At 35.2% G+C, this 482,690-nt stretch overlaps 72 protein-coding genes, 2 long non-coding RNA genes and 4 pseudogenes across 190 annotated transcripts; 33 read left to right on the forward strand and 45 right to left on the reverse strand.

Moving 5' to 3' along the window:
- Nucleotides 1–337: 337 nt before the first annotated feature.
- LOC142556207 (ankyrin repeat-containing protein At5g02620-like) lies at nucleotides 338–3,638 on the reverse strand. Of its 2 annotated transcripts, none has more exons than XM_075667539.1 (4): nucleotides 3,249–3,638; nucleotides 2,594–3,046; nucleotides 1,300–1,709; nucleotides 338–1,218 (listed from the first exon to the last, which is right to left on the reverse strand). In XM_075667539.1, the coding sequence occupies exons 2-4, from the start codon at nucleotides 3,030–3,032 to the stop codon at nucleotides 355–357; spliced, it is 1,713 nt and encodes a 570-aa protein (XP_075523654.1). In that variant the 5' UTR covers nucleotides 3,033–3,046; nucleotides 3,249–3,638; the 3' UTR covers nucleotides 338–354. The 2 variants fall into 2 exon arrangements, with proteins under 2 accessions (XP_075523654.1, XP_075523653.1); XM_075667538.1 differs by having other exon boundaries at nucleotides 2,594–3,071; nucleotides 3,249–3,637.
- Nucleotides 3,639–4,189: 551 nt separating this feature from the next.
- On the reverse strand, nucleotides 4,190–6,290 carry LOC142556765 (polygalacturonase-like). The gene is made up of 4 exons (XM_075668253.1): nucleotides 5,794–6,290; nucleotides 5,047–5,336; nucleotides 4,693–4,921; nucleotides 4,190–4,554 (listed from the first exon to the last, which is right to left on the reverse strand). Exons 1-4 carry the CDS (start codon nucleotides 6,238–6,240, stop codon nucleotides 4,333–4,335), a joined length of 1,188 nt encoding a protein of 395 aa, XP_075524368.1. The 5' UTR covers nucleotides 6,241–6,290; the 3' UTR covers nucleotides 4,190–4,332.
- Nucleotides 6,291–9,684: 3,394 nt separating this feature from the next.
- On the reverse strand, nucleotides 9,685–11,665 carry LOC142556766 (polygalacturonase-like). The gene is made up of 4 exons (XM_075668254.1): nucleotides 11,213–11,665; nucleotides 10,555–10,844; nucleotides 10,255–10,483; nucleotides 9,685–10,030 (listed from the first exon to the last, which is right to left on the reverse strand). Exons 1-4 carry the CDS (start codon nucleotides 11,639–11,641, stop codon nucleotides 9,812–9,814), a joined length of 1,167 nt encoding a protein of 388 aa, XP_075524369.1. The 5' UTR covers nucleotides 11,642–11,665; the 3' UTR covers nucleotides 9,685–9,811.
- Nucleotides 11,666–15,617: 3,952 nt separating this feature from the next.
- On the forward strand, nucleotides 15,618–17,705 carry LOC142504514 (dynamin-related protein 4C). Its single transcript, XM_075617363.1, has one exon. It carries the CDS (start codon nucleotides 15,618–15,620, stop codon nucleotides 17,703–17,705), a length of 2,088 nt encoding a protein of 695 aa, XP_075473478.1.
- Nucleotides 17,706–18,729: 1,024 nt separating this feature from the next.
- On the forward strand, nucleotides 18,730–21,107 carry LOC142556211 (2-alkenal reductase (NADP(+)-dependent)-like). The gene is made up of 5 exons (XM_075667547.1): nucleotides 18,730–19,063; nucleotides 19,260–19,437; nucleotides 19,686–19,852; nucleotides 20,133–20,215; nucleotides 20,544–21,107. The coding sequence occupies exons 1-5, from the start codon at nucleotides 18,836–18,838 to the stop codon at nucleotides 20,920–20,922; spliced, it is 1,035 nt and encodes a 344-aa protein (XP_075523662.1). The 5' UTR covers nucleotides 18,730–18,835; the 3' UTR covers nucleotides 20,923–21,107.
- Nucleotides 21,108–21,645: 538 nt separating this feature from the next.
- LOC142556212 (3-hydroxyacyl-[acyl-carrier-protein] dehydratase FERN, mitochondrial-like) lies at nucleotides 21,646–23,410 on the forward strand. The gene is made up of 3 exons (XM_075667548.1): nucleotides 21,646–22,809; nucleotides 22,915–23,030; nucleotides 23,137–23,410. The coding sequence occupies exons 1-3, from the start codon at nucleotides 22,540–22,542 to the stop codon at nucleotides 23,234–23,236; spliced, it is 486 nt and encodes a 161-aa protein (XP_075523663.1). The 5' UTR covers nucleotides 21,646–22,539; the 3' UTR covers nucleotides 23,237–23,410.
- Nucleotides 23,206–32,129, forward strand: LOC142556209 (uncharacterized). Its single transcript, XM_075667543.1, has 15 exons — nucleotides 23,206–23,463; nucleotides 25,290–25,894; nucleotides 25,968–26,280; nucleotides 27,137–27,283; nucleotides 27,366–27,454; nucleotides 27,572–27,664; nucleotides 27,911–28,037; nucleotides 28,549–28,613; nucleotides 28,712–28,886; nucleotides 29,036–29,230; nucleotides 29,337–29,384; nucleotides 30,316–30,456; nucleotides 30,684–30,766; nucleotides 31,352–31,467; nucleotides 31,807–32,129. Exons 1-15 carry the CDS (start codon nucleotides 23,431–23,433, stop codon nucleotides 31,887–31,889), a joined length of 2,313 nt encoding a protein of 770 aa, XP_075523658.1. The 5' UTR covers nucleotides 23,206–23,430; the 3' UTR covers nucleotides 31,890–32,129.
- Nucleotides 32,130–32,166: 37 nt separating this feature from the next.
- Nucleotides 32,167–39,315, reverse strand: LOC142556208 (ion channel CASTOR-like). 2 transcript variants are annotated; one of them, XM_075667542.1, is made up of 12 exons: nucleotides 38,799–39,315; nucleotides 38,460–38,531; nucleotides 37,486–38,103; nucleotides 37,137–37,319; nucleotides 36,878–36,937; nucleotides 36,588–36,791; nucleotides 36,150–36,398; nucleotides 35,423–35,521; nucleotides 34,832–35,026; nucleotides 34,490–34,582; nucleotides 33,329–33,595; nucleotides 32,167–32,881 (listed from the first exon to the last, which is right to left on the reverse strand). In XM_075667542.1, exons 1-12 carry the CDS (start codon nucleotides 39,240–39,242, stop codon nucleotides 32,663–32,665), a joined length of 2,703 nt encoding a protein of 900 aa, XP_075523657.1. In that variant the 5' UTR covers nucleotides 39,243–39,315; the 3' UTR covers nucleotides 32,167–32,662. The 2 variants fall into 2 exon arrangements, with proteins under 2 accessions (XP_075523657.1, XP_075523656.1); XM_075667541.1 differs by lacking the exon at nucleotides 35,423–35,521 and adding an exon at nucleotides 35,268–35,366 and having other exon boundaries at nucleotides 38,799–39,310.
- On the reverse strand, nucleotides 38,053–47,948 carry LOC142556210 (putative sugar phosphate/phosphate translocator At3g17430). 4 transcript variants are annotated; one of them, XR_012822540.1, is made up of 12 exons: nucleotides 47,592–47,948; nucleotides 46,288–46,570; nucleotides 44,779–44,886; nucleotides 43,370–43,401; nucleotides 43,244–43,294; nucleotides 42,637–42,698; nucleotides 42,283–42,544; nucleotides 41,635–41,900; nucleotides 41,454–41,548; nucleotides 40,827–41,003; nucleotides 38,460–38,531; nucleotides 38,053–38,103 (listed from the first exon to the last, which is right to left on the reverse strand). XR_012822540.1 is itself a non-coding variant. In XM_075667546.1 (10 exons), exons 2-10 carry the CDS (start codon nucleotides 46,369–46,371, stop codon nucleotides 40,830–40,832), a joined length of 1,134 nt encoding a protein of 377 aa, XP_075523661.1. In that variant the 5' UTR covers nucleotides 46,372–46,570; nucleotides 47,747–47,948; the 3' UTR covers nucleotides 40,439–40,829. The 4 variants fall into 4 exon arrangements, 3 of the variants coding, with proteins under 3 accessions (XP_075523661.1, XP_075523660.1, XP_075523659.1); XM_075667546.1 differs by lacking the exons at nucleotides 38,053–38,103; nucleotides 38,460–38,531 and having other exon boundaries at nucleotides 40,439–41,003; nucleotides 47,747–47,948; XM_075667545.1 differs by lacking the exons at nucleotides 38,053–38,103; nucleotides 38,460–38,531 and having other exon boundaries at nucleotides 40,439–41,003; nucleotides 47,687–47,948.
- A 309-nt stretch (nucleotides 47,949–48,257) lies between these two features.
- Nucleotides 48,258–53,781, forward strand: LOC142556214 (uncharacterized). 2 transcript variants are annotated; one of them, XM_075667549.1, is made up of 9 exons: nucleotides 48,258–48,416; nucleotides 49,133–49,501; nucleotides 49,600–49,687; nucleotides 50,163–50,248; nucleotides 51,280–51,358; nucleotides 51,518–51,577; nucleotides 52,281–52,402; nucleotides 52,718–52,789; nucleotides 53,497–53,781. In XM_075667549.1, exons 1-9 carry the CDS (start codon nucleotides 48,283–48,285, stop codon nucleotides 53,597–53,599), a joined length of 1,113 nt encoding a protein of 370 aa, XP_075523664.1. In that variant the 5' UTR covers nucleotides 48,258–48,282; the 3' UTR covers nucleotides 53,600–53,781. The 2 variants fall into 2 exon arrangements, with proteins under 2 accessions (XP_075523664.1, XP_075523665.1); XM_075667550.1 differs by having other exon boundaries at nucleotides 48,277–48,416; nucleotides 49,126–49,501.
- A 4,657-nt stretch (nucleotides 53,782–58,438) lies between these two features.
- Nucleotides 58,439–59,797, forward strand: LOC142504515 (uncharacterized). The gene has a single exon (XM_075617364.1). The coding sequence runs from the start codon at nucleotides 58,439–58,441 to the stop codon at nucleotides 59,795–59,797; it is 1,359 nt and encodes a 452-aa protein (XP_075473479.1).
- A 963-nt stretch (nucleotides 59,798–60,760) lies between these two features.
- Nucleotides 60,761–66,596, reverse strand: LOC142556767 (protein SHORT-ROOT-like). Its single transcript, XM_075668255.1, has 2 exons — nucleotides 65,194–66,596; nucleotides 60,761–60,804 (listed from the first exon to the last, which is right to left on the reverse strand). Exon 1 carries the CDS (start codon nucleotides 66,539–66,541, stop codon nucleotides 65,210–65,212), a length of 1,332 nt encoding a protein of 443 aa, XP_075524370.1. The 5' UTR covers nucleotides 66,542–66,596; the 3' UTR covers nucleotides 60,761–60,804; nucleotides 65,194–65,209.
- A 3,501-nt stretch (nucleotides 66,597–70,097) lies between these two features.
- On the reverse strand, nucleotides 70,098–80,411 carry LOC142556215 (uncharacterized). Of its 44 annotated transcripts, none has more exons than XR_012822560.1 (13): nucleotides 80,174–80,411; nucleotides 78,622–78,812; nucleotides 78,467–78,527; nucleotides 78,302–78,350; nucleotides 76,560–76,614; nucleotides 76,400–76,487; nucleotides 75,593–75,711; nucleotides 74,225–74,350; nucleotides 73,961–74,054; nucleotides 72,350–72,513; nucleotides 72,083–72,164; nucleotides 71,730–71,816; nucleotides 70,098–70,383 (listed from the first exon to the last, which is right to left on the reverse strand). XR_012822560.1 is itself a non-coding variant. In XM_075667555.1 (12 exons), exons 1-11 carry the CDS (start codon nucleotides 80,358–80,360, stop codon nucleotides 72,105–72,107), a joined length of 1,185 nt encoding a protein of 394 aa, XP_075523670.1. In that variant the 5' UTR covers nucleotides 80,361–80,411; the 3' UTR covers nucleotides 70,098–71,816; nucleotides 72,083–72,104. The 44 variants fall into 44 exon arrangements, 8 of the variants coding, with proteins under 8 accessions (XP_075523670.1, XP_075523668.1, XP_075523669.1 ...); XR_012822553.1 differs by having other exon boundaries at nucleotides 70,098–70,853; XR_012822548.1 differs by having other exon boundaries at nucleotides 70,098–70,977.
- An 8,001-nt stretch (nucleotides 80,412–88,412) lies between these two features.
- On the reverse strand, nucleotides 88,413–94,702 carry LOC142556217 (uncharacterized). The gene is made up of 8 exons (XM_075667562.1): nucleotides 94,334–94,702; nucleotides 94,064–94,249; nucleotides 92,602–92,701; nucleotides 92,029–92,091; nucleotides 91,295–91,406; nucleotides 89,725–89,807; nucleotides 89,464–89,525; nucleotides 88,413–88,870 (listed from the first exon to the last, which is right to left on the reverse strand). Exons 2-8 carry the CDS (start codon nucleotides 94,240–94,242, stop codon nucleotides 88,720–88,722), a joined length of 750 nt encoding a protein of 249 aa, XP_075523677.1. The 5' UTR covers nucleotides 94,243–94,249; nucleotides 94,334–94,702; the 3' UTR covers nucleotides 88,413–88,719.
- A 2,351-nt stretch (nucleotides 94,703–97,053) lies between these two features.
- Nucleotides 97,054–100,654, forward strand: LOC142556218 (uncharacterized). Of its 7 annotated transcripts, none has more exons than XM_075667565.1 (8): nucleotides 97,054–97,614; nucleotides 98,150–98,227; nucleotides 98,318–98,460; nucleotides 98,866–98,936; nucleotides 99,061–99,156; nucleotides 99,893–99,985; nucleotides 100,099–100,198; nucleotides 100,272–100,654. In XM_075667565.1, the coding sequence occupies exons 1-7, from the start codon at nucleotides 97,168–97,170 to the stop codon at nucleotides 100,179–100,181; spliced, it is 1,011 nt and encodes a 336-aa protein (XP_075523680.1). In that variant the 5' UTR covers nucleotides 97,054–97,167; the 3' UTR covers nucleotides 100,182–100,198; nucleotides 100,272–100,654. The 7 variants fall into 7 exon arrangements, with proteins under 7 accessions (XP_075523680.1, XP_075523678.1, XP_075523681.1 ...); XM_075667563.1 differs by having other exon boundaries at nucleotides 100,295–100,654; XM_075667566.1 differs by having other exon boundaries at nucleotides 100,323–100,654.
- A 2,962-nt stretch (nucleotides 100,655–103,616) lies between these two features.
- Nucleotides 103,617–106,972, reverse strand: LOC142556219 (uncharacterized). The gene is made up of 3 exons (XM_075667570.1): nucleotides 105,934–106,972; nucleotides 104,104–105,266; nucleotides 103,617–104,016 (listed from the first exon to the last, which is right to left on the reverse strand). Exons 1-2 carry the CDS (start codon nucleotides 106,850–106,852, stop codon nucleotides 104,140–104,142), a joined length of 2,046 nt encoding a protein of 681 aa, XP_075523685.1. The 5' UTR covers nucleotides 106,853–106,972; the 3' UTR covers nucleotides 103,617–104,016; nucleotides 104,104–104,139.
- Nucleotides 106,973–111,501: 4,529 nt separating this feature from the next.
- LOC142556220 (uncharacterized) lies at nucleotides 111,502–118,594 on the reverse strand. Its single transcript, XM_075667572.1, has 11 exons — nucleotides 118,172–118,594; nucleotides 117,623–117,717; nucleotides 117,113–117,170; nucleotides 115,604–115,798; nucleotides 115,224–115,300; nucleotides 114,594–114,676; nucleotides 114,441–114,492; nucleotides 113,504–113,572; nucleotides 112,725–112,811; nucleotides 112,561–112,622; nucleotides 111,502–111,917 (listed from the first exon to the last, which is right to left on the reverse strand). Exons 1-11 carry the CDS (start codon nucleotides 118,287–118,289, stop codon nucleotides 111,743–111,745), a joined length of 1,071 nt encoding a protein of 356 aa, XP_075523687.1. The 5' UTR covers nucleotides 118,290–118,594; the 3' UTR covers nucleotides 111,502–111,742.
- An 11,074-nt stretch (nucleotides 118,595–129,668) lies between these two features.
- Nucleotides 129,669–134,227, forward strand: LOC142556221 (2-isopropylmalate synthase A-like). Its single transcript, XM_075667573.1, is given in 13 exon segments — nucleotides 129,669–130,352; nucleotides 130,437–130,650; nucleotides 130,733–130,813; nucleotides 131,169–131,261; nucleotides 131,332–131,418; nucleotides 131,771–131,871; nucleotides 132,784–132,817; nucleotides 132,914–132,988; nucleotides 133,210–133,293; nucleotides 133,384–133,500; nucleotides 133,502–133,519; nucleotides 133,779–133,924; nucleotides 134,021–134,227. Coding segments are annotated over 13 exon segments (1,833 nt in total). The 5' UTR covers nucleotides 129,669–129,711; the 3' UTR covers nucleotides 134,163–134,227.
- Nucleotides 134,228–137,488: 3,261 nt separating this feature from the next.
- On the forward strand, nucleotides 137,489–141,307 carry LOC142556224 (PTI1-like tyrosine-protein kinase 3). 3 transcript variants are annotated; one of them, XR_012822578.1, is made up of 9 exons: nucleotides 137,489–137,722; nucleotides 138,621–138,798; nucleotides 139,066–139,319; nucleotides 139,418–139,544; nucleotides 139,629–139,902; nucleotides 140,509–140,641; nucleotides 140,730–140,816; nucleotides 140,916–141,088; nucleotides 141,168–141,307. XR_012822578.1 is itself a non-coding variant. In XM_075667576.1 (8 exons), the coding sequence occupies exons 2-8, from the start codon at nucleotides 138,705–138,707 to the stop codon at nucleotides 141,033–141,035; spliced, it is 1,089 nt and encodes a 362-aa protein (XP_075523691.1). In that variant the 5' UTR covers nucleotides 137,490–137,722; nucleotides 138,621–138,704; the 3' UTR covers nucleotides 141,036–141,307. The 3 variants fall into 3 exon arrangements, 2 of the variants coding, with proteins under 2 accessions (XP_075523691.1, XP_075523692.1); XM_075667576.1 differs by having other exon boundaries at nucleotides 137,490–137,722; nucleotides 140,916–141,307; XM_075667577.1 differs by lacking the exon at nucleotides 137,489–137,722 and adding an exon at nucleotides 137,750–137,966 and having other exon boundaries at nucleotides 140,916–141,307.
- A 1,156-nt stretch (nucleotides 141,308–142,463) lies between these two features.
- On the forward strand, nucleotides 142,464–146,288 carry LOC142556222 (uncharacterized). 2 transcript variants are annotated; one of them, XM_075667575.1, is made up of 5 exons: nucleotides 142,464–143,130; nucleotides 143,645–143,885; nucleotides 144,454–144,631; nucleotides 145,480–145,728; nucleotides 145,836–146,288. In XM_075667575.1, exons 1-5 carry the CDS (start codon nucleotides 142,662–142,664, stop codon nucleotides 145,872–145,874), a joined length of 1,176 nt encoding a protein of 391 aa, XP_075523690.1. In that variant the 5' UTR covers nucleotides 142,464–142,661; the 3' UTR covers nucleotides 145,875–146,288. The 2 variants fall into 2 exon arrangements, with proteins under 2 accessions (XP_075523690.1, XP_075523689.1); XM_075667574.1 differs by having other exon boundaries at nucleotides 142,465–143,130; nucleotides 145,480–146,288.
- On the reverse strand, nucleotides 142,958–143,638 carry LOC142556223 (uncharacterized). Its single transcript, XR_012822577.1, has 2 exons — nucleotides 143,219–143,638; nucleotides 142,958–143,181 (listed from the first exon to the last, which is right to left on the reverse strand). It is a non-coding gene; the product is annotated as an uncharacterized LOC142556223 (long non-coding RNA).
- Nucleotides 146,289–146,697: 409 nt separating the features above from the next.
- On the reverse strand, nucleotides 146,698–149,256 carry LOC142556225 (chitinase-like protein 1). The gene is made up of 3 exons (XM_075667579.1): nucleotides 148,735–149,256; nucleotides 147,697–147,856; nucleotides 146,698–147,313 (listed from the first exon to the last, which is right to left on the reverse strand). Exons 1-3 carry the CDS (start codon nucleotides 149,120–149,122, stop codon nucleotides 146,905–146,907), a joined length of 957 nt encoding a protein of 318 aa, XP_075523694.1. The 5' UTR covers nucleotides 149,123–149,256; the 3' UTR covers nucleotides 146,698–146,904.
- A 683-nt stretch (nucleotides 149,257–149,939) lies between these two features.
- Nucleotides 149,940–153,553, reverse strand: LOC142556226 (chitinase-like protein 1). Its single transcript, XM_075667580.1, has 3 exons — nucleotides 153,080–153,553; nucleotides 151,540–151,699; nucleotides 149,940–150,546 (listed from the first exon to the last, which is right to left on the reverse strand). Exons 1-3 carry the CDS (start codon nucleotides 153,456–153,458, stop codon nucleotides 150,138–150,140), a joined length of 948 nt encoding a protein of 315 aa, XP_075523695.1. The 5' UTR covers nucleotides 153,459–153,553; the 3' UTR covers nucleotides 149,940–150,137.
- A 9,636-nt stretch (nucleotides 153,554–163,189) lies between these two features.
- LOC142556227 (CMP-sialic acid transporter 3-like) lies at nucleotides 163,190–171,535 on the forward strand. 3 transcript variants are annotated; one of them, XM_075667582.1, is made up of 17 exons: nucleotides 163,190–163,385; nucleotides 163,474–163,625; nucleotides 164,011–164,204; nucleotides 164,416–164,532; nucleotides 165,339–165,395; nucleotides 166,345–166,422; nucleotides 167,313–167,357; nucleotides 167,985–168,044; nucleotides 168,260–168,382; nucleotides 168,531–168,608; nucleotides 169,149–169,218; nucleotides 169,411–169,518; nucleotides 169,659–169,792; nucleotides 169,872–169,951; nucleotides 170,481–170,529; nucleotides 170,612–170,672; nucleotides 171,217–171,535. In XM_075667582.1, the coding sequence occupies exons 3-16, from the start codon at nucleotides 164,037–164,039 to the stop codon at nucleotides 170,657–170,659; spliced, it is 1,215 nt and encodes a 404-aa protein (XP_075523697.1). In that variant the 5' UTR covers nucleotides 163,190–163,385; nucleotides 163,474–163,625; nucleotides 164,011–164,036; the 3' UTR covers nucleotides 170,660–170,672; nucleotides 171,217–171,535. The 3 variants fall into 3 exon arrangements, with proteins under 3 accessions (XP_075523697.1, XP_075523698.1, XP_075523696.1); XM_075667583.1 differs by having other exon boundaries at nucleotides 163,474–163,610; XM_075667581.1 differs by having other exon boundaries at nucleotides 163,474–163,609; nucleotides 163,995–164,204.
- Nucleotides 171,536–174,528: 2,993 nt separating this feature from the next.
- LOC142556228 (putative E3 ubiquitin-protein ligase ARI8) lies at nucleotides 174,529–184,624 on the forward strand. 2 transcript variants are annotated; one of them, XM_075667585.1, is made up of 15 exons: nucleotides 174,529–174,920; nucleotides 175,562–175,683; nucleotides 175,919–176,024; nucleotides 176,117–176,207; nucleotides 177,305–177,477; nucleotides 178,790–178,894; nucleotides 178,979–179,067; nucleotides 179,956–180,063; nucleotides 180,262–180,352; nucleotides 180,477–180,566; nucleotides 181,952–181,999; nucleotides 182,759–182,830; nucleotides 183,302–183,401; nucleotides 183,497–183,623; nucleotides 184,075–184,624. In XM_075667585.1, exons 1-15 carry the CDS (start codon nucleotides 174,702–174,704, stop codon nucleotides 184,340–184,342), a joined length of 1,809 nt encoding a protein of 602 aa, XP_075523700.1. In that variant the 5' UTR covers nucleotides 174,529–174,701; the 3' UTR covers nucleotides 184,343–184,624. The 2 variants fall into 2 exon arrangements, with proteins under 2 accessions (XP_075523700.1, XP_075523699.1); XM_075667584.1 differs by having other exon boundaries at nucleotides 174,530–174,920; nucleotides 175,559–175,683.
- A 1,278-nt stretch (nucleotides 184,625–185,902) lies between these two features.
- LOC142556229 (calcium-dependent protein kinase 24-like) lies at nucleotides 185,903–188,437 on the forward strand. Of its 2 annotated transcripts, none has more exons than XM_075667588.1 (6): nucleotides 185,903–186,093; nucleotides 186,516–186,673; nucleotides 186,867–186,981; nucleotides 187,314–187,482; nucleotides 187,585–187,818; nucleotides 188,121–188,437. In XM_075667588.1, the coding sequence occupies exons 2-6, from the start codon at nucleotides 186,625–186,627 to the stop codon at nucleotides 188,265–188,267; spliced, it is 714 nt and encodes a 237-aa protein (XP_075523703.1). In that variant the 5' UTR covers nucleotides 185,903–186,093; nucleotides 186,516–186,624; the 3' UTR covers nucleotides 188,268–188,437. The 2 variants fall into 2 exon arrangements, with proteins under 2 accessions (XP_075523703.1, XP_075523701.1); XM_075667586.1 differs by having other exon boundaries at nucleotides 185,904–186,093; nucleotides 186,521–186,673; nucleotides 188,121–188,436.
- A 568-nt stretch (nucleotides 188,438–189,005) lies between these two features.
- Nucleotides 189,006–189,996, forward strand: LOC142556230 (tetrapyrrole-binding protein, chloroplastic). Its single transcript, XM_075667589.1, has one exon. The coding sequence runs from the start codon at nucleotides 189,098–189,100 to the stop codon at nucleotides 189,848–189,850; it is 753 nt and encodes a 250-aa protein (XP_075523704.1). The 5' UTR covers nucleotides 189,006–189,097; the 3' UTR covers nucleotides 189,851–189,996.
- A 341-nt stretch (nucleotides 189,997–190,337) lies between these two features.
- LOC142556231 (uncharacterized) lies at nucleotides 190,338–194,955 on the reverse strand. The gene is made up of 12 exons (XM_075667590.1): nucleotides 194,757–194,955; nucleotides 194,495–194,571; nucleotides 194,304–194,379; nucleotides 193,578–193,650; nucleotides 193,438–193,489; nucleotides 193,024–193,085; nucleotides 192,589–192,652; nucleotides 191,544–191,601; nucleotides 191,376–191,462; nucleotides 191,129–191,222; nucleotides 190,739–190,844; nucleotides 190,338–190,588 (listed from the first exon to the last, which is right to left on the reverse strand). The coding sequence occupies exons 1-11, from the start codon at nucleotides 194,843–194,845 to the stop codon at nucleotides 190,752–190,754; spliced, it is 825 nt and encodes a 274-aa protein (XP_075523705.1). The 5' UTR covers nucleotides 194,846–194,955; the 3' UTR covers nucleotides 190,338–190,588; nucleotides 190,739–190,751.
- A 656-nt stretch (nucleotides 194,956–195,611) lies between these two features.
- Nucleotides 195,612–196,739, forward strand: LOC142556232 (calmodulin-like protein 3). The gene has a single exon (XM_075667591.1). It carries the CDS (start codon nucleotides 195,861–195,863, stop codon nucleotides 196,494–196,496), a length of 636 nt encoding a protein of 211 aa, XP_075523706.1. The 5' UTR covers nucleotides 195,612–195,860; the 3' UTR covers nucleotides 196,497–196,739.
- A 461-nt stretch (nucleotides 196,740–197,200) lies between these two features.
- On the reverse strand, nucleotides 197,201–199,610 carry LOC142556233 (uncharacterized). 7 transcript variants are annotated; one of them, XM_075667594.1, is made up of 4 exons: nucleotides 199,388–199,608; nucleotides 198,442–198,869; nucleotides 197,863–198,077; nucleotides 197,203–197,716 (listed from the first exon to the last, which is right to left on the reverse strand). In XM_075667594.1, exons 1-3 carry the CDS (start codon nucleotides 199,482–199,484, stop codon nucleotides 197,877–197,879), a joined length of 726 nt encoding a protein of 241 aa, XP_075523709.1. In that variant the 5' UTR covers nucleotides 199,485–199,608; the 3' UTR covers nucleotides 197,203–197,716; nucleotides 197,863–197,876. The 7 variants fall into 7 exon arrangements, with proteins under 7 accessions (XP_075523714.1, XP_075523709.1, XP_075523707.1 ...); XM_075667598.1 differs by having other exon boundaries at nucleotides 197,204–197,611; nucleotides 197,899–198,077; XM_075667597.1 differs by having other exon boundaries at nucleotides 197,204–197,648.
- A 507-nt stretch (nucleotides 199,611–200,117) lies between these two features.
- On the reverse strand, nucleotides 200,118–206,255 carry LOC142556234 (protein NLP9). 10 transcript variants are annotated; one of them, XM_075667607.1, is made up of 8 exons: nucleotides 206,185–206,255; nucleotides 206,033–206,110; nucleotides 205,403–205,434; nucleotides 204,152–205,286; nucleotides 203,566–203,610; nucleotides 202,709–203,467; nucleotides 201,924–202,047; nucleotides 200,118–201,728 (listed from the first exon to the last, which is right to left on the reverse strand). In XM_075667607.1, exons 4-8 carry the CDS (start codon nucleotides 205,046–205,048, stop codon nucleotides 200,575–200,577), a joined length of 2,979 nt encoding a protein of 992 aa, XP_075523722.1. In that variant the 5' UTR covers nucleotides 205,049–205,286; nucleotides 205,403–205,434; nucleotides 206,033–206,110; nucleotides 206,185–206,255; the 3' UTR covers nucleotides 200,118–200,574. The 10 variants fall into 10 exon arrangements, with proteins under 10 accessions (XP_075523722.1, XP_075523720.1, XP_075523724.1 ...); XM_075667605.1 differs by having other exon boundaries at nucleotides 204,152–205,434; XM_075667609.1 differs by lacking the exon at nucleotides 205,403–205,434 and having other exon boundaries at nucleotides 206,185–206,252.
- Nucleotides 206,256–208,120: 1,865 nt separating this feature from the next.
- On the forward strand, nucleotides 208,121–210,578 carry LOC142556237 (uncharacterized). Its single transcript, XM_075667618.1, has 5 exons — nucleotides 208,121–208,129; nucleotides 208,243–208,299; nucleotides 208,733–208,774; nucleotides 208,947–209,495; nucleotides 210,346–210,578. The coding sequence occupies exons 4-5, from the start codon at nucleotides 208,959–208,961 to the stop codon at nucleotides 210,544–210,546; spliced, it is 738 nt and encodes a 245-aa protein (XP_075523733.1). The 5' UTR covers nucleotides 208,121–208,129; nucleotides 208,243–208,299; nucleotides 208,733–208,774; nucleotides 208,947–208,958; the 3' UTR covers nucleotides 210,547–210,578.
- A 36-nt stretch (nucleotides 210,579–210,614) lies between these two features.
- LOC142556236 (uncharacterized) lies at nucleotides 210,615–213,654 on the forward strand. 6 transcript variants are annotated; one of them, XM_075667614.1, is made up of 5 exons: nucleotides 210,615–210,717; nucleotides 211,571–211,747; nucleotides 211,911–212,271; nucleotides 212,351–212,752; nucleotides 213,130–213,654. In XM_075667614.1, exons 2-5 carry the CDS (start codon nucleotides 211,674–211,676, stop codon nucleotides 213,529–213,531), a joined length of 1,239 nt encoding a protein of 412 aa, XP_075523729.1. In that variant the 5' UTR covers nucleotides 210,615–210,717; nucleotides 211,571–211,673; the 3' UTR covers nucleotides 213,532–213,654. The 6 variants fall into 6 exon arrangements, with proteins under 6 accessions (XP_075523729.1, XP_075523728.1, XP_075523726.1 ...); XM_075667613.1 differs by lacking the exon at nucleotides 210,615–210,717 and adding an exon at nucleotides 210,792–210,902; XM_075667611.1 differs by lacking the exon at nucleotides 210,615–210,717 and adding an exon at nucleotides 210,911–211,038.
- A 2,320-nt stretch (nucleotides 213,655–215,974) lies between these two features.
- LOC142556238 (putative fructokinase-4) lies at nucleotides 215,975–218,965 on the forward strand. Its single transcript, XM_075667619.1, has 4 exons — nucleotides 215,975–216,504; nucleotides 217,739–218,071; nucleotides 218,408–218,524; nucleotides 218,626–218,965. Exons 1-4 carry the CDS (start codon nucleotides 216,094–216,096, stop codon nucleotides 218,758–218,760), a joined length of 996 nt encoding a protein of 331 aa, XP_075523734.1. The 5' UTR covers nucleotides 215,975–216,093; the 3' UTR covers nucleotides 218,761–218,965.
- Nucleotides 218,794–220,996, reverse strand: LOC142556241 (B-box zinc finger protein 25-like). The gene is made up of 3 exons (XM_075667623.1): nucleotides 220,589–220,996; nucleotides 220,025–220,339; nucleotides 218,794–219,658 (listed from the first exon to the last, which is right to left on the reverse strand). The coding sequence occupies exons 1-3, from the start codon at nucleotides 220,769–220,771 to the stop codon at nucleotides 219,428–219,430; spliced, it is 729 nt and encodes a 242-aa protein (XP_075523738.1). The 5' UTR covers nucleotides 220,772–220,996; the 3' UTR covers nucleotides 218,794–219,427.
- LOC142556239 (F-box protein PP2-B11-like) lies at nucleotides 220,679–222,688 on the reverse strand. 2 transcript variants are annotated; one of them, XM_075667620.1, is made up of 4 exons: nucleotides 222,441–222,688; nucleotides 222,236–222,354; nucleotides 221,658–222,122; nucleotides 220,679–221,429 (listed from the first exon to the last, which is right to left on the reverse strand). In XM_075667620.1, exons 1-4 carry the CDS (start codon nucleotides 222,663–222,665, stop codon nucleotides 221,312–221,314), a joined length of 927 nt encoding a protein of 308 aa, XP_075523735.1. In that variant the 5' UTR covers nucleotides 222,666–222,688; the 3' UTR covers nucleotides 220,679–221,311. The 2 variants fall into 2 exon arrangements, with proteins under 2 accessions (XP_075523735.1, XP_075523736.1); XM_075667621.1 differs by having other exon boundaries at nucleotides 221,641–222,122.
- Nucleotides 222,686–223,154, reverse strand: LOC142504516 (F-box protein PP2-B11-like). Its single transcript, XM_075617365.1, has 2 exons — nucleotides 223,112–223,154; nucleotides 222,686–223,017 (listed from the first exon to the last, which is right to left on the reverse strand). Exons 1-2 carry the CDS (start codon nucleotides 223,152–223,154, stop codon nucleotides 222,686–222,688), a joined length of 375 nt encoding a protein of 124 aa, XP_075473480.1.
- A 1,110-nt stretch (nucleotides 223,155–224,264) lies between these two features.
- On the forward strand, nucleotides 224,265–226,130 carry LOC142556240 (RHOMBOID-like protein 13). Of its 2 annotated transcripts, XR_012822579.1 has the most exons (2): nucleotides 224,265–225,647; nucleotides 225,794–226,130. XR_012822579.1 is itself a non-coding variant. In XM_075667622.1 (1 exon), the coding sequence occupies exon 1, from the start codon at nucleotides 224,713–224,715 to the stop codon at nucleotides 225,526–225,528; it is 816 nt and encodes a 271-aa protein (XP_075523737.1). In that variant the 5' UTR covers nucleotides 224,265–224,712; the 3' UTR covers nucleotides 225,529–225,672. The 2 variants fall into 2 exon arrangements, 1 of the variants encoding a protein (XP_075523737.1); XM_075667622.1 differs by lacking the exon at nucleotides 225,794–226,130 and having other exon boundaries at nucleotides 224,265–225,672.
- Nucleotides 226,131–226,682: 552 nt separating this feature from the next.
- LOC142556242 (protein ENHANCED DISEASE RESISTANCE 2) lies at nucleotides 226,683–229,498 on the reverse strand. 3 transcript variants are annotated; one of them, XM_075667625.1, is made up of 3 exons: nucleotides 229,257–229,498; nucleotides 227,675–228,626; nucleotides 226,685–226,955 (listed from the first exon to the last, which is right to left on the reverse strand). In XM_075667625.1, the coding sequence occupies exon 2, from the start codon at nucleotides 228,623–228,625 to the stop codon at nucleotides 227,675–227,677; it is 951 nt and encodes a 316-aa protein (XP_075523740.1). In that variant the 5' UTR covers nucleotide 228,626; nucleotides 229,257–229,498; the 3' UTR covers nucleotides 226,685–226,955. The 3 variants fall into 3 exon arrangements, with proteins under 3 accessions (XP_075523741.1, XP_075523740.1, XP_075523739.1); XM_075667624.1 differs by having other exon boundaries at nucleotides 226,686–226,955; nucleotides 229,243–229,498; XM_075667626.1 differs by lacking the exon at nucleotides 229,257–229,498 and having other exon boundaries at nucleotides 226,683–226,949; nucleotides 227,675–228,625.
- A 3,591-nt stretch (nucleotides 229,499–233,089) lies between these two features.
- Nucleotides 233,090–234,867, forward strand: LOC142556771 (protein STRICTOSIDINE SYNTHASE-LIKE 13-like). The gene is made up of 4 exons (XM_075668260.1): nucleotides 233,090–233,487; nucleotides 233,577–233,864; nucleotides 234,012–234,179; nucleotides 234,280–234,867. Exons 1-4 carry the CDS (start codon nucleotides 233,117–233,119, stop codon nucleotides 234,686–234,688), a joined length of 1,236 nt encoding a protein of 411 aa, XP_075524375.1. The 5' UTR covers nucleotides 233,090–233,116; the 3' UTR covers nucleotides 234,689–234,867.
- Nucleotides 234,868–236,906: 2,039 nt separating this feature from the next.
- On the reverse strand, nucleotides 236,907–244,189 carry LOC142556244 (putative transcription factor PosF21; the record flags this gene model as incomplete). The annotated part of the gene is made up of 3 exons (XM_075667627.1): nucleotides 236,907–237,116; nucleotides 237,687–237,818; nucleotides 243,482–244,189. Coding segments are annotated over 3 exons (1,005 nt in total), but the record flags the coding sequence as incomplete, so codon positions are not given.
- A 4,596-nt stretch (nucleotides 244,190–248,785) lies between these two features.
- On the forward strand, nucleotides 248,786–251,428 carry LOC142556245 (uncharacterized). Its single transcript, XM_075667628.1, has 2 exons — nucleotides 248,786–248,985; nucleotides 250,900–251,428. Exons 1-2 carry the CDS (start codon nucleotides 248,917–248,919, stop codon nucleotides 251,215–251,217), a joined length of 387 nt encoding a protein of 128 aa, XP_075523743.1. The 5' UTR covers nucleotides 248,786–248,916; the 3' UTR covers nucleotides 251,218–251,428.
- Nucleotides 251,429–253,900: 2,472 nt separating this feature from the next.
- Nucleotides 253,901–260,293, reverse strand: LOC142556246 (small ribosomal subunit protein bS1c). Its single transcript, XM_075667629.1, has 10 exons — nucleotides 259,913–260,293; nucleotides 258,877–259,036; nucleotides 258,085–258,146; nucleotides 256,285–256,444; nucleotides 256,067–256,187; nucleotides 255,477–255,558; nucleotides 255,286–255,389; nucleotides 254,448–254,526; nucleotides 254,284–254,334; nucleotides 253,901–254,210 (listed from the first exon to the last, which is right to left on the reverse strand). Exons 1-10 carry the CDS (start codon nucleotides 260,153–260,155, stop codon nucleotides 254,127–254,129), a joined length of 1,146 nt encoding a protein of 381 aa, XP_075523744.1. The 5' UTR covers nucleotides 260,156–260,293; the 3' UTR covers nucleotides 253,901–254,126.
- Nucleotides 260,294–261,581: 1,288 nt separating this feature from the next.
- On the reverse strand, nucleotides 261,582–270,807 carry LOC142556247 (putative UDP-N-acetylglucosamine--peptide N-acetylglucosaminyltransferase SEC). Of its 2 annotated transcripts, none has more exons than XM_075667630.1 (28): nucleotides 270,461–270,807; nucleotides 268,703–268,848; nucleotides 268,486–268,584; nucleotides 268,340–268,390; nucleotides 268,090–268,206; nucleotides 267,948–268,004; nucleotides 267,437–267,556; nucleotides 267,224–267,286; nucleotides 267,050–267,128; nucleotides 266,217–266,326; nucleotides 266,060–266,113; nucleotides 265,902–265,969; nucleotides 265,673–265,775; nucleotides 265,026–265,228; nucleotides 264,706–264,802; nucleotides 264,327–264,398; nucleotides 264,089–264,165; nucleotides 263,889–264,005; nucleotides 263,709–263,793; nucleotides 263,467–263,634; nucleotides 263,244–263,354; nucleotides 263,070–263,156; nucleotides 262,848–262,975; nucleotides 262,687–262,769; nucleotides 262,502–262,607; nucleotides 262,260–262,406; nucleotides 261,881–262,001; nucleotides 261,582–261,796 (listed from the first exon to the last, which is right to left on the reverse strand). In XM_075667630.1, exons 1-28 carry the CDS (start codon nucleotides 270,642–270,644, stop codon nucleotides 261,683–261,685), a joined length of 2,967 nt encoding a protein of 988 aa, XP_075523745.1. In that variant the 5' UTR covers nucleotides 270,645–270,807; the 3' UTR covers nucleotides 261,582–261,682. The 2 variants fall into 2 exon arrangements, with proteins under 2 accessions (XP_075523745.1, XP_075523746.1); XM_075667631.1 differs by having other exon boundaries at nucleotides 267,224–267,282; nucleotides 267,433–267,556.
- Nucleotides 270,808–272,672: 1,865 nt separating this feature from the next.
- Nucleotides 272,673–273,528, reverse strand: LOC142556772 (uncharacterized). Its single transcript, XR_012822679.1, has 3 exons — nucleotides 273,363–273,528; nucleotides 273,031–273,198; nucleotides 272,673–272,994 (listed from the first exon to the last, which is right to left on the reverse strand). It is a non-coding gene; the product is annotated as an uncharacterized LOC142556772 (long non-coding RNA).
- Nucleotides 273,529–280,004: 6,476 nt separating this feature from the next.
- On the reverse strand, nucleotides 280,005–283,351 carry LOC142556249 (uncharacterized). The gene is made up of 5 exons (XM_075667632.1): nucleotides 283,167–283,351; nucleotides 282,509–282,691; nucleotides 282,147–282,389; nucleotides 281,031–281,768; nucleotides 280,005–280,823 (listed from the first exon to the last, which is right to left on the reverse strand). The coding sequence occupies exons 1-5, from the start codon at nucleotides 283,204–283,206 to the stop codon at nucleotides 280,225–280,227; spliced, it is 1,803 nt and encodes a 600-aa protein (XP_075523747.1). The 5' UTR covers nucleotides 283,207–283,351; the 3' UTR covers nucleotides 280,005–280,224.
- A 4,731-nt stretch (nucleotides 283,352–288,082) lies between these two features.
- LOC142556773 (xyloglucan endotransglucosylase protein 1-like) lies at nucleotides 288,083–289,772 on the forward strand (annotated as a pseudogene).
- A 697-nt stretch (nucleotides 289,773–290,469) lies between these two features.
- On the reverse strand, nucleotides 290,470–294,330 carry LOC142556250 (uncharacterized). 2 transcript variants are annotated; one of them, XM_075667634.1, is made up of 7 exons: nucleotides 293,639–294,330; nucleotides 293,281–293,383; nucleotides 292,553–293,043; nucleotides 292,314–292,416; nucleotides 291,388–292,190; nucleotides 291,082–291,180; nucleotides 290,470–290,926 (listed from the first exon to the last, which is right to left on the reverse strand). In XM_075667634.1, exons 1-7 carry the CDS (start codon nucleotides 294,089–294,091, stop codon nucleotides 290,831–290,833), a joined length of 2,148 nt encoding a protein of 715 aa, XP_075523749.1. In that variant the 5' UTR covers nucleotides 294,092–294,330; the 3' UTR covers nucleotides 290,470–290,830. The 2 variants fall into 2 exon arrangements, with proteins under 2 accessions (XP_075523749.1, XP_075523748.1); XM_075667633.1 differs by having other exon boundaries at nucleotides 290,471–290,926; nucleotides 292,553–293,052.
- Nucleotides 294,331–294,447: 117 nt separating this feature from the next.
- LOC142556251 (crocetin glucosyltransferase, chloroplastic-like) lies at nucleotides 294,448–296,032 on the reverse strand. The gene has a single exon (XM_075667635.1). The coding sequence runs from the start codon at nucleotides 295,976–295,978 to the stop codon at nucleotides 294,572–294,574; it is 1,407 nt and encodes a 468-aa protein (XP_075523750.1). The 5' UTR covers nucleotides 295,979–296,032; the 3' UTR covers nucleotides 294,448–294,571.
- A 5,898-nt stretch (nucleotides 296,033–301,930) lies between these two features.
- LOC142504517 (UDP-glycosyltransferase 75C1-like) lies at nucleotides 301,931–303,253 on the reverse strand. Its single transcript, XM_075617366.1, has one exon. It carries the CDS (start codon nucleotides 303,251–303,253, stop codon nucleotides 301,931–301,933), a length of 1,323 nt encoding a protein of 440 aa, XP_075473481.1.
- A 1,745-nt stretch (nucleotides 303,254–304,998) lies between these two features.
- On the forward strand, nucleotides 304,999–308,457 carry LOC142556252 (receptor-like kinase TMK4). Its single transcript, XM_075667637.1, has 2 exons — nucleotides 304,999–307,360; nucleotides 307,574–308,457. Exons 1-2 carry the CDS (start codon nucleotides 305,005–305,007, stop codon nucleotides 308,101–308,103), a joined length of 2,886 nt encoding a protein of 961 aa, XP_075523752.1. The 5' UTR covers nucleotides 304,999–305,004; the 3' UTR covers nucleotides 308,104–308,457.
- A 1,915-nt stretch (nucleotides 308,458–310,372) lies between these two features.
- Nucleotides 310,373–313,765, reverse strand: LOC142556259 (selenium-binding protein 1-like). 2 transcript variants are annotated; one of them, XM_075667651.1, is made up of 8 exons: nucleotides 313,680–313,761; nucleotides 313,461–313,626; nucleotides 312,595–312,790; nucleotides 312,121–312,348; nucleotides 311,651–311,882; nucleotides 311,450–311,557; nucleotides 311,096–311,368; nucleotides 310,373–310,784 (listed from the first exon to the last, which is right to left on the reverse strand). In XM_075667651.1, the coding sequence occupies exons 2-8, from the start codon at nucleotides 313,597–313,599 to the stop codon at nucleotides 310,503–310,505; spliced, it is 1,458 nt and encodes a 485-aa protein (XP_075523766.1). In that variant the 5' UTR covers nucleotides 313,600–313,626; nucleotides 313,680–313,761; the 3' UTR covers nucleotides 310,373–310,502. The 2 variants fall into 2 exon arrangements, with proteins under 2 accessions (XP_075523766.1, XP_075523765.1); XM_075667650.1 differs by having other exon boundaries at nucleotides 313,461–313,765.
- Nucleotides 313,766–315,174: 1,409 nt separating this feature from the next.
- Nucleotides 315,175–317,933, reverse strand: LOC142556253 (heat stress transcription factor A-5-like). Its single transcript, XM_075667638.1, is given in 3 exon segments — nucleotides 315,175–315,945; nucleotides 315,947–316,681; nucleotides 317,615–317,933. Coding segments are annotated over 3 exon segments (1,440 nt in total). The 5' UTR covers nucleotides 317,837–317,933; the 3' UTR covers nucleotides 315,175–315,462.
- A 335-nt stretch (nucleotides 317,934–318,268) lies between these two features.
- On the reverse strand, nucleotides 318,269–319,179 carry LOC142556254 (protein RALF-like 24). Its single transcript, XM_075667639.1, has one exon. The coding sequence runs from the start codon at nucleotides 319,025–319,027 to the stop codon at nucleotides 318,635–318,637; it is 393 nt and encodes a 130-aa protein (XP_075523754.1). The 5' UTR covers nucleotides 319,028–319,179; the 3' UTR covers nucleotides 318,269–318,634.
- Nucleotides 319,180–320,710: 1,531 nt separating this feature from the next.
- Nucleotides 320,711–323,044, reverse strand: LOC142556255 (adenosylhomocysteinase-like). The gene is made up of 2 exons (XM_075667640.1): nucleotides 322,255–323,044; nucleotides 320,711–321,634 (listed from the first exon to the last, which is right to left on the reverse strand). Exons 1-2 carry the CDS (start codon nucleotides 322,963–322,965, stop codon nucleotides 320,888–320,890), a joined length of 1,458 nt encoding a protein of 485 aa, XP_075523755.1. The 5' UTR covers nucleotides 322,966–323,044; the 3' UTR covers nucleotides 320,711–320,887.
- A 4,403-nt stretch (nucleotides 323,045–327,447) lies between these two features.
- On the forward strand, nucleotides 327,448–330,272 carry LOC142556256 (serine hydroxymethyltransferase 4). Its single transcript, XM_075667641.1, has 4 exons — nucleotides 327,448–328,189; nucleotides 329,104–329,494; nucleotides 329,590–329,691; nucleotides 329,789–330,272. The coding sequence occupies exons 1-4, from the start codon at nucleotides 327,512–327,514 to the stop codon at nucleotides 330,031–330,033; spliced, it is 1,416 nt and encodes a 471-aa protein (XP_075523756.1). The 5' UTR covers nucleotides 327,448–327,511; the 3' UTR covers nucleotides 330,034–330,272.
- Nucleotides 330,273–330,949: 677 nt separating this feature from the next.
- LOC142556257 (DNA repair protein RAD50) lies at nucleotides 330,950–351,812 on the reverse strand. Of its 7 annotated transcripts, none has more exons than XM_075667646.1 (28): nucleotides 351,474–351,812; nucleotides 351,078–351,372; nucleotides 350,755–350,841; nucleotides 350,514–350,674; nucleotides 350,256–350,431; nucleotides 349,737–349,851; nucleotides 348,472–348,700; nucleotides 348,208–348,386; nucleotides 347,945–348,115; nucleotides 347,040–347,144; nucleotides 346,857–346,964; nucleotides 346,559–346,770; nucleotides 346,374–346,466; nucleotides 345,730–345,857; nucleotides 339,304–339,418; nucleotides 339,074–339,203; nucleotides 338,769–338,978; nucleotides 337,959–338,167; nucleotides 337,581–337,782; nucleotides 336,308–336,477; nucleotides 335,907–336,231; nucleotides 335,410–335,535; nucleotides 335,276–335,328; nucleotides 332,717–332,867; nucleotides 331,886–331,948; nucleotides 331,590–331,723; nucleotides 331,366–331,494; nucleotides 330,950–331,255 (listed from the first exon to the last, which is right to left on the reverse strand). In XM_075667646.1, the coding sequence occupies exons 4-28, from the start codon at nucleotides 350,568–350,570 to the stop codon at nucleotides 331,216–331,218; spliced, it is 3,630 nt and encodes a 1,209-aa protein (XP_075523761.1). In that variant the 5' UTR covers nucleotides 350,571–350,674; nucleotides 350,755–350,841; nucleotides 351,078–351,372; nucleotides 351,474–351,812; the 3' UTR covers nucleotides 330,950–331,215. The 7 variants fall into 7 exon arrangements, with proteins under 7 accessions (XP_075523761.1, XP_075523760.1, XP_075523758.1 ...); XM_075667645.1 differs by having other exon boundaries at nucleotides 350,514–350,681; XM_075667643.1 differs by having other exon boundaries at nucleotides 350,514–350,681; nucleotides 351,049–351,372.
- Nucleotides 351,813–355,597: 3,785 nt separating this feature from the next.
- LOC142556260 (protein ECERIFERUM 26-like) lies at nucleotides 355,598–357,510 on the forward strand. Its single transcript, XM_075667652.1, has 2 exons — nucleotides 355,598–356,148; nucleotides 356,374–357,510. The coding sequence occupies exons 1-2, from the start codon at nucleotides 355,717–355,719 to the stop codon at nucleotides 357,235–357,237; spliced, it is 1,296 nt and encodes a 431-aa protein (XP_075523767.1). The 5' UTR covers nucleotides 355,598–355,716; the 3' UTR covers nucleotides 357,238–357,510.
- Nucleotides 357,511–357,948: 438 nt separating this feature from the next.
- On the reverse strand, nucleotides 357,949–360,336 carry LOC142556261 (uncharacterized). 3 transcript variants are annotated; one of them, XM_075667655.1, is made up of 3 exons: nucleotides 360,153–360,336; nucleotides 359,837–359,939; nucleotides 357,949–359,712 (listed from the first exon to the last, which is right to left on the reverse strand). In XM_075667655.1, exon 3 carries the CDS (start codon nucleotides 359,451–359,453, stop codon nucleotides 358,122–358,124), a length of 1,332 nt encoding a protein of 443 aa, XP_075523770.1. In that variant the 5' UTR covers nucleotides 359,454–359,712; nucleotides 359,837–359,939; nucleotides 360,153–360,336; the 3' UTR covers nucleotides 357,949–358,121. The 3 variants fall into 3 exon arrangements, with proteins under 3 accessions (XP_075523770.1, XP_075523769.1, XP_075523768.1); XM_075667654.1 differs by lacking the exon at nucleotides 359,837–359,939; XM_075667653.1 differs by having other exon boundaries at nucleotides 359,837–360,336.
- Nucleotides 360,337–362,597: 2,261 nt separating this feature from the next.
- On the reverse strand, nucleotides 362,598–370,058 carry LOC142556263 (actin-related protein 2/3 complex subunit 4). 8 transcript variants are annotated; one of them, XM_075667663.1, is made up of 11 exons: nucleotides 369,877–370,015; nucleotides 369,195–369,247; nucleotides 368,011–368,072; nucleotides 367,841–367,906; nucleotides 367,509–367,561; nucleotides 367,006–367,033; nucleotides 366,097–366,171; nucleotides 365,234–365,338; nucleotides 364,569–364,658; nucleotides 363,971–364,085; nucleotides 362,598–362,890 (listed from the first exon to the last, which is right to left on the reverse strand). In XM_075667663.1, exons 3-10 carry the CDS (start codon nucleotides 368,011–368,013, stop codon nucleotides 363,996–363,998), a joined length of 510 nt encoding a protein of 169 aa, XP_075523778.1. In that variant the 5' UTR covers nucleotides 368,014–368,072; nucleotides 369,195–369,247; nucleotides 369,877–370,015; the 3' UTR covers nucleotides 362,598–362,890; nucleotides 363,971–363,995. The 8 variants fall into 8 exon arrangements, with proteins under 8 accessions (XP_075523778.1, XP_075523773.1, XP_075523779.1 ...); XM_075667658.1 differs by having other exon boundaries at nucleotides 368,011–368,075; XM_075667664.1 differs by having other exon boundaries at nucleotides 369,195–369,305; nucleotides 369,877–370,014.
- Nucleotides 370,059–371,616: 1,558 nt separating this feature from the next.
- Nucleotides 371,617–378,674, reverse strand: LOC142556262 (uncharacterized). Its single transcript, XM_075667656.1, has 9 exons — nucleotides 378,094–378,674; nucleotides 376,667–376,759; nucleotides 375,161–375,265; nucleotides 374,662–374,808; nucleotides 374,357–374,455; nucleotides 374,141–374,269; nucleotides 372,976–373,155; nucleotides 372,414–372,530; nucleotides 371,617–372,020 (listed from the first exon to the last, which is right to left on the reverse strand). The coding sequence occupies exons 1-9, from the start codon at nucleotides 378,445–378,447 to the stop codon at nucleotides 371,856–371,858; spliced, it is 1,389 nt and encodes a 462-aa protein (XP_075523771.1). The 5' UTR covers nucleotides 378,448–378,674; the 3' UTR covers nucleotides 371,617–371,855.
- A 3,783-nt stretch (nucleotides 378,675–382,457) lies between these two features.
- Nucleotides 382,458–389,028, forward strand: LOC142556264 (uncharacterized). Of its 6 annotated transcripts, XM_075667670.1 has the most exons (16): nucleotides 382,458–382,597; nucleotides 383,848–383,932; nucleotides 384,015–384,125; nucleotides 384,298–384,437; nucleotides 384,507–384,573; nucleotides 384,914–385,122; nucleotides 385,220–385,271; nucleotides 385,348–385,448; nucleotides 385,503–385,664; nucleotides 385,766–386,183; nucleotides 386,259–386,359; nucleotides 386,582–386,625; nucleotides 387,223–387,376; nucleotides 387,862–388,006; nucleotides 388,150–388,293; nucleotides 388,657–389,028. In XM_075667670.1, the coding sequence occupies exons 2-15, from the start codon at nucleotides 383,875–383,877 to the stop codon at nucleotides 388,251–388,253; spliced, it is 1,866 nt and encodes a 621-aa protein (XP_075523785.1). In that variant the 5' UTR covers nucleotides 382,458–382,597; nucleotides 383,848–383,874; the 3' UTR covers nucleotides 388,254–388,293; nucleotides 388,657–389,028. The 6 variants fall into 6 exon arrangements, with proteins under 6 accessions (XP_075523785.1, XP_075523781.1, XP_075523786.1 ...); XM_075667666.1 differs by having other exon boundaries at nucleotides 385,348–385,664; XM_075667668.1 differs by having other exon boundaries at nucleotides 382,464–382,597; nucleotides 383,864–383,932; nucleotides 385,348–385,664.
- Nucleotides 389,029–389,384: 356 nt separating this feature from the next.
- On the forward strand, nucleotides 389,385–392,380 carry LOC142556268 (elongation factor 1-alpha-like). The gene is made up of 3 exons (XM_075667675.1): nucleotides 389,385–389,538; nucleotides 390,337–390,818; nucleotides 391,265–392,380. Exons 2-3 carry the CDS (start codon nucleotides 390,357–390,359, stop codon nucleotides 392,150–392,152), a joined length of 1,350 nt encoding a protein of 449 aa, XP_075523790.1. The 5' UTR covers nucleotides 389,385–389,538; nucleotides 390,337–390,356; the 3' UTR covers nucleotides 392,153–392,380.
- A 1,522-nt stretch (nucleotides 392,381–393,902) lies between these two features.
- LOC142556266 (glycine-rich RNA-binding protein 2, mitochondrial-like) lies at nucleotides 393,903–396,153 on the forward strand. The gene is made up of 5 exons (XM_075667673.1): nucleotides 393,903–394,030; nucleotides 394,504–394,639; nucleotides 394,730–394,798; nucleotides 395,465–395,571; nucleotides 395,803–396,153. The coding sequence occupies exons 2-5, from the start codon at nucleotides 394,516–394,518 to the stop codon at nucleotides 395,926–395,928; spliced, it is 426 nt and encodes a 141-aa protein (XP_075523788.1). The 5' UTR covers nucleotides 393,903–394,030; nucleotides 394,504–394,515; the 3' UTR covers nucleotides 395,929–396,153.
- Nucleotides 396,154–399,832: 3,679 nt separating this feature from the next.
- Nucleotides 399,833–402,744, forward strand: LOC142556267 (elongation factor 1-alpha-like). Its single transcript, XM_075667674.1, has 3 exons — nucleotides 399,833–399,910; nucleotides 400,634–401,115; nucleotides 401,545–402,744. Exons 2-3 carry the CDS (start codon nucleotides 400,654–400,656, stop codon nucleotides 402,430–402,432), a joined length of 1,350 nt encoding a protein of 449 aa, XP_075523789.1. The 5' UTR covers nucleotides 399,833–399,910; nucleotides 400,634–400,653; the 3' UTR covers nucleotides 402,433–402,744.
- A 591-nt stretch (nucleotides 402,745–403,335) lies between these two features.
- Nucleotides 403,336–404,424, forward strand: LOC142556271 (small ubiquitin-related modifier 2-like). The gene is made up of 3 exons (XM_075667679.1): nucleotides 403,336–403,684; nucleotides 403,949–404,099; nucleotides 404,165–404,424. Exons 1-3 carry the CDS (start codon nucleotides 403,607–403,609, stop codon nucleotides 404,167–404,169), a joined length of 234 nt encoding a protein of 77 aa, XP_075523794.1. The 5' UTR covers nucleotides 403,336–403,606; the 3' UTR covers nucleotides 404,170–404,424.
- Nucleotides 404,425–404,603: 179 nt separating this feature from the next.
- Nucleotides 404,604–407,573, reverse strand: LOC142556270 (ER lumen protein-retaining receptor-like). 2 transcript variants are annotated; one of them, XM_075667678.1, is made up of 5 exons: nucleotides 407,305–407,573; nucleotides 405,733–406,947; nucleotides 405,291–405,364; nucleotides 405,069–405,131; nucleotides 404,604–404,958 (listed from the first exon to the last, which is right to left on the reverse strand). In XM_075667678.1, the coding sequence occupies exons 2-5, from the start codon at nucleotides 405,873–405,875 to the stop codon at nucleotides 404,942–404,944; spliced, it is 297 nt and encodes a 98-aa protein (XP_075523793.1). In that variant the 5' UTR covers nucleotides 405,876–406,947; nucleotides 407,305–407,573; the 3' UTR covers nucleotides 404,604–404,941. The 2 variants fall into 2 exon arrangements, with proteins under 2 accessions (XP_075523793.1, XP_075523792.1); XM_075667677.1 differs by having other exon boundaries at nucleotides 405,733–406,202; nucleotides 407,305–407,564.
- A 762-nt stretch (nucleotides 407,574–408,335) lies between these two features.
- LOC142556269 (PLASMODESMATA CALLOSE-BINDING PROTEIN 1) lies at nucleotides 408,336–414,839 on the reverse strand. The gene is made up of 3 exons (XM_075667676.1): nucleotides 414,463–414,839; nucleotides 414,222–414,255; nucleotides 408,336–408,638 (listed from the first exon to the last, which is right to left on the reverse strand). The coding sequence occupies exons 1-3, from the start codon at nucleotides 414,770–414,772 to the stop codon at nucleotides 408,386–408,388; spliced, it is 597 nt and encodes a 198-aa protein (XP_075523791.1). The 5' UTR covers nucleotides 414,773–414,839; the 3' UTR covers nucleotides 408,336–408,385.
- Nucleotides 414,840–415,222: 383 nt separating this feature from the next.
- Nucleotides 415,223–420,471, reverse strand: LOC142556272 (uncharacterized; annotated as a pseudogene).
- A 9,143-nt stretch (nucleotides 420,472–429,614) lies between these two features.
- Nucleotides 429,615–430,906, reverse strand: LOC142556273 (uncharacterized). Of its 4 annotated transcripts, none has more exons than XM_075667684.1 (2): nucleotides 430,243–430,906; nucleotides 429,615–430,164 (listed from the first exon to the last, which is right to left on the reverse strand). In XM_075667684.1, the coding sequence occupies exons 1-2, from the start codon at nucleotides 430,673–430,675 to the stop codon at nucleotides 429,683–429,685; spliced, it is 915 nt and encodes a 304-aa protein (XP_075523799.1). In that variant the 5' UTR covers nucleotides 430,676–430,906; the 3' UTR covers nucleotides 429,615–429,682. The 4 variants fall into 4 exon arrangements, with proteins under 4 accessions (XP_075523799.1, XP_075523797.1, XP_075523798.1 ...); XM_075667682.1 differs by having other exon boundaries at nucleotides 430,225–430,906; XM_075667683.1 differs by having other exon boundaries at nucleotides 429,616–430,107; nucleotides 430,186–430,905.
- A 1,918-nt stretch (nucleotides 430,907–432,824) lies between these two features.
- LOC142504518 (uncharacterized) lies at nucleotides 432,825–437,187 on the forward strand. Its single transcript, XM_075617367.1, has 4 exons — nucleotides 432,825–434,354; nucleotides 434,478–434,966; nucleotides 435,127–435,363; nucleotides 435,475–437,187. Exons 1-4 carry the CDS (start codon nucleotides 432,825–432,827, stop codon nucleotides 437,185–437,187), a joined length of 3,969 nt encoding a protein of 1,322 aa, XP_075473482.1.
- Nucleotides 437,188–437,218: 31 nt separating this feature from the next.
- On the forward strand, nucleotides 437,219–438,052 carry LOC142504519 (uncharacterized). The gene is made up of 2 exons (XM_075617368.1): nucleotides 437,219–437,564; nucleotides 437,679–438,052. Exons 1-2 carry the CDS (start codon nucleotides 437,219–437,221, stop codon nucleotides 438,050–438,052), a joined length of 720 nt encoding a protein of 239 aa, XP_075473483.1.
- A 5,333-nt stretch (nucleotides 438,053–443,385) lies between these two features.
- On the reverse strand, nucleotides 443,386–444,608 carry LOC142556775 (cytochrome B5-like). Its single transcript, XM_075668262.1, has 3 exons — nucleotides 444,404–444,608; nucleotides 443,874–443,940; nucleotides 443,386–443,747 (listed from the first exon to the last, which is right to left on the reverse strand). Exons 1-3 carry the CDS (start codon nucleotides 444,488–444,490, stop codon nucleotides 443,485–443,487), a joined length of 417 nt encoding a protein of 138 aa, XP_075524377.1. The 5' UTR covers nucleotides 444,491–444,608; the 3' UTR covers nucleotides 443,386–443,484.
- Nucleotides 444,609–446,337: 1,729 nt separating this feature from the next.
- Nucleotides 446,338–448,658, forward strand: LOC142556776 (transcription factor FAMA-like). Its single transcript, XM_075668263.1, has 5 exons — nucleotides 446,338–446,473; nucleotides 446,631–446,754; nucleotides 446,988–447,662; nucleotides 447,781–448,212; nucleotides 448,432–448,658. Exons 2-5 carry the CDS (start codon nucleotides 446,731–446,733, stop codon nucleotides 448,519–448,521), a joined length of 1,221 nt encoding a protein of 406 aa, XP_075524378.1. The 5' UTR covers nucleotides 446,338–446,473; nucleotides 446,631–446,730; the 3' UTR covers nucleotides 448,522–448,658.
- A 3,976-nt stretch (nucleotides 448,659–452,634) lies between these two features.
- On the reverse strand, nucleotides 452,635–461,226 carry LOC142556274 (uncharacterized; annotated as a pseudogene).
- A 1,530-nt stretch (nucleotides 461,227–462,756) lies between these two features.
- On the reverse strand, nucleotides 462,757–463,998 carry LOC142504520 (pentatricopeptide repeat-containing protein At3g26630, chloroplastic-like; annotated as a pseudogene).
- Nucleotides 463,999–464,329: 331 nt separating this feature from the next.
- Nucleotides 464,330–478,069, reverse strand: LOC142556275 (RAF-like serine/threonine-protein kinase 20). 4 transcript variants are annotated; one of them, XM_075667688.1, is made up of 14 exons: nucleotides 477,307–478,069; nucleotides 476,451–476,594; nucleotides 475,955–476,119; nucleotides 475,544–475,653; nucleotides 468,630–468,817; nucleotides 466,852–468,431; nucleotides 466,385–466,776; nucleotides 466,218–466,304; nucleotides 465,937–466,089; nucleotides 465,666–465,829; nucleotides 465,444–465,591; nucleotides 465,232–465,354; nucleotides 464,977–465,064; nucleotides 464,330–464,806 (listed from the first exon to the last, which is right to left on the reverse strand). In XM_075667688.1, exons 6-14 carry the CDS (start codon nucleotides 468,167–468,169, stop codon nucleotides 464,619–464,621), a joined length of 2,661 nt encoding a protein of 886 aa, XP_075523803.1. In that variant the 5' UTR covers nucleotides 468,170–468,431; nucleotides 468,630–468,817; nucleotides 475,544–475,653; nucleotides 475,955–476,119; nucleotides 476,451–476,594; nucleotides 477,307–478,069; the 3' UTR covers nucleotides 464,330–464,618. The 4 variants fall into 4 exon arrangements, with proteins under 4 accessions (XP_075523803.1, XP_075523800.1, XP_075523802.1 ...); XM_075667685.1 differs by having other exon boundaries at nucleotides 464,331–464,806; nucleotides 466,385–468,431; XM_075667687.1 differs by lacking the exon at nucleotides 477,307–478,069 and adding an exon at nucleotides 476,724–477,300 and having other exon boundaries at nucleotides 464,331–464,806; nucleotides 466,385–468,431.
- LOC142504521 (putative voltage-gated potassium channel subunit beta) lies at nucleotides 475,540–477,891 on the reverse strand. The gene is made up of 4 exons (XM_075617369.1): nucleotides 477,358–477,891; nucleotides 476,451–476,594; nucleotides 475,955–476,119; nucleotides 475,540–475,653 (listed from the first exon to the last, which is right to left on the reverse strand). Exons 1-4 carry the CDS (start codon nucleotides 477,889–477,891, stop codon nucleotides 475,540–475,542), a joined length of 957 nt encoding a protein of 318 aa, XP_075473484.1.
- Nucleotides 478,070–482,690: the final 4,621 nt, after the last annotated feature.

Consider the following 482,690-nt stretch of genomic DNA (forward strand, 5'->3'; position numbering starts at 1 on the left):
TATTGATTTTGCATATTGTTTATTAAATATATAAAAAAATCTATTAAATTTATTTATTAAAATAAATTTACAAATTTTAATAAGAATAATATATTTTTTTTAAATATATAATTTACTTTTTAATTAATTTAATGAAAATTTAAATGTATAATTTATATTTATTAAGCTTGTTTAGGCCGATAACGGCTTGAATAAACTCGTGAGCCATAAACATATATATTCGTTAAATAAAGCTCGATCTCGGCTCGATTATAAACAAACCAAGCTCAAACATTCAATAGTTCGGCTCGGCTCGACTCGACTACATCCCTACCCAAAACTAACAAAATCATCACTATGCACGTGTAACTGGTTCTAAACAGCATACATTCTCTTGTATCTCTCGCTGTATGTCTCTGGATCCGACACCATATTAGACATTGAAAAAGAACGTGACAGCGTCTCACCTCTCCTTATGGTTCTCATTCTCGAGTCTTCCAACCGGTGCTGAACCACACAATAGCACATTGAGCCAATTGTAGTCATCATTATAATGGAACCGAGCACGGTAGCATATATAGCAAGCCATTTCTCATGAGCTCCAACCACAATATACGTAAGCGAAATAAAAGCAATTGAAATAAAGAGACAAGCCAACCACATAAGCTTGTTTATAACGAACACGAGCTGCTTCTTGGCCTGGTGCTCGATCACAACCACAGATGTTTGAACCAGGACCACAGCCAGGGAGATGAACAAGGCAAAACTGTCGAAAAGAAAGAAGACTACAAAAGCTGCATTATTTGCTATGTTGGCCTCCCCTAAAGCGAATCCATTGGTTTTCTTCTCGACATATTGGCCAGGTACTGTGAAGATGGCGGCAAAAGCAACTGTAGCAATAAGGACAGCCACGACTGTTGCGGAATTTATGGCATTATTAAGACCCTCAAGGTGAAGCTTCTTAACTTTCTTGGCAATTTTTCGTACCCTGAAGCCTGTCTGGCGACTCTGCTGGAGTTGGGACTGGACATCATGTTTTATGTCACTCACAGTCTGCTTGAGTTGCTTTGCCGCACTTTGTGGTTTTCCATGATCTTTAGAATGCAGAGCTCCTGCTTCCTTTAAGATGGTAACTAGTTCGGGAGTTTCAAACTTGCTGGCAATATCCAGAGGCGTCTCTCCAGAACTATTAGTTGCATTTAAGTCAATACCCTCATTGACTATTAAACATCGTACTATCTGCAAGGCAAGGAAACAATATCTCTGCCTTAGCCACTGTGAGAATGTAAACAATGACACGGCAAGATTTTATGAACAAACCTGAATACGGCCTTTTCTTGTTCCAATATGGAGGGCAGTGTTGCCCTTGTTATCTTCCAACTTCAATACAGTCGGGTCTGGTTTTATAAGCTCCATAACAATATCTACGTTCTGCCCCTTAACAGCCATATGCAATGCTGTTTGGCCTTTTCTATCGGTTCTAAAACCAGTACTCCTATCTTTTTTCAAAAGGGATTTTACTACTTCCAAATGGCCCATCCTCGCTGCCGTGTGAAGCACAGTCTTCCCATTATTGCGAGCGATTTTCGCTAGGTTGGAATCAATATCCAGAAGGAGGTTTACCACGTGAACATGTCCCTGAGCAGCTGCTGTGTGTAATGCAGTAGAATTGGTAACATCTGTGGTCATGATTAGGCTGGGGAAAAAACGAAGCAGTTCCTTCAGCACATCTGCAATTTACCAAATACTGAGGAATATGAGCACTTGAAATCTCTTGGACAATTTTTTCCCCTTTTTGGGTTGTTTAGTTGCTTCTTTTTATTTCAAATTTTATTCCAATATACTAGCGCGAATTCATTGTACACAGAGTCAACTACTAGATAATCTGACATATGGGAAAGGGCAAGGATTTGAACACTTCTAACACTCCACCAAGATTGGAAAAACAAAATTCAGATGTAATTTATCTTTTAATTTGCGACTCTTATTTCCATTTTCTAAGCCCATCTTTGCTTAATATTACTCATAAGCATCAAGCATGCAGAGTCAACTCCACAAATCTAGAATATCTTTCACGTTTATCCACCTTGAATAACACTCTTCACATAGAAGGGTAAAAATCAGACTTGAACACTAAGAGTTCCCGTTATCTAGGAAAGGGTGTGAGGGAAGTCCCTACGAGTATAAGCATGCCTATGATGCTAGTTGCCAGCTTCCAACATGGATCATGTAATGGGGCTGGTAATTAAAACTCATCAATATTTCAAGAACCTTTCAAGACTGCAAGTATAGCATCACAAGTAGTAGAAAATCGTGTAGATGTCATCTATAACTTTTACACGGCATCTATAACTTTTACATGGTGCCTTATTATCAATCTAGAAGAAAAACTAGTGCAAACTCATTTACCAAATTGAACCCAAACCAAAAACATTTAGGAAATCATATGTACATGATACACCAAGAAAAACCCATTAGCAAAGAAAAGCCAAAAACCGCCAAAAACATTAAGAAAGCACAATCATCAACAATACTGCTTCCATAGCTAAAAGCCCTCCAGAAAGAATGGATAATTGATAAAACCGAGTAACGAATAAATCGATTAAAGACTTACCAAGATGACCCTGCTTGGCAGCCACATGGAAGGGATCATAGCCATTATTAGCCGCAATGGAGGCAACCTCTACATCCGAATAATTCAATAACTCCCCAACAACCGATACATGCCCGTTTTCTGCAGAAACATATAAAGAAGTCTCGCCTTCTAGGTTCTGAATTGACAGCAAATCTCTTACACCGTTATTAATATTATCAAATTTCTGAATTATTTCTTTCACTCTCCCTAAATTCCCCGACCGAGCGGCAAGATGAAGAGGGGAATCCCCTCGCTTCCCCGGGGAATCCTTGTTCTTTTTCCTCTCACCACCAAAACTCAGCTGCCTCTCCATTGCTAGCCTGAAGCTTTTCTGCTTCTCCATTAACCCTTTAAAGCTCTTCTGTTTCTCCACCACTATACCACGAAAACTCCTTTGTTTCTCCACGATAGGCTCCATATCTGTCGAAACTTCTGAGAAAACAGGCAAGAAAGTTTCCTGTAATGAATGTTCAAACTGTTTCACTCACTGTAACTTCATAAAATCAACCACATTTCTCCACGATCAAAAATAAATTTCACATAATTTAAATGATTAAGCACACCGTCTCAAGAATTTAAAGATGTCGCTTATAAAAAAAACCTGATAGAAAAATCAGACAAAAGAACAAAGTACCTGGGAATCTTGACAGTGATATAAAGCTAAAACTTCAACCTCAAAACTCTTGAAAAACCTCACAAGAACCCATCTAAAAACTTAAATCTATAAAAACCCAACCTAAAGTGGATGTAATAACTCAAACCGCTTCCAAAAATAACCAAGTTGCACAGAATATAGATCCCGAATTCTATCGATTTCGACGTAAAATCTGAAATTAAAAGAACTGATTCCAAGAGCCACCGTCATGATTAAAGATTGGAACTTTTTTCAAGCTATGGAGAACTACATAAAATCAGACAGAAATTATCCTCTCAAGATGTACACAATCAACATGAGTTGCTGCAGTTGTCCTGACTTTAAAGCACAACTTTTCTGGATATTAGTGGAGTTAGATCACATGTCCGAATTTTATTCTTATTTCTTATTTAAAAAAAAGTTTAAACAAGTAAATATCACTTAATTACTTCTTTTTTTCTTTTTTCACTTTTTGGTTGATGTTTCGATCTTCGCAAGACAACACTTGCATATTATATTATTTTCCTACTTTATATAATTAACTTATTATTATTACAACTAATCACCCAATTATCATAAAATGGTCATCCGATATTTTTATTACATGTATAAAAAAAATAATTCATTACATGGGGCGGAGTTTTTTGTCTTGTTGATTGTTTGAAATGAGCAAAATGTAATAATTAGTTAATAATATTTGATAAAGAGGATTGATCATATGCTAATATTTTTAATAAAATACACAATTCTCCTTTTTTTTTTGTGCTCTAACTGTTCGGCCATCAACATCACAGTGATTAATACAGATACAACATTACATTCAGATTTTATGGCAATGATGGGAACGACTCTAATTTTTGCGTCAATCTTGTCAACGGTCAATATTGGAAGGTTTACTAAAAAGAATGTAGTACGTCCTCTTTTCATGTTTCAAGTCAAAATCGAAATATATCGACTAGCAATTGTATATATTAAAATAAAATCAGAAGAAAATTCACATATAATTTCATTCAAGGGCGGCGATTGCTAATATATATAGCTGACACGCCACATGATCAAAGAAAATCGAGCTCGTGGGTTCTCCTTAGACCAAACAACTTGTGGGCTCGACTCGACCGGTAGTCGTCCCTGCCACATTAGAACACAGAGACTTTGGCGCATGACTCCGGTAACTCAGGCTAACGTTTTCCAATTTGATTTGGTCGCAGGGTCTGATCTTGCTGCAATCAAATTTCACAGCCACTTCAGTGGCTGATGTCCCGTGAATTTCCCGATAAGTAACATCTCTAATCTTCACACCTGACACCTATATGAAATAACATCATATGAATATATATCAAATGTGCTAATTAGTCATCTAATGGAAAAATAAAATAAAATTTTATGAATATTATTTTTACTGAAAATATAAGTTTTATAAATAAATAATAATAATAAAAAGAACCTGTCCAGGGCAATTTTTGCTGCCGGGGCAATAATTTTGGTCTATCACTATAGGGTTTTGCACATTGGTCATTATCGCATGCTGAAACACAACATTATAAACAAACCCTTTGCTTGGTCTTCCCCATGTCTTAATCCTCAGCCCATTTTGTGCATCTTTAAATGTAACTGTTTTAACTGACACATTTTGTACTCCAGCTTCATCAAAATCCTTGCCTAAGCTTCCAATGCTGAGTTCAAGTTTCGAGATGGGCAAAAAAAATCCAAAGACGTTGAAACCAGTTATGATATGTGAAATTCATCAGTACCCAAACGCAAATGCTGTATATTATATTAAGAGAAATTGTGCACATACCTGATGCCATGTCCGGGGCCACAGTCGACCTTTTCGATCAACAAATTTGTGGCTCCAGGACCGATCGAGACGCAATCATCTCCTGTACTGATTTTAGAGTTCAAAATGGTGACATCGTTGGATAATTGAACGTGAATCCCATCGGTGTTGGGGCTGTTTCGTGGAGCCAAAATGTTGACTCCTTGCAACTTCACGTTTTCGCATCCGTTTATCACGATATGAAACATTTGGCTATTAAGGGATTTCAGTCCAATAATTTCTACGTTTCTTGAATTCGATACTCCCAAAGACTGCGAGATAAAATGAAAATTTCAAGATTTTGTCCAAATTTAAACTTATAATTAGCGGGCAATAATTAATACTTACGTTACGTAATTTATTAAAATTTAAAATAAATTTAATGAGTAATTATTGTCTTTCAAATAACCGTGACCATACACTTTCTCACTAACCTGAAAGTAGTTAATCTCCTACAAATATGGCCACTTAACATCCCACGTGACCAAGAAATCATAACGTTCCATTTTGAATCCTCCAAGCTTTAATTCTAGCCTAGCTTGTTTGCACCACAATACTAAAAACAAATAATTTTTTTTTTTTGACAAAAAAACAAATACTTTTAAATATAAAAAATCCATGTTTTGAAACCATAATCAAGGGAAATCAGTATCTTGAGAAAATAAAACAAGAAAAAAATTTGTTACTACCCGTGTTTTGCAAAAATACTAGAATACAAAAACCACTTACAGTCGCACCACTTGGGCAATTGCTGCCATGCATCTTACAAGCCCACAAGCCGGCACCTTGGCCATCGAGTGTGCCGCCTCGAATAGAAACACCATCGACCCCCTCGAAAAGTAGCCAATTTCCGACATTCCCTATGACGTTGTAGTTGAGGGGGGCAACGAGGGTGCCGTCGACTCGAACGGTTATGGCCTTATTCTTGCAAGGACCACTAAAGTGTAAGTTCTTGAGCAAGAACCTTCCTGCTGGCACATAAATGGTGGAGGGATTTGTGGAGCCACAGGCCGAGGACCATGCCGTTGAGAATGCGGCAGTGGAGTCGGTCTTTGCATCTGGCTTCGCACCTAAATCCACGACATTTAATATGGTTGGGGTAGCAAATGATTTGTGGTATAAGATGAAGAAAAGTGCAAGAAGAAGAGTGTTGGCAATAGAGTTCATAAGATACATTTTGTACGGGAGTTTTTTCAGTGGGCTTTGAGAGAGGGGGGAGGTTTTGATTTTATTTTGGGAGTTGGGAGTTTTTGGGTAGTGGGGAGTTGCATATTTATAGCTTGATTTGGAGGTAAAAAGCTTGTGTTTTCAACGATAGTGGTTTCTTTTCCTTTCTTTTCTTCTTTTGAACAGAGAAAATAGAAAGGGAAAGTGTATTTTAATTAAAATATAAGTCAATCAAATAAGGAGGGAGCGATATGTATGTATATATATATATATATATATATATATATCAGGCGGAAATTAAGAAATTGGTTAACCTTTCTGGGTATTGCTCACATTCAACTGAAAACGTCTTCGCTTGGGACAGAAAATTTAGCAAACAGTAATTGGATGCTTCTTGGAGTGCGTGAACTGACAAAAATGATTCGATATATTATTTATTATCTTGATTAGATACTTTTATGTGTAAAAGATATTAGACGGATTAATATGTTATATACTGATTGGATATATGTTAGCAAAAAGTTTGGAATATTGTAAAATCAATTTTACAAGATTTTGTCCTTACGGTTGAATTCTAGCTAACATTATATAATGACAACATTCTCACGTTAGATTCAATGATCCAAAATGATTTTGGATATGTGAGATCCAAACTGTATGAGCAATAAGGTCTCTTCTATTGTAAATATAAGTAATTAGTTCGGTTTATGGACAGTTTTTGAAAAATATAGCCTAAATTTGTGTTGATTCACTGAATCATTATTTACTATATATACACTTTCTTATAGTAAGAGGAAAACTTAAAAATCGTGAGGGTTCAAGATCTTTCTATCCCCAAAAAATCCTATAATTGACTCTCAAATATTTATCCTATCCGCTGATCAGATAATCTGATACTAACCATATATATTATCATCATTTTTAAAATAAAAAATAAAAATCAGTCCTCATAAATCAGCATTAATCATTAAATGAAAACTATACATATATAAAGTATAACGAATCAAGTAGGGTACTTTTCAAAGTAAAGTCAAGTCAAAAATTTATCGCATATAAGGGAAATAAATAAAAACTTAAAAACTCCAAAAAGTCAAATATAATAAGACATCATTTTTAAAATGTGTTATTTTTCATTTTCTTGTTTTTTGCTGGGTTTTATTTAGCCAGTATTTGCAAAAGTTTATTTTAAATATTTTTAGAATTTTTCGTATAAATTTCAAATATTTCATTGGATCGAAACATGTATTTGTACATATTTTAGGTTTTACCGTTCCTTTTCTCTCACCATAATTCCTGCCGACAATTAGTGATAATGATTATGATGAATTATTATTACGTAGTGTAGAAAAATTAATACATAGTATAAATTAACTGTTTAATAAATGTAATTATATACAGAAATGAGGCCCTAAGATTCCTTAATAATCCATATACAAAAATGAGAATTAATTTTATGTACCACTTTCGTGCAACAATATGTGTACCATAAATAGAAATTTATCACCTATATTGGTTATGAAAAATTAAAAAAAAAGTTACAATTCATCGATTAAGAATGTTACAATACTATATGTTGCAGATGTCGTACACTGATAGATGAATGGCCACATAATTGATGCATGTTGTCATGACTAAAAAAATACACACAATTTGTGTCACGACGACGTCACGAAAATCCAAATTAAAGGAGTGGTGTTTGTAGCTATAGATAGCTGGCCAAAAGACCAGGTATTCGATCTTATATATTATAATTGTAGTGTTGTGCAGCCGCAAAATACATGTAAAAAGCACGTTAAAATGATACATACTGCACACATGTGCTTGCTAGTAAAGAAATATACTCACAAAAACGGGGAAGTTGCATGTGAATCACCACTTTAATAATTTTTATTTTCAATCATATGGAATCACGGTTAAATCCTTTTGGTGCATGCGCGATTGTCTGCTTTATTATTCCACAATTCATGCAACACGTTAGTTAGTGTACTTGTTTGCCATTAGCAAAATATGTTGGATCAAATTTATTTACCTGAGCTTATATGTGAATAATTATGAGTTGGTTAATAAGTTAATCCCCAAAATTAAAGTGGCTAGTTAAAATTTTGGCTATTGGGCATTAATGTATATGATAGGTTGTGAGTCTTTTATGTGTAAAAGTATAAGTGTAATTTATGTTTTTATGATGGTCTAAAACATAAATATCAGAAGATAATGCTAGACATGGTCATGCTCCCCAGATCGCATCACGTTCCTATTCTCTTTCTCATTAAGAACAAGGCCTTCCCCAACCAGAGTAAGGTAAGGGTGGGGTGCTACCGAAACTACTTATTGAGGCTCTCTAACTAAGGACGTAGCTAGAAGATCTACTACTAGTGCTTTAGCCAAAAGTCTTCCTTTGTCTCTGCAGGATCTATTGATAGATCACTGAGCATAAGAATAAGACTCGGAAGAGAAAATCAAATGATTCTCTCAAGGAAAGAGAGCGCGTAGATCTGAAAAATCAAGACAAGTTCTAAAGAATTCAGAATTATGTCTTCAGGTACACTTACGCTTAAGTTGTCAGTCAAATTCTTGATGATTTAGCATGATGTATTCTGCGATTTATGAATTTTTCCTCACTAAATATTCAAATACAATGATTTTGCTGAAGATCGATGATTAATCCGTTAAAGATTTCATATGAAACTAGTTCGAATATTAGATTCATTTTGGCTTCAATTTTTTTACAATACTATTTTATCCTTAGGGGTTGTTTTTTATGATTTATGAATTACCTTTTCTCACTACCTTTCTTTAGAATACAAAAAGAATTAAGTTTATCCAAATATTTAATAATTAACTCAAAAATCGAATTCGGAATTGGATATATGAGATTATGTACATCCAAATTACATCATCTTTTGTGAAAACAACGACTTTTCCTCTTCCATGTTTTAGGGGGATATTTTTACCTTTTGTCGTACGTATGGCATTTCGTTTCCATGCATGGTGGACAAAACATGCCGCACAAACGTCGATTCACTTCAAATATTCAAAGTTGAATCAGTGAAAAATTAGTTTTTGATGTAGTTTATTAGTAGATAATTGGCTAGGAAATTATTTTGGTGCTCACCAGCATGGGTGCTTCTGTTAACAAATTTTTTTCAAATAAATTTGATCCAAAAAAATTAATATTATTTAAAGACCAGCACGGCGCCGAGCCGGCCGGCGGCACGCGCGCATGTTTACACAGCCTATCGGCCTGGTACTCGATCCTTTTTTTCATTTACCACTCTTCATTCTTCATTTATCCAATAACTCGTTAATAAATTTCTCACGATTTGCACGTTATGCTCAAATTTTTCAAATTTTAATTTCGATTACTATCTTTATATAACTTCTGGTAGAGTACCTGAACAGTTTATATAAATGATGAAAGACACGGAGATGACATATAAAATACACACACACACATGTTAGTGTAAATGATGCCGATATGACATAGAACACGAGCACACGTATACATGCACATGTTATATATGTATGCATATATATAATGTAAGTTACATATGTATGTTAATCTAGACATAAAACTTCTCCCCTACAAGCAACTGGTTGGGTGTACAGCTCCCGTGGCCGTGCCCCGGGCATTGTTACAGGACGCAATGGCTGTTTTATCTCCGTGAGTAAGGTTGATTTCATCCAAAGTGATTCCTTTGCAGGGATATGTTTTACTGCAGTCAAATTTTATTGCCACTACCGTTGCCGATGTTCCATGAATATCTCGATACGTTACATCGCTTATCTTCACACCCGAGCTCTGAGGAAATTAGTCCCCGAGACAGACTATAAAAATTACACTCGACTTTTCGATATATGTGTGTGTGTGTGTGTGTTTGTGTGAGGCAGCATGCTAGACTTTTCGCTATAAATTGGGTGTGTGACATGTACCGTGAATTAACTCAAAGCTGATCGATTCAATTTTCGCGAAGAAGAATGATAAAATTTAGTTTTAGTTAAGATTTTGGATGATATATAATTTACCTGGTGGGGACAATTATGGTCGTTGGGGCAGTAATTTTGGTCAATAATAATGGGATTTTGGACATTAACCATCACAATATGCTGGAATAAGACATTACGAACGAAGCCATTGCTAGGCCTTGCCCATGTCTTCACCCTCACGCCATTTTCAGTTCCAGTCAATGTAACTGTTTTAACGGTCAGATTCTGTACTCCTGCCTCTTCCATATCCCACCCAAGACTTCCAATACTGCCCCCAAAAAAACTTAATAAATAATTTATTATTAATATCACAATATCGTGAAATTAAGTCGATGGTACCTTATCCCGTGTCCTGGGCCACATGCGATGTTCTCGACCCATATGTTCGAGTTTCCGGGGCCGATAGAGATGCAATCGTCTCCGGTGCTGATGTAAGAGTTGGCGATGGTGACTCCCCACGACTGTTTCACGTGAATACCATCGGTGTTGGGACTGTTTCCGGGGGCTAAAATTTTCATATTGACGAATTCGACATCGTGACATCCATCCAACAAGATGTGAAACATTTGGCTGTTCGTTGAGGATAATCCGTTCACAATTATTTTCTTCGACTTGTAGAACAACAATGACTGAGAATTTATTAGAATCAAATTACAATTAAGTATCAATCAAACTCTATTTGTAAACTCGTAATAATGATATTCGGGTATAAGAAATAATTTTTTTTATTGGAAATGTAATTAAAATGTACCCGAAACTGTCGATTTCACTCTTTTTTTTTTTTTATTTTGCGCAAACATCCTCTTCAGATTTCTATCATAATTTAGCGCATGTAATTAATTTAGCGCATGTAATTTCATACCAAACGTAATTTATTTTACAAATAAATTTTTATTTATGCATGACTAATACAATAACATATTCTAGCCAGAGGTGTTTAACACATGCAAATTAAACCTACTAAATTAAATTCCCACGTTAATTAATATCAACATACCGTAGCTCCTTGAGGACAACTCTTGCCAGAATTCTTGCAAGCCCACAACCTATTGCCTCGCCCATCTAGGGTTCCGCCGTATATCGAAACTCCGATAACGCTTTCAAACTTCACCCAGCTGTCGGTATCCCCGATAACATTATAATTTAAGGGAGCTACTAGAGTTCCATCTATGCGAATAGTTGTTGCATTGTTTTTACACGATGCCCCATCAAAACGAATATTTCCCGAAAGATATCGTCCCGGTGGCACGTAAATCATCACCGGTTGCCTGGTAGAACAGGCTGCACCCCATGCAGAAAGAAAAGCATTTGCGCAGTCGGTTTTGGCATCGGGTTTTGCACCGAAATTCACCACGTTGTAGATTTTGTTGGCTGCAGATGATGATGGTGAGAAGTGGAAGAAGGTTAAAATGAGAATTTGGATCATTTTTTTTTTTTTTTGCCTAAGCAAATATTTAGTAATGTGATTTTTGTGTTGTGTGTCATTGATGTCTTTATGAGGTATTTATAAGCCTTCATTTTCATGTAAATCGTGTATATATATATATATATATATATATATAACCATTTGAAATGATTTTTCCCATATAGCTAGGTCCGATTTTGGTCATTTATAATTACTTTGTCCTAATAATGTAGCTCTAGAAATTGAGAATTTAAACCAAAGAAAAGTAATTCGATTGACGTTTAGCATTTGTTCACTTACAATTAACATAGGAATAGGAAACCTGAGAATTGCTAGCGTACTGTACCTACCTCCTAGCTAGTTTCAAGATAATTTATTAAGTATATAATTGAAATATGGTTTTCACAACAAACAAAAACTGTTTTGGGGCTGCCGAGGTTGACGATTTTTCAGGGCCAATAATATGTTAGTTATTATTTGGTAATAACAGGGAAAGATAGATACATGAACAAATTAAATGCTTAATCTCGTACTATGATGGTGTTTGTAAGAACTTATTATATGCTAACAATTTAGAATCACTTAAAACAAACTCTTGCAAACACAACACGTAAATCAGATTAAACTTTTAAAAGTTTGAAACTTGATTTCGACTCTTGGTCACTTTTCAGAACCTTTATACATGTGTGTAGATACACTAATGTGCTGTAGACCAAATGGCGAAATAATCGAACAGTAAAAATATGGTGAGGTATGTAGATTTAATTCGTTTTACATTTTATCCAAAGTGAAAATCAATATCCGATTAATCAGGTAACGTGCTAATAGAATCATGCGCATAAGAAGTTAAAATAAAGATAGGCACAATATTAAGGCGAGAAAAGAATGCCCATAACGCACCTTGTTTGGCATCTTTTTAAAAAAAGGAAAATTTGTTTTCTCTAGTTTTTTATGTTATTTTTTTTCCATTTTAGATCTGCTAACTTATCAGAATTGTGTTTTAATAATGTATTTTCATTTATTTGGGTAATTTTGGTATGGTGTTTTGTAATTTCAGTAACTTTTTCTATAAAAATACTTACGTGACAACGACCACTTCAACACTACATCAGCCTCACGTATAAAAAAAAGAATATAATTGAAATTTGATAAATCGAGGATAAATATTGTGTTTTTACGTATTAATTTATATTTTAGAAAATTAAAAGTATGAGCCACAATCAAAGATAAATAGTTGTTACCACTAGGGGATCGGTAATTAGTTGAATGTCATGTTTACTGTGGATATATTTTTGGTTTGGACGAACCCACTTTTACCCTGTGTACACTGAACATAGTCCAATTTGTAATTAATCTAATCATTTCCCATACATTGCGTTTAATTTGACCCACATGTATATTGGTTTTTCGAATGTGTGCAATCAATTTAATCAACTTTATAACAAAATAAAGTTTGGCTCTGATTTGTTTTTTTAAATAGCCAAATCATACCTTTTTTTTCCAACTGGTGCAAAAAATTTTGAATTATTTGGTTGAGTAAATTAAATTATTTTATTTTATCTTTCTCAGAAAATAAATTCATTAATATGGTTTTTTTATTAACAAATGGTATGAAATAAATAGTTGAGAGTAAATTCCAAACTTCTTATTTAAATAGAAGAAATGTAGGCTAGCAAGCAGCAAAGGATGTAAACAACGTACGAGTAAAACCGGATTGATTCAGTTTCGGACAAAAACTCGAACCAACCCAATTTTATTGGTTTTTGTGAAGTTACAAACCAAACCATATCATTGATAAATTTTTAAAAAACAAATATTGTGTCTTTATTCGGTTTGGTTTGGTTTGGTTCTTGATTCGGATGATTAATTTAAATTTTTTTCAAAAAAGTATTTTAATTCTTTTAAAATATAATTTAAATTTTCTAAACGAGCTAATACAATCAGATAAATATCAATATGTCATTTAACATTTTATGGTATGATTATGTCACTACAAATATAGGATTAAAAATAGAAAAAAATAAGTAAATTCAATATACATACATGATTGATAATACTAAACTAGCCCATGATATGATATAAACAAAAAGTAAAATAATATATACATATAAGATTAAAAAATTTATATATTTCTGAAATCGGTTGGGGTTGGAATTTTTTAATCAAACTTTGAACCAACCATTTTTTTTTCTCGTTTTGATTAATTTTAAAATCAATTCAGATCAGCCATCCAAGCCAGGCTTGGACTACACCAGTTATGGGCCATATTTCAAGTTTCAGCCCACTTAATAAAGTGTGGTAAGAAAAATAATTCAAACCCAGTTTCTAATAAGATTGGGTTATTTATATTACAGTGCCTAGTTCTCGAATCTCGATCCAAGCTAGGCTCGGTAATATATTTTTGTATGTAATCAAAGTAATAATTTATATTAAAGATAAGAGCACAAATATTTATTATTTACTAAAGATAAATTTATTCGAGAAATTTAAATATACAACTATACACTACACTCAATAATTATGAACTATACAAGTATTTATAATTTTTTTATTCATTAAATTAAATAAATAAAAATAAAAAATTATTTGAAAGGAAATAAATTATCTTAAAATTCGCTACAATATATTTTTTTTTAAAAAATATCAACAACATTTTAATAATAATGTCTTACAATATTTAAAAAATGTCAGAAATAAATAGTTTAACGAAAATGTTTGTCAACATATTTACAAAAAATTATTCAAGATATAAAAAAATAAATTTATCTAATTAGTTTGAGTAAATATCATGTGATATGATATCACATATTTATATGCATAAGACGAGTCGACTTGATCTATAATTTGAATAAAAATAATAATTTGGGCATAGAAATTTTTTTTTTACTACTCGGGTCAGGTTCAAGATCTATACTATAAATTGACTCATGAACAGTCTCATAAAATTTGTTGAGAATTAAATTTAATATTTTCTTATATTTAATAAAGTAAAATATATACAAAATATTGTCTGTTTATATCAATATTTTAAAAAATTATTTGAGGAAATATTAAACATTTTATAGTAAAGAAAAAAATATGAAGTATATTTTTTTTAAAAAAGTGGAGTATAAATAATACAATCTTAAATGTTTGCATTGATAGTATCATTTTATTAAATTTCGGTTATGATTTTAAATTTTGTGTTACTTTTATATATTTAGTTCTCTATACTCTATAAAATAATAAATAAACCATAAAAAATTTGTATAATATTACATTTTCAAACTTTTTGTGAAGAATATCATCCCGATTTTTTTTAAATATCGACTGTTCATGCATTTAGTGTTATTTAACTTAATTAATTAAAACTTTACTGTAAATATTTTTTAAAATGTTCAAAAATAATTAAACTTTTTAAATCAAACTTTTTATCTAATAAATGTTTTTTCTATTATTTGAAAAGTATTTATTTATTATTTAAAATTTTGATATATAAATAATATATTATTTTTAAATATTTTTCTATTTTTTTATTAATAATAATTGTTCTACTCAACTAGTATATCGAGTGCAATGATAAATAATTTAATTTGATTTTAAATATAATTTCAAATTGTATAATATTTAAATATATTTATTATGTATAAAAAAATTATATAATATTTATTATATCAATAATTTGAAATAATGATTTAAAAGTTCATGGTTAGTAATTTTAATTCTTAGTTGAGATACTAATAACACTCGATAAAAATGGCGTGAATCTGAATGTGATTGAATTCCCTTGAAACTAGAATAATAATTACTCGTGAACTGAAATTTTGGAATATGTATCGATTGAACGGTGATGATGCGTTCCCGTTTCGAAGCTGAGGCTCTGCCAATTCATTAAAAAAAGAAAAGTTCATTAAATACATATGTCCTTCGGATTTCCAGATGCACTTCTCTTTATATATAAAGTCCTTCTGAAATCTGAATGGGTTTAACCAACATATATACAAACATACTCACAAACATGGCAGGTGGGATTAGACGTAATGTTTTCAAGAACAAGACGACCTCATTCAACCCTGTAGGGGAGGAAATCTCCTCACCAGAAAATCATAAAACTACTGTTCAGGATCTTTCTTTGATCTCAGTTTCCACTGATGAACGCAATGCGGTCCCTGTCGGATCCGCTCCTATTGTTTCTTCCTACAATGATCGAATTCGGCCTCTCCTCGATGCTATTGACAGGCTGCGGCACCTCAATATCATGCAAGAAGGCATCCAGCTACCCACTATTGTGGTTGTTGGGGACCAGTCTTCTGGCAAGTCCAGTGTTCTGGAGTCCCTTGCCGGCATCAGCCTCCCGAGAGGCCAAGGGATTTGCACAAGGGTTCCTCTTATAATGAGGCTGGAGAATCAACTCAATCCTCAACCCGAGATTTACTTGGAGTTTGATGGAAGAGTGGTTCCTACGGATGAAGAAAACATATCTCATGCTATTACGGCTGCTACCGATGAGATTGCGGGACATGGCAAGGGGATTTCCAATACTCCCTTGACTTTGATCGTTAAGAAGAACGGGGTCCCAGATCTGACAATGGTTGATTTGCCTGGCATAACTCGTGTGCCGGTTCATGGCCAGCCCGAAGACATCTATGAACAGATTTCCAAGATAATCATGGAGTTCATTGCACCAGAAGAGAGCGTGATTTTGAATGTTCTCTCAGCGAGTGTGGATTTCACAACCTGTGAGTCCATAAGGATGTCTCAAAAAGTGGACAAGAACGGAGAGAGGACTCTGGCTGTAGTCACCAAAGCTGACAAAGCTCCTGAAGGATTGCTGGAGAAAGTGACCGCTGACGATGTTAACATTGGACTCGGTTATGTGTGCGTAAGGAATCGTATTGGAGACGAGGCTTACGATGAGGCTCGAGCCAAAGAAGCCGAGCTTTTCGAGACTCACCCCCTTCTCTCCAACATTAGCAAGGGTATGGTCGGAATTCCTGTTTTAGCCCAAAAACTTGTTCAAATTCAGGCATCCATCATTGTGAAATGTTTGCCGGATATCATCCGGAAGATCAATGACAAGCTGTCCACTAACATGGACGAGATTAACAAGTTGCCAAAAAGTTTGGCATCCCTCGCAGAAGCTATGACAGCCTTCATGCATGTTCTTGGCTGTGCTAAAGAATCTCTGAGGAAGATTATAATAAGAGGGGAATTTGATGAATATCCCGATGTGCAGGAGATGCATTGTACAGCAAGACTGGCCGAAATGTTAAATCAGTACTCGGAGCTGCTTAAATCCAACTCTAAAGAAAATGATCTTAAATTCAGTTTTTTGCTTGATGAGATTAGGGTACTGCAGGAAGCCAAAGCCATTGGGCTTCCAAATTTCCTCCCTAGATCCGCATTCCTCACTCAGCTCCAGAAAAAGGTGAAGATGATTTCTTACACACCCTTCGAATTTGTTGACAAGGTATGGAACTATATCGAAAATATAGTGGTCAGAAATTTGATGCACCATTCTGACAATTACCCACAACTTTTGTCCTCCATAAGAAGATCTGCACAGAATCTGGTTGCGAAGAAGAAGAAACTGTCCATCGACTGGGTGAATGATGTTGTAGAGATGGAAAAGCTGACTGATTATACAAGCAATCCGGAATATGTCGCTACTTGGAGTAAACTAATGTCCCATCAAGAGAAGCTGATGGAAATCGTGAGAGATCACTCGAAGCCCTCGGAAATGCATATCGATGGTTTGGGGGAGGTTGATGTTGCTCACCTGCGGAGCAACGTGGATATTGTTCAAGAAGCATTCGATTTGAAAATGAGGATGACCGCATATTGGAAAATCGTCCTGATGAGAATGGTGGATTGTATGGCACTGCATTTGCTGTTCAGCTTACAAAATCTTGTGAACAAGGATATGGAAACAGAGGTCATCAACGAACTTATAGGACCCCAAGGTAACGCATTGCAGCGGATGCTCTACGAGTCGCCTGCCGTGGCCGAGAAACGTTCGAGGTTGAAGAACAGCATTAAACTGCTCAATGACTCTAAGGATGTCGTGGGAAATCTCATGGACAGAATCTCTGGTGATTACGACTAGGCTTGGGTGAAATTCGTGTTCTTGAGTTTGTTTCTGTTGGTGTTTCTTTGGTTGTTATGCACTTTTTGAACTTCAGTCCCTTCTACTTTCTTTTCTAATGAATTGTCGGATGTCCCTACTAATGAATCACTAGTGTTTTTAAATATTACGATTTAATCAATTATCTTATTTTAATTTTAAGAAGTAAAAATATACCAATTCATTAATTAAAACGTTGAAATAGAAACGAGTTGCAGTTTTCTATATCATTGTTTTTAAATAAAACTCCAAATACTTCAAAATTATGAATAATTCCCAACAAGCAATTCAGAATTCCAAATACTGTATAACGAGATATATACAACTATTTTGACAACACAAAATATTCATGAAAAACTCAATACAAAATCTCGTTAAATATATAATAACAAAAATTCATAATATAATATGTTATATTTATTATACATTCAACATTAAATCCATTGAGTACTCCTTGCATGAGAAAAATCTCTCTCTTCCCACAGCCTTCACCGAGCTCCACCCTAACCCATTAACGATGTTGTCGAGAATTTCGTCGACCTTCAAGACTAGTGGTATTTCTTGAAAATGAAAAAAAATGTATGACTGGTGCTTGAGAAATAAACATATTCTTTATCCCTATTAAAGTCTCGAGTTTGAGATCAAGTTTCGATTCAAGAACAAGTTATTTATATGATTGGTCTCGTATATTTTTTTTCGGTCTCGGTCTTCTATATCATCGAATTTTTGTTTTAGTTCTATACATTTCGATTTTTGAGAATAATAGTAATTTTTAATGGGAGGACTAATTTAACACTATATACAACATCGTCACATTAATATCACAATAAGAAAAAAAAAGGACTAAAATTCCCAATAAAATAAAATAACATACTAGAAAACTGAAATTTGTCAGTAGAATTTACAAAGAGATAAATCATATTAAAAAATAAGCTTTCTAATATATAAATGTGTATTACGTGTGGGACAGTTGTGTGTATACATCCAAAACCGATGCTTTTTACGTAATCAATCAAATACGTCGTATCCTCACGATCACACACACTTGACACAATCATTTCCAAAGTATCCACAACCTCATTCACAGATTACAGTGAGATCGATCTACGTAAATGGCAGATGAAGTGGGGAACAAGCAGATTATATTAAAGCACTACATCAAAGGCTCCCCGAAAGAATCCGATATGTCACTGGAAAACTCAGTTATCAAGCTGAAGCTTCCCCCAGATTCTTCCGGCGCCGTTTTGGTGAAGAATCTTTATTTGTCTTGCGACCCTTACATGCGTAATCGAATGCAGGAATCCCAAGGAGGCTACGCTAGCTCCTTCACTCTAGGCTCTGTAATTTAGATCTCAATCTCGTTATGTACTTTTATTTGGCAAAGTGGGTGAATTAATTGGCAAAAAGTAGAAAGAAAATAGTTGTAGCATGACCATGCTAAGAAAATTGAAATGGAAGGTTCATGGATAATATAACTGATTATGGTCAATCATTTTAATTTTAATTTGTTTTTCATTTTCTTAAAATTGATAACAGCCTATTGCGGGATATGGAGTGTCCAAAGTAGTGGATTCTTCACATCCCAAGTACAAGAAGGATGACTTGGTCTGGGGAATCACTGGATGGGAGGAGTACTCCCTCATCGCTGATCCAAATTCACTGTTTAAAATTCAAGACACAGATGTGCCACTTTCCTACTATACGGGACTTCTTGGTATGTCAAACATATCATTAAGTTATTTATTCTTCAACTATCTTGGAAGGGTAATTACCGACATTTCTTGAAATGATATTGTACCCACGATATTTCGACGTCATAGCATCAACTTAAGCTTTTGAAACTGTGAAGCCATAATCTTTTAAGTTTGATGGACTGTGACTTGTGAGAAATTTATTTGTATGTTTGCCTTTTTTTTTGTTTCCTTTCTTAGTTGCTTTAATGGGCATCATCTTGCTCGATAGGTATGACTGGCATGACTGCTTACGCTGGTTTTTTCGAGGTTTGCTCTCCCAAGAAGGGAGAAACCGTGTTCATTTCAGCTGCATCTGGAGCTGTAGGGCAGCTTGTTGGCCAATTTGCAAAGTCAATGGGGTGCTACGTTGTTGGAAGTGCAGGAAGCAAAGACAAGGTCAGTCTTGTGATTTTGCATCAGCTCCAGAAAAAAAATATAAAAGTGACTCTTAGATTTGAGAAGCCCACTCACCTAATAAATTAGTATTGGGAGTGAAGTTCCGTGCTAGGCTTATGTCTTGACAGCTTGTATTTTTTTTTCTACTAATCCAAAATGGTTCAATGTCTAAAAATTTTGCTGAGGTAGGTAATGATATATAGCATTATTTACAAACAGAATTAGTCTGTGTAAACAATATTCACTTTCTGAATTAACTTCTCGTTTTCCTTTGTTGAAGGTTGATCTTTTGAAGAACAAATTTGGTTTTGATGATGCATTTAACTACAAAGAAGAACAAGACTTGAATGCTGCTTTGAAAAAGTGAGTGCTTTTTTTAACTTCTCTGTAACAGATCTTGCCATGATGGCATGCTCCGAGACAAGATGAATTTTGTGTATGTATTTGTTTTATAAATTCATCTCCATTTGAGAGCTTCTAATCGATAAATTCAGAAAGTTGATTTTTTTTAAAAAATATTGCATGACCCATGATTCAAAACAACTTATTCAGAAAGGTGGACGTGCATGATTTTTATGTGCTACGTACGGATTAAAAACATGCTTTTACCCCCTATATTTCAAACAACTTAATAGTTTTTTGTTTCGTCTTTCTTTGGCTTCGCGGCTGATTCCGTTCTTGTTTTAATTAGGTACTTCCCTGAAGGAATAGATATATACTTTGAAAATGTGGGAGGGAAGATGCTTGATGCAGTATTACTCAACATGCGAGTCCATGGCCGCATAGGCGCATGTGGGATGATCTCACAATACAATCTCGAGAAGCCTGAAGCCGTTTATAATTTGACGAGTTTGATAGGAAAACAACTCCATATGCAAGGATTTCTCGTTGGCAGTTACTACCACCTGTACCCGAAATTTCTTGATTTGGTTCTGCCTCATATAAAGGAGGGAAAGATCACGTATGTAGAAGACATAGCCGAAGGGCTTGATAGCGCACCAGGAGCTCTAATTGGACTCTTCTCAGGTCGTAATATCGGGAAGCAGCTCGTTGCTGTGTCTCATGAGTAGGGCGTTGCGTACATGTTATATATGTATTTGTGTATGCATGGGTTTGTGTGCTTGTTGGCCTGTGTGCGCGCAACTGCCTAGTTGTCCAATGTATTGATTGAAAGACGAAAATTTCTTGTTCTGTGTACGGATTTTGAGGTTTGACATATAAAATTCCGATCAAGTAATAAGTTTGGGTTTTTGTATGCTTACATCTAACAACCAAGTTACAAGGATAACATGTCTTTCCTCTTAAAGATCATTTTGTAACAAAAAGAAATGTTCCGAGTAAAATATAAACAAAACCTTTTCAGGCTTAAAAAGAAAATCCCTCGTATGATTCCATCCTCCAAAATTCCCTTCTCTTAGGCCTGGCAGTTTTGTAATCCACCTTTAGTAGGCTTTCCCCAGGGTGGTGAAACCGACACACGACCATGGCTCCTGCTCCTCCTCTTACTCCTTCCTTCACCACTAAAGATTTAAATTTTAGTTAATTTTAAATAAATAATATTAATTTTATTGCATTGGAAATGTAAAGGAGAGAATTTAAATTTTATAAACTCCAAGAGATTTAATTTTTTTGCAATTACGTTGGAAAGGTAGTGTTTTAAATTTTGTTTTCTTTAAACATAAATTTTAATTTAAATAAAATATAATATGGGGGATGTGGCAACGCTATACTCGTCCACACCGATAAAACCTCTCTTGTACCCTTCCCCAAGTATTCTTACTGACGAAACATCCGCTTATTATACGTATAAATATATCTGAGGCACGCTCCTCTTCCATTTCACGGATCAATTACTGCTTCTTTTGCATCTGTAAGTAATCTCGATTTATTTCCGTGCCGAAATCTCACAAACACAACAAGAACGGCGTTCTTTTCGTTTCTAGTCGATCTGTCTTCGCATTTTTGAATTTTTTTTTCCAGTTTTTCCGTGTAAGATCCGTCCAGAATGTTTTGATATTGTTTTTTCTTGCGCGAAAAATTTGTTTATCTGTGGTTGAAATTAATTGATTTTCTGTTTTTTCTTGCTTAACAAGTTGGTTTGTTTTGTGCTCGATTCTTTACCTTCAGCGAGTGACGTGAATGAAATGGAAATTTGTTTGACAAATCAGTGAAAGATTTGGGGCTTGTTTGGTTTTGTTTTTTAGAAAATGATCGGGGGAAGTTTTTTTGAGAAAATAACATAAAATATGTTTGATTTTTTTTTTTTTTTGGAAATGTTATAATCATTTTTTTGATAAAATTGTGGAAAATGTTGACGATATTTTGATCTATATTCTTAGATAACAATTGAGTATATTGGGAGGAGATTTAGAAGTCATTATTATATTGGAGATGTAAAAAGACTTTGGGTTTAGAGAATAAAAATAATTTGTTAATGTTTGTTGTTATCTGGAGGAAGAGAAAGTTGGGAACGGAAATAAAACCAAGCTAGTCCTTGGAATTTTGGTTTCTTTGTCCAACAATTTGCAGATGTATAGGTTTAAACAGTCGGCCAGTGATACGAAACTCAAAAAAGATCCACGAGTCATTATTCAGAATACAGTTGTTCTATGAATAACTTCTCAGAAATTTAGCTGCAATTTTTGTAGAGATCATTTTTTTTGTAAACAGAGAAAGCCTCCGCTGCAATGCCGATGAAGCGACCCTTGTTAAAATCCAAATTCTCTTTAAGGCACTATTCATTATCCTCGGAAAATGTGCTGAAAACTGGGGGCATTTTGAAGCAGACCAGAACCTTTTTAGATTTTGACATTGCTGAATATTCGAAACTGACCCATGACTCCAACCCATTACACTCTGATTTGAAATGTGCCAAACAAGCTGGTTTCACAGAGATCCCCCTGTCCCCGGAAATGCTCGTGGCTTCTTTGTTTCCTAGAATCATTGCTTGCCACTTCGTAAGCATCATTTATTTTGTTTTCATTTTCGTGAATCATGCTCTTTCCATAGCGTAGAATAATTGGTGAATCCATTTTTATTGATGGATTGAGTAAAATGTGTAGCCGTGGGCTGTGTATGTGAAGCAAGAACTGAACTTCAGGTCACCAGTTTTCATTGGAGATAAAGTTGTTGGAGAAGTAGAGGCGAAAAACATTAGACAGATTAAAGAATTTTGTTTGTAAGTTTCCTCAAGCTTGTCATGTTAGGCTAAAATTTGTTTCTACATATTCAAAGTTTGCTCCACGTTTTGATGCTATGGAATGATGTGTAATAATACTTTGTAGGGTGAAGTTTGTGACCACATGCTTCAAAGATGGTGAAATAGTTGTGATTGGCAGTGAGGCTATGGCTATGTTACCTACGCTATCTATAAAAAAAACATGATTCTCAAAGCACATGTCGGTTATGGGTGCTCATCCGGAAGCAGCAGAATGCCACATTCAGTACTTTTTTCTACTCTTCTGGGCCAGCAGTACAAAAGTGCTTGGCTAGAGAAAGAGTTTTATTAGACATGACATTTTCAAGAGCCTTTTCTTTTTAAATAAACTAAAAATAAAAGCAAGTGCCTTAAAGAGAACATGGATCTTAACAAGGGTCGCGTCATCAGGTTTGTTGCTGACACTTTCTCTTTTACGAAAACTTTATGTTTACAGAAGCTTGCCAAAATTAGGAGAAACAATTCATCGAACACTTTGTACTTTGAATAATGAAAAAGTAAAATTCCGTGTATTATGTGACACTTGTGGAAGTGTCGAATGAAACTGCAGAAATCAATAATATAGAGGTTTCATTATGTAGTATTGAGCTCCAAACTAATAAATCTTAAAGAAACTCAGGTATTGGGCTTGATTTAACAATGGCCCAGCTTGAAGTTTTCCGTCAGAGCCAGCATACGTTGGGATCTATCGAAGGTCCAAGTACATATCAAATGTATTTTAGATTGTTTTGGTTGGAATGATTTGCTTCAGGTCGATCCATATTTGTCTGTGTTTTTTTATAATAACGGAATATTTAGGAAATTGTGATAATGTTATAAATCTATTGAAAAAGTGAAATCTCTATAAACACTGGAATATTGATGGATCTTTCTCGAGTTTGGAATATGAATCGGTTCTATTCGGGACAATTTGAATGATATGATTTTGCGTTCAAACTCTTAAAATTTTGAATTATATTATTCTGATTAATTCTATATAACTTGTCAGACCATAGGGTCATGTGCAGGGATATGATAATTAGTAGGGCTCAAAGCTTATGGTCTGTTATATATGTATCCATTAAGCATCACAGCCCCATCATATACCTTCTTTACATGATGAATTTCGAATAAATCTTCAGTATCGAATTTAAGTGACAAGCTGCTTCGTACATTGGAATTTCTCAATAAAAAATAATTGAGTATAGTTATACTATATATTTCCCCGTTAAACTATTGCAATTTTAATATTCGTAAAGACTTGAACCACGTTTGTGTGCCCAATACGTTGTGAATATTTATTTAGCAATTTAAGTATTTTCTCATCTATGTGAGAATAGTCAACCAGTCTACAAATTCTTTCTCATCTATGTGAAAATAGGTCAACTAGTCTATGATTCTTCGAACACAATATTGTTTTCTATCTGTCTATTCATCAGACATCAGAGTGTTTTGGCTTCCTTCTTTGAAAATTAGGTCCAGGACTAGAACTTTCTCCAGATGAAAATTAGGTTGGTCATTTCCTCTTGTTAGGACATCTTCAACTTCTCAGTGCTCTTGTTTTCAGCAAATTCATCAAAGTGAGGCATGCCACCCATTTGCTGCTTCTCTTCTTTCTTCATTTCCATAAAAGCTATATTTTTTTATTAGAAATGTGCTGATATTTCGAACAAACTTTTACATTTATATGACGTCCAACATGTTTCTGTCAGAAAATGACTGCATTAGTTATTTTACCCTAGAAGTCACATATCTAGTCATTAAAATTTTTAAGGTCCATCACTATCGCCTCACTCCAAGTTGGATCCTTTCAAAGAATTAAAGTTTCAAAATCCGATATTTTTACGGGCAAAAAGATACACTAGAGACCGGTTTTGAATGATTTGGAATTGTTATTTTAGTGTTTTCAGCAGTGGAGACGAATGTCAAGACTATTTATTTTGTACTGTAATCTGTTGACAACTACTGTATCAGATTGTGATATAAATTTGATGATAATTAGATATGTATTTTGTACAAGAATTTGTGCTCCTAATTGCTTAATGCATCACCATTTTGGAGAATCTGTCTACGCCAAAAAAAAACTTAGTATTTGAAAGACTCCTATACGTTATACACGTACGATAGCGAAGTTTGAGTTTAAATTATGTTGATTGCTAGAAATTAGAATTTGAAAGATTCCTACTCTCCATAACTGGTATTAAGTCTATGAAGTTTGACTCGAGTTTTTTACATGAAGAGGAACTCTTGATGATGGCTGCTCTGGCAATTTTGAGGCGGAGGAAGGTGTTTTCAGATTGCTTTGTGGTTCCTGTTCGTTCTATTCAAAGTACCTTGAGTCAGGGGCAATCCTGTCAGCACTTGGACTCTCGCGATCTTTGCTCTGTCACAGACAACTTCTCTCATACTTCAGATCATAGAAGGAATGATGATCAAACTTTAATTTTAAACAAGGAACTTTTAAATTTCTCATTATGTGATATAATTAGGCATAAAGCTTATGGGAGTTCCACATCTCTTTATGGCACTGGAAGGTCGAATTTCAATTCTCTGGTGGGTACCAAGTTGATGTCTCAATCTACTCGATATGCTTCCACAGCAACTGCAAATAAACCAGATTTGGGAAGTGACAATGAAGATACTGAGGAAATGGCCGCTGAAAAGAGAAAGGAAGCATCTCCTGAAGAATGTGATCAAGCTGTTGTAGGCCTAAGCACCGCCAAAGCCAAGGCAAAAGCTAAAAAGCTGCAAGAATCTCATAATGTTGTTAAGTCCTTTTTAAAAAGACTTTGGGCCAAATTTTTAGGTATTGGTCCGGCTCTGAGAGCTGTGGCTTCCATGAGCAGGTAGAATTTCTTTTTATCTGTGCATCACTTTCCAATTTGCCTTCTCTATATGGTTTATTCTTTGTACTTTCAGGGAAGACTGGGCCAAGAAACTTGTTCACTGGAAAAATGAGTTTGTATCAACACTGAAGCATTACTGGTTGGGCTGTAAGCTTCTGTGGGCTGATGTGAGGATCAGTTCGAGATTATTGCTGAAACTTGGTGGAGGAAAAAGTCTCTCCAGAAGGGAGAGGCAACAGCTCACAAGAACTACTGCTGATGTGTTTAGGCTAGTTCCATTTGCCGTTTTTATCATTGTTCCATTCATGGAATTTTTGTTGCCTGTGTTCCTGAAGCTGTTCCCAAACATGCTACCGTCAACATTCCAGGACAAGATGAAAGAAGAGGTATTCACCACACTCCTGGTCGTAACAAATTAGAAGGAAATAAACCCATTAAACACAGTATTATCAACAGACTTGATCATTTAGGTACGACAACAATATCAAAGTTAGATTAGCATTTCATATTAATTTGCATTTATGAGGCTTTGACTGATTCCTCCTTGAAATGACTTTTCTTTGATACACGAAGTTGTGTTGTATTAAATTATACTATCTCGGATACTCTCATGTATCCATTTGCTAATCAATGAATTTACTGAAACTTACTCTTTCAGCTTCTTATTAGCATTTGAAGTTTTTGTAGTTGCTTGGCATTATACATTTGTAGAAGTTGTGTATGGTTCTAAGTTCCGACTTAGAAGTATATCATTTTGTAAACTTTTGGAAAAAGAGAGGAGTCATTGACATATCTCCTATTAAAAGTGCTATAATGACTAAGCACACCTTCATGCCATTCATAAAAAGAGAAGTGGACTACTCCATAACTTCAGATGCAAGACTCTTTCATTCTTACTTGAAAATTTGACATCGTCAATTGCTGCATTTGGCGTGTATCATTTCGGATGCCTTTGCCAAGAGCATTATAGTTCTTTTTCTTTCTGTTTCAGCACTCTACTGCTGGGTTATTAGTTTCTGTGCCTGAAAATAAGGACTCATGACCTTTTAATTCAGAAATTTACTTCCTTGCATATGCCTTAGCTTTTAGAGTCGACTAAACCAGACTAAGTACCAGTGCTGAAGCACAAAACGACTTGCACATGCAGTTGTGTGCTCCATATGTAATATTTCTTGATCTTCATTATCTTGCTTGAGCCTTCTTTTATAGGATGTTAAATTTGCCGGACATGAACATATGTAGGAAGCACTAAAAAGAAGGTTAATGGCCAAAATAGAATATGCGAAGTTTCTTCAAGACACAGTCAAAGAAATGGCGAAAGAAGTCCAAAATTCACGGAGTGGAGATATCAAGAAAACAGCAGAGGACCTTGATGAATTTCTGAACCGGGTCAGTGCAAAACTATCAATTTGTTAATACAAGTGCATTACTCCATAATTTTATATTTATATTTATATTTGCTTTGGTGCAGGCTAGAACCGGTGCTGGTGTTTCAAATGAGGAAATCTTAGGATTTGCTAAGTTGTTCAATGATGAACTCACATTAGATAATATCAGCAGGTAGGTAAAGGTTTGGCTTGTTATATTCGTAGTCTCTTTCATTGATCAATCATTAAATATTGAGATCATTATTTCTTAGTTATTGTAATTGTTGGTAAAGTTTATTTTGGTTGACAGGCCTCGTTTAGTGAACATGTGCAAGTACATGGGAATCAGCTCCATTGGAACTGATTCTTATTTGCGGTATATGCTGCGAAACAGATTGCGAAGGTCTCCACATCTCACTTCCTATCTAAATCATTATATATAAATTCTGATAGTCTATCAGAGCCTATGCGTATGGTAGTTTACTTTCTAATGAATTGATGACTTGGGGTATAAAACATGCCTACGTATCATTCTTCTCCACTATGTATATTTAACTTTGGATCCTGTACAAGAGTATTTGAATTAGAAAAAGTACAGCCATTTGATTGGCTATTCATCACTAATTTTCTTTTTGATAATTTTATCCAGGATCAAGAATGATGACAAATTGATTAAAGCAGAGGGTGTGGAGTCTCTATCAGAGGCTGAGCTTCGTGAAGATTGTAGAGAGCGAGGCATGCTTGGAATACTTTCTGTGGAAGAAATGCGCCAACAGGTTTGTACGACCAAAAAATTACAACATTGTAGTGAATATACAGTAACTTAGAAGCAAAAATTTAAATTTCAACAGGTGTGTAATCTGATACATGAAAATGCAATCCAAGTCGAGTCTCTAGAAACTCAAGGGTTATGATTTGTGTGCATTTATAACTTGTGAAGAGTAAATCAAGAACCACCAGATTAAAACCTGAAGCCTTTGATTGTGCTACATGAAAATGTAATCAAAGTCCTGAGCAAGTATGAAAGAGTTTATTTTATGGCAGTGGTACTCTGTAGAAACTTTAAATTTCGGAACACTATAATTTGTATTCTTTACTCGCTGTAAATTTGTGTAAGCGTAAGAAAAATTAGTTCTGCATGTCTATTTAAAATAGTCAGAATTTTCTGTTCGTTCTCAACCAAATCTTTTCTGGGCCATGCTTTAATTTGGTAGTGGAATTTTTTTGAGCTTGGTTGTAAGAACAGAAATTGTCACAATTAAATTAACTTGTCTACTTGCATTGCAGCTGCGTGATTGGCTGGATTTATCTTTGAATCACTCTGTTCCATCTTCACTTATGATTCTTTCCAGGTTCATCTGAGTGCTTCCTTATTTTTTCCGTCTAATTTTTATTTTGGTTCTTCTTAGCAGTTGTTGAACAGCATATAATTAGTTTATCTATTTGGCAGAGCCTTTGCGGTATCTGGAAATATAAGTCCAGAAGAAGCCGTTCGAGCTACATTATCTTCGCTACCAGATGAAGTCGTAGATACTGTGGGCATCACATCATTGCCATCTGAAGATTCTATAGCAGAAAGGAGGAGGAAGTTGGACTTCCTTGAAATGCAGGAAGAACTTATCAAGGTTTTATGAATTTTTTTTGTTCCCAAGAAACTCGATCAATTTTGGTTTATAAGAGTCAGGTGCTTCTTGATATGTCCATTAGTTTGGGCATGTGTGGTTCACTGTTTTACTCTTTTTAAATTAATTTTTTTTAATGGAATTGACTGTAGGAGGAAGAAGCAAGAGAGGAAGAAGAGCTGACCAAGAAGAAAAAATCCGCTGGTGTTGAAGAAGACGTGGCTTTGAAGGAGATGGCATTATCAACTGCTAGACCAGCGCAAGAACAAGCCAGAGAAAGAGCTGTCGATAAGCAAGAAAAGCTTTGTCAGCTTAGTCGTGCATTAGCCGTTCTTGCTTCTGCTTCTGTAATTACCAGTAGTTGGGATTTTAAGTTCCTTATAACTTTGTACTCTTCAAATTTATGGTGTTGATTCTTAAAATTTTCTTTCTTCCTTTTGATGTCTTATGCAGTCGGTAAGCAGGGAGCGGGAAGAGTTCCTCAGTCTAGTCAATAAAGAGGTATGTAACGACTTTTTGGTGTACCTTTAATTGAATATGTATAGGTTGGTGGAGCTGTTATCCAATGAGTATTCAACTGGGTATGTTTATACTAAACTCTGAACTCTAATTATTATGACATGTTTCGTATATTTTTTTCTAAAACATAATTGTTTGGTAAATTTTTTGAGCATAGCTGATAAGACGTCAAAATGAGTTGTTTGTATTATGTTCGTTTTGTAATTATTATCATGATAAAAATATATTATGATACCAAACACATAACCATCTTTAAGTTCTTTTGATTTATTTGATCCAAACATCTTAATTGATTTTTAAGCTCCTAAACTCTCTGAATCATCATCTTCAGATAAGCCTTAGAGAATGTTTGGCCGAGCTTACAAGCTTTTTAAAACATATTATAAGTTGTTTGAGAGCTTATAAGCACTGAAAACCAATTTGGTAAATTTTTTTGAAAGAGCTCATGTCAAAAATAAGTTATTAAACAACTTATAAATTGCTCAAAAATGGCTGGTCACCCTAATTTATTTTTCTTGTTTTGATAGTTTAAAAGAACAAAATATCCCCAATTTTTTTTATATTCCATATATACCTTTCCAAAATTGAATGACATAGATTCCAAAATATATTAAAAATATTTATTCACATTATTTTTATAGTAATATGATAAATTTCTATAATTATAACCAAGGTAAATAAATTTAGCCAAACCTTCTTAGTTCCAAATTAGTTGGGGTGGGGACACGATATTTTTGTTTGAATTTAAACATGGATCCTTGAAGTTTGCTTCGTTATTTAAAAATATCAGAATTTTGAAAATCCATGTCGCTAAAGCTTTTGAACATTTTGTTGTAATGTTTGTGAATGCACTTGAATATATTTAAAAATAGCGGTGTCTGTAGCTTGGAATGATTTCTAAAAACATCTCTAGATTGAGCTGTACAATAGCATAGTGGATAAAGATGGCACAGATGGCGAAATAGAGACAATGAAGGCATACAAAGCTGCTAGTGATGAAAGTGAGGATGCTAAACCTGAGAGTGACAATGTTTCATCTGCGCTCATTGATAAGGTATTGGTTTTTCATCGTATGGTTTTTTTCCTTTTCATGATCCTCGATAATTAAATTCCTTGCACTTAGTACTATCTAATACAAAAAAGGCGTAGAAAATAGAGATAAGCTACCCACGAAAAGAACAGAAAATGCAAGGTCCGAGTGAAAACAAGCTGGGACATTTTTAGAGTTCCCAATGTAGCTAAACTGGATTTATTTACTCTATTTGGGATGATTTGGTCCAGGTCGGTGCCATGCTTCAAGATCTTGAGAAAGAGATTGACGATGTAGATGCAAAAATTGGTGACCATTGGCGAATACTTGACAGGTAGAACAATGATGTCCTAATTATTTTGCATTTTGCCTCTCATTGCTGGTTGGATTCTTATCCTACTAGTGACAAGCGTACAAGGTCCTTGCATTTCAAATTAATTGTGCAAATTTTATGTGTTGCCATTCTCCCAGAATTCCAACCCCATCTGGGAATGTTTTAATGTCGAGATTGTCAAAATTAAAATGGATACCCAAATTTGTGGTTCAGTGCAGTTGAGGTTATCATCAAATCTTTCCACGTTACAGATATATAACAGAATTTAGTTGGAATCCACAAATCCAAATGCAATACATTCAGCAGCTTTCTAGCTCGTGAATCATTCTCGTTTTTTAGGGGTTTTCGTTTTCACAGACTGAGCGAATTACCATACCTGTATAGAGAGTGGGACTAGCGAAATTATATGGAATATCTTGCTCAAGTTTCTCCGAGTGATTCCTGAATATTTTGAACTTTTCGTCCCAAGTTCTCTATTGACACTAATTGATATTTGACATAGTATTTGGCTAGTGTCGGTAAGGCGATCTATGAAGGTATGCTTTTGTATTGTCTAGTAAATAATAATTGAACACATGTGTACAGAGATTATGATGGTAAAGTGACCCCTGAGGAGGTGGCTTCTGCGGCTTTGTACTTGAAAGACACTTTAGATAAAGAGGGAGTGCAAGAACTTGTCAGCAGTCTTGCCAAAGATGCAGGTCGGAAAATTCCTTTTTTTTTGGGTTATTAAAGAAAACTAGAAATATATTGTTGATTCTGTTTTGATTTTATTATATCAGTCTTTTTAACAGCTACAGAATTAAGACTGATTGTTTTTCGAGAAATAGAAAGGTAACCGAGATTGTTTTTTATTAGTTTTACCCAACAAAATCCTGAATTTCAAACTTAAATTGAGCTAGTATTAACACTGATCTGGTTGTACCTGAGGCCCTGAACACCTCAATGACTTGCAAACTTTTGGGCTTTTTTTTCCCGTCTGAGATTTGTGCCATCAAAATATAATCTAACGTGTTTTTTGGTATTTATTTTTGCTTTAGATGGAAAAATACTGGTCGAAGACATCGTTAGACTGGGCAGTCGTTTGGTAGATGGCAGCAAACCTGAATCCGAGGAAATGTAGATAATGTTACTTTGTTGAACTCATATTGTAGCTTAGTCAGGTAACAAAATTTTCGTGGCACGTTAAAGTTTTTAAGCATTGATGTCAGACTCGGGTGGAATTTTGACGAATAGATTCACCACTCAAATTAACGGATGCCAGGCAAGCATGTCTTTTTCAAGTAAAACTTTGTCATTACATAGTCATCCACATAATGAGAATATTCTTCTATTTGTTTAAATTTACATAATATTTATTTTATTCTGGAAAATATTTTTATGACATCATAAGTCATTTCGTTGTAATTATTTTAAAATTTAAAAGTATCTCATGTACCATTAAAATAATCACATGTCACTTACGAGACACGATTAAGTTAATCCTACATCTTCTAACCTGAAATTAAATAACATTAAAATCCCCTTTTCAGAATAAAAAACATGCGTGTATCACATATTTTTAGAGGTGAACTTAAGAAGCTCAAGTAACAAGGATCTAATAAAGAAGGGTTCGAAGGTGCTTCGGGCCAAAGAGTGGGTGCGCGAGTCTTTGCTTCAAATATATTGCTGACAGGGTATTAGAGAGATTGGTGGCATTGATGGGGTTAAACATACTGACGATCTTGATAAATGGGTAATTACTCTTTTGCACGGTCGATCTAACACAAAAATGTAGCAGACTTCAAAGCAGATGTCTGAGACACCGGACATTGTGGCTGAGCTCCTCGATATACTCCCGTCAAGCATGCAAAATTCTCAATCCAGCAGAACTCCGACTTACATAGACAAGTGAGTTTATTCCTTCTCAGCAATAACAACAAAGACATCTTTTAGGGACCACTTCCTTTTCTCGTTTTTGGCCGAGGGGTTGATCACTGCCTTTTCTGCATTGGATGGACGATATCCGATCACAATCTCTCTCCTTTGACGTGCACGTAAGATTATTTCATAGAAACTCAAGTCTTCACCTTCATACAGGTAAAGATTCGCTCCTCTTATGTGCAACTCGTTACCCTGTAAAATGTACAAGGTTGTAGAAGATTACTAGGGGGAGACGTGAATAATCAATGAGCCATGATGCACCTTTATTTGTAAAAAGACTCACATGCAGAATCAGACACACATAGCTTGGATATGGGTCGGACAAGTATTCAGCACATATACCCCTAGAAAACATGGGGATACTTCAAAAGTTGTGACAAGGGCTAGTTTCTTTCTATTGGAATTAAACAAAACTCAAAACATTTCGGACCCAAAAAAATGCTTGGTATGAAATGAGATTACCAGGTTATTCTTGCCAGAATTTTCAAAAGGTAAGAAATAGAACAAACATCAGAAGTCAGCTATCTGCCATTCAACAAATTTATTCTAGAAAACCCATGGTACAAAAAAAAAAAATAGCTTTGTTTTGCAAGAAAATGGTGTAACTGAATTGTACGAAATTTTTAAACAGAAATGCACCTCTTCAGCAAAAAGTTCTTCCAGTACATCATTAATTTGGCGATCCTCAGCAACCATGGCCAGAGCCATGCTAACTAGCTCGTTTGATAGAACATAATCACTGATTTTCGACATGGACAACAGATTTTTAGTCCTTGGATCAAGAATTTCACTGATGATAACCGATTTATCCGAAGCTTGTTGCATTTCCCCAATCCACGAGCCTTGCGAGAAGCTACTTCTGTAAGCTTGAGGAATCATGGCTTCTCTTATTGGAAGGCGCTTTGCCTGAAAAACAAAGATTAATCTTTTCTTGATGTTCAAAATCAAAAATCACAGAACCAGTAATTAAAAAAAGTGGCACATCATGCATGTCTGGTTAAGATGTCAATTTTGCTTCTTTTCACCTTTCAACATTTTTTTGGTTAGGATTAGTGAGGCCGAGATTTATAGCCAACATACGAGAGAGTTAGAAGCCAATGCCAACATATAACTAGTAAATATTTGAACAAACTCTTTGGCTGACAGGCCAAGAATAACATCATAGTTAATAAAATAAACTAGTTTAAAAGTTTATTCCAGCTGGAATATAAGTAAAATATGGTAGAGAGTTGAGAGTGGGTGAAAAGACATTTCCTTTTAGTTGACCTTAGATCACCTGTTCACGGGAATATAAAATTATTTGAGGATGTAGAGCTCTTGCAGCACCTTCGAAGGATGAACCAATTAAGAATTTCTCAATTGCTGGAGGGATTGGAAATCTATATTTATTTTTGTCGATTAAGGTTGTAATTTGATGTTATAGCAGAAATAAATATTTTGTTGTTGAATAATTAATTCCATCAAAGTTCTTAGATGACCAGAATTGCAAAATTAAAGCAGATATAACTGATTCATAAATCTAGACTTGAGTGAGTTAGAAAAGAAAATAATTCCAGTCCACAGATTCTAGCTAGTACATTCTAGCAGCTTTTTTGTCTCAGTGAGGGCACATCCACACTCTAATGCCAGTTTATTCATAGACTCGTAGATCGTCAACCTTCTGCGTTGTCAAAAATGTTTTTGGGGCAAAGAATATTAAGGCCAAATTATAATCACTTTTAGTAAAAGTGATAAAGAGCTGAATACAATTTACGAATCTATGTTGTTAATAAATCAAAAATCAACATCCAATTAATGTACCTGAATGTCACGAATCAGCAATAATGTGGCGAGAGATCTAGAATCAGCTTTAATTGCTGCATCTTCTACAGACTCATCAGCCAAAATTAGTATCTGCGTCACCGAGAAAATTATTTGGAAGGAAACTCGAGTAAAAAAAATTGGGTTGGTTAAAATGATTTAATCATAATAAAACAGCCTCATTTCTTTATGAAAAGAGTCGTCAAATATATCAGGTTTTGGAATGATCAACAATAAAAAGTGTTATGCCAGTGACACCTCTAACTATCACTTCTCAATTTCACCACTGCAGGCTCTATCTATTGCATGTTTATTACCAAGCAAGTGATCAATGTAGCTTACCGAATCAAAAGATTCCAAAGGCAGGCTTTCAAGGTTACGTCGTATGACCGCATTTCCTTCACGGTGGACAAGTGTTATATTCACCAGTCGGCTAGTGTCGAGGCCACCATCGATTAGCTTTCTTTCTCTTTCCTTCTCTGTAACATCATTGAACATCCACAATTCTGATCCATGTGCTAGAATAGCATCCAATACCTAACAATCCAAACAACAAAGTTTATTTTGAACAGAATAACTTGATGTACAGCAAAATTTGGAAGGAATAGGATATAGCCTTAAACAAATAAAACGAATATTCAAATTTGAAAATCTGCAGGTACATTATGTTTATTGAACAAGGTGATGAGATCATCTCTTTGTCAGGTGCATCACCAAGAAATTTAAGCTCCATCGACAAAATATCACTAGCCACCTGTACTTGTGTATTTTGAATTACCGTTATCATATCTTCCATGTCTCTCCGCCAACCACACAGAAGTATCCGCTCAAAAGACTTGTGGTCAATCTCATCCTGTGGTAGATTTCCTCTCCAGACCTGCAGCATTCAGTTGAAGAAGAGAAAGAATTAGGGGCTTCAATTAGCTGGCTTACCACAATCATATCATCAATGTCTCGCCTCCATCCACAAAGTAGAATCTTCTGTGACTTTCTTGTTGGTCTGGTAATATGTATGAATGTTGCATCAATGACCTGAATAACGAAATTAATTTTGTGTATGTAAGTTTTGTTTATGGTATGCCCCACTCACATGAATTTCATGGCAGGAACCAACCCAACACCATTTCTTTCATGAGTGGCAAGCCCACCATCTGACTTATGATATTTGTTTCCCCCCATTAAGTTCATTTTATAAGTTCGAAAAAAAAGGAACTAACTGTTCCACATCGTAATATGAGATTCCAATCAACTAGAACTCTTGGAAGTGAAAAAGGTTAACTAAGAATAAGATTGACAACATAAATTATCAACTACTCGAATTCAGTCCCTTGGCATAACAAGAGTTGTTTCGCAAACATATGATTTCAAATATACAATCAAACTTGCAAGAAAGAGTGTGGAGGGTAAAACGTGATGACAGATTATGTTAGAAGATGATGACGATAAAATATTGTTGACATACTCTTTGTTGTTGTTTTTATGATTATTAACTAATTCACTTTTTTTTAATTACAGAAAAAAAATAAAATCGACAAGTGAGTTTGCTAGGTATCCTTGAATCTCACGTAGGATATGATGGTCATCGTCAGTCTTTGAAGCTAATAGGCATAGATGCAGAAATAGTAACTACTGACACGTTGTAAAAAGGAAAGGGAAGCACCATTGGTAGAGTTGATGGAGCATAACTATCATCATCCTCAGCAATAACAAGAATCTCGTCCCCTTCTTGTAGGACATAAGAGTCATCAGGGTTTAGAATAATTTTTCCACCATTTGATGCTACCTTCACCCCACAAGGAATAGCTTCTGGGAAGCTGATCAAAACATCCTCAAACTGCATCCCATCCAACTGTGGCCATCTTTTGATATAGAACTCGCAATTTTCAAACCCAAGAATATCCTCCCATATCTGCACTGGCAAATCCACAAAATAGTCTGAGAAAAGCTGAAAAAGGGAAGCAAAGTTTCAATCAAGTACATAAAGTAAATCTAAAAAACAGTATGCAGTGTCACGCACAAACAGCGGATAAGAGGATGATAAAGGTTACCATTTTCAATGGACCATAAACAAAACTTAGTAAAACAACTATAAGCCGACCTGAGCAAGCCCAGGCTGTCGAGCACATTGAATCATCAGCCTACCAATTACATCATGTGCCACAACAGTTTGAACAAGATCTCCACCAACGAGTCTTACTAAGACTTCATTATCAAGATCACTAAGTTCTACCACTATGTGTCCCCTCAATCCTTCTTTTACACCCGTTAGGCTCAATACTGTCCTTAGTGCACGAGCATCACTCTGCATGTGTAAGAAAGAAACTTCAAATAGGTATCAAATGTTAAACAAGCAGTATTGAGATGTGTTCGATCCTCCATCGGGCTAACCTGATCAGCATTTCCATCTTCGGCGAGGACAATTATAGCACGAGCTTTAGAAACAGACACCTAGGAAATCTCTTACAGTTAGCTTGGAAAATAAATTCCACCATTATATGGTTAATTGCCCAAACAGCCACATACACATACATGTATATACAACCATAGATCTCAAATAGCCTTTGTCATCTTAATGAGGAGAAATTCATGGATCTCAAATTAAGAACGAGTCAAAAAAGAAGTTGAAGAAAACCAAGAAATAGCATACTTTTTTTAAGTCAGCTAGTATAAGAGGACTTCCACTTCTGCATATAACTGATGTTCCTCTAAAGTCAAATTCCATCTTAGCAATGTCAAGCTCCATCTCTTCTTTGTCTCGTTCAGCCATGACAACCACTATTCCTCCACTCAAACTCTCATTGGCTATGGCAAGTTGATTTAACAATGATCCCTGTCAATACGATAGAACTGCCATCAGCATCGCACTCTAGTAACATGATAACAAAAACTGAAAACAGGATGCCGGTAAAAATAAAAACATCTTTGCTGCGCAACATTTCAGTGCGGAAAAAGGAACATTTCTTGAACAGATACAACGACATCAAATAAGGGTATACCAACTTATCACTCCACCCAAGGATAAGAGTGTGGTTTTGCTCCACTACTTCACTTTTTCCTTTCCTGAGTGAGTCAAACTTCTCAGAAATAGCATCAGAAACAAGGCCAAGCATCATTGCAAATATAAGCATCCCACCAAAACTAATGGAAACAGAAACAAGCCGAGGACCAATGCCATCGGAATTTGCATGATTCCCTGAGTCAGCTACATAAGTCCAAGAAAGCCAAAGGGAATCAGCTAAATTGTCATTTGTCACGCCAAAAAGCGCTAATCCTCCAAGACATATCAACAATAAAGTAGCGACTAACAAAGCCAGAGACTTAGCATATGGGGTTGCAGATAAAAAGGCATCCACCCTATACGCGAGCTGCTTGTTCAAAGAGACTTCCTCTGTGTTATTGTCCAGCGACTTTCTTGAATTTGAGATATAGTCAACACACTTGAAGAGTAATAAAGGGAAAGACAACAGTATGATTGAAAAAGCTAATGCTACAATTTTAATGCTTTTGCTAGGAAGACTATCAACAGAGAAATTCTGTTTTGACATGATATTAATATCTACAGGGTCCAAATGATTGCAAAGCTTTAACCTCACGTTGAGCTTGGATAATTGATCCTGCAAAAGAGAGGAATTACGCTTATTAGCAAGCTATGATTAACAGCATCCTGAGCAATAATTGATTCTGTAAATTGTTACAAAAAATCTTTAGACGTGATACCACCATGTTTTGATAGAACTAGATCAAATCATATCAAATACCTTTTAAAACTAACAACCAGGCTATATTATTTTAGAAGTTGACAAATAAAACATACATTTCATGATACTCCATCATTTACACATCTTACATGTACTCTAAAATTCAATCACTAAACCACGTCTATCTCAAATTAACTAATGAACCATACTCATCTACTTTCTACTATCGAGAATAAAAATACTTATATGGTTAAAACATTTAGTGGAGTTACCTGTAAATCAATAATCTCATTGTGTAATGAAAAATTCTTCTGTACCAACGAAGATAGCACCGTTATAAGAATCTGCACCCAACCACAGTGTAAAATATCAACTTCTACTCTGTGGAGCTCGAGTCATGCAAAATTCTCAGGCAAACGCTCACAGTTTATATAGTTAGAGAAAAATGTGGTTAAGGTAACAATTACGCCAGCTATACAGTGAAACTAGGTAATCTCTCCATATTCATCATGGAGAGATGTATAAATCCTAGCCACCGCCGTCGTACATTGTGCTTAAAGAGTGGTACGCTAATGTCACACAAACAGAAGAGAGAGGAAATATTTGCTCACTGCCGCGGTAAAAGCCAACTGCCAACGAACTCTCAACCTTCCTCTTAGAAAACCGAAAAAGTTCTTCCCAGGAGACGTCGTTTTGGCTTCGCGTGAAACTTCATCTTTTGGATTAACCTCCACGACTCCCCCTCTATCCGAAGTATCATCAACGGCCACCGTTGACTTCTCGTAGTTCCTTCCGAACTTGAAACGTCGCCGTCTGAACCCTGAAAAATTGGAAGGATAGCTACTTAGAACTGGAGTGGAGTCATCAGTAGCTGGGCGAGACGGAAACGAAGCGGCTGCCGAGTTGAATTGCGTGGGGTGAGTTGAGAATCTTCTTCTTCGGGAGGTTCGTTGGTGGTGAGAATGGGTAGAGTGAACGAAGGAATATGAAGGAAAAACCCAGTCCCTCGCGCCGCCGGGCGTCGACGGTGAGGCGGCATCGGAGTTATGGGACATGTCCGGAACTGCAACGGAAGTTCAGTTCGGTGAGGCACGATTATAAATCACACGCTATGATGGACCCCACGTGTTCCTGGATGGGGACCACCCTCCTCGCTAATTAACTTACGACAATACCCCTGGAAAAACTTGACGTTTCATTAGGATGATTTATTCTTCGCATTTTACTTTTATTTTTTGAAATAATTATTTAATGATAAATAAAAATAATAATGACCAAATCCAATCTCTTTTCAATCCATTACATGAAATTGTGATTGAAATCTAGTATTCTAAAAAGCTCGTTTAAACTCTATTTAAGTATGCTTAAGCTTGAAGTTCGATAAAAACATCTTGCTTCAGAGAAAACGGAAAAATGATGAAACTGTAGTTTGATCGAATTAAACGTTATTAAGGTGTTTAATTAAATGTGCTTAAGCACAATTAATCGACTCTATTTGTTTTTATATTTTTTTATTTTGAAGATATGTCTTTTTTTTATTTTAAAATAATAAATTAGGTTTATAATTTCGATATTTATTTTTTAATTTTAATTATGATCAAGTATGTCTGATAATATTTGTGGTATAGTTGTAAAAACAAATAAAGATTGAATTTTGAGATTTTTATTCTTTTATAAATATCAGAATTAATGCATCAAACTTAAATTTATCATATTTAGATATTATTTTATCTATTTATTGGTTTGAGATAATTACAATTACACTAAAAATAAAAAACGTTTTTTTCATGCTTAAATTTGTGCTAATCTCGCTTAAGCTTAAAAAGCTTGGAGCTCGACATCTGCGTTTCGGGACATTTCATGCGTTTTAGAACCTTGTTGAAATCAACTGAGCTCCATCCAATTTTCATTTTGATTAATGTCGATGCATTTTTTCCCCTCGGAGGCCATCGCATTTTCAAACCAGCTTATAATAACGAAATTATATATTTATATTTGGTAAATTTAAATGAAAACTACAAACCGACAATTTACGACTGACAATTAAGTACATAAAAAATAGATATATTTATTTATCAAAAAATGGTACTCGTCTATTATTATTATTATTATTATTATTATTAATCATATCTATATTTCAAAATACATGTGATCGTATGGTAAAATTTGGGGTACGGGAAGAAGAAAATGTAATACTGATTGCATGAGTTGTGCTATACACTAAACTAAAGATTACTCAAAGAAAATAATATTTTCCATGAAAAGACAACTAAAGATTCACTCAATTGAGAGATACAACAAGTTTTTAAAATAATCGAGAAATACAACAAAATCTGTCATTGTACACCCAAAGAGACATGCTCTACTTCAATATTTCATATTACAAAAAGGGGGAAAAAAAGAAAAGCAAAAAAGCCAAGCACTAGATTAACACTCCTAGTAATCGATGCTGTGAAAACTACCAATGGTTTGCAAGCAAAGGAAATATTTCGCTACCTTCTTGAACTATTTTATGTTCACAAAAGAATGGCATAACGTCACAAAAAGGGGGTGTGGGTGAACAAACATCTTCTAGTTTCATTCTAGCAAATGAAGCTGCTCTAGAAATGAAAGACGGGGCAAAAGAAAGCATATTTTACCTACTAAGTAGGCTTTGTTCTTGAAGAAAGACCTTTTGAAGAAGGAATCAATGGGGCTTCTTCATCTACAATTACATCTAGATGATATCCACTTCTTCCATTCTTTCCGGCAAGGCTATGATTTGAGTCTTCAATTGGAAAATACAGCTCAGATGACCTCTTTTCTGTCTTTAGGTCCTGTGAAAACGGACATGTAAGCCATAGTTTCGGTGGTATCGATTCTTTCATTTATTTGAAAAAGCAGTGACAAGCAACGTTATGCTACATTAATCAATGAATGTGTAATCTCTCATGGAGTCAACAAATGTTCAAAGTATTTCACGGGACAGAGAAATAATAGCAACTTTAAGAAATCGACATACAATTTATGATTTTGTGGGATTAATCACAATAGAGACCATCCCCATTAAAGGAACTAGAGAGCTCATTTCCCTCTCATGAATATTCAATAAAGACATTTTTCTCATGCTGTGTTCCCATTTTGAACTTCCAGCAAACAACAAGCTACTTCCCCGAGTAACTCAAGCGATCAGCTTCAATAGTTGGAGGAGATTGGTGACTTGGCTTTTCTATTTTACATCAACTGCTGCTTCAGAACAAAGAGTTTATCCTAAATATGGTGTTTACCTTAGCTGCTCTTTCAGTGATAATCTCCGCAGAAGTTTGAGATGAACGAACATCCTTGGCCTTCAAGTAATTGTACATGACTACACCACATAAGGCTGCAGAAACAGGAGTAATTTTAGGACGCCTTCCAGGATTTTATTTTCAAGAACCGCATATGCTGACAATGGAATGAGAAGGGTACCAACTGCATAGCCAATAATATTGAGTTTGGTGATGGTTGACTCAGGAAAAATGATAGTTGAAAGGGCAATAAGTATCCAATCTTTTAGAACACCGGCGACTCGAATTGTAACTGCACCAGTTCTACCAATTACCAAAAAAATTGAGAAATTCAAAGCCAATGCACAAAGTGCATTTGAGAAGAATATCCACAGATTGAACTGTATCTGGGAGACTTCCATTTCCGGCTTCTCCAAAAGACACCAAGGAACGAAGAGGAACACAAAACTGCACATGGAAAGAATATTATCATGATATGGAATTACTTGTTTTCTTTTTTAAAAGTTGTCTCCTCAAAAAACAATACCAAACACACCTTATTATCCGCAACAAATTTTCAAACGAAACCCTAAAAAGGAAGTCGCACATGATAACTAAACAAGCACCTTGAAATTGAAGATAAACTCTCATTATGGTTGTTTGATAATAAGACCACATGCTCCTCTAACTGAAATTTTATGATGTTTACACATAAAAAAAATAAGATTTCTAAAATTTACCGATTTTGCGCTTTCCACATCGATTTCATTCTTGCACTTTTTCTCACATTAGGTTTAAATAGTAAAAAAGCTGCACTCAATGGACGAGCTTTCACAACATGTAAGAGTACCTGCAAGGGGCAATATAATACAAGCTTGTGATAGGATTGAGTGTTAAGCCCTTCTTCTGAAGTAGAACTTGAGTGAGGACCAACCTAAGAGCCTCAGCAAATATTCCAGTAACTTGATAAACTGTTCCCACTATGTTGAAATGAATTTCCCCATATGAAGATATGACAACACCAAAACTGACCAGGATCATGTTTAAAAAAATGTCGCATTTTAATTTGTCAGTACCACATACAACAGCCATGAGAAAAGTGGCAACCGGCACTGTCATTGGATATAAGGTGAAGATTTTTTATTAGTAAATTTCTCGAAGATAACCAAAAATGCCAAGATTGAAAGAAAGTATACAAACTTACTCAAAGCTTTGAGCATTTGGATGAAAGCCACGGAGATGAACAAATAAGCAGTATTTCCAAACCTGCAAGAAAGTTCAGATTAGAAATTGAGAATGGTAGTGCTTTACAAAAATGTAATATGGAACTCAAACAATTGGGATGGTCATATCAACATTTCAAAACAAGTTGCCTCTGTAAGAACCATCAGAGGATACAGTTGGTGATTACTCCATCATAAACTTTCCCGACAGACTCAAACTATATGGGAAAACAATGAAGTGATGATGTGTATACGAGTAGAAACAAACCCACGGAATGTTACAATAAATCCCATAAAAATATATTTGCCCAATGAATCATAATTACAGTTTACCCACGCATGTTTATTGAAGTGGCTCAACTGATATCCACGGTCATAACAAAAATATTTGAGATACTATTTTCCCCAATGCTTGACAAGAGTTTACAAGATGGATAAAATTACCGTCCATGATGGTCCAATTTTGCCATAATGAAACATCTATTCTATATCATGAAATGAACATAAATAAGTGATATGTCTCTGAGATGAATGGCAAAACTCACACAACCAGTTAAGGTTTCTCATTCTGCAGAACATTGTACATACCAAAGACTCGATGCGAAAAAGGCACTAATTGGAACAACACATGTCGCATATCTGCAAATTTAGAAAGGCATGGTTAGTTAGAGAAACAACATTAACTGAATAAGAATGAGGATGTAAATCACTTACATTTCAGAAGTCATCTTCACAGGTGAAACAACCTGAGAAAGTAAAATTAAGTGAAGACTATTAAGCGCAATAGGTGGTATGTGATCACATTGATTTCCAAGAAAAATTACTGAAACGTCAGACATAAGATAGCAGCACACCAGGAAACGTGTTACAAAGCAACAAAAAGGATACAAAACATCTTCAAGAAACAATTAGAGGTTTATTGATTTTGTACAAGGAGACAAAGAAATGCACAAATTTTCACAGGGAGAACTAAACTATTTAATGTTCTACGTTAAACACTTGGGAAAAGGACATCATTATATGACCTAACACCCTGAAAAGATATAGGCAGTTTGTGAAACGTAATAACTATTTCCGGGGCGGGAAAAAATACCGAATATTCCGGTATACCACACTTACCGTACCGCAAAATACCGCACATACAGAATTTAATAGTATACCGTAAATTTCGGTATAGTACGAAGTTCGGTACGGTATGACATTCAAAAAATACCAAAATATTGAAAAAAAATCATATATTTTAAAATCATAATATAATGTCATATAATGTCAATTTCGGTATCGGTATGACATTCAAAAAATTTCGGTATTTTGATGTAAGTAACTCAATTTTTTAAAATTTATAAATGGTATTATACCGATACCGTACCGAAATTTCGGTGTATCGATTTTTTTTGTAAGAGCCGTATGGAATTTATTGTTAGAGTAGGTGTCCTCCAATGAGCCAACTTATGGCTAAAACTTTATTGACTCTTATGTAAAAACAACCTTTATATTAATAATAATATTTTACGATCTTATCCAATTATGACATTTACTTTATCTGTATACTCTTGCAAGCTGCAAAGATAAAGTCCTTGAATATACTATAGGTACTATGAGGTATGTCTCTCAACGTAAGATCGTGGAACTCATCAAGAAGCGTACTGTATATTCTAAACAGATTCAAAGCCGATTCAGTCGCTAAAATAAGGATAAAAATCGTTTGAGATCAGGGACTTGATTCTAGAATTGACACCAATTAAAATTCAAATATTCGGCAAATATAGTACACCATTAACTCTCATTATATGAACCTTTCCAACGATGAAATTTTACAAACTTGGAGGCTGTTGATGTCAAAGGATCAAGAATAAAGAAACTTATTGTTTCTCATGTTGTGGTAAGTCTAAACCACCAAATTACATTTGGAGTAAATAACGAATCATTTCCTCTGGTAGTATCTGTCTATGCGTACACCATAAAAAAAATTAGCAAGGAAAGTGGACAATCCATCACAAGCATATGGTTTTATACATCAGCTTAACCCTTCAAGGTGTACGAGTGAGTTCAACTGCAAATATTAGTGAACAAAAATGGAATAGACAGTGAACCAAGGACAGAAGTTCTGAAATACTCTCTACCTTAAAAACGCGGACCAAAAGGAAGGCCACCAAGCCTGAAAAGCCCATGTGTATCATAGTAAGCGTTATTGGAAGCGGAAAATTGAAATACTTTGGCGAGAGAACCCACTGCACAGCAAGAAACTATCATAAGGAAGATGATTCAGAACTCAAGAGTGTAATGGACAGGGAAGATAAAATATGTGTTGATATAAGACCAGGACAAACATCATTAGCATCATATCAAAAGCACACCCTTGAATCACATGACAAACTTTTGAAATTGAAGAATCCACAATATTGTAAATAAGCCAACAAAATAAGCACACGTATGTCTGATCTACTTTTCAAAACAAATAAAAATTTGTTCACAAGGAACAATATATCTCAGGAGCTATGCTTTTTATTAGGAGTTGAGGATTAAAGAATTGCTCTTATATATAAAGATTGAACATTACACACCTAATGAACAGATGAATTTGACAAGCCACTCTCTAACTTTCAGAGACGCAGTCTCACATTGAACTCTAAAATACGCTAACTAAATGATGAAGATGAACTATTTTGCAAGTTTGATATATTGATACACATAAATCTTAACTAAAGCAGAGAAAATGCTAGAGACGGCCAAAATTTTCTACTAAGAAAATAATATCAGAATAGCTGAAGATTCAAGACTTCACCTAGACGCCACTAGATACATATTTCTAACCCAAACATGTCAAACCACTTAACTACATTTAAACACAATTCCTAATGTTATAACTTCATATGTAGAGTCTACAAAACAGAAGATTACTTTGCGATTGAAGCAAATACTGACAATCTTATAGGTTAAAAAGGACGGACATCGATGATAACCCAGACAGATACTGCCATCTTTTCCTTTTTTCTGTTCTTTTGTTTTTTATCATTTGGTCAGCAGAAAATAATATTTTGTTTTTTGACATTATAAATAAAGGCACTTTGCTCTTCATTTAAATGTCATAAAAATTTTCAGGTAAAAATAATGTGGATACGCACATCCTTCAGCATATTGCATACATCCGGGAAATTTGGGGGAATTGCCTAGTTCAAACTTCATTTTTTAAAAAATAACCCTCTCCAAGTGTATTTGAGTGTATTCCAATACATATGGAAGGGAAATTTTTTTAAAAAAAATGTTTGATCAAAGTTATTTACACCTTAGGTACAAAGTAAAGTTTAATAATAAAGCATGATACAAAATGATCTTCATGGTAGCTTGTTTATTTCAGATAATTTCCTGTTACATAGAATTCTGCTTAGCTCCATAAACTGAACATATTTACTGCATAGTAGAGCAGGCGAAACAGGAAAATGTCCATCTACAGAAAAACTGAATCCGAGAGCTTCAACAGCTGATACGATCAATAATTGTCAAAGAGAACGATGAAGAATTGGTGAAAGAGAATGGATAACAGATACAATCAATAACTGCAACAAGTAAAACCAAGAAGACAAGAGAGAATAAAATCAAATATTGTCCATCTCCAAAGAGTGATTATGTACCTTGTTGTATAAAATAACTCCTGAAGATAGAACTATATATACTAACAGATACAGATAGGTCAATACAAGTTGTCTGCTGATCATTGTGTACGTAGATGTATTCCTCCAACTATCACACCGACAAATCCAGATCCTACTTTGTCACAGCCGGCTGGATGAGTGTTTATTGATATAAGATGCAATTTTCAACCCAAGATGAAGTTATTCATCCACTCAACAATGGTGAAAAAGCCATGATTTTTGCAGAACTGTTTGTAACTCCTTCACAAAAAGCCATAGAAACCTGAAAAAAAGATTCTAGGTGCATCACGTAATTGATCTACACAGCATTTTCAAGCAGAACATCAGTTTGGCAAAGCATTAAAATGAAAGCAGCCTTTCTTGAATAAAAGATAACAATAAATTCATCAAACCATAGAAAGGTATCTAATACTTTATATCTGAGCACTTTTTATTCTTGCCAAATAGATAACTACATCGTATTTTCAATAACATCCACCCCCCGTGTTAGTTCTCCGCTCATCTTTTAAAATATTTATGAAACACAAGCAAATATGTATGATAAGATACTTTGACCAATTTCTTTACTTTCTATATCTCTTATCAATCTTATGCGAAACATTTTCTTTCCTTCTCTTAACTGAGACAAAATCATATAACTAATTTCATTGTTTTTTCATGGACAAAAAATACTTGGATAACATTTTCTAAAACCACTTGGCCACTTAGTATCAGAGTACCATCAAACAATAATCACATATAGCAGTTGGATTTTAATTTTAAAAGGTATTGACAGTGTTGAAAAAATTGAAAATTGTTCGAAGCGGACAGCATCTCTTGACCATAGATGAAAACCGGTGGTTCATCCCAGCTATCCAAAGTTTTCTTTGATGCAAAAGTAAAATTCATGCAACAGGCTATCTCTTCCTTTAAATGCCCATGGGGGTAAATTTTTCAGAAATACAAAAATCCTACCCTATGTTTCAAATTACATCCTACTTTAGCAAACCCAATGTTTGTAAGTACATCCCTTTCATTATAAATTTAGGGACATTCCAACTCTACAGTTCTTTTCCATTTGACTACACGCATGGCACCATAATCTTGTCTAGCATGGTATTCTTGTACACTTTGATAACTCAAATACAAGATTCATGTAGCATCGTGATCAGACCAAAAAATAGAAACATTATGGCCTACATAATTAAAATCCTCCGTTAATTTTCCTAGACATTTACATAAATTTCCTCGACAGCTCCAGAATTTTATGCAGCCAAGGTATTGCAAGTATACGTCAATCATACCGCAGCAATGAAAACGATTTAGAACCACTTGATGAAAAGAATAATCAGGTGCAGAACCCGCATCGACAAATCTAGGCATAAACTCATTGACTCACCCAGGTACGTTAAGGAAATGAGCCAAACAAAACATATGCTTAGCCAGCTAAAGCACCCACGTGAACGTGGATACGAGCAAATCCAGTATTGATTTCAACTGGGTCTCCAAGAAACGGCGATGTGATTCAAATTGGTTCTCAGTACAGGTCAGTTACTCAGCCAGCTATTCCGGTGCTTTCGTGCTTTCGAATGGGAAACGTACATTCATTAACAGGAAAAATGCCATAGTTGATTTGTTGTGGTGAAGACAGTCGCTGGGAAGTATAAATACGTTACTTTATTTATTTCTAGTAAATTTAAACCACGGTCAAAATATAATTATAAAAAATATTTAAAAATATATCTATAATTTTGATATATAAATAAAAAAATAATTTTAATAAGAATTGAATATCTAACTTAAACTCAAATTTAATATTCTATTCGTTGAACTACATATTGAAATTTTAATATTTTATTAATATATATAATAATTAAAACAGACAAACACATTAAAATTAATTATTTTAAACTTAATAAAATAACACGTATATATTATAATTTATATGTGAAAAAAAATAAAATAAACAAAGGCAAATAAGATTGCATCCCGAATATGAATATAAATAAAAAAATAAAACCCCTCAAATCTCCAGCTCTACCTCTAATACTAACATCTACCCAAAGATGGGAGTATAACTGGAAGAAACGCCACAACTACACAAATTCTACAGCCATTTGTAGTTTGAGGTAAGATTATTGCTAATTATATATGTTATGTATTTCGATGTAGCTGTATGCGCGTGTGGTTGATTTCAAAAAAATTTCATTTTTTCTTGGAGAATTGTAGTCGGTGAAAGCTGCTGTATTGCGAAATCCAGAAATGAACAATTAACATTTACATGCTTTAGTTGTGGACTAGTTTATTGGGACGAAAAGTGAGCGGATTATGTTTTGTTTAGTTGCAAAGTTTTCAGCATGTTTACAAGTTTGATATTTAATTATCTTGTTTACCTGTGAGATGTAATGCTTGATGAATGATATTAAAACCGCAAAAAGGCCAAAAAAAAAAAACTGATTAAATGTTGTTTTCACTGCTGGGTTGTGCTTGATGAATGGACTTTAATTTCTGAGCGGTACAAAGAATTTTTTACCTTGTTTTGCTTGTATGGAGTTGGTTGGCAAAAGAACGAATTCCTTTAACATCAAATCAGAATGTTAGCTGTTTTGAGGGTTCCATGGTTGGTTAACTAAAGTAGAGATGATGTTGGCTTTACCTCGTGACCAGGAAGGCCACTCTAGAAGCATTGGATATTTCTCTCTTCTTCTTTTTTTCTTCTTTTTAGTGTTGTTTATCTGCACGCAAAAGACTGTTTGTCAAAAAAGAAAGAGAAGCGAAGAAAGATAAATTTTGTGGTGAAAGAGAAAGGCTTTCTTTTGATACTCAATAAACATGCAGATAATAGACAAAGAGAAGGAATGGTTATGCCGTCTGTGTACGCACCATTCTCTCATTTCACCATTTTGATGGAGCTCCCAACCTCATCATCTCCATTCTTGGCAATCCCTCAATATAGTGGAATGCTTCCTGCTAACATGAAGATTACACAGCACATGTCTTTGTCTTTAGCTGCATCGAAGGATGTCAGAGGTAATATTGACCAAAGTCTTGATACAACTGTGAGTACGAGTGATGGAGATACCAGTCGTTTATCAAGTGAGAAGGCTGCCAAAGGGTCAGGGACGTCAGCTAGAGGACGCCGTCTGTTAAAAGTTCGTGAGGAAAAGAGGAAGCGTGAATATGATCGTCTCCATAACTATCCTTCTTGGGCAAAGTCATTCTCACCGCCTACTTTTCTTGTTGACCTTTCTTGTTTTATTGCACATATATTTGTAGCATTGGCTGGTTTTTACGTGTATAAGTTAAGTGCAGGGTGCTGGAAGATGCTTGTAAAAATGATTCCGAGCTTCGAGCTGTTCTGGGAGACAGCATCGGTGACCCTGAACTCATGCGGAAAAGGGTGAGGTGGCATTTATTTGGGCTTTCTATTTAATCTAACTTCAAACTTTTGATTGTGATTTTTCTCTGAGTTTTTGGAACTACTTTCATGCAAGTGCTTGGTAATATGTTTATGAAAGTTAACATGATATGATTTTCAAAAATGTGTCAGGATTGGTGTTTTGAAAGTTATTGGCATTTTCTAGTTTTGAAAAGATTTATGTAAATTGGTTTTTGTCATGCTTTTGATTTTTTTTTCGTGTTGTCTTTCTATTCTGGTCTTTTTTTGGGGAGTTGATATGTTAGCATTATAACAGTTAGCATTACTGTTATTGGTTTGATCAAGACCATAGGAAATACCTGCAAGGTATAATTGATGAGAGGTATGCTGAATGGATCTAATCTGCCATATTGATTTGTTCAGGGAGCGTCTAAAGATTTTTCCTCGTGCTTCTGAGATTCGTCTGAATTTGTATTTTAAATTTATATTTTTATAGGTGGAAGATAGGATTCGTGGGAAGGGACGAGATTTCCGAAAATCTAAATCCGGCTCCGTCCTTGCATTCAAAGTCAGCTTTAGAGAGTAATGGCCTAGCATATTTGTTGCTTCTCAATATTTCTCTTTTATTACTTCCTTACTCTGTTGCTCACCTCCCTTGTACTCCTTTCAATTCAATTGGTTTCAATAATCTGCGTATTAGTACTGAAGAGAGGCTGAATTAGCTTCATATTACTTTTTTGTACTTTTCTATATTTTTGTTGGCAGTTGGCACAAGAATGTTTTGGCTCTTGTGTTCTTTTTCGCAGCCAAAATTTCTTTGTCTGCAACTACAAAAAGCAGGCCAACTTGTTTAATTGTACTGAGAGAATGAATATATGGTTGATATTCCACATGGTTTGAGATCTTAAATTTTAATTCATCCAGCTTTTACTGAATAAATAATAATAGTACCATGGAAGAATCTGTCGATTTCAAATGATGGTGAAGCAGAGAACACACGTGCCCAATCCCGGCGGCTTTTCCCTTTTCCAATAATGCTTCAGATCTTTGATCACTCTCTTCATTTATGTTGTATTTATGTATTGAAGATAATGAATTTATGTGAAAAATCCAATTAAAATATTTTGTTAAAAAATTCAAATATTGACATGGGATTTTATATGTTTGGTGCTGTTTCTTTTCTGTCAATGGTTTTATGGCAAGTGTGCTAACACTTAACGTAATTGCTTTTGGCTTTTTCTATTTTAGTGGCTTCATTTTCATTTACTGAAAACAAGGAGAGATCCATACAATAATACTATTTAATTGTGACTTGAAGAAAGCAAAAAATGGTTATTCTAGCAAACTCAAGGACAAAGTTATTCTAAAATACTGTTGTGGCTGTTAATATAACCAAGAGAAAATTTTCACAATTAAAATTTTTGGAAGTTTCTGTTATTAGAACAGGTGTTATGCTCTTCTGGGACAACGTTTGGAGGACATTCTGAATTCATTTCGAGTCACTATTTACCAACTTGTTATCTTATCTGAGCAGTCCACAGTCTCCTGTTCGATGAACTATAATAGATGTACCATTTATGAAATTCTCATGTAGTTTTTGTCATGATTTCCAGTTTTAATCCTCTTGATTCCTACATATGGTTTGAGCTGTATGGATCACCTTCAGATCGAGATATTGATCTCCTCAGTAGTGTATGTCAATATTCTGTCTTATCTTTCTCATTCAAATGAGTTTGATATCATCAATTTTTTTGGGATTATGAAATTCCTATATGTTTATCTTTTGTCTACCATACCATGTGTTATGTCTGTGATTAAGCCCTTAGAATCATTGTATTACATGCATCACAGGCTATTCAGTCATGGTATCTGATGGGTCGCCTAGGCGCATTTAATTCAGCCAATATTCAGGTTCAATCTTCTAAAAATGCATGTACTCTTTATTCTAACTGGCATTTGGCATCGCATCTTCCTCATCGAGTGGGACTATAATTTATTTGGTATTTTTCCTGACTCAACATCAAAGGCTTCATGTGGACAATAAAGGCCTCGGGAAAAAGCATGTATAGTGTCACTTTCTGAAAGTTGCAGCTTCTAATTATATTCTTCTGTCCAGTTGAGTGTTCATAATTTTTTTGTACCACTATTTTGTGGAAACCTGATTATTTGTTAGTAATTTTTAAAAATTTGAAGAAATTTAGCAAGCCTGAGGATCATTTTGATGTAGTTTGTACTTTATGGCAGTAATTAGACATGGCTTTCTTCCACATGCACTTTTTACTATTTTCCAATTATGAAAGGAGTCGAGTTTTGTTTCATTGTAGTTTGTGTTGTTAGGTTTGCAAATTATTTGTAGATATCTAATCATGGCACATTATTCCTTGACTTTTTAGAGATTTAGTGGTACTACATGATTAATAGAAACGTAATAACTTTACATATCTGCAAATTATTCACGAACAGCAACATCAATTTAGGACATTCAGTGTAGATTATGTTTGTGCTGGTAAGCATGTCCGATATCATGAGAAGATTGCATCTAGCTATTGAACTATCATGTCATGTGTTACGATCATATCAACTTAGATGCTAAACCAGTTTTTTATCTATGTAGTTGGCAAATTTATCCATGGAATACGACCCGATATATGATGCAGATAAAGGTTCTAAAGTGATGCCTTCATCATTTCATGATATAAGTGATGTCGAGTTCCAAGACAACTGGGGTAGAGTCTGGTATGTATTTTTTCGATAGCTCTTTCAGTACCTACGACAATATCATATTTTGGTAAGTTATATCAACACTCCCAGTGATTGGTTTAATTGCCAAAATTCTGATTAATTTTTTTGCACGGGACCTTTTATTTTTAAACGCACAATTTAACGAAAAAGTTCGCATTTCTGGTAAAAATTTCGTTTGCCATCAGAATTCGTCATACAACCATTCAAATCCCGTGGGGTGTTTTATAATTACATCAAACCTCTAGTTATTACAGGGTAGACCATTCATATTTCGTTTTCTAATATCATCATATACGCATGTTATTACAGGGTAGACCTTGGTACAGCCGATTTCTTTTCACTTGATGTTCTTCTCAACTGCTTGACTGTATTAAGCTCGGAGTAAGCCTGTCTCCCTTTTTTCTATCGTGACGGTTAAGATCATGAATTTAGACCTAACTTCATCCCAAAAAGTTAGTTTTTGACGAGAAGATTGTCCAAGTCCATATGTATAACTTTCAAGAGCTTAATAGAGCCGATTTGAACATCTAACACATCATTCTCACGTCCAGAAATGAACAACTGGAGCGTGAAGTTCACAAGACGTTAGCGAATGAACGATAAGGACAGTTCATCACATAACTATGGATTTGGGTTCTGATAGCATGTTAAGATAATGAACTTGGACCCAACTTCATCCAAAAACTAGCTCTAGAGTAATTATTGTTCAAGTCTATATATTCAAACATAATTCAGTCGATGCGAGATATTTAACAATGACATAAGATATGTACAAAATACATGCAACTGATCTCAAATAGTTTGGTTGGATTCAAAAAAGGGATCTTATGGTGCAATAAAAAAGAACCAAACAAAAAATGTCTAATAATACTGTATTAATGATGGAGCGAGAAGATTTTTTTCCCCAAATTCCATATATTTGGTTTTATCTTGCAAACTTATTTAATTTAAAACATTCATAAAGCATCAGTACCAGGAGAAGTGATCTTTCCCAAAACAATGGCGCTTCAAATGGTTTGGTTGATTATTTGTTCTCTAAAATATTTGTCGACTACTTGTGAAGTGTTGAAATTTTTTTCGTCTGGCAGATATTTAGGAATTCAACAGGTAGTTTTTGGGGGGCGTCGAATGGGAGACTGGGAAGATGGGATGACAAGTCCTGAATATGGATACAAATGCTTCAAGATATAAACAGCCTTTGCAAGGATGGACAATTGGTTCTCTGGACTCATAGGCAAAAGTAGTTAAAGTTCATGTTTCTGACTGTTTGCATTCATTATTTGTTTTGTACTATTAAGATACCGTTTGGTTTAGGTGGGATGATTCTTAATTTTTAATTTTTAATTTATCTCATATTTTTCTAATTTTTTAGTCATCTCAATTTCGGCGATTGACCTGTGATATTCTATGTTTGTTGCATTAAACATCTCTCTATCCAAATGATAGGACATATTATAAACATGATATTAATGAAATTTTATGATTATATCTTTTGAAAATCATTGTTGAATGTTGATTTAGGTTTTGCAAGAATATTTTAGATATTATAAAACAGTAAATGTAACAACCATGCAAGTTAAAAATATGTCTAACAATATATTATTTATCTTTAAACATTATTCATTTTTATAATATCTTTATTTTATCACACTTGTTGCTCATCTCTTAATTATCTCATCAGTAGCATCAAACATTATCATAGTTTATATTCTAAGAACTGGACGATTGGAAATTCAATACAATAAGGTATCGTGAATGCGGCATGCATTTACTAAAGAATATGTCTCTTGTGATACGGTCTCACGAATCTTTATCTGTGAGACGGGTCAACCATACCGATATTCACAATAAAAAGTAATAATTTTAGCATAAAAAATAATAATTTTTCATGGATGACCCAAATAAAAGATCTGTCTCACAAAATATGACTCGTGAGATTGTCTCACACAAGTTTTTGTATTTACTAAAATGTATTGCATTCTATTTGAAAATCATAATCTTCTGGGAAATCACAACCAGATCACCAAAATTTCCTTGAACCCATATGCCAGTTTACAAAGTCGCCAATGCTACAGATACTGGAAGTCTGGAACTCAAGCAAAGCAGAAAATAACATCACTTTACTAACTGATAGTCAAGACACTCGAGATGCAGTGCTTCAACGGTCGTGAAACCTCTTGATCATGTATTCAGCGGATACATTAATTATTGGTGTAAAATATTGTATTTTATATACATCATTTTACAATATTGGTGTAAAATATTGTATTTTGTATGTGTTATCATGTATATTGTTATAACCTCGATCGACGATGAGACAGAGGCTTTAATTTCATTCATATAATGAAAATTGAAAATTTCGAAGGACAAAATTTTTCACTATCTATTTTTGATAGTTGTCAGTGTTGTGAACACCTTCAGTAAAACAAACAGTTCAACTCTCCCCACTTAATTATCAGTTAAACTAACTTCAACAACTTCTAATAATGAAATCCACTTATAAACTCTTTTATAAGCAATCTGTTTGATCTTCATCAAACTATAGTCATCAAATTCAACTCTTTGAATTTGACTATTTCAACGGAAACACAAAATTCGATACATGTGTAACTCTCAATGGTTCGAGGATACAACTAATCGTTGTTTCAATACTTCATTATGATTCAAAATAATATTTATTTTTTTCAGGCTTACAAGGGCCAAGGCTCAGTCTTCGGTGGCTAAATGTAGACCAAGGCAAACGATGAAGAAGTTGCTTTTGCAAATTTGGCCCATTCTGATTATCTTGGGAGTGATGTTATTTTTTTAAAAAAAATATTATCTTTACGTTTCTTATTAACACATACGGAGCGGAGTTTGGTGTATTTTAACTTGGTAGATTGATGTATCCGTGTCTGACTAAGGTTGGCAAGCACAATATAACATTGGCTTTTGAAGATTCAAGTCACAAGATTGCAACAGGCGATTTTATATATCAACACAACCATATTATTGTTCAAAGTGCAGATTATGATTTTGCATGTCATCGCCATCAATTTCTACAGAGAAAAAAAAAAAAGATTTTAATATCATCACCTCATTTCCTGCCTTGATACAGTGAAACCTCGATTTCTTCAAGGGAGCCCGATAAATAAGTAAGCAAATACAAATACGGCAGCTAATAAGGAAAGCCAGTGTAAACTAGAGCAACCCCAAATTTATCCACGAGTTCAAGGAAAAATAGGCCCACCAAGAAGTTGAAGACCTGAAATCACGCACCAAGCATATCAAATCAACCTAAGACTTAGATTGCATAACAGTTGCCTTTTGTTTAGATACCCAGTGAACAGGAAACTGAATGCCGCCATTGTTTTCCCTCGGGTCCGGTTGCTGCTCAGCTCAGGTATAATAATACCTGTAACCGGTCCACAGCTCCAAGATCATAAGTAAAGATGTACCTATAACTTATAAGCAACAATCTCACATTGGTTTATGGGCCGGAGACAAACGAATGACTTTACGAGACCAAAATATACAAGTTCTAGCAATTTGGGTTAAAAAATTTCATAAAATGGTAAAATGTAATAAACTAGTTGAAAATGGTAAAATGTCCAAAATGGTCATGAAGCGTCAAAGTACAATATCTAACAAACAATTATGTCAGGTAAAAGACCAATACGGAAAATTTGACTGCGGTGTACGAGGATGCATTTAATTTTATTTTCAAGTATTATTATTTTCCAATTAAAAGATAAGTTGATAAATTGCTGCTGATCTCACTGCCCTAAGGAAAGCTGGTGCCACCGGCTATGGCAAACATTGAAACAGCCTGCAAAAGAATCAATTTCTTTATTAAAAACACGGGTGATAAGAATAATTTACAATAAATATTTCTTGCCTTGGATTATTCGAGAGTACAGCCCTATCATTCGACTTATTTCATTCAAAAAATTCTCAATCAAAAGCATAATTGACTGTCGGTACCGAAAAAGATTATGCATATATGCCATCTAAAGCACTACTTGTGATTCCTACGTCCACTACAAAATAAACGGAGATTTATAACCGATTTAGAGACCGACTGTAAATTAGGTCTCTAATTTGAGACCGCAATTAATCATAACGGTCGCTACAGTTATTTTAAGATTTAATATTATTTTTATTGCTCGCTTTTTTATTCTACTCACAAATTGGAGACCGAATTTATATTTAGGTCTCTAAGTTGAGACCGATTTATTTTGTCTGTCGCTAATTGGAGACAGAAATATGAAAGTTGTCACTAATTTGAGACTGAATTTACTATATCGGTCGCTAAATTTATTTTCAGAAGCTCAATTTTTTATTCTTCTCACTAATTGGAGACCGAATTTATATTTAGGTCTCTAAGTTGAGACCGATATATTATATCGGTCGCTAAGTTGAGATAGAAATATAATGTCGTCTCTAATTTGAGACTGAAATAGGAGAGTGGTCTCTAATAAAACCCAAATATTTTTGAAAACCCCACTTCTATTCCTCTCGCTCCAGTATCTCTCAAAACTTAAAAACCTTGCGGTTTCAATTCTCCAACACCATCGGTGCTTTTCAGCCGTCTGCCGTCCACCGTCGCCGCTGACTACAAGGGCATCATCTTTCATAGCTTCTCCATTATCTGATTTAGAGGTATTTTTCTAAATTTTTTTGTTTTTTTCCCTCCTCTTTTGAGTTCTTTTTGGAGAAATTGACACACAAATTCTTGTACTGAAAATCTTTATTCACGTTGCCGCTTCCATGATGTATATCAAAGCCAGAGCAAGGGATCACCGAAAAAGGAAATTATATTTCACATGGAATTTTTCAAAAAAAAAAATTAAAAATCTCTCCTTTATTTAGGACGAAAATAGGGATGTTGAGAGGAATCTGTAGGAATTCTGAAACCACAATTAAAACAAATAGCAGAGAATACAGTGATGCTAATTTTAGCACCATTTTCTTATTTTTAAATATTTAGTTCCCAACCACAAGTACCACCAATGGGGGACCGGATGTTTTGGGGGGGTTAATGGTGTGGAGGAGTATTAAATGAGAGGCAATTGGTGCACATATATACAGATATATACGTGTGTGTCTCTCTGTGTGTGTATTTAAGTAAAAGCGGTTTTGTTCATTCAATCCGCAGCTGTGGAAAAAATCGAAGTCCGGTGTGAGGAGCAAGTGAAAAGGCTGTATAGCTATCAAGAAGTGGGGTGTAATACATACTAGAGACATTGTTTTTTTTTTCATTTGGTAGTAAAGTATAATGGAAAAAATTAAATTATTTAGAACATTTTCAAATGGGTTTATTTTATCTTTTTATCATTTATGTTTACTGAGAGAACACTACCCATATTCATTAAAAGAACAATATACTTCTCTAAAAGTGTGGAAAAAATTTGGTTTGTGTTTTTGGGCTTTATGGTTGGTGATCCTCGAAGGTGATATTGGTGTCTTGACTTAGAACACAATTATCCTTTGTGTTGAAATCAATAGTTTGACTTAAAAGCATAGGCTTAAACCGAACGACTTCATCTTCAATTATGCAATTCCATTTTTATATAAACCATTATATAAAGCAAACTTACATCAAGTTTGTTTTTCTCTAATAACTCAAAATCATATTTGATTTATTATTGAATTAAAACTGACAGAACTATATTAAGTGGATTTCAAGTTAGAATTATATGATTTACTAATTAACAAGACCTACGTTATTGTATGATTTCATTATATAACGTAATATAACATGTAGAAATATATAATATTTATTCCAAATAGAGTCCTGTAAATTATATAATATAATATAACATTAGCTTGTTGTATGATTTCAGTATATAATATAATATAAGATATAGAAATATATAATATAAAATAGCTTGTTTTTTTAGAATACCTCATTCTATTCTTATTCTCCAATAAATTTATTTTTGAATTTTAATTTATATGTTAGGTTACAGTGGTTGTTTCGACAATGAATACAAATAAAGCTTGGATGTATGCTAGGTTAGATAAAATGGATTTGTAACAGAATAATTTATGAATGGGGTTGAGGATTTTGTGAACTTTACTAAAAGCCATCCTGAATGTATGAGTGGTGACAAGTTACGTTGTCCTTGTACTCAACGTAAATGCAGAAATACTACTTTTCACGATGAGGATACTGTTAAAGTACATCTAGGAAAGTATGATTTTATTCCAAATTATTACAATTGGTATGTTCATGGGGAGCCTTATATTACCGATCCGATTGGACATTCCATTCTCCCATCTTCAGCTCCCATTGCTCAAGAAGACCCACCAAATGACAATGCAATGCAGTCAATGATTCACGATGCGATGAATGCCCTTCATTATTCAGATGTTGACGAGATACCAACACCCGCTGCAAAAAAATTATATGAAATGCTAAAGGCCAGTGAAAGAGAAGTTTGGGAGGGCATTCCTTCTGGTCATTCCCAATTGTCAGCTGTTGCGAGACTATTGAACATCAAGGCAGAGCACCATTTCTCGGAAAGATGTTATGATGATTTATGTCGGTTGATATCAGAGTTGCTACCAACCAATAACATAATGACCGACAGTTTTTACAATACAAAGAAATTAGTTAAGGGTTTAGGTTTGCCAGTGGAAAAGATTGATTGTTGCATTAACAATTGCATGATTTTTTGGAGAGATGATGTTGAACTAGCTGAATGTAAGATGTGCGGTCACCCTCGTTATAGACAGCAAAAGCGTGGAATAGGGAAGAATAAAAAAGATATAGCTTTGAAAATTATGTATTACTTTCCATTAACTCCAAGACTGCAGCGGTTGTATGCATCTACTGCAACAGCCAAACACATGAGGTGGCATCATGAACATGTGCATGGAGGAGATGCAATGTGTCATTCATCTGACTCTATTGCATGGAAGCACTTAGATGAGAAATATCCTTCTTTTGCAATGGAATCACGTAATGTAAGGTTGGGACTTTCAGCCGATGGATTCCAACCATTTGGTCAATCAGGAAAGCAATATTCTTCATGGCCTGTCATATTAACGCCATATAACTTACCCCCTTGGATGTGCATGAAAGACCAATATATGTTTCTTACTGTGCTTGTACCAGGTCCAAAAAACCCGAAAGAGAAGATAGATGTTTTTTTGCAACCTTTGATTGCTGAGCTTAAGGACCTATGGAGTACAGGGGTGGAGACTTATGATATTGCTAGTAAAACCAATTTTAAATTGCACGCGGCCTTGTTATGGACAATTAGTGATTTTCCCGCATACTCAATGTTGTCAGGATGGAGCACGGCTGGTAAATTAGCATGTCCACATTGCATGGACGAGTCTGATGCATTTACATTACCTCGAAGTGGAAAGACATATATTATGAGGTTGTTGGAGGGATGAAGAAAAGATGCATTTATGGACTTGGCTCCCAAGCAAAAGTTGCCTTTCCTCATGCGACATCTACTTCTACTGGAAGGGTTCGTCCAAGTAGCTCATGTGTTGAGATACAAGAGTTGAGGGCAGAGAATGCAGATTTGAAGACTCGAGTTACTGAATTGGAGGAAAAGATGCGTGAATTCATGGCTCGTTTTGTGCTTTCGCAAATACTAGAACCTCCTTCTGCTTTTCCAAACTTTTCTTCACATATTATAGATTCTGATGAGACTCAAGCTCCTTAGACACCGTCCTAGTAGTTAAAGTTTGAGTTTCGATTACATTGACATGTAAATGTTTGGAAGTGATTGAACATTTTGTAGAATGAATTGACATTTGTTTTGGATATTTGACACTTGAATAGTTGGTTTAAATATTTGTGTTGATTTTGGTGTTGATAAGTTGTGGCTTGGAATAGGTGTATTGATGTTAATACTGTGTTGTGTTTTTTGGATGGTTATATTGATTGATTATGCATATTGTGTTGTGTTTAGATTGGTGTGAATAACAAAACCTGTGGTGGAAAAACAATATCTAATTTAGAGACCGATTTCTTAAATTCAGTATCTAAGTTAGAGACTGATTGTGTTGTATCGGTCTCTCAACTAGCGACTGCATAATGAATCGGTCTCTATATTAGAGACTGTCTTTAATTAGTCGGTATCTAAATTAGAAACCACATATATAATATCGGTCTCTATTGTAGAGACCGATCACGTAAATGTGGTCTCTAATTTAGAGACTGACTAATTGTATCGGTCTCTCACAATTAGCGACCAAGGTTATTGATACCAACCAATTCGATCGGTAATCGGTCTCTATTTTACTGTAGAGACGGATTAGAGACCGATTTGTCGGTCTCTAATCCGTGTTTTTCTTGTAGTGATCTCTAAAAGTCAAGGATGAAAAATAGAGAACTCCGTTTATCAGCGCAAATTGCCGAAGAATAAAAAGGGAACCACCAATGAACGCAACTGCATCCAAAACAAAAATGTGCTGGGCAGTAAGTATACAAATGAGACTCAAAGGATAATATAAGAAAGTCCAACATATAAAAAGTTTAATATAAAGAAAAATAGTCTTACATTTTTCATATTCTGTCGAAACATTCTTTTGGTTAAAGAGAAGTTTTTACATTGAAAACTTGAAATCTGGTCAATAAGTTATCTTCTCTTAATATCATCAAGGGACAATTAAAAATGTAGGAGTGAGAAAGAAGTTATTTAAAAAACGAAGACTCTGACTTTTTTTTTAAGAAACAAGGAGTTGACTCCTGATTATTATATTAGCCGTAATTAAACTTTTAACTTAATCAATTAATTGTCTTTTTCTCTTTATTCTCGGTCGACACACATATTTCCTAATTAAAATTTACGAGCCATCTATCCTTCCACCCAGAAAAATTGGTCGACCAAAATTAAATTGGTACGACCAAGAAGACTTTTCTTCTTGGTAGACCAAAAGACCAACACCTTGGTCGACCAACAAGAAATTGGTGTTGGTCGACCAAGAAGAAAATTTCTTTTTGGTAGACCAAATGGTGGTCTTCTTCTTGGTAGACCAAAGGAACACCATTTGGTCTACCAAGAAGAAATTTCTTCTTAGTCGACCAACAAAATTTTGGGTCGATCAATAAAATTTTGGGTCGACCCAAAAGATTGGAATTTTGGGTATACTCAAAAGGCTGGAACTTTGGGTCGACCCAAGTTGGTACATAAATACTACTTTGGCGACCCAAGTTAAATATGTGTTTCATATGTTAAATCATGTAATATTATGTAATGAAATTGTGATTCATATGTTAAAATATGCAATATAGTTGTGAAATTATGATCCATATGTTAAAACATGTAATTGTGATTTTTATGTTAAAACATGTAATTCAATTGAAATTGTGATAACATATAATTGTGATTTTTATGTTAAAACATGTAATTCAATTGAAATTGTGATTCATATGTTAAAATAGTAACATAGTTGTGAAATTGAGATTTATATGTCAAAACATGTAACATAATAAGTTAAAACATATTACATTATAGAACATACTATACTTGTGATTATGTAATTGTGATTTATATATTCAAACATGTAACATACTTGTGAAATTGTGATTCATATGTTAAAACATGCAACAAAGTTATGAAATTGTGATTCATATGTTAAAACATATAACATAATTGTGAAATTTGTGAAATTGTAATTCATATGTTAAAACATGGAACATAGTTGTGAAATTGTGATTCATATTTTAAAACATGGAACATAGTTGTGAAATTGTGATTCATATGTTAAAACATATAACATAATTGTGAAATTTGTGAAAGTATGATTCATATGTTATAACATGTAACCCAGAAATCACCAGGGTCGACCCAAAAACTGACCAACAACAAAATTCCACCATAAATACTTAAATCGAAATAAAAAAGATCAATACAATGTCCAATAATTAAAAGATCAATACAATGTCGAATGATTATCAAACATAATACAATGTCCAATAATTATAAAAATCAATACAATGTCCAACAATCAACAACGATCGACCAAATTGATCGACCAACTTTGGTCTTTGACCAAGCTTTTGATCGACCAATTCTTCAAAGAATTGGTCGACCAAAGCAATGGTCGACCATTGCTTTGGTCGACCAAAACTTGGTCAAAGACCAAAGCAATGGTCGACTTTGACCAAAGCAATGGTCGACGTCGACTTTGACCAAAGCTTTTGGTCGACCATTGTTTTGTCGATCGCATGGTAGACTACTGTTTTTTGGTCGTTTCGATTTGAATTGGTCGACCAAAGCAATGGTCGATCATTGTTTGGTCGACCAAAGTTTTGGTGGACCATTGTTTGGTCGACCGCATGGTAGACTACTGTTTTTTGGTCGTTTCGATCAAGAAGAAATTGGTGTTGGTCGACCAAGAAGAAAATTTCTTCTTGGTAGACCAAATGGTGGTCTTCTTCTTGGTAGACCAAAGGACCAAAATGTTGGTCCACCAAGAAGAAATTTCTTCTTAGTCGACCAACAAAATTTTGGGTCGATCAATAAAATTTTGGGTCGACCCAAAAGATTGGAATTTTGGGTATACTCAAAAGGCTGGAACTTTGAATTGGTCGACCAAAGCAATGATCGACTTCGACCAAAGCTTAGAATTGGTCGACCAAAGCAATGGTCGACCATTGTTTGGTCGACCAAAGTTTTGGTGGACCATTGTTTGGTCGACCGCATGGTAGACTACTGTTTTTTGGTCGTTTCGACCAAAACGTGGTCGAAATTTTCTTCCTCAATCAGTCGATCGACGAACGAAAATAAACAATAAATCGAAATAAACATTAATATTATCAGATTATATGTAATCAAATTTAATGATGTATTTACACTTAAAACACAGAGACATTTAAGTAAATTGACTTATGGATCCTTTTTTTTAAATACTTCGTATCCCACTCCCTTTTCCCTAAATTTCCCTATCATCAATTATCAATGTAGGGGTAGTCTAAGCCTCTGATCCTAATTTAGCAAAAGTAGCTTCGAGTATTTGTTAAAACCCGGGAGTAAGTATCCCTTTCTTTATAGCTATAGAATAAAGCAAACGAGATTAATTTCAATGAACCTTCAACTCAATTCATAATCAATATCCCAACAATATAATTTGTTTCTTTAATCCTTACTCAAGGTTGCATAAATAAAAACCGATATGCTTTGTTTTATACATTGAAATTATTACATATAGATATACAAACTCCTTAAAATTATAGGCTGGCATTAAAGCAAAAGAGCAGTCATTTTCTTTAGTTCATGCAGGTTTTACTAAGCTAAAATTCTTCAAAAAAAGTCCCCAAGTGAGGCATTCCACCCAACTCCTTGTAAGCCACTCAAGGAACTCCACAAATTCAATGTGGAATGTAACACGGTCGTTTTTCAACCCGACCCGTATGAACTGGATTTGAACTAGACCCATCTTGGCAGACCCATCAACCCGGCCCGTGTATTGTTTTTTTTTTAGAAAGTGTGTATTGTTTTTATTGCTGCTTCTTGTGCATGTTAGAACAATCTATTGTTATTTAGATCTCACAAAAAATACAATTTATGGAATTTAACAGAATATATATTATAAATGTCTTTCAATAACTCAACATGATTTTTTTTAATTTCTTTAAAAAAAATACATATTTCTTTCCGTTTAAATTCCTTGAAATGAATGAAATATTTTAGCGTCGGCCATAAAAGGACAAAATAAATAAAGGAGAAAAAGGTGCAGTGAGATTAAAGTTTGCAGGAAAAATAGAAAAGGGGGATTTTAATTTCCACTATAAAAGATTTGGAGCGGAAAGGCGAAATATGCTGTTCATATCAGTAGACAAAAAGGCAAGCTTGGGTTTCATTTGGTATACTTGTGCTTGCCACCCAAACATGTCTTTTCAATTAATGCAACCTTTTAAAAAAAAAATTACTATTAGTATTATTATTTTCTCTGATTCATGCATTTATATTGCATCAATTAATAGTTCTTTTTATTTAAGTTTAACAATCTATAATTGTTTAGAATCGTTATTATATTTATTTCTTAAAATATATGATATTGATTTTATTGTTGAAATATTGCGTCTGTCATATTGTTGCTTCAACAAGCCTTCGAGTTTCTAAGTTCACTAATGATATCAGAAATCATAGCTCTAACATGAAGAAAGACAAAAATAAGTATATTTTATAGAATTAATTCATCCGTTGTGTTTAATTTGCAATTAAGGTTTTGTTTTAATTTGAATCCCAATATTATTTTATATGTTATAGTGCATTATATGGGTATGTATATAATTAGTTCCTTGTTAATTTATAACAATTTAATCAAATAATCTGAATCTATTGAAATATTTATATTAAATGTAAATTAAAGGCGTAGCATATACACACATATATGTATGCATGTATGTTCTAGTCTAGCGCAACGTGTTTCAAACAAGAACAATGGCAAGCAAGAAGAGAGAAAATTCAGCCACGAAGAAGGAAGAATAATTACACTTGAATCAAATTATAACGTCAATATCAGAATTACAAAGAAGTTCTTGATAAATCACTCACGCATACACATACAACTCTATCTTTTGTGACGCTTGAAAATTAACAATATATGTTTTGATATGTTGTACATCAATTGTGCACCGATGAAATGACAGTCACGTATAGGATGTGATTAAACATAGAAAACTTGCACATCCAATAGGTGATATTAAACTCATTGATGTCCACATAAGTGTGCACGATTGATGTGCAGTATATCAAAACTCTGTGTATATACATATAAATCTCATGCTAATACAAAAGCTTAAAACAAGATATCTATATCACAAATATTACCTGAAAAACATATATTTTAGGGTTTCCACACTGAAGTCCAGATTACATGTTCTTCTTTCCAACTCAAATAAATACCTGAATCACCAACCGAACCGGTGGGTAATACGTACGACCACCCTGCTCGATATCGCTTAAGCAACGCCTTGATATCATCGATGACATCGTCGCTATATCCAACTGATGAAAAACCCGAACCCCGGAGCCTTTCTGCCCATTGAACCCCCCTCTCCCTCCTCTCATTATCCCCTCCATGAATGAGACTTTCGTCGTCACAAGCCAAAACCCTCACTATGGTTCTGGAACACTCTCTCTCCAACATCAACTTCTCACTGCTAGTAGTTGGGAAACACTCTTCTAACATGTCAAAGTATGCTGTATAGAACCTCAAACATTCTTCGAAGCACTTAACGAAGTCGTTTTTATTAGTGGAAAAATCAGCCTCTTCTTCAACTATTGTGACAACCCTAGGTCTTAGGGTTTGGATCATTTTGATGACATCCATTCTTTCTTCAACATGAACTTTTCTCAATGCTCCAATACAATTCATAGCCAAAGCTTCATCTTCTTTAACCCCCAAAGCCTCTTTTGTAAGGTCGCCTAACCGGTTTAGGCCGCTCAAGACCTTGAACTCGAAGGGCACGCCCATGAGCCTTGCAAACTTCTCCATTCTTGGAGCTATCTCCTTCATAACCGACTTAACGATGCTGGCGCTGGTTGTTACGACAATAGTCAGCTTTAAACTAGGCGTTTCATCGGTCCTTGTAGCTAAGGCTTCTAAAAAAGTAGGCCACTGTGTGCACAAAGTGTTGCTTATATCAACAATATGAATCTTGGACTCACCCTCTAAGGCTTCCAAAATGGCTCCATTTGATGCCACATGACCAAAAGTTGTCCAAGGGCTCACTTCTTGAAATTTCAGGATCAATTTTCGGATAGAATCGAAAGTGTGGCTCTTTTCTGCAACCGATATTAGGGTTCTGTGACACCGGTGACCAGAGTCGGTCGCCTTACAAAAGAGGGCTTGTAAGAAATAAGAGGCCAACTTTTGATCACAATCTCCATATGGAGAAGCGAGCTCATTCAACATCCATAGAAGGTGATGGATCTTGGTCGAGTCCTTACAAGACATGGCTGTGGCACACTCTGTGAGTAGTTTAGATGCCCACTTCGAATCGGATGCCTCGACCGAATCCGTGGATTGGCTTGCTGCAGATGTGTTGTTGCTTTGAGGCTGGTTGAAGAAATTGCTTCCTTGTGTATCTAACTGATCAAGAATTGGATTGTTTCTGGGGTTGGAAATTGTGTGTAAAAAGCCAGCTTCATTTGAGAGGATTGAAGTTCTATCCATATGAGTTTTAAAGCCGAGTCTTTTTTCTCTCAATATTCAAGGCACTATTCCATAGTTTAATTTATATATGTAAGTTTATGTGCGCCAAAATATAAACACATATGTATATAAATAGGACTGGACCAACGACACCAACGGGCTGGGTCATTCTTTAATTCCCATCAAGCACAAATATATATATATATATATATATATATATATATATATATTTATTTATTTATTTATTTATTTCTCCCCATAAAATATAATATATGTTCCTACGTATAATTTGAAGGTTTTTATGTGACACACACACACACACACACATGTAGTATATGTACATTAGTTAAATGTTAATAAAAAAGACAACATGATCTAATTATATTTATTAAACCTATGTATTTTCCGCATTTCATCATATATGGAATATATAATTATGACAAGTAACTCGTGAGAATATAAAGTGAGCATCGCATTCTCTCTTTACATGAAAACTTCTATAAAATCTATAAGGTCAAAACATTTCTTTAATCAAAATATTTTTTTCATGATTTATATATAGTTTAAATCGCTCATCAAATAAATTATGACTTCAATATCGTATGGACATGATCGCAGCCTAATAGCTAGTTTTTTAAAAGAAAAATGAACGTTTTTATTAATAATAATAATATTATTATTTAATTACGATCAAAACTTATTTAATTAATATTTGAAGTTGAAGTGATGTTTGCCTTTCAACAGACGAGCTGAGGTATTGCTTACCAAGCAATATTGGAATCTTCATTAATTAAATAGCTAGGATAATAAGTATATCGCAAAGAACAATATTTTTCCCCATAGCTAATGAAAACAAGTAGATGATGATAAAAACGATATAGAGAAGACAGCCGCATATGACTCTCCAACTTTATTTCACATAATCAAATTATCCAACCAGTTTTAATTTATTTGAGCAATGTGTATACTTTCTTTATGTAATTTGATTCATTTATTTACATATTATATTTTCTTGCCCCCTTAAGATTACGTATATAATTTTCAGTAATTATTGAATAAAAACAATTTGATTCATTTCTCGACATATAATCCCCAAATACTATTCAGTTATCAAGAAACAACATATATAATAATCATAATTGCGAAAGCGTACCCGAATCCATGATTTTGCAATCATTTTTTCGCTGATGATCTTCAATATGCATATTTCCTTTAAGGCGGAGAGTTTCGTTGATGGGGTACAAAACTTGAAACATTATTCTACATATTGAGACCATAACCCTTATTTTATAATTAAACAAGTTTTATTATTTCTAATTTGGCACCTCAACAAATCAGAAATATTATATATGGTATACACACAATAATATCATGACATTTATGTCCTTCAGTCAATTCTTATTCTAAATTAGACCATATAAGTTTACGACTTATTTAATTGATGACATACAAACATTTATAATTACATTTATGACCCCCAAAAATTCCAACAATTATATTTAATTGTTTTCAAACTATAGAAAATGAAAATATTATTAGCGGAGTTATTTATTTCAGGAAAAAAAAAAATTGGCCTCAATTGAATTTTTTAATCCTTAATACAAAATATTAAGTTTTTTCACCTATTCTATTTTTTATACTTTTAATCATTTTCCATTGGAATGCAAACATGACTGGACCGGAGTGTTGACGTGGTTCGACAAAATGAAATTCAAGTAATCGGAGTCAGATCTATTTTTTATGAGTAGGTCTCTTGTGAAATGATCTCACGAATCTTTATCTGTGAGACGGGTTAACCCTACTGATATTCACAATAAAAAGTAATAATGTTAGCATAAAAAGTAATAATTTTTCATGGATGATCCAGATAAGAGATATGTCTCACAAAATACGACTCGTGAGATCGTCTCACATACGTTTTTGTCATTTTTTATTAGTTAAAGTGCGTACCAAAATCCAATTTAATCTAACACAAGATAAAACTTATTATTTTCTCTATTTCTTACTTGCACGAAGGTAACAATATTAATATCCGAATACTTAAAACAAAGATTATTATTATTATTATTATTATTATTATTATTATTATTCATCAACTGTGTCTCCAAGGGTCCAAAAGTGACAGCTTCATTCAAAACAATCTATAATCTTCTGGGTGTATGACATGTTAATTAAGAAGCCAAATAATTTATATTTGTGTCGTTTGATATTTGAACAATCTCCTCTTTTAATTCATATCGCAAGAGCAAAGATCGTTGTCACCGTCTTAAAATTAATGAATATAATATTTGATTTTAGTGCATTCTTAAATTTTTAATATAGCGTAATAAATTTTAAATATTCGATATATTATATTATTAGGCGCATATACAAACAAATCAATAGATATTTGTATGTGTGTGTGAATTGGACCTTGGAGCATGGGGAATATTACTAAGTAGACAATTGGCTTAATAGAGGTTGAATATGTTGTACGTCAACATTAATGTATAAATTATTTTTATAAACATTTTAAGTTTGATGATTTTTTTTTTTTTTAAATTAAGACAATAATCAAGAGTTATTGAATGTCATACCAATCTCACTTTCCACCTATGTCAGCTACATTATATCCATCTTTTATGACCAATACACTGCTAAACATATCAATTATCTTACGAATTACCAGTCTACTCAATATATCTTGAGATTACGATGAATTATATATAATATATGAATAATAAATCCATTTATCTCTAATTTTTTATAAAATTTAGTCGAATGAAATAAAGATATGTAATCAATCACCTTCGAACCAAACAATAACTCTAGCATTTTCTAGAACTCCATAGACAGAAAATCTATCAAACATTTAATATTATAAAAATTTATTTTAGGGAGGAAAACTTCAAAGGGGATAAAACCAAAACCAAATGGTACCAATAAGAAGGTTATTCCGCACTGAAAAATGAGACAAGAGGACAAGAACAAAGATTTTAGTTTATCTTCCCAATCATTGGAGAAATGTCTACGAACTCAGTTCCTCAAATTGCTATCATAAAATAACACCTACAATGACAATGCCTTCCATATGGGCCCCGTTTTGTAATGCACATTGTCTCCTTGTTTAACCCTTTACATCGTATTTTAATATAAATACATTAATTCTAAATTTAAGACTTATCAGAGAGGTTAAGCAGGCCAGCTAACATAATAACAATAATAAAAAAATAAAAATAAATATAATGTGTGAATAAATCCATCTCCCTTTGTATGCATAATCCGAGGGAATCTAAAGTTCGTTCATTTTTTATGAGGTGGTCAAATATCTAAAAACAGAGACTTGAACATAAGCAAAGATCAGTTTTACACTGCATTTTGCTACAAAATCGCAATCCATGTATCTAAAGCATGCTTAAAACATCATGGAGCCTTCTAGGTCGCAGCCAAAACGGACACTCGTTAAAACTGGACACGTAACTTACGAGCTCAATAACTACGATCGTCACATCTTTTCAACTACATAGTGGTGACAAAGAGATCAAACTCCGTAACCTAAAGAACCACATGACATGTTATCACTGATACAAGCATAAAGTTGGCCCCCTGGATAAGTGTAGCTTTTGAAAAAGAAAGCTGTCACAGTGTTCTGCCACTACTTTTCTCTTTGATTCCTAATTAAATTACAAAGCATAACATGCCATTGCCGACTTCTGTGTTCCAAAATATGATTCCAAATTCCACTTTTGTATGCATTTTATGCAAGTAAAAGGATTACAGAAAAAGAGCACTACCGAGCAAGTTGAGCCACTAATTTTTCAATTAACCACACTCTGAATATCCAGTAGCAACTCTGACTTGAGAGAACCATTGGAAAGGAGAAACTGAAACAAAAATTTCACTTAACACACAGAATCTTCAACAGCAAATATCAAAATGTTAGTGATGAAACAAACATCATCTGAAAGCAGTACTTGAAACAAAATTTCACTTGACTCGCTAGGGATCTCCAACAGCAATGAAACAACCATTCCAAAGGAGAAACTGAAACCATATCTAAAGCAAGATAATCATTTCTCCCCATCTTTATATATCTCATTTAACTAACTTCAAGAAACGTACACGTAGAAAATGACCAACAGAAAAAGGTTTGACAGATCTCCAACAGCGATGAAACAACCATTCCAAAGGAGAAACTGAAACCATATCTAAAGCAAGATAACCATTTCTCCTCGTCTTTATATATCTCATTTTAACTAACTTCAAGAAATGTGCATGTAGAAAATGACCAACAGAACGACGGATCTCCAACAGCAATGAAACAACCTTTCCGAAGGAGAAACTGAAACCATATCTAAAGCAAGATAACCATTACTCCCCGTCTTTATATATCTAATTTAACTAACTTCAAGAAACGTACATGTAGAAAATGACCAACAAAAAAAGTTTTGACGATGACTGAAATCTCGTGTTGATCCCTGGAAACATTGAATCAGATGGCTCATTATCATCTTCCTGGTCTCCTAAGCAAGAAAGTACAGCTATTTCTCATTGGGCATGAACAAAATTTATTAATTTATTTTTCGCTAAACTTTGATGAATAACTTGGCTCTTTCAGTTTCGAGAGTGATGCTAACAATAGAAGAATGCACTGCATTGATATGCTTTAATTTTCCAAGTTTTTTGTCATTTGCATTAATTGTGATAGTTAATGACACTTATTCTTCATACTCAAGTTTTCTTGAGGTTGCTAACCTAAACTTTTTTTCAAAACAGAATGTAGAACCTCAAACACAAAACTTGGACAGTTTTAGATGGTCTCAAACAGAGTTGACTACTGGAAATAGGAGTAAAAAAGTAACATGGTTACAATAGCAGAAAATAAATCTACTCACTGAACAAAAGGATGGTGTAGAAGAAGAAGAGGGAACACAGGCAGTCACCAAGAAAAAAGGCAATCATATAAACCACCATTACAAAGCGAATAGAACTTGCCTCAGATGGCAATCATCATCATCTCCACTATCAAGAATAACGTGTTCATTTCAGGTTCCGCCAGAAATAAATTCTAACATTGTATTTTTAGCACTTCCACCCATTTTTATATGGGTAATAGGGCAAACAGTTTAACTTTTATCTGCTTTATCATGAATTCCTATAGTAAATGATGATTGCAATAAATTATAATACCATAATTTTGTTCAAACAAACATATTTACTAGAGACCTACCTAGTATAATAACCAAGAGTGCCATCCATTCAGCATTATTCGAAGTTATAATTTGCCCGCTTCAACCAGCACAAATACTTTCCTACACTGGTATCAACCAAAACTCACCAGCATCAATGAAGGCAATCTTTATCACTTAAATAAGATAACATCATTAGATCAGATATGTTTGATGTTATAATAAATAAATAAGAGTCTAGAGCAATTAAATCAAAAATAAATTTAAGGAAGCCGCAAAAACATCTGATATCGAATTTGGATACTTGGAACTCTCCTCAAAGTTGAATGTCATGAATTTAGTCCAATTTAAATAGATCCAGCTCTAGTTCAAGTTTGAGGCATCAATCACTTACTAACAAATTCTGTACAAGTGAACTAATGCTTCCAGCCCTTCGAGAAACCATCCACCATATATGGCTCAAGAAATCCTATGAACTGCAAATCAAAATAAAATCTTTCAGTTTTGACCATCTTTGATTTCTTCAGATATATATCCCTTTTATGCATATTGTCCAAACAACTGTTTTACTCTGCATAAAAGTATAAGCAAAATGTGGAAGTGCCCTTTGTTACAATAGCTATTAGAAATATTTAGATTACAATTAAGAACGTCACATAACATCGTATACTTTAGTCCCATCTTCAGACCACCGTGCGCCATAACCTTCAGCAATTCTGATCTCTAACACGATTCCATGAGGTGGAACGATATGAATGTTTAGCCAGGTACAATGACTCAATAAGCAACTGATGACATCCAGAGAGTGCCTATTTTTTTCAGAATCTGGATGAAAAAGAAAGCCTTTACAACTCCAACGAGTGTCAGATTCATACTTTTTCATACAGAGAGAACCTTCTCTAGAATCTCTCAAGGAAATGTCAGCCAATCAATATGAACATAAATAGATTAATGTACTCCCCAGTAGATCCAGACGATTGAAGATAATAACCAGTAACTCAAATTAGAACTTGAGCACCAAAACTTAACTAAATGTTTTATCTCAGTTGACTTACACTTGATAATTATCCTAATTTCCTACTCTATTGCATATATGAGAAAAATAATCACAGTTTCCACCTACACTTGTTTCATATAAGTTACGAATAATTCATTTTTCCACCCAATTTTTGGAAATGGAAGGGTTTTTAACATCTGAATACAAACTAGATGCATTCTATTATAATTTTAAGACCTATTTTCGTGATACAAATTTAACATACAACCAACAGTGTTCAGACAAATGAAGCCAAAATTTAACAGGACATTCATGATTGTCTTTGGCCATCAACACAAATCATTAACAGGCTTTCTCCATCTTTGGGGATGAGTTAGTAGGAGTCATGAGTATCAATGTCACAGAGAATATGTGCATTTCTGTTCTGACCATGTCCCTATTATATCAATTGATCAAAGTGAGGTATTAACATGACAGTTGGCTCCAAACATAGGTCGATCTATAGTTTGCAGCAACAAGAGCATGAACCCCTTAGCATGCAAATTGACAGCCCAGAAACCGTCTTGAAGATCACTATTGATAAGCTCATGAACCAGCATGCAAGCTGCTAAATCTTAAATAATTATTTTGTTGTAACTATAATAAAAAAAACACCAAAATTTAAAAATAAACTTTTTCATTCATAATTGCATGCGATATTTTGCATAATATATATAAATTAAGATAACTTTTTAATCATATAACCGATTATATACCATTCATATTTCATATACTCAAACATATAATCATGACATGACAATACTAACAACCACCCACTAAGTTTATGACAGAAAGAAGTAAACGCGTCAAAAACCCATTTGTCAAGTCTCATATAAAATTCAGAACTATCTAGAAAAGGTGAAGATAAAATGGCACAACGAGGGAACAATACATAAGGTTTATCGATATTGAAAAATATTTTTTAGAGACACAGAAAAATAACAATTTATCGACTCAAGATCAAGTCTTACATTTGATCAAAGATCATTGAGCTCATGTTTGAAAAGTTTGCCATTATCAAATCAATCACAACTAATTTCCACTTGTAACCTCACCTTCCGAAGTACAAACACCTGAACCTCAAACTCAGTTCAAGCTTGCTTGGTGAAAATTCTTTCAACAGACACTATGACACTTTTGTTGGTAGGTGTTGACAAGTCAGGCGAAAATCAATAATCTCGAGCACATTAACTGACAAGGTTCAATTATGAAGAAAATTAATCAAATTGAACTGACCACTTCCACGTAAGGTACCCCAGTATCCTTTGCTGCTTCTACTGGCATGCTTTGCTAGGGCCCTAGCACCAGCTGTCAAGGTTGAACTTTTTACCTCAACAAAATAAAATATGGATACATAAATAGTGACAAACTTATGCTTCATTTAACAACAATTACATGCACAAGAAAATCCATATCATGAAGCAGAATGACACAAGATAGAGGGCATTATTCAACGAATAGTAAAATGGATTTGCAAATCATATAGGGGCATCATCATACATGTGGATTATGTAGTTCCAAAAAGGTGGAGAGCAGAGTGGATGGTGGGGGAGGCAGTAGTTCAGAAACTGTTCCGACAGAATGGACAAAGCCCAGCAGTCTTTGAATTCCTTCATAGCTCAGTCCCTGTAAGAGTAAATTTAGCAGCAATCTATAACATGACACAAATTCTGAGTTTGATATTGAAAGGTATAAACGTGTAACCAGTTATGGAGTGAGGGTGGTTACCCAAAAAACACAAACACGTGCTTCATATGTAGATGAATCATAGATTTTGCAAATGCATGTCTTGCGGGTTCCCATGCCTTTGGACTAACACAAACTTGAGATGACAGGAAAAGAATGCGTAATATTTTATGAGATATTGATTTACAAGAGTACAAAACATACATAAGGAAGCATTCTTCCAGACATTATTGAAACAAGAAAATTGAAGACACTAGAACACTAAAGATACTCTTATCCTAATGATGCAATGTTTTTAAATAATGTGAACGGTCAGCATTTAAAACACAGTTTTCAAAAGAAAAAAATAATAATAAAAGAACATGGAAAAGAACACTATTATAAACCATGTTTCCGAATATTATTTTCTAAATATATGGATACACCTCTGCAACAATTATAGTCTCGAACCTGAGACCTGGTCCCAAATCTTAGGGACCTTGGTACTAGGTGCACTACAAGTTATCAACCGAAAAGAAATTATAAAATTGAGAGAAGAAAGGTATTTTTTCTGTTTTTTTTTTCCGGAGAGTACAATACACCTTTTAAATATGGTACCAGGGATATAACAAACTACAAAAAATCAGAAATCGAATGTTATCTTACCTAATTTAAAAGATTAAATTATCCTATCAAATCAAAACTAATTTTAAATAATATCAAATATTCCTATAATCTAATTATTTTATTCTACACATATCACAGTGAGAGAAAGTTAATATCTTTCAAACCCCACCTGCTATCATACTACAAAAAGGCAATGATATGGGAGCCATTCCAGGACATTGCACACAAGTTAATCAGGAAAATAATGGTAAAAGAAACTTTTAGCACTAAAATCCTACATCAAACAAAGTTGATTCCTGACCTACAAGCTATCATTGACAACTAGATGATAGACAAGGCATCCTAAACTAATCATACATTCCACTCACAGGTTACGGTCAATGCTCAAGTAAGAGTAATAAACACCCCTATTTAAGAAGAAATATCCATTCCATGATCTATTCCCACCTCAAACGGCAATAGTGTATTCATTTAAAAGTAAACTGAACTTGAAATAATCACGAGACACACAAATAAAAACATATATGTAATAAAAACACCCAAATAAGGATATTGCATGCCTCTGAGGGCACTCACTTGAATAATGGACGTCATTATTTGGTATAGCTGGGAAGTTGGTTTTCTGACACATATAGCAAGGACACCGTTTGAACTTTCCTTCTCTTCAGAGTAAAAGGCTCTATAGATTTGCACACCTGAAAACTTTGGCAAATAATTTTAGAAAGATTCATTTCAGTTATTATGGCAATCTTTTTTCCTCAATTCTGTACTTATTGATAGCTCAGTTTGGAAATAAGTTTTGACAAGGCTATCGATCCATATCAAGTTCTTATTCGAAAACAAGCACCCACCATGGGGAAAGCAGGAGCAGATCGTGCCCCAAGTAATATCTGAAAACGGCTAACTTAATATTTGTCAGAAGCATTTTTTTCTCAGACATTTTCCAAGTTACGCAGATAATTTATTCATACATCATGCTACATGACCCTGAAATTGCAAAGATTAAAATGAGATTCATCTATTCACATACGACTGGAAATGATTGAATGCGAGATGAGGTAAGATTGAAAATTAATTGAGGGATAAAATTAAAATGAACTTTAGTGAACAAAAATTGAGTGAATTCTTGAGAATGCTCTAAGGCCGTGAACATTAATAAATAGCAGTGGACCAAAAAAAATTTAAAGCTTACAAGTTCACTGAAAAACAAAGACGTTGACAAGAGATGAAAATATCAGGATTAGACATGTTTACATACATTATTAAAAAAATGGTATACTTGCAGCAACCAAGCGGACAAGAAAGCATATATATACTACGTGTGTACATGCCTCATGAGTACAAGGGTGAAACTTGTTTTTCAAGAATCCAAAGTAATATTACCTTCTTCAATACTTTTTACTCCTGGAAGAACTTTTTCAAGACTCTCTGCTTCCAACAGATCATGAAATGAAGCATATTGGTGGACATCCTGATAGACTCACAATCTCAGCATGATAACAAACTTGGTGAAGACAAAAAACTGAAAGGAAAACACTAGCACCTGAACTTGAAACATCACGCATTTGTTGAGCAGAATTACACCGCCAGGCTTGATTCTAGCACCCAAAAAATATAATTTTGAGCAATGAAAAATGCGAGAAAAATATTAGAAAGGATAATTGTTTAAATATATTTGTTTCTGGAACAAGTTGCGGCAGACTCCCAACACACAGTCCATGCTTATTCTAATTATTGAGCATAACAAGAAAGCATAAATATACATATGAGATATACACATGTGTGGGTCGCTTCATAGACAAATATAAATGTAATGAAATGCCCATTTAACCATTTCTAGGATAACTTGGCAGAAAAGACATTCTTACAAACTTTTTGCTAACAAAATCAAATGAAATTAATGTTCGTGCAACTTGCAAACTATACATCAATCTCCGTAACAACTAATAAATACTAACTTCGTACAGAAAGTGCTGCTGTGGTATGACTGCTCTATTAATTAGATTTTATAAATTAGCTGAGAAAATTGACTAGTTGATGAATATCCAAACTAATTATGGTCTATAAACTGATATCTAATTTAAAGCATTGTTGATGATGGCATACTTAATTAAGCTACTTTATGATTAGTCACGGTGTTATCATTATAATTAAACTGGTCATTCTAGATTGATACATATTTTACTTCTTTATCACGCTAGCTTTTTATTCTGTCAAATAACCTATGAAATGCTTCAAACTGTTGTTTTAAAACTGCACATTGAGCTAAAGCTAAGCTTGTTGTAATGATTTATCCAAAGTTAATAGTAGGGTAACAGCAAAATTAATAACTAATTTTTGCCTCCCGTGTTTAGTTATACCCACTTAACCACACCCAGTGAGTTACAGCACAAGCAATGTGATGGTTCTGCCTTCAATTAATTGCGTTAAATTTAATATCTTGCACGTTTTATATAGGGTGTGCTATAAGTGAATTACGTTGATCCAGCATTGTTACGGACTATATGCTCATGGACTCTAATATATTGGACTTAGGCCCAAGAGTCTCAAGTCCATGGAAGAATCTAGATGTGTGAGGGAAGGGAATAAAATGTGGGGGGTCAGGAGTGGTAGCTTGTTAGTATCATTCGATTATCTTGTTTTCTTTGAGTTTGAGTACTAGCATAGGCTAGGGAAAAGAAAGTGAAATCTCTTTGTACAGAGGATATCCTTTGGGAACTAAATTTCCAGTTTATGAGATTAAATTGCAGCCTTCTTTGTTTTGTTGAATATGGTTTATATATTGAAAGAAACTCGTGGATCTAACAATCATGACCGGGCAGCCAAGCCAAGAGGTCCATCTAAGATCTAAAGCATTATGTTGACCAATGAAGTTAGTAAAAGTAACTTGTGGCTCTGACTAGAATTTTCAAAACTGGAGTTTTCATTCACTAAGTCGATACAACTCGGTTAAAACACTTTCTTAATAAGCACAATTCAAGGATTTTGTTATTCTAAAATTTAGTTGTTCATTCTGTTTATTGTTTTTATGATTAGCTTGAGGAGTTTATTTGCTAATAGAACTTTGAGCATTCATATGGTTTGAGTTCTGTTTTGAGAATTTTGTCTAGCATGGTTTCATACATCTGTCTTATTTTCCCATGGTGTTAGGGCATGCATAAAGGAATCGTTTGCGTTATAGTTTCATGGTATTCTTTAACTAATTATAAGGCAGCATGATGCCAGGGGAGCTTTCTGCTGACCAAGGCAAGCCACGTAATTGATAAGAAAAAAGAAAAAACATACCTTCTGTAGACACCAACAGCACACCTTCCTTCAACAATTTTTAGTCCATCTGCATAAGGTGAAAAAATGGTGTCCATGACCAAATGGAAGGTGTTAGACAAATACAGACAAAAATTGATGGAATGATAATACCAAAATACAGATCCAAACCAACAAAATCAATACCGCTGAGCTGGGAAAAGAAAGGCTCCTGCACGTGAAGCTCAAAGTCCACTTCTTTCAGCATCTATGAAAATATATATTTCCGAACGAGTGAAATGGAGAAGCTTTATATTAAAAACTAAATAAGAATGATGCCCCAATAGCATTATGGGTCTTACTGTCATTAAAGTGGTACCCTCTTCCACAATCAGCTTATTCCATTCGTCTTGTTTCCTCTTGAAGGACAAGTCATCATGCACTGGTGTAAGTTCTTCATTTGACACACAAAAGGCTCCAGAATATATGGACTGATAAAGAGACTGGGCCACACGCTTATATAAAGGGTACGATGGAATTCCTCTAAAATGCTCTATAAATATTGGTATCAGATTCTTAGCAACAGAGTCTAAATTAAGACTCATAATATAATCAAAACATCAAGATCAGTGTAAATATATATATTCAAAACATGACATACACACCACTGACGATTTGGTTGAGTGGCATCATCCCTCCCAAAAATAGGAGGAGGCCATGGGTTAAAAACCCAACAATCCCCACCCCTAGCTCAAAAAAGAAACAATACCTCCCAAAAATAGGAGGACGTCATGGGTTAAAAACTCAACAATCCCCACTCCTAGCTCAAAAAAGAAACATGACCTACGCTGAATAGTGCTTGAAAAGAAGATTAACAACCACAGAGTTTTTATGATGCCTACGTCACTTGGCTTAATAGATATGCATCCATGGAGATAAACATTGTTGGCTAAAACATTCAACAAATACCATTCTTCTCTATAAAAAAACAAAATTAATTTATAATGACATGAGTGTACAACTGGAGGGCAGAAAAATCCTCCAAACACAAATTCTTCTCTAACATCTATTGATTCAAATTTCACCTCTGAAGACAGGAGTGACCGCTTTCTAGTCGTAGTTGGTAACCCAAAATTGCATGAACACACGAACACAAGGGGTTGAGCCAAAAAGAGCCTGACACTAAATGCAGACTACAAACAGTGCTGCTTAATTATTGTCAAAGTTATGAAATCAAAACGTTGCTCATTAAGATTCAATTCAGTGACCCATACAGCAAGCACAAGGCTTTTACATTGATAATAGTGAGGCCTTCAACTTCACCAGCCAACTCGTAGTTCCTCTCTCCTATCTCAGTTCGTCTCTAAGACAACAAAACAATACCATTAACAGTCGAGGCAAGGAAATGATGGAGAAAGAAAACTATGCAAAAATAACAACCGAAAGACGCACAAACCATTGATGATTTAAGTATCAGACCCACGAGAAACCAGAGAAAAAACTAAGAGAAAAACAAAAGGAAATTACAGGCATCTCATACAAACTCGTAAAACATGAAAAGGAATAGTAAAAATATACGCTTTATTTAACTGGACTCCTCAACGAACAACATCCAGCAGCAAAAGAATAGATATGAAGCCACGTGAGTATATGAATCGGTTATACATATTAGTTTTTTGTTAGAATAGATACAGCTGATTACATGGAGCTGATGTGTAATTAGTGACTCACTTACACAGTGTATAGTCAGCACACACACAGTATATTAGTTGAGTAGTATAAATAGTGGGAGTTAGGTAGCCCAAATTAATAAGATGCTGTTCTTCTGTAATTGATCTTAACCGCAACATGAATTTTGTGGTTTCCTTATCAATAAATTCATTTTCCTAATATTTTTGAATCGGGAGTTGTTACCATCATTAGTGGGCAGGGGATCGGAGGGGTCAGCTCTGAGAAGGTTAGCGCAGTAAGCATTTGAAAGCCCGCAGTGCATTTTCCCTTGAATGGAGGAAATCAGGGTGAATTCCAGCAGTTCTTCTATGCAGTCCTGCAGTTGCACAACAGGGGAAATTCCCACCGGCGGCGGCGGCGGTACATCCATTGTCTGTGGCGGTGAGTAAGATTCGACAAGTATCTTAGGGCACCCAGAGTGGGCGTCAACGTGGGTGCGTGAACGGCATTATTTCGCAAATAGCGACGGTTTTTTGTAAACCGTCGCATATTAAAAAACGTCGCTACTTGCAACGGTTTCTCAAAACCCGTCGCTAATTGCGACGGTTTGTAAAAAACTGTCGCTATGTGCGACGCTTTCTTACAAACCGTTGCTAATTAAGGCATGTTCCGAAAAAATTCTCCCCAACGGCTCTTTTCAAACGGCTATATGTAGAATATAATGTCAAACTAGCCGTTTGATATATATATACATATTTACTAAAATTTATTCACTATAAATACTAATCAATTTCTACAAATTCATCCCAAAACATTTATCTTTAGTAATCATAATCAGTATCTCTTCTATTTCTTCTCACACTCTCAATTTCATTTTCATAATTTCTTTGTTGAATCATAATTTTTAGCCAAATGGGTGACAATAGTCAGAACTCACAAAATCGACCTCGATTTGTTTCTTCTACACAATATCCACCACAATTTCCCAATTGGTCGTTTGTTTCAAATTTCCAAGGTTATGAAAATCCTTCGAATCATCCAAATTACACCTCCCGAACTCCGTATCCACCGCTTACACCCGAATATTGGCAAAGTATAGGCAACCCAGATTTCATGCCGCCTTATTTTTATGAATTACATAATCCACAATCCACCGTTATGCCAATCGAAAACGAACCGCCAACTCCTACGTTTATCCCAGAGACTCAGTTGTCCGACCGTGAAACACGAGTTGATCTCGAAAATGTGCAAAATGCTGATGTAGATGTTGAGGGTACGAAGAAGCGAATAATATGGAAAAAGGAGGAAGACGAGCTACTAGCGAGATCGTATGTCACAATGAGTGATGACCCAGTCATAGGCAATGATCAGAAGGGGAATGATTTCTGGAGACGTGCTGCAAGTTACTACAATGACAATCGTCCCGTTGGTTCATGTCGGAGAGCTTTAAACGTGATTCGATCTCATTGGCACAATACCGTCCAAAAAAAGGTAAATCGCTTCAACGCAAATTATAATAGTGTTTACAATACTTATCGAAGCGGCCATAGTGATGAAGACATATTGCGATTTGCATATGAAAAATATCGTGATGAAAAGAATGGAGTTGCATTTAATCTGGAGCATGTGTGGAGAATCATGAAAACACGTCCACTGTTTACTCCACAGTCCGATGATCACTTGGTTGGTACAAAGAAAGCGAGAATCTCAGAGTCGGGGGCTAGCAACACCTCATCGAACAAAGATGCGAGTGTTGATTTAGATATAAATGAAGAAGAGATTCGTCCAATTGGTCAAAAAGCCGCAAAAAGAAAAGGTAAAAACAAAGCAAAATCATCGATGGAGGATTTGACAACAAGATACGACAGTATGTTTGAAAGTTTTACTCAGTATACAGACATAAAGAAGAACGAATCTGAATGGAAACAAAAATAACTTGCAATAGAGGAGATGAAAGCAAAAGCGGCTTTGAACAAATCTGAAGCTAAAAAGAGCAAATATTTGCTTAAGGAATACGAAATTCTTTCGAAAGACACTTCACAAATGACGCCGGAGCAGCTTATAGTTCATGAACATCTGTGTGACCAAATTAGAGAGAAATGGAATATGTAATTTTCAATTGATGTAATTCTCTTTTCAATCATCGTAATTCGTGTTCAATGAATAAATTATCTTACAATGGGCCGAATTTTATGTATTTTGTGGTTTTTTTAAAGAGATTGTGTTGAATCTGCATTTTTGAGAACATTGAATCTGACGGCTAGTTACATCAGTGTTTACATAAATGAAACTCGTAAAATAATCAATAAAACTATTTAAATTTTGTTTTTTCATTTTTTAAATAATATTTTAAATAAAAGAGTCCAACATTTTTTTCATTTTTTAATAATATTTTAATGAATATTGAAATTAAGTTATTTTTAAAATAATAACATTATTTATTTTTAATACTATTTGTTGTAAAATTTTAACAAAATTAGAAAGATATTGAATTAATTAAAATTAAAAAAAAATGAGTAAGTGGACAGTGGGACCCATAAATAATGAAAGTTGATATTAAATGAATGTGAGTGTGTGTTAATAATGAGAAAGTGTTAATGTAATGAATATGTGGCTCGTGGACCCCATAATTTTTGAGGAGATGAAAAGTTAATAACATAGATTAATGTGGACGGATGCGGATGCCCTTATGGGTATGGGGCATTGAACGCCCCTGTGTCAGTTTATTTTTTAAAAAAAATTAGACAATTAGCGACGGCTTTTTAGAAACCGTCACTAATTTGCTGACACGCGGGCCCCACGTGTTTTGAATTATTTTAATTATATTTTATATTTTATGAACGCCCCTCTGTCCGGTAATTTTTTTAAAAAAATTGGACATTTAGCAACGGTTTTTTAAAAACCGTCGCTATTTGCGACGGATTTTTACAAACCGTCGCTAAACGTTGTTTCCTTATTTATCATCCACGAACATCTATGTGAACAGATTAGGGGGAGATGAAATATGTAATTTTAATTTATTGTAATTTTCGATTATTGTACTTTACAATTATTCGATTAATTTTAAATAAATGACGTTCGTAATATAATGTAAACATTTAAAATTAATAATATTATTTATTTTAAATAAATTGTGTAAACAAATTGAAATTATATTTATTTAATGTAAAATAAGAATAATGATAAATGAGTGGACAGCGGGACCCATAAATAATGAGTATTAATGTTAAAATGAATGTGAGAGAATGAAGGTGTTAATGTAATGTGTATGTGGCATGTGGATCCCATACTTTTTAATGAGGTGGTGGGTGTTATAACACCCACCAATGCGGGTGCTCTTATAAGAATAATAATAAACATTCCTTTCGATATATTATTTATTTGATAATTAAAAATTATTCCCAAAGATCACTAGTTTAGGACATTTTTTCAAATTATTAATAATGAAAAAAAAGATATTTATCAAAATATAAAAAAAATTTAAGAGATGGAAAAAATGGGACAAACTTTTTGTGAAAAAGATGATGGTCGTTTGAGTTTCAGCACTTCTGGCGAAACAAATCTGCTGACAAAAACAAATTCCTAGTCTCTCGAGTATTTCGGGCTAGGTATTATCCTAAAGGTAACTTCTTTGAGGCAAAGATTGGAACTAATCCAAGTTACATTTGATGGCATCGTAAGAACCCATTCGGATAGGAGTGCGGAAAGAGACCAGAAACTCATCTTGTCCATATATTTAAATGGGTATGGTTCGATCATAAGAGAGGCGAGCATACGGTTAAGAGCGGGTATAAAATGCTTACGAATCAAAATATATCATCTCACGTTGTTACGCGCTTCAACTGGCAGCAAATCTGGAAGCTAAAAGTCCCAACGAAAATCAGGAGTTTTGTGCGGAGGCATGATTACCTACAATGAAAGTATTACAAGCCCGGAAAGTGGACGTACAAGCTTGTCGGTGCCCTCTGTGTCACCAAGAAGAAGAAGACGGCCTTCATGCGATATCCCTTTGCCCATCATCCAAACATGTGTGGCGATTGTCACCATTAGGACAGGACTTCGGATCTGTGAGTTCTATGTAAAGCTAGTGAAAGGAGGTTATAGCTATGAAAAACCAAAAAGAAATGCATGGAATAGTGGCAGCGTTGAGCTGGAATATTTGGAAGAAAATAAACGAAGTTATTTGGAATCAAAAAGAGCATACCGGGAGACATGATTGTTTGATCTGCTTTGGACTTGCTTGATCCGTGGAACACGACCAATAAACACCCAACCAATCAAAGCATTGTATCTCTGCCTGAACCACAAAGACGTAAACCCCTAGAAGGTTTAGTTAAATATAATGTATATGCGACAATTTTTTCCCAACCCTTCTTATGCAGACAAGGGGTTCAGATGCATCCTCAGGGATTCACAATGATCGGTGTTGGCGTCAATGCACGGCAGAGTTCCAGGATCGCATTCTCCCCGGTAGTCTAAGTTTTAGGAATTCGTGAAGCTATAAACTGACTAAAGACCCTACAAGTACAAAATGTGATCATGGAATCAGATGCACAAAATCAGATCGTTCAAGTTTTTGAATGATATTAGAGGAAAGCGTAAGTCTAACAATGGAAATCACACGTTATAGTTTTACCTTTGTTTTTATATTAACTATTCTACACACATATTAGTAAGGCTCACAGTTTCCATGTATGATCGAAGGAGATGGGTTGAAGTGTGTTGGATGGAGTTGGAAAGACTCCGTATGCTATTGGAAAATACTAATATTTTGTGAGTTTTGATGTCCATGACGTTCAGTTACGAAATTGCATTTGCGATCTTAAATCTTTCTTAGCTCACTCTCGCACCAAGAATTTTTAAATGTGGCCTCCCTGACAGCATTTCAGACCATATATATATATATATATATATATATATATATATATATATATATATATATATATATATAGTTGGAAAGACTCCGTTTGCTGGTTGATTCCATCCTACATGTAGGGGCACTACCCCCATGATAGAATCAAGGGCCCAAATTTAGCCACACATACATGAGGTCCACTAATTTTTTTAAAATCACATATGTGTGTGAATCTTGTCCATCCAAATCATGTGGGGACAGTGCCCTCACATGTAGCATCGAAGCTACCCCGTTTGCTATTGGAAAATACTAATATTTTGTGAGTTTTGATGTCCATGACGTTCAGTTACGAAATTGCATTTGCGATCTTAAATCTTTCTTAGCTCACTCTCGCACCAAGAATTTTTAAATGTGGCCTCCCTGACAGCATTTCAGACCCATATAACTAACTGCCTTCTTTTATATATATATGTATAGTTGGAAAGACTCCGTTTGCTATTGGAAAATACTAATATTTTGTGAGTTTAGATGTCCATGACGTTCAGTTACGAAATTGTATTTGCGATCTTAAATCTTTCTTAGCTCACTCTCGCACCAAGAATTTTTAAATGTGGCCTCCCTGACAGCATTTCAGACCCATATAAGTTAACTGCCTTCTTTTATTTATATATATATATATATATATATATCTAACATACATATAAATATATGACTTTTAATTGTGAATTTTTCAATATACCCTTATTCATTTAATGTAGCAAATTAAATCAATAATTTTTTTGATGCATTCTTTTATAATTTATTGTCTATCTTAAATGCCTTTGGATATTAATGCATATTGAATTTATCAATTTATCTATAATTTTTTTTTGTTGCTAACTAAAATTTGTCACTAAAATTAGTATATTTCTTCATAGTTGCTAATGAATATTTAATATTTATATCTTATCTTTTCTTTTCTTTTATAATTGATTTAAGTAATGATTAAATAAATAGTTACTCAATAATTTAGTGATTTCATTTATGATTCATTATGTATTATGATAATATTTTAGATAATAATGTTTTTAAAATTAAAAGTTTCTATTATTATATATTTTTGTTATTAATTTTCAATTGCGTTCTAAACATAATACAAAGTATGGTTATATTAGCATTATTCTATTACGAAATCATTGTATATAATATATTGATTTGTTATTTTGTTTGTTCTTTTCAACCTATTAATTAATTTCTAATTATATATGATGAAATTACATACATAAAAAAATAATTTTTTCTCTTTTCTCATATTAATTAATTTATCATTATATATGATGAATTTATATACATAAAAACTATTTTTCACATTTCAAAATAACAAAATTGTTATTTAATATTACTCACATATTAAATTAACTAAGTTATGTTTACCAATTCATTGTGCATTATTACTATGATTGCAACTTAATGAAGCATAGGTGATGACATAGAGTGGTCATCCTAACAATTAATATTTGTGTTTAAATTATTATTAGCAATTAAAATTACTTTGTGTTCGATGAAACTATTTGATTAGTGAGAATAAATTTGATTTAGAAAAATGATTTCTAAAATGTAAAATAACAACTATATCATATTTGTTAGGTGCAATAATTGTTTATGTAAGATATAACAATCCAAATGTGACGTTTGAGTTGTTTTATGATTTTAAAAGATTTTAGTTAATGTTGCATCGTTACCTCGGTTATAACTTTTGGTAAATCGACAAATGTATGATCTTACAATTGGTATATATAAGAGTCAAAGTCATGAGATCGATTCTCATAGATTGCAATTAGTGTAATTATTGATATTGTTGGAATGCAATAATTGTCCTTGTTGGATACATCGATCGAATCATGACGATTGAGCTACAATACCGTTTAAAATATTTGAGTTGATTTGTAATATCTATTCTATAAAAGGAAAAAGTTGAACAAAATTCGCAATGAGTTAAAAGTTAGCAAAAACACAATTGATATTTAACTTAATAACAAGTTTATGAGTTTTATTTTAACATCATTGTGATAATTTAGTTAATTAAGATAATTTAATTGACAATCACTATATGCACTCCATTTAAATACATTGTGATTTTGGTTTTAGTAAAATTTACTATTCTCTTAATTTTATTTATATTGTTTTTTATTGTGAATGATATTTGGATGAAAAATATCTTTGTTAATTTGAGATAGCTGTCATTATGTTATAATCATGTAAATTGAAAAATGTTATATAAATAAGTGAATATATTTGATTTATCGTCATGGTGTATTTTTATTTATTGTATTTTGATATATTTAGATTAATAAATACTCATAAACAAGATGTTATTCCAATGATTTTAAAAATTATCTAAATCTCGTTATTATATTTTTCATTATTAATCACCACGTGCGATATCGCACGTGATCATTCCTTGTATATGTATATGTATATATAGACATTGACCATTTGAAACCAGCTACCGGCAACTGAGCCTGAAATTATTGCTTCTTCTCTCACTTCCGTTCCTCAAATCTTCAAGAACCTGATTGTGTTTTATTCTACCGACGACCCAATTTATCATATTCAAAGAGGTGCAATTATCTCCGCCTATGCACAGGCCCCTTATATCATAGCCGATGCCCGATAACTTGCAAATATTAACTGAAACTATTCAAACCCAACAAACAATTTAATCTGTTAAAAAACAATTCAGTATAGGAGTAGATAGGGTTATCAATTAGTTATATGCATCATCTTTTATCAAATTAGCCTCCTTTGCTAACTACATAATGTTTCTGGTAAATGCTGTAGTTATATGAGCTATCTATCACCCTTCATAAAATATAAACCAAACTAAAGCAGAAATTTGCTTATAAATGTTTTTCCAATCATATATGACTCATTTTTACCATCTAGAAATCAGGTTGATTCGAGCATGTTGTGAAAATCGTGTCGAACATTGAGCAATCTAGATCGGTCGTCTTTTCTTTTCCTCCATTTGCTTAGCATGTGTTCTTGTGACATCAATTCATCAGGTCACATTTATTTCAATATGGCTTTTGTACGGCCAAAACACGGTGATGTGAAAAAGCCAAAAGGAGTCAAAATGTGATCATTTATGTGCTTGTAGTCTTCTGATCTACTTATTTTTAACATGAAATTTGGTAAACACAATCACATTGAGTAATTATTATGTTGGCATAACCGAATTCATATTTTGCAATACTATTCATGTGTAGCTGGTGAGGGTCTTTTAATATGTCCTCAACACCTTGCAGGATGAAGAAACTGTTGGATGAAGCATCGGATTTTTGCAGTTGCTGTATATACACTCTCGGGAACTAATGCATAATCGAACCTATACTGTAATGTCCCGTGACTACCACCTACCCTCGCAGCTAACTGATATTTGTAATGTTTTATGTGCAAAATTTAAATTTCTTAGAGTTTCTGCTTATCAAGATCATCTACTTTTGTCAAGATTGCCAAAATAATGATCGTTTAAGACCAGTTGCAAAATTTTCACCTTGATTTTTTTAACCTTGTCAGTTTCTTTGGGGAAAAAATAGTTTCGATTATTGCGCACTTTATTAAAAACAGCCATAGCAGTGTAATTGCTTAGGAAAAAAAATTCAATATACTGAAAAATCTTTGTACTCGACCATTAACCTCTAATTTGTTCTTGTAAAAGTTAATGATACAAAATGAATCTTCTAGAATCCTTTACAATTCATACGACCTTGGTGTCTTATTACACTAATCTAAGGTAACCACATGTATCTCCTCTTAATAACCAAAAGCGCAAAATTTATAGAATATTACCCTCCAGCAATGGACAAACAAGGGATGAGGTTCAAAATCACGACATGCGGAGACTTTTCCCTTTGCTGAAACAGTTCGACTCCTGTTCGATAACTCCAAACGATTATCCCAGGGCGGATTCAATGGCCGCTGGATCAATGAATGGGGATCGACGAATGGTGAAAGTCGAGGGTGGAAGAATGGTACTGGCTAACTCTTCGTTCACTTTAGGGAGCGGAGGCATCTTCTTCATCGTCGGGTCCATGACGTTCAAGCTGGACATTTCAGATTATCAATAAGAACCAACATGAAGGAATAAATAGCTAACGATACAACAAAAGAGAAAAAGAAATCAATGCTAAAAACTATGTATAAATAGATTATTTAACACCCAACAAACTCGTTGAACGTTAAAGTAGCTCCAAAACCCAGTAAAAAAGGTCTAAATTTGATCTTTTAACACTCGTTTCGACGGGATTCTTATGCTCCTAACTTGTAGCACTAAATAGAATCCAAGAAGTGGCACCTGGAACTAATCATTCGTCCTCATAACATTTCTGATATCATGAGGCGAGGTGTTCCATGCACCAAACCCAATTTCATTTTCTAAAGTTGAAAGGAGAAAATTCCTGGATAATCATATAATATCAAACAACTCGAGATGACTTTCTCCGAGGACATTATTTTAATAATCTCCATCATCTAAGCCTGTGCTTCCTACGTGATACACACTGTTAACTTCAGTAATATTTGTGTTATAGTAGACTTGACGGCGACATCTTCAAGATAACTCGTGAGTCACTAAAAGTCGCAGCATACTTGTAAAACAAAACAAAAATACAGCACCAGGAATCAACTGATTACGTACTTGTTCGATATTTTGTAAAGGTTTTCTCGCGCTTGATTCAGAAGTCCAATGTTTTCATGTATCTGAAAAACAAGAGAAATTGCATCATCTTTTTCTCGGAAGAAGCACCTTTTCACTTCTAATAATTCTATCTGCGTTATGTTGCAAATATAACATACACAGAACGAAAATATCATGCTAGGAGATGAATGAATGCCCCGTAAAATGCATATTGGCAGGTAAAAATGTTCTCAACTACTTTTCCAAAATGCTATACTTGACCTGATGAGCAGAAAGATTCGAAGATATCTGTTTAAAGGCCCAAGAATTTTGCTGAATAAGCCGTTGAGTGACACCGGTGACATCTGCATATAAATCATCAATGCCTAAAGAAGCTGAGAGGTTAATTTCGATGTAAACAATGTCCAATATTGATATTCTAATATATATGCAAAGTTAAATGTTTTCAAGTAGCAAGTTTTCTTGTGCTCTTAAAAGAAAAGAGTGCTGCAGCATCAGTCTAGACACTAGCATTAAATCTCTTCTCTGACCTCAAATTAAGAAGAATGATTTCTACATGTATTAGAAAAAATGACTCTGCGGTAGTTGCGGCTTCAACAACACATGCATAACTCGTTAGAGTTTATTTGGAATTTTTTGTCGTGGAAAAAAAGAGAGAATAAATCTGAATTAGTACAAAATAAACTTATGTTTGAATTCAACAGATTCTGATCAATTCTGCTTGCTACTATTCAGCATCCATGGGTGATGAACAGGAAGCTTATTCTAATCTACAACTGGGGAAAACCGAGAAATAACTGCATCTATTGATTTAGTCCTACATCAATGTAACATTAAAATGAAAAGATTTTCTATATTCATTTAAAGAAATGCAAATTCTCTACAATGCACATTGGTACCTCACTTAAATTCCTTCATGATGATCTCTCGAAATTGACTTCACGGTTTTCTATTCCAATAAGCATGGCATGTTTTTTGAAGCTTTCAGACCTTTGATTGTACAAAAGTTCAGCTTTTATGAACATTAATATTGATTTCACATCAGAAGTCAGCCACGACTTCATTTCTTCTAGGAACTACTCCAAACCCCGGCAAACCATATAGTCAGCAACCAATACCATGGTAACTAATTAGAACAACTTCTACTAAACATTGGAAATAGAATACAAGTATATATGTTGGATATCTATTGAAAACGTCTTGCTTTCTTATCATTAAATAGCAAAAGCCTCTAATACTCTTCTATAATATTTGCACTTTGTGGTAATCTTTTAAGTTCCTTTTGTGGCACTAATTCAGCTCAAATCAACACTTCCCCCCAGTCATTCAAGGCATAATACAGTTTTAGCTTGTTGGATAAAATTTTATAAGATCAAGCCTATTTCCTAAAACTCTTGTCAATATCGACTGAGCCAGTCTCATCTCAAATCCATTTGGTCTCGGCAATTAATTTTAAATATTGCACTATATTTCGACATTGATCAGTAAGACCCATCAACTTTAAAAAGTTGTTTAATCTTCTTGAATATCTGTACTGCAAACACGTGGTGTATGTAAAAACTATACCTTAAGTTTTCATTCTTTTTCCATAAACACAAGTGCAAAAAATATTAGTTCACAAACTTGTGGCCGTTTCATTTAAAACATTCTTTCTTAATTCATAATAATAGCAAAAGCATCTAAAATGCTGCAGGAAACGAGAGATCCGGCCAAAGGCACAAAATATGCCTATTGTGTATAGTCCTTGCAAGTTGCAACTACTTGATATGGCACATCTTATGATTTATACACTTCTAACATCCACAATGTTTTGATAAAAAAATGTTCCTACCATTGTATGATATGCCATTATCATAGCTATCAGAAGCCATTCCTGAAGCGTGAGAAAAACCCGACTGGATGGCGAAGCGAGAAGGCTTTGCTGAAGAATCAACAACCTTTTCCTGGGAAAAAAAATATATAACAATTTCCTTGAGCTTCTGAAGTCTATGTAAGAGATCCACTGAAATAGGCATGATTAAACCCATGGATTATATAAGAATTGATTGAAGAGTCCACAATGACAAAGACAAGGGTAATTGGGGGAAACAAATTAAAGATTGTAAGATTAGCCAGACCGTAATTGGTGATTGGAATTATTCATAACTTAGGACAAATTTCTGTAAATATCATATCAATCTACTAAATCCTTAAATGAGGGCCAAAACATTCACGGATACTGTAAGAAAAGTTTACGAATGTTTTCCTAAATTCAAACTGTAAGTATGGGATGTTACAGATCGGACCTATAGGAATAATACTGCTCTGCAGCTAGAAAGTGAATGTTTATTTGTATCACAAGAAGGAAACACAAATTTTATCAGCGCAATGTCTCCAGGGGAAATTTGAGATGCAAATAGTAGGCTTAAACATTTACACTTGACATATTAATGTTTCCATCGAATTTCTAATGGCGCACTGAGGGCATTAACTATTTTCTATAATAAGCTGTAACAAATTTACATGCAATGCTTGTCTAGACTAACATACTGGTATTCAATAATTAACTAAAGAAAAAGCACAAACCTTTCTTTCTTTACTTTTCCTTACATTGAAATCATCTTTCCTTCTCCTGGTGATTTCTTTCTTCTGAAGGCATGAATAGATCACTCAAGACAAGTATATAATGATATTGTCAAATTTGTGTTAATCTATTAATAAATACGTAAAACCAACTTAAAGTTGTTAAGTACACATTGTCTCAGGAGTGTGGGGTTGAGCTTGAACTTCATCTCAATCTTTCCAACGAATCGTAACAACAAACACATAAAAAGCACAACCATCCAAATGTTCTTAGAAATTAAACCATACAAAACTAAATCACTATTTCACCCATCAAACAAAGAAACTCAAAAATTTTCAGGAAAAAAGATATAAATGAATAGCATTTGGTATATGAATCTTGTCAGTCAATAGAATGAAACCCAAAAAATAACAAGGGCGAGGATCCCATATCCCATATTTTCAAAACTCGGGCATAAATTGGCCATTGGATGACATAATTACGCATTTCTACGCTCATGTTTAGCATAAGAGAGCACAACCACGGTTGAACTCAAATAAGTCTAGCTCTAGAATTTAGAAGGATGGAAAATTCACCGTCATCCATCTGCAGCGCAATGCAACATCACGAACCGTCTTGTTATTTAGCTGCACAGCGATCTTTGCATACTGGATAATGTTTGACTCGGAGGCATATCTGCAATGTATATGTTGTAATATGAAAAAAATCAGGAAAATAATTGCCTTTGTCAATTGTATCATGATAATTCTCATGAAAAATTATTGCTCTTGACCAAGACTCGGACAGTTTGAAGGCTTGATAGTGAGAGACAAAAACGCTAAATACTAAAGATTATCGGCAAAAGCATTGAAAAGCTGAAAAATTACTTCACGTTTCATCTATAACTTTTTTAGATGCAAATTATACTTCACTATGTTTTTTCAAGTGATGGAATGGTCATCTTTGAACACTTTTCTCATTTCCCTGTCACATATCTTGGATATATGATATTCAAACCGTCATTCTTACAAATTACTACCCTAATTTTTGTTCTTTTGTTAACAGTCTATTTCAAACATAACACTTCATATCGCAGCAATAATTTCTCTTATAATGCAAAATAAAGAATACTATGATGGGTGAATGTTTGTATTGTATGAACTCTTGAAAACCCCATCAGTAATTTCCAATTCACTAATAACCAAGGATACCATTCTTAAGCACAAGGTCCAGCCCCAAATTACACTGCCTAAATAGTTCATTTCTGCATATTCATACATCTAAGTTTGAATGAAATTGTCCTGGTCTCACTCTAATCCCCTCCTCTTCTTACGTTAAATGTTAAATTACGATGAAAGAAAAAGAAAAGAGTATTCTCAGAAGAAAAGCAACTTTATCTGCATCAATAGATCCAAATCTAAAAAGAAATTGTAAATATTTTTTTTTTCAAGATGCGACCGATAACTACAGTTGATGTGGTTAGTGGTGAGAAAGCCAGTTTAATGATTACCCCATCACACTTTCTTGACATGTAAAGCAGGAAAAGAAAAAAAGGGGAACTTAGCAACTACGAAACCAATACCTCAAAAAAAACCAAAGAAATAAAAACATAAAAATTATCTACCATATCCGGAAATCCCTCGCAATAAATGATCTAAAATCTGTCACACAAATCCCATTACTCGTTCCGATAAAAGCAAGAAAATCCCCGAATAAATCCTAAACCATATAATAAATTTCATTATAAAGTCTTCGCATGCAAATCAATATACACCACGAGAATTAAGTAAGAGACAGATAGAATCAAACAAATCACAAATCTCAACAAACTGCATCATCATCAAGAACTTAAGAAATCCAACAGCAAATCTCTTTAATCGAATAGCAAACTTCCAAATGAAAATCAAGAACTTAAGAAATCCAACAGCAAATCTCTTTAATCGAATAGCAAACTTCCAAATAAAAATCAAGAACTTAAGAAATCCAACAGCAAATCTCTTTAATCGAATAGCAAACTTCCAAATAAAAATCAAGAAATAAAGATTCAGATTATCTCACTTGGCCAAACCTTCCTCCAACATAGTCTGTTCCTCAGGAGTCCACTCCATAGAAATTGTCTGTTGATGCTGAAAAGTTGGCACACCCCACTCCCCACTAACCGAGCCTCCATTGTATGAAGAAACGGAGCTATGCCCTTGTTGTGTCGCTTCTTTAAACCCCCCAGTTGAGCTAGCCATCAAACAACTATACACACGAACAAACCAAAAAGAAAAAATCTCAAGAACCAAGATAGAAAATCCCAACAAAAGAGGAAATATCAAGACATACCGAAGAAAAATGAAGAATCCTTTCACCAAGAAAACAAGAATTGAGGATCGCCTGGATTGGAATAATAGTTGAGCAAAAAGATTATTCTTCTCAGTTTGAGGAGGGCTCTAAGCTACTGAATCGAAGGCTTTAAGAGTATGAAGGGCCAAAAAAAGCAAGAGGGAATCTCAAAGTGCGATTAGCGAGTGTGTAGTATGCGAATGGAGGCAATTTTTGGCGTGGCTATTTATATATTTTGGTTGCATGCGTGTGTGAAAATGGGACCTGAGATTTTGTTATTTTCCAAATGCGATTCGACACTGCAGAAACAGCTCGTATCTGTGTGTGGGATTTTTGGGGAAGATTGTGCAATTTTAGCTCGTTATCCCATCCACAAATTTATTTATTAATTGATAAACTCAGGGCTAATGGATCTGGATTCTTTGAGTTATATATATCCAATTAAAAAATTATATGTTTGCAATATATACAATTTTTGTTTTTTTAAATAAATAAAGATAAAATATATCTTTAGATTGTGCTGGATCTGTGTGTGGGGGAGTGGGCGCTGACTTTTACTTTCCAAAAGAAAGTTTTGTTCTTTTTGCTTTTGGATGTACATATTTTATAGAAATATAAATAATTTAATTAAAAGTTCAAAATAATATTTAATGGGATATATTGGGATGTGTCGTGTATCATATAGGTAAATAACGAGCAGTGTTATTTAGTCATTGGCTGGCATAAAGTTTTAAAATAGACGGTCTCACAAATCTTTATCCGTGAGACGGGTCAATCCTATCGATATTCATAATAAAAAGTAATACTCTTAGCATAAAAAGTAATATTATTTCATGAATGATCCAAATAAAAGATCTGTCTCACAAAATACGATCCGTGAAATCGTCTCACACAAATTTTTGCCAAAAATTTTATGCTTTAGACTTCCAATTACGGTGCCATGTTAAATTTTTTTTTTAAAAAAAGAAAAAATATATATTTCATATTTGGGTGGTAAAGTTCAAATTTACAGTACCACTAATGATGTGGACAATCATGCGACTATGATTACATACATACATACATATACATATATATATATAATATTCTCCTATCTTTATGTATATTTTTTAATTTTTGAACGATCATATCGCCTCAAATAAAAAAAATATTGTAAAAGCTATTTCTAAAATTTACTATTTTGACATGATATCTATAAATTTTAAAAAAACATCATTTAATTTCGAAAAATTAATATGTATACACACATCACGAGCTAATAAATAGTAAATAGATATAAACGAAGTTGACTCTAAATCCAAACACATGTGGACAGATCTTGGAGTTAGAATGCGTACCACTAGTCACTATGACCATTAACCAACAAAGTTGGAGCTGGCTACATTTAAATATCATATACACCATATTGGAGACAAGATATATATACACATATATTTAATTAAAAAGCCCCTTGATTGATTAACTAATTTGCTATCAATTTAGTGAAATCTTAATTAATTTTATAAAAATATCCTCAGATCTTCATTTTCCTTTACCTCTCTCCGAACTTATGTCCATCACTTATCCATTATTTTATAATTATCAAGTCACCGCATTTTTTTAAGTGTACATCCATAGTTGTACATCAATTTATACAACATAAAAAAATCAATACAAACGTTCAATTTGTAAAATCTCACGATACAAAATATCGCGATATAGTAACAAAATTTCACGATATAATTGTTATAAATATCGTTGTATCAATACATTGACTGACCTTTAATATTTATTATGTCTTTGATCAACTCATCCAAATTCTTGAATCTTCTAATATTTTATTTTGATCCAAATTATTATAATTATTAATATATCCAAAATTTTATAAAATAAAAAATTGTTACACTTAATATATATATATACATATATATAACATACATGCATGTGTTGATACACCGATATATACTATCAATTAATTTTTTTGGATGTTATCTCAAGTTATTCTGCTTTTATTGATGGGATGAGTCGTACGACGATATATCGGACTTCTCAGTCACCTGTCAATGTGAATAAAAAAATTAAAAGATTTATTGATTATATATTTAATAAATTACATTTTTAACTTTCTTAAATATCATCCTCTATCTTTAAAAATAAATATTATCTTCTTTCTAAATATATTTCTTATAATATTGAAAAAATAAGATGATATTCTTAGGTAATTACCTCAAAGTAATACGTAAGTTGGGAGGATCAGATTTCAAATCCGCGCATATATTAACAGTGTGTTTGGCAACCAGGATTTGTGAGTATTTCATTGGATTTGGATTTTAAAATCCTATTTTTACTGTTTGGGAGCGTGATTCAAAAAAAGAATTCGGATTTGTTTAGAATTTTTGGGATTTCATGAGATTTCAATGAGTATATCCAAATCACATCAAATTTGATAAAATTTGGTGGAATTTGAATGTTAAAAACATACAATTACTTTTTTATCCAAATCTCATCATATTTTATTTATGTTTAGATAATTTCTAATGATAACTTAGTAAAATTTTAAAATTTCAAATTCAAATCTTTTTTTTCTCCAAACAGATTTGTAAATATCATTTTTAAATTTTAAACAAACACCAAATAAAATTTAAAATATTTGAATTTTCAAATCTAATTTTAAATCCAATTTCAAGTTCATATTTCGAAAGAATCCGTAATATTTCTAAATGTTAATTTTTGAAAGAGAAAAAATTTTATTTAATAATATAAAATATTTACGGCGGAACCGAGAGGTGGCAACGGATATGGCTGCAGCCACGATGAGGAAGGGATGAAACGGTGACGGCGCCGAGGTTCGGAAAATGAGTAGCTCAACGTATCTCCCACTCAGATTTGCCTTCATCTTCTCCCTCTCCCTCGCCGGCGCCGCCGCCACCTTCACCAAAACCCGTCTCAATCTCGTTAATATTGACGCTCTCTCTCCGCCATCTAAGCCCAAAGCCACTGTGTCGGACTTGCTTTCTCTACTGAGCACACCGCAGAAGTCTCATTCCGTCAACACACAGGTTGCACAAGACATTTGGTCATGCTTCAAATTCCTTGCGCCATTTCCTCCCTATAATGAAACACTATCAACTAGGCGATCGCTGAGTTCAAAGACAATTTTTTCGTCGAATCGGAGCGAAGAGGATATCGATTATCTGATTTTGTCGCCGCCGGAGCCGGTATTGGAGCTTGCTAGGCTCGCCGTTGACTCTGGCGCAGACCCGGGGGCTATTCAACGAGCTCTGGATCCAACCATTCTTCCTGTCAGTGCTCCTTTTTTTGCTCATTAAACATAGACTAGTGCTTAAAGGTTGCGATTTTAGCTGTGCATACATACATTTCATTCAAGCACCATTGAAAATGTTTACCATTTGACACGATAATTTCTTGACTTATGTAGCAGAGACGGTGATATTTTTTCCCCGGTAAGTGTTAACTTGTATTGTTCGCTCATTGATTTACACACAAACCTTTCGTTTCCTCCTCTATCCTCCTTTAAAGTATGTATGATGGGTGCAATTTGGGAGGTACATCGTGTGCGTTCTTAAAATTATCGTGCATTTATGATAGGTGAATCTTGCTATTGAAACCTTTCATATGAGGTATTCAAGGTGCCTTAAGGAGTATATAACAACTGAAATTAGCGGGTGAACTTCTATATTTTTAGGAAATTTGCAGGTGGCAGTGCAATTTAAAGGGCCCATTGTTAATTGATCTGTTCTGCTACTTTCAAAGTGTGAATGTTAATAAAAATTGGAACAAAACTCCATAAGAGGGATTATTGTTTAATTGGTACAGGTTCCTGATGTTGAAGGATCGAATGAAGATCGGTGTGAACTTACCAGAACTCCTTACGGGAGACATTTTATAAACGAAGTATGCAATATTGTGTTGATAGCTTTTTGTCATTTAAAATCTTGTTTTGCATTTTTCTTTGTTAATGTAGTGTGTTATTTTGTTTTGTAGGAGTTGAATTCTTACATTGAATTTTTGTTCAAAATTATTGTCGAGCGGGGTCCTAGCGTAGGGCTGAATGTTTCTTTGAGTCGCTATGACTTGTTCCATGGTCACCTTTTCCTAGCTGCAGATTCTGGAAGGCTTGGTATACTGTAAGTTGGCACATAGAACAATATATATATTTTGCAATCTGTGAACTCGCGATCTTGATGGTTGAGAACCAAACATTTCAGAATTTCAGTGGTATCATTCTTGTTTGCTCAAGTTGGAATTATCTTTGGTGATCGTGCCCACGGATGGGACGGAAATCGTAATAGATTATTGTTTTGGTTTTGGAAATACTTAAGAAGGCTCACAAAGAAATACCGACACAAGGGTTGTAGCCTGTATTTGGACTTCTAAGAAAATCGCAAGTGTTACTTAGCTGAAATTCACGTTACATGATATTAATAATATAATATCAAAGCAAGATACGATGTCATGCTTATAAAAATTGGATGCATGAATATGGTTTAATTAGTGGCTTATTCGCTGGTCCTAAATGCAAATATTTGCAGATTTCATGCAAGAGAATATCCTGCATATGACAAAGAAGTTTTTCCATTCAATATGGGCTATTGCCAAGTTGGTAAGTTTGGGTGAAATTAAAATTCTTTAAAATTTATAAATAAATAAAACATAAAAAAGGACGATGCTGTGGAATTTGAGGAAGAATATTTGATTCTGCTAACTGTGATAGTGAGCATTCTCAGGGTCTCATGTTGCTTATGATGATTCAATGAATCTAAGAAATATTTTGTGGCTGGCTCCATTGCCAAGTAATTCCACAAAAGCATGGCTGGCACCAGGTATCACTCCTTGTTTGTTATTTTGCAAAAAATATTCAATTAGCAGATGCTTTTATTTATTTTATTTTATTTTTTTGACCAAGTATTAACATTGATTAGATATTTATTCTTTAAAATGGTGTTTTTGTACGGTAAACACGCAATGATTCTGGTTCATAATTCATGCTACTGCAAAACATTTTTGTTGAGGATAAAGAAGGTTATTTAAAAAAAAAAACTAGTATAAGGCCGTCTCACATGTCAGTTTTGTGAGACGGATCTCTAACTCGACCCGACCCGATCCGACCCATGAAAAAACATTATTTTTTGTGTCAAAAATATTACTTTTCATTGTATATATGAATCGGGATGACTCATCTCCGTATCACAAGACTACTCTTTTAAAAAGAAGCCATAAAATGTGGCTATTAGAGTTTAAATTTCGTCTCTTTTTAAAATATAAATAACTATTTCCACTATTTTATCCAAATTAATTATGTATTAAAATAAACACACTCGAAAATTTTGCTTAAAACTTGTTTTTTTAAAGCCAAGCACTTTTTTTTTTATCAAACTAACCCTAACTGGAATTATTACTTTTGTGTTGGGTGTCTGGACTCTGGATTCTGTTGTGAAAGGAAACTTACTGAAAACATTATCTTATATCTACTTTAAATTTAAATAATCGGCTGAATTAGAATTTAGAAATATCTTAGCCATCTCATATACTCCTTTTTTTCATATATTCTCATTGAAGGAGTCCTAGTTGTATTAGATGCACATCCTGAGGGAATCATATACCAAGATCTCATACCCGATTATGTTCAAATTGCTAGGACACTCTATGAAGGTAGCTTTAATTTAGTGGTTCTGTGAAACTATACAAACGTTCATCACCTCCTCACCATTTCTTGAAATTAATTAAAAAACGGCATAATATATATGTTTTATATTTTGTGGTAGATGATTTTGGGGAAGTTGTGGTTGATGTTAACTATCTCAACGTTGGAACCGACGTGCCTAAATTTCAAGTCTTCTTATGCTGATTCCTCCTGCTGGTATGGTAAGCTGGAATAATTTTGCCACTTCAGATTCCATATAAGTGTAACATCTCCATGCTCCCAACATAGAAACAGTCTCTTGTTAATTTCTATTACAGAATCTTAAAAGGCTGCTTCTTGTGCCAGTGTCATGAGCAGACAAGTGACACAGAGATGTATAACACATATTGCACAGTATTGAAACACTGGAGCAACATTGCATCATAAAACGTCATAGAAGGTTCTATAAGCGAAATGTAATTAGTTTTATCTTGGTGGTCGTAACTTTGTTGTAGAGTTTGAGTCAACTGACAAATTGATTACCTTTTAAATAAAATTTGATGGAAGTAGGCATCGTCGTAAATCTCAACCTCCAGCTTGATTGATGCTAAAAGAAAGCGAGCTTGTTGAGCTCGAGATTAAGTCACTTGATATGCAATTTTATGGAGTTGGTGTTCGAAATTTACTACTTGATTGAACATATTGCAATAGTATATTATACAAGTCTAACTTGAAAATTATGGTTTGATACACCAGCAGGCTTGATACTTTGATGTACACATGCACGGTTGCTTCGGTACAAATTTTCTCTCACACACCGATAAAATTATGGTTTGGTCGACTTTCTTTACAGGTTGACACTGAAAATGACATACAGATCCTATAAATAGCACACAAGAATTTAGCTCCTTACTCCATTAGCTCGAGTTCGAACCAAATTTTATGAAAACAAGTGGGAGGAAAAAAAGGCCAAAGTTAATTATATTTTAACGGTTTTCATAATATTTAAAAGATTGATATTTTTAAATGTATTTTTAACGTATAAAAATAAAAAGCCCAAAGTTAATTGTTAAGATGCTCTCTGTTTCTTAATTTCCACTATTTCTTAAAGTAGTGTGCATCAATAAAGCAAATTTTGTGATTCTATGTAGAGATTAAAAAATAAGTCTAGTTCCAATTAAAAATAAAAATACACGTAAAGATGACACGAAATATCATTATAATATAATATTATCCATAAAAAGATTATCCAACTTTAATTAATTTTTTTTACTTTAATTGTGAATTGCATAGCTTTCCACTGTTAAATTTGTGCAAGTTTTATCTTTTTAAAACTAGAATCACTTTTTGTAATTAATTATTAATATTAATAAATATTAGCATTTGAGTAATTATTTTAAATTGTTATGATAATAATGAATATATTTAAATTTTAAATATTATTACAAAAAATTATTATGTAAAAAATATTTAGATCATCTGAGATAACGTTCAAACTAGGATATCAACATTTTTTTGTTAAATTGAATTTTTTTTATATGAAATGAGTGGAACTGTTATTAATTAAAAAAATGATTTTTTAAAAAAAAATCATATATTTTTTTGTATATCAAAATTTTAAAGAATGAATTATTATTATTATTATTATTATTATTATTATTATTATTATTATTATTATTAAAATAATCGTTTTTTTTATATCATATTTTCATAAATATGTTTAAATATGTTATATTTGAGTATATAATTTATTTGTGAGATATATTTATATTTATTAATAATTTTAATATTTTAATACATAGACTATGATACTTATTTATCATTATATAATTTCTTTAAATTAAATAATCTTTTTTAAAAATTTAATCAATAAAATAATTTTAAAATAAAATTGTTTATCTAATTGAATTTGATAAAACAGTTGGACTTAAAATTAATTTAGATTCAATGTAAAACTGAATTTCTAGATAAATCATATCTATACTTCTATACTATCTATACTATATTATTAAGTATGATGACATGATAATAACTACCTACAGAGGACATCCAATTTTACTCTTATATGATACTAATATTACACTTTTGTTTTTTGTTTTTTTTTTTCAATTTCAACACACAGTCTTCCAATTTTACCCTTATATGATATTAATATTAAACTTTTGTTTTAGTTTTTTTTTTTCAATTTCAACACACTTTTATTTTTATTTTTTTATTTCAACAATTCAAATATCAATTTAGTCCCTCCATAATTTGTCAAATTTCACTTTAGTCTATCGACAATGATAAAAAAAATTGTATACACATGCATAGCGTGTGCAGAGTAACTAGTATTAATTAAAATTAGTTTAGATTAAATGTAAAACTGAATTTCTAGATAAATCATATATTAAATAAATAATTTACAATAGTTCATATTAGTTTGTCTATCTATATATAGCTAAATATTTTTTACTCAATTATAAATATAATAAGATAAAAAATTCCTTAAATTTTCTATATAATTAAGAGAACGTTTAGTTTCCAAGAATTGAATTTTTCTTTTTTTTTAAAATATATATATATATATATATATATATATGTTTTTGGATTTGTTATTTGATGGGACGTATATCAAATCATATTATGTTTGGGGTTTCGAATTCAAGATCTATCTTTTATTGGGATTAAATCATTTTATCAATGACTAGCTTGAGCCAATCAAATCACTTCCGGAAAAGTTTCCCTTCAAATCAGCGAAAAGCGAAAATAAATATTCTTTGATATTTAATATATTTTTTAGAATATTTTTCGCAATAATTATAAATTGTATATGAAGAAACAACTTTTTGACAAAAGTCACCAGCTGCCCTTTTTAACTGCGTACAGAATAATTCTCAGTTGGAATAATATATTTTACAAATTATTATAATGAAATAAATTCAAGATTGCGTTTTTCTTAAGGTTGACAAAAAACTTCTATGCAGAATCCCCGTCATAATTTTAACTGGGGAACAGCTTTATGAATGACAACTAACTAATCACTAATTTCTGGATAATAATATTGAAAATGAAGATATATATAAAATATGGACAGAGATTCGGTAGCTGCCAACCACCCAAGAAAACAAAAAAAATAGGCCAATTTTCGATGAATAGTTATCTTGTGAGACGGTCTCACGAATCTTTATATGTGAGACAGGTCAACCATACTGATATTCACAATAAAAAAAGTAATACTATTAGCATAAAAAGTAATATTTTTTCATGGATGATCCAAATAAGATATTTTTCACACAAAAGACGACTCTTGAGATCGTCTCACACAAGTTTTTGTTATTTTCAAATGGCTGATTGAATTGAAGCATCCAAAGATTTTATGTCTAATCATATATCTTGACGTCAATACGTACTAATTATTTCTGGAGTTTAAAATCTTCTAATAAAGCCTAATAAGTGAATTACTTAGACCATTATTTATTTAAACAGTATTCGTTAACATATATATCCTGTGTTTGAGTGTCACATTCATCGCTGTTCAATTTATACGTGATCATGTTTCTTGGTACGTTGAATTCATACTTGCGTATAAGAAGAACAAGTGGGTATATATCTTAAAACATAAATATCAATTGTCATAGCTAACCTTAATCCATCTTTTCTGGCCTGAAATCAAATTAATTGAAGACAACAATAAACTTTTATTACTTAATTTTGAGATTACATAAGCAAAAGAACCAGAAACAGGAATAATCAATGCAATTCAATCAAGGGAACGACACAATAAACAAATTTACTGCCCTTCGATCACAGGCTCAAACTAAGTGCACTAGATAAATATCCGATGCGCAAGAAGATCGTTTGTCTCTGAACCTTTTCCACCTGAATATATCATCATGAGCACCACGTACGTGTAATAAAACTGCGAAACAAGTTGATGAAAACTGAACAAATACGTAAAGTTTTGAGCTTTCTAATGGTTGTAAGACCTTATTGAAAAGAAATCTAGCGGCCCCGAAAAGTTTATGCCTGAATCTTTTCTTATACGAACCTTCTTTTATTCCGTCATTTGAACTGAATGCTGAAAAAAACATGAGTATGAGGTTATATAATTAATTAACATGTTGATTTTACATAATGCAACGGTAAAGTGAGAAATGTTACTTACATGGTTGCTTGAGTAAACTTGGTGGTTTTTTTGTGGTCAGTAGTGAGTTGGAGGAGGTGGAGACGCATATACATAAACCGGTGGTGGAGGAGACTTTATGGGCGGGGGAGGCGATGCATAGTGGTATGGAGGCGATGGTGAAGGTGGAGGTGGAGAAATGTAGTGGTATGGTGGTGGGGAGATGTAGTGGTAGGGTGGCGGAGGAGATGGCGATGGTGGTGGTGGTGACTTGTAGTAGTAGGGTGGTGGTGGTGAAGGAGATGGTGGGGGAGGAGATTTGTAATGGTAGGGCGGGGGTGGAGATGGTGAAGGTGGCGGTGGGGACTTATAGTAATATGGTGGAGGGGGAGATGGTGATGGTGGAGGAGGAGATTTGTAGTAGTATGGTGGTGGAGGTGATGGTGATGGTGGTGGTGGGGATTTGTAGTAATATGGTGGAGGAGGAGAAAACGATGGCGGTGGAGGGGATTTATAATAGTAAGGAGGTGGTGGAGATGGCGAAGGTGGTGGCGGAGACTTGTAGTAGTATGGAGGATGAGGAGATGGTGGCGGCGGTGATTTATAATAGTAGGGATCGTGTGGTGGAGAAGACGAAGGTGGCGGCGGGGACTTGTAGTAGTATGGTGGATAGTAGGGTGGTGGAGGGGGTGGGGACTTGTATATGTAGCTTGGCGGAGGAGGAGACTTGTAAATATAAGGTGGAGGAGGTGGTGATTTATACACGTACACTGGTGATGGTGGGGGTGGCGACTTGTACACGTAAGGCGGTGGTGGTGGAGGTGATTTGTAAATGTATACCGGTGATGGCGGGGGTGGCGATTTGTAATAGTACGGGGTTGGGCTCGGCTTTGGCTTTGGCTTTTTACATTTTTCATAAGGAGTCTTTGGGGCATAAGCAAATGGTTTAGCATATAGCACGACTTCATGGTCAGTCTTGGATTTCAGTTTGAGCTTGGATCCTTTCTTTCCCCAATGAAGATTGGTTGGAATGTTGCATTTGGAACCCTTAGGTGGTGCATGGAGCTTGGCCTTACATGCCTTAGCTCCATATTTTTTGTATTCAAATCCTTTAATTGGAATACTATATTTCCCATTTATCTTTGTCTTGCCGTATGCTACAATTTCTTTATCACCCACCTTGCAAGTCACCTCAACAATTGCACCTGTACCATGTGCGAACATGTTATGAAAAGATTAAATTATATTTCTTAAAAAAAAATTGAATAAGATTGATTCTAATTATTTATCAGATAATTGTCACTGATTAATACACAGTCTCCTTTGATATATTATGACATTGTTAAATAAATAATGAATGTTCTAATTCCACATTTAAATTTTTGATTGATTTCTTCAAATTGGAGTATTATTTTTAGATATTTTAAATACAAAAGTGCAAACAAACAGAAAAGAAAAAGAAAAAGAAAAAGAAAAAGAAAAAGAAAAGTAAAGTAAAAGTAAAAAAAAAAAAAAAAAACATGCTGATATTAATGGGTCCACTTTCACAGCCAATTCAAATATTTGGTGATTCCATGATTAACATATATAGATTCAGATTATTAGTTAAAAAAATGCGAAGAACTCCTATGTATTTAGTTTTATTTTTGAAATAATGTATACGTTTAGTTCTATTTTAGTTTTAATAAATCATTTACAGCTTACTTTTTTTGGAAAAAAATAAAAATAGAATAAATATGCATACATGAATAAAGTTGGGTTGCATGCATGTATAATCAATTAAACCATCTTAAATGCAAGCTCATGTTCCCTCATTTATATTTTTTTTCACAAACAAAAACAATTAAAAAATAAATAATGAGATTTGTTTACCTTTGAGATGTTTCTTGTCATGAGATTTTATGGGATGGGCCCAATCATAGCACTTGTAACAATATACTTTTCCTACAACCTTAACAACGAATGAGTGGTGAGGGTGGTGGTGAGGGATAGGCGGAGGTGGAGATTTATAGTAATATGGAGTAGGGGCCGACTTCACTGGTGGTGGTGGTGAAGTATAATAGTATGGTGGCGGAGGAGATTTGTAGTAGTATGGTGGCAGCGGCGATGGTGATGGAGGTGGTGGTGATTTGTAATAGTATGGTGGGGGTGGTGATGGGGAAGGTGGTGGTGGAGACTTGTATACATAGGGTGGTGGTGGAGACTTGTAATGATATGATGGATGTGGTGATTGCGAGGGTGGAGGTGGTGATTTATACTCGTAATGTGGTGGTGGAGAAGGTGAAGGAGGTGGTGGTGATTTGTACTCATAGGGTGGAGGGGGAGACGATGGTGGTGGTGGAGGAGACTTGTAAACGTAAGGGGGTGGTGGTGGTGATTTGTACTCGTATGGTGGTGGTGGAGGAGACTTGTACACGTAAGGTGGAGGAGGAGATGGCGAGGGTGGTGGTGGTGATTTGTACTCATAAGGTGGAGGCGGAGACGGTGATGGTGGTGGGGGAGATTTGTATACATAATGTGGTGCGGGAGAGGGTGAGGGGGGTGGAGGAGACTTGTACACGTAAGGTGGTGGAGGTGACGGTGAGGGAGGTGGGGGCGATTTATACACATAAGGTGGTGGTGGAGAAGGGGATGGAGGCGGCGGCGACTTGTACTCGTAAGGTGGGGGAGGAGATGAATAAGCATAAGGATCTGCTGATACAATGTTAGAAGTAGCCAACATGGCCAAAGCCACCATGAGCTCCGGCAAGAACCGTCCCTTGGCGGCGGGGCGGCGGCCACGAATAGTCATTCTTTCAACGGAAAATGCCACCAAGGCCACTCAATTTTCGTTAGAAAAATCCTCCTAACAGAATTAACATGTACTAACGTAGTAATTGTAGTTGGGAGGAGATGAACGAAGTTGGTTGTATGGCCAGGTATATATATATGCATATATAGGAGATAAATGGACACATCAATTAAAGAAGGAATTTGTTGGGTCACTTCAAAACAGCTGTAATAATCACTTTTTTAAAGCCCATAAACGAACCACTTCGAGGTTTCGTTTTATTGATTGACAAGCTAATGGGTCTCCTGCTACCCAAGAGTACTCATGATATTTACAACGATAATGCTTTTAGTATATTATTTTCTATATATATATATATACACACACACACAAAACTTATATGAAACGGTCTCACAGATCGTATTTTGTGAGACGGATATCTTATTTTGGTCATCCATGAAAAAGTATTACTTTTTATTGTGAATATCATCGGTAGGGTTGATATGTCTCACAGATAAAGATTCGTGAGACCGTCTCACAAGAGACCTACTCATATATATTAATCGAGTCATAGGCTCTTAAGTCCGATAGATGGTCCTACATATCTATATTTGTAAGATAGGTGGATCTGATTCGTAAAATTCACTAAAAAATAATATTTTTCACGGATCGGATTTAAATATTCTTCTCGCACAATTGATTGATGAGATCGTTTTATACAAGTGTATTTTGCATATGTTGATTGAAATACAATATCTCAACTAAAAAAATATATGAATAAGTATAATAAAAAAGTAGGTAAAATTTATTTTCAAATTATAACTCTCACAAATTTCAGTTACCTGCGAGTCAACGAACCTATGTTATTTCAATTTTTGGTTTTTTCTTAAATATATATACATATTCATTTTTCTTTAAAACACATTTATTTTTATTATTTGACAATGTGAATATAATCTTGATAGTTACGTCTGGCATTAGATGATTGAAAATTGAGATACAACAACTGAGGAAGGCGTACACTCAATCTACAAAATCAAGACAAATTAAGTCGTTTATTTATTTAAATTAGTTAGTATTGCACACTTGTACTGAATTCATCATTTATATAATCTCGTTGAAATTTTATTTTTTTTTACAAAAAAATTAATCTTTTTGGTGGTTAGAACTGATTGAAACATTTTAAATATTTCCCACTGAACGATTAATAGAATATTTGATTTTGTTCATTAACAGCAACTAAAGAGAGATCAGAGCATCGTTAGAGTTACGAGGTTTTTAGTTTTAGAAAGTAAAATTCGGAGTAAATTTGATTATTTACTTCATTTGAAATTTTGAACAGAGCTGCTGCTCATAACTAAAATCCCATTTATTTGATCCTACATTCATTTAGGACATTGTCTCAAATTTAATTTACTGAAAAAAATTATTAAAGTCTTATATATGATCTATTGTGTATCGTTGAATCGACTCTTAGAACAATGACTCGTAGAATCAAACTGAACCCAAAATCTATGTATATTTGTTTGTGTTCATAGAATGTTAACTAGCATGATTTTCTACTTTTTGACAAATTAATATACTTGACATTATAATAATAAAAAACCAATTTATTTTATTTTAATTTTTTGATATTAAAATTTTAATGAATTATAAATTATTTATGAGGTGTGTGGGCTCTACCAAAAAAAGACCCACATTTATTATTAAAAATTCAAATTTATGAGACAAAATTTAATTTACTGAAAAAAATTATTAAAGTCTTCAAAAAATGTTAATATTTATAATTTGAATATTACTCCAAACTTAGACAGCGCTGTTGCAAAGAAACCGTTGAATAAATAATAAAAAAAATAAATAAAATGAGAATATCGAATCCTTGAAGATTGAATTCAATGAATATGAATGACACAATCATTTTATTGATTTAATTTAATTTATTACTTAATTTTTGAATTCATGATTGTTGAATGATTGATTAGTACGAGCTCGATTGCTCTGGAAATTAAATGGCATGATTGACGCACTGATTGTATCCGCGTATGACTTCCTTTGAAGAATTCACATCCTTAATTATTATTATTATTATTATTAAATTATTATAATTATTATTATATACATCCCTGATTTTTTTTAAGGCATATTGTACTCTTCATCACTTGTTTTCAAATAGTCGAATACCAAATTTTATTTTAGATAAGAGTTTTTTTTTAAAAAAAAAAAATAGATCCTTTTATTATTTGAAAAGAGAACAAACTCTCATGCATGTAATGTTAATTTTGAATGAAGTTGAGTTTTGAAAAAGAATTACTTATTAAAATTTATCATTTACATTTGATCTTAAAAATTATTGAATCAAAAGATTAAACAATCGATTGCGTGTTTCTGGCGTAAAACCTAAATACATATAAAGGGGAAATGTCCAAATGCCCGAACTCTTATTATTTCTATCTATGTTAAATTACAACCGTCACCATATTATATGGTAGAAAACCATGCATATCGAATATTATCATTAAATTAAAATAAATTCACATTAAAATTTAACCATACCCTGGATTATAAATGCAATAATTTCCTCGATTTGGTAAACAATTGAAACGTGACGTTTTGTCTATCGCAAAGTTTAAAATATTTGCGTTATACAATTATCACAATCGATGATTTTTTTATAAAATGATAACTCCTTGTTTTGTAAAATAAACAGACCACTTCCACGAAAATAATCCAAGTATTAATTTGGGATTATTTTCGGTGTAAATATATTAATAATATAATTTAGTGGGTATTTAGTCTTCGTTAAATCCAGGTGTTCTCAATTATGAGCATCCATGCACATGCATGGAGGTGCATTAATCAAATTTCAAATAACATGCACAATCAGAAATTAACGGCAACAGGATTATATCTCTCTATTTATTTACAACAATATGGAACTTGGTTGGAATCATTCTTCAAGAAATAAAAAACATTCGGCTGCACAATCAAAGAGAGAAATATTTACACATACATGAATAATATGCGTACTTCTTCTCTATCTTATAAAATAAAACTTCGAGAACATCTTTTCATTTAAACTAAACTTTCATTTTGCATTTTCGGGAGCAAAATCAATGATTATTCTATGTTACACCTGGAGTATTTATCCATTTATGAGTCTTTAGATAATCAAAATATATGTTAACTTATATAAACACGTGAGAGATTCGCGTGATCTAATGATATTGGAGCGAGAGAGAAACACACAAATGATATTAGGATCTGATATTATGTAATGACCGCTCAGTTCTATGCATAGATGGAAACATGCTGATTGATCCATAGAGAAAGAGACGTACAGGACGCACGACCATTTTACAAAATAATATTTTTTTACCCAAATATACATAAAACAAATGCATATTTTTCGGAATTAAAAAAAGAAAAAGAAAACATATATATTTCTCGAGCTGTTCGAAGATAAATTATTCGAGCGAGAGGCTAAAATAATGGGGAAGGTGGATGAAATCACATGGACATGTTGTATAATTTGTTCCCGAATTGGGACGCGACTTTCCGAGAACAATGCCAAGAGTCAACGTTCTTATTGAGATTGAAAGAGGCTTCAAAATAACCTACAATATGTTTTAGATAATCATTCGGTCGGTTGCTATTTAAATACAGTAAATAATGGTATGAGCAGACTGGAATGAAGAGTAATATAGGTTATGCCACTGAGATATCATTTTTTATTTTGTCTAGTACTAGCTTCATCTTTCCAGCTATGAGAGGGGTTGTATTTTAAATCGAGATTTCTCCTACGAAAACCTAGATAGTTTACTTTATGCCATCAAAATGCAGTATGCATGACAGATCATAACTATGACAGTTCACGTAAATTAATATTGAATTTGAAATTAAAATACTAAATGTATATGATGATCGACAATTTCCATGGTTATTATTGCCATCCCTCTTAAATTTTTGTGTCGAGTTTTACATATGTTGAATTTTTTTACTGAGGTATGATCGTTCTCATTCGTCTTAAATTTTTCTGCGAAGTCTTAAATATATTGAATTTTCTTACTCGGGTTTTTGGCATGTTCACTCCATTCCAATGAAAGAACTGCACCGGTTAGGATTGCCTGACACTGGATCAATCTCTTTCGGAGAGATGGTGGATCAAGGACGGCAAATAACTGAAGCTGTGGCCATTTCTAGTGTTTTTATAAACAAAATATGGAAAAACGAAAAGAGTGGGTCTCTTGTGAGACGGTCTCACGAATTTTCATCTGTGAGACGGGTCAACCTTACCGCTATTCAAAATAAAAAGTAATACTCTTAGTATAAAAAGTAATACTTTTTCATGGATGACCCAAATAAAATAGACCCAAATAAAATATCCGTCTCACAAAATACGACCCGTGAGACTGTCTCACACAAGTTTTTATCTTTGTATAATATTTTGTTACAATATATACATATAATATATCTCACCTATTTAACCTTTTAATTAATATACGACTCAATCATTTTATTTATATATAATTTTTATGGTTAATTTAATTTTCTCAATATATATATATATATATATATATGATGCTTGTTTTATATATACTAGGGGCTTTCTATAATTCCTTCATAAAACAAGCATTAATTTTACGGAACTGAATTAAGGCAACAAAATTGACTGTAAAAACATCTTAAGCCAATGGCTTTATTACGAGGGGGATCCTATAGTGGAATTTTTCAGAGCCAGCCTTATACTCCTATTTAAATCAAATCCAAAATAATTATTAACGAATTTCCAATCATCAGGTCCTCGAAGCTCGATTAATTGATGATGTTTGCGGAGCTGGGAGGAGATGACACAAGAATCTTGCTCTTTCCAATTCTTTAACATTGTCAAAATCTCTTCGATTCTGTTTCCTTTTACACGGTGCCACTTGAAGAAGCAGCACCCTGTTTACTAGAACCTCCAGACTTCGAGGTTCCCACTATGTCTTTGTGATCTTGGTGACGAAAACCGGCTTCCTCATCAAAACGTTTGCTATGCTCAATCTCCTCGTCGGCAACCTCTGCGCTGTTTTGATCTGTTTTATCACCCCTGCATTGATTATATCATGAAACAATGAAATCATTAATATATTGATGTATTAACAAAGTTACAAAGACTCGGAGAAGTCTATAGCATCACCATCAGTTTGGTGTCCAGAAAAATTACATTTTATCAGTTGCTGAATTCTTAAATTTGTCGAAAGATGCTTCTTTCAGAAATTTATGAAGCTCCCAACACAATGAGGGCAATGGAAATTGTTGCAGTATAGCACCAAGTCAAATTTTTTTATTTTATTCGTAAATGCTACATTAGTAAAAAATTCTCATTGGTGCAGGCTTATTTGAAGCAATCCCACAGTCCTTAGCGTCATACCCTGGGGCCACGAGCCTGCATAAGCAAGAATCTATACAACAGGCTGACAACTACACAATATACCCCCAACTTGATTAAAATGATTAACTGATATTACTAGAGTAATTCGTGGATGAATCTACAAACCCCATAACAGTCTACCTAAAATCCAACATGGAATAGAGTACAACTCTTGGGCTGTTTCTTAGAGCTTAAAAGCAAACGACCTACACCGTGAGTGAAGCCTCCAGTCAAAGTGAATACTTTTTTTTTTTGAACTTCAGCTATCTACTAATTAAAGAAATGTGCAGGGAAAATAAAAGAATAAAAATTTGCATACCATGAATAAACGACGAGCCCAAACGCAACAGCAGCAAAGGCTACATAGTACATCCAATCCACCTGGAGAATATTGAAATATTGCATACTCGGTATATAAACAGAAAAGGAAAAAAAAAATTAACTTAAATATTATTTTCATTTGCATTTGTTGTTTTTCCGGACCTTTTCCTTGTATGCAAACATTCGTATCAAAACCGCCCACATATCTGAGGTGAGCAAAGATAGATTTAGCATCGTAGCTCCACTGATCTGCATGAGCAGTTGAGGGAAAAAAGGGATTCATCAATTGAGCCAGAAATTTAATATCTCGTAAAAGAGAGAAAAAAATGAAGCATCTTGAATACCAATGACTTCTCTATATACAGAAAATAAGAACTTTTTGTTACTCAGCCTTTTATCCCAATATAGATACTCCAATGCAGTTTAACCTCTTCTTTTTTTATAATGACTCTCACAAATGCTTGGGAGTAGGGATTTATTTGTATGTGTAAATATAAAAGGTGAATCACAAAATATTTCTTCTACTTTACGATATTCTCCTATACCATCATCTGCCATTTTTGCAGGAAAGATTTATGGCAAGTGGTAGAGGAAGGAAGCAGATTACTTCCCAGAATGAGAATAACATGCTAAACAAAGGTTGTTAATACATCTATATAAAAGTAGTTATTCGAGAATCCAGAAAAATCTCCACTATCATGCCGCCTTTATTGCATTTTAAGATTCAACATCAATTATGGGTTTTAAGACAGTTTCTACTTCATGTGACAGATAAAACTTTATCTATGACGTTCAAAAAGAATTTCTATCGGAGACTGATTTCATTATTTGTGTCTTTAAGACTAAAATGCCGAACACCAATATAAAGCACAATTTAGCCATAATAATAATTTTAAAAACATTAAATCAATGTGGATTAGGCTCAAGAATTAACAGGATACCTTCAGCAAGATGGGGACTCCAGAGTAAAACAGAAACATGGCCAAAGAAAATCCAGCAAAAGGAACAGTCTGTAACAAAAATTAGCAAGGATGTCAAATCAAGATCAAACCAGTCCAGTGAACTTTGTAATAAATCAATAACATAGTGTTACTTGAGATCCAGAAAAGCACTTTGGGCATTCCACAAGCATGAGACTGTACTTATAACACAGTACATGGGATTTTAAGAAATCAGCTTCGAGAAAATGTACAAAGGATTACAGCTGCGTGGATTTAAAATATTTATCGTCCAGTTTAGTGAGCGTGAAAATAGCTTTTACCACCACAAAAAATTTCACAAAGAATGCAGTTTTGATCTATCCTCGTACATACACCACGAATATTGAAATACACTAATAAGCTATGAACACAAATACATGCAACACAATAACTTGGATGACATATATTATGCCTCAGAAGAAATGTACAAAATCTCTGACCCTCGTATTTTAGTGTTGAAAGGCATATGTGAATGCTTCAAACCAAGATTACACTGGAATATATGAAATTGGGAACAACACAGGCAAGGAGTGACAAAGAAATTCTGATCGTGGGGCTACACAGGGCAACTCAATGGAATTGGAGGAAGGGGCGAACTAGATAAATTTTCAAAAATACATATAAAAACTAACATTTTTTTTCCCTCAATGGGGGTACCTCCCCAATTAAATCAGTTGTCATAAGCTTATCACAATGCTAATATGGACTGCAAATTTCCCACGTACAAAAAGACCAGGAAATTTGCACTACAACACAAAATAATTAAGTAGGGAACCTACATCCTCGTTTGTATATTTGTTACACAAACAAGAAATATGGCAAGGAGGAAGATAAAGTAAATGGGTGGGTGAGAGAAAGTGAGGAAGTGAGAAAGTGAGGAAGAGAACAAGAGACATACCGCCCCAGCTGACCAGTGAATGGATTTGAGTTCATTCCGTTCAAGTATGCTTCTGTACACTTGGTTAAAGATAACAATATGATAAGCTAAACTGTGTTCATCATGACAACCCATAATATGAAAAATAACTACAAAGCATACAGAAAAGGATACATCTGTATAGCACTGATAATGGCACCAAAGGTTCCTAAAAAGGCCATAAGTTCAACCCTATCAGCACTCTTGACGAAAAACTCCTGCATAGACCAAAAACACAAGGATTCATTAATCTTCAAATCTTAAAGTACAAGAATACCAAAAAAGATTGATCTGAAGCCATCTTTTTAAACTAGAAGGCGTCAAGCCACAAAAATCACTAAGAGCGGCAATAATGATTATCATTGAGCTAGAAATTTAAGACTATTGGCAGGTAGTTCGAAAATGTTGAAAGGGAAGGAAGGCTTGGGGTGATCAATAGTAAAAGAAATTATGAAAAAGAAAGAAAAACGAAGGAAAAAGGAGAAATGAAAAGTCCAAGGAACAAATTAAGGATAAGACTAAGCACGTGAAACACAACAAAATCACAAGTGGTGGAGAAAGTAAATACAGAAGCTAGAGGTTGTGTGAGTAATTTAAAGAAACTGGAATTAGGAGCAGCAAATAACGTTGTCTAATAAACAGAAAAAGAAACTTGAATTATACATCATGTGATGCAGGCAAAATTTTCCAACAATGGAGATTTACATTCCAGACATGAAGTTCAAATTTAAAAATTCTAAGCAGCAATATTCAAAAGCGACCTACCTCGCTGACGTTGCTAACACCGTAAAGTGTGGCCCCGGCAATCACAAGCAGATCACCTTTTATTGGGTTGCTACCACCTATAACGATGACAATGATAGCGTCGTAAATTATGGTTAAAAAAATTATAGCATCAGAAACTGAAAATGATAAAAAAACATGAAAGAAAAGAAGAAAAGTGTGTCATTGAAGCCATGATTACTAGATTACGGGGTTCCACTGTCTTCGTATTAATAAAACTGAATGAATTTGGTACCTTTAGAGTGGCTTGGTTGACAAGAAGGAAATAGTAAAAGTGTTCAAGTACAGCTCCAAAGGAGTTGGATTAAATAAAAATAACTGTGGTAACTGTTAACTGGTGCACACTGAAAAAATTTTCTTACTAGCTCTGTCTGCAGAATGAACGTCTGAGAAGACAACAATTACAAGGCCAGCAACACAAACGACTACACCAGCAAACTTTTTAAATTCATACTTAGTCTTCAAAAAGAACCAAGTAAGAAACAGCACACATGGTATTGTCCAACAATCAAGGAGCATGACACTCGTAATTGATGTGTACTGGTATGCCTTCACAACTGTTATGCCAAAAAGATATTAGCTTCTGTAATCTCACACAATCAGACACATAAAAAATGTCAGTTTCCTTTATATTTACGTTCTGCTTTGCATTATTTCACTTCAAACAACTGTTTCCAGAAAATTAGATTAAAGCATACACTTGATAGTAAATATCATGAGTCGCAGTATACAGTGTAAAATGTATGCCTTGGTCTGATCTGGTCCAGTCCAATGTATAATGATTCTTGTGATAAATTAAAGCTTTTGAAGCTTTGTGATGTATAATGTGATGAAGACGCACTTCCTCCTACTATCATGTTTTATGAGGAAATTGCATTTTGTAGCTAAAAAAAGTTTACAATATAGAATCCTGCGATCACTATTTATAAGTCGGTAGATATTCTCGGAATAGCTAACAACTCCCTCAAACAAAACCACATAAGATAAAGCTTACATGAAACTTATGATCTTGCGGGCATTAAAAAAATAAAAGTAAAATTTACAATAAAATAATCAAAAATAAAATCACAAGATATATTAAAAAAAACTACAGGATGTTATAGATTAATCAGAGAATCTTCAAAACAAAATCATGCTTTAAGCTTACATTAAAAATAAATAAAATGAATCATAAAATATATATAAAAAAAATAGCTACAGGCCTACAGTAAGATGATGTTACAGATTAATCAAAGAATCACAAAAAAAGTATATCACTTGCTGGGTTCCCAAAATAAACCCAACATAGTTTCGAGTGGTAACTATTGATAATTCATAACCAGTAGAATTTTTCTGAAAATATAAAACAGATGTCGAAAATATTCACATACTATACATTTACGCCATATATTGAGCAAAAGCATATTAAAGTGGAATTTTTTATATTCAAATTATATATTATCTATTATTATCGTACAATAATGATCAGGATATAAATTAATATCATAGAGATTATTATAACTTTATTTTATCGTTATTCAAATAAATTAGTAAAAAATTATAATTTATTATGCATACATACGAACTGATACGACGACAAATTGTAAAATAATTTGTACTAAATATATACTATTTTTTAAAATATATTTTACCATATACAAGCTTCTTATGTGCATTTTTAACTAGTCAGAAAATTTTAAAGATCCCTGACTAATCATAAAATTGGGCGAATGGTTCCAGGTGGTTACTCGAACACCTTTCACCCTTTGGATCCTCAGCTAGCAGGATAATAAGGCATTAACATGAAGCACTATAAATTCACAATCCGTCATCATTGATGGTCTAACTAAAGTTTATAGGACTCATTAGGCATATAGTTAATATAAACTTACCAAGAAAATTAGCTTCCACGTCAACCAATCCAAGCGCAAGGTAGTAATACCATTTGGCCTGCTTACAGAGAGAAAATGCATAGGGGATGTTTATAATGGCAAAAACTCATCCCTTAAATCACTTGCAATATCCAAAAATTATGCAGGAGAAGACAATCAAGGATGCTAAAATCAAGCATCCCACACACGATATACTCAACGAAGCAACAAAACAATACCATATATGAGAGAGATGATATTCAATGCATAAAGAATCGAGCTTTGTTTTTATCATCTAGAAAAATGCTGTGTAATTTATAAGCAAGCAACAAAACAATATCATAGATGAGAAAGATAATATTCAATGCATAAAGACTCAGGCTTTGTTTTTGTCATCTACAAAAATGCTGTGTGATGTATAAGCAACTCAAGTTTTGATATGCAGTCAAAGTTAAGCTGTTTGTTCCGGAACATCTGAATTTCTTGGTGAGAACTCCACAATAAAATTCAAAGTGAAAGCTACGAGCTTACCTTGAGAGGTTGCCTTCTGTAGAGCATAGTGCCACCGTATATCAATGCCAAGAGTACATAATTCAAGAAAGACTGTGAGGTTGGTGCATTAATACCTGCGTTCGGAGACCAAACAAATGTTTCATGTTACATTGAAGAAATATGCCGTAAATACAAAGACCCTTGTTCCTGTTTCATGTTACATTGAAGAAATATGCCGTAAATACAAAGACCCTTGTTCCAGAGCCTCTATGTTTAACCAGAGTTGCTGGAATGGCTGTAGGTTAAGCCATAACCTGGTCTTCTATTTTTTTAAAAAAAAATAACACATTTACATAATATTTTTTCCTTAGCAGGAAAGTGACTGCTTTCCCCAGGAAGCGTACAGAACAAAACTGTTATTCTAACAATGACCATAGGTATACAGAAGAGACAGAAACATAGTTTCTACTAGATAACAATTAACTGCAGACTCGACTCAAGCCCATAAAAATAAATAACATATTTTTTAAGAAAAAGAAATCAATGTCTTGAGCGTGAATTTGAAACTAACAAAAAGAAAACAAAAACCTTTTTTGGCGAGTTCAGAAGATGCAAATCCAGTTGAAGTGACGAGAAGAGAGAGAAATTGTCCCAAGGCAAGACCCAACAATGTATTCTTCGTCCAAACATCCTTCCAATTCACCATAATTACTCAGTTTACGTGGGAACACAACGATTACTCACCAAACTTAGTGGGGGAAAAACTAGATCAAACGCAACAGAAGCTCAAAGGGTTCCCTTTCAAAAAGAAAAGGAAATTCAGATATAAAAGGGACCAAATCCTATATTGATCCTTGAAAAATTTATTCATTCACTCATGAATTAAAATCAATGGTGTTTTACAACACGGATTTTATGTATTGAAGTCGACGTGATTATGAAATAGTGAGTCCCAGGGAACGGCTGTGACAAATTCACAGCTGCGGAGGCTTTTAGGTTCATTTTGCTGCGGGTTCGATTTATCAAATCAAAAATAACATATTTATTCACCACTTTATCGGGGGATTTTAGATTCATTTTGCTGCGGGTTCGATTTATCAAATCAAAAAGTTTTTCAAGTTGAAGTGGTCAACAATGCTTTATATATATTCGTTGAAATAAATATGTTTTAAGAAAGAAAAAATTGGTGTCCTCTCCAAGTAGTTATTATCATGTCCTCACACTTAATAATATAATAATAATAATATAGAAGTATAGATATAATAATATAGAATAGATAAAATGAGTTATCTTTTCAAAGTTTCTTTTTGAAAATCTCATGCTTATTGAATAACACAATTTGAAATATTTAATAACTGATAATTAATATGTAATTAATTGAAAACTGAATTTCTTGAAAATATAAATTTCACTTTTCATTTTAAATTTAAATCTAAATATCTTGAAAAAATAAATAGCATTCAAATATTTGACATCGATTTCATCACATGATTTAATATCTCGGTTCCATCACACGGTTCATAGCAACGAGGTTGTGCTGAATATAATTTGATTGAAAACGATTAATTTTAAAAATGATAATTTTTAAAAAATATCATTAATCTCGAAATAGGTGAAATGCAATAAATGATTGAAAACAATTAATGTTATGCGATTTTTATTAATATTTTTGTACTAAAGAATGATATATTTCTTTTTTAAAAATTTAAATGTGAATTGAAGAAATTTGAAAATATAAACTTCAAATTGTTTGAATTGATTGTATCAATTCATTTATTAGTTTAAATTTGAATTTAATTTATTTTTATATCAATTTAAATATAATCTATGAATTATGTGTTTTTTATTCAAATTGAAACTGAACTCAATTGAAAACATAATCTATTTTTAAATCATTCAAAAATATATTTAGCGTTTAGACTCTGATTATGTCGTTGATACGATATACCAGCACATGAAAACTACAGAAATTCAAGTTTAAAATGTATTTTTTATTATCAAAATTTTATTATTGTTTTTTTCATACATTTTATTTTTTGATTTAAGGGTATTACTTATATTTTTTTCATTTTATATGGTTCACACGCACGCACATATATATATATATATAAACAAAGTTTTTCGTCAAAAATAATATGTTATACTGTTGTGGAGAAATATCAATACAAGTCAATGCAACCTTAATTTTGAATTTTAAAAAAAAAAATACTATTGTGGGGAAAAATAAAAATGAATGATAGTGTTTTTCAATATGACGGGAAAAATACTTTTGAAAAACGATCACCTTTGTGTTCGAGATTGACCAACATTTTGAACTATTTAATCTAAATTAACTTTCAAAGAAATAAGTGTATATGTTTTTAACATTAAAATTATTGTGGTACGATCTCATTGATCAATTTTATGAGTTAAGTATTTTATTTGGTTTAACAATTAAAAATTATTATTTTTTATGTAAAAAATCATCAAAATTATTATTTTTTATTATAAATATAAATAAAAATGATTCGTCATATTTCAAAATATTTTTAATAATAATAATAATAATAATAATAATAATAATAATAATATATATATATATATAACCTAAAAAAGCGGATAGATGTGTTCACTATTCTCACATGAGTGGGAATAATTGGGAATTGAGGTGAGAATTGATGCTGCACCTTTTCGGAACAGAACAATTATATGAGAATTTAGGTCTTCATTTGATGATAACAAACTATGCTTTTTGTTAGATATAATTAGATTAAAGAATTTGATGATAAAATATATGGTTTTATTATTATTTTTATAACGAAGACTCATAGTCAGTATATCTCGAATACACATTGGATAAATCTCGAATATATATATGCAAAAAACTTGCAAACCACTTATTCAAAACAGGACAAACTCAGATACTCAATAACGGAAAAAATATCTGATTTCACAGTGTTATGAGTGATTCCACCACCAGACGTGCCCATAAGCAAAAATACTTTAGGTGATTACTTGATTCTCATCATAAAGATTACATAGTTTTGTGGTAATCAAGCTGCATATGCTTATTCCATTTCGCTTTGAATTTTGACCCACCAACAAACAAAACGTAAAAGAAAGGTTGTTTAACACCCGATATATTTCTATATCAAAACACAAACTTTAATAATTAATTCAAACTAGAATTTAGCCTAATTCGCTCGATAATTTATTACAGTAGGAATCTGCATGTCCATTGCGAATCATAATATATTTTTTTAGATGAAGTAAACATTTAATGAATTTGATGTTATTTCGGTGAACAACAGTACATAATAAGAACCAAACTAGTTTATTTAATTTGTGCGAGGGCCGAATCTTTATTGGTTTATTTAATTAGCATGCATTGAAGACTCACTGGTCTAAACATTAATTAGTATGCATTAAAAAATTTGATTGTAATTGTATATATTAGTAGTATTAGCATTGGACCTACACTCTTTAAGCTGTAGCGTCAAATTGAAATTAGGCACCACTTTGATGATTTGATCTTGAATAGATTAAAGAAATTTTGGATCGCATGTTAAATCTAACATTTGATCCTAATGATTCGTGTCAATTGATTATTGGAAAATAAAATGACTTAAATCACTTGATTGAATAAATTTAAGAAAATGGATAAAAATTAAATTATTTGTCACATGACGACGGAGTTTTCAGGAGCTTCAAAGGCTTCGTGTGAGTTATATGGTGTTGGGAAAATTATTTGAGTTACGTATAGATCAATTATTTTCACGATGTTTGACAAAGCCATGTGATGATCCTACGTATGACCTTTATCTGTTACTTTTTTATTTATGTGGTATTGTATGTTGAATCGCATGTTATCAGTTGGTAAATTATACCGACATGTAAGAATATATAGTGGATGTTGGTTTTTTTTTTTCATGTGCATTGAATGTTTATATGATGCATTCATCAATTTACTGTGTTGTCATAACATATTGAGTCATGACTTCTCTAACAATGATTTATGTTGATTTTGTTGAGATATATCGAGTCATCAAATGGACGAGTGTGAGAGGAATAACCACATTCTTGTATGACAACTAGGGATTAACGGCCTTGCAAACCGCATTCCTGATGCTACGTGTATGGACGAGCGACAATTTAATGTTTCATTTATGGCACGGGTGGTCGTTGTTGTTGATGTAATTTATTTGGACTCCATTTGATATTCATTATTCTAATTTAACCATTCATGTATCGCACAACATTGTATTTTCATGGTATTATTACTTGGCGTTTATATACATTGTAATTTTATTGATTTGTCGTACTGGGGTCAGATCCCTATTTTCTTTTTATGTTGTGGTTGTTTGTTGTCATAACAAGTTATCCACGGAGATTTGACGCATTTGGTGGTGTGTCAGCGAGTGATATCCGATGAGCTGTATTGGTTTGTGTCAGATTTTTCAGTTATTATATTTATCATACTGTTTGATATATTTTTCGGGAAGATGTCATGTGTAGCTGTATTGTGAAGTTTCTATGTCGATTTGGACCAGTGGGACATTAGGATTTTGGTTTTGTTGATTATGAACTTGACTATATTTTCGAATATATATTGATGTCGTGTTTTTGAAAATTTTCGGACGAACTATTTACGGGGAGTTCTTGTCGAAATTTCTGTATGACAAAATGAAAATTTTTAACTCGTTTTTTATGTTTACACTAATTATTCATGATTGTTTAGTAATTAAATGTTAATAAGTGATACGAGCCCTCACATTAAAATATATATTAATGATAATAGTAATTTACACACAATCAATATATCAAAATTCACGACTCTATTCTTTTGAAAAGTTGAAAAATGTGATATAATACAAAAAAATTTATACTTTATTTAATATGATAGTAGTGATAACTAAATATATTAAAGTAACACAAAACTCAAAATATAATCATAATTAAATAAAATGATATAACTAATCTAGACACTTAAATGTTGTTTATATTTTCAAGTGCCGTCAAATTCAAATTCAAAATTGAATTTAAAAAAATTAAAAGACTGCACATGTAATTAAACGTTTATTTCCTATTTGTTTCCAGATATTTTGTGCCGTAAGTGAAACATCAATAATGATAAATAGTTTATTTTATAATTTTTTATGAGAATTTTTTCAAGTATGACAAAAACTATATTTATATTAGGGGTGTAAACGAACCGAATCAAGTCGAATATGATAAAAATTTGAAGGTTCGAATTTAGTTTGAAATAAAGATCGAGTTCGAGTATGACTCGAAATGTTCGAACATGTTTACCAACTATTTGAACTATTGCTTGAAAATAAGTACTCGAAATGTTCGAAATTTATTATTTAATATATAATTATATTATATTAATAAAATATTAAGGACTGCGAGAGGTTTGTGATCTATCGAACAAAATAATTTAAACTCGAGTTTGGATAAAAAAAAGTTCGAACATATTCGAATTCGTTTTTTTAGAAATTTTCTCGAATGCAGTTCGAGTTCGGCTGGAAAGATTCGAGCATGTTCACGAACTATTTGAACTATTGCTCGAAACTAAGTACTCGAAAGGTTCAAATTTTATTTTATAATCATATCATATTAATAAAATATTAAATCTCGCGAGCGGCTCGTGGACGATCGAGCAATATAATTTGAGCTCTAGTTCAGCTCGAAAAAGTTCGAACATTTTCGAGTTTGGCTTGAATACAAATCAAATATTTTTCGATCTAGCTACACAAGCTCGTTCGATTCGTATATATATATATATGTATATATATATATAACACACATATATATACATGTGTGTGTATATATACGTATAGATACAGGTAATAATAATAATAATAATAATATATTGATAGATAAAGATATTAAGGATACTAGCAAATAACTAAACACACATAAATTCAAAACTCATACTTTTATTTATATATATATATATATATATATATATATATATTTTTTTTTGTGAGACGGTTTCAGGATTCAATTTTTTTATACAAAACTCTTATGATCACCACTGAAAAAATGATTTGACTCATCTTATGAATAAAGATCGTTTTTTAAGAAACTTATTAAATAGAGAGATACAGAGATAAAAATGATATATACACACACATGTATTTCATGCTTAGCTGTTTAGGTGTGAATAATATTATACTGTGAAATTGATAAATTAATGATAAATACAATATGAATAGATTTCAAAAAATCCTATAAAAATCATTATGATGCTTGATAAAGCCGATCGGTGTATAAATAAAAAGCATTAACATAATTAACATAAAAAAGGTTTTAAAGCGAGACGCAAGTCGAAATTCGTCCAAATATGATTTAATCAAGATGCAAGTTGAAGTAGTGGCCAATCAATCAAGGGCAGGTTTCAATTAAACGGGGTAGATATGCATATTTTCAAAGACAACGGTGTCAAGACTATATATCTAATTTTGATTGTTCTTTTAAAAAAATAAATAATTTATTTGATAAAAAAATTATTTGTTATTGTAAATATAAACACGATTGATTCACATAACAAGATACCTGATACCCCATGGATGAGCCCACTACCCCTGGCCCATTCCTGGCCCAAATGGAAGATAGGCCGACCAAGGGCCCAGGTATTCTCCTATAAATACCAGGTTTGGGTGTTCAGTTGATGAATTCACTATATTGTTTTCAGCAGCACCCTTAGCTGCTCCCCCATATATCCTCAGTCTGACTTGAGCGTCGGAGGGGTTACGTCAGGACACCCTCCTGGCCCCCTCCTAACGGTCTTATTTGTGATTTCAGGCCCAGGGTAATTCTGAAGCCCGTGTCTGGACTAGTGACGCTCGCTGGGATTGGACCCTCAATTTCCCGTAGTATCACTTGGCGCCGTCTGTGGGAACACTTGAGTTGAGGCGTAGAGATGGTAGGCAAGAAAGGAAGTAGAAGAGCTACCTCAGCATCATCACGTCCTCGGAGGGGACCCGAACAATCTCATGTTGAGACAAGACAGGAACAACCGCGTCTTGAGACGAGACATGAACAACCTCGTCAAGAGACAAAAACCGAGCAGCCCCTTCACGAGACAAGGGTCGAGCAATCCCGTCCCAATGAGAATGTGGGGAACTTGACCCTAGAACAGTTGGGACAATTTATCACCCGGACAGTGGATGAGGCCATAAAGAGGAATCAAGAGTCTATGTTTGCAGAAGAGCAGGCCGCTCGCCAGGAGCGAGAGGAGAATGTGGAGGGTAGTCAGAGTAGGGTAGAGGAGATGCGACCCCTCCCCAGTGAGGAGAATCCGGAGATGGAGGAGATGTGGAGGGAGATACGGATGATGAGGCAGCAGTTGGGAAACAGAGCTGCAACGCCCAAGAAAGGAAGTCTTTTTTCTCTCGTCATTTTGGAAGAGGGGCTTCCTCCAAATTTCCGACAGTCAAACTTTGGAGAATATGATGGACATACGGACCCCGAAGAACACTTGGGGAGGTTTGAGAATGCGGCTCTGTTGCACCAATATTCGGATGGAGTCAGGTGCAGGGTGTTTCTGGGCACGTTGGTGAGGTCAGCACAGCAGTGGTTTAACACTTTGCAGCTCAGCTCTATACGTTCTTTTGAGGACTTCTCAGCTGCCTTCTTGCACCGATTTGCTAGCAGCAAGAGGCACCAGAAAAATTATTTGAGCCTGTTCGTGATGAAACAGCAAGAGAATGAAACTTTGCAAGAATTTGTCCAGCGTTTCAACAGTGCAGCGCTGGAAATACCAGCGGCTACCCCTGACATCATGATAAGTGCCTTCACACAAGGACTGAGGGGTGGAGAGTTTTTCAAATCGCTGGTCAAGAAGCCTTCGTTGAGCTATGATGATCTGTTGGCTCGAGCTGAGAAATATGTAAACTTGGAAGATGCCCAACGGTACAGAAGGATGGAGAGCCGGCCCGGAGGGAGTAGAGTTGAGGGAGCGGAGAAGGGAGGAAGGAAGAGGGGTGCGGGGGAAAGAGAGGAAGACAGAACTAGTAGTAGAAGACAATTCTCATCCCATGTTCCCCTAGATAGGAGTCGGGACGAGGTGATGGAGGTAAGGGAGCCCGCGGGGAGATGGGAGAAGTCACGAAGGGTTGGGTGCAGTGCTAGATTGCCTTCACGGGATAGACGAGAAGGATCCTCATTAAGGAGTCGACAAAGGTCTCGCTCGCCCCCTAGGCGTGGTCAAGGCCCTCCATGGATAAATCAGATGATGGGTGAGCAGAGATGGGAAGGTGGATGTCAAGATGTCCCTCAGGAGCTCGTGGAACCGAGGAGGGGAATGAATGAGGATAACCACCCTACGAGAAGAATGATTCATATGATCTCGGGGGGTGCTACTGATGGAGACTCTGGGCGAGCTCGGAAGACACATGGGAGAAGGTTGAAGAACTTTGAGATATCTAGGGGTGCAGATTTACCACAAGACCCCGTCATCAGCTTTGGGCCGGAAGACCTCCGAGGCGTTGTGACTCCACATAACGATGCCTTGGTGGTAACGATCACCATTGCCAATTATGATGTGGCGAGAATATTGATTGATAATGGAAGCTCCGTGAACGTCTTGTTCAAGAGCACGTTGGATCAAATGAAGATGAGAGGATTTGAGTTTGAGCCGGTATCCACCCCGCTGTATGGGTTTGCAGAACACGTCATCTTGCCTTTGGGTCAGATTGTTCTTCCCCTATCCTTGGGGACTGATCCTCGGCGGGTAACAAAGGTGATAGCCTTCACTGTAGTAGATACCCCGTCAGCGTATAGTGGAATTCTAGGACGACCAGCCCTGAAAGATTTTAGAGCAGTAGCTTTTGGTTATCATCAGAAGCTTAAGTTTCCTGTGGGAAGAGGAGTTGGAGTCCTGTGCGGGGACAAAAAAGTCGCACGTCGTTGTTATGAAAGAATCGTGAAGGAAGAAGAAAAGAGAGGTTACGAGCATTCGCATGGAAGCTTGAGCTCAGTCTTGCAGTTGTAGAGTCATTCGGAGAAGCTTCTAAATGGGTAACTTTGTCCTGTGGAGGTACAAGAGGAGCTGAGAGGAAACTTGGAGAATGCGCTGGGTAATGCTCTAAAGAGGCATGGGAACGCTTACCACCTTAGAGAATATCTTTACTTCATTTTGATGTATTTCGTTCCTGAATTTGTCTTACGTTATCAGTTGATATTTAATAAAGCCAAGTTCTTATATTAAGTTCGTGGTTGTTCTTGTATTATGAGGATTATATGAATTTTATTTTACCTACTTAGGCTGCGCCTAGTAGAGAAGAAGAGTGGGGGGGAGAAAAGTTAAATTTTTCCTGCTAAGGCATCGCCTAGCAGAGGAGTAGAGGGTGAGGTGGAGAATATTTATTTTCCTGCTAAGGCATCGCCTAGCAGAGGAGCAGAGTTGGGGAGAAGAAAAATTTTATTTTCCTGCTAAGTTGTCGCCTAGCAGAGGAGTTTGAGGGTGAAGGTGGAGAATATTTATTTTCCTGCTAAGGTATCGCCTAGCAGAGGAGTTAGAGGGTAAACGCGTTGAATTTTATTTTTCTGCTAAGGCCCGGCTTAGCAGAGGAGTTAGAGGGTGGACGCGTTGAATTTTATTTTCCTGCTAAGGCATCGCCTAGCAGAGGAGTTAGAGGGTGGGCGCCTTGAATTTTATTTTCCTGCTAAGGCCCGGCTTAGCAGAGGAGTTAGAGGGTGGAGGTGTTGATTTTATTTTCCTGCTAAGGCCCGGCTTAGCAGAGGAGTTATGAGATGATGAGGTGAGAGTTTGATTTTTCCTGCTAAAGCCCGGCTTAGCAGAGGAGTTAGAGGGTGGAGGTGTTGATTTTATTTTCCTGCTAAGGCATCGCCTAGCAGAGGAGTTAGAGGGTGGGCGCATTGAATTTTATTTTCCTGCTAAGGCCCGGCTTAGCAGAGGAGTTAGAGGGTGGAGGTGTTGATTTTATTTTCCACTAAGGCCCGGCTTAGCAGAAGAGCTATGAATGATGAGGTGAGAGTTTGATTTTTCCTGCTAAGGCCCGGCTTAGCAGAGGTGTTAGAGGGTGGAGGTGTTGATTTTATTTTCCTGCTAAGGCATCTCCTAGCAGAGGAGTTAGACGGTGGGCGCGTTGAATTTTATTTTCCTGCTAAGGCATCGCCTAGCAGAGGAGTTAGAGAGTGGAGGTGTTGAATTTTATCTTCATGCTATGGAGTCACCTAGCAGAGGAGTCAGAGGGTGGAGGTGTTGAATTTTATTTTCCTGCTATGAACTATTTTAGCAGAGGAGTCAAGGGCACGGGGAAGTGGAAACTATTTCCCTTCAAAAGCTTAGTAGAGGACCTTGAAGATGGGGGCGAAGAGGGCATACTGTGTTAGAAAAATTTATTTCGTTTGTCGTTAACAAACAATGTTTGTCGCTGCGAAAATTAAGGGGATCGACCGGGTCGCAGGGATCGACCTGCCCGGTCAGGTCGTGGGGGTGTGGGGGCAACGCCCCCATAATTTTTTCAGAAATCACACAACCCTTCGCAAGGGAATATATCAAAATTCTCATCACTGGGCGAGCGTGGCACGGGGCTGGGCGAGCGTGCCGAGGTGTTGGGCGAGGTGTTGGGGCGAGGGCGAGGTGCTGGCCGAGGTGTTGGGCGAGGTGTTGGGGCGAGGGCGAGGTGATAGGGCAAGGCGAGGCTAGCTGGTGGGGCGAGGGCGAGGTGACTGCTGGTTGGAGCGAGGGCGAGGTGCTGGCCGAGGTGTTGGGCGAGGTGTTGGGGCGAGGGCGAGGTGATCGGGCAAGGCGAGGCTAGCTGGTGGGGCGAGGGCGAGGTGACTGATGGGCGGGGCAAGGGCGAGGTGACAGGGCGAGCGTGTGTATGCGCGGGCCGATGCGCGAGGGTGGCGAGGTGATGGGGCGAGCTGCGTGACAGGCGAGCTGCTCGTGTGGCGGGCGGGCGCGCAGTAGGGGCGATGTGCGCGCGGCGAGCGTGTGTACGGGCGGTCTGATGCGCGAGGGTGGCGAGGCGCTGGGGCGAGACGCGCGCGGCGAGCGTGGGCATGGCTCGGCGGGGAGGTGATGGGGCGAAGCTGCGCGCCGGGCAAGCTGCTCGTGCGGCGGGCGAGCTGCTCGTGCCCGCGGTAGGGGCGATGTGCGCGCGGTGCTGGCGGCGTGAGGCGTCAGGCGTGGCGAGGCTGGTGCAGGCCGAGGGCAAGGACTCGGTAGGCGAGATGGATTGAGGTGGCGGCGCGAGTGGTGGCGTGATGATAGTGAAGTGGTGCTAGGGTTAATGCATAGGTGAAGCGTGGGCCTGGAAGAGCTGGTGAAGTTTTTGTGGGAGAAATGAGAATGAAATGAGAAGGTGACCTCTATTTTTAGGGGAGTTCAAACCAAATCTTGCCATTCAGGACGAGATTGCGACTTGATTTGTTTCCAAATTTTTGGGGACTGACGAACGGCTGGAAAAACATGCACAACTCGCACCCGGTAACTCGGGGACAGCACAACTAATCGAACTTCGAACCTGCGATTCAGTTCGACTCGGGAGGGGGAGACTGGTGATACCCCATGGATGAGCCCACTACCCCTGGCCCATCCCTAGCCCAAATGGAAGACAGGCCCACCAAGGGCCCAGGTATTCTCCTATAAATACCAGGTTTGGGTGTTCAGTTGATGAATTCACTATATTGTTTTCAGTAGCACCCTTAGCTGCTCCCCAATATATCCTCAGTCTCTGACTTGAGCGTCGGAGGGGTTATGCCAGGACACCCTCCTGGCCCCCTCCTAACGGTCTTATTTGTGATTTCAGGCCCATGATAATTCTGAAGCCCGTGTATGGACTAGTGACGCTCGCTGGGATTGGACCCTCAATTTCCCGTGTGTATCAATACCTAGTATTTCAACATATGAGAAATTAATAACGTAATGTTTTAAATAAATAATTTATAAAATAAGTAAATTTTTCTTTTAAAAAATGGCAAAACTTTGTAAAAAAATAAAAAGACGTGTTTATTTATCAGTCTAGTCGTCAACTTCAGCCCAACAAAATAAAAAGAATACTATAGGGTTCATTTATTTTTCTATTTTATTTATATATATATATATTTATATTTATATTGCTGTAATATATTTATAAGAAAAAATTAACTCAACAGGCTCAGAAAAATCAATGGCGGCTGCTGTTTCTTCTTCTTCCTCCTCCATTTGCTGGCCGTCACGAATAACGCATGCAATCCCTAAAACCTCAACCCCCTTCCATTCCTTATACTTCTGTAAACACAGGGATGCTTCCGCTGCCGCCGTCATTCGCTGCTCGGTCCGTCGCCCCGAGTACGTCCCCAATCGTATCTTGGACCCTAGGTACGTGCGCGTATTCGACACCACTCTTCGCGACGGCGAGCAGTCCCCCGGAGCCACCATGACCACCGAGGAGAAGCTGGACATCGCACGCCAGCTTGCTAGGCTTGGTGTCGACATCATTGAAGCTGGATTCCCAGCCTCTTCCGAGGCGGATTTCGAGGCCGTTAAAAAAATTGCCCTCGAGGTAGGGAACGACGATAGTTCAGATTACGTTCCGGTTATCTGTGGATTGGCGAGGTGTAACAAGAGGGACATTGACAAATCGTGGGAAGCCGTGAAATATGCGAAGAAGCCTAGGATTCACGCTTTTATTGCTACTAGTGAGATTCACATGAAAGAAAAGTTGAAAATGACACCAGAACAGGTGATTGATAAAGCTAGGAGTATGGTCACTTATGCCAGAAGTTTGGGATGTAATGATGTCGAATTCAGTCCTGAGGATGCTGGAAGGTTTTTCAATAACTTTCTTTATGAAGATTTATAGTTTGTAATCGATTATTTTTTATTTTTATTTTTATTTTTTGTTTATTACAGATCAGACAGGGAGTTTCTTTATCAGATTCTGGGAGAAGTTATTAAGGCGGGAGCGACAACCCTTAACATTCCTGATACAGTTGGCTTCAATTTGCCGGGCGAATTTGGGCAAATGATCGCTGATATAAAAGCGAATACCCCTGGAATTGAAAATGTAATAATTTCCACACACTGTCAGAATGACCTTGGACTTTCAACAGCTAACACTGTAGAGGTATGAAATTTCTTGCCCTTTATCGTATGATTTATATTCCCAAGTTCATTCTGCATTTAAGTGGAAGCTTATCTTACAACAGGGGGTACGTGCTGGTGCAAGGCAAGTTGAGGTCACTATTAATGGAATCGGGGAAAGAGCTGGTAATGCTTCATTAGAGGAGGTGCGTCCTCTTCTATCTATAAATCTTTTACGTTTGGTTTTACTTTTGAAAACCTGTCTTTTTTTAGTTAAGAGGAGAAACCTCTTAGTATATTTTACAGGTTCTTTCCGCTACTACTATTATACAATTTTGTACACTAGTTTGAGTTTATGCATATTTTGTAAGAGGGTCATTTGCATTTACATCCCCCACATTCCCCTACTTTTTATGCAGTCGCCTTCCTTATCAAATGTAAAAATTATAACATGCAAGGGAGGTGAACCGAAAACATAAAGTGCATGGAAGTTGAATGCAAATTACCCTATTGTAAGATCAGGGTGCAATAACTTTTCTAGATTATTTTACTTTCCTGCAGGTAGTAATGATCTTGAAGTGCCGTGGAGAGGAAGCATTGGATGGTCTTTATACAGGGATTAATACTCGGCATATTGTCATGGCGAGCAAGATGGTATGCTGTCCTCAGCTTCTTTTTAGTTTATTTCTTCTCTTTGTAAGTTTGTGTCACACTTCATTCATAGGTAGAAGAATATAGTGGGCTGCGTGTTCAACCGCACAAAGCGATTGTTGGAGCTAATGCTTTTGCTCATGAAAGTGGCATCCATCAGGTTGGTGTTGAACGCACTGAATGCCCGAAAAAAAATTACTCAGTTTTACTTGTTCATGCTTCTTCATTTTAGTTTGACAGGGAAAATATATTCTGTAACTCTTATTTAGGGAAAGGACAACTTTTATTTTTAAAGGGAGTTCTTAATTTTAGAAACACACTTTATTCATGATATCATGTATCAATCTGTTTTGCTCTCATACATTTTCTTGTTTCTGGCATGCAATGAATTCCTTCCTGAGCAATATGGTCATTTCTATTTTGTGGAACTCGTGCAAGTTTAAATCCACGCATTTATTCCAACTCATTGTTGTAAATCCTCTTTATAACAGGTTTTTCAATTTTTTTTGTAGGATGGAATGCTTAAAAATAAAAATACATATGAAATTATGTCTCCTGAAGATATTGGACTTCTTCGCTCTAATGAATCGGGTATAGTGCTGGGAAAACTCAGGTGTGATGGAAAGCCCAATATGGTTTCATTTCTTTTGTGTCTGTTTTTTTCTTTAAATTTTTTTTCCTATTGCAACATTTAAATGTTGGTCAAACCAACGTACCAAACTCATCATGAAGGATTATGATTTACTCAGCAGGTCCATCACCTTGTGCTTTGGCTTGTTATATTGTCCATTTGAAACTGGTTTTCGTACACGAATTTAGTCTGGAGCATTAAGATTTCCAACTGTAGTTTTCATTTCATCTACTGTCTGGTAAAAAACAGTTTGCCCAAAGCACGGGAGAATCTTGTGTTTCACCAGGTAAGGCTCAGTTTATGAGATAACTACCTTGGATTGTGTGCAACATACTTGAGATGGCTGTGAAATCCATATGAGCTCATATACCCCATTGATATTAAATGTACTTGGTGTATTTCACTGGCAGCATAGAAAAATTGTGGATAGTTGAAACTGCAGGTTTGCAACATATTCTGTATGTTCAGATTTTCTTTAAGATGCTATTTAGAATAAAGCAACACGATCAGTAACAGCTTTTTGAAACAAAACGAAGATGTGTAGGCAAAAGATGGATTAGTGGGTTTGCAGGTGTTGACCCTTTTATATTTTACTGCTGAAAAAACAAGTTATTTCATAAGTGACATTTTCATACCATACGTTCTTTTTGCTCATCAGCGGCATTTGTCGTTCATTCTTTCAGGAGTAAAGAGTAAGTCTCCAGAAATTATGTCATTTATCCATCTTCCTGTATCTGAATATGAAATTTGTTTGTTCTTGCTTCTTTGTATGGATAGTTTTCGTATGAGTTTATTGATGTAACTGCTATCAAGAAAACGATCGTCACATTGTGGATTTTTATATCGAGGGAGTAACTTTTGTAATATTGTTTGTTTGCATACTTTTTTGAACAGTGGACGCCATGCTTTGAAAGCCAAAATGTTGGAGGTAAATTACACATTCGAGCTTAGTTAATAGTGATCAATATAGTTTGTGAATTATTGTTATCTTGTACGAACTTGTCTTTTATGAATGTGATTGCAGCTTGGATATGATATTGATGGCAAGGAACTTGATGATCTATTCTCACGTTTCAAATCTGTTGCTGGAAATAAAAAGGTACCTGAATTCTCTGATACCAAAGGTCTAGTTATATCTATAAAATTCTGATTAGAATAGAGTATTCATTCTTTAGTTCAGTTGCCGACGAATCATAAAAGTGAAAACATGCTTAGGACAAGCATGATTCACCCTTTGAGACCATTCTTGATGTATTGAATTGGCCTGTTAGATTTCGTTGTTGTTGGCGTTCTTGTATTCATGGGAGTAATTTTTTCCAGCTTATCACCGATGATGACCTAATTGCTCTAGTTTCCGATGAAGTTTTCCAACCACTAGTGATTTGGAAGTTTGAAGATGTACAGGTACAGCAACTAGCGTCATCTTAAATTTCAATTGCAGTTTGCTTTCTTGAATAGTTCAGTCAATTTGTTATCAATGTCCCTCGTGAATAGGTTACATGCGGTACTCTTGGCCTTTCGACTGCAACAATTAAACTTACTGATGCTAGCGGAACTGAGCTCATTGCTTGTTCAGTTGGGACTGGACCTGTTGATGCAGCTTATAAGGCCAGTTGATCTCATTGTTAAGGTTTGGAATTTCAGCTGGACACTGTATTTATTATTGTTATTCCCACGTTAATGCACTCAGTAGATTTTGTAAATATAAATGGTAAATTGGCGATGTATCATCCAAATTCCAATACTTGGTATTTAATCATTTTTACTGCTACTGTACTTAATGTTAACTGGCAATGGAAATGAAGCTATGGGTGTTTTAAAGCTGTATTATCGTGCACAGTTCTTTCTGAGATCTGAATGACCTTATCACTCCTTTCTTCTGTTTGTAGGTTCCTGTCAAACTTCTAGAGTATTCCATGAGTTCAGTCACAGAAGGTATAGATGCTATTGCAACGACAAGGGTTCTAATTCAAGGAGTAGATAGTGTGCCTGCAACCCATGCTTCGACTGGACAAACTGTTAACCGTGCATTCAGGTATGAGCCAAAATTTAATTCCACTCGTTCTCAAGGTAAATAATCACAATTGTGTTGTACGTCAAGAGTCATTTCTTTTGCAACTTCTATCGACAGTGGAACTGGAGCAGATATGGATATCGTGATCTCTAGTGTTCGAGCCTATGTTGGTGCACTGAACAAGTTGCTTGGGGTAAAAAATCGTTTGAAAGTAGATGATGTCAATGAAAACAAGGCGTTGGAAGTACATGTAAAATGATTTATTTCTTAAGAAAACCTGTCGCAATTGTCTTGGCAGACGATGGATATATATATATATATATATATATATATATATGGCGACCGATGGAGTTGGCGAGGATGATAATTTTCTTCAATTCTTGCAAAATTATATATATATATGTATATGTATAATATTATCTGTTTGAAAATAAATCTTCTTTGGTATTGCTCGTTCGTTTGTTTGGTGCTGAATGTTAAAATGTTTTATTTTGTATCGAGACGTGATGCTTAATTTCAAAGAAATATCTGAGATGTTTGTCCGCATTCACGAGCTGCACCGACTGTGTGATCATCATCAGGTGGGGCTGCTGGCCTGCCTACAGAAAAAAATGACAAAACTGTGGTGGACAAGTTTAACCAAAGTTTTAGCGTCAGAACAAATTCACGAGTTTAATGAGGTTCAAAAGCTGGATTCACAAAATAGACAAAAGCAGGAGACTTGGATTCCATGTAGTTGAATTCCACATTACACTGATCTAAAACACTATGAGAAAATAAAAGGAGGAGATCTCATTTTTGCTTGTGTTTTCAGAACCCTAGAAATACCTTCAAGATATGAGATTTCCTTGGTGGGTTAATTTTATTGACATTTACGATACTAATTATATTTTTTCTGTTTTATATAAGTCTTTCGATATATTAATATGTCTCATCTTTCAATTGTCAAATATAATATACAATTGCAATTACAATTAATTAGAGAATTTATTTACGATAACCCATATTAAAAGTGTATTTTCTTTTCAAATATAATACAGCGACGTGTAACACAGTACATAGAGATATTCTGTGTTATATTATATGAAACAAAATCAATAAAATTTAGTATGAATGTGATGGTTATGAATTTTATTTAATTATTTTATTCATCCCACTTCGATTAATCATTTATTTGGATTAAACTCATCAGGCCCACAAACATCCAAACGAGTGTCGGAGGTTTTCGTCTTTGACGTATTTTCGTGACATAAGTGTGACCTGGGAAACGTATCTTCTCTGTAGATGTACTATATCTATCTAGGGGTCAAAATAATTAATATGCTGTAAAAATAGTCTCTGCACACGTGTCGTTTCTCTAATATTTCTCGGTAAAATCCAGTCTCCTGACTTCGGACTCTCCAGTGTGCAAATACGGACACTTAAATCTCTTTTGTTTCATATTAATTTTTAAATATTACACTCGACCTATGTTGTTCATGATCAATAATTAAAATTTAATTTATTAATTTTGATCAATTATTCGTTCTTGGATCAGACCGAATTATTTATGTTGAAAAAAAAAATGAAATTTTCGAGTTGTATTTAATAATCTAAATTCATAAAATTTTCAGATGAGTTGGAAAAGGAAAAAATTTTCAAGCCGTATTTATTGCCAATTGTTAGGACTTTGTTACTCGGATCTCGAGAATTAAGGTAGTTACGTTTTTTTGACTGCATCAGCTTTACATCATTTGTGAGAACCGGTTTACTTGATCACTTCAAATGCAGATAACCGATCGCACACGAATCAAAACACCAACGACTAGCAGGGTTCATCAGCAATGTGTACAGCCGGAGTTGCACATCACTCAATAGGCATTGAAGACATCAATGGAAGAGACTGCCAGCAACGGAAATGGTTGCCAATACGAGGCATCTCTACAGCACATGAATATATTGAACTGTGATATTTTTAGTTTATACTTATTTTGTTGAATCAATTGTAATTATGTAATTATATTTAAACGATAATAACTCAAATAGATAAACGACACACAATTACATGAATATAATTGATTCAACAAATATGACTACAATCTATATTTTAACTATATTAAATTTCAACTAAAATATTTACATTAAATTTATAAAATAAAATACTATAAATATACATGCATACTATAAATATACATGATTATAGGGATGGCTCGCCCCCAGCTAGGCGAGTTTAGACCCGGCCTAACTGGCTTACAAACTGGTTCGGGTGGGTACCAAATTTGGTCAAATCCACTTCATATCTAGGGATGTAATCGAGTCGAGCCGAACTCTTGAATGTTTGAGCTTGGTTCGTTTATAATCGAGCCGAGCTCGAGCTTTATTTTACAAATATATGCATCGTTCACGAGTTTATTCAAGCTTTTATCGAGCCTAAACAAGCTTAATAAATATGAATTATACATTTAAATTTTCATTAAATTAATTAAAAAGTAAATTATATATTTAAAGAAAAATATATTATTCTTATTAAAATTTGTAAAATAAATAAATTTAATAGATTTTTTCTATATATTTCATAAACAATATGCAAAATCAATAAATCAAATATCAAAACTATTATTTTTTCATCTAAAAGATTACTAATGAACTTACCAACGAACATGTTCACGAGCTAACGAGCCGAATACTGTAAAGCTTGAGTTTGGTTTGTTTATCTTAACGAGCCTCATTAAACGAGCTCAAACGAGCTTTTATCGAATCGAGCTTCGAATAGCTCACAAACGGTTTGGTTCGTTTACATCCCTATAATCATATCCATCTCGTCAAAATATGCTTATATATTTAAAATATAATATATATATATGTAAATATAATATAATATATATATATATGTATATATATTATTATCGATACAATTATTTTTTAGACTAAATAATTAATACATTATCTATAATTTTAATCTATAAAATTTTTGGATTGAATTATTATTTTTTATTATTATATGTTTAATATGAAAATATAACATTATAATTTTTTATTATCAATTAAATACAAATCGATATATTTTAACTTTTTATAATATTTTTCGTCTTAAATATTATTAATTAAGTTTAGACATATAAATTTAATGATTTGTTAAATTTTAAATTTTTTATTTAATAAATATAAAATTATATATTTTCAACAAGTCCAACAAACCAACCAAATTGAATCCATCGGTTAGCGGGACGGAGCTGATCTAAAAAAGGCATGAGGGTGTCAAAATTGGAACCAGATCCTCTGCTGTGCAAAGGAACTCAGCACACTATGCAGTGCTATCAAACGACATTATATCATTAGTTTTTTTTTTTTTTTTTTCCAATTAGGCTTGCTAACGACATGGGCCCAAATCATTGATTCAACTTAATAGAATTAAATTATATAAATTATTTCATATAACATAAATTTAATTAGAATTTAATGTGTCATTAATTAAAATTTTATACTTTAATTAAATTTTTTTGTTTAGTTTAATTTTTAAGTAAAGTTTGTCAATTATTTATCAGTGAATTATTTTTTGATTTTTTAATTTTAATCGGGACCCGTCAAAATTGGCCAAACCCTTCCCAACCGAGACCCGTGACTGAATCCGTCCCTTTGGTTCATTTGCCTGCCTGTACGCTTTGCTTGCATGTATCTCCACCTCACTTTTTCTTCGATCTTCCTGAACTGATCTTGAAAAATCCAGCGCCACGCCCCATTTTCTTATATTCAATTCTACACACAGGGTTTCGTACACGCTTAGATTAGAGCCGGTGGAGAGGGAGGGAAAAAAAGAAAGAAATAGGCCCATAAATTTCGGTGGGTTTGATTATCTTTCTTCGCCTCTCTTGTTATTGTAATCTGATTTTCAAAATCCCCCTGCCCTTTTTCTCTCTTATCTTTGTGACGCTGGTTGTTTATTTAAGACTAGATCTCTGTTTCTGTTCGTCTGCGGTGATTGTTTTTGGGTTCTTTAAATTATCGTCATTTTGATATATTTGACCTACCCATTTTGGTGATTGTGTTTATGGATGATAATTATATTTGAGGGCGTGGTTTGGTGGTAAGATTGTTGATTGAAATCATCTAATGGGTTTTCTGGGATACTTGTTTTTTTTTTTTGCATTTCTTCGAGGAATTATTTGGGGCGATGGTTTGGTTTCAGTTTGTGGATTGTGATTATCTTAGACCTGGAAATCTTCGTTTACCCAGGACCCATGATTATATTTTAAATCTAAAGGCGACTCAATGTGTTTTTGGTGAACTTATATCTATTCTATTCAGATAAATTTAGCATAAATTTGATTTTTCCATCTACTGGTCATTGATTCTGTATATATCTGTGTTGATAGAAGTGTGAAAGGGAGATTAATTCTAATGTCTTAATAGACAAACCTCGACGATGGTGTGAATACCCTGTCCCCTTATATAGTTATTTCGGCTAGTTTTCACTGATTATCTTGTCTCTACATGCAATTTAAATTGTTCCTCCACTTTTTTTTTGTATATTTGTAATAAAATCTTCAAAGAACTTCTGTTTAAAAAAAACTGATGCTGTTGCTGAATTGACACCGTTGTCTGGCAATAAATCTTAATAAGAATTTTAACTGCGATGAGGTTCCTGTGGGACATGTTTTTGCCTGCACTAGTATGGATTTTACGTAATGATGTTGTCTGTTCACCTAGTAATATTAGCTTTACTTTCCTAACATTTTAGGCTCATGCACCTCCTCCTGGTTACTTTGTACACTTGGAGAGCAGGAGTGCCGAAGACGATATTTATTTGAGAAAAAGAACAAGGATGCGTAAGTGGTTGTGTTGCAGGTGTCACGTCGAGGAATCATATGACTCACATGAAAATGAGCACCTTAAGAGCCCAAGGACTCATGCTGATGGTAAGTTCTTATCTCTTCTCCCTTATTTCCTCCTATGAATGGAACGAAAATACTTTGTTATTTTTCTGATGATTCCAAAATAGAGAAGCTGCTTGTTATTGCTGTTGATGAAAATGTCGATAGCTGCGCTCGAAGGGATGAATCGAGTAGTGGTCTTGTAAAATTGAACGCGCACCTATTCACTAATGGTTAATTAACTTCTCTATAACATTTATCGCTTGGTGGCATCTGGCATTGACTACTCCATCTATGTTATGCAAACAACAGGAAATCAAAGAGGCTTGAGGGCATCAGCTCCTGTGAAGCCTGAAGTTCAGAAGTCTGTACCTCCTATTGAGGTTCCTGAACTGTCTATAGAGGAACTAAAAGAGAAAACTGACAATTTTGGATCAAAGGCCTTAATTGGTGAAGGATCTTATGGAAGAGTGTACTTTGCACAGTTAGACAATGGCAAGGAGGTTGCTGTAAAGAAGCTTGACGTGTCTTCTGAGCCCGATTCAAATAATGAGTTCTTGACTCAGGTATAATGGAAATTTGGGGATTTGATGCACTCAGTTCTGTTTCTCTCTTATCTGCATGGTGTGTGTTGACCAGTATGTTGCAACTAATATCTCCCTAGGTTTCCATGGTGTCAAGATTGAAGAACGAAAATCTTGTTGAATTGCTTGGTTACTGTGTTGATGGCAATCTCCGTGTCTTGGCTTATGAATTCGCAACTATGGGATCTCTTCATGACATATTGCATGGTATGTAAATCAGATTGCTCTTGATTTGGTTTTGGACGTGGTGTGAGCACCGAGAGCAGTTTTTTTTATCACGTCTGAATACAGGGAGGAAAGGGGTACAGGGGGCGCAACCTGGTCCTGTACTTGACTGGATGCAACGAGTAAGAATTGCTGTTGATGCTGCAAGGGGACTGGCATATTTGCATGAGAAAGCACATCCTTCAATAATTCATAGAGATATCAGATCCAGCAATGTGCTTCTATTCGAAGACTACAAAGCCAAGATTGCAGATTTTAACCTTTCAAATCAGGCTCCTGACATGGCTGCTCGCCTTCATTCTACTAGAGTTCTTGGAACCTTTGGCTACCATGCACCAGAGTAATCTTTCCTCATCATTTGGTGATTCTTACATGTAGGCATGTATTAACTAACGTACATGTCTTAAAAGCCAATGATACTGATGGACCGTCATGCTTAAACTATCGATTCTATGTGGTTGTACTAGAAAAACTTCAATTGGACAGTTGGCTTCATTTGGTCTATCACTCTATTGACAATGTCCTCGTGATTTTATGTTATGCCCTTTGCTCGTTGTCATTTTCAAACTAATCCAAACAATTGTTCTAGCAATGGACATTTGTTTGATTTGTAAGCTCTTTAGGCCTAATGCAAACAGCTGTATCTTAAAAAAACTAGTACCAGCTGCTTATAGTTGATGGTATCAGAAGCACCAGGTGTAGCGATGCATGCTAAGCTGTCAACTGAAATATTCTAGTTATGTTCATATAGAGGCTAAAATTGATGGTGATGTGTAAGAACTAAGAACTTGTTGCTTTTCTTGTAAAAACTCCTGAACAATTCCGGTTCTGTTTTTGAAGACTTCAATCCACTTGAATCAAACAATCTCTTCATCTCATAGATCACCGAGGATATTAGTTCATTTGAGGGAATATAATTTAATGGTTTTTCTTGAACCTTTTGAAGATATGCAATGACAGGGCAGTTGACTCAAAAGAGCGACGTATATAGTTTTGGTGTTGTTCTGCTAGAGCTTCTGACTGGAAGGAAGCCTGTTGACCACACGATGCCTCGTGGACAGCAGAGTCTCGTTACTTGGGTGATTCCTCTAACCTTATTCTGTTCTCCCCGTCCCAAGTTTCTGATGTAATTGTACACGTTTAAAATGTATTTTCTTTTACTTTTAGGCCACTCCAAGATTGAGCGAAGACAAAGTGAAACAATGTGTTGATCCAAAACTCAAGGGCGAATATCCTCCAAAAGGAGTTGCAAAGGTGCCCCCTCCCCCCTCCCTTCTTGTATGTTTTGTCAGTAAACAAATAAAAAAAGAAATGAAAAAATTGAAGTATCATGAATTTTTTTTGGCCATCCAGCTTGCCGCTGTGGCAGCATTATGTGTGCAGTATGAAGCTGAGTTTCGACCAAATATGAGCATCGTAGTGAAGGCTATGCAGCCAATGTTGAAGTCGCCTGCCCCTGCTCCGGAGATTTAGTAGTGCTGCTTTTGTTGTGTTATAATTCTTGTGAATTTTGCACAGAGCTGTTGGTATGAAAGTTCTTGAAAATTATGAGTTCGTTATTTTCCTGGATTTGACACATTAAGTGATTTGGTTGGGTTTGTTTAGTGCTGTGGTCTGCCGGTATTGCATTATGGCCGTGATGTCTTATAAATCCTCGACGGAATGTGGAATTGGATGTTCTCCCAAGACAAAAGATTCTGCTTTTGCTTTCAGATTTTAATTACAGAGACACTCTGTTTTTATTATTATTTGCCTATTGAATTCTTTTTCCTTTCCGAATGATTCCATTTGGTGTGACCGCAAATTCTGGGCTAGAAATGTAATATATGATTATAAATTGATATTATGTTTTATATGATTTTTGTAAATAAAGAATTTCATTTTTGGACCAAGTACCCTTCAAATATATTAAAAAAATTACCACCCTAATTTATCTTCCCCCTCGTCTGCTAATCTACCGAACGAAGCAGCAGCTCCCAAAAAAACTGCATCGGCTCCCTAAAAAGTTGGGGTAGATATTCTAAACTTTAAACCCCCACTTAGAGATGTGAAAGATCTAAATTAAATCAAACTAAACAGTATCAAGTTTGAGCTTGTCTCGTTTAAAATTGTTTAAGACTTGAGCTCCTATTATCAGGCTCGAGCTCGGTTTGTCTTGAAATTACTAAGCCCGAGAAAAGGTCGAGCTCGGCTCTTTAAAAGCCCGTTTACCATGTTAATCAAGCCGAGCTCGAGCTTGATTCATTAATAGCTTGTTTACCATGTTTAACAATCCTGATTTGAGCTCGACTTGTTTTTTAGCTTGTAAAGCATAGAATTGAGCTCGACTTTGAGTTTGATTTGAGATTTTTAAAAATAAATATATCTATGATATCATTTTAAATCATCAGACATAAAAATGTAAATTCATTCATAAATAATCAGAACGACAAAAATAACAACTATAAAAAAATATAAACTCAGTATATTATTGAACATCCCAAATTAATGCATCTAGCATCCAGATAACAAATATTCGTCACACACTGATATCACTATATAAATAACATTGCAATAATTTTAATTCTTTAATATTTCAATTCCTTCTATTGACATTAATACTAATATTTTTATTTATCAACTCAACAAACGAGTCAAGTTTGAGTTGACGAGGCACCTAAATGAGTCGAGTTCGAGCTCGAGCTTACGAACCACTTAAACAAGCCGAGCTTGAGCTCGCGAGCTTATCATCGAACATGTTTGTGAGCTCACGAGCCAAATATCCTCAAGTTTGGTTTGATTAATTTTTCGAGTTCGAAATTGAGCTTGAACTTGATTTGTATGATCAACAAACAAACTCAAACGAACTTTTTATCAAACCGAATATTCCGGTTTCTGATGTTTCCGTACTTGTGAAACGAAAACGTCGATGTTGATTTTTTTTTTTTGGCGTCGGGTAAAGGCTAGAATTGGAATTAAGGTGTTTGGATATCGGGTTGACTGGATTTACTAAAAACCTACCGAACTCTCGTACAGTTTCCGTGGTGAATGCCTGCCTGCCGAATAGAGGAGATTTTCTGTAACACCAAATTAAATTAGGCTGTCTCTACTCTGACGCTGATGGCAGAATTAAGCAAGCTGAATACCGTGTCTGAGATTGGTGTTTCAGAAATTCAAGAACCGATTGAAGAAGATGCTGGGTTGATTGGACCTCCTCCCCTTATTATAAGTGGTAAATTCGGTGACGATGATACAGAGGAGAATATTCTGGAAACAGAGAAGAAAAGGGGGAAGAAGCCACGAGCGAAGCATAGGAAGAACAAGGACACAATTAACGGTATTATGACCTTTGAAAAGAAAGAGAAGAAGGGACTTGTCTATTCCAGGATGGAGATGGAAGAACTGAGGTTTGAGGATTTGCACGGCCAAAAGAAGAAGTGGCTTGAGGTTTATTGTGGGCTCTGTCCATCGGTGGCTCTGGAGTATGATGATCTGGTTAATTCCGATAATAATCTCGAGCCTGCCATTTCCTTTGATTTCGATCCTCGGCCACAGTTCCAAATGGCTCCTACCCCCCCTGCGTCTATGGGTATGCTGCTCTACGCTCAAGTGAGCTTGTTGTGGCTTCTATTGCTTGCAACTCTTCCGTGATTCATGTAATTTTACTCCTGCCCCACCAGAAATTGAATGGGGAAGGGAGAAGAGGATACGCGGTCGTTCTTATTAATTTTGGGGGCGAAGTTGGAGTTTTTTTCTTGTGTTGTGCATAAAAAATTAATTTTGGGGGCGTAGTTGGATTGGACATTTGACGAGTTGTTAATTGAACATTCCTTAGTTACAGTATATTCAATTTGACTTCCTTGAAAGTATTTCGGAACTCAAGAGGTCCTTGATTACTTCAATTGTGAAACTGAACAAAATAAGTGACGGTACACAGGATTGGTTTGAGTGCTGATTAGTTGTTGCATTAATTAATTGGCATTTGGTGGTGACAATGAACACCGTGGAAGATTACTGTTATTTTAAAATGATCTATCTTTCTTCATTTCTTCTTAACGTCGTGAAAATTCGATGAAGTTTCTTGAAATCTTTATTTGTTTCAGGTGAAAACTGCTGCCATCTTCCAGACAATAGCAGTGAACGTTTTGATCTTTTAAACCCTACACACCGTCCCCCTGTCAATGATGAAATAAGCTGCTCAGCTGCAGAAGAAGAGTACAGCCCTGATTATACTAGTGATGAAGATTACAGTAGTATTCAGAAGCCTGCCTTTTTGGTAACGGGAGAACCTGATTTTGATTCTGGCCCTCCACAAGATGGACTGGAATACCTTAGGCGTGTAAGGTGTGATTTTTAACTCTTGTAATTTTTATTTGATCTTATATTTTGAGGGATTTTAGGTGTCTGCTATGGAAAGTCATAGTTGCTTGCAGTGGTCTTGTCGTAGGGGTTGCATATATGTCTTTTCTGACATAAAACCCTCTCTATGATGATTTGTACATTTCTTGTTCGTGAAAATGTTGCCGAAGGTAACATGCATGCCACATGATTTATCTAGCAAATTTTGGTTGGAGATGGAGAAAATTTTTGTCTTTGGCAAAATTTGTATTGAACTAAAACCCAAGTGAATCAATGAGTAATATAGGAAATAAAGTGATGAAAACCCCACAGTGCAAGGACCATACCATTAATTTACCCAAATTAGACTACTATCGGAAAATGTAGGTTACTCTTACTTAGACCTAGCTAGCCTAACATTACCTGGAACACAAAAGACTTGAAAATGGTTCTTAATTGCATAAATGATTATTGATTATATCCAAATAAAGACTTGACCCATCTAATGAACTGACAACTGCCAGTGAAGCATCAAAGTTCTGGGATCTAACTCACGAGGTGACTTTTCATTTAGGTGGGAAGCTTCGCAAATTCCGGACGTGGCGATTGCCAATATTGAAAAAAGTGAACTTGGAAAAGAACAGACTATATATATGCCGCAAATTCCTGAAATTATGGATTGTCCTGAGAATTTCTTGCCACTCAAACAGTGGGAAGACTGCTTTCTTGCTTATTTTTCCGAACTTAGACTGGTATATGTCATTTGTCCCTTTATCTTGTCTTTGCCTAGGTTTGTACATTTTTACATTTGTTCTATGAAATCAGATGTGAATGACTCCTGTGCATTGGTTTCTTCATCTATTGAACTCATGCAAGATATCACTTATAGTACTGCTCAAACTTGAGATAGCATTTCACTTTTAGGTTTGCACCTCCGTTGGAGTGTCTTGGCAAATTGAAAGAAACAATACTTGAACGACTGAAATTTGAATTTGAAGTTGTAAATCTTACAGACCTGCAGTAACCAGTTAGAAATCTGCAAGAGCGCCTGTATGATTATTAAAATTATTATAAGTAATCTATTTAGTATTCGTTTACTTTTTTCATTATTGCACAATAATTTCTCTTGATGATTTCTTTAGGCTACTTATTTTGGGAAAAGGACAGTAGAAGTTTCACATTTACAGATAAGTATGAAAGATAAACAGAGAACTTAATAAAACTGATTTGTTGTTCCACTTGAACTAGTTAAACCGAATACACATGACTTACCTTCATAGTTTCAGTGCCAAGTTGGCAACTGTGACAGCCAACTGCAATTTTGTAGAATCAGGCATAACATTTGGCTCGTAAAGAAGTTAGCTTAGAGTTAGCTCATACTTCTCTCTTTTGACCTCCCAAAATTTATATAGGTACGCAGAAAATTCTGCAATGCCATCTCCGATTGTTTTGTTCAGTGTTCTAGGACTGGAGCCATACTTCAGCCCCTAAAACAAAACAGAAAAAACCCTCACCGAAATATTGAGCGGTCTTCCACACCAAGCTTTCTGTGAAACTCGTACATGTCATTGACCTGAATCAGTTTATTCCCTTCCTGCAGGGTTTTACACAGCTCGACCTTCAGGGATCTAATGCAGAAAATTCTATTGAATTTCAGTCGGTTATATTTGAATATTTCAACAGTTTCTTATCTGGATATGATTCCTGCCCATCTGAAGCTTCTTCCTCCCCACATACACTGGAAGAACCCAGTACAACAAGTGACGGTCTTGCCTTATCTTCAATTTTAGAAATGGACTCAGCAGCTCGAACATCAAAGTTAAAAAAACGTATAAGTTTAATTGAGAACGTGAGCACGTTATCTCGCGAAGATTGTTTATGGCTCTTTGCTCTTTGTGTCGCTGTTGATAGTCCTCTTGATGCTGACACAAGTGCATCTCTTCGGTCTTTACTCAGAAAATGTGCGAGTTTACGAGCTGTGAAAGCGAACGCTGATGATGAAGTTGTCATGCTAAATATTCTTGCAACAATTTCCGGCAGGTACTTTGGACAGTCAGAGAAGTGAAGGTATAATGGGCTGGCTTTTAATTAGTTTCCCTGGATTCTCTATGATAGACCCGCAAGAAAGACTCGTCTAGTCTTTTTGGATGAAGCTACATCCCTGTTTTTTAAAATATTTTGCCTTTGATTATTGAGCAGAGGTGATCGGCTTGTGGATGGGATACAGACATTTTCATTCCCTTTTCCCATGTTTTTTTAGGTGATCAATTGTGCTTCTGCTGAAGGAGAAGGACAATGCCTTTGAATTTTGTAGTTTACATTTAATTATTGGGAGGAAATATTTTATAGTTCCCAAGAAACATATTTTGAAAAATTGTACTTTGGTGATAATTTCTTCCCCGGCTTCCATACTTGAGATGTGTCTCCCGACTGAACTTTTTCGCTCAACAACTGAAGTTTCGATGTAAATCTCTTACTCAAAAATTATATGATTCACTGGCTGCGTAAAATCCTAGCTAAATTTTTAGAATCAACTCTATAAGATTAACCTAGAATAATAATGCTGTTTTTCCTCATTCATGCGTCTGAATGGCACCTTAAATTTGTTGGAAACTACGGGTTTCGAATTCTTATGAAACGATCCAGTTTTATGATTGGAAAATGGCACAGAAGTCGTAGGATGTGAACACAATACGAACATTGGTTATATTCATCCTTCACTACCAACAACATACCTAGCTCTTTATTGACAATTATTATAAGAAGCATACAACGCCAATAATTCCATTTAGTTCCAAAAGAACCAACTCGAAAAGACTGATTACATGAGTCATGACAGATTCCAATAAACAAATATTACCATTCGAAAACACATCCATCGAAGACCAAACTTGTATTTTCATAAGAGGTAAAACAGACAATCATAGCAACATAAATACTTGTCTCTAGACGATAACCACACACAATTGAATCAGATGGTTCTCCCCCTTCTTACAACATACATAGCAGAATTACAGAGACCCATTCAAGAGGACGACTTATAGGATGGGTTGAAAGCAATCTGCTCGCCACAAGAAAGCACTTCATGGGGTCCTGCCTCCTCACGCCCAACTCCCATCAAGTCGAGGTAATATAGGTAATGAGATATCAATACATTCATTGGATCAATCTCACCTTGACCACAAATAATATCACCATACAAAATATTCATCGTTGTGCCAAACCCTGGAACTCGTTTCTCCATGGTGTCATTTTTTGTGGGTTTCCAGTTTCCTACAAATGCGTCGTGGGCTGAAGGTTGCCCTTTTTTCTTCGGGGTCATCCACATCGACATTGCAGACATGAAGGCTATTGTGGCATTTTGTTCGAGGTACTCAGGATGGTTCAACAAATCTACCTTGATATCGTTACCTATTTTGCCATAGTTATGATTCCTGAAACAAGAAAAGATGCAGTTTCCAATGATGTACTCAGCTCAACTGTCATTTACACGATCCTTGTGTATTATGTAAATAACACTTGGAGGAGATTGGTTTTAGCTAAATAAGGCATCTCGCATTTTACGTATAAACTACAAGATTTCCGTTAAAACATTCAGCATAGATATATTTCTTGAACACATTGAAAGCTTATTTAAATAAATAAAAGTAGAAAATGAGCTCAGCCAGAAGTCCTCATGGTCATAGCAACTAGAAACCAAAAAATCAGATAATCTTGGAATAATTTAAAGTCCAATTGCAGGTGATGAAACTAAGTATCCTAATATGGAACTTTCAATGAGAACGAGAAAAATTAAGAAAATGAAAATATCCAATACCAGTAGACTGGAATGGCACCCCGACCATAGTATTGTGCTCCAGGAGAACACGGATACTCGTATTTGAAGAAGTCGTCACAATAATCTTGACTAGGACTCATTTCCTTGTTGTAGCATAGCCCCCATGATAACGGTCCACCCGTGGCCACTCCATAACCACCTGCATCACGGTGTTTACACCAATTACTATACACAACTCACGGACAAGCAAAATGCAATCAAAAGGCCATTCGTCCAAAATAAATTTGAAGTGCAGGAGAAAGAAAAGTCGTATCCTCTCTACGATATGATTACGTGTCGGCTTTGCTATATACTTTTTCCCCCTAATCTATCCAGTCTATACCATTTAAAAGTTGTACACATGCATTTGCAGGGAGTTGATCCCGGGTATAGTTCAAAGGATGTTGTCACTTCATCTGCCTAGTTATGACTGAGTTTTGCTACTACATGGCAAGAATTGTTTTTACTTTGACCTTATTGATAGATACTAGACAAAAACTTTTATATAAACCATCAATACAATCTCGGGAGAACGTTGATTTTGATCGATTGTCTCCTTTCGTACCAAAATTCATAGTTCGGGGCAACTAAAAAAAATTAAATTTCGCAGTAAAGATGCTATTCATGGTTTTTTAAACAGTAAAGTAGCCAAGCCTTATATTTCAGTCGATTGGCCTACAGGCAACAGGAAAGATAGAGTAGCCAAGGTCTACGTAATCAACGGATGTAGCATATAACCTACAACAAACGTTTTTGCCCGGAACTTTGACGCGACAGTGACCGTTCCCCCGTGCGAAGCGGCCACGACGGCAAACCCTGGAATCACTCTGCTCCCAAGTAACTCCAACGACAATTCACTTGTAGTTCAATAATCAAGATCGAGCCAAGAACAGAAGGTGAGCTCATATAAAAAATATATATTCTTTCTAAATATGAAATTTCCTTTTTCTAACCATGTAAATCATAAGTTTATGAGTCTACCCCCAGCATGAAAATGTTAAACTAATTGCTAATTGGATTCACCAAAAAAAGACTGACATGAAGTTTTAGCGCCGACATGGCCAAGAAAAGCGGCAAGTTCCTTCATCTGCATGAGCTTGCCACCAGTGGTTCCAAACCCCAAAGGCTGATAAGTGGCGGCAGACAAGATGAAAGATCTATAGTCCCAAAAGCCAACCGCGTGAGCAACGGGATAATTCCTCTTGGAGAAGATATTCTCAAACTGGTAAGTCTGAAAGAATTTGGAAATGGTTTGATTGCAACAGTATGCTGAGAATCCCTTGCATTCCCATCCCTGATCACACATCCTCTTCCCACCAACTTTCCTCTCCTTGATCTCATCGTCACCACTCACCATGCAAGCACAATAAACCACCATTGCCGGAATCAACAGTGCCACCATAATTCTCCTGTTACCCATCATCATTGCTGCTCAAACAAGTGAAATAAACCAACAATATTCTGGGTATATATTTATTTTGTCGAGGATTTTTTTGGAAGAAAGAAACGGAAAAAGAAGGCACAACCGATTATTAATTGTTATAATATGTACAAAGTATCTTTAGGCGTGGCGTTAGATGTGATATTGCTGTCATGAAATTGAGACATTGTGATTGAACGGTGGAGATGGGCTCTGGTAAATGAAGAAGATGGCGGGTAGGTCGTTTGATTTGGAATAATGAAGCAACCATGGAAACAACTCCACCGACGCCTGAACTACCCATGCAAATATTCACTAGTAAAATCCAAATTCATTAATATCCATATTCGATTGCATCAATACGTGTATTTTACAGTATTTGGTATAATTCAAGTGTCGCCATACATTTATATTTAATAATAGATATTGTTTTTTTATCGACGATGAAACTCTCCGACGGTAGCTATTCTTATGTGGAAAATCGCAGGTAAGTTCTTGGACTAATAATATAACCTTCAAACCAATCATCAAAGTCAGTTAAATAGCACCGACAAACCTACAAGTTTATCCGAAAAAGGGATTGGTAAGAGAATTTATAGTATTAACGTGGCCAACATATACCTCAGATATATTACATTGATGTATTGGTGGGATTATCTTGATTCCAAATTCTGACTCTTAAGCAACATTTCCTTATGGTTGTTAATCAATACAACTTTATTCGGGCTATGTTATAACCTAAATAATTTTTTTGCAGATCTTCAACAAATTTGCTTGAAGTGTCGTGGGATGATTTTTTGAAATGCCAGGAATATAGCAGACGTAAAACAAATATAAATTGATTATTCGCCAATGTCTGGAAGGTATACATATCAAAAGATACATTTCAATTAACAAATCTTTAACTCAAAAACACATTCAACAAAGAACAGACTTGCATTTTCAATCTGTAAAAAACCAAACAGCAACTTATAGGAACATGTTGCTCAACATACTTACAGACGAACAATATAAACTTCATTCAAGAAGATGACTTGTAGGTTGGGTTAAAGGCGATCTGCTCGCCACAAGAAAGTACTTCGTGGGGGCCTGCCTCCTCTCGTCCAACTCCCATCAAGTCGAGGTAATATTGGTAGTGAGATATGCAAACATTCATCGGATCAATCTCACCTTGCCCACAGACAAGATCACCGTACAAAATGTTCATCGTTGCGCCAAACCCAGGAACTCGTTTCTCCATTGTGTCATTTTTGGTTGGTTTCCAGTTTCCGACAAAGACATCGTGTGCTGAAGGTTGTCCCTTTTTCTTCGAGGTCATCCACATTGACATCGCAGCCATGAAGGCTGTTGTAGCATTTTGTTCGAGGTATTCAGGATGGTTCAACAAATCTACCTTGATATCCTTACCTAGCTTTCCATAATTATAGTTCCTGAAAACAAGAAAGAATGCACTTCTTATTGACTATCATTTACATGATCTTTTAAACAGAATTTAAAATATATTTAAAGTCATGCTGGAGAGAGTTCTGAAACCCGCATTAGATACAAAAATAAAAACAAGGACCAAAAGGGCAACTGCAAATTATGTATTCCATTCCAAATGAGGTACAGATGGGAGCTACTGCAATAACCGCCCTTTCTGATTGTGAAAGATACACAAACGACTTAAACCACGTAACATACTCCTTTCTTATTTTGAATCGATCATTTGCAAAGCAAGGATGCATCTGCAACCGTTGCTAATAGAGCTCATTGTGCAGGCTCGGGCATGCATGTGGGCCCAGGACCTGACAACCATGACGGTTTGTGTTAATATTGGTCACAGGCTAAGAAAGAGAATCGACGACTCGAAGAGTTAATCTCCCGTGTTCATTGGCTCAACGGAGAGGAAGTCGGAGATAATAGAAAATGCTCATAGGTTCAACTCCTAATTGTCAGGCAAAGTTCATAATCCCTTTAAACATTTCGAACGACGATAAAAAATGAGGTTGTAAAATATATAAAGTGTATGATAATTTTGATCAGCTTTAAAATTAGTGTCAGCAGCTCAAGAGCTCTTCTAGAATCTAGAATAAAACTAACCTCAACTTATTTTTTGAGATATTAATATTCTCTAGCTTTTCACATGGAAATAACAATATTTCCAATAAATAGTTGTTTGTGTTTTCCATTAAACAAGTGATCGTGTTTGTTCATATATTTATGCCTTTTCCAACCAAAATTCTAAAGCTCATGTTTAAATAAGCTTCCAAAACATGATTGTTTGGAATAAGCATAGCATGGCACCCTCACAGTTGTAGCAACAATACTGTCATCATTTAGATGTGACAAAATCCAACAGCCACGTAAAAAACAAAGCCATTAAGCCGGTTGTCAGCTTCAAGAACTATAGAACGAATGGAGAAAATGAAAAGATCCCATACCAGTAGACTGGAATAGCACCACGACCATGGTATTGTGCTCCAGGAGCACACGGATACTCATATTTAAAGAACTCGTCACAGTAATCTTGACTAGGACTCATTTCCTTGTTGTAGCATAGGCCCCAGGCCAGTGGTCCACCCGTGGCCACTCCATAACCACCTGCATCATAATTTTCATGACTATTACCATACAAAGGCAATGCATCAAAAAGATATTTACATTGAGTAAACAAGAGTATATCCTTTTATACAATATGAGTTGCATCCAATGTGCTTATTTTTTATATTTTACACTGAAATATAAGAAACTAGGACAGCCATCAATTCAGACATCCATAGTCGTATTTGTCCATTATCCTTTCCAGTGAACTCGAACGTCCTGAGATGCATATCCGTTATGTTATCAGTTTTCAGGAGTTACTTAATGTGCTTAGCCATGAGTAAGTATGGCCACTACATAGAGGAAGCTTTTTATTTTATGTTACACATATATATGTCAACAAATTCTAAAAATATTATTTTCGCAAACAAAAACTAAACCAACTATTAAAGAATGGTATTAGAGTCTAACACTAAAGTGAAAAGGATTCACTACACTACGATGTTTGGAAATTGAGATTTTTCTGGCAACTGAAAAAATTGAAAAACAAAAGAAAAAATCATTTAAAGCAAAATCAACCTTGAGTCCTATGTAATGGCACAAAACTTCCTTCACGTATCATTCTCTTACTACAATTTTCCTAGGCGTTTTCTCCAAAGATGTTTTGGACTCAAACATAAACTGAAACAAAGAATCTGATCAAACAATTTTGCATCATTGTTATTACAAAACTAATATTAATAATAAAGAAGCTCTAGCACCACATAAAATGTTTAACAAAACTTTAGAACTATAAAAGAGAAAAGCTCGATTCGTCGCTCCAGAAATAAATTGAATCTGAATGGACTGAAAAACAGGAATTCGTTGACAGCTGATGGAAGGCAGGGTAAATAAATGTATTTTGCGGGTGAAACTTACTTGGTTATAAAAAATTAACATATAAAAACTCACTGCTCCTGATCCATCCCATCAGTCCGCTGCTCAAAGTATCATTCTTTATTTTGGACATTGCGTTACCACTAATTGTGGGACAATAAAAAGCTTCGAGAAAATTTAGATCCGGGTTGCATTAGAGGAAACATTACTTCAATTTCAGTTTTACCCATCTTACTCAAAAGAATTCAATAACTTGAATTGATTTTTATGGCGAAAATTAAGCTTTCAGTAAGAATCCAGATCAGTTTCCAAGGTAAGATCTGGAATACTGTTTCTTTTGAAAATCACACCAGAACCAAGGTGAAATTTTCACTCAACACACACACAAAAAGCAAGGGAAAAAAAGATTTTTAAGTCACCCCAATCAACAGTGAGCACGGCAACATATGAAAATTGAGTAAAATGCCAGATGGAAAAACTAAATATAGGGAGAAACTAAACCGATCCAGCCGAAGAAACTAAATCGGCATAGAAAAAATAAATGAGAGAATAGCGAGAGCTCACAGGAAGTCTTAGCGCCGACGTGGCCAAGAAAAGCAGCGACTTCCTTCATTTGCATAAGCTTCCCACCAGTGGTGCCAAACCCTAACGGCTGATAAACGGAGGAAGCCAGGATGAAAGATTTGTAGTCCCAGAACCCAACTGCGTGGGCGACGGGAGAATTCCTCTTGGAGAAGAGATTCTCGAACTGGTAGGTCTGGAAGAACTTGGAAATGGTTTCATTGCAACAATGCTCCGAGAACCCCTCACATTCCCATCCCTGGCGGCACACTCTCTTCCCGCCGATCTTCTTCACTATAATCTCATCTTCCGCACTCACCATGCAAGCACAATGAACCACCATCAACGCAACCAAGATCGCTGCAAACCCTCTGTTACCCATCCTCAATGCAGCGAAAAACAATCGAATTCTTCTCCCCGATGGAGGAGATGAAGCTTGAAGTGGTTTTGAAGGCAGGTAGAGTTTGGAGAGGTGTCGCTTTCTTGAAAATAGAAGTATAATAATGAAATGTTGGAATGGACGGTGGAGATGCGTTTAAATGGATGGTCAGGATGTTGAGCTGCTGGCTGGATTTGGAATCAAGCAAGCCAATGACTTAGGTACAGGTCAAGTTCACCGACACCCACGTTACGCCAAATAATGGACATTTTTTTAAAAAAAAACATATAAACAAATAAACTATATTTATATATTAATTATTGTTTTCTGTTTTACAATTTTGATCATCTTTACTGATTTATAATATATATATAAATCAAAATAATTTCAAAAAAATGATTAAAATAATTTAAAAAATATACACAATGTGTTAGTATTATATAATATAATCGAATGGTAGATCGTATGTCAAATATCATAATTTGTCATATTTTGTTTTGATTAAATTCACTTGGTCTCTATTTTGACTAATATTTTTCGAATATGCATGTATTTTATTTTAACATGTGAATTGCTTTGAAACAGATATGAAAATCACAAACAAGATAATAGTTTAGTTTATGTTAAAACAACATGAAACACCTTAAACTTGGTGAAATAATACATTAGACTTGTACATAGAGAGTTGTCTTTGGTGACTTGGTAAAAAAGTACATCACACTTATATATAGTTGTAACAAGTCAACAATAATACATCAGTGCATATATTCAACATGAGATAAAAATGTAACATATTGTTATGAAAATATTGTCAAGTGAAATGCAGTAATTATTCAAGACTCTGAAGTGAAAATTCTAGCTAAAGAGATGACTCTCACCAACATTCGGTGTAACACTTTTCCATACGTATTCAAATAAGATTATGTATAATCGATCATTTACAGATCAAGGTGGACTCGCATTTTCGAACTGAGATCACGAAGCCGCATTGTCCAATGGACTAGTAATATGATGCATATACCGTTATTCTGTACTCTGGTCATCCAACCAATAAGTATTCGATCGTAATCATTTAGAACCAATAACAATCCAAATAATCAAATATTCAATATAATATGGCCAATAAATTGTGAAATTCACGACATAATACAATATATGAATAAATATTATTTTATGAAACTCTACCGTAAATTTCAAGCAAAATGCCAAAACTTTATTATTTTAGTAAATCGATATAAATCCATAATCCTTGTTGTAAAAACTCACCATGTAACTTGCACTCAAATCTCGATTGATAATCTATAAATTAAATGAACTCCTAACAATACAATAAAATTGATATTTCATATATTAGAGTCATAATAAGAAGTTTAATCATATTATAGTCATTTTCGTATATATTTTGGTTTAGGTAATTTTGGTTCAAACCATAGATTAGATTATTATCTATGATTAATATATATATTTCCAAAAGCTATGAAAGTTGGCCAAGTGATAAGAAATCAGTGCAGAAATTGACGGTAGCCGAAATCGCTCCCTTCTGGTGGCGTGTGTACCTCACTCGCCTAATGTTCCAGCGCATGGTCGGCGGTTCTGCAATTACGCATATCCGAGCTTTTCATACATATGTATTATGACGAGATGACAAATTTTTTCAATTCTCAATCGATTTGTGTCGTATTTAAAAACTGTGTTTTGTTGAACTTATCTACCCGACGTCCCGAAAATATTACTTCTATCACTATTTTGGATTATCAATCTATACATATCTTATCTATGAAACAAGAGGCACAACTTTTTTGTCAAGGTCAACTTCTAAATAAGTGTGTAGCTATATGAAATATGAGATTAGATTAACTTACTTGAAACAAAATTTCGTCACTGTTCTTCAAGATATCGGTTTGATTTTCTTGTTACTCACCTTCTTTTCCAAGTTGTTTTAGGATATGAGGAGAATATTCGGTCATTTATTGGGTTTTTTCCGGAAATATTCTAGGTTTTTTTTGTTCTTTTTCCCTATTTTCTTTTTTCCTTTCCTTCTTTCTTCGAGCTTTGTGTTTTGGTGGATTGGTGAATGAATCTGAGGAGTCATATGTGACTATATTTTTTTTAAATGTCATTTTTATCTTCTTTTATTCCATACGTAAATATCAAAAGCTTGTACATTAAATAAGACATATTTTATGTCTTTTAGCGTATTTCAATGTATTTTTGGATACATGGAAAAATAAAAACATTGTCCAAAGCTTATTAGGGTACACAATTATAATAACATTTCACGACTTTTTAATGTATTTTGATTAATTTTTTGTGGTTTTAAATATACTACAAGAGATAAAACATCGTCCAAAAAATAATACGATAACCAATTATTGTGATATTTCATGAAGTTTAGTGTACTTATTATTATTATTATTATTATTATTATTATTATTTGTATTATTATACATATATATATATATTGTTTATATTTTATTTATTTAAATTCATTAATTAAAATTTTAATAAATACCTTAAAACTTTTGGGGTGTTATAAAAGATATTAAAACTTGGGTCTTATACATGTATAAAGTTTATCAATCATTGAGATACACACTATTTTCAATTATTTGGAGGAATCATTTAATTATATATTAAACATCTCATTAATTAATATATATTTTAAAAAAATAAAACATCTTCCCCCATTCGCCCTACGCTAAATCCGCCGTCTATAGTATACATGTATATCTATCTATAAATGTGTATATGTATGATTTATTATTGTATGTAAATGAAATGCAAAGATGAAAAACAAAATGCGGAAACAATTGAGATCATAAAGTTGCTTTTGTTGAAAAATATATTTAAAATGTGAGTATTGAATATTTGAATGTTGAATATTTGAATGTTGAAAATAAGAGTTGTAAATATTGAAAATTAGTGTGTGATGATGTAGGTAATGATGTATTTTATTTTTGGATTATTTGTAAAGATTTCCTATAAATAGATCTCTCATTTGTGAAGAAAATCACAATTGAGTAGAGAGAAAAATATTATAAAGTGTGTAGTTTGGTAAATTTTGAGAGTTTGAGATTTTTACTTTTTACCATAAATTTTTACTTTTTCACAACACGTTATCAGCACGAAGCTCTAAAAGTCCTACATACTTTTCCAAGCTCCAAACAGAAGAAAAAGGTAACAAAAATAATTATATTTATTTTACTGTTATTTATTTATTGTGTATTTATTTAATATACAATATAATGTCATTATTAGAAATAATAAAAATAAATTTTTCATAAACTTGTTATAAATCCTGGGAGGATGTTAAGACGACATCCCACACTCCCGGTAAGCGATACGACAAGTATAAAAGCCTATAAGGTTTTTAAACAAAATAAATTATGACACTCATTATAATATTATGATATGATATACATAATTATTTAAACATGTCTAATATTATATATATCATATTATTATCATAAAATTATACAAATACATACCTTTATTTTTTTTGTACCCCAACGGTCATAAATGGTAAACAACGGCTATTTTTTGCCCTATAAATATGATCTCACAAACACATTCCATCACTCCAACTTTCTCTTCTTCTCTAAAAATTATTCATCATCAAATTTTTCGAAGAAAAAAGAAGATGGCTTTCTCAAGGTTATTTTTAATTATTTTGGTTATCATACTCACGAGTCTTTTATTTATCGGAGAATATCCTCCTCGTGTGTTTTCTTTATTTTTACAAATACTTGTACTTGTTGTTTATCCGTTACTTTGTATTGCAATAATTATTAACTAATAAAATGCATCGTAATTTTTTAGTACCACCATGTCAAATTTAACAAAGCTCGAATTTGTTGCGCTCGACATCACGGGAAAGAATTATATGCCATGGACTCTAGATGTAGAAATGCATCTTGAGTCATTGGGTCTAAGCGAGACCATTAAAGAAAATGGCATATGCACGTCACAAGAAAAGGCAAGAGCCATGATATTTTTGCGTCGACATCTCGACGATGGATTGAAATGTGAATATCTGACTGAAAAAAATCTCATGGCTTTGTGGAAGGGATTAAAAGAAAGATTCGAACATATAAGAGAAGTTATACTTCCGACCGCCCGGGATGAATGGAATACATTGAGATTCCAAGACTTTAAAAAAGTCAGTGATTACAATTCGGCGATGTATAGAATAATCTCGCAATTAAAATTTTGTGGACATGAGGTCACAGAATCTGAGATGCTTGAAAAAACATTTTCCACGTTTCATGCATCAAATATTACTCTACAGCAACAATATAGAGTACGTGGATTCGCGAGATATTCTGAACTCATCGCTTGTCTTCTTGTGGCGAAAAAAAACAACGAGCTATTAATGAGAAATCATCAGTCCCGACCCACTGGATCAACAGCATTTCCAGAAGTAAATGCTGTAAGTAAAAATGAATTTAAACCTGGAAACCAAAATCAAATTCAAAGACAAGGTTTTGGTCGAGGTCGAGGTCGAGGTCGTGGACGTGGACGTGGACGTGGAATTGGCCGTGGTCGTGGTCAAGGCCGTGGTTTTGAAAATAATCGAGATAGTTATTTTTATAACTCATCTCAAAAGAACGTCCCAAACCATCCACAGAAAAGGCATCATGAGAATACAAGTGTTAATGAGAAGCACTCAAAAAGATATGAAAGTTCTTGTTACAGATGTGGTACTCCAGGACATTGGTCCAAAGTTTGTCGAGCCCCTGAGCACCTTTGTAAACTTTAAAAAGAATCATTAAAGGGGAAAGAAAAGGAGACCAACTTCACTGAACGCAGTGACCGTTTGAGTGATGCAACTCATTTTGATGCTGGTGATTTTATGAATGATTTCTCTGGAAATGATCAATATGTTGGTGGGATAGAAATGAACAATATTGATGCTGCAGATTTTCTCAACGATTTCTCTGAAAATGAACAATATAATGGTAGAATATAAATGTACAATAATCTATTTTTCATGTATTCATAGAATAATGTTTTATTGTATAATTATGATTTGTGTTATATTTAAATATATATTGCAAGTAATTTATTTCATTGCATATTTTTTTTTGAAGTTCAAATATGGAAAATGCTATGAGCAAAGCTGAAGTTTGCATACCCGATAGTGGTACAACGCACACTATCCTCCGAGATAAAAGATATTTCTTGGAACTAAAATCAACAAAAACAACGGTGAATACAATATCAGGTCCTGTAGACTTGATTAAAGGATGTGGTAAAGCACAATTTTTGTTACCTAATGGTACAAAATTTTTGATCAATGATGCTTTATATTCACCACAATCGAAAAGAAATTTGTTGAGTTTTAATGATATATATTCCCATGGGTATGATACTCAAACAATGAATGAAGGGAATGAGAAATATATGTGTCTTATCACATATAAATCAGGAAAGAAATATGTTATTGAAAAACTACCAATGCTCCCTACTGGATTGCATTATACACATATAAGTCCCATTGAATCAAACATGGTAGTTGATAATTCTTCGATATTAACCAATTGGCATGATCGATTGGGACATCCTGGTTCAACAATGATGCGAAGAATTATAGAAAATACACATGGTCATCCACTGAAAGACCAGAAGATCTTTCAGAATAATAAGTTTCAATGTAAAGCATGTTCTCTTGGAAAACTTATTATAAGACCATCACCAGTCAAAATCCAAACTGAATCACCAATGTTTCTTGAACGTATTCAGGGTGATATTTGTGGACCAATCCATCCACCATGTGGACCATTCAGATACTTTATGGTATTGATTGATGCCTCCAGCAGATGGTCACATGTATGTTTATTATCAACTCGAAATGTTGCATTTGCAAGATTACTTGCTCAAATAATAAAATTGAGGAATCAATTTCCCGATTATACAATCAAGAAAATTAGACTTGATAATGCTGGTGAATTTACTTCCCAAACTTTCAATGATTATTGTATGTCTATGGGAATCATTGTTGAGCATCCTGTTGCTCATGTACATACACAGAATGGATTGGCTGAATCATTGATTAAACGTCTGCAAATGATTGCTAGACCAATGATAATGAAAACAAAGCTCCCTATTTCTATATGGGGACATGCAATTTTACACGCTGCTTCATTAATTCGCATCAGACCAAGTGCATATCATAAATACTCCCCATTGCAGCTTGCATTTGGTAAAGAACCAGACATTTCTCATCTGAGAATTTTTGGATGTATGGTGTATGTGCCTATTGCACCACCGCAACGAAAGAAAATGGGACCTCAAAGAAAGGTTGGAATTTATATCGGTTATGATAGTCCATCAATCATTCGATATATTGAACCTCAGACAGGCGACGTGTTCACAACACGTTTTGCTGATTGTCATTTTAATGAGGAAATCTTCCCAATGTTAGGGGGAGAACAGAAACATACCGAAAAAGAAATTACATGGTATGTATCATCATTGTTACATCTGGATCCAAGAACAAAACAATGTGAAAAAGATGTACAACAAATTGTACACTTGCAAAGAATAGCAAATCAAATACCAGATGCATTTGCAGACACAAAAGGGGTAACTAAATCATATATACATGCTGCAAATGCCCCTGCTCGAATTGAAATTCCAAAGAAACAAATGGAAGATACTCATGATGTCATTAAACGCCTGAAGCGTGGAAGGCCAGTCGGTTCCAAGGATAAAAATCCTCGAAAAAGAAAATTCATAGAGAAACACGATGATCACAAAATAAAGAATGACGTTTCTGAAGAAACACATGATGATCACAAAATAGAGAATGGTGTTCCTGAAGAAACACATGATGATGAAAATGTTCTGTCAGAACCACAAACTGACGAGAATCATGAAATCTCTATCAATTATATTAATACTGGAAAAATATGGAACCGAAAAGATATAGATGAAATTGATGATATATTTTCTTATAATGTGGCAATCGACATCATAAATGATAACGAAGATCATGAACCAAAATCTTTTGGTGAATGTAAAAATCGGCAGGATTGGATAAAATGGAAAGATGCCATCCAGGTTGAATTAAATTCGCTAAATAAACGTAATGTTTTTGGACCTATAGTCCTTACACCTGAAGGTGTAAAACCTGTTGGATACAAATGGGTTTTTATTCGAAAGCGAAATGAGAAAAATGAAATAGTAAGATATAAAGCTCGACTTGTTGCACAAGGTTTTTCTCAAAGGCCTGGAATTGATTATGAAGAAACGTATTCTCCTGTGATGGATGCAATTACGTTTCGGTATTTGATTAGCTTGGCGGTATCTGAAAATTTAGAAATGCGTCTTATGGATGTTGTTACAGCTTACTTATATGGATCACTTGATAGTAATATATATATGAAAATCCCTGAAGGATTTAAGATGCCTGAAGCACAAAGTTCAAAACCCAGGGAATGTTATTCTGTGAAATTACAAAGATCATTATATGGGTTAAAGCAATCAGGTCGAATGTGGTATAATCGACTAAGTGATCACTTGATGAAAAAGGGATATGTAAATAATTCAATATGCCCTTGTGTTTTCATTAAGAAAACAACATCCGGATGCGTAATTATTGCTGTATATGTTGATGATTTAAACATCATTGGAACGAATAAAGAAATTCAAGAAGTTGTGTCATACTTGAAGGAAGAATTTGAAATGAAGGATCTTGGAAAAACCAAGTATTGTCTGGGTTTACAAATTGAACAAAAAGAATGTGGAATGTTTGTTCACCAGACAAATTATACAGAAAAGATCCTTAAACGTTTTAATATGGATAAAGCAAATCCTTTAAGTACTCCAATGGTTGTTAGATCATTAAACATAGAAAAGGATCCATTCCGTCCATGTGAAGATGATGAAGATATTCTTGGTCCAGAAGTACCATATCTAAGTGCCATCGGTGCCCTTATGTACCTTACAAATTGTACAAGGCCTGATATATCTTTTGCCGTGAATCTGTTGGCAAGATTTAGCACATATCCAACAAAGAGACACTGGAACGGAATTAAACATATATTCCGTTATCTACGAGGAACGACAGACTTGGGACTTTTGTATTCAAAAGACGCTAATCCAAGTATAATTGGTTATGCTGATGCTGGATACTTATCTGATCCACATAAGGCACGTTCCCAAACTGGATATGTATTTACTCGTGGAGGCACTGCAATATCTTGGCGTTCTCAGAAACAAACGCTCGTAACAACTTCATCAAATCATGCCGAGATTATTGCACTACATGAAGCAAGTCGTGAATGTGTGTGGTTAAAATCAATGACCCAACATATCCAAATTTCATGCGGATTATCATCTGATGAGAAGCCTGTGATACTATATGAAGATAATGCTGCATGTGTTGCTCAAATGAAAGAAGGATACATAAAAAGCGACAGAACTAAACATATTCCTCCTAAGTTCTTCGCATTCACCAAGGAGCTTGAGAAGAATAGATGTATTGATGTTCGTCACATTCAATCAAGTGAAAATTCATCAGATCTCTTCACAAAGGCGCTTCCTACGTCAATATTCAGAAAGCATATATATAATATTGGGATGCGCAATCTACGAAATTTGTGAAGAATTGTTCGTGTCAACATGAGGGGGAGTTTACGTGACTGCACTCTTTTTCCCTTACTATGGTTTTTATCCCAATGGGTTTTTCCTAGTAAGGTTTTTAACGAGGCAGTATAAAAACACGTAATGAAGACAATCATTATGATCATCATCACAAGGGGGAGTGTTGAAAAATATATTTAAAATGTGAGTATTGAATATTTGAATGTTGAAAATAAGAGTTGTAAATATTGAAAATTAGTGTGTGATGATGTAGGTAATGATGTATTTTATTTTTGGATTATTTGTAAAGATTTCCTATAAATAGATATCTCATTTGTGAAGAAAATCACAATTGAGTAGAGAGAAAAATATTATAAAGTGTGTAGTTTGGTAAATTTTGAGAGTTTGAGATTTTTACTTTTTACCATAAATTTTTACTTTTTCACAACAGCTTTCATAATATTTGATCTAATAATCAATGATTCGACACAACAACACCGTCGATATTAAAACTATTCACTATTAAGATATTTGACTATTTGATATACAATTGAGATATTATCGATAAAACTACGTTAAGGAGTTTTTCAAACATTATATTTTATAAGATTTTGATATTTTTTGATTAATAATAAATCATCATTACTGAAAAATAAAACTTATTAAATGACGAAAACAACGTCTGAAGTTTTTTCAAACAAAAACATTATTAATTTAAAGACAAGTATCTTTTTCCAAACTTCATTTGATGAAGTAACTATTAAATTGCAATATATAATTTAATACAATTGTTTATTTGAGAATTAATTTTTAAATAGTATGCTGCAACCATAACATGAATTTAGATAATTAATAAATATTTTTAGACAAAAACTTGTGTGAGACTGTCTCACGAGTCGTATTTTGTGAGACAGATTTCTTATTTGGGTCATACATGAAAAATATTACTTTTTATGCTAAGAGTATTATTTTTTATTGTGAATATAAGTAGGGTTGACACGTCTCACTGATAAAGATTCGTGTGAATTAATTTTTTACCAAGGGAATTCATGTGTAGCAAATGGATCCTTATTCTAAAATTAATTAATAATAATACTATTATCTTATTAAGAAATCAAGTAACTAATGAATATAAAAAATTAAAAATCATGCTGTAAATCTAAGATCCAGCCCATTCCATGAGTAGTGGTTGATCCTCTTCAAATACCAAAACGTGTTCCATCGCCTCCTGAATTCTCTGCATTTGGACATCTGAAATCTCCTCCGCCGGATCTGGTTGTCATTACGGAAGCCGCCACGTCGGAAATCACTACTCATCCCGACGATTCAATTTTCGTGTCGCAGGTATTGTTGCTGCCTACTAGGTTATGTGGTGTGTATATGTTTGACTAATATCACGATTTTCAATGACCGACCCCCCAATTGTTGACAGATCAATTGGTATCAGTTACGACTATTACACATTTGCTTCTGCTTTGGTGATTTCAATTGTTCTTCTGTCAAAATTTTATTTCACTTGACGTTCAACTATTGCATCGAGCTAGAAAAACTGCAACTTTGAATTTCCTGGTAAGATCTGGTTTTGTTTCAATGCCGTGCAACGTATTGCCACCTGTCTGATGTAGCCAATGTTAGTTCTTCTATCTCTTTATGTGTATCGGAATGCTTTGTCATGATGACTAATGATTCAGGAGTTTGATTGCAAAATCGGATACTTATTGTCTGCCTATATTTGCGTACCTTTGAGTCGTGGTTTGAACCCACTCAGGTTTTGTACAGTCCTTGCTTATATTGTTATACAGATGCTCGCCACCTTACCTTTTCGGGGGGAAAAAATGAATTTTACCCATACCAATCAAGTCTGTGCCCTACTGCTCTGTTAGATCATATCAAGGAAAATTGTGCATGAAGAGAATAAGATTTTGATGTGTTCTTTTGTTTTTTTGTTTAATGGATAAATTTTGCGCAGCCTGATACTGCTGGGGGTTTTGGGCGATGAAAAACGGGATGATAGAGTGCAGTGTCTGTCATTCCAAGCTGGTCTCTCCGTCCACCAAGTCTGTTTCACGAGCCTATGATAAACACAGGATCAAGGTTTCGTCAAAGCAACGTGCGCTTAATATCCTATTGGTTGGTGGGGATTGTGTTCTCGTTGGTTTCCAGGTATGGGCTTATGGAGTTTGTTCAGCTTATCGTGCAAAAATTTCTAACGGAGAGTCTAAATAAGTCATGCATTTAGCAGACATAGTTGATTTGGTTCTAATAATTTATCAATCTATACAAAATTTTCGGTGCTTTCCTTTACTCATGTTACTATGAAGAAACATACCATGTTCTTATTGTTTTTATTCTGATCGGTCTTCATTTCTTCCAGCCCATTTTGGTTTATATGTCAAAGGTGGATGGAAAGTTCTTGTTTAGCCCTATCAGTGTCAATTTTTTGACGGAGATTGCAAAAGTTATCTTTGCAATTCTAATGCTTGTATTACAGGTACTTTCTTTCCTTCATTTTCTGTTGATGAAATTTTGAATCCTTTCATATGTCCTCCCACATCAATGACTCGTACAGTGGAACATTTATAATATGTGTTTAGTAAAAGAGTGAGAAGAATTCAATGTTGTATTGCAATTGCATGAACGAGGTTATGATCTGAGTAAACCCAAATTGGGCATCAATTTGGTTGGAATGTTTAGAGATGAGAAAAATTGCATCAATCTTGAATTGGGGTCTCTCACAATCCTACCCCATGTGCCAACTTGATTGCTACCTATATTTTGCGCAGTTTTGTTACATTCACTTGTTTACACTGATCTCGTACATTCAACAATACTCATTTAAATGGGAAAGCAAAAAATGTTGCTTTTCCAGACATATCTACCACCGTTCTCACCCTCTTCCAGACGATGAACACTTGAACACTTAGGACGATAAGTCACGCTGCTTGAAATTTCTGATAAGCTAAAGCTCTGGTGTTTTGCAGTTAAGATCACTATAGAAAGGCAAGAGTTTTAAGTTTGAAAAAACATATTGAATTTTTTAGCACGGATCTTTTTTTTTTAACATATCTCATTTAATTCATAGAGAGAATTTAATAGTTTTTTTCCCTCTTTGAGTGAGACTTTTCAGTTCTCATTCCCTTTTTAAAATGGCAAATTTTGTTTTTTGCTTTATCTTCAAACGATATTCAGTAGAATTAGAGGTACATCGGGGACAGTAGTGTGTAAAGGGATGATTTAATGTTTCGTGAGAAGCAAAACTTACACTTAAAAAGGAATATTTTGAATTTTTTCCTGCAGGCTAGGCGGCAGAAGGTTGGTGAGAAACCACTTCTTTCAATTTCCACGTTTATTCAGGTGCCTTTATATGCCGATATAGCATTTTCTTTTGAGTAATAATGGCATCGACTTTTGTTTTATCAGAAAAGAGTGACGTCTCAGTTAAGTTTTGGTAAATTTTCATTGTTCACTTTTCTGAGTAGTTCATTTTATCTCCGATCTTCATTTTTACCATTGCTTTTGTTTTGGGTTCAGTTGCTAATGTCCATGACTTTTAAGCTGTTCTATGTAGGTAATGATAAATTTGTTTAACTAAATATTTGAAGCAAAATGGTCCTATTCACGGGCTTGCAAAACGAGACTTAGTGGTGCCCAGTACATCAGTCTCCTCACTACTTGATCAAAGCATTCATGGTTGCTCCATCAACAACAGTATCACATATATGACCTCTGAAAATCGATCAATTTTTTCCTAGTCACCAGAAAAATTGTTTTGACTTCATCCTTCCGTTTTGGATGATCAAAGCTATTGTTTTGCCCTACATTTGGTTATCCCATTGAAATAAGTTCCAGGCATCAATTTATCTACTCATGTTTGTTTTCTTAAATCCGGTAATAGATTGATTAAGTATCAGCGTTCATGCAGTAATTTTGTGTCTATTATAGAAATTGTCTCCCCTTTTTAGTCCTGCTGTTTGACCTGCAGTATTTGAATGCATTTGTCTGAATCCTGTGTAGCAATTCTGTTTGTCAAAGTTCTGTTTGTGTTTGTTTCGGAGGTTAGTTGTATAGGGGTGCTTAATTAGAAACATCCATGAGGTAATACTGTGTCAATCATGGAAAATGTCTTTCCATTTTGGTCCTGCATTTGGAACTTAATTGTTTCAAGGAATTGGTTTGAATGCTGTCCGATAATCATATATGTTCCGTATTTGAATGGAGGATAATGTAGTGCCAGGAGGTAAGGGATTTACTTCTATCATAATTCTTCCTCTTGTTGATGGAATAATTTTTATCATTTCTGCAGGCTGCTCGCAGCAATGTGCTTCTTGCCGTTCCAGCACTCCTTTATGCTATAAATAACTATCTGAAGTTCATTATGCAGGTATGATTTGTATATTTAATTTTTCTTAAACGTATTAGGCTAGATGATTAAATTATTGAATACCAATAAAATGGCGAGGTTTGAAATATAATAACGGTGCTGACACATGACTTATATTTAGATTTTAGTCTGGTTAAAAGTGATGTGATGATATCTGTACCTATAATTAAGATTTATTTGGGAATATGAGTTTATTCTGAAGGGACTTACCGAGGGTTTTGTGGAGTTCTGGTCACGTTGACAAGGTATGTCATCTGGTGGATACATCTGACTAGTAACCTAATATTAGGAGTTCCTTCTGAATAAAATCATTATATTTTCAAATACATATACATAACCAGGCCTTCAAATGTGTATATTTCCATTCTGTGTGTAAGTGCCTTTCTTTCATCTTAACATTATAAAACAGGTCCATTCTAAGGTCAATTCCTCCAAGTCTGTTGATTTGTGTAATTCTGCTTTCAATTTACTATCTTGAGGGAAAGATATGTGCGCTCCACCCTTGTTACAATTATATAATATGGACACCAAGGTAGAGTACAGCTAGTGATCGGCAATAAATTTAAAGTCCATGGATGCAAAATTTAACGAGGAACTATACATTTCGAGACCTTCAGGATGAAATCACACTTGAGAGTAACCTTTTGTTCTTGCAGTCATATAACGACCGGGCTATATTTTTCCAAATTGATATCTGATAAGCATGTCCAATCACTGACTGTTTAAGAGCTTCCCTGAGTTTAACCGCTCCTTCTGAGTTATGACATAATTTTTCTGGTTCGTATAAAAAAAAAACATAATTTTGTTGGTGTTATTAGACATCGAGTTCCTGTTGCTTCCTAACGATCCTAATCTTGTGAAACTGATGATTTTTTGTTTGGTTTTCCCAGTTATATTTCAACCCTGCAACTGTAAAAATGATGAGCAATCTAAAGGTATTACTATTCCAGCTTATATGCATATTTATATCTTGTTTCTTATTGTATGTGAAATCCTTCATTTTTGCATTCTATGAGTCAGAAGATCATGTGTGTGAATTTGTCCCCTTGAATACTTAAGTCACTGTTGGCAGGAAATTCATTTTGATCTTTTTTTAGCTATTACCACACTTCATGGGGGAAAATATCATATCAGGATTCAGGAGAAGATATTGCTGATCATTTATCGTCTCATGTTTGATCCCAGCCTCTCTGAAAAATTACAACTTGGCTCTTTTTCCAAAGCTTTGTTCCCCTGTTGTCTTAATTGCTGTCAGTAGGCTGCTGGAATTTTTGTTTCGTGGCCTTTTCCCTCTTCTTTGCCGATCAGATAACCATCATAACAATTGTTCTTACTGAAGCTACACACCAGTGCATATTTTTATCTTCATTTTGATATATAATTTTTACTGTTTATGTTATTTTGTCCTTTTGATACATTGGGAGGACAGGGACTCGAATTTTGTTCCTCTATCGTGTGTGGGGGGATGGTGCCACAGCGGGAAGCTGTTGGTGCTGTTAATTTGTTTTCATGTCTCATGTTTGTTATTAGTGTTTAATAACATTTTTATTGTTGTTTCATAGGTTTTGGTAATTGCTGTTCTTCTGAAGATTGTAATGAAACGTCGATTTTCAGTTATTCAGGTTAGTTCCATAGTCGAGGCTTGAATTTATATTGATATAATATAGTGAATTTGAATATATTATGTGGATAGGTCAAACCTCTTTTTTTTTTTAAATCTCTGTGTGCCTGTTTGTGTTCGTTGACCACCACATGATAAGTTTTATTTCTTTGTCATTTTGTGGGTTTGTTTAATTACATGTGAATTTCTTGGTGCTAATATATTGTTTTATAAAAGTGGGAGGCTCTTGCTTTGTTGCTCATTGGGATCACCATAAATCAACTTCGAACCACACCTGAGGGAGCCGCTGCCTTGGGTGTTCCAGTTACAACTGTTGCATATGTATATACTCTGATTTTTGTAAGTGATTTATGGTGTATACTTATGATTGCATTTATGAAATGCTAGATATGTATCCGTGCAGTTTAATTGTCTTTGAATGTTTATTCCTTTGGGCTATCAATAGATTAGTTTTCTACAATAGAAGCTGAACATTGCAAGTTTGCAGGTGACAGTTCCTTCCATGGCCTCAGTGTTCAATGAATATGCGTTGAAAAGCCAATATGATACCAGCATTTATCTTCAGGTGATTTGAATGCGCCAATTTTGCAAGCTTTTGTGTTATATCACTTCAACTTGCTGTTTATGATTCTATTTTTCATATGCCCTCTCTCTTTCCTCTTTTTATGCACGTGTTGGCCACAACCCTCCATCCACTTTCCTTTCTTTTTTACTTTGGGTGCTCAAAGTGTAAGCAGAGCTGTGTTCTTCGAAGTGACAAATCGGTTACCTCTTTCCCAATAGCCATTTGCTGTGTCACGCCCAATGCAACCATCAGTGCACAATAGTAAAGTGTTGAAAATGATTCTGCACTTTTTGACAATGTCTGTAAATTGGAAGAAATTTGTTTTGCTTGTTATTTTGTTTGGATGGTGTAGTTGAACGTAACTGTTTTTTGCTATTTTTGTATGGTACTTAGAAAAGTTGACTAATTAATTAGCCTCTTACATCTCTAATTAATTAACTTTTTACATTTCCTGGTTGAGGATTTTTTTATTTATTTTGGTCGTAGAAACACACTTGCTGAGTTATTTTTGTCAGTGCTTATGATTTATTTGATTTGCAGAATTTGTTTTTGTATGGGTATGGAGCTATATTCAACTTCCTTGCTATCCTTGGATCTGCAATTTTTAAAGGTACTAGGTGCAAAATTCTACATTTTTCATTCTTGCCTTTTCTTTTCAACCATTTATCAAATTCTGAGTTTTGTTGTCATATTATGGCATAATCACAAGCTTACATGGCATATATATTGTTCGCATTGTGCTTGTCACTTGAGTTAAGGTGATAACAGAGTTTGCTTGATGAATATTTTTTTCATATTTCAGGTCCCAACAGCTTAGATATATTTGAGGGACATTCAAAAGCTACCATGCTTTTAATATGTAACAATGCCGCACAAGGAATTTTATCCTCATTTTTCTTCAAATATGCTGGTGAGAATAAGAATTTAATTATGAGAATCGACGATTTAGTTTCTTTATCGTGGACTTGTACTATGTATGATTTTCCCATTCGGCTTTCTGTTGTCAGAGTCTCATATGATAAGTGAATTCCTGTTGCAAAATGTTAACAGATACAATTTTGAAGAAGTATTCGTCAACTGTAGCTACAATATTTACCGGCATAGCATCTGCTGTTATGTTTGGCCATACTTTGACAATAAACTTTATGTTGGGTATTTCGGTGGTTTTCATCTCAATGCACCAGGTATCATCACTCAGAGAAGCATCTGTTTATTATGTAGAAGTATATCGGTGCTTACCACGTGGTTCCTTATACTTGTCAGTTTTTTTCGCCTCTTTCAAAGGCCAAGGAGGACCAACAAAATGGGATGCACGAGAAATTGGACATTCAGGATAACCATAGGTAATTGTGTCTTTTATGACATTATTGCAAGCATAAAATACTATTTATTCTTCATTACTTTTTCCTTATAAATTTAGAAGTGAGAACACTTCCAACAGGATTCAAAGATCATCTGATTTCAAGTGTCATAATTTACGACAATAGATACGCACTATTTCATAGTTTCTCCGAATTATAAATAACTTTACAGCCTCTCTCTAGTTCCAAATTTAATGAATTAATTAACTTTTGATTAAGCTTGGTTTTGCTATTGATTTTATGGATGTCATTACATCTGCGCTAATTTGATATACTGTTGTCAATTCCCTGAAGCAAAAATCTGGATTTTGATTCAAGGCTGGTTTGATCCAGCGACTTGATTAATGGAATCATGCTTTTGTCAATTCTCATTATTTTGAGTTGTGATTTTGAATTTACAGAATTTCATGATATAATATCTCTTAAATTTCCTACAGTTTTTCCTGTTACAATTTTTTGGCATCGTCGGCATATTATCGTAACGGATCTTTATTTTTCTGGTTCCTGTCAGGTCAAGGGAGTCATCCTTTATAAATATGGCTGCCGGCGCAAATGAGGAGGTACGTTGCCATCACTCTTAAATATGCATTTGTGTCTGCTTTTTTACTGCAGAATTCATCATTTTCGTTTTGCTTTATTCAGGCTAGCCACCGTGTACCTGATGAAAGACAACCTCTGCTTCCTATCTAAAGTTAATTTGATGGTATGCTTCTGAAACGCCATTTTTTTTTTGTTTTGAAGATGAAATGTGATGTTTTTATATCTATATTTGTGAGGCTTATACTTTTTCTACTATTCAGTGTGAATACATAACTTGATATGCGAGGATTTGTAGCTATGTTAACCACAGTTTTTCCTTATGAAGCTTAACTCAATATGAATAAGTTTGTAACTCTTACAAATTTTATAAAGTTGCTCAACCTTACTGATAAAAAATCCCGTTACATTTTATACTTGGACACGATTGATCTGAGTGAGTCGGCTATTTTTCACTTCGGAGCAGGGATTTGTTTCACTGTTGTAAAAATATAATGTTAAGAATCCACCAGTAATTGTGCTTGAGAAATCATCAAAACTCAAGCCAGCTGACAATGGTGCAAGAATATATTTTCACGCACTTTACCATGAGATAATTAAGACGGCCTTGAATCGATTGTGCAATTCTATATTGAACATTTGGCAGTTGATATTGATTGGGCAAAGACTTGTATCAGTAAATAAAACACTTGATATTGAATTTGTTGCAGGTGGTTTTGAACAAATTACATGAAGGCAACAATAAAATGCAAATGCTACTAATACAGTGGCAGTTTTCTGACTGCAAATACGATTTTTTTGGGTGTTATGCCGTGGGGTAATACGGACTTACATTATATAATGTATATGTGACAAATTTAGGAGGGGTCGTAGTGGGTTCATTCGGTTTTGAAATATTTTTGAATATATTTTCTGAATGGAGATTATTTCAATTTCGGCTCATTCAGTTTTTACTTTTATGGATTGTCATTCTTACCTATAACTTAGATGTAGGGATTCCTCTTTCTGTAATGCAATGAGTTTACTTTACGTGCATGATTTCCTTCAGCAGAAAACAACAAGATTGCGACCTCATAACAATTGGTTAATATCTCACAAATTAAGCCCCCTTATCTTGTAAATGTACAATGTTCCAGCAAGAATTTCGTGACTTGTATGCGAAGCTAGCCAAGATGACAGTAACAAGTGGAGAGGTTTTTGGCTAGTGTAAATAAGTATTTATTGTGTGCTGTGTCCAAGATAACTTTGTACTCCATGGATACACTCCAATTTCTTTGAAATGGACATTTAACGTACGGTCCTTGCTTTCGTATGTTGTTTATACTATTTTTCGAGTATCATTACCATCCATCCATTTGGATACGTGGGTGTTATGGACCTAACGGGAATAAGAATTCTCTTAAATTCATAATTGAGACTGGTTGTAAAATCCTCAAACAAATCTTTTTTAACTGCATGTTCTGGTTCCCAGACTTGTTGGGAACCATGATCGTCCTCAGTTGGAACTGTCGAGGGTTCGGCCATCCTCAGGCAGTTCTGGTGATACGTGAGCTAGTTAGGTCTCACAGGTCGGGAATGGTTTTCTTGTATGAGACATTGACTGACAATAACAAGGTGGAGGAAGTGAAGAGGAACCTGCATTTCAAAAGTACATTTGTGGTTGATAGAGAGGGACATGAGTGGAGGGATTTGTATTCTATGGAAAAGTTACTGTAATGTTTCATTACGCAGTTTTTCAAAAAATCATATTGATGTAGAGATCCTCGAACAGGGGGTTGGACATTGGAGGCTTACGAGTTTCTATCGTACGCGAAGAGATGTAACAGACGGGCATCATGCAATTGAGGAAAAGCTTGTTCGGGCGTTGGTTTCTAGTTCTTGGGTGCAAATTTTTCCAAATGCTCGATTATGAAATGTGGCGGCCCCAATATCAGATCACATGCCTTTGGTGCTTGAAACTCAGGTTACCGAAAGTTATTATTTTCGAACTCATTTCTGTATTGAGAACCGTTGGTTTCAAGAGCAGGGTTTGGAGGATAAGGTGCGTGTTTGTCTTGTAATCGGTATTCCAGATCGGTTCTTATTAGCAGGCTTATACTGTGTGCTGATGAGTTGGAGAATTGGGGTAAGAACATGAATAAAGAGAATCAAAAGAAGATTAAATGCTATAATGAGCGCATCGAGAAGCAACAACCAAAGGATAATCCTCTAACATTAGTAGTTGAGCCAGATTATTTTTCACCTCACCTAGCTCACAGACAGAAATCGAATAACCAGGTGTTACTGCAGCCTTACTCCATGGATGAGTTTCAACCGGCGATCACTAATACTCCCTGATACATCGCCAGGGCCGGATGGTTTTAACCTAGGTTTTTATCAGAGATTCTGGAGCTTGATTGGCGATGAGGTTTTTTGGGCCTGCTCTTCTTGGTTAAATCATCAGGCTTTCCATCCCGAAATGCGATGAGCTGGTTTCTATGAAGGATTGGAGACATATTCCTTTATGCAACGTGATACATAGGATAATGGCGACAGTGTTGGCAAATAGACTCAAAAGATGTCTACCGAACATTATTTAGGAGTTCCAATCCGCGTTTGTTTCGGGGCAGAAGTATATTGGATAATGTGTTAATAGCCTGTGAAGTTATTCACCATATGAAGAGAAAGACGAGATGAGACGTGGGTGAGGTGGCGGTGAAAGTGGATTTCAGCAAAACATATGACAAAGTCGATTGGAATTTTCTCAAGCATACTATGTTGCGTATGGGTTTTGCTAATCAATGGGTTAACACTATTATGACGTGTGTGTCCTCTGTTGACTACCAAGTTGTGGTCAATGATCGGCATGTTGGGACTGTTACACCGGGGAGAGGGCTTTGGCTGGGTGATCCTTTGCGCTGTACCTATTTATTTTATGTGCTGAAGGGGTCTCAGCTTTGCTTCAAAATGCAGTATCAAATTGCCATCTCCATGGGAGTAAAATTTTTCAGAGGGCTCCATCTACAAAGGTATTTGGGTCTTCCTTCTCTCATCGGTAGAAGAGAGCCATTTTTCAACCATATAAAGGATGAAGCGTGGAATAGAATACATACATGGAGCCTGGAGGGGTAAATTCCTTTCACGGGCAGGACGATAAATACTTGTGAAATCAGTTGTGCAAGCTATTCCCTCGGACTCTATGACTCAGTTTTGTTGCCTAGTTTTTTGCTTCACAAATTGCAGAAAATGATGAATAGGTATTGGTGGGATTCTGGACAATTGAATCAAGTGGATGCGTTGGTATAAAATGAGTGCGAGAAAGGATTATTCTTTTTAATACTAAAAACTCGATTTATCAAAATTTAGTAACTTTATTTTAATTTCATTTTGATAAATTTTATATTTTCTCATTAAAAAAATATTTGTTATATACTAAAAATAATTTTTTGTTTTTGATAAAAAAATAATTGAGTATTTATATAATTATTATTAATAAAATAAACAGTACGATATTTTTAAATTTTCAAATCAATTTCCAACCTACATATTAAATTTTAGCAAAACACCAAAATTGAATTATAATTCCATTAACTTCAAATCCAAATCCAATTATTACACGTAATAGGATCAAAATCAATATATTACCATTCTAATTATCCAACACGTTTTTAACGATAATAAGAGTCCATAACTCCAAAACAATTTCAGCCTTAATAAAGCAGGAAAATATTATAATAAAACAACGAGATTCTAAACATTTCACCAACCAGTTTTTTTTTTTTTTTTTAAACAAATCTCACTCCAATCGGGAAAAAAACATATATCATCACTCCTTAAAAATAGAAATAAAGTTAATCTTAAAATTATAATAATAATTTAAATATTACTAAAAAAAAATATAAATTCCTAGCATAAGAAAACTTTAAACATGTGATCCTGATGCATGTAATAGTGGGTTCTAAAATTAAAATAGTTAAAGGACAAGGTAAAAAATCAATAGATTATATAAGAAAGAAAGAGTTGAAGCACTTTCCCCTATTATATCCTATTTATTTTCCTCTTCCTCCTCACCTCTCCTCTCCGGTCAAATCAAATCAATTACTGAACATTATCGCTCTACTAGTTTTCTTATGCTTCCTTTTTCTTTTTTTAATCATTACTTCCTAGGGTTTGTCTCTCGGTGTCGATTTGCTTATCTTATCAATCGGTAATTGCGATGGAATCGGATGACGATATGCACGATGCCAACGATGTAGCGTCCGTGGAGGAAGAAGACGATTATTACAGCGGCGGCGAAGAGGACGAAGACATGGAGGCTGAAGAAGATTACGACTACAACTATGACTACGCTGATGAAGATGATGAAATTGACGAATACGACTTTATTACCAATGACTCCGATGACGGCGATGATGGTACCACCAGGCATTCACAGGTACACTAGAGTAACAGCCTGCTCTTTTTTTAAAAAAAAAAAAAATTAATTTGTTTATATTGCCAAAAGATTGAGTTGTAGGAGATCGATTCGATAGAGAAAGCACTCGATTTCGAATATTTTTTGGGTCTCCTGCCGCTTTTTAAAATCTTGTTCGCGTATTTGAAGCAAATTGAGCCCGCGAATCTAAGATTGCTAATTCATGGGAATGAGACTGGATAATCAATTATCTTGCTTATTCAGGATAGGCAAGGCGAAATCCTTGTTTATTTTGCGTTTAGTAAGGTTAAAGTTATTTTAATAGTGTTTGGTTGTTTCCAAGTTCTAGCCTTTTGGATTTAACTGATTGAGTTTGGGATTTAAGTTATATTAACGGCCTGAAAGCTTCACATTCTCTTAATTAGTGTCAGTAGGGCGATTTGTATCCCATTTACATAAGTTTGTGATATAATCTTCATTGAGTGGAACAAGCACCCAAGCTACTAAAGGGGAACATTAGCTAGGGCATTTTATTTCAGGAATGGCTTCTTTACTTGATCTACCATATGAGCTTTGGACTAATGAGGCTATGAGCAAGAACAGTTGTTTGTAATTCCTTTTGAAAATATTCTTGAACATATATCATTGTTTATGTTCAGAAGAACTATACCATCTTAAAGGAGGAAGATGTACAGCAGCGTCAAGACGAAGATATTACCAGAATTTCTACCGTCCTTTCAATTTCAAGAGAAGCGGCTTGCATTCTCTTGCGTCGTTATAACTGGTAGTCTTCTTGTACCACTGTCTGAAATTTAGAAATTTGTGATCATTTTTGTAAAAGTTGTGCTTTCTTAGTGTTTGTGTTGGATAATTTTGTTAGAGCATGAAGTAATTAAAATTATGAGTTTTTGGCCAGTGAAAAGTTCTTTCACATCCTAAATGCTTGGCAGTTTTATTTTTTGTGTTATGATGTCTTTGTTGACGTATTAACTATTTTTTTCATGAAATTGATTATGGAGGAGCATGAGCAATGTTCATGAGGAATGGTTTTCGGATGAAGATAGAGTTCGTAATGCTGTTGGCATATTGGAGATGCCAGTGGTGAATCTTTTCAATGCTAAGGAAGTAAGTTACCATTTTGCACCATGATACTTCCTATCATCATGGACAGACTTCATTCTTATTAATCATTCATGTTTGTTAATGTTTTCGGGTAGGTGACATGTGGGATCTGTTTTGAGAATTTCTTTCGTGACAATCTGCGCTCTGTCGCTTGCGGTCATCTTTTCTGTGACACATGCTGGAAAGGTTTGTTGGCTATGACACGGTTTGACTGACTTATTGTTGAAATTACTGTGGTTTTGATCAGTTATAACTTAACTTACTTTTTCTTTGCTATTGTTATCTCTAGAGATCTTTACTGATTGCAACTCAATTTTATGTGGAACTTAATACTACGTGAAGAGAAGATTTTGTTTATTCCTCTCTGCCATGGTTTTCATGTGCCCCCTACTGTATCGATTTCACTTGGATTGCATTGAATATAATGTCGTTCTTTTGTACTTCTACGATTTGTTCCGTCTGGAGCAATGGCACGAATATTGGTACAGTGAAAATTCTATGAAAAGAGAGTGAAGCACAGGACAAGTAACCTATCTTCTTCTGTGGCAGCAAAGAGGGAAAAGAAGGTAACAGGCAGGGCAGGACTCAAGCTGTAATTTGTGGCTTTCTTGGAAAAGGGTCCTGTTTGAAGATTTCATTATTTACCTTAAATTAAATAGTGCACTGACTGGCTTCTAAGCTTGTAATCACAGCCCAACATAACTCAAGGAAATGGTATTAATAAAAATTGCAAGTGTCTCAAGCCATTTAGAGCTAAGATTATCGACACCTTTTCTTAGTGAATGATTTGAATTTTGCAATTCTTCCATCTTAGAATTGATTCGATATAATTTGAGGGGTTGAATGGCTAAGAGAGACTGATAGTTACCTTTTGTTGGATGTATATCTGAAATTCCTCCTCAACCTTTTATGTTTGATTAGATTTTTGGGGTGGAACACCTGAAAATGATGTTAAGATGGACCTGTGGATGATATTTGTTATTCTTGTAGTCCAAGGTTTCTAAATGTGGTAAACAAATATTATTTGTCACAAACAATATCTCATGATTGTAAAATGCTCAATAAATTGCTTTATATCTAAGGAGCTTGATTCACAGAAGGACTAAATTTCCTCCATAATGATAGAAAAGTGATTCTGAGTTCACTTTGCTTTTCTAAAGTTTGTGTCATGCCTTGAACCTGAAAGATTTGTTATACATCCTTTATTCTCAAAACTGCGACTTTATCATACTAGGAGCTTATCTTCAAATAATGTTGATATTGTTTCCCTGTTTACTCTTTAGCTTACATTAGCACATCCATCCATGATGGCCCTGGTTGCTTGACGTTGAGGTGTCCTGATCTATCCTGTGTTGCTGCTGTTGGGCAAGATATGATTGATAAGCTGGCAACTGATGAAGATAAGGAGAAGTATCACCGTTATCTTCTTAGATCTTATGTTGAGGACAGCCGCAAGGTAGCCTTTTTTTTTAGCACTCGCTATTCTTTGTGAAAACATCTTTATAACTCATCATTTTTGATGGAAGTTTAACTTTCTCGGTATTTTAAATGTACCACTGATTTATCAAGCTTTCGCATTATAATCCAGTTTGGGAGGTAGGGTTGTCTTGCTAACAAATAATTTTGAATATCATAGATAATACGGAGAAGGATCTTCTTAAGTAAATCTGTCTTGTTCTTGTTCATTCCCCTTCACTACAAATGTGGCTACTTCTGCTTACGTCACTTGTACAATTGCTATAATTACTATTGCAAACAAGATGCAAAGTTGAATTTTCTGTTAGAGAGTAGTAAGCCAACTCCCTTGAGGTGGCTGGATGATGAGATTGAGATAATTTATTTAGTCTACTATTTATTTGAAATCCTTGAAGGGCCTTTTAAGGTCTTTGTGCTCTGATCAACTTTTAGAATAATGCTGGAGGTGATGGTGATTTAGCATATGTATGATGCGGTATTTTTCCAACTGCTCCCAAGCCTCGGAGGGCATATTTTCTATGATGGTCTCATCTAGCGGATGATGAGATCGAGATAATTCCTCTTGTCTACTATTTATTTGAAATCTTTCCAGTGCCTTTTAAGGTCTTTGTGCTCCTCGAGATAAACTTTTGGGAAAAAGCTGGGGTTGGTGGTGATGTAGCATCCGTATGATGCGATATTTTTCCAACTGCTTCAAACTTCAAAGAGCATATTATGACGGTCTCATCTAGCAGATCACTTGTGCTCTATGTTGCATGGATACATGTATGGGTATCGTATCGAATACGATACGGATACGGTGATACGGAAAATTTTGAAAATATAAGATATGATACGTTTAGGATACGACAATTATTAAAATATATAAATATTATTCATATATATATATACACACACACAAATTTAGTATTAAAAATTGTAAAGATAAACGTATTTATATAAATATATTGTAGAAATATATATAGATATTTATGTAAATATCTACAATATACAACTTCAGAGGAGCGATTTAAAAAAAAATGCCAATCGAAACATATCCAAAAACGTGTCTCCGCCGTGTTCATGGCGTATCTGACTGGTCAAACGCGCAAAAAGTCAACGACACTAATTTTGCCATATATGACACGCGTATCATATCAGTTTCCATGTCGTATCGGTGACCGATACTTTAAAAAAAATTAGGAGTGTCCGTGCTACATAGCTTGTGCTTTGGCTTGCTTATCTCGTTCTTCTTTAATTTTCTGGATGTTAGGACATGATAATTGATTGTTGTTATTATTATTCTTTCTCAGATCAAGTGGTGTCCTGCTCCTGGTTGTGATTCTGCTGTGGAATATGTTGTCGGTAGTGGAAACTATGATGTCAATTGCAGTTGTTCATATGGCTTCTGTTGGAACGTAAGTTAAGCTGTCTGATATTTAATCGGCTTGTTTACCTGATGAAGATTTCTTATATAAAGCATAACGAATTGCTTCGACCAGTGTACAGAGGAAGCTCATCGGCCAGTGGACTGTGAAACTGTGGCAAAGTGGATTCTGAAAAACAGTGCAGAGTCAGAAAACATGAATTGGTAGAATACTTGTTTTTTCCCCAACATTCGTTATTTGTGTACATGGCTCGCTATTTGCTTGGTGAAATTTTTTTGTACAACTAGTCACCGAAAAGACTTCAATAAGCGTCGAACAATTATTTGTTCTAATTGAAGATGCAATGTGTCACATTTGGTGGTTATGATAGTATACTTCATCAGAACTGGATATCTGAAACTCTCAATTGCAAATTCTCTGTGTAAAAATGTTACAATTTTCGGTATTGATGTTTTTGTACAGTCGAAGCAGTTTTTTTCGAATGGAAAGAATTTATTTTACAAGTGGTGCACCTGAAAATGTAAAGCTTTATTTTAGTTCCCGAGTCAGGCTTATATTTGCAAAAAAGAATTGATTTTGACATGATTTTATGTAGTTTTACTTAACATTGAATTATTGATGTTGAGCTGTTCTCATTCTGCAAAGCCCTGCAGTAGAACCACTCTTTCACCACGGATTTCTGCTTTCAAACTGTTCATATAAGTCATTACTATTTTGAAGTTGCTGCTGTATGCATCTTTTGAAATGAGGAGCAAATGCCTGGTGTCTTGTTACATCTATAAGTTTCTTCCTCTTTATGTAAAATTATCTTATAATTCAATTTTTTTATTCTCCCCTCCTTTTCTATTTCCACGAAGAACAGATAAGGTCAGGTCCCATTCTTCCTTAAAATGAGCTAAAGTTTAGGTTCTTTGACTGTCATAGTGATAAGGTAAGGCGAGTCAAGGTCTGTTCATTTATTGTGGTATGTATGCTTTGACGACATGATGTTTATTTTAATTAGAAGGTTGTCTATGTATTTATCATCAGGATTATGTGGGTCTCTTGTCTTAAATGCAGAACGATTCTTATACCAATTTTGTTGCTTTTAGGATATTGGCCAACTCGAAACCTTGTCCCAAGTGCAAGCGTCCAATCGAAAAGAACCAAGGTTGTATGCACATGACCTGCACACCACCCTGCAAGTTTGAATTTTGCTGGTGAGTTTTACACTTCAATACTTTCAAATTAAACAACTTCAATGTCACATGATTTTCTTGTTATTCACACGCATTGATTGAATTCCTTTATTGAAATTTGAAATTCCTACCACCTAGCCTAATTTCAATGTGGATTACATTCTCAACTGTAACCCTAGGTTATCTTCAACTGAATGTGGTGTTCTTACTGATTTGCAGGTTGTGTCTTGGTGCATGGTCTGACCATGGTGAGAGAACAGGAGGTTTCTATGCTTGCAATCGTTATGAAGCAGCAAAGCAAGAGGGGGTGGTATGTAAATAAGGGAATTCGTCTTTGTTTAATGTTACCTGTTGCATATGATTGTCCAAGTTCTTGTTCATTATTTCTGTAATAAATTTAAATTTTACCTGAATTTATTGCATTGTATGCGCAGTATGATGATGATGAGAGGAGAAGAGAGATGGCAAAGAACTCTTTGGAAAGATACACCCATTATTATGAGCGGTGGGCTTCCAATCAATCGGTATGCTCTAGGAGTCAGATTGCTTAGTTATTGATGAATTATATTATATTATACCGTGTAAACATGTGAAGTGTGTGGATTACTATTATTAAGAATTTGGATAATAGAAACAAATAATATATCTTCATCTGAGCCTCTTTTTGTTTTTTTTTCCATTTTATCATTTCAAATTGCTCTCATTAATGTTCACAATTTCATTTTATCAGAATGATCTTTCATTAATTTTTACAATTACAATGTTACCCATTTTTGAATATAAATTAAAATAATTACAAAAAATACTGCACAATTTTCAACGCATGCGCCGGTGCACTTGTTATGTATTATATATGCAACAATTAAACCATAAAGAGGTACAACTTCTCTTAAGTTCTGGTAGGTTGCTTAAATTTTTGGATTGAGAAAAAATTAAGAGAGGGGCGGTGTTATGATTGAATAATGGCTCCTCATCTCATGTCATAACTTTGCTGCCTGCCTATCTTCTCCAATTTTCCCCTGGTCCTTTTCTTCTTTGCCTTAGACCTATGATGACTTTAGTATGAGGACTATTAAAATGCCCAATCGAGGGTACTGTTCTAACCTCACTGGACTTTACTAAGAGCCACTTTTTCTTACCATGCAGTCAATGCACTCTTTAACTGAGGTTTGATAACCTCTATAGACTTAAAAATTGTGACATTCATTTTATAAGTTGGTAATAAGATTTAGTACTTTTGTCATTGAGAACGATGGAGTCTTCAATCAATTAAATGTACTGATTAGATGAGATAAGATTGTGATAAGATAGAAACATTTTAAATAGGGAAAAATATAGGAAGTGGAAGTGGGGAGAATAGGAAATGCTTCATCCTCACCAGTTGAAGCAAAATCTATAAAGGCATTACTCAGTAATTGTAAACTCTCTTGATTTTTTAAGAACACCAAAGTATACATGGACATCAAAATTCTCCTCAAGGGAAGTCACTTTAAACCTTTGTGTGAACGACTGGTCCAGGTCACTTTTATTAAACCTCAAACATCCATATAAATTAGACCCAAGAATCATGATCCATGTTCACTGCGAATGGAAAATTTATGAAATTACCTTTATGTTTTAGGCTTCTGAAGAAAAATGTATACCCACATGCTTGTGAAGGGCTGTTTTATTGATGACTCTTTTGGATAGCAAATTATCTTCATTTAGAGTGTATTTCTTTGTCAATGATACATTTTTTGTTCCATTTTGGTTCATGTATGCGTTACTTTTTGTTCTTTCCTTGACTAATGACAGGCTATGCTTAAATACAATTTGAATTTTGAAATATAACTGCATTCTGACGTTTTAACATTGGGTCATTTTTCCTCTTTTTATTCATAACATGCAACCGTTTGCCTATTCAATGCAGTCAAGGCAAAAAGCTCTAGCAGATCTACAGCAAATGCAATCTATACATGTAAGGATTTTGTCCGTGTCTTCAAATGTGAATGTAATTGTTGCGATGCAGAATGTTTACAAGATGGATCTGTACATAATTGTAGTTCCTTTTCTAGTACTGTTTCTGACGGTGAACCTGCTTTAGAATTTGAGAGCACTAGTCTTGTAGAACTCTGTTTTTACAGAGGGTTTCAACCTAAAAGGTCACTTGTCTTTTTTGGCAAATATGGGTGGACTGGAGATACCAATGATTACCGTTTGATTTATTTTATGTTGGAGTGCAAAAACATGAAGTACTTTGTTTGAAATGAGGATTATTTTATTTTATTCCACTGCAATATTTCATTTGGGACGAAATGGTCTGAGAAAATGAACTTAAAGGTTGTTTTACAACGTACAAGTTAAGAGTCTTCTCAAAATTCTATCCAATCCTTTTCTCCTCAATGTTGTACTTTGAGGAGATTCAAGCATGCATGCTGAGGTTGTAGTTTGCAGTAAACGATGGAATGAACCATTTATAGTGTGTTGGTTTGGCTCAATCCACACTTTGTGCTACTGATGCTTCAATCCATTTGCAAAATTATGGCTTGGGTCATGAATTGAAACCACACTGCTATATTGAACATCAATCATCAATTACAGTATGAAGTTCGGCTATTTGAGTTTTGAAACTTGAAAAGTCTATAGGATTTGAACAAATGGAGTATATTATACATGACACGACTGCCAAACTTTTGTATGTGATTTCTTAATCCTAAAATCATTTTTTTCTCCCCAGCTTGAGAAGCTTAGCGAAGTTCAATCACAACCTGAGTCACAATTGAAATTCATCATAGAAGCTTGGCAACAGGTAAATACTTTGACTGATTCTGCAAGTCTTTTCAATATCCAATTGCATCGACGAATAAATGAATTTGGCATGAGGTATTTTTGTGAATATACTTTGATAACTGTGAATAAGCTTATTGAAGGATGCCTATTATTTCCGTATCAAGAATAAGGTTTGCAAATTGCCTAAAATTTATGGTCCCCCTATCTATAACCGGATGGAAAAGTTATTCTACTGTTTGTTTCTTTATTTAAAACTGCCTTGCATTTGTTCAGTTTGCTACTCAATCTGGATTGATAGAAATATTCTTTGTTTTCCATTGCTATTTGATCTAGCTGGACTTGCCTCCGATTTCATTGATGAATTACATATTTAATTCGTTTTTCTTGATGCTAGGATTGTCTCCTGAGTCCTGACTATTATTAAACCAAGTCGTAGATGTTAATTGATGTTTATTTTTTGTATTGTTGTTGAATAATGAGACAATTGCAGATAGGTGAATGTCGGAGGGTTCTAAAGTGGACCTATGCATACGGCTATTACTTACCTGAAAAGGAGCATGCTAAAAGACAGTTTTTTGAATATTTGCAAGGTATCATTTCTCTTCTAGCCTTAGAAATTGCTGAAGGAATTTTTCAGATTCATTTTTATCGTATTGATTAAACAATCGGAATATTTGAATTTTAGGTGATGCAGAAGCTGGTCTGGAGAGGCTTCATCAATGTGCTGAGAAAGAGCTAATGAATTACATCAATTCAGACAGGGCATCAAAAGATTTTAACGATTTTCGTACAAAACTTGCCGGCCTGACAAGGTAGTTTTTGGTTGGATAAATTATTAACATATATCTGGACTCCGGTTACTGGTTTTACTTGTCCAAAATTTAATTTGTTTTTAGTTCTGGTCTTTTTTTTAAAAAAAACTTTTATCCCTCTCTTTGTTGGCAAGGATAAAAATTGTGTGGTTTGGTTGAAGTTTGATTGCTGCATCCTATACATCGAAAGAAGGATGGACGTTGTCTTGTTACTGGTATTTCAGTTGACATAAGATGTTTAGAAGTTTAGAACATGCATTTTGGGTCCAGAATGTTGTTCCCTGATTTTGGTTCTTTGAGTATAGGAGAAGAAGATTAAATATTTGCTGTTGGTGATGATTCATCTGCGTTGCATCTTTGTATGCAGTACATCATAACATCAATGTGTTAAAACCTGAACCTGTAGTTTTATTCAATGGGAGTGAAATATATTCTCATTGTTTTGTAACAGCGTGACACGAAATTACTTTGAAAACTTGGTCAGAGCATTAGAGAATGGTCTTTCAGATGTCGATTCGCAGACACTAGGTAACAAGACAAGCTCAAAAAATGTAGCAGGAAGCAGCAGCAAGGCGAAAGGGGGAAGGGGCAAGGGCTCCTCCAAAACAAGCACATCAACTAGGAACACTGACGATTCAGGTAATTGGGCATGTGATCAGTGTACCATCTTGAACACACGATCTGCCACGACGTGCCATATGTGTCATCATAGCCGTTGAAACAAGCCTCGACGGTGTGAAACAGCGGATCTTTCGGCCCAGTTTGCTATGCTTTGGAGGTGCTACAGGCACTGAAAGATGGGAGAGCAACGGACGATCATTTCTAATTGTTTCTGATTTTTAAGGGGGGCGGAGGGTTTGTGTATCGGGCATTTCCTGGTACAAAATATTTGTAAATAAGTTAATTCGTGAAGTCAATGAGTGACCTTCTCAAAACTGTACTTTAAATGTGAATTGATACGCAAAAATAACACAAGAAATCAGAGCTGGATGTTGACTTCACTTGCTTTTCTTAAGCTTGCCATGATGAAACGTTAAATCTAATATTTGATTCTAATAATCTCGATTGGGCTTCTGTATGTATGCTATAATATGGCTGTAGTAAGTAACAAGGGGCACAGATTTTCCGTAGTCCGATCTAGAGATATAGATAACATATATAACAATTGGTTGGTTTAAAAACATAATACATCGTATGAAAAAGAATAAAAACTACCGTAAAGCATGTAGACCAAGTGTATACATATGGAGGCTGTGAGGGTAGGACATGCCAGTGTAAGTGTATTTTCTTTCTTTCCATTTCTTTTTGTTCGTCTTTATAATTATTATTTTTTTGGGTGAAAAATTATGATTAGTCAATCAGGGGTGAATAGATAAAAGGACAAATAAATGAGAACAGACCTCTCAAAAAACTATATAAAACAGAAGTTTGTGCGTGTTTTGTGTTATATTGTTATTGTTATATAAATAAATACGTACATATGTATTTATCTATTAATGAGAGGTAAGTAAAAAGGAAAAAAAGAAAAAGATTCAAGGGATGTGAGCCAAAGCCGGAGAACACAAGCAGATCCAATAATCAAACCGCTTTATACAAGAGGTAGATTCTATATCCAAGAAACAAGGGATCTCCCACTTTTTTTCTTTGTTTTTTTTTTTTGTGTAAAACTTTGCACCTTATTTTTTTGGTTCCCTTGAGATCTCAAAAACACACAAAAGAAAAATAATGAAGTAGGGTTGACAAAACAATCAAACACAAAAAACCATTTACCGATCAATCTCAACCCCGATCCCATGGGAACTTGTATGTCCCTCCAAGCAAACAAAAGCTTTTCCAAGAGATCCAAACATGGAAAACCAATCCCAAATGCCCAGGAAAACGAGAAATATAGCGGTAAACTGGTTCCTTTATCCCACAAGATGTCACGTCCCATCCAAGTGTTGAGAGATCCTTCGGGGGACGACATATTCAAGAGATATAAATTCGGGAAAGAGCTCGGTAGGGGGGAGTTCGGGATAACTTATCAATGCGTGGATAATGAGAATGGGGAGAATGTAGCATGCAAGAAGATATCAAAGAACAAGCTAAGAACAGAGATTGATGTCGAGGATGTAAGAAGGGAAGTGGAGATAATGAGACATTTGCCTAAACATCCGAATATAGTGAGTTACAAGGATGTGTACGAGGATAATAAGCATTTGTTTTAAGGTCGATTAACAAGCTTTTTAATTTCATCCCACCAAACTGCATCAACACGATTATAAAACTAAAATATATATTTTTTTCATTAACACATATGATTTTGTTCTTTATATGAATACATCAGATCAAAGATTCAGTGAAATTGTCGGAAGCCCATATTACATGGCCCCTGAAGTACTTAGGCGCAACTATGGGCAGCAAATTGATATCTGGAGTGCAGGTGTTATTCTTTACATCTTGTTATGTGGTGTTCCTCCATTTTGGGCAGGTAATTGAATCAAATATCTTTGTCACTTTAAATTCATATTATTATGTGATACATGTGCACTTAATGTGAAGTTTTTAGTTTAGTCTAATGTGTAACAATTAAGTTACCAAGCCGATGTTTAGATTTGTTTCAATCTCACAAATATTTTATAGAAAATAGTTCCTGGAAAATGTATCGGAGCATGTTTCGTCGGGTTTTATTTCATAGAGGAGATTACTGTAGAAGTCATGATGTCAAGAATTTATGAGATAATTAAATCATATCAGAGATATATATATTTTTTGATGGTATACGTGGTGTTTTTTTTTTGTAAACTCATTCGATCACATGGCACCAAACAGGATGGATATTATCTCATATATTGCTCCAATATATATTATTGTTATTCTAAAATGAAAGAGGGGGTTGGATTAATTGTCTAGTGCAGAAACAGAAGAAGGGATTGCACATGCAATAGTGAAAGGTGGGTTAGTTTTTGAAAGGGATCCATGACCAGAAGTTTCTGAAGATGCTAAGAATTTGGTGAAAGGGATGCTGGAGCCAAACCCCTACTCACGGCTCACAGTTGAAGAAGTCCTTGGTACGCACACAAATTTAATTGTGAGACATCTAAGCAATGTGTGAGACTCTTGGATACCATATTAATGTATTTAATATAGTAGAAACTTTGATATCGAATTTTGAGTATTGAGTAGAGATAATAATGTAATTCATTATGCAATCATGTATATATGGGTCTGAGATAATTCTAAAATTTTGTATATTTTATGAAGAAAACCAGTGGATACAAAATGCTGACAAGGTCTCAAATACTCCTTTGGGAGAACGTGTCAGAACAAGAATCAAGCAGTTCTCATTGATTAATAAATTCAAGAAAAGGGTTCTCCGAGTAAGTAATCCATTCCATAGCCATTTAGATTTTATAGATAAGTTTCTCTAAATACAAGTTCCAAACACCCAAGTTATATATAAAATGCTCCTCTCCTCCTCGAAGCCTTCTCTGATCGATTTGACGAACCGTCTAAATGCTTTAAACTATTTGAGTCATTCTTATTTTGACAAATAATTAATCAAGATTTTAGAAAACTCCCGCACATCTCACGGAACATTACGAACTTCTGCATGATTTCTATTGTAAATTGATTAGTGGTCAGATAAAGGACGAGTTCATTTATAATATATACAGGACTTGTGTTCGTGTTTTGCATTTTTATACGTATAGTTGTAGCAGACAACTTGCCTGATGACAAAGTACTTGGAATCAAACAAATGTTTCATATGATGGACAAGGATAAAAATGGAAACCTTAATTTTGAAGAACTGAAAGATGGTCTGAATATGATTGGACAACCAGTTCCTGATCCTGATGTGCAACTACTTTTCGATGCTGTAAGTATATATTATTAATTATTTGTCATAACACTGATGCACTGCTTCAATTTCCTTGTTTCAAATGATATTTGAATCTTTTCTTTATATGTATGTGTGTAGGCTGATTTTGATGGGAACGGTACGCTTAATTGTGAGGAATTTTTGGCATTAGCTGTTCATATGAAAAGGATTAGTAACGACGAACATCTCAAGCAAGCCTTTGTGTTCTTTGACAAGAACGAGAGCGGATACATTGAGTTCGAGGAGTTGCAACAATCTTTGAAAGATGAGCATCTTGGCCCTAGTAATGACCAAGTTGTTCAAGACATTATCTTTGATGCTGATTTAGACAAGGTAAACTTAATTCATTTTTTCACACGTTATGGTGTTTCTTTGATTTTCAATATATTGTTGGATCTTTTTCACAATGCTACTCCATCGTGTTCTGTATGTACTTCAGTAACTAATATGTGTTCTTGATTCAATTTTAAAGAAATGATGTAAGTTCATCTACATATTCCTGCCAATAAGCAAGAGTCCAATGTTGGATCATGAAAGTTCACCCATTAGGCAGCACATGCAGTTCACCATAGACGTACAGTAGTTCGTGTTCATTGTGACTCAAACTTAACATTAATATATGTATTCAAATACAGGATGGGCGCATAAGTTTTCCAGAGTTCAAGGCCATGATGACAACAGGAATAGATTGGAGGATGGCTTCTCGACAGTACTCTAGAGCTATGTTCAATGCACTAAGCATGAAACTCTTCAAGGACAAGTCCTTCCAATTCAAACCCTGATCTCGTTTGTTTTCGAGCTCATGTTGTTGGGATATATACAAGGGAAAAATATTATTGAAGTTATGGTTAATTTTGTTTTTTTTAATAACCATTGCTTATTCATGTACAATGAAATTTTTCCTGGGATTGGGATTATTTATGCCACATATCAAGGTTTTTTTATGCTTGCGATAAATAAAATTAGAACACAGCAGGGAAAAGTGTTGGAACCATACTTGATATGTTTTTTTTTTCCCAACTGAAATTAACACTTCGTAGTGGAGTCAAACATCAAGGGTTGGTCATCAATGAATAATATACGTTCAGCTCGTAAATGTTTCATTAAAGATTTTCTGTATTGATTTAATAAACTTGAAAAATAAGTGAGAATAAATATAACATAGTTCTTTTGAAGGGAAAATATAAATGGTGCTCCTAATGAAGCATGGTGGAAAAAAGAAAGACACGTTGAAACAAAAGGGTACCTTGAACCAAACTCGAAACGAATACAAGATTATGTACTTCAGTTAATTTCTTTTGCCTAATATAATAATGAAGACCATTGTTATAAATAGTAAGGTCCATTTGTTTTGGATTTAAACACAACAGAAAAAGACACGAATTTGTAATATAATAAATATATTATGCTAGTGGGAAGTATCCAACCTCACCCATCTCTAGCCAATCACATTGTTCCTTCTTATTTTTCTTGATGACATTACAATTTTCACTCCTTTCTTATCTCTCTCTCTTTCCTCAATTCATTTCACTTCATAGTTCATTCCCTCCCTCTATTATTCTGTCCAATCCAATAGTTTTAGTTCTCCCTCAAAATCTTGATCCCACCTCTGATGGCCACCAATCTTTTCAAGTCCATTTACCACCACACTTCTCCATGCCGGCGCCACTCCTCCACAGACTCCTTCCCCACCGCCGCCGCCAACATTTGTTTCTTCCTTAAACCAACCACCACCACCATCCCCCTATCACGCGCCACCGCTTTCCCCATCTCCTCAGTCACCTATTCCACACCCACCACCGACCCCTCCACCTCCCAGAACATTTCATTCGACCTCCTCCAACAACACCTCTCCGACCAAAACTTCCGTCAAGCTGACGAGGAGACCCGCCGCTTGCTGATCGTTCTCGCAGGAGAATCAGCGCAGAAGCGAGGCTATGTCTTCTTCTCTGAGGTACAGTTCATCCCAGAGTCCGACCTCAAGACCATCGACGAGCTCTGGAGGAAGTACAGCGACAACAAATTCGGATACAGTGTACAGAAGAAGATATGGAAGAAAGTGAATAAAGACTTCACTAAGTTCTTCATCAAAGTGATGTGGATGAAGAAGCTTGAAAGCTCTGAAGTTGAACAGTACAATTACAGGTCTTTTCCTACAGAATTCATGTGGGACATGGATGAAAATATGGTGGAGGGCCATCTGCCATTGACGAATGCGCTCAGAGGAACGCAGCTTCTGAACTGTATTCTGAATCACAAAGCTTTTGAAGACGAAGAAATTGAGGAGGAGGAGGAAGAAGAAGAAGAAGAGAGACTTGGCAGCAAACCGTTGGGCAGAACATTTAAGACAAGCTACTCATTTTAAGAAAGAAGAGAATCTGCCGCGAACGAACGAACGAACGAACACTAAATTACATTGTAATATTTTTTTTAACATTGTTTTTTCGCGTTTTATTTGATAAAGTATTTTATTTACATCCACGACTATATATTAATAATATATTTTCATTTGATCCTTTTTTCACATATTTTTTTTTAATTAATATATTATAAATTCTGGTTTAACTTCTTTCTTAGAATCCCAAACTCCTAACTCAATTAATTAAGTTTTTGTTTTTAATCCCAATTCCCAATCTATCATCATACGAGATGAACAATATATAGTATGATGATTAGTAAGCATAGGATGTTATTTCGAGTTATCGAACAAAAACATTATGCTGGCTTTACAAACTATCACCACATCGGATTATTTAAAATTTATTTTGTTTAAATATATTTATCAAATATCATTAAAGTATTCGAAGTACAGTACCCCTCCTCCGACTCTTTCATTAGCATCTTCGTCACTGTTCACACAAACTTGTTCGACGATATTCCCATTTTTTTTTTTTCTTTCTTTTTTTTTTTTGGTAATGTGATCAGATTCGAAACTAAGATGTTAAAGCATGTGAAGTTGAAAAAATGCGTCGTTACCTAACGAAAATTATAAAAATATTACAGGAACTTTATGGTGATAGGTCAACCATCACCTTTGGCCTTCGTGTTCTCTGCCATGGTTGATTTCTAGCCCCTTTGTTAAAGGATTCGTTCGTCAAATCAACTGAAAAAGAAAAGAAAAGTGATGTTGCCTGATAGAATAAGAAATGTTTAGGGGACAAAAATACATGAGAGTTTTGCCAAGCATGCTCGCAAATGGTAATGACGTCGAGAAAAAAAAATAACTTGGATTATGGTGGAGAGGGAAAATTACTTTGCTAGACTCTTTATGCACAAGGGCAAAGCCTCTTTGTATGCCTATGTGAACCATTGCAAGAAAGCACAGATGGTGTCTTCGTGTACAAGCAAGCTCCTGGATTCTGGATATGCAGGAAACCAATTAGGAAAAATAAAAATTTTGTCGAGTTAAATAGTGCACAAAATATTAGTTTCGCAACTGAATTTTTAAAGATGGGTGTTGCTTTCTCATGTCCTCCAGATTCTTGAAGCAACTCCAAATTAAATAAACAAGTACAACGAGTAATCACAAATTACAAATAATTTTTTTGCCACTCAAATCTGAAGATAAACTTACTGGACTCAAATTCTAAAATATGCTAGTTGTCAAGGACTGATTCGTGGACATAAAAAATAACAATGGTACCAGATGTTTTGGAGCATCATCTACAACTTCAGCCGGCTGATCAGCTCCGACGCTTGACAAACAGGAACCTTTGCAGCTCATATATTTTTGAATGCTACTTGTCAAAAAGGATATCATAGAGTTACAAGTATTTAACTGAGATAGAAACAATTAAGTCGTTAATGAAATAAAGATTCATGAACAACAATCATCATATCAAGATAAACTTCTGGGTTCAAATAACAAGATTTATAAGGATTAAGCTTACATTTCACACTGATTAAGCAGCGCCAATTTGTTGGGCACACAAGATTGTCCATTAGACTTGCAAACTGAATCACATGATTCCCCTTGACTATGACGTGGAGAAAAAATAACAGGTTAGGATAAGCTATCTTTGAGGTCATTTCCTTAATCTAAAAATGCATTATCTTACCTTCCTATAATGATATTGATCCCAACCAGCCTTGCTTCTACTTGTGTACCAGAAGATCCTGTGATTAAAAGTATCATTTAGTATGAATAGTTCAGGGTTAGGTAGAACCTCACATGCAATAATTTTTTCAAACACAATAGCTTGGTGATAAGCACATAAAGGAATTGGATGAAGGAGCAGAGCCAAACATTGAAATAGACAAAACTTCAAAATATTCCGATACTGAAATTACCCCAAGCATCCCACAAAAGCTATCCTCGAACATAAAGCAACTTGAAGTAGCACAAAACACGGGATGGCTCAAAGAACTAAATGAAATCTAAGAAGAAAAAGAGGTACTGTAGTTTAACCATAGCCAGACAAAAACAGCAGCTTTGGTTATCATCTCAAACACTCTTGCCATGGGAAAGATTTTGGCCAGTAGCACTGACTTGTATCCTCAAAATATTAGCATCTACTCCGTACAATCCTAGCAAATTTGAAGAAAGTATGTAGAGTTCTGGACCAAAGCTACACAAGGCATCTTCATCTTTCAAAATAAAATGGAAGCTTATTGGCTTTGCAATTTAATGCCCCAAATACAAGATACATAATAATCCCACTCTCATGCTTGACTATACAAAGTACACCTAACACCCCAAAAAGAGCACAAAAATCACATAACCATCCCCCCAATCAAAGCTACAAAATTAACACTACCAGAAATAATCACTTGCATTAATGTAAAATCTGAAAAAAAAATCCCCTCGTAAAGTCTTAAAATCAGACACAACCAAGTATGGTAAAATTAAAAGAAACATAAAAATGATCCACTGGAGGACGATGTTCAAAACCAGAGCTAAAAAATACCCTTTTTGGCACATTGCATTCTGAACTTAGTACAGGAAAAAAAATACAGCGGATTTGTGTTTAACTCAGAGAACCAGGAAAAGAGACAAATCACATGTAAGAACCTAAATGGGGGAGACAAATTAATCATCAACCATCAGAAAGAGGTACTTGTAAACTTCATTTCCTTATATGTTAAAACTATTTGTGCACAAACCTGATGAATTTGATGGAATGGTAAAACAATGATGATATTCACTCAAATAAGCATTTTCATGCACCTGAAATATCATAAAAGAATATCAAATGCCATTTTCGATTGATTAGATACATTTTTTAAAAATGAAGAATGAAATGGTGAATAATTGTCAAAAAGTAAGTAGAAGATAAAGGAAGAAGCCTGTATGAATGAAAAAGAAAATAAATATATTTTGGGTGGAACAAAAACATCAAGATTCGAAGGCATCGCCCTTTTCGCAGTAACTATTACCGCACCATCCAAAGACACACTGCTTTCAGAAATGGCTTGACTAAGGCCAATCTCAGTACATCAGTAATAAGATAGTCAAATACAATTATCACTTCTTTAAATGCCTTGAATAAGGTCGTTAACATGGTTAACTAGACCAAACAATCTAAAATGAAAGCATACCACACTCTCAGAATTGTGGCGACATCTCCCAGCACAAAAGTCAAAAACACTTCCATAGAATCCTGCGAGGCAGAAATCAAAGTCAAATCTTCTCATAACTCAATTTCAAAGCTCAATTTCAAAAAAAAAAAAAAAAAGATAATCATTTATACACACTATAAGAAGCCTGCAATGTTTGTTACAACTTACAACAATGCATTCACATGGTCAAAGGGCAGCAATACCTGACTTTAGGTACATTCAGAATGAATGTGAATCAAATATGAGCCAAGGCTCGCCCAATTGAGAATATTCCAAAAGATATTAATGTTAACTCAAAAAAACTTGTTAAGCTAAAGTAAATCTTGAAAAGAGCAGCTGATTTAGCATCTCAACCAATAGTTATAGTCAATGTCAATCTGAATTCAGATTTACCAGCAGTCACAGGCTTGGCTATTTTGACTTTTAGGGCAGATTCTTTATCGGTCTGAAGAACAAGTAGAATACAAATTACAATTGTTCTAAAAGCATGTTACTAAAGCAGAGTAAAAGAAAAAAAGAAGAGTAAAAAGTACCAAGGCCGGATTCAAGCAGCATGAAACACAATACTCATATGAGTTGCAACACTGTGAAAGAAGATTGCATCCACTGCTTGTTAAGAATAAGAGAGAAATAGATCATTATAAAAAGCTTCAAGCGAATGATGATTGTGCCAATTGAGAACCATAAACATGTTATTTCAGTTTAATCGGTTCTTCAAAAACAATAAACAAGACGTGCATTTCAATTTGGAAACACTAGTTTCAGAAGAAGCAATAAACAGAATCAACCTAGAAATTTTTAAAAAAAGATCCTGCCATTTCTATGTAAGGTGCTTATGTTATTTGTTTTACAAGCTTAAATGTGCTTTTATATCACTTTTGGACAATTTATACCTTTTAACATAATTATTAGACAATGTCACTAGAACCACATGAGCAGTATACAGGCTATCATCTTTCTTTTCAACATACAAAAAAAGATTCTCTAGATGTGAATATAATGAATAGATTTGCTTGGTTTAATAATCAATAAATTTGTACAATTAAAAAAAATTCATTCTCGTAAAAAGCTCACCCACAGAACTACAATGACCAACCTTTAGCACGCATTGTGATAAAAAAAAATGTTCAGATTATATGCGATAAAAATGTAAAGATCATATTCCAATCAATAGCTACTATTTGGAATTCAGCATTTCACACTCGCTGGCAATAAGTAAGGAGTATAAATTGCCTATTAAACTTAAAGAGCTAACTCACTGACAAGAAAATTGATCTCCTTTTTTTGTGCAGCAGCGAGACAGTGGGTCAACTGATAGTGAATCGCATACAAGGCCTGCAAGAATGGAACCTCGTTGTCACAGAATAGATATCAATCTAAATTTAAAAATTCGCGACAAGAAAAAGAAAGAATCATCGCAATCTAGATTCAATCAGACAAAATACAATACCATTATCGTCTGTGAGAAGGAATCTTCCCGGGACAGTAGTTTTACAGTTATGCTTCTCCGGATAGCTCACATCCATCCTTCCAAGAGTAAAAGCATAAACAATGAACCAAGATCATTAACAGCTCGCCATAAAACTCGAATTAAGTTATGCACAATCAAATATACGGACAAATAATCAAATTTCCACACACGGGCGACTAAAACTAAATTGTAAACCACAAATAACAACCAAATAAGAAAAACCCATAAAACTCTGATACACCTAATTGCTGATGCTGGGGAAGACAAGTGTAGAATGAGTATGGGGATGATCAAGAGATCGAGATTCAAATGATTTCGAAACGTAAACATGATTTTGGAGGCAGAGATCCAACGCGAAAATGAGTTTTTCGGGAATCATATAATCGCGTGATCGAAATTAAGAACTTGTTGATTACTGCCTTCAAAAAAAAAAAATTATCTTTGCTAAAATTTCCAATTATTTAATAAATCTAGGGACAAAGTAGAAACAGATCGGGCTAACTGACCCGGCTCCAAGCCGGGATTGGATTTCTATTTGATATGGGCTTTATTTCAATTGAAATGAAGTTGGGCCGACTGAAAAATTTGGACTTAATACAAAACCCAATTTAGACAATATAATATAATATTCTAGACCAAATCAACTCTATGGCTAAAGACCTTTTCTTTCTTTGTTTAAATATTATTATATTTGTCTGCTTCGGCTTGGAGCAAGGACTTTGTCCTATAACAAAATCTTACATTATGTTTAATTACTCATTTAACTCGATCTTTTTAATATTCTAATTAATTACTTCTCATCAAACTTAAATCTTGAATTCCTCCGCACATGCTTAGTTTACTTAGTTTGCTGACTTATAAAATCATTTCTTCCCATGTAATCACGCGTTTTTGTTGTTCTTTGTTTCCCGTCGGCCGGCCTTTGGCTTGGCCGTGTCTTCCGCTGTCAACGGCTAGTTCTTTCTTTATTTTAAGAGTAAGATTAAAAGTCGCCCTCTCCCACCCGTTGTTGGAAAGTTGCCGTTATTAAATATCACCAAATGAGCAATTATAACAACGCGCTTTTGATTAAAAAAATATCACCACTTCCACTCCTCTACCAATAGCGCGTAGATCCAATTTGCTCCACTCCAATCCTAAACCATATATAATATAGGGATCCCTCTTGTCCAAGGAAGAACATTGAAAATTTTACCCTTTTGCCTGTTTTTCTACACATATCATTCTCACTACTCCATCCATCTCCCCAAGTTCCTAGCTCTCCAATTTTTCCTCAAGAAACCCATAAGGCTCACGCCATAGGATTGGTTTGTTTTCCCAAGCTAAAAAATAAAATCTTTCAGCAATGCCAACCATTTTGTTGTGGATTTTCCTCGTATACAAGCTCTTGAACACCGTTATCTTGTACTTGATACCCAAGAAATTGAGGGCCTGCTTCCCCTTTTCTTGGCACTTGTTCTCGCATCAAAAGCAGCAGGAGCAACAACAATACACCAAGAAAAGCCCGGTGTCACCGTTGGCTAACGTTTCACGTCGGATGGAAGCGAGTGAGCTCAAGAGGGTGTTCCAAATGTTTGATCGGAACGGGGACGGGAGGATCACGAAGGAGGAGCTGAACGAGTCATTGGAGAACATGGGAATCTTGATCCCGGATAAGGAGCTAAGCCTGATGATTGAGAAGATCGATGTAAACTTAGATGGATGTGTTGATATTGATGAGTTTGGGAATTTGTATCAAAACATTGTGGATGAGAGGCACGAGGAGGAAGATATGAGAGAGGCGTTCGACGTTTTCGACAGGGATCGAGATGGTTTTATCAGCGTGGATGAGCTGAAATACATTTTGGGATCCCTTGGATTGAAGCAAGGAGGAGGTGTCGAGGATTGCAAGAAGATGATAATGAAGGTGGATGTGGATGGAGATGGTTTGGTCGATTTTAAGGAGTTTCAGATGATGATGAAAGGGGGAGGACTCCTTTGAATCATCAATTGATTTATTCATTAATCTTTACTGCGTTGGATCAAGGATCCAGTCGGTGGAACAGAAGGGGTGGATTCGATGTATTTTCGGGCAAAGATTGGATTTTGTGAGCATATTAATGAAATTAGAATTCTTCTTTCCGAGGAATATTTTGGTTGAGTCAATCGTGCTGTATTATTTTGTTTCAAAGAAGATTGCTGTTGTAAATAAGCTTTGTTTCAAAGAGGATTGCTGCATTTCCCACGGTTGATTATCATCGTAGGAACTCTTCCGAGATTTTTAGGTGAAAGATGGAAAGGATAATTTTTTGATGAAATGTGTTAAAAAAATTGGAACTTTGACTAACTCAATTTCCAAACTTAATTAAAAAAGAAGAGATTGTCCAAGTTCGTGTATGAACTTAAACAATACTCTCCGTTTCATTAGCTTTTGAGATTCAGTTTGACCTAAATCTCAAAACTCAACATAGAAGCGAGTGAAAAGGTGGCTACTTTTCTGCCATTCGTTGTATTTCATTTTCCGAATAATCACTTTTTCTAGAATTCAAAGCCTAATTTTCTCCAAATGCGCTCCTCCATATTGGTTTAACGTTTTTTTTTTTTTTTGGTTTAACGTTACTGAACAACCATCCACTTAATTTTGATTTCTTGAACTTTCTTTTTTGGTAGGTATAACAGTAGCAGCAGTATAGTTAAATAATAAAATCTATGATCAATGTTTCAGTTCAGATTCATTTTATCACATATTACGAGATAGCACAATTACCAGTTACGGCATATACAAAAACTCATACAACAATTTATTCCTCGATAATCTTATCGAACTGATGGTGACAAAAGAAAAAGATACAAGCTAATCTACAGCTGCAGAATTGTTGATTTCTTCGCATGTCAATGGCCATGGGGACAACCCTCCATTTCAGAGCATAATACTTGGTAGATCACGGGTCGAATTCACAGCCTAATTTTCTTCAAATGCTCCTCCATTGGATCCAAAAATGGAACTATTTGCTTTCATCATCTCTTTGCCAAAAATGGAACTCAAAGTTGATATAAATGATTATTGCAAGGCCATGATTTAGACAATTCAGCAAATGGCCCATCCTTTAAAGACATCTACAAGGTCAAAGACGAGACAAATTGAAGGCTCCAGCTGATTTTGGGAAAAATGAGATTATGATTTTAAATGTAGTTCTGGCAAACAGATTAACAGCGAGGAGCCTGCCTAGAAACAAAAGTCAACCAATTCAAGATTTCTTAATGGATATACAACCTCAGTAAATTCAGCGAGCAAGTTGGAAATTTAACCATCGATGAGAAAGTAAAAGGCATAATAAATCATTTGAGAGAAAGGAGGTCATGCTAACCCAATGAGCTTGGTCTAGTGATTTGAAAGCTCGTGCCTTTTCGCTTCAATTTCCTTTAAATTGCTACGGATGGTTTGCAATTTAGTTGTTAAATTATCATTATGGTTCTCAACATCTTTCATGAGACTAAGCAGCTGCTCTCGATACGCTGCACTTAGACGTTTCTTCAGCCGGAGTTCTGCAGTCAAATCTTGAATCTTTTTATCTTTCTCATCCTACAACAATTGAATAATTTGATCAGAGACGTTGAACTACAAAAATGCACAAAGAATGTCATCCTTAAAGTACAAGGGTCATATGGAGGTCCAGATGAGAAATTGCATCTTTTTTTTAACAAAGAAATTGCGCTTTTCAATGTGCCTTCATCGAACCCAAGAAATTGAACAAAAGAAATGGCATTCTCTCACCAAATTAGTTCAGTTTTTCCTCTATCTAGTGAGTTCTTCTTTGCAACAAATGCAATAGGGATCGAAAACTGAAGCAATGGACACCAAAAAAAAAAAAGCAAGAACGAGAAAAGGCTCAAGACTTATATTATAAAGAAGGAGCCTATGTAGTAAAGGATTAAAAGAAACTTACAAAAGTCTGACGCTTCTTAGGCGATGAAACCACCAACGGATGATTGTGGTCTCTCACAAATTTTCGAACAACCCACCTCCCTATATTCTCTCTCTTCACTATAAGCATCGAAGTACAACCTTCCCTTCGTTTTTGCCCCATGTCATTGGATAGTTTACCTAGACTTTGTACATCTCGATTGCCTCTACACCCTAGTCCACGTGATATGATTGACCCATCACGTTCTGATTTACGGGACGATAAAATGCGGGTCCAAAAACCTATGCGCCCAGCATATTCGTCGTAGAACATTCTAGCAGCGTCTTCTGAATCAAAGATCATACCTTCATAGGGTTCCCCACTGAAGTCAGCTTCACAAGTAGTTAAATCCTCAAGTACAGATGCTTCGATCCTTTCATTGCCTACATCCAAAATTTGTTCCACATCCACTGAGAAAAAATGTTGCACTATATCAGTCCAGTATGATGATTGTCATTTGTTAATATGCACGAGCCCAAAAGATAACTGATAGTTACTTCAAATTGTATCACACTTTCACATAATTATAAGCAGAAAGGGATTCATTCAAAGATCCATATCTAAACTTTCTTGGAAGAAGAGAAACAAAACCCACAGACAGAGTGATAAACTAATGAAACATAGCACAAAAATATCACCCCAATAACATGTTAGCTTTCTTGTACGGAGAGAAACAAAACCACTGATGTTAGCTTCAGAAGAAGTCAAATCCTCTAATAAAGAAGTTGATAGCTTCTCGCGATTTCTCCATACGTTCTAACAATCACAAGTATCTCTTAGCAAAGTTGAAAGAGAATGGATCAATCAACCGAGTAAATTCAAATTTAATAAACTGAGTTACGTAAATACGCACATCCACACACACACACACATTCATACACAAATATGGATATATAAAGAAAATAGAAGGGGGTTCTGCAGTACGAACTGTGGGTGCTAGCGCTCTGCAATTTCTCCACTCCAAAATTTGGAATTCCAGCCCGATTTCGAATTTTCTTGTCTTTTTTCCCGAATAAATTGTGCATCTGAAGGGAAACAATCGTGGGTATTTACTGTTACGACGGGGGGATTCAGAAACCATATACTTCTCGTGAAAATTAATTTCACAATTCCAAAATAGGATCAGCTTGGAGTGACTGAGCAAGAAAGTATTTCTATTACCTATTTATGAAATTATTATAAAAAAACTCAAAATAAAAGTTTTCATACAGTCATTATTTTACAAAGTTTTAAAGTATAATTAATTCTTAAAAATCTTAAAAATTACAAATATCAAATGCTATTTATACTAATAAAAATAATATTTTTATTTAATTTTAATCTCATTCTAAAATAGCACACCTAAGACGTACAATTAAGATGAGATTTTTTTTTATCAAAGTGAAATAATTAATAGTATTAAATAATAACGGTAATATCATAATTTGAAAACTTTGAAAAGAAAACATATATTAAAATATAATAAAGTAAAAAAAAATAAAATTTGACAAATGTTCCGCATAAATAATGATGGAGTGGAACAAATAAAATAAATAGAGTACAAATATTTATTTTCCTAATATGTAAAAATCAGGGGAAAAAGAATTAACAATTGTGGTTGACGCAGAATGGTTTCTCTTTGCATAGATTGAGGAAAAGTGTTTACAACAAAATTGCCAAGTAAAACAAAGGATGCCCTGATTAAAATTTGGACCAAACTGTTGAATTTCATGATAAAAGCAAACATCGAACCTGACAGCATAGGTAAAACAACTTCTACGCTTTCAAAATTCTAATCCTGTTCTCATAATTACTACATTTTACTGTACAAACTGAAACTAGCATGAGGCACTCACACTATACACAGAACGTTACTTTCTTCTAACCGCTAAAACCTTCACAAAGTCTTCCAACATGTACACTACGAGTGGCAGAAGACATCGTTATTCAAAAAAGACCCCAAATTGATCTTCGGTCCAGAGAAGCCAAAAATAGGAAACAAAGAACATTATCACATCTCGTGGAAGCCGACTTCTCGTTATTTTTATGAGATCAACCAAGGGTAAATCAATCACCAACATAATTAAACAAAATACTGGTGATTTTGGAAGTACCCAAGTGGATGTCTATCAATCATCAGGAGCCCCCTCCCAAGAAGCAGTTGCTGCTGCCTGAGCTTCCAAAAGTTGGTGCATCACGAACTTGGAACTTCACAATGCAAGTGCCAAGATTATCCAATATTTCGAGGCATTCATGGAAATCTGAATCACTTACCATCAACACCCATTCCCCTTCGTCATCAAGATACTTGAGCTGGAATTGCCCATTTTGTATTTTGAACCTCATGGCCACTTCTTCATACAGTTGAAAACAACCAGCTATAGGGTCGAATTTGAATCGAACTGTATCTTCTTTATATGCAGCTTTAACTATAAGTTTACTACGATTATCACCAGAGGCTGCCTCGGTTTTTGAATTATGCATATCGTCATAACTTTTCATGCTTGATGAACTTCCATTCATCAATGACCCTGAACCTGACCCATTTGATGAATCTGTCATGCCAGAGGATGTAAGTTGGTTGTGTTCAACAGCTCCGTCATCTCTGACAGTCTCTATATTACCCTTTGATTTGGAGTCTATCTTACAGTCAGCTGCCATAGAACTCGAGATTCCAGAAAGGAAACGAGATTCGGAAGGATCTGGTTTCGCATAGTCATTTTCCAATGCCCATCTACTGCATTCTTCTCCTGCAAGAAAATTATTTGGAGGAAATTTCGGATAAGTTGTCAAAGGCATGGTGTTTAGACCAGCAGGACATGAAAGCCTCACATCTAACGCGGCCACTTGTAATTCTTCGTGCTTTCCGGAAGGAGCATTGATTTTACAATCTCCCCTGTAGAAGTTTGTGTCAATCAAATTAAAAACTGTCAAATCATTTCCATTTAAACAGCACTTCTCTTCCATTTTTTCAATGGTGGTCTCAATGTCGATATAAGCCGATTGGGGCACTGTTTTTGTGTTCTGGATAACTAAATCTGAAGCTTTTGCCAAGGGATTATTATATGGTAAGACAACACCTTTTTTAGGATCAAATTCTTGGAGGATTGAGCCAGTAGCGACGATTTCCCCTGTGGTTGGATCAAACTTTAATCCTCCTTCAACCCCCTCAACTGAATCTATCACGCTTTGTATTTTTCTCAAAGAACGGTTCACTTTGTTTATTTTCCTAGAAGGCCATCTCGAAATGCCATGTTGCCTGCATATCCTTTTGAGAGTTGTTGGGCACACTATAAAAACAAGAAACGTGGAATGAAAGTCATTTTCCCTTGTATGGAAATGTTTCAATATGTTCATCTCTGCCACATTTCAGTCATCTAGAACATAACTTCCTCATTCCCCATAATTAGATCTATTCACATGTTTGTGTGTGAGAAGTGATCAATAGGAAAACATTTTCAGCCATGTGTGGGCATGAAACTCACCGCCAATGCTTTTTGCAGCATCCTTGAGGCTACCGGAGAAATATTGCTGAAGAACGTGTAAACTAACATGCTTCTCAGCAGTTCTTTGCTTCTTTTCCACCAGTTTCTTAGATCCAGATATCACCTAAAACAAACATAAGAGGGCTCAGAGTCCTATTTGTTAAGCCATTATCACAGAAAAGTTATCATTACTAAATTTTCTATGTACAATACCAGAGAAATTGTCCGTTGACTCAGTAAAAACCTGTGATACATCCATACTTGGTAAGATGGTTGCTGTATTAGTGTCTTATTCAATGTAATAAGACCTAATGGAGATGTCAAAGGCCTGATAGGGAAAGAGAGCCTATATTTCTAAAAGATCGTTATGGTATAGTTAATCACACAAAAGAAGCAGAGGCAGTTAGTATTTACTGAAGTCACAACAGAAATCACAATTCGAGTTTTATTATTTGAACATGATCAGTTACCTCATGTATATAATTACACACACACACACACACACACACACACACATCTGTACCTATTTATAATGGAATGACACTTTGGTCTCTTGAAAAAAAAATTGGCTTTTCCTAAATTTGTGCCCTCTTCCACCCCTTCCTTTTATTTTTTACTTACTGTTAATACTCATCTTATCGATAAGTTATTTCTTGCCTATAGATTGGATTTTAAAAGACTAAATGTCTAGAGCTTTGGTTTGGCCACTATCTCATACATGCAACACGTGTGCTAGTATATATATATATTTAATAGCAAACGTGAATAAGAAAATGCAGAAGTACCTGTCCATGAGGACCATCCGCTTCTATTTTCATAGCAACTGAATCCGGTATATTTTGAGTAACATGTTCAGGGGAGTTTGAATTCCCACCGACAAGCGAATGCTCAGAACTCCTCCGTGATAATGGCGGTGTGCTTTTCCCTTCCCCACCATGTAATTTATCATTTGTATCTTCCGTCCCAAGATATTTAGCATCCGACACTGTCCTCAAACTCTTGCAGATCCTCTGCATGGTACCTGAGAGATTGTTAAGCAAGAGTTGCTGTTCTGTACTTCCTCTCATATTGACAGGAAGGAAAAACTCAAGTACATAGTCATCATCCCCAGTGAAAGTACTTCTTAGCCTGATTGCAACAGCTGCCTGTAGTCCAAATTTACGGGCATGATGTACAAGTGGGTACTCATATACATGGTATTCCTTCACATCTGAGTAGAAGAATGGGTGATTCGATTCAAGAGCTTTCCCAGCAACACCCTGTCCAGCCTCAAGATGATGTTGTGCGCAAGCATGCACAAAACCCTGTATATCTTTGTCATTCACATAACATGCTGTATCATGGATCTGCAGCACCCACTTTTTATTCGCACTCATACTAGGTCCTGTTCCTGTAGCAGATGCTCGTATGGTTTCACTACCAGAACCTTCTTTGTAAATACATGGAATCCATACTAAAGCAACTGGCAGTCGATGTGCATGACAAATGGCACGTAAAACATCTGTTATCTCAGCTAAAGCTAGCCCCTGATCCTTATAGAGAGTCTGCCGAAAAATTGAATTTAAATAGTGTTATGGTAACCATGGAATCGACATAAATTAAAGGACAAGATAAATCAAATATAAAAAATTTGGAGGACAACCTGGAGATAACGTCTAGGAGGTACAACGCTCCTTAAATTCACAGCCTGAAATGTTCATGACAAACAGTGAATAAAATATCCCATGTAATTAACAAAATATTATTTATGATTGGGTAATGAAAAAAACATGTAGCAGAACTTCGGGTTAAACGACTCTACAACCAAGAAAAAGAACAAAGAGATAATTTACCATTTTCTCTCATATTGTTTCTCTGTCTCGTTGCAATTATAAGATAAAAAAACAATAATAAAATTGAAACAACGCTGGAGTTAAACAAAGAGATAATTGAGAATCATATATACGATTTTTGCTCATACAGTCGGTATATCTAAATGGAACTTTATTAATTGCTACATCACGTGATTGCTTTCTCAGTCGTTTCTTCCGTTTCTACACGTAGCATATCATACACAACCACATCAAAGGAAAAGGAAGGACAATTTGGAAACAGAGAAATATTTCTCCATAACCTAGAAACACTTGTTAGTTGCTACTAGAGCATTTTTTTGCTTTTTAGCAAGAGATGAGGAAAAATTCCACAAAATAAGAAGACAAATAACACTAATTAAGAAACCAACAACCAACCTGTAGTGCACGACAAACATTTTCCATCTCCAAATCAAAATTAGATTTTTCCTTTGTGGTAACTAGTTCTAGTACTGCACAACATGTCCTTCGAAGGGAATCATCCTCGAATATAGGTAGAGCAATAGAGCCCTGGACTTTATGATCAATGGCATATTGTATCCGTAAATATTCAGCTTTATTGTAGAATTTTACATTTGAGGTCCATTCGGGAATCTTTGAAGTAAATACACGACCTATAAGCCCAAGGACAGATCCAGGTTTTGACTCCGAGGAAAATGTAAAAAATCTAGAAACTTCACGGTATCCGCTAAGTGTTTGATCTAGTAAATAAGGTTGCTCAAAAGTGCTTAAGATGTAACGATCCTCATTCTTCATTGGAACCCAGACTTGGGCTAAAATACCCACTTCAGACCATTCCTTAAATAGATATAAAGCTCTGAGCATTTTCTCAGCCAGGGATTGCAAAGGAAGCCTTGGGATCACACTGTTCCGTTCATCACCCACTACATTATGCTGCCTTGAGCTTTTCTCGACCTTCTCAGTGAAATTAACCCCACCATCAGCAGGATTAATTGGTATCGCAAAATGACCGTTTGTATCATGAAATCCACCATCGCTTATGAATGAATTTCCCATAGCATCACCTCCCACCATTGAAATTTCGGAAGTATACTGATCCACAAAATTCAATCCATCTAAGGATGGAAAATTTGTGGATGCCACGCCAGCAGAGAAGGCAAAATGGGGAAGCATCTGTTCAGAAAACCCACTGGGGCCGTCATACCACCCAGCATACGTATCAATATTCATCAGTTCTGCAACATTACCAAATGTTTCCTCCCACTTTGAGCTCCGCATACCATTATCCATCAATTCTGCATGCTTACCCTCCATACGACCCTTTGAAAGAGCTAAACTTTTGTGGCCCTTTTCCGTACCCAAAAACGGGTACTCCACTTAAACAACAAGCCAAAAACTAAAACCAACTAGCCAAAACTGACTGCTCTGGAACAGATGAAATTTAGTTTACTCTTTCGAACATTCCCCAAAAAACTCTATCTTGTTTGTAGCCCTTTGGCCCCGAAGTTTTATAATCTACTCATTGGATTAAAACTACTGCAGACCCTTCTGCCTGCAATAAATATATTCCGAAATTACTCCTGTTCACTCCCAAAAGCACTATTAAAGACATGCATAAATAATACAAACTCTGTCTATAAAATGACAAAAGACAGCTTTGGTACCAACCTTGTATGTTGACAGATTTTGCACAGAGAAGCCTGAACAATAATCCACATAGAAATGGCCAGCAATGTAAATAAAGAAAGAAAGAACATGTCGTTTTAGGAAAAATTTCAAGAAGTTGCCACTACAAAAACACATCTAATCATTACCCAAAAGAAATGAAAAGTTACATAAAATCATTTAAAAACCAGACTACATAAAGAAAGTATCAGCAATAAAAATACTGCCATCTGTAGCTTCTTGTATGACAAAAGTTTGTCACTAAACATAGAAAATTTCCGTACTGACATCAAATACTCTATTCATTACCAGATCGAGTCAATTACACAACCACATACTGACATAACCATATACGTGGAAAACGAGTGTATGTATCGATAAAAAATTTATAGATCTAGCTAAAAGAACTAAATATTACACTTGACTCCTGTAGAATTCAAAAACTTAAATTTTCCTCGTATTGTTTATTGGAAAAGGCTAACCTACGGCAGAACGAACAACAACTTCGATTTGGAAATAAATTCAGTCAGAACACAGAAATAAGGAAAACAAAATTGGAGCAAGTAACCTGACAGTTGGATGTCACATTAATAATCCAGAAAACGAATAAAAATCCAATCATAGCAAACTTACAGCGGCTAAATTCAAAAAATTCAGCAGAAATCTGTGGATTTCATGTCATCCTCGGCAAGATTCGTATTGAAGAAATATCTAACAAAACTCTGGAACTTCAGATGATTACGTATATCCCATTGATTATTCAACACAAAGCAATCACGTTGTACCTGCGAGAGCTTCGGCGGACCTAGATGCAATGGTCCGGAAGATGAAGACTACGCTTGTATATAGTATGAAAGTTATATATTTCGCTTTTATTTTAATTCGGAAGTGTTACTTTTGAAATTTATTTAATGATAAAAATTCAAGGACATCTATCATTTTCACTCCAATTACACGTATAAATATATTTTTATTTTAATTAATATTTGATTTGAAATTTTATAAAAAAAATAAATTTATAAATTATTATGTTATTTCATATATATATTAAAAAAAACAGTTAGATGAGATCTGTAAAGGGGGGAAATTGGAAAACAAAAGCCGAAAAGTGTAATATTTAAATTTTTCACTATATTTGTATTAAAATTTAAACCTAAACACGAATTAATATTTAAATCATTTTTAAAAAATAATATTTAAAAATAATAATTTTTAAACGATAATTAATGTATTTAATAATATTCCTTTTATTAGTGTTAGTATGTTATATTATTTAAACAATGAAAAATGTTAATATTTTTAAAATAAATCAAAGGGGTTGGGGTTAGGGCATCTCCAACCGTCCTCCATAATGGAGGAATCCTCCATTATGGAGGATGAAATCTTCTCCAACCGTACTCTATTTATTTCCTCCATTTTAGAGTATGCAACAGTGATCTTTTATTTATGGAGTATCACTGTTCATATAGAGCATTGAAAAGGGGTGAAAAATAATTACAAAATAGATATTTTAAAAATTGCAATATAGTCCTTTTGAAAATTAATAAGCGAATTACATGTAGTTATGTCATGTTTAGCGAATTAATTAAGTTTATTTAAATAATATATTATGAAATTAATTAATTATATGTGTGTATGTGTTCGAAAATGAAATAAATTAAAAAAAATTATTTGGTAATATTTAGAGGATATGAGTTGAAAATGAAATAAATTAAAGAAATAGAGTATTTGGTAATATTTAGAGGATATGGGTTGGAGAAGGTGTTTGAAAATAGAGATCATGGATCTCTATTTTGGAGGATAGAGGATGAAAAATAGAGGATATGGATTGGAGATGGCCTTAGGGATGTGAATGATCCAATACAAGTTAAACAGTATCAAGATTGAGCTTGGTTCGTTTAAGATTGATTGAGGCTCGAACTCGATTTGAGTTTTTATCATCCAGCTTGAGCTCGGTTTCATTTGAAATTACTAAGTTCACGAAAAACTCAAGTTCGGCTCGTTAAAAGCTCGTTTATCATTTTAATCAAGCCGATCTCGAGTTTGGTTCATTAGTAGCTCGTTTATCTGTTTAATAAATTTGGCTTGAGCTCGGATCGTTTTCGAGCCCGTAAAACATACAATTGAGCTCGAATTTGAGTTCGTTAAAAATTAAATATATATATGAACTAATTTTAAATCAAACACAAAAGTATAAATATATTTATAAACAATCAAAACCAAAAACATAACTAAAATACATAAACGAGCCGAGCTCGAGCTTACGAGCCACCTAAACAAATCGAGTTAGAGCTCACGAGCCTATTAACGAACATGTTTGCGGGCTCACGAGCAGATTATCTTTAGGCTGGAGTTTGATTTGATTAAATTATCGAGCTTGAGTTTCACTTGATATGATTAACAAACGAACTTAAACGAGCTTTTTATCGAGCCGAGTTCCGAATAGATCGCGAACGATTTCATTCATTTACAACTGATTTTGAAAGCCTGGCTCGGGTCCTAATACAAATTTTTTTTATATAGTTTATTATTTATTTATTTTTTTAAAAAAAAAACTTTCCTAGGTGGAACCGGTCTACAAAGCCGGACCTTTAGATCTCGCGAATCAGGAAACGCCACCTCATTTCAGTGATCGTTTCGCTAATTCCACCACCGCTAACTCCTCCGCCACCGCCGTTGCGGTGCTAGCTTCAACAATTGAGCCTTTACGCACGTCAAATTTCTCTTCAGGTTAAAGGTTTGTCTCCCTTTTCTTTTTTATCCATGTATTTTTATGATTGAATTCATTTATGTGTGTTTTTTTCTATCGACGACTGAATTATTGCACAACATCTGGGTTTAAGAAGAAGCGAGACTCGGTCTCGAAATGCCGGAAGACGATTAGTATTCCGATTATTTTGGTAATTCGATGTTATTTCTATCTCTGTAATTTCACATGCTTGTCATATCTATCATTTAAGCGGAGGCTTGTACGTAGAGGCAGTCAGGAATTGAATTGGGGGGCCAATGATGGGGCTGGGAAGTTGGGGGTAATTTTTCTCTGTTTCGGAGTGAGAGGTATAATTTCGGATACCCGTAAAAATTTGAATCTTCCGAAGTCTCGTATTTAATCTGTAACCGCCTCTGTTTATTCAGATTCTATGCCTTTACTATTGAAATGTAAGAGAAGAAATAAATAGAACTGTTGGCTCTCTTCCACATTTTCATGGAAAATAGAGGTGGATGAAATTTTTTTTTTTAGTCAAATAAATGTGCAGCTCTGCTCAACATCATCACTTTCTGCTGCAAATCATAGCAGCCACTTACATTGTTTTATTGTCTAATTTTTTGCAGGACTACTCCATCTTTGCACGGTGCTACTCCAGCTGGATCACGGTAGGGAGCTTGTTATCCATATTATATTTGGAGTTTTTTTTTTCATATCTCTGAAATTCAAAGTGTGGATTTGTTTGTTCCAAGTGAAATTTTTGCTGAATTCTGTTCGCGGTTGGTTTTCGGACTTTTGCTGAATTCTGTTCGCGGTTGGTTTTCGGATTTTGTTTCGTAGGAATTATCAGAAATGTCTGGACGATTGTTGCAAGTGCATGAAGCGGTATGCAGAGACAGTGATGACGAGGTGGCCATGAATCCGCGATCTGGTGGAGAAGTGGTTGATATGAATGAGGGATCACGTGAATCTCGTATTCTTGAACTAGAAAAAAAGTTGTCAGAGCAAGTTGTTTATTGTGAGGAAGAGGCATACATGTTATATTGTGACTATGCCCAAGCTATGGGTTTTAATGTTCGTAGAGGAAAGCAGTACTATTTTATGGGAACTCGACGGATTAGATCAAAGACGTATTGTTGTTCGAAAGAAGGGGTTAAAGATGACAAAGCAGATGCCAATGGGTTGGGTTATAAAAAGGCGGAAACTCGAACAGGATGCAAAGCAACAATATCTTTCTTGTGCGATGGTAGTGGTCAATGGAAGGTCTCGAGATTTGAGAAGGAGCATAATCATGAAATGGCCCCGCCATATGTTAAGCCCTCGAAGAAATCTGGACAAGCAATTTTGGCTTCAAATGCTTATGGAAGTGGTGGTGCATTAGATTCACTGGTAAATATGTCGCTTACTCTTACTTTCATACTTAAATTTAAATTATTGTTGAAATAAATGTGTTGGAGTATAAAAATTGTTAAGAGGTACTACACTGGCACTACATTTCAAAATCCAATGAAGTGTATACGATCCATTTTGTAATAAATCTAATGCTATACATGTGGATAAGGTTCCGCTAAAACTTAAGCTACCAAGATTTAGAAAAGTGAATTTTATGAGATGCTTCCTTGGGTGTAGGACTAAAGCTCGACAATTTCTTGTAAATCAAGTGAGTATTTCGCGTTGGATATTGTTTTTTCAACCAATATTTGGAACTAACTCACTGCGACCTCTGGCAAGGATCGAAATCGTATCAAGTATTTGTCTAATTATGTTGAACATAGTTGAATCTATTATATCTTGGTATCAGTTGTTTGGTGCTCGTATATAAGAATACAAAGAAGAAAATTCTTCCAAAATATGAATCTTTTTTGTCTGCTATAGATTTGTTAAATTGTTGCCTCACTATTTAGGTTCCACTGCCAATGTCCCATCCCATGCTCGAAAGCTTATTTATCTATTGATGCTCGGTCGGGTTGTCCAAATGCTATCATTTATTTGTGATTGCATCTGATGAAGTCCCATAATGATTCAATAGTCATACATTCAAAAATTTCTTATTTCATCATTAGATGATAAAGTGCATTGGTTCGAAAAATTATGCTATAATTTATCTGAGTTATAGGAAGAACAATCATGATATTTATTGTATTTTCACTGAATCCGTGCTGTGCTATAAAGACTAACTTGCCTCAAATTTCAGATAATTTGTCTTTTCAGTTTCTTCGTCTTTCACATTTGTATGCAGAGTGAAGCCGAAAAAATCCGGGAGCTGTCCTTGCAGCTGGCGAATGTGAAGAGTCAAGCAGAAACATTTGAAAGGCAAGCGGCGACCTACAAGAGGCAACTGGATATGATTTGTGAGCATATCGAAGAGCATAATCAGTCGTTGTCGAAGAAGATTCAAACCGTTTTAAACAATGTGAAGAAGTTGGAATCCAAAGATTAGCAATCCCATTGTTTTCTGATTGTTTAGTGCATACTAACATTAGATGGATGGGATGTTTTCCTCCATAAATCGTGTTGTCCATCACCTATCTCTATATCTTGTATATAATAGTGTAATAATTACGACAGCGGCTGCTTAACATGTGACGAGACTCGTTTGAAAACGAAGCATGTAATGATATTCAAGTTATATATCCAAATAATTCTTTAGATAATTATTCATGTTTTCTAGCTCGAGAGTATTAAAAAATTCGAAAGTTTTTTAATTAATTATCAAAAGGGCCCTACAAAAAAATTAATTTGATATTTTGGTAAATTTATTATATATTTGGGGTGTTTTCTCGTCTGAATTTCCAGGTGAGGGAACAAATTTTTAAGGCGGGATAACTTTTCTTCGTTTCACGATAGAATTTTTCATTTGATTCTTTTTATTACTCGTGGGTGTGGTTGAAGCCGCTATCGTTTTTGGTGTAATGAGATCCGTGCTTGCAAGGTGTTTGTTATAGTGTCTGTATCAGTTTTTGTGTTAGTTTCATTTCAATCTCTGGTCTTTCTAAAATATATTTCTTCACAAGCCTACCGTTTTTTGCATTTCTGTTTTTTTTTTTCAAAATTTGTGACAAGTCCATTGAAGTTGTAAACCACACGTTTCACCTTTGTTAGTAATTGTTATCGTCTGCTTCACACTATGGTGCTAAATGTTTGTATAGCATGTTGGCCCTCTGCTTACTTCTGGTTTATTTATGTACTTATTACTACTTGCTCTGACTGGGTTTTGAGCTGAATCCGTTTACGGAAGATTCAAGTGCAGCTACAATATCTTCTTTTTGGTCGCGCCACTACAATCTCTACATATAGTAGTGGTCATTGGTGCTAAAATTGAAGCTGTCTGATTACTTTGTGCGAAAGGGTGTTTTCATTTATAATTTATTGATTTGCCAATGATTATTTCTGCAACAAAGTTGAAATTTTAGTTGCTATCATAACCATTTATTTGGTTATTAATTTTTTTTGAATACTTGCAGGTAGGAGACATAAAAACATATAGAAAATGTGCAAGCGACGCTAGTGCACTAGAACCATGTTCAGGGTTGCCTTGCAAGGAAAAAGAACAATATTTTCTTTCAAATGGCGAATAAACTGCTCCGAGGTTTACGCAGAGTCTCACTGCCTTCAGTTCTTAGCTTTGCCCTTCCTTTCAGGTAACTCCTTATTTTCTTTCGTTCCGGATTTGGGTTTATACATGTTCGTATGTAGCGATTATAGTAATACCAATTTGAATGAGGCGGTTAAGTTTCCTATTCAGATTTGGCTCCCCCAGACTTCCTATTCAGATTTGGCTCTACTATTTCCTTCATTTGGCAGGCAAATTCTTGTTGCTCGAGAACCCATTTTCATTCTCTCTAGGCCTTTATCACTCTTGCCTCGAAACCCAAAAAATTGTTGGCAGGTGGTTCCACTATTGCAGAGGAGAAGCTTGAGCCACGGGTCAGTGAATCTGGTCATATCACCAGAGGGAAAGCCCAAGTTTGAGACCCACGAAATTGATCCTCCAAAGAAGGAGAAATGGAAGACAAAGAAAAGGCTGAAGCTACAGAGGAAGAGAGATAAACAAATGAGAAAGGCTGCCAATAAGAGAGACCCCAGGTGGCTTGGGGTCAAAGGGAAGAAAAAGAGGCAGAGATTTTCTAATGCTGAGGAAAGGATAAAGTACAAGCTTGAAAATGTATATGCCAATCTACAAAAAGTTGTATTTACTCCCTCTTAAATATCGTTGTTGATTTCGCTTTCTAATTCACTTCCAGGCCAGAATCAAGGAAAATTTACTGATAGAAAGGCTGAAACGGTATGAAGTATCCAAAACTCAGGGTCCTGTAGTTGAACCCTGTGTATTATCTGGTGAGGAGCGATTTTATATGAAGAAGATGGCCCAAAAAAGTTCCAATTATTGTCCAGTTGGCAGAAGAGGGATCTTTGGTGGAGTTATCCTTAATATGCATCTGCACTGGAAGAAACATGAAACGGTCAAGGTCATCTGCAAACCTTGCAAGCCTGGCCAAGTACAAGAATATGCCGATGACATTGCTAGGTTAAGTGGTGGAATTCCAATCCAGATTATCGGAGATGATACCATAGTTTTTTATCGAGGAAAGAACTATGTGCAGCCAAAGGTTATGTCACCAGTTGATACATTATCGAAGAAACGGGTACGTCTCTCTGTTTAGCAGTATTCGATGAATTTGATATCATGTATAAAGACATGTATCATTTAATTATTAATATGTACGACCAATCTTTGCCATGATATGGTGGTGAGAACTGGATGGAACTTAAAGTGGTGCTAAATATTTCATGAAAGACGTTATCACAAAAGTGAATCAGTTCATCGACAGTTTGTGTCTGTCTTAGTTTGTGGTTTCTTTGCATCAGTTTCATTGTCTTAATTCTTCTTTTCCTGGTTCTTGTTCAAGAGTTGTTAGTACTCTGCTACAGACGATCATCTTTATTGAATATCACCAGTTAGCTTTTGATTTTTGCCTTTAAATTAGTTCATCTCGCGTTAACTTATTCAAGTTTGTTGAAGGCACTGGAAAAATCCAAATACGAACAATCCCTCGACTCTGTAAGACGCTTCATTGCCATAGCAGAGAAGGAGCTGGAACTATATCTCCGGCACGTTGCACTTTATGGCGATCCAAACGACAGGGATCCCAAATCAATACTAAATCAACCAAGGAGGAAAGACGAACCACATAATAAAATTTACCCGGTGAAAAATAACAACTCTGCTGCTGGAGATGGTTTAGAACGATGTTCATCATCAGTGTCTGATTTTGTTGATCAAGAACTTTCTGAAGCTGAGGATATTAACATAGACAATAACGACTCATCAGATTACGAGGATGATGATCTGCTCATCGAGGACCTGGATTCGTCTAATGAAATTTTTAGGGACCAAATTATCTATCGAGATAGAAAGTATTGAGGCGGAGTTTGTATGTCAATGTATATTGGATACAAGTGATGATCATCGTACAAATATGAAGTTGAGCTTGATATTCAATCATGAATGACTAAATGACTTCCATTTTAAAAACTTAATTGAACAGTATTGTTTTAAGGCAACTCGATAAATTCGACAGGCAGATCGGAATAGTATCCCTTACAAAAATAGTACGAATCTGCTGTATTTGATTCTCTTTGCATTTTCTCTCGATTACTTTATTCTCTTTTGCTCCGAATTGTCTTAAACGGGCTTTCACTTGGCCTTGTGCTTTACTTGTCCAGTCTTTAGGGCATCTCCAACTCAAGCAGTTCACGCTATTTTGCTGCTTGGGCTTCTCCAATGAAACTGCGCTATTTGCAAAATAGCGCAGCTCCATTCTTCTCCGATGCTCTGCGCCAAATGTGGCGCATAGTTCATTTCTTATTTTTTTAATTTTTTTTTTGTTTTTTTAATTATAAATATTTATATTAAAAATTATAAATATTTTTTATTTAATAATTTTATTATTATATTAATTTAATAATTAGAAAAATATCTATTAAATATAAAATTATAAAAATTAAAATATTTAATTATATAAAAATGAAATAAATATATTAGAGTAAGATTTGAAATAGATGGGTTGGAGATGAATATTGTATTTGATGCAGAAACTGCACTATTTTAGAGTAGAGTTGCTTTAAAATAGAGTTTTGGATTGGAGATGGCCTTAGCAGGATGATATATGAATGCATGGCGCAGCACGAAATACAGCCCTTTAGACAAGGTCTGCTCAATCATCAATTTATGCTAAACTCCGAAAATTAAGGTAGAAGATCTCACAAACTAGTGTAAAGATCTAAAAATGATTTAACTTTTTTTTTAATGAAGTTGAGATTTACATCCGTTATCATTTTGTGTGCACTGAAAAAACTATCCGGCTAACACAATAACTTGTAAATCACGTTAGTTAAGTACAGGAGAATGTTCGACTCAACTCTATGTGACAAGAGATTATATTTTCAAAAAAAAATTTATAATGTTTAAAACTATAATGCCTATATCTTATAAAAGTTTTTTTTTTTTTTTAAAGAGTATGCCAACTTGTGTTTTTTCAATGATAATTCCATTTTTATTCAAAATAAATTGATACTTATCTTAATATTTCAAATTATCCTCTAACTTTATTTCAGTAGTGCTCTATTTTTTTTTTTTGTTGGGCTCGTATTTTTGCATGATTATTGGCAACTAATTTTATTTTATTTTATTTTTTTGAAACACTGGCCATAAAAATAAAATGTTAATTTTAAAAGAAAAGTTATATAGTCAAATATCGTGGATGATGGAATTCTTGGAAAGTCAATTTTTACTTTTTAGTTGTTGGTGGTAGATAAACAATTGTTTCAAATATATTGCGTATTTTCTTGTTTGACTTATGTATTTTCTAATTGCGTGAACTATTTTTTAGAATAAATTAATTATTAAAATTGAAATTAATATATAATATAATTTTCACAAATTCAAAAGCGTAGATGAATAATAAATATTTTAGTAATTTAAAATGATATATAATTATAGTAATTATTTTTCGGGACACTCCAAAATTTATTCTCACACTCAATTTTTATGGTTTTTTGTGTGTGTAAAAATGGAGTGTGAGAATGATTTTTTTTTTTATTTTCGATAACATTTTCCTTATTCTTAACCTTAACAATATTTTACTATATATAAAACAAGAGCACCACATACTAAGACTAAGAGTATGTCTCTTGTGAGACGGTCTCATGGATCTATTTCTATAATACAGATCAAATCGACTCATATTTAAAATGAAAAGTAATTTTTTAACATAAAATATAATATTTTTTCATGAATCATGTTGAATTAAATATCTGTCTCAAAAAATTATATCGTAAAATAGTCTCACATAAGTGAGTTTTTGTGTATTAATTAAGTATAATCACAATGTAAGTTAGGATTTGCCTAAAACACTCATATTATTGCACTGTCTACGTGATTTTATTATATTATAATAATAATAATAATAAATTTTTTAATACTTTATTTTATCTCTTACTATTTCAATTAAAAAATTTAATTTTAAAAATAATATTTTTATTTTATTTTTTTACTAAACAACACGATATTTATGCTCAATCCGCTCGTATCAATAAATGTCCCATTAGCTACAAAGTCTTATTATTTAAGAATCACACGTGAAGATATCCAAATCCTTTGGTAAGGAAAATTGTGTTTACTTTACTTGTGAATTAATCATTGACCAATTAAATTTTTTCCCTTAATTATGATTGGTTGAGTTACCAACCATAAAATCACCAATAAAATCATTCCATCTATTAATTTATGGATAATTAATTAAAATCCCGATTAATATTATTATATTTGATGAAAAAGACTCTTTAGTCCCCACCACCTTCATCTCTCTCTATATAAACTGCATTAGCATACCATTCTTCTCTGCGCACACAGATTTCAGATCACTATTATTTATACCTCATCCCTCCAATTTTCCCTTTTGTATATTACTTTTCGACTGCAGCAATGACAGGAGCGGTCAACAGCGGTTCCGGCGATGGTTTGATCGTGAGTTTTGGTGAGATGTTGATAGACTTTGTTCCGACAGTCTCCGGAGTGTCTCTGGCGGATGCGCCGGGGTTTCTGAAGGCACCCGGGGGAGCCCCCGCCAACGTGGCGATCGCGGTGGCGAGGCTGGGTGGGAGAGCTGCCTTCGTTGGGAAGCTCGGAGACGACGAGTTCGGTCACATGCTCGCCGGGATCCTGACGGAGAACGGAGTGACGGCGGAGGGAGTTAGTTTCGACAAGGGAGCACGTACAGCGTTGGCCTTCGTGACCCTACGCGCCGACGGGGAGCGTGAGTTCATGTTCTATAGGAATCCCAGTGCTGATATGCTGCTAACCCCCGATGAGTTGAACCTCGACCTTATTAGATCTGTCAGTATTCACTCTGAATTATTTTTGGTGCATCTCACGCGCGCATTTTTTTTTTCATAGACCAAAATCCAAATGAATTCTCCACATGCGCAATTTTGGTCAAATTTTTTTTGTTTGATTTGATTCAAAGCTTTTACTTTTATAAAATAAAATTCACTTCATTAGTTTTGACCTCCAAATGGAAGCACGCATCTGCTATTTGTTCTGTTTCGTTAGTTTTCGACTTTTATTTGGATTGGCGTGACATTGACGATGCTAATTAATAAAAATTAAAATTTATGGATAGGCAATGAATAATGATAATTAGTAAATTAGCTGGAGGTGGACCGATGACGGGAATTTTTTTCCTTAAAACTTGCTACAACATTAAACCGGATATGATTGGAAATTAAGGGGATTAATTAACATAGAAAATTATCATCTGAAATGGGCTGATTTGTTTGAACAAAAAGATTAGTTAGATTCTGTTTAATCACGCTTAATAATACAGGGTTATTCATGTAAAGAGAGTTATAGGAGTGAGGATTCGAAAAGTTCCTGTGTGGACTATGTTGATACCACTATAAAGCGTGGATTTACTGGAAATTACGTCCATTAAACCAAATCTACCCACCTCCTGTTTTCTAGATTTATTCGTCGGGATCGAACTAATGTCTTGAAATATCATGTTCTTACATTAAAAAATTGTGGGACAAGTTGACGCTGAAGAGGTGAGTCCCACACTTGACGTATATAACACGCGGGAATCCCAGTGTGGCGTTCTAATCTAGTCGAGTTTCTTACTTAAGACTGTATAACGTACGACATGGTGCGTATATTTTTGTGTCTATTGTGTGTGAGAGAGACTAAAAGTCAAATCGTGGGTCCTCTGAGATTTTTTGACAGCCTACCTACTCCCAGCATCCACCAAACCCTTATTTGAGGTAACAGTTCAATTAACTCACTGCATAGTTTTAATGTTAGATTCGTTGTATTGAACTTATTTGAAATTATTATTTCTCATATGTATATACTATATCATAGTCTAGAGGATAGTTTAGGTGAGGAAAAAAACACAGTGAAGATGTAATACGTGTACATCGACTAGATATAGTTTTGCCAAGTTTGGTTTGTCTGATTCTTGAAGCCTATGAATGTGTTGAAATCAATTTTACATTTCGATTTATGACGGGTATCCTAATATTGATCGATCAAGTAATTCATTATTCTTAAAGTTTATTGTTTATGTACATAGGCTAAGGTGTTCCATTATGGATCAATAAGCTTAATCGTTGAGCCATGCCGATCGGCTCATCTGAAGGCAATGGAAGTGGCGAAGCAAGCCGGGGCTTTGCTCTCGTACGACCCGAATCTCCGGCTACCGCTCTGGTCCTCGGAGAAGGAGGCACGAATTCAAATAATGAGCATATGGAACAAGGCAGATGTGATCAAAGTTAGTGATGTTGAACTGGAATTCCTCACTGGCTGCGATAAGATCGACGATGAATCCGCCTTGTCTTTATGGCACGATGATTTGAAGCTTCTCTTAGTCACCCTTGGAGAAAAGGGATGCCGATACTACACCAAGGTAATTGATCTAAAGTTTTAATAATAGTTCATTTGAATATTATTTGAAGTTTAGCAGTGAAGAGTAAAAAGTTACATCATCTTAAAAATATATTTTAATATGCGAGTAATTCGGTAGGTGGTGGGATTTTTTAAGCAGAGACAATATTAAAACGAGGCGGGCGGTCAACTGATTGGTTCCCCCGTTTCTGAATGAAGCATGCATTATTCTAGAGAAAAATGCAATGGACCCGGAAAAAAAAAGGAGATTTTGTCACGTATTAAATTAAATCTTCGCAAACAGTGGGTGTGAAAAATATTTTCTGAAAAGCATGACTCATATTAAAAATCTTTGTAGACTTTTCGCGGATCAGTGGATGCATACCGTGTGAATACAGTGGACACAACTGGAGCTGGAGATTCTTTTGTGGGTGCCCTTCTGTGCAAGATTGTCGATGACCATTCCATTATCCACGTAACAATTTATAACCTTGGATGTTCTTTGTCCGATGGGATTCGACTCCCTTCTGAATCTGTCTTGTTACTGATGATATTGTTTGATTAATTATGTGTCAGGATGAAGGGAGACTGAAGGAAGTGCTCAAGTACGCTTGCGCATGTGGTGCTATAACGACCACCAAGAAGGGAGCAATTCCGGCTCTTCCTAGGCACACGGATGTCGTCAATCTTATATCAGGGGAGCTTAATTAATGACAACATACTGCAAAGACAAATTCGAATTGCTTTTCTTCTTTTTTTTTTCTTTTTTTTAAATCTTTGCAATGCGAGAATGGCACTTTCCAATCTCTCGTGTTGAGATTTTCGATTTTTCCCCCTAGTGTTGGTAGAACTGAATAATGCAACACCTATTTTCCCTAAGCGTGGATGATAATAGAGATATGCGTTATAATGTCTACATATACGTGTATGCTTTCATAAGGTTTTAGCAGGAAAAGGTACGACTACTTGCATCGAAGCTCGAAGATGTTTGAATTCAGTGCCATGCTGAAAACCACAATAATCTTCCGCTGATGAACGTTTTCTATTTAAAAAAAAAAAGAGAGAGAATCGAGTAATTGTAATAGAAATCACTTGCAGTCCGATAATTTTTTTCTGGTGCATTTGATATACCAATCCTTTCTTGCGTACTTGAAATCCAACGATTCAATTCAAGGGGGAAAGGGACAGAAATCAACTACATGGGAAAGAAAACATTCACGAAAATTTAGACCTGCCAAGTTTGGAATTATCAAGCAACAATATCAGTAAACTAACAACTGCAGTCAAACCCCCAAACGTTTAACTAGACACTTTAATTTAGTAAGCAATTTTAGTTTTGAAACTGCTAGGTGTTTCTTTCACATGTGATTATCTAGATTCAACCCAGATCAGGAACTGTGAAGAACTCTTCATCATCATCGGGGATTTCGATTCTAGGCCTCTTGTTAGGCATGTGACATTTGCCTGATCGGTGAGAAGTTGTGTAACTTGGCTGAGACATGCGCAGCTGAGGGACTTCGGCTGCAGCATGTGCCTCATGCCGTATTTGTTCACCGAACAGATTCATCTCTGTCAACCAGTCGAGATCATCAAAATCGAGGTGCTCCTTCTGCACAGATGTACGCATGCTTTAGAATAGTTTGAAAATAAGCAGAATAAAAAATTTGTCTAGGAGGTTAATAGAAGATATGTTGTAAAAAACTATTCGATACCCATTGCGATGAAAAACTTTGTTTGAAGACCAAAACTCGAATTTTTCAGAGAAAAGAAGCATGGAACAAAAAGCTATGCTACAAGACTTGATCTCGGTGAATTTTGGCAACAAGAGCCAGATATTCAAGTTCAATTTATAAAGCTCCATGATTTCCACCTTGAAACTCCCTACTTTTGCCTTCTCATCCTTGAATCTTTCTTGGAAGACAAGAATCTATGAATCAAATGAAGATATGTATACATACAGGAGCTAATATTTTACCTTGTTGGATGAACCATAATCAGAAAATTGTAGCAAGTCATCAACAGCCCAAGATGGTGGTGATGTTATGCCCAGAACCTGATGTGCCGGTATTTTTGTACCATTCTGCTGTGAATTTGATCGAGGGGGCTTCGGCTCAATCGAATTTTTCAAGTTTTCTTTGTTACAGTTGGAGCTGCTCAACGCCACACGTATTCCGGTGGCTAAAAACCTCTGGTGGTTTGCAGCAAGGGTATTAGCTGCATGAATAGGTTCATCACAGTCCTTGCAGAAGAGTGCTCTGTCCTCCACACAGAAAATGAAAGCTGCTTTCTCCTATACACGATCAATGACCACAAAACAAAGTAATCAACATAAAAATTCAAGCAAAGTCGAGGGGATCCAGTGGGGACGAGCAAGGAAATAAATTTAAGGCTCCAAACATAAAAGACGATGTAAGTTTCATTCCTCTCAAACAGGCTAAAGGATATTGCTAGAGTATGGTGATCCAAAATCCTTTTAGTCCCACTCGATGAGCTTACAAAGCAACAACTATCGTTAAACAAAAGAAGGGGAAACACGTACTTGGCAAATGTCACAGGGTGGAAGCTTGCTGGAGAGGGATTGGAGATGCAGCCTCTGGTGTTTGCTGGCAAGCTTGTTTGCCGCATGAACTTCAACATCACATTTCGCACACAGTGCCGCCTCATCTGCGCAGCATATCACGCTTGCTTCTGCCTTCTCACACACATCGCACTGAATCTTCATTTTATGATGATGATGATGATAGTCTCAATTCTTTTCACTACCAAGAATAACGTACAGCTAAAATCAGCTATCAATAATATCAGATCCCATAACCCTTATCACAAAACAATTATCTTGGTTTTTTTTCAAGATTCAAGAAATACACCACAAAATCAAATTTTGGCATGAAGGGTCCTTGTCAAAATACGCGATTTGTTGAATAAAATATCTGAGCCGAACACTTGATTGTAATTCGAATGAACCAGGACAAATGTCTTTATGAATGAAAAATGAGGCCAATAATGTAAGAAAACGAGACGAAAAGCACAGCAGTTGGAAGAACAAAGAAGAATCTGCCAAGGACCAGAGAGAGAAGTGGCTGGCGGACGATTTGAGAATCAAATGCTTGGCCACAATTAAGACAACACATAATCTGTGGACTCAACCACATGTGCGTTGCCCGTGACTCGCGAGGAATTAATTATGAAGGCCGTATATATATTATCCTGTGACTGGTAACTCGTTACCTACCAACATATAATTTTTTTATCTTATTTTTTTTTAAAAAAAACCCACAGCCTCATATTTTATTTGATAGATTGAATTATGAATAGTACCAATCCTCTGCCCTCTGGTTGGCCGGGGAGGTGTAGTACTCCCACCGCAAGGTCGAAGCACCCTGGTTGGCCAAAATAATGCATTTAATTAAAGAAACATTTTTTATACAGACATGTAAAATAATTAGCATGAGTTGACAAGTGAATCAAATGTTTGGTTTTTCTAGCTTTTTAATGGTTACTCCACGGTGGCATTGTTAGCTTTTGAAAATACTGTTCTTCAGTTAAATCAAAATTTATTAAAGAAACAAATACACACGTGAAGGTATTAACTTGTTTTCTTTTGTCACCCTTGAATCCTAATCTTTGGAAGGACTGCTTTCTTATCCAAGCTTAGAGTATCAGAAATCTCAATACAAATAGGTCGAAACTCGATGCCTTCAACAATTAAGCCGGACTTGGACGTCGTCTTCTCGAACAACCGTGCCTCAACCTCTCCTTGTTCGGCATCGGCCAAGTAGAAGTTTCCCATTTCTACCTCCACCCATCCATCATCTCTGGTGACGGCCTTATCTCCGTGTCTATTCTCCGTCGTATGAAGGTGAACAACTCTCGCTCTTTTATCGGCATCTTCTTCCGAGTTATCACACACAAATCTGATTGTTGTGTTGCCTACATTAAGCCCCCTAGACCACTTTCGTAATCCAAACACTAGATATGCTGCATAAAAAGTTCTTGGAGACAACATTTTTATGTCGATTTTGCATTGGATTTCAATACACCAAACATCATTTAGCTCTGCTATCTCAGAGAATCTGCAAACACTCGGAAGAAAAAGAAAAAGAGAGGGAGATATTCCTCATATCTGAATATCCCCCAAAAAATATTCAGTCAAAATTTGAAATAATGGGTTAATATGATGATGGACCTTGAATCTGCGTGTGGTCTCCACTCCCATTTTATTGGGTTATCGCCCCCTGCAATATAAAGACGTCTTGCTCCAAGCATATAACATATCTTTCTATTCCTTCCATCCAGGAAAAATCCCTGTCAGGTTATCAAATTGCATCAGTAAAAGCACTGTTATACAAAAATATATTAAACATGGAATTCGTTAAATAGGCTGAACTTGCCCAATGAGCCGATGACGATGCTATTTCTTGATAATCCGGCATTACAAACTTCTCCCAATCTACTGCAAATGATTCATTGATCTGAGAACTAGTAAACCTTGAAAAGTTTCCTCCTCCCCTTCCTCTTCTATTTCTCGAAACCGTGTTTGGAAGAAATTTAACCTCGGTGTACACTGGCCGAAACTCAATGCCATCAATGATCGGGTCAGTCTTCATCCGAAGCATCGTATCACGCAACCGTGCCTTCACCTCTCCTTCATATCCGTTTTGAAAATGAAGTTTCCAATATCCACCTCCATCCATCCATCCGTTCTGTGTACCGCAACCTTTCCATTAGTTTCCTTCGTTGGTTGAAGGTGAACCACCGTAGGTCGAACTTCTTCTCGCTCAACTTGTTTGCCTCGTTCATCCTCTACAAATTTAACCTCTGCATTAGCTACCTCTAGGCCCTGAGCCCCCTCAACTAATTTAAACACCAGAAAAGCCGCGTAAGTAGTTACTGGAGACAGAAATCTTGTTTTGATATTGCCTATAATATCAAACCACCATACTGACTTCAGCTCTGCAACCTCGGAATCTGCAAACATATATACATACACAAAAAAGAAATGAAAAATTCAGTTTTTGCTTGTGTAACGATGATAGAGGATAGTCAAAGACATATGATGGACCTGGAATAAGCATGAGATGTCCAGTTCCAGTAACTTGAGTCATTTCCCCATTCAATTTGAAGTTCCTTTGCTCCAGCCACCGACATTTCTTCGAATTCTCGTCTTGGAAATCGTTCTGTCAATAGTCAGATGAGCCAGTTCAATACCAAAGTGCCTCCAACTTGTTCCGATGAAACACAAACTTTTATCAAAATTGGATAATATGGACGCATACAGATTCTATAGCCAACTTGTTGTTTTCGTTTCTCGCCACTATCGTATACAAAAACAAGAGAAAACTTTACGTATACCATTAATCAGTGTTTATTTCTCTTCTAACGTATGTACCATCCCATAATGTGCTGACGTTAGAGTTACTCAACATGGAGTACTAGGAAATCCCACAAGTTCTATTATGCCAAATGATGATTTTTTAACCTGTGGAGGACTTGAGCTAAAACTCGGACTCGATGATTGGGAACTGCTGTTGCTTTGGGTATCTGCGGAACACCGCTCCTACCAATCTTTCCCAGTTGTCGCAGTTCTGGGACATCTTTCTTTGAGAGCTTCAGCTCTGGAAAACTGATTGTATATCAGATTTCCTACATCTTGTTTGGAATATCTTGGTCGGAAAAAAGTCTTCGGTAGACAAAGAACCCGTTTACTCTTGATGCTGTCAACTGACCCTGTTACATTACATAACAATTTCATATTTTTATCAGCACAAACAATGGAGTATCTGACAGTGCCACTTGCGTCCAATATTTTTGTCCGAAAGATGCTAAAAAGATGGGAAGGAATTTTTACAAACCAATGCCACTCTCTTTACTTTTAGCCTTCTCTTCGTTTTCCGACTTCTTGAAATATTGATCAAATAATAGTACGGCCTATTATTAATTAGATGAATTAAGTGTTCTAGAAAATCGAAAAAAATCTTATATTAACTAATTTTTTATGGAGTTTTATTTGAAACTACAATTATAGCTTCAATATATAACATTATTGATGATTTTTTTTCCAAAATAAATTTTCTTTTTATATATTTAATTTAATTTAATTTTTATTTTTAAATTCAATTACTTTTTAATTTATATTTTAAAATTTTTAAATAATTTATCAATCTTGATAAAAAAAATTCATTAATTTAAAAATAACGAAAAATGTAATTAATAAATATTCCAAGGCTTTGATAAACAGAGAGAGACTCTTTTAGGGGCGAAAGAGAAATCGTCACTCTGAACCTCAAACTAGGTATAATCAATTTCCCTTCTGAATCTCGGCTACTATCGTTCTTTCCTCTTCGGTGATAAAGTTTCCATTTTTTATAGTATTTTGTGTCCTGTAGAGCCTTTGAAGGTGTTATTTTTCTCCTTGTATAAAGCATACCGGATTGTGATATTTAGGTTTTTCCATATTTCGCATTTGCTGGTATTTTGTGCGGGTAAATTTGCTCTATTGCGTTGTATCTGCCGGCGTTGGTGGGTTTCTACGAAGATTCTTGAGATTGTATTGGTTTATTAGTTGACGAGCTTATTGGTCGAACAATTTTGGGCCGCTTTATTCTGAGTATACTTAATTTATCGGAAGTTAAAGTCTTTAGTTGATAGATTGAGTCTATTGGGATGGGGAAGCCATTGTTTTATGAGATTTGGGATAAGCCAGCTACAAGTTGCGTAATAGGGATATGTAGTTTGATTTGGTTCTATATTCAGAAGAAGAATATCGGGTATTCACATGTTGGTTTGAGTTATGAAACTGCGTTAGACAGTCATCATTGGAGGATAATAACTTCTGCATTTTCACATATTAGCATCCTTCATCTTGTTTTCAATATGAGCGCACTTTGGAGCTTGGGGATTATTGAAAAATTAGGAGACATCGGTCTTGGGGTAGAATATTATCTACACTATTCGTTGCTGTTGGTTGTTCTCTCTGGATTGCTGGTTCTTGGGATCTACCATGTCTTGATTCAGAAGTTCAAGCTGGACTATTTTAGGAGAGTAACTGCTGTTGGGTACTCTTGTGTTGTTTTTGGGTGGATGACTATTTTGTCTGCAAAGCAACCCTCTTCGAAGTTGGAACTTTTTGGGTTTCTGTCACTTCCTATCAGTTTTGCGCCATTTGAGTCGCTTATTTTCACATCTATAATTGTCCCGCAAGCTAGTTTTATTGGCCATTTATCAGGAATCATTGTTGGGTACTCGATCGCCTGGGGTTTGATACACGGGATGAATAATTATTGGGCAATATCTATGTTTGGATGGGTTGTTCTTGTATTTGTTTATAGTTTGAAGAAGTCTGGTACATATGATTTCAACTTTCTTGTGATTGAATCAGTAACAGATCCGTCATTGCCATCTGTGCGATTTCTTGCTTCTGGAAATGGTAGAACCTTGCAGATGAGCTCGTCGCCTGATGTTGGTGCCAATCTTGTGTAGCTTATGCAACGAATTTCACATGATATTATGCAGCTAAGATTGATTCCTCATGAAATACAATAGTGCCAATAATCTTTGCTTTGATATATATCAATTCAACAATGATTAATGGAAAACAGGTCATTTTCTCATGGCATCTTTTCATTTCTGAGACAATATTTATGTTTCACATAAAATGATTTTCTTTCTTCTACTAGTTAGAAAATGACTTTGGCGAGAGGAAAATAAGGTGAGGACTCATTTGTAATTTATATTTTTTTCCCAGTTAAATGTGGTTCGAGGGAAAATAAGGGTCTTTGAGCACGAGCAAATATATATTCATACGTATACTTATTATTTGGTATAACGCCATTGGTTGAATGACAAATGGATTGACTATAGTTATGCATACACCAACATATAATTTTTGTTGTTGATGGCATTAGTACCTCCTGAACTTTTCGAGGTTGAATTTTTGCATAGCTCGGTCACTATGATCTTTGCATGAGTGTAGGCTTCCAAGTTTGTAGTATATTGTGGTGGATTATCTAATCTCTTTTAGATCATAATCAAGTCATAAAATGTACACGTTTGATATGAATGTCGATGAAAACTTGCTCAAATATATATCCAATAATTAACATTTATTCTTACATATGATGTCCGTGATTTTCTTATACCGCAGTTTACCATATGTTTTTCAACTTTTGCTCATTACTCTGACATTGTTATAACCTTCATAGTTTGAACCTACTGTTCCAAATATATTTACTCTTACATATGATGTGCATGATTTTTTTTTATGAATCTCGTACCAGAACGAATAGAGTACTGATAAATAAGCTTAAGGCATTTTAGACTAATAACGTGCAGTCTTGAGGATTTCAAAGGTGATTTGAAGGTAGATACCACGTTAAGAACTGTTGCCGATTCTATAATAAAATTAATTTTTTAAAATTGTGTAACATAATAAATGTGACGACTTTGACTGGGGCACAGAGGCAACCATATAGGATGTGAATAAAGTTGATTCGAATGTATTGTAATCCAACAATATTCCTTCCCATTATTCCCACAACTCTTTGGGAGTTGAATCCATGAACTTGGTCATTATATCAATTTTAGTTCCAATTCGATCATTATACTGCGACTAGGTGACCAAAAACGTTGATCGTGCAAATTGTTCTCCAAAGAAGCAAGGTTGTTTCTATTGACATATGAAAGAATTCCGAATCAGAGTAATCAAGGTAAAGCTGGCGTCAAATGCTAAAGGAATGAACTTTTAACAACACGGTAGTGCATTTCTTTATCATATACAGCAACAAATACGAAAAAGGAAGAAGAAAGCACGAAAGAGGACCAAACAGCACCGAGGACCATACAGCTCAAATGCTTCATTGAATTGCAACGAAATTCACCCTGTGTTTAATGAAAAATCCAATCTGCAACTGCCAAAATAATTAGCCATTGTTAATTTACCAAATAAAATATACTGACACATCAAGATGACTTCAAATCTTTAGCATGCATAAAAATAGTTTACAAGTTAGTTGACATTTTGATGTCAGAATCTATACTTGCAAAAATAGCATCAACAGAAGAGTTTATGTAGCATCAGCTTCATGGATGGCATATACATCAAAACACTGATAGATTAGAGGACAATGGCCAAGATGAAATAGCAGTAGTTATTTTGAAGGTCGTGGTAGAAAAAGGAATGCCTTTTCAATATTCAAATCCAAAAAACCGACATCATTGCTACAGCGATAAGAAGTCATTCGGGTACTATTCATTATCACTCCACTCCACTCCAAAATTGTTTCTCAATATGAAATATAATGTTTTATCAAGGGCTTCCTGTAGACCTGATTTGCTGGCGCCAAAAATGAAAAACACATTGACAGTTTGAGACACATTTTACCAGGATTCAAATATTATACAACATCATTTGGTTAAAAAGGAACAATGGTCAGTATTTATCCTGGTACGGATCTAGACAACAATAGCCCATCAAAAACATATGAAAACAAGGGAAACTCATCCAAAAAGGACTAACGCCGTGAAACATGTCACCGTGATCAAAATTTTACAAGGGTAATCACCAAACACAGATTTAGAAGTATACGACCTATGACAGTAATTTAAGTGAGAGATTGAAGATTTGTACCTATTGGTTCTTAAGATCTTCATTATTTTTGTCATGATCAATGACCCCACTGACATACGATGCAATTGAATTGGAATCACTCCCTTGACCACTAGAATTCAGAAGTTGTGAAAATCCCTGCCCAACTGATTTCCAGAAACTGGTAGGCAGAGATGACTGCAAATTTCCAGCGCTTTCTTCAGAAGGCAGTTCAACTGACCTGGCTGATGCAGTATTCAGCTCAGAGAATCTTACAGCTCCTAATATTCGCTCTGGGAGCTCTGATTCAGTTTGACCTTCAATAAGGAAAGCTAAATCAACTGTAAGGGTGGTCAAGTACCCAAATGCTAGATGAACAATTGCATTTGCAACCATTGAAGACCCAATATCAATGTCAACTTCCATGAAGTTCTCTCCAGTACTATACATGCAAGTAAGAGCCCGACCAATAATGCAGATAGCCTGCTCACCAACAGCTTTTCTGACAATCCAAGGGCCTTGGACAATATTTGCTATCAATTTTAATCTTGAATTTCTAAATACATCATCACCGTTAATGAATCGGGTAATTAGTGAGTCTTCTGGTCTAGGCTCACTGTCCACAAAATATGCAACAGCACTATAGTTGTCTTTACTCGGAACTTGTAAGTTGAAAGCCCAAACAAAAGGCTTGCTACCCTTTGAAAACTCCACATCAAGAATTCTTCTAACACGATTTTTGGGATTTCTTAACAGCTCAGTAACTTTTGCCGTTCCTTTGATCCAGTCAAAACCTATAGGCTTCAGCAAATAATCCCCACCAGGGATCTTAGCCTTCGTCTTCAGGTATTCTGGTCCTCTAACCAAGAAAATATCTCCAGGAGGAGAAGCCCAGCCATTAGAACAGTTATCTGGCTCGAGAAGAGGGATATCACCTTCTGATTTAACTCTCTCAATCCATTCCTGATCCTGGTTCTTTTCAGAATAGCCCATGCTAAGATAAAATTACCTTTCAGGAAATTGTTATGGAGGGAGAAATCGAAAAGTGGTAGCTAGGAAAAAAATGCAGGAATATAAATTTTCAAGGACATCAATCCAAAAACAAACGTGCATACCATGAACCAAAAATAGGGGAAAATAGAGAATCAAAACTTTTCACAAATTCACGCACCATTATAATAAAATTCAAGCCTAATTATCACTTGAACTTGACAGTGATTGCACGATCCTTATAGGCATTCATTATAACCTGTTCACTCTCAACCTGAAAATACAAACAGCATACAAAAAAATGGGACAAGAAATAAATTTTAACTGAACTTTCAATCCGCTTCTTTAGTTAGGCCATCCCTAACTGAAGGGACGCTAGTCGAACAGACACTATATTTCAGGGAGGGTGAAAACATACCAAAAAATTCAATCATTCACATACACGATTCAAGCACAACACCTGAACCCCAGGAAAGCAAAAATAACATGACACAAACCCATAAATGATCTGCGTGGGAAAATTGGCAAAAATTCACAGGCCCAAACAGCGAAATTGCAAAGAATATAATTAATCACGTAAACAATTACACTATAAAAAAAATACAGGGACGGAGACCGACTTGCGAGACTAAACCTTGATCCAGCTGGGAAAAAACTGATTTTCGAGATTAGGGTGCCGATCACTGAAATCAAATAGCCACGTCGGGATCGATGTAGGGACCGAAAAATTCTTGGTTTGATTCTTGCGTGAGATTGCAATATGTTAGGCGGTGCTTCTTAATTTCTTTGAATTATCAAACATAAGTTGACATCATCACGCAAAGTTGATCACACATTCAGACTTTTACCCAGCAAACACGATATGCATACACATACAAGACCTAATATTAGAAAGAAATAAAGTTGGAATAAAATTAATTTTAGAATAACATAATTATAATTAAAATAATAATTACTCAAAAATGTTGTTTATCATTTTTATTATTATTATTAAAAACTAATAAAATTATAAAATGAGAATTATCATTTTTATTCCAGTGTCCTACCAATCATAAGGTAAAGAATGAAGGAGTATTTTATTTTATTTTAATTTAATTTGTAAATAATAAATTGAATCAAATTACAATATTTTCATTATTTTATCTAATCTAATCTAATACTATTATAAATATATGACTTTGAATTGTGAGCTTGCTATTTTACCCTTTCATTTATTTTATATATGAGTTTGAATTGTGAGCTTACTATTTTACCCTTTCATTTATTTTACAATTTCTCATGTTCATGAGGTTCTTTAGGTCATTTTCAAAGTTAATTTAATGTGAACATTAATAGTGTACTTAATTCCATCAAGATAATTATTAATTTGATTTTACTTTTGAATTTCATTATTGTGAGCTTACTATTTTACCCTCTCATTTATTTTACAATTTCTTATGTTCATGAGGTTCTTTAGGTCATTTTCTAAGTTAATTTAATGTGAACATTAATAGTGTACTTAATTTCATCAAGATAATTAATAATTTGATTTTACTTTTGAATTTCATTATTGTGAGCTTATTATTTTACCCTCTCATTTATTTTACAATTTCTTATGTTCATGAGGTTCTTTAGGTCATTTTTTAAGTTAATTTAATGTGAACATTAATAGTGTACTTAATTCCATCAAGATAATTATTAATTTGATTTTACTTTTGAATTTCATTATTGTGAGCTTACTATTTTACCATCTCATTTATTTTACAATTTTTTATGTTCATGAGGTTCTTTAAGTCATTTTCTAAGTTAATTTAATATGAACATTAATAGTGTACTTAATTCCATCAAATAATTATTAATTTGATTTTACTTTTGAATTTCATTTAGTTTACATGTTACATATTTAAAAAAATTGCTAATATTACTATTTGAATTTCATTTAGTTTACATGATACATATTTAAACATTAAATTATTTTCTACGTTAGTTATTTAAACATTGACATCAAATTCATAGAAAATTACTATAACAATGTTATAAATTAAAAAATTGTTAATATTCCGAATATTAAGTTAATATTGGGAATACGAATGGAGAAGAGTGAGACTGAAAAAAATTAAATTATTAATAAATATTAAGATCATATAAAACATCTTTTTCTCATTTAAAATAGAGATATTTTTAGACTATTTATGTATCAACATAGATATATGATTGATATAAAATGTTTGTATGTAAGTGATTTCAATGCAAATATTTAAGCATTTAGTCAATTTCGATATATGATGCTAAAAAAATATCCCTAAATAATATATTATCTATTAATAATAATATCTATTAAATATATGACTTTCATTTGTGAGCTTACTATTTTACTTTTTTTTTTACAATTCGTCTATTCATGATATTATTTAAGTCATTTTTTATGTTAGTTTAAAAAAGTCATTAAAGGTGTACTTACCTCAATCAAACTATTTATTCTTTTAATTACTTAAATTTATACATTGCAGTCAAATTCATGAAAATCTCTACCATATTAATGATAGATAATAATGGGATGACAAAGGGAGATGAGACGGATGAAATAAAAATAAAGTATTAATAAATATTAAGTTCATATAAAACTTCTTTCTCCCATTTAGAATTTAGAATAGAGATATTTTCAGACTATTTGTGTCAACTGAGATACGTGATTGAGAGAAATGTTTGAATGTAACTGATTTCAAACACTGTTTTTAAGTTATTTGGCCAATTTTTTATATATGCTGCTAAATAAATATTACTAAATAATATGCTTCATTTGATCATTTAGTGTTCTTGCAATGAGATGAGTTTTTTTACCCTAACTGTTAACATGTTTTATTGTTATATGTTATTTGTGTTGATTATGTTGTATGGATGTCATATAAAATGTCAATATTTCTCAAAGAATAAAATCGTTTTTCAAAAAGAAAAAAATTGTTCATCCAGAAAAAGAAATACATGAAAAACAAAGTGTACATGATTCTTATTCTATTTATAATGGTATGAGAAAAATTTTAAAGTTTTGTGGACACAATAGATCAATTTTGTGAATTTTTAGTAAATTGAGACATTGAGCCAGTTGCACTTTATTTCCTCCAATATTATCTTGATATCTCATATGCATATCTTAATTACATTATTCGTGTCTCTTCTCAAAACTTTTAAAATGCAGTAATTAATTTTGTATATCGTTCCACAAGATATAAAATATTATAAACAAAATGTAAATTCGATAAAAGAAAATTTATTTTGTTTCAATGAATAATATAATATTATGTTCTAGACACAACAAATGATATTGAAATTACATTATTTTCATGATATGATGAACGCAATCATTGTTCCAAAGCTTCTAAAAAAAGTGACTAATGGGATGACTTTCTTGAATTGCGTTAAATTAAACGAGGACACAGTTCTAATATATAGTAATTTGATAGATTTTCAAGTATTATTTCTCACAGTGATTGAGAAATAATTGTTAAAAATTTATTAACCTTATAGCTATATGTTAATAACATTGATACTGAATATATAAAATTGATATTACAAATATCACGATGTTTGAAAAAATTATAACATTATTCATTGGTTATGTTATTGAAGGATATATAGGTTATACATACTTTTACTTACAAGTAAAAACCTATCACGACTAAAAATTTTTTTCTTAGGAGTTACAGTTGATGATTGTCATAAACTGAAAAATCATTCAACAAGAAAAAAACAAACAGTCGAAATATAAGATTACCGGATAAAAACAATGTAGAAAATCGAAAAAATGTCGTGATAGGGAAGCAAACTACAAGCATGTCAAATCTTAGATTATGATTCTAAATAAGATAATAAGTATTAAAGATGATCATATACTTGTTGAGTATACCAAAATGGTTATACGCATATTATAAAAACTATGACAAAGAGTTGTTGAGTTGTCAAAACCAACCAAGAAGCATATTAAAAAATGTGTCATGTGGATAAGATAACTTTTCCGATTCATATACCGTCTATGATCATGATTTTTATTTTTTTGTTTGATTTATTTTAATTGATAAATGCTACTAGCCATATTTTAATTCATTTAAATATTATCAAAATTTCATTCATATATTTTCACCAGTTTTGTTGATCACGTGCAACGCACGTGCACTTTTCTAGTATTTTTAAAAAGCTATTTACTTCTCTAATTTTTGGCTTAAATGAAGTCAAGCCAACCCGAATTGAATTTTGGGTGGAGTGGGACGGATCCTTGGCTAGACGAGTATTGAAATTGGCCAAAACCCATCCTTGGTTGGTCATCCTAAATATATATTTTTGTCACGTCGTATGTCAAATCCTCAATAAAAACAAAAAAACACCAAATCCATGAAGAATCTACTCCCAAACCACAAAATGCCTCACCATTCTCACGTGAATTTAAAGAGTCCGAATCCTATAATACCGTTTCACTACATTACTCGACATGAATTGCTGCAAAACAGTGGCACAAAACAAATGGAGACAAGAACATTGCAAATAAAAGATGGGATTCTGTTGCAGCATCCTTATCTAGTACTATTTGTGTTAGCTTTAAGCTTTATGGTTATGGACCCGTTGGGACTGAGTCCGGTCGGTGGGAAAAACTTCAGGCCCGTAAAGAATGACATCGCACATTACCACCAAGTCATGGAGAGTTGGCCAGGGGATAACCGGAGCCGGCTTGGACTAGGGAGATTGGAGTTTAAGGACGACGTTTTTGGGCCCGAATCATTGGAATTTGATTCTCGGGGTCGTGGTCCATATACTGGACTAGCTGATGGTCGTGTGGTCAGGTGGATGGGGGAAGATGCTGGGTGGGAAACATTTGCACTAGTTACACCTAATTGGTAAGCTCATTTTTGGGGAACAGTGTATCAAATATAAGCACAAAAAGCATGGACAATTAAGTAACCATTTTTATGCAACCACGCCGCAGGTCTGAGAAACTGTGTGCAAAAGGTGTCGATTCAACAACAGCGAAGCAATGGAAGTTCGAGTCAGATTGTGGGCGTCCCCTTGGCCTGAGGTTCGACACCAAAAGCGGAAACCTGTATATTGCAGATGCTTATTATGGACTACTTGTGGTAGGTCCCGAAGGAGGCCTGGCCACGCCTTTGGCGACTCAAGTCAATGATGGCACACCTATTCTTTTTGCAAACGACCTTGATATTCATAGCAATGGATCCATCTTCTTCACAGATACTAGCAAGAAGTACAATAGAGTGTAAGTTCATGTAAATGGAACCGTTCGATCATTTACATATTCCATGTACAATTTATAAGATGTTTGAATTATATATATGACCCTAAAGTTCACCACTTGGACGGATTTGGTACCTCAAGTTTCACGAGTAACAAAATCTTGAAGCAGGAACCATTTCTTCATCTTGTTGGAAGGGGAAGCAAGTGGGAGACTTCTTAGATATGACCCTCCGACAAAAACAACACATGTTGTATTGGAAGGATTAGCATTTCCTAATGGAGTCCAATTCTCAAAAGACCAATCTTTTCTACTCTACACGGAGACTACAAATTGCAGGCAAGCACAGTACTTTGTATAATCAAGTTCTTTGTTTTTATGATATATGTGTGGCCTTGTACATAAACATGTTGTGATCTGATTTCTAACCATGTTACAGGATCATGAAATACTTCTTAAAGGGTCCGAAAACGGGCACGACACAACTCGTTGCGAATCTACCAGGATTCCCTGATAACGTGAGAATAAACGATAAAAACGAGTTCTGGGTGGCCATAGATTGCTGCAGGACTCGTGCACAAGAGATTCTCGTCCACAACCCATGGCTGAGAAGTGTGTACTTTCGGCTACCGATCCCAATGAGATATCTGGCTAGAATGGCAGGAATGAGAATGTATACTGTGATATCAAAGTTGAATGATGAAGGGGACGTTCTGGATGTTCTTGAAGACAAGAAAGGTGCGGTGATGAAGTTGGTGAGCGAAGTGAAAGAGGTAAATGGGAAGTTGTGGATTGGAACTGTGGCTCACAACCATATTACAACTCTTCCTTACCCTCTACAAATTTAGTTATACGTATGAATTTGATCCAAGATTGCAGGGGCGGAGTTCTGGCTCCGCCCGGGCTAGAATTTTAAACTCTAGAATTTTTTAATATTTTAAATTGATATATCCGTGCTAATATCATATTATTCTAAAATTATACAAAATTTACCTATAAATTTTTTTAAAAAAATTGGATCACCCGGGCTTTTTAGCCCGGATACTAAGCCCACATAGCTCCGCCCCTGCAAGATTGGTGACCATTACTAGAGAAAATATGGCATTGTATGATCTGTTTATTCTGTCAATCTTACTTTATAATTTGTTCTTTGATTTTCATATCATTAGATTATTAATTTATTTTTTTATTATGTTATAAATTACAATGTGACAATAACTGGTTTTTATATAATGATTTTAATGAAACTCTTATTAAAATTATCTAATGATTGATTTTATTTGATCAGCACATATAGTATTTTTCTTATCATCCTCCAGTAAAATTGTGGAGTAAACAAGCGTTATAATAAATATATATATTAAAATTTTAAAATAAGAAAATAACAGAAATGCATTAGAAAACTAAAAAAGAAATCATATCCAGAAAATCTAAAAAAAATTCATTCTACTATATTTTTCATATGACAAACCCAAAAACATAAATATATAAAATTTTGTGCCTAAATACATTTAAGTAAGGAGAAACAGGTACAAAATCTATATTTATATAAATATATGAACGTGAATTGTGAATTTACATAATGTCCTTACATTCATTTAATAATAATCATTAATACATGTTTATATATGAATGTGAATTGTGAATTTACATCAATCTCCTTACATTCATTTAATAATAATAATTAATATATGTTTAGTTTTTTTTTATTTTTTTGTGAATTTACACACTCCATTTTTAATTTTTTTTGGTTTCCATGTTTTTCATCTATTAATTAATGAAATTTAAATTGAAGATAAATGAATTTTAGTCTTTTTCAATCTATTAATTAATGTAATTTTTTTATTTTTTGTGAATTTACACACTCCATTTTTAATTTTTTTTTGGTTTCCATGTTTTTCATCTATTAATTAATGAAATTTAAAATAAATTGAAGAGAAATGAATTTTAGTCTTTTCCAATCTATTAATTAATGTGAATTTACACACTCTATTTTTAATTTTTTTAATTTTTTTGTGAATTTACACACTCTATTTTTTTTTGGTTTCCATGTTTTTCATATATTATTTAATGAAATTTAAAATAAATTGAACAGAAATGAATTTTAGTCTTTTCCAATCTATTAATTAATGTGAATTTACACACTCCATTTTTATTTTTATTTTGTTTTCCATGTTTTTCATCTATTAATTAATTAATAAAATTTAAAATAAATTGACGAGAAATAAATTTTAGTATTTTTCATTCTATTAATTAATGAAATTTAAAATAAACTGAAGATGAATGAAATTTAGCATTATTTTTTGTTGTAATGAAATTTGCACTCTATTTTTTAAATTTTACGATATAATTGATACGATATAGCTAATACGAAAGTCACAACTAACAAGTTAAATTCGATTAAAGAAAATCTATATATATCTATATCTATATATGAATGTGAATTTACATAAATATCCTTACCTTCATTTAATAATAATAATAATTAATACATGTTTATTTATTTTTTATTTTTGTGAATTTACACACTCCATTTTTTATTTTTATTTTTTGGTTTTCCATGTTTTTCATCTATTAATTAATGAAATTTAAAATAAATTGAAGAGAAATGAATTTTAGTCTTTTTCAATCTATTAATTAATGTGAATTTACACACTCCATTTTTAATTATTTTTTTTTGTTTTCTATGTTTTTCATCTATTAATTAATGAAATTTAAAATAAATTGAATAGAAATGAATTTTAGTATTTTTCAATCTATTAATTAATGGAATTTAAAATAAACTGAAGATGAATGAAATTTAGCCTTACTTTTTTTGTAATGAAATTCGCACTCTATTTTTAAAATTTTACGATAGAACTGATACGATATAGCTAATACGAAAGTCACGACTAACGAGTTGAATTCGATTAAAGAAAATCTATATCTATATCTATATATGAATGTGAATTGTGAATTTACATAAATGTCCTTGCCTTCATTTAATAATAATAATTAATACATGTTTATTTTTTTGTTGAATTTACACACTCTATTTTTAATTTTTTTTGTTTTCCATGTTTTTAATCTATTAATTAATGAAATTTAAAATAAATTGACGAGAAATGAATTTTAGTCTTTTCCAATATATTCACGTAGGAAGTAAACAGAAAAGAAATGACTGAAAGTTCCTGCCAACGAAGCAGTCTTACCATCTTGCAAGTGTACTTCTTGTTCTGTTGTTTGCAAATGAAGTTTGAGTTCACTGTTATCAGCAGTAAGACCATTTGTATCTCTCTGTTGGTTAAAAAGAAAAGGATGAAGTCCGCATAAAGCTGCCTCAATCTTGGTTCAATGTAGCTAAAAGATATGGAAGTAGTTCGGAAAGCAGAAATAGATAATTATGTCAGAACTGCCCCATAAACAATGCCATTTTGTTAGCTTAGCAAAGCCAAGTCATGTTCACCCTGTTTCTTGAAGAAAATAAAATGCCTACATACCACATGGGTGGACAATGTTAAAGTCAAATACACAGGGATGGGGTCCGTAATTTCTCAGCTTGCACCGAACTCCCAAAAAGTTGAGAACCTCAATTCAATCGCGAAAACTAGCAAAGAAACACAAAAAATTCTTCATTTTACTAGGTTTCTGTGTTCATCATTTGCACTTCATTTTATTCAACTAATTCTTCTTTACCTTCCCCTAAAGACCCTGAGGCACGTTATACTTGTAAGTCTTTTGGAAGGTATGCATGATTTTCTTTAGTTCTTTTGTCAAAGTATGGAATTGGATGGAGGGCAAGTGTTGTTTATGGCATCCATCCAACAATAATAATTATTATCACTACAAGTAAAGGTTTACAAGAACCTGCAACAAGGTCAACTGTGCAGATAAGGAAGTAGCTTCCGTTTGCAAGGTTTGGACTTTCCTTTCAAGCTCGGATATATACCTCATTTTCCGTTCCTTTGACCTTGCTGCGGACTGCCTATTTGCCCAAATCATGTTCAAGATGTGCAACATACATATGAGAAATATAAAAAGTTAATGATGTGCCCTCTCTCTCGACAATAATCTAAACAGGAATAAGACAAGCTAAATGTTCAGAGAAATTTTAGTAAAAGCAGCAAGAGAATAAAATACGGTTATAAAGAGGTTGAAGGAAATAATATATTCACCCTCTTCATTAGTTGAAGGATACATCAATATATACACCTATAGAATTCTAAAATAGATAGCTATCCTAATTGAGAGGATTACAAGAATATACGGAGGATAATCTAATTTAGCTAACTATCCTAAAAGAGAAGATTACAATAAAATCATACTAATTAACAAAGATTGAATAAGATATGTTAGCCTAATAGGCCCCCTCAAGTTGGTGCTCCAATGGTGACACCAATCTTGAATGAAAGATCCTTGAGCCGATAGCGAGAAAGTGGCTTGGTTAGTGCATCGGCCAGCTGATCAGCAGAGGAAACATGAGATACTCTGAGATTTCCATTCTGCACGAGTTCTCGAACAAAATGATAGTCCAAAGCAATGTGCTTCATGCGAGAATGAAATACCGGGTTTGCACATAAGTACGTTGCACCAATGTTGTCACTGTAAAGCGTCGGTGGAGAACTGACAGAGACACCAAGTTCATCAAGGAGAGAACGAATCCACCGATGCAATGGCCCTATATTCAGCTTCTGTGGAAGAGCGAGCAACCGATCGTTGTTTCTTAGAACTCCAAGAGATTGGATTAGGACCAAGAAAAACAACATAGGCACCTGTAAATGTACGATCATCTGGATTACCTGCCCAATCGGCATCACAGAAAGCGTGAAGTGACAATGAGGCATGGCATTGCAAGCGAATGCCATAAGTTCTTGTACCATTTAGATAGCGAAGAAGACGCTTAACCGCACCCCAGTGAGTGGCTGTGGGAGCATGCATAAACTGAGATAGCTTGTTGACAGCAAATGCAATGTCAGGACGGCTGATGAGCAAATATTGTAAACTACCAACTACTTGTCGATAGAGGGTTGCATCTGCAGGCGGTGACCCGTCATTAAGGCACAGAGAGGAGGAAGTGGCCAAAGGCGTTTGTACAGGATTAGAAGTGTCCATTTTGTGCTTGGAAAGAATATCGAGTAGATATTTCTGCTGAGTAAGGCGTAGGCCTCCAGAACAACAAACAACCTCAACGCCAAGGAAGTACGATAGGTGGCCCAGATCCTTGATTGAAAAACGAGAACCCAACTGCTGAACAAAATTTTGGATGACCGAAGTATCATTTCCTGTGAGGATCAAATCATCAACATACACAAGGAGATACATAGTGGTGGTTGAGCGCCGATAAATGAAAAGGGAGGTGTCAGATTTTGAATTTGTAAACCCAACATCAAGAAGAAATTGACGAAGTTCATGGTACCAAGCACGAGGTGCTTGTTTAAGACCATAGATGGCTTTACGGAGACTGCACACATGAGAGGACAAATCTGGAGCAACAAAACTCGGAGGCTGAGCCATATAAACCTCCTCATTCAAATGGCCATTTAGAAATGCATTATTAACGTCCATCTGACGAAGAGACCAACCACGAGAGACAGCTAAAGAGAGAAGTACACGTACTGTCGTTGGTTTAGCCACCGGGCTGAAGGTTTCATGATAGTCAACTCCCGGGCGTTGATGGAAACCCTTTGCGACGAGTCGAGCCTTGTAGCGATCAACTGATCCATCAGGGTTTCGTTTAATACGAAAAACCCATTTGCAACCAACAAGATTTTGGGAAGGATTTGGAGGAACCAAGTCCCAGGTTCTATTGCGAAGAAGAGCATTGAATTCTTCAGACATAGCGGCACGCCACCGAGGGTCTTTTAAGGCCTGGGTGTGAGAGGTCGGTTCAGAGTCAGCTGGGAGGGTGGTAATGGTGAGGCTGTACTTGGGATTTGGTTTGAAGATGTTGTGTTGTGACCGAGTGACCATTGGGTGTTGGGATGGGGGTGGTGGTGTTTGAACAGGTGGTTCTCGGAGAGGAGAAGTTGGTTGGATGGTAACAGGTGAGGAATTTGTTGAAGCTGTCTGGGGTAGGGTTGGGTGAGAAGATGGAGTTACGGTCACGATGGTGGAATTGGGAGGTTGAGTGGTTGGTGAAGGGCGACCCGGCACGACAGCCTCCTGAACCACCACAGACGGTGGCACATCCTGTGGTCTACTATGAGAAGAAACACTAGCCGGAGAGGACGAGGGAAAAGGAAACTCAGATTCGACAAAGACAACATGCAGGGAGACATAAATTTTATGAGAGGAAAGCTCATAACAAAGGTACGCACTTTGAGTGAGAGAGTAACCTAGAAAGACACATGGGAGTGATCGAGACTCCAATTTGTGGGATGTGTATGGGCGCAGCCAGGGATAACAGAGACACCCAAAGACTCGGAGTCGAGAGAGGTTGGGAGGAGTGCGATAGAGGCACTCAAAGGACGACATCATGGAGAGATTTTGTTTGGGCATACGGTTAATAAGATAGACTGCCGTGGCAAAGGCAAATGGCCAAAATGAGGAAGGAATGGAAGCTTGTTGAAGTAAGGTGGAACCTGTTTCGACAATGTGGCGGTGTCGGCGTTCTGAAAAACCATTATGTTCTGGTGTGTGTGGGGGAGTGGTCAGGTGCGATATACCATGAGTTTGGAGAAAGGTTTTGAGGCCAATATATTCTCCGCCATTATCTGTATAGAGAGTGATGAGGGGTTTGTTTAATCGTTTTTCGACAATGGATTTAAAGCATTTAAATACAGGGAGGACATCAGATTTATGTTTGAGGGGATAGAGCCAAATATATTTGGTATAATGATCGACAAAAACTACGTAGTACTTGTAACCATCATAAGAGACTATCGGAGAGGTCCAAACATCCGAAAAAACCAATTCAAGTGGAGAGTTGGAGCGAAGAGAAGAATCATGAAAAGGTAATTTATGACTTTTATTGCAGTGACAAGAATTACAATTGAAGTCGAGTGACTGCCTAGGGGGGAAAGACACTAACTTAGAAGATAACAAATGACACACAACTTTATTGGACGGATGACCTAGACGATTATGCCATAAGGAAAAAGACACATGAGACAGCGGAAAGGCTAATGGTGATGTTGTCTTTCCCGAAGACGGAGACCAAGAGTAGATGCCGTCTTTAAGTGGTCCTTGATGGAGGATGGCCCTCGTGCGGGAATCCTTCACTTGAAAATGGGTCGGAGTAAAAACAATAATGACATTGTTAGTGGTACATAGTTGGGAAACAGATAAGAGATTTTTGTGCATTGACGGTACACAAAGAGCATTAGAAAATTTAAGGGATGGAGGATTGTATGACGGAGAAAGAGAGCCGGTATGTGTTATTTTCAAACCTGTGCCGTTACCAACGACTACATCATCAGACCCAGTATAAGGAGAGTGAAAAGAAAGGTTAGCAAGATCTGTGGCCACGTGATGGGTGGCGCCTGAGTCTAGAATCCAATCAGAAGAAGCTAAAGTATGGGCAGCAGTATGGGCGGCAGCATGGGCCTGAGGGCTAGCATATGGCACCTTGGTGGGAGGCTACGAAGGTGCATAGTGTTGCCACGAAAGGGATTTGAGATTTGGACATCTCTTGGCAGAGTGTCCTTGCTCGTCACACAGCTGACAGCGTCCGAGGTAAGGGCGAGGAGTACGTTGAGTCGGTGGTTGCGATGAACGATGAGCCCATGCACCTGTAGATCGAGAGTGACTGGTGTTAGATGGGTTGGACGCGCGGTAATTTGGCTTGTGCGATGTGGCAGCCTTGGCGATGGTGTTGGCAGTGGCCGGAAGATGGATGTGAGTGTCCTTTTTAGCAGCGAGAAAAGCTTCATGATTGAGAAGTTTTTCATGCAATTCTTCAAAAGAGATGGCTGTCTCTCGTGCTTGTATGTCTCGGGCTAATTCTCTGTATTCATCGTCAAGGCCCTCAAGAATTTTAATAGTAAGATCTTCAATATCAACGGGAGCATTCATCAAGGAAAGTTCATCTGCTTTTGTTTTGACATTTTGCATAAATTCAGTGATTGTCTGGGATCCCTTCATCGGGTGGCTGATTTGTGTTTATAGTTGCGTTATGCGACCACGAGTTGGTTTGCCATATGTGTGAGCAAAAGTGGACCAAGCATCAGAGGATGTACGGGCAGTCACGATAAACGGGATTAATGAAGGAGATAATGAACCAATAATAGCATTCAAGATGAGTTGATCTTGACAGATCCAGTCGTGATGTGCGGGATTGACAGTGGGAACACCATTGACCATGATGATGTGCTCAGGACACGGGTGAGTGCCATTAACAAATCCGAGCAGATCATAGCCGGTGAGAAGGGTGGTAAACTGTAGGCGCCATGAAAGGTAATTTGAGGCTGTCAACTTTAATGGAGCTTGTGCAGCAATATTAAACGATATGATGGGGCGTGATGCTGTGGTATTGGCATTTCTGCTGACACTACGTGTGACTTCAGAAAAGGAGTCATGAGTCGGTGAAGACATTGGATAGGCTTTGGGCTGGGAAAAAAAAAATGGAGGAAAGGTGAAAGTGAAGCGGTGGGTTTTGTTTGCTAAAACTTGATTGGAGCTTGAGCTAGTTGCTCTGATACCATAAAGAGGTTGAAGGAAATAATATATTCACCCTCTTCATTAGTTGAAGGATACATCAATATATACACCTATAGAATTCTAAAATAGATAGCTATTCCTAATTGAGAGGATTACAAGAATATACGGAGGATAATCTAATTTAGCTAACTATCCTAAAAGAGAAGATTACAATAAAATCATACTAATTAACAAAGATTGAATAAGATATGTTAGCCTAATAGGTTAAGAGTACATATTCAAGTTAAAAAGGCAAATAATTCTAAATCATATTACCCAGAAATTAAAACTCGAACAACAAGAAGAAAGAAATAGAGGATATAAACTCTTCAGAAATACCACTGCTAAATAGACATTATTCCAATAGCTGGCATCAAAGAATAAATTTCCATCAGTTGAGTTCAGCCGCTTCCAAGAAACTTGCTAATTCTAAAAGTGATAAAAATAGAATCAAATATCGAAAATAGAAAACATAAAAGTTATCTTGAAGAGTTGTTTGTCAACCGCTAAGAACGAAATAACCATAAAATCATACTGGAATAAGTGACGAACCCCAGAAACAACCGAAATACATAATTCTTGATTTTAAGACAGTTTCCCAGAATAAAATTAAGTAATCCCACTCGAATTGAGGAATCTATGAAAATTTTTAAGGTAGCACGCCAAATAAAAATTTAAAAGTACTGCATGAGAAGAAAAAAGAGCTTTCTACTACTCATTAAAAACATAAACACAGAGACAACTCAAGCTTTGGATCTTGACAAAATGACGTTAATTCCTCGCATTTTCAATGCATCCTTTTATTGCATTCCTCGAAATCCTCGAAAAAAATAAAATAATGATCAACCAGTATGCATTCAATGCATCCTGCTATTGCAAACTACAAATAAAGTAGAAAATCATCACAATGCCCCAATTAGTCAAGCCATACTTATTGATCAACCAATGCTTTGGTAAATGCAACTAAAGAGCAAAAGAACTAACTTGGTTTCAAAGTTAACAATGTGTTGGCACTGAAAATATTACCTCTTAGCACGCTTTGGATCAATGAGAGCAAGTTCAGCAAGGTTAGCAGCAGACATTGCTTTCTTGGATTCAGTTAGAGTTAGGTCTTCCAAACCAGAGATTAGCATCTCAGATTTGACAGTAGGCGATCCATCCATGGACTGACTATGCTGATGCCTAACTCTTGGCTCATCATTTAAACCAGAAGCCAAAATATCGGCTGACAAGCTGCCTGATGCCGATGCCCGAGCAAGACGAACATGTGATTCAGTTACTATAGAAGCAGAAGCTTCGCCTACTTGGAATTCGGAAGTCACCGAAGGTGAATTGAATTTATCCATATCAAGATACATGGAGAGTAAGTCCTCCTCCGTATCATCCGAAAAAGATGGTCCATCAAATCCGCCCACGACCCCAAGATCATTATCAAAGCTTATATCATCTGGGAGGGTAAGAATCTCTGAGTGAGCTCGTCGATGCCCCAATTTCTTAGGTGGGTTATCAGGCATCCGGCTTATATCATAACTAAAAGGGCTAGAATCAGGTAGTGACCCGTGACGAAAAGGACCTGTTTCTGGTGAATTGTATGGTCCAAAAGGAGGTAAATTTGAAGATCCTGATACCTCCGTTCTCACATTATAAAGACTACCAGATGGTGAAAAAGCAGAATACCTCCACGAAGGTGGTAGTAAGCTTTCACTACTATGGTGAGACTTATCCTTATGACCTTATCCATTACTAAAAATATCTCAAAACGCTCCAAAACACAATACTTTTAGTTCTAAAGGCTCCTTAAAACAACGAAATTGCCAATCAAATCCCAAATGAAGTAAAACGCTATCAAGTAGGCAGCTCAAAGTTTCAACAAACAAGATTGCTTTCCTCTGGTGAACCTGCCAAATGGGTGTCTGATATGAACCCTAAAAAGCCTCTCCCCGGGACTCAAACGCCAAAGAGAACAAAGGGACAGGGGAAAATGATTGCGTATAAACCCATACAAATGTACATACACATAAAACAACAGAAAAAGCGAGATGAAACAAGCAAGCATGAAATAAATCAGCGTATAAATGGGACTCCAAATCCAACCCAAAAATAACATGCACGCAGAAAAATTCGTACTGCAAAATTGTCCGAAGATCTGCTGAGACATGCATATGCTTTTCCGCGTCTCACGTGGTTATATACAAAGGGAGGCTTCCGAGTGACGGTGGATCATTCATCGTCGTCGTCGTCGTCATTAAATTAAATCAATGCATACAAATAATATAATTTAATTCCTGCTATGATTTCGTTTTTGGGAAAATTCCACCTATTTTGTACCGTGTTAATTTGATTAAATAAATGTTTGGAGGTTACGCTGAAATTAACTTCAAATTTGATTTTTATAATATTTTTCAATGATTAATTCACATATTATTCTATTTTTTTTAAAAAAAAATTATGATATCAATTTATGTATCATGACTGAGCCACTGCTGGACTATATGGTGTGCAATAAGTAAATCCCAGATAATCGCCTACGATTCACACTCACGCAGCGTACATATAAAAGATTGGAGTATGTCTTTTGTGAGACGGTCTCACGAATCTTTATTCGTGAGACGGGTCAACCCAACCGATATTCACCATAAAAAGTAATACTCTTAGCATAAAAAGTAATATTTTTTCATGGATAACTCAAATAAGAGATATGTTTCACAAAATACGACCTGTGAGACTGTCTCATACAAATTTTTGCAAAACGATTGTGGGAAGAAAAAACTTTTGTGATATTCCAACTTGACATATTGGCTCTAAATCTCAAATATTCAACCTCTCATGAAGACATTAATGATAATATTTATAAATGGATGAGATGGCCATTTTCTAACCAAAAGATGAATCTTTGAAAGAAAAAAAAATTTACGTATGATATAAATAAAAATAAAAGAGAGAGAGTTTAAAATCTTACGAGGTACAATTAAACTAACATAATATATCATTACTAAATTAAAAAAGAATAGGTTATCTTTAAAAAAAAAAAAAAGAAGAAGAAAAAGAAAGAAAAACAGAATACGACAATACGTTATAATTCTATTTTTTTAGAGAAGATTAAACTATTTTTTTTATGTGGCTAATGAGCTTAAACTTCCCTATTGCCAGACTTTGTTTTATCTCATTGGGCCTGTACACAACAGTTCTAGTTTGGGCCTCCACTTTAATTGTATAGATCTCTTTATTGGACCCCAACAATCACAATAAAAGAGCAGCCTCCCAGCCCAATTATGAACATGTGATCCAAATTTTAGAAATACTAGGAAAATAATAAAATATATACACGAGTTCTATTAGTTTATAAAAAAAGTATATATATATATTTTGTCATAAACTATACTGTGCAAGTTTTATTATAGCAAGATATTTACATACACACGATCATATATTCGAGATTTTTCGGATAGTGAATAAATTCGAATAATTAAGAATAATAAATTTTTTAAAAAAATATCAAGGAGCACTTTTAACTACTCGATTTATTAAATGTTGTCTATTCAATCCAGAGTTTTGATTATTTTTCTAAATGATAGATTTTTATGAATTTTATAGATTTTTATAGAATCTCGTATATTTATAAACAAATTTGTATAAATTTGTGTGTGTGTGTCTCTATATATATATAGATATATTTTCAGAATCTCATATATTAATTTTGAATTAATAATTAATTGACATAAATAAGATGTTTACTTTGAAATGTTTTTAAAAATTTTATTTTATCAGATAAATTTACTTATCTAAAAGTTAAATCATTTAATTTTTACATATATATATATGTGTATGTATGTCGATTTGTACGTATGTTTGTAAAAAATTTAAAAATGCTCGTTGTTTAAAAAATATATTTTTAGTAAAAAATTAATAATTTTTTTTAAATTTATTTATTAAAAATTTAATATTAATTTCAGTCAAAAATATTTAGATATCTACTAAGATTTTAAATAATAATAATAATTTAGAAGCCGAGAGGCGTAGGCAGCCTGCCCCTGAACGTGGGACGAGAATCAATCGTACGGATATACAATCATATGACAACCATGGTTCCCACGAAAAGCCACTCCCTTATTATAAAATTCCAATTGGGCCCCTTACTCTACCCACACACTCATTTGCCCTAATAAAATATGCTCCATTTACATTTATTCCTCAAACTGCCTTGGGATATTACCAATCAGAAAAACAATTTTTAAGAACCCAACTAGGTGTATTCGATGTAGGAAATTTAATCATTTTTACTTATTTTTATATATTTTAAAAATTTAGATGTATTCCATTAAGACTTTTAAATATTATATAAAAATATAGAGTTATTCAAATTTTCAATAGAATTTTAATAACTCCATGAAATTCATTAACATACAAACATTAAAGTATAAGGTACAACTATAAATTGTCAAAAATTTATCTGATTCAATCCAAATATTTGGATGGATTTTTAAAATTTCTAACTCATGCTTCACATCACCTCTCTTCTTATCTTCTCACTTCTCCTCTATCTTTATCACTCTCTCAAATTGTCGAAGTGTATCTCAGTATATATTTTCATATTTCCTTTTCAATTTTTTTTCATTTTTTGGCTGATTGTTCATATAAATTTTTATTTTAATATCATAGAAAATTTTGAATTATAGATTTGATTTTGTGATTTTTAATTTATGACTTGTACAAATTAATGTAATAATATTCAATACTAATAAAAAATGATCCGAAAAAATGTCGCTTCATTCTTAATAATTGAATAAACTCGCAACAACCATGTTTTTTTAAATTCTTTATACCATTTTCAATTAATACGTAAGTATGATATTTTTATACAAAAAATATATCCACACAATGCTAAATAATATTCTTTTCACATGTATATTATCAATTCAAAAACAAGGTTAAAGATTAATTAATTGATGTATTTTTAAAAATTACAAAAATATATACAAACTCACATATATACACATGTAAGGATTAAATAATTTAACTTGTAAATAAGTAAATTTATTTATTAATATAAATATTGAAACTATTTCCAAATGATTATATTATGTATGTCATTTAATTATTGGTTCAAATAAATTAATAAAAAATAATATGTTATAATTAAGTACAAAATTTATAAAATTCTACATACAAAAAATAATTCACAATAGCTTATAAAAATCTTGCAAAAAATTCGACAGGAATCCACATATAAATGTTTATAAATATGTAAGATTCTGTAAAAGTTAATAAAAATCTATCGAATCCATAAAAGTTTATAATTAAAAAAAATTCATTAAAAGTTATCAAAAATCTGAATCGAATATACCCCACTAAAAGTATTTTTTAGCCGTGTATTTTAACATAATAAATTAATTTATTTTGAAAATATTTTTTTTGGGGTATATAACAATTGAATCATTTTTTTAAAAAAAATCAAAATAAAACTAGAACGAACAAATATTACCAAGAATTTATTTATGAAAACCGAACCATTGAACACTCATACTCCTCTCTGTCCACGCGATATTTTGGGTCAAATCTTGGATATATGCAATAGTTTCATCAAAACATTATACATAAACTAAAATAGATAAATTCTTTTGTAGAATTCGAATAGATAAAATTTATTAAATGTATCCGACCTATTAAATATTTTAAAGTTGATTTTTAAAACTTTGAAATATTATTGTAATATAATATAAATCCTTAAAAATGTATTTGACCGAATGGGCTACGAATTGTCTTATTCGTCAGGATATCATGGAATCTATTTTCCATAGCTAGGATCGAGTTTTTATAACAGATGTTGGAATTAATTTTCGGCTAAATATCAGTTTAGTCATATATATATATATATATATATATATATATTTGATATTTTTAATCATATATATTTTCGTTTAATCAATTATAATTATATTATTTTGACCAATTTTAGACATTATGTCCAAATTAAATGACTAAATTTTATTGTCACTTTTTGTAAATATGTGGCTAAAAAATTGCTGATGATATGTACATGTGTTTAACAACATAATTATAAATTTTAACAAAGATATTAGCAAGTTAGTCGTATAATTTTGATTTAAAAAATATAATTAATTATAGCTGATTCAACAAAAATACATCATTGAAAATATAATGTCAATGATACATAATTAAAATTGACATTTAATGACTTCAATGTTTTTTTTTTTTTTGACATTTAACTGTCTTTTTTTAAAAAAAGATTCGATTGAGGGGCAAAATTGAATATATGTGTGTGTGTGTATATAATATTATATATATATATATTTATATACCCTAAAAATCATTTACAGACGCATATAATCCGACCCAACAAACAAAAAGCAAGTTGCATCTGATTTGAAAACGATATCAATATGAACACAAGGGAGAATCGGAGCAACGTGGGGTGACCCTCGATGATCTGAAGACCAAGATGGCGAATTTCGCCAAGGAAAGAGACTGGGATCAGTTTCATAGCCCAAGAAATCTGCTTTTGGCCCTGGTTTGAACCTCACTCTGTACCCTTTTCAAGCCATTAAAATTTTCAGAATCTTGCCTCCAATCTCGTGTCGGCGTCCATTTTGATACGTTTTCTTTGTTTTTGGTTTTATCTTCAACGTGGGTTTTTTTGGGGGCTATTCATCAGATCAATCTCTCGGGGGAAAAAATCTTTTCTTTTCGAGTTATTTTTGAATAGAATTTTCTGTTGTTTCTTCTCTTCCTTTACATGGTTGGTGACTGATTCACCGGGATGGTAGGGTTTCGTATTGGTTCTTGGTTGAATGCTAGCTAGTACAAATTAACATGGTGATACGCCTGTCTTTCCTTTTGTTCTTTAATTTGTGAACACCATTACCATGCACATACGAGAATTTAGGTTTCTCGGTCTTCTCTTTTCACGGTTTTCGCTTCTCATTTGATCTTGCTATTGTTCGCTTCTGATTCTTGATGATCATTCTCTATGTTTTCCGAGTTTATCCCTTGTGAAATCCCATTGAAATATTGAATAAATTGTTTTTCTTTTCTATAATCCTTTCAACAAGATTATATTTTTTCACCTATGTTTTATATCATTTATGGTATGTAGATATATGCAGTTGTTTTTTGATGGAGATGTAGCTTTTAATATAATTAGGGTCTGAGTCGAGAATTGGGACGGGCCAGGATAAAAGCCAACTCAATAATTTTTTGATAGAATTTACATTTTTAAATATTGCACTTCAAATTTATTCGTGGGTCCTTCTGTTGAGAACAAAAGTGATGTGATAAACGAAAAGGGTCTAATTTGACAGACTTTAACATTTACTTGAATCTATTTCTTGGGAATTCTCGAAGAAGTGTAAAGTTTGTTTCTTGGTTGCCCGTAAAAAAGACAGGCCTTTCTCCGAAAAATTTCCTCGAAAGTTCTCTCTTTCTCTTTTGGTCTGTATATCCTTTAAAAATTCCGCCATTTTTGTTTGACCGTAAATGTTTAGCTCTTGATATAAGTTTAAACAGCTCACTTTTTCAAAGACATCATATCTAAAAGGAAAAACCAGAAAACCCCTTTATTTTCAACAGCTTTCATAGTACCTAAAACTGGCTAGTATCGTGTGATTTTTATGTTTCCCACAATATCATTATAGCACTATTGTCAGAAAACACTGCCTGAAGCAACATCAGAACTGCCACCAACAATAATATGTTTCTACTTAGCCACACTTAATTTATCCGAGAGAGTGACTAAAAAAAATAAAGTTTTCCAAAAGTGCAGTTGCTTTGGCACTCTATGACAGGCACAATTATCATCACATCGTGTCTTTTAGTTAAATGCTCTATTCTTGCATGCCTTGTTTTTCTAGTGTATAATATAATACATGGACAGGGAAGAAGTGAGAATAATGATGCCTTAAATATGCTGCACTTAATCGATTAAAATACAATTTTGAAACCCAGTGCTGACTCAAATTTCAAGAATTTTTGGGTACCCAATTTTTATGACATCTTACTGTCTAGCTGTCAAGTATGTTTTACCAAGTAAGCAATTTTGTAATCGGCTCGCCCCTAGTCGACTCTCTACCAATATAATCCATCTACCGAATAGTTTTAGTATATTAATGTTCTTATTTATCCTTTTAGAAGAGAACATGTTCTCACCCTCAAGCGATGGTAAATTGGTAATGGCCAAAATGAGGCAGCTAATTTCTTTGCCAAAATTTGCTGCCAACTTTGGGTCATGGGTAATCTACCTTATAGTAGTCTTGTGGTCTGGAGAGATTTTCCTGGTAGTTTTCTTTTATCATTAAACTCATTTTTTTCCCATTTAACTTTTATTTTGTATTTTTCAACTCCATCCATCACCAAAGCAAAAATTATGTTTCCATGAGATCCTGTGTAATTTGAAATATTTGTAACCTTTTTACGCGCATCAAATCAGGTGGGGGAAGTGGGAGAATTGTCTGAGATATTTCAGTGGAAAGGCGAGGTCCCAAGAGGGCTGCCAGATTGGCAAGAAAAGGAGAAGCAACATTTGGGAGAAGAGCTTTCTGATGTTTTGCTTTATCTTGTTCGACTATCAGATATATGTGGCATTGATCTGGGTAAAGCTGCACTTCGAAAGTTGGAACTAAACGGATTGAAGTACCCGATTCAACTTTGCAAAGGATCTCCCCAAAAACACCATCAAATTCATTGCACCAATGAGAATCAAGATTTTGTTGCATCTAATAATCATCACCATGATGGTGGTGCTTGATGCATGAATCTTTCTCCATCATATTATCGCTATTATTGCTTCTTTTCCTTACTATTGCTTCTTTTCGTCGCACCCCACACCCCCCCCCCCCCCCCCCTCCCTCCCCTTTGTGTTGTCAGTTGTAGTACAACCTATATTTGTGATATATTGATTTGAGCGAGTCTATGAACTGTCATTTTGGGGTCTATTGAACCTTTTTTCGCAGCTTTTATTGCACCTTTAATTGTCCGTTTTGTTCTTTTGAAACTTATATTACGCAGTGGATTGTGTTGTGGTACATGTAGAAAGTGGTCATCGAGTATTAACTCCATATACCATGCCTAGTTGTGTATACTTCAAGGCCCACTCCAAGTCTTCCTGTGGGGATGGGACTGGCTGATTCACCTATTAGAGTTTAATATGTAATTAAGAAAAAAAATTCAAAGTTTAAATGGCTTTGTGCAATTAAATGATCCATGAAAAAAGGAAGAAGAAAGGAAATAAATGAAAAAAAAAAAAGAAAAGAAAAGTTTAGGTGGCGCAATGCAAAAATAAAGGACAGATTGTTAATCGAGTATATATGCAGACATTGAACCCATAACTTTTCAATCAAATGGACGCTTAAAAGCAATAATTATTGTCCAACTAGTATTTATATATAATTAAGATTTGTTAAATTAAAAAGCGATTGATAATGCATGTTTAGTGTGACTGCGAATCATGTCAGATCCGATTTAAATCATTAAAAAACAAGGATTTATAATATTTCTTTTGACAATTGTAACGCATCAATGCTAACATCTAACAAGATAATTTTTTAATTATAAGACCCAATAATTGTTCATAAAAAAATAAATACCTTTTGCGATTTTGTGATCTTTGTTTTTAGGAAAATCTTTCAAGATATAAGTTTTACATACTTACAAAGTTTTTAATCACCTTCGGCTAATATTTACCATATGGTTGGTTCTCAGTCATAAAAAGTGAACCCAGATTTTAAAAAAAAACTATCATAAAGAACGTCATTTTCTAAGTTTTTTGATGTTGTCGGTTATCTTAGATTGAAAGAACATATGTACATCGGGTTCACGATGGGCCCAAAAGGACGACGGAAAGCTTTAGCTAGACCAGACCCTTCATATGAAATCAAGATCCCAAGGATAATTACTTTTACACACTATTTGTTTCGTGAGATTAGATATCGTGGTGGGACGTATGATACAAGGATGATAAATCAAAATACATTAATAATATAATAATTTATAATTCTAATTGTTTATAAAACCTAAAACATTGAATAAAACAAATATTATAAGCGGACCCTAGCTCCAAGGAAAAAAATTCACAGTGAATGGTTGAACCGAGTGTTTTGCCGCAGACAAAGTAACAGCTAGGTAGCTTGAACGTACGAGGGACAAAGAATATCAACATATAATATAATATATTGTGGAAATAAAATAAATAAAACTACTGATAATATGTCCAAATATTATGAATGTATATATTTTAGTTAAGATTTAATGTCGCCATGTCGGCGATTTGATCTCATTTGTGTATGAAACATTAATATATAATATAGAAAGACGTGCAGTTTTGACATGCATGCATGCATCGTATCTTGCTTTCACAGAACCTTTCTGCAGAAAGAGCCGACAGGGTAACAAATTCTCCTGATACCAAAATATATGCTTATTTAGTTTATTTCCCAATCAGATTTTCCCTGCTCAGTTTTGGAATGTAATAATATAAGATATTTACATAAGATTAGTTTATGGAATCTATTAAATTCCTTTATCACAAGTTAATAAATTCGGTAACACATGCATGGACATATGAATATCATGTGAGATCGACCACTTATTGTTCTGATAAAAAAGTTGTAATTGACAGTAATAAAACAACTCAAATATTTCAAATCGTACAACAATTCAAATATCAATTTTTTGGTCATTTTTTCCTAATAATTACGCTAAAATTGATAATAATCAAACATGTAACAACAAGTGAAACTAGTAAACTTCTTATTTAATTTACAAAAATACTTTAGCCGGTGACGATGACATACTTCGATTGTCGTAAATCACACACATGCATATTTGAATTCTTCTTCAACAAATCACGTACGTCAATTTGTTGCTCCCTATCATATATATATTTATATATATGTATGTATGTATATGTAATAATAATGGAATGGATAATACAAACAGAGTGTCACGAAGGTTGAGACAGCCGCGTTACCATATATTTTTACAAAGACTTTTTCAATTCATTGGTCGACATGTTTATTAATTTGCTTTTAAGTTCCAAGTGGTCCATTCCCTACAGCCACCAATCATAGAGTACACTTACAAGTGCACAAAAACTCCCAAAAAATCCTAGTACATATGTCACATGCTCGAATTTTATTCATCTATTAAAATCCCAAATGTGAATCATACACTTGTCATTTTCAACGTCAGCACATGCAAGATCTTTGTAATTTATTTCACCATAACAAGTAATCAAAGGAAATTCTGGCCAATAGATCCATCGTCCATAAGGTTTGCTACTGGGAAAAACGAATTTAAGTTCCAAGTAGCTCATTTCTTATAATGGAAGCCAGCATAACAATAATTAATCGCCAACTTCGTAAGAAAACGACTACCTCTACTTACTGCAATTAACATCATGTACGCAAGCATACGAGAATATCATACAACAGTTGAAAATAAACGATTATATTATGAATCATGTGACAAATCATTCAACTATGTACAGATTTGAGAGTTAATGAACAAGTGTTACACCGTACAATAGCTGCTGCACAAGAAACGAACATGCATGGATGATTGAAATTGAGCACGGTAAACCAGAAATTTCTATATTCTTTAGTTTGATATATATGTTGGACCGTAACCAATATTGGTAAGAGACTTTGAAAAGATTAGTCATGGCACCCGGTCTAAAACATGCTGCAACGCTCTTTTGATTCCATCTTGATTCAGTGAGGTTGTTAGCTGTATTTCTTGTACCTGATTCAAAAATGAATGCATACTAAGATCACGGAGAAAAATAAGAAGAGTGGGTCCTGATAGAGATACATGCCTGCCGTCCAGCTCGAGCAAGAAGTGTGTATTGATCTTTGATAGGGGGCGCCTGCAGATTGCAAGATTTGAAGTTACTAAATGATTTTTTTTACTCGTAGGCAGAGGAAAATGAACTTTTACGGATGGTATAAGGATAGGAGAGCGTAATTTGTTCACACTAACGTTTGAAAGCCATAGTTGCAAATCTTGCGAAACCACCCGTTTCTCAAATCCTTGTCGGCTGATCCTCACATCATCAATGCTGAGACGCCATAAGCATGAACCCAAACAAGTTGGTTTAAGAATTCAGTGATGATGAGATACCAAGAGAGGAAGAACACTCATCTTGCGTAGAAGCTGAAAGACTATGCTATGCATTTGAAACGCACATATCATTTCTATTTTCAAAAAATTAAGGTTGAGCTTTAATGGAAGGATTTGATTCGAAGGTAAAGATTTGATTTGAGAAAGGATTTGAATTTGGATTTGAAAGGACAACAATCTTGGTTGGATTTCAATATCTATCATACTCACCATTGCCTTTACACAAGTTACCGATGGTTGAGTTGATAAATTCATCAAGTATCAAATGGATTTTAAATCTTTGAATTTGAAAAATCTCTCCGTCCAATCACAACCTAAAATATTTCAAATCCGTAGCTGAATCTTAGTCCAAGCACCAGTTGTCTACAGTAACAAATCAATCACAAGTCACTCTTATCAATGCGGACAAATACCCCCACAGACCCAGTTTAGTTTCTATGAACACTTTACAGCATTAAACCTTCAGCATAGTGTCACCTTATCTTTGTTCCATCATTTAAAGTATATAGCATGAAAAAGTATTGCACCCTCTAAATTCGTCAAAATGTTTAAAATTTGATTTTGTTCCACCTAATTCATCTTTAGGCACCAAAATCAGAATTGACATGACAAATGCATGTTCAGCCAATATTTCAAGTTGATATTTTACTATAATCGTAATCAAATTAGCATGGATATCAACAAATGCTAGTCATACCCATCTTCCTTCAGTAATTCTCCAATGATGGTGTCAAGGCCAGGAAGAGGTTCAATAGTTAACTGGTCATTTGCACTAAAAGTATCGGAGTCTACCGAAGCATCCTGTGAAGCAAAGCAATCATTAGTAATTGAACTGCAGTATGAAAAAAACAAAAAAGTAAAGCTGAGGAAAAAATAACATCACAATACCTGAGGAATAACTTTGTCTAAAGTTTCGAGAAGTGGATCTTCCTCTAGTTGCTTAATTGACAATGTGATCCGTGACTTTTCCCTGCATCATTTCCAGAACCATAGAAATAGTTACATCAATCCTTGAATCAAATAATGTATTCCATTGAAAGAACAACGTCAAAAAGTGACAAAACTCGATTTTGTGCAATATGTACTCAAAAAAGATGCTTCAATGCTTTGGTTACGATATAGTTATATAATTCAACAAATATGTAGAAATAGCATTGGTTGTTATACCAAAATATAACAGTTAGGGACTCAAAATTTTTTAAATTATACAAATGCTATGTGTGAGAATTAGAGCAATTGCTTGCTTTTAAACTCTACGACAGTCTAAACACTCTATCTCAATCATTGTACCATGTGGTCTGGCAAACAAGATAATGGGAGCAATTGTGACAACCTAACATGATACTTATGAAGAAAGTTTTAGTTCCTTTACACAATTTTTTAGCATGTTTGAATTCATATACCTGTGGGTGCTTTATAGACACTGATGTATTGAAGAAACAAAAGATGAATATAGAATAGCAAAATTAAAGAATTACCTATCTATGTTGACAATTTTGACATTCACCTTATCACCCTCGGTGAGTACATCTCTCACATCTTGGACTAAATCCCATGAAACTTCTGAAACATGCACTAGTCCCGTGAGACGATATTGACCTGGATCCGAGCTCAAATGTGAGATTAATGAGATTGAATTACATGATACAACATAATTATTCACTAGATCAAGTACCACTGTTTAAGAAATTCATACCATCTGGGAAACGAAGATGGACAAAGGCACCATAGTCCTCGACAGATCCCACCATACCCTGATAAAGGTCCCCCACTTTTAGCTGAGAAGAATATCTTGACCAGGCAGTTTCCTTTTCTGAGAATATTAATTTCCTGTTTTCCTCATCTGCTTGGATAACCTAAGAGAGGTAACAAGATTCACTGTTATTCAATGGTATCTTGAAACATTGGCAGTTTCTCTCCAAAAAGAATAGTTACTTAATACTGTTATCTTGAAAACCTTTAACATATTCAAGTTCAAAACTTATAGAAAACAAATCAACATCTCCATAACATGGCTCGAGAAGTAATTATTTTTACATGCTTAGTACTCATCCCACATGAGAGACAATAATACTTAGTTAAAGTACTGTTAGACAATGTGTATCAAAGGTAATAGGTATTTTCTCCGGGGAAACAAAAGATGGCTATGAATAGGCAAAAAATAGTCGAGACAAAAGTTGAATTCTATTTTTAAAACATCATTCCCCGAACCAGTGCTTAAGATCATGGACAACACATGTCCCAAGATACAATGGTCGACAATTTTGAAGTAGCAGCGCTACAAATTTCGACGTCCTACAAACCATAAAATGCTTAAAACTATTGGTTGCAATAATTGTCTCTGTTGGGTAGAGTAATCGAAACATTACGATTGAACTGCTGAACGGTTTAAAAGATTTGAGTTGCACATTACCACCAACTATAACTTTTGGTAAAAAGACAAACACTCGGTTTTACAAACACTATCATATTTTCTGTAAAAATTATCGACTTAATTGAAATCTCAAATTTTAAGCATTGAATTTTTGTTTAAATGTAATTGATTAAAATAATCGTGATTAGATAATCTAGAAAGAAAGATTAAGTAAGGATTATTTTGTATTCAAAAATGAATTTTGGGGGTGTTTTCATACTTTCCCAAAAGTTGTGGACTGAAGAGGCATTTTCCATGGAAGAGTCCCGCCCCCATGGAATCGAGGCTTTAGGGTCAGTGCCGCGATGCCTTTCATGCAAATCCACAACATAAAGGATCGTTTTCGCAACATATTTCCTATGTTTCTTACACCTGAAGGCTCAAAGTCCCGACTCCAATTTAGAGTTGTGATGCATGCAGTCCACCCCTACAATACGCTTGATTCCCAGGTATAGTTTTAATAATTTCAAATGGATAATTTCGGACATTAACTTTTCATTCACCAACATCAGTTTCGAGCACATAAACGTACTACTATAATTTACTCTTGAAATAAATAATGTTTGTCCACTTTGTTTCGGCAGTTGACTCATAGAACCCGTTGATTATTTTCCAAAATAGGTGTTAAACCCTTTTTCTAAGAAGTATCTCTCACGTCATCCCTGAAAAAAAATGAAAATGTAATACAATGTGTTTTTCTCGACAATCTTATATTCTAATACTACGTTCCCTCTCCTAGGACGTTAAACACTTTTTCTAACAAGTATCTCTCACGTCATCCTTAAAAAAAAATGAAATGTAATACAGGGTGTTTTTCTCAACAGTCTTATATTCTGATACTATGTTCCCTCTCATAGGACATAACTAAATAGTTTGCCGTATTTAAAATGCAGATATCTTGTATAGCCACAATCACAAGCACCCAACTGATGATGATGCTATGTTCCCTCTGACAGGACATAACAGATGTGGATTTCAATGCAACAGACTATAAAAATGGTTTCAGAAAATAAATAAAGTCTGCACAACATCAGCAGCAACTGGAAATAATATATTCCACACATCAGTGACACAACTCAGTACCTTCACGGGAATAACTGAACCTGTCAAAGCTCTTGCAATATCTTGGATGCTCTTGTGAGGTTCTACATGATAAGTCAAAATTTTAATATCTGGTTGCTCGCCCATCATTTAGGCAGGCAGGTAAAACTCCACCATCATTTAGTACAAAAATGATCATCTCATATAAGAAAAAGGGAGACGCTGGTTTTTTTAGGAAATTTCATCAAAATTTATTCCGTTCATCAGAATACAACATGACTGAAAAAATTCACCAAAAAAATGTAATATGTACCACACAAGTGAGAACTAAAGTGCAGATTAAAAAAATTTGGCAGTCGCTTGAAAAAGCCACCAGCTATTGGGTGTGCCCACTGGTTAATTTTTCTTTCTTTCTTTTTTCCTCGAAGTTACTAGGCCCAGTATATTGAAATACAATAAGGGAAGTTACATTATTTTGATAAAACTTATTATCCTACCCTAATTTGGTTAAATGAAATCCAATTTTGATTATCCCTCTAAACAAAAATTCCGATTTTGCTTTATTTTGACACAAACCAGAGAAGTAGTGAGAGATGATGCAGAAAAAATAAGATTCTTTTAACAGCCTATGATGGGTGTAGTCGGCCCAGAAGAGAGTCCCCATGGAAAAAATTGAAACTTGTGTAATTTTTCTTAAATTGACCAGTTGAAACCTTGATACATTTACTAAAGATTCCCAGCTTGCAGTGCACCAACTCCCGTGATTTTCTGGGTCAGCTTAGTCCATAAAACCAGAGAAAAAAAGTACTCAATTCAATAAGATTCAGTGCATACCTTTACATGAATGTGCCGGGCTCAGCTGTGGGAAAGGAAGAAAACCAATGAGTGAATAAAATTTAATCAGCAAACCACCACCATTGAATCCTTCGATTCTTCCCTCGTAGATGAGTCCCTTCTCGTGATAAGCTCTTGCAGCTTTCCAATCAGCAGACCTCTACTTCTTTGTGGAACAAAGGAACAGGTAAGAAGCTTCTATTGAAAGAAGCCACCAAAAAACACAAACATAAAAGGTAATAACAATGATAAAAAAAATTGTTATTGTTATGGATATAATAATATGCACCTGTTGAAGTTGAAGCAAGTAAAATACTTAGTTTAGTCAAGAAAATAAAAGATAAGAAGCCATGGCAGCTTCATCATTCACCTCATATAATCCATCCTGCTCAGGCCATACTACTCTCTATTCAAGTGTAATAAATTTAACTGAAAACTTGGATCAAGCTAGCAAATGCAACGAAAACCTGCCAAAAGTAGGCCACTAAAAAATAATCAAAAGCCAAGGACTTACTTAACAATAAAATCCAATATACCACGAGTGTTAGCATGGTTGTGTTTGTCATTTTGGCTAATCATAAGAGGGCACTCCAACATTATAGCCATTTTAACACATCATGATTAATGATATGCTATGATCTTGGGCTTGTGACGTAAAAAAAAAAACTACATAATTCAACAACGTATTATTTTTTCTAGCAGGAATCATACAAGACATCCTCTATAGCATATCTCTATCACCTATTTCTCCTTCAGACTCCATCTTTGTCTGAAGTGAACAATTTGACACCTTCACCTCACCATAGAACTCACAATAAAGTTTCTCCACGTGTTTTTGGGTTTCAATGTAAGGTCACTGAATCTATCAATCATGAATACACCCATTTTGGCTTCTAACATTAGAATCTGAATAGTTCTTCTACAGGGCAGGCTCAGTGTGTAGCGAAAGCGCATGAACAGAAAACTAGAACAGACCCCTATTCATACAAATAAACATAGCACAATGAAGAAAACTGAAATCAACATAAAAACACACCCGGTCAGGCAACACCGCTTGATCCAATCCATCATCCGTTCTGGTTGTACTGTCACTTGAAACTGATACTTTCAAGAAAGTCGCCCGCTTGCTGGAATAACTTCGGGAGATGAAACATGGGAAATTGGATGAGGGTGCCGGATTTATGATAAGAGCGGCATTATGGCAGGTGTTATCAAATAAATGGGAGAGAAACGCTAGGCCGCTGGAAACAGAGCCTAGAGAAGCAGTGAAAACTGGCATTTTTCAAGATTCTTTCGAGGTATGTGGTGTGTAGGCCGCAACACCAGTGGACATAGGATTGGAATATGGGGCTGTGTGGGAACGTTCGTTTTGTTTTGTGGAGAGCTGCGGTGCGTGTGTTGTGGATTTGGTGACGTGGGTGAATTTGGATCATCCCCTCCCCCCCGCATTTGCCTTTTTATAATCAGTATGCTTTTTTTTTTTTAATTTATCAAAAAGATAATTGATATGAAATATATTACAATTATAATATATAATAATAATTATTTTATTATGATAATATTAATATGCAAATATTATAATTATCGTTTTATACGTATAGCTAATAATAAACGTTAAACGCGCATTTAAATACTTTATTTGATTTAAATGTATCGATTAGATTAATCTGATTTTTATATAAAATATCTTTTAGTTGGTTCAAATTTTATGCAAATTATAATAACTCTTGTTTTTGACAATATGATTATATCAATAACTAATTCAACTTATTGCATTTATATGTTTTTATTAAAAAAAGTTGTGAAATGGGTACACAATACATTATATATTTTTAGAAAATACATTTGACTATACGATCAATACGGCCAGTTTGTAATTTACTTGTGAATATCGTTAAAGTTGACCCATCTTACAGTTAAATATTTGTGAAATCGTCTCACAATAGACTTACTCTAGAATGACTAACTGAGTATGGTCAGTTTGCAATGGTGAAACGAATTGCCGAATTGTGCATGTACTTTCGTATTAGAAACAGGAAGGTTGAAAATACCAATCAATACTAAACTTGCACGAGGTGGCAATATTGGAGCACTTAATGTGTGCTGTCGTAGTAAGAGAGAGTGGGTGGCCGGACAGAAGTGAAGGACGTGGAAAGCAACGGGGAGATTCGGCAAATTCTGCGTACAACAGTACAACCTTCTTCAGCTCCAGAAAAAGGCAGCCAGGGGTACGCAGCCACTGGAGATCTCGAAGGTGGTGGAGGCGCAGACTCAGGTGGTTTCTGGTATCGAATATCACCTGAAAATTCTCATTTTCGCTCCTTCCGCGCATAGCACCGGCAATTAATTATTAAAGTTGTGTAACTCTTAATTATTACTCGAGAAATGTAATGTTGAATACAATTATCAAGGGGTGATTAGATTTTCATAATCTCATATTTCAAGTATCGATTACTGACAAGAAAAACAGAAATATCACATTTAGGATGTATATTTCAGAAGATTTCGAATCCCTCAAAGCAAAGCAGCCTTTGGTCTCTTTTAGCCATGTAAAATGTGCATCGAGAAGAAAAAACAGAAATATCTTGTGTATGAATCTTAATCATCAGTCGATTATTTTAAAATATAAAAGTATCGGACGAACTGTAGTATCGCTGATGATAACCGCTTCCTCGTATTATCTCAGCCCACATGACACTTTAAAATTATAAAGTGGTATATAATATCATACGAGTAGAACTAACCCTCCTACAATCTTCGTTCTTCATCTACAAAAATCTAATCTTTTTTCCTCTATATAAATCATCTACCGGTCATACGGAAATTCCAAGTCATTCTCAGCGACTTTGAAGGGTTGAGGATGTTGACCGGAACAGTACAAATTCCACATCCTGAAGTAGGCACGCTCCAAATTCTTCACCTGAAAAATGGTAGCAAATGTGTAACGATTTATATCAAAATGCAGAGGACAATAATAAACTAGTTCTATGATAAGACGACTCACCCATCGTGCAGTGTCGAACAGAGGGCAACTCAGACGGGCCTCCTTGAGTCTGCTGGTAAGATCTTGAAGCTTCGAAGGATTCATGGCCAAAGACACAGCTCTCTCTTCGTACTCTTCCATGCTGTCAAATACGAAGGCACAGATGAGAATGAATTACAAGATGAATTAAATGCTATGCATAAGAGGCAACCAGCGACAAGATGTGAATTTAATGCTTCCATCCGTTGGGTGAGGATTTCTGAACCCGCACAGTGGGGTTTCCTACTCAGGCAGTTTACTAGAGCTGCATTACACCCGTGACAATAGGCACGCAAATTCCAACATCCACATATTAGGAAACAAAACTAGCTACTAGATAATTACAGGTTCAAACACCTACCTATGAACAATCATTTCCTCTCCAACTCCTGTCGCCAAACAGAGCGACCCAGCAACTCTAGTCGCCATTTTCTCGAGAGGAAGAGTGACCATAGGCAGACCAGCCCAAAGAATATCTGTCCCTGTTGTATGTGCGTTGCAAAGAGGCCTATTCAAATGGAAATCAAGAACTGTTGAGAATTCAATTCAATAATATTACGCATGCCTCAAATGGTTTCTGCTACAACCAAAGTGAATACTTACGTATCAAGAAACAGGTCTGCTAACGAACTGCGCCTAATGTGTTCCTGCTTCATTGCAACATCTGTGAAAATAATTTGGTCTGGTTGCACACCTAGTGAAGCAGCATCTGGGCCATAGAATAACATATTATCAGGAATTGCCTACGAAATATACTCATTTGTCACCAGAAAAAAACTGTAACATACGTGCACGAAGCCTCGTCTCGCCTGCAGCTGGAAATCTAAGAAGCCAAAGTGCACTCTTTGGGACACGCTTAAGGATATTGCACCTGCACAAGTAAAGTATTTGCTTATATTTCTGTTTTGCTACATATAATACTCACAAAAATGAAAGCTAAATATGCTACCATGTCGTGAGTATTTCAGGGTCCATCTTGTAAAGTTGATTGAAACAGGCAAATATAAATCTGTCCTCAGGAAGTCCGTAGTCCGATCGCTTGGGTTGGTAGTTTAGATCCAGTACATCACGGTTTTTCTTAAAGACGTAACAGTATGGGAAAGAATAACACTAATCAATATTAAAAAGTTGTGTGTATGTTTGAGAGAGAGATCAATTTCGTAGCGTTTACCTGTTTATAGTCGTTCACAAAATAGCAATGAGGAAGATGAACTATTTTTTCGGAGTATATATGAGAGCAAGACATTGGAGAAACAAACTGCCATAAAACAAGAAGAAACAGTTCAAGACGATAAAGTCATGCCATGCATGCGTAATAATATCATATGGGGAAAAATACACATACCTCATCAGTAACCAAATAATGTATGTAGGTCGCTCCCGTGGTCCCAGGAAATCCCATATAAGAAACCTGGATAGGAGCAGGCTGCATAGCAAATATTTCATTTCTTGCACCCTGCAGTGCATGTAGAGTCAAAGTCTTTTATAATGCAAGAACTCGTCAATGTAGAGTTCAAAGATATGATGACTAACTAGAAAGAAAAAGTGAAATTGTGGCAATTTGATACCTTGGTGTACCCATTTAGATTGATGAGCACTTGTATCTGATGTTCATTGATCATCCTTGCTATAATATCAGATGACATTGCAGACACATCAATAAAATGCTCTGCTTCAGATTGGATGCGAAGCCTCCATTCAGTGCCATCATTCGGACTCAACGCATAGCAGAATATCTACAAGGGAACCATAAAAAAACATGTCAGAAAAATAAATATGCTTAACCAACTTGAGCCCAAATCAAGCTCACCTCAACATTTTCTCGATTATGCATGCCAAAAACAGAACCCATAAGATGAGACAATGGATGGTTACCAAAGTCACTGCTTACATATCTGCAAGAGACAAGACATGATTCGGAAAACGTATTTTCAGTCCCAACAGAGAGGAGATCCAAAAGGAAAATGAGGAAAAGTTTGTGCCAACAAACCCGATCCTTAACCGGCCATTCCTGCCACCACTCTTTACAGGCAATGGAGGTGCATGATTAAAAGGAGGAAGTGAATAGCGAGATGCTACTACCGCAGAATGAGCTGCATATTTTCGACTGCAAGTATATACAAGTTCTTCATCAGAAAATTTCATTTGCAATCATAAAACAAAAGAAAAATGGAATAATAAATTTCTCACCTGATCTCCAATGCAAGCATGGGATCAAGGGGATACGCAATCGCATGGAAAGGTTGAACACTTGGGATGACTGACAACTAAATAAGAAGGGAAACTCACATGCTAATCATTATTGACAATAATAAACTGTCAAATGGGTGCAAATGGACAAAATGAGGGAACTACTAAAATTTTCAGAGGGCGGTAGGAGATGAGCATTTGAGCATATAAAGTTTGCAGAAGAGGACTTTTGACAAACCTTGATCTGTCTCCTAAGTATCCCTTCAACTTCAATAAACATCTTCTCCCGATCATCCCAGTCACAGACGCACTGAGATAAATACCATCGAACCAAAATCATATTAAAGAATTTCAACCAGTTAATCAGTTGAGAACTCAGAATAAAATCAACAAGAAGTCAAAACCGATAACTACTAGCTCACACCAAGTGTAAACAGATGAAGTAACAATGAGATTACAAGAGAGAAATCTCCGTGAAAGAAAATACTTTTCCAGCATATGAATCAACCGTGTCATTTTCGTATTAAGGTACGTAAATAGGTTTTGATGAACACGTTCAAATCTTAAATCAAACGTCAAGATAAATCCAAGCTCTGGTTAGCGAATTGTAGATGTACCTGCAAAGTGTGAAGAAGGTTACAAGTTGCCTCAGGGAAATCTGGGCGTAACATCAATGCTTGCTTATAGCTTTTAATAGCTGCTTCCACATGACCACTGCAAGCAGCCCACAAGGTAAATAAATCACAGTTCATGCTAATCACCATAAATAGGTCTAAAATGTAGAATAAAAATCTTAAAACAGATATTCATTTTGTATAAAGTAAAATTAAATAAAACATTTTTTTTTGGTGGACAAAGCACACTTTTGATTCACAAGTGATTTCTTAGCCTACAAAATTAAGGACTAAAATTTACAACAGAAGAAATGAAAATGTACCTGTCCTTGTAAGCGGAAGCCAAATTTGCATGAGCCTCAGCCATCATTGGTCTGATATCAATAGCACGGAGATAGTCTTGAATCGCCTCGTTAACTCTTCCAATTTCTTTGTAAGTGTTTCCTCGATTAACCAAACCATCTGCAGCCAATGGATCTATCCTTAGGACCTCGTTGTAGCAAGATATCGCATCTGCATGATTACCCTGTAATCGAAGAAAGTATAATCACACAAAAATTTCAGATCATGTCTCATTAACATGTGAGCGACAAGTTAGGACTTGGAAACGTATTCACACCCATCATTTTGGATGGCTGCTTCCGCATCAAAAGAATGAATGGAATTAAATAAGGTAATTTAGTTTAGGCAATGGCGAAATTTGTAAAAGATATTTGAACTTTGTCAGCCCATGGTTGTTTCTGGTGCCTAAAATAGGTGCTCTCTGAAATGGTATTTGTTATATTAAGCTGAGTTGAGTTGGTAGGAACATCTCATTGCATGCATAATATCAAAATTTTGATATTGGTCTCTCACATACTTCGATTGTCACAGCCTTGCCATTCCTAAAGATGAGAACAATGCACTTTTATTTCATAAACTAATTTAAGCTCTTTAGAGCTTTTTTGCAGGAGAAGAACCAGCAATGCACCTGTTGTTTGTATATTATAGCTAAATTATTGAAAGGGGCAGAAAGTCCTGTTGTGACAGATAGTGTTGCCTTGTAGCATTGAGCTGCAGCACTCATCATATTCCTTCAAAGAAATAACAGATGAAATTCGTAAAAATCAAAATGATAAAAAAATATAATTAAAGGCGCGAAACGGCGAAAGCAATCTGAAACAAGAACCACGAGTGGAGCACGCTGATACTTAACATACCATTCCATATAAATATTTCCAAGATTGGTTAGAGCTTGAGGATGACTAGGTTGAAGAGATAGGCATTGCTTCAAAAAACAAACAGCATTTGAATCAAAAAGCAGCAAAAAAAAACAACGAAACCACGACCAATTCAATCACGGTGAAAAATAATTTACGCGGTAACAGTGAATTGCATCCTCCACTCTTCCAGCATCTTTCAATGCATTACCCTAGCAGTTGAAAAACATAAAAACAGAACATCACCAAAATGCAACAAGTATTAATTTACTAAACAAAAAGCTAAATCAGTACTATTAATAATATAATAGCAACCAAGTTATTGTACGCCTCCAGGAATCCAGGATCACAAGCAATAGCCCGTTTGTAGTTGATTATTGCCATATCAAGGTTGTTTTCCTCATAGTACACACTTGCCAAGTTGCCTGCAATGGTTGGCATACATAATTGTAAAAAACTCCAATTTCTGGTAATAACACGAAGTACAAAACTCTAAGAGTTTAGTCACGTTATCTTAGATAAGTCAATAACAAACTTAGTGACATTATCTTAGGTGAGCATAAGTCAAACAAACATAATGTGTGATTGCAAGAAGATGATATCTAATATTGATATATGGCTGCATTTTCCAGCTAATATTGATTTACTTCTTTAACTTCAAAATAGCCTTTACCGGACATGAAACACTACTCGCTATTTATCCAAACTCAAAATTTCAGCAAAATACTAGAACATATCCTCTGAATTAATTTACCATGTTTAAAAGAGCAAATTGGTCAAGAAACAGTGTCACACTTGAGGTTCTGTTATTCTAATATAAAGTACTCATAAAATTAGCAAAAAAGCTAAGTCAATTGGTTTTTGCCAAGTTGTTCCAACCAACAAAATATTTCCCTTGTTGCAATTTTACACCTAAAGTTCAGTTCCCAGATATAATTCAGCCTCAAGCTAACATTTTTGAACCCCAGGGATGCACATTTTTTGGCTTAATGGTGATACAGAGTGTTATCCTAAGCTGTTGAGGAGACCAATGATATACGCTATGAATTTCACAATCAGTATTTCAGAACAACAGTTTTCAAAAGGGTGATTCACAAAGTGATCAGCAACAACAGAACTGACCCTATCATGGTGTAAAAATAACTCACCAAAAGCCATTGCACTGTCTGGTCGTGACTGCAGGGCTCGTTGATAACATACAATAGACTCTTGAGGCATTCTCAAGGCCTGGAAAATGTAAAGAAGACTGGTCTTTCCCCGAATTCTTGCCCTTGCATTTTACAGGTACCCAACCTTACAACCAAAATATGTTAAGAGTTTACCTTGTAAACATTTCCCAAATTCAAGTAGGCATCTGAAAAGTCAGGCTTCAACTTCACGGCTTCCTGAAAATAGAACAATACACAGTCAGCAGTACGCACAAGATCATAAAGCATCCGATTCAGACAAAATATCAAAGCATGCATAAATTAGTCAACCTCCAACTCAAGAGACCTTTTACACTTTTAGAAGGATAACAAAGATTAATCACATGCCTTGTAGTAGTGTAGGGCCCTGTTAAGATCACCCGCCTCCATACAAAGACCAGCAAGATTAGACCACGCAATAGCAAAAGTTGGCTGTATGTGGAGTGCTTCCATATAACACTTAGAGGCCTGAGAAGAAAAGACAGATTTAGAAACTTCATTAGGAAATGATTAATGAGGTCTGTGATCATAAGGCGGTTGCTATTGCACTAAATTTGTCGAATGAAAATTGCAAAATACGTGAGAAATTTCACCGAGATGGTTGATAGTGTGTATTAAACAACAGCTTTGAAAATTCAAATAGATATCACGCTGACAGTCATAAACCAAAGAGTAAAATAACTAAGAAGCTAATTACACTAACAGCAGGCCGTCGAAAGCTGTAATTATTGTTTAACAGACACAAAATCCCCCCCCCCCCTCTCTCTCTCTCTCTCTCCCAACAAAGATATCCAAGCGAGTAATTATCGAGTAGCTGGAAAATGGCGCCAAGGTAGAGATTGGACATCTGCTTTATTACCTCTTGCACTAGTCCTTGAGCTTTCATCAGATTTCCAAGGTTACTATGAGCATCAACCTGATAAGTTGTATGTTGACACAGATGTGAGATTGCCAACACAGTTGATAAGGATGGTAACATAATAAAAAAAACAGAAACCTACCAAAAGAGGATTCAGAGCAAGTGATTGACGACAGCATTGGGCTGCCTCATTCAACCTTCCTTTTCTCATGTAAGCACTGGCTAAGTTAGACCATGCATCAGCAAAATTAGGTCGAAGCTGCATATAAAATTTACATCATAAAGTGTGCAGTTAGTTCCAAGATACTAACATCAGCAGATCCTATTACATACAATCTAGGCTAGCACGCATGATAATACTGGTATAGTAAATATCAAAGTGACAGACAGACCTCAATAGCAATCAAGTAATAGCGAATAGCGACATCAATATTGCCTTTCTCCTGCCAGAAAAATATAAATAACGTAAGTCAGCAACTTCACCATCAAACCAGAAAGAGTTCCGTGTCAGAAAAAAAAAACCACCACAAAAACTTACTTTCCAAGCATTTGCCATATTCCCATAGCACTCGGCAAAATGTGGATCAATTCTAAGAGCTTCTTCATTCTTCGCAATGCACAAATCGAAGTCATGTAACTATAAAACACACAGTACAAATTCTAGCTTGAGATGATATCTTGCTGAAAATGCTAGCTCAAATTTAGTTACCCAATAATAAAACATGTGACATAAAAACATGAAGCAAACCAGTAACCTGATAATAAACAGCACCCAACAGAAGAAGATTATCAGTGCGTCGCGGATTTCTATCATACACAGCCTTGCTATGTTCTAATGCCTGCTTATAGTTCCCTGCCTTGTAATTCTGATGGGCCAGGTTCAAGAGCATGTCCACGTCAACTGAATAATGAGAAATAAGAGAACAAACCCAGTAAGACTTCATTAACATAATCGTACTCCAGACTAACATATAAATTTAATCAGCAAAGTTTATTGCTCCGTACGTCTTTGTGATTTGGCTTCTATCATAGAAAAAATCAATTAAACGCTACACGTTCTCATCACAGTTCATATTATGCTTTCATGGCCTGACATTTACTAATATATGCTAGATTCAAATAATTATGGGAACCTCCCAAAAAATCGAAAAAGAAGATCCTCAAAACCTGGCATAGTCATATTTGTTTATGGAAGGGCATTTTTGTTAATGGTGCTCTAAAATAGTTGCACTTTTTGTGAGAATCTCAACCGTAAAGATCATGCAATTGGTAAATGTGCATCGTTACAATGGAAATCATATGCTAGAATTTGAATATATCTATTAAGTATGAAACTTCAATAATACTTCTAATACTTATCCATTGGTAAGATTGAGATAACAAGCAGGTGCAAATCCACATTTTCACACAGAATAAGAGTTGGGAGTCCTGGGACAATGATTTATACATCATGTGTTGGAAGGTTTAGTTCCCCAACTGCAATAAACTTACTGTAAGTTAATGTGATTTCTCGGGAATATTGAAACATAATCCATGTATTAACTTTGTTATTCCATTAAAATCCATAACTGATGCTTAGAAGATCCTAGGCATGTTCCAGCATCCCACCATGAGGACTTCTTATTTACACCCAATAGACATGGGTTTTTGCTCTTTGTAAAACCTAAGCCGTCAATTTCGGTCAAAAAATGGTTCTGGTCCTTCTAGAAATGTTTTCAACAAAATATTTATAGATCTACACACATAATTAAAAAGGAATATTTATTTAGAAGCGTTTGTGCATTTAGGATTAAATTTTATTCCCACATTTCCTTGAAATAAATACTTGTTATCTTCCTCTTCAAAGTCCTTTCAGTTCTCTAGAGATAATTTTGTCCCCCGCCCCGAATTGTTTCAAGCATAGTCTTTTCGTTGCCCCTAACAGCAATAAGTAGCATATGATTCAATAGTTCACGTGAGATATTCCAATTTATAATTTTTGGCAGTTGGATTGAAAATAAGGCATCCCGTGACTAAAGCTAATTCATAGAGACAGTGTAATTGTATCATTGAACGACTTGAGTTAGAACACGCATCGGATTGAATAGCAGCAGAATCTTAAGAAACAAAAAAAGCTTACACTTTAGGGGCTGCATAATTTTTTTAGATTTGAATAGCTCTCGGTATTAGTAAGAAGGCTTATGCCATAAAATGCTTTAAGTCAAGAAATTTTGTTCCCCGGGTTAAAAAAAAATGGTTGGAGCAATACCAACATTCAAAACCAAATATTAGGTTAGCCAACAAAACATCCCAAAGATTTTTTAAGTTTTATATTTTCCCTGAATTCAGTTAACAAATATTTGAAAATGGGAACTTTTAAATTTCTCGAAAAGACTCATAATTCCACAAATCACAAAATAAAGCTCATCAAACACCAAAAACCCTAATTCTTATTGCACGCAAGGCAAAAAAACAACAACAAGAAGAAGAAGCAAAACGCAATACCAAAATCACAAAACTGAATAAAATCGAACCTTCACTCGAAAGCTCCGGCTTGACGTTAACCCCGGAGGGAAAAGACAGAGATGGATGGTCTCTGTGATGATCTGCGGCGACATTGTAAGGAGCCCTAGACACCACCTGCGGCTGTTGCTGCTGCCGTTGTACCTGTTGCAGACTCCGGCTGTACTGCCGCGGATCGCTCTGTAACGAGAGCATGTCTCGTGATCTAAACAACTACTACCTCCGCCGCGCAATTACTCTCATAAAAAGGCGGAAGAGCTCGAGATCCGAACGGAGAAAGGGAAATTGGGAAGGAGAACTCCTCGACAGGGGTTTTTTCTAGAGAAAACTGATAAAAGACAAAAGTTGGAAAGAATATTAAAAAGAAAGTAGAAAAGAATAGAATAAGAAAAGGAAAATGGAAAAGGAATAGAACGAGATTCGAATAAAATGCACTTTCACCCCTGTAGGTACATGATTTTCACTTTTCGAACCGAAACACTCAAATCTACACCTCATACCCCCGGATTCCAGTTTTCTTTTCCAAATGCTTATTTTAATAAGCAGTATCGTTTCTATGTTAGACGAAGTCATTATTTTTTTATTCATTTTATATTTTTTTATTTAATTCAATTCATCTATTGACTCGTGATACTATTTTTTTATTCATTTTATATTTTTTTATTTAATTCAATTCATCTATTGACTCGTGATGATACATCGCTCACATTCTATGTGATGAGTATATGATCCACTTGATATAAGAAACATATTATGATTATATCATTCGGCAAAACTTGTATCAGATGGTCTCACGTGTCATATTTTGTAAGACAGATATCTTATTTGGATCATTCATGAAAAAATATTATTTTTTATGCTTAGAGTGTTACTTTTTATTGTGAACGTCGGTATGATTGACTTGTCTCACAGATAAAGATTCGTGAGACCGTCTCACAAAAGACATACTCACATCCTTTTTGTTTTTATTTATTATGCATGTTTTATTCTAAAAATTGAAAATTAATATATTGTTTTAATTTTTTTTTTGATAGATTGTTCTTTAAAAAAATTTCCAAATGTTACACATACTAAATTGTCTTTAAATCTGTATATAAATGCATTTATTTAATCTATTAATACTTAAAGTAAACCGATATTTTATTTTGGCCGGAAATATTACCTCTCACATGAATGATTTCACATCACGTAAATTTTTTTTGCTCATTATACAAAGAAATGACATATTTTTATAGAATATTACTTAATTGTGTGCAATTGGCCATAAAAGATATTTAAGACAATAGATATCAATAAATGAAACAATCTTACAAAATTTAAAACATACAAAACAAACATTATGCATCTCCATATTTTATTCATCCATATATTTATCATGTTTTTATCACTCTTTATTCATCTCCTTCGTAGCACCAAACATTCAATCAGCCCAACCTTGGATTTGGAACAAGTCCAATTAGCTCGATTTTGTTTTAGTCTAGAATATGAAGAAAAAAAATGAAATGAAGCAAAAAACATAAGCTAATTAAAGGAAAAAATTTCTCCTAAAAAGATAATACAATCGATATTTTTTAAAACTATAAAATTTAGAAAAACATATGCCAACCCGAATATTGTCCGAATTAACAAAACCTAACTGATTATTTGATGAAGTTTTATTTATTTTTTTTTTTTTTTAAAAAAAAAAGATCAACAGGTCTGACTCTCATGAAAATTCATAGATTTTGCAACACAAATTTGGCTCGAATACGTATGCTTTAAAATTATACATTGAACTTGAATTGAGAATTGAGATTGAACATGTTCAGACATATTGTATGTTTGGGAACCACTTGCAAGCTAGTACTAGTATATTTATTTTATTTTATTTTATACAAATAAACGAATTAATTTGTTCTAGTTGCTGTGTTTTTTTTTTATTGTAAAATTCAGACCTACAAAATGGAGATTGAATATTCGACCAAAGAGACTACTAATAATATGTGGAGTTTTTCCCTTTCAATTTTCCTTTTTTCCAAATCAAGTTTCTCTAATTATGTCTTCACCAATCTAAGTATTATCAAAATATGAAACGAATTATTCTCCAAGCATCTTCTACCAAATGATAAGGCCCAAAAAATGTGTTTTCGAATATAATGTACTGTTTTATTACAAAGTAAATGGAAATCCTTAAACAAAAAGAGAGAGAGACATATAATTAACTATACTATTCGCAAACGTTCGTCAAACGCAAACTGCAAGTATATATTACAGGAAAGCAGGGGCCATACTATTTTCCCAGTCCATTTTATTTGATAAAGATATATTTATATCACATTACAAACTTTTTTGTTTAGTACTTGTATATATAACGATACACTACTCCAAGAATTAATCTTGTACGTAGTAATGTTCCTATATCAACGTCTGCAGCTTGATTGGCATATATATAGCAACAACACCAGCAGCCCCCATATATAGTAGCTCCGGCGACCTCAACAGCCATAAGGTCCACAACGGCGTCTACCACCACCACCTCTACCAGGGTAGCCTCCGTATCCACCACCTCTACCAGGGTAGCCTCCGTATCCACCACCTCTACCAGGGTAGCCTCCGTAACCACCTATGGGATATCCACCGTATCCCACTCCTGGATCGCCGCCACCACCGGGAGGGCCATACCCACGAATGGGGGGATACCCTCCATATTGATCACCACCTGGATATTTTGCTTCACCAACCCCGTTTGTCAACTCATCTTTATTATTTGCTGAAAAATAGGCAATAGATATTATTATTATTTTCCAAAATTAATATTTCAGAAATTTTTATCCAACCATTAATTACATGATCCGGCATCTTCAATATGTCCCAAAACCAATAATAATAATAATAATAATAATAATAATAATAATATATGGAGATGATGCTTACATGTGTCCAGTGTGTTTGAAGTCTCAGCCAATTCTCTGGCAGCCGCCACTTGAGAGGGAAAATGAAGATATGTAGCCAAGAAGAAGCCAAGAAAGAAAATTGCCTTTAAACTTATATTTGAAAGTAATTTAATTTTGTTTTGGTTGAAAATGTTGGCACATTCGGATCTCTATTTATACTCTAAGGATCACATAAAATTGGGATCGGATGCCACTATTTAAGAGTAGGCCCCTAATTTAGTTGGTTGTTAGAAACTAGTCTTCAATTAACAATATATATCAATCCTTTAACGAAAATACATACACAGACATATATATATACACATATATATATATATATATATATTCTTCGTGACACCGATCGAAAGTTTAATCGTAAAACTCAATCAAGAAAAGTTGAGGTTTAATCAATTTTAAACAAATAAGTAAATAAAGTTAGGTGTAACTAATTCCTTAGCTTCCGTTTGATACGTGTGATGTAATAAATGAATGATTAGTAATAAGATAAATTATAAAATGAAATATATGGATAAATAATATGTTGGAATAAAATATATGATGTTTGGTATAATTTTAACATTATAGATTAATTTTGTGTATTAGCATGAAATGACTAAAGTATCTCCCACTATATTCAATATAATTACCCAACCTAAATATAATAAATAAATAATAATAGTAATAAGAAATAAATTAAAAAGTAGGTAATTTTAAAAAATATTAATAATATCGATAGTAAGTATAATAAAAAAAAATAAGAAATAAGTCTAATATATTAATGTTAAATATATTGACCATATTAATAAAAATATTTTCGAAAATAAATTGATAATAATAAGAATATGAATAATAATAACATATATAATAATATTAATACTGATATTAATATTAAAAATTCATTTTTTATTAATTTGTAAATTTTATTTTTTGTTATACATCTCATTAATTATAATGATATTATTAATTTAATCAACAATATAATTCCTATAATTTCTTTCTATTAAGAAATATGAGGAGAAAAATGTAATTTGTTTATCTTTGACAGTGTATCCCACTTAATTTGTGAGCTTAGTAATCAAATAGTTATCCACAAAATTGTATCTTAAACCGGGTCAAAATGATTATTAAAGTATCTTAAATTTTTAACCAAACATTTGATAAATATTTGACTATTCATCTATCATTATTTAATGCACTCAACCAAACACACCCTTAGTGTATATATGGAGAGGGGATAATTATATTTAATAATCACTTCATTGAAAAACGATGTTTGCGAAGATCATTTTCAACGTTAAAAATATCAATTTTTGAGAATAATGTTTGTAAACTTTTAATATATTCTAAATTAAATTTTTGAATATAGTATATTCCAGATTCTTTAATGCTTTCCATCAGAGGCCGGGAAGCTTTATTCCAACTATCAGCAAATTAATTTTGAAAATTCAAAGGCGACGTTCGGATGAGGATCAACCTCATCCAGAGATGTGGTTTACCTAACTATCTTGACTAACAACCACACCGAGAGAGACACTAATCACAAATAAATATATGATATCTGGTCCGAATTTGTTCCACGGCCAAGGTCGCTGCAGCGCATGCTGCATTAAAATTAAAACACATAATATTTGAGGGTTAGTTCGATTCTATCATTGGTCTTGTTCGATGTGGTTTACCTAACTATCTTGATTTGTAAGTTATTAGGTTAGTTTGATGGTTTACTGTGTAACTTAATAGATTTATTGAGCTCTTGAATATAGAGTTATTTGTCGATGGATAACGGACAATAATTCGAATGTGGAGGTTGATGAAAATCATAATAGATTCTTGGGATGACATCTTTCTTCAAATTAGATTGATGCATTGAAAAGTATACTTTCATTAATTTTTAGTTTACATCGACAGATAACAGACATATTATCATATACTGCAAATTAAGAATCAATTAAAACATCTCTAGATAGAATTTCATAGGCTCATCCAAAATATTGGAACTTTCAGCCAATTCCCTTGCCGCCAGTACTTGGGAGGAAATGAGAAACGCAGCTATAAGAAAAAGACGAGAAATAAAATTGCCTTCAAAGCCATCTTTTTCAGAAATAAATTTGAATTTATTTCACGAAGGTTTTGGTGTGATTTGCTGGCAAATTTAAGTGTCCTTTTATGGGGTACTACAAAAAACTTGCTAAGATTTATTAGGTCTTTGGGGTAGGTCCATGAATTTGTTGGCAGTTGGGAAATGTCTCCGTTGAAAATGACTAATGTCAATTTTTATTAAATACAATCATCCAAGTTGTAAAAATAAGTCTTGGAGTGAGTTTTTACTCATCGTGACTGATGGATGTAATTTTTATGAAATAATTTGTTTTTTCTCCAAAAAAAAAAAAAATTTGTTGTACAAATATTAAAAAAAATATAATAAAATCATCTAAGGAAAATAAGACATTAATTTAATATAATCGAACATATTTTTGTCAATTTTTTTGTCCGGATTCATATTGCTATCCTTTTTATTTATTGATTTTCAAAACTAGATTAAATATTAGAAATCATTAAGTTTATGAAGTATTTTATTTGACTTTATCTAGTTCGATGGAAAAGTGATTCATATGTTTTTACATATTCTTACCTCCCACGTACGTCGAAAAAAATTTGTAAAATAACATCGATCAACTATTTAATTTTAAAAAATGACTTCTTCATAGTTGATCGAGATTAAAAAAACAAAATATCATGTACGTGTGCGCGTGTGTTATTATTAGTTGCTGATGAAATTTAAAAATCATAAAAATTTTGATTCTTTTTTAATGCAAATTTTTTTACGAGATCATCAAATGTCAAATTTATGATAAATATCTTCAGCTCGATCCAATTCATGAAAAATATCATTTTTTATGTAAAAATATTATTTTTCACCGCAGATGTGGAGCGAGTCGACCTGTCTTACTGATATAAATTCGTGAGATTATCTCATAAAAAACCTACTCTTTTTAATATTAGCCGATTGAAACTAATTGTATACAGTGCAATGATCAAGTCGATTCATGAACTACTCGACTTGAACTCGATTTTCAATTCATACGATGAGTTGATAATTTGTGATTCAGTGCATGACTTTTATTACGATTCTTATTTAGAGCAACTATATAGATTATTATGTACATGTAACTACATGTATAGTCAAGATGAAAGGTCGTAGGGATTTTCAGTGTATTTGTACCAAACATTTTTATTTCATTTTTAACGGAGTTTTATGAAAGGTCAACGACAAATTAACAATTGAGAAGATCAACAGAAGGCGTGCGGGCTTTCCATCTTTCCAATTAGTTTTGGCGCCTATTCTACTTGAAAAATTATTACAAAATAAAAATAAATGAAAAAAAAAAAAGAAGTTAAATAATCGTATTTAATTTATGTAATAATTAAGCATACGAGGTAAACCTTGCCATTGATTTTAATTTTTCTGTTATGTGATGATTGTACTGAATTACCTAAAAATCATAAGTCGACCATCTTCTGTCTCTATGATTTATATTCTCACAAAAATTATATGTTTATTATAAATCATAATCATCCTACCCACGAATCATCGTGCTAATTATTCGAAAATTAACACAACAGAAAAAGTAAGTTTGTGTTTTGGGTATGTTAATTAATGTTCATGTCGAAAACACAACATTTATTTTATTTTTTTATTTTTTATTGTAAGTGATCGAGACAAAATTAATACATATATATCGTTGTGCTATCCTAAATGAATTAGCATACTTGCACAAAATGAATAACAAAAAAATTTACTTTATAAAAAAAATTCCGACAATTTCAAATCCGAATTATCTTAAAATATCATATCATTTGGAAAAATGAAACTTGAGAAAAAGGAATCGATGGAGGTCTCGATCCATGTTATAAATTATTATTTACTTAATTTATAACATGTAGTCGAGCAGGGGCGGAGCTACATGGGCTTGTTCCCGGGCTGACCCAATTTTTTGTGAAAAAATTTATATGTAAATTTTGTATAATTTTAGAATAATATGATATTAGCCCGGATATATCAATTTAAAATATTAAAGAATTCTAGATTTTAAAATTCTAGTCCGGGCGGAGCCATATTTCTGACTCCGCCACTGTACTCGAGGTCATTTGTCTGTGGATTTGTGGTCATTAAGTTAAATGTCTGGATTTATTACGTTCATTTGGCTGAAAATTAAGCGAGAAAATTGAAATTCATATATTTTGATCTAATTAATTTTCTCTAATGTCCAATAGAACTAAAAGGGTTGGGGGATCTATTAATGTCTCCTGAGTTTTGTTTTTCAATTGTGAAAAGATGAAAATTTCCTCTTTATCGATACAAATTTAAAAACTCGATAATGATATATACGTAAAATTTTAATTGCTACAAGGGCAAAATGAATTTTAAAATTTATATTTATTTTACCTAATATGTAATTAATGGTTAATGAATTATCAGTACAATATACATTGATTGTAGTAATTTATATCACTTCAAAAATAAAATATAACTCTTATATTAATTTTATCAGATAATCCATCTTTATATTACATTTAAATTCTTTATCCTTTTAATTTTCTCTCTACATGTTTTTTTTTTAAATAATTTTAGTGTAATTTTTAATTAAGTAATAAATTATAGTATCACATGAAGATATGTAAAAAATTTAACTATATATGCAGTAAAAGAATAACATGATAAGTATAGAATAATATGATAATTTCTCCTCGATTCTATTTTTTTTATCCTCCATTTGATGCAAATTTTGCAGTAGAATTTCGATGTATACCTTTTTTGGATTAACTCTGACCGCTGTTTGTATAATTTGGTAAATTTACACCCGATTGATGAATGTATACTGGACATGGTTTCCACTACAATAATCTATGTTTTTTCCCGGGTTCATTTAATGAGTTGGCGAGGAACGGAAAATTGTTCTCCTCGATTCTACTTTTTTTATCCTCCATTTAAATATTTAATATTACAGTCTATTTGATATATATTCACATCTACTTTTTTTTCAAGTGAGATTATCGATATGAAAATATATATGAAAACTATTTTATTATAATAGTGAGATAATAACTAATATATATGAAAACTATTTTATTATAAAAAAATTATATATTCACATCTACTTTCTTCAAGTGACGGAAAAATTACATGCAATTTAATTATCAAAATCGATCATCAATCAAAATTCTAAATTTGTAATGCATGAAAAGATGTATTAATGAGCAATCAAAATACACATAATTTATTTTTTACTTTAAAAATAATAAATGACATAATCATGATAATAAATATAATTATCATTATCATTATTTAGCAGTTGTCAAAGTATCAGAGCTTTTTTATATATATATATATGATATATTAATATATTTATTTAATTATTTTAAAATCAAACTAACTAATTCAACAACTACAAAAAATAACCATTTTTACGAATGTTTATTTGTTAGGTTATATTTCAAATTTTAATGTGAAAATCATATTAATAGTTTAAAATTTATATTTAATAATTATTATAAGAGCTAAATTTATCTTATATTTATCATAAAATCTTATCTTAACGTGCGTTTCATTGCATACATTTGGACTAGCTAGCTAGAGTGAGCCCCACACTTCTAGAGAAACAAACATTTGTTTACATGCACGAAGCTAGAGAGACACTTGTATTCAAAGAATTGGTCTCACCCTCCTATAAAATGGTGACCCTCTGCTCCCATATTTCACCATCAAATTTTACAATCTGCATAATTTGACTGCAAACCATGTCTTGCTCAAAATACTCCTTAGTGTTAATAGGATTATTGTTTGTCTTGGCCGTGCCTCATTGCATGGCTGAGCTTAGTTCTTATGGTGACTATAAGCCAGAACCAGTTAAACCATCTCAGGATGTGTGTGTACCAGGTTCAAAATCCAACTGTAAGCACCGGCCTCCGCCTCCGCCTCCACCTCCACATGTACCCTCAGCGGCACCTGCTCCGACACCAAAGCACAAGTGGGGATGACTAAGTCGATGAGATTATGCATTAAAACCAAACAAACCATGTTATTAATTGATTAAGTAATTTTGAGATCGGTAACATGATGATAAAAAGTTTGCTTGATTTCCAATAAATTACTGTTTTCCCCTTATTTTCATATCTGAATTTTTAATATATTTTTATATTTGAATTAAGACAAGAAACCTTGTTCTCACTTGACGTATATTCTAGTACCCAGCTACTAGAAAAATATCAGACGGTAAGAACGATGCAAAATCGGATGAAGGAGACCATTCTTCAAAATATTGGTCACCTTTCAATTATGTTCAGAATGACGTATAAAGCATATTGATAATCCATAAAAAGAAAAGTGGTTTAGTGATAATTTATGAAATAAAAAAATATGTACCAAATTATGCTAATCGCATTGGAATTCGAAGAGATTTCTTATATTTACCATAGATGAATTTTATAAAAGCATAATTCAACTTGCTCTTGGAAAAACATCACCAAAAGTAGTTCAAATTATGAGTTCATTTGTGAGCCAACCGATGAGACCCCACCTGGCAAAACAGGTTCTAAAATTATATTTATACATTCAATGCCTAGCAAAGTTGAAGAAAATCAAGACTGAAAAAGAACCTCAAAATTATACAAATGCTCCTCATCCTCAATTTGACTTATTCAAAGTACACACAAATTCCAGAAAAGCACAACAAAAGTTTGCTGGCAATACCTTCAGTCCACCATCTATACAATGCACAAATAGTTCATTAATTGAATCGAAGATGTGCGAAACGATACTGTAAACATATCAACACAACAAAATATAACCCAAAAGTGTAGGGTTATCACAGATCCCTGTTTACGGAAGAGCAGCAAACAAACGGCACCCAATATGGTTTGCCTTTCTTCTTTTCTTTCTTGATCACAGTTGGATACCTAGCCGGAGAGTTCCAATCCTCTTTATATGGTATCTCAAGTTTAGGTTCTTCAGGTTCAACAACGGAACTCATAGTCGTCCCAGTAGCACCATTATCTTTCTGTGAAGTCTCGTCTTTCTGTTGTTTCGTGTTTGGGGACTTGGCTTCATTCAAAAGATTTTTCAGCTGGCCACGATGTTCCTTATTCACATTCCAATTTGTTACTTTGGCAATTATCTCCTCATTTTTCTTTCTCCCTTGTGAGTCGTTCACTACATTAGTTAAAGAGGGGAACCAACCAGCCTGTAAAGATTCAGATTTTTGTTGTTGATTGTGCTGGACTGGCTCGATTTCGGAAGCAGTAGGTGCGGCTACCGACTCAGGCGCTTTTCCAGGTTGAACCAAAGTCATGAAAGAAGGTGGCTCAAAATCGTCTGACTTGCTCTGATGCACTTTAATGTTCCTCCGTTCCGAATTCTGCATATTGGTTTCTGGTCTTGGGGATGATTGTGGGTTTGTTTCAACAGCTACCATATTGGATAGAGAGAAAAGGCATTCAGTTAATCGCGAAAAGTAGGCCATAGAATGAGGACATAAAAGAAACCGGACATACTTGAATCAAAAGAATTTACTGAAATCGAACCCCATTTTCCTTCCAGACTATCAGTAGGCGATAAAATTACAACACAAAAGCCTAAAAGGTAGACAGACATACTTGAATCAAAAGAATTTACCAGAAATTGAACCCCATTTTCCTTCCAGGCTATCAGCAGCAGAGACGCTAACTTTCTCATTTATCAGCTTGTCTTTGATATAACCTTCATCTTGCAAGGATTTGGAATCAACAACAGTGGCATTTTCACCATCAGAGACTTTTTTATCAGCATTAGAAGAATCTTCGTTGGAAATTTTGTCAGGTGTTTCAACAATGCCAGTATGCCAATCTTCAGTTGCATGGTACTTGTCAGAATCAGTTTCAAGCAGACGTTTTTCCTTCACAGGCGAAGTTTCTTGCACTTTTATTGGTGAGCTGTCAGAATTTTCAGGCAATATTAATGCACCGTTATCATGTCTTTGTTCAGTATCCTCGTGAACAACATCGAAGAACTCTGATGGTTTTTGGACATCATTGGTGAGGCTATTGTTAGTGGCATAGTTTTCAGCCGAAACTAAAGATTCAGAAAATGGATTGGTGGAAACTTTTGAAATTGGCTGTTCTTTAGTTTTTTCTGGAAACACAACATCACCGTCACGATTTGATTCATCCACCACGTGGTCCACGTCAGCACCACCAACGGACTTAACTCCAAAAACATCAGGGAAATCAAGATTTAGCCCAGTATCCAACCCAGTGAAGTTACCAGCTTCAAATCCTTGACGAGATCTCATAAATTCAACATCTTTGAATTCTAATACACCAGATTCAGTTTCAGATAAAATTTCTAATTGTCTTGGATCAACATCCACTTCACCTGAAGGTAAAGGGTAGGTTGAATTAGACAGGAAAATACATGGACAACAAAATCTCCACCTAACACAAAAGTCTGCTGCGATAGTGTAAAATGAGAGATACTCTTTAACCATATTCAACTACATTGGTTGTTTACATAATATCCGGCTACCGCATTGGTTTTTACAGAATATCCAGCTACCGCGTTAATGATGTAAAATGAGAGATACTCTTTCCTCCTATAGAGAGGAACAAAGATGCAAAAAGTTAAAGAAACTTGGCATATTTTCCAGCTAAGATAACTAGTACTAAGGCAGATATCTGATTCAATAACTATAATGCAAGAGAAGCAAGTACAACTTTAACAACAAGCAAATGACTGAATTCAAGAAATGCTTACCAGCACATTCATCAACCTTCTTTGACAGGTTCACATTAATATCACCCTCCTCAATTTTCTGCTCTATCTTCTTGTCATCTCCTTTAATAACTTCTAAGCGCTCTTCCAAGCTGGGACTTATTCCACTATATGAAAACTCCGTAGCTGCATCCGAAAACACATCATCTTCCGATTTATTGGACCTCAGATGAACTCCACCATCACTATTAGACTCCTTCACATTACTCTTCTCAATCTTGGGACCTTCAACCGATAAAAATTTCTCCAAACTCACATTTTTTCCGAAGGAAAAAAAATCAAACAAGAGCCACAGTTTACAAAAATAGACACTGATATGTATATATTGACACATGAATTCTCACAGGGGGTACACTGATCGCCCTCGTCCGAGTCATCCGAAATAGCCAAATCAGATGGACTAATTTTATAGCCTTCCATTTTTCCACAAACTCTTTTGTGAGCTCTTCTGTGTTTGGCACTTGGGTGTGGATTTGGAAAAGACCATCCGCACCTGTGGCAGAGGTGAACCCCATGAACCTCGGACACTTCAAGAATAAAGAAAATTGATCAATTATCAACTTCAGAATCGAAACAGTAACAATTTGAAGAATATAATAAATGACAACATGAACAAAACTCAAAATTTAACGACAATCAAGAAACAAATCAAACAACTGATTCCAAACGGAGGGTGAGTATAGCATAAAATTTGAAAATTTTCATTCGAGTTGGGGTAGGTCCGGCAAACCAGTTACTGTGAAGCAGGTCTAAACAAGATTACGCACGCATACAAAATCAACCACTCAAGCGTTTCTTAAATAGTGCGTATGCGGGCGTCCCGCGTCCGTGCATTACAGAAAAACAGATATCAGACAACCCGTGATAAATCCACGCAAGAACACAAAAACCCAGCAAAAAATCTTGATAAAAAGAAGTAAAGAACAAAGAAACAGCGACAAAAACAGCAGATTGACCCCAAGAACTCGATAAAAAAAAAATAGATCCGAGTCGAAGTAAAACCTGCAGAAGTGATGGGCTTCTTGTGATCTTGACCATCCATGTTATCTGTGCGCCGTGTTTGAGATACAAAATTGGGATTAAAATCGAAGTCTAGAGGGAAGTAGACTACAAAAAATGGAGTACACTGTGCAGAGTTTGGTAGAGAAGGAAAGGAGAATGTGTAATATAAGACAGAATGATTATTGTAAGCATGTGCGGCTTTAACAGTTCGCACGTGAAATTAATCGTCTTTAATTGTTCAATATTTTATTTATTATTTCATAATTTTTACATGTCACCTTATATAAAAATACGACTATTATAGTAACTATTTTTAATAAGTTCGTATCATCACTTTCTTATTATAAAAAAAATCTTTATTTGTAATTAATTTATTTTATATATATCTTAACTTAAAAAAAATGTTCTTATTGAGAAAATGTCTACCTAATCCTTCATAATGTCTACCTAATCCTTCGTCAGTGGAAAAATATTTTGACTAATTAATTTGTAACACGCGTCATATGTGCCTCCAACGTTATTATGATTATGTTTTTAGTGAGACGATGAACTCGATTAATATTTATACCAAAAGTACATAGCATCTTTCCAGAAATACATATTTTTTATATTAGGAATTTTTAAAAATAAACTCATATACAATACGTACTTTATTAAAAATATATGGAACTTAAAAAACTAATATGGTTTCTTTTAAATATAAAATTTAGTTTAGGTAGTCAAAAGAAAAGATACATGCAATGATCTAAGCAACGCAATTATTTATTTGTGGCGTATTAGACTTTGGAAAGTTGTTAAAAGTGTTGGCTCTAATTTAATAAAACTGCGATTTCGTTTCACAATTATTAAAATTTAATACTTAATTATGATAATCAACATCGAAATGACTTGTGCTTTTCCCTCGACTAACAATTATTTATTTGTGGCGTATCTACAAAACCTTGTCGCATCCAAAAGGGGCCGATCTCCTTTTCTAGGGCCCATGGACAAATTTATGGGCTGCAATATAACTGGACAGTGGACACCCTGGAACTTAGATTTCTCTGTAGGCCCACCAAAAGCATGCATCTAAAAAATAATTAACGAATCACACATACCGGAGTTGTAACCAATATTTTCACAAACAAATCTCACGAAACATATATTCTATTCAACTCAATTTATAAAAAATAATAAAAAAATATATTATTTTTCACTTCCGATATAACCGGATTGACCGGTATAGCATATTAAAGATATAGATCTGTGAAACAAATAGACATACTCAAAATACATATACTTAAGTCACCCATTTACAAAACCCAAAAGAAAAAGTTTGAAATGAAAGATTTACCATTTATTTTCAAACGATATTTTGTGATCTGAAAATATTAATGTGGGAGATGTTTGGATTTATGCATAAAGAATAATGAGATTCGCTTACTCATTTTACTGTTCGGGTTTTCCCCTTCGATTTCCTTAAATAAATAAAAAAAATCAAACATCCGAAGATATTGGCTAGCCGATATATGGAATTTCCAAATTTCAAGAATCGTTAGAATTAATTATAATTTTTATCATTAACATCATATAATTCGTGTAATTACTAGAATTATGAATGGGTTATTAGCAAATATTATGTTTGTAACAGAATTACATTTAACACACACACACACACACATATAAATTGATTCCACTAAAGTACGTACTACTACATTTACATAGAAAACCAAAATAAAATGGCCATCAAAAGCAGCGGAGCCACCAGCATCGTTGCGTTCGCCATCCTCCTCTTCGCTATCCTGGCCGTCATGATACCAACGGCGGCACCACGGCAGACCGAGGGATCAACCACGAGTACTACTCCGGCAAACTTTGGCTTTGGTCACGCGAAAGATGAAAAAAATGAATGTTTAATTTCTTCTACGCATCAATGAGTATTTGTGTCTTTGTGATATAAATGGAAATGAGGATCGCATCAGTATATCTAATTATTTGTTGGGTTTTTAAATATGTTTATGCGATTTTTACGAGCCCTAGCTTGTAATCTATGTACTTGTAAAAATACTTTTTGATCTAAGAAGGTAAATGTTCTCGATTATATATATATATATATATATATTACTTTCTTACCGAAACTCATGATACCTCGATAAGAGTCCGATTCATAATTGAATTCGGGCCTGGAAGTAGAAACCGAGGCAAAGCTAGCCCAAAACTGGTCCGAGGTGTCTTGGGGTGGGAGTTATCCTCGACAGTGTCAACAACTTCATGAGATCACAAGCGCTACCTCGGTCACATGCTCACCCGAAAAACCCGTCTGGGTATGTAAAGAATATTATGTTCTCATCAAATTATAAATACCTCCAACAGAGGTAAAATCAAGAGAGGATGAGTCATGATCACTGACACTCATAATATTTTCGTTTATATTGCGCTTCTTTTTCTTTGCGTATTTACTTGACTGACTTGAGCATAAGAATGACTATGTCGGAAAACCTTCCGCACCCCAGCAATTTGTCTTGTTCTCAGGTGTCCAGGCTATATAAACAAGGTTCATCTCACTCGGTCAGCACTGCGTATAAGGAAGGACCATTTCTCAGCCTTGTAAATTGCCCACCCAAGCTCATCCAATTTACACGGACATCATTAAAAATCATATGATTCCGAAGCCTTTTCGTACCATATATACCGAAAATTTATATGCTATGCGTGAATTGTTTCTTCCTCGAGAGATTGTTTAAGCACTATTTTCCCTCATCAAAATCAAAATAATTAAGAGAGGTATCGCAGCCAGCATGTCAAACCAAGAGAATAGAATAGCTTGGTATCATATGATACCAGTTTATTCAAATTATTCAATTGATATTTCAGATTTTGCTAATTAGTTTTGTATATTAAAGAATTTGGAAGTTACATATGACAAACAATTTTAAAGATACATATAAACAATGAGTAGGTCTCTCTTGTGAGACGGTCTCACAAATCTTTATACATGAGACGGGTTAACCCTACCGATATTTACAATAAAAAGTAATACTCTTAGCATAAAAAATAATATTTTTTTAGGAATGATCCAAATAAGATATATGTCTCACAAAATACGACCCGTGAGACTGTCTCACACAATTTTTTTGCCTTAAACAATATTTTTTTTAAGATTTTTGTAACAAAATCAAGTCTTTTACAAAGCACTGAAATATTATTTGATACATAAAAAGATACTCCACGTTAATTTCTTCGGATTCATAGAATCACACTCTGAATTTTCCAATTCTCAAGATTTTCAAGGTATTAATGAAAATCTCATATTTAATATTATATGATCAGATAAAAGAGGTTTTTCTCCAATTTTCATTCGGTTAGCCGATTGGCCTTTGAAGACGGATTACTATATTCTTATATTTTTTGTTAGCCAACGCATAAAAAATATAACCGGCCAAGATGTATATGAATCATGATCATTAATAGATCGAGTTGACTCGTAAAATTTTGTCATAATTTTTAATTATTATTTGAATAATAACAATACATTTATATTAAATATGTAATTTTTACAGATACTATGTGAATTGTTGAATTTATGAAAGCAGATCATATATTGTAGTTATGAGTAAATCATTTTATACATTACTTATCTAAATGGATAATATATTTTCATAAAATCTAATTGGTGTCCCAAAATCAGACACTAAGAGCATCAATATTTATATATCAGTATAAATAAAAGTATAATATCATTACATAGTATATAATTTAATGAATTTTAATATATATTAAATAAATCAAACAATTTTATTTATTTTTAATGAAAAAGCCCTCTCATTTTTTTTTAAAAAACCCACAAAATAAATAACATAAAACTATTTGAAATTATATATAGAAAATTATTACAAACCTAGCTATGTGATGCCTTCTCCGGAGCATTAATTTTATAATTCATCATGCATTTTGAATAGTTATATTTATATACCCAAAAAACAAAAACAAAGAAAAAAAAATCTCAACCAGTATGCATATATGCATCTCAGTACAGAACTTTTAATTTTTATTTTGAACAACATTTTAATATGAAGAAAATAATTTGATTATAAATACAACTTTATAAGATTATTGCAAGATACAATAATTTGTATGAACTATTTGTTGAATTAATACTCTTACGCTTAGTGCCTTTTTTCCAGTTAATGAACTATATGTAGAATAATTTTCGGGCACGCGAAAGCATCTTGTGGATGATATCAAAAGCAAAAGATTAAAATACAAATTCTAAATTAATCTGTTGGAGTGTAATAACCGCTTGATCGGATTAGGAAAACGATTGACACGAAATATCATGTTGTTGCATGTTTTAATTAAAATGTCTGAATTACATTGTTAATATTGTTTTAACTTTACGTAAAACAACTATTTGATCGTAGGATTATCTATATCAACGGAGGAACATTTAAAACACACTCCCAACGGGGAATTCGTGAATGTATGGTAAAGAAAACTGAGTATCCAAGTTTTGAACTGTACTTTATGAGCTTCAATTATATATATATATATATATGTGTGTGTGTGTGTGTGTGTGTGTATCTACACATTAAATAAATTTGTCTGATAGTACATTGCTTGGTTGGCATCCATTGAATGGTCGATAGGAAGAGGGTCATACCCTCTATTGAACAGAATCATTGTTGGAAGCCATCACTTTTCTCTCCACAAAACTCCAAAGTACATTGAACCACATTCCACTTTTTACATGCATATTTCCAAAATGTGTCCAATATATATATATATATATATATATATATATATATATAATTTAGAGAAGGTTAGAGGTTTTATTGGCTAATTAAACAAAAGCAGGTTCTGGCTTTGATTGCTCAAAGCTGGCACCAACTCAAACAGCTCCAGTTGGTTTTCACAAGCATTTTATTACTTCCATAATGGCCCGTCCCATCCCGCATTACGCATATCAACCCCTATATATAAACGAACACAGTTCATAAAAACTCATAATCATCACAAATTATTAGCTTATCTTCAAGAAACTAAATCCATTATATATATAATCCGAAGTGAAAAATGGAATCATTTTCCAAAGGGTTGCCAGCTTTTTTGTTGGTTTTCCTCGTAACACTGGATACTGGTATTGCGGGCAATTTTAATCAAGAATTCGACGTAACGTGGGGCGGTCATCGGGGAAAGATCTTCAATGGAGGGGAGCTTCTTTCCCTATCATTGGATAAAACCTCTGGTTCAGGATTCCAATCCAAGAAGGAGTATTTGTTCGGGAGGATTGATATGCAGCTCAAACTTGTTGCTGGTGACTCTGCTGGAACCGTCACCACATATTATGTACGTTCCATTTACATATACGGAGGGGGTGAATTTTTGTATACATATTTTTTAAAGAATCCTGTCTGAATTTGTTTTTTCAAAAAAAAAATATGTAGATTTAAGAAAAGTAAATGCGTCTATCAGTCCTGCTGGAATGATTTATTTGAGCCTCCAACTTTTGGATGAAAAGAAAATTTGGTTGCATTAAAGAGTACAGAAAAACGCATGCAACTTGTTTGCTCGTGTAAAAAGTAGCGAGGAATTTATTTATATTGCGTCCAAAATGGGTAATTTTAGCACCTCTCGAAATTATTTTAATGCTAGCTAACTATTTTTATATATGGGAACAATTTTGCCAATCACACTTAATTCCATAATTTATGAAGAGTCTACGAGACAAATCTTTATAAAAATACAATATGTTAATATTATAAATGCAAATGAAATTATATTCGGACATCATCATACGAGATAAATAAGGGGAGAGGTATTCACTCTTCCAGCTTCTAGGACAGCATTAACTCATCATCACATTCGACTAAGAGGTCTTCCAGCTCATATAGTCTTAAGTGAGTTGAGGTGACCCATTAGACTATGTCTGTATTGCAGTTGTCTTCTCAAGGGCCGAACCACGATGAAATCGACTTCGAGTTCCTGGGAAACGTGACTGGAGAACCTTACATTGTGCACACAAATGTGTACGCTCAAGGCAAAGGGAACAGAGAGCAACAATTCTATTTGTGGTTTGATCCCACCAAAAATTTCCACACATACTCTATCCAATGGAACCCCTGTCAAATTGTGTAGGCACATTATCCAACCTTGGTGTTTCATACCCTAAAAACCAACCAATGAGGATCTACTCTAGCCTGTGAAACGCGGATGACTGGGCCACGAGAGGCGGGCTCGTAAAAACCGACTGGTCCAAGGCACCATTTACGGCGTACTACAGGAACTTCAACGTGCAAACTTGTTCTGCATCATGCACATCAGGATTCTCGAACGGGGCATGGAAAAGCCAAGAACTCGACGCCTATGGTCGTAGGAGGCTGAGATGGGTTCAAAAGAATTTCATGATATACAATTATTGCACGGATTATAAGCGGTTCCCTCAAGGCTTTCCTCCAGAATGCAGGCTATAATAAGGGACGCCTCTTTTGTACAAGACCACGAAGTTTACTCATTGCTGTATTTCAAGATTCTATTAGTTTGTTTCCTTGTTTATGCGGATCTCTTGCCTTGTTTTAGTACATGGTTCTAATAAAATTAAATTATCTGTTTGTTAGATTTTGCTCTATGGATGAAGGTGATAATTCCAGGACGAAAGAAAAGGTCCGGGCACAACGTTAAAAAATAGCATAAATATATATTTAATGTTTACCAATTAAGATCCTCCAGAGAAGATCATAAGAGATGTAAATGAAAAGCTTACAAAACTGAGCAAGATCAAAATTGGTACGATAAGGAGCCATTAAAATAGCCAACTATCAAGTTATCACATGGGCAAATGCCCTTCCTCATGCCAGGTCCAATGGCACTGTCCTATGGCATCCATGCTTGAATATGTGAACGGCATGACCCCAAATGTCAAGTAGTGAGAAAATTCCAACTCTGCGTATGGGCAAACGTCTTTATGCTAGTTCTGGTGGCCCGAGTACAGACCCAATGTACTCGGGACTGTAGGTCCATGTCCGAACATGTGCACCTCATGACCCCAAATGAATTAGGACACATGGATCCTCAATAACATAAACTAAAAAATTATGAAGGGTAATAGTCTTGTGTAAGGGCTAAAGACATCATCCATCAATTGATTTATTACATGCTCGTGAGGCGAACCAATGATATGAAACTAACATGTGAGAGTCATTGTCCGTATTCATTATTCAATATTTTGAAGGTTCTACCATGTGGGTTACCTCTCCTCTGTTACACTTGTTCTGAAAAGTACACATACTTGTAACCTCATAAAGCTAGACAAGTAATGGGACGTGCCCCAATCGACTGTAGTACACATTAGCTTTAGGGGTTGTACCTTATAGCTAGATACAGAATAAGTTTAAACACATGTAATAAAAAAATGTGTACATATTTTCCCAAAGAACACTAATAATTATTAGTTCGTTTGTATAATTGGCACAAAAGCATTCGAAACTACGAGTCTGATCACATCAGAATCATACATAAACTTGTAGTTTTGACCAGATCATGTCTTACCAGCAATCACTACACGAGTGAATGTTTTTTAACAAGAACGATGAAAAATTCTCTTAAACCTCAGATGCCACCATTCCCTTGATTTCATCAATCGATGCCAAAGATAGAGCTTTCCTTGTCCACTTCAAATAATTTACTCTTTATTCTGTCTTTGCCATGCTGACAAGCTGATCTGACGTTGGAAAAGCCCGTTCTCGGATATTATTAGAGAACGTCACCTTAGGCTGGAGCAAGGCCTGCAGGTGGCACGATAAAATGAAGAAAATTTTCATGCACATCTTAGAAATTAAATCTGGTGGACGGTTGGATTAGATGAATGAAAGTAGAACAAACAACCTCTATCTATCAAAAGTAATCAAGATAAAATTTCAGAAGGAATGCCCGATTTTACCGGAATTCTGCAATGAATATTAAGATCACAGTTCAATTGGCAAAGGCGCACTTTTGCTAGTTTTTCTGTTTCAAGTGACTTGGCGCAAGCTTGTTTAACCTGAATCAGTATAGTGAAAAATAGAACAAATTGAGACTTACCAAACTTTGTTGAACCCGAAGGAAAGATTATCACAGAACAATGAAACGCAAAAGAAACATTTAAAAAAACATTGTGAACTGCCAAAAGGGGAAGATTAAACTGAGATAGAGAGCAAGAGCGTGACAATCATATTCGTATACAGCAATCAATTCAATTGAAACTTACCAGATTGAGTGGGGCGATCTCAGAACCATTTTCGTTGGTGATGGACTTATTCAACAAATGGCGAAGTCTTGCCAACTCTTTCATCAACTCCAATGCAACTTCTTCAGCATCGTGCATCTGATTCTTAGAAAACTCAAATGCTCTCTCAGCATGAAGATGGAAAGAAGCACAATTTAGACAATTACAAGGCCCTCTACAACCTCTTGGATTTTTCTTTAAAATTCCTTTGGGAGGACCGGCAATAGTAGAAAATAAAGAATTGCATACATCCATCTTCAACATGCCTTGGTTCAATTGAACATCTTCAATTGATTCTCTATTGTCATTAAACAGTTCCAATCCCAGGTCCGAGCATTTGGTCTGTTTAGCAACCTGTTCAGATTCTTCAATTTGGAGAGTCGAATGCTCATTCATTTCAAGACCATTAGTATCAGTGTGGGGACATTCTGTTTCTAACTTTCTGGGGCTGCTTTGAGATTGCAATATTCCTCCGGTCTGCAAACCAAGAATCACGCATGGACTATCTCCAATATCAGAAACTTCTGAACTCGGCTTGACATTTGACAGATCAGCAGTAAAAAGAGATATATGTGTCGATGAGCTTGGTTTGGCACCAGCATCCCGAGATGAACCAACTGGAAGAATATCTGCAGGCAGCAGAACTTCCTCCAGAATCTCTGTCTGTTGGGTCCCGGAAGAAATCTCAGTTAGCAATTTCTTCACTTGCTTCTGTTCAACAGAAGTACCAGTAGCTAGAGGATGTGGTTTTTCTATAATTTCTACAACAGGTTTTTGCCGTTTAACTGTTCTTGAGGTCATGGAAAGAAAAATTAATAAATAGTGTTTAGCATGCAAGCAATAAATCATTCACGTAACAATTCAGTATGTCCATTTACTGTTTGAACTACATTTGGGAAGGAAATTACTTGAATTGTCGTTGGAAATTTCCAACAGAAAAGGAAGCAGTCTTCGGTAACTGAGGGATCGTGGATGTTTAAACACCCTTCGTCGGCTACTAGGATTAAGAACCTGAAAGAACACAAGAAATCTTATTCCGGATGGTCCGCAACGCATTTACAAGTAATACTTCAGATCCTATGTAGAGATGATACAAACGAACTAATATTTATGCTTTCAAGACATTTATGGATTGAAGAAAGTTTACCAGACTGTCGATTGAATCAGAGAGCTGTTTCCCATCTAAACTTTGGTTGAGGCAAACATAGTTGTTCGTGCGAATTTGGTTCTCTGTCAGAAAAGTGCTACTTTCAACATATTCTGTATCGACGCCATTCTCAGTTTGAGAGAAAATATCAGGATCAGGAGGTGTCATTTGAATCAACTTCTCTTCCGATGAAACATGCACATGACTCGTACCATCCTGGTGGTTTCTTTGTTCCGTTCTGTGAGGCCCAATATTTTTGGAAGGGTCATCCCCTTTATCTTGTCTACCACGAAAATCCTTGTTGTTGCAGAGGAGTCCCGATTGAAAATTCTGCATTACTTTGTCCTTGGATGACTTGGTATTTTCAGGATGACACTTCTGACGCTCAACGCAATCATTATGATAATTTTCGATGTATGACTTCGAATTAGACTTCACAGTACAAGACCCCCTTGACATACATGGAGTTACTACATCCACTAATTCAATTTCTGAAACACCTAATATCGAACAATTAACATAGAACAAGAATATTAGCATCACATCAAGGTACTCGTCTCTCACTCTTAAATGCATTGTTTAAATCAATAGTCATCAAAACTACCTATAAGAGCAATCATATAGAATAGATATAACCTTTTTCAGGCGAAAGAAAAAAATAATTCGGCCAATCTGTTTTTGGTCAAAAAAATAAGTAAAAAAAAAAAACAACAGAGCAAGAAACTTACGGGAATCATCATTCAATGTGTCAGTCAGATATGGCAGCAACCTTCTATAACTAAAAGATCCTGGAGTCTTGAAAACCTTCCTTTTAGTAGACAGAGTAAGGGCCTAAAAAAGAAGGAAATTTTTTGAAATCATGGCTTTATGTAGAAATTGAAATAACAGCAAAATACAAAATTTTGCTCACAACAAATGCCTTAAACATCAAACAACTTAAAAAAAATTAGTTCTCATATCTATCAATAAATGTCAAAATTGTGAGAATACAATCACGCGAAGATGTATGAAAAAATGCGGCACCAATCCATAGTAACCAAGGGTAAGCAACATGTAATCAATCAAAAAACAAAGAAAAATCATCACCATTTTGCTTCTGATAACAGATCCATCTCCGGAATTCGCCTCATTCTTTATCGCAGAAATCTCATCCACCTTCATAGAACCCGAACCCATATCAAATACCGGACCCTGAACCGATTGAGAATTTAAACCTTCCAAAGACTCTTTTCCCTCTTCCCACTTCTCCTCGTTTTGCTCTTGAAGGATTGAATTAACATCAGGAGTGAAAACTCTCCGTGCCCGGAGATCTTTAATCGACGATCCTCCCCAAGCATTGCCACGATTTAGACCCGAAAAACCTGCCACTGGTGATGGTTCTTCGGAAATTACTTCAGGGAGGGATCTTCCGGAGCCACTGCGGTCGATGCACATCTGGGCTTTGCTTCTGGTGAAACTGCCATCAAATTGGTCCTCCGATGATGATGATATTTCCTTTCTTTTCCGGAAAATGGTATTCATTAATGACGATTCTTCCATGTCCGGCTTGATTTCGGTCTGAATTTCTCCAATTTCAACTCGTGTTGAGCTGCAGAGAGGGCTCGAGTGAGGGTTTTTAGAGGAGAAGTGGATTTTGGAGGGAACGTGTGATGGTGGTGGCGGGAAATCAATGGTCCTCCCTCGCTCTCTTTTTTTTGCGGGCTCGCAAACTGATCCAATGGGCCCGATAGGTTGGGCTTATAGTAAAACCCTTTTTATTTTATTTTAGACCGAAATTCTCTAGTGTGGCCCATAATAAAACCCTTTTATTTTATTTTATTTGTTTATATTTATATTTCGTTACTTAAAATAAAATTTTGAAATCAGTCAATATAATATTAAAAAAGTCATCGATGTACTTAAAGAGAAATTATCGAATTTATATTTGCTTACACTGGCCATGCATTTTCTTTTTATGTTCAGAAAATTGACACTAATCTTTTGTATAACTTATCAAAGATAAAAGAATCACAAGCAAAACTATTTAATCCGAATTTCTTGAAGAAATGCTTTCAAGTTGTTGTTGGAAGATCCATCTTCCTCCATAGATTTTCTTGCCAAAACCTTCCATTTTCTACCATTCTCCCTCAATTCTCTCCCACGTTCACCTCCATCCATCACTTGCTCGATGCAAGACCTGATCCCATCGCTCTCAACCACGCCATTCTCATTCACTTTCACTCTAACCCCTACCTTCCACACATCTTCGATCAGCTTCGCGTTCGTCCCTTGATCCGTCCATTGAGGAAAGGCCACCATCGGCACGCCACACGACAGGCTCTCCAAAGTCGAGTTCCATCCGCAGTGCGTAACGAAGCACCCTAACGACTTGTGTGTCAGAACCTCCAGCTGGGAACACCATGGCACTATTTTCCCAAGACTTCCAAGTTCCTCCATACAACTCAGCCTCTCATCTTCTTCAATATTGTCGTCTTGCTTAGCTCGAATAACCCATAGAAATGGCCTTTTAGAATCCAATAAGCCTCTTGCGATCTCTTCCATCTGTGATTTTGGAAGATTCAACAAACTGCCAAATGAGACATAAACCACTGATGAATCCGGCTTTGAGTTCAACCATTCAATGTAATCATCTGATTTCTGAAAAAGATCGACCCCGAATGATTTGTCCGACGAGACTTGACGATCCGATAAGAAAGCAGGAGAGATCAAGGGTCCGATCCCGATAAACTCATAGTTCTCAATGGATTTCAAAGCATCAGGCTCCAACGCATCGAAAGTGTTCACTAAAACCTTCGGTTTCGTTTCCAAATCGAGGGCATCAATTTGCTCCTTGAAAGATGGAAGCGCGAAGCTGTATCTTTCGGAGCTCGAAGGAAGTATAAAAGATGGAAGATCACATTTGGACAAGTCGTATGGGATTCCGGGGAACTGAATTTTCCATGAGGGATCATCAGAGTTCTCCTTTATTTCATCTTCAAAACCTCTAAAATAATAGTAATACACATCCAACACGGTGGCCGGTTGAATCCAAAGAAGCGCACAAGGGACATGAACCTCGCGCGCCACCTCCGCCGCCCATGGGATCAGGAGTGTGTACACCAAGCACGTGACGGGGCTGCCTCGCTCCGACGAAGCGACGATTATATCTTTCAAATTTCTCGAGCCACTATTTCTTAATTCCGACATGTAGCAGTTGACGTCGTCGCTAGGCTTGAAGCCATCGTCGTAGCCGTCGGAAAATGTCTCGAAGTTGAGGCCTTTAGGGGCGTCTCCGGCTGAGGCTTTGACCATGCGCCGCCGCGCATTCACGGTGGTGACGAAGGTGACATCAATCCCTATGTGGATTAGTCTTTGGGCGAACCGAAGCGCGGGGTTGATGTGTCCTTGCGCCGGATATGTGATGAAGAGGACGTGGCGGGAATTCATTGGTTTTAATGCTGTTGTGTATAATATAAAGAAAAATGTGAACCACACCTATATATATATATATATATATAATAGAATTCTAATTCAAAATTTCTTATGTATTTGTTTGTTGGAAGAAATTATATAAATTCAATGTTTTCTTTTTTTATCACGTAGAACATGAGGAGGGAAATGGTGGGACTGCATGACGTTTGAGGTGACGCTGATTAAACAAATCAAAGAAATTCTAACACTTTTCGATTAGAGATGATAACCTTCTCCATTTTTGAAATAGGACGAAGATCTTCGATTTTTTCGGATTTGGATTTGGGGTCGAGGATTTTTTTAAATCCTGATGTAGTTCGGTGCGAGTATAAAATTACTATATCTATTCTCGAACTCGCTCCGAAAATAATATCAATAATAAAATAATAATATTATTATTATTATTATTAATATAATAACAATATTATTTTTTAAAATATTATTATTATTATTATTATTATTATTATTATTATCATCATCATCATCATCACTAATAATAATAAAAAATAATAAATTTTAGTTTGAGAAAATTTATAAATCCGTAATCGTCTTACCATATTAATATTTTTGAAACGAAGATGAGGCGAGAAAGAAAAGTTACTCCTGAAGTTTCGGGTTTGGGGATTCCCCGAACCCGAAAAAACGTGGATCGAGACGGGTACGGGGGTGGGGATGGAATTCGGAGATGTGGATGAGGATGGCAAACTCGCCCTCGTCCCATCCCTACTTTCGATGGTTTCCTACGATCTAATAATGTAATTTTTTGGTATTTGATTTTCCTTTTCAGACACAAGAAATGAGCTACTTGGTAATCTCTTGGAATTCGAAGATTTTTTTGTTTTAAATCTACAGTTCCCAGTATTATCATGTATGTATAAACCACAAAATCAATTAATTTCGAATTAATGTCCATATACTAAATATTTGCATCTAATAATTAAAACAATATGTATGTATATATAACAAAATCAATCATATGAATGAGATGTATTCTGATGATTGTGAACATGTAAACAATGACGTCATGGTTGGCTGAGGCAGGAGATTGTCACAACTAATGCTACAAGAGGTGGCGATAAGATCCTTTTACTCTGGTTTTATCTTTTAATTAATATCTACAACTGAAAATTTTAGAAACCCAATTAAAATATTTGTTTGTCGTGTGTGTGTGTATATATATATATATATATATATATATAATATTCTTCGAGAGAAGATATATCCGACAAGGTCAGGTTACGAATTCACAACCACAGAATGATCCATCATCACCATTCTCAAGGATTTAAAAATCTACATGAAATATTTTTTACTATTTAGTATAGAGATTTGTTTAAAATAAATTGTACGATTTTATAAGTGTTTTAATTTTAATATAAATGATTTTTCCTACTAATTTCTCGTCAAATACTGATGCATTTTATTGATTACGTATACATATCATATATAAGAGGTTGAACGAAGAAATATGTTATTGCGAACAAATTATTCGTTGAATTAGCCGAGGCATAAAAATTTATGTTAGACTTTTTTACGTATCAATTTTATTTGATGAATTTTTTATCCAATCAATTCATAAAAAAATATTATTTTTATGTCAAAAATATCACTTTTAACTACAAATATGCATTGGATCAACGTGTCTCACGTATATAAATATATAATATCGCTTCAGAACAGACTTACTTTAATTACTTAACTTCTTATCTTCTTAGTTAATATATGTATATATATACATGAAAACATCGTTATTTTATTATATTTTTGGAGGATAAAACAATGAAAGTACATACCTTGTTTGAGGTGATTATGAATTATTACACAATGTGGTATGAAACGATATTACAAATATATATACATAGAAAATATGGAGATCATGTTTATATTTATAAAAAAAATTATTTTTATATTAAAAATAAATTTTTTTATTGATTGAGCCGGGTTAAATATTAATCACACGAAATAGATTTTTGTAAAAAAGTCCCATGAAAATTTAAGTGTTTTATAATTTAAATTTATAAAAGTGAAATAATTCGAACACCACGTGGCACGACTATATCCATTCCTGCTTGATTGCAGCTTCGCTACTACATAGAGACCAAACGTACTAGCCTTGCCCCCAGGGGCATAGGCCGTGTGGTAAGGGCCAAGAGTGAAGGACTGTTACTCCATGTTGGTGAGGGATCGAGTTTCGGCTCCTCCTCTATGGAGAATTTCTCCAGCCAACCTCTCTTCTGGGTACCTGCTGTCGGTGCATAACCCTGATTTACCTCCCTTCACGCCGGGGCTTGGGGCGGCTCTGTGTGGGGCCCTTGGGGGTGTGGGGTTCAACCTTTTTTTTTTTTTTTTTTTTGTACTAGCCCAAGCACTCAAATTACAACTCTTTCGCTATCGATCGATGAATGTTCTCCTTGTATCATTTCCAGTCCGAAGAAACATCGATCCCGCCCTTCAATTTTCCCACACGTTGATCCACACTTGCATTGACGTCACCTTCGTCACCACCGTATAGGCACGGCGGAGCATGGTCAAACCAGTCAGCTCCGAACCCAAAAAGGGCCTCACCTTCGTCACGCGCGTTTTCCGATGGCACAGAGGACGGATATGAGCTGCACAACGATGGGAATCACTACATGTCGGAATTGAGAAATGCTGGCATCCAAACCACGAAAGATGTTATCCACACTTCGTCGGACCAAGGCCAATACTTTACGTACGTGGTCTAAACTCTGCTGCTTCCATGGGCTGCGGAGGTGGCGCGCGAAACTAACATCCCAAGTGCACTTCTTCGGGCTCAGCCGGCTATAGTGTGATGTTTATTACTACTATTTTAACCGGTTTAAAGATGAAATCCACGAAAACTGCACTGATCCCACGTGGAAGATTAAACTACCCGGAATCCCATTAAAGTTCTTCGAACGTGAACTTCCGACTTTAGTACTTCCTACTAACTCTCCGAGCTTAAGCTTTGTGCTTGCAGCTGTTAAGAAGAAACTAGAGAGTAGAGACCCTAGCTTCTGAAGCAAACACATAGTTTTAGTGAACACTTTTGATGCATTGGAGCCCGATGCACTAAAATCTATTGAAAAATATGAGTTGATTGGGATCGGACCCTTGAATACTCCTACTGTTTTGGATGGTCAGGAGTCATGCGGCAATCTTTTTCAGTGGTCGAACTCGAAGATAGAATCTTCAGTGGAATATGTGGCATTTGCTAGCATGGTGAAGCTTCCAAGATCACAAATGGAGGAGATTGCCAAAGGTTTTGCATCGAGAAAGTGATGGATGGAGGTGAAAATGGGAGAGAATTGAGAAAGAATGGTAGAAAATGGAAGGGTTTGACAAAAGAAGCCACGGAGGAAGATGGATATTCTAGTAAGAACTTGAAAGCGTTTCATTCAGTGGTAACCACCGATGGCGCGGAGGAGTCTTCTGTTAGTTTCCTTTCATCGTCTTATGTTATGAATTGTCTCGAGAAATTGGAGATGGGTTTTAATTGGATTTGATGTACTTGATTGTGCATTTTCCAGTTTCCGAATTCCAATCCTTTGAAAGTTCACATTTTGTCTTTTATTTCTTTCCATCACATGAACTTCTGGCCATGCATGATATTTATGCCCATTTTGCAAATTTAATTATTTGGTTTCTATTTTTAGATATTACTCTACTGTTGGCTTTTGCGGAATGGATTCAAAGCTTTAACTCATGGTGCATGAATTCACTCCTAGTGCAAAGCTGGAAAAAGTTATAGAATTAACTGTAAAATATTTGTTCACCTTTATTTCTACTACAGTTGTCAAAATAAACTTACTTACGTTAACTTTATAAAATAGACGAGTGGAATTGATAATTTCTGACCATATATGAGTGGATTATGACAGGATATATTCATGCATGTGATTTAGTGTATTTGACACCACCATATGTGCACATGAGCTCATTCTATATGTTATGTTTGAAGGGTTGTTTTCGTTGATTTTTATACAAAATATAAATATCTTCTCCAAATACAAAAAACGTGAAGTTTATTAATATTTTTTGTTCTCAATTCAGATATTGACAATAATAGTATATTGTATAAAATATATTATGAATATAATAATATACATTGGTGAAGTAATTTGACATCACCGCACCACATCACTCTCTTATTTTTGTTTTCTCTTTTGTCTTGTATATTTATAAATTAGATATTTATAGTTCCAATTAATGATATAGATAGAGAGATATATACACTAAAATATGATTTCGCTTCATGTGAAAATATATTAGCTTTATTGAGAAAATTTAATTAGTCTACTGATCTAGTCATGCATTTTTTTTTTATGTTGAGAAAATTAAATTAAATTAATTTTTTATGACTTGAAAAAGCGGCGTCACTGTTTTTCGATGCTCACAGAATAAGCTCCAGACTAATTCAAAAATATGTAAACTTGGTTAGTGACGTAACCCGTATTGAGCAAGCTCTATGCAACAACTCGTCCGAGAAAATATTGATGGGAAGAATCGAATTCCTTATCATTAGTCAAACACTTACATATGAAATTACATTAGTATTTTGTATAATTCATGGAACATCATGAGTGTTATTCATTAAAGAATTTTGTAATTTCACCGCACCTCTCTTAGAATTAACTATGAACATCTATCATACTAATATATACGAGTAAAACCAAAATGACTCGACAAACGATCACCAAAACCAATTTTCGGAAGAATCAATCACTTGAAAAACTATTAATTATTCAAATCTAACACCCGTACGTTTCAGCTGGAAGCAATGCTTTCAAGTTCTTGGAAGACAACTACGTATGGACGTGGATGCGCGCGGGGTTGATGGTTTGCTTAACCAGAAAAGGTTTGGTTATAGCCTATAGGTGCTCTGGCTTGTTTAATCAATTATTCGAGGTCGATTAAAGATGCGGAATTGACGGTTATTCGAGCTGGTATGGACTTTTGTTTGCAAAAAGGGTTTCCTAATTTGTGTATTTTCTCGGACTCGTTGCAAGTGGTTCAAACAGTAAACCATGATAGAGAGAACCTTCTATCTTCCTCCATGGTTTCTCTTGCCAAAACCCTTCCATTTTCTTGCATTCTCCCTCAATTCTCTCTCCATTCATCACTTTCTCGATGCAAGACCTGATCTCATCACTCTCAACCACGCCATTTTCATTCAATTTCACTCTAACCCCTACCCTCCACACATCTTCGATCAGCTTGGCTACCATCAGCACGCCACACGACAGGCTCGATCACCAAAGTCGAGTTCCATCCGCAGGGTGCCACGAAGCACCCTAACATTTGTGTGTCAGAACCTCCAGCTGGGAACACCATTTGGCACTATTTTCCCAAGTCTTCCGAGTTCTTCCATGCTACTCAACTTCTCGTCTTCTTTATCCTCATCATGCTTAGCTCGAATAACCCATAAAGACACCGCTTTTTAGAATCTAATAAACCTCTCGCGATCTCTTCCATCTGTGGTTTTGGGAGATTCAACACGCTGCCGAATGAGACATAGACCACTGATGAATCCGGCTTCGAGCTCAATCATTCAATGTAACCATCCGATTTCTGATCAATGTTGTTCGATTTAAGCAATGTCACTAGCTATATTTTTATATACCTTTTGTAGCTTATGTTTGTGTCTGGGACAAAAGTTATACTGCTAGCCATCATAATTTAAAAGTGATTTATTTTGTTAGCCTGATTTGAAGTTTATGTAGGTTCACTTGGAGTTTCGAATAAACATTTGCCAAGTGTTGTTAAGTGTGATTTATTTTACTAGCGTGAGTCGAAGTTTATTGTGTCTCAAGAGTTTACTCAGCGTATCAAAAAATGAAGAGGTTCCAAAAAAAAAAAATTGTAGCGACTTTATTTTTGTAATACCACCCCGTTTACAGTCCATTAAGATTTAAGACAATCTCTGACCTAAACCTTATAGTTGCCATCCACGACACACTTCAAGTTCTTGTTTGTTGAACCACCCTCTTTGACAACCTCCATAGCCAAGCCTCTCCATTTCTTACAATGATATCTGATCTCCCTCCCCCTCTCTCCATCCCTCATCACCATTTCCAGGCATCTCTTGAACTCATCTCTCCCAATAACTACGTCTCCGTTGACCCTAGCTCTCACCCCCGTCCCCCACACCTCTTCCACCATTTTTGCATTCGTAGTTTGATCAGAAAAATGTGGACAACTGATCATAGGAACTCCAGAGAACAAGCTCTCGAGTGTCGAATTCCATCCACAATGTGTAACGAAACAGCCGATGGATTTGTGTGCTAGAACCTCCATCTGCGAACACCATGGAACTATGAGGCCATCCCCATTTTTAACCTCGTGTTGAAGACTTTTATGTATATATTCTTGTTCTCTGTCTGTCGTTCTGATGACCCACAAAAAGGGTCTTTTTATTTCTCTCAGTCCCTGCAGGATCTCTTCTTTTTGCTCTTTCTTTAGCACCACTATGCTGCCAAATGAGATATAGATCACAGAATGTTCATCTTTGTCATCTAGCCATTGGAAGTAGTCTTCATTTTTGTGGAACAAATCGGCACCGTAGGATTTTTCCGTCAAGCCGTTCACGTCTCCACGGGTGAAAGCCGATGGAATCAATGGGCCAACAGCAATAAGATTCATCTTGTCTTTAAACGTCCTTATTGCATCTTCCTCTAATTCTTCAAACGTATTCACAAAAACACACGGTTCAGCGTCATACTCAAGTTCTTGTATGTGTTCTTGCATCAAAGGGATCATAAAAGTATTCAAAGGATCATCAGGTAGTAGGAAAGTAGGCAGATCAGTGGCTGAAAACAATGGCAATTGTGGAATCTTTACAGAAACAGAAGTTTGAAGCTCATCTATAATTCCACCATTAACATTGTAAATTCCGTCATGGCCGTTGAAGAAGCGGTGATAAATCGAGAAGGCGGTGGCGCATTGTATAGAAAGAAAAGCAGAAGGAACTTTCACAGAACGCGCCACCCTCGCCGCCCAAGGGAGGAGAAAGCTGTAAACTAAACAGTCCACCTTTTGGCCCATTTCTACTAACTTCTCAAGGATCTTTACGAGATTTTCGGAGCCTGCCTTCATCAAATCCGCCATAAAGGACGAAAGACCATTCGGCCGATTCAGGGTCGAGGCCGTCGTAGAAAGAGACATAAGACAAACCATTGAGTGAGGGGAGTGTTTCATGAACACGTTGCAGGCCGCGGCCGGTGGTGGTGAATGTGACCTTAGCTCCGCCATGTGCTAGAGTTTTGGCTAGTTGAAGAGTCGGATTGATGTGTCCTTGGACGGGGAAGCAGATGATCAGGAAGTGGCGGCGATTGGTGTCGTTGACTCCTTGTTGACGCATTTCCATCCTTCTTTTGCACGAGGAAATGATGCAGAGGATGCCCAGCGGACGTCAAATTTTATAGTTGGTAACAAAATATTGCTCCAAAACATACACACTCAGTTTCTTGTATATGGTCATAAAAATCCGTATATAACATAGAAAGTATTTCTTTTCTTTTTTAATATAATTTGATTACGTGTATCTCTCGTATTTTTATTGAACTTGACATGTATATTCATAATCCAAAGAATAACATATTGATCACATAATAAAAAAATATTCAATATATAACATAGAATAATCCTAGTCGTTGTCGGTATCATGATACTTCTAAATGATGCGAGGATTTCATCGTCAAATATATTCGGAACTAAGCTTGGAATGAGACGAGATTGATCGAGGAAGGATAAATTAATGATTATTATTTATAAGGGCAAATTTGGATTTTTTATCTCATAAAAAGGTCATATAACCAAGAAAATGAATAAAATATTAAAGAAGAAAAATATATATATGTATCAAGAAAAATAAAAAATATTAAAAAATACAAAATATAAATCATGGAGATAAAATTTAACAACATAAATTATCAAAATCGTAAAAAATCAAATACACAAAACGAAAAATTGATTACCCTTGCACTTAATATGAGTAAAAGCATCGTATATGCTTGGAATCTCAGAGTTGCTGTATATGTTAAACATCCAATAAAAAGATAAAACCGTCCCACAAATTTGTCAATGTGAAACATGGAAAATGCTAGTCATAATAAAAGTTATACGCAAACTTTGTTGGAATTATTTGTTGAGTTCACGTAATTTAATTAATTATACATGGATCAATTATGTAATAAAGAACTCAATAAAATGATCTAATTAATTATGAATTTTCAAAGTATTAAATAAATTGGTATGATCCATAGAAACTCAACCCAAGTAAGTATTTTTTGATGGGTTGAAGACTTCTAAGATTATATAAAGTTATAGTCCCCAAGGCACAGAGAAAATAATAAGAATATATACGTCACACATATTCTAAATCTTTCTCCTTCTCTGATCAGAGACAAGAATAAGGTGATTGATTCTCAGCCTTGGAAGATCCATAATTCCGACGCTAGATCAATCGATCGATTCTGATACGTGTTTACTGTTATTTATATTTCCTGATAATTCGACATGAATTCCTAACGTATTATGATATATGGATTCAATCATATAATTTATAAATTTATTTTATTAAATCTCCCAACAAACTTATATATTTTATAAGATAAATCACAAAAATATATTTAAATCTACAAATATTTATTTTTTTATTTTTATTATATATTATCCTTGAAAAATATATATTATCATAATCTAAAAGTAAAATAAACCAACATGACTGAGAAATGAATGTTAAATGAAATAATAATATGAAGAATTTATTTATAATTAGTGTAAAGTAAAGTAGATGCATTTTTATTTTATATTTAAAGAGATACACGTTCTATTTGATGAAATTGTACGTGACAATATTAAATAAAATATATTTTTCACAATTTAATTTAATAATAATTAAATATATATTTGGGTTCTAACAATTCAATCTAAAAAATTCAATACATATATATAATGAATAAAAGGTAAAATTTATATTTAAAAAAAATGGTTTTACAGGTATGGGATTGAAAATAATTGAAATTCCTGAAGTATCATCCGATCAGCCCAAGCTAGCCCTCTGTCTTCTCTTTGGTATCCTCTCTGATTATATTCCCACCTGCACCGCCGTTGCATCAATGGCCGTCCACCACCAACTGCTTCTCCTCCTGCTCCCTCTACTTTCTTTTGCCGATGACTCTGCGTTCATGTTAAAGCTCCTTTCCTCCCTCTCCCCTGCCCCTGCCGGCTGGTCACCCTCCACCCACTTCTGCAACTGGACGAACGTCAACTGTGACACGACCTCCACCTTCGTCACCGCCATCAACCTCGACTCCGCCTCCGTCTCGGGAACACTACCGCTGGAACTCAACAATCTAACCATGCTCAAGTCCCTCGCCCTCCAGAAAAACTCTTTGTCGGGACGTCTCCCTTCTTTTGAGAACATGACTTCACTCGAACAGATATATCTCGACTTCAATGGCTTCACTTCAACTCCCAAGAACTTCCTTTTAGGCCTCACGAACCTTCAGCTATTTTCCATCAGTGAAAATTCCAATCTGGGTTTGTGGGAAATCCCTTCGTATCTGTCTGAAAGTTCAAATCTTGTTTCTTTTTTTGCTAGTAATGCTAGCATCGCAGGTATGATTCCGGATATTTTTGGGTCTTTTCCAAATTTGCAGAACGTGAGATTGTCTTACAATAACTTGACTGGATCTTTGCCCGGGTCTTTTGCCGGGTCAGAAATTCAGAATCTTTGGCTCAATAATCAGCAACAGGGCCTATCTGGTACCATTGATGTATTGTCCAACATGAGTCAGTTGTCTCAGGTTTGGTTGCATTCAAATTCATTTTCCAGCGGGATCCCAGATTTATCAAACTGTGTGAATTTGTTTGATCTGCAGTTGAGGGATAATAGATTTACTGGGATTGTGCCGGTTTCTTTGACGAATCTGCCAAATCTTCTTAACGTAACATTGCAGAATAATAAGTTACAGGGACCTTACCCTCAGTTTTCTGACAAAGTTCATTTCGACGTTGGGACAACTAACAGCTTTTGTTTGGACAAACCCGGGCCCTGTGATCCGCAGGTGACTATACTTCTTGATGTTGCGGCTGCACTAGGGTATCCCACGGCGTTGGCTCAATCTTGGCGGGGGAATAATGCTTGTCAAGACTGGAGATTTATTAACTGTGACTCGCAAGGGAAGAATGTTACAGTGGTGAACATGGCGAAGCAGGGGTTTTCGGGTTCTATTTCTCCTGCATTTGCGAATTTCACTTCTTTGAGGAATTTGATATTGAGTGATAATAATCTTACTGGTACGATTCCTAGCATGTTGGTTACCCTGTCTCAGCTTCAAAGTTTTGATGTGTCGAATAATAATTTATCCGGACCAATTCCTTTATTTCCTCCTGGTGTGAGGTTTAGTAGAAGTGGTAATCCGTTTCTTGGCAAGAATGTGACTGGTGAAGGTGGGGAGCCGGGGACTGATTCAGGACTTGTTTCTCGTGATGGAAGCAAGTCTGGTTCACCAAAAAGTTCGGTTTCGATCGGTATGATTGCTGGGGTTATAGTAGCTGTTGTGGTATTCATTGGAGTTTTATTGTTTGTGTCCTACAAATGCTATATGAAAAAACGGCAGAATCGATTTGGCACGGTTGAGAGTGCAGAGCAAGGCAGTGAAATGTGGAAAACTAATGTGCTGAATGGAGTTAACGGACATGCTAGTGTTCCAAGTGAATTACATAGCCAAAGCAGTGGTGACCATAGTGAAATCCCTGTTTCCGAAGGTGGAAATGCAGCAATCTCGATACAAGTTCTTAGGCAAGTGACTAATAATTTTAGTGAAAAAAATGTATTAGGTAGTGGTGGATTTGGGGTTGTATACAAAGGCGAATTGCATGATGGGACTAGGATTGCTGTTAAGAGAATGGAGTGTGGAGCAATGGGAATGAAAGGGACGAATGAATTCTTAGCTGAAATCGCTGTCCTGACCAGAGTTAGGCATAGACATCTTGTTACTCTTTTAGGATCTTGTGTTAACAAAAACGAAAAGCTTTTGGTGTACGAGTATATGCCACAAGGAACCTTAGCCCAGCATTTATTCGGATGGCAAGAATTGGGGTATCAGCCTCTGACATGGAAGCAAAGGATTACGATTGCGTTGGATGTAGCTAGGGGAGTCGAATATCTTCATAGCTTGGCCCAACAAAGTTTCATCCACAGAGATTTGAAGCCGTCCAATATTCTCCTTTCAGATGATATGAGAGCAAAGGTTGCAGATTTTGGATTGGTGAAAAATGCCCCCAATGGGAAGTATTCCGTGGAGACGCGTTTGGCTGGGACATTTGGCTATCTTGCACCTGAATATGCTGGTAAGCATTGTGTATGGAGTTCCTGTTATGTGCATGTATTTTAAGGTAGCTGCAACTTTTATGAATACAGGTTTTGCAGAAATGTTCTAATGAGTTCTAAATTAATCTTAAGCTTTTAGGACAATAGCCTAAAATTAAATTCACGATATGTGTTCTTGAATCATTTTTTATAATTCCTTGATGCAATCCATATACTTGGATATATTTCCACAGCTACCGGAAGAGTGACTACAAAAGTAGACGTGTACGCATATGGAGTTGTTTTAATGGAGATAATCACCGGAAGAAAGGCCCTCGATGAAACAATGCCCGACGAGAAGTCCCATCTGGTAGCATGGTTCCGAAGGGTCCTAATCAACAAAGAGAACATCCGAAAATCCATCGACCCCCTTCTTGATCCTAATGATGAAACTTATGAGAGCATTTGCAAAGTGGCTGAATTGGCTGGTCACTGCACAGCCCGTGAATCATTTCAGAGGCCTGATATGGGCCATGCTGTGAATGTCTTGGGACCCCTCGTGGAGCAGTGGAAACCATCTAAGCCCGTAGAACAAGAAGATGAAGAAGAACAACGTGGTATTGATCTCCATTTGAGCCTGCCTCAAGCGCTGCAAAGATGGCAATCTGATGAAGGTACTTCAAGAATGTTCGATGACTTATCTTACAGCAGTCAGACTCAGTCGAGTATTCCATCGAAACCAGCTGGATTTGCAGACTCGTTCGGTTCTGTGGACTGTAGGTGATGTCAACGAAGTACTGACGTGCCAGACGTTTGAGTTCGAGTCCCACATGGTTCGAGTCTTGTTTCGGTCTGTACTGATATCAGTAATCAAGTTCGCAAATTGTATTCAATTTATTCTTTTGTGCCTGTTTTGATGATAGGATCCTGTTAACTGTATTGGATGAGTTTCTTGATTGATTTTAACAATGTAAAATAGGGGCAAGCTAGCTAGCAATGGTATTCTTACAAACAGAAACTTGTAATTTTAGAAAATTTAAACCTCAGGTCTGAACTTTACAGTGCTGCACATGTCATCCCTATGTTCTAGACTGCAATTTGGTTTCTTTATGTTTAGAAAATGAGAAACCATTATTCATATCTGAGTAATTATGAAGAAACAAAAGTGAGACTGATTAAACAAACAAATGGATGTTACAGACAGATACAACCAATACCAGGCTGTTTTAGCGTATCATGATGAATAATATCTCGCGTGGGCCATAAATTTTAAAAGATGAAGTTTTAGAAATTTGCTGTAACTAAGCTGGCTGACATATGTATTAAAAAATATGCGTGGCTATTTATTTTTCATTTTAAATTAGCCAACTGTCTTTTTAGCATCAGCCGATTCTTCATTCAAAGTTCGGTGCATATTTTAAATCGAAATTAACGTTGTTTCTGCGTCTTAGGTGGCCTAAACAAGCATATTTCATGTGCATGGTCGTCTGAATAGTACAACTTCATTTATTATGCATGAAGAATTCTGCCGTCGATTTTAGGAACTCGTCAAATTTGTTATTTTAAATTAGGATCTGAATAAATAATAACCCATAGATTCAGATTTCTGGATATAGCAATAAAGTCAATTATTTCAACTCGCCTAACGTGTCGTGGGCATTACATTTTGATGTCTTAAATCCAGCTAATATGATATATAAATAGGAAACTCGATTGGATTCTATTTTATCATGAACTGATTTAGATAAAAGTAAGAATATTCGAGGTACACCGGATAAATCTTAGTATTTGCAAAATCATTATGTTTTGTTTAAAATAAGAGACTATGAGAGAGACATTTACAAATTTATTATTCATAGGTACGAGGCAGGAGGTATGAAATAAAGTATAATATTGCGCTGCATATCCGAATGAGTAGTATTTGGGCCTAAAATAAACATTGGGCTTAATTAACAAAGAAAACCAAATGGCCTGAAATGGTTGACCATTTAGCTTCGTTAAATATCTATATTGTTTTATTAAATTTGAGATATTTAGAGTAATTAATTTTGATGTTATGGTCTGTTTTAATAATTATATATATTTATAAAATGTTAAAATTTTCATGCAAGTTATATGTATTATATGTAGTTCTGCGGATAGAGTCATTGTTTCTTGAGGTTCATGTTATATGTTCAATTCTTACTGAGGTTATTTTTTTATTCTTTTATTTTTCAATTTATATATCAAAATTATAGTGTAGTCTCTCACTGTTTCTTATATTTATATTTTGATCCTCATTTAAATATAAATCGGATCAAAATATAAATCAAATGAATTATAAAAAATATTATAGAAGCGCGCAACGCGTGCGTCGGTGCACTAGTTTAAATTAATACACAGTAATTCCTAAACTAACAAATAACGCACGTCTCAAACAGCTAAACAATTCGACAACACCAAGCCAAGATCCTCCATGCCCGTGTAATCAAATGCGGCTTAGGTCTTTATGGACCCTTTTATTCCAACACCGTAATAGGTTTTTATGGGAGAAGTCGCCACCTGAATGATGCCGTTCAACTGTTCGAGGAAATAAGACTTGGCCTCATGGGCTTCCATTTTTACCGCTTAGAATCAAGCCAACCTCCTACCGTCAATACGGATTCTAAAAAATCTTCGAGTTTGTGGAGATTGTCACATGGTTTTGAAGTTCATGTGCGGTATTGCGGGTAGAGAAATTGTTGTCAGGGACCAGCAGATACCATCATTACAATAGCGGTGTGTGTTCTTGTAAGGACTTTTGGTGATCTTGGATTTTTGGTGTCAGGTCATTGGACATAAAATCGTCTCGTTAACAGAATTTGTCGAGTCTGTTGTCACAATTTTTCCTGACTTAAATGGTTATGCGACTAGCATGTCTGCTTTCCTTGATGTGATGCCCGAACAAAGAAAATTTCGTACTCCATATTTTGTTTTTAAAAGCTTTAAAGTTATGTACATCTAAAGCCACTTTCAACTAGATTCAACCATCGGTCCATGCTTGTGATTCCCAGCGCTCCTGTAAAGGTTCGATATTAAAGGGAGAAAATACTTGACTCCAAAATAAAAAAATTAATCGAAGTTGCAAATTCCCATATCCAAGTTAATAAAGAAGAAGAAAATCTGCATCACAACGCAGCTTATGTTTTGTCAAACGCTATAGAGTTAGATCCAGATATCAGAAGTGCAGTCCCCCCCTGGATATCTCATTTCGTGTGCCAAAGAAGGGCCGTCAGGTTCAGATCCGAAATCCACGATGAAATTTGGGTTGATGGTAAGCCCACCTTTGCCAGAGTTTACATCAATTTGTAGCATATGGGAACCTTTCACGATCAGATCAGGGTAGAATTGTCGGTCCCATGTGCTGAAGAGCGAATTTGTAACATAGAGACGTTTCCCGTCCAAACTCAGCTGTATCATTTGAGGTCCTCCTCTTAGTTGATGTCCCTGAATTGCCAAAAAAGAAGAAGAAAAAGAAACAACTTACTCAACTCCTCCATTGATGATTGATCCAGAAACAGTTCTCGGAGATATATTTTCTCCGAGTTATAATTGAAGAATGTGTCAAATAAATGATGCAAAAAACACGTTTTATTTTAGCTTTCGAAAGAGATGCTTTTTGGCATACATTTAGACTTGAAATGGCCTTCAGAACATATCGAATGAATCCTGAAATTTAGCCTTTCAATTATTTCTGAAAATTGAATACCCAAATCAATTTGATTTAATACTTGGTTTGAGATAATTATATGTAGTACCTGAATTTCAGGTACAGCGATCTGGTATGTACTGCCATCTTCTGCCACAGCAGCCACATTACTTCCTTTTCGAATCAAACCTCCGACCCATACTTGGCCAGTCAATTGAGGATTTGCGGGATCTTCAATATTATATTGTCGAATATCACCGTGAAGCCAATTAGCCAAGTATAGGAAACGATCGTCGAGAGAAATCAGAAAATCGGTGATTAGTCCAGGCATTTCAGGTAGAATCCAGTTCTCCACCTTCAGTGACTCCACTGATGCTGATAACTGCAATAGGTTTAGATCAATGTATTGAATTCTATTCACTTTAAACGTGAGACTAACAAAAAAAAAAATCTTTTCACGCACCTCGTGGCTCCATGATCCATCCGAATTCTTGAAAAATCTTACCATGTTGCTTGTTAAAGCACATCCCACGAATCCAGTATCTTTAGACGGATCGTGCAAGAATCTTATCTGCATTTAAGTACAGCATCACAAGAGTCAAGAAAAAAATCAATGGAGAAAATTTTAACTCACGACGACAGATAACGATAAAATGCAATATACCTCCAAAGGCAAGAGACCGGAATTTCCAAGGTCTACAGTCTGTTTCAACTCACCCTCAGGCCAACTATATACGTGCAAATGTCTTCCATAAAGACCATCCGAAACGTGTTGAAGGTCAAAACCTTTGGTGAAGGCAGTAGGGGCTCCCCATGAAGTGCTGATCATGGTCTTATGCCGAGGTTGGTACCAGAAATCATAGCCGAAAAGGGGGCTGTGACCTGGCTTCTCCCACCTATTATGAAGATATGGAAGTCATTTACTAGTCCACGGTCTTTAGTTTCCAGACCATTAGAATCATTTAGTTAGCAAGAGACAAAATTTCGCAAGCGATGTTTGCACAAAAATTTACGTCAGCCAAAAAGATGAGAATCTATAAAGTTTAAAGAAATGCCAATGAGACACTGAGTCTATATTTAGGACACGAATCATAACATCGTGTCATATTCTAGAGTAGACACAAACAAAGTTACCTTCCTTTGACGTTGAAATCCGAGTCGAGTAGAAGAAATCCATTTCCTTCTGCATTTCCATCATTATCTCCGAGACACGACACCATGATCTCACCTGAAGCAAGACAGTGAGCTGTGTGGGGGAATGCTAATCCAGTTTTCCGTATTATATCTTTGGGTTCAACAAATTTATGTAAACTTGGGGCCCTTGGATCCTTCAGGGTATCGATGGCATAAATACGGCCAGATCTGAGATAAAGGCATTAGAGGTACATGTTAAAGAATGAGTAATGTCAAAAACACTTGCAAGAAATACACATCTTTCATTGCATTTAGGTTTCTACACAAAACGCAAATGTGGTGGTGGCATGAATGGCCCCTTGTACCTCTTTACAGAAGGATAAAGAAACCATGACACACAAAATTTTCCTAGCATGTTTTAGGTTAATGTTTTGCGATGAAATCAATTTATCTTCCACAAATTTGGCCCCTTACACAAGTGAAGGTAGGACAAGAAACCGCCGTGCAGCTGATGGATCTCCATGGCAAGAGCTGCAGGAATTCCATCCAGAATGATGCAGTTCATCGCCAATGTAAGGCATAGGCAGCCTATGGATCACTTTCGAATAAGATGGGGAGCTTGGATCTACGTCCACCGTAGCAAGGTAGTCTGGCTTATTCCTTCCTGTCCCTATAAATTTTGTAAAGCAGCATAATCATATTGTTAGTTGCAAATTACTCATTGAAAATATAGACTATATGGGAAAATGTCGAATCCCCCCACATTTTTTCACCGTCAGGTCAATTTTTTTGAATCGATCAAATCTTAATGTGTTCTGCCAATTCCTCTATCTGATATTTAAATCCAATAAATGACTCTTTTAAACCATGAATAGTTTACATTCGCCGCAACAAAATTAAAAAATTATGACAAAGTAGACATTCAGAATCAGCTTTTATTTATGAGCAAATTGGCAAGAAACGTTATGAATCTTGATTAAGTCGACAATCACTTCACTACTTTTCCAACAATAAAGTGTAAAACGAGAGCTCATTTTGAATCCAAATCTATAATTTTATGCATAATTTTTCAATGAATTAGAACAAAAAATCTGGCTCTATACGCGATTGATTCCAGTTATTTCCTTTTCGGGAGATCCACTCCAAATCACAGATAAAAAATAAATAAAAAAATCACAAATACGGAACCATCGATATTCAAAAGGATCAGCAGCATATTAGCAAATTCAAGATAAAATCAAATAAACACAAAACCCATCAGAAATTCAGTAAATAAAAGACGATCAAACCAAAAAACATATAAAAAGAACACGAACCCAAAAAAGAACAACCTCAAATACCTGTGTAAATACAAGTAACATAAATCAGAGCTTCCCTTGGCCCAGACATGGCTTCAAGAGGAGATGCATAACCCGGTCCTTTCTTGCAGCACCCATTACCCACCTCGGCATGTTGCAACACCACCATATCAGTTGCCATTTTTCTGTTCTCTAGCGATATTTCCTGCTATTTTCAAGAATTTAAGCAGACAGATGCCTAACCGCTCAATATAATGCCACGCTTTGTTCTTTATTTGAGAAAATCAATTAGGGATCACATGAAATTTCCAGTCGTTGATATCACGTTCACGTGATGAGCGAAGTAAATCTTGGGATAAGGACGGAGAGGTCAGTTGTTTATATCGTGGCTCTGTTCGAATGTGGGCATGATTTATGGATAGGTGCATAGGTGTCCAAGAGGGATGTACATGTCAAGATTGTGGTAATAAGATACAATGATATTTGTAATAAAAAAAAAAAGATACAATGATATTTCAATGGTACAAAATTAAAAAATAAATTTAGGGGAGTTTAGGCTCAAAATAAATAATATTATAATATTAAGATATTTGACTTTCATGATACAAAAAATGATATCAAAACCATGGTCTAAATCAATTTATATGGATGAAACCTTCGTATACTTAAATAAAGGAGGTGAGAGCTTCCGGTAAAAATACTTAAAAATCTTTGGAGGTGGGTTATGCTCCCATATTTCATGTACCCGACGCGGTGAAGATGAGTGACCTCGATTGGAGAACACAAGACTTGAGGATAGGCCCGAACATGAGAATAACGGTAGAACTTCGTTTGAAGAGATATTGTTGAGAATGCAACTAAATTCTCAAACTGAAAGATTAAGATGAAAATCATAAATTAATAAAATGAAATGATATCTTTATCAATATGAGATATTTTGGATAAAATCGAAAAACAAATCCACGAGAACTTAAACTCAAAATAGACAATACCATATCATTATTAGATATATCACTTGCATGTCATAACAGTATAGGGTACGAGGTTAGAGAGTCAATTAGAAGTCTCATAATTAGATTAATTACTATCAATAATATTTTTGGAATAAATGTTGATTAATCGTTTGTCGGCCCAATTCCCCCGACGGCATGAATAAATGGCATGTTTTGAGCTTGAAATAACAGAGCGATCGAGCAACTCGTCAAAATCTTCACCTCATATGAATAAACACAGCTCACTTGCATTCCTTGCCTCAACTGTTTACTTAAATCTTGGTTTTCAATTTCAACAAATACTAAAAATATAAGTAATCATAGTTTTTTTAACATACAAAAAATAAATAAGTTATCTTTGAAAATCAAGTGGGTAAAAGACTAATATAGGGAATTGTCTTAAGTTTTCATAAATTAAGATCATAAATAAATGTGAAACATTTGTAAGTTTTTGAAATAATTATCGTATACTAAAACTTCATACTTTTCTTTTATTATCTTTTTTCGAAATATAATTTCTGAATTTTAAAATAGCAAAATGGTGGTCATTATTTATTTTCTTTTAGTATATGTATACATATTAAAGGAGCTGAAAGCTGCTGCCTGATCTGATGCTAAATAAGTAAAAGTGAAACGAAGAGAGGAAGTTAACAAGAAGCCCCTAATGTGACACTCACACTCCAAACTCAAATGTGCTAGAGTATAAAAATATGGGTGGATGGAAATAAATACCGCATATGCATTGAAGACAGGGCATTCTGATATCAAGTAAAAGACAGGGCATTCTGATATCAAGTAATAAAGTATTTGTTCCAAAAGATGGAGCTTACCAAAGGTGTACAAACTTTAATCGTTTACAGCATCAATATATTATATGCATAAAGGACAAAAGCTAAGAGATCGACATGTGATCCTTGCTAAACAACTCGACAAGATTACATCATACCAAGAAACTATGAAAAATAAAAGAGTCACTTTGTTTCAGAAAAGCACACAGGAAGTGATGAAAAAGGATAGGATTCGTTCTTGGAACCTCCACGTGATGGATATTTTTAAAGAGTAAGATGCTCCATACCTTTTGTGTTTCTAGTCACTCCCTTTGTCGAATTTTTCTCTTCTTGTTCAACGTAAGCATTTGGCCTATAACCAGAGCTAGCCTCTTCAGTATCCGAGCAGCCAGGTTTTTCCGTTAAAAATTGTTCCCAAAACACATCATTCACACGGATCTGAGCTGCTGCAGGCTCTTGCTTTTTACTATGAATATCTTGAGACGAAGAAGGGACGTTAGCATTATCAAAAGAAGTCCCCTTTGTTGGCAACCTATGAGAGATATCATTCTCGTCAGTGTTAGGCCTTGGTTCTGTATTGGTTTCTTGATTTGAGTGTGGCATTGGCCCCAAGTTTTGACTTCTGTTTGGTTCTAAAGGAGAAGAGGTAAGGGAGAGATTTAAAAGGCAGGAAATATGACAATCGTCATCCTTGTTCGAAGCTAAATTGTGCTGCGAGGAGTGAAGTTTTGGGCTTTCAGGTCCCACCTAGGCAAGGCAAAGATGAATCCATCTTTAAGGTAAAAGATGCCCCGGTGTCTGACAGCTCTAATGTCTCGGAGGGGCATGAAAAACCAAGGGTTCTTGTATGTTCATCTCTTGGCCATCCGTTCATCCTTCCTAGAGGACTTATGCCATCATCATCGGAGCTTTGTGTGCTACGCGAAAGCAAGTTGATGTCTGATACAGTCGGTGATAGCTCCAGCCGCAGCTTATCACAAAAATCTTGAGGGCATTTGTTCCCTAACTCAGGCCTAGAGCTGCTTTGATTGTCAACCAAAATGTTTTCTTGAACCGATTGAGAGTGATCGACTTCAGGGAGTCGCCTTTTCTTATTGTATGCTGAAAAATCCATTGATTCGAGCTTTTGAGCTAGAAGTTCAACAAACTCGGGATTTTGAACTGCCTTGTCGAGGAAGCTTAATAATCTCTCCTGCCTCTGCTCCATGTCAACTATTCGCTTGGTTAAATTTTCCAACGGTACTGTTGCAGCAGACTGCTGCTCTTCATATGCCAATATATTTCCTTTAAGAACGGCTTTCTCTCGGGACAACCTATCAATTTCCTCCTCAAAAGCAGCTCTTTCTGGATCAACCGAACCTTGAGGCTGACTGTGGCTATGAATAGGCTTTCTACGATGAATATTCTTAAGATTATGTTTTTGATCTTTCACAAAATCTTCATTTGCAAATTCCCATCTTTCGGGATCAATTTTCCGAAATCCCTACAAATGAAAGAAATATCTTTAATAGTCCTACCATGTGTCCATGACCATGTCCCAAATAGAAACAAAAGCATCTAAAAAGTTTAGGTGAGAGGATATCAGCGGAAACAGTAAAAATCAGTCCATAAAATTAATATCTGGTTCTTTTCTACCGGAAAATGAAAGATAAAGCAAATAATGAATCGTCTGATATCATACAGACTCCTCATCTCTCTTCTTTCATCTCAATCACAGCACCAAACGGATTTGCTAGCTCAAGTATCACTACAAATTCCTTCAATCCCCTTCATGCCAGGACCCCTACACCTCTCATTGATAGATTGCCTTTAGACCCCATTATTCTACCCACACCAAAAACTCCACGAGAGAATCAATAAAAACCAAGATGTACTTTCTATCATTCACGGAAGCAAAGGTTATAATAACAGTTCTATAGGAAGCCAACTAAGTTTCCCAAACATCGAAATTTGGTGCAACAGAACTAAAAAAAAATACAATTTGAATCTCTCTTTACAGTGCTAAAAGACTAGCGCGCACCAACACTTTTGCCCCAAGTAACGTTAAATTCACCGGAAAAAGCAAAATCCAATTAACAGAATCGAGCTACATGGATATCATGATCATCTCTTTACAATAACATCTGCGACCATAAAATTTATTTGAACAAGGTACGAAAATAACACATGGAAAAATGAATCATCTCAGTACGCACTTGAAATGCATCACTATTTCCATTTTTTCCATCAAAAAAATTTACAAAGATTCAGAACACCGATGCAGCAACACGAATCGGACAGTTTTCCATACCCAATCACCCATCGAAATTAATCACGCAGAAGTCGTGAGAAATTTGAGCTAAATTCAAAACATGATTTTTTTTTTTTAAACGCAGAAAACAAAATATACATATCTATTGGGAATTGGGGCACATACATAGGTGTTGAGCTGGCGGATGAAGCTGGAGAAATTGTTGTGCTTAAAGTAGGAGGGGAGAAGGACCCGGGCGAATTCCGGTGGATTCCAGACCACGAAGCTTTTCCGGCTAGCGCTCCATGATACGATTGCGTCCGTCGATGAATCGTCCACCATCTCATACGTCTTTATAAGAAAAGGCGCCGGCCCACCACCACCACCTCCGCCGCCGCCGACATCCATCGTTGTATGCGACGATTATTATTGAATGGCCGGGAGGAGAGAAGCTAGGTCTATTTCAGTCAAAATACATGACCCTGGGGTTTAATATCTATTTATGCATGATTGAGCTTCAACTATTTGAATAAGCATACATTTTGAATCTTCAAATTTGTTTTGATGTTTTTTTTTTTGGGGGGTTTAAGAAAAATAAATAAAAGTGTAACACACTTTCAATGTCCAAATTATGATTCACATAATCTTAAATTGGGGTTAAGTTTTGGCTTTTATATACTTGAAAGTCCACTTTTAAAAAATTAAATCTTGAAAAATTCAAATAATCCATATAAAATTATTTTCTTTGAGATTAAATTGTATAATAATATAGTCATTAAATTGTCTTGGTCGCAAAATTACAAAAACCAAACATATGCTATTAAAAATGGGCCATGTCTATAACTATCATTTTGCTTTGGCCTTTTGGGCCTTTCATTATATTCAATTCAAACTACATATTGTTCTCCATTTTGAACCCAATCGATGTACAAGTACAATTCATATCATATACTTACTTGTAGTAAAAAAAAAAAAAAAAATCAAAAATCAATCAACAGGAAGGTCGGATTGCAGAACTTGAAAATTCGAATCAAGTTCACATTTCTTATACCAATGAAGAAAGCTTGCATTTTTTTGAAAAGTAACAAGTAGAATGACAAAATATGTACATTTTAGCAGTTGGAAAGTAGATCTTTCCACAGCAACTCGAACTCAAATCTGGACCCCTGAAAGTGAAACTCAACCGATCCAACACTTTGTTGTTCGCTAACCTCCCCTTGCACACCTCGTGATCACCTCGCAGCCTCTGTTATAAAAATTAGCCATACCCGGATCCCTACAATTATAATAAGAAGCTCCGGGCTTGTTGCAAGGCACCAAATCCCTCATCAAAGTATCGTAACTTATGTATCTTCTCTGCATCAACAGAGCCCTCCGATTGCTCTCCGAATCCATCTCCTCCTCCAATCCTGCCATTTCGCCTATCTTTTCTGCATAGACCCTTTTCGCCATTTCACTCGAATCGCTTAATTTGGCTGAATTCAGATCCAAAACCGAGACCCCTTCACAGATTCCCACATGGTTGTGAAAGAAACATGGCAACACTAGTACGGAGAGAAGGATGTAGCGAAAGGTTTGCGGCAGCTGAGAGTGGGGCATTTTGTGCGTAGAGGGTTGACTCAGTTCTTGATTTGGTTGTGAGCTTTGTTTGTGGTATCGATGAAATTAAATCTTGGCATTTAAGTATAAATCATGTCACCTCTGAAAATGGTGACTACTGGCCATTGACCTTGCTTCTATTGTCGGTGCCACCCAAATCCCAATAATTGTGTACTTGAAGATTTAGATCATTTATTTTTAAATTTATTTAGTCAAATCACAAAATTATTTAAGAATTATATTTTTCTACAAAGTAAGATCAACTGACTGGTTTCGAGAGAGAAAAAAATATTGATCCATTATAAATACTTGTATCGTCCGCGTTCAAATTGATTTATAATCTCAATAGTACCTACAAATTTAACCAACTAATTGTCAATTTACAAAACAAAGCGAATACTTGCACTAAATCAAAGGATTTTTGAAAAATAAATTTGTTTCAAAATGTTAAATATATTATTAATAAAACTTTTGCTAAAGATTTCTATTGCCAGCATGGCATCTCGATGGCCCGATCGAATGGAATGATCGATCATTAATAAATTTGGAGGGAATATGGTAATAGTTACACCTACTAAGCTGAAGATGGCAGATCTTGGGGTAAATGAGACTGACCCACTACCCACTAGGCATTCAAACTTAAATTGCCAGATTGACTTTTCTCTTTTAATATGAGGTTTCTGTATCACAATTTTGTTTATATTTATAATTTATATATTTTTTTAATGTAAAAAGTAATAAAAAATAAATTTTTTAATGGATAACATAAATAGAAAATCTGTATTAAAAAATTGACTCATAATATCGTCTCACAAAAATTTTTTTTGTGCATGTAAATAATTGTTGCGTTGTCTAAGATCTTGTATTTAAAATATTATTTTGTTAAAAAAAATTGCATAAATTGTTGTATTAAATTTGAGAGATTTTTTTTTTTACATGCAATATGAAACGTAAACTATTTTTGGAGCATAACTTTTCTTAACAATACATGAATAAAAGAGCTGGATTTATTTAGTCCGTATCCTGCTATATCATAAATCAAAAACAAACTTTTCAATTTTTTTGGGTGCAAATTCATCATCATCCGAGGAAACATGAACCCAATATCTATTAAGAAATATATCAAAAGCAATAAACCTACAGTTACCATTATACTGAAGTGTGGATATTATCTCAAGGCATTGACTCTTCGGTGGAGCCTTGTTGTTTTCAGTTGGAGCTGGCTTAATAACACAAGATGAATTAAGAGAAGTCAAGAAATGAATGAAACGGTTGAGAGTGGCAGTTGCTTACATATAGTGTACACATACACGGAAGTATATATATGTTCAGAAGCCCTGCAGTTCATTACTACTGCTTCTTGTTCTTCTCTACACAAACACTCACAACAAAGGAGAGAATCTCTTATTCTTTTCGGATTCATTGTTGAGGAATTGAGTGGAAATATGTGTATGCGAGATTGATCCAGAAACTTGTAATTTCACCATCAAGGTGTTATTGAGTTCAATAAAGATTGATCAGGTGTTGCTTGTCCGTGGAGTAGACGAATTGTCGAACCACGTTAAATCATTGTGTTGTTGATCGCATTTCTTATTTACGGTTTTCTTTGATCACCGTTAGTTGTGGTATATTGCATATTCAAATATTAATCCGAACTCGATATTCTTGCAACTGGGACTGAGTTAATTCGATCGTAATCTAATCGAATTACAACAGAAACAACAAATGAATGAAAAATAAGCAAATTCCACTGGCTTGTTATCCGTAATGAAGAGGCTTGTCTCATAAAAAATCAGAAAATTTCAAAATAACCCACAATACTGATAAATATATTGTCTCGATGCACTTTTTGATCTTACCTTAATATCTGTAATGAAGAGGCTTGTAAGGTCCCTCCACTGGAATGCTAATATAATTAGCCTGGTCTTGGCTAAGCTTTGTGAGCTTGGCACCGAGCTTTCCAAGATGGAGAGACGCAACTTTCTCATCGAGATGCTTAGGCAAGACATAAACTTTCTTCTCGTATTTGCCAGTCGCCTTCTCCTTCCACAACTCGAGTTGAGCTATAACTTGGTTTGTAAAAGAGCACGACATCACAAAACTAGGGTGCCCTGTAGCACAGCCAAGGTTCATCAAACGACCCTCAGCTAAAACAATGACCCCAGACTTCGTGTCGGGGAAAACCCAACGGTCGGTTTGAGGTTTTATGACGATCCTCTGCACACCAGGGAAAGTCTCGAGACCATGCATGTCGATTTCATTGTCAAAGTGACCAATATTGCACACAATGGCATTATTTTTCATCTTTCTCATGTGGGAAACCATTATGATATCCTTGTTACCAGTGGTGGTGACAAAGATGTCAGCTTCAGAAACGACATCTTCTAGGGTCAGGACTTGGAAGCCTTCCATGAGAGCTTGAAGGGCACAGATTGGATCAATCTCTGTCACAATTACTCGCGCTCCGGCTTGTTTTAAGGCCATGGCACAGCCCTTGCCGACATCTCCATAGCCACACACGACACCGACCTTTCCAGCTATCATCACATCGGTGGCCCTCATCAGTCCATCGGGAAGGGAGTGGCGGCATCCGTATAAGTTGTCAAACTGATTGAATCACATTGAGATGAGGTAGTTTTTTGGTGTTAAATACGGGGAAAGAAGGAACTTGCAAGTATGTAAGATATCCTATGATGAGCTTAATTTGCAAATCCAAAACATGATCAGACAATTAGAATATAAATCAAACCAACCGCATGGATGTTTTGTGCAAGAATGATGATGAAATGGACTACAAATTTTAATTATAATGTACTAACCATAAGGATCAGCATAACCAACCACAGTGTATCTAAAAGATGTATTAGATTCAAATGTGTAATTCACAGAAAATATCAGATTCAACACTCAGAAAAGATCCGAAGCTTCAAAAAATTGCATAGTTTAGCAACATTACGACAAAGAACGTATACGATCAATCCAAAAAAACTAATTTGGACATCATAACATGAATATCACATGCATAACAACGGATCTAAAGCTTCAAAACGATATCAACTGGTAAAATTAAGCAAGCGTACCCAACAAGCATAATTATGATCAGTACCCAACAAGAATAATCATGATCAATACAGAATAAACTAATTGGAACAATATACGACAGATATCAAATGCAAAGATAAGTCCCGTTAAAAGAACATAATAAACTTGTCTACGTAAATATATACCTTGCTCTTGGTGACAGAATCGTTGACATTAATAGCAGGGAAAAGAAGAGTGCCGCTGGCCTGCATCTGATACAACCTCTTGACACCGGTGGTTGTCTCCTCGGACACACCAACCAATCTATCTAGCATCTTCGTGTACTTCTTGGAATCAGACTTCAGCCCATCTCGAATCAAAGTGAGAACAATCTGAAACTCGGTATTATCCGTCGAGTTCGGATCCGGAACCTTACCTGTTTTCTCGTACTCGGCCTCAGCCTTCACACCTTCGTGGATCAACAGAGTGGTATCACCACCATCATCAACAATCAAATCGGGGCCACCATCGGGCCCCCAGTCAAGAGCCCGTTCAGTGCACCACCAGTATTCCTGCAAGGTCTCTCCTTTCCACGCAAAGACGGCGGCGCTGTCGCGCGCAATGGCGGCAGCGGCGTGATCTTGAGTGGAGAAGATGTTGCATGAGCACCATCTCACCTCGGCTCCTAATGCGGTCAAGGTTTCGATCAGAACAGCGGTCTGGATAGTCATGTGAAGGCTGCCGGTGATCTTAGCACCTTTGAAGGGCTGGGATGGCCCGAATTCAGCCCGGGAAGCCATGAGGCCCGGCATCTCGACCTCGGCGAGATCGATCTCGAGGCGGCCGAAATCGGCCTGGGACATGTCCTTGACCTTGTACTCCCGGCCGGAGGTAGTCTTGTCCACCAAAAGAGCCATCGGTTGCACTAGTATCGAAGAAAATCTGGCTTCTTGGATCTAAGGTTATCGCAATTAGAATGATGCGGCGAAACGGTGTGCCTCAGACGTCTATAAATAGGTTTTAATGGGTAAAGATGTACGGTTGAGATTTCGAGTGTTTGGTGGATCTGGGATTCTTTTTTCTTTTTTCCTTTTTTTTCCCCTTCCGCGGGTTGTTAAAATATTTTTAGGTTTCGGCTCCTAACTTTCTTTTTTTAAATAAATATATTTATTTTTTTCAGTTATTACTTCAGTTAATGAAGTAATTTTAAAAATATATAATTATCTCGAGTTCATTTATATAATTATCATATTATATAATATATAAAAATAAATAAAAATATTTATTTGATTTTAATTTCTACCTACAAGTGAAATGAGAGAACGATAGGGTTTATGATTTTTATTTATTGAGGACAATTAAGTCATTTGTGATGTTTTTATCATTAGATTAAAATTATCACATCTCATATAATGAATATTTTATCATTATATAAATTATTTATCACGAGCCCATTATATTATTATGAACTTTCTAAAAATGTACCAAACGTGGGATAAGAAATATTATTTATCAATCCATCTATTATCCAGTGTATCAAACTATACCTACGTGTCAATATAAAAGTTACAACGAAACCACATTATTTTATCATATAATATGTAGATAAATGTCTAAAAGTACTTTTGACTTCATACATTCACAGTTAGATTAAGAATGCGTAATTAGCATTTATCTCTTCTGTATTTTATATTTTCTGACATTATAATTTTTTATTTGATGTCAACAAATATAAAATATAGAAGGGTAGTATGGTTCATGACTTCGTGCCAAAGAGTGCTAGATGTGCCATGTCAACTTCTTTAAATAATGCTGACAGTTTTCGCTGCAACGGATCCGAATTTAAAAAATTATATAATTTTTACATTCCTTTTCATTCATTTGCATGTAGAAAGGTGAGAAAACTAAGTATAAATAAATGTTTTTGAATGATACATATTCCATGTCAATTGAGGTAAAAACTTGTGTGAGACGGTTTCACGGGTCTTATTTTGTGAGACGGATCTCTTATTTGGGTCATCCATGAAAAAATATTATTTTTTATGTTAAGAATATTACTTTTTTATTGTGAATATCGGTAGGGTTGACCCGTCTCAACAGATAAAGATTCGTGAGACCGTCTCACAAGAGAACTACTCATGAATTGATTATTAATAATCCGATCAAATGCCAAAGTTAAATCTTCTCTTATTTATATATAAGCAATCGTATTCGAGGAGAGAAAAAAGAGAGACAACAGGCGGGGGATTTCATCCTTAAATTAATTGTATTATGTGGCTTTGCGATATTTCGGGAGATCCTTAAGTTTTAAGTCCAATAAATATAATAATTATTATATAAATACACTGGTTGATGGTGTGAATATCAAATTTTAAATAATTAAAAAAAATCAATTTTATATAATTTAGGGATATTGTTGTCGTGTAACTAAAAATTAAGCTTGAAAGCACTTATTTTCGAAACACTCAAAATTTAATTTATATTAGATTTAGATTTTTATCTTCATGTAAATAATATATATGCACTATATAAAGTAAATCGGGTTCACATCTCGTGAACAGCCGAACATTATTACAAAGTATGGTTAGCCAAGTCACTTGCACGATACCAACTGTTAAATGGCCTAAATTATCATTGATTTAGCCACTCGAGAAGAATACTTGATAAATTTTAAATTTATAAAATATAGAGAAAATGCACAAAAAAACATTTTTTTTATGCAAACGAAATGAAATAGTATACGTTTTATTTAATTTTTCTCATAAGTATGTTTTTATCATATATATTAGTTTCATATGAAAATTGAAGTTTTAAACTAAAAAATTATAAAATAACTTCCCATACGTATGTATATAGATACATATAATTAGTGTAACCGTGGTTACCTGTCGGCACACTAATTAATGCAAAACTGCAAGTTGGCCTCAACGGTGTTGTGTTGTGTTGTGTTGTCTCTCATGCATCGTGAGATAATGCATGTCACAAAGACATGCGACTCCATGTGGGGATTAGAATTTTAGTCGTGAGTTTCGTGAATTAAAAAATATAGATTTCGAATATATTAATTTTGAATTACTTGACTAACTTGAATCTGATTATATTGAAGTCAATTTTAAATATATTTCATATCAAGTTATACGATTTCGATAACAATTGTGTTTGATTTCATGTATATCAAATACGAAGATAATTCGAAGCTCATTCTCAAATCAAATAACTTATTTGCAAGTTAAATTCATCGATCCAAGTGTAAATTGAGTTACACGAGTTGCTTAAAATATATGTTTCTCAATTGCTAATCTGAATAAAAATTACCAATTTTAACAAATTGATATATTTTTTTGAGATATTTTGAATAACTTGATCAAGTGGTAAAATTAGTTAATAATATAATGTAGGTATATTTTTTTTTAAAAAAAAAAAAATTGAGCTCACGGATCTTAGCATTCAAGGCTTATCATAATAAATTTATGATTTAAAGTTTAATGGCACAAACGAATCTCAAATTCAAACCTTAAATTGATTTATCAAACTTAACAATAATTTTTTTATTAAAATAGTGCCGACACATGATTTTTTTTTTTAAAAAAAAATTGACACATTGATGGTTTTGTGACATGAACAAACTTGGGGTTGGTTCGATCTAAATACGATAGGTTTTTTGGGAAATGAATAAGTTTTAGGTTAATTATACACATCATCCCATGAAATCTTGAGATACCATGAGAGTAGTCTTGTGAGACGGTCTCACGAATCTTTATCTGTGAGACGGGTCAACCCTGCCGATATTCACAATAAAAAGTAATACTCTTAGCATAAAAAGTAATATTTTTTCATTGATGTCCCAAATAAGAGATATGTATCATAAAATACGACCCGTGAGAACGTCTCACACAAGTTTTTGTCATTGCACAAAACCTCTTATAACTATTAACTTTCATGTTTTAAATACCGAATACATATATCTCTAAAAACACGTAAAAATAAATACGTGTGTTCAATATTTGAAAATATGAGGATATAGATGCTTAAAATTTAAAACACTTGGAGTTCATAAATTACTTTTTTTCGTGAAATTTTTAGCTCTAGCAGAGATTTCATGATGCCTAACATATGAAAATGATCTTAAATTTTTTTATTTTTATTTTTAAAAAAAGTCCACATCGACTAATTACAATTCATGGATTTTGGTGAGATGCATGCCATCGAAAATGAGGTGTGGCGTGATGTTTTGAGTGTTGGTGCCTATGTCGACTAGATCTGCCTACAGGGCAACAATTCACTCTAATCTCAGGGTTTTTTTGGACATGTTTGGAAACACTCTGCATCGAATCTCAAATCAATTCATTTCAAATGTTTTGATTTTTTTTTTAACCGAACAAAATTAAAATAAATTTCAAATTTACTTCATTTCAACCGATACAATTTCAATAAAACTACGATGAATTTCAAATCGACTCAAAATGACTGTCATATGAACGTAATCTCCAAATCTTTCCATTGATGTTAAATCCATAGGTCATAACGCAATTTTAGATCAAACCAACCCTAACTCGATATAAATTTGAACATAATTCCAAAACTGATATTAGTGGTCATATGAAATTAAACAAGTTTGATTTTGAAATTTATTAAAATAATTTTGACTAATCAACTCGTGTTGAAAATCTTAACCACCACCACCCCACACCCCACCAACCCCATTCTTTCACTTTTTTTATCCCAAAAAAGAAACGCATGTTTGAAGACTAATTACCCATCACAACCTACTTTTATATATTATATACTTATAAAAATAGAAGAAATAAGAATACGAAATTAGGGGGGAAATAGTTTTGATCTCTTATGTCATATCATTTTTTTTCTCCAAAATATCTTTATCCTATAACTTTCATTATATTTAAAATAAAACAAAACATAATAAATTAGTGATTGAAACAAATACATAAATTAAATAAAAATTACTCTCATCTCATTATATTCCATATAAAAAAATTATTATATACAAATATAACTATGTATTTTAGATAAAAAAATTTCATTAACTTTCACACATTGTACGTGTATGTTTACTAGTATATAGTATACATGGATATTACCTTGCAAGACGGTTTCACGGATCGTATTTTATGAGACATGTCTCTTATTTGGATCATCCATAAAAAAATATTACTTTTTATTGTAAATATCGATAAGATTGACTGTTTCACGGATAAAAATTCGTAAGATCGCCTCAAAAATTCAGATTGACTGTTTCACGGATAAAAATTCGTAAGATCGCCTCAGAAATTCCTACACTTAGTATCGCCACATTTGTGGGTATGGCATTTACCAACCACAGGAGGGTATTATGGTCTATTCATCAGACCACGCATGGTTGTTAAATTCAGTTCCTAACCTCCCATTTTCCCTTGCCTGCTTGCTCCTCTCCTCTCTCCCTAGTCACACATCCACCGCCGGGAAATGGATCCAGTATCTGAATGGGGCAACAGCTCGCTGTCCGCCGTGGACCCAGAAATCCATGACCTCATCGAGAAGGAAAAGCGCCGTCAATGCAGTGGAATCGAGCTAATCGCTTCAGAGAACTTCACCTCTTTCGCTGTAATCGAGGCCCTCGGCAGCGCCCTCACTAATAAATACTCCGAGGGCATGCCCGGAAACCGTTACTACGGTGGGAATGAGTACATAGACGAGATCGAGAACCTCACGCGCTCACGAGCCCTCCAGGCCTACCGCCTCGACCCCACCAAATGGGGCGTCAATGTTCAGCCCTACAGCGGCTCCCCCGCCAATTTCGCTGCGTACACCGCCGTTTTGAACCCACATGATAGGATCATGGGGCTTGATTTGCCTTCAGGTGGGCATCTCACGCATGGGTATTACACTTCTGGGGGAAAGAAGATTAGCGCGACTTCGATTTATTTCGAGAGTTTGCCGTATAAGGTGGATCCCAAAACTGGGTATATTGACTACGATCGCTTGGATGAGAAGGCCATGGATTTTAGGCCGAAATTGATCATCTGTGGAGGGAGCGCTTATCCTAGAGATTGGGATTACAAGAGGTTGAAGGAGATTGCGGATAAGTGCGGTGCTCTATTGCTTTGTGATATGGCGCATATTAGTGGACTTGTTGCTGCTCAGGTATTATTTCTTTGATTTGATACATGCATTTTAATTATTTCTCCTATGTTGGAATAAGCGTTTCAGCTTGTTCGAGGCATTACTATATTCGCACGTTCAGTTTGCGACGAGCCATTACTATATTTGCATTCTGAGATTTGGCACTTAGATCTGAATATCCTGGCAATTTATTATTGATAGCTTTTGTTGGACGGGTTTGATTTGTTTGCTTTACCCTGTTATTCTAATGGCATGTTGAGCTTGGAATATAGATTGATTTTTTTTTTATATATATTTTGTCCTTTTACATGGAGAAATGGGCTTGATGTGTTTGGTTTAGTTTTTTGGTATTCGTTCTCGTAAGTCGTTGAGCTTGTGATTTTAAATAATCTGCTGTTTAGTCAGTCTTCAGATTTTTATGAACAAGGGGTGCTTTGTGTGGAATCATAGATTTGAACGTGATCTTTATGTGTGTGTGATTAAGTGGGATTCTGAATGTGGATGAGATCTGGTTTGTGGACAGTTGCATTATTAATTGGTGAATAATGATGGATCTCATTTTCTGAGCGCCATGATCCGACTAACTAGCAAAAGAAACAATTAACATGTAGACGATTAAACTTCTTACTTAGTTACTTTCAGTGTAACGAAATTTTTATCAACCCTTGTTCCAAAAATAATAATACAATAATCCAATCTACAAGTGCATTAGCATATGTGTTGTAGTTGGCTGATTTGTTGTGCTGTTATGGGAATCTAATCCATGGTATATTGTAACAGACATTTGTGTTGAATGTCTTTTGAATTCTCTTTTGTTTTCATCTTGACCAAATCAAAACTGTAAATTCCACGTTGTTAATGTTCAACCACAGTTTCCAAAATTTTCAGTGTTTTGGTTATTATTTGAATAAATATTTTGTGATTCGTGGTTTTAGGAAGCAGCAGATCCCTTCGAGTACTGCGACTTGGTTACAACCACAACTCATAAGAGTCTGAGGGGCCCGAGGGCAGGGATGATCTTCTACAGGAAAGGTCCAAAGCCAGCCAAGAAAGGCCAACCGGAGGGTGCCGTTTACGACTTTGAGGACAAGATTAACTTTGCTGTGTTCCCCTCTCTTCAGGGTGGTCCACACAATCACCAGATTGGTGCTCTTGCTGTGGCCCTGAAACAGGCAATGACCCCTGGATTCAAGGCATATGCTAAACAAGTCAGGGCCAACGCTGTTGCTCTTGGCAATTACCTGATGAGCAAAGATTACAAGCTCGTCACTGGTGGAACTGAGAACCACTTGGTTTTGTGGGACCTTCGACCTCTTGGATTGACCGGTATGGAGGATACGAATCTCTTTGGTTTATATGATACCTAAAATTGCTCTTTAATGTTGATTTCAATTGATATTCATCGGTTGTGGTATTTGCAGGAAATAAGGTTGAAAAACTCTGTGATCTCTGCAGTATTACTGTTAACAAGAATGCTGTGTTTGGGGACAGCAGTGCCTTGGCCCCTGGAGGGGTTCGCATTGGTAACCATCCCTCTTTATTTTTGTCGACCACGTGTCTTGATTCTTGCACATGCTTGTACAAAATTGAATGGGAATCAAATGATTGTTTTTGCAACAGGAACTCCGGCCATGACATCGAGAGGATTAATCGAGAAAGACTTTGAACAGATAGGTGAATTCCTTCACAGGGCAGTCTCTCTTACCTTGAAGATCCAGAAGGAACATGGCAAATTATTGAAGGACTTCAACAAGGGTCTTGTGAATAACAAAGACATTGATGAGCTGAAGGCAGATGTTGAAAAATTTTCTACTTCATTCGACATGCCAGGCTTCAAGATGTCTGAGATGAAGTACCGAGGCTAAATCAATCCATGCATAAGTGAAAAATTTGTTGCTCTTAGCTTCTTAAAATAATTGATTCAGTGATGCCGTTTATACTTTTAAGTTACACTTCGTTTGGCTGTTGTTTCATCGTATTTTCTTGCTATTGCTTGAAATCGCCTTCTGCTTGTAAAATTTGAGTATGGCCCATGGCCATGTATGTTTGACATAAAATCCTACCAACGTTATTATACCATCAGAACTGTCAGAATTTTTTTTTTAATTGCGTTTCGTTGTAGCTGCACAGTTATCCTTGTAAGTTAAGTATGATTGAATGCATTACGTCTCGTAAGATTAGCATAATTTTGTGATCTATATCATGTCTAGAATTCTGGCTCTGCCTTCTAGAATTTATTCGATACAGATAAATCCAAGATAATGTAGTCTTCGACAAACTTGTTATGTCGGCAATACCGTTAGGCATGGACTCGTATCATATAATGTATTTAGCTCAGTTCACGACATACGATATAATCTAGAAACTCAAAACACGAATAGGATTCATTTATATTTTGTGAACTTGACTTGGAATTATATTTAACAAATCCTAAACAAAGAGGAGGTACTAAAATTTCAGCCCGGATCTTGTCTCGCGTTCCATGATTTTATGTTTCACAATTGTGCCCAAACTCGTGAGCCAAGTATCTAAATTAATTTTAGATAAAGTAAAACACACAGCCGAAAAAAGAGTACTTTTTCTATGAAACCACTGAGCGACTCATATATCCTAACCCGTAAATATTATACAAATACGAATCCACATAGCGGGATCGAATATTACCTTTAAAACTAGACTAATCTCAACTTACAAAATGACAACAATAGTGAAACTGGAATAAGCCGACGAGAAAAAAGCTGAGTTACAAGAGTTGGAAACAACAATTTTGAGAACACTGGAAAATCACTAATAGATATGTGATGGCATTAAACTTGTAAAATTCTGCAGTCATCATCAATCCCGGGCAACCAAAGAAGCGATAGAACATACAAGTACAAACAAAATGGATAAAAGCATCCCATATTTCAAGTAAATCAATATAATATTTTTTTACACAGATGCCGAATGAATACATTAAAATAAAAATTCAAAATGATTACATTATATTCAAGAAGCAGGTGGAATCATCATCTATGTGAATCTTCAACTTGAGCAATTCATTTATGTCAATCAAATATCTCTTGTGATTCAATTATGCTATGCTGACTGAAAAAGAAAAAAAATGAGTTACTAAAGTAGTAGTACGTACGATATTTTGCATGAAAAACTATGCTAAAACATATATGAAAAAAGGCGAGATAAGAAGATTAGCTTACTAGTCATCCTTGGTGATACGGTAGTACTTTTCAGCATGTTGTCGTTGGCCAATAAGTTGAGCGAAGCGCTCATCGTGTGTAATGACAATAAGTTGAAAATTCTCTTGGCCTTTCCTGTCCTCCATTATTCTGATGATAGAATAGGAAACGGGATAATACGTCTATTGCAAGACACAAACATTAATAACCCATTTGTTGCTTCCAAACCATTTCTCAATCCTCACCTAAGGAGAGCCGCAGCGAGAGACTCAGAATTAGGGCCATCCAAATTGGTAGTTGGTTCATCAAGCGCCAGTATTCCACAATTGAGGCAAAAAGTTTCAGCTAGTGCCAATCTGATGATGAGCGAAGCAAGGACCTGAAACAAGAATCCTGGGCTTTAAAAACATCAAACATCAGGTAACTTGTGATAAAAAAAAGGAGGGGAAAACAAAAGTTAAATCCAAGTTCTGAAAAGACCATGCCGGACAACAATGTGCATTGATGTAGAAATCATGCCACATCTTCAACTACCATTTACCTTTTGACCAGCGCTACATCTTCCTCGCATTTCTAACTCGGCATCACCAGTTTGCATGACGACCTGTCGTTTCAAGTAATATAACTGGATTAATACATGCAACTGTACCATTAATATTATTTTTTTAAAAAACCTTTTCATCAGTACCAAGCATCCCCCATGAGAACATCAGCGTCTTATTTTTAAAAGACGACAACAAGTTCACCACATTAAACTCGTGGTGAGGACATAGAATTTAGTATAAATTCAGCCAAATGACATTCTTAAAAGGCCCCTGGAAAATATTAAATTCTCTCTCATGCCTTGAAAATATTACAAAGTTGTGAATTATATTCTAGTTTTCTTCCTTAAAAGGAATTCCTAATTTTATTCAAAAGGTTTTCCTGCATCATTGGACAATTTGGGTATTATCAGTCATGAACTAGTATCTAAAAGAGGTACAAGTAGTTTGGCCAACAGCAGCATATGTCACAAAATTTTCTAAGGCTCACAATTGTATGAGATGGGGGCATTAACAACATCAATTCAGAAGCAGAATGCACAAGAATGCTGGTGATGCGACATCTCATGTAAAGATTATCCAAATGTCAAGTTTCCAGGTTCTGAAAACAAACTGAAACTTCTATGGGGCACAGTTTGTAGAGTGTTTCTAAATCAGTTTTATCAAGTTCATTTCTAAATCAGTTTTATCAAGTTCAAGAGATAATTCCTCCAAAGAAAAAGTAGTAGAGAAATAAGGAGGACAATGTTCCAATGGAAATACCATTATAAAAGAAGTGGAGTCACTCATCGAGGATAAAAAATTAATGAATGAAAATGCTTGCTGATTACCTTATAGCTGTAAGATCGAGTACCAGCACCGTCAGAATCTGAATGAATGCTTATATAATCTATATCCTGTCCCCTGTAGGTCTGCTGCCATAATTCCCGTATAATCTTATTTATCTCCTCCATTTTCATACTGTGGAAGCGCATGAGTGCTCTAAAATAACAAAGAAATTCTGATTAAATATTAACAGAGCGGAATACAGTATATCATAACATGCATTAAATAAGTCTACGGAGAAAAGAAAGCCATTAAAAGATCATCTTAAAATCACCTCTTTCAACCATTAGATAACGACAACTTTTAGCCATTCATGGTTGGACACATGTTATTCACTCCAAGATTGTCGGAAGAGTAATATTATCAAATCAGAAATGGACGAAATAGAGAAGAAATTTGGGTAAATGCTAGAGGTTATTATAAAGACTAGATAGATGTTCAGCATGTCCAAAGCCAACTATTAGAGGAACCTGCTCCTAAAACATGCAAATAAAAGCACAGAACCCATAAATCTATCTGTACATGTCGTATACACCATAGGACACAACCGCATAAAAGTGAGAGGTACACTTAAATTGACAAAATAAAGAACTTGAAAGTGAAGCAAAACTGCTGATGATGGAGAATGGGGAAGTAATAAAATGAGCTGTGAGAGCCCAATAATCAAGTTGGGCCCAGCCCATTTCACTTTATTATTTAACCCAACCCATTTTATATTATTGCCTATCAGTAGCCAAAGAGATAAAAAAAATTTCACTGCCTTGCACCCCGTCGCCTTTCCTCCTCTTTCTGCAACAGTCGCGCAATGCCGCCGGAGGCCGGAGAAGTGAGGCAGCAGCCAACAACCTTCTTCCTCCAGTCTGTTAGCTTCTTTCCTGCCATGAATCGGTAGGTGATGAGCTCGATCGGCTTGTTTTCCAGCAACTGCGTGTGAGCTTTGATCCGGTTTTAGGTAAGGTTTCGGCTTCGATTCTTTGTGGATTAGTTTATATAAGTGAAGTATTAAGTTTTTCCCTGTTATTCAGCTTGTTTTATGACCTGTGAACCGTATTTCCGGCGCCGGAATGCATTTAAGCCTCGATTTTTGAAGCATCATACTTGAAATTCCAGATTTTGAATGAGTTTATAGGCTGCCGAGAATTCGATTTTTAACCACTCCGATTTAATTTATTTTATTCAGTTGGAATGCAGTATATTGAAGTATATAGTGAATTTATATTGTAGGTTATATCGTTGAACAAGTTCATCAGAAAGTCCTTAAGAAATTATTGCGGTATTGTAAGTTGTAGTTGGAGTACGGTCAAACCTATATTATTATGACGCTTATATTGGCATGTAAGAATATTCAGTGGATCTTGTTTGCTATTATGTGCCATGAATGTTTATTCTGATACATTCATGCATAAATTGTATTGGCATAACATTTTGAGCCTTGACTCATTTGACAACAATTTATGTTGATTCTGTTGAGATATATTGAGTCATCAGAGGGACGAGTGTGATAGGATTAGCCACATTCCCAGATGACAGCTAGGGACGAGCTACTCGCATTCCCGATGCTACGTGCATGGACGAGCGGCGATTTGATGCTGCATCCCTGGCACGGGTGGCCACTGTTTCTATTGATGATGCTATTCGTTTGGACTCCGTCTGATACCCGTCATTCCATTTTTACCATTCATGCATCGCATATCATTGCATTTACTTGGTATTATTACATGTCTTTTATATACGTCGTAATTTTACTGGTTTGTCGTACTGGGTTCCGACCCCTATTTTTTTTTATGTTGTGGTTGTTTTTGATGCCATAACAGGTCATTCCAGGGAATTTAGCGTCAACGAGTGGTACCCAATAGTCAGTTGGTTTCTGTCAGAGTTCCCAGATATCTATATATTATACTGGTTTGATACATTTGCCAGAGAGATGCCATGTGTAGCTGTATTGTGATGTTTTTATGTTGTTTTGGATTTTATTTGTGGCATGTTGTGTCTAGTCCTAGCCAGTGCGCCTGTAGGATATTTGTTTGGTTGATTGTGAACTTGATGTTATTTTCGAGCGTATAATGATATTGTTGTGTTTTGAAATTTTTGGGATGTCCTACTTACGTGGAGGTGATGCCGAAATTTTTGTAGGTCCAAATGAACGTTTTAAACTCGTTTTCGCTGTTTACACTAATTAATTCTTGTTGTTTGGTGATTAAATATTAATTAGAAGCACGGGCTCTCACATGAGCTCTGGATGGCATTGATTAGTATGCTAATGGAAGAAGTTAAGGGCAGATGTGATGGACGTGATGAAATATTATACCAGAAGCAGGTTCAGCAGATTTTACAGCAACATTGCTGATGGTGGAGGATAATAGGGACATAAAAATGGCAATAGCAAAAACAATAACAGCCAGATCCAGACCAGTGCATGAGATACAAGGCGGTGATAGACAGAAAAGCCATTTAACAACCTCATTTTCCTTGCAACAGTAGTTATCAAACAAAATCTTTTAAAATAACTTATTGATTAGCAAAAATACTGGAAGACACAGCATTTCAAAAATCGAAGGGCTTACTTGTCAAGTGCTTTATAATATCGATCTAGGTCCTTATTTGCCATCTCAGATGTCTGTCGAAAAAGATTCTTATTTACTACACTCAACAAAACATACAAGGAAATGGAATTAGAAGCTGAAATTTAAAAAATAACCTTAAGCAGAATTAGTTGATCAAAATGCCTCTTATCAATATCTTTGTATTGGGCATGTTTAAGATCAACTTTGTTCCGGTCAATGTTGCTCTTGTATACAGATAAGGTGCCTTTATGCCTATTTAACTGCAGCAAGAAAATTTCTCACTCATTAACTCGGGTAGTAAATTCATAAGAGTGGAATGGCGATGGCCAAGGTTAAAGTAAATCAAAAAAGTCTGGACAACAAACCAAAATAACCACAAATTTCACCAGTGAAAAATTAATTCTTGCAAGTGTGTTGTCCATCAGCTCATTATATAATGTTTGAAGTAAGATAGCAACCAATATTGCTCCTGAAATATGTGCATCACATTATGCATCCAAAACCATCAGATTCAATTGCACAACTTATATAAAAAACTTTCATCTGAATGTTGTTAGCTCATTGCGCGATTTCACTACAGAGCTTTATGAGTGTTTGCCATAGCAAAGAGATGCACTAGATAACTCCGAACCTCGGTAAGAAGGGTCTCTCTTCCTTGCGAGAGCTTTAGAAGCTGAGCTTCAACTTTGGAAAGACCTCCAATCTTCAGCACACTATCTTCGAGTGATTCAATCTCCCGAGTAAGCTCGTCCACCTGAGCCTTCATTTTTCTGTATTCTAAGTTTTCCTCTATATTGCGTCTTAGTTCTGCTTGATTGCGAGTCAAATCTCTGCACTTTTCCAGTTCTGTCAATAGTTCGTTCCTTCGGGTCCCACATCTTTGTAGTTCAAATTCTGATAAATTCTGCTTTTCTAGCAGTTCTTTCAACTTCTCTCCCCTTTTCAAGTTATCATATCTGTCAAATAGAACTAATTATAGAAAACACAATGCGACTGATATCAACTTCAGAAGTAAGGCCTGAAAAAACATACTCTTTGATAGTAGAATTCATGTTGAGAAGGGTTTCAACTTCCAGTTGATACTTTCTGTGATTGTTTGCGCACAATTCATAATCATGATTAAGCCTGACTTCCGAGTTATTGTAGTCCTCGAGAAGTTTATTTTTCTCCTTTACCAGAGGACCGAGATCCTCCACCAAAAGCTGAAAGTTTGAGGAGTATTAAAACACACACAACTGGCAGATAACATAGGGCGTGTCCATCAAAATCATCAAATGTAAAACCATAAAGACAAACGAGATTCAACTCCTTCCAGGGGGACAACCACTGCAATTATTTACTCTTTTTGACAAGGAAGACAAATGACAAAATTCACAATCAAATTCCAAAACCTACAAAAACATATTACAAAGCCTTGACCGTGTCATCGACTTAACTTTTCCACTTCCCATGCTTTACTCAACAAATATATATTCACTTTTAGATACACATCGTTTCCAGTGTTATTAGAGGCTATTTGTAAAACTTAATAGAAGGTTTTCCACTTCCCATGCTTTACTCAACAAATATATATTCACTTTTAGATACACATCGTTTCCAGTGTTATTAGAGGCTATTTGCAAAACTTAATAGAAAGCAAAAGAAAATTCCAGTAAATCATTTGTGCACATTGGGTAAAATATATGTATCATTAACAATAAAAGGGAATGAGAGAGTTCAACAAAGTAGAGAGATCTACACGGGATTTTCAGGGTGGTGATAGACACGGATTATTTTAGGCTTTTGACATTCTCGAACTACTTTCATATTTGTTTCAAACTCTTCCGCATTCCAATTGCATTTAGATTGTAAATTCTCAAAAAAGAATTAACTTACGTGAAGAAACACAAACTGCCAGGTTCTCTGACTCCATGTTAAAACATAGACCATAAGAAAAAATTGCAGTGTCTACTTTACCGGAATATTGGAATTCATTTTTGGTTCACAATATGTCGTGTTCATTCACTTTACCATGTTGATTCACAAAATGTTATGTACTTCAACTGTTGGTAAACACAATGAAATACCAAAACTCTAGGGGCCATTAAACTCAAGAAAAGATCAGTAACTCCGACAACGATGCAAGAACTTCTGCAAAAAAGGCAAAGATATTACGATTGCACCCCTCAGTAAGCACCAATCTTATAGGCTATTTCATGACCTTCACTTTGGCAACCCAATAGCATTTAATATTCATCACACTGACCTGAGTGTTACATGCTGCCAAGTCATGATAAAGAAGACACTCTTCATAAAAAAAATTTACCTTCAACTCAAGATCAACTTGATGTTTTTCCTCTGCAAGACGATTTAACTCCTCCTCGGCTCTTTTAGCATTGGACAATAGATTGGCAACCTTAATTTTTTCTTCTCTTACACTATTCCACCTTAACTGATGAGTAGACAAATCCTGTGTCATGAACAACTGATCCTCTCTTAAAATCGTAAGATCACGATGCAAGTTGCTCCTGATGATCAGCAGAAAGAAGAATAAGCACAGATGAAGGTAAAAGAGAAAAAATTAAACATCGCTATAAAAAGAACCTGTTTTCTTTAAATTTCATTAAAGCATACACAAATTGGAAGTGTCCACGAAACCATACATGTTGAACGGCAAAAGAATCTTCAGTCAGTTTCACCAAACCTGTTATTTTCCAATATTTTCAGCTGTGACACAATCTCTTCCAAGGATTTGGCACCTTGAACACTTACATCAAGTTTGCTTTCCAAATCTTCCACTTGATTCTGCAAAGCTTGTAATTCCTGGAATAGCCTATCAGCAGTTTCAACTGGCTGTATCAAGGTGTCAACTGAATCTTTTTCAGCCTTTATTTGAGCTAAAACACCCAGTATCTGCAAACCACAAGGTTTTTTAAGCAGAAATATTCTACCATGTTTGTGAGAAACCGAGAAAAGATGCTCAATAAGCTTGACAAAAACAAAGATGGAATCCATTTATCTGTTGATAAACCAAGATTGCTAGTCAACAGGGAAAAACCCCCAAGGGGTAAAAAGTTTGTCACTGTGCATGTCTCAGTGCCAAAGGAACCAAAATGTTGAAAAACAAATTTCAAAATAGGATAGATGTGAAGTTTGGGTCAAACAAAGGACATGAAAGTAAAATACCTCCAACTCTTTTGAGAAGAACACTATGCGCAACCCACTAGGAATTGTCAATATAAGCTATGTATTTGTAAAGACTGAGAATGCAATGAGTTCACAGTCAAAGGCACATAAAAAAATGGAACCAACATAGATGTGACTCCATAATAAAGAATCAATTCTAACAATACAAGCAAAAACCTTTTCCAAAATTCATTTCCTACAGCGTACATATTTAAAAGAGACATGGAATTAGTGACATTGTGTTGAATCTCCACATAAAAAACAAAAAAGCTAAAATAGCAAGCAGAACTAAACGATTATATGCAGAATACATCACAGTAACAATTACGTCATCAAGAGCTTGATTCTTTTGATCCAATTCTTCCTTTAATTCCTCAAGGTTCTTCTCTGCAAGAGGAACTAATTCCTTGCCGGTTTTGACATATTCTTCGTAGACCACTCGAAGTTTGTCTAACTGCTGGAAATGAAAATCAGCATTTGAAGAATCCACAGCCAATACTTTCATATGCTCAGCAGAACTTGTCGCTTTCACTCTTTGCTGTAAATGGAGTATAATGAGTAACGAATACACATTAATCCAGAGTATAAAGTGTTTCAAGACATCTCATTTACTAATAAAATTAGGAAAGTAACCTTTTTAACAAAATCATCTTCCTCATTTGCAGAAAAGGGCCTCTCGCAACAGGGGCAAATGTGATGAGCACGAGCAACTTTTTCAAATGGATCAAACATTTGTCGCATTCCATCGGCGATGTTATATTTACTATACATAATGAATGACATGTTACAGCCTTTTACTGCTTTAGACACTAGTAATAGCAGCCTATTCAAAACATTGGGGAAAATAAAAGAGAAGGAAAAACCTTTTCTGGACATCTCTCTTGTCTTTGGCAATTTCTAAGGTTTGAAGATAAGAATCAACACCACCAGAATGTTTGTCCAAGGACAGAAGTTTAGATTCGACAAATCTCTTTCTTGCTGCATCGGGTACAAAACAATCACAAGCCACTCGATTCATCGAGAAAATCGCAATAACAATATTGAAGCTTAAGTCAACAATAATTTGACAGCCCAAAAGTAAAGAAACAATCGCATATCAAAATTCCTTCAAGCAACACATGGACGCTATGGATTCTTATATAACTACTATCCTAGCCTTATAAAAAGTTTCAATCCTCCAGTCTCGAAGGGCTTGAAAAGAACTGCACCAAAGATAAGGTTATGAGAGCAGATGTGTAGTCCCCTCGCCTAGAAAGTAAAGTTGAAACAAATCTGAAACCACTAAGAGTATCATCAAGAACTTCGGCCATGATTAATATTGGAATAGAATTAAGTAGAAATGGGATAACAATGAGAATGAAATGTTAGTTGCATTCCATTCCAATTATTTGTACAAGAATAAATGAAAAAAAGAATGGTATGAAATTATTTATAATAAATCAAATATTTTTTAACTAAAAATTAAAAAAAATAGCTACTCAAAAATGTTATTATTATTATTTGATAATGATAATAAAAATAATTATTATTGATGCTCTGTTAATTATTATGAAATCAATGTTATCAAATAACTAATGTTAGCATTAATTTTAATATTATTATTTTATTTATTAAAATAACTATCATTCAATAAAATATAATAATAATAATTATTAAATAATTATTTATTTTAGTATATATTATTATTATTATCATGATTATTAACTTATTATTTTACTTTATTTAAAAAAAAACATTGTGTATTACTGATTAAACTGGAGTAGAAAAGAGATCGCATCCTCTCAACTAAAACTATGTCTAAATGTCATAACATTACTTTATTTATTTTAATTATTAATGTTAGCATCATTATTGAATCAATGTCATTTTTTATTATTAAATGATAGTAATCGTTATTATTACTAGCATTGATAATATTATTATTTTTATGATGATTGTTGTTAGTCAAACTAGCGTTCCAGCGTATATCTTATTTTTTAGACTGATTTGTTAGTTAGCTTTTATCTTTTCTTGTAGCTTAGGTTGTTAGTTGGTTCCTATTTTCTGGGGATCTTGCTGTATCTTTTCTGTAGGTTTAGCTGTACTCTTTTATGTATTTATGTACCTCTTTCGTGGTTAATGAAAAGTGAATTTTTCCTCTCAAAACTTCATGGTATCAGAGCCATGAGTGATGAATCTGAGAAATCTCCAAAGGGATCTATTTCATTTCACTCATCTTCTTCTTATCCTACAGAAAACAGTCCTATAACTAGTTTGATTACCAGTCATAAATTGACTGATAAAAACTATCTCCAATGGTCCCAATCCATGATGATGTTCATTAGTGGACTGAGGACGAGATGATTACCTCTCTGGTGCTGCTGTTCAGCCTAGTCAAAATGACCCGACCTTCAAAGTTTGGCGTTCTGAAAACAATATTTTCATGTCTTGGTTAATCAACTCGATGACCATAGACATTGGCGAGAACTTTCTGTTGTACTCTACAGCAAAGGAAATCTGGGATGCGGCCCGTGATACTTTCTCCAGCAGTGAAAACACTATTGAACTATTTCACATTGAAAGTACACTACAAGATCTCCGACAAGGTGAGCAATCTGTCACATTGTACTTCACCACACTTAGCCGATATTGGCAACAACTGGATCTCTTCCAGTCTTATAATTGGAAATGTGCGGACGGCAGTGTCTTCTTCCGTCAAATTATTGAGACCAAGCGCATATTCAAATTCCTTATGGGTCTAAACAAGACTCTTGATGATGTGCGAGGCCGTATCCTCGGGACTAAACCTCTACCAGCCCTTCGTGAAGTATTCTCTGAAGTCCGCCGAGAAGAGAGCCGTAAACGTGTCATACTCGGCCAATCAAACAGTCAACTAACCATCGAAACCTCAGCTCTCATCTCCACTAGTGATACAACCACCAACCCCACTGCTCTTGCCTCTCGCAACAATAGCAACTATCATCCTAAAGGTCGACCTTGGTGTGACCATTGCAAGAGGCCAGGCCATACAAAAGAAACGTGTTGGAAAATTCATGGTAAGCCTCTTGATTGGAAGCCAAATCGGAACCAAGACCGAGAGGCACGTGCAAACACAGTCACACAGCCTGTCCATCATGCAACCACACCTTTCACCAAAGATCAAATGGATGCCCTACAGAAGATGTTCTCTCAGGTGGGAACTCAATCTACTGCTGCAACCAACAGCCCTAGTGTTGGTCTTCATGTGTCACAATCATCCTCTACTCCATGGATTGTCGACTCCGGAGCTTCGGATCACATGACAGGTGACAGATCCTTATTTTCAACGTATTCTCCATGCACCAACTACCAAACAGTGCGTATTGCAGATGGCACTCGCACCCGAGTAATTGGAGAAGGCCAAATTCATATATCTGAATCCATTGTCCTTCAATCTGTGCTGTTTGTTCCCACCATTGACTGTAATCTTATTTCTGTGAGCAAACTCAATTGTGACCTTAAATGTGTGACCACTTTCCATTCGAATTGTTGTGTATTTTAGGATATGAGCTCGGGGAAGACGATTGGCAGTGCTAGACTTTGCTCCGGCATCTATCTCCTTCAAATCAAACCTAAACCGAGAAGGTGTGACAGTCCTCAGTGTTGGTCAATCAATAAATTAGAAAGCCACTTAGGAAGTCAGTCTAATAAAGATAATGCAATCATGTTATGGCACTATCGTCTTGGCCATCCCAATTTTTCTTATCTAAAAACATTGTATCCTTCTCTGTTCATCAATAAAAATCCAAACTCATTTCACTGTGATATTTGTCAATTTTCCAAACACACTCGTGGCACATATTCTCCGGTGCCATACAAACCAAGCACACCCTTCTCTCTCATTCACGGTGACATTTGGGGACCAAATCGGATTCCAAATATCACCGGGGCTAGATGGTTTCTCTTGCTTATTGATGACCACACTCGTTTAAGTTGGACCTTCCTCATGAAAGATAAATCTGAAACTATAGCGATCTTTAAAAACTTTTATGCCATGGTTCACACTCAATTTAAAACAAATATTCAGGTAGTAAAAACCGATAATGCTAGGGTATTCTTTAACAGAACTCTCAGCCCTTTCTTTCAAGCCCATGGTATCATGCAACAAAGTTCATATGTGGATACTCCACAACAGAACAGTGTTGCGGAAAGAAAGAATCGCCACATACTCGACATGACTCGTTCTCTTCTCTTTCAATCTAATGTACCTAAAAAATTTTGGGGTGAAGCAGTCCTTACAGCCACTATTTAATCAATCGCCTTCCCTCTCGTGTTCTTAAATTCAAGAGTCCATTAGATGTGTTTCTGTCCTTATACCCTAGTAGTCACTTAATCACAAATATACCTTTCAAACTTTTTGGGAGTACGGCCTTTGTTCATGTCCATTCCCAACATCGTGGTAAGCTTGATGCTCGCTCAATTCGTTGCATTTTTCTAGGATATTCTCCTTCCAAGAAAGGGTACAAGTGCTTCTGCCCTACTACACAAAAATTCTTCCACTCAATGGATGTTACATTCTTTGATGATAAGCCCTATTTTTCAAATAATGTTATTCAGGGGGAGAACCACACTACTTACGAGTCACTCAATTGGGAATCCCTTCTTGAAAACACTGATCACATTCCTCTTCCTAACACTACTCCGGTCTCTGTTCCTATTCAGATGGCCACTGCCACTCCTGGTCCTGACTCACCCACCATATCTCCGTGTGATTATCCCAAACACCTTTCTCTTCTCGATGAACCAATAAAAATGTACACTCGGAGACAACGAGTAAATGTGCCTGAACAAAATCAGCACCACCAATCGTCTGCCACAAGCTCTCCTGAACATACTAGCACTTCGCCTACTCTCGAACTTGGTACCGATCAGCAACCAAGACCACCAGGAGATGATCATAGTCCAGAACTTCCTATTGCTCTGAGAAAAGGTACTCGGACCTGCACCAATCACCCTATCCAGAGGTTTGTATCATGCTCAAACCTATCTACCAAATACAAGGCTTGTGTGACAGCATTAGATGAGATTTCCATTCCTAGATCTGTTCACGAGGCAATGAAGATTCCGGAGTGGAAATCAGCTACTTTAAAAGAGTATCGGGCTCTGCAAAATAATGAAACATGGATCCTAACCCAACTTCCTCCAGGGAAGCAAACCGTAGGGTGTAGATGGTTGTACTCGGTGAAACAAAAGGCAGATGGAAGCATTGATCGTTACAAAGCCCGTCTTGTGGCACGAGGGTACACACAAACGTATGGTATTGATTACCAAGAGACTTTCGCACCTGTTGCTAAACTCAACACTATCCGGGTCTTGCTATCCATTGCAGCAAATCAAGACTGGCCATTGTTCCAACTGGACGTAAAGAATGCATTCTTGAATGGCAACTTACTTGAAGAAGTTTACATGGATGTTCCCCCGGGATTTGAATCTGAGCAAACAACGGGTAAAGTGTGTAGACTCAAGAAAGCCTTGTATGGACTCAAGCAATCTCCGCGTGCATGGTTTGAGAGGTTCACCAAGGTATTGAAACTGGATAACTACTCTCAGTCACAAGCTGATCATACGCTTTTTTACAAGCACTTTGAGGATGGACGTATCACCATCATTATTGTGTACGTAGATGACATCATACTCACCGGGAATAACAATGATGAATCACGACGACTAAAAGGACTTCTCGCAAGTGAATTTGAAATCAAAGATTTGGGGCACCTAAGATATTTTCTCGGCTTAGAACTGGCTCGGTCTACTAAGGGTATTTCTGTGTCTCAACGTAAGTATGTGATGGATTTGCTCAGTGAAACAGGAATGAGTGGATGTAGGCCAGTTGATACTCCAATGGACCCAAACACTCGACCGATGCCTCGATCTGAAGAAGCTGCAGCGGATAAAGGTCAATATCAGCGCCTCGTAGGGAAGTTAATCTATCTCACTCACACACGTCCGGACATTAGTTTCTCTGTGAGCCGAGTTAGTCAATTCTTAAGTGATCCTTCAGATGTTCACATAGGAAGCAGTATATCGTATCCTTAGATACCTCAAAGCTGATCCGGGGAAAGGCCTCATGTTTTCAAAGTCACCTAACAGATCTATCGAAGTATGTACTGACGCTGATTGGGCCGGTTCTCCAAGTGACCGAAAATCCACTTCCGGGATTTGTTCATTTGTTTGGGGAAATCTTGTTACTTGGCAAAGCAAGAAGCAACACGTGGTTGCAAGAAGTAGCGCGGAATCTGAATCTCGTGCTTTAGCTCAAGGGATATGTGAAGGAATGTGGTTGGATCGTCTTCTAAAGGAGATGAAAATCTCAACCTCAGGCCCTATTCATCTAATGTGCGATAACCAATCTGCTATTGCTATAGCCAAAAATCCTGTTCATCACGACAGAACTAAGCATGTCGAGATAGATAGGCACTTCATCAGTGAGAAGATCGAGAGCAATGTGATAAAATTGACCTATGTTCCCTCTCGACAGCAAGTTGCAGACATCCTTACTAAGGCTTTATTTCGTCCCAACTTTACCGAGCTAATGATAAAACTTGGTCTTACAAGCATTTATCAGCTAGTTTGAGGGGGAGTGTTGTTAGTCAAACTAGCGTTCCAGCATGTATCTTATCTTTTAGACTGATTTGTTAGTTAGCTTTTATCTTTTCTTATAGCTTAGGTTGTTAGTTGGTTCCTATTTTCTGGGGATCTTGCTATATCTTTTCTGTAGGTTTAGCTGTACTCTTTTATGTATTTATGTACCTCTTTCGTGGTTAATGAAAAGTGAATTTTTCCTCTCAAAACTTCAATTATATTACAATAATTATTTTAGGCACTTTTATTTTTATAATAACAAAATATAATTATTTATTATTACAATTATTATACAAATAAAAGTACCTAAAACAATAATTCTAATATAAATTATTTTTTATTATTATCACAAAGATTTAAATTAGCTAAATATTTTGTAAAATATATTAATGAAGTGTGGGAATAGTAGTTCTCATCCAAAAAGTTCTCTTTAGAAGGAGAAACTCATTCCAATGTTCTACCAAACATGAGTATAAAGAATGAGATTGGAATATTCATACTTCATTCCATCTTACCAAACATATCATTATTGACTTAGAGTTACTGCCAGAGACAAGTGCCAACAAAAATACACTTTGATGAAATTTGTTTAGTTGAAATATCCAATCACAGAACTGATCAATTAGAAGAACATGGATAATCACTCCTCGCTCATGCTCACATATATGAATATTTTCAGCAATGCTTACATTCCGTATCTTTGTGGAATTTGGACAGATTATGGTTGACTTCTTCTATTTTTATCTTCAGCATAGTCACCTCATTCCTTGCTTCATCAGCTTTTTTATCCAAGTTATCATATTCTTTTTGGAGAGAACTGCAATGCAACACAAAAGGTATGTTAAGTAGAGAGAGAAAATTACCATCATACCTCCTGGAGAAGCAAAATCAAAATAACGAATCGTGCATCAAGATATCAAAGTCCTACAAAACATTAACATTTGCAAGGAACTACATTACTAGAGGCAAAAATACTAGTAAGATTTCGATTGTGGGATGATTTTAAACGAATATGAAATATATTTTTAAAAAGATGAGAAATTAAGATTTTACTAAGAAAAATACATGCCAAGAAACAGGAGCAGTTGGCACCATTCATTTAAATCTGAGCTTTCGCGAAACAGTTTTGTACTATGTTTACATAAAATAAACCAACAAACATGAATAGAAGGCTAATCCAAATAATGTTCCAGCGGATGCTCCAAACGTGTCCTTGCAGAAGTACAAACCACAGAAAGCGCACAACCATATTGACATCAAGAAGATACACATGTATAATCAATCAAACCAAAACAAACTACAAAACCAGAAAAGGGAAAAAAACAGTAACCACCTCTGAACCTGAATCAATTCATTTTTCAAATCCTTGTGAGGCGGCTTCATTCCTTTCAACACCCCTCTAATTCCCTCTTTATGTTCATCAACTCTGGAAATTATAGACGAAAAAACAGTACATACATATTAGATGATAAAGAATATTCTGAAATAGAGCAGTGCAACTTAATTAAACAGACTCACATTCTTTTGTGTTTCTTTTTGTGATTCTCCAATTCTGCCTTTTTTAAAGAAAGTACAACTCTGTCATGGGAATCAGCACTCATGGACTCTCTTTGATAGTTAAGATCCTTAATTTCTTGCTCCAAGGCAAATACTTCACCTTGTTTTTTCCGTATAGTTGCGCTGAAATCTTTGGCAGCAAGTTGGCTGGCTTTCCTTTCGACTTCGATTTGCTGCACACATTAGAAGCCTATATTACTTGAGCATTCAAAGATAAAATTCTACTTCTGAAAATTGAAGTGGGGCATCATCCAGTCACCAATTTCCGTTCTCTGTCATCAATTCCAGTCACATCAGTGGCCGAAATCTGAACTTCAAAAGAGTCACGTTCAATCTCCTTCTCTTGAATGCGTTTCAAAGTGGCAAGCTGTACCAGAGTCATATGAGAACGATCAGAATACACTGACGGAAGAGCATGGAACTATCATTTGCAAAAACTAACCTTCATGTCCCCTTTAGCCTCCTTTTGGGCCTCTATGTCTTTGCAACGGTCATTTGCAACCATGTATTGTTCAAATGTTGCCTTGAGTTCTACTTCGTTGGATTTCTGAAATAATACCCATAAGACAATGCCCATCAATGAAATCTATCATAAAAACGAGGGCTGTATCTTTTCCTTGAGATATGTAAACGTTTTATTGTGCTAACGCCACAGCATGTAGTGTGTATGCTAATGGCAAAGTAACATGATTACTAATGTCTGCTAGTGAAATAGTACATAAAGATAATTTGTTTTATGACAAGGTGCAGGCTAATGCTTTTAATATATCAATGGGGTCTTTGCCGGACAAGAATAAGAACAGTTCAGATAATCCTTTCAGTGAGTCAAAATATGCATCGATAGCTCAAAGCAACATAAAAAATTCAAATTCCACCTGTTTATGGAGAGCTCAACCGAAAAAACAATACAGTATGTTCCTTCACAATTTCTCAAAACAATGTCACCTACCCCAAAATAAACAAACACACTATCTTTTATTTTTATTCTCTTTCCTTAAATCAATTTTCCCCAGTTTACATAATCATTGCTTTTAAATAAATTCTTTATCATTTCAAAAAATACTCTGATACTGTATTATATATGATACAAAAATATTCTAAATAATTTTATCCAATAATTGCTGGCATGAGTATTAGTACGTTATAGCATATGTAAAGCATACTAATCTCGCAAAACCCAAGATAACCATTTTTAATCATACAAATTGCTTCTGTTTGTCCTGAGAAACTAGAGAAACTCAAAAGATTAGCATTTTATGTCTTAGCAAAGCATTCATCTCTCTGCTAGAAAATCGGTAGAGAGGAGATTATTCAGAATTCACTAGTTTGACTGCGTAAAGAAGGCACCTTCTTATCTTGCAAGTCCTTGTCCAAATACTTCAACTTTGATTGAATTCGATTTGTCAGGTCAAAAGCAACCTCATCACTGAAAGGTCCACTCGTCAGAGGACCCAAATTATGCTTGACCAATAGGTTTTGGATGGTCAAGTCTCTTTCATTCTTCGTAGACATATGAGCCTGAATGCAAAATAAAGAGAGTAGATTAACACAGAAAATGCAAGACAACTGAATGATAATGCAGAATCTCATAGCAGAGAAATAAAGGTTACTTCACTGGCAGCTTGAAGCTTGGCAATTTCCTTTGTATTTTCTCCATTGACATCGGTAAGAACTCGAACTTTCTCATCTACGTCTTCCTTTTCCCTCAACAACTTGCTAATTTTGGATTCCAAAATTGCAATCCTTTCATCAAACTTGAATTTCCACTCATTCAGTTCTTCATCAGTGTCTGAAAATGAAATATATAGTATATAAATCAACAAAATATAACCAAAAAAGAAGAAGAAACAAGATTGTGCTAAAATTTAAGAGACCTTCGTTTTCCTCATTCAGAGCTGCATAACGCTTCTGAAGTTCTTCGAATTTGGATTTTCTTTCCCCTGACTTTGTAGCTATCTGACTTTGTAATTTTCTTAGATCCTTCAATGATGATTCAGTCTGGTTAATTTCACTGTCCACATTTTGAATTTTTCTATCAAGCTCCTGCATTTGATTATTCAATATTTCCGATTTTTCTTGTTCTTGCACAATGCTTTCCCGAAGCTGGATAAAACAACACCAACAAATAAGTTCTCACAAAAAAACAAACAAAAATTATTATGAAAAAGTCTCTTGGTCGTATCACTGAGGGTTGCACCATGCATGTTTAATTTGGTGTGCTGTAATAGCTGTGTTCCTAATGGACCAGTAAAGAGCAGTCCGGTAAGGAGACCTCAAAACCGCTTTCCTATGTGAGTGGAATAGAGTTCAACAAGGATAGCTAACAGATGATGTTGTTACCGAACACTGATCAGAACTGCCTTAACCGGAAAAACGACAGAGTTGTTACTAACTAAAGCAAAAATAAACTTGTTCTTACCAGAACTAGTACAGAAAGACCAAAGTTAACCAGCACAGTCGTGGACCGACAATGAGTCAATGACAATATCCAGGAAGAGGCGGAATAGTCTTCTAGCAACAATTATCCAAATCGAGGCTCGTTTCTTTTGTCTTGTTCTTTCTACCGGCTAGTTAAATATTTGATACATGCACACAGGATGCACATATTCATTTTCCTCAAGTTTCTATGAACAAAATTGTGCCTATGAATATAAACATCAGACAACAAATATGGAACTCTCCTAACACTAAAATGGAAGTTTTGACAATGTGAATTTCTATGCTACAGAGATTTTGCATTGTTTTCACTTTTCAGTTTGAATACCAATATGAAAAATCATTATTATTTTCTTAATAGCAGAAACCAAACATGAATGCACAAGTTTTGCAATATTTCAAGATTTTCTAGCAAACCTTGTGTTTCTTAACATTTGTGGTGTCAATATCATGCCTCATATCCTCTAAACGTACATCTGCACTGTTTAGCTTAGTTTCTGATTGAAAAATGACATAAAACGATCATCGCAATCCAAAATATTACAAATTAAAAGATCAGCACCATATCTCAAGGGAAAACTCAGCAGAAAAAGAAACTAAGCATTTGGATACCACAGCGATGCTTAAGAAAAAATTCTTTAAGATGGTATTATTTTGAATGTCTTTACAGTTGTTAATAACGCATGAGAACATAAATAAACACCTTAAGAGCGGCATCTTTCAGAGTCTGTAGATTCTCCAGTTTCAGCTTGTATGACTTTATCTCCTGAGTTTGATCCTTGTGAAGTTTTTTAATTATCTCTAAGGCCTTTGTGTACCTAACCAGAAAATCTAAATGAAACTTAAAAAATATTGCAGATATATCATACAAATATTCTAAAGAAATAGTGACACAGCAACCAAAACACTCACTTCATATGATATGATGATCTGATATCTCGGATATTATTTTTAAGGTTCAATATTTTAAGTATTCACCATTTCCCAACTAAAAGACTTTGTTGTGTTGACAAAGTACCGACTCGATCGTACTAAAAATTTGTTTTCAAGCTCCAAACGACAAAGTTTGTTTTCTAGCTCTATCACACTTTCCATTTTTTTAATTCACCGGCAATTAAGGGAACAACAAGTCAAACCTAATTGCAAGGATACAAAAAATTTAACATGAAACCAGGAAATACGTTTTATATATGAGTTCTATCTGTTACTGAACACTACATACCTAGTTGCAGAAAAGATATCATCAAACTTCTTTTTCAGTGTTGATGGATCTTGCAATGGCCAGTTTGCCTCATCTTGATGAACAAATATAACATTCTCAATTATGGCCTTGGACACCCCCATAAGCGCAGGGATCTCTCGATCCATATCAGCACATCGATAGCTTAGGCAAACTTTCTATCATTGACAGCATTAAACCCTCAGTTTTCTTAACCTTTAACGGTTAGCAGTCAAAAATGAAAATCTTCGTGATTCATACCTCTCCAGTCTGAGGATTAATGGTTTGGAGGACCGACTCAATCGCCTTGTACTCCATCTTAGTAGCCTTCTGAGTCAGTTGAAATGACCTTATGCAGACAACATCCTTCCTTGCAGCAGTTTTAAACCTAAGCTTTATCTGGCCCTTCGTCTCTGTCTCTCCTGCCACCTAAAAGTGCCAGTTTCAACAAAAAGTATACATGTGATATTTTATGCTAACACCAGAAAAATAAGGTACCCACTTTTGGGTCGTGAATAAAGCTGTGACCGGAACGTGCATTTGGAGGCAATTCACCGGTGCAAGCTACCTTCAAGCACTCAATTATTGTCTACAAAAGAAACAGCGTGCACTTTAGTATAATTTCAAAATTAATTATCCCAGAATAAGGCTGTCACACTGAAATTCTTACTTATGAAACCATAAAATGAAGTAGGGTGATGCATACGCACTATGAACAAGACTAGGATATTATCAATATTGCTGAGTGTGTGATCATTCAAGATATCATAAATCAGAACGGAGAAGCAAGTTACACCCTGTGTACTATGTAGAATAACACAATACCAGAAGATAGTGGCATGCTGGGGTGAATCAAGCAGGAGGCGAGGAGGTGTGGCTGCTTCCTCCCCCTCGAAAAAAAGACATTAAAATTTTCCCATGAAAAATTAAATATTCATGTATTTACTAAAATTCGAGGTTGTTTACTCTATCTCAAAATCTATTGAATCGTCTCCTTATCCAGTCTAGCCCCTTTCCTGGAAATCCTGGGTTCACCCCAACTTCATAGCAACAGACAAACAAATAAGCAATATGAAGAGCACTATTTTGATGTCGTAGTTAATATCATAGACAAATGTATCTGCAAATGCAAACATATGGAATATAATGAATTTGATATAGCGCAGGCCCACCGGTAAATTTGAATACTGAAAGTAGAGTTAAAAATAAAGGAGATTCTACTGTTTTGCCAGCGCCATTGGACCCGACGATGAGAGTCAAGGGCTTGAAGAAAGTAATAACATTCTTGTTTTCGGGGTCAAAACTCCGAATACCCTTTATCAGCATCTTATCGACGGTACTCATTTTTCCCTCTTTAATGGGGAATTTCTTCTAGTTCGCTTGACCAGAACTCTGACTGATTATGAATCTTTATTTACTGCGATTAGATCAGAAATTAAAGGATGGTGATTGAAAGTGAGACGGAGAAATAAGGGTTCAATGGGAAAGGGCGGGGAATAGAGGAGACGCTGCTGTTGGGGTTTACTTCACACATTTGGGAACGTTAACCAAGCGTTAGGTTTTTCAACAAAACAGACATTATTGTTTTTTGTTGTAAAGTTTATAGAAAGATTTTTTATCTTTAAAGTCATCTTGTTCCCATGTAGCTTGAAAGAATTACAAATACTCGAGCTTTGCCTCCAAAAAATTGGGAGTTTTCTTAAAAAAAAAAACACAAAAAATATTGAGAATTTCTTCTTAAAAATATCACATATTCTTGAACCATAGTAATTGCAATTTTTTTCTATTTCGTTTACACGATATTCTTGAACACCAGAATAAACCTCTGCTTTTAACCATTTTATACACACTAAAACATATATTTATATGCAACATTCATTTCCGTATCTACTTCATATGTAGATACTAAAAGCAATTTATCGATTACTTTATATTAGTATTGTAGTCGGATTAAATAAAGAAAATAACAAAAAATGTCATATCTTGTCCCTTTCTACAAATATTTTTCATTTTGTAGCCAACAAGATAAAAATAAAGCTGAATCGAATGGAACTCAAGTCGAGATTCTTTAATTGGTTTTGAAAATCATAGTAATTTATGGTTTGGAATTTTGGGATAATATATCCGATTTGACACTTGGTCGAGTGATTTTCTTTTAATTTGGGTATTTGTCATGTAAATTTTGCCTTCTTTATAGTGCGGAAGTGAAAATTCACTTTGATTGATAAGATGGAATTTGCTTTTGCCTCTCTGGCAATTAGGGATGAATCCACTCTGCATTTTTATATATGTTATCATATCATCTTGTGTGCATGTTCAATTTGAGAAAAGAAAAGAAGTAGAATATGGATAATTTAGTGTTGCATTGTGTGCCAGCATCAGTTGAATAAAAAATATTGAATACATGTTGCTTGCCAATCAGAATGAATAGTTGAAGTCTGAACATCACCATTTGTTGTATATTAAGAACATGTCTTTCGGAACTATCTTTTTTTCTCAAAATTGCATATAGTTTAATAACCTCTTGATTGATTGATTGATTGACTAACTTTTCTGGCATAGTTTTGTAGTACAGGTGTTGAAATGTTTTTATGCTTTAGGTTTATGATTGAGATTAACGTTGACTCTCTCCTCTCCCATTTACCTACTTTATGCATTATTTGCTTGACTTCTTTCTTTGTCTAGCTTGGTATACATTGGACGTTTTCTTACTTCAGGCGACTACCATCCATGCCCGTTGAGGGCAATTAGACAGTTGAAGAGATGCATACATAGAGGCTGATTATGTTTTTTGTTCTTCTCTGCGTTATTTCAACTTACAACAGGTTGCTTTCGAGGAATGCATTTAATTTCTTGATTGTTTCCTGTGGCTGCAATGTTTTGGTCGCATGTGCATGAAACATTGCAGCGCTTAACTACCGGAATTGAGAAAATGCTGTTTTTACAAGTTAATTTCCTGGCAATCTTTCATCCACTCTCACCACCAACTAAAAATGGAAGGAGTGAAGAAAAAAAGGGGGCCGTTTTTACATTAGTTCAAAACTTAGGAAGATTACCGGTGGATGGAATAAATCATGGTGAATACGTACATATTATCTTACTAAAAACTATTCCTTTTAAATCACAAAAAAAGATCTTGCTTGTCCCACTCTTTTCCTCTACTGATGGACTTGAGTTCATGGCATTGTGGGACTGCTGCTAGGGAACACAGGAAATGTGTGAAATCATTAAGAATGAGCATTGGGATGCAGACTATTTTTCAACATATTTGCTTATATTAAATGCATCCTCTTGCAGTGTCTAACATGTTCTGGATTGTTGATAGTCCTGTTACAAGGGATTTTATTTTAGCCCTATTCTCAATTACTGTCACATCTTTCTAATCATAATATGATTTAATTGATAAGCTTTAGGTATTATCTGTTCCCATATAATATGTTTCTTACTAATTCCTCGAGGAGAAAAATTTTTAAGTTCTGAGGAGGTATTTTTGGTAACTTTTTCCTTTGTATCAATATTTGTTGGTTTGTTTTAGATGCGTGTAAGCGTTTGAGAGAGGAAATCTTATGTATGCTGCTGTTGGTTGTCTTGGCGTCTCTGCTTTGAGTGGTTTCATCAAAGAGGTAAGACTTTCTTGTGTTGCGTTGTAATACTTCATCTCTGGCCAGCTGTGGTTGATTATCTTCATTTTAAACGTACAGATTACCAAACTTGATTTTGACCTACTGATCGGCTGGAAAACAAGGAATAAAATTTTTGCAGGAGCTAGACAGAAGGAACCGAGTTGATGATATAAGTAGAGCAAGCCAGTTCCCTGAGGGACTTGCAGGATTGGAGAAAAGGGGTTCAAGAGGCATCCAGATCTGCAGCCAGAAATTCTTCGGGTAAGTTGGCCGAAGAAAAGATGGGCTATAACAAAGATAAGAGAGTTGATACTAGGAAAATGAAAGCTAAGACGTTTAAGAATGAGTTTGGTGGAAAGTCAACCGTACAAAACTTGGCGACATTTGGCAAAAGTAAAGTTGATGGAAAAAGACAGGAAAAAGAGAAAAGAGGAGAAGAAAAATAAAGTGAAGGTGAGAGTAGAAACCGAAAATTGAGGAAGAAAAGCCCAGAGATCTTTTGAACTATGAGCTTGTTGGTGTTACCAGCAACAAAGGCACAGATTTCTCGAAGGATGTTAAGGATACCGTTGTTACTAAGGGAAATATCAAGAAAAGAAACGATACGGCCACAAATGGTTTTTTCCTTGGTGAGTTCTGTTGTTCTGTGGTCGTACTATATGTCATATTCCCTCTTCACCCGAAAAGGGAAAAACAATTGTCGATTTTAGTTCCTATTATAACGGTTGCTGCTCGCTTACTTTATTTCATACTCTGATAAACAGATTCCACGTTCCACTCAAATGAAGCTTTTCTACCGACTCTGATTGGTGTTCCTTGTTTTACAGAGAAAGAAACAAGGCCTATAAAAATGCAAAGGCTCCCTCCTCATCAGTCGACTGAAAATGGAAGGAAACTTGAAAAATTGTACTTCACAACTTCAGCTGGTGCAACTTGATACATTGTACTTAACAAATGGATGTGGTCTGTTGCCTGCTCGCATCTCTTCTGGTGCTGTGGTCCTTAATCGGAATTATTTAAACAGATCGGTACATGGTAGTCAAGATGCTTGCGTGAGCGCAGCGCGGCCTTCTCCTGGTGCATTGGAAGTATCGAGGAACAGAGAACATCACCAAATTTTGTTTTTTAACATAGAATTCTCATGGAAACAAGGTGGGTTTAGGCACTAATTTTCGGGGCAAATAGTTTGAGACGAGTACGAGGACGTTGTCTCCATATCTGAACTTATTATTATTATAATATAAATATCTTAATAACAATAATAAAAATAAGTTCGACCACTTTGTTAATGCCAATGCAACCAATTTACAGATGGACAGCTACCATAATAAATTATTATTCAACTGTCAAAGGCTTTGATAACGACACATACTAATTGCAAGAGCTACTTCTTTTAAAATTTTATATATATATAAATTATGATTGTATTATAAAATATCCGACGAATTGTTAAATGTACAAACTTTGAGTCAGTGCAAGTACAAGGGGACATCTAAAATATAACATTATATACATCTAAAGATACATTATCACGAAGTTAGGGAACTAAAGAAGTCTCTCCAAAGATTTTTTTTAAAAACCCAAATCTGTCTTTTTTTTCTTTTTAAAAAGTAGTTGCCTGATGTGCATGTATGAGTTCCCCTGACCTGGCGCGAAAGCACAGTACCCTTTACCTAAAACGAAGGCCGGGATGGATTTAAAGCACAACTAACTCACCAAGCCGTAGGTTTCGTAATAAATCACCTCTCAGCTTCTATAAAAGTATAAGAAATCCAAATATTTATGTATACTTATTTTTTTTTTTTCCGATCCGAATAAGTGTTTTTGTTACAATTAAGATTATGGTTTCATCCACCATGGAAGAAGGCCTCATCTACAACATCAAGCTTTCGTCTATCGGGCCCGGCAACGTAACGGCCCCCTACTCCATTTTCGAGCCCGAGAACATGGACTTGGCCATGAAGCTTCATTACCTGCGCTGCATCTATTACTTCGGCAGCAAGGCATTCGAGGGCTTGACGGCTCTGGTCATCAAGGAGCCAATGTTCACGTGGTTGAACCAGTTCCCGGTCCCGTGCGGCCGGCTCCGGAGATCGGATCCAGGCCGGCCTTACATCAAGTGCAACGACTGTGGCGTGAGGTTCATCGAAGCCAAATGCGACAAAACTCTGGAGGAATGGTTGGAGATGAAGGATGATTCCCATGAGAAAGCTTTGGTCTCCGGTCAAATTATCGGTCCCGAGCTTTCATTTTCGCCACTTGTTTTGATACAGGTTTGCTTTCTAACAGCTAGGCAACTGTACGCGTTATATCATTAGGAAGAAATTAAACTTGGATTTTCCAAAGAATTTGTCCTCGGATTACTCATCATTAAATTATTGGTTCACCGTCCTCTTAATCTAATGGCAATGCATAGCCCATATTCATTCTTACATGCTTGTCTAATTGTCATATTTCGACCAAGTTAGTAATTTTCTAACGTATAATCATGAGCACAGCTAACAAAATTTCAATGCGGAGGAACCGCTGTGGGCCTAAGCTGGGCCCATGTACTTGGCGATGCATTCTCTGCTGCAGAATTCATGAACCAATTGGGGAAGACCGTAGCTGATAATGGACCAGGCCGACCCATAGCTCTGGCCCAATCCCTCAAGTCCGTAAGTCCAAACAACCAGCCCAGAGTTGTGGAGGATCCACTTAGCATCAGACGGGTCGGCCCGGTTGGAGATAATTGGATAAAGGTCTCAGAATGCAACATGAATACATTCTCCTTCAATATTTCAGGCACGCAACTGAGTCATCTTCAATCCAAACTAAGTCGAAATGGGGCCGAATTTTCACCTTTCGAGGCACTTTCCGCCGTCATTTGGCAATGCATCGCCAAAATTCGGGGTCGAGGATCGAGTCAGAAAGTTGCGACAATTTGTGAAAAAAGTAGAAAAAATGAGATAGAAGGGACACTGAGTAATAGCCTAAATTTGAGTGTGGTTAAGGCTGATTTTCCTATTGAGGAGGCCACGCCTAGTGAGCTAGCAACACTTTTGAAAACCAGAGCATTGGACGAGCAAAAAAAGATCAACGAAATCATGGACAAAGAGCAAGGACTGTCTGATTTCATTGTGTATGGGGCAAATTTGACCTTTGTGAACGTTGAAGAGGGGAGCTTTTATGAGTTCGAGTACCGGGGACAAAAGCCAGTTAGCTTTAGCCTTAGGATCGATGGAGTCGGGGAAGAAGGGGCGATTTTGGTGCTTCCTGGTGACAAGAATGTTTGTACAGGAAGGAAAGTTACGGCAATTTTGCCGGAGAACAAGATCGAAGTGTTCAAGGACGAGTTGAAAAGGGAGGGGCTTTTGGCATGAAGAAACTTTCTTGATTGAATGACACGATTATCTTAAAAGAGCCAAGGCAAAAAATAATAAAGTGACTGAAAAAACAATGCAATATTGTTCTCACAGTAATGCATGAGAAATTTACGTTTATAATTGGTCGTCACTGTTTGGTTTTAATTTCTGTGAAATTTGCTTTATTGTATTGCGTGACCACGTTCATTCAATCATGAATGTCTCCTTTTTAATTATTATTATTATTTTAATTTATGTTATTTTCAATAATAGGGAGGAACATTTCTTGCATTTTCAACAAAAGTACTTAGAAATTATGAAAGAAAGATATTATATTAGACAAAGAAATATTACACGATGAAAATACATTTATCCGACAAGAAAACATGCTGATGTTAATCATGAGAAAAAAAATGCACAATCACCATGGAATTATGATGTATGACTTTAAAAAATAGCTTGAAAATCAGCAGATTTAGGTGATAAAATGGCAAGAACAAGGTAATGAAACAAACGGAATAAATCGAAACAAATTATAATACCAAAAAAAAAAAAATGAGCAAGCCAATAGATCATGTAAAACAGATAACACACACATTTGTACCCTGCTGTTTCTACACACAACCCACGAGTTAATAATAACAGGTGATAAGAAATGAATGTAAAATCAAATTCTATCTCATCGACTAACTCTTGGAAATGGCTATCTAATTTCCGTTGAACGAAAAATTGAGGAAAATATTTATTAGTATCATAATGCTTTTACCTCACAAGGTAAATAATGTTTATACCGTGCAGTTATGGTACAAATACTCACGAATCAAATCTACTTGCATAGATCAATATCTCAACGAGGATAATTACTTCTTGCTCCTACTGTGTTATATAGTGCAAGCAGTACCTTATCCATCAACTATGAACTGATCTTCTTGATGATCTCCCTCCACACGGCCATCACCATGAACCATACCACCATTTTCATGGTGTAAATTCTGAATCATTTGTGATAGATAATGGGAACTAGCTCCAGCGTGATCAGAGAGTCCCACCGGATGACCAGCCCACTGTGTTATAATTCCAAGAAACTGACTGGTAAGATTCTGTTGTTCGTGTAGAATCCTAGTTTGAATCTGTCCAATTTCTGCACGGTGCTGACGTAACATCTCATCCATCCTAGTCTTCCAATCTGATCTTCTTCGACTCAACCTACCTTCCCATTCTCTCTCGTGTATCAGTGCTTCTTCTCTTCTTCTTCTTCTCTCTCTTTCTTCAGTCTCCCTCTCCATGAGTTCCCATTCTTGAATCCTTTGCCTCCGTAAGCTCTCCCTTGTGTTATCCTTCGCTTCTCTATCTTTCTCCATTTCTTCCCATTTTCTTTCACGCTCCTTGTCCATTTCTGTCTGAAGATGTTCTCTCCTTTGCCTCTTCTGTTCTCGCTCAACTTCACGTTGCTCGAACAGAGTTTCTATCTCCCTAAGCTGCCCCAACTGGTTAGCAAGATACACCCATGCCCTCTTCTCTAACCCTTTCGACACTTTTTTCTTTTTTCTGATTTTTAAAGAATTCGGTTCATTGTCTTCACAAACAAATTCAGAACCTCCATCTTTCCTCGTACAATTCTCACTTTTTTCACTCACTTTATAATTCTCTTCTCCCTCCTCCCCATCATAGTTAAACTCTAATTCAATTACTCCATTCTCAACCCCATCGATACCTGCTACAAAATCCCCCTCCTCCACTGGAACTAACTGGCCGAACTCCCCAATATCCATCTCATGACCACTCTGATCAAACCCTCCTGTGCATTCATTAGCTCCTACAGCAATCATTGCCATCGAATCAATATTGTTAAATACAAGTGGCATATCCCCAAAAACCTCTTTATACCTAAGGAAGTTCGACCAATGTGCGGTCCCTTCCAACCAATCAAACTCCTCTTCACCTGTTCCCCCAACCGAAGATTCTTGCTTCTTTATCTTCTGCTTCACTAGGGCATATTGGTGCCTCATGTTCTGCACTTTTGTGGACACGTCTTTCCAAGACCACAGCCATGGATATGACACTGGGTCCCGAGAATGATGAACAGAGTTCACATGTAAAGCAATAGGCTTGTACTTCTTCTCCCTAGTTTTCATTTTTGATAAAGTACCCTCACGAGACATCTCTCCATATTTGTCAATAAGTGTCCTCTCCTCTGTCTCCGTCCATTTCTTCCTTCTAGGCTGAGGCGTCATCACCTTATACCACTATAACCACACCACAACCACCGGAAAAAAATACATTCAATTGCTAAGAATCATGCAGCTCAAAAAATCTCATAAAATAAAGAAATCACGGCAAGATTTCTTAAGCAGTAAATACAAAAATAAAATCCATAAAATTCCATAAGCTGGCCTTAGGAAGTTGGATTTTGTTGAGCACAAACGAAAGGATTTCTCCAAGCACACCCAATTGGCAAGCAGCATGACGAATTTGTTCGGAAATGTTCCATACCTAGAAGGAGATATCGAAACAAGTATTATAATCCCTGTTACATTAAACTAAAAGCAAATGTAATGCATACATTTTGAAATGCTAATTATCACTAAAAAGCAATTATTTTCTGCTTGATCTCGACCTGATTGGATTCGGAAAGCTGGTCGCCACAATTTGATGTCAATTTCAGTTTGTACTAACGATGAAGCTTCAGCCTCAGGAAACACAAACAATGTTTTTACACTCTAAAACATACAAATTACGGAACGCATTTAAGCAGGAAATCAATTCTATCGGTCTCGAAACACAGCATTAACAAAAAATTCCTCCAAGCGCATAAAACTGAACCCCATCAAATTTTCACGACGTTGTTTCACGATTGAATTGAGTTAACAGCTGAAACTAATTCACACTCCAATCGTATCAACACTCGTTACTCTAATTTGAAATTTACTTACCTTTGGCAGGAGCCATATTTGGGGGGACCAGAGAAAACATTATGCCCCCAATCGACAGTCTAACCGAAAATTCAATCAATCGAATTGATCCGTAAAGAAGATTCTAGGGTTTTTCTAGAATACGAGTAGTTTCTAAAAAATTCGGAGTCCTGCGCGAGCGTATCACGGGTTTTCGCGTTGTCAACTGTTAGTTTCTTTCATAATTATTTAATGGGAAAATTCTATATATCTCCATACTAACAACGCGCGTGTGTGTTCAAAAAAAAACGCGCGTGTAATAACTTTTATTTAAAAAATATATATATATATATATATATATATATGAGACTTGTTACCCGGCACCCAATGAGACTTGTTACCCCGCACAGCGGGCGCCCAGGTGTTTTTTTTAATTTTTTTTATTTTTTTTTAAATAATTTAAAAACAAAATTACAAGAAAATGAAAGATAACCCACCTGTCAGAAAAAATTTGTACGCCCAAATTTATTCACGCCCAAATTTATTTTCACATACCAGAAAAAAATGAAATATACAAACCCCACGGTAGGAAGCTTCAATTGAGCGTAATTTCTGGAGATCTCGTGAGGGCTATTTCCGGTCATCTTAAATCAGAAGATTACGCTTCTCGACCGTGCTGTTTCCGGTGAACAAACTCAAATATTCCGAAATCAGAAGGTAAATCGATGTAGTTCTAAATTTCATATTCCAAAGATATTTTCAATTTAGGATTTTGAAGGTAAATCTTGTGTTTGAAAAATCAAACACTCAAGCTGTTGGATATAAAATCCGGGTTCGGTGGCTGTCCTATAAATCTTGAACAGCCTACATAAACTTTTTTTATACAATTGTGCCACTGTTTGAAGTTCAAACAAAAATATGAAAGATGAATAAAAAATGCCGATAGAAAAGGTAGATTTACAAATTTTACCGAACAATGAAACACCCTGCACATCTTGGAAATTTTGCATTCTGTTGTTTGATCTCAGTTTATCTACAGTATGGATACAGAATCACTTCTTTCGACAGTTTAAGGTTTTCGATATATTGATATTATTTTTGCTTATCTTTGCAGGATATTCTGAAACGCATGGTCTTGTTTTGAAAAAAAATAAAATAAAATAAATTATTCTGAAGCGCATGGTCTTGTTTTTAAATTATTAAAAAAAATAAAAATAAAAAAAATTAAAAAAACACATGGGCGCACAGCAGGCGCCCATGGTAACAAGTCTATATATATATATATATATATATTTATAACATCCTCATAAAATTAGTTAACCATTATATTTAGTAATATGAAATGTTATAGTTATATGGTAAAATAGTCTACAAATTCATTTTCCTAGTTACTTTTCCAATGTCTAATAATATATCAAATATAAAACGTGAAGCAAAATACATGTGCTTGAAAACATCAATTAAACTCATAACCATTTGAAGATACTATATTAAAGAATGAACAAGAATAATATATAATAAATCTCAATAATATATTAGTATCAAGAATAAATTGAAGTTATAGATTTATTAAGTACACTAACTGGAGTAACTCTATTATTAGACAGTCTCACGAATCTTTATCTGTGAAACGGGTCAATCCTACCGATATTCACAATAAAAAGTAATACTTGTATCATAAAAAATAATACTTTTCACGGATGACTCAAATAAGAGATCCATCTCATAAAATACAACCAGTGAGTATGATCTCACACAAATTTTTGTCTACTAACTAAATGACCACTTGATATGTCATTTATTAAATTATGAATAAAACTCAAACAATTTGTAAATTACATCGTATTGACAGTTTTCTCTCCATCTTCACCCAACTTAAACGTCCGTTTTCTTCCTCTCACGGAACTTCCCAGAAACTTCTAAATTTCACTCAAACTACCACCTACGTCTTCCCGATGGCATCATTTACGGTTTTCAATACCACTTACCTCTCTAGCGCAGTTCCACAATGCAAATGAAATGCAGCCAACACCATTTTGAGCTGAAAATATTTAATTATCGACCATTTCGATCAATTTATACAAGACATTAAATAATCTCATAACCGTATTTTATTTTACTCAAATTTTATAAATTATTAGATAAATATAACACTAGATTATATGTATATGTTGATTTATTATTTTCTATATTTTATATCATTTACCATCTCATTACACATTCTCTAACAGTACAATACAAAGCCGAACATTAGTATATTAAACTAAATAGAAAAAGCGGCTAATCCAGTAAACTGCACTTCATCCTACATTTTAGCTTCTAATAAGACAATCAACCTTATTTACCAAAAAATTTGTAAAAATAATATCCTATTTTTTAAGCACTCTAGTTTCTCTAATCTTTCTTATCCCTGCAACACTCACAACATTGAAATGCATCAAGCACAGCATTTGTGCTAACTTATTCCAGATTTATATAACAAAACGGTAAAATTAAAGAGCATTGTCCCAATATTCTGCATTGATAGGTTTCACCTAGTACAAGAGAAACTGCATGGAATGTTAAACACGATCAGCTCCCAACAATACATTGAATTCTAACCAGCCTCAAACGAATAAAGAAGGGAAAAAGTGCCCAACATTTCAGCGAATAATACACAGGAACAAATAAGCGACTGACTGTAGAACAGAAGTTTGCAAATGCTGATGACCACAAAAATAGCAAAGAAAAGCTGTTGATCATCTACCGCATCTTGTGCTGGTAAACACAGTAAAATACAGCTGTAAAACAAGAAAAGAAATACTTTATATCATCAGGATTTTAAAAAGCAAAAATTGATCTGAAAAACTTCAATAACAGTAAGAGTTCGTTCACGCTATTTATGGAATATACAAATTACTGAGAGGCAGACGTAAAGTGGGAGGACCCTTCATGGATGCAGTAACAAACAAAAGAATTCATGCCAATCAAAAGGGCACTAGCTCATGCAATAGCACACAGTCAATTATTTAATCCACATAGATATATATACAACTGTTTACAACTAAATGGTAGCAGGAACTCAGCAGTCATATGACTGTGTGTGTTTCGGACCAGAGTCATATTAAAGAAGACTTGAGTTCTTAAGGTTTAATATTGTACATATCACTCGTACAAATGTTCCAATGTGAGATTGTCATCCATCCAGGCATAAAATCGCAGTCGCATAACATGAAAAAAATGCTAAAACAGCACATGTTGGAAATTATGAGTTAGCACTGCATACTATGTTAAATAGGTCAGAACAAAGCAGCGACAAATTGATTTCGAAGCAAGCAACAACCATACTCTTTCCCTCTAAATTTCATGGATATTTATGCTATTTAATACTCTAAAGACTTCTTGGAATATTACTATCATCGAAGCTCCAGCCATATCTACTTCAGGCCGCTTCAATTGATTTTTAATGATGGAATTTATCCGATTTTAGGACTTTACTTTCGTATAATAGATTGTGCTCGATTTTCTGGGGAAATGAAATCTTTCATTTTTTTTCCTAATAAAACCCATGCGTGTAAAATTTCACCATTTTATTCTAGTTGAGCACTATAATTATATGTTAACAAATCAATAATAATTTTACCATCGAATTATTTGGTCATAAACAACTTTATCTAGTTCTCGAGTCCAGTCATTAAGCCATCGACTTCTAACTAAATGAAGAAAATAATAATAACAATCATAATTTTACACAGGCTAAAAGTCGGGGAACTACGCTTGCTCATTTGCTCTTCCATAGAATCTCAATGGACCTAAAGTTTCCCTCAAATGCTGCAACTATTTCACGGATAAATGGCAACATCTAGAAGTTAAAACTTCACCTTAAGATATAGAGGATGCCTGAGTTCAGATGAACTGCTTCAGAAATTCTGTAGCAACAAGCCGCCCTCGTGTGTTCACCGACAATTTCAGTTCACTTATCTCCTTGTCAATATCCTGCAGTTCAAAAAAAACGAACGGTTTGAAGTAAAAGTCCCTTCATTCGGAAATAGGTTTAAAGATCACTCAGCAGAATAAAAGAAAAGGGATCGATCACTGATAACTCTATTGAACTTACGGTGAATGTCAAATCTTTTGAGGAAAATACTCCTATGTTTCAGAACAATTAGAGTGCACGACATGGATTTGAAATCTCAAATCCATGGATATCAATTATAGTTTCAAAATTTATAATGAAATAATATATCAAATCTTAAATACACATCTTCTTGTTTACAAATTAACAATACAAAGTACAATATATTTCAAATGATGGTAAACTTGAAATTCATCTTAACTGCTATGAAATACTATATATACATATAAGGAGTAAAATTGAAGTTTATAATCTTACTTATCTGAACAAAAAAAATACATTTTAAATTCATCATTCAAAACGCAACCTTAAGGTTATCATGCCAAAAACACAAGAAACTTTACCTCCATGAACTGCACTATAAAATCTATAAGCTTCTGCTTCTGCATCTCCTCGCAGTGATAATTAGTAATGAGAAAACTAATGTCATACCCCTGCAAAATCATACAAGTGAACGCTAAACCTAATGAAATCTTGAAGCATGCCATTGATATAACATGACACATTCACATTACCAAATGCCAAATATATCAGTTCTTCACACACACAAAGAAATCAACAAACATGAGCTAAACTGGGTGGTGTTTTTTTTTTTTTGGGTTTGGGGGGGTGGGTTATGGGGCTCAGTGATCCAATGTACGATGTCAGCTCTTCAAATAAAATACGTCTTTTACCAGGGCTCTCATACAAAGCTGTGATGTTGAAAACAGAGGAGCATTTCTAAAACAAACTTTTTAAAACTCGATGTGCATTTTGGATACATACTCAAATTTCTAAGGAGTACATAAACAATGAAATTCCATGAAATAACCATCCCAGCAGTCGATAACTTATTGTCTTAATGATGTAGGAGAATAAATGCAATTCAGGCAGGGATAATATATAGGGTTTTAACACATTATTTGCTTTTCATGTCACAGCTGCTTATTACTCGATCCAGTTTAGTTCAAATAAACTGTTTCATGCACATAAAATGTAATTAGCAGTTGCTCTAAGGCAAGTTACAAACCTGTACTGGCTTTCTCCTCAATACTTGAAAAGCCTCTGCCCTCATAGACAAAAATCTAAGGAATTTTTTTGTCAGTATATTCTCTAGTTCATCTGACTGCTTTACCTACAGCCAAGACACTCACATAAGTACTTGAAGGTTTCTCCATTTCACAATGTACAGAAGGCTCGACATCAAGGACTTAACATGAGCTCTAAATCTAGCATCAATGTGGCTAGATTCACGGAGTTCTCCAATTTGTCATTGCAACCATTGTGATATGCTTCATCACAAGGATAACTTAGCTCACCTCTAAAATTCAGTAAAGAGTAAAAATTGACACATTGTTACAAGAAAAGAATATCAAAATTCATTGTTTGCATTATTTTAAACCCGTATGAAATCAATCATCCTAACCAAAAGGTACCCTACCTGTTTGCAATGATTTTAGACCAGAAAGATCAGCCCTTCTACCTCTGGGTGGGTTCATGTCATCAAATAGTGTACGACGTACCTTTTTTTCCTCAAGGAGCTCAATTGAAAAGATTGATAAACTGATAAGCACGTAAGACTTGTTTTACACATATAATGTATAACCAACAGTTCCTTAATTGAATACAGTGGAGAAATTCAATTCTAACCATAGAACTAGGACAAATAGTCGAACAATATCATGACGGAAAGGGTTTATCATCTATCGGGGAATATAAGGACATCAGATAATAGGGAGGTCTCTCAGACTCATGGTATCACGAAACCACTTTGAAAGACATTTAAGAAAACAACAAAGTGATCGAGACATATCTGTCACACAAAAAGGTTGATGTACTTACAAATAACAAAAAGATAGAAGTAAGAAATGCGTCAAGCTTTATTAAATTTACCTTTAGACTTATGCGCAATGAATTTATTGATGTTTCTATCAAGCATTTCTCAGATTCATTTCTACAGATAACAACCTGAAAAATTGCGGGTATAAAGATTAATTCAAGTCCAAAGAAAAGCAAATTTAAATGTTTGGCAGCGACATGACTTAGGATATAGATTGGGCAATATCAGCATATAATTTAAACTTTAAAGGGAAAGACAGATCATATTAAACTGCAATCTTTAAAAGATACCAAATATGAAGCTCGAGCTCGCAAGCTTTTGAGTTGAGCATGAGCGCAACACAAAAAATTGAGCTAGAGTTCGTCAAATAAGAAGCTCAAGCTTGCAAGCTTAGATTTAGGTTTTCTAAAAAATTATTGATTATGTTAGAGATATCAAATATCAAGATTAGCTCGTAAATTTGGGTTCATGAACACATTCATCGACGTTATATATAAAATTAATAGCTATAGTTTATATAATGATTATTGTTTACGCATATACAACTGAAATTATGCATGTTTAAAATTAAACAATATTTAAAAATTGTCTTTGAGATAGCTAGCTCATGAAAAACTAATATTGAGCTCCAATTTAAGCTCGAACCCAGGAATTCTTAAAATTGAATGATATTTAGTTGAGTTGGCTTAATGCGTCTTACATCCCTAATCTACCATGAGGGTAAGAGATATAAGCTACCAAAGTTAACCACATTGCTAAGCAACATTTTTCCCTAAGAACTATACTTTCGTAATGAAGTAAGTTACGCAGCATAGTAAAATGTCACATTTTTTTACTACAATCATTCAACAGGTACAAGCAATGAAACATAATTTATATATACATCATCGAATTTGAGTAAATAATAGAACAAATGCGCATGGGAAACCAAAAAGTCAGCATATATGATGAGAAACTCTTACGGAATTCAGCAGAAGCTCTGGACTGGTCCTGAAAATTGCAAATAAGGACAAATTTATATATACATCACGGTGCCTAGATTTTTACATAATCGTGAAAGCGGCTATTATATCCACCCAAAACCCAAAACTCATCAAACAATAAGCACAGGACAATGCCCAGGGCAAGTACAGAAGGCACCATGACTGCCAATTACATGCATTATATATTTCTCAGACTATCGAGCATAAATATTCAAACAAGTGCCCCTCAAATTCCAATCTTAGTCTCATTTTTTTCCATTCTTCACGAAAGCCCATGTCACTCAGAGATGTTAGTTGCTAACCAAGTAATAACTCCTCCATTGTGCATTTCTTAGAGCTCACGTTACTATTTCAGTTCGACCAACTTAGTTACATAACAACAAATTCTAAAATCTTGCTAATCGTCCACCGCAATTCAGAGGGCGGGGAGGGAGAAGGGTGCGTGATTATAATCATAAATGATTGGGATTCTAGCAACATACTTAAGTTCAACTTCGGGCTTATTGTGCCTTTCAACTTCTTGACATGGGAAATTCTGCAAAAACAAACTAAAACATCTTGATCAATGCAAAATCAACAATTACAAAGAAAGCATCAGGATAATTCGTATCTACAGAAGATCAAAGTTGTAAAGTGAATAAATTAATGAAAATTCACAATAAAACACGAAAAATAACAATTTTCAGCAATTTAACCTCGGTAAATGCTAAAGTTGAAATTTCTATATATTCGACGAACTACCTGATTCCAAATTCTATATCTATTTTACAAAAAATTCATTAAAAATATATTTAAAAAATAGGGGAAACCACACCTGCAAGCACATAGCAGCCTCGAGAGTGTTCCGGATGCAGGTTAAATACAGTCGTAGAGTGTTGGCCTAATAATTTATCCACACATGCACACACAAAAACATATCAGTGATGGAATAAGTAAATAAATCAAATACGAGTAGGGTGTGGGGATATTTGCTTCAATTCTCACCATCAACTGTTTGGATCTTCGGTTGGATGCGGATCCTTTGCACCAGATTATGGTCTATGGATCTTCTATTTTATCAAAAGAAGGAAGTGGCTTAATCTTTTGCCCATATCACTAAAAACTTAAATTAATCAAGATATTACTGATTAACCTACCTAATATTACATTTACAATTAAACAAGGCAACGAGTTCTTCTTCTCCCTCTCGCTCATTCCTCTAAGTTTTTGTTATCATTCTTCTTCAACAAACACCAGACCTAGAGCACCAGATCCCTCAAAGTCTACAGAGACAAACCAGCGCCACCAAAAACTATTCCCGAGTCCCACCACCGACGGTATAATGAAAAGCAAAATTTTGGAGATTGGGTTAAGAGAGAAGAAAATGAGGTACAATCATGTGATACAATCTTTGTCATTGTTACATTCGAATTCAAAAAATTTACAGCCAACTACATTGTGAAGTTCATACTTGGGTGAAGTTTCTAACACACGAGATTCACCCAAATTTGGATAATTAATTAATTAATTTACCAACAACTGGCCGAACTCCCCAATATCCATCTCACGACCACTCTGATCAAACCCTCATGTGCATTCATTAGCTCCTACAGCAACCATTGCCATCAAATCAATATTGTTAAATACAAGTGGCATATCCCCAAAAACATCTTTATACCTAAGGAAGTTCGACCAATGTGCGGTCCCTTCCATCCAATCAAACTCCTCTTCACCTGTTCCCCCAACCGAGGATTCTTGCTTCTTTATCTTCTGCTTCACTAGGGGCTATTGATGCCTCATGTTCTGCACTTTTGTGGACACATCTTTCCAAGACCACGACCATGGATATGATACAGGATCCCGAAAATAATGAACAGAGTTCACGTGTAAAGCAATAGGCTTGTATTTCTTCTCCCTGGTTTTCATTTTTTATTAAGTACCATCATAAGACATCTCTCCATATTTTTCAATAAGTGCCCACACCTGTGTCTCGGTCTATTTCTTCCTTCTAGGCTGAGGCGTCGTCACCTTATACCACTATAACCACACCACAACCACCGTATAACCAAAAATACATTCAATTGCTAAGATTTGTGTAGTTCAAAAAATCTTGCAACATAAAGAAATCACGGCAAGATTTCTTAAGCAGTTAATACGAAAATAATATCCATAAAATGCCATAAGCTGACCTTGGGAAGTTGGAATTTGTTGAGCACAGATTAAAGGGTTTGTCCAAGAACACCTAATAGGCAAGCAGAATGACGAATTTGTTCAAAAATCAAAATTGAAATGTTCCATACCTACAAGGAGATATTGATACGAGTATTATATCCCTGTTACATTAAACATTTGCGTTGTTAATAGCAAATGTAATGCATATTAAATATTTGGCGAATTTATTAATTTTATTTTGTGCTTGACAACAGTACTTGTGGTTTGAAGAATATTCTTGATAGTATCTGATTGTATCCAAATAAGACCTCGCCAAGAATCTACTGCATATATTTTGAAATGCTACTAAAAAGCAATTATTTCCTGCTTGATCTCGACCTGATTGAAATTCGGAAAGCTAGTCGCCACAATTTGGTGTCAATTTCAATTCGTACCAACGACGATTAAGCCTCAGCCTTTAAGAAGCACGAACAATGTTTTTACACTTTAAAACATACAAATTACGGAACGTATTTACGCAGGAAAGCAATTCTATTGGTCTCAAAACACAGCATTAACAAAAAATTCCGCCATGCGCATAAAACTGAAACCAATCAATTTTTCACGACATTGTTTCACAATTAAATTGAGTTAATAGCTGAAACTAATTCATAGTCCAATTGTATCAAAACTCGTTACTCTAATTTGAAATTTACTTACCTCCGGCAGGAGCCATATTTGGGAGGACCAGAAAAAACACAATGCCCCCAACCGACACTCTAACTGAATTCAGTCAATCGAAATGATCGGGATAGAAGATTCTAGGGTTTTTCTAGAATACGAATAGTCTAAAAAAATCGAAGTACTGCACGAGCGTCATACGGGTTTTGGCGTTGCCAATTGCCAGTACTATTTATTTCATGTATGTGTTGGGTAAATTTTTGTTTTGCTTTTAAATTTATTCATCGATTTTCCAAATTGATTTATAGGAAAAAATTGTTTTCTCTTCTTTTACGGATGTCAGTTTTCCATATATCTTGTTAATATTATCATATAACTTAATTTAAATGTGTCATATTGCCGACCAATGCACAATATTCGCATATATAAATTAATATATTTATTTATTTTTTAAATCATATATAGTTAATTTAATTTGAACGAAAAAACATAAAATATCTATAATTATTTTAAATATTAGTTTGTGTTTGGATTTATAAATTTCAAATATATAGATTTCGATTAATTTTATTGTTTACAACTAAACAATAAATCAAATATTAAATTCAAATTTATTATCTACACAGTAGTAATATGAACTATAATGGATTTCAAATGAGAGTATTATTAGGTGAACTTTAAATATATTAATATTAGATATTATATAAATATATAAAAGATGAATTTGAAGTTTATAATTTTTATTTTTTAAACAACCAAAATATATTTGAAATCTGAGTATTTGAAATAAATCAATTTAAGTACAGTCTTAAGTAATTTGTACTGTTTGATTAGTTGATTGAAAAATAAGAGAAGAAGAGTTGAACCAATAAAATTGGGGAGAGATATTAACGGAATTTTTAAAATTGTTTCAACAACGTACCACAAAAACGTTAACTATATTTCTTATTATTATTCGAGAAATAAGATTGTTAGAATTGAATTTCAAATCTAATATCTCATCTCAAACTTGGGATTTTGGTGTGAAATAAGATACAAGTCATCAGCATGTTTAATTATAGTTAATAGTATAAATACATAACTAGTATTTTTGAACGTAGCGTTGATGTAAAATAGTGGATAAAATATAAATTTATATTTTAATTTTTTACCATCTAAATTAAATTTAAATAATATATAAATTTAATAATAAATATTAGTTTTTACTTCTGTTAAATAACAGATGATTTAAAAATAATAGGTGTAATTTAGATAAAAGAAAAAAAAAACTTCAGATTGACTGGATCAGACCAAAAAAAAATCAATTTTTTTTTATAATCCAAAACTGAAATCAAATTAAGCTAGACTGAAATCAGATAGACTGGATTCAGACCAAACAAAAATCAATTTTTTTTATAAAAAAAAAACCCCATCATCTGTCTAAATAAATTATAGTCAAGTCTCCGGTTAATTCTCTTAATTTATGTAGTGCACATGCTATCTAATACAGTTATATAAAATTGGTACGTTTGATGCAACCTAATTGAATTCACTACTGATGTTGGATTCGATTCAGCCCAAAACCAATTACATTGGTTCAGGATAGGATCGAAGTGGATTAAATCGGACCAAATTCGTATCGGTTCCGGATTGATTCAAACCATTAATCATGTCCGAGTATTAGGACAAGGAAAAATCATTATAGCTGAGTTTTTTTCCCTAAAAATAAAACAAACTAAATTCTTGGAACCGTAGGGATATAATTCATCCTAAATTATTTTCTTCTTGGGTAAATCAACCTCAATTCAATTCATGCACTTCATTCTGCCGAGTAATATCAAATATGTATGAAATTCTAGGAGAGTTGTCGACTCGAAAAACAGGGATGGTAATAAAATGTGATGAGAGAAACCTAGGCCGGTCAACAACAGAACAAAACAACGGTTCCCAAAAATCACTACATTTCACAATTACATCTTTGCATATTACAAGTAAAAACGAAAAAAACGAAAGACTTACAAAAACAGCTGTTGAAAAATTCACCCAGCCACATGGATACGCAAATTGTTAGCAACATAAAGAAGGTGGCTGATGTTTGTGGATGGGTAGTGTTGGAGTAGCTTCAGATTAGAAGTGAAGTCGCCTGCAAGTAGGCGCCTCCGGACAATTATCAGCATCGCACAACAAATTCGAAGTAATATTTCCTGCAAATTAAAAATGCTTTACTTTGTCACACTTCGTGGCCTTTCAGCCAGGAGAAACAATTAAAGCGAAGAACTAATGGTGTGATCATGAAGTATAAACAATGAACAAATTATAAAAGGAAAAAGGGAAACATATTTACAGTATTATTGAAAAAAAGTCTGGGACAACATTATCTTATGGCGTGATCATAGCATCATTCCACGTAAATCAGATACTTTTTTATGACTTGATGTGTCTGATGTCCATCTTTGAATGTTCTCAAAAAATTCCATCGATTATTCCTTTAAATTTTAATCAACAAATGAACCAAATGCTCAAGGCATTATCACATATAAATCGATGATGCAAATACATATATAGAAATCAAAAGAACTGATAAAAAACCAACTTACTTGAGGACCATCAGGGTCACTCAGGAGTGCATCCCAAATTAAGAGACAGTCTCCAAAACTAAATTCTTGGGTCAAAAGTAGCGTAATCCACCTGAATGCATAAAACTGGGGATTGACCTGAAAGTACAAACACAAACCCATGAGGAAAAAATAAACATGCTCGTGAATTGTGACTGCCATATTAGCGATACCTAGGCCTCAAGCATGCATTATATGAAAGATATCTGATCATACACATCAGTTACTGTAAAGGTTTATTACAGTACAAGGAGGCCTAAAAATCCTCCATATGAGACCCCAGACAGGTTAACTTAATGTGTCCATGAAGTAGAAATAACAATGATAAACACCATAACAAAGCATACACGCAAAAACCGCAAAAACCCCAATGGGAGCATTTTTTTGCCAACATGTTCTTGCGGGGCTCAAGCTATCATGTTGTTCTAACTCTGATACCCAGGAAATCAGCATCCTTTCTGACACTGTGATCCAGAAACATGGTCGAACAATAACAAAGAGAAAAAATAATAAACAGTTGCAAAAGAGGAGGACGTTATCTTACTTTTGTGGTCATTTCAAGATGACGCCACAATTCTTCATCATGCTCCTTTAGAAGCTGCGATAATCTTGTGATGGTAGACCGTATCCCCACAACACTGTTATCAAGTTGCTGAACAAAATTATCCCGAAACCCACTCAATAGCTCCACAAAACAGAAGAAAGTGTCTGCCTCAGCAGAACCCTGCAGGACTTGCAAGACGAAATTAAAGAAGAAAAAGAAACCAAAAAAGCAAACCAAAAAATTTCACAGATATTATTCAAACATCAGTCATTTTCCTCTCCGCTTAAGCAAATTAACTTGATAACTTTAAATGATGAAGAACTGAAGTGATATTATGAACTTCTGCTTTATTGAATTATATACCTACTTTGCCTTTACTTTTCATGGATATAATCTCAATATATTTTCAATCTTAAGATTTTATCTACCAAGTAAAGAGATCGATCAAACCATAATTGACCATGGAAGCAGCTCAATTAAGTTTAACAGGTACTCACGAAAAACAAAACAGGTGTATCCAAATTCCAGAGCAAGAACCTCAACCCGACGGTAATACATGCAAAATGAGCAATGCCCGCTCTTCCAGTGAAAAGAGGGCTTGGTAGTTTTGGATGTTCAATCTAGCTAGAAGGTCGTTTTGATATAACTAGGAAATAGCAAGGGTCTTAACCTAGGAAGGAATGGGAAATTTCAACATTTTACTCAATTACCCTCATTATTTACTGAGATACGTGGAGGAGTAGAATGATAGAGCTGAGTAACGGATGCATTAAACTCCTTTGCTCTCATCAATAAGATAGGTTTGGCTTTGCCAATTTCCGCTCCTCGCATCTTTAACTTATACGAGTTACATACTTGGAACGAGGAAAAAATATAGATATTTTCAAGGTACTTGAGAGTGTTTCGTTTCGTAGTGAAATTAAAAAATTCGAAGTTTTCTGTCGACATAAATATCAAAATACACAAAGTGGAAAAAGCACACATTTTCTTTAAAAGACCACCAACTTTTCAAGAAATTTCAGATGGAATAATGACCGAAAATTAATAAAATTTTATTACTGCAGTAAAACAGTCAAAACTTTGACATATTTATTTAATTAAAGATATTAAATCAATTGCATTCGCAGAAAATAAAAAAAATTAGAAACCAAGAAACCTATCTTACCGTGTTTTCTTCATTCGGGTCATTTGTAAACACATAGTATAGTGGTGCTAAGATTTCATTCATCCCTTGCACATATCTTATTCCAGGATTCAACTTTGCAAATACAGTCAATATATTTCTCAAAGCTTCCTGAAAGTAAAATATATAGTGTAAGTGAAATAAATGTACTTTTATTTAACCTAGCAACTAGAAAGACTTGAGAAACGAGGGCTTCACTTGGTTGGATTTAGCAAAAGTTGAGTCCCCTGAGAAGAAGGGCATATCTGGATGAGTACGCATGACATCTCGGTCAATCTGTTCCATTATTTCAGTGTCCTACAAATTATAGAAGTGGGATCAAACACCATACCATACTAATCACTGACTTTACATGCTGTATTCGTGGTAGATTATTAATACATGAAAGACAAACAACTCAAGTGTTTCAATACAACAAGGGCTCGCTGCAGGGCTAACAAAGGTGGCATGACGTCCATACATCAGCAATACGATCCCCACACTGCTGAAAAGAAAGACAGTACCTGAAAGAATTTGTTCCATACACTACTCTTCCCAAGACTTAAGGGATGCTCTCCATAAGCTATCTCCGATCTAGAGAGGAAACCTTGATTCCCATCTGGTTCATTGTTCTCAAGAGTTGATTTTTCCAACTTCCTGGTAATATCTGACTGACTAGCCAAGGAAAAATTCAGAAGATGCAAAAAAATTGGAAGTAGCGCAGAGGTAAAAATATCTCTACATGGTTTGAAAAAACTTATAAACAGGAACCATTTATGTGCTTTCAGGATGTCTGAGACTCTCGGAACAGCGACAGCAATCAAAGAATGGAACTCATTATGGAATATATTTTGGAGTGAAAATGCCGATGGAATTAACTCGAGGAGAACCTAAATAAATAAACTCAGCTCAAGCTGGTAGTAACAAGAAATCAATCCAGTAGATGTAAATATAACGTATACAAAGGCATCATCCTGTAGAATATAGCTGATTTTTAAAAGAGTTTAGGGCACAAGAACGTACAGGATTCATCATTAATTCCTCTTTGAAATGCTTATACTGCGACTTTTTCTTGGCCAGTTCCGAAGGCCAAAGCGAGCGATCAGTTGGTAAATACCCTAATAACAGCTGCGAAGATCCCGTAAGATATTACTCCAACTATTAGAGTTTTGAAATCAATAGAGACAAAATACACATCATCAGTTGTTGAGTGACAGGTTTTCGTTATCATCTATTCACAATATTTACATCCATATAATCAACGAAGAATGGAAGAGCACTTAGGCTCGTCTTTTATACTTTCCAGCACATTCTTAAAACAGTAATTATTCTGAAAAGAGGAGAAGGTTTTTGCCACAATCAACCAACGAAGAATGGAAGAGCACTTAGGCTCGTCTTTTATACTTTCCAGCACATTCTTAAAACAGTAATTATTCTGAAAAGAGGAGAAGGTTTTTGCCACAATCAACCAACGAAGAATGGAAGAGCACTTAGGCTCGTCTTTTATACTTTCCAGCACATTCTTAAAACAGTAATTATTCTGAAAAGAGGAGAAGGTTTTTGCCACAATCAACCAACGAAGAATGGAAGAGCACTTAGGCTCGTCTTTTATACTTTCCAGCACATTCTTAAAACAGTAATTATTCTGAAAAGAGGAGAAGGTTTTTGCCACAATCAACCTTTCTCTTGCTTTGATGGTATCCCATCATTGTTGTTTACATTAACACTTGCACCTACGACAATGACAAAATTATTTCTCTGAATAACCGATACTTCATGAAATTCTTAACAAGCCACATCACCCATTATCAGAAAACAGAAACAGGAATAATTAAAGCGGGATAAATGCAGATATGGTATTGAGAAGAGCCTCTGTGGCTAGCATCAAGTGACTCTTCAGTAGCCTAAACCAGTCAAGACATAGCTGTACGAACAAGATCTCTAAGAAACTCCATTCAGTTCAACACACTTTGACAACAACCCATATTATTCTAACTCCACAGATTAAGCAACTCGTTATGAGCAACTTATATTTCTGAAAGACTGGTCTGAAGGATGTTTTACTTTTCAACTATTCAAAAATTCGCATTGACCACTGAAGGTCATTCTGCACACATAAGACTATTTTGTCCTCACATTTTCTTTGGAATAGAATATTTGTCAACACAAGCATAAAAATAATGCACGGCAGAATTCACATGCGGATTAATTCATTTATCGATCCTGCCTCTCGTTCTACATAAAAACTTCACGAACATATGAAATGTTAAAGAGTGCTGCCCACATAAAAATCTATCAAAACTAATACTTAAAGATTCAGCTTTCCAACTCTCAAATTCCTAAAATTGTCAACTGATGCATACCATATTTCAAGCACTAGCTGGAATAGCCTCTGGATTTCAACTATCGCTGACTGATTTTTTCCTTTCTTAAATTAGGCATGCCAATATCAATAGCTTTGTAAAGTTAACTTCCACGCCTTTTCCCAAAAAACAGGCATGAAGTAGAGAATTTCGTAACGATATATACCTTCCACACTGTTGGACGAATCCCAGCTCCATCAGGAATCCCCTGAGATGCTAGCCTCCGTATTTCTCCCATATTTATAATCTTCCTTGACAACTGGTAGTTAAAAATAAACAGGAAGAAGTCATGCAATTGATAAGATCATCCAAAAAAGGCGAAAGCACCTCATATATGTTTTAAATGATGAAAAAAGAAGAGAGCACAGCCTATATTTTTTTAATCCAAATGAGACAAATGTTTATATATCAGAATCCTGAGATCACCGACCACACACATGGGAGATAAATCCACCTTTCCAAATGAATAGAAGTTCAATTGAAACAAACTGAATGCCTAGGAAGTATAGTCCAATTGTAGATAGGCATGGCCACATGGTATATAATTTTGAATACTAAAGGAGACATATGCTTATAAGTGGTAAACCTGGATCCCTTGCTTCACAAATGGAAACACCCTCCCTTTTAGCACGATGGAAGTCCAAAACCGACATTTAGGCAGAAATAAGTATATTCTTATAATGTTGTTTTTACTGGGAAAATCACATCCACGTCACAATACAAGTTTCTTAAATAATTCAAGTATAATTCTTGAGGGAAGAGGTTATTGGGAATCTCACGCACCATGATAGCTTAAAGTTCATGATTCCCAGTATATCTCAAGCCATCGTTAGTTCCCTTCACTAAAATGAGAACCAAGTTGACAGTCTTCATGTTTTCAAAAGGAGACTCTCAAACATGAACAGGAAATAGGAGAAGGCACTTACTCACCGAATGCATTATCCCATAAGGTTCGAGACTAATCTCACATTTGCCTGGCTTTTGCATGGAAATATTCAAAATATGTTTATCCAATTCATTTCGATGGGGGGGTTTGTAATTGCAATCCTACTTCTCTGTTTGGAAAGAATTAAATTGAAAATAGTTTGACAAGATTTGACTTGAAGAAATGGTTTGAGGCGTTGATTAGTGTTCAAATCATAAGCAGGAGTATAAATTTTCCTTCTTGTTTAAAAAGAAGAGAGACTGCACATCAACATATGGTATCACCTTGTGGCTAAGCTTGTATGAACAACCTATAAGTGACGGCGTGCAATATAAAAGATTAATGGTATGCCCATTCTACTACGGAGAACTTGACACACCAACGAAAACCATGGGCAACAGCAACTACAGATATTTATCAATAAGTCAATACATTCAATTCTCCTTACAAAATCTAAGATTGATCGCTAGGGGAAGGGACTGAGTCAGCATCTTTTCGCTTTATTCATTGTCACTAACACCCGAATAAGGATTCTTAACCGTGTAACTAGATCAATCTGCACGGAAAATATCTTCTAATTTCTCCTGATGCTAAAAATGAATTCTTAAATAAACAATTTGCTAATTTAAGAGTCTTTAGAGATGGGTAGGGGAAGGGGGGAGAAAAACCTCTTGTAAAAGCTGAGCATGCCTAGAGACATCCTCAGCAGCAGGGCGCGGCGGCCCAGCTGCGACCACACCACCAGAAGAAGCGGTAGAGTGGGCTGAGAAGCTTCCATTTTCATCATCATTGTAAGAAAAGCTACCGTCATTACCATGACTACCACTCAGCAGATCCCCATCTTCCACTTTGGCAGCAGCAGTAGACGTGTTAGAAGTACTGGGAGACTCCGGCCGTGCCACCACCGCCGGCGGTTCGACGATGGCGGAGCCAGGGTTATGTGGAGTCTGTGGTGACACCGGAGGTTGAGGAGCCGACCAAAGGGAGCTATTGAGCCATTCGGGCACCTTTTTGTTCACCATAGAGTATTTGCTTGAAAATCGATTGGATCGATAGCCGTATCGAGATTTTCCAACAGCGGAAAGAAAATCAATATTAGAACCGAGGGGTTTGTAGAGAAGAAAACGACTTGAAGATTCGTGTTAAATTCGATTCGATCGTCGAAATGGTGTTTAACAGAGTATTGTTCTGTGTGTGCGCGAGCGAGAGAGAGAGAGTGTGTGTGAGTTGACAGGTGGATTTGTTGCCACGTGAGTTGCACGTGTTCGGGAGGTAGTCGACATGTATTTGGTTTAGTTTTCGGTTTGATATTTAATTTTGGTTAACCAAGTGCCACATGGCGTATCGTTTTATCAATGATATTTAATGAAATTTTTCTAGATGTTGCATCCAAATTTTACCCTAAAATGTGGAACAATTTGGATCCTTCTCAAGTAAAAAACACTAAAACAATTTCATTAAAATCTAAAACAACACTCTATAGAACATCCCACCTCGTGAAATATGTGAACGTTTGGCGACCATGAGCTCGATTTTCTTGTCAACGTTTTTTCGAGTAAGTCTATTGTATATGATTTACTCAATACGATTTCTCCAATTAACGTATTTTGTTAACCACTGTGTTAGATTTAGATTTCATCTGGTTCACTCAAATAATGATGTCATAAAAAATAAATAATAAACTATTATATATAAATGAGATTTTTATCTATAACTACCGTCAAGATCCTAATTTTGTAGAGATATAATAACATGTTTGAGACTCAAAGATGACTAATTACATTCAGAGTAGGTCTCTTGTGAGATGGTCTCACGAATCTTTATCTGTAAGACGGGTTAACCCTACCGATATGCACAATAAAAAGTAATACACTTAGCATAAAGAGTAATATTTTTTCATGGATGACCCAAATAAGATATCTGTCTCACAAAATACGATCCGTGAGACCGTCTCACACAAGTTTTTGTTTTACCCTCGACCAAAACCAACAAAAAAATTAATTAATTTTATCCGTACATTTCTATTAAATACTGAGTATTTGAATGGGTACCACAAAATATCTGTGTTATTTTCCTAATAAATGACAATAGCGATGGACGATCACGAACCACTAGAAGGGGACTTAGAATTGTTTTATCCATCAAAGTACAAGCACTAAAATCTACCGTGAATAATTCCATAGTTCTGGCATCCACGCTATAAATAGTGAAAACTAATTCGAATTATTAGTTGCTATAGAAATTCACGCGTAAATAGTAAAAGTGAAGTTTTTGAATTTTAAAGTCCACGATTTAAATTTTTTACAAATCGTTTCGCAATAACTTCCGCATTGGATCACACCTCAAACCACTTGGATGATTTTGAATGAAACAAGTGTTTAGACTTCACATTCAATGAAAATATTCGTAAAAACTCTTATACGATCGAGATATATTTAATATTTGATCCGACCAATAAAAATTAATATTGTTTTTTTTTTATGTCACATGTATTATTTTTTATTGAAGTTATGGACCAGATCAATCCATCTCATATATATATACATAATATTTAGCATTTTCATTATTTTTATTTAAAAAAATCAAAAGAATTAGTATCATATCATGTAGAACAAAACAATATGGCGCCATGGTATTTCGAAGCCTTAATGAATTCAATCGGGCAGCTCTTGCGAAACAAATTTAGCGGATAACCCAATATTCCACAGCCATAATTACACATGTACTCAACGCTCATTATTTTAAACATGTGGATATTATGGATGCAAAACTAGGGTCTAACACATCTTATATATGGAGATATATCGTGTGAAGTTGAGATCTTATTACTAAAGGATTAATGTGGCGAGTGGGAAATAGACATCACATTAAAGCTTATTCTGATTGTTGGATTCCAAAGATGGTATCCGGACAGAGTTCTTTGAATGGATTGAATGGGGCTTTGATGATAATGGATTTAATCTCATCATACAGGAATTGGATTGATGGAGACGTGAGTATTTTTTTTCTCTTTCTTTTGAAGCAAAATAGATACTCTACATTTCATTACCGAGCCAAAAAGTGGAAGATAATCGATATTGAAAATATGAAAATAAATGTCAATACTCTGTTAAATCTGGATATCGTCTTGAAATTGGTTGTTTTGAAGCTCCCATTTCGCAATCGGCCAATACATTGAAATCTTGGTGGAAATTGATATGGAACTCTATATTGTCATAGGGTTTGTATTTTTTTTTATGGAGCATGCAAAGATTTCATACTGACTGAATTGAATTAATTTTGGCGTCATATCCAAGTGAACAACTGTTGTTCCTTTTGAAGAGCAAGGAAAGCTTCGACTGATCATTGTTTTTTTTGTTTTAAAGTTCGAGAAGCATGAAAATATAATGTATTTTGTCCCTGTTTAAAAAAATATATGCAAAAAACCATCATTTTTGTATTGTGGCTTGGCTTTGAAGGACCATTTTTAAAAAACTAACTTTGAGTTGTTTGTTATGCAATTATGTGTCATTTGGAAAGATATTTTCTGTTTGGAAACATAATACCAGAAATACCAATCAATCTCTTAAGGTAATTTTGTTTTCTTTTTATCTTAAGGAATTTCAGAGAAGAAAGAGAACGTAGTTATCTAAATCAGTTACTAAACACTATGATAGAGTAGAGAAGTTGGTGAAACATCTTTTGGGACACTTTAGACTTGATGCATGTTTTCCGTGAACATAAAGGTAATTATAGTATGAGAGCGGTGATTAGAGATCACCATGACATTATTCGTGTTGCCTCCGCTCGGGGTATCCTTCATCTTAGCTCAGTGGTTGTTGTAGAACTCGATACTATTTTTACTTTTATTTTTGTTTGAAGGTTGCAGTGCAAGGTAATTTTTGTCACGTGTGGTGTTATCGGACTTGGTTCAATCTGTAATGCGTTGACATACAACTATGATGACTCTCTTATTTCGAATACGTGGGAGCTTCTTCATTAGTTTTATGAGAATTCGTAATGTTAGTAGATGTTTGAACAAAGTCGCTAATTGTTTGGTGCATTTTGCGTTATCTTACTACCCTTCACTGTTTTATTTGTGTTGAAGGTGTTTATCCATTTTAGTTTATGGATATAGCTTTTTTTAGGATTTGTCTAATGAATAGATTGATTTCGTTTTTTAAAAAAATCGTTGAAAATGTGATGTGTATTGAGTTCGTGACCTCTTAAACACAGTCTCGATTATCAAACAAACAAGAAAATCACTGGCTATTGAATTTTATTCATCCCATTTGATTTACTAACGTTATATTACTAAATATTTAATGATGTTAAAAGAACAAAATATATCATATTTAGTGCATTGAACTTTAATAAACAAAAAGTTTAGTCGGTGAATTCAATTCAGATAGTAGACGAAGGGAAAGATAAGTATATAAGATTTGCCTTTTTCTTTTCAACTTCATGATTTATGGAATCGACGAACCGATTTCAATTATGGATAATGGGATACGAGATTTTTTATTGGAAATATAAATTTTATATTTCTGGGCGATGCTTGAAATTCGTCAATTTTTTAAATAAATCCAATAAATTGTTAAATTATACTGAAAATTGAATATAATTGAATAATATATAATTGTAACGAAAAATAATATTATAATTGAGTTATTTGAAATCATTCTCAATTTATTATAAAGATTATTCGTTTAAATGAAATTGAATGGAGAAGATGTTTGTTGGTTGTCATCTAATAAGTTCATGTATTCGGATTGTACGAACTATATTTATTTTTTGATACAAAATTGTCGTAGTCTTATATTTGATTTGATTTGATTTGATTTGATTTTGTATCAGATTCTCGTTCTTCACTTGATACACTTCCAAAAACCGATTTCCCCTTCCTATAACCCCATACCCGTCGGCCACCTCACACCGCCCGATTCGCCGCCTTCCACCACCGGAATTCCGAAATTGGTTGGGGGTTCTGAAGCCGATGTCTCAAGCTTCATTTTGGTAAGGAGTAAAACGAGCACCAAGCTCGAGCCTGTCGCCGGAAACCTCCATTGTATGCTGTGGGTAGCTCGACTTATGCTTGGACAGAAAGATTCAAGATTTGCTCCTCCTTCTTCCTCGCGATTTCACTCCGGACTTTCAGTCTTTAAGAAGTTTTGGAACTTATCCCAGCTTTGGGTGAGCAGATTTATTCGAATTTGTTCTGTTTTGGCGAATATTGTTCGATTCTAATTGGTTGTATTTCGGAATGGGTACAGATTATTCGTGAAAAGAAGGTATATTCCAAAATTTCAGTTTGTGTTCCGAGGTGTTAAAAACAGTTAGGATTGAAAATTTTCGATTTATGAGTGCCTTGTGGGTCATAGTTCGATTATATGATATTATGGTACATTTAGTTTGGCCTTTCTCAACTGAGATTCGGGAAATAATTTGTTTGGTTGAAACTTTACTTCGATTGGAGTAAAATGGAACTTTATTGTCAATTATCGAAATAATTCTCGATTGATTTGGGAGTTGAGTTATTGGATTGTGATTCCAAGTCCTTGAAATCGAAAATGAGATTTTAGTGATGCTTGAATATAAGCTTTATTGATTTTGGAAATTTATGCAATTTAAACTAAAATATATGAGCTTGGGCATTTTAGTTGAATCTTGAACATTATTTTGAAACTTACGAGTTGCTCTGGTAATTTTTATTAAACTTGAACTCGAGGTTTGATTTGTGATATCCAAGCTTATTAGTTCTTAGGAGAGGATTTATACGATATGTTAAGCTCAAACGAATATTTGAGTATATTGCCAACTCAAGCTCATATAAATTTTTTTAGTTTTCGTTGTTTACACTTATTATTCTTATTATTCGATAATAAAATATTAATCAGGAGTTCAGGACTCGGACCCTCATAAACTTTGCTCGTATGAATCCCACACACTATAAGTTTCATCACACAGTATTATATATCTACCTCTTTAAAAAATTTCACTCCAATTACGTGTAATTCAGTTAACCCTATACACGGTTTGTAGGAGATGGTGGAGAGCGTTTTGTTCTCTCTCTGTTATTATTTTGTCAATTCAGAGGTAATTTTCTCTTGTTCGCTTATGATGTAAAAATTCAGCAGCAAGTTTGAGATTTAGGATTGATTTCGGGAATAGTGATCCTGTGTTGATCAGAACAATAGATTCTACCTTTCTGAAACCAATTTTAAGGATCAGCACGAAGGATAAATTTTTTTTTTAATCATTGGGTTTACATTTTCTAGGATGCGGTTGGTATGTTTTGATGATTAGACATATCATATAACTGTGAAATATGTCGTTATTTTTCTTTTATTTCGACCTTTTTCTTGTTCTAGCCTTTTAGAAAATTTAATACTGTTGGCATGTTTGGTACCTGAAACTTTTGTCCTTGTGGTCTTACTTGCTAGATTCATTTTGACTCAGCTAATACATAGATGGGGATTGATTTGGATCCATTGGCTGACATTTTTGCTGTTGGAGCTATAAATAATGGTAATGTTTCTTGTTATCTTTCTTTCATGTATGAATTTTTACTGGTTAATAAGTGATGACACTAACTTCAACACTTCCGCAGCTCGACCCACCGGAAAGTTCCAGCCTAAGGCAAAGTTACGAACACGTAGAAATGATTCTACCCCAACTTTGATTCCTTCCTCTAGTGCAGCATTAGTAAATGCTGTAGAGGGTGAGTTAAATGAGGCTGCCACAACTGCAAAGCCATCAGGAACATAGTTAGTATTTCTGAATGAAAATGGGATGCTTTAGTTTTTATTTATTCAGAGAATAAGCAATATTAGGTATTGTTGGTCCTGTGCTCTATTACGTTGATTTTGAGACAGTAATTGGTGTCCTTACAGATGATCAGCGGAATTATGAGTCAGTGAGCTTCTTGGATCAGAAGGTTGCCAACTCAACCGTTAGTTTGCAGTCTGGTTTGGATGTTGTGCCCAATGATAGTGGAGGCTGGCATTCTTGCATGGGGAAGTCGGTTGGTGAGGCGAGTAATTTATATCTTTTTACGTCTGTTGATTTAATACTCTTAACACATATACTTTCCCATTTGCAGAATGCTGATATATTTATTGGACTGGATTCCCTTGATGATTTTATTCCTCACACTGCTTCAGATATCGGTAAGCAAGAAGTTCCTTCTATTAGTTATCCTCTATTCTTAAGTTATTATTTATTCTATTAGATTGGTTCTCTTTTGGTGAGATCGGTGATCAAATAGATACTGATGTTACAACATGAATTATGTAGTAACTGTTGAAATAAAATGTGGGAGACACCCCTTTTTCTCTGACAATTATTTATAGTGCAATAGATACAATTAATTATAGTAACGATATCCCTAATTGCTAGTTACAAAGATTTACGAACGGTTAATTTCCCACAATCCTGTCATGATTAACTCCTGATATCATGCTAATTGTGTAACGCCTAAACATTTGTTTGTCAACAATAACCTTACAGAAGGCACTATTCCTTTTCAAGAGACTGTTATTATCCCTAACTCTCATAATGGAGAATGGGGGCTCGCTATTCCAGTTCTTTCATCTGTTGATGACTCAAACCAGAGTAAAACCGCTGATGCTCCATCATTTCCTTTGTCTGTTGGGGAACCTACTGTTTCAAGTGGCGATGGAGTTGGTCATATGGACAATGTAGTAATGGAAACCAGTGTAAGAACTGACATGCTAGTTCTACTCACTCTTTCTTAACCTCTTAATCATGATTGTTGTATTTCGATAGTTTGTGATGAAAGTTGATTAACTACAGGAAATGAATGTCATGGATATGGGAAACTTGTCCGAGTTAATTACTAAATCTGGTATGCAATTTCATACAACTTTATAAGGATATGTTTGTTTCTAATATTAGATTTTGATATTATAATTGGCGGGCAGATAAGAGAACTGGAAAATTTCACCCCAAGCCAAAAATGAAAATGCAGGAGATGTCTCGAGACAGATTCGAGGCAGTTTCTAGCCCATTTTGTCCACAACAGGTTTCCCCTGAAATTAATTTTGCTAACAAGGAACCGCTTCCTGCATTTGATCAGGAGGATGTTCTTGATCTTTCATCCATAGGATATACTCCTGCCATTCCTGCTGATGCTACCTCTGAACTGCCTGTGACCGATGGATCCATGAATCTCAAGGAAACAAACCAGTTGGTTTCAGGCATCCATCTGGACAGTGTGCCAGAAATTCCTGCAAAACTTGTAAAGTAGTTTTGTTGACATCTGTTTTTTTTTTCTTTTTCTATGTGGTGCATGATTCATCCTTTGCTAAATCTGCTTTTGTTTTGGTTTATATGAGCTAGGCTTCACGCCGGGCCAAGGCAAGAAAAAATGAGGATCCTACTGCATCAGATTCATCTCAACCACAGGAAAACGCTTTCACATCCACGCGAGAAAATGAACCTGGTAGATCGTTAAGGCCACGAAAACCCAAAATGAATGTATGTGAACTAGCTGATGAGTCAGAAGATGAGATTCTTGCTGGTTGGGTGTCTTCAGATGAATGTCTGGGCAGTTCTGTTCTAGAGGAGGGCAATATTAATAATGAGGAATATCAAGAGGATAGTGAATTCCTAACAAAAAAGGTGAAGAGGAAGTCTAAAAAACAAGATGGTGATGGAGAAAAAACTGCTAGAAAGCGCAAGATTTCCAAGGGAGCCTCACAGCAGGATGCTGATGCAAAGCCTAAAAAATTCTCTCATTCTACACGAAGAAGAAAATGTAGTTGTTAATCTTACTGTGATTTTTGGTTTTGAATCCTGATTACATTTTTGATCAGAAATCATTGTGATATAGTGGACAAGGTTTTGCTTGAAACGCCAGAAGATGATATTGATTACCAAAAGGTACCTCTTAGGGATTTAATTCTACTTGGAGAGCTCAAGGAGCGGCAGATGGTAAGCATGTTGCACATCATACCTCTTTTTTTATAGCTTGGAGCTAATTACCATGGATGCATGAAATATGGACAGTGACTAGAAAAATATCAAGGTTACCTTACAAAATTATATTGAGGCTACTTCTACATGAGGCATTCGGTATAAAATTTGTGTCCTGGTCAATTTATATGGTTGATTTTTTTTTATACAAGTTGTGATATTTTAATTTACATTATACAGAAAAAAGAAGAATCAGTAGCAGGAGCACCCTCAACAAAACCGAGGTAATAATATCTCATTCGGATCCTAGTCAAGATGTTCAATCCAATACATACTAACAAATAGCTCTTTCTCTCAGCATTGTTAATTTGTGTTACATGTGATCTCTTGTTTCAATGCAAATTCCCAGTTCCGCATTCTTGAAGTTTTGGATCTTAATGATAAAATCTTTCCTGGAAGAAAACAGGCATTGAGTCAGCCGGAGATGTTGGATTTCTTGATGCGTGTTTAAGAAAATAAGGCGTTATAATAACTTTAGTTTGTTACAAAATTGAAAATTATTGAGCCCATGCTTCTTATGATATTTTCTTGCAAAAGTCAAACTGGTGAGGAAATAGTGGGCATTCAATTGTCAAGACATATGTTGTTCGTATTGAAGCTCAGATAGATGTTGCACTGAATAATCTCCCTTATTTCAATTTCTCAGTGGCTTAACAATATGGATGCACCGTAACTGGCCTGAAAAATTAATGGCACTTGAGAAAAAGTTTCACCTTTGATCTAATGCTAGAAACAACTTGATACATTTAAATCATGTTGTGAACTGTACTATATTTAGTCTAGCCCATCATAGCACACATCATGTTATTTGTGTTTTGCAGTCATGATAACTCTTCTGAGTTCTTCAATGAAGATGACGATGGACATTTAAGCCCTAGGGTTGAAGAGAGCAGCATTTGTTTAAACTATCAGACTTACATGGATAGAACACCAATTGCACGATGGTCAAAACAGGACACTGAATTGTTCTATGAGGTATTTGTTTTTAACTTGAATATATTTTCATAAAAAGAAACTGAGAGTGATTAGTCTATGATTTCTGTACTGATTGATGAAGCACACAGAGAATTTGGGCCATTAGACTAGATTTGGCTATGATCTCACTACTGAAGATAGTTTAAATAGATGAACAAGTCACATTGTTCAAACTTCAAAATGATGATCAGGGATACGGTGAACAATACCAGTCTTAGGTTCTCCTTGTTGATGGAAATTGATGTGTTTTTCATGATTTATGAATTCAAATGCTTGTTAAAATGGAATAGGGTTATACTTTCAAACTTTTCTCAACCATTCTGCCTTTCGAGAGTAATTTCAAGTCAATTTCTTGCATACGCGTGCCATTTTCTTTCCAAATTTACTGGTAGAATATTCCTTGTGGGACAGATATTTTTACATCTCATTTGCAACTGAGACCTTTGTAAGATTTGATTTCTATTTGTACCCATCTCCCCCTTCAGGGTTTGAGGCAGTTTGGGACAGACCTTTCTTTGGTCCAACAACTTTTTCCTGGTCGTACACGTCGTCAAGTAAAGCTGAAATACAAAAAAGAAGAACGACAGCAACCATTGAGGCTTCGTGATGCTTTGACCAGTCGCTCTAAAGGTATGCATGTGCCGTAATTTCCGACACCCTTTATCAACCATTGGGTTTGGAGAAAGAGAATTACCTAAGAAGTTCAGGGACATTGAACATTTAAATAGCCTGGTTTTCTTTTAAATATTGTTTGGTGGCTGTCTTTTGTGCAGATCATTCCCATTTTGAGGCGGTGATTGTGCGACTACAACAAATAGCAGCTGAAGAAAATGAGAATGCTGATAAAAATGGCTCTACCGAATTAGGGGACGACTGACGTTGCGGATGAGAGGGTTCATGATGCTTCTGATGTCAATGTAATGCCATTTCCCTTTTATTCCCAATAGTTCCGAATAGTTGGTTATTATACTATAACTGCATCTTATAAATGCTTGAATGACAGTAATCGAACGACTGCATCGTAAAATGCTTAAGTTGATAAAATATGCAAAGCATTTAATGTTTAAGGTTTCTGACACGTCCTTCTCTTATTATAACCCGTTCTTATTTCCCTAAGCCTTGCGCATGGAACCTTTTTTCTTACTAATATTTGATGGTGCCACTCCAATACAGTTCCCCGATGACTACTTGGTCTAGAGTTTACAGTTTGTTAGAAGAAATGGGAAATATTTAATATCCGTGGCTTCTATTATTCACCGTTCATTTTTGTGTCCGTGAAGGATGAAGAAGCTAAGAATGAACAGCAGCAGCAGCAGCAGCAGATGGAGGGACGAAAGGAGGAGGAAGACGTAGGACAAGACTTGGCAGAAGATGGAAGCCCTTTGAAGTTATATGATAGTGAAGATGATTTGTTTAGATGGAGCCAATATAAGAGTGATACATGATGCTGGCAAACACCGTCTTTTTTGTCATTTTAATAACTGAGAGTCCGCCCTGCCATTGATAATTTAATTTAATTTTGTACAGTTAGTTCCAAATTTTGGTTTAATGATCACATGTATAGGCCAAATGCTAGCGATGTAAGCTATTACCCCGTTTATGAGAAAATAAAAAACTTAACATGCCAAATAAAAATTTGAAATTCTATTTTATTCTTCTTGATCTGAGATTAATTAAATATATAAATTTTGTTTGATGTAACCAAGTCCGATTAAATAAGGGGCTCAAATTGCCATCGTCCCCTGGCCCTGTGGTCATGATAAATTATCATTTGTGTTCCCAAACGAAGCTTGGTGCATGCATTTACACGTGTGGTTGAACAATTTCATGTTAGCAGGAATGAGGGTGATTTGTTAATTTCACATGTTTAGTGGGATACCATCCATTTATATTCATATAAAATAAAATAATTTTTGGAATGGGCCGGCTGACCTTGAAAATGTCCAGAATTTACAGGATAACTAATGGAGATTGGGCCCTAAGTTAGCCGAAGAACTAAACCGTCTTTCCATCGGCAAAAAACAAGGGCAAATACGTCCCATCGCTAATATCTGCCAAAGCCCTAGCTCGCTCGCCAGTTTGCAGTATAAATTGAGCAGCACTTCCAATTCCATAAAACATCACTAGTCGCATCCTCTACATCGATTCAGCCTTCTCTGAAGGCAAGTAATCTGCCTCATTTTCATTTTAGGTCTTCTTCCTATGTCTTTGAAGTATGAAATTCGTTGTGTTTGGAATTTTTTCAGGGTTCTTCTGTCAATTTACGTGTTATTTTGATTGTAGATTTACTAGGCGTGTAAGAGTTGTGTTCGGACTGGTTAGAATATGTTAACCTGTGTTTGTTTGTATGTTTCGTCGAGTTTACTTTACCCATTCATTTCTCAATGTAAGTTGCTTCTGATTGCAGCTTGTTATTTCGTACCAAGGAATTCTTTGATTTTGTAGTTTGTACCATTTATAGGGAGGTTTTTTTTATTTTCTTCAAATAGTCCAACAAAATTACCTTTTTGGAAGCCTTTTGATTCGTTTAATTTATCGATCCTTCTCCCAAGTGTTGGGAGCAGTTCGAGTTTCTAGAATTTGAGTTGGGATATTTTAGTTAGAAGATTGTTAATTTGTTTTGTGTCATTTTAGAACTCGCAAGTGGTTGGTGCATGTTATCGATTGTAAATTGAGAACCTTTGCTATTTTTTAATCAGAAAGTAAGGTTGAATTTTTCGGTGGTAGAGGCTCAATATTGTTGGTGATTCGGTTCGATAAATACTTTATTTTTAATTTATGCAAATTGCCAAAAAATATGGGTTTATTACACGTGATTTGCTTGGATATTCCAATAATTTACGAGGTTAACTCTTGAAAAATATCCAACCTTCAAATTAACCTTCTATCGAACCCTTGTCACTGTTTTATTTTTATGTTGAATGAATAAATCTCATTCAATGGGGTTTATGTTGCTGCAGCTTTACTCTCAGTAACCAATATGGGTAAAGAGAAGGTTCACATCAGCATTGTGGTTATTGGGCATGTTGACTCTGGGAAGTCAACTACCACCGGACATCTCATCTACAAGCTTGGTGGTATTGACAAGCGTGTGATTGAGCGGTTTGAGAAGGAAGCTGCTGAGATGAACAAGAGATCCTTCAAGTATGCCTGGGTGCTTGACAAGCTCAAGGCTGAGCGTGAGCGTGGTATCACCATCGATATTGCTCTGTGGAAGTTCGAGACTACCAAATACTACTGTACCGTCATTGATGCTCCTGGTCACCGAGACTTCATCAAGAACATGATTACTGGTACTTCTCAGGCCGACTGTGCTGTGCTCATCATTGATTCTACCACTGGTGGTTTTGAGGCGGGTATTTCAAAGGATGGTCAAACTCGTGAGCATGCACTTCTGGCTTTCACACTTGGAGTTAAGCAAATGATCTGCTGCTGTAACAAGGTATACAACTTGGTCATTTATATATTTTTATGCTCGTGGTATTTATTTTCATGAGTTCCTGGTTAGCGTTTAGATCATCTATTTTTTTGGAAGTTTGTTTAGATCAGCTAGTGAGTAAACATGGCATTGGAATGTTCTAATCGTTATATATACATTTCCAATCGTTATATATACATTTCCTACTAAGTAGTGTTGGTAAAGTTTAATTTTTACTCATTTCTGTTGGATTTTTAAGTATTGCAGGATTGAAATTGAATTTCCTGTAATATTTGTGGTCTATTAAAGTCGGTGTAATTAAAGACTTTTTAGCTTCTTTGATAAGAGCTCTGTTCTAAATTACATCAATTATATTCTGGTAACAGTGCCCTTTGTTTGAGGAGCATGCTTTTGTGTATAACACTTAGCTCTTATCCGTTCTAACTTATCACATTCTTTATGTATTTTAGATGGACGCCACCACTCCGAAGTACTCCAAGGGAAGGTATGATGAAATTGTCAAGGAAGTCTCTTCCTACTTAAAGAAGGTTGGGTACAACCCTGACAAGATTCCTTTTGTCCCGATATCTGGTTTTGAGGGTGACAACATGATCGAGAGGTCGACCAATCTTGACTGGTACAAAGGACCAACCCTCCTCGAAGCTCTCGACTTGATCCATGAGCCCAAGAGACCCTCAGACAAACCTCTCCGTCTCCCTCTGCAAGACGTGTACAAGATTGGCGGTATTGGTACTGTACCTGTTGGAAGAGTTGAAACTGGTGTCATCAAACCCGGTATGGTTGTTACCTTTGGTCCAACAGGGCTGACAACTGAGGTCAAGTCCGTTGAAATGCACCATGAGGCCCTCCCTGAAGCGCTTCCCGGTGACAATGTTGGCTTCAACGTTAAGAATGTCGCTGTGAAAGATCTCAAGCGTGGTTTTGTTGCTTCTAACTCAAAGGATGATCCTGCTAAGGAAGCTGCGAATTTCACATCCCAAGTTATTATCATGAACCACCCTGGGCAGATTGGCAACGGTTATGCCCCCGTTCTGGATTGCCACACCTCTCACATTGCCGTTAAATTTTCTGAGCTTGTGACCAAGATTGACCGTCGATCTGGCAAGGAGCTCGAGAAAGAGCCTAAATTCTTGAAGAATGGTGATGCTGGCTATGTCAAGATGATTCCCACAAAACCCATGGTTGTAGAAACCTTCGCTGAGTACCCACCCTTGGGACGTTTTGCGGTGAGGGACATGCGTCAGACTGTTGCTGTTGGTGTAATAAAGAGTGTGGAAAAGAAAGATCCAACTGGAGCTAAGGTTACAAAGGCTGCAGCCAAGAAGGGTGCCAAGTAACTTGTGAGTTTGTGCTTTTTAGTTTCCTATTTTTTTTAAAAAAATTTTTGCAGTTGCAACGATAAAAACGTGCCGTTTCTTTTTCATGTGTTTGGTCTCACATCTTCATCCTGCCTAGATCGGCGTGACCTCTTCTTGTTATTTGTTTTTTACAATTTTATGAATTGAGTTTGACATTGGACCGAATTAGCTACTTTATAATTCATGTAGTTTTTTCTTTTGCGTTGTAGTATGCGTTAGTGTACGGTTTTTTTTCCCATTCTATTCTTGGCACATGTTACTATATATTATTATTATATATTAATTTTCGAATAATTTTGTTATAGATTATTTTAATAATTTATATTGAATTTATCTTTTTAGAAACTCAAAATACCACATGCCTTAGAATTTCGACTAGTTTATTTTGGTAGTTTTTGAATTGATTTCTAGTTATTTTATCCGATGCTTGTGGAACGAAGGCTCGACGAAGGGACAAAGAAATCATCTTTGCTTCGGGCATTTCAGATTTTACACAGTAGACTCAAAGGCAAACATCTTAGTTATGTTGATTGCAACGCAGTCTTCGATTGTATTTCATGAACCACTTGAAAGCAACCCTGATGATAGTCATGAAATGAATTATATTGAGTCAAGTCCCATCACTGGCCCGACTACTAAGAAAAGTTGTGGTTGCTTCAATAGAACCAAACCTCTGAATCATCTGTGATCGAATCCCAGGAAATCTTCCTAATCAAATGGGAGTCACCACTCTTGGGTACTTGCCAAAAATCAACACGAAACAGATAAATATAGTGAAACCATATAGCACAAAGTGAGTCTGGATGTCCCAGAAGATGCGAGCCAGCAAGACATTGTTTGCATGCTTAATTTTATTGGTGTTTATCATTGTCAGCTGTTTCTAATTGCGGCTTATCACTTTCAAAGTGATCGAGTTTTTTAATTTGTACTAATAAGGAAGGTTTTTCAATTTATGCGAATAATCAAACTTTTTGCGAATATTTTGCGTTTGAGTAAAATGTTTTGATTTGGAGGAGAGAAATTGATTTGAAAAATATTTGAATGATGAATTTGAAATGACAAGTCTATGAAAACTGACATTTTTAATTAACAAGGAGGTGGACAAAAATTCATCCAAACAACTAAATAGATTTGAAATTAAATGAATGACTTCGAATTCTTTCATCCAAACAATTAAGTTTTCATGAAATGATGAATTTCAAATATATTTTTGTAATTTAAAAAAAGTCATCTTAAATGTTTGTTTAGTATTTAATATTAGTTACGATAGCTCACGAATTCAACCATTAATGATGTTTTTTGAAATTAATTATATTACTGATTATAAATAAGTAAGACATGAATTTAAGATTCGATCTACTATTTCGTTGTAATAATAAAAATAAAATCGAAATCTATATTATTTTAAATATGTCTCTCCAAGTGCGATATTAACATTTGGATAGACGAATTTGAAGATAGAGATTTATAAAATCTATTTCACAGTGAATTTCAAATCTTGATTAGGCATTTGAGTGGATTTCAAATTCCCTAAATATAGAATAATTTCAAATTTCCCATTCAAATATTTTCTCAAATACAAGTTTTTTGATCCAAACAAACTTAGATGCCGTTTAATTTGTCAATCTTAATGGATAATTTAGATTTTTGAAGTTCCAAAAACACCCTTAAAAATAATCCCAACGCGGCAGACATTCAAAGGGTGCAATACTGCAACGCCGCACCGGCCGCAGGAGATAATAACCATTTTAATGGAAATGAATAAATCTCTGTACGTACGATTTCCTTCGAACGATTTCCTTCGAAAGTGGAAGAGTGGCCGAGCATAAACCCTAGCCGCTTCGTGAAATTTATTAGGTATTTTTTTCTTCCTTTCCACTCCGATATTATACCTTCTGAGTGGTGCTATTTTTTTCGCGTCTTACTCTGTCCCAGTTATTGCTCACGATCATTTTTGAGGTCGGATCTAATCCAAATGCTTCAGTTTTATGAAATAATTTTTTCGAAATCATCGATTGTTCACTGGATTTTATTTTATGAGTTGATGCGTTTGCGTTTGCGTTTAATCTAGAGTTTCATCTGCATCATCTTTACTTCGATAAGCCGCAGCTAAATCTGGAAAAAGAATCCCGGGTCGATATTAGTAGGAGTATAGTTTAACTTAATTTGGTCGAAGAGTCGGCTGGTTGTTTTAGATACTCGGAGGATTGACTTTCTTATACTGTTAATGGCTCTGTCAGGTTTTCTCTAGCAGTCCAGCTCTTACTCTGTAAATTTCAACCTCAAATTGTCCATTGTTAAGGCTTTTGTTCTAAATTATTTGTTTACAGTTTTTCACGCAAATGACACGCTTCGACAAAGTTGGGACTCTGTTGAAACACAGCATGTTCTCCAGCGCTGCATCAAATTACCAATTATCAATATTTAATGCGGTTCGCTGCATGTCCACGAGACTTTTTATTGGAGGTTTTATTTTCTGAAATGCTATACAATTCCTGGCACATGTATTTTGTTCCCATGATCCGTGATATTAAATCTTTTTTTCCTCTTCGATAGGGCTCTCCTATGGTACTGATGATCAGTCTCTAAGAGATGCATTTTCCAGCTTTGGTGATGTAATTGATGGTGAGAAAATATTATGCAATGTCTTATCATTTTAGAATATTTTTATAACCAGCTGCAATTCATCATATTCCTTAACTTGAATCAATGTTGAAGCATTTATTCAGATATTACTTTGATGCTCGACCCATTTGGTTTTTTTCCCATGATTTTCCCATTAATTTTTGCTTTGCTCATCTTTCTTTTTCTTAATTTAGACTTAAATTCATAGCCATTAAAAAGCCTCAACCTCGATAAAGTTGGGTCAGGGTAGGGTACATGAATATTATGTTTTATTTGGGCGCTATTTTATATTAAAATTTTAATTAAAACTGTTCTTATTAACTTTTAAGATTTCAGTAGCCATTCTTAAAAGATAAATTAAATTTTCTGTCTTTGTAAATGCTATATTGTCTTTTGTGTCAGTTATCAATGCACATCATCCACACTTTGCTTCGTGTTTGTTTTGAGTACATCTTGGAAGTTGTATTGGCTCTTCCGACTTAGGCTTGGTTGTGTCTTGGATTCAACATGTCTTTATATAATTTTTCAGGTGTGTTAGCTGTGTTTCAGTTTTTTTGAATGTAATTTATATTAGAAACCTGAACCAGTCAGTCTGTGTCTGAAGTTGGTGACTTTGCACTGATTGCTATGTTAACGCACAAAGCCTTGAATCCTTATTTTGTACAGCTAAAGTCATCACTGACAGAGACACTGGGAAGTCAAGAGGGTTTGGATTTGTGAATTACTCGAGTGATGAATCTGCTAACTCAGCAGTGTCAGCAATGGATGGACAGGTGAGGTTTTGTGTCAGTCTACTATTCCATGGTGGATCAGTGTGTGTTATAATAACGATGGGTTATGCACCCATATAAACAGAGAAACAATGTTATGTGTCTATGTACCTGTAGTAAGACACGGGATCACCATTTGATGCTAGGGAGAATAAAGTTGGAAATGGCATTTCTGTTGTCTAGGATATTCTTGTAAACTATGGCTAATCTTCGGTATTTTCTCTCTTCCTTCAGCAACTGAACGGGAGGAACATCCGGGTGAGTTATGCCCAAGAACGAACACCTCGCAGTAACTTCAACAATTCTGGTGGTTATGGTGGTGGATTTGGCGGTCGTGGAGCGGCAGATGATGGATTTTAAGCCACTCGTGGCTTGTTCTTTCATCTATATGGGCATGATTAGTTTGAATTTATGAAACTTTATTTGCATAATGTTTTTGGGTCATGCTTTTGTTTTCCTCCCCTCTTTCAGCCCATAAATGCTACATCCCTGGATGTAATCGAGTCGAGCTGAACTCTTGAATGTTTGAGCTTGACTCGTTTATATAATGAATATATTCATGGCTCACGAGCTTATTCAAGTTTTTATCGAGTCTAAATGAGCTTAATAAATAAGAATTATATATTTAAATTTTCATTAAATTCATTAATAATTATATATTTAGATGAAAATATAACATTTTTATTAAAAATTGCAAATTTATTATAATAAAAAAATTTGATAGATTTTTTTATTTATTTCGTAAGTAATGTGTTAAATTAATATATTTATATCAAAATTATTATTTTTTCATCTAAAAGATGACTCATGAGCTTACTATCGAACGTGCTCACGAGTTAACGAGCTGAATATTGAAAAATTTGAGTTTGATTTATTTATTTTAATGAGTTTCACGAATCGAATCGAGTTTCGAATAGTTAACAAACGGTTTAGTTTATTTACATTTTTAGCTATATTCGTTTGTCATTTTTAGTTTTCTTAGCTTCGCTTAAGTTGATGTCAGTTGTTTTTTATGGGATTGAGTTGACCGAGCTAATTGGTTGGTCACATTACATTCATGAGACGAAATTAATGCGACACTCGTTATGTTACAATGTTAGTGTCTGAGCAAAGAGCATTTTCTCTTCGAATCATACCAAAATACAAGTGTCATTTGTATTGATCCCTCGCTTGCTATTATAAAATTGAATTTAAAAATCAGAGAATAAACGTATAAAACTCGTACCATTTGCGTTACACGATGGTTGGTTCCAATATGCTGCTAATCATGGCATCCGAATGTCAAAGCCAAATAATGCAATTAAATGACTGGATATTCACGTTTGATGAGAGGATAATTAGCAAGTTGTCGAGGGAAAAGGAAGATGTTGATGAGAAAGTTCGAGTTTTTACTGAAGTCAATGGCAAAAATACTTACCTAGTGTTAGAGTTTATTTTAAGTGTTTTGAAACTCTGGTCGATGTATTAATCAATGAAATATTCGAAAATTATATATAAAAACACTAAAAATAAGCTCTTGTAAAAACTAACTCACGACATCGCCAAGCTTCAAGCTGCCAGTGAAGTAACCTTTGTCTCTGCTGAGATTCAGTTGTCTTGCATTTTCTGTGATCACCTAGTGCTCTTTTATTTTGCTTTTGTCTACGAAGAATGAAAAGGAAATCACCACCCAAAACCTATCGGTCAAGCGTAATTTGGGTCCTCTTACAAGTGGACCTTTTAGTGATGAGGTTGCTTTTTACCTGACAAATCGAATTCAGCCAAATCTTTTATTTCTTCAGACCAAGTTCGATTGGATAAAATTAATTATTGAGCTCAATGAGTCGTTGAATGAATTATAGTACTGTAATTGTGTTATTTCGATCATTTTTTTTATTCATTTTCATCAAAATCATGTAAATAAATGATTCATTTCTTTGTTAAAATTTATAATTACATTATTAAATACACGTATATATCTTATTTTTTTTAACAACTTACTTACAAAAATTTAACAATAAAATTGATCATTTAATTATATTTTTTTTGGGAGAAGTACTAAAATTGATATTAAAAAAACATAATTACTTTGACAATTAATCCCCAACTAATGCTTGAAATCATTCAAGAGCTGAAACAAAGCGTGGGGCATAAATTTACATTTTGAGATTTACTACAGGTGTAATTAATTTGTCTTGAAGGTAAATAATTTGCTTCATTTACATTTCAGATCTTCTTTCTATGTCTCTAAAATATGAAATTCGTTGTTTAGTTTATGGGATTTTTTTGATTTTGTAGTTTGTTATTTAGCATCGATGAATTCTTTGATTTTGTAGTTTCTACCATTTATCAGAAGGTTTTTGAATTTCTTCAAATAGTTCCACAAAATGGTCTTTTTGGTAGCCTTTAGATTTGTTTAATATGCCGGAGCTTTTTCCCCTGGTGGTGGGAACAGTTCGAACTTCTAGAAGTGTAGGGGTATTTTAGTTACACGCTTGTTAATTTGTTTTATATTGTTGTTGGTGCATGTTATCGATTGTAAGTTGGAACGTTTGTTCTTTTTTAATGAAAAAATAAGGTTGATTATTTATATACAGAGGTTTAATGTTGTTGGTGATTCGTTTCAGGAATTACTTTTGTCTTTAATTTATGCAAATTACCAAAAAATAATTTTTTATTCCATGTGATTTGCTTAGATATCCCAGTAGTTTCTGAGATTGACTCTTCAAAATATCCAACCTTCATATTATCCACCTATTGAAGATTAGAATCCTTATCATCTTCTTATTTAATGTGATTTTCATTGCTGCAGCTTTACTCTCAGTAGGCAATATGTGCAAGGAAAAGATTCACATCAGCATTGTGGTCATTGGCCATGTCGACTCTGGGAAGTCCACTACCACCGGACATCTGATCTACAAACTTGGTGATATTGACAAGCGTGTGATTGAGAGGTTTGAGAAGGAAGCTGCTGAGATGAACAAGAGATCCTTCAAGTATGCATGGGTGCTTGACAAGTCAAGGCTGAGCGCGAGAGCATGGTATCACCATCGATATTGCCCTGTGGAAATTCGAGACTACCAGATACTACCGCACTGTCATTGATGCTCCTGGTCACCAAGACTTCATTAAGAACATGATTACTGGTACTTCTCAGGCCTACTGCGCTGTGCTCATCATCGATTCTAATTTCTACCACTGGTGGTTTTGAGGCAGGTATTTCTAAAGATGGTCAAACTCATGAGCATGCACTTATTCTGGCTTTCATACTTGGAGTTAAGCAAATGATCTGCTGCTGTAACAAGGCATACAACTTTGTCATTTATATATCTGTTGGGAAAGTTTTATTCTTACTGATCTTTTCTGTGAGATTTTTAGCATTGCAGGATTGATATTGAACTTCCTGTAATATTTGAATTCTTAAACATTTGTTGGCTTCTTTGATAAAAGCTCTGTGCTAAATTACATTAACTGTATTGAGCTCTATGTTCAAGGAGCATGCTTTTGTGTATTTTAGATGGATTCTTAGCTCTCAAGGAGAAAAAATACAAGTTACTAAACCAAAAAGAGAATTAAAATCGAAAAAATAAGAGTCACGAGACCAAAAATATAAATTTCTCCATATAAATCTATTTGTTGACGCTGATATTGAATGAGATTAATGCATGCAAATGGTATGAAGACGGAAGAGCAACTCGTCAAATAAAAAATAAATGCCATGTCGTTAACGCTAGCTACTTGGACACCAAGTTAAGCCAAACTAAACAAGCTTTGAATTCAATTTTATATTTTGTTTAGTGACAGACGGGAAATATCAATATAGATTATAATACTAGATGCTCGTACAACACATAATTTTTTTATAAATTATATTTAAACTTATATTTGGATGGATATATTTATTTTGAAAGAAGATATTTGATTCGCAACGTGTATTTAGGTTTATTTGGAATTCGCTAGGATAGTTATTTTATACAATAATCGATCATTCTCATTTAAATTTCGATAACTTAACTGTGTCAAATTGATTTCAAAAAAAAAAATAAATAAAAGAAATATAAGGGTCTAGTTTTTAAATTTTATATGAAAAGATACATAAATAACTTGATTACAGTATGAATAATAGTTACTTACACTGCTATACTTATTACATAAAAAAAATGAAAAATAAAAAATTTCCTACTTGGCCCCTAAGTTAGCGAAGGACTAAACAGTCATTCCCTGGTCAACCTGAAGGGTAAATACGTCTAATCAGTGAATAATATATGTCCACGGGCCCCAGCTTTGCTTACCCTCTGCAGTATAAATATCCCATTTTGTGGACACTCTGCATCCTACAACTCCAGTGCATTCTTCTCGACCGGTAATATTATTTTACTTCCTGAATTATGTGATAGTTTTCTATAGACTAGACTAGATCTTGCTTCTATGCCTTTTATTGATGAGAATTACTGTTTTTTGGATTGTTTTTGGTGTTTTGCTGTTAATTTAAGTGTTTTTGAATTCAAGATTTGTTAATTTGTAAATGTTTTGTGATCAGACTGGTTTGGAATTGAGGATTTGCAAGTTTAATATTTTTTTCTTCCGTTTATGCTGTTCTAAGCTGTTTCAAATTTCCGCTTGTTACTTTCAATTCGAGGAAGTTCTTTTATTTGTACTGATATAGGAAGGTCTTTCAATTTCTTCAAATAATCCAATTTAGTGAACGTTTGTTTGGATCCGTTTAATTTTCAATATTTCTGGATAATTCAGATTTTTAGAAGTTGTGTCGGGATTGATTGTAAATTGAGAATTTTATCTTGTGAGGTTCTTGATCATTTGAAATCTTAGAAAACACAGGCTGCTTTGGTTTTGCTTTGTTTTTTCTTGTTTTGGTATCGAATCTTTGAATTTCGTATTTTATTTTTGGAGATTGCTACAAAATAAATTTTTAATCCATGTGGCTGATTTAAATATTCCAGTAATTTTTTTGATGAATTTTTTACAAATCTCCATCCTTGAAATTATCCAGTTACATAATCCCTGTTGTCATTTTATTTTAGGTTGAATGAATATTTCTCATTCAATGTGATTTACATTGCTGCAGCTTTACTCTATGTAGCCAATATGGGTAAGGAGAAGATTCACATCAGCATTGTGGTGATTGGCCATGTCGACTCTGGGAAGTCAACTACCACTGGTCATCTCATCTACAAGCTTGGGGGTATCGACAAGCGGGTGATTGAGAGGTTTGAGAAGGAAGCTGCTGAGATGAACAAGAGATCCTTCAAGTATGCATGGGTGCTTGACAAGCTCAAGGCCGAGCGTGAGCGTGGTATCACCATCGACATTGCTCTGTGGAAGTTCGAGACTACCAAATACTACTGCACTGTCATTGATGCTCCTGGTCACCGTGACTTTATTAAGAACATGATTACTGGAACTTCTCAGGCCGATTGTGCTGTGCTCATCATCGATTCAACCACTGGTGGTTTTGAGGCAGGTATTTCTAAGGATGGTCAAACTCGTGAGCATGCACTTCTGGCTTTCACACTTGGAGTTCGGCAAATGATCTGCTGCTGTAACAAGGTATACATCTTTGTCATTTATATTTTTTTTATGCTTGTGGTATTTATTTTAATGAGTTCCTGGTTAATGTTTAAGATTAGTTATTTTTATTTTTTGAAGTTTAGATCAGCTATCAAGTAAACATGGCTGTTGAATGTTTTATTCATTAACCTACTTCATAATGTTGGTAAAGTTTTTTTACTTTACACTTTTCTGTGGGATCTTTGAGCATTGCACGATTGAGGTTGATTTTCCTGTAATGTTTGTATTCTATTTAAGTGGGCATACTTGAAGATTTTTGTTGGCTAATTTGATAAGAGCTCTGTTCTAAATTACATCAATTATATTCTGGTAACCGTGCTCTTTGTTTGAGGAGCATGCTTTTGTGTATTTTAGATTGATGCTTAGCTCTTATCCGTGCTAACTTATGACAATCTTTTTGAATTTTAGATGGACGCTACCACTCCCAAGTACTCCAAGGCAAGGTATGATGAAATTGTCAAGGAAGTCTCTTCCTACTTGAAGAAGGTTGGGTACAACCCTGAAAAGATTCCTTTTGTTCCGATCTCTGGTTTTGAGGGCGACAATATGATCGAGAGATCGGCCAATCTTGACTGGTACAAAGGACCCACCCTCTTGGAAGCTCTCGACTTGATCCAAGAGCCGAAGAGGCCCTCAGACAAACCTCTCCGTCTTCCTCTGCAAGACGTGTACAAGATTGGGGGTATTGGGACTGTCCCTGTGGGAAGAGTTGAAACTGGTATAATCAAACCTGGTATGGTTGTTACCTTTGGTCCAACAGGGCTGACAACTGAGGTCAAGTCTGTTGAAATGCACCACGAGGCCCTCCCTGAAGCGCTTCCCGGTGACAATGTTGGTTTCAACGTTAAGAATGTCGCTGTGAAAGATCTCAAGCGTGGTTTTGTTGCATCTAACTCAAAAGATGATCCTGCTAAGGAAGCTGCGAATTTCACATCCCAAGTCATTATCATGAACCACCCTGGCCAGATTGGCAACGGATATGCCCCTGTTCTTGATTGCCACACTTCTCACATCGCTGTCAAATTTGCGGAGCTTGTGACGAAGATTGACCGTCGATCTGGCAAAGAGATCGAGAAAGAGCCTAAATTCTTGAAGAATGGTGATTCTGGCTATGTCAAGATGATCCCCACAAAACCCATGGTTGTGGAAACCTTCTCCGAGTACCCACCCTTGGGACGTTTTGCAGTTAGGGACATGCGTCAGACTGTCGCTGTTGGTGTAATCAAGAGTGTGGAAAAGAAAGACCCTACTGGTGCTAAGGTGACGAAGGCAGCAGCCAAGAAGGGTGCCAAGTGACTTGTGCATGCAAGCTTTGCTCTTCCTATCTGTCAAAAACTTTACTATTTCGGCGAAAGAAACTTGTTGTGTCTTATTCGTGATTTTGGAAATACTTGTGTGGTTATGATTTCTTGTTCTTTTTGTAAGTGTGTTTTTGCTTCACCGTGCTGTTTTGGCTCTCAGAATTGGGTGCTGGATCGCCGGTGGCGGCGTCTCTTCTCGTTATCGTACTTTTGACAATGTGTTCTACCTTTGTTATAATAAGTTTTGTACTACATTGAACAAATTTGCATCTTGATATTTTCTGTAATATGCTCGTGTGTTTTTCTATTTACTATTTTCTATTTTCTATTTCGTTTATAATTGTGTCTACTTTGTTATATTCTTAATTCTTGATATATTTCTTTAACAGTTGCTTTAGTTTTCATTTTTAAGTAAATGGCATTTTGTTCGGCATTTATTCCCCAATTATTTTCGGAGATTTGGTCGGAACAAATAAAACCCGATATATTATTTAGGTGCAGGTTACTGCAATTCACCATGCTTCATCAATCTTACCATAATGAAACCTCAAATTTAAAAATTCTTTACATATCGATTGATCGACGAAATCGTGAAATATGTATATATTGTAATTAGATTATGTATGTATTCATACATGCAATCCCAATTGAATGCACCGGTCTTTTGGCCAAACCTCTTTACAAGTTTTCTTAATTATTATCCATAGCTTTCTATCAATACCAATCCATAGCTCTCTATCAATACCAAGATGAGTACAAAATCCATATACCACGTATAAAATACACGTGGTTAGTTTGATGTACGTAGCCAGAGTTGAATTTTCCATACACGATATCTCTTACATTTTACATATCCAATTTTGTAAATCTGTGAGAAAATGTGAAAAAGTAAGAAACTTTTTAAAGAAACGATACTATCCATTGGATTTGCTTGAAGGATAGTAGAAACTTAGAAACCGATGCTCGTAATCACAAATACAACCATGAGTATTGTCAAAATCCTGGCATTTCTTCTTTAAAAGGCAAAAAATCCACTTTTACGTCAAAATTTCCCCGTCCGTTTAATGGTGCAATGCAGACACACCAAATCAAATAAATGAACAAATCTCAATCCGTCTATATTTTCTTCTCTCATTTTTCACACACAGCACAAATCCTTCAGACAAGAAATGGATGCAAATGAGAATGGGAAGCTGCCTCTGGAAACGCCACAGGACCGTCGGGTTAAGCTTTGTTTCAAGGCTCAGGTGCATTCATATTTGTTTCATGTATACACACATAAGCACGCACATACATACATACATTTCGCGTGTTCGCATTATATCTTTGGCCTTTGTTTGTTCTTTGGTCACTGTGATCAATCTTTTATGCATCCACATGTTTGAAACATTTCGCAGATAATCCATCCATCCGTAGATAATCTTTATTTTTTAGTTCATATTTAGTTCCAATCATGTACGTGTGATTATTTATTTAAGAAAAAAGATTGATTTAGTTTTGGAAACGTTTAGGATGGAACTGAAGTGTATTACAAATTTAATGCGGACACCAAATTGCAAAAACTATTGATTACTTATTGTAAAGAAAATAGTTTGGAGCATAAAGATTTGAGGTTCCTGTACAATGGCAAGAGACTCGTTGCTGCACCAAACCCCAGCCGAGGTACGTAAATTTAATTTATTCAATTTTTTGATGAACCTTAATTTTAATGTAATGTGAATTTACAGCTTGACATGCACGACGAAGACGAAATCTATGTAATGACTCATCAGCATGGAGGTGGGAAAAGAGAAGAACCAATTAAACAAAATTAATTAGTACTAAGTTGTTTTCATTCGACTCTTCAAAACTTAAATTCCCTTTAATTTTTCGTATGATCCGTATGAATATAAGGCTGCTTGTTTTGATCGAATGATTTTTTTTTAAAATGAAAAAATAACTTATAAAATTCACTATTGTATTTACTAATTAATGGATTTAAATATATTATCCAGATGTATATTAAGAGGGTTTTTTTTTAATGACCAAGATTTTGAAAGCTTTTTATGAATAAACATAAATTAAAAATGGTAGTCAAAAGACTTCAAATCTTATGCAATTGCAAACAAGACTGAATTTCCACAAATGAATTGAACTCCATCCCAACAAATTACTTCACCTGAGGTGGTCTTTTTAATTCAAATATCACCATTACATAATACTTGCACTATATCTAATGAACAATAAAATTTCAGTAAATTTTGTAAATATGTTCACAACCCTTCCCTATTCTAAAGATTTGACTATTTGAGCTAAAATCTCTTTACAGCAATAAAAATTATAATCAGAACAAAAGTGATCATTAGAGGCCACATATGATAAGATATGAGGGGAACTTATCTCCTAATGGCCGAAAAATGCTCCGTTTCTCGTCAGAATCAAGAGACGAGCGATAATAAAAAAAGTTACCAGTACTTGGAAGAAATACCATGTGAACCCTCTAGCTCAAGCAGGTAATTGGAGCTTTACGTTGTTTTTCCAGCTGAAAGGTAAAATATGAAAAACAATCACACCTGTGAGATAAATATATGCCACAAGCCTACAACAGCCTGGAGTTTTTATTTATTTTTTTTCAAAAAAAAAAAAGAATACCTTGGAAATAATAGTAGAAGAAATCAGCATATAGTAGTGTCTGAACAAGTACTGAGATCCAAGCTGTTGGGAGCAGGAAACAACCAAACTTGGCATCAATGTTTATGCACGACTATTTACTTCATAACAAAATCAAATCATCATTGTGCAGAAACTCTATGTAAATTTTTGTGTGTATGCAAGCTCGGTTGTGTACTGTGTAAGAGAGTGAGAGAGGCATACTTATCCAGCGAGTATAGTGTGGTTCTGTGAAGTAGCGATAAATCCAGTTCAAAATGTACAATCCTCGGTAGGTTCTGCAATATAAACAACAAGACATAAATTGCTCGCTTTGATTATAGAAATCAACGACTCCTGATAAATCATTAATCAGGGAATAAATTCGGAAGGGAGAGAATCATTTCTAAAGGGGAGGAATCAAAAGATTCAACTTCCAAGAGGGGTGAAACTTGGATTTTTCTCAAATATTGTATAATTGTTGCAAGTATCTAGGTAGAGGTTAGAGACTCCCCTCACCATCACCAACCAGCCAGTTGAGTCTACCTTGATTAGGTGACTCAAACCAAGAATCAATTTACCATCATTAAAAACCCAATCCATACAAAACTACAGATGCACGTCGATCTTTAGTTGTCATAAGTGGCAATGTAGAGCTTTAAGTTACCCCAATAGAACAACATATTGTCCAGTCAAGTTGTCAATGTTTCTTGTTCTCTGCAGCATGACTAGCTGAGGAAGAATAGCAACAGCTTCAAGGTACAAGGAAATTGCCCAAAATACCGGATTAATCATATCAAGGACATGCATAAAACATCTGACATAAAACACTAACAAAATAAAGGTAACAGATGTCTATGATGTCAGGTTACCTCTCTGAAAGTAAATTTTTCGTGGATTATCAGAGCTAGTAAAAAAAGGGCAGCAGAAGGAAATAATGGCGAAAAGTATCCTGGTCTTTGTCATATGATCTGCGGACAATCTTGTGTTTCCTTGTATACCAAACAATTGAAAACGAGCTTCCCAAAAATATTAACTCCATTAGCGTGTTGTAGAGTGAGATGTAGTCTACAAACAGATCCAAGTAGCGAGTAGCAAACACAATAGCATAGAGCTCCTGAGTCTTCAGAGAAATGCCTATGGACATAGGCACAAAGTCAACATCAAACAAAGTGAAAAGGCACCATATTAATTTTATATGAATAATCGGACTACTTTCATAAAGTGATACGTGAACCTAATGATTTGCACCAAAAACACTGCAGTGAAAGTAATCAGGTGATTTGATCCCCTTTCATCACCGGAATCTTGAGATAAATCATTGTTCCATTTCATGTCAAACCAAAGTAGCACAAAGTTAACCTTGAGGCTTTGTGACTCGTAGGAACCAATTATATTTACCAAGGTGATAACAAAACAAATTACTGCTTTGAAGATCCTGCTACACATGTCAGATGATTCAAAAAGGTTCCCATGTAGTTGGTTAAAACACTAGTGGCTGTCTACTAATCCACGAGAAGATACAAGACTACCAGTTCCCTATGAGCTGATTCTTGAGGTGATAACGCATCACAATTAGCAATCACACACGTATTATGACCCGTAATCATTTGGCACCCAGAAGTCTTTCATAGCTAAGAGAGTGCATTCCTTTATCACCCCAAGTCACTCCCACAATAAAAAATAAGTAAAAGATCATCTTTAACCGCATTCCTTTCCCACCCAAAATCAGGTCAACAATATCGATTTTTAACTGTATATCTTCAATCAGTAAAGCAAACAAATAGCATCTGGAAGTCATCTTGCAACCTCCTACATTATCATAAATCACTGCCCCGAACGGGAAACATGAATCTTCTTTGATGAGGGCAACATAGTATGCCTACATTAAATAAAACAAACAGACATGGCTATCAACCATTGATGCAACCCGCGAGGTGCAGTCCGTCCAAAATAAGGGAAAAACTACGATCTTGATCTGGGTTTTTTTGGTCAATTTGACTGCATTACACGCCGAAACCTTAAAATTATTTTGCCTCGTCAAATTAGAATCATCTTTCCAATTTCCACTCCTTAACTACCAATCATCGTTTAAGAACTATGTCAACCACACAGCAAAACAATTGCAAAATTATAAAAGGGTCTTTAATCGGTCATTCCAAGTGCAAAAATCAAATCTTTCTTGGATCTTGAGAGATGCAGACTAAAAACCCAAAAAAATGGATACAAATATTCTTACCCGCGCATGATTTAATAGTGTGAATCTTGAGGAGCAAAACAAGGACACTGGCCAAATGGGTCATGTCTCCAGCTAATCTGAAAACATTAATCACTTCAACCTTCTACTCCCCCGTCCCTCCTCTCCTACAACAAGCAGAAGAAGCTTTTAGCTTTATTGAGCCCAGAAAACAGACCAAATCGATTTTTTTTGGTAACACCACTAGATTTCTTTTTCCCCCCTTAAATGGCGAAATAATGGTTTTCTTCTTTTTTTTAATTAAATATTAAAAGATTTAGTAACGAGGAGCCGGGTTTTCCAGTCCCGACCCCTTGAAAAAGTTAAATAAGGAGCCGGCGCCTTTACAAAATATCGATAAGCTTTGATTGATTCACACACAGAAAATAAATCAATTTATTTTCTTTGTTGTTATTTTATTATTTTTTTGTAATTTATATTATTTTTATTTTAAAAGTCCCGAAAGGATGTGGCAAGGAATGGTTAAAACAATAACAAATTGAAAACCACTTTTCTTCCCACAGAATCGCATTTCTTAATTCAACGCTTTCTGTAATCGCACAATAAATAAACAGGCATAATTTGGCATAAAAAAAAATTCCATCATTGTGTTCACATATAGTTTCTTATTTGATTGCACATTTTCTTCTCTTCTACCTCAAACTTTTTTTTTCCAATTATATGGAGTGGAGGTTTTTCATAATCACCTGAGATCGAACTCAAGCTTCTCCTGCGTTTTACGCCTCCGTGCAACAAGTCGGGTGGTCCTTAAACAAACGTGGAAATTATGTAGCTTTACAAGGTTCACAGAAACAATCAGCACTTGCAGTAGTTTTGTTGCCTCGGACATTCATGAATATAAAAAATTCCAACATTTTTCCTCTTCCATCCAAATAATTTGTACAGGTCCATGATTCCTCGAGATCCAGTTTCTATATTGTCAGCCTTCATCTAGCTTCCCATTAATGGGAAAAGAACTACTAAATCAAGAATCAGACGGGCCTAAAAAACCGACAAAAAAAGAAGGCTTCATCTAGCTACCAAAAACCATGCTAAACAAGTTTTAAAATTATGCATCTACAGCCTACGAGTAGTTTTGAAGGACAAGTGCAATACTTAACAAGAAAGTCACTGGAGACAAGAGTGTCCTAAACAAAGAGTTAGGCGAACTATTAGCCTTGGGGGAATCAGGGGGTACTGTTCCTATGCCCGGTGTGAATCCCCCTCCACTTCCATATAGAGGTTGTGTTGTTCCGGGTGGTGACCGTGGTTGAATCGTATTAGGAGTTGAGCCTGGTATGGCTGTGCCTCCTGGTGCAATAATCCCTCCCGCAGTGCTGAAAATATGCGAAAAAGATTAACTAAACCATGATAAGGTAAAGTTTTCAGAAATTATACTCGTACAAATAGGAGTTTCTGCATCACTAGTTCTCTTCATGTAATATAAGTAGTCTCGAAGAGCAACACTATTGACCAGTTATCCTAACGTAAGAACATTATTTATGCAATATGATCAACAAAAGCCATGTCCAACATAGTTGTAAAAATTTCTACGACAGTACAGCATGGAATCATGAGAGTAAGTACTAATTAACCAGTGGAAGATGCCGAAGTTAAATCCTACTTAACAAGACAACAATTGCGTGGCCTAGGGAAAAAAGTCGGAGGCATGAAAATACATTATATAAATGTATTTGCATGAGTACCGGAAGCTAAAATGGAAAAACAAGTTGGCCTAAAATAATGGAACTGAACTGTTTTTCCATTGGAAACACATTCAAACTACTCAGTGTGAGGCACAAGTTGAGGAGCCTGATTGCGCGAGCTCCAAGGCTTCCTTTCTAGCAAGTCCTAGTGCTCAAAGCTGTCATCACCTCGAGATAAAATCTTGAATATAAATTTGTTTAGAGAATCCTCGACTGAATTTCAAATTATGAGTTAAACTTGAGAAATTCTACATCACATACTTTGAGCTCTTCGTGGGACTTTAAAATTCGTAGTGCTTCTATTTAAGAAGTTGAAGTTATTGTATCATATTCCGCGCAATCTGAGATTAAGCCATAAGATCCCCTTTAGGGTGTTTTTAGTTCCTTCCTTTAGAGTTATTAAGGGTATTCTCAATGGTCGAAGGCTCGTAAGGGGGCCCCATTAAGGGGCTCTCCCCAGCTATTCCTCAATCCACTAATTCGTTCTTTCATATACCTTCCCACCAACAGATAAAGACAAATGTGTCGGCAGAATTTAATAGGTGGGGCCAACAAGTTGGCAAATTTGAATTGAATTGGAAAAAGAAACGTGCTGAAGGAAATTTCGTGGAATTTCAGATAACGCGTTTTTAACGCGTGTTCACACGGTCAAGAGGCTCTATAAATAGAGCTCACCCCTTCATTCTGAAATTATCCCTTCTTCGATTTTTCTCTCATCTTATAAGCATTTGAGTGCTTAGTTCTATAATATTTGTGAGGTGTTTTGTTCTCCTGTATTAAGAGAGTGTGTGTTCTCTTTGGAAACACAGTGAGTGAGTTGTACACCACAAAATATTATAGTGGAATTATTTTCATCTTGCCCGTGGTTTTTACCCTAATAATTTTTAGGGGTTTTCCACGTAAATCTCGGTGTCCAGTTTATTCTTTATTTTCGGGTTTTATTATCTCAAATTCCGCACGTGGGACCAACAAGTAGTATCAGAGCCTTGGTTTAAAATTTCTTAAAATTCTGAGTATGCTCTGTGGTTTTAGCCTAGACTGATCTTCCACATCAGAAAAGATTTTTTGAGATTTTTTATTTAAGGCAGGATTATTTTGTCCGGTCTACTAAAATTGTTGTAGACATAATGGCGGGAAGATACGAGATAGCAAAGTTCAATGGAAACAATTTTATGCTGTAGAAAATAAAGATACAAGTAGTTTTAAGAAAAGAGAATTGCTTGGCGGCTATTGGAGATAGAGCGGTGGAGATTACAGATGATGAAAATGTGGCCAGTACTTCAGGCAGTGGTGAAATATTATTCAGCGAAGCAGCAACTGTTGCAGAAGGCAGGCACAAATTTTGTGATACATGGATTATGGATTCAGGAGCGACGTGGCATATGACGTCTCGGAGAGAATGGTTTGATCATTATGAACCAGTCTCAGGAGGATCTGTATTCATGGGAAATGATCATGCCTTGGAAATCGCTGGGGTCGGTACTGTCAAAATTAAAATGTTTGATGGCACCATTCGCATCATACATGAGGTACGACATGTGAAAGGACCGACGAAAAATCTTTTGTCCTGGGGCAATTGGATGACATCGGATGCAAAACTCGTATCGAGAACGGGATCATGAAAATTGTGAAGGGCGCGCTTGTGGTTATGAAGGCGGAAAAGGTTGCTGCAAATCTGTATGTACTTTTGGGAGAAACACACAAAGAGGCAGAACTAGCTGTTGCATCAAGTGGTTCAGGAGAAGAATTAACAGTGTTATGGCATAGAAAGCTCGGGCATATGTCAGAATGATGGTTGAAAATTCTCTCAGAACGGAAGCTGCTGCCGGGACTTACAAAAGTGTCACTACCCTTTTGTGAGCACTGTGTTACCAGTAAACAACACAGATTAAAGTTTGGCACTTCTACTGCCAGGAGCAAAAGCATATTGGAGCTGATTCATTCTCGGATGTTTGGCAAGCACCGGTTGTATCCCTAGGAAGAGCGAGATATTTTGTCTCGTTCATTGATGATTTCTCCAGGAGATGTTGGGTGTATCCAATCAAGAAGAAATCAGATGTTTTCCAGATCTTCAAAGATTTCAAAGCGCGGGTTGAACTTGATTCTGAAAAAAAAATCAAGTGTCTAAGGACTGATAATGGAGGAGAATATACCAGTGATGAATTTGATGCATATTGTCAACATGAGGGCATCAAGAGACAATTCACGACGGCTTACACACCTCAACAAAATGGAGTGGCGGAGCGGATGAACAGAACCTTGTTGGACAGAACAAGAGCTATGTTGAGGACTGCAGGTCTAGAAAAGTCATTTTGGGCGGAAGTAGTCAAAACCGCTTGTTATATTATCAATCGTTCTCCTTCAGTGGCGATTGATCTGAAGACTCCGATGGAGATGTGGACCGGGAAGCCGACAGATTATTCTCATTTGCATACATTTGGAAGTCCTGTGTACGTTCTGTACAATGAGCAAGAAAGATCAAAGTTGGATTCGAAATCCAGAAAATGTATCTTCTTGGGTTATGCTGATGGAGTAAAGGGGTTTCGCTTGTGGGATCCTACTGTTCACAAGCTTGCCATCAGCAGGGATGTTATCTTCGAGGAAGATAAAGTAAAGGGAGACAAAGGCACACCGAATTCAGAAACTACTATTTTTCAGGTGGAAAATAAGACGGACGAAGATCAAGTTTCTTGTGAAGCAGTACCAGAGCACGAAGAACAAGAACATGTTGAGTATGAGGTTTCTAATGTGAGGCAGTCAACTCGAGACAGAAGACCACCATGTTGGCTTTCAGATTATGTCACTGAAAGCAACATTGCATATTGTCTATTATCAAAGGATGGTGAGCCATCGAGTTTCCACGAGGCTACTCAAAGCTCGGATGTATCTTTGTGGATGATAGCAATGCAAGAAGAATTGGAGGCATTAGACATGAATAAAACTTGGGATCTTGTTACACTACCACGAGGGAGGAAAGCCATCGGTAACAGATGGGTCTATAAGATCAAGCGAGATGGCAATAACCAAGTGGAGCGGTATCGTGCTAGATTGGTGGTAAAAGGGTATGCTCAGAAAGAATGCATTGACTTCAATGGGATATTTTCTCCTGTGGTTCGACTTACAACAGTCAGAGTAGTATTGGCATTATGTGCGTTGTTTTACCTACATCTAGAACAGCTAGATGTGAAAACGGCATTTCTTCATGGAGATCTTGAAGAAGAAATCTATATGGTCCAGCCAGAAGGTTTTGCAGAAATAGGCAAAGAGAACTTGGTTTGCAGGTTGAAGAAATCTCTGTATGGTCTCAAACAGGCGCCGAGGTGTTGGTACAAGAGATTTGATTCCTATATCATGAGCCTTGGATACAACAGACTGAGTGCAGACCCTTGTACGTATTTCAAGAGATTTGGTGATGATTATATCATTTTGCTGTTGTAAGTGGACGACATGTTGATAGCAGGCCCCAACAAAGATCATGTCCAAGGATTGAAGGCACAGTTGGCTAGGGAATTTGATATGAAGGACTTGGGACCAGCAAACAAGATTCTAGGAATGCAAGTTCATCGAGACAGAAGTAACAGAAAGATTTGGCTTTCCCAGAAAAGTTATTTGAAGAAAGTCTTGCAACGCTTCAACATGCAAGATAGTAAGCCAATCTCGACCCCTCTTCCTGTTAACTTCAAGTTATCCTCCGAGATGTGTCCTAGCAGTGAAGCAGAGAGGATGGAGATGTCTCGAGTACCATATGCATCAGCAGTGGGAAGTTTGATGTTCACTATGATCTGTACAAGACCAGACATTGCTCAAGCAGTGGGAGCAGTTAGTCGGTACAAGAGGATCCTTCGATACATTAAGGGTACCTCGAATGCTGCATTATGTTATGAAGGATCGGATTTTACACTCAGGGGCTATGTCGATTCAGATTATGCAGGTGATCCTGATAAGAGGAAATCTACTACTGGTTATGTGTTTACACTTGCAAGGGGAGCAGTAAGCTAGGTTTCAAAACTGCAAACAGTTGTGGCGTTATCTACAACGGAGGCAGAATATATGGCAGCCACTCAAGCTTGCAAGGAGGCAATATGGATTAAAAGGTTATTGGAGGAGATCGGACACAAACAAGAGAAAGTATATTTGTTTTGTGACAGTCAGAGTGTCTTGCATATCGCAAGGAATCCAGCTTTTCATTCCAGGACGAAACACATTGGAGTCCAATTTCACTTTGTACGAGAAGTAGTAGAAGAAGGAAGCGTGGATATGCAGAAGATCCATACGAAGGATAACATAGCTGATTTTCTGACCAAGCCAGTGAACACTGATAAGTTTGAGTGGTGTAGATCCTCAAGTGGCCTAGCGGAAACGTAATCAGCAGGGAATGGAAAGATTGAAAGGATGTGTGGAGATGTGTTTGATTCTCAATCAAATCTCCAAGTGGGAGAAATGTCGGCAGAATTTAATAAGTGAGGCCAACAAGTTGGCAAATTTGAATTGAATTAGAAAAAGAAACGTGCTGAAGGAAATTTCGTGGAATTTCAGATAACGCGTTTTTAACGCGTGTTCACACGGTCAAGAGGCTCTATAAATAGAGCCCCCCTTCATTCTGAAATTATCCCTTCTTCGATTTTTCTCTCATCTTATAAGCATTTGAGTGCTTAGTTCTATAATATTTGTGAGGTGTTTTGTTCTCCTGTATTAAGAGAGTGTGTGTTCTCTTTGGAAACACAGTGAGTGAGTTGTACACCACAAAATATTATAGTGGAATTATTTTCATCTTGCCCGTGGTTTTTACCCTAATAATTTTTAGAGGTTTTCCACGTAAATCTCGGTGTCCAGTTTATTCTTTATTTTCGGATTTTACTTATCTCAAATTCCGCACGTGGGACCAACAAAATTCGTACTGGAAATTATTCCTAGAAGGCCAAGGTCGCGGCAATAAGGTTTTAAGAAAAATAGTGACCTCTTGCTTCGACTTTTTCCAATAAATTTTCTATCCACATGTCTCGTTTGTTCGCCCCAAAAGATACATTCTTCCAAATTCTACATATTTTGACCAACAGGAAATTATGAGGCTTCAAAAATCTCCACAATTAACCGGGCACCGTAGGCAATACAAAAAAGAAAAAAAAAAAGAGAGAAAGCAGACGAGCAACTTTCTATAAAGCAACTAAGAGGTTCAGAAACGAAAAAGGAAACAAAACAAGGGAAAATACACACCTTGGAGATGATGGATAAACACAAGATCCATAACCTAACCACAAAAAACCAAGAATTAGAACAAAAGAATACGTTGGATAAATCCCAATCGCAATCCTGTTTTTTTTTTTTAAATAAAAAACAGAAATTTTGTCTCTACATACTCATTGTGCATGGAAACAGGTCGCTCCGCCTTATAAAAACTAAATAAATTTCAGAATTTCCCAAAACCAAAATAATCTGTATGGCAAAAGAGACGAACTTGGGTCGGTTTGAGCTATGGAGGCAGTGCCAGCAAAAGAACAAGAACCAGGGGCGCTCCCCTTTCGCTGATAATAACTGTTGAAGGCATACGAGGCATGAGCTTGCACCGTGTTCGGTAGATAACAAAGCCCAGAAGATTGGAGTGGAGCACAATCAGCACCACCTCCGCATGCATAATCAAGAGCTGTTTGCAAAGCCTGGTCACTGGCGTCACTTCTCGCTACACACCATGTAGCTGCCGCGGAGTGTTCGGCGGCGCTGAACGCTAACACCAACAGCGCCACCACTTTAAACACAGCCACCGCCATGCCTGGTTGGCAAATGCAAGTTGGTTAAGTTTGAGAGAGAGAAAAGGAAGTGAATGCAGTGGAGAGTTGTGTATAAAGAGAGAATCGGGAATAGTTCTTTTTGCACTTCTTTTTTGTTTTGACGATGCTTTTGCTTTGTCTGTTCTTATTTTAATATATATTTAAAATTTTAATATTAAAGGGTTAGAGTTATCAAACGTTTTACAAAATTATTAATCGACATTCTTTTATATATTTTAGACATGATAAAATTGTTAATATTAATTAGCCTTTGAAGTCAATTTAACTACATTATATTCGAGCGATCCAAAGAATCAATCAAGCATTATAAATTTAGAAATATAAAATGAATTGTTAATTTTAATTTCGTATTCCAAATATAATTTAATTCCATAATTTTAATTTCGTATTCCAAATCCATTTTCTTATAAATAAAAAACAAACAAAACATAATAGTATAATCGACTGTATAAAATAACGGCATCCCAAAATTAAAATGTTTTACAACCAAACATATTTACAAAGTAACATCTCAACACAAAGACCTAAAACTCGGGGAAAAAACTGAACGATTCACTCCAAAATGAAGAACGAAATCAAAACCGAAACTTACCGAAACAGTTTGCAGGCATCCTTTCTTGAATCGTGAAGGAAGGATGCGCGCAATCCATCTCAATATAATCATCACACAGATAGTTTCACTAAATCGTTACAATGCCTCAAGCCTCGACACACCATCCAATAAAAAATACTCATCGGCCCTCCTGAAGATCTTCAGAAAACACAGCAGTTCTAGATATATTTTCGTTATCCAAGACACTTAAACCTGAGTAATGACCAGAAGAAAACATTGATGATGCACCATCAGATTCGAAGGTCGTAGGACGACTGCCTAAGATTAGGTACGTTATTGGTATTTACTGTGGCGGAATCCTGATATTCGGTAATTCGTTGCACCATTTTGAGGGATAGTACCACTTCTCCCATAGTTGGGCGTTGGTTGGCCGCCTCAGGGGCAACACAAGCAGCTGCAATGGTGCAAACCCGAATAAAATCCTCCTTTGGGTACTTGCTATCCAGTTTTGGATCAGCAAGTTCTTCCAGTCGATCCTTATCTCTCAGTATCGGCCTCGCCTGTAAACAATATAGCATGAATTGTTTTATTGGAGTTGATCAAGCTTTTTCAAAAAAAACCAAATCAATGCACTTTCAGTCAATCAGCAATTTAACTTGAAGAACATAACCCACATAGAGAAAGAACTGACTTCGCATGACGAAATAATAAATAATGCAGATGGCTTATAAAACGACTAACCAATGTCACAAGGTTCTCTTGGCCTGTGGGTTGTGACATATCTACAGGTTTTCTTCCAGTCAACAGTTCAAGAAGAACCACTCCCTAACTGTAAACATCACTCTTTACCAAAAGGTGACCAGTCATGGCATACTCAGGTGCGACATAACTGTAAAAGATTTAGAATCGTCGAAGTGTTGAATTAAATAAAATAAACCTCGAATTTGGAGGAGACAAAAAAAAGTGGGGAGACATGGTTAAGAAAAAGACCAACCCAAAAGTTCCCATAACACGGGTGGAAAGGTAGTTAGCCCGACCCCCAGGAGCCTGTTTTGCGAGACCAAAATCAGAAACTTTAGCATGGTAGTTGTTCTCAAGTAATATATTTGATGCCTTAAAATCTCTATGAATTACGCAAGGTTGAGAGTCCTCATGCAAGTATGCAAGCCCCCTAGCAGCATCAAGAGCAATTTTCATTCTAGTGTCCCAATCAAGTGGGCAGTTTAATCCCAAGGGTCCTGTAACATAAAGCTTCAGCTGAAATGCATCACCTTGAAATTTTGAATAATGTCTATCATCATGAAAAATTACCATGAAGCCATCCCTCAAGACTTCCATTTGGAACTAGCTCGTAACAAAGTAGGTTTTGAGAGGAGTCACGATTACTGTGGTAACCAACAAGTTTCACCAAGTTACGGTGATGCAGTCTACTAAGGATCTCAACCTCAACCAAGAACTCTTTATCCCCTTGTTGTCCACCACTACTGAGCTTCTTTATGGCTACAGGTGCGCCATCACTTAAGGCACCCTTGAAAACCTTCCCAAAGCCACCCTACCCTCCCCAAGGATACTAGCAGAAGCAAAGTTATTCGTGGCCTCTTTTAGTTCTTCATATGCGAGAATCCGAGCACTTGTTGGATGGCGAAGAGATCCCCCAGCCGGAATTGTTTCCAGAGTCCTTAGTTTTACTATCACACCATGAAAATAGCAGGTGAGATCCCCAAAAAGATAAGTGAAGTCCAGTATTAAAAGGCAGTAGGCAATGATGATTACGAGTCCTTTAGATAAGTTAAGGGTAGGTTTAGTGATGAAAACAAAAAACAAAGGCCTTCATAGTGCTCTGGAAATGTATATTATATAACTGAATAAAAGAATAGGAGCAAGACCAGAGGAGAAAAGGAAGAAAGAGGAGAAATTTTTCTGGCTTTCAAAATAATTAAACCAAGGAAATATCGGGTATTTGGGTCGAAGACTCATGGCATAAAAGTCCTACCATCAAGAAGGAAACATAACAAATATGATGGAAAACTAATCTAAAACGGATCAACCAGGTACGAATTTCAATGCTGTAATACAGAAAAATACATACTTCACAAACCTGTTTCTTTAGAAGGTTCCACGTTTTTCTCTTTCTGAGATACGCACAAACAAACTATAACCATGGAAATGACAGCTATAATCAGGATTAGAGCTCCAATTCCAATGACAAGAACTAAACTTGGAGGTTTTTCCCTGTTTGTATTGACTGCTCCAGGAGCTGATGGAAGCTTAGGTGGTGTTACGACTGGAGATACAGCAGATAGTGGAGCTGTATTGAAAACAAAATGGTTACTTTCATCAGCAAACTCTTGGTCTACCAAATGTCATAAACAGTCTACCAAATGCTTTATTCCTGGTCAAGCCATCAGCAAAGTTTGAATACCACTAAGAATAGAATTTTACCACCATTCGGCGTTATATAGCCCCATATGACAATAGATGCAAAGAAAATATCAATATTTTCAATTTGGACAGTCAATCGCTTTTTTTTCCCTTATGTCATTTGCATGCACCAATCCACAATCAGTGGAAAACCATAAACTGTCAAAAATTTAAAACTCACCGTGAACAAGCAAGCAAGGGTTGATATTAGCACAATAACAACAAACATGAAGTTTACCTTGAAAGGATGCCATGGGTTTGAACCACGTTATGTTGAGAAGCTGATAATCGCCGACTAAAGCAGGATCTAAATGGACCTTGTGCATTAACAGTGAAGAGTTTATTTTAGTAACTTCACTGGCAGAAAAACTGATACCAGTTTGTGGAGTGATATCCATCGATATATTAAGTCCAGATGCGCTGACCATATAAAAGTTAATAAGGTCAATCTGTGAAACCAACAAACCAAGTTGCGAAGCAAACTGATTAAGAAAATGATTCCAATTGGGGTTGGAAGAGACATTCAATAATAGAATATCAAGCTTTAATGGGTAAACACAGTGGCATCCCCGGCTCTCCTGTTTTAGTACTGTGTCTGGTCCACAACAATCTGCCAAAAGGGAAACAAAGGCCCACAATGAAATATTGAATTCAAAAGTGAGGATGAGTGCTGTTGATTACAGAGTATTGCTAGGTATTCAGGACAATCCTTCTTGGGCGCCCAAGCAATAAAAAATGGCTGTGGTTGACTGGCAATAAATAAATTCAATATAAATCTTTCTGCAAGAAAATGGAAAAAAAGAAGATCGATCTTACTATCTATGCTCAGAGAAAGTGGAGGCTGAGATAAACCGGTGGGTATAGTATAAGGTTCAGCTTCAGTTGGTGCAATCTCTGACAGGTGAGGCGCAGGAAGGCTAGTGCTGGCAGGCACCGATCCACTCTTTTCCATTGATGGTTTGGACAGCAGAGAACTAAAATGGGGAGCAGAGATCACAAAATGACCATAGCCAGGTGATTGAGCAGGTGCAGCATAAGAACTTGGATGGTTTTTATGGGGTTCCCTGGATAGAGGTAGATTGGCAGGTAGTGGAAGCTCAGGCATAGCTCGTGCTTCCACAAGAACTCTGGCTGAATACAAATATTCTCTTTCTAATGTATCATATCCTAAATTTGGATCAGTTATGGATATTAAACAACAAAAGAGAATAAATGATTTAAGGACAGACCAACAGCCCTCTCGTAGCAACCCTGCAACACAGAGTACATACAGAATACGTTGAAACATGGTTGCCGAACAACTGCTAAAATGGAGGAAAAATCTAACAGCAGCTAACAATTAACTAAGCCACTCACAGTATAAAATTAGTACTGACCCAACTTATTTATCATCCCAAATTCATTCAGCAACACTCAATTGACCCCTTGAGGATGCATATACAATAACTCAATTGTCCTTTTATGTTTCTAGATTCATTTTGGGGGTACCAAATAGATGTAATCAGGCCAGCCCAACTCAGACCTGCCTTTTCTATTAGTTCAATAGACAAAATAGGTTTCACTCACCTTTTAAAAAATATATATATATAAATAAGGAACCTTAATTCCAAGAGGGGCCTGCTATTCTCCAAAAACTATACCTACAACAATGTGGAGATGTTTGCATTTGGATTTGCAAACATGACATTTTGTCAAAGAAATTGTTATGAAAAATTTAAACCTGGTCGCCCTTCTTTAGGAATCATCGTGCATTCTAGTCACGAACCATCTTGAAATAACAATCTACCAGTGAAAATCCTTTTATGATCCTCTCCAACAAAAGTAAGAAAAACAGAGTAAAAACTGCTATTTCTTGGACCTTTGGCCAAACACACCTCATCAATTCAATCAAGATGCAAAAATTGCACCGATTTAAGTGAATGAAACTAAAAATCTTGTGTAGAACTCCAATTTTCTTATTCTATTTTCTCTCATGGAGTACAATACAACAAAAAATGCCCTTATTGAAAAACTAAAGTGGGAACGTTACTTAACTAACATAAAAAGAGGTTCTATAAATAAGGAACAGAATAAGAATTCTTAAGTCAGCTCCTAGGAACTAAAGCAAACAGTTACAATTCAAGCAATCAGCAGACATCGATATTGACTATTTATCAAATCTTCATACAATCCGCATACAATCAGCTAGACTCTTCCTACATTGGCTTGTAAAGGTTGCAAACCAAATTAAACAGAAAATTTCTTGAAAAATGAAAGTAAGAAAATCCGAAGGAGTCACATAAAACACACCGGAAAAGGGCCGCGATTTCACGAAGTGCATCATCAGCACCAAGTAAGAACCGCCCAGATCTACAAAAAAACATAATCAAGTAAATAAGAAGGGCGAGATTTCAGTTCACTCCCGAGAAAAATCTGCACCCACACCCTCCAGAATCGAAATCTGCCGACGACAAATTTCTCCCAAATTTCATTCCAAGCAAACAATTCCTTGGCATATTTCAGCTCCAAAATAAACCCTCGACACAGGAAAAATTAGTAAATATTATATGCTACTGTATCTATCGTTCACTTCAGACCTCAGCTATCAGAGTACTCAGCTGATATTTTTCTTTTCATTGGTGGCGTGTAGGGTAAGGTGGGGTTCCGCTTTTTCAACGATATTATATTATCGTAATGTGAGACTAACGTGCGCCAATGAAAGAGAGAGGCGGTGACGTCAGTCACGTCAACCTTTGAGAGTCTGGAAAAGGAGTTTGGGGGATTTTTATATATATCTTGAGGCGTCGGTGCACAGTGGATCACTACTCATTTTGACGGCGAGTCGTTAATGAGCCGTTAAAACCCCATCTCCTGTGACTTTTTTTTATCCACCACTCTCCTGTTTTTTTAAAAAAATATTAATTAGCATACACATATATTGTGTACAAATCTATATTATCTATATTATTAATCGTGATATCTTTAGATTCATAATTATTTTATTTATCATACTAAAAATCTGTTCAAGTCAATCCATATTTTATATTGAAAAAAATCTAAACAAAATTTTCTTTTAAATCGAACTAACTCTTCTAAATTGAAAATAATTTCGTGTTAATTATTTGGCAAAAATTTGTGTGAGACGGTCTCACGGGTCGTATTTTGCGAGACATATCTCTTATTTGGGTCATCCATGAAAAAATATTAATTTTTATGATAAGAGTATTATTTTTTATTATGAATATCAGTAGGGTTGACACGTCTCACAGATAAAAATTCGTGAGATCGTCTCAATAGATATATACTCTAATTGTTTAGTATTATTTGATCAAATTAAAAATAATAATAATATATACCGTGTGTGCATCTTTTATTAGTAATATAATATTTTAAGGGGTGGAGTTGAAAAACAAATATGAAATAACAAAATTAAATGCAAAAATTGCAACTTTGGTTATATAATTTTGGCTTGTAAAATTTTGGTCTATGTGTGTTATCTTTATTTTTTGTGATTGTAAATTTTTTTTTTTGTGATACAATGTTGATTTGAGAATGACGAGTCGTTCAAATATATAATGTCTTGTCAATACTATCGATAAAAAATAACAAAAAATTACATAAAATTATAATATAAATGATTGAGATTCAATATTGACGTCATAAAAAAGTAAAATTGTAAAGAGAAATTATAATTTTATTTTTAAAAAATGAAATCATAAAACTAGAAATATTTTAAAAAATTGAAATTTGTCATTTTGGTCTTGTTTATTTGCCTTTTTGTATGTTTTGTATGTTGTTAAATTCTTCATTTTTGCCTATTATTTTTATGGTTTTTTTTTTTTTTACAATTTTGGTTTTTTTATGATGTGTTTGGGTTGTGACGACTAAGAAAGAATATTTAGGACAATATGTTTACGTTCTCAACATCACATCAACTAAAAAAACTAAAATTATCAAAAATTGAAAGATAGTTAACTAACACCGAAATTAAAAATAGACAAACAAACATACAGACGATGTAATTCGATATTATATGTAAATTTAAATAAAAATCGTGTATTTGTTGTCGAAAATCTTGGCTGCTTAAAAACTAATATATTGCATGTAAATTTATTTATTTGGAACAATCCGTACAATTACAGATGATGTAATTTGATATAGTTTTTAGACTGTTCTATATTGTGAAATTAAATACGACACTTATGCTACATCTAGTTAAAGATTTTAAAACATTCATATAATAAAGTAAGAAATGTTGATTTTAGTGAAAATTGCGTTTTTATCATATATGTTTGTCTATTTGTGATTTTGATTATTATATCATCCCATTTTTGTTTTCGTCAGATATTTCTGTGTTTTGTTGCAATTTTACTATTTTCCCGACGTGACGCTGATGTTGATGAAAATAACATGTGTAGTGTCATATCTAACTACTAAGATTGTCAAAATAGGAAAATATAAGACTATAACTGAAATTTGATAATATAGATGATCAAATTCGAGAAAGAACAAATTATACAAAACAAAAATTGTAATTTTGCCTATTGGAGTCGACGTTTTCCAATATCGAAAGCAATGCATTTAGCTTAAGACCATTTTATGCCAAAAATAAATTAATTCATAATTCCCAAACTAGAGATTTTTAAAAGAGGATTCAAGGGGAGTGAAATATTCGTGAATATACGACACGTAAAAATTGATGAATCTATATAAATATTTAAATCTTAACTAATAAAAATGTAGCTGGAGCATATCAATTTTCTTGGCTCGGCAGTGTCACAATCCCTTAATTGCGAATGCATATTTGACTGACTACAATAAATAAGATCACACCAAATCAAATTCATAAAACAAAAACATAGCAATTAATGATCAGAACAAAATCCACGAAACATTTTTGCAAATCCATTCCGTGCATGGATATATAATAAAATACAATATGATCGTACTTTTTTCCTTTCTTACGATTTGGATGAAATATATATTGTAATAATAGTTGTAAACTTTAATATGCACTATATATCTTGGATTCTCAAGGCTAATCAAAGCGTATCATTTTGATCGTTTTCAATACTATACGAAATAGGAGCTATACCGATTTTCTAACCTAATTGAGTTTGCCTACTCATGTTGTGATCAAGTTCAAATATATTCAAGTTACATTCAATTTTGATGATAGCAATATTTTATTTTAGGTTTGTTTTAGAAAATGTGCCCTGATGCGATCCGGGTGAAATGGGTGAGTTGGGTCGGATGCTCCACCGGATCAAATCAATAATTTATAGTGTTGTTTAAGAGAATGAGCAAAGTAGATGACTTCGATCGTGACCTGCACACAATGAAAGGAACTCGTGAATGGGCGCCGGAGGAGTGTCCGGCGTGGCCACCCCGATGCTTAAGTCAGTGAATGATTCAAGCCAAGAACCAATGTAACCAAGTGATGGTTGTGATATTGGTGTGAATGAATGAATAAAAAATATCTTCTCAGTGTAAAGAGAGAACCTGGTATTTATAGTAGGAGAAGTAATGATGACCACGTTCTCTGTGCTACCTACTAATTATAGTAGGACGGCTAAGCACACCCTATATTCTGACATGTTAAATCATATACTAGTCACATCCTGCCTGTCTGATTCCGTCAACCACTTGGATCGATGTCAGAGATGAGACAGTCGCCCACATCCTATTCTGTTAGTATACTCGAATGCGGTGCATATATCGAGGTGGCCCGGGTAGAAAGTTCCCAGGAGTTTGAACGAGAACCCGGGCTATGATGATGGCCCGGGAAGAAATGGAATGCCCGAGAAGCTTGCTATGATCTGGGCTTCCCAATTAATAAACTGGGTTAAAGACGACCCTGGATCCTTATGAGGGTATCACCACCCATCCCTAAAATAGTCGGGCTAGAGCTTGTCTCGCTGTCCCGATCAGTCATACTTTGTACTTTTGTTGAAACATAATTTAGAGTGTGTAAGAGCATCGGATGCTTCAAATGTCCCATAGATGAAATGGGGTACCGGGGTCTGATACAACCCGGGTTTTAAATGAGGCGCCGGGACCTTATTTTTCCTGGGCTTAATAAATGGTGCCGGGGTCCTCATATCTCCCGGGCTTTAAATACAGTGTTTTTAGTATTATCGGGTAGTCCAAAGAGTGTCATTATTACCCATGCTTTAGCATTTATGCCGCCGAAAATCGTTTCATATTCCGAGGATCCGATAAGTCTGACATTTTGACATTCGTGCACGTCCTTTCATATGCCCGGTACAATATACGAGGGACATCTTGATCGTCCACGTGTATCTAGATTAGCGACAGAGATCTCCCCTCGCCCATATATATTGGCCCTCCTCATTTTCAAAAATTAATTTCAAATTCAAATTTGCGGCGAAGCTCTTGCAAATTTTCCTCTCAGCTTTCCGGCGTATAAACTCCTCTATCTCCGGCGACCTGGTACCACTGCAACTAGTCCCTTCAAAAACTCGTAAGTTACTTTTCTCTAATCCATGTCTAATTCTACTTCTTCCACCTCAGGAGCCAATGCGCGAGGCTCATCTGGGTATGAGTCCACCGCGATGCGCTCCGATTCCCCCCCTTCTCCTCCTCGCCACCGTTTTGCTCAAACTTCTAAAAAGCCTGCAGCCCAACAAACTAAACCTTCTTCCTCGGGCACTTCACGGGTCCTGAAGAAGGACAAGGGTGAGGGCAAAGCCCGTGCTTCTGACCATCCTTCTATTGAGGCCCCGGGAGTTCCTTGGTTCTCCTCAATGAGCAGCACTTTGCGCTCAGGGGCGGACGAGGAGCTCCGGGTTCTGGGGTCTATCCCTTCTGCTTTTTCCATTCTGATTCCTGGTCCTTCCGATAGAGCCAATAACCCTCCTCCCGGGTACACCACTTTCTTTCGGGACCAAGTCAAAAGTGGTCTTCGTTTTCCCCTCCCTCCGTTTTATACCGAGGTTGCTGAATTCTTTGGCGTGCCCATTAACTAATTCCATCCGAATTCCTTCCGTATTATGGCCTCGGCCTATATTCTTTTCAAAATGAATAATCTCCTTATCACTCCCCTTATCCTCCACTATTTTTTCGTTTGCAGATTGGGAGATAATGCCTTTTCCCTCACTGCCCGACTAAATGCCCGGTTCCTTGATGACATCCCTTCTTCCCAGAAGGGGTGGAAAGGAAGATTCTTTTATATTCGACTCCCGGGTCCTCTCTCCTGTTTAACAGAGTTTCTTACTTCCCTTCCTCAACAACCCACCCTTCCCCAGGCCTACAAATTTGAGGATTTTTATACCCGAAGTCAAGACTTGGTCGAGGGCAAAAGATACTCCTCCTCTATCCTTATTTCCCAGGAGAATCTGGTTGCCTATGGGTTGAGTGCCCGGGCTGAAGACCCCATAGATCGGGCGATTGATGAGGCGGCTGGCTCGGGCTCTCAGCCCGGTAACTCTCTTTTCCTTGTCTTGTCTTTCCTATTCTTTATTTATGTTTCTTAGGTGATAGATACCCTTTGTTTTTTCATAAATGCAGACAAGATGCAAGAAGCTTTCGCAAAAAAGTGGGAGGCTGAGCAGCTAGCCAAGGAGAAGAAACTGGCAGCACGGAAGGCTGCTGCTGAAAAGAGGAAACAAGCACAAGAGGAGGCGGCGGCCTGGGAGAAGGAATTAGCCCGGGCAAATACTGAGCCAGAACGGGAGGTGCTTTGCTCCCCGGAGGATGAAGAAGATCATATCCCCCTTCGGCAGAGGAAACGAAAGGCGATCACAAGCCCAGAGTTGATTCTGGTTGAAGATGATCATGCAGGAGACCAAGGTTCCTCCCGGGCAAGCCAATCCAACACCCCTCCCCTCCAACAGGCCCTTCAGGAAGCCACTCCAAGAGCCCTCCCTATCCGAGCAGCCTACCCGGGCCAGCATCTTCACAGCAGGGGCTTCGGCACTCGGGGTGAACCTTGTTAGGCAGATGTTGATCCCTGCCGAGGAGGCTTTTCTGAAGAGCTCCACCCCGGGTCCTCGAGGGCTCAAACAGGCTTTTATCAGTAAGTTTCCTCACCCTTCTTTCCTCTTCTTTTTCCTATTTGTTTCTAACCTCTTTCTTACAAAACAGGGCATGCAAATGCTGATATCAGCCTTCGAGGAGGTAGCTGCCATAGCTACTCGGCAGGCTCCCCAAGTCCGGGCTTTCAGAGAGATCCACGATCGCCTCCGGGGAGAGATTGCCCGGCTGAAAGGGCTCCATGAAGAAGAAAAGACTGCCCTTCACGCCTCCCTGGATGTAGCCCGGGATGATTTACAAGAAAGTCTTGTCCGGGAGAAATCCCTTCAAGAACACATCTCGTTTCTTGAAGGCAAGAATAAATCCCTGGCAGAGGGTATGACTGAGCAGACGTCCCGGGCGAATGCCGCGGAGGAGGCTCTGGCTGAGGCTGAGCGAAAGAGGGAGCAACTTCAAACCTCCTTCCTCACCTCCCCAGAATTCAAGGCAGCAGTTGAGTATCTGGCTTATCCTCTTTTCAAGACTGGTTTCAACAAATGTCGCAAACAATTTGAAGAGGCCGGGCTCTTGCCTAAGGATAAGTCTAACTTCCCAGACTTTAGGCTAGCCATTGCATCACTTCCAAAGGCCGGGGAGGAGGAGAAAGAAGACTCTGAGGACGAAGAAGATCAGCCAGGGTCCGCGTACCCGGACATAGAATAGGATTTGTACTTGCGTTTCTCTTTTTTTTCCTGCTCTTACTTGTAATTCCTCGGCCTTCGGGCCTTCTTTTTTTTTTAATGAAATCTTCATTTTCCCTTTATCATTTTTGCAGTCATATTCTGATAAATCTTCAAAGACCCGAGTAATATAATTTCTTGTGTACAAAATAATTAGGAAATTTTCTAAGTGTTGTGATTTAACCGATAATCTTCAAATGAGTACCCGGGATCTTGATCCTTATAATAAATAAAATGCCTCATAATCAGTAAGTGACCCAGATGTAAGCAAACTTAAACCCGGATATTGGTGCATATAACCAAAATGGGAAAATCGGGCAAGAAAGCAAATCTCGGGTTTTAGATTGGTCGAGGTGTGGAGACCCGAGCCAGGGTGTAGTGCCCTGGGCTTATGAATAACCAAGGTGCGGAGCCTTGGGCCGGGGAGCATGTCCCGGGACTTGGGAGTGGTCGAGGTGCGAAGCCCCGAGCCAGGGTGTAATGCCCTGGGCTTAAAAGATAACCAGGGTGCGGAGCCCTGGGCCGGGGAGCATGTCCCGGGACTTGGGAGTGGTCGAGGTGCGGAGCCCCGAGCCAGGGTGTAGTGCCCTGGGCTTATGAATAACCAAGGTGCGGAGCCTTGGGCCGGGGAGCATGTCCCGGGACTTGGGAGTGGTCGAGGTGCGAAGCCCCGAGCCAGGGTGTAGTGCCCTGGGCTTAAAAGATAACCAGGGTGCGGAGCCCTGGGCCGGGGAGCATGTCCCGGGACTTGGGAGTGATCGAGGTGCGGATCCCCGAGCCAGGGTGTAGTGCCCTTGGCTTATGAATAACCAAGGTGCGGAGCCTTGGGCCGGGGAGCATGTCCCGGGACTTGGGAGTGGTCGAGGTGCGGAGCCCCGAGCCAGGGTGTAGTGCCCTGGGCTTAAAAGATAACCAGGGTGCGGAGCCCTGGGCCGGGGAGCATGTCCCGGGACTTGGGAGTGGTCGAGGTGCGGAGCCCCGAGCCAGGGTGTAGTGCCCTGGGCTTAAAAGATAACCAGGGTGCGGAGCCCTGTGCCGGGGAGCATGTCCCGGGACTTGGGAGTGGTCGAGGTGCGGAACCCCGAGCCAGGGTGTAGTGCCCTGGGCTTTAGATAATAACCGGGACCTCATGTCTCCCGGACTTAAGATAACGTGCCGGGGCCTCGTATCTCCCGGACTTTCAAGAATGTGCCGGGATCTCATACCTCCCGGGCCTAAGATAATGTGCCGGGGCCTCGTACCTCCCGGGCTTTCAAGAATGTGCCGGGATCTCATACCTCCCGGGCCTAAGATAATGTGCCGGGGCCTCGTATCTCCCGGACTTTCAAGAATGTGCCGGGGCCTCATACCTCCCGGACTTGAGATAATGTGCCGGGGCCTCGTGCCTCCCGGGCTTAAGAGATTTTGTTTTACCTGCTGTTTTAGTTTTATTAAAAATCAAATCACTAACCTGGAAATATTGAATCCGAATCCATTTCCGGTAGTGAAACTTCTCTGGTTGAGCTAAATTAGGTGACTGATATAGCTGTATGCTATTGAGTGCATAGTAAATGCTCTTCATGCCAATCCGGGATAGCTGTTGAGCTTTGAGCCCATATGAAATCCACATATAAGATCTGAGTGCCGAGCTGGTCGGGCTTGTATGTTTGCCAAGCAGAGTTGGGCTTACTGAGGTGCCGAGCAAGGTCGGACTTACTTTTGAATGGAAACCATATCTACGTCTTGAGCTCAAGTTCCCACAGACGGCGCCAATGATGCGATCCGGGTGAAATGGATGAGCTGGGTCGGATGCTCCACCGGATCAAATCAATAATTTATAGTGTTGTTTAGGAGAATGAGCAAAGTAGATGACTTCGATCGTGACCTGCACACAATGAAAGGAACTCGTGAATGGGCGCCGGAGGAGTGTCCGGCGTGGTCACTCCGATGCTTAAGTCAGTGAATGATTCAAGCCAAGAACCAATGTAACCAAGTGATGGTTGTGATATTGGATGTGAATGAATGAATAAAAAATATCTTCTCAATGTAAAGAGAGAACCTGGTATTTATAGTAGGAGAAGTAATGATGACCTCGTTCTCCGCGCTACCTACTAATTATAGTAGGACGGCTGAGCACACCCTATATTCTGACATGTTAAATCATATACTAGTCACATCCCGCCTGTCTGATTCCGTCAACCACTTGGATCGATGTCAGAGATGAGACAGTCGCCCACATCCTATTCTGTTAGTATACTCGAGTGCGGTGCATATATCGAGGTGGCCCGGATAGAAAGTTCCCAGGAGTTTGAACGAGAACCCGGGCTATGATGATGGCCCGGGAAGAAATGGAATGCCCGGGAAGCTTGCTATGATCTGGGCTTCCCAATTAATAAACCGGGTTAAAGACGACCCAGATCCTTATGAGGGTATCATGCCCTCAAATCTTCGCAGTTGAGTGAATTGAGTCCGTGCTCTGAGGTCGGCACATACATAAATATGGTTAAGAGACGTCAGATAGTTTTCCGGCTTGACCTCTCTTGTACTTAAGCTACCTTGAAGAGCAAAGTCAAGAGTGAAATATAATATTAATAAGTGAAAAAGATAATTTGATTGAATAAAATAGTAAGTTAATACATGATATTTATAGAGGCAAGATGAGTTGAATACTTATGGAAATAAAATTCTTGTTAAGATAAAATTTTATCTAAGAAAAGAGCCATCATGCAATGAGATCCAGTAACACTAAGTGACCACAACAACTATGACTCGTGATGATGACTATGACTCTTGTCTTATCTCGAAATAATTTGATCGATCTCATATTTAACCGAGTTTCTCATTTATCGACGAAGACAACTCCATATTTCCTAATTACACTATAGCTTGGACTTCCTGGCCCCATTATTGGAATCGGATCTCTAGTAAACAGTGCTAAGAAAATCGACCTTATTAGATATCCACGAGCTCGAACTTCTGGGCTGGCGTTGCTACATTGTTAGGTTCGATAGCCAGATCTTGATAACAATGAAGCGTGAGCCAATTTTAAAATGAATTTGGATATTTCCAGATTTGTCAATTTTCGAGATATCAAATTTTATATTAATTGATTAATTAATTCTTATAAGATAGCATTAAATAAATAAATAACTATAGTTCAATTACGAACACAAATGCTCAATGATAATCAACCTTATATATAATGTTGCATGTTTAAATTACAAGTTACAGCGGAATTAATATTTAATGGCCACCACCAAAACCTGCACCACCACCAAAGCCGCCTCCACCTCCTACTCCTCCGCCACCACCAAAGCCGCCGCCACCTCCAAAACCTCCACCACCACCTAAACCTCCGCCGCCTCCACCACCGAAACCACCACTTCCACCTCCTAGACCTCCACCCCCACCGGCACCACCTCCGAATCCACCGACACCGCCTAAACCACCCCCTCCGCCCAAACCGCCACCGGATCCACCTCCTAGTCCACCACCAGCACTGCCACCGAGACCTCCACCACCACCGAGACCTCCACCTAATCCACCTCCTGCGCCACCACCAAGTCCACCGCCGTGACCAATCCCACCACCTAAACTTCCACCACCACCTAGTCCACCACCGTGACCAATCCCACCACCAGCTCCACCGCCTAGACCAGCACCTCCACCTAGCCCCCCGCCATGACCAATTCCACCACCTATACCGCCGCCATGTCCTAGTCCACCTCCTAGACCAGCCCCACCACCTAGCCCCCCTCCGTGACCTATTCCACCACCTAGGCCACCACCGTGTCTTAGTCCACCACCAGCTCCTCCTCCTAGACCAGCACCTCCACCCAGTCCCCCTCCATGACCAATTCCACCACCTAGGCCACCGCCATGTCCTAGTCCACCACCAGCTCCTCCTCCTAGACCAGCACCTCCACCCAGGCCCCCTCCATTACCAGTTCCCCCACCCAGGCCACTGCCCCCACCCAGACCACCACCGCCACCGAACCCTCCACCGCCACCGAACCCACCACCACCACCTAGGCCACCCCCAACCCCTATAGGAATAGGTTTGCGCAACAATGGCGGCTTTAAGAAAGGCCTGGGCAGAAAAGGCCTTGGCAAGAAAGGCATAGGCAACAACTTTTCATCATCATAACCTCCGTTGACATCACCAAAAACAACACTATCAGAAACCAAAACCAGCAAACAGAAACCCACAAATGTACGAGAAAACCCACTCATCATTTGTTACCAACCGAAACCTGGTCTCCACAGAAATACACGATCATCCATTTAAGGGAGTATTTATACTGAAAATACATGCATCAAACCACATGGTAGGTCCTCTGCAACTCCACTGCCCAACTTTAATGCAGTAAATGTATGCTGCTATGTGATCGGGCAAGAGATTTAATATTTTCCAACCGTCACCTGTTTTCAGACTCCCGAATATTGGCACAATTATAATTACTTTTAGCATTATTAATTCTTCCATTCTTGATTTCCGTAATTAATTAGTCGCCTTCATTAACTACATATCGTTATCCACATTTGTATACTCGTTATTTATTTTCCAAAAGCTGATCATTTTCAGTGAAATTAAATGATCACAAATAATCGTATTCCGCCTATCATAAATACTTGAACCAAATGACGTCATTTGAACTGCGAGGCATTTATTTCCCTTAGCTTCTTTCAGTGGCTCACAGCTCAGACGCGTGATCAATAAATAACACTTGACTTTCTGTGCGCAAGGCTACATGAAAATCGTTCTGTTCTTGGGGGAACTTGTAAAATAATCTTTGTTAACCAAGGTTAAAAAACAAATACGATGTTATTCCTATCAGCTTCCTCCTCTCTTTCTTCCTTTTTTTAAAGCTTTATGGGTACTGCACTCATCGATCTTGCATTGTAGTGTTTGATATTATTTATTATTTCTGTAGTTTTTTTATAGGATGTTTACTAAAATCTCTATAATCTTGGTACCATTAAATTTTATCAATTTAAAGAGGATTAATTGAAAAATTAATAATTTATTATTTTAAAGAATATTTTATCTATTCAGCAAACATAAATTTGATTATGTAAAAAATTCACGGTGTTTCACTAATATATATATTCCTTGAATTAAAATTTAAAATGAAGTTCATTGAACACATATATTTATACAAGCAAGTAAGTGATATTTATTGTTTTTAATCATTCATTAACTAAATAACATTTGACGATTTAACATATAAATACATTTGGAATCTTTTATAGGAAAGAAAGCTCTATAGCTACAACTAATCTTCATGATTTCTTGTTGTATTTCGATAACACAACACCAAATCTTTCGGATGCAATGCAAAATGTTGGAGATGAAATCTAAATAAATTTAAAATTATAAGAAAAATAAACAATAATAAAACCATATTTTGTTAAATTGTACTTGTTATCTATATAATTTTAGATAATTATTAATTTATGATAATGACATGATCATAAGTTGATATAAGAATCAAAATTACCATCTTATTAATTTATTGAAATAATTAATTTAATATAGAAAAAATATTATTTTAGAGAGTACTTTTAATTAACTCTATTTAATTTGCACTCTTTTCGTAAAATTGTTTACTTTATCTTTCATAAATACACACCAACTTTTGGAATCTATACATCCCTATCTATGAGTTATATTGAATGTATAAGATGTATTAATTTTGATTGATCCTTAGCTTTATGATATCAATGCTGATACCCTTGTAAGGGTCCGGGATAATGGTGACCCATTTCCGGGTTAGTGATGACTCGGGTTATCGGTTGAATAGCCCGATCAGAAGACAGCTGCCCGGGCACTTCTTCTCCACCCGGTTTCTCATACAGGTACCCAGGTAACCAACTACCCAGGCCACCTCGAGAATTGCACCACACTCGAGTGTGATCGATACAGGCAGCCTAATCCGTCAGAACCACTTGGGCTTGGAGTGTCCTAGAAGTCATCAGAAGCTACAATTATGGGCAGCCGACTTGCCATACTTAGTAGGTGGCACAAGAATCGAGTTACTTACCCCATTTTCTACTATAAATAGCAGGTATTAGTGTCATTTAAACATTGGGAAATCTTTGAACTAAAAGCACTTACATATTTCCCTTCAAATATTGCTTGTGTTCATAAAAAAACCTGCTGACTTAAGCATCGGAGTGCCCACATCGGACATCCCTCCGGCGCCCATTCACGAGTTACTTTCTTGTTTACATGTGTTGATCCAAGCCATTATCTTCACTCAAATTTCCAAACATTATAAATTATTGATTTGGTCCGTTGAAGCCCCGTACCCGGCTCACCTATTTTAACGAGATCACATCATTGGCGCCGTCTGTGGGAAAACACTGAGTTCGAGACGTTGATATGGCTCGTACGAGAAGAACCAACCAGGGTAATTCTCACGCCCAGGGTGATGGGGGGCAAACTTCAAGACAAGCTGATGTTAGTAACATTGGAACAAACCTCATTACCCTGACCCCTGAAGAGTTAAAGAAAATGATGGCCGATGCCGTTGTGCTAGCTATGGCCAGGAAGGAGGTCTCTCACCCTGTCACACCACCCGGTGATAAACAGGGACGTGATCAGGGACTTGAGCAGGAGCAGGAGCAGGGGCAGGGAAGGAGGGATAACGAGATGGTAGGAGAAGACGAGGGATCCAGTGCTGGGTCCAAATCTCCTACCGTGGCAGAGGAATTGATGGAATTAAGGCAGAAGATGAAGGTCTTGGAAGGACAGTTGGAAAGACGGAGCGTTGCCCGGGCAGTCCCGAGAGGATGCCCGTTTTCTGATATCATCGTCCGGGAGCCTCTTCCTGGAAATTTCAAATCTGCGAAGGTGAAAGACTATGATGGCAATGCAGACCCGGAGGAACACCTGGCCAGGTTTGAAAATATGGCCATGTTGCACTGTTACACTGATAGAATCAAGTGCAAGGTGTTCCTAACAACACTGGTGGATTCAGCTCAGAGGTGGTTCGAAGGCTTGACTTCCCAAAGTATCAGTTCCTTTGAAGACTTCCAGAAGGTGTTTTTACACCATTTTAGCAGCAGTAAAAAGTACAAAAAGACTGCTTTTAGCCTTTTTGAAGTTAAGCAGAACCCGGAAGAGAGTTTAAGGGTCTATATCAGAAGATTCAACAGAGTGGCCCTAGACGTCCCTACTTGTGCCACTGAAACGAAGACTACTGCATTCACCCAGGGTTTGAGAGAGGGTGAGTTCTTCAAGTCACTTACTAAGAAGGTGCCGGGAGATTTCGAGGATCTATTGTCGCGAGCAGAAAAATATATCAATATGGAGGAAGCCCAGAAACAAAAGAGGGACTCTATGAGAAAAGAAAAAGGAGACCGGATGTCTAAGCCCGAGGAGAGGGGACAGAAAAGAGGCAATACATGGCACTTTTCTCACCACGTGCCTCTGAAAATTGCTCGGGAGAGGGAAGTGCAGGAGTGCAGCAGAGATTTGGCCCCGGATCATCAGTTATCCCGGCCAGAAAAAAGTGGATTTTGCTCTTTTCATAAAGTATGCCACCATAACACTGAAAACTGCAAGGCACTAAAGGGGAATTATGCCTCATCCTCCATCCCGGGACCCAGTAACAATAGCCAGAGGCCGAGAGTGCCACCTTGGACATCTCGGCCACCAGGATCCAGCGCTCGAGGAGGAAGTGTGAGGAATATCCCGAGGATTGAGCCCAGTAGAAGAAGGGAGCCTGAGCCCGAGAGAAAAAAGAATTCGCCCCCTGCCACAGGAATGATCAAAATGATATTAGGAGGCTCTACTGATGGAGATTCTAACCGGGCGAGGAAGGGGAGAAGCAGGAGGGAATGTTTGGAGGTAGAAGGAGCAAGAAAGAATGAGGCGATCATTAGTTTTGGCCCGGAAGATTTGAGAGGGGTGAGTCTGCCCCACAACGACGCCCTGGTGATCCAAGCCCGAGTGGCGAATTATGATATTCTACGGGTCTTTGTGGACTCAGGCAGCTCTGTAAATGTAATTTTTAAAGATGCCTTTGTACAGATGGATTTGCAGGGCTACCACCTAGAGGCTGTGGAGACTGCCCTCTTTGGTTTTGCTGGCCATATGGTTTACCCGGAAGGGGAGATCATGTTGCCATTAACCTTGGGTTTTCAGGATCTTAAGAGGACGGTGATGACTTCATTCACCGTAGTGGATTCCCCGTCATCGTATAATATCATTTTGGGGAGACCGGCTATGAACGAATTGAGAGCCGTAGCATCCACATACCACCAAAAGATAAAATTTCCAGTAGGAGCTCGGGTGGGAGAAGTCCGAGGAGATCAACCATCCTCTCGGAAATGCTATGTGGAGGCAGTTCGGGCGGATCAGAGTAGAACAAGGAAGGAAGGGAAGAAGGCAAGGGTGGACGGGGAAAGAACGATGGAGAGAGGAGAGGTGCATTTTGTGGCAGAAGAAGAACAAGAAGTAGTAGAAATCGGATCAGGCCAGCAAATCCGGGTGGCCCGAGATCTCAGTATATCCACTCGGGTCAGTCTGATTCATTGTTTAAAAACTAATATTCATGTGTTTGCTTGGTCCCAACAGGAGTTGACAGGGATTTCTCCCTTGATAACAGAACATCAATTGAACATCCTCCCGGGATCTCACCCAGTAAAACAAAAAAAGAGGCACTTTGGTCCCTGAAAAGGACAAAGTAATTGATGCGCAAATTAAGGAGCTTCTGAAAGCTGGCCACATTAGGGAAATTCAATTCCCCACATGGCTTTCGAATGTGGTCTTGGTACCCAAATCTACCGGGAGGTGGCGCATGTGTGTAGACTTCCGCGATCTCAACAAGGCGTGCCCCAAAGATCATTATCCTCTGCCCAGGATTGATCAGCTGGTGGATTCCACCTCAGGCTATGAATTGCTAAGTTTCATGGACGTATACCAGGGGTACCATCAAATCCCTCTGGCTAAAAAGGATCAAGACAAAGCCAGCTTCATCACCTCGGGAGGTACATTTTGTTATATTGTAATGCCTTTCGGGTTGAAGAATGCAGGGGCTACTTACCAGCGTCTGATGGATAAAGTCTTTGAGAAGCAGCTGGGACGGAATGTAGAAGTCTATGTGGATGATATTCTATCCAAATCCCGAGAGGGTGACAGCTTTATTAGTGATCTAGAAGAAACTTTTGCGACTCTCATGCATTATGGAATCAAGCTTAATCCTGCCAAGTGTATTTTTGGCGTGAAGAGTGGCAAATTCTTGGGATTCATTGTGACAGACCGAGGGATCGAGGTGAATCAAGAGAAAGTCGAATCTGTGCTAAGCATGCCATCTCCCCGATCTGTCAAGGAGGTACAAAAGCTAACTGGGAGAATTGCTTCCCTTTCCAGATTTATTTCCCGATCAGCACACCGAAGTTATCCTTTTTTTCAAATCTTAAGGAAGGCCCAGCAATTCGGATGGGATGAGAAATGTGAACAGGCCTTCCAGGACTTGAAAATTCATCTTGCCGGGCTCCTGGTGTTGGTGAAACCAGAACCTGGAGAAAAATTATATGTCTACCTGTCCGCTACAGAGTATGCTGTCAGCTCTGTTCTAATAAAAGAGGAAGGAACTGATCAAAAACCTGTCTATTATGTCAGCCATGCTCTGAGGGGGCCCGAGCTCTGGTATAGCGAAGTAGAGAAAATTGCTTTGGCCCTAGTCATGACCGCCCGGAAGCTAAGACCTTACTTTCTGTCACATCAGGTTATTGTTCTTACCAATAGTCCTCTGGGTAGGATCATGACTCATTCCGAAGTATCCGGGCGAATGATAAAATGGACAGTAGAGTTGGGTGAATATGACATCGAGTACAAGCCCCGACTGGCCATTAAAGCACAGGCTTTGTCAGATTTCTTATCTGAAATGATCCAGCCCAGTGAGGAGGAGGTATGGAAAGTATCAGTGGATGGGGCATCTAGCCTGATGGGGTGCGGAGTAGGGGTGGTATTAGTGTCTCCCTTGGGAGAAAAGGTCAAATTAGCATTAAGAATTGATTCCCGGATAACTAATAATGAAGCTGAGTATGAGGCTGTTCTTGCAGGTATTCGAGCTGCCCGGGAAGTTGGAGCTTCTCGGATTATTCTATATTCTGATTCACAGCTCATCACTCAACAAATAAAGGGCATTTATGAGGCTAAGGATGACAAGATGCTTAAATATTTACGGCTCATTCGAGCCCAAGCAGAAAGCTTCATGGATTGGAGTATTGAACAAGTACCCCGAGAAGAAAACAGTGAGGCAGACGCTTTGGCTAAAATGGCTGCTTCTTTATCAGAAGTTAATACCCGGGAGGTGTTGCATATTACTCGGCTGGTTCTCTCTACGGAGGAAGAAGCATCACCCATGCCTGAAGATTCATGGATGACACCACTGATCGCGTATATTACGAACCATGAGCTCCCTGAGGATAAAGCCCGAGCTCAGAAGATCAAAAGACAAGCCCCCAGGTTTGTTCTCTTAAATAAAATTTTGTACAGAAGATCATTCCAAGGACCGCTTTTGAAGTGTTTAAATGAAAAAGAGGTGGATTATGTTCTCCGAGAAATTCATGAGGGGTGTTGTGCCGAGCACCTCGGAGGAATGTCTTTAACTCGAAAAACAATGATTGCTGGATTCTGGTGGCCCATCTTAAAACAAGATTCTGCTCATTTGGTCCAGATTTGTGAGGGCTGTCAGCATCATTCGAATTTCAGCTACAGTCCGGCCACCTCATGAAGCCTATTTGGGCATCCTGCCCTTTTGATCAATGGGGCATGGATATTGTGGGTCCTTTTCCGGTTGCCCGAGCTCAGAAAAATTCTTACTAGTAGCTGTTGACTACTTTTCTAAGTGGGTTGAAGCTGAGCCTTTAACAAAGATCACCGATCAGGAAGTATTGAAATTTTTATGGAAGAACATTGTGTGCCGGTTCGGAGTGCCTAGGAGAATAATCTCGGACAATGGAAGACAATTTCAAGGCAAAGGAATTACGTCATGGTGCCAGGAAATGAAAATCACTCAATCTTTTACCTCTGTTGCATATCCTCAAGCCAATGGTCAAACAGAAGTTGTCAACAGAGTCATTGTGCAAGCATTAAAGGCAAGACTTCAGGGTAAATAAAAGGATTGGGTGGAGGAGTTACCTAGTGTCATATGAGCTTACAGAACTACTCCCCGGGCACCTACTCAAGAAACTCCCTTCAGTTTGGTATATGGTTCTGAAGCAGTTCTTCCAGTAGAGATCGGGCAGACCTCTTCCCGGGTAGAATCTTACCCGGAGGACAACGACCAGAGCAGGGCCATGGAGTTGGACTTAATAGAAGAAAAAAGGAACAAGGCATTTATTCGAATGGAGGCATACAGAAATCGGGTGATGAAATCATATAACAAGAAGGTCCGTATTCGAAACTTCCAAGTTGGGGATTTAGTCATGAAAAAAGTCAACCCTGCTGGAGAAGTTGGGAAGCTGGAAGCCCGATGGGAAGGACCTTACAAAATCACTCGGAGAGTCAACTCGGGATCCTTTTATTTAGAAGATGCGCAGGGACGTCCCCTCAAAAGGCCTTGGAATGTGTTTAACTTAAAGAAGTACTATGTATAATAGATGTAATTGTTTGACGGAAGAAATCAATAAAAAATATATATTTTCTCAGAGTATTGCGTTTGTTATTATATCTTGGGAGCTGCTATGACCCGGTTCTTAAAAAGCCCACGGCACTACACCCTGGCTCGGGGCACCACACCTCGACCATTCCCAAGTCTCGGGACATGATCCCCGGCCCAAGGCTCCGTACCTTGGTTCTTAAAAAGCCCAGGGCACTACACCCTGGCTCGGGGCACCACACCTCGACCATTCCCAAGTCCCGGGACATGATCCCCGGCCCAAGGCTCCGTACCTTGGTTCTTAAAAAGCCCAGGGCACTACACCCTGGCTCGGGGCACCACACCTCGACCATTCCCAAGTCCCGGGACATGATCCCCGGCCCAAGGCTCCGTACCTTGGTTCTTAAAAAGCCCAGGGCACTACACCCTGGCTCGGGGCACCACACCTCGACCATTCCCAAGTCCCGGGACATGATCCCCGGCCCAAGGCTCCGTACCTTGGTTCTTTAAAAGCTCAGGGCACTACACCCTGGTTTGTGGAATCCAAGAAATACTCCTTCTGAGTTCAGGTTTAAATCTCTACATCTGGAGTATTAATTAAGCTACTTATTTAACGTATGGACCGGGACCCCGGGTATTCGATTGAAATTACCGTTTTCTCCTACTAAGAAATACTCATAAGTTATTGCATTACCCGGGTTGCGAAAAAATTGTCAAAAATCATATTGAAAAAAGCACAGCGACGGAAAGAAATCAACATTTCCTTACAAAGTTCAAAGGCAAGAAATACAAAGGAAAAAAATACAGAGTAAATTACAGGCCTATTCTAAAGTCTGCTGCCCTGATGGTTCTCCGGATTCCCCGGGAGTCTTCTCAGCCTCTTTCTCGATAGCATCATCTTTGGGAAGGGAAGCAATGGCCTTATCAATATCAGGGAAGCCCTCCTTATCTGTCGAAATCAGGCCTATCTCCTCAAATTGCTCCTGGAATTTCTCAAAGCCAATCGAAAAGTATTTGTAGGCCCTATCTTCAACAGCTGCTTGGAATTCCGCCGATTGAAGGAAAGTAGTCCTCCATTCTTCATGGGTCAGCTGAAGAAGTCTGAGCTTATCTTCAGCAACTTCGGCTCGATGTTGCTGGGCACTGGCTTCATCCTCGAGATAGCTAATCCGAGATGCCAGGAACGCAATTTGCCTCTGAGAAGCCTCCTCCTGGGCTATGCTCTCATCACGAGAAAGTTGAGCCGCGGCCAGCTCTTGATTAGCTGCTTCCAAGGAAGCTTGGAGACTGGCAGTTGTCTCCTCGTGAAGCTTCTGGGCCCGGGCCATCTCTCCTTGGAGATGGTCATGAATATCCTGAGCCGCCCGGGCTTGCTTACCCTTCTTGGTTGCCACCGCTGCCACCTATTCAAAGGCCGAAACTAGCATCTGGGCAGCCTGGATAAGAAGGAATCTTAAAAAAAGAAAAAGGGGGGAGGGAGAGAGAGGGAAAAGAAATAAAAGAATAAAACTTACAGACAGAAGACGGTTGGACCCCTCCAAAAACCTCACACTAGAAGGAGTGCTTTTCAGGATAGCTATCTCAGCAGGGCTGAGCACCTTCTTGAAACGCTTAACACCAACAGCGGAAGCTCCCTCGAAGAAGATGTTAGCCAGAGAAAGCTGGTCGGTTGGAGGGAGCTCTTGGCGAGGTTCTTCATTGGACTGGGGGGGGAGAGGAGGAGGTGGAGCAGATCGGAAGGCGCCTTGGTCACCCTCGGAAGGGTCTTCGAGAATAACCAGCTCGGGTTCTGCAGTAGCTTTTCGTTTTCTCTGAGTGAGGGGAATGAGATCTTCAGATTCCTCCGAGTTCTCAGTCATCGCCCGGGAAGCGCCATCTTGGGGAGGTTCTTCCCGGGACACCTCAGCTCTCAAGGCTGCCGCTTCTGCATCCCATTTTTTCTTTTCTTCCGCAGCTGCCCGGCGAGCCGCCATTTCCTTCTCTCGGGCTGCCTTCTCAGCTGCACGCCTTTTAGCAAAAGCTGCTTGCATCTCAGAGTTATCTGCATAGAGGAGTGACAGGGTTATGATACATTAAATAAACAGGATAAAGGAATAAGAAAGCACAGAAGATAAAGTATGTACCGAGTTGAGAACCCGAGCCAGCCACCTCATCAATTACCCGGTCTATGGGGTCCTCAGCCCGGACACTCAACCCGTAGGCCACTAAGTTCTCTTCTGAGATAAGAATGGAAGAGGAGTACTTGTGTCCCTCCACGAGGGTTTGACTCAGGAGGAAAGGCTCCTCAAATTTGTAGGATGGAGGAAGGGAAGGTTGTTGGGGAAGGGAAGGGAGAAACCGGGTTAGACAGGGTAAAGGACCCGGGAGTTGGATGTAAAAAAATCTTCCTTTCCATCCCTTTTGAGAGGAAGGGATGTCATCGAGGAATCGGGCGTTTAACCGGGATTTAAGGGAAAATGCATTATCCCCGAAATGGCAAGAAAAATAATATTGAAGGATGAGGGGGGTGATGAGAAGATTATTCATTTTAAAAAGGACATAGGCCGAGGCCATAATCCTGAAAGAATTGGGATGAAATTGATTGACAGGTACACCAAAAAATTTGGCAACATCAATATAAAAGGAATGAACGGGAAACCGAAGACCATTCCTAACCTGGTCCCGAAAGAAAGTTGTGTACCTAGGAGGAGGGTTATCGGCCCTATCAGAGGGCCCAGGTATCAAGATAGAAATGGAAGAAGGAATATTGCCCAGCGCTCGGAGTTCTTCATCTGCCCCCAAGCGTAAGGCGCTTCGCATAGAGGAGAACCAGGGAGTTCCCGGGATCTCGACCGCCCGAGGACTCGAGACCTTGGCTTTACCCTTACCCTTGTTCTTCGCAAGAGCTCGGGCCCGGGAGTGGCCAGAAGATAAAGGTTTAGAAAAGAGAGGTTTGGTTGGAAGTGCCACTGGTTTTTTAGAAGGTTGGGTAATGGAGCGACGTGGGGGAGAGGGAGGAGAATCGGAACGAAGTGCGGAAGACTCAGCCCTAGGAGAGCCTCGCGCATTCGCTCCTGAGGTGGAAGAAGTGGAGTGAGACATTTTAAAAGAAGAAAACTTACGACGATATATGCGGTGGAAGGTTGACGGAAATGATTTCGCACAAGTAGAGTCTCGAGAAGAGAATTCGCAAGAGCCTTCGCTGCAATTTCGAATTTGAGAGTAATTTTTGGAAAACCTGTTAGTTAGTATATATAGGCGGTGGGGGAAGATCTCAGCCGTTTATTTAAAAAGCATGTGTGGACGACTATGATTTGCCTAGAAAATTGTACCAGGCATACGAGGGGACACACACAATAATTAAAAATGTCAGACTTATCGGCTCATCGAAATACGAAACGTTCCTGATCGTTGATAGAAAGGGCACGCGTTATCATGACATCCCGTGGGTTACCCAAGATCTCATCTTAAGCCCGGGAGGTCTGAGGCCCCGGCATCTTATCTTAATCCCGGGAAAAGTAAGGCCCCGGTACTTCATTTTGAGCCTGGGGAATTTTAGGGCCCGTTTTTTTTTAGTTGATCACTTATCAGTTCTGGATATTTATTCTGATTCATTTTATGGTACATATATCATGCGGTGTCAATGAAATACGGACAATAAGAGTAACTAGATAAATATTTTTTTTATTATTATTATTCCGGGAATTCTTTACCCGTTACATTAAAAAATTCCTCTTCTACAGAGGCTATCCACTTAATCACAAAACTCTTTACAGAGCTACCAGTGAACGCCTTCATAAAGCTAGCAGAGTCGGCAATCTTCTGCAGCGTCCTCCTCTCTTTATGAAGCAATAGCTGGAGGATAAAGTCGTCCTCAAAGAGGTCCTCCGTATCAGAAATCTGCAAGCGTTCCCGATACTTTGCAAACTTGGCCACCAGTTCAGGAGTGATAGCCTCCTCCCACTCGTGAAGAAGCTGAAGTCCTTGCAGCTCCTCCCAGTAATGGAGGATCTTTTGGAAGACTTCATCTTCCAATTCAGATTTTCTTTTCTCAAAAGCCGCTTGCATAAACTCTGCTGCCATGTCGGGAGATTTCGAACCACTGGAACCCGCCATTGCACTTCTTGAGGACTGAATTGATGGAATGTTGGAGAATAGGTAAGCAGGTTACTGTATATATATATATAGGAATGAATCAGTCTCCATCGTCGATCCGAACCCAATCGGACGATCAGAGGGAATCTAGGAAATTGAGCAGGCAGATGAAAAGACGTGTACGGGTATCGAGGAAACATGCTCACTATTACCTCGGAATACGAACAATTTTCGACGGTGTCACTGTTAACGCATGCAGCATAATGACATTCTTTGGATTTCCCGAGAATACTAAACGATGAATGTACAAAACCTGAGAGATATGGAAGCCTGACACCTCATCACTTCTGTAGGATATTTAGAGACCCAAGGCTCTTATTCACTCTGGGATATGTTTTGGAGTAAACATGCATGACTGATCGGGACAGCGAGTCAAGCTCTAGCCCGACTATTTTTAGGATGTGTGGTGATACCCCTGTAAGGGTCCGGGATAATGGTGACCCATTTCCGGGTTAGTGATGACCCGAGTTATCGGTTGAATAGCCCGGATCAGAAGACAGCTGCCCGGGCACTTCTTCTCCACCCGGTTTCTCATACAGGTACCCAGGTAACCAACTACCCAGGCCACCTCGAGAATTGCACCACACTCGAGTGTGATCGATACAGGCAGCCTAATCCGTCAGAACCACTTGGGCTTGGAGTGTCCTAGAAGTCATCAGAAGCTACAATTATGGGCATCCGACTTGCCATACTTAGTAGGTGGCACAAGAATCGAGGTACCTACCCCATTTTCTACTATAAATAGCAGGTATTAGTGTCATTTAAACATTGGGAAATCTTTGAACTAAAAGCACTTACATATTTCCCTTCAAATATTGCTTGTGTTCATAAAAAAGCCTGCTGACTTAAGCATCGGAGTGGCCACGCCGGACATCCCTCCGGCACCCATTCACGAGTTACTTTCTTGTTTACAGGTGTTGATCCAAGCCATTATCTTCACTCAAATTCCCAAACATTATAAATTATTGATTTGGTCCGTTGAAGTCCCGTACCCGGCTCACCTATTTTAACGAGATCACATCAAATGCTAACTTAAAACCTGCCAGAAGAAAATGGCCTACGCAGCTTCTCCAGAAAAACAACTACATAAATGAAAACTGAGAAATACCATCCTCCTAGCAAAGAGTACTTCCTCCAAAAATATAACATTTCTGCATAGCTTCAACTAATTTATTAATTATTAGATAAACCACAAATATATAATTAATTAGATTAGGTGGACAAAATTAATAATCTTATTACATTTATAATTATTAATGTCCGAGTCCAGTTTCTTCGACCTTATCGACAAGTACTCTAGCTTGATGGGCGGAAGACATTGACCCCCATACCCAGAATTATGATCGCAAAAGCCAAAACAAAATACAGAAGACGATTATTAGTCGATTCCAGTGGCTTGTCCTTGGTAGCTGTAACAGAGCCTGAGGATGCAGCACTCATCGCTTTCGACTTTGTTTCATGGTTTGATGGATCGACCTCTCCAACGTAGAATTCGTCTAACATCAACCTAGCCGCGCTGCCGTGGCCTACATCCTCGAATTCTTCACTCGCATCCTTGCCTGAAAAATTATATGATCTTCATGTCATATTTCATATCCAAAAGTTGAGATATTAATTAAGAAAAAATAAATATATAATTAGTTGAAATTAATAATATGATTTCCGATATATCGTTGCATATATACCTGCTGATTCCAATAAGACTTCATCGCCACCAGGATGCTCGCTCAGGAAGTTCGTTACGTTGTAAACCTGTATCCACAGTAATTACGAAATAATTTTAAAACAAATCATTTATAAATCCCAATAAATTGGTTGATCAACGAATTCTTTGACTGCTAAATCTTTTTAATCATACAACAGCTAAAACGTCACAATTATTATACCCTAACGTTACCTTAGAAGAATTTTTACAAAATATGTTTATAAACGAGAAAAATTGTTCCACTCAACTCAATAATAGCTGACGACGATTCAATAAGATTTGTTGCGGAAGCAAGACTGAACGAAGAGCTAAGGAAGGATATATAATAACCCTATTTTACGCCAAAATTTGTTGAATATATTTTGCATTGAAGAAATAATTTCTTAAGTACCCCAAGAAATAAATTAAAATTAAATCAGAAACTTCAGCCATCCATCACATAAAAAAAGGTCCAAGAATCGAAAATTCAATAAAAAAATTATTGGAAAACAGAAATAATTTATAAAGTACCTTAGAATTAATGATGACCCAGCAATCTTCAGAAGTGTTATGAACAGAAACGCCAGAATAGCTAAGTAGTTTGCTTGCAGAAGCCATTGTTTTCCTTCTTACAATCTTAGATTATAAATGATAGCCACTCAATAGAAATAAAAAATTCACGAAATTATTTGATCTTCTGAATTAGAAATCGATACTTATGTATATTAAACAAATCCTTGAATGCTACAAATATTGGAATTATTATTCGATTTATAAGTTTAATAATATTTTATGTATTGCACATAAATTAAACATGGGGTGGACTCTCCAAGAAAGGGACTTATATATAAATATCGATTTCCTTTTATTTACGAAAATACCCGTTTGAGAACTTTTGCGATGATTTTTTAGAGTGGATGGTGTGTGTGATTAGGTCATGATTCAGACATTAATTATATTATTATCAGTACAATAATTATATGAATTTAAGATTTGAAATATATAATTTATTGTAACGTAGATGCCTTGAGTTGTACATGTTTATGGGGGATACTCTAAATCTAGATTCTGTTTGGCGGCATTTTCTTATTCAATTAGCAGTTATGGAAAACATAGAAAAATGGCATGAGGCCGGTAATATATCTTTGAGTAGATATTTTGTGAGAGGGTCTCACAAATTTTTATCTGTGAGACGGGTCAACCCTACCGATATTCACAATAAAAAGTAATACTCTTAGCATAAAAAATACTATTTTTCATGGATGATCCAAATAAGAGATCTGCGTCACAAAATTCGACCCGTGAGATCATCTCACACAAGTTTTTGCCAATATTTTTTGTACTAGCAGATATAGTAAAATCTTTACGTTCTAATGAATTTACTGAGGATGGTGTCATCTCCCATGATATTAAATTTTCTACTAATATCCAATAAATTTATTTTACATAAATTAATAAAGCTAACACACTAATCGAGCCACCAGTAGAAATTTAATATTTTAACCTATAGTAATTACTAAGAATTATAAATATTAGAGCAATGAAATAATTGGAATTAAAGCAATGGCCACCACACCACATAATTGGTTTAGCTCGAAATATTCTCTAAACCCATTGAAACTTTCTAGGAGTTATTAGTACTCAGCAAGCCCATATGAATGAAAGTAACATATTGAAACCCGTCGAAAATAATTATATGCAGCCTATAAAATTTGGGACTAGAATTTATTTCGGTCCAATCTTGTGCCAAGCCATTCTTATGATTCTTTACAAATTGGTTGGCCCAAGCATAAATTAATTATTAGAATCTAGAGCTCGAAATTTTTCTCAAGTAAAATTGAATAGATTCAAAATATAATTAAATTAAAAATATTTACACTTAAAAAATTCTAATACAAAAATATAACACATCAAATACCCAGCTACCCAGCTCACATTATATAAACTAGTTACTTTGCACACGCATCGCGTGTGTGTAAAATATTTTTTATCATTATCGATGGATTAAAGTAAAATTTGACAAATTATGAAGGGACTAAATTGATATTTTGAATTGTTGAAATAAAAAAATAAAAATAAAAGTGTGTTGAAATTAATAAAAAAATAAAAAACAAAAGTGTAATATTAGTATGGTAAATTTGAAAGAAAAAGTTGGTGTCCTCTAAGTAGTTACTATCATGTCCCTCACCCTTAATAAGATAGAGTATATATATATATATATATATATCCGTTTCCAGATTCAAAGTTTTGAAAAGTAGAGTTCAATATTGAGCGTTTAATTAATTAAAAATAGTCATGAAAAAGAAGGTGGTGGTAACCTGTGATACACTTTAATGGAAAGAGGTGAGGTGATTTTTTCTGCGAGGTTGAAATTAATCCAAAGGCTCCTCGCCTCTCCACATGTATGTATCTTGGGAAACTGTACATGTATAAAGTCAGAACCCAAGTACTTCATTTTCAAGATAATGTAAGCTTCCTTCTTCATACATTTTCAGACAGTAGTACACAAAATATCAGTTATTTTCACACAAAAAACAAAACCCTTTTATTCATTTTTCACTTCTCTGATTTTTCCTAGTGTTTCTATGGAAGTTAATTAAGGTGTGGTTCACTCAGTTTTGTCTTTACTTCTCTTTCATATATGTGCTTGTGTAATTAATTAATTTTGTCACTATGCGCGTGGATATGTCAAAGTACCAATTATTTGACTTAAATTTCACGTTTTGTTTCTTGATCAATTGTTTTTTACATGATTCAGGATGGTGGACCATGTCTGTAAAAAATTTGTCGAGGACTGTCTTTTTTCATGATTTGAGTTCACTAGGGTTTCGTGGGTAAAGCAAGTGGAGTTGTATATAATGGAGAAAGATGGAAGCTACCTGGTATGCTATATATATCTTGTTTGGTATGCTCTTACAATATATATATGTATATATGTATGTATGTATGTATGTATATTGACAAAATTAACGTATTTCATCAAATAAAAGTTGTGTTACATTTTTGCTTACCTATTTACTGATCTGTTAGAATATTTTGTCGCTGTTAAAGGGTGTATTTTCTGAGGTAATTAATTATATGGCCATTTGTTTTACTATGAAGCAAATATTTGCAGGGAAATCTGCCTGGACTTGACTATTCTCTTGAAGCTCAAACTCATGATCAAGAATTAATGAAGCAACAAATTGGAGAAACATCCACTAATCAAAATACGAATCAAATGGTGGATTACATGATAAATACGACACAATCGCTGCCAACACAGCCTTCTCTAGCGTCCAATTTCTGTGGTTCATCTTCATTCGACAAGTTGAGTTTTGCAGATGTGATGCAGTTCTCTGATTTTGGCCCTAAGTTGGCCTTAAATCAAGCCAAAAGCTGCGAGGAAGAGAGCGGGATTGATCCTGTTTACTTCCTCAAGTTCCCTGTTCTCAACGACAAGTTGCAGGAGGATCATCATCTCTCTTTAGTGGCTCCTCAAAATTTTGGAGAAAATCAAGTAAGTTACAGAGGGTTGAGTGAAGAAAGAATAGGTCATGATCAAGCTAGGGTTGATATCGAAAATAATGCTTCAGCTCAATTGAGGTTTCTGGGAGAAAATCTTGAAAAAAGACCATTAACAGAAGGTGGAAGTAAGAGCAAGAAAAAAAGGCCAAGAACTTCGAAGACAGGTGATCAAGTTGAGAGTCAAAGGATGACACATATCGCAGTTGAAAGAAACCGAAGGAAGCAAATGAACGAGCACCTTTGCGTCTTAAGGTCTCTGATGCCTAGTTCTTACGTCCAGAGGGTAATAAAAACTTCACGTGATCTTCACATAAAAGCTTTATTACTTTCGTGTTATTTGCCTTAATCATGAAGTCCAACGTAAACTTTAATCCATATTGTACATCATGTTATTATTTCAGGGTGATCAAGCTTCGATAATTGGTGGAGCCATTGAATTTGTGAGGGAATTAGAACAACTCCTCCAATGCCTGGAGTCACAGAAAAGAAGGCGACTCTATGGCGATGGCCAGAGGCCTGGAGAGACGTCTCTCGGTGTCCAAACGCCTCAACCGCCATTGATCTTTCCTCCAGTGGGTGGTCCTAATGATCATCGATGGAAGCTTCTTGAATGTGAATCTGGATTACAAGAGGAAACAGGTGAGAGTAAGTCATGCTTGGCAGATGTGGAAGTGAAAGTTTTAGGGTTTGACGCTTTAATCAAGATTTTATCAAGGAGAAGAGTTGGCCAGCTGGTAAAATTGATCGCTGCACTTGAAGATTTGCAGCTCAGTATTCTTCATACCAATATCACAACTATTGAGCAGACTGTTCTCTATTCTTACAGTGTCAAGGTACGTACTTCTTCTCAACTTTTAGACACATAATTTTAGTTAAAAATCTGACGTGGCTTGTGCAAAAATTTGTAGAGTCATTCTTAAAAAGTGAAATATATATATATATATATATATATAGCAATTCTTCTAAATAAGAACAGCTAGCATACATGAACAGCTAGCGTACATGTGTTTTCAATTTACAAATGATTAATTAGTGATGTTTTGTGCATGCAGATTGGTGGAGAAGCAAGGGTTACAGCGGAAGATATAGCGAACTCAGTCCAGCAAATATTTAGTTTTATCCATGCAAATAGTGGCATATAATCATGTCATATATATTAATTATTTATTAACGATATTATTTAAACTTCATGTACTTTTATTTTAAAGAATAATCTTTAATATTTACTGTCATTTCCTGTTTGAAACTTCTACGCAGCAGCAGTGTATTTCAAATTTTACATATATATGATTCATCATTCCATAAGTGGATGGTGTAATTAGTTAATTTAATGTTCCAATTAATTTCCACATTTGCCTTAATTTATTTCTACATACCATGCATGCACTCTTTTTTTTTATGGAACATATCATGAATTCTTTATTATAAGTAAATTAATATTTTTACTATATTTTAAGTCACAATTCCTCTTATTGATATGACTATATTACATTAAAATAAAATTAATATATATTGTACTTTTGACCAAAGTAAACAACTATACCATGTTTTATAATATAAATCAAACTAACTAAAAATTATTAAAACCTAAAAAATTTTTTTAAAAAAATATTGTACAACACACAATATCAGAAACGTTAACACTAAATATACTAACCTATGCAATTTTGATGTGATTAGTTGACTTTATAGCCACTGTCAACTTTTCTACGTCCGAACAACACATCAAACCAATACATAATTACATTCTTATGCCTTCATTTACGCATAAATAAGTAGATGATTTAATTTTTTTATAATTATAAACAATTTAATGTAGGTAGAAAATACTTTTTTCTTATATAAATATACAAAAAAAAAAAAAGTGAACTTATTTTCTTCCCGATAAAGACTGTTATATGCTTAATTGGCTTCTATTTTAGATCACTATGCATGCATGATTTTAGGGTTATCCAGTGATGATATGGAAATCTGGTTAATTTGTAAGTTATCTCGCATGATTGTAAATAAACTACTTTTTTATTATAAACTTAATTATTGATAATAGGTAGCCAAAATAGTAATGTAAGTTTGCTAATTTTTGTTTAATTTAGTCATATAAGTACTTAATTTTGGATTTTAACCATGTAAATTGGTTGTGTTTTGGTTTTTAATAATTTTGTTAGAGCGTAAACGTGACATCAGACACGTCGGCATTCAGTATTTCCTGGTCTCACGTCACCATTTTTCATCGTCACATCAACACTTTGACAAGAAAAGACCAAAAGTCAAACATTACATAAATTCATGATTAAAACCCACAAGTAAACAATTACCGATCTAAAACACAAAATAGGTGTTTTGTGTCCTAAATTTTTTTTCAGTAATTAATTGATTTTATGATATATAGTATCCCGGAGAAAGTCAACCATACCCATGACCTTGAACAAAGTTTGACTTATAGTTGAACGTGCCAGATATCATAAACAGGCAATGTTAGATGTCGGATTTCTCCATGTGTATTGGGACCCTTGTACTCGTTTTCAAGCTTTTTGTAATCATAAGTCATGCATGACAACACCTTTTTTAAGACAAACAAATCCATGAATTTTGAATGTGTAAAAGATTAAATTTATTGTCATTTGAAAACACATGCAAGCAACAAATAATGTTATTACGAAGAATGAAAGATAAATCTTCAAACTTAAATTACACTAGCCGCCGAGGCACACGCGCTGCGTATGTTTTGAATATATTGAGCTAATATATTAAACATTCATGATATTACAACACCATGACAACAAAACATTAAAATATAAATATTATTTTTATAATGCAAGAAAATATGAGGACCTCTCTTACTTGGTCCATTTCTACCCAAGTATTTTACCTATATACATAGAGTTGAACTTCCATTTATCCTTGGGATATTGTCTCCTGTATATCCAACATTACACATTTATTTTTATATATCGGGTTCGTAACTTTTTTGTATCCCACGTGTAAAAATAAATTAGGATCATTGGATTCTATCTTAATATCCAAGGTCAACATTTCATTTTTATCCTTCATAATTTTTCCTCTTTAAAGCTCTTCTTTTATACTTTTTTCTTTTATCATTTTTATATTTACCTGTCTTTTTTTATAATGACTTTTAAAAGGCACCTTCTTGATATGTCAAATAGGCTTGGTCCTGAAATTTTTTTAGCTAAGCCCAATCCTAAGGGCCTATGCCCACAAAATTAAAATATTCAAATATAAAGCCCGTAACATAAGGGTAACCATAGCCCATTACGAAACAGACTTTGTCCACCACCCCATATGAATATACCGAAATCCCCCTTCTCCGAGGAAGCAGAAATGATGTCGGGTTCCGGGATTTGCGCGAAGAGGGTGGTTGTTGACGCCAGGCATCACATGCTCGGCCGCCTGGCCACCATTTTAGCCAAAGAGCTTCTCAATGGCCAGAAAGTAGTAGTTGTTCGATGCGAGAGAAATATGTCTCTCTGGCGGTCTCGTGCGCCAAAAAATGAAGTACTTGCGGTTTATGCGTAAGCGCATGAACACCAAGCCTTCTCATGGGCCCATCCATTTTCGGGCTCCGTCGAAGATTCTGTGTAGAACTATTCGTGGGTACGATGTGATGATTTATTAAACTTTTGTAGAATTTTAAAAAGTCATGTGGTATTCAAACTTGACTTTTAAAAACTCTACAAAAGTCTATAGGTATTCAAAATGTCAATAGACTTTTAATAACTCTATGAAATTCTATTAAGTACAAGAATTATAGCCTAAAGTACAACAATAAAATGTCAACAAAAATCTTTGATTCAACCTAAAGATTTGGATGTACATTTAATTGAGAAATCTCCCAAATTCACATACTCAATACAAACTTTCATTCTTTTCTCATCTATTTATTTTTTCTTTTATTTGTATTTTTTAAAAACATAATTAAAATTTAATTTTTTTATTAATTATTATATAACATTTTATTTTTAATTATTTTTTTTAATTTTAGTTAATCTATATCTTAAATTATTGTATAAGCAAATTCATACCGATACTATATCAAAATTTTCGGTATACCGAACCAAAAAAACCTTACATTTTAAAAAAAATTATAATTTATTGATTTAAAATATTATATATTTTAAAATTTTTGTATATTTTTCCGGTATTTCGGTATATACCAAAATTTTCAAATTGGATATCGTTACCGTACCGAAAAATTCGGTATTGTTACCGTACCGTACCAAAATCTTCGGTATATTTAAAATTCGGTAAATTCAATATTTTTTTGTTACGGTAATCTCGGTATACCGAAAATTCGGTATTTTTTCCCACCCCTAACAGGACTTGTATTGGCATGTGTTATATTACACAATTTTCTTTGAAAGAAGTGTCAATTTGATGAATTTCAAATTGAACTAGATAATGAAGTTCAATTGTCTTCATCAGCACAAGTTTATGAAGGTGACGACTTTGATCAGTTATTTAATACTCAAAAACAACAACGAGCAAATGCTAATTCATGGAGGGATACCATATCCAATGGAATGTAGAATGATGTTGATCAAATGTCAGTAATGATTAGATTTTTTTTATAAAAGACTACTCATTATTTTGAGTGTTCTTTTAATAAAATTTTATTATGAACTTATAAAAATATTGTTCATTAATATGTTGAATTGACATAAAGAATTGAAATTTTGATTTCAATAAATTGGATAGTTCATTTGTCGTTTTTCACAAATTAAATTGATTTAACTTTTAAGTAAGTAAAATTCATTTACATTCATAAATAAAAAATAATAATTTAAAATTGAAGAGGTTATATATGTCCAATAATTATTTTAAAAAAATTAATAAAAAATAAATCACAATTATAAACTACAAAATTCACATAATCCTATGAAAAAGTTTACAAAAGTCTACAAAAATCTTGAAAAAAAGTCTATAAGAGTCTATGAAATTTGTTTTATAATTCTATGAGATTCCATAAAAGTCAATAAAAATCCATCAACTCCAGAAAAGTCCATCATTTAAAAAAAGTCATTAAAAGTCTTTGAAAGTATAGAATGAATGCACCCCTTTTTATGTTTGTAGGATACCTCGGGTACCCGTTAAGATGCTTTGAGCGGATTTTCTGATAGTTTATACTTTGAGCTGAAGATAATCTAAGTTGATTTTTTTCTGTAAAAAAAAAATCGTCTCGATGTCCTTGTAAATTTACGCATCGTTTGTGTTGAATTGTTGACCTGTTTTTGCTTGGAGTGTCATTCGAATTTGCTTTTAAAATCCCCCATAATTACCTTTAAATATAAAGTCCACTTCCCTTGATTACTCTTATTCCCCCTACTTTTTATTTCAAAGAGAATTCAAGAAAAGCACGCACTATTCTTGAAAGAAATTTACGCCCATGTTAGCAAGTACAGTGGAAAACAGCGTTGCCAAAGCACCGCGCCTTGTTCGCCATCTTTCTTACACCGGGTTCGTTATTAGAAGGATCTACAGTTACAGATGTGTGTGTCCTATCTATGAAATTGATTTCAGGAGCTTCAAGGATGGTCTTAGACGGGGACAATGCTCGTTGCATCCCCCAAATCGCAAGTGGTCTCATGTATATAAGAGATCGGAAATGCCCTCCAGTGGTCCAGCCTTCCGGAGTCTGAAATGCGTATCTGAAGCACAAAGAATGTGAACATGATCTTAAGACGGGATTGTGAATGATACTTATATTTAAAGAAACTCAAAATTCTTGAAAAATTGAGATGTTGGAACTTACCCGAACCCTTCCTCGGACCAGCCAGCAAGAAATATACCTTCTGCAGTTGTGAAGGCCTGCTCCTCCATTCCAGCATGAATCATTGTAGCCGCCACGCCATAAGTCACACCAGTCCATATTTCACGAGATTGCATACACGTGGTGTCTATCATACCGTTTGGATACATCCCATTTACGGCACCCATCCGGCCTCCTTTAATTTTCATAACATTAAAATCATAAATTTTCTGGAGGGTACTTCGAATCTCGAAATCTTCAAAAAGATCCGGCAAGCCAGAAGATGCTGTGTACCACTGCCCGGCGAGTTGATCGGTCTGGATAGACTTGCTGTTACTGCTGGACCCACTGTCATAGTTAAAATACGAGCCATTCCACAATTTTTCTTCAAAACCAGCTTTAGCCTCAACGAATTTTCCTTTGCATTTCTCAGCAAAGGCAACATCCCCTAGCTGTAAGGCCATTGCTGCTGCAGCTTGGAGGGAAGCTAGCCATAAGGAACCACAGTAGGCACTTATACCATGAACAGTCCAGGTGTCATAAGTTTGATCTGGGAACCCTTCGTTTTCTATCAGACCATCTCTATCTCGATCGAACTGATCCATGTATTCGACTGCGGCACATACAGCCGGCCAAACATCAGCCCCGAAAGAGAAATCTCCTGTTGCAGCAAAGTCTCGATAAACCTGAAGAATGAACTTTGGATTCAGATCTTTCCACCTACTTGTGTCGTGTATGTTATATGCGTTCATTTCATGCCAGGGATCATGGGTTCCAAGATCGTGAGGAACAGCTCCTTTCACCTTACGAATTCCCCAGTTCCCCTCTGCAAGATACTTCACTTTTCTTGTATCCTCGGCTAATACTGCTTTAGCAAATTCACGCTGAATTCCAAGCTCAATTTTTGGAAACAGCTCAAGAAGTGCAAAAGAAGCATAGAAATGCACGTCATAAGTACACCACATTATATATTCAACACCTTCCAGATATAAAAACCGTCCCACATCATGACTGCTGTTCATTGATTCCATGAACTTGCTAGAGGGCGATTGAAAGCCCTTGTCTTCCATATGAGCGCTTGAATCTTGTTGATCTGCATATCTTCTAGAAGCTATATCACCTTCTATTGGATCAACTTTTAAAGAAGTTTTGTAACCGTTTTCGGTCGTGTCTTTAAGAATTCAGCCGCCTGGGTATTACCCTTGATTCGGTTGTTTCTGCTTGTTTACTATCTGTGAGTATGGACTTGATACCAGTTGACTCGTCGTTTTGTGAGGAAAAGTCTACATGGAAAAATAATCACCGAAATGCTTAGGCAAAAAAAAAAAAAAGAAATAGCAAAAGAGAGAACACAAAAACTAGAACTTCCAGAAAACAATGCGGTTCCCTCAAGCTTTAAGTCATAATATGTAGTAATGAAATATAGTCTAAAACAGGTTCTTGAAGGAAGAAAATAATTTTAACTACCATTTGTGATAAGCCAAAAGCAAGACGATGAACTTAAGTGGATAATAAAGAAAAAAGATGAATAAATATCAATTAATACCAATCCAGACTGTTCCCCCAGAAACCAGAAAATATAGCTCGTTGAAGAGAGTAAACCTATACCTGCATAGCAAAGATCAATAAATATCGATTAATAGACTCAGATCAAATATGAAGCCCAGTGCTCCAAGGAAACTGAAAAGTGCTTATTTTCCACTCCTACAGAAACTAATCATATGTCGTTCATATGATCATATGCGTAAAGAAATTCCAAAAGCAGGACTTTAATAACGAATGACAAAAAGAAGAATCGTAAAATATACCATACACGATCTTCTCATAAAAAACAATGTGTTGGAGAATAATTAGAACAGATAATTTCTTTGTCGACAAAAAAATTATTGTGAGAGAAACTGTGATTGATGAAAAACAGTTATATAAATTTTACCATTCAGGAAGACGGTCGTCTTTAAGAATAGGGTTCTGCCACTTTTCGATCTCTTCTTCCCATAGTTTATAATCTGATACATTTTTAGCACACGAGTACTTAAACTAAATTGTAATAAGCAAAGATTTGTTAACAATGGTAAAAAAGAACATCTTAAAGTCGCCATGAATGAAGAACACTCACTTGTAAGTGCATCATGCACCAAATCTTTAGCAGCCATTTCAGAAGTGCCATAATATTTAGTGTACCTCCTGGAAACCAAGAGAAGGAAACTAACTTGTTAAAATAAACAAAACATCATCAAACTCTCAAAAACCACAACCCAAATGTTACGGCGTCGACAAAATAAGTGAGAGAAGCCAAAGGAGGCTAGCAGGGACGATGACAGCAATACCCTCGTGAAGATTTCTAGACCACATATATAATAACTAAAGATGCACACATACTAAAGATGCACACATACACACAGATATGTGTGTGTGTGTATACACACACATTTATAAACGATTTTGTTGCCCCCTAAATTTTCTGAGTTTTAGTTTTACCACCCCTGTAAGGAACCTCAAAGCTTCGCCATTGGACTTAGTTGTGAGTCGTACAATACTAAAGCCAATCTCATAAAAACAAAGTTATAGATTTACCTAGGATAGGACTTCCCCTTGCAGAATTTAACTTTAGGAGACGACCAAGAAACAGCAAATGCAACAGTGCATTTCCCATGAGGTTCGACCCATGTAGAAGCTGCAACGGCAGCACAGTACGTCTCTCCAGGTGATGATGGCATGGTGGGCCCTCTGATGTAGTTCTCTCGATCGAAATGGCCATCCTACAGATTTGTAAGTGTAAGCCAATATAAGTGAAACTACCAAAAAACAAAATATTCTAAGTAACACTTCTTAGGTCAATAGAGGTGGGAATCTTCACCTGAACCATTTTAGCCCACATATCCTTTGCAGTTACACAGCTTCCTTCAGTCAGACCAAAACAAGGTAAAACTGACACACTCATATTCTGAGTTTCACATGCCGCAATTGCAAAGGTCACAGGAGGGTTATCTTTTGCTGTTCTGCAAGAAATTAATGTTATATTACGCCGCAATGGCAAAGGTCACAGGAGGGTTATCTTTTGCTGTTCTGCAAGAAATTAATGTTATATTACGAAATAGCACATTTGGTGCATATCTATTATGTACCAAGAAAAAATCTCCTTTTCTTAGTCTATACTTTGAATTATTTCTGTCTTGTAGACATGCAGAGGTGGTTGTGGCATTACAAGGTCAGACACGTCTTATCCGGAGATTCAACTACAATTTCTGTTTCTCGTCTCTAGTTTGTTTTAATAGCTTAGAAAGCCTGTGAGGTACCAAAAGAAGTGTTTAAAGATAAGTTGATAGAGAGAAGTTTATATTTCGTTTTGGCTGCATAAACATGAAAATCGAAAAAGAAAAGGGGGAAAAATAGGGGAAAAAAAAGACAAATAAAAAATGACCAGGTTCAAATAAGAATGGTACAAAAATTACAAAAGATGGATGGAAACTCTTGTATCAATATCATGTAACTACTAGTGAAATGCATAAAGAAATAAAAGCACACGTCTGATGGGAATTGATTGAAGGCCGATAACAAATAAAATATAGATTCCCACCGAAAAGAAGATTAGTCCTTAATGATCACTAATGCTATTAGAGAACCAACTTAAGAAGAAGAGTGATTTCGGAATATGTTTCACAACCAGAATTTTAAAAACAGCAAGTCATCCTTAATAATAATAAACTTGAAAATGAAGCTAATTTTTGTATGCGACACTATTTGACGCAGTCATTGTGTCACCTATAATAGGCATGCATTTTGGTTTCGACCAGCCAAAAAACCATCTAAGGCATGTATCCCAGAGTTGACCTGTTCTGCTTCATCAGAGTACCAGGGATGGTCTACTTCTCAACAATTTGAAAGAAAATAGCCTAGTCTAGGATGGATTCTGATTTTCTTTGGTATGAGAGGAACATACCAATTAATTTTACTTTTCGTAAAGTGAACCGCGGCACCTAAACTAAAATTCACAAACCAACAGTCATATTACTAAGTGTAAAGTTTGATGACTTACTTGTGATGTAACAGCACGCCTGAAACTCCATCTTCACCTCTGAAAAGTTTGAGAAAAGGCAACATAAACAGAAAGTGTGAAAATTTCATCAACATACAATAAAAGAACAAACTTGGAATAGATTCTCACATAAATGGTTTATTAACATGATCTCCTGACATATGTGAGATACCTCCAATGGAATTCTGCATTAATCAAAAGGTAATAACTGAAAAAACAAGAAGTTTTTCCCATGGGAACAGCCACATTTACTTCCATCAATCAGAAACAAAAAAATGGGGAAAAACTCACTGCCCACGTAAAAAGAAGGTTGACCTTTGCCCTGTCCTTTCCAGTATTTGCCAACTAAAAAATGAAAAAAAAAGAAATGATCTCGTGTAAGCAAAGAACAGCATCAGTATTTCCTCAACAATAATAAGGCAGTTTAAACTTAGATCCTAAGGTACAAAAATATCCTTTTACCATAACACGTGAATACTATTCACACTAAACCCTTTCATGACATTTGTCACTCGTGGAAATAGAAGACTTTGTTTTGTTATTATAGGATAAATACTAACTAAGATCCTAAGAAAATAATCCAACATTTATACATGCATATTTTCATAGTTCTATGGAGAAATTTTTATATTCCACGGGACCACATCCAAGAATGGAGAGATTTGCAAAAAACATAGCATGAGACGGAAACTTTACATACAGTGTAAACGAACACAGGCTGTAGGAAGGCTGCTTTCCCGATAATTATGTGGTATAAATGGTGATATTTGCCGACAAGAAATTTTTAACTCAGGATCTGGTTCACCTATGGGCACGAAATTGTTACATAGAGATGTAATCCATATAAAAATAATAATAACAATAATAATTTAGCAAATTACCATCATATATAGTCCACGCTCTTGGAAATAACGCATGATATGTGGAGTGCTGGCCTGTCAAGTTCCATCCCCACGATGATATACCTTGATCACGAGACTTCCTGAGATGCAAATGATATATAGTTCTATAAATAGTTTCTTGTCAAGGTTTTTAAGGCAGAGAATCGATTCAAAAAATAGGTCAGTTATGCGAAAAGATGACATAAAAGCAAGGTGAATTATGACATGGTGTGCCTTCCCTCACAAACTAATGATAGAAGTAACCTCTAGTATTTGCATATTATGTAAAGAAACCACATCGAATCTGATGTGACAAAAAAAAAAGTTTTTATTCAGATAGGCAGGGATTAACCGTAACACTGCATCAACCATGTGATAGCACACAGCCACTCAAATTGATAAATACGACACACAATGCATCTTGATTTTGCCCCGGAAAAAGCAATATCATTCCACTCTCCAAAATTATGTGAAGCTGAACTTTTTCTATAATGATAAAGAAAACAACACGACCACAGGAGTGAGATGTCAGGGCTGAATGTAGCCTAACAAAAAGAGATTCAACAGGCTACAACTTAACGATGGATGAGAACCTATTAGGCGATAGGAGTGTTAGAAATAATTTATTTAGCCAAAAAGCACCGGAGCATCAAGAAATCACAAATTTAAGATTTTTTCAGCAAGCAAATATTAAACAAAAGTTCAAGCAAAAATGAAACTTCTTATTATCCTTACCCTAAACCTTCGTGCTGGCCAGGAGCTAGAACAGATGCATACTTTTTATTTCCTCCGCCTCGAGATATGAAAATCTGTGGATTTGTAAATTGTTAGGCAGTCTTGAATTGATAGCATATGAAAAATAAAGGCAGATTCTCAATCAAACTATCTTATTAAATCACACCCAATTTCTCACTCATAACATGTATGGTACGGATTATCAAAATGTAACACCTGAATTGTCTAGAAAACATAAAAAAAGGTGTCACTATTGTTCTATATTAACTATTTTCTTTACCCACTTCCACCAACAACTAAGCGAAGCCAGATCCAAGCAGCTTAATAAAGAACAGACGAATGGTGTCAATTAGGCGATCTTACAGAGAACTGGTTGACCAACATGGGAGACGTCTCACATATGCCAGGAAGTATTTGAAAATGCCTGAATTCCCCTCTGAAGCCTCTAGATATACTACCACTTCTGCGATAACATATAGACTGACTAGTAATTAGTTCAGGAAGAAAGAAAATAGAATTTGGAAGAGTACCAATGCTGTGTACTACTTACCCCATCCCACCAAGCGGAACTCCTTGTGAAGCAGAAGGTTTGCAACTTTCTCGAGTGAAAGGATCTATCGGTGCTTTCTGTACAAAGAGCAGATTTTAAAAGGATACAACAACTATAAGATACGTGTTTGCTTTCTTTGTACATTAACGAGCTCTTTTTCTAATGGTGGCAAAGGGAAGAACTTTACTCTTCCATGTGACGCTTCTTCCTGTACATAATTCCACAAACGTATTCCGAGTCGGACCTATAGACATTGTTGCAAATTTCAATTAAATCAAATCAGGAAGTGAGCGCTTCATATAATTTTTTGCTGGCGAGTTACATCGATAATGTTCATACCATTTTCACGGCTTCCGTGAACGTGACACTGAATTCTTTGAGAATACTAGCTTGGCCATTCAATTTCCTTCTCCATGCTTGTTCGGGAGGGGAAGCACTATCAAAATCCAGCTGCACGCAATAAACTCACATAATCAAAATGGAGTATATAATTAACTATTATTATAAATAAATGTTCCAGATATGCACTTTAGCTATTTACATATTATGATGATGATGATGATAATGATGATGAAAAATAGACACAAATATACGAATTCATCGGATAACATGCATGACGTGCAGATTCCATGGTCAGGATACCAACAAAACTTACTCGTGACACCTTGTCTATAAAATAACAATACTATCTTGGAGCATAAACTTAAAATCGTAATAATATCAAGAAGGGAAAAAAAGAAAGAAACGGTTGAAATTCAAAGAGAGAGGCACACATGGTGAATATAAAGTATGCGCTTTTCATATTCCTTTAGTTTCTCCTGAATGATAGCGTTCTCAATAAAAGAAAGAGTGCAGGCACCACAAAGAGGTTTGCACTAGAACGCCAAAACCAGCTATACAATTGCATAATTTGTAACATAATCTCATGTTCGATTGAAAACATGACAAAAACGAAGGAGAAAACTAAATCAAATATTCCTATTTCTGCAGAAACGATTTGCTAATGGTTCAGCAAGTTTCAAAGTAAAAAAGGTAGGACGATGATTTACCTCAGACCATTAAAATTACACTCGTCAGTCCTATGCTCTACGCAAGCAAAAGAACACGCTACAATTCACCAGCAAATTTAACCGTATAGACACATCTCCAAACAGGAAATACAGAATGCACAATCCAATATTCTTCGTACAGTCAACTCTAGTTCAAGTACAAAGACAGAAAACACACACACACACGGAACGAAATCAAAATTTTCAGCCAAACACAGAATTCTAAAGAAAAACACAAGATATCCCGACGAAGAAGAGCTTACCAAATGCAAAGTTGTTCGATTTATATATTCTTCTGGAGGCCATGAATTCTTTCCGAAATGAAACAAGTTGCCACTCACCATTTTTACTCTCTTTTATGTACCTAAATCTGTATATATAGCTACCACCCTTCAGTCGCTCAAGATTCGATTTTTATACAGACATCGAAATCCAAATCACTCAAAAAGTTCAAAACCTCTTTATACAAAAAAAATTTAAGAAAGAATCCCAAAACTTAGCTTCAAATCCCCCCAAAAACCAATATTTAAATTAACTCACTTCTTTGGATAAATCATTAAAATTTTACTTGAAGTATCAAAGCTTCACAGCAAAACCTCAAGACAAGAGGTAAAAAGGGAAGAAGAAGATGAGGTCGGGGTGAAAGTAGGATCGACATTCTTAGGATTCGGATTATGTCGGGTACTTTTTTATTTTTATTGAATTTTTCCTTCATTTTCTTTATTTCCGTAGCTTCTTCCCAGGACAGAGGATCCTCCACCTGGAAATGTTGAGTTCTGAATAGTCGCCAGGTGGGGGCAAACCTAAATGAACCAGTATATTATTATGTAATACTTTGTGCCTAAAAAACTAATGATAATAAAGCTATTATATTATATTTTCAGACCCGTCCGAGTATGAGGCGGGTTATGTCCTATAATATCCATCTGATATCCGTCCCTTATATGTGGATATAAATACTCTAAGATTTTAGTTTTATTAATTTTCATTTTTTAGTAATACACCTTAACTATAACGGTCTTAACTATTCTTATATCAATTGTTGCATTTGAATCTACTTTTAGCAATAGTAGAAGAATAGTTGGTCATCATCTTAGTAGACTTAATTCAACGACTTTGGAGGCATTGATGTGCTCGCGAAGATAGTTGTGGGTGAGGTGAAAGGTAAATAAATCACAGTGTTATTTTGTTATTGTACTTTCATTTTAATTTTGTTAATGTACTTTCTTTCTTTAAATTATATTTTTTTACAGTTTTAAATTACAGTTTTATTTTTTCAATGTATTTTCTCTCTTTAATTTTGCATTAATTCTTCAAGTAGTTTACCAACTTGTCCCACAATTCTTGATGAAGAGGAAGATGATCCCGAAGAATGTGTTTGAAATATTGCATACTCGCTGATTTTATATTGATCTGTTTAAGTTATGTTATAACTAATTTTTGGGGATGTCAAGATTTTTTTGGAGAGCTAGTAACTCTTTTTTTTATATCGTGAAAATACTTTGTTTGTTATTATTAACTGTGGTAGAAGACATGAATTAATTTTCTATTGTGTTGTATTTAGAGGCTTGTCTGTTTCATAATTCAGTAATGTGAGAAGAAAGATTACTGTTTTTATTTTAAAAAAAATCGGGTCTCACGGGTCTACCGGCCCCATTTCGTATTCGAGGTGGGGCGGGTCCGAAAAATATTTAACCAGAATGAGGTGGGTAATGAGTCAATTTTTTTTTATGAGATGGATCTTGGGTTTAGCCATACCCGTCTCATACCCGCAGAATTGACACCTCTACTCTCAACCTCCTCCAACACGATGGTTGGGACGAGAGAGGAGCATTCATGCAATGTAAATCTTGGAAAATTATATATAAATTTTTTTCCTCAAAATATTGTAATTGTTAAGTTAATATTTCACGGGTTTCACAATACTTGGAGAAAACATTTTTTAATGAAAATCATAAAGGATATTTTTAAAAAACATATGATTTTTACCTTCTATATTATGTTAACTATCTTTGAATTAGAGCTCTTATTTTCCATTAATATAATACATATCTTGGTAAAAGACGATCTCATAAGTCAATTTTGTGATACTGATATTTTATTTGAGTCATCCATAAAAAGTTATTATTTTTTATGTCAAAAATTGTTTCTTATTATAAATATAGATAAGTCGTGTATACCTATTAATATTTTAATAGGATATAAAATGTGGACCAGCTGCATGCATGATTCCATTGGTCTCCCATTATGAAGAGAATTCAACAATGTGGAAAAAGGATGGCCAAAGTGTACAATAATAAATTATTCTTAGGCTTTTCACGTTTGGTTGGCTCACCAATTTTAAGTAACATATTAATTTTTTTTATTGGTATTCATACCACAGAGAGTATATCTCAGAGTAGCAAGTGTAATGTTCAGTGTCTGGTGGAATCCCATATCGTTCGGTCATGTAAGCAAAATACCCACGACCCTTCTCTAAGTCATTCATGTGCAGGCAAGCACACAAGATGCCTACAAAAGAGATGCCATTCGGCTCCACGTTCATCCTCTTCATCTCTCCAAAAAGAGCAATGGCTTTATGATCACGTCCATGAACACCAAGACTAGTGATCATCGCATTCCATGTAGCTACACTCATATCCTCCATACTTTCAAAGACTCGTTTAGCATGCTCCAAACTACCACATTTGCCATACATGTCAACCAATGCCGTCCCAAGAAAAGGCCCGATCTCAAATCCATTCTTGATCGCAAAGTCGTGCACCCAACAACCAAATTCAAGGCTCCCTATTTCGGTGCTAGCCGACAAGTGTGTGCTCATTCGGGCTCGCATTATCACCCTGTGACAATAGTAGTCCAGGATACTATATTTTGCCACATATTTTATGAAACACCTTGATCCCATAATACAAAACCCCGCACTTGAAATACAAATCAATCAAACATTATCCAAATACACATCTCCATAAAACCCGGTTGCAATCTCACCCCGTCACAAACCATCAAATTATACAAAAGAATAGCTCGACCGTTAGTTGTCTCACATCCATCCGACATATATTAACTGGACCATCTTTTTCTTTGAGAGTGACATAAGAATGTGTTATTGTTTCAATTCGGTTGGATAAAATCCCCGGCCTCCTAGCTTTTGAAATTTCTAATCCAACTTCCCATAAGAAGAACAAAGCCGAAGCAATCTCGTTGCAATCAATTCACAACCATAAAACCCATTTCTGATCATTCTACCATGTATCCGCCTCAGCTGTCTGAAGCTGCTGCATTTCTGCAGAAAAATAAAGGCATCTTGAAAGTGAAACTGGGTTTGGAACTTGACTGCAAGTTTCTTGAGCTAGGGCAAAACATGGGGATAGCTTACTGAAAGGAATCCGACCATCATAGAGCGGTAGATGCTTGAATTTACATCTGCTAGAGCACAAAAATGGATTCTTTGAAAGGAAGGAGAATGAGACGTAAGATCGTTAAGCTATTGTGTCGTGTGGCCGATTACCCTTTACATGCTCATCTTTCTCCAATCTTAAATAGAATCATTTTGTATAATGAACTCGGTTCGGGTCCCCAACCTTGGTCCATTTACCAAACCCATATCTATGTCGAAAAGTATTGTACATTAATTAAAATTTAAATTAAAACTTCATAATAAGTGTTGTCCTTACCCTAAACAAACTTTGCCAGTGTTGCTTGTCTTTGGATACAAGAATTTGATTTGCAAACAGGGAGTGATTGACCAAAGAAATCAACTAAATCTATATCCTTATTATTCGAAAATACTTCAACTTTCTGACTAAGGTTGACAATTACATTCCGTCTTCAAGACTCCATTAGTACTAGATCGCTTCACACCTCGTGGTGCTTACACCTCTCGCTTATTGAAGTTTAGTTTAAAAACCTCGTCTAAGAACTTGTATAGAGAAGGATTTCTCGGATTTCCCGCGGCACAGTAGTTCTTCCATACCAACTTAGCTGACGCTGCTATTGGTATAGCAACTGATAGATTACAGTTTGGTCCAACCCAATCCTCTTGTACTAGAGTTGGCTCCTCGCAATACTCCCTTTAACACCATAAAAACTGAACTGTCTCACGACGTTCTAAAATTAAATTCAATCTGGCTACAAAAAATTAATTTACAACATTTGGAGAATATGGTATAACAGGGAAATGTATTTTCTTAGTCTACTTCAGCTATCGAATACGATTTTTTAGGCTCATCTTTTGACTCTACTGAATTTCTTTGGTTGGAGAGCAGTGGACATAGCACGAAGTCTGTTTGTTATTTCTGTAAAAGAAGGCCTGATAGCAGGATCATGTGTCCAGCATTCTTCCATCAAATTTCTCCATTCTTCGTCACACCGTTCCGGGATCGGTGGCCGAAGTGTATTATTTACAATCCCACCTTCATATGTAGACCAAGATAAATACATCAGGGAAAAGATGATGATTCATTATCAAGAAACTAGATTGATGTTTTATAAGATCTTCTCAACTGCATTGCTTGATGTAATCTGATCAGGCACATCCCAAAAATCATATTCAGAGATCAAGAAGAATACACATCAAGCTTACCTATAATAGCTCCACAATGCATGTTTGCATACGGTTCTTCGCCAGTCAAGATTTCCCACATAGCAATTCCGAACGAGAAAACATCAACCTGTGACATGTCATGAACCTTGATTCATTCCAAGTCTTTTAACGGAATCATAAATATGTTGACTATGTTTCTTATGTTTTACTGTTTCATGACATAAGCTTAAAGTATTTGTAACTTCGTCACTAAATCATGCAATTCAGTTCAGATTTTTGGTTAGTTTCACATACTTTTTCAGAAACTCGACTACTACTTCCATTTAGTAGCTCGGGAGCCATCCACGGAAGCGTTCCACGCACACCACCTGACACAAGGGTGTTCTGCTTGATTCTTGATAGTCCAAAATCGCCAACCTAATAATCAAATGTCTCTATCTGAGCTTCATTTCTCCACAAGAATGATTTCTAAAGTTATAAATTATACACAAAGATCAAGGACTCACTTTGCACACGGGTCGATGTGGATCTCCTAAGTTTACCAGCAAATTATCACATTTTAAATCAAAATGAACAATGCTTTTCAAATGCAAGTACTCCATGCCAAAGGCAGCATCCAATGCAATTATCATTTTTTTACGCCGATCAAGTGCCCTATCAGTAGAATTTGAACTCTCAAGAACAAATCTTGGGAAAAGAAAGTTCGATAGCATAGCCAAAAAACTCACCTTTCTTTCTTTAATAGGACACGCCTTAACGATCCATTAGCCATGTACTCAGTTACAGTAGCTAATGTGGTTTCAGGTCCATCAGGAACGACTCCATAAAATGCTACTACATTTGGATGGTGAAGTTTGGAAAGAATTTGAGCCTCCCTCCAAAAATCTTTAGTCTGTGAAAAGTTGGAAACAATAATTTGGACAGGATTTTAGTGTGTGCTTTCCATGTCGAAGTACAAGTAAAAAGGTTACAATTTACTGTGATTGAATGGGGACAAACCAGTCTTTCTTGTTCTGAGGATCTCCCTGCAAAACAACTCTTCTTTATTCTCTTGATGGCAACATCTGTTCCCCTCCACTTTCCATGATAAACAGTTCCAAATGTACCAGATCCCAACTCGTGTAGGTCTTCAAGATCAGCATTTTTAATGATCTGCAATATTGTACAAGACATTCATTCAAAATATCATAATGAATGACATTCATGAGAGGAAGTTCCATTGAATTAATTACATGGAAAGTAGCTTACGCTACAACTATAAAATAAATTTACGCGTGAACCTGCAAACCATATATGCCAGCTTCCATTTCTATTATTGCAGCATCACTTATCGATTCATCCTTATTATCTTCATCAGCACTAAAAACCTACAAGAAACCGCACAAGTAAATGATAAAACCAATTCTTGAATGTAGAAAATATGAGGGGCTAAGAAACTAATATATACATCATAGTCAGATTCGGGGATGACACTTCCATTTTCCGTTTCTTGTCCGGGTGATTCTATCTCATCAATCGGTTCGTCCTGTACATGAGGAATAGCCTTAGAGGAGAACGGGACATCCAGTGGCACATGACCCGTCACATCTTCAACTATTACTGGAATTTCTGGTGTGCCGATTTTATGAGGGTTCTGTAAAGGTTGAGAATGGATTTCTGATGGATTTTCCATATAATTAGACAATGAAGCAGGATTCTCGGGCCCTTGCATTTGTGGGATAGGGGTATGTGAACCAAGGTTTGAGTCTGGGAGACATATTATTTTTGGCAAATTCCATTTGTGCTCCACAAATTTGGCATCTGGAGCATAATCAGTGCTAGTGCCGCTTTGTTTCATACCTGTATCGAAAGAAGTGTCCTTTTTTTCAACCGAAACGTTTGTATCTAGATACCATTCAATATAATCCTCATTACCATTCACGTTTTCTTGAGAGAGACAATTCTTATGCGAGAAAACTTGATAATTCTCATCTGCCATCCGTTGTTGTTGTGATACTACCCTTAGTTGATATGAACTGGAAACTTCTGAAGGCCTCTCTTCATACTGTCGCACAGTATTTTTCGAACCTCTCCTATTAAAGTTACTTGGATCACATGATGGAAGATTCTCAAATTCTTTACTCGACTTCCGAAGGTGAGAGCCCATTGTAGGACTACCTATCACTTGCACACGATAACCTGTGGCATCAGCCCATGAGGGGTGGTCGAAACCTGGGGCATCCATCACATTTGGATGAGCATATTCACAGTCATCATGATACAAAACGTCTTCATAACGTTTTATGTAAGAATTATTTGGCTCTTTAAACCGAACGGGAGACAGAGGAGGAGACAGAATATAAGATGCGTTAAGAAATTGGGAAGCAGGACTTGAAGGCCTAAATTTCAGATTTGTGGAGCTCCCTTCGCTTCTTTTCTCTTTACGATGATGTGATGATGGGGAGTCCCTCTGAATGGTAGGACTTCCATCCAGATTACTTCCCCTCTGGCTTGCCAAACTCTCCCGACTTGAGCTCCTTTGATGGCTTGGATCAAACATGCCATTTACGGCAACAACATACCGATCGGCATCACCTTTCTGTGTGGTCTTCGGGTCCAAAGAACACGAGCCTTCACCATCACTCGAAGAAACAAGAAATATTCTTAGTCTTTGAGAACTTCTCTCTAAATCATGGTACTCTTCTATCATATGATGAAGATCCTCGTCCGAAGAGACGGATATAAGTGCATCCAAGTCTTCACCAGGAAGCTGGTACTTAATTGTGTGAGCTTGATTACAAATTCCACTGGTCTTTCTCATAAGCTCGACATAAGTTATGTTTTTCCGAATAGATAAAATCTTCGTCTCTCCACCGACATATCTAAGCTTCCCATCATTCGGTCTCGGAAATATTCTTCCACTGAAGCTGCACAGAAATTTCATTTTTCCCGAGAACGAACCATCTGACGTTCTTGATCCAGGATGACCTGTTAGATCCTCATACGCAAGATGGTGCTGATTCTCCGAAACATCCAAACATTGCTTATTCTTTGTATTACAATCTACCTCATTCACAAAAGGATTTCTTCTAGACATAACACGATCCCTCAAAAACTCAGGTGAAAATTCTTCGCCAGTCTGAACAGAAACATTATGCTGGTATTCATTTCCATAGTTTAGATCACTTGGAGTGGCATTGGCTGAATCAGAACCTGTGTTTCGGCCATTCTCATTATAAAATTCGCTCTTCATTTTATCAATCAATGACGAATTTCACTTGGCAGAAGCATTTTTTAGTATTTCCGGCTCATCCCTTGACCTAGTCTCCATTCAAATCCGTGCATCTTGGATTTTTCCCAGCATCACACGAAAACAATTAGCAGTCCACAGCTTCTCATACGATCAAACTTCCTCTTTATCCTATTCGCTGAATAATTAGTAATTCCTTAAAGCGTTACACCAGGTTCAAACCGAGTTCTTTGAATATTCAAAAAACCATAAAGCTCCAATCAATCTGTTTCAACGAGGAAACATGAATGGAAATGTCAGATACAAGCATTTACAATCCAAAATTCGTTTACACCGAAAAAAACATCTCAAGATGAAGAATTCATGAAAAGATTATTTCAGTTTCTGACAGAAACTCTTTTCTTTTGCCTATTCCCTCCATTAAACCAACAAAATAACAGAAGGTTGATGAAAAATCGAATACCTGTGTGTGTCTGGAAACACCAATTTCTTGCCCTTTTCCAAGTGCCTTTCTGGCTAAAATCAGGGTGGGAATCCAAAACACAAAAGAAAGACTTTTGGTATGGTGTCCGGTTTGTGAGGCAAAGATCGATCGAGAGAAAAGGGGGCATTGCATTGATTTCGGAGGAAAGAACCAAAAGTAATACATTTCTGCAAATAAATATCAATACAAAATAACGCGCCATTCTCGCGGCTTTTAACTGAAAAACTAATTTATGAACTCAAAAAGATAGGAGACCCGTTTTTGTTTTTTTTTAAGTTTACAATTATAATATTATGTTGTACAGTTATTACCAAAATACTACATTAATCATTAACATATGTGATAAGTTCTAAAGTTTCATAAGAATAATAATTCATAATTCACATATTTGGACCCTAATTTATATTTCAAAAGAAAGTTGAGCAAAGTGGTATCAAAGTTGCTTCAAGAATCATTTGATACTACAAAATAGTCGGCTTACATGTTACTTTGGTTCCATATTTATCACAATGTCATTTTTTTTTAAAAAAAATACTCAATCTTTTTCACAATCTATATCTATATAAATATATGAATGTGAATTGTGAATTTACATCAATGTCCTTACATTCATTTAATAATAATCATTAATACATGTTTATATATGAATGTGAATTGTGAATTTATATCAATCTCCTTACATTCATTTAATAATAATAATTAATACATGTTTAGTTTTTTTTATTTTTTTGTGAATTTACACACTCCATTTTTAATTTTTTTTTGGTTTCCATGTTTTTCATCTATTAATTAATGAAATTTAAAATAAATTGAAGCGAAATAAATTTTAGCCTTTTTCAATCTATTAATTAATGTGAATTTACACACTCTATTTTTAATTTTTTTGTGAATTTACACACTCCATTTTTTTTTTTGGTTTCCATGTTTTTCATATATTAATTAATGAAATTTAAAATAAATTGAAGAGAAATGAATTTTAGTCTTTTCCAATCTATTAATTAATGTGAATTTACACACTCCATTTTTATTTTTATTTTATTTTCCATGTTTTTCATCTATTAATTAATTAATGAAATTTAAAATAAATTGACGAGAAATGAATTTTAGTATTTTCCATTCTATTAATTAATGAAATTTAAAATAAACTGAAGATGAATGAAATTTAGCATTATTTTTTGTTGTAATGAAATTTGCACTCTATTTTTTAAATTTTACGATATAACTGATACGATATAGCTAATACGAAAGTCACAACTATCAAGTTAAATTCGATTAAAGAAAATCTATATCTATATCTATATCTATATATGAATGTGAATTTACATAAATGTCCTTACCTTCATTTAATAATAATAAATAATACATGTTTATTTTAATTTTTTTTTTTGTGAATTTACACACTCCATTTTTTATTTTTATTTTTTGGTTTTCCATGTTTTTCATATATTAATTAATGAAATTTAAAATAAATTGAAGAGAAATGAATTTTAGTATTTTCCAATCTATTAATTAATGTGAATTTAAACACTCTATTTTTAATTATTTTTTTTTGTTTTCTATGTTTTTCATCTGTTAATTAATGAAATTTAAAATAAATTGAATAGAAATGAATTTTAGTATTTTTCAATCTATTAATTAATGAATTTAAAATAAACTGAAGATGAATGAAATTTAGCCTTATTTTTTGTTGTAATGAAATTCGCACTCTATTTTTAAAATTTTACGATAGAACTGATACGATATAGCTAATACGAAAGTCAAGACTAACGAGTTGAATTCGATTAAAGAAAATTTATATATATATCTATATCTATATATGAATGTGAATTGTGAATTTACATAAATGTCATGGCCTTCATTTAATAATAATAATTAATACATGTTTATTTTTTTTGGTGAATTTACACACTCCATTTTAAATTTTTTTTGTTTTCCATGTTTTTAATCTATTAATTAATGAAATTTAAAATAAATTGAAGAGAAATGAATTTTAGTCTTTTCCAATATATTCACATAAATGTCCTTACCTTCATTTAATAATAATCATTAATACATGTTAAATTTTTTTTTTTTTGGTGAATTTACACAATCCATTTTTAATTTTTTTATTTTCCATGTTTTTCATCTATTAATTAATGAAATTTAAAATAAATTGAAGAGAAATGAATTTTAGTCTTTTTCAATCTATTAATTAATGAAATTTAAAATAAACTGAAGATGAATGGAATTTAGCCTTATTTTTTGTTATAATGAAATTTGCCCTCTATTTTTTAAATTTCACGATATAACTGATACGATATAACTAATACGAAAGTCACAACTAACGAGTTGAATTTGATTAAAGAAAATGAACAAGTATATGATGTTATGATGTGATGTTTTGACATGTTTTGCTATTTTACGACATGTTTACCCTTATGCTAAGATCATGAAATGTATGTTGAGTACAGTAATTTTCATTGTTGCATGTTATATATATGTATTCGTTATTAAGTTACAGGTGTTGAGTCTTTAGACTCACTAGGTGTGATTGATGCATGTGAGCATATTGATCAGTATATCGAAGGTGCCGAAGACTAAGTAGCCGGAGCTGGATGTGCGCACGCTGACCCGAGGACCTTATTTTTTCCGCACGTTTTCATCTATTAATTAATGAAATCTAAACTAAATTGAAGTAAAATAAAATTTAGCATTCTTCTTTTGTGATGGAATTTGCAATCCATTTTTTTAAAAAAAATTTATATCTATAATGAAATTCAATCTATTATCTATCTATCTATCTATCTATTATTATTATTATTATTATAAATATATGAGTTTGAATTGTGAATTTACATATATGTCCTTATCTTCATTAAATAATATTTATTACTACTATAAATATATGAGTTTGAATTGTGAATTTACATATATGTCTTTATCTTCATTAAATAATATTCATTAATATATATCGCTTTGTTTGTTTTGTTTTCATCTATTAATTAATGGAATCTAAACAAAATTGAAGAAAAATAAAATTTAGCATCAGCCTTCATTCTTCAGTAAAAATTTGCACTCCATTTTTAATTTTTTTTTGTTTTTCTTGTTTTTCATCTATTAATTAATGGAATTTAAAATAAATTGAAGAGAAATGAATTTTAGTCTTCATTTTTTGTGATGAAATTTGTACTCCATTTAAAAAAAACATATCTTTAATGAAATTCGAAACGATAATATTAATAAATATTTTTTTGTTTATTTTCTATCAGCTATTAATGACTTCTAAAATAAATTAAAGAAAAATGAAATTTAACAACCTTTTTTTGGAATAAAATTTAAATTTATCTTTCATTTTTTGAATCTCCATTTTTTGTGATGAAATTTGTACTCCATTTAAAAAAAAAACATATCTTTATTGAAATTCAAAACGATAATATCAATAAATATTTTTTTGTTTATTTTCTATCAGCTATTAATGACTTCTAAAATAAATTGAAGAAAAATGAAATTTAGCCACCATTTTTTGAAATAAAATTAAATTTATCTTTCATTTTTTGAAATAAAATTTACAATCTATTTTTAATATATATATGTATATATATCTTTAATGAAATTTAAAATAAATAAAAGAATAATGAAATTTTTGCATTTTTTATTTCTATTTTTTATTAATTAAAAAATTTTAAAATAAATCGAATAAAAATGAAGTTTACATTATTGTTCAAAATTTTATAATTCTCCAATTTTTATTAGGTTTTATGTGAAACAATTTCATTGTTATGTAGTCCTGAGAGGGGCTGACCCAGTTATTTCAGGGGTGAAAAATAATTTTTTTTCACGATTCAAGTCAGATATGAGACATATTTCACAAAATTCACTCGTGAAAAAACCTCATAGGAGTTTTTTTGTCAATTTTATTTTAACTTAAATAAATTAACATATATGAATAACATAAATAATAATAATTAATATACTTCTCTTCGCTTGTTTGTTTTTTTCCATCTATTATTTAATATATTTTAAAATAAATTAAAGAAAAATAAAATTTAACCACCAGTTTTTAAAATGAAATTTAAATTAAACATTCATTTTTTGGAATGAAATTTACACATCATTTAAAAAAAATATCTTTAATAAAATTTAAAATAATAATAATAAATACATATTCTATTGTTTGTTTTTTTCCCAACTATCAATTAATTCTAAATAAAATTGAGCAAAATGAAATTTAGCCATCATTTTTTGAAATGGAATTTATACTTTATTTGTTTTAAAAAATATATATGTAATATAATTTAAAATGAATAGAAGAATAATAAAATTTACAATATATTTTCACAGAATGAATTATATCCTTATTTTAAAAATAATTCTTTTTGTTTGACTTCTTTTTTTTTTAATGAATTTTTATAGTTCTTCAATTTTTGAATTGGACTTATGTGAGCCGATCTCATGAATATATCATTTAGATGGCCAACCAGTCAATTTTCAGAGTGAAAAACAATGATTTTTCATGATTAGTGTAGGACATGAGACATGTTCTCGTGAAATAGCCTCGTAGGAGTTTTTATGAAATTTTTATTTTAAACTTGAGTAAATTAACATCCATAAATAACGTAAATAATACACGATTAATAAATTTGAAAACTCTAATAAAATTGTGTGAATTTACATATATTTCCTTATTTTCGTTAAATAATATTAATAAATACATGTCTTTTTTTGTTCGTTTTCATGTATTAATGAATTTTATAATAATTGAAGAAAATGAAATTTCATTATTGGAATGAAATTTACAGCTTTTATATATATATATATATATATATATATATATATAATGAAATTTAAAATAAACGACACAATGTCAGCAGCTTAATTCACTAAAGCTTCATAGGAGTTCACTCATCCCAATACTACCTTCACTCTTGCATGTTTAACCTAGCAAAACTGAATGATAGTGAAAGATTTATCTTTTAGTTCGAATGTTGCTTAATCTTTATGTCAAAATTTATATTTGTTACCTACGACGCATTATTTATTTCTTATAATTGTGATTTACCATGCAAAGCCCTATACTAAGCAAATGGTGAATATAATGAGGATTGCATTGACGTGACTGTCAATTTTCCAAATTGTAAAACTCTATGCATGACAAACACAAATAATTGTTTGGTACCATAAGAAAACACTTCAAAAGAATCAAAATGAGTTTAAATTAATTTTATGTGTAATAATTACTCTTATATACATCAAATGGATAGAAAAAGAGGAATAAAAATGAAATCAAATCGTTTTTATGTAAAACTAATTACCAATACCCAACCAAAGTTTTAGATCACACTAAAAAAAGGTGATCATTACTTTACTTCTTTATGTTACAAGTATAGAATAACAATCACAATTGAAGATGAGAATGAGATGGCAATAATAACATTATTTGGAAAAATTGCAGCGTTTTTTGTTGGATGTTCTATTGAAGATTTTATTCAAATTCATGACCAGGTATAAGATAAAACAAACAAATGATTTTATATCTACATAAATATTAGCATCTAACAATAAAAATTTTCAATGCAGAATTTACCAAATAACCCATATAAAGATTCGCTAAATCAACCAAGCTCCAAGCTCCACACATTCTTGTTCAAGTTAGATAATTCATTGGAAAAACGTGATGAAGTGTTAAAAATTGTGGCAGAAGTTATTGAGATACATGTCAATTATCCAACAACAAATGTCAATATCAAGAAACGGAAATCTCGAAAGATTATCAAGCCAACTAAACAAAGCTGTGTACCACCAAATGTAGAAAAATCAAATGAAATAAATATCAACAAAAACATGAAGATCCATGAAGACGAAGATGAAATAGAGATTCGAGATAAAGAACCAATTGCCGAGTACAAAAAAAAAAAAGATAAGAAGATAAAAACCGATGGACACAAAAAGATTTCAAGAGGTCTTCAAATCAAAGACAAGAAAATGTTATGATTTCATTTGTAACTAAATAATTAATTATTTATCTATTAAAAGTTATTCTTATTTCAAAAATAATTTAAACACATTTAAATAAAATTATCATAGACAAATTATCTATATTTCTCAACTGTGCAACGCACGTGCATTTATCTAGTAGTAGATAAATAAATGAATAAATCTTTTGTTAAACAGTCTCACATATCTATATCTATGAGACGAGTCGTTTCGGTCTATATTTAGAGTCAAAATAATACTTTTGAATGAAAAGTAATACATTTTTTATAAAACAGGCTGAAATCTATCTCATAAAATTGATGGTCTCATAGAAGTCCTTATATAAAAAAAATAAATTAAAATATAGTTTAAAATGCTATTTTTTTCGTTTGATATATTTTATCCAAATATTTGTAGATTAAATCAAAATATTTATAATTAAAATTCACGCCTAAATATCAGACATATTAGTTAAAATATCGTTTAAAAAGATGTACATCGATCTTAATTATTTTACGTGGCAAAGCCATTTTTCTATTAAATATATTTGGACTTCCCAATATTTGGTAAATTTTGGGGAGAAAAAATATTTGATTTTATTAAGGATCAACATTGCATCAGAGATTTTATTGCATCAATCCACGGGCAACTTCATTGCATTTGAAGCTATTCATGAACTCAAAACTCACGAGTAATGTATATCATCTCCAATCAAGCTCGAGCATCAATATTTTAAACTAAAACATATAAAATTTTACTTGGAAATACTGCGCTGCACATCGCCATCGTATTGTGGCGACAAAAAAGAATCAGACAAAAACAAACCAAAAACAGTAGAAACACAATCAGAACATATATTTTTCTGTCTGCGGAGATGAGAGATGATAAAGAGCGAAAGGCGAAGATAAATATGAAAGATTTGGTGTGTGCATAGCGTCTACCGGTATGAATCTGGGCGCTTAGGCTTGGTTTGAACAATAGCCTCGATCTTCTCCACTACCGCTGGTGTAAGCAAAGGTATGGCATTAATAGTCTTCATGTTCTCTTGAATCTGCATTGATAAGAAACAAACGACAATTGATTTTGCATGTAGAAAAATAAATTAATTCTCCAACTGTAATGATTTTAATCAAGTAGATATGATGACCATCAATGTTAATTTTAATCAGTGTAAATATCACGAAATCAACCACAATATTGATTAACTGTGGTAAGAAGTACTAAAATTAATTGCCCTAACGAGACTCAGAATAAAATGTTCCCTATCTAAAAATGCTAAAATCCTTGTTTAGAGGAAACAGGGGTGGCATTTTCTCAAGAAGCTAGTAAACCACTTTTGGCATTTAGCTGACCTGAGCCTCTTTGGTGGCACCGGTGATGACAGAAGAGATGTTGGGATTTGAAGCACACCACGCGATTGCGAGTTGAGATAAAGGTACTCCTAGTTCATCTGCAATGGGCTTCACTCCATTCACTTTTCTCAGAACATCATCTACCAATGATCTGTTGGCAAGATTCTGCAAAAAATAATCTTACAGTTAGGGCCGGGAACATAGAACACAAGACAAAAGCAAGAGAAAGGGTACGACTATGCATCTATCGCCTCTATACCACACCTAAAAGGTGATGTTAAACAAATCTTCAAAGTAGAGACGTGAATTAAAGTTCATTACATCATATCGATTGGGTTTAGTACGAGTGGCACATGACTTTCAAATTATTAGAAGTAGAAATTGCAAGACCTTACAAGAAAAGCCAGGACATCGCGAGGATCGACGAAACATATACACCAAAGGAAAAAAAATTTGATCAATACTCAGAACTGGAAGTTCTATTTCGTTTTCTCACCTTATAATTGTCCAGGGCGAACCTACTATCAGGTGGAATGTTTCCAGAGTTGTACTTTCCAGTCAGAACTCCAGATGCAAGTGGGCTCCATGTGGTAAGACCAAGACCATAGTTTGCGTACAAAGGTAGATACTCAGACTCGACCTAGAGCAGTTAAATGCATCAGGAAATCATATTTACTACAAGAAAAAATGAGTAAATACATCAAAAGAAGTGACTGAAGCATAAATCTTGGGGGTAACTCCTTGAAAGCCTCCACCACAGTCTACTCACGGTGAAGACCCTGCTATGGAATCCGAGTAGAGACATCCAATTATGAAACCATGAGAGAAGTCTTATTCCCTGTAGTCAACTATTACCAAAACTGTCATCAAAGTAAATTAACACATGAGAAGCAGCTTGTGATTCAATGAGGTTGAGTTTGTATTGATAAATTTAGTTTGGAGTGGGAGTTTATTTGAGGGATGAGTGTTTGGTCAATTTGAAATTGAAATGCACCAGAAAAGCAATTGATATTTAAAATCAATGGTCCTCTCATGTTCATCAATCCAATCACACCTGAGTGGATTACAATTACACTAAAAAATTGTCCCGACAATAATTGTCGTTAAAAGAGTTACATTTGCTTCATAAGCCAACAGGCTCCAAACGGCAAACCCTGTTTCATTAAAGCTTTAGATCCACCAATATCACTCGAGGAGCAAACTTATACTTCCTTCAACCACAACGGAGATAATCTACAAAAGATTTCGCTGAAGGAGAAAAAATTAAACAAATGATTTAAGCTCGAATCTTTCCTATTTACAACTCCCAAAAATCCCAACAAAACAAAAACAAACACTCCATTTGTTTTTACCTTATGCCTGGATAAAAGATTATACTCCGGCTACTCAACAATAGGACCCACAAGATCCAGCCTCTCAGCCACACCCCAAGCCTCAGTAATCTGCTGAGCGGACCATTCACTGGTTCCCCAATAATACGCCCACCCCTTGTCAATGACATGATTCATGGCCCTCACAGTCTCCTCAATGGGCGTCCCGATATCTGGCCGATGGCAATAAAGCACATCGACATACTCCATATCCAGTCTCTTCAAACTGTTTTTGGTTCCCTCTACTATATGCTTCCTCGACAAGCCCTTGTCATTAGGTCCGGGCCCACCCCAGAAAATCTTGGTAGATATAACGAGGTCGGTTCGCTTCCATCCAAGCTCCTTAATAGCCTGACCCATGATCTCTTCCGCGCGGCCGTTGGCATAAACCTCGGCGTTGTCGAAGAAATTCACTCCATGATCGCGGCAGCATTGGAGTATAGATTTAGCGTCCTTTACATCGAGTTGATTGCCGAATGTGACCCAAGCGCCATAAGAGAGCTGGGAAACCTTCAGGCCCGATTTGCCAAGTTTATTGTACTGCATCACCTGGTCAGGAATTTTCATCGGCGGGCAATCTCTTTTATCTCCTTATATGTAGGTTTTTATAGGATTTGAGGTGAAGGGATCGGTGAAGCAAACGTGACAATGGAGAAATGCGCGAAAAATCGGTGCGGAGCCGAGGCCGGGTGGCAACGTAAATGAGGTTCTCTCTACTCTCGATAGATAGAAATTGATATGTTTATTATTACCAGCAAAAACAAGCACGTCCATCCGCACTTGAACTCATATTCTAAATAACTAAAAAATAAATTAATAGTAAAAATATTTTTAATCTTTACATAACATGATCAAATCCATGAAACAACATTTCGTTCGGAAAAAGATAGATCAAAACAAATTATAAGAATTTGGAATAATGATTTATCATATTAAGTACTAAATTGAACTAAAATAACAATACAAATACAATGATGTGAAATGATTTGAATTGATTAAGCAATATAAGAGTGTAAATAGAATTATATGAATATATTTTAATTAATTAAACTATATAAGAGTAGAAGAAAACATTTTAGTATATGATGTTGATATTTATCTATTCATTATATCAATTAATTGATAAATATGTTCCTAAAATGTAAAAATTACATCTTGAAAATCTAAAATAGTACTTACTTATAATTTGGAATAATTAAGAACATATGACAACAATTTTTCATTTTAAGTTTTATTCTAAGAATATTAATTTTTATTGTGAATATCGGTACGGTTGACTCGCCTCACATATAAAAATCGTGAGACATTCTCACAAGAGACTTAGTCTAGACCAACATAACTTCCAATTTAGTTATGTTAACGTTATACTAGTAATTATTTGTAGGAACATCTTGCTCTTACTCTTTTTGACTCATTTGTGTCATTTTTTAAAACAATTTTATAATAATTTTATCTATGTACCATTTGACTCTACTTTTTTTCTCAACATATAATAGATACCGTCATTGATTTTTTTTTTTTAGAAAAATAAGCTGAAAAAGTATCAATTGTGATAAAATTTGTGAATAAGCTCGAATTTTTATTTTTTTTTCAAATTAAGTGTTTGTTGATTTTTTTTATTTAATATGTGCTTACCTTTTTGTCAATATAATTGTCATTATATACTTGTATGTAAATAACACTACAAATATAAATAAAATGTCATGACATTATTGTTATGATTGAGTACTATTTGATAATATATAAATATGAGGAGACTTAAATAAAATAGAATCTATGAGAGTAATTAAAACAATTAATCATTCAATTTATTTTATTTATTATCAAAATTAGTGGGAAAAAACATATGAAAAAATTGATTGATTTTCTACAATTTTTTTTCTCATTTTAGCAATTGTACAACAATATTTTTCTAGCATCACATCATCCGATGTATGTGGATGAATGATTCATTTGTCCACACTTTTATAGTACTTCTTATTCAAATTTATTAATTTTTTATTAATATTATTTAAATTCACAATTAAATTTATATTTATAATATATTATATTTGTTCATGCATTTAGAAATTAATAGTTTGACAAAATAAATTTAAAATTTTGATTAAATATAATTTTATTTTCAATTCAAATTTTGTATTTAATTTAAAAGTAATAATGATTATTTTAATTTTTAATTTTTTCATTTGTCAATATTTAATTTAGAATTTATTTGAATGACTCTTCATTCAAAGCACTCAGATACTTTATCATGAGTCCTTCATATATATAAGTTTTTGAAGTTTTTTTTAAATCTAATTATATTAAAATTTATTTTTAATAATTCATTGAATTCAAATGATAGTGAAATAGAACAATAAATAACATAATTAATTTAATTTAGAATTTAAATGAAAGTCCAAGAAAATTATTAAAATGGAAAAAATAATTGATATTAATATTAAGTAAATTTAATAGTATGTTTTTTTAAAAAAAGTAGTTCAAACATTTAAAAACATGTACATGACTAATTTTCTATCATCCACACATTTATATGTATATAATATATAATTAAATAAATTTTTTTAATGAAATATGACTTATTTAAATATTATTAGAATGAAAGAAAGATAAGGGAAGAAAGTCAAAATCACAAAATCATAACCATAAAACGTGGTTAATTAGTATTAATTATTAATCAATAGACTAAATGTGAAACTACCACATATGTTACTTAATAATGAAAATAAGTAAGCATGTAAATGATAATTATGTCCTTTCTCAATTGAAAAAGAAGCTATTAACAGAAAATTTGAATTCGTTTTCATTATATATTTCTATTTTAAGGTTCTTTTTTTTCTTATTATCGTTTGAAAAATAAAATCATGTACACTACTGATGAATTCTATATATATTGGACATTAAAAAGTTACTAAATTTGAATTAGAATAAAATATAATTACGTAAGTATAATAATATTTTCCAATTCAATTTATTATTATTAAAAGGCTATCAATACATTAGATTTATATTGTGCTTAACTTTTTCAAATTTTTCCTTTTTTTTGTTAATTAAAAACAATAAAAAAACTAATGAAAAAATTGATTGATTTTCTACATATTTCTTTCTCATTTTATCAACTGTACAACAATATTTTTCTAGTATCATATCATTCAATGTATGTGGATGAACGATTCTTCGTCCACACTTTTATATGTACTTCTGATTCAAATTTATTAACTTTTTTTATTAATATTATTTATATTCACAATTTAGGTTTATAAAATATTATATTTGTTCATGCATTTAAAAATTAATAGTTTGACAAAATAAATTTAAAATTTTGATTAAATATAATTTTATTTTCAATTCAATTCATTTTATTTAGTTTAAAAATAATACTATTTATTTTAAATTTTTTGTTTCTTCATTTATCAATATTAAATTTAGAACGAAAATTATTAAAATGAAAAAAATAATTGATATTAATATTAAGTAAATTTAATAGTATGTTTATTTAAAATTAGCTCAAACATTTAAGAACATGGAGTAGAAAGTCAAAAACACAAAATAATAACCATAAAATATGGTTAATTAGTATTAATTATTAATTAATGGAATAAATGTGAAATTACCACATATGTTACCTAATAATGAAAATAAGTAAACATGTGAAGGGTAATAATGTCCGTTCACAATGAGAAAACTTTTGTACTATCCACACTTTTATAGGGACTAGAAAAAAAGCACGTGCATCCGCACGTGAACCCATATTCTGAATAACTAAAAAATAAATTAATATTAAAAATATTTTTAATCTTTGCATAACGTGATCAAATCATGAAACAACATTTCGTTAGGAAAAAGATAGATCAAAACAAATTATAAGAATTTGGAATAATGATTTATCAGATTAAGTACTAAATTGAACTAAAATAACAATACAAATACAATGATGTGAAATGATTTGAATTGATTAAGCAATATAAGAGTGTAAACAGAATTATATGAATACATTTTAATTAATTAAGCAATATAAGAGTGGAAGAAAATATTTTAGTATATGATGTTGATATTTATCTACTCATTACATCAATTAATTGATAAATATTTTCCTAAAATGTAAAAATTACATCTTGAAAATCTAAAATAGTACTTACTTATAATTTGGAATAATTAAGAACATATGACAACAATTTTTCATTTTAAGTTTTATTCTAAGAGTATTAATTTTTATTGTGAATATCGGTAGGGTTGACTTCTCTCACATATAAAAATCGTGAGACATTCTCACAAGAGACTTACTCTACACCAACATAACTTCCAATTTAGTTATGTTAACGTTATACTAATAATTATTTGTAGGAACATCTTGCTCTTACTCTTTTTGACTCATTTGTGTCATTTTTTAAAACAATTTTATAATAATTTTATCTATGTACCATTTGACTCTACTTTTTTTCTACATATAATAGATACCGTCATTGATTTTTTTTTTTTTAAGAAAAATAAGCTGAAAAAGTATCAATTGTGATAAAATTTGTGAATAAGCTCAAATTTTTATTTTTATTTTTTCAAATTAAGTGTTTATTGATTTTGTTTATTTAATGTGTGCTTACTTTTTTGTCAATATAATTGTCATTATATACTTGTATGTAAATAACACTACAAATACAAATAAAATGTCATGACATTATTGTTATGATTGAGTACTATTTGAATATGTAATTCATGAAAAGAGATTTAATGACTAAAAAGACACTAAGTTATTTTATACTGTAAAACAATATATGATATAATCCTTATAATAAATATAATTATAATGATCATTTATTAACATTTGTCAAAGTATCAGAATTTTTATATATGATATAATTTAATATATTTATTTAATTATTTTTAAATCAAACTAATTAATTCAATAGATACAAAAATAACATTTTTTTATGAAAGTTTATTTCTTTTGTTATATTTCAAATTTTAATGGTGAAAATCATACCAGTAGTTTAAAATCTATATTTAATAATTATTATATGAGTTTATTTGATATTACCATATAATCTTATTTGAATGTGCATTTCTTTACATATGTTGATTTATTTATTATTTTAAAACTTATTTAACAAGAAATTAATAGTCATCAATGTTAGTCTACGAAAGATCGATATATAGAATTTATTATCCATGATATAGAATTATAAAAATAAAAAGTAAAAAAATTCTTTAGGATGTTAAATTAAATATTATGAGTTATATTTTATTATCAATATTACTATTTCATTTGTTTTAATATTGTTTTTATGAGTTAGTCACAGTGATTTTAAATTGAAAATTATTTGTCTTTAGTATGCTTCGCTTTTGTAGATTATGATTTATATATAGATAAA

This window comes from Primulina tabacum, chromosome 9 (genome assembly GCF_025594145.1).
Source record: "Primulina tabacum isolate GXHZ01 chromosome 9, ASM2559414v2, whole genome shotgun sequence".
NCBI lineage: Eukaryota > Viridiplantae > Streptophyta > Magnoliopsida > Lamiales > Gesneriaceae > Primulina > Primulina tabacum.

Coding starts and splice junctions, on each gene's coding strand:
- LOC142556207 (XM_075667539.1), bottom strand. CDS start 3,032: ATGGAGCCTATCGTGGAGAAACAAAGGAGTTTTCGTGGTATAGTGGTG. Junction 1,710..2,593: donor TGCCAAGCAGGGTCATCTTG/GTAAGTCTTTAA, acceptor GGTAAATTGCAG/ATGTGCTGAAGGAACTGCTT. Junction 1,219..1,299: donor CAAGAAAAGGCCGTATTCAG/GTTTGTTCATAA, acceptor CTTGCCTTGCAG/ATAGTACGATGTTTAATAGT.
- LOC142556765 (XM_075668253.1), bottom strand. CDS start 6,240: ATGTATCTTATGAACTCTATTGCCAACACTCTTCTTCTTGCACTTTTC. Junction 5,337..5,793: donor ATTGCCCAAGTGGTGCGACT/GTAAGTGGTTTT, acceptor TTTATCTCGCAG/TCTTTGGGAGTATCGAATTC. Junction 4,555..4,692: donor GCAAAAATTGCCCTGGACAG/GTTCTTTTTATT, acceptor TATTTCATATAG/GTGTCAGGTGTGAAGATTAG.
- LOC142556766 (XM_075668254.1), bottom strand. CDS start 11,641: ATGATCCAAATTCTCATTTTAACCTTCTTCCACTTCTCACCATCATCA. Junction 10,845..11,212: donor GTTGTCCTCAAGGAGCTACG/GTATGTTGATAT, acceptor ATAAATTCTCAG/TCATTGTTGTTCTACAAGTC. Junction 10,031..10,254: donor ACCATAATTGTCCCCACCAG/GTAAATTATATA, acceptor TAATTTCCTCAG/AGCTCGGGTGTGAAGATAAG.
- LOC142504514 (XM_075617363.1), top strand. CDS start 15,618: ATGGCAGGTGGGATTAGACGTAATGTTTTCAAGAACAAGACGACCTCA.
- LOC142556211 (XM_075667547.1), top strand. CDS start 18,836: ATGGCAGATGAAGTGGGGAACAAGCAGATTATATTAAAGCACTACATC. Junction 19,438..19,685: donor CTACTATACGGGACTTCTTG/GTATGTCAAACA, acceptor CTTGCTCGATAG/GTATGACTGGCATGACTGCT. Junction 20,216..20,543: donor TTGAATGCTGCTTTGAAAAA/GTGAGTGCTTTT, acceptor TGTTTTAATTAG/GTACTTCCCTGAAGGAATAG.
- LOC142556212 (XM_075667548.1), top strand. CDS start 22,540: ATGCCGATGAAGCGACCCTTGTTAAAATCCAAATTCTCTTTAAGGCAC. Junction 22,810..22,914: donor GAATCATTGCTTGCCACTTC/GTAAGCATCATT, acceptor TAAAATGTGTAG/CCGTGGGCTGTGTATGTGAA. Junction 23,031..23,136: donor CAGATTAAAGAATTTTGTTT/GTAAGTTTCCTC, acceptor AATACTTTGTAG/GGTGAAGTTTGTGACCACAT.
- LOC142556209 (XM_075667543.1), top strand. CDS start 23,431: ATGGATCTTAACAAGGGTCGCGTCATCAGGTTT. Junction 25,895..25,967: donor GCTGTGGCTTCCATGAGCAG/GTAGAATTTCTT, acceptor TTGTACTTTCAG/GGAAGACTGGGCCAAGAAAC. Junction 30,767..31,351: donor CATTGGCGAATACTTGACAG/GTAGAACAATGA, acceptor ACATGTGTACAG/AGATTATGATGGTAAAGTGA.
- LOC142556208 (XM_075667542.1), bottom strand. CDS start 39,242: ATGTCCCATAACTCCGATGCCGCCTCACCGTCGACGCCCGGCGGCGCG. Junction 35,522..36,149: donor CTCCATCAACTCTACCAATG/GTGCTTCCCTTT, acceptor TTCGTTATTCAG/GTCATTGATGCAACATTCAT. Junction 34,583..34,831: donor CTTTGGAATCTTTTGATTCG/GTAAGCTACATT, acceptor TCGGTGACGCAG/ATACTAATTTTGGCTGATGA.
- LOC142556210 (XM_075667546.1), bottom strand. CDS start 46,371: ATGATCAGCAGACAACTTGTATTGACCTATCTGTATCTGTTAGTATAT. Junction 42,699..43,243: donor TTTTTCGCATCGAGTCTTTG/GTATGTACAATG, acceptor ACTTTCTTGCAG/GTTTGGAAATACTGCTTATT. Junction 41,901..42,282: donor TATTATATTGCCCCTTGCAG/GTACTCTTACAT, acceptor TTCCATGTGCAG/TTTTGTGTTCCTCTTCGTTC.
- LOC142556214 (XM_075667549.1), top strand. CDS start 48,283: ATGAATATAAATAAAAAAATAAAACCCCTCAAATCTCCAGCTCTACCT. Junction 50,249..51,279: donor TTCAAAGTCAGCTTTAGAGA/GTAATGGCCTAG, acceptor CATGATTTCCAG/TTTTAATCCTCTTGATTCCT. Junction 51,578..52,280: donor TTAATTCAGCCAATATTCAG/GTTCAATCTTCT, acceptor TTATCTATGTAG/TTGGCAAATTTATCCATGGA.
- LOC142504515 (XM_075617364.1), top strand. CDS start 58,439: ATGAATGGGGTTGAGGATTTTGTGAACTTTACTAAAAGCCATCCTGAA.
- LOC142556767 (XM_075668255.1), bottom strand. CDS start 66,541: ATGGATAGAACTTCAATCCTCTCAAATGAAGCTGGCTTTTTACACACA.
- LOC142556215 (XM_075667553.1), bottom strand. CDS start 80,360: ATGGATGTACCGCCGCCGCCGCCGGTGGGAATTTCCCCTGTTGTGCAA. Junction 76,488..76,559: donor GCGTGATGTTTCAAGTTCAG/GTGCTAGTGTTT, acceptor TGAGTCTATCAG/GATGTCCACCAATATGCTTC. Junction 75,712..76,399: donor AGTAAAAAGTATTGAAGAAG/GTAATATTACTT, acceptor CAAAGTTTTCAG/GTGTGCAAATCTATAGAGCC.
- LOC142556217 (XM_075667562.1), bottom strand. CDS start 94,242: ATGGCTAGCTCAACTGGGGGGTTTAAAGAAGCGACACAACAAGGGCAT. Junction 89,526..89,724: donor CGAATCTTTCTGCTCATCAG/GTCAAGTATAGC, acceptor CTTGTTTTTCAG/ATACATGAAAACATTGGACT. Junction 88,871..89,463: donor CTTTACAAAATATCGAACAA/GTACGTAATCAG, acceptor TGAAATGTCCAG/CTTGAACGTCATGGACCCGA.
- LOC142556218 (XM_075667565.1), top strand. CDS start 97,168: ATGAGTAGCTCAACGTATCTCCCACTCAGATTTGCCTTCATCTTCTCC. Junction 98,228..98,317: donor GGAGACATTTTATAAACGAA/GTATGCAATATT, acceptor TTTGTTTTGTAG/GAGTTGAATTCTTACATTGA. Junction 99,157..99,892: donor AAAAGCATGGCTGGCACCAG/GTATCACTCCTT, acceptor TTCTCATTGAAG/GAGTCCTAGTTGTATTAGAT.
- LOC142556219 (XM_075667570.1), bottom strand. CDS start 106,852: ATGACTATTCGTGGCCGCCGCCCCGCCGCCAAGGGACGGTTCTTGCCG. Junction 105,267..105,933: donor TGACAAGAAACATCTCAAAG/GTAAACAAATCT, acceptor CACATGGTACAG/GTGCAATTGTTGAGGTGACT.
- LOC142556220 (XM_075667572.1), bottom strand. CDS start 118,289: ATGGTGAATTGGAAGGATGTTTGGACGAAGAATACATTGTTGGGTCTT. Junction 112,623..112,724: donor TGTTTGCATACAAGGAAAAG/GTCCGGAAAAAC, acceptor AATATTCTCCAG/GTGGATTGGATGTACTATGT. Junction 111,918..112,560: donor GGGCTCGTCGTTTATTCATG/GTATGCAAATTT, acceptor TAATCAATGCAG/GGGTGATAAAACAGATCAAA.
- LOC142556224 (XM_075667576.1), top strand. CDS start 138,705: ATGCGTAAGTGGTTGTGTTGCAGGTGTCACGTCGAGGAATCATATGAC. Junction 138,799..139,065: donor CCCAAGGACTCATGCTGATG/GTAAGTTCTTAT, acceptor TGCAAACAACAG/GAAATCAAAGAGGCTTGAGG. Junction 139,545..139,628: donor TCTTCATGACATATTGCATG/GTATGTAAATCA, acceptor GTCTGAATACAG/GGAGGAAAGGGGTACAGGGG.
- LOC142556222 (XM_075667574.1), top strand. CDS start 142,662: ATGGCAGAATTAAGCAAGCTGAATACCGTGTCTGAGATTGGTGTTTCA. Junction 143,131..143,644: donor TACCCCCCCTGCGTCTATGG/GTATGCTGCTCT, acceptor TATTTGTTTCAG/GTGAAAACTGCTGCCATCTT. Junction 143,886..144,453: donor GAATACCTTAGGCGTGTAAG/GTGTGATTTTTA, acceptor CTTTTCATTTAG/GTGGGAAGCTTCGCAAATTC.
- LOC142556225 (XM_075667579.1), bottom strand. CDS start 149,122: ATGATGATGGGTAACAGGAGAATTATGGTGGCACTGTTGATTCCGGCA. Junction 147,857..148,734: donor TGTCGGCGCTAAAACTTCAT/GTCAGTCTTTTT, acceptor ACCGTGATGCAG/GTGGTTATGGAGTGGCCACG. Junction 147,314..147,696: donor GGTGCCATTCCAGTCTACTG/GTATTGGATATT, acceptor TTCTTGTTTCAG/GAATCATAACTATGGCAAAA.
- LOC142556226 (XM_075667580.1), bottom strand. CDS start 153,458: ATGGGTAACAGAGGGTTTGCAGCGATCTTGGTTGCGTTGATGGTGGTT. Junction 151,700..153,079: donor CGTCGGCGCTAAGACTTCCT/GTGAGCTCTCGC, acceptor ATTATGATGCAG/GTGGTTATGGAGTGGCCACG. Junction 150,547..151,539: donor GGTGCTATTCCAGTCTACTG/GTATGGGATCTT, acceptor TCTTGTTTTCAG/GAACTATAATTATGGAAAGC.
- LOC142556227 (XM_075667582.1), top strand. CDS start 164,037: ATGAAAAACGGGATGATAGAGTGCAGTGTCTGTCATTCCAAGCTGGTC. Junction 168,609..169,148: donor ATACCAGCATTTATCTTCAG/GTGATTTGAATG, acceptor TTTGATTTGCAG/AATTTGTTTTTGTATGGGTA. Junction 169,519..169,658: donor ATTTTTCTTCAAATATGCTG/GTGAGAATAAGA, acceptor AAATGTTAACAG/ATACAATTTTGAAGAAGTAT.
- LOC142556228 (XM_075667584.1), top strand. CDS start 174,702: ATGGAATCGGATGACGATATGCACGATGCCAACGATGTAGCGTCCGTG. Junction 176,025..176,116: donor ATCTTTTCAATGCTAAGGAA/GTAAGTTACCAT, acceptor GTTTTCGGGTAG/GTGACATGTGGGATCTGTTT. Junction 180,353..180,476: donor CAGCAAAGCAAGAGGGGGTG/GTATGTAAATAA, acceptor TTGTATGCGCAG/TATGATGATGATGAGAGGAG.
- LOC142556229 (XM_075667588.1), top strand. CDS start 186,625: ATGCTGGAGCCAAACCCCTACTCACGGCTCACAGTTGAAGAAGTCCTT. Junction 187,483..187,584: donor TGCAACTACTTTTCGATGCT/GTAAGTATATAT, acceptor GTATGTGTGTAG/GCTGATTTTGATGGGAACGG. Junction 187,819..188,120: donor TTGATGCTGATTTAGACAAG/GTAAACTTAATT, acceptor ATTCAAATACAG/GATGGGCGCATAAGTTTTCC.
- LOC142556230 (XM_075667589.1), top strand. CDS start 189,098: ATGGCCACCAATCTTTTCAAGTCCATTTACCACCACACTTCTCCATGC.
- LOC142556231 (XM_075667590.1), bottom strand. CDS start 194,845: ATGTTTACGTTTCGAAATCATTTGAATCTCGATCTCTTGATCATCCCC. Junction 191,602..192,588: donor CATTCCATCAAATTCATCAG/GTTTGTGCACAA, acceptor TTTTAATCACAG/GATCTTCTGGTACACAAGTA. Junction 190,845..191,128: donor ATGATGCTCCAAAACATCTG/GTACCATTGTTA, acceptor CTGCATATCCAG/AATCCAGGAGCTTGCTTGTA.
- LOC142556232 (XM_075667591.1), top strand. CDS start 195,861: ATGCCAACCATTTTGTTGTGGATTTTCCTCGTATACAAGCTCTTGAAC.
- LOC142556233 (XM_075667594.1), bottom strand. CDS start 199,484: ATGCACAATTTATTCGGGAAAAAAGACAAGAAAATTCGAAATCGGGCT. Junction 198,870..199,387: donor GCAGAGCGCTAGCACCCACA/GTTCGTACTGCA, acceptor ATTTTTTCTCAG/TGGATGTGGAACAAATTTTG. Junction 198,078..198,441: donor CTAAGAAGCGTCAGACTTTT/GTAAGTTTCTTT, acceptor CAATTGTTGTAG/GATGAGAAAGATAAAAAGAT.
- LOC142556234 (XM_075667607.1), bottom strand. CDS start 205,048: ATGGAGGGTAAGCATGCAGAATTGATGGATAATGGTATGCGGAGCTCA. Junction 203,611..204,151: donor ATGTTTGTCGTGCACTACAG/GTTGGTTGTTGG, acceptor TGAACATTTCAG/GCTGTGAATTTAAGGAGCGT. Junction 203,468..203,565: donor CTCCTAGACGTTATCTCCAG/GTTGTCCTCCAA, acceptor ATTTTTCGGCAG/ACTCTCTATAAGGATCAGGG.
- LOC142556237 (XM_075667618.1), top strand. CDS start 208,959: ATGTCTGGACGATTGTTGCAAGTGCATGAAGCGGTATGCAGAGACAGT. Junction 209,496..210,345: donor GTGGTGCATTAGATTCACTG/GTAAATATGTCG, acceptor ATTTGTATGCAG/AGTGAAGCCGAAAAAATCCG.
- LOC142556236 (XM_075667614.1), top strand. CDS start 211,674: ATGGCGAATAAACTGCTCCGAGGTTTACGCAGAGTCTCACTGCCTTCA. Junction 211,748..211,910: donor AGCTTTGCCCTTCCTTTCAG/GTAACTCCTTAT, acceptor TTCATTTGGCAG/GCAAATTCTTGTTGCTCGAG. Junction 212,272..212,350: donor TAAAGTACAAGCTTGAAAAT/GTATATGCCAAT, acceptor ATTCACTTCCAG/GCCAGAATCAAGGAAAATTT.
- LOC142556238 (XM_075667619.1), top strand. CDS start 216,094: ATGACAGGAGCGGTCAACAGCGGTTCCGGCGATGGTTTGATCGTGAGT. Junction 216,505..217,738: donor ACCTCGACCTTATTAGATCT/GTCAGTATTCAC, acceptor TTATGTACATAG/GCTAAGGTGTTCCATTATGG. Junction 218,525..218,625: donor ATGACCATTCCATTATCCAC/GTAACAATTTAT, acceptor ATTATGTGTCAG/GATGAAGGGAGACTGAAGGA.
- LOC142556241 (XM_075667623.1), bottom strand. CDS start 220,771: ATGAAGATTCAGTGCGATGTGTGTGAGAAGGCAGAAGCAAGCGTGATA. Junction 220,340..220,588: donor CACCCTGTGACATTTGCCAA/GTACGTGTTTCC, acceptor GATCGTGTATAG/GAGAAAGCAGCTTTCATTTT. Junction 219,659..220,024: donor ATTATGGTTCATCCAACAAG/GTAAAATATTAG, acceptor ACATCTGTGCAG/AAGGAGCACCTCGATTTTGA.
- LOC142556239 (XM_075667620.1), bottom strand. CDS start 222,665: ATGCTTCGGATGAAGACTGACCCGATCATTGATGGCATTGAGTTTCGG. Junction 222,355..222,440: donor CATCGTCATCGGCTCATTGG/GCAAGTTCAGCC, acceptor ATAACCTGACAG/GGATTTTTCCTGGATGGAAG. Junction 221,430..221,657: donor CCAAAGATTAGGATTCAAGG/GTGACAAAAGAA, acceptor TTGGCCAACCAG/GGTGCTTCGACCTTGCGGTG.
- LOC142504516 (XM_075617365.1), bottom strand. CDS start 223,154: ATGACTCAAGTTACTGGAACTGGACATCTCATGCTTATTCCAG. Junction 223,018..223,111: donor ACATCTCATGCTTATTCCAG/GTCCATCATATG, acceptor ATATGTTTGCAG/ATTCCGAGGTTGCAGAGCTG.
- LOC142556240 (XM_075667622.1), top strand. CDS start 224,713: ATGGGGAAGCCATTGTTTTATGAGATTTGGGATAAGCCAGCTACAAGT.
- LOC142556242 (XM_075667626.1), bottom strand. CDS start 228,625: ATGGGCTATTCTGAAAAGAACCAGGATCAGGAATGGATTGAGAGAGTT.
- LOC142556771 (XM_075668260.1), top strand. CDS start 233,117: ATGGAGACAAGAACATTGCAAATAAAAGATGGGATTCTGTTGCAGCAT. Junction 233,488..233,576: donor GCACTAGTTACACCTAATTG/GTAAGCTCATTT, acceptor ACCACGCCGCAG/GTCTGAGAAACTGTGTGCAA. Junction 234,180..234,279: donor ACGGAGACTACAAATTGCAG/GCAAGCACAGTA, acceptor ACCATGTTACAG/GATCATGAAATACTTCTTAA.
- LOC142556245 (XM_075667628.1), top strand. CDS start 248,917: ATGGCGAATTTCGCCAAGGAAAGAGACTGGGATCAGTTTCATAGCCCA. Junction 248,986..250,899: donor GAAATCTGCTTTTGGCCCTG/GTTTGAACCTCA, acceptor GCATCAAATCAG/GTGGGGGAAGTGGGAGAATT.
- LOC142556246 (XM_075667629.1), bottom strand. CDS start 260,155: ATGCCAGTTTTCACTGCTTCTCTAGGCTCTGTTTCCAGCGGCCTAGCG. Junction 254,335..254,447: donor TGCAACTATGGCTTTCAAAC/GTTAGTGTGAAC, acceptor TGCAATCTGCAG/GCGCCCCCTATCAAAGATCA. Junction 254,211..254,283: donor TTGCTCGAGCTGGACGGCAG/GCATGTATCTCT, acceptor TTTTTGAATCAG/GTACAAGAAATACAGCTAAC.
- LOC142556247 (XM_075667630.1), bottom strand. CDS start 270,644: ATGCTCTCGTTACAGAGCGATCCGCGGCAGTACAGCCGGAGTCTGCAA. Junction 267,557..267,947: donor CTCAAGGACTAGTGCAAGAG/GTAATAAAGCAG, acceptor TTTTCTTCTCAG/GCCTCTAAGTGTTATATGGA. Junction 262,770..262,847: donor CCTGAAATACTCACGACATG/GTAGCATATTTA, acceptor TTACTTGTGCAG/GTGCAATATCCTTAAGCGTG.
- LOC142556249 (XM_075667632.1), bottom strand. CDS start 283,206: ATGGATGGTCAAGATCACAAGAAGCCCATCACTTCTGCAG. Junction 282,390..282,508: donor GGGCGATCAGTGTACCCCCT/GTGAGAATTCAT, acceptor TATCGGTTGAAG/GTCCCAAGATTGAGAAGAGT. Junction 281,769..282,146: donor GAAGGTTGATGAATGTGCTG/GTAAGCATTTCT, acceptor CTTTACCTTCAG/GTGAAGTGGATGTTGATCCA.
- LOC142556250 (XM_075667633.1), bottom strand. CDS start 294,091: ATGGAAGAATCGTCATTAATGAATACCATTTTCCGGAAAAGAAAGGAA. Junction 293,053..293,280: donor CACATTGAATGATGATTCCC/GTAAGTTTCTTG, acceptor GTTCGATATTAG/GTGTTTCAGAAATTGAATTA. Junction 291,181..291,387: donor AGATCGCCCCACTCAATCTG/GTAAGTTTCAAT, acceptor ATACTGATTCAG/GTTAAACAAGCTTGCGCCAA.
- LOC142556251 (XM_075667635.1), bottom strand. CDS start 295,978: ATGAATTCCCGCCACGTCCTCTTCATCACATATCCGGCGCAAGGACAC.
- LOC142504517 (XM_075617366.1), bottom strand. CDS start 303,253: ATGGCGGAGCTAAGGTCACATTCACCACCACCGGCCGCGGCCTGCAAC.
- LOC142556252 (XM_075667637.1), top strand. CDS start 305,005: ATGGGATTGAAAATAATTGAAATTCCTGAAGTATCATCCGATCAGCCC. Junction 307,361..307,573: donor TCTTGCACCTGAATATGCTG/GTAAGCATTGTG, acceptor ATATTTCCACAG/CTACCGGAAGAGTGACTACA.
- LOC142556259 (XM_075667650.1), bottom strand. CDS start 313,599: ATGGCAACTGATATGGTGGTGTTGCAACATGCCGAGGTGGGTAATGGG. Junction 312,349..312,594: donor CTTGTCCTACCTTCACTTGT/GTAAGGGGCCAA, acceptor CCTTTATCTCAG/ATCTGGCCGTATTTATGCCA. Junction 311,883..312,120: donor GATTTCAACGTCAAAGGAAG/GTAACTTTGTTT, acceptor TCTTCATAATAG/GTGGGAGAAGCCAGGTCACA.
- LOC142556254 (XM_075667639.1), bottom strand. CDS start 319,027: ATGCCCCACTCTCAGCTGCCGCAAACCTTTCGCTACATCCTTCTCTCC.
- LOC142556255 (XM_075667640.1), bottom strand. CDS start 322,965: ATGGCTCTTTTGGTGGACAAGACTACCTCCGGCCGGGAGTACAAGGTC. Junction 321,635..322,254: donor ATTCTGTCACCAAGAGCAAG/GTATATATTTAC, acceptor TGATTCAATCAG/TTTGACAACTTATACGGATG.
- LOC142556256 (XM_075667641.1), top strand. CDS start 327,512: ATGGATCCAGTATCTGAATGGGGCAACAGCTCGCTGTCCGCCGTGGAC. Junction 328,190..329,103: donor GTGGACTTGTTGCTGCTCAG/GTATTATTTCTT, acceptor TCGTGGTTTTAG/GAAGCAGCAGATCCCTTCGA. Junction 329,495..329,589: donor TCGACCTCTTGGATTGACCG/GTATGGAGGATA, acceptor TGGTATTTGCAG/GAAATAAGGTTGAAAAACTC.
- LOC142556257 (XM_075667642.1), bottom strand. CDS start 351,596: ATGAGTACCGTCGATAAGATGCTGATAAAGGGTATTCGGAGTTTTGAC. Junction 348,701..349,736: donor TGAAAGATGCCGCTCTTAAG/GTGTTTATTTAT, acceptor TGTTTTATCCAG/CTTCGGGAAAGCATTGTGCA. Junction 346,467..346,558: donor AAAAAGAAACACAAAAGAAT/GTGAGTCTGTTT, acceptor TATAATTTCCAG/AGTTGATGAACATAAAGAGG.
- LOC142556260 (XM_075667652.1), top strand. CDS start 355,717: ATGGTTTCATCCACCATGGAAGAAGGCCTCATCTACAACATCAAGCTT. Junction 356,149..356,373: donor CGCCACTTGTTTTGATACAG/GTTTGCTTTCTA, acceptor TCATGAGCACAG/CTAACAAAATTTCAATGCGG.
- LOC142556261 (XM_075667654.1), bottom strand. CDS start 359,453: ATGACGCCTCAGCCTAGAAGGAAGAAATGGACGGAGACAGAGGAGAGG.
- LOC142556263 (XM_075667662.1), bottom strand. Junction 365,339..366,096: donor CATTGCGCATAAGTCTAAAG/GTAAATTTAATA, acceptor TCTTGGCTGTAG/GTAAAGCAGTCAGATGAACT. Junction 364,659..365,233: donor TGAGGAGAAAGCCAGTACAG/GTTTGTAACTTG, acceptor ATGATTTTGCAG/GGGTATGACATTAGTTTTCT.
- LOC142556262 (XM_075667656.1), bottom strand. CDS start 378,447: ATGGTGAACAAAAAGGTGCCCGAATGGCTCAATAGCTCCCTTTGGTCG. Junction 375,266..376,666: donor TTCGTCCAACAGTGTGGAAG/GTATATATCGTT, acceptor GGATCTTCGCAG/CTGTTATTAGGGTATTTACC. Junction 374,456..374,661: donor TATGGAACAAATTCTTTCAG/GTACTGTCTTTC, acceptor TATAATTTGTAG/GACACTGAAATAATGGAACA.
- LOC142556264 (XM_075667666.1), top strand. CDS start 383,875: ATGGGGATTGATTTGGATCCATTGGCTGACATTTTTGCTGTTGGAGCT. Junction 384,126..384,297: donor ATTAGTAAATGCTGTAGAGG/GTGAGTTAAATG, acceptor GTGTCCTTACAG/ATGATCAGCGGAATTATGAG. Junction 386,360..386,581: donor AGCTCAAGGAGCGGCAGATG/GTAAGCATGTTG, acceptor TACATTATACAG/AAAAAAGAAGAATCAGTAGC.
- LOC142556268 (XM_075667675.1), top strand. CDS start 390,357: ATGGGTAAAGAGAAGGTTCACATCAGCATTGTGGTTATTGGGCATGTT. Junction 390,819..391,264: donor TGATCTGCTGCTGTAACAAG/GTATACAACTTG, acceptor TATGTATTTTAG/ATGGACGCCACCACTCCGAA.
- LOC142556266 (XM_075667673.1), top strand. CDS start 394,516: ATGACACGCTTCGACAAAGTTGGGACTCTGTTGAAACACAGCATGTTC. Junction 394,640..394,729: donor CACGAGACTTTTTATTGGAG/GTTTTATTTTCT, acceptor CCTCTTCGATAG/GGCTCTCCTATGGTACTGAT. Junction 395,572..395,802: donor TGTCAGCAATGGATGGACAG/GTGAGGTTTTGT, acceptor CTCTTCCTTCAG/CAACTGAACGGGAGGAACAT.
- LOC142556267 (XM_075667674.1), top strand. CDS start 400,654: ATGGGTAAGGAGAAGATTCACATCAGCATTGTGGTGATTGGCCATGTC. Junction 401,116..401,544: donor TGATCTGCTGCTGTAACAAG/GTATACATCTTT, acceptor TTTGAATTTTAG/ATGGACGCTACCACTCCCAA.
- LOC142556271 (XM_075667679.1), top strand. CDS start 403,607: ATGGATGCAAATGAGAATGGGAAGCTGCCTCTGGAAACGCCACAGGAC. Junction 403,685..403,948: donor AGCTTTGTTTCAAGGCTCAG/GTGCATTCATAT, acceptor GGAAACGTTTAG/GATGGAACTGAAGTGTATTA.
- LOC142556270 (XM_075667678.1), bottom strand. CDS start 405,875: ATGCATGTCCTTGATATGATTAATCCGGTATTTTGGGCAATTTCCTTG. Junction 405,365..405,732: donor CAATATGTTGTTCTATTGGG/GTAACTTAAAGC, acceptor TTTATATTGCAG/AACCTACCGAGGATTGTACA. Junction 405,132..405,290: donor ACACTATACTCGCTGGATAA/GTATGCCTCTCT, acceptor TGCTCCCAACAG/CTTGGATCTCAGTACTTGTT.
- LOC142556269 (XM_075667676.1), bottom strand. CDS start 414,772: ATGGCGGTGGCTGTGTTTAAAGTGGTGGCGCTGTTGGTGTTAGCGTTC. Junction 414,256..414,462: donor CATAGCTCAAACCGACCCAA/GTTCGTCTCTTT, acceptor TTTTGTGGTTAG/GTTATGGATCTTGTGTTTAT. Junction 408,639..414,221: donor GTTTATCCATCATCTCCAAG/GTGTGTATTTTC, acceptor GCATATTTTCAG/CACTGCGGGAGGGATTATTG.
- LOC142556273 (XM_075667681.1), bottom strand. CDS start 430,675: ATGATGAGTGGGTTTTCTCGTACATTTGTGGGTTTCTGTTTGCTGGTT.
- LOC142504518 (XM_075617367.1), top strand. CDS start 432,825: ATGGCTCGTACGAGAAGAACCAACCAGGGTAATTCTCACGCCCAGGGT. Junction 434,967..435,126: donor ATCTCAGTATATCCACTCGG/GTCAGTCTGATT, acceptor GTCCCTGAAAAG/GACAAAGTAATTGATGCGCA. Junction 435,364..435,474: donor AATTGCTAAGTTTCATGGAC/GTATACCAGGGG, acceptor TTCGGGTTGAAG/AATGCAGGGGCTACTTACCA.
- LOC142504519 (XM_075617368.1), top strand. CDS start 437,219: ATGGGGCATGGATATTGTGGGTCCTTTTCCGGTTGCCCGAGCTCAGAA. Junction 437,565..437,678: donor ATTAAAGGCAAGACTTCAGG/GTAAATAAAAGG, acceptor GTTCTGAAGCAG/TTCTTCCAGTAGAGATCGGG.
- LOC142556775 (XM_075668262.1), bottom strand. CDS start 444,490: ATGGCTTCTGCAAGCAAACTACTTAGCTATTCTGGCGTTTCTGTTCAT. Junction 443,941..444,403: donor GGGTCATCATTAATTCTAAG/GTACTTTATAAA, acceptor CTGTGGATACAG/GTTTACAACGTAACGAACTT. Junction 443,748..443,873: donor AGTCTTATTGGAATCAGCAG/GTATATATGCAA, acceptor ATAATTTTTCAG/GCAAGGATGCGAGTGAAGAA.
- LOC142556776 (XM_075668263.1), top strand. CDS start 446,731: ATGGAGAAAGATGGAAGCTACCTG. Junction 447,663..447,780: donor CTAGTTCTTACGTCCAGAGG/GTAATAAAAACT, acceptor TTATTATTTCAG/GGTGATCAAGCTTCGATAAT. Junction 448,213..448,431: donor TCTATTCTTACAGTGTCAAG/GTACGTACTTCT, acceptor TTGTGCATGCAG/ATTGGTGGAGAAGCAAGGGT.
- LOC142556275 (XM_075667686.1), bottom strand. CDS start 468,169: ATGAAGAGCGAATTTTATAATGAGAATGGCCGAAACACAGGTTCTGAT. Junction 466,305..466,384: donor TCCCCGAATCTGACTATGAT/GTATATATTAGT, acceptor GGTTTCTTGTAG/GTTTTTAGTGCTGATGAAGA. Junction 465,355..465,443: donor CACATCGACCCGTGTGCAAA/GTGAGTCCTTGA, acceptor TTTGATTATTAG/GTTGGCGATTTTGGACTATC.
- LOC142504521 (XM_075617369.1), bottom strand. CDS start 477,891: ATGAAAATTCCTGACCAGGTGATGCAGTACAATAAACTTGGCAAATCG. Junction 476,595..477,357: donor TGGCTGAGAGGCTGGATCTT/GTGGGTCCTATT, acceptor TAACTGCTCTAG/GTCGAGTCTGAGTATCTACC. Junction 475,654..475,954: donor GTGCCACCAAAGAGGCTCAG/GTCAGCTAAATG, acceptor TTATCAATGCAG/ATTCAAGAGAACATGAAGAC.